This window comes from Ictidomys tridecemlineatus, chromosome 12 (assembly GCF_052094955.1).
Source record: "Ictidomys tridecemlineatus isolate mIctTri1 chromosome 12, mIctTri1.hap1, whole genome shotgun sequence".
Taxonomy (NCBI): domain Eukaryota; kingdom Metazoa; phylum Chordata; class Mammalia; order Rodentia; family Sciuridae; genus Ictidomys; species Ictidomys tridecemlineatus.
This window is the reverse complement of record NC_135488.1, coordinates 87,512,559-88,089,274: the sequence shown is the minus strand read 5'-3', so window position 1 is coordinate 88,089,274 and position 576,716 is coordinate 87,512,559. Positions and strand designations below refer to the sequence as shown.

At 40.4% G+C, this 576,716-nt stretch overlaps 5 protein-coding genes, 2 long non-coding RNA genes, 1 other non-coding gene and 1 pseudogene across 27 annotated transcripts; 4 read left to right on the top strand and 5 right to left on the bottom strand.

The window, feature by feature from the left end:
- Positions 1-15,032: 15,032 nt before the first annotated feature.
- On the top strand, positions 15,033-156,735 carry Eml4 (EMAP like 4). 10 transcript variants are annotated; one of them, XM_040271060.2, is made up of 26 exons: positions 15,035-15,336; positions 79,805-79,987; positions 91,702-91,831; positions 94,714-94,764; positions 95,027-95,200; positions 97,187-97,315; positions 97,776-97,801; positions 97,994-98,026; positions 106,327-106,450; positions 107,808-107,957; positions 110,924-110,993; positions 112,114-112,224; positions 115,098-115,193; positions 119,468-119,602; positions 119,715-119,850; positions 123,242-123,393; positions 124,617-124,742; positions 124,829-124,960; positions 125,627-125,694; positions 135,760-135,848; positions 137,331-137,428; positions 150,345-150,432; positions 151,034-151,132; positions 153,292-153,422; positions 153,975-154,382; positions 155,827-156,735. In XM_040271060.2, exons 1-26 carry the CDS (start codon positions 15,312-15,314, stop codon positions 155,872-155,874), a joined length of 3,012 nt encoding a protein of 1,003 aa, XP_040126994.1. In that variant the 5' UTR covers positions 15,035-15,311; the 3' UTR covers positions 155,875-156,735. The 10 variants fall into 10 exon arrangements, 9 of the variants coding, with proteins under 9 accessions (XP_040126994.1, XP_040126993.1, XP_005324588.1 ...); XR_005727283.2 differs by lacking the exons at positions 153,975-154,382; positions 155,827-156,735 and adding an exon at positions 152,934-153,125 and having other exon boundaries at positions 15,033-15,336; positions 153,292-153,423; XM_040271059.2 differs by having other exon boundaries at positions 153,975-156,735.
- Positions 156,736-173,096: 16,361 nt separating this feature from the next.
- Positions 173,097-180,414, bottom strand: Cox7a2l (cytochrome c oxidase subunit 7A2 like). The gene is made up of 3 exons (XM_005324530.5): positions 180,260-180,414; positions 175,317-175,448; positions 173,097-173,981 (listed from the first exon to the last, which is right to left on the bottom strand). The coding sequence occupies exons 1-3, from the start codon at positions 180,329-180,331 to the stop codon at positions 173,841-173,843; spliced, it is 345 nt and encodes a 114-aa protein (XP_005324587.2). The 5' UTR covers positions 180,332-180,414; the 3' UTR covers positions 173,097-173,840.
- Positions 180,415-188,950: 8,536 nt separating this feature from the next.
- LOC144369396 (uncharacterized) lies at positions 188,951-200,850 on the bottom strand. The gene is made up of 3 exons (XR_013429021.1): positions 193,719-200,850; positions 192,676-192,759; positions 188,951-190,863 (listed from the first exon to the last, which is right to left on the bottom strand). It is a non-coding gene; the product is annotated as an uncharacterized LOC144369396 (long non-coding RNA).
- Positions 200,851-228,624: 27,774 nt separating this feature from the next.
- On the bottom strand, positions 228,625-279,598 carry Kcng3 (potassium voltage-gated channel modifier subfamily G member 3). 2 transcript variants are annotated; one of them, XM_005324527.4, is made up of 2 exons: positions 277,608-279,598; positions 228,625-243,186 (listed from the first exon to the last, which is right to left on the bottom strand). In XM_005324527.4, the coding sequence occupies exons 1-2, from the start codon at positions 278,270-278,272 to the stop codon at positions 242,541-242,543; spliced, it is 1,311 nt and encodes a 436-aa protein (XP_005324584.1). In that variant the 5' UTR covers positions 278,273-279,598; the 3' UTR covers positions 228,625-242,540. The 2 variants fall into 2 exon arrangements, with proteins under 2 accessions (XP_005324584.1, XP_005324585.1); XM_005324528.5 differs by having other exon boundaries at positions 277,641-279,597.
- A 78-nt stretch (positions 279,599-279,676) lies between these two features.
- Positions 279,677-519,421, top strand: Mta3 (metastasis associated 1 family member 3). 10 transcript variants are annotated; one of them, XR_013429020.1, is made up of 19 exons: positions 325,769-325,823; positions 326,590-326,657; positions 330,927-331,020; positions 357,036-357,162; positions 381,333-381,396; positions 385,716-385,833; positions 398,923-399,025; positions 402,664-402,763; positions 417,655-417,843; positions 428,463-428,537; positions 430,900-430,958; positions 437,004-437,128; positions 441,162-441,313; positions 442,593-442,815; positions 450,576-450,662; positions 453,806-453,952; positions 488,301-491,605; positions 503,649-503,761; positions 519,176-519,421. XR_013429020.1 is itself a non-coding variant. In XM_078029293.1 (17 exons), exons 3-17 carry the CDS (start codon positions 330,999-331,001, stop codon positions 519,262-519,264), a joined length of 1,680 nt encoding a protein of 559 aa, XP_077885419.1. In that variant the 5' UTR covers positions 279,677-279,785; positions 326,590-326,657; positions 330,927-330,998; the 3' UTR covers positions 519,265-519,421. The 10 variants fall into 10 exon arrangements, 7 of the variants coding, with proteins under 7 accessions (XP_077885419.1, XP_077885417.1, XP_077885416.1 ...); XR_013429019.1 differs by lacking the exon at positions 519,176-519,421 and having other exon boundaries at positions 503,649-511,034; XR_005727282.2 differs by lacking the exons at positions 488,301-491,605; positions 503,649-503,761; positions 519,176-519,421 and adding exons at positions 464,017-464,090; positions 465,156-468,445.
- On the bottom strand, positions 471,802-486,843 carry Haao (3-hydroxyanthranilate 3,4-dioxygenase). The gene is made up of 10 exons (XM_078029296.1): positions 486,656-486,843; positions 483,103-483,181; positions 478,445-478,528; positions 478,002-478,108; positions 475,003-475,092; positions 474,680-474,723; positions 474,262-474,407; positions 472,578-472,650; positions 472,317-472,395; positions 471,802-472,216 (listed from the first exon to the last, which is right to left on the bottom strand). The coding sequence occupies exons 1-10, from the start codon at positions 486,733-486,735 to the stop codon at positions 472,138-472,140; spliced, it is 861 nt and encodes a 286-aa protein (XP_077885422.1). The 5' UTR covers positions 486,736-486,843; the 3' UTR covers positions 471,802-472,137.
- Trnai-uau (transfer RNA isoleucine (anticodon UAU)) lies at positions 507,153-507,245 on the top strand. Its single transcript is given in 2 exon segments — positions 507,153-507,190; positions 507,210-507,245. It is a non-coding gene; the product is annotated as a tRNA-Ile (tRNA).
- An 18,464-nt stretch (positions 519,422-537,885) lies between the features above and the next one.
- Positions 537,886-540,703, top strand: LOC120884974 (uncharacterized). Its single transcript, XR_005727438.2, has 2 exons — positions 537,886-538,864; positions 539,313-540,703. It is a non-coding gene; the product is annotated as an uncharacterized LOC120884974 (long non-coding RNA).
- Positions 540,704-548,599: 7,896 nt separating this feature from the next.
- On the bottom strand, positions 548,600-550,703 carry LOC101965724 (transcription factor Dp-2 pseudogene; annotated as a pseudogene).
- Positions 550,704-576,716: the final 26,013 nt, after the last annotated feature.

Below are 576,716 nucleotides of genomic sequence, written 5' to 3'. Positions count from 1 at the left end.
CCAAAATAGCCAAATCCTTAGAAACATTAGTGGTTGACAGAGACTGGGCAGATAGGACAATAGAAATGACCACTAATGGGTCCAGATTTAATTGGGATGGGTGAAAGGGAGATTGATATTGTTCCAGAGTTAGTAGAATGTACAACTCTGAGTGTGCTAAAAGCCATTGAACTGTTCACTTTAAAAGGTTCTACCCTGGGATTATCCAAGTATATATTTCTCCTTATCTTCATGGGATTACTTGTATTTTAAGGAAATGAGTTGTGCTCATTTAGAGGCTGGATGTGATAGATTGGGAATGGTGTCTATTTAAATTACCAAAGAGTTTCACCAAGAAGATATGCCTCACCTTGTGTGGTGGTATGAACCTGTAGCCCTAACTATTTGAGAGACTGAGGCAGGAGGATCACTGAGCCCAGGAGTTCAAGAGCATTCAGACAACGAGGTACAAGCCCAAGACTCCATTTCAAACAAAAAAAGAAAGAAGGAAGGAAGAAAAAAAGTCTATTTCTATGTGGGAAAAAAATGCTTTTATTTAGTGGCATAATAGTCTTTCTTTAGCAATTCTGGTTGTACAGAAATGCCAATATTCCTTATAAGGAGAACTCTCCTGCTACCCTCAGAGGGAGCTTAATCTTATCCTTTCTACATTGAAAGTAAGGGGAAAGAATCTATCCTTTAGCTGCCTGATTGAGGGGAAACTTTCTCTCCAACTCGCTCAAGTGAGTATAGTATCCTGCTGGGGCTTGCAAAACATTCACAGCAACCTTGACCTTATGTTAAATGGCAGTGAAACAGGAACCCAGAACCAATATTCTATAATCACTTGTTTTTACCTTATAAAGAATAGATGTCTTTATGGGGAGTATCAAAGGGGAAATATGAGGAGGGCAGCGTGACCATTTAGAGGACCAAACAGACTCTAATAATATGCACTAGAACATGAGGGTTTCTGGGCTATGCTCACTCTCACACCAGTGTCCTGGCTCTCCCTTAAGTGGGTCCCTCAGTTCAGATAACCAGGAACACCTCAGACTCCCTGGTGCCCTAAGCAGGCAGAAACATGTAGGGCACAATCCATGCTGAAACATTTACCCTATTGTTGACCCTGCTCCCAAATGGGGGAAGTGTGAGTCAATGAAACCATCTATGCAGGCTGTTCAATTAACATATTTTAGAGGAAGCAGGTTTTCTCTGACTTCATGAATTTATGGGAAGTGATTTTCATCAGACCTCTGCTTTGAAGCTTAAGCACATGGTATGACAAATCCTCCACTGAGCAGTTAAGAAAATTGGGCAAGAAGTTTAGTTGTGTCTCCTGTGTATAATTAAATCACAAAATAACCTAGACCAATGCTATATATATATATATATATATATATATATATATATATGTAAGGTATATACATATATATACACATACTGTATAAGATATATACACATATATACACATACTGCCTGTGTATACGGTATAAACACACACATATATATGTGTGTGTTTATACCTTATATATACATCTACTACCAGATTGTGTGTGTGTGTGTGTGTGTGTGTGTATATATATATATTTTTTCCTTCTTATTGTTTGTTTTTGCAGTACTGAGGATTGAACCCAGGAGTAGTCTACCACTGGGCTATATCCCCAGTCCTTTTTTGTTTGTTTTTGATTTTAGGACAGGGTCTCTCCAAGTTGCCCAAGCTGGCCTCAAACTTTCAATACTCCTGCCTTAGCCTCCCTAGTAGCTGGGATTATAAGCATGTGCCACCATACCTGGCCCCTTTTACTTGTTTTTTAACAACACTCTTCCTGAGTACCAAAGTAATAAGTGTGCATTATCAAAGTAGGAAAAAATAAAAGAGTAAAAATAATAATCATCCATCATCCTAGAACCCCAAAATAACCATTATAAACATTTTAGTAGATTTTTTTACTCTCTTGTAGTATATCTATAGATACATAATCATCTCTTTTGAAATCCTGAGATCATATAATAGAAGTATTTTTGAAATATTTTTAATGAAATCTCCTTTTTCACTCATTAAAAATCAACATTTTTTTACTTTATTAAACATTTACTTACAATATGCACAATATTAATAGATGCATAGTACTCTAACTTGTGGATATAACATAATTTGTTGTTTTATTCCATTAAAAATAATATTCTGAGACTTTCTGGCAGGCAAGTCTTTTTATACTCTGAATATTTCCTAGGGGCTAATTTTTCAATGTGAAATTGCTGAGTTAAAGGCAGTCATATTTTAGAGGTTTTGATAAATAGTACTAACTTGCCCTCTAAAATGTTGAGCATTTCACAAACCTATTCTTCGTTTAAGAGAGTCCTGTTTACCTGCCTCCTCATTTACACTAGTTTTTTTTTTTAAGTTTTTTTTTTTGTTGTTGTTGTTGTTGATCTCTTATTTTATTTGTTTTTACATGGTGCTGAGAATCTAACCCAGTGCCTCATACATGCCAGGCTGGGCTACTACTGAGCCACAGCCTCAGCCATATACTAGTTTTTTAAAAAATATTTTGTCTAATTTAATTTCCACCAAGAAATATCTATTCATTTTAATGTGCATTACTTTTTAAAAATTTCCCTTTAAAAATGTTTGAGAGGGGCTGGGGATGTGGCTCAAGCGGTAGCGCGCTCGCCTAGCATGCGTGCGGCCCAGGTTCAATCCTCAGCAGCACCACATACCAACAAAGATGTTGTGTCCACCTAGAATAAGAAAAAATAAATAAACGTTAAAATTCTCTCTCTCTGTCCCCCTCTCTCTCTCACTGTCTCTTTAAAAAAAAAAAAAAAAAAAAAAAAATGTTTGAGAGTATTTTTTAAATTTTTCTTTTTTTTTTAGATTCACAGAAAAAGTGAGAAGAGTAGCTAGCATGGTTGCCCACCCCTATAATTTTAGCAATTTGGGAGGCTGAAGCAGGAAGATTGGAAGTGCAAGTCCAGCCTTAATAACTTTGCAAGACCTTATGTCACAGTATAAAAATAAAAAGAACTAGGGATGTAGCTCAGTGATAGAGCAGTCCTGGGTTCAATCCCCATTACTGCTCCCCCGCCATTTTTTGTTGAGAAGAAACAGAGATATCTCATATGTCTCCTGCACCCCATTTGTATATCCTCCTCCATTATCAATAATCCAGCCCAGAGTGGTACATGTGTTACAATCAATGAACCTATATCAGTGTGCCAATATTACCCAAAGCCCAGAATTTACATTAGGGTAGTCTGCAATGGTGTTGTACATTCTATAGGTCTATATGTAATGCTATGTATTCACCATTATACTATCATATAGAATATTTTCACTGCCCTAAAAATCCTCTGTGCTCTGTCTACTCATCCCTCCATCCTCACTATCCTCATTAACCTCTGACAACCACTGATCTTTTACTGTCACCATAATTTTGCCTTTTTAGAGTACCTGTAGATGCAATTATAAAATATATACCTATTAAGATTAGCTTCTTTTGCTGGGCATGATGGCTCATACCTGTAATCCCAGCTACTCAGGAGGCTGATGCAGGAGGATTGCAAGTTCAAGCCCAGCTTGGGCAACTTTTCCAGACCCTGTCTCATAATTAAAAATTTAAAAAGAGCTGAGAAAGTAGCTTAGTGGTAGAGTGTACCTGAGTTTAACTCCAGTACCATAAAGAAAAAAAAAAAAAACTGACTTCTTTTACATTAATATGCATTTAAAGTTAGTCCATATATCTTCATGGTTTGATAGCTCATTTCCTTTTTAGCACTGAATAGTCAGTCATTCCTTTGTCTGGATGTACCACGCTTTATTTATCCATTCATCTGCTGAAGGACATCTCAATTGCTGCCAAGTTTAGGCAATCATGAACAAAGCTGCTATAAGCATCCATGTACAGGCTTTTGTGTAGATGTACTACTTTTTAAATATTCTTGTTCTTAGACACAATTATTGGCAGTTTGTATTTCTGCTTTTGGGAAATGTCTGTTCCTTTGCATGCCTACATTTCTTAACCTATGGTGTGGCCATGTTGAACAGCCTGGTTTTTTGTTTTGTTTTTTTAAATATTTATTTATTTAGTTGTAGTTGGACACGAAACCTTTTTATTTTATTTATTTATTTTTATGTAGTCCTGAGGATTGAACCCTTTGGCACTGAGCCATAACCCTAGCACCTCCCACCCCCCCCCCCCCACCTGCCAAGAGTCTGGTTTTATTCAGAATTCTGGATGAATGAAACCAGCAACTCTCCGACAGGAAGTTCCTTTTCCCACAACTTTGGCTCTGGGAGGATCCTGGGCTCTTCTATAGGAAAAGTGAATGTCTGTTGGTTGAGGACAGCCCGTCTTTACCTTGGACAATCTGTACCTAGGTCATTTCTTATCTCCTAGGCTGATTCAAAAATTCTGCCATTTTAGAATGAAGGTTTCAATTGTTGTTTCTTGTTATTGTTGTTGTTTGTTTATTTTGTAGTGCTGGGGATTAATCCCAGGGTCTCATGCAGGCTAGCCAAGTACTCTACCACAAAGCTACATCCCCAGCCAATGCAGGTTCCAATTCTAAGAAAATCTCCTATACATTTTATTTTATTGGATAACATTCAATTCATAGATCCTCCCAATACTTGAACCATAGTGGTTTAAATTGAAGGGACCCCTTATTTGAAAATGACCATTCAAGTCCCCCAGGTAACTAAGAATAAAAAAATCACTCTCCTGACTGGGAGGACTTTGATGATGACCATCATTGTGTTATGCAATTGGAAATTCTCTGCTATTATAGACTATTCACATGTTGATCAAACAGTTAGGATGGGCCAAACAAAGTTTAAACTAGGAAGAGGGTGATACAAAAAGTTTATTGATTATTTATTTGGAGACACATACACATACACACACACACACACACACACACACTTTCATTCTGTTTGTACATATATTATTTTTTGAAGAAATTAAAATGATGGGGCTGGGGTGGTAGTTCAGTGGTAGAACATTTGAACGCTTGTCTAGCATGTGTAAGGCACTGGGTTCGATTCTCAGCACCACATAAAAATAAATAAAGGCATTGTGTTCATTTACAACTAAAAATTTAAAAATTAAAACAAACAACCTGATCAAAAATAATCTTTTCATTTTATATTTCTCCCTTTTTTCCCTAAAAATTACAGATTGCTTAAAGGCAAATTAATTACGGTTATGCCCATAAGAACCCTGACGTTACAGCTGATTGCTCTGATGAACGTATGACAGGCACTAGAAGATTGCCTCACTAAAGTCTGCAGGCAAAAGGAAACTGCTCCTTAAATCCATTGAAAAGACTTTATATACTTTAATTACATCCATGAAAGACCATAAACTAAGGGTGGGAACCTCCAGTTCTTTAATCTTATTATCACAGTCCAAGTGTTCCATTGCTCTTGAAAACCACTTATGACTTCTTATGTTTCTAGTTATAATTGATTTTTAAAGGTGTGTTCTTTGCCCAAAGACTTCTGATACTCATAGAAAGATAAAAAAGAAATGTTTGGTTATAACTATTTAAACCAGAGGCATTTTTAACTTTATGTATTTATAAGACTTTTTTCAATGTTTTTTTGTTTGTTTGTTTGTTTCATTTTGTTTTCTGGTATGGGGGATTTGAATGAGGGGTACTCTAATACTGAGTTTTCATCTCCAGCCCTTTTTATTTACTTATGTATTTTTGAGACAGGATCTGGCTAAATTGGCCTCAAACATTCTCCCAAATAGCTAGAATTACAACATGTGCCACCACACCCAACTTTTACAGTATTTTGATACTATATTTGATTATTTGGTTATTGGATTTAAAATTTAGTGTTGCAAAAGATCAGACAGTTAATTTTCCAAAAACGTGCAATTGAGATATCATCTAATTATGTACCTTAAATTAGGCTTCTAGCTAATCAGACTTTGTTTTATCAAATCATCCACATTAGTTCACTGAAGTATGGGACAAAATAAATATGGATGAGGATTATTTTACTTATTTCAGTGTGGGACATAAATTAGTAGATGAAATAGAATTTTTAGAGGAGAGTAAGACATAATAAAAATAAGAAATTGTTATCTAGAGGATGGTGATCACATTAGCTTATAGTACCAATAAGCTGAATGGGGGAGTAATGAGATAGCATATGGGTGAAGAAGAAGCCATATAGAGACAACTAGTGAAGACTCAAGGAAATCCCACTTTCTTGCCTATGTAGAAGAGAGAACTTGGTATCCCTTGTTTGGAAGCATACTGAGGTACCCTAAACCCTAAAAACATGCCCCTTTACTATATTTCAACTTAAGTCAATTTTCTGCTTCTGCTCTTCCTTATCCATTTAAACAGCAAATATTTTTTGAGCACCTGCCATGTGACGGGTGCTTTTTTAGATCTGGGAATGCAGCAGAGAACAAAACAGACATTATCTTTCCAAATTCTCTAAATTATAATCCATATTTTCTCTTTCCACATTCACACCACTCTTTCAGTTTTTACCCCTGTAACCTGATTTCCACCCCCATGGTAAAGTAGCTCTAAAGACCAGTCATCTTACTAAGTCTAGTACCCCCCTTTTCTCAGTCTTCATTCTCCTTGGACTTGATAGTACTTAATTGCATTTAACTCCCATCATTTTTTTAAACCCTTGGCTCCTTTTGGTTATGCAATATGGCACTTGCACAATTTGTCTCCTATTCCTGTTATTGCTTCTTTTCTGATTAATTCTCTAGCCTCCTAAATATTGGTGGCCCCCCAGGTTCTACATTCTACTTGTTTCCACTTTCTCAAACATTTTCCCTACATGATTTCTTAGAACTTAATCATAGGCTCTTCTAAAAGTCTCCTAAATCTGTATTCCCAGATCCAACCCTCTCCTAAACTCTAATCCCACATTTCAAACTGTGTGCTGGAGGTTTCTGTTAGGGTATCTGGTTTATGACATCAAGCATGATCTGTTTGAAACAAGTGACATTTGCACTCCTGCATTCTCAACCGCAAAAAAACATAAACCCACCCTGGCTAACTGGAGCAGAAAAGGGATTCTGATGAACCCAGACTAATTCCATCTTTAGATTGGGAGCCATCTCTTCACAAAATTATGAGGAGTTCATTTCTGTTTTACTATAAATTACTATTTCTAAACTTGCTTGGAATGCCTGCCTGTGCCTTGAACTCACCCATGCCTGCCTTTCCCTGACCAGATAACAACCCTCTCTGAAACCTTAAGGGCGCCTCATAAATTCTGGTGTTGGATCTAAATTTACTCCCTAACTTGAAATGTTGGACCATTTAGATCATTAACCTGCTATCTGCCTTTGTATTATTCTTGTCAAAATTCTGTTATCTGTAAGTTCTCAAGACACCTCCCTTTTGCAACTTTCTGTGCTATAAAACCATGCTCCTAGAGAGTTGGGGGACTGTCCTCTAAGCCACAGATTTCAGGAGAGACAGTCCTGGCTGGTCGGAATTACCAGCTTGCTTTATTTTGATTTCAAATTGGAGTCAGTGGTCTTTTCTTTGCGTCTCGGTTTAACAATTCACCAGGAGGATATTGAATGGCCCACATAGTCAGCAGGAAGACCAGAGGACCAGGAATGAAAAACTGGCAAAACCCAAGCAGTCGAGAGCACTGAGAGCATGACCAAGTTCACCCGTAGGAGAAAGCTAGTGAGGACGCTGCCATGGAGCTTGCTGTTCCCATTCTTACTGTCCCCTACAGCCACACACACACACACACACACACACACACACACACACACACACACACACGATTGCTGCTGCTCTTGAGTTTCTTAACCCCTTTGTAGCTTGGCCACTGACTGCTAGTTTTGGTGTCATTCCCCAACCCCAGATTAAATGATCTAGTTTGGACTATCTAATGGCCCCAGGCACTAAAAATGACATCTGATTCCCTTCAGCTTCCTGCTGGCACTCTATGTATTTTTCTCCATTTACCTCATTTCTTTAGCTTCCCATTATCATTTAATGTTACCATCAATGTCTTCATCAGCAGGAGCTGAACCTGGACAACCTCTTGGACCCCTTCGTCTTTCTCAGTGATGGAGGTAATCAGTCACTCAGGTCTGCTAAGGTTCTGTTCATTGTTCATTTGTTGTTTCCCTTCACATTATTTTCTTCTTGGATCTCTCTGTAACTGCCAAACTGCCGTGACCATCTCTTAATTGAAATTCCCACATCTAGTACCTTGTCCACTTTATCCACCCAAGGATTAATCTACCTAAAGCAACACTTTGATCTTTTTTTTTATGTTTTTGTTGATTAAACTGCATCCTTGATAGAAACATGAGCCTGGCATTTAAGGATTTCCACAGTAGAACCTCACTGAGACCCAAAGACTAACTGGTGCCCTGAAAAGAGCTTGACCTTCAGATATAGTCTGCTGTGAATTCAAACCTTGATTTTTCCATTTTTTAGTTGTATATTCTTTAGGCTTATTCTCCAGGTCTGCAATGTGGGGATAATAAAATCTTCCTCTTTAGGATATTTGTAAGTAATCACTTTGAAAGTTGAAATGGTGTTATAAGTTGTGTTTAGGTTGCAACATCAACCCACAGATGCTTATAATGAACAATATTCAATTTCAGACCTGTCTGGTTTGAACCTTAAGAAAGCTTGTCATCACTGTGGTTTTAACACAGGCAGGTTAGGATCAGTATGCTACATGTTTTGGGGGGGGCTAAGTGGCAATCTAACTATCGTGTATAGCATTGTTCCCAATTTCAAATAGCTGACTTACAAATGACCTTTTGAAAATATTTTATTTGCAAGCAGAGAACTTCCTGTGTTATTAATTTTGAGAATTAAATTTCCCTGATTGGCTGCTTTCCACTCTAACATTGTTATTAAAAAGGACTTCCTTACAGAATTTCATTTTTGTAAGAGTCTGCTATGAATTCCTCATGGGGATAAAGTATATCTTTATGATGAACACATGAAAATTATTAGCTATTATCTCTAAGGCTTGCCCAACATCTAGTAAATGTGGTGAAACTTGAACACATAAAAAGACATTTTAAAGTTGGTTCTGTAATCTTGACAAGTCTAAACCCTACCTCATGGCATAAATTTTGGGTCAGGACAAGGAGAATTTAGCTCCATAGTCCAGCCAGTTCTCTTCTTTCTGCTAAGCATAGATGACAATGCTAGAGGTCCTCCTTGGTTGGTATCCACTCACTTGTGCATCCCTGCATCAGATTCCCTAAATGAGGCATGGCTGGTGATCTCACAGGGTAGATTTCAGGCTCATACACTCTCACCAAGAATTTACAGCAATACTAATTGATTCTTTTCTGAAGTAAGAAGTCTGGAAAGTCTTAGGTGAGAGATAACAATCGTGCCAAGATTGGTAAAACAGTTATTTAATAAGTATGATATTTTAAACCAGTCTCTGCAGATACAGTTTGTGGGTGAGAGTGTGAATTAAGACGCATTACGTGTATTGTTTTTTTTTTTTCTTTCCAGTTCTGGAGCACTTTACCACTGAGCTACATCCTCAGTACTTTTTTTTTTTTATATGTGTGTATGTATATATATATATATATATATACATACACACACGCACACATGTCCACTTTATCCACCCCCCCAAATATGTATATATATATATTAGTTGTAGTTGGATACAATACTTTTATTTTATTTATTTATTTCTATGTGGTGCTGAGAATCGAACCCAGAGCCTCGCACATGCTAAGCGAGTACTCTATTGCTGAGCCCCAGCCCCAGCCCCATCCCCTGTTCTTTTCACTTTTTTTATTTCTAGAGAGGGTCTTGCTGAGTTGCCAAGGCTGGCCTGGAACTTGCAATCTTCATGACTCAGCCTCCCAAGTCACTGGGATTATAGCCCTTTGTCACAATGTCTGGCCTGCTTTTGCATTTTTAATGGCTTAAAATTTTCACATTTATATGATTAAAATAATATAAAAGTGAAATCACCTGTATCTCTCTTCTTTTCATTTTTCCGCTTAATTTTTTTTTCCAGACATAACTACCTTTTAACCCTTGGGGTTTATCTTCCCAAACTTTTTTTTTTCTCTTTTGCATTAATTTTCAAGTTATTCTTAGGTATTCTTAATGCTTAGAAGCTAAAAAAAAAAAAAAAGGTCAGTTAGCTTTTTATAGATTTTGGAACTCTCATATACTGCTTATGTTAAACATTTTATATAAAAACAAAAATCCTGGGCTAGGGTTGTGGCTCAGTGGTACAGGGCTCACCTGGCACCCGTAGGCATGAGTTTGATCCTCAACACCACATACAAAAAAAGAAAAAAAGAAATAAAGATATTGTGTGTCCACCTACAACTAAAAAATAAATAGTTGGATAAAACAGCAACAAAGATCCTTCCCCTCCCCCACACTTCACGTATTACTATTATTAGATTCTAGGAATTGAACCCAGGGGCACTCTACCACTGAGCTACACCCTCAACCCCTTTTATTTTAAAATTTGAAACAGGTTCTTGCTAAATTGTTGAGGGTTTTGCTAAGTTATTGAGATTGTCCTCGAATTTGTGATCTTCCTGCTTCAGCCTCCTGAATTGCTGCGATTAATTGACTCCAAGTGTTCTCTATATACGAAGTCACGTCGAGGAAACTGTATCCTTCCACTACGATCTCCTCTTTGCCAAATTTCCCTTTATATTAGGTGGTATTGGAGTGACTGGACATTTTAAATATCTGCTAAAGGAAAGTTGGGTTGGGAATACATTTAATTTCAAGATTAGTGAGATATATTTACATGGACCGTATTGTTGCTGGCTGTCTTTGTTTAGCAGTAGATTGCAGGAACACTCCTATGATCCACACTGTACTGACTCACCTAGCATCTCATCACTGAGGTGTAGGTTTAGAGGTTATGATGTAATGTGAACACATGGCTGGCACTGGAAGTATGTGAGTAGTGTGGAAAAAAGAAGGATTGCAATGTACAGAGCCAGAAGCTAGTCTAGGGGAAAAGCCTTCCAAATCAACTGATATGTACATTGTAAGCAGAGAATTTGGTTCTTATTTATGTCAAGCCCAAACAGATATAATTCAGTGTATTAATTTTAAATGCACCATAACTTTTTTTTTTTTTGGTACTGGGAATTGAACTCAGGGGCATTTAACCACTGAGCCACATCCCAGCCCTATTTTGTATTTTATTTAGAAACAGGGTCTCACTGAGTTACTTAGTGCCTTGCCATTGCTGAGGCTGGCTTTGAACTTGGAATCCTTCTGCCTCAGCCTCCCTAGCCGCTGGGATTACAGGACTGTGCCACTGTGCCCAGCACACTATACATTTTTTAAAAATATTTTTAGTTGTAGACGGATACAATAACTTTATTTTTTTATATTTTTTATGTGGTGCTGAGGATCAAACCTAGTGCCTCACATGTGCTAGTAAGTACTCTACCACTAAGCTACAACCTCAGCCTGGCACCATACATTTTAATTCTTCTCTTATTAAACGGAACTCACATGAAATAGAATTAATCAGAATGCCTTTGACAATGTTAAAAATAGACTGCTCTACATGTGTGAAGTCGTGTTTTATGTATCTCAACATCAATAATAAAAACCAAATTTGATCTACCATGGTAAAGGAAAAACAGTCTTCCTACAGTTTCAATTAAAAACTTATTTTTTAAAAACAAATATCATTAATCCCAGCTTCCTAGAAGATTGATGCAGAAGAATCAAAAGTTTGAGGTCAACTGGGAAATTTAGCAAGACCCTTTCTCAAAATTAAAAATAAAGGCTGGGCGCAGTGGTGCACGCCTGTAATCCAAGTGGCTTGGTGAGGCTGAGACAGGAGAATCTTGAGTTCAAAGTCAACATCAGCAACTCAGTGAGGCCCTAAGCAACTCAGCGAGATCCTGTCTCTAAATAAAATACAAAAGAAGAGCTGAGGATGTGGCTCAGTGGTTAAGTGCCCCTGGGTTCAATCCTCCATACCAAAAAATAAAATAAAATAAAAATAAAAATAAAAGGGACATTTGCTCAGTGGTAGAGCACCCCTGAGTTTAATCCCCAATACTTCCAAAATATCCACCAGTGTCATATTTATAGCATTGATCTCATATATTTGCTGTGATGTTGAAAAGGAGTAAAGCATATGAAGTGTCTGAGATCCCAATAAGTTTAACCAATTTAAGAAAAACATTGTCATATGAAGAGACGAACAGTATACAGAAAAAAAAACTTAGGGAAAAAATATTGGAGGTGTGTTGGGAAGCTAATTAAATGATATATAATATAAATATATATTCATACATATGTACATATATGTACATGCTAGTCACATGTTCAATTACTGAGTTATGTGCTAGTCACAGGTTCAATTACTGAGTTACACTCTTAAATTTATTTTTTTCTTTTTAATTTTTTTTAGTCGTAGGTAGACACGATAGCTTTATTTATTTATTTTTATGTGGTGTTGAGGATCAAAGCCAGTGCCTCACATGTGCTAGGCATGTGCTCTACCACTGAGCTGCAACCTCAGGTCCCCTTATATTTCTTGATTTTGTAATATTTATTGCACTTAGAAGCTTCTTCTTCTTCTTTTTTTTTTTTAAAGAGAGAGTGAGAGAGAGAGGGGGACAGAGAGAGAAAATTTTAATATTTATTTATTTTTTCTTAGTTCTCGGCGGACACAACATCTTCGTTTGTATGTGGTGCTGAGGATCGAACCGGGGCCGCATGCATGCTAGGCGAGCGCGCTACCGCTTGAGCCATATCCCCAGCCCTAGAAGCTTCTTAAAATGTGTAATATGATGTGATTTATTTTCTCAGTTTAAATAAATACTTCATTTAACCTAATTTTGCATTTGTAATTTTTGCGTTTATTTTCTTCCCCCATCCCTACAAATAATAAAAGCTTCAAGCCCCACAAAATATGGATCTTTCTTTGAATTAAAAATAGACATATTTATCTATGTATAGCAATATACCAATGCAAAGTTCTTGCTCTTTTAATAGACTTAACATGGAAAGTGTCATATTCAGACAAAGAAGAACAGCTGTTAGAATTGAGACTTCAAAGATTAAGGGGTTAGGTTTAATAGAAACTTGCAGATATGAAAATGCCCATTGCAGGGAACCTTTTGGTAAATCATTTAATTTTGAAGGAGGAAACTTTAGAAACCCCTCAGTCTCTAGTTTGAATTAATCTTGGCTGCCTTACCACCAGTCTATACATAGTACGGTATTCAGAAGAAACCCAGGTCTGATAAGAAATGCAGTCATTTGATTTTTTCTTCCATATTTTTATAGCATTGATCTCATATATTTTCTGTGATGTTGAAAAGGGGTAAAGCATATGAAGTGCCTGAGGTCCCAATAAGTTTATAGTTGTACATGATGGTGGAATTTCTAGTTACATATTTGTGCATGTGTACAACATAACAGTACAATTTGAGTCATTTGGATCTTTAGGGAAGATTTTTTTTTTTTTAAACTACTGAGCTGTATCACCAGCCCTTTTTACTTTTTTGAGACAGCATCCTGCTAAATTGCTGAGGCTGGCATCCAATTTTTGGTTCTCCCGCTTCAGGCTCCTCAGTCCTGGATTACAGGTATGCGCCACTATGTGTGGTTTTGGGGGAATTTCTGAAGAGGAACAAAAGGGGAGAAGTATACTGCAAAAATGTTTAACAATTCTTTCATCTTTTTAATTCTTTTAAGTCCCTCTCATCTTGATATTTGCTGCCTGACATTTCTCATCTCCCCACTTCAGCCTGTCTTCTCCTGCAGCTTTCTCTAAAATGACTCTCTTAGTTGGGTGTGGTTGCACATGCCTATAATCCCAGCGGCTCAGGAGGCTAAGGCAGGAGATTGCAGGTTCAAGACCAGCCTCAGCAATTTAGCAAGGCCCTAACCAATTTAGCAAGACCCTAATCTCAAAAATTGGGGTGGTGGCTGGTGGTGTGGCTCAGTGGTAAAGTGTCCCTGGGTTCAACCCCTGTAGCATAAAAACAAATAAACAACATAAAATTACTTTCTTATTCTAACTCAGCTCTTTATTATTATATAACCTATTTAGTTCCTGAGCATCTTAAAGTTCTCCACTTTATTACTCTAATTTGCGCACCAAGTCACAAAAGGGAAGGTCTCTGGAAGGAAGGGCAATAGAGTGAAGGGCATAAGGAGGAAGATGATTGCATGGCATGCTTATGTGTTTGGGGTACAAGTTCACCCCCGAATTTGCAAATGAATAAAGTGAGGCCTAAATAAATTAGGTGATTTGACACTTGCCTAGTGAGTCAGATGGAATTGAGCTTAGAACTCAGGCTTACTTCATTTGAAATAAGCCTTATTGATCATAAACAATCAATCTTATGATCTACCATATAAGATTCGCTTTGCACCCTTGGTAGAAAGAACACCAGGGGGAGTAAGGAAGCCTGGGTTCTAAGCTTTACTTCTACCAGGCTCCACGACCTCGGACAGTCGCATTCTTTCTAAGGCTCGGTGTCCTTCCTCATAAGAAGAGGTTGGGCAAGATGAAACTTGGGTCTCATCCAGCACTGACATTCTTTGCTTCTGATCTGTGCAGGGACCTGCAGCTGTGGTAGTAGTGGCCTGGGGCTGGTCAGGACGCCTCGCCCCCATTTATCCCTCACTGGACTAGGAAAGAGGGGAACCAAGGAAGGAGGGATTCTTCCTCTCACTTTGCTACCTTTTTAGAGTCCTTGTAGGACACACCCCCCTGTCAGAAGGACACCAGACGTGAGCTCCCCGGGCTCCCCAACAACTGTGAGGGCGAGAGTCTCTCGATGCACCTGAGTTTCCTAGGCCGGAGGCTAACCTTTACCACCCCAATCTCTCAAGGATCCAGCTTCAAGACGTAGGTCCCAGTCCCTTAGCAGGCCCAACACGCAAGCGCAACCGCCGAGGGCGAGCCTGAGGGACTTGGAGGCCGGGCAAGGTGAGGGGCGGGGCTGGCAAGACCTCGCCTCCTTACCGTCACGTGGGAGGCGGAGTCGGAAGCGTGACGGCGTGCGCGGGGGCGGAGCTACCGCTGCGCGCGGGCGCGGGGGCGGGGCTCGGCGCTCTAGGCTGCTGCCTGGGAGGGAGGCCGGGCAGGCGGCGGAGCGGCGCGGCTCTCAACCTGACTGGAGAAGTGGCCCGGGTGGCCGTGACTGACTGGCCCAGGGCGGACGGACGGACGGACGACGGAAGCGGGGGCCGGGAGCCGCGCCGGTCGATTTGGAGAGCGAGTGGGTCAGGCTCAGCGGCGGCCAGTCTGTTGGTTCGCTGAATGAAGTGCCCGCCCCGCTGAGCCCGGAGCCCGGCGCTTTCCCCGCAAGATGGACGGTTTCGCCGGCAGCCTGGGTGAGTACGGCTGGGAAGTCTTGCCTCTTCTGCGAAGGGTGGGAGCCTTGTTCCTTCCACGCACAGCCCAGGCCCTGCTCTCCGCCCTGCCCCTCGGGGAGGCAGCAGTTCCACTGCACATGTTCCCCTCGAGGCTGCCGCCCCTCCTCGGACTCTGGCGGACGGAGAGCCCCTCCCCCATGCCCAGCCCTCCGGCGAGCCAGACCCTCCTTTCTTCCCAGAGCCCCCTTCAATGCAGGGCCCTTCTCCAAAAGTGGGAACCCTTTCCCTTCACAGAGGCCCCAATAGCTGGTACACCCATCATGCTTTCACGGCTCCCCCCAACAACCGTGGGACACCCCTTCTGAAAATCCAGACCCCTCTTCAGGGTGCAACATTCCACCTTTCCACATACCGCGCTCTCTTTCAGGATGGAGACTGCCCTTCCCCACACAGAGACTCCCTTTTATGGTAGAGACCCCCCCCCCCAATTCCGCTTCTGGAAGTGGGTACCCCCCCAGTCTTCATTTCAAATTTGGAGGCTTCTTTTAAGTGTCCCTTAGTAAGTGACAACTTCCTTTCACTGCCTCCACTTCTCTGCACATTTTGCAGTCAGTGGTAGAGAGACCTCGAGCACTGAAGCATCATTGCTTAATACAAGAAAGGAAGAGGTGCATTTGTGTTGGGGGACCCTCTTTAAGAGTGAAAGCAGAAGTGTTTCTTGGCTGTATATGCATGCTGGGGAGAAGTAATCCTGCCCAATGAATCCATAGGAAAGGGGGCCTCTGTCGGGAAAGAAAGGATTCTCCATTTTTGGAATATGTTGTCTTTGTGGAATGGAGAAAGGGAAGGAGTTATTAAGTAGGTTGCAGTATCTTTTCAGTGTTCCCTTTCACCCGATTAAAGGTAGTAATGTTGTAACTGGCTAGGGGAATCAGAATTCCAGGCTGATACTCAGTGCCCCATACCTGTGTCTGGAATTACTATTCTTTGAGGCCATTGGAATCTGGTTACTGTAAAGATTGAGTTCAACTGTTAATGGTGGTGAGAGAAACAGTTTCTACTTTGGCTGATATTGCAGTTATGTGATACCTGCTGCTGGATTTGTATTTTGAGTATTATACGTAGAGGTAGCATGTTCTCAGATGACTTTCTTTTGCATTTCTTGATAATAAATCCTTAGTTGGTTAATGTTCATAGATCAGTGAACAGTCTGGCAATAGGCCATACTTTAATCTGTCCACACAGGTTGGGATTAGATGGATTTTAAGAATCTAAAGTAAATAAGTAAAAGAGCAATGTAGTTATTACATAGTAAGACCCATAATTTTTGCCCTATCATAGGAAGGAAAAAAAAACATTGTTATAAGGTTGTTTTGAGAGTGGGAGTCCTAAAATAGGAGGCAACTGAGTGCTAGTTTTTTCTTCCTAAAAGCACCTGTCGTTCCTTCTAACCTTTGATGTCTTACCATTCCTTACCTATGAAGTTGTTCCATTCTTGGGCTCCTGTTAGAGAGATATCAACTTTTCACTGGTTCTTTTTCAGCCTGTGGCTGAGTTTATTAATTAGTTAATATTGAACTGAAAGACTTGTTTGTCCTATAGGTCCACTAAGGATGTGATCATAATACTAGGGCTAATATTGGTTATCTTTTGGAGGCTGTTTTGGGCCTGTGGTAATCTCTGTATGGTTTGGCTCCTCAGTTTGTACTCATTATGAGATCTCTACTTATTTGTACTTCACCTCTGTTAATTTTGAAGAATTCTGGAGAGTTTCTTCAGTGAGCGTTTTGAAAGTCTTTCTTACCAATTAGAGCACTTAGATATATTTTGAAATAGTGTATATGCCTTATTAAGTTAGTTTATCCCTTCTTAACTAATCCAGGAGGGACTGAGAGGTGAAAATAAATTGCAGTTGAGAAAATAAATCCCATTGTTATAGAGTATTATAGCCCATACTAATGTTGGATGATGATGATGATGATGATGTAGAATAATTCATTCGATGCTATCTTTCGGGTAGTATGTGATGAGACTTCCTTTCTTTAGATATGGTGTTGGTCAGGAACAGGGGAGATAATGCCTGTTTCTAAAGAGAGGAACCTATGTCAGCAGAGAGGGAAGGAAATGGTTCCTGGCAGTATTTCTAGAGCTGCTCCTGATGAAGATACTTCTCAGCAGGAGCTCTGCTTTCTTTTTGTCCCCCTTGTAAGAGTAAAACTAGGCCCCATCTTAATTGAAACCTTAAAGGGTTGGGAGTGGGGGAGGGGTGGTGCTGGTATATTTTACTGGTAGCCTTTAAACAGAGCTCTTTGCTCAACTCTTGCCAAATTGCTTGTTTCTGTTCCCTGCAGTTCATTAGCCTGGAGCTTAGAGTTACATTGATCTTTATTTTATCATCAAGAGAGCCATTAATATAAAGGCAAGCACTTGTGCTTTAAGAGATGTTTAAAACTTTTTTTTTTTTTTTAAACTAAACAAGAACTCAAAATGTGAAGTTCTTCTGGGGTAGCAAGTATGGAAAGCATTTATTATACTTTCAATTTATTAACGTGTGTGTCCCTTTTACATACTACTAGAGGGTTCTTGAAAAATTGTGAGAAAACTACATTTTTATAAGCAGAACAGTTGAGTGCTTTATAAACAGAATGATTCAGGAAAGCTGATTATTTAAGTGACTCCTATGCTGATCATCTTGTAAAGCAGAGAAACTTAAAATTCAAACGGTGTGCTTGTTTGATGAGTGAAAAAGGCAAACAGTGTATGATATGTGTATCTGATGGTGATTAAAACTATGTAGTGAGTTTTGAAAACAAAAATATTTGGTGATTGGCCATTTTATAAATGTTACATTGAAGTTAAATACTGTATAAAAAGAGTCTTCTTGTTAAGTTGCTTAGAACCTCCCTAAGTTACTAAGGCTGACTTTGAACTCTTCATCCTCTTACCTCAGCCTCCTAAACTGCTGGGAGTAAAGGTGTGCACCCTGCTGCAAAGGATGCTTTTAATCTGAGCAGCTGATGACTTTCAGGCAGTGTGGCTAACAGGTGTTTATACTCTGTAATTTTCCTTAGATACACTATCTTTTGGTACATGAGTTAGGGTAATTAAAAAAGGAAGTACTTTGGAAACAACAATTACTACTAGTACTGCAGCTACTACTAGTACTGTTTGCAGTACTGGGGATTGAACACCGGGCACTCTGCCACTGGGATGCTCCCTATGCCTTCTTATTTTTTTATTTTGAGACGGTGTCTAACTATTTTGAGACAGGCCTCAAACTTGCGATCCTCCTGCCTCAGCCTCCCAAGTCACTGGGATTACAAGTGTGCACTACCATACCCATCTTAGAAACAATTATTTTAAAATTTACCCAAAATTATTTTGATGCGTTGTTTACAAATGACAGCACACACACACACACACACACACACACACGTCTACATAGTATACATTTTAAATTCCAGGTCTATGTGCAAAGTGGGAAACTATCAATACAGCTTTTCTTATTGATTTTTCAAAAGGCAGAAGTTGGGTTTATTTCATACTTGGTCTTTTTAGCATCTCATTCATAATAAAGGTTTTAATTAAGACCTGGAATTAGCTTGGAAATTAGTCAGTGTTTGCACTTAGAGAAAGTATAAATTTAACTATGTCAGCTTTAATTTTTTTCTGCCTTCAAAAGTTAAAAACAAAACAAAATTAAAACCTTTTTTTTTTCCCGAAGAAAAATTGTAATAAACAAAACCATAGGATTCGTATCGATAAGAAACAACATTTTGGGTGCAGAGTATAAAAATGAACAAATAACAGCATTGTGTTTCAATTTAGGAACTGTTTTAAGAAAGTGGTTTTTAAAATATTGCAATATTAGAATTATAATTTGTCATTACTAATCTAGCCTTCTTAAAGGAACAATGTAGTATGTGATTTTTAATTTTTAAATTATTTTAAAAAATATTTTGAGGATTGAACCCAGGGGTGCTTTACCACTGAGCCACATGCCCGGCCCTTTTATTTTTTATTTTGAGACAGAGTCTTATTAAGTTGCTCAGGGCCTTGCTAAGTTGTTGAGCCTACTCTCAAACTTTCGATCCTCCTGCCTCAGCATCCTGAGTCACTGAGATTATAGGCTTGTGCCATATGCCAAGCATAATTTTAGAATTCTTAACTTTTATTTCCCCACCCTCTTTTTCCCCCTTTTTGGAAACGGGGTCTCATTGTTTTGCCCAGGCTGGTCATCCCGTGCTTCAGCCTCTCTAATAGCTGGGACTACTGACAGGTACTATTGGGATGGCTGATTTTTTAAAATATTAATCTAGTCTAAAGCATTCTTTAAGTATTCATATGAAACATTTCTCTTATAATAAGATTGTTTGGGCTGGGCACAGTGGCACATTCCTGTAATCCCAGTGGCTCCTGAGGCTGAGGCAGGAAGATCACGAATTCAAAGCCAGCTGCAGCAAGAGTGAGGCACTAAGCAACTCAGTGAGACCCTGTCTCTAAATAAAATACAAAATAGGGCTAGGGATGTGGCTCAGTGGTTGAGGGCCCTGAGTTCTGCCCCTAGTATCTCCCCTCCACCCCACCCGCTCGCAAAAATAAATAAATAAATAAATAAACAACTTTCGATAGGTTATTGGTTGCCTTAAAGAGCTCATTGTAGCATTAAGTTACATAACATGGCATGAATAGTAATTCTGAAGTGTTAGTACAACATCTGTAATATGAGTTAGCTAGAATGTTTTTCAACATGTATGTGGATTAACACTCTATCTGGAGCTGTGCAAGGCGGTGCATGCCTCTAATCCCAGGGGGCTGAAAGGTGAGGATTGAGAATTTGAGGCCAACCTGGGCAACATAGTTCGACCCCATCTCAAAACAACAACCAACAACCAAAAAATACTGTATATGGACCATCACTGAACTTGGTTGTCCCTCATGAAAGAATAAGTAAAATACATGCTTCCTGTCCTTAAGGAACTTACTGCCTGGTTTTGAGCAGGTATTAGGGTTTTTTAAGCATAAGTAAAGTACCAGAAATGAGGGTAAAGGGAAGAATTGGTTAGAATGCTATACTATGTATCAAGCAAGTAATTTCTGAGAGAGAACATTTGGAGATGACTAGTTTTATCTTTTCAGAGCCTGGCTTTTAAAAGCAGTGGAATACTGTATTTGGTAGTCCCAATTCCAGAGAATATTACTAGGTCTTTTTCTGTCTTATGTTTAGGATAACATAGAAAAAGCACTCTATTTATGGATTCATTTCTATAACATGTAAAACTTCAATATTTGTACATAAGAAAGTTGAGAAAAACATTTTGATTTAAATATAGATGAATCATAAGTCTTTTTAAAGGAAATAGTCTCCTTCAACAATTATTATCTCAGTGTAAGTTTCCCAAGTCTGTTGTATATTTCTTTTGGGGGTGGGGGCCATGTGCCAGGGATTGAACTTGGGACACTCAACCACTGAGCCACATCCCCAACCCTATTTTGTATTTTATTTAGATGCTTAGCACCTCCCTGTTGCTGAGGCTGGCTTTGAACTCAAGATTCTCTTCTCAGCCTCCCCAGCTGCTGGGATTACAGGTGTGCACCACCACGCCTGGCTTGTTGTATATTTCTATGTTTCTATATTATCTCTTCCTTTATAGTTTTAGCCGTCTAAGACTATTTTAATGCCTTAATTTTGCATATTGTGTCATAGTTTATGAAGAGTTTTTTTCCCCCCATTTATTCTACATTCTGACTTGGGAAGCAAATTATTCTTTTATAGGTAAAATAGATTCAGACTCTGTATGTGTGTGTGTTTGTATGTATGTATGTGTGAATCCAATTTTTTTTTTAATGCTACTGGGGGTTGAATCTTGGGGATCTCTACAACTGAGCCAAATCCTCAGTCCTTTTTTATTTTTGAGACAAGGTCTTGCTAAGTTACCCAGGGTGTCCTCAAACTTACGGTCCTCTTTTCTTAGCCTCCTGAGTCACTGGAATTGCAGGAGTGTGCCACCATGCCTGGCCTTTTTTTTTTTTTTTTTTTTTTTTTAAGGAGGACTAATTTGGGGGATTTGTATCCAGGTTCATTTTTTATTTTATTTTTGCATTACTGGAAATTGAACTCAGGGCATTGTGCATGCTAGGCAACCATTTAACCACTAAATCCCATGTTATTTTTAAATAACGAAAACAGTACCCCTCCAGAAAAAGATGAAGAATAGAAAGATAAATGATCGTTTTTCTGGCCTATTTGTATGTAACTTATGTTAATATATTAATGTACTTGCTGTTAGTCTTGTCCTATGCCTAGATTTTTAATATTAAAATCATATTATGTATCTAATTTTGCCTTCCGATTTTTCATCAGATCTTAACCATTTTTTAAAAAATTTGAACTCAGTATTTTCTGATGGATTACAACATTCTTTTCCCTATTCTTTTAGTAACTCTGCATAACCCAGTGTAGTACATGAAGCCTATCTAATACATCTGAATTTGAACTCCTCTTCTAAATCTGATTCTTTTCCTTAGAAAACGGTTCGCTCTTAAGTAATTAGGTTTTTTTGTTTTTTTTAAAAAATTTTTTAGTTGTAGCTAGACACAATCCTTTTATTTATTTTTATGTGGTGCTGAGGATCGAACCCAGGGCCCCGCATGTGCTAGGCGAGCACTCTACCGCTGAGCCATAATCCCAGCCCCAGGTTTTTTTTTTAAGAGTTATTCTGTTGATAAAGCTTTTCTGCTTTTAAAAATGTCAGTCATTTTGTAAAAGGAAAAACTTAAAATTCAAACTGGTTCCTTGGTTGTTGTTTAGATATCTGATAGCAGTGGATTTTGAAGTTATGGAGAACATGTTAGGTGCTTGCCCATTTTAACAAATGTCACATTGAAGTTATATATTGTTGTATTGCTTATATTTTACACAAAATACTATATCACCAAGTCTTGAAATCTCCGAACCATATTTGATTCCTTTCCATCTTTACCTACCACATTAAAATCTCTTCTAAGACTTGCCAATTCTTTTTTTGTATGTGTGTGGTACTGGGGATTGAACCTAGGGCCTTATGCATGTGAGGCAAGCACTCCACCAGCTGAGCTATATTCCCCGCACTTGTCAATTCTTACCACCTTTTCTCATCCATTATTTTCTTTTTCCACTATCATAGTCAAATACTTATTATTCTGTGCGTGCATTATTGGATAGCCTCAAGAATCTCCACCTGTCTTATTTATTTTTTACAGGGCCCTTAATTTTTCTAAAGCTGTGCTTAGATTGTGCCATTCATCCTCTCAGATCACACTTCTCAAACACCTAAGCCTCATTCTCCAGGTTCTCTCCTATTTTTTTTTTTAGTTGTAAACACAAAGCCTTTATTTTATTTATTTATATGTGATGCTGAGGATTGAACCCAGGACCTCACACATGCTAGGCAAGTGCTGTACCACTGAGCCACAACCCCAGTCTTCTGCTAATTTTTTTTTTCCTTAAAGCTTCTGGCCTAAATGACTTATATCTTGTTTTCCAAATTTGGTTGGCCCATCTCATGTTTATGCTTTCATCCCAGTGACTACTAACTACCCTTCAAGACCCAACTGAAATATTATTTCCTTTCTGAAAGAAGCTCTTATGTATTTTCCTTTATTTCTATCTCTAAGTATTCACCATTTGAACGTTTCATAGGAGAAGTCCTAGAGCACTATCACAGAATACTTTTTTTTTTAATGGCTATAATGTAGAAGCAATTGTTATAAATCTGAAATTTATTATAACTCTTATTTCCCTGATAATTTTCCAAGTTATTAACCTGTCTATGGTTGAAACCCATGTGTTTCTGACATCATGTGGTGGAGATTTCACGATCCAATAAAAAAAACTAGGGGACTAGTGAGTTTATAGCTGGTAACTGAACAGCCTTCTCTTTCACACATTATTTTATAATGGAAATGACATTTGAAGACCAGAAAATTATAATGCAATCTCAGAATAAAGATTTTAAAGTTACTTTAAATATTTAGTATTTAAACTTATTATTATTTTTTTTGTCGTCTTATTTCACCTAAAATGAGTGAAAATGTCCCCAACTTTTTTGGGAATCTGATTAAGAGTTCTGTGCTCAGGTTCTAGAGTAGTGTTTTCAAGTGCAAGTAATGTGCACAACTTAAGTTTATTAGTGGTCAAGACTAACATTAAAAAGAATGAGCTGGATGCAGGGGCCGTACCTGTAGTCCTAGCAGCTCAGGAGGCTGAGGCAGGAGGATCTTGAGTTCAAAGCTAGTCTCAGCAACTGAGCGAGACCCTAAGCAACTCAGTGGAACTCTTGTCTCTACAAAAAAATCTATAAAAAATATCTGGGGATGTAGCTCAGTGGTTAAGCGCCCCTGGGTTCAATCCCGGGTTGATTAAAAAGGAAAAAAGAATTGAGGATAAAGAAGAAGAGAGATGGAATATAAAACATCTGTTTCTCTTGATTAAGCTTTATGAAACTTTTAAATTTCAGTTATATATGTTCACCTTATAAAAGTCATTTCTTTATGTGGCTATCCAATGAAAGAAACATTTTTAGTCGCTGATCTCTGTCTTTGAGGGAGTGAGTAGAAAGGTTGACCCATATATTGAAGTGTGAATGAGCAAACTGAAGAAGATAAATAAGTTGTGTGCTCTGTCTGAAAAGTTTTAAGAATCTGAATATAGTTAATATCACTAGCAGTGAAATATGTGTATAGTTCTAAAATAAGTGTAATTCCAGAAAACTCAGTGTAATAAGAATTGGTGTAGATAGAAATTGTCAGCAGGTGCTAAGTCTAGGAAGGTATTTGGTGAGGAGCAGGATATCTGCATGGTTTTAAATTTCTCTCCACTTTTTGCTTATTACCTGCAAGGGGGGAAATAGTAAACACACAGTGATGAAATCAGACAGCACCTTGAATTCATGATCAAAATAAATATCACCAGTGACATTGCATGCCTCTGGATGTGATGGTGTGAAAAGGACATATCACTTGTTTTCCAGATATGGATGCATAGTCTAACATAATCATGCGGAAACTTTGAACTCCAAGTGATAGCATTTTATTTTTTTAAAAAGATTGGGGAGCAGTATTTTTTTTAATATTATAAAGACAAAAACTGGAAAAGTTTCAAATCAAAGTAGGCTAAAAAGACATGACAACTAAATGCAATATCTGATTGTAGACTGGATTGTGAATTAGAGGTAAGAATACAATAAAGGATATTATTGGATCATTTTGCAAAATTGGAATATGTAGATTAAAGTATTGTATCGTTTAATTTACTGAAATTGATATCAAATCTGGAATGATATAAGACTATTTCTACAAAAGCTGTTAGGGAGAAAGGGACACGATGTATGTAACTTAATTTCAAATGTTCAGAAAAAATATGTGTTTTGTACATATATGTATCTGTATATGTAGAGGGTGCATTCAAAGCAAATGAGACAATGTTAACAGTAGGTGAATTTGGCAAAAGCTATATATAGTATGTTTTTTGTGCTCTGCTTGATCTCCTGGCTATTTTGTAAGCTTGACATTATTTTCAAATACAAAGTTTTAAAAACTATATGACCTTTGCACTATACTCCATAGTATAACATTTTAAAATATGAAACTATCTCATCTCCCAGAAAATTCTAGCACAAAACCTTGGGATGAAACTGACTCCAAGAATATATTCCATGTATATATCATATGGCTTCCTTTTATCCCTAGGCCTCAGTTTGAGAAACATGTCTCTGGGCCAGAGGCAGCTGTGGTTCAAACTTAGCTGACAGACATGTTTTGTTTGGCCCTTTTGAGTTCTTTAAAAATTGGGAAATTTCACGAAACATCTGTGTTTTTGATAACTATTTAAAAATGAAATGATCTTGCCACTCTGGGCTTACATTCCAGATGGTCACTATACCCACTAAGTGGATGCTCTGAGGGCCTCAGTCCCTAACTTATAGTCATCTTGTTTCATTTACTTTATTGCATGACTTGGTTTCTGTAGACATAGGTTTGCTTATACTGGAGAGGTAGTTAGGAGGCCTGTCTTTGCATTCTTGACAGTCAGAATTAAAGTTGCTGAATTGATGCTGTGTCACTCCCTAACATTTTGGTGTTTATTTTCTATAAACAAAGCCATTCTCCTACATAACCATACTACAACCAACAAAAATGCAAAATAGTGATACATTGCTACTGTCTACCAAGTCCTCAGATCCATTCTAATTTCATTGTTTTAATATGGTATCTCTCCTCTTGTTAAAACGAAAGGTTCAATTCAAAATTACATGTACTATTTATTTTTTTTAATTAAATTAAAAATTTTTTTTAGTTGTAGTTGGACACAATATCTTTATTTTATTTATTTGTTTTTATGTGGTGCTGAAGATTGAACCCAGTGCCTTCCACGTGCTATAACCCCAGCCCCTAGTATTTAGTTTTCATGTCTCTTTAGTCTCCTTCAATCTGGAACAGTTTCTGAGTCTTTCTGTCTATTTCATGACCTTGACAATATTACAGACCTGTTGTTTTGTAGAGTGTCCTGTATTTGATATTTCTTCCTGATTAGATTCAAGTTACCCATCTTGGCAGAAACTCCACAGAATTGAAGCTGTATTTGTGACATTGCTTTCAGGTGACACACAATTTTTATTTCTCTAATTACTCATAAAGTCTATTTTGATCATTTGATTAAGATGGTCTCTGCCAGGCCTTTCCACTATAAAAATTACTTTTTTTTTTAAACTTTATAGTTAGTAAGTATTTTGTAGGAGGTTTTTGTTTTTAAACTATGTAAATATTCTGTTTCTCATCAGACCTTCAATTTATAGATTTATGTATGACTTGGCTTTTGTGTGGGGGTGATTGGGGATTGAGCCCAGGGATGCTTTACCACATCCCTAACTTTTTATTTTTTTATTTTGAGACAGGATCTTATTAAATTGCTGAGGTTTGTCTGGAACTTATGATCATCCTGCCTCAGCATCCCTAGTCTCTGGGATTATAGGCATGTGCCATTGTGCCCAGCTTGATTTATTTATGTCTGTATGGATTCTGGTATTTCATTTTTAATTTTTGTTTTGTTTTGATGTTCAAATTGGCCCCATTTTGACCAGCAGGTACCCCTTCAAGCTAGCTTCTGTTTAAAACTCTATTTTCTTGCTTTCTGATGCTAAGATGATTCAAGTTTATCTTAATATTCTCCCTGCTCCATCCTGAAATAAGCCATTTTCTGAAGGAACTCTCATTCTTTTAGTGGAGAATGACAGTTAAAATTCAGGCTTCTATGTACTAGTTCTGCTTATTGCTATCAGAGTTCTTTCACAGTAGTCAAAACTAGGGAATATAAATATGTGCATATGTGGGTACAGGTAAATGGATATATTCATTTCTTCATTTATTGTTACAGCAGCACAGGGTTCATTTTAGTTTTCTCTATTTATTTTTGAGGTTCTGGGGATTGAACCTAAGTCCTTGCTTGTGCTAGAAATGTGCTCTGCTGCTGAGCTATAGCCCCATTATTTGAAAATACCTCTGCAACCCTGGCTTTCATTATGTGTAATGCATTTATTTATTTATTTATTTATTTTTAATTTTTTATTTTTTTTATTGGTTGTTCACAACATTACAAAGCTCTTGACATATCATATTTCATACATTAGATTGAAGTGGGTTATGAACTCCCAATTTTACCCCAAATGCAGATTGCAGAATCACGTCGGTTATACATCCACAATTTTACATAATGCCCAATTAGTAATTGTTGTATTCTGCTAACTTTCCTATCCCCTACTATCCCCCCTCCCCTCCCCTCCCCTCCCCTCCCTTCTTCTCTCTCTACTGTAATGCATTTATTTATGTGATGATCTCCCCCGCACCCCCCCAAGCATGTAATCAATCTTCTTCCTCCTGTTTCTTTTCTTGCTCAGGTTTTGACTCCTTGTGCTGGGCTGCTCCCTTGTTTTGTGCAGAAGTCCTTGTGCCTCTTGGGCTATAGCATCATATGCCTTGTTCTTTTCTCATCAACTTGGGTGTTGACACCCTGTGCTGGGCTTTAGCACTCCATGCTAGGCTGCTCTTTTGCCAGAGTGACCTCTTTATACACCTGCCTTGCCCAGCCCCCACTTAATGGCTTTGGGACTGCACTGTGTGTGTGTGTGTGTGTGTGTGTGTGTGTGTGTGTGTGTGTGTAGGAACTAGGCAAATTTTTTAATTAAAAAAGTTGATAAAACAGTTCAAATAACACAAGCATTTCACTTTGTATTATTTTCTAAATCTTATTTACAAGTGTTTGCTAGAGCTATCATACTAAGTTATAATAGATGGGGTGACTCAAACAACAGAAATTAATTTTCTCACAGTTCTGGAAGATGGAGATCCAAAATCAGGGTGTAGAGAGATTTCTTTCTTTTGAAGTCTCTCTCCCTAGCTTGCAGATAGCCAGTCTCACATGGTCTTTTTTTTCTGTGCAAGCACATCCCTGATGTCTTTGTACATATTCAAATTACCTCCTCTTTGAAGGACACTAATCAGGTTGAATTAGGACCCACCCATATGACCTTGTTTTAACTAATTACCTTTTTAAAAGGTCTTATCTCCAAATACAGTCATATTCTGAAATACTATGGATTAGGACTTCAATATATGAATTTTGGTGGGATACAATTCAGCCCATATCAATATGCATATATATTTCATATAATTTTAAGTAAGGTGCTGGTGAATTGTTATTTTGAATTAGCAAAAATATTTTATCGTTCTCTATTTTAACAATTTTGTAACTGCATAGTATTTTATACCATGATGAAGGTATCTACTGTTGATGGGAAGGCATCAGGATCATATTTCTTACTATCTTGTTTCTATATTTATAAGCAGTCAACAATTATGGTTAGGTATGTGTGAGTTGGGGATTGGTTAAAGAAAATATATTTAAGCAACAAAAGTACCCATGGTTTTCCACTTAAAAGTATTGTGACTATCTTTCTTTAGCAAGTATGAATATAAACTTCAGTGCATTGTATTCCGTTATTTGGATGTCTGGTCATCTTAAGTTTTGTGTGTAGAATACAATTTAACTTATTTCTGATGACTGATAGTGATTATTATGAACATTAGACATTGTTCTTGCTGTAATACAATGCTGCCTTCAAGAAATGTTTATGTGGGGGCTATACACTCCATATACAAATGATTGTAAGACAGTTAAATTATAACTAGACAGTTTAATAATCTTCCTTGTCACTTAGGGTCAGTGTCTTTATTCTTTCTTCTTTTTGCTTACTTTGTTTTAAAATTTCAATTGAGTTTTTATTTTTTAAAACACGTAAGAACTCTTTTTTTTTTTTTTTTTTTACTATCAGGCCTAAAATTTGATAGTAATTTCCTGATGACAAATATTCAATTTCTGTGATTGTCTCTTAAGTCTCAGTTTACAGTGGTGTGTTTAAAACAGAATTTACATAAGATCCATATATTGCTTTTGGTTGCTGTGTTTCTCTCTCTTTTTTTTCCTCTGATATTAGGTCTTGAACCGAAAGATTCCTGCATGCTGGGAAAGTGCTGTACCACTGAGCTACATCCCTAGTCCTATTTTTTATTTTAAGACAGGGTCTCACTAAGTAATTTAGGGCTTGGTTAAGTTGCTGGAGTTGGCCTTGAATTTGTAATCCTTCTGCCTAAGCTTCCTGAGCTGCTGGGATTACAGGTATGTACCACTGTGCCCAGCCCTTTTAAAAATTTTATTTCTTTGAGACAGAGTTTCACTAAGGTCTCTAATTTGTAATCCTCTTGTCTCAACCTTTCAAGTATCTGGGATTACAAATGTGAACTTTCATGCTGGGTCAGTTAGTATGTGTGTGTGTGTGTGTGTGTCTGTCTGTCTGTCTCTTTTTTTTTTTTCGTGATAGGGGGATTGAACCCAGTGATATACCTACACCTGAGCTACATCCCCAGAGTTTTTTATTTTTTGTTTTGAGACAGGATCTCACTCAATTTCCCAAGCTGGCCTGAAATTTGCTTCCTGAATAACTGAGATTACAGGTGTGTGCCACCACACCTGGTTCTGCTATATCTTTTAAACCTCTTATTTGTGTATTCCCTGTTCCTTTTCTTTTTCCCTTTGCACAGTAAGGAAACTGTATCTTTTTGTTCTATACAGTTAACCTAGTGCTGATTATATATATCCTTTGGTGTTATTGTATAGATTTCTTTGCCTTCTGTAAATCCTTTAAATTGAAATTCAAGGATTTTTCTATATTTACTATATATTAGCCTGCCATACTTATTGTTATTTTTGATGCTCAGATTTTCCTAATATTGGCCTTTGGAGCATCTTCAAATTGGCTCCTGAATTCTTTTTTTTGGCAGAGTCAGACTCTGTTGTTTTTATTTTATTTTTATTTTTTTTATTGGTTGTTCAAAACATTACAAAGCTCTTGACATATTATATTTCATACATTTAGATTCAAGTGGGTTATGAACTCCCATTTTTACCCCAAATACAGATTGCAGAATCACATCGGTTACACATCCACATTTTTACATAATGCCCTATTAGTAACTGTTGTATTATGCTACCTTTTGGCTCCTGAATTCTGACCTTAGTGGTCTTTGTTTCTTTCTCTTTCTTTCTTTTTTTAAAATTAATTGTAGTTGTAGTTGGACACAATACCTTTATTTTACTTATTTATTTTTATGTGGTGATGAGAATTGAACCCAGGGTGCTAGGTGAGTGCTCTACTGCTGAGCCATAACCCCAGCCCCACTCTTCTTTGCTTTCTGATATGAAAAAAGTTCTAAAATTTATCTTTTAGCATTTCCTGCTCTAATCCTGCAATTGTTTATTTCTTCAAGAAGTTGTCCCTTTCAGCATAAAAGTGGTATTCAATGCTCTACGGTTATTCATTGCTTCTTTTCAGTTAGTGTTTCTAGTCCAACTCCCCCCACTCCTTTCTAATTTCCTATTTTAAACCTCCTATAGGCTGGGAAACCACTTAACAAAGCTTATTTGACTTACATAAAGGTCATTCTGAACCCAAAATCATGGCCTGTGACTATTTAAATTGCAGGTTCATACTTAATAAAAATTGCAGATATTATTTTTATTTATTTATTTATTTAAAAATATTTATTTAGTTGTAGGTGAAAACACAGTATCTTTATTTATTTTTATGTGGTGCTGAGGATTGAACCCAATGCTTCACATATGCCTGGCAAGCACTTTACCACTGAGCTACAGCCTCAGTCCACAGATATTTATAATATGAGTAACAGAATACCACATGTTCTTCGGAATAAAATAATTGACTTCTAATTTTTATTGGTACATTATGATTCTACATAATAGTGGGCTTTGTTGTATATTTGTATAATATAATTTGGTCAGTTTAATTCCCCAGTAAACCTTCCCCCCAATCCTCTTCCTGTGCTCTGTTGCTCTTCTATTTTCATGAGATTCCCTCTCCTGCCTTTTTTTCCTTTATTGTCTCTATTTTCCACCTATGAGAGAAAACATGTGATCCTTGACTTTCTGAACCTGGTTTATTTTGTTCAACATAATACTCTCAAATTGTATCCATTTTCTTACATATTAATTGACTTCTGAGTGAGGTCCTTAATAAAATGCATGAGCTTTTGTAGTTCACAAACTTGATGGTGTGTGTAAATATACACACATTTAAAAATTTTTTGGATCATTTTTGCTATCCATATTTTTAAGATTATCAGATAAATCACTTTATCAGCAAGGTGTTTATTAGAGAGTCAACCATCCTGAATTATATTTGCCATATTCCATAAGAAAGCATTTTTCCCCCTTTTAAACATTTTCTCAGGTTTGGGGATATAGCCTCAGTGATAGAGCATTACCCTGGGTTTGATTCCCAACACCACCACAAAAACAGAGAATGCACTTTTTCTGCTATTCCGAAATTGATGATGACTTTCTAAAAGTTGAGATTATTTTCTATTTTAAAACAACTATTCAGTAGTATTAATATCAGACATTTTTCTTTAATCATTTTTTACTTCTACATACTGATTTTGAAATGACTGTCTTTTTGCTAATCTTTAAGTCACAATCGTGTGCATATCTTTAAGTGAATGTCAGAGCAAATGACAAAATTTCTTTGCATTTTTCTTTGAGACATTTGTTCCAGGAGAGTGTCATAATTGATGAGTGAGTGGGAGTTTTTGTTTTATTTTGATAAGGATATCCTGTTTTGGTTTAGTTGGCATAGCTTTTGACTGCTTTTAGTACCTCTTGGCATTTCTTTAATCCTCTCTAGTTATGATTGGTGTAGATAATGTTTGTGGCACAAGCAATGATTTCCCAATTTTTAGGATCTAATGTGGATTTGCTTTATTGAGAAAACAAAGTTTTAGAATAAAGAGATATGACTGGAAAGACAATGAACGTTTTCCTTTTTATTTTTTGAGAATCAAGTTTGTGAATGGGATTTTATGATTATATGCACACTGAAACTTGTACATTGTCCAACTCCTTACCTTGCTTTATTAAGGCTTCTGTAATGGAGCTAAGATTATGAGTTTGAGTGATATATACCTTACTTTTTTGAGATTTCTGATCTTAAATATTTTCTTTCACAAGTTTTTATTAGCTTCTGTGGATCACACCTGTGCAAGTGCAGTGGAAAGTTAGTGAAGGGGACACTGAAAATCCCTGCTCTCATGAGGCTTGTAGTTCTGTGGGGAATTTAGGGAATATTTATTTAGGAAATATTTGTTGAATGCTTGGTATGTGCTCAGCACTTTTCCAGCTATAAACAAAGTCCTTATGGGTTTATAATGTAGACTTTAAAAATATAGAGTAGTAAGAATTGTGTTGGTAAGAATTTTTTTTAAAAAACTTTGGGAACATGGATGCTTACCTTAGACCTCTGACATTGAGCTTTTCTTTAAACTCATGTTCTTGTTTGGAGTTGAAGCAGAAAAATAGAGGTCAGGTCACAATGTTCCTCTTAGCTGTTGGAAGCAGTTTAGAGGAACATTTACTTCTCATCCTTGCATTCCTGAACACCTGAGGAAGTGACAAACTAGCTATAGAGTTCACTTTCATTGCAGTGGATTTTTTTGTTTGTTTGTTTGTTTTTTTAACTTCAAAAGTAGCTACTAGAGTCTTTATTTTTTAAGTTTGTTCCACCAGTTATAAACCAGATGAAATTTATGGCATGATTGAGAGACTAACCCCTGGCACTCGCAAGAAAGATTTGGATGACTACATAATGTGCATCCCAAGAAAACAAAGCTTAAAATCCATTGCAGTTTTTAACCTGCAGAAGGGGGCCATCATTAGCCTTGCCTTTCTGATATCATTCTAATTTAAGGTGATGAACTTGATGGCTTTGAATCCTCTGTTACCTGTTTATAAGAGGCTGTTTTTTATATTTGTTTTTTCTCAGTTGTTTTTTTTTTTTTTGAGAGAGAGAATTTTTTAATATTTATTTTTTAGTTTTCGGTGGACACAATATCTTTATTTTTATGTGGTGCTGAGGATCGAACCCAGCGCCCTACGCATGCCAGGTGAGCTCGCTACTGCTTGAGCCACATCCCAGCCCTCAGTTAAGTTTTGAGTCTTGTGATCTGTGGTATATTTGCTTTAAGAGATAATCATCAATAATCATAATTTGTAGACCACATTTTAAGAAATTTTATTTATATAGATATCTTATTGAAAAGGGGAAACAAAGCAAGGGCTATACTATTTATTAAGCTATGATTTTAGGAACTATGTCAGACATTTTACATAAATTAACTACAATAATTTCCTAAGGACCAATTTCTTTTCTTTTTTTGATGTGCTGGGAAAGCCCTCTCTACCACTGTGCTACATCCCCACCCTCCAAAACAACATAATTTCAGTTAAAAAAAGAGCACCCACCAGGATAACTGTTAAATAGATTGAGTAAAACTGAAACTATTGTTATAACCTTTTTTGTGGGGGGAGGGAGCAGGGTGAGATTATAGTACAGCATCTAAAAATCCAGTGTGTTCCATAATCCGAAACTTTTTAGGCATTACAGAGCTCAAAGTTTTGTATTTTGGAGTATTTCAGATTTTTGGATTAAGTATGTTCAGTTGGTAAAGTCTATATAAATATTCCTAAATGAGAAAAACTCCCAAATCAGAAATGCTTCTCTGGTCTCAAGCATTTTGGGTATTCAATCTGTAATATCTATTGATAACTTTTTAGTGGCTAAAATTAACTAGATAGTTCCCAGATAGAAAATCTAATAATTTAACAAATATTTATTCAGCAAATCCTACATGGCAGGCATTGTTTTCATATTTGGGATGTATCAGTGAACAAAACAAACATCCTTGCTTTCATGAAGCTTATAATGAAGGGAGATGAAACAATTTTCTTTAGATTATTTGCCTATAGGTCAGTGACTCTTGTAAGTATTGATGCTCGCACTATCAATAAATACATTTTTCTCTTTTCTTAGGATATTGGTGATATAGCCTGTGTAGGGTTTGGTTTTGTCAGACAAGCTTACAGTTAAGTAATCTTGGGAATGCAAAATAAGTAATTAAAATAGGACAGCTGCTGGGCCCAGTGGTCATACCTATAGTTCCTGCTATTTAGGATTGCTTGAGCCCAGTTCAAGACCAGCCTGGACAGCACAGTGTGACCATAACTCATCATCATCAAATATATTTTTAAAAACAGATGACAACTGTGTTGGGCTACTTTACTGTCATACATCTTAGGATCTAATTTTATGATAGGATTTTGGAATATTTAAATACTTTGTTAGGCTTCCATTCTCACTTTCTTAGTTTTTAATTCATATTTAAGGTATTGTTTATTATTCTACTTTTATATGCTTGGACATGTATTTACTTTTAGTTTGAATATTTTATTTTCTTCTGGAAGAATCTGGCCATATTTTAATAAAATCCTACTTATTTTCAGGTTAATTTCAATAGGTCATTGTTTATCAATCTGAATTCAGAACCCCTATCTAATTACTAAGGAGAATTCTTGGGATGCTGTGGAGATCTTTAAACAGCTGTTTGTGGGTGGTGGTGATGTTAGAGGCAAACAGTGGGTTGTATGACCAGGATGAGGTCACCTCTTTCACCTTTTGGCCCTTTTTCTTTCCGGACTTTAACACCTACTTTGGTATTTAAAAGTAGTTTGGGCTATTTGCTGAGCTGTAAAGAGTTGTTAATAGACGCACCTGTAAAATAATGTTAGATGTTTTTTGGATGAGACCTTTGGGGATATGATTATGTTACAGAAACCATGAAAGAGTGCCAGTGGTTTGAAAATCATTCATGTAATTTTCAGTGTTTTGACCCACTTTTGGGCAATATTTTAATGTCTAATTTCTGAGCATTTGATCTCAGCTATTTTCATTTAACTTGCATAAAGATTATTCTTTCTACCATTCATGTTTATTGTGACTCCTCAGTTTATAACGTTTCTTCATTTCAAGTTTTTATGAGGTCAGACTTTTAGCTTGGTCTCTTGAATTGTCCTGCCCCTGCTACTTTGATAGTGTAATTCCCTCAATATCACTTTTCTTGCTTCAGTCCTTGCTATCTCATTTCTTCTTAACAGCATTTTTTAAAAAAATTTAGTATCCTCCAATTCTTCTACTGATTGCTATTTACCAAGAATCAGTTTAAATACCCCCTCTTCATTTGACCACTCCAATTCACAGGGGGACACCCTTACCTTTCTGTAGCTCATTTGGTTTTACTCAGAGACCAAGCATATATTTGTCCTATATTGTTCAGTCATAAACAGTCTTATATTGTTACTTAGCTATCTTGTGTTTATATATTTTCTCCCTTCAATTAGTCAATAAATTTCTTAAGAAAAAGAATATCTCTTACATTTGGTTGAATTTTTATTGACCTACCATACTGCTTTTTAAATATTTATCAATTTTTTAGTTATAGTTGGACACAATACCTTTATTTTATTTATTTATTTTTATATGGTGCTGAGTATTGAACCCAGGGTCTCGCATGTGCTAGATGAGTACTCTACCACTGAGCCACAACCCCAGCTCCTAATATACTGCTTTTGAAGTGTCACTGCTCTTATAGTTAGTGCATACCCATTTTAACCAATGAGAAAAACCATAATATCAATGCATTGATATAATTCTGTTAACTTTTTAATTTTCATGTAATCGTGTTTTCCTTGTGCAGTAATACAGCTGTGATGTGGTGGAAAAACACTGTTCCCTTAGTTTCCTTAATTCATGTATTAACATTTATTTATTTTTTTTCTTTTATCAACAAAGACACTGAGTTGAAGAGATACGATGACCGACTTCAGATCAGGGGTCAGCCAGCTACTCAGCAGGCCAAACGTGGTCTGTTCTTGCAAGGTCTTGAGTTGTATTATACATTCTTGATATGGTTGAAAGAAATAAAAAGTGATGTTTTGTGACACATGAAACTTGATGAAATTCAGATTTTAGTATCCATAAATGACATTTTATTAGAACATGGTCACACTCATTTATTTAGAGATTGTTTATAGCTGCTTTCACGTGACAGTGAGTTAAATATTTGGGACAGATTGAATTGCCTGAAATCTTTATTAATCTGGTTCTTCGTAGGAAAAATTTTCCCACTCTTGTTTTAAATAAATTTTATGGTAGAGCTGGGATTTAATGTTAACTATACTTTGTTGATATAGCACTGAGTCTTTGGAGAACTGCTGAGGAAATCCTAATAATTCAGTATGGTGATGAGAGATGAAGGCCAGACAGATTACCAAGGGCTAATTAGGTCCAGAATGGATGACTAGTTGACTTTCTGGAACTCCTTTGCTTACATTTCAAAAAAAATTCTTTACATTTAAGGTAAACATTTTTAATGCTTTGATAGACTTACCATGTACCCTAGGGGAAATTAGGGAATTTGGGAAAAAAAAAAAAATGGACAAGAGGAAGATACATTCCTGAGACTCGTTTGAGAAAGCAGGTGGTGTTTTGTTTTGTTTTTTTTAAGAGCAAGAGTTTGAGAATAATTTTCTTCCCCTGCTTGTTAAGCTGTTCCTACCTCTCCTCACTGACATTTTGTGTAACTCTGGATAAGGTAATGAGCTATTTTTGTCAAACTTTGTTGGACTTATTTAAAACTGGGTGTATTCTGTTCCTTTGGGAATTTGTCTGGCATTTTTGTTATCAAATAAAATACATTCTTAATAGCAGATTCTCAGTCGTTTATTTTAAAATATCTTTATCATATTTTGGTTTTAGTGAACAAGGGTAGCACTGCAGTGTAGTTTTGACTTTGAAAATTTTAAAATCAGCTTTATTGAGCTGTGCAAATATGCCAATTTTAAGAATACATTACTTCTTCAAAAAATTCATATACACTACCTCATTCAAGATCTAGCATGTATCCATTGCCCTAACATTTTTCCTCATGCCTCTGTGTAGTTAGTCTCTTCCTTTCATCCCCAATTTCTGGCAACTACCATCTTTTTTCTATTACATATTTTATTTTCTCAAATTTATATGACTGGAATCTTATAACCTATGGTTTTGTTGTTGTTGTTTTTTACTTGCATAATTCTTTAGAGTTTATCCATATTGTGTGTTTCAGTCTTTTGTCCCTTTTTATTGCTGAGTGATAGTTCATTGTATGAATAGAGTACAGTTTATACACTTACGGGATGATGGACATTTAAGTTGTGACCTGATTTTGGCTTTTATGAATAAGGCTGCGTGACCCTTTTAATTATAAAATATGCCCCCCCAACAACGACTAATCTTTTTTTTGTCCCTTTGAATTTTACTATCTGGTGCTCATTTGAACAAATTTGTTGTCTTATTAAAAGTTTTGAGGGTTTTAAGAATATGCTTTGAATAAAGGTTATTTATCAAAAAATGTGTTTTGCAGGTATTTTCTCCCAGTCTGTGACTTGCTTTTCCATTAATTAACAGTGTCTCTAGAAGAATGAAAGTTTCCTGTTTTTATGAAATTGATTTTATCATTTTTTTTGAGGAAGTTCAACCTAATTTTTTCTTTTATAATTCATAGTTTTTAATGTTCTATTTAAGAAATTTTTGCCTAACCTATGTTCACAAGATTCTCTCCTATTATTTTGTTGTAGAGGATTACAGCTTTAGCTCTTAATTTTTAGGTCTATGATCTCTTTATAGTTAATTTTTGCATATGGTAAAGGTCAAGGTTCATTTTTTGCACATGGATACACTTTTGTTCTAGCACCTTTGGTTGAAAAGATTATTAGCCTTTATGAATTGCCTTGGCACCTTTGTTAAAAGCCAGTAGTAGACTACATATGTCATAGTTATGGACTCTGTATTCTGTTCCATTAACTTCTGTTTTTATTATTAAGCAAGTACTATACTGTCTTAATTTTTAGAGCTATAAAGATTTCAATTAAAAATTTTTAAATTTGAGAAATAATTTCGAGAAACATTTAACTTTAAAATTTTGTAGAAAGTTATATTTCAGTGATCATTATATATATTTAATATTTATATTTCTAGAGTTTGCTTTTAAAATTGCTTTCAAGAACATGATATCCCTTGATTCATTAACATTCTTAGGAGTTAGTTTAATATTCATATTTTATAAATAAGAAACTATAAGGTTTAAGAATTTTGTTGGCTATTATACAGTTAGCATGATAAAGCCCATGTGTTCAAAAATCCAATATTTTGCACCATGGCATACTCCTTCCTTCCTCCCTCCCTCCCTCCCTCCCTCCCTTCCTTCCTTCCTTCCTCTTTTCCTCCCTTTCTCCCTCCCTCCCTCCCTCCCTCCCTCCCTTCCTCCCTCCCTCCCTCCCTTCCTCCCTCCCTTCCTTCCTCTTTCTTCTATGGTTTTCTTTTGTTGAATATTGGAGAATGAATGCTTTCTTGATAATTTAATCACTAAGTTTTATTTAGTTAAAGTATAGAAGGACTGGGAATGTATTGGCTTAGTGGTAGAGTGGTTGCCTAGAATGTAGAAGTCTCTGGTTTTGTTCTACATAAAATGTAGAACTATCTGAGAACAATTAGTCTATTTTCCTGGTCTCAAACATCACATACCACATTAAGAATTCAAAATTGGGCTTTTTTTTTTCCTTTGGTCTGTGTGGAGTAGTGTTTTACAACCAAATAGGTATTCATAGTTTTATTTTAAATGGAAATGAAGGAAAAAAGCAAGATTTGTTATGTGAAAGCAGAAAGATTTCTTGAAAAAAATTGCTTTTAAGAATTACAGATGTTTTTATCAAAATTAAAAAAGGAATAATAGAACTTAAGTTTTAATTGTATGACCTATTTGTATTGTCTTCTATTACCAAACTTATTCCTTATGACATTAAGTTATTTATATATGTATAAATATAGCCTATATACTATTGAACTGTATCTATCTTTCATTACTCACCAAGTAGTATAGGGCCTCATAACTTGCTGAGGCTAGCTTTGAACTTGTAATCCTCCTGTCTTAGCCTACCAACCTGCAGGGATCATAGACCTGCATCACTGTGCCCAGTTGGAATATATTTTGACAGGCCTATGGATGTGCTTGATACATATATATATATAATGGATAAAGAAAAGGATTTGATTATGGGTGACTGGTAGTTTTTAAAATGTCTAATCAACTTTATGGTGCTGTTTATTGATGACGTAGGGAAGACTTAGATGAACACAATAGATGGAGAGAAATCAGAATCTGATAGAACATTTAAAAAATTTTTTTGTAAATTTAGCCCAACGCAGTGGCCCATACCTATAATCCCTTTGACTCAGGAGGCTAAGGCAGGAGAATTGCAAGTTTAACTTAGATCCTGTCTCAAAATTAAAAAAAAAAAAAAAAAAAAGCTGGGGACCAGTCGCAGTTGCCTGTAATCCTAGCAACTCAGGAGGCTGAGGTAGGAGGATTACAAATTCAAAGCCATTATAAACAATTTAGTTAGACCCTAAGGAACTTAGACCCTTGTTCAAAAAGGAATTAAAAAAAAAAAAAAAGCTGGGGATGTAGTTTAGGAGTAAGTGCCCCTGGGCTCAATACCCAATACTAAAATAAAGGGTGTGTGTGTGGGGGGCTCAGTATTAGAGAGTTCAATCCCCAGTTCTTGGGTAGGGGGTGTTTAATTTAAAGTTTTGTTTTCATATAAAGTAATGTCACATCTTAGATGTTGGGAAGGTTGACAGGATCAGATCAGATTACTTATGATTCTACCTTTCTTACAAAGTCATATTAAGTGTTTTCATGTGTGTCTTCCTAGTCTTTTGTAGGGGTTGACAAATTTTCTGTAAAGACTGCTACTTTGTTTTAACATGAAAGCAGTCAGAAAATATGTAAACAAATGAGTGTGCTTATGTTCCAATAAAATTTCATTTATGGACACTTGAACTTCATGTAATTTTCACATATTGCAAAATACCCTTTTACTGATTCTTTTCCCTCGAACATTTAAAAACATAAAAACATTCTTAGCTCATAGGCCTAATACAAAAAGAATTTTTGCTGATAAGCTTAGAGTTTACAAAGTAACTTTATATTCTTATTGCTTTTAATTTTCATCCATACTTAAAATATACATTATGTACATAATTGAAGATAGGCTATATATTATCATTGGAACTATATCTTACCTCCATTACTCTCCATATTGGCTTTATTTATTTTTATATATTGGATTTATTTTAGTTTTCATCCGATAGTATTAATCATTATAGTATTGAAAAGACAGGTTCTTGTAGGGAAATGTTCTCATTTAGAACCAATGTTTAGAACACTAAGGTGAGAGAATGAGTAGGTTCTCAAATTAAATTGGCAAGGGTAGCACAAATGTGTCCACCTGGGGGAATTTTGAGTTGTTCCCTAGTTTCAAATTGTATCTATTGATTGATTTAATTTTGTATGTTCTTCATTGACTTATTTGTGATTATAACACTCTTTTCCTCATTCTAGGACTCTTTGCCACTTGAATGTTTTATTACCATATCAAATTGAATTAAAAAAATTTTTTTTTAGGGGGCTGGGGATGTAGCTCAAGCGGTAGCGTACTCGCCTGGCATGTGTGCAGCCAGGGTTCGATCCTCAGCACCACATACAAACAAAGATGTTGTGTCCACCGAAAACTAAAGAATAAATATTAAAATTCTCTCTCTTTCTCTCTCCCTCTCTCTTTAAAAAAATAAAAAATAAAAATAAAAATTTTTTTAAATTGTAGATGGACACTATACCTTTATTTTCTTTTAAATGTGGTGCTGAGGATCAAACCCAGTTACTCACACATTGTAGGCAAGTGCTCTACCACTGAACTATAATCACAGCCTTCAAGTTGAATTTTTTAGATCCCTAGTTTTGAGTGCCATTTCCCCAAAAGTATGGGTCTGATGCTTTGATTGAAATTTTACTCTTTAAAAGTCCATATTCTGACAAGCCCAAACCCTTGAATACTAGAGTGTTTTTATAGCAAAGATCTTGATCTTCTGTCATTTTATAGCAACATAAGGTAGATGAAAAATAGGTGAGGATTATTTGAAAACCTCAGGCATTAAATATGATTGTATTTTGCCAGAATAACTGGTTTTCACTAGAGTTCAAAAACTCAGAAAGCCTATGAGAAATAAAGCAGTTGTTTGTTTTAGTTATAAGAATAATTGATTCTACTATCATCATTTCCAGTTTTCTGTTGTCCTTTTCTGGAAACCCAGAGATTCTTGGTGCATCTTAAAAAGTATTCAGGATTTTACTAATCTGAAGAGATAATAGGTAATACTCAACAATTATAACACTACTTTGCAGGTTCTGATGTGGGCAGGGTATGAACTTAGAGACAATTGACATGTTTGGCTAGTTGGCTACATTTAACCAAGCATTGGTGTATAGTTACAGCATGGTGTGCTTCATAGTCAATACTATATAATATGCATTCAATTTATTCTACTGAAGGAAAATTAATAAAAGATTTTGGAGCGAAGAATAATAAGAAGAAAGGCATTTATGATTATGTCTGCTATGTAATTGTTTAGACTGGAAAAATTTCTTAGGAAAGAAATTGCTGTTGTAGTTTTATTTCTTAGGGCCAAACCCAATCTAATGCTATATTGAGAACTAAAATAATTTTTTTTTAAGTTTTGGCTTTTTTTTTAATATTTATTTTTCAGTTGGACTCAATATCTTTATTTATTTTTATGTAATGCTGAGGATCGAACCTAGGGCCTCGCATCTACCAGGCGAGCGCTCTACCGCTGAGCCACAACCTCAGCCCAAGTTTTGGCTTCTTTTCATTCATTTCTGTTATTTTTCTTTTGTTTCCATTTCTGAGATTTCTTAAAGGAGCATTATTGATACATTTTGTTTTATTAAAGTTTTCATTTTTGTTATTTGTTGAGTCATTATATGTATTCTTATTTTTAAATGTATTAACATAATTGTCAGATGATTATAGAATTTCCATTTTTACCACTTTTACCATGATCCACATTTTTTTCATTTTAAATCATATTTGTAATTCATTATTATTACAACATATATAAATATATACAAAAAGGTAGTCATAAGCTTTAGTGTTACTGGTTTACTTAAAACTGGAATTTAACTTGCAATATGTAGTGAAGTAGGTCAAGTCCTTTTAAACAAGATTTGAAAAACACATTTTAAAACTGTTTTCTTTATTTTTAACTTCACATTTTCCCACTAGATTATTTATTTTTTTTGTTGATTTATTGAATTTAGGTACTGAGAATACAAATTCTGTGACAGCTATATATGCTGTTTTTTTCCTCCATGTTGCCGCTTGTCTAGTTGTTTTCTTTCTCTTGTTTTTTTTTTTTTTTTCTTGCGGTACTGGGGATCAAGCTCAGGGGTGCTTTATTCCCCCAGCCCTCTTTATTTTTGATGTAGGATCTCACAGAGTTGTTGGGGTTACAGAAATGTACCACTACTACTTTGGCTCTTATTTTCTTAGTGGTAATGATTTCTCCTCCTTTCCTTCTTCTTTCCTCTCCTTTTCCTTCTCTGTCCTCTCCCTCCCTTTTCTTGATATATCGCCAGCCCTTAATGATATCTTTTGGTGGAGTAGGGATTTTTTTCTTACTGATGAAGAAGTCTGATTTATTATTTGTTTCTTAGGGCTAGTAGAACTTTCATTTTCAGGTCAGTGTTCTGCTTTATATTAATTTCTGTATGTAGTGTATGATAAGGATCAAGGTTCATTTTTTTCCATAACGAACAATAACTAGTAATACTGTTTGTTAAAGACCTTGCTTTATTTCTAATTAATTTTGAATTGCATTTTAAAATTATTCTTTCCAAGTAGTTACATGGTTGGCTACTTCACTGGTTACAGAAACTGCTTTTGATGTCAGAGTATGGGATCATGATTCTTTAGGACCCAGGTAACTTGGCTTGGTTTTATGGTCATGAAATGTATTTATCTTAAAACCGCTTTATATCAGTTGAAAGAAATGGGTATAGGATAACTCCATTATGCTACTAGGTCAAGATTAGAATACATGTTCTATGTGATAATCAATAATATAATTTTGTGTGAAAGAGAGTAATTTAAAAATTTTTAGGATATAGTATTCATAATAATAGTGCCTAATCTAGTATGCTCAGTTGTTATTTCACTATGAAATAAACAAAAATATATTAATTCTAATTAACATATTAGGAAATAATTTTCCAGAATTTCATATGGAATAGGAAATGTAGAACTGACATAAAATCCACATGTTGTTAGATTTTGTGGAAATGTGAAAATAAATATAATAACATAAGACATAGGAAAATTTAAAATATAGTTCTGCATAAACACCTTACATAAACCCAATCTTTGGCTTAACATTTCTGAGATACCAGCATTAAACATGAGTTCTCTCTTATGAGGCTAAATTTTAATTATATTACTCTGTTAGGATTTGTGCCAGCTTTTGGTTAATCATTATCTTGTTGATTATGTTTGGTTCAAGATGACTCATTTTTCAGGGAGCTCTATTGCAACATAAACGTATTTACTACAGGAAGCCTGGACGGAAATGGAACATTAGGTTAGTGGAGATTTTTTCCCTCCAATCTTTATTCTACCAAGTGTTATTAAAGTTAATTATTTTCAATAACTGATTTCTCTGTAGAACCTAGTACTTCATTAACCAAATGTTATAAGATCATTTATTCCTTTTTCATGTCAGACAAATTTATCTTTGTTTAAATTTGGTCTTACTCCATACTTAGACTAAACCTAGGTGGGATATTTTCTTTTCATCAAGTCAAGTATTGTAAATTGAGAATTTTGGAATCTTAGAGATTTGAGATTGAACCTTGCTTGTAAAATTTACTAGTTTTAGAAACTTGGGCAAATATTCTTTGAATCTTAATAATCATTTAATCATTAATAAGTGAATTTACATGTTCTGTTTTTTTTCCTTTCTTTTTTTTTTTTTTTTTTGGGTTGATGCTAGGATTGAACCCATAGACTTGTGCGTGGTAGGCAAGCACTCAACCAACTGAGACATATCACCAGCTCCTGTTAATTAATTTTTGTAAAATTATTTACCTTCTAAGAATAGGATTACAAAGACTTACTAAAGAGTGTTTCACACTTAAAATGTGCTAATTCAGTGTAGTACTATAATCATCATGTGCTGACATAGTAAATATCATAGTTAGGTGTGCTAATCATTTAGTCCTCTCTCTAGGTTTTAACAAATAATGGACTCATCATAAGGCAAATACATCCATCCCTTTATAAAAACTGAATTTTGGGCAGGGGATGTGGCTCAAGCGGTAGCGCGCTCGCCTGGCATGCGTGCGGCCCGGGTTCGATCCTCAGCACCACATACCAACAAAGATGTTGTGTCCGCCGAGAACTAAAAAATAAATATGAAAAATTCTCTCTCTCTCTCTCTCCCTCCTCTCTCACTCTCTCTTTAAAAAAAAATAAAAATAAAAAAATAAAAACTGAGTTTTCTGATAATAGAATTTGAGAACACAACATGAATCTAAAGACAAACCAACAAATCCAGACTGTGGAACTTGACTATGTGGAGAATTCCATATGCCATGCCTACCTTAATCCACTTAATCAGGCAGCTTTGGGAATATTACAGGCCTGCCTTCTGCAGCTGGTTATCAGCCTAACAAAGAGCCTTGGCAAGAAAGGGAAAGATACCCCTGTTTTCTGAGTGGTCATTTCATTTCTTCTTCCTAAAAATGAGGTACAAGGAATAGTTTGAACCATAACATATCAAATTAACTCCTTTGCTAGGAGAAGGCATTAGTTTATGGAACAGAGAGAGAGTGAGAGAGGCTGAAAGAGTTTAATATCAGAGTAATCATCTCTCTTTCTTCCTTGCGTCTCCTGCTGTGGGAAAGAGAAGGGAAGTACCATTCTTTATCTTTATAATGTGAGATTAGTCTAGGAGTGCCTCCCTACTTTGAAAAAGTCAATTTAACTTATTTATGTACGTTGTTTTAGAATAATTACAGTATAAGAGCTATATGAAAGTGAAAAGCAGCCATGCTTTAGAAATCTAAGTAAACATTGTCTTAAGGAAATAGTTTTTTTTTTCCTTTTTCACTTATTAGTAGAAAGGTTGATACTGGTAAAGAAAAAGAACCCCAAAGGTATAAATAAATACAGGCAATAAAAGTCACAAGTCATTTATTGTCAGCAGATGATTAGAATTGTGTTTTGTAAAGGCATATTTTAAGAATTTACTAAATAATAGATTTTTAAATATGAAAATCTTTTATCAGTAAATCAAAACAGTAGTCTTCAGGGAATGTAAATTGTAAATCTATACAATAAATAATTTAAAATATCTAGGAAACATTTTAGAAGTGATTGTTTCATCTTAAAAAGCAAATTTGATTGAGTGCATAGGATAGTGGCTAAGAATCTGGGGTCTAAAATCACAGTACCTGGATATACATATTCTGGCTTCTGCAATTACTAGTTTCTGACTTAGGCAAATTATTTAATCTTTCTGTGCTTCATTTATAAAATGAGAACAAGACTAAACCTAGATGGGATATTTTTCTTTATTCATAGGGTTTTCTAGTTCATAGGGTTCTTGTGAGGATTAACTTAGGTTAACAGAGTACTGGTGACTTTAGAGGAATTGTAGAGAGCAGTTTCCTATATAGGGTTGGTAGTGAATGGAAAAATAAATATCAAAACAAATTATAGCTTACTCGTGCCAGAGTTTCTTTTGGGACATAGACTCTGACTTAAAATTTACATGAAAAAAATTTACAAAACTTTTCATAGTAGAGGTATAAATATATTTATTTCTGGAATGCAAAGGGCCAGTGGATAGGTCAAAAGTGAGTGAGGGCATGTAGGATAAGGTCTCTGTAGGTAGCAGCAGGGGATGCAGTACTGAGCACTGGATAAAGATTTAGTGTTTACTGCAGAGACACACCCTTTTTGATGAGTTGTTGACAAAAAAAGGAGGTAAGGATGCTAATTTGAGGAGGGGTATTTCTGCCTGAAGTTTGCTATTTTTCTCTTTGAAAGAGGAAGTGAGGACACATTCTGGAATGGTGACACAAATATGGGATGGTGGTAATGAAATTGAAAGCTGGAAAGAAGTGTATAAGTTTTTTTTTTTTTTTTTTTTTGGTACCAGGGATTGAACCCCGGGGTGCTTAACCACTAAGCCACATTCCCAGCCCTATTTTGTATTTTATTTAGAGACAGGGTCTTTGTTTGTATGGGTAAGTGTTAATTTATGTCTTTTGGGACTAGTTAATTGATTCAGCAAATGATTATTGAGTTCTTATTTACTGGTCATTGCAATCAAAAGCAATCTTTTCTTGAACTCCATTTTTGTAGTTGAAGAGAGTTTCAGAACTATCTGAAACTGGCACTAATCCAAATTCATATTTTTTTATAGAGACAATAAAGTTTGGCTCTAAACATTATAACAATTCTAAATTCATATCTTTTTTTAATACTTATTTTTTAGTGTAGTTGGACACAATACCTTTATTTTATTTATTTATTTTTATGTGGTGCTAAGGATTGAACCGGGCCCCTCACATGCTAGGTGAGTGCTCTTACGGCTGAGACACAACCCCAGCCCTCTAAATTCATATCTTAAAGGAATGTTTCATATGTTTTTGGTGTTAGAGTTTAGAGTTTCTGAAGACACATATGATAGTGTTAGCATTAAGTTTTTTATTGCATCTTTGGTGGGAGAAAATAACACATAAAACAAAGGACTGACATTTCCAGTATCTTGCCGAGAAGAGTATGAAAAATCTGTAGGAAATGAGGTCCACACACAGCATGGTTTTATTTCAGGTCTTTGTCACTTTCCTGCATTCTCCATGGATTGCCTACTGTATTCTTCTAGGAATGACCCAGATAAACAAAGCAGATTGCGTCCTCTAATTATTGATTGCAATAGCAACATGACAATGAAATAGGGCTTTTAAATCCTTTTATTTATTTATTTTTGGGGGAGACAAGTTCTTGCTTTGTTGCCCAGGCTGTTCCTGAAGCAATCCTCTGATCTCACCCTCCCAAGTAGCTGGGTTTATTGGTGTGTGCCATTATGCCCATCTTAAGTCCTTTTAAGTGAAGAATATTTGTATTCTAATTTCTATCAGTAGAGTTAGATTTCTAAAGATTTTGTTAACCTTGTGAATATTCAGAATGTTTTGGTTGGCTCCATGCTAATTGGGCATTATATCATCAAAATCTAGCAACAAATATGTAATTATAACTAACAAATAAATTGAGCACCACTGTGTTGGTTAGCTTTTTATCACTGTGCCCAAAATACCTAACAAGAATAACTTAGAGAAGGAAAAGTTTATTTTGGGCTCATGGTTCAGAGGTTTCAGTCTGTGGTCAGCCAACTCCTGAAAGCAGTTCAGGATATTGTGCCCAGGAAGCAGAGAGAAAGGAGAGGCTGGCTGGGGGACTAATGACATAATTCCCAAGGACATGCCCCCAGAAGCCTCCTTTCTCTAGCCATGCCCCACCTGCCTATAATTATTACCCATTTATTTTGTAGGATCAGTTTGGGTTTGTCTGATGTTTCATTGCGATTAGATTTTTATATGCATTTTTGTCAAGTATACTGTGTAAGCAATGATGTGTCTTTAGTTGATCACCTATATTAACTTGATAAATAATAAAATTTATATCTTCACTGGGAATCATAATAGTCATTAATAAGTTTGAATAGCATAATAACCAAGATGGAGCCAGGTTCAAATTCTGACCCTACTATTTATTGGTTATATTATTTGAGGCTTACTCTCTTAATTTCTACATCTGCAATTGCTGATAAGTTAAATATTTTTCTGTAGGTCAAAAACAGTTGCATTTTGGCAACTTAATATGGTTCTATTTAATATTTATAGATTTGTGAGATGGAATTAAAATGCATACTACAAGTGTTCACTACCCATTAATATATTTATTATTATTTTTAGTATAGTTCTTCAAAAATATGGGAAAATGTCAGTATGATTATTGATTACATTCTAAAATAAAATTATTATGTTTAATCTCTGTTATCATTTGTAATTTTTACATTAGTTTTTTTTTTGAGAGAGAATTTTTTTTTTAATATTTATTTTTTAGTTTTCGGCAGACACAACATCTTTGTTTGTAGTGGTGCTAAGGATTGAACCTGGGCCGCACGCATGCCAGGCAAGCGCGCTACTGCTTGAGCCACATCCCCAGCCCTACACTAGTAATTTTTAAACACAACCAAAAAGTTTATTTGTAATTAAATTTATTGGGGTAGAAATGATCAATATGTTAAAATGTATGTACAGATATGATACAGTGAAACCCACTATTCTGTATAATAAATGTAAGCTAATAAAATTTATACATGGGCAATCTCCAACATAAAATAATATAATAAAACCATATAAAACTAATTTCGCATAAGAAATCTAAAGACTGTAATACCCCAAGAGTGATTGAAATGCCTTAGGATTGTTTGCCTGTGCACTGAATGATATTGGATCTAAGCTCTTTCACTTCTTGTGTCTTCTAAAATACTATTTTCATACTGAGAAGTTGTCAGTTTCTTGCTTGCCTTAGCACCTTTACTTGACTACTTTTTAATTTGTCACTTTTTATTTGCTGTGAGTTGGAAAATCAAATTGCTTTGACTTGGACACAGTTCTAATAAATTTGGTTAAGAGGCAACTTGTGAAGGCCAGAAGAACATTCTTGAAAATAAATGCTTTTCATCCATTAATATTTTATGGTTTTCATTTTGGCTGTTTTAGGACCCTTTTGTTCTCACTGTCTGATCTAGCTCAGTTCTGGTAGGCTGAAGTTGAAAAATCTGTAACTTCTCTATGAGTCTGACATAAGATTAAATGCCAGTTCACCTTTACTTTCCTAATAGATAGTTAATTGACTAAAAGTTCCATATTTAGACTTACATTCAATTTATAGTTACATTATCTTATGTAAAGTTTTTCCCTAGTTGATGTTGCAATACAGAGTGGTGATAAAGAATCCTGAAAATGGTAGTATTTGTTTGTTTCCACAGTTTTTTATGGGTACATTTTAGTTGTGCATACTGATGGGATTTGTTATTACATATTCATACATGTACACAATACACAATATTACAATTCCAGTTTGGCCAATATCATTCCCCAGCTCTGCCTCCCTCCCACCCCTTGGTCCCTTTCCTCTACTGATCTCCCTTTGATTTTCATGAGATCCCTATCACTCTCCCGACCTTTCTTTTCCTTTTTCTTCTCTAGCTTCCACATTTGAGAGAACATCTGACCTGGACTTTCTGAGTTTGGCTTATTTCACTAAACATAATGGTTCTATCCATTTTGCTGTAAATGACGTAATTTCATTTTTCTTTATGACTGAATAAAACTTTATTGTGTACGTACACCACATTTTCTTTGTCCATTTATCTATTGATGGACACCTTGGCTGTTTTCACAGTTTGGTTATTGTGAATTGTGTGGCTATAAACATGGGTATGCATCTCTATAGTAAGATGACTTCAGTTCTTCAGGATAAATACTGAGGAGTGGTATAGTTGGGTCATATGGTTGTTCCATGCCTAATCTTTTGAGGGGCCTCCATACTGATTTCCATAGTGGTTGTATTAGTTTACAGTCCCATCAACAATGTAAAAGTGTGGCTTTTTCTCCACATTCTCTCCATCATTTATTAGTAATAGTGTTATAGATTACTGCCATTCTGACTGGTATGAGATGAAATCTCAGTGTAATTTTTGATTTGCATTTCTCTAATTGTTCATGATGTTGAACATTTTTTCATATACTTACTGGCCATTTGCATTTCTTCTTTTGAGAAGTATCTGTATAATTCATTTGTTAATTGGCTTATTTGATTTTTTTGGTGTAAATTTTTTGAGCTCTTTTTATATTCTAGGTATTAATTCTCTGTCAGAAGAGCAGCTAGCAAAGATTTTCTCTCATTCTGTTGATGTTTTTTTTCTTTTTTCTTTTTGAGAACTTATATGTTGGGAACTTTTCAACCTACCTTATTCATCCCATACCCAGCTCACTAAGATCTTTGGAGTGAAAAAAGAAATCCATTTGTTTCTTAATTGTAGTCATGCACAGTCCTAGCATAAGCACACCTATTCTCATTATCATGTTCTTTGTTCTTTTTCTATTTCATATCTTTTATACCTATGACTAGTGTGTGTATAAATTTTAAATCTTTCTAAAATATGTGAAGTTTTTAGATTACTGTAGCCTGATAATCAATTAGTGCTTAATATTTTGTTGAATGGCTAGGCCTCCATATTTAACTTTGCTACTATGGGACAATTAAATTGCTTTCTAATGTAGAAAGCATTGAATCAAATGAAATAACATTGTTAATATCTAAAGTTGGTTATATGCAGACTTCTTCTTATTCCTCTGATTCACAATCTCAAGTAGAATTGAAGCTGATGGAAGAGAAGCAAAGTAGTTGGAAGGAATAAAAATCAGATTCATTCTTGGTTGACTTTGAAACTGCATCAGAAGCAAATAAGTAACTTATTAAAAAATTGTATTTTCACTTGTGATGAAGCACTTTGGTTATATAAAATTTCACTTTACCAGTATTCTGACAGTTGTTACTCATAGTTGGGCTGAGTCAATTTCCTATTTAAAGTTTACCTGCAAATTTAAACATAATAGAAACTTTTGGTTATCAAGTACAAGAGCTAGAGTACTATTTGTTGTGAAATTTCTGTTTGAACCCCATAAAAGTGCATCCAATTTACTATCACTTGATAATGTACACTTACATAAGTGGTAGTTTGAAATTTTTTCCTAGCTTAAACATAATTGATTAAAGAGGGTTTTTCAAATAAATTGAATTCTGTAATCTTCGGGATACAGTCATATACAAGATGATTTGAGCCCTATATTGAGTCACACTTAATCCATCAAGACAATTCAGTCCCCGTGATTTGGGAGGCTGAGGCAGGAGGATCACAAGTGAAAGGCCAACGTTAGCAATTTAGCAAGGTCCGAAGCAACTTATTGAGACCCTGTCTCCAAAAAAAAAAGAAGAAGAAAGGGCTGGGGATGTGGCTCAGTGGTCAAATGCCTCTGGGTTCAATCCCTGGTACCAAAAAAAAAATAAGACAATTCAGTTTTTTTATTAAAATGATTTTTTCAGTGAAAGCAATCTTTTATTCGTTTGTGTATTTATCTGTCTATTTTTTTTGTGTGTGTGTGGCACTGGGAAATGAACCTAGGACCTGCAAGGCAAGCTGAAAAAGCAATTCTTAATTTTCAAGATTTATTCTTCCTCAAACTACCTTTACCTTTAAAAACAGTCTAATCTAATCTACATTTTTCGTGTTATAGAGTCAGTACATTTCTTACTGTTTGTCCTTCTGTAGAAACAGAGGGTTACTATTTTTCATTTAGTTATTTTAGATACTGAAACCGTCAATCTTTGTCTTCTAGCCTTTACTGTGCTTGCATTAAGTTATTTACATGATACAAACCTAAACAGAGCTTTCTGCTCATGAAAAAGGTACTCTCTGGGGTTCTTAAGATATGCTCCTGGACTGTTTGGTCATGTTTGTATGTATATAGTTTGATTATCTTAATAAGCACTTAGATAATTTGAAGTACATTGGTTGATTGCTGGGACTGTGTTTTGAACATATGTCCAAGTATCAGATCCAACAACAAAATTTTTCTGGGAGGGGTACCAGGGATAGAACTCAGGGGCACTCAACCACTGAGCTACATCCCCAGCCCTATTTTGTATTTTATTTAAGAGACAGGGTCTCACTGAGTTGCTTAGTGCCTGGCTTTTGCTGAGGCCCGCTTTGAATTCAGCCTCCCAATCTGCTGGGATGACAGGTATGCGCTGATGCACCAGGCTTCAAAAATTTTAAATCCAACCTTCTCACTGGAAAAATTATCTCAATTTGATATTACTTTTGAACATGTAGATTTATTTGAGGAAAGATGTGGAGAATTTGATCTGTACTGTGATCATCTCACTTTTGGAAAATCCCTAGAATGTTAGATTGGTCCTGAATTAATTTATGGATCTAAATCAGATCTGGGTGGTCCTTGAAGATTGCATTATCCTTTACAAAGTGGACTGTGAAACATCCAGGTTGAGAATTATTATTTGAATTTATCGTGTATATGGATCTTCTTGAGTCTATCTGAAGGAAATATAATTATAGAGGAGAAGAAAATAAATTTGCTTCATTGTATTTACTTCAGTTTTTTGTTTTTCATACTTTGTTCCTGTCCAAACAGCACAAAAAAATTTCATACTAGGAGTACGTGGGTACTCCTTTACATTGATATGTGTTTTCATTGACCATAAAAGAATTCGAATTTTGAGTTTCAGTGAGAAGTATAGTAGTAGCTTATCCTTTTATTTTTTCAAAGTCAGCAAAAACTTTTATTATACGTGTAATGAACATGGTTAACTGTTAGTATATTCACCCAGACTTAATTGAAACATATTTGACTGTTACATCATTTTCATACTTGCGTCTTAGCCATAAAGAACTCATAATGAACATAGATAGGAACAGGTCAATTTAAGTTTTGTTTTAGAACTTTAATTGATGAATTATATCACAACATCAAATAAGAAAGAGCCTCTTTGATAAGGAAATAGATTAAGAAATCAAAAGGTTTGTGTATGTGTTTGAGGTTTTTGTGTTTTGTTGTGGTGCAGGAACATTTAAAACCCCTTCTAGCCACAATTTCTAAATAGAAAGGATTTAAGAGTGGCAGTTTGGGTGAGGGTTGAGGATGTCTTGAAAAAATAGGTTTTGAAGTAGCTTTTGAAATAATAAGCATTTCTTTTCATGTTTAGTCTATGTTATAGATCATTCAAAATAACAAGTTCTCCAAAGCGGTTTTATTCATATATAATGCATACCTAAAACATAACTGATCCATGTCAGATATATACTTAGCCATTGGGGGAAGAAGTTTGTTACTTTTTGGATCCATACGGAAAGCTGGTAGAAATAATGGGGAGGTAGTGGTTAAAGCTGCCCATTTGATTTTTATCACTGGCTTCCAGTTTAAAAAGTAAACGTAAAAATTCAAATATTTTTTTTTCCTGTACTACCAACAAATTATGATACTTCACTCTCAAGACCACGTTCATTGCATTGGAGGAGAGGAGGAGGGTAAACAGATAAAATTTGCAGTTTGAGTAACACACGCACACACGCCCCTGTCTAGGTAAGTAATACATTTGCTCCTTTATGTTGCTGCTGCTGCATTAATGAAGCCACCTCCTGACCTGCACAGTTCTAATGGCCTCTTGCCTATAGTTCTAATTCTAGTCTCATCTCTCATACCCAGTCTTTACCTTATATTTTTATTCCACTTAGTCACCAGAGATGGCTTTTAAATTTACTTTTTTTTTAGTGAAACTGAAGCTGTTGCTATTAGCAAGACATTTAAGTCTCATTTGTTATTCCATGCTTTTCAAATTTCTGTTTCTATGTTTTATAAAAATTTTAACATTAACATACTAGTGCAAGAATAAAAATTCGCATATTGAGTGTGTAGGCTGAACATTGTAAAAACATTTTTAATTGCCATATAAAAATAACATGTAACCATGATCCAGGTTCAGAACATACTGAACACACTGTGCCTTTGTTATTCTCCCAGTTAGTATCCCTTCCCCCACATCTCCAAAAATAATTACTGTCTTCATTTGTGACAACTGTAGTATAGTTTTGCCTTTAAAAAAAAAAAAACAACAAAACTTTGCATAACTGGGATCACAAAATATAGTCTTTTATGTCTGAGTTCCTTGCTCAGCGTTATTTGTGAGATTCATCTATATTTTGTGCAATTTCAGTTAATTCAGTATCTTTGCTGAATGGTATCCAGTTACATGAATAGACCACAGTTTATTTTTCCACACTAATACTAGTGGGTATTTGGTTTGTTTTCAGTCTATTATAGATAATGCTGCTCTGGTTTCTTTATGTTTATATTGATACATATCTGTACACATTTCTAGTGGGTATAATCATAGGGCTAGAATTTCTTCATCATATCTATTTCCATTTTAATAGATATAATGAAAAATAGTTTTCTTATTGATTGGAATATAGTCTCACTAGCAGGTTTGAGAGTCCCTGTTCTGCATCTTCATCAACACTAGAAATTATTAGTCTTATTAATTTTTAGCAATCTGTTAAGCATGAAGTGGTATCATGTGGTTTTCGGTATATTTTCTTGAAAAGAAAGATATCCTCTTGTAAAGTTCTTATTAAAGTTTTGCGTATTTTTCTATTGTCTTTTGCTAATTAATTTTAGGGCTTTGTTGCTATTGGGAGGTGAGTACTGGGAATTGAACCTAGGACCTTGTACATGCTAGGGAAGCACTCTACTACTGAACTGTTTTTAGCTCTTTTTATTTTTATTTTATTCTGAGACAGGGTATCACTAAAATGCTGATGCTGACCTTGAATTTTCGATCTTCCTGCTTCAGTCTTCCGAGTAGCTGGGATTACAGGGTGCACCACCATGATCTGCTCAATTTGGGATATTCTTTGCATATTAGGAAATGAGACTTTGTCAGTTAAATGTCCCAATTATTTTACCCTACTCTGGCTTGCCTTTTTGCTCTCTGGCTTTGCTTTTTTACTCTCCTAATGGTACCTTTTTATGAATAGACATTCTCAGTATTAAGATTGCCCCAGGGGCTGGGGCTCAGGCTCAGGCTCAGTGGTAGAGCACTTGCCTTGCACTTGTGAGGCCCTGGGTTCCATCCTCACCAAATAAAAATAAATAAACAAAATAAAGGTATTGTGTTCATCGACAACTAAAAGAAATATTATAAAAGAAAAAGAAAAACAAAAGATTGGCCCAGCTGTCAGTCTTACCTTTATCAGTAATTATTTTCTTTCTTTTTAAAAAAATATTTATTTTTTAGTTATAGTTGGACACAACACCTTTATTTTATTTATTTATTTTTATGTGGTGCTGAGGATCACACCCAGAGCCTTGCACGTGCTAGGCAAGTGCTCTATTGCTGAGCCACAACCTCATCCTAGTTATTTTCACGTCTTGTTTAAGTAAGTTCTAAAAGTTTTATTGTTTTGTCATTCACATTTATAGCTACAGTCCACCAGCAATTGATTTTTGTACATGCAGTGAGAATCAAATTTAATTTTTCTCCCGTACGAAAATCCACTGTACCCAACATTATTTATTGACATGACTTTCTTTCCCCAAAGAAATCTAAAGTACCACTTTTGTTTTGGTTTTGGTGTTAAGGCTAGAACTCCTTGTACATGCTAAACATGCTAAAGTGTCACTTTTGATGTGTAGATGTCTGTTTATTTTTTAATTCTTTTGTATTCCATTGTATATCCTTATCTAAATAACTGGTTTCATAATAAGTCTTGATATTTGGTAAAGCAAGTACTTCTATCTTTTTCCATTTCTTTAAGAAGATTTTAGTTACTTTTCACTATTTGCTTTTCTGTGTAAATTTCTGAATCATACCAAATTTCATGCATGTGTGCATGCACATGTACATGTACACAAACACACTGATTTTTTGTCCCTCATATTAAATCTCCAGATGAGTTTGGATAAAAGGGGCATCTTTCATTAAGTTTTCAATTCATGAGCTTTGTGTATTTCTCTAATTATTTGTCTTTAATTTCTCCCAATAGTATTTTATAGTTTTACTTATAGAGGTTTTTAGCATCTTTATTATTTTTATTATTAGGTGTATTATTTTGTAAGTAGTACATGGAAATATTAATTGATTTTTGTAATTGATCTGTAGCCATCAAATTTACTTTAAACCCACTTGTTAATTCTAATAATTCTTTACATTTGGGGAATTTTTATATAAATATTTACGTTGTCTGTGAATGATGACAGGTTTTTTTTCCCCCCTAATTCTTAAGTTTTTCTAAACTTCTCAGGTGTTACTGAACTGAGTATGACTGCTAGTATAAAATAGAAGTGAGAGTAAACCTCTTTATTTCTGTATCTCATAAAGCTTTCAACATGATGTTTGTTGTAGTTTTTCATTAATGTTGGTGTGTACCTGTTCCAGTTACTATGGTTGCATAACAAATTACTCTAAAACTTAGTGGTATAAAGAAGCCATATATGGTGATTATGGATCGTGGATTCTGTGAATTAGGGATTAAGATAGTGTACACCATGGAGGGTTTGACTGTGTTTGTGTTGTCAGAGGTCTTGGCTGAAAGATGACAGGCAATAGGAAGGAATCATCTGAAGGCTCTTTTACTCCTCTGTCTACTTGTTGATGCTGGCTCCTGGTGGGGGTTCTTAACTTCTTCTCCACCAGAGTCCTTCCATATAATCTACCTGAGTTGGCTTCCTTACAGCATGGTGACTGGTTTCCCTTACAACAAGCAGTCTCAGAGAGAGAGCCTAACAGAAGCTGTATCCTTTTTATAACCTAGTCTCAGAAGTCACATATATAAGCATTACTTTTTTTCATATTCTTGTCTGCAACAGTCACAAGCCCCCTGCCCAGATAGAAATGGAGGAAATATAGACCCAACTTTTTGGTAAAAGGAGTATCTGCCATTTGCATTGTAAGAATAGCATACGAAATGGCACACATACATGTTTTATGTTTATGGATGTGTGTTTCTGGCTAGAGAAATACAGAAAATATGATCTACTATAATGCCTACCTCAAATAAAAGAATGTTCTTTCCTCTTATGCTATTTAAGGTTATTGTTATGAATAGATTTTAAATTATATTAGATGCTTGTCCTTTCTCTTGAAGTGAATATGATTTTATTTATTGTTAATATAATGATTTCATTGGTTGTAATAAATTAAACTTAATCAAGTTACTTGTTACCTTTTTTAGACATATTACTTCATTTGGTTGGCTAATGCTTTCTTTAAGATTTTTGCATTGTTGAAAGGTTCCTCAGAGTAAGAACCATCTTGTACATCACTTTGATTTCCTACCATAGATCTATTATGATTTCAAAAATATGATTTACTGGGCTGGGATTGTAGCTCAGCGGCAGAGCGCTTGCCTAGCATGTGTGAGCCACTGGGTTCAATCCTCAGTACAACATAAAAATAAACAAATAAAATCATCTTAATATGTAGAATCTATCTACAACTACAAAAAAATACAATTTACTGTGGAAACTTTACTAAAAGTTTTATAAAGATATAGAAGTCTATCCTTTTGTAGATCTCTGAGTAGTCTTATGTTTTTTCTTAGAAGCAGTGTTTATATTGTGTACAATGCTGCTGTGAACATTGGTATATACAAGTATGTTTGAGTCCATCCCTCCCTCCCTCCCTCCATCCCTCCCTCCCTCCCTCCCTCCCTCCCTCCCTCCCTCCCTCCCTCCCTTCCTTCCTTCTTTCCTTCCTTCCTTCCTTCTTTTCTTTCGATTATATATCTAGAAGTAGATTTGCTGCATCATATGATAAGCCTGTGTTCAATTTTTTGAGGAACTGCCAGCTGTTTTATACAACAGCTACATACACAGTTTCACATCCACATCAACAATATGCGAGGGTTCCAATTTCTCCATTTCTTTTCCTATGTTTATTAGCAATTTGTATATCTTCTTTGGAGGAAATGTCTATTCAAATCCCATGCCCATCTTTGAGAGAGGGATTGCTGTGTTGCAGCATAAGAGTACCTTCAAATTTAGTAATAAATCTTGCCTTCCTGGATACATGCCCAGTGACCTGCTTCCTTCAACTAAGCTTCCTGAAGTTTACACCGCAACCTACTAAGGTCATCAGTTTATTAACCCACCAATGGATTAGTTCACTGATGAATTTAGAACCCTCACGATCCAGATCTAAACTTGAACACTATCTAATATAAATGGTAAATGAGCTCAGTTGTGCAATTATATGTTAATTTTACCTTTATGATATAGACATGCTTTGGATCTGTGTTCCACCACACAGTTATTCTAAGGCACATTTGTAAGTGGATTAGAAAGACAGTTGTTTTTTCTTTTTTAATTTGGTCTTGCATTGGCTCTGCTCTAGAAAGGTAATTCTTGCCAATGTTTTGTTCAGGTCCACTTAAATTCTGAAGTAAAGATGCACATACTCACATAATTCTCAGTTATAACCCCTGACCTGCAGTAGGTCCAGTTCTATAAAAATACAATTTTTACAGTCATTACAGAAAGCAATCTAATAATCCCTGAGTTATATATCCAGAGAATATGAATTCAGTAAGTCAAAGAGAGATTGTTTAAGCATTATTCATAATAGCCAGAAATGGCATCAACCTAAGTGTGCATCAAAAGATGAATGGATAAAGAAAGTGTGATATCTGTAGATATATAGTTATATCTTTTTATCTACCTATGCATGTTTGTGGTAGAAGACTACTTGCCTTTAAAAAAAAATGCTGTCATTTGCAACAACATGTGTAACTTGGAGAATGTTATTAAGTGAACGAAACCAGATGCATGAAGATAAATATTACAGGATCTCATTTAATATGTGGAATCTTAAGTTATGTTGTACAGACAGTAAAATGGTTACCAGGGGCTTGGAGGTGGGGCTCTGGAGGTGATGATTGGGGAATGCAGCTCAAAGGATTCAAGATTTCAGTTAGGAGGAATAATTTCAGGATATATGTTGTACACGATGGTTTCTATAGTTAATAGCAGTATATTGTATACGTGAGACTTGCTAACATAGGTTTTAAATGTTCTTATCAGAAATGTGTAGCCTGATTTAGCTATTCCACAATGTGTACATGTATGAAAGTGTCATGCTGTATAGCATATATAAAATTTTTGTCAAAACTTTTTATTGGGGCTGGGGATGTGGCTCAAGTGGTAGCGCACTTACCTGGCATGTGTGCGGCCCGGGTTCATTCCTCAGCACCACATACAGACAAAGATGTTGTGTCTGCCAAATACTGAAAAATAAATATTAAAAAAAAATTCTCTCACTCTTTAAAAAAAAAAAAAAAAAAAAAAACTTTTTATTAACTTTAAATGAAAGAATAAAGGAAAATTAAAAAGCTATTTGCTTCTTTTAAAACTACAGATTTTGGTTCTGTTATCAGTATTCCATGAACTTATGAAATTCAGTAAAGCAACCCAGAGCAATTTAGACCCTGTCTGAAAATAAAAAGGACTGGAAATGTAACTCTGGTAAAGCACCCCAAGGTTCAGTTCCCAGTTCCAGAAACGGGGTTGGGGAAAGCCAGGCACAATGGTATATGCCTATGATCCTAGCATCTCAGGAGGTGAACAGAAGGATCACAGGTTTGGGGCCAGCAGCCTAGTAAAACCTCAGCAACTTAGTAAGACCCTGTCTCAAAATAAAAAATAAAAAGGACTGGGGATGGATCTCAGTGGTAAAACATCCCTGGCGGGGTTCAGTCCCCAGTACCAAAACACAAACAAACAAAACTGTCCTTTCCCATATTTATTTTTATTTAAAGAATTAGTATATTCTGCCTGCTTTCAAAATTAATTGGAGCTGGATGTGGTAGCACGTACCTGTAATTCCAGTTCCAGCAGCTCAGGAGACTGAAGCAGGAGGATCACAAGTTCAAAGCTAGCCTCCGTAATTTAGCAAAGTTATAAGCAAATTAGACCCTGTCTCAAAATTAAAAAGGGGTGGGGATGCGGCTTAGTGGTTAAGTACCCCTTGATTCAATCCCTGGTACTACCCCTCCACCTAAACCCCCCCCCCCCCAACAAAAAGGGCCTGTTCAGGCCATTCTTCTTACTACTTCACCCTGCAAAGATCCCAAAGGGCCTGTTCAGGCCATTCTTCTTACTACTTCACCCCTGCAAAGACCCTAAACTTGCTCATCATCCAAGAACTCAGCAGTGTGTTGCCTGTTGTAATATGTATGCTCTTATTTTATTGATTGAGTTTGTGGTTGGTTGCTTCCTTTCTTCTGGGTCTCTTCCTCACTTTGTCCCCCGCCCCCCCCCCTTTTTTTTAGTAGGCCAAAGATGTACTTAGATTTTTTTATTTAAAATACAATGTTAATATCGTCAGTCATATCATTTGGTATATAGTTTTCATATTATTTGTAATTTAGAAGCTATATTTTGTCTGGCGTTTTATGGGCTACATAATAAGCTTTCCAAATGGGATCACTTAAAAATTTTTTCTCATCAGTATTTCCTTTTAACAAAATAACTTGTTCCAAAATCCAGACTTACATATTTTCCTCTCCTGTTAAAATTTGTGTCCCCCTCCCTATATTGAGAATTAACCTAGAGCCACGGAGGTATATCCCCGGCCTTTTTATTTGTTTTGAGAGGTCTCAATACATTTCCCAAGATGACCTTGAATTTTTGATCCTTCTACCTCAGGCTCACCAGTAGCCAAGATTACAGGTGTGCACCACTCTGGCTTAAAATTGGTCCTTTTTTTTTTTTTTTTTTTTTTTAAAATAGATCCCAGTATTTTCTGTACATGTTCTAAAGAGCAACTCTTCTCTTGTACTTACTGCATTTATTTGTTTACATTTTCTCCACTGGTGTCTGCTTCTAGGGTTGGAAACTATTTAACCAAACCCTCACAATGCAATGACATATAATTATAAGTTTACCAAATGTTAAAAATGATTATCAAATAATATATCTTTGTGTTGTTTTGAATCTGCCCTGCTAATTCACAGTTTAGTGCATATTTAATTTTTTGGTTATAAAATGGAATTTAGTGAATAAATAATTAGTAAAATAATGTAGCATGTCTTTCTGCTGATGTTTTAGAAACTAAGTTTTGGTAAATATTAGAATAATTAGGTTGCCTGACCCTGCAGAACTTATTTATCTTGAATTAAGGTGATTTTAGGGGAGGTGGCTCAGTGATAGAGTGCTCGCCTAGCATGCATGAGGCACTGGGTTTGATCCTCGGCACCACATAAAAACAAACTAATGTATCCACCTAAAACTAAAGATACATAGATAAATAAATATTTTTAAAAAAGAATTAAGGTGATTTTAATGTGTAATATTTTTAAAAAAGAATTAAGGTGATTTTAATGTGTTTAATTGGTTTTTATTTGGAGGTCTTAATGATAAATTTTTAGTAGTTACTAACATTTACACGGTTTTACTCTGCATTTTTACATGCTCTTTAGTGGTTTATCTAATTTAATTTTCAATAACTTTATATGTTATAAATTAAGAAATTAAGAAACTTGCCCAGGGCCAGGCATGGTGGTGCATATGTGTGATCTCAATGATTCTAGAGGCTGAGACTGGAGCATCACATGTTTGTGGCCAGCCTCAGCAACTTATTGAGCCCGGTCTCAAAATAAAAATAAAAAGGACTGTGGGGTGTTGCTCAGTGGTAGAGTGTCTGTGGCTTCACTCCCCGGTACTAGAAAGGAAGGCATCAAGTAAGGAGGTAGGAAATTTCGGAAAGGAATAGAAAGAGAAGGAAAGAAAGAAGACTTTCTTAGGGTTTTGCTGAAGCTCAGTGCTTTTAATTACATATGCAAAAGGAACACTTTTGTTAATGAGAATTTACATAATACAGTATTTTTCTTAAAGCAAGACAGATACTTTGTTTTTGTTTTGTTCTGTCTTGTTTGTTTGTTTGTTTTTGTTGTTACCAAAGACCTCTCATTCCTTCATAGGTAGGACTGAATGAAAATGAAAATTTAGGGAGAAATACAGGTAAAGAGTAATAAGTTTGTCAGAGAAGGTAGGAAGGGGAATGAAGTTTATGCTTTTCTTCATTGAGTAATATGAGCATTTTAGCTCATTTACTTGTAAAAATAAGAAAAGGAAAAATAGTGAAACAAATTAGTCTGTAAAGTTCTAGGTTGAGGCCCAGTAGTACTAAAATACCCCCTCTTTTGATTGGGCTATATATCTAAAACTGACAGCAATAAACAAAAATATACTTCATTTTTATCATTCTGGCAGACCTGGAGAAAAGGGGGAAAGGATGGTCAGGAATCAGGCTGCCTACCTGCCTGCTTGCCTCAAAATGTAGGTACAAGTGAAGAAAGGGGAATATTCAGAGAAAGAAGAAGCTGAAAAAGGAAGAAATACTCATGGTAGTGAGGAGGGAAGTAGGAGGGAGTTACCTATTTTATTTCATATAATTATTGGCTAAAATTGCTTTATCAAGGACCTCCACCCCAGCTTTATTGAACTTCCAATGCAGGCAGTTCTGTTCTTGTAAAGCAGCTTCCAGTCCTGTGCATCGTCATCAAGGTAGTGTGGGTTTCTTTCTCATCTCTTATTTTAGTCTGCTTTTGCTGCTGATTCTAAAATACCGCCACAAAATTCAGACTTCTTCTCCGTGTGGTACTTTCCCAGGTGTATAGGAAAGTTTAAAAAAAAAAAAAAAGATTAGAGAGATTTATAAACTAGTTAAGAATTTTAAATAAAATTATAAAATATAATTTTAAATATAACTTTATTAGAAGCAAATTAAACTGTCTTGCAATATTATGAGTCTGATGGTATAGACAGCTTCATACTTATCACTCAGCTTAAGCTCTTTAACCAGCTCTTAGCAGGTGACCTTGTCTTCTGCTTCACAGATAAAAATTTAGGTAGAAAACAAATACATTCATCCTTCAGTAAATGTGGAGGACTGGTTATGGGAACCCCCAAGGATATCAAAATCTTCATATGCTCAAGTCCTTTTTGTAAAATGGTGTAGTATTTGCATATGATCTATTCACTTTCTCCTATATACTTTAAATCATCTCTAAATTAGTTAGAATATTTAATACAGTGTAAATGCAGTGTAATATGTGTTTTACTTTATCATTTAGGGAATAATTACTACAAAAAATTTGAATATGTTTAGTATAGATACAGATGTTTTGCCCTTGAGTATTTTCAGTCTGCTTTGAATCCAAAGACATAGAACCCACAGATATGGAAGACTGACTGCATCTGTGCCTGCTTTCATCATCTTTCCTTCGTTCTTAGATAAAAGTGTTTTTTCCCCCCCAAGACTCATTGTTGGTCTTCTATTTTAGCCCTTCACGTTTTTTCTTGCACTAAACCTCTGTTGTATGCCCTTTCATGTTAGTACAATCACTGTATCTTGGTTCCATCCCTAAACCTTGTAAATATACAATTTTTCCAAAAACCTCACCACCATCAACCCTGCTTACTTAGCACATTTCTTACCCTAATTCCATTTCCTTCCCTCCTTTCTATCTTCAGTCAAATTCCTTAAATTCTGCTTTACCTTCCAGCCATAATTCAGTGCATTCCTATCACTTCACTGAAACTTCTCTGGTAGAAGTTTCCTAATAGTGGCCAAATCAAATAGACCATTTTCACTTCTTGTCTTTTGGTATCTTTGTAATCTCTGTCATTTTTTTCCTCCTTTCCGAATTTGTGAATACCTTTCTGCCAAGTTTTCTATTTTTCTGTACTAGTTAACCTTGGCCTTATTCTCATCTCACTTAATGTCATCATTTCTCCTGATTCCATTTATTGGTTGTATGCTAATATAATTTCCAAATGTAATCTCTAATTTAGGCCTCTATCTTTTTATTTTATTTTAGTTGTAGTAGGATATGATATCTTTATTTTAATGTGGTGCTGAGGATCGAAACCAGTGCCTCAAGCATGCTAGGCAAGTGCTCTACCAATGAGCCACAACCCCAGCCCTCAGGCCTCTGTCTAGAGCCCAGGACCTAGTTACACTTTTGTTACAGCGACCTCAAACCCAGTAGGTTGTACTCCCTCATTCCCCACCCTGTTTCTTTTCCTTTGTTCCTAGTCTAAGTTAATGTTACCTGTTTTACTTAGTTATTCAAATAGAAACATGGGTCTCCTACTCTACTTTTTATTTTCTCAATCAATGACCATTTTTCCATCAGTTCCATTTTGAGTAGTATTGGGGCTTAAAATGATACCCCCAAGTATGATACTTTGGCATACTAAATACTTGAAACTAAAAGAAATTGTGGTTGGGGGAGTCTCATAAGCAGCTGCAGAACCAGGATCTCTCTCACCTTCTCCTACTCTCCTCTCACCCCTCATTCTCCCTTGAAATGAGTCACAGAAACCAGCATTCTATACCCCTAGTTGAATCTTGGAAACAAGAATCGTTTTTCCCCACAGCAAGCCATAATGCCTAAAAACTTTACTATAACCTTCCCTGTCTGTGTAAGAGCTGGCTGGCCATTAAGAAATTCTTTGACATACCTTGTCTGAGAATAGATTATAAGACTCTCATTCCAGAGGGATCCTGCTATATACCCAGAAGGAAAGAATGCCACACAAAGCCCAAGAAGAATCTGGACAGGCTTGGCTGAGTTTCCCTCCTTTAGTCTATTACAGTAGCTCATACCCCTTTTGTCCAATCACAGTATCTACATAGCTGTCTATTCTTAATTGAATTTCAGCATATATGGACAGTTTTTCCTGAGTCTGGGTCTTCAGTTGAAGGGCTGGAGTGTGGCTCAGTGTTAGAGCACTTGCCTAGCATGTGTGAGGCACTGGGCTCGATCCTCAGCACCACAAAATGAATGAATGAATGAATGTATTGTTTCCATCTACAACTACAAGAAAAGTAATTGAATAAATTTGTAATACTTTTCTCTCATTAACCCTTTATGATTGGAGCATCAGCTATAACACTTTTGGTGGGGAGAAAAGGGACCCTACCTTTCCACCCTTAGAGTAGCACATCTTAAGTCTGTCCTGTCATTTTAAATTTCTGTTGAGTAAATTTCTGGTTTTGATTCTACTCAGCATCTTTGAACTTCTATATTGAAAATACTCAAATATTTGAATGACTAAGTAGGTCTTTTGGACAAGATACTTGAGTTTTTTTTTTTTTTTCTTTTGGTACCAGGGATTGATCCCAGGGGCACTAACCACTGAACCACATCCACAGCCCTTTTTACTTATTTTTTAGTTTAAGGTGGACACAATATCTTTACATTTATGTGGTGCTGAGGATAAAACCCAGTGCCTCATGCATATTAGGCGAGCACTCTGCCACTAAACCACAAACCTAGCCCCTTATTTTTAATTTTGAGGCGTGGTCTTGCTAAATTGCTTAGGGCCTCACCAAGGTTCTGAGACTGGCTTTGAATCTGCTGTCTTTCTTCTTCAGTCTCCTAAACCACTGGGATTATGAGCATGTGCCACTGCACCCTACGAGATATTTGATTTTAATAGTAGAGAGGATGATTCTCAAGCATAGAAACTAAGCTGATCCTAGGAAAAACACACTTTCTGGTCTGAAACCAGATTTTGATTTGAGAAGAAAGAAATGCCCAAATTGTAATCTACAAATTAGTAGTATTCTATACACATGGGAGGTGGTAGAGAAAAACACCAATGTATCATGATTTGTAAGAAAAGTCTTTTTGTTATGTACCGAGTAGAAAGAACTATTACAAACCTGTTAACTGCTCTTATAACCTTAGGATGCTGTAAGTAATCATATAATTGGGCCAGTTCAGTTTATAGAAGAGTAGCAGACACCTAAATTACAAAACTGTAGTTTTAAATAGATGATTGAAGTGTTAACACGCATTCTTCTCAGGTTCTCACCAGTCAATAGCAAGAGTTTAAATTCTTCCTAGTCTGTAATATTTCAAGCATAGCCCACTTAACTTCTGTTAATCTTTTAAGTAACTCATACTTTGATGAATCTATGTCAGGTATTACTTAAAAGAAGAGTACTTTCTTAGTCTCACTTGTGAAAACACTCTTTTGATGACTTCCATTTTTCCATAAAACTTCTTGAAAATATTAATCTGAACTGTTTTGTTCCATTTCTCTTTCATCTGTTTACCTATTACTTTTTGGATTGAACACTGGGATTCTCTATCACTGAGCTACACCTCTAGGCAACGCCCCCTTCCTTTTTTTTAAATTTTGAGACAGGGTCTTGCAAAACCCTAGGCTTACCTCAAAGTTGTGATATTCCTTGCCCCAGCCTCCAGAGTTGTGGGGATTACAGGTGTGCAGCACCACTACCATTATGATCACAGTTCTTTATATTCAATTTGATTAAGTTGCATCCATTACACAGTTTTGAGGAGGGTACCAGTATATGTTTATAGCATTCAGTTGTTTCTGTTTACTTTTGGTAAGCTTAGATTTGTTTTTCTTAAGTATAAATATAAACCTTGAAAACAACAAATTGAAGTGTTAAATCTGTGATAGCTTTGTTTTGACACATTTCTATAAATTTGTTCTTTAACTTTCAAAGTGGTTACAAAAGAATAAATACATGTTGCATTCATTTATTGTCATCTAGCTTTACATGGTTTTGTAAAACAGACTGAAAATATTTATAATTTGAATTCCCCCATACATTGACATTGTTTGTAATCTTGGGTCAATGGTTTAAAACCAGAATATCTAACCATTTATGAATTGTTTATTATTATAGGCTACTTGATACTACTGCAGTTGTCATGTTTTAAAATAATTTGGAAAAGTAGTTTTAAGAAGTATGACTTTCATTATTAATTATATTCTTTAGTGAAATGATTATAATAAATCAATCATGGTCTTAATATTTAGGTTTTAAAGATGAATGTTATCATTTTTTAGTTTCTTTAAAGATCATGAGATTTTATTTTAATTTAAATAAAAGCAAAAGCTTTAAAAGTCAGAGCACAGTGGCACACAGCTGTAATCCCAGCAGCTTTAAGCTTAGGTGTGAGGATTGCAAGTTCAAAGCCAGCCTCAGTAATTTAGCAAGGCCCTAAGCAACTTAGTGAGAACTTGTCTCAAAATAAAAAACAAAAATGGCTGTGGCTGTGGCTGTCGCTCAGTGGTTAAGCACACCTGGGTTCAATCCCTGATACCTGAATAAATAAAATAAGTGCAAAAGAAAAAAAGGAACTATGACTTTCTAGTTCCACACACATTGTATTTCTTACTTAAAAAAACATACTCACTTTGGGGACTTTAAACTCTTATTATTTATAGAAATTGTTTTGTGTTGCAGTTTCAGAAGAAAAAAATTGAGTTTTGTATTTGAAGCAATGGTACTTTACTGTTAACCAGTTAAAAAGATCAGAAAAGTGTAGTACCCCAAGGACAATGAAATTATTGTGGTGAATATTCTTGTAGTTCATTAATTTATGTGTTTCTGCCACCTGGGATTTATCCATTCCCAAAGCAACCCAAGTTTTTTGTTTGTGTGTCCTATCTTCTGCCTGGGTACTCTGTTTGCTCCCTCTTCTATCATTTTTTTTTTTTTAAAGAAATAGAAAACTTTTCTTTTGAGACCAAAGGGACAGGAGAAGCACTGTTTTAAGAAGTTTTATTTGTGCCAACAAAGAAGTTCTTTGTGGTAGGCCATCTGGACTTAGAGGATTTCCTCAGAATGTAAAGTATGTTGTGAGATTTAGAGAGCTGGGATTTCCTTTGAAACTATCTGGGAAGGCAGCAGGAGGAAACATAGAACTGGTTTATATTGCTTATAACATAGGTGGCCAAAATGGAAGGCAGTTTGCCTTGTCTTGCTTCAGTGTGTGGTTCCTGCACATTTACGAACTTCTGCACTGGTAATGTTTCTCTTCTTTCCTGAGAATTCAGATCTCCTCACAAACTTTACCACTCATGACAAAACAAGTCTGATGAAGCTGTGGGCCACCATGGTACATGCCTATAATTCCAGTGACTGGGGAGGATCACAAGGTGAAAGGCCAGTCTTAGTACCTTAGCAAAGCCTTAAGCAACTTAGCAAGACCCTGCCTCAAAATAAAAAACAGAAATGGCTGGGGACTTAGCTCAGTGGTAAATTGCCCCTGGGTCAGTCCTCCCCGCCCCCCCCCCCAAAAAAAAAATCTAATGGCTGGTAATTAAATCTAGAGCACTTTCTTCCCTCTGCCCCTTTAAGTGCCAGTAATGGCATAAATATTTGCCTGTACTCTTTTATAGAGTACTTAAAACAATACTCACTTTATAAACAATTACATACCTGTTAAGAGGGCAGAGTGAACTTTGCTCAGCTTACTCTCTCCCCTCCAGAAAGATGGTTGTTACATACTATTCTTAAAAGGAAAAATTACTCTAGTAACTTTTAATGGAAAGTCATATAGAAGCACTTCTCTTAAAAAATAGTAAATCAGAATGGGCAATTTGTGCTTCTATGAAGTTTAACCCAAAGAACTTTATCAAAAACAGAATTACAGAATAACTCTTTTTAAGTTCTGTGATAAAATGAGGCTTTGAAAAAAGACCATTTTAATTATGAATGAATTCTGGTGACAAAATGAAGTAAATTCTTTTTTTTTTTTTTAAGACCTAGTTGTCATGGCTCAAAATAATAGTAGCAATATGATTTTTTGTTTGTTTTCTGTTATTTAACTATTTTTCTTCTAGTTTATGCTAGCTGAATTTTTAGTAAGAATACCTTACAAAGAAAAATAGTCTACAACAGTATTTGTGTTTTTGTTGAAGCCAGAAATTAGTCTTATTTTCATATAATCATATTACTAGCTGGAGATAATTCATACTGTTGTTTACTAAAGAAAAATGCTTCAACAGTTGAAATACCTTATTTAGTAAAAGCTCTTTTGAGAGAAATTTTTACTTTGAAAGTAGTTTATCAAGATGAATAGAAGTCATTAATTCCTGTATAAATTTATTTCCATATGTTCTATTGTTTAAAAATACATTTTCTTACAGTTTGTTTCCATAAATAAATGTTAGCAGTTGTAGTATACACAGTGCATTGACTTTTTAATATAGTTCTTTGATATTTCTATCTTTGCAGCAGTATTTGAAGATGAATGATTTCAGTCAAGAACAAAGCAATAACAAGTTTAAGTTGCTAAATGCCTTCTTGAATTCACTAATGTGACAAATCAGTTGTAGGCTTTTTTTCTTTTTTCTTTTGGGAGAAACAGTCTTTAAATTTTTGTGCCTTTCATTAGCCTGAGAATATTCTTTTTTATTATCCTGAAAATAATATTTTTACAGAAATGTTCTCATTCACTATGCATAAAAATCTCCAAGTTGACCAAACATGCATTAAAAACTTAGGTATATTAAATAGATTTATATTGTAGCCTAATTTTTGCTTTGTTGCTTTTTTACTTGAAAAAAATTTGTTTATAAAGACTTTTTTGATAGAAAATTCTCAAGAGGCGTACTCCCAATCTTTCAGTGTGTTTGTCTAGTTCTGCTCAGATAACACTGGAGTATAAATGTTGTCCTGCAACTTTTTTCTCCATAGTTTGTTGTCATTCCTGCTAAACTTACTTATTTATAATTATAAATATATGCCATCCTTTTTTTCTTACAAGAATTTAACCTTTATTTTATTTATTTGTTTGTTGTTTATTTGTTTTTATGTGGTGCTGAAGATCGAACCCAGGGCCTCACCTCTCCTAGGCAAGCACTCCACCACCGAGCTACAACCCCAGCCCATTTTTAAGAGCTAGTATTTTTAAAAATATTAGTATTCCATAGTGTAGCCATTTACTTGATCGGTTGCCTATTTATGGGAAGGTCAGTTCCAGTTCTGAAGGCCAGTACCAGTTTTAAAATTATGAAGAGTGCATATTATTGTTACTGGTTTCTCATGTTTTTTCATTTATACAACTTCTCTAATATTCTAATCTGATCACCTGTTACCATTCTATCCAATAACAACTGCCCAGTGTCTCAACTAGTACTTTAAGGAGAACAGATCAGACCATTTAAACAATTTTTAATATTTGTTCTTAGAATGATGTTTTATCTCATATATCTTTTTGAAATGAAGAACTATTGTTTGTTTTTCTTCATAGTAACAGCTAACCTTAGGTTCATATTACTAGACAAACGTATCCTAAAGACTATTTGGTTTAGTTGTTTCTGTGTCACAAAATCCTAGGATTCCTTGGAAGTACAACTTGATTTTTGTCTGTTTCGGAATGTAATTTGCAAAAATTATTCTGTTGTTCTTAAAAACCAGTGTTAATCACTCATGCCATCTAGTTACCATATTCCCCATCCATGTCTGCATAAGAGAAACATCACACAACTTCTTTTACTCTCCTCAAAAGTATAATGTGATCTTTGTTTGAATTATAGATATACTATTATTTGTGGACACCTTTCTATCTTTTCACTTGCCCTACACTATCAGAAATAACTATTGTTGCTGGGCAAGACCCTCTCTGAAAATTAAAAATTTAAAAAGAAAAGTAGTATGGTGCTTTAACCAATTTTATATGGTTGTAATGTTCCTTTCCAAAATTATTAATTAGGTGCTTTGAGCTTCGTTTCGTTTATCTATTGGCCATTTATGTTTCTTTTTCAATGAAGTGTTTATTCAAGGCTTTTACTAATTTTTTTTGTAGGATTGTTTGTCTTAATTAATTGATTTGTAGGAATTATTTATCTGTGATTCTAACCCTTATCAAATATATGTGGTACAACTATCTTTTCCCTGTTCATGGATTTCTTTCTTCCCTCCCTCCTTCTTTCTTTCATGTCTTTTAAGTGTGCATGCATTCTGACTTATAAAGTATTCAAATCAGTCTTTTAATGGCAAATCTGTTGTACCTTGATTAGGGACTTCTCTACTTGTAGGATATGAACATAACTTTTGTAAAAATTTTTTTAAAAATTTAAATTTGTATGTTTGTCTTTAGTTCATTAATCTACTGCACTTGGATTTTATATTTGTGGTAGAAATAGGGGTTTCAATGTATACTAAATTGAAATGAATTTGTAAATTTTAATTTAACAATTTGGGAAGTTGAGCCATTATTTATCGCATATGAATCTTTTTCTCTTCTCCATCTGGGTCTCAGTGACACAAATGTTAGGCCTGAGGTTGTGTCTTTTTTTTACCCTCTGTGTTGAAATTGAATAATTTCTGTCAGCCTATCTTTAAGGTCACTGTTCTTTTCTGTTTTTGTTTTGTTTTGTTTTTCTCTCATTGTTATTGAGCCCCTCTGTAGTTTTTAAAAATTTGCTATTTTTCAGTTCTAAAATTTCCATTTGACCATTTGATCACTTTTGTATGAATTCAGCGGTGGTTTTGTTTTTCCTGGCTTTTAAAGAATGGTTTTTAGTTGATATTCATGAAGAGAATAAGTACTTAGAACTGTGCTACAAACAAAAAGAAATATTCTCCACTTATGTATTCATGCTCATAGTTCACACATACAGCTGTGTCATACTAACCTTGGGCCCTCTGCTGGAAAAGTAGAATCAAGTTTCAAATAATGTCCTTTTGTTGTTGTTGTTATTGGTACTGGAGATTGAATCCAGGGATGCTTTACCACATAGCTACATCCCCAGCCTTTTAATTTTTTTTTTATTTTGACACAAGGTCTCACTAAGTTGTTTAGGGACTTGCCAAATTGCTGGGGCTGGCCTTGAACTTGAGATCCTCTTTTCTCAGCCTCTTGAGTTGCTAAGATTACAAGCATATGTCAGTGTGCCCTGCAAATAATTTCTTTTTAATTATATTCTGTAGCAGTATAGATGTAGGAAGGACAGTACTGTATCATAACTCTATGAATGTAAAATCTCTTGTACTTGCTTTATGATATGTAGTAGTGATAGTGCTTTTTCAGAGCTGTTTTTAAATTATAAGAGGCTGGCTAATTTTAAACAGTGGTGCCTGTTATCACAACAGAGCTTTGCAGGGTTTTTGTTTTTGTTTTTTTGGTGTGTGTGGGGGGGTGTCTTTTCTTTCTTTTTGTAATAGGAATTGAGCCCAGGGGCACTTTACCACTGAGCTACATTGACATCAGTCCTTTTTATTTTGAGACCAGATGTTGCTATTGTGGTCTTTCTTTCCCTGACACACACATTTTATTTATATATGTATGCATGTATGTGTGTGTATGAATTTATATATGTATTTATTTATATATATATACACATACATATAAATGTATGGCAAGCCAGCTACCGGCTGTGTGTGTGTGAATTATGAGCATGAGTACATGAGTGGACTGGACTGACATTGCCTCTCTGTTTGGGCTGGTGGTGTTATGTGTCCTTTTTGCTCGCTCTGCCTATGATCCCCTGTGGTAGGTGTGGCCTTCCAAGATGTCAGTCAATCTGCTGACCATAAGACATCATGGAGTTAGACTCAACCCCCTGAAACCTGACCCCCTTCATTGGGGTGGAACTTTCTCCAGTGTCTTCCCCTCAATAAAAAGGGGCTTCAAAACATCATCCTCCTCTCTCTTTTTTTCTGCCTCCCTTGTGGGAGCTGGAGCAGAGGAGCCAATGCTGAAGAACCCCAAGAAAAAGGTATTTTCTCTGTCTTTGTGTGCCAACCCAAATTTCACCTGGAGTGACCCTGAATGACTCAGTTGCATGTCATGGCATATATGTATTTGAATTTGAAGTTTTAGTTGTGGTTTCAACTTTGGAAAAAGTATCTCAGTTTATTATCTTGAGTTGGCATTATACAGAAATTAATAGCCATATTGGTTTAAAAATGTTAAACTTAATTTGTATAGGAGTTACACTGTATCAAATATATAAGGTCTTATTGTTTGATTACAGAAACTAATAAAGTATTCTATAAGCAATAAAAAATAAAACTTCCACTTGAGTTTTTTTAATAATTTTTATTCTTTTCTGTGACTTTTATTCCATTTATTTCAAGAATGTTCCCCCTTCCTTTGTGTAACATGGTTATGATAATTGTTTTAAAGACTCTGATAATGCCAATATCTGTCATTTCATTTTTTTTCCTTGAGTGTTTTTTTTTTTAAGATGTTCCTGGTTTTTTGAATGTCAGTTAATTTTGGATTATTTTTGGACATTTTGAATATTATACTATGAGACTTTGGGTCCTATTAAAATCTGCTGACAAATGTTAATGATTTTTGTTTCATTAGTCACTCAGCTCTGTTCAGACTGCAGTTCCTGACCTGTGTTCTGTGCACTCTAGATCCAATGTCATTTTGTTTTTAAAAACTTTTCCAGGTCTGTTCTTGTCAGCTTTTCATGTGCACTGTGCATATACCGGTCTGGGACCTGGCCACTGGTCCATAATTCTCAAAAATCTTCACTGTGTTGATACCAGTTGTTTCTGTATTTGTGTAGCTGGGAGGATGAGCCTAGGATCTCTTTCTCTAATTCCTTCCTCTCTATAATCTCCTCCATCCAGTCAAGCTCTCATGGACTCCCTTTCCTTGTGATCTTCCTATAAAATTGGGATTTTCCCCCTTCCTTGTGTTGCTGTCAACTCAAGGTAAAGCAGTGAGAGAGAGAGCACACATGGGAGTCCCTCATGCTTCCATGGCATGCCACTGCTGCCATGTGTTGCAGTTTCACAGCTGGGACTTGTGTGGTTGGGAAAGTTAAAGGTGATCAGAGAAAAAAAGAGTTTTATCTGGAGCTTTTTTTGTACACAATTCTCAAAGTTTATAAGCTATATGTATAAGCAAGGGAACTCATTGCCTCATGGATCATTCTTCAAAATTTGATTTCCCTTTTAAATGTCCATTAATATTTGTTCTTCAAGATCTCAAGTAATTGTTTTATGCATTCTTTTCAGAATATCTTGTTGCAGTTAGGGAAAGAAGTGGAATGAGGATTCTCAATCTTAACCATAACCAGAAACCCTATCCTGTATTTTTGAATGCCTCATTTAACTAAAGATAATGGAATAGCAGTATCAATCTGAAATCTATCCAAGAGCCAAAAAGCAAATGATAAATTATTTTATCAGTGAAGATAAAGAGATGAAATAACCATACTTGGTCAGGAGACCAGAGTCCTTGTTACACTATGGCAAAATGAGCCCCAAATAAGTTGAGTGTCTTTGTGTATTCAAAATATGTAATATGCAGTCTGGCATGAAAAAGAGCTGAATTTTAGATCTGACAGACTTGGGTTAGATCCCAGCTCTCCATCTTACTAGCTGCACAATCTTGGTTAATTCTCAAGATTTCAGTAAGCTCATTTGTAAGGGAAGGACATTTCTACTTAATTAATATGTGTGTGTGTGTGTGTGTGTGCGCGCGCTCTCACATATACATGCATGTATACATTCACATAAAATTAAGTGTATATATACATGTGCATGTATACATGCATATGTAATTTTTAAATAGAAAGGTTCTCCTTTCAGAGACTTTTTTCTCTTCATATAAAGGTTAGTTACCAAATATTCCATAATATAGGAAATTAAATTGGAAGGGAGTATTGTTATAGATGGGCAAGTTAATTCTAACTGCAAAGCGATAAGGAGAAAAGGTATAAAGACTAGAAACTATTCAGTTTTTCACTTATTTAATTAGACATATAATAGCCTCTAGGGCATCATTTTATCACAGTACTTGCAGCATAGTAATTAATAGTCTAAATGGAGACTGAATCATCAAGAAATGGTTATAATTATATGCCTCTATTAGGAAAAAAGCAAGTATAGAATTCCATTTTAGAAAGAGTTACTTAAAATTCGAAAGGTGTTACTTAAAATTAAGAGTTACTTAAAATTCAAAATTCTGATACAATATTGTATTGTCACCTTCTAGATACTTAGAATAAAATGTAGTATATTTATTTCTGTAAAGGTAACACATTTCTTGACCATTCAGAAAACAGGTTAACTATGATTCAGTTAATGAATGGCTGTCATTGGATTTTTAAAATGATAATATTGAATATTAAAGTTTACAAGTTACATATAAATTTGCTTATGCCTCTAATGAAAGAAATTTACTTAAGCCAGTAAATAGACTAATGGGTAAGAGATTCATAGTTCTCCTCTTTCTCCTCTTTTCTTTTCTCATTAGTTTTACCTTTCTTGAGAATTCATTTGTTGTTTGTATTTTAACCCTGAATCTAGAAACTATTTTGAGAAGGAGCAAAACAAAACAAGGGACTGCCATGAAGTAAGGAAAGGGAATGAATATATTTACATTAAGAAAAAGGAATATAAGTGAGTGCAGGCTGTATGCCTGTAATCTCAAGTGACTTCTGAGGTTGACACAGGAGGATCTCAAGCTTGAGACCAGCCTCAGCAACTCAGTGAAGCTCTAAGTAATTTAGTAAGCCTTGTCTCAAATTGAAAAACAAAAGACGGTGGATATAGCTCAGTGATAAAGAGCCCTAGGTTCAATTCCTAGTGCCACCCCCCCCAAAAAATATAAAAGGATATATTCTATTTACTGTACAGATGTATTCCTAAAACGTTTATCGTGAATGAGAGTGTGGTACGTTAAGATTGGAAGAGGAGTTTTCAAAATGAAAAGGGAGCAATGGAACAGAGTCATCAGCAGAAGTTCTAACCTCAATTTGCTTTTGACCATGGTAAATTTACCTAATTTCTAAAGAGCTTGGTGTACCTGCTTGTCTATAAAATGATGAAGAAAATTGTTGGACTTCAAAATAGTTTTTGTTCTAGCTTTAGTAATCTCTGAATGCAAGTTTAAGTTAATTGTGTTTTATTATATTGTTCTTTTTTCACTGTGCCTAGTGAAAAGTTGCCTTAAGAACTCAAGGCTTAGAGGCAGTGCTTTTTAACTTAAATGAAGTGTATAATTAACACATGATACCCTTGTATTGTGGAATTTGAATAATTTAGAGTTACTTAAGCCGAAAGGCAAAATTTTCATTTTATTCCTACCCTCCTAATCTGATCTTCCAAATCAGAGGTAACCCAATTACCAGTTTGAAATATGTGCTTTTTCTGTGTGTATTGCATATCTATATAAATATGAAGGTTTGGGTTGTTTTTTTTTTTAATTGTTGTTCACTTCCCCCCCGTTTTATGGTATAGGGTATTAAGTCTAGGGATGCCCCTACCACTGAGTTACATCTATAGCCCTTTTAATTTCTGAGACAAGATCTCGCTAAGTTTAAGTTGCCCAGGCTAGACAGGAACTTGTGATCCTCCTGCTTCAGTCTTTGTGGTAGGTGGGCTTAGAGGCATGCCTGCTTTATTTATTTATTTTTAGAGGTGTTTTCAGTGCATGTGTGTTCGTTTTAGTAAGTCATTCAGTATGTATTGCTTTGCAGTTTGCTTATTTTACTTAAATTGTCTTACAGATCTTTCAGAATTTTAGCTTATATACCTACTTTTTTATTGTTGCATAGTATTCTGTGGACTTTAGGCCATTTCTGATTTTGTGGCAGTAATCAACAGGGCAGTAAGAACATCACTATGGAATAGTAACTCAATGGAACCCTACCTATATAGCAGTAAGAATTAATTAGCATGAGGAGATTAAATGTGGGTAAACCAGTTATAGCCAGTAAAAAGCAAGCATATTTATTCATTGAAACACCAAAATGTACTATTTTATCAAAGCTTTTACAGATTCTCAGATTCATGCCCTTGAAAATGTTAAGAATTGAGATTTAGACAGGAAGGAATTACAGAGATTTAGAGCTATAGGAATTATAGAGATTTAGGGCTATCAGAAATTGCAGAGATGCACTTCTATGCTCCTTTTAACTTCTATTGCTTTTGCTTTAGTGAAAATAATCCTTTAATTGGTCATCTGAACTAGAGAACTTGTGAGTGAAAGAGGGAGGTATTCTAATAATACTTATACTGAGGTAGCAGAGTATTTGTCCATATTTATTCACCCTAACTGAGGAAACCATCACCTTTTGTATGGGTTATTGCAGCAGCCCCCTGTCTGGACTTCTTGCATTTATTCTTAGTCTGTACCAGTCCATTTTCACACAACACAGCCAAATGACCTTTTTAAAATAAAAATATGTTTATATCATTCAGTAGTTTAAACTCCTTCTATGACTTTATGAAAAAGATACATTTACTTAATCTTCTTGTGATTATTATTAGAACATGGCAAGAAATAAAATAAAGGGCATTTAAATTGGGAGTCAAGAGACTGGTGTTTGAGTCTTACATAAGACTGGTTTGGTGACCTTGGGCAAGTTACTTAATTTCTTGAGCTGTTTCCTCAAATATAAAATATAGACTGTGTAGGAAGGGGATGAGGTAATAAATATGAAAGATATGATACAAACACAGGACATTTTTAATAGTTAACTTTGTGCCTTATTATAGTCTTTGAAAAATTTCCTTGGGTCCTTCCACAGTGTCTATCAAGTTGGGGTAGGATTTTTACAAGTGGAATCACCTTTCATGTTTCACAAAATAAAAACCTTAGTCATTAAAAAGAAAATAAAATCAGAGTCCATAAAACTTAAGTGACTTGCCAAAGATAAACATTAAGTTGATACTAAAACCTAGTATTATAACCTTAACTTTATAGTCTGATAATCTTAACACTAGGCTCTTCTGGCTTCCCAAAAGATTTCAGGGTTGGGTACTGGGGATTGAACCCAAGGGTGCTCTACCATGGAGCTAGATCCCCAGCCTTTTTTATTTTTTATTTTGAGGCAGGGTCTTGCTAAGTTGCCTAGGCTGAACTCGAACTTTCAATTTTCCTACCTCAGCCGTCTGAGTTCCTGGCATTACAGGCTGTACCACCAAGCCCTGCTTCCCAAAAGAATTAAGCAGATTATGTATTTATTAAATTATACCTCATCTTTCATAAATGGAGAACAGTTTAGGCATATTCACATAGATTACTGACTTGATCCGGACCTTTGACTTTTACAAGAGTGATAGCTTGCAAAGAGTCAATTTGTTAGATTATATAATAGCTGGGAAGAGAACTAGACTGGTTCTTTCTGTGTCTGTGTGTGTGTCTCTGTGTACCAGGGATTGAACCCGGCGATGCTTAACCACCAAGCCACAGCTTCAGCCCTTTTTTTATTTTTTATTTTGAGATAGGGTCTCACTAAGTTGTTTAGGTTGTCACTAAGTTGCTGAGACTGACTTTGAACTTGCAATTCTCCTGCCTCAGCCTCCTGAGTTGCTTGCATTAGAGGCACGCGCCATAGTGCCAGACCACTAGACTGGTTGTGAAAATAGATCCAAGGTTTCAGAGGCTAGAATTGGAACTCGGGGTAGTCAAAAGTTTCTTTACTACCAGCAGTCCTAGGGCTATATCCTTACAATGAGCCTCTCAGTGAACCAAGAGGGAAAATGGGCTACACCTCTCTGGGAAATTTAGCAAGTCTCCATTTGTCTTAATATCTCATAACTACTCTTACAGTAATATTAGATTGAACCATTTGAAACTGATAGTAGTCAGTTGATACTAAAATAATATTAGTAATATTAGATTGAACCATTTGAAATTGATAGTAGTGAATTGATACCAAAACTTAGGCCATCTAATATTGTTCAACCTCATTTATGGGGTGGTAGAAGTGGGTATGAGGCATCATAAGTTGGCAGCCCAAATAGGACCTTAAAAATTGTGCTGCTATAGCACAATTCACAATGGCTAAACTGTGGAACCAACCTGGATGCCTTTCAGTAGATGAATGAATAAAAAAAATGTGGCATATATACACAATAGAATGTTACTCAGCAATAAAAGAGAATAAAACCATGGCATTTGCAGGTAAATGGATGGAGCTGAAGAAGATAATGCTAAGTGAAGTTAGCCAATCCCCAAAAAAACAAATGCCATATGTTTTCTCTGATAATAAGGAGACTGAATCATAGTGGGGTAGGGAGAGGGAGCATGGGAGAAATAGATGAACTCTAGATAGGACAGAGTGGTTGGAGGGGAAGAGAGGGGGCAGGGGGTTAGAAATGATGGTGGAATGTGATGAACTCCAAAGTACATGAATGAATACACAAATTGGTGTGAATGTACTTTATATACAACCAGAAAAAAAAAAAAAAAAAAAAAGGTTGCCTCATGCCAGGCGCAGTGCTGTAACTTAGGAGGCTGAGGCAAGAGGATCGAAAGTTCAAAGCCAGCCTCAGCACTTAGCAACTTAGCGAGACCCTGTCTCTAAATAAAATATTAAAAAGGGCTGGGATGTGGCTCGGTAGTTAAGCACCTGGATTCAATCCTTTGTACACCCCCATTCTCCCCAAATGTTGCTTCACAAAAGAGGAAGTCTGCTTTTTTTCCTATTAGACAGAAAATAGAAAAGCATTTTGGGAAGAAATAATAGTGATCATGGTCTAAAAGTATGGATCAACTAGAATTGAGCTTAACTACCATGGAAATGAAAGATATCACGTATAAAAATTCTAAGGTGAGAGACTGAATTGCTCTTACTAGTCCTTTTCTTAAGCATGCTATAGATTTTGTCTGCCTTGTATAGTGAATGTAGTCAAAGCTCTCAAATTATACCTTTTGTACTATGTAAATGTCTTCATTAGAGCAATCCCATTTAAAGATGAAGATATTGAGGCTCAGAGAGCCAAAGTCACTGTAATACAGAATCAGAACTTGGCATCTGAATTAAATTTAAAACCCATCTTTCCTTCAGTATCAGATTGTCATGGAAATATGTCTGGGAAGCCTGTTGATATATATGATCTTCAACATGAATATTGTTTACTGCTTCATAATGTTATGATAATAGAATTGGAGGTCACCCCCCCTCACTTCTAAACTCAAATTTTGACATATTTAGAGAACATTTTGGTGAGAAAACCAACTAAGGGGATAGTGTAAAAATAGGGGAAAATTGGGGTGAGGGTTATAGCTCAGTGGTAGAGTACCTGCCTTATATGCATGAGGCCCTGCTTTGATCCCCAGTACCACACAAAAAGAGGAGGAGGCTTGACCTTGGGGAAGATTTTCATCATTTTAATTATTTGACAAATTTAAAAACTTTTATTATTATTTTAAATTAGTTAAAATACTATGAAAATCTTTATAGATGTTAATCTATATAGTAATTCTGTGTAAACATGTTAGAGTTGTCCTTGTTTTAATTTTTATCGTCTTTTTAAAAAGATTTACCTTGGGCTGGGCCCAGTGGCATGCATCTGATCCCAGCAACCCAGGAAGCTGAGACAGGAGATTGCAAGTTCAAGGCCAGCTATAGCAATTTAGGCAGACTCTCAGTAACTTGGCAAGTCCTTGCTTCAAAATAAAAAGGACTAGGAATGTAGTTCACCATTAAAAGTGTCCCTGGATTCAATTCCTGCTATCAAACAAACAAAAAAAAGCCAAACTTACCTTGGCGTAGTTTTTCTTAGAAGAAAGAGATTCTTTTTCAAGCAGAATATCTTTTAAATGTTCAATATTTTATTTTTTAGATGATAGTATTTCTGCTGCAAGTACTTCGGATGTTCAAGATCGCCTCTCAGCTCTTGAATTACGAGTTCAACAACAAGAAGATGAAATCACTGTGCTAAAGGCAGCTCTTGCTGATGTTTTGAGGCGTCTTGCAATCTCTGAAGATCATGTGGCCTCAGTGAAAAAATCAGTCCCGAGTAAAGGTAAGTAAGGGGCTTGTGAAGTAGGGAGAGTCTTGCTTTATGTAACATTTTATTTGAAAATTTAATTGGGAATATAAAACTCTTTTCTCTGTTGCATTACCTGATTATGGTTTGTTTCTTTTTCCCAAGAAATTCGGCAACTTAAGTCTATTATTTTATTTACTTTTTTTTTCGGAGTGGGGGTTGGGGGGGCGATACCAGGGATTGAACCCAGGGGCACTTGACCACTGAGCCACATACCAAGCCCTTTTTATTTTTTATTTTGAAGCAGGGCCTTGCTAAGATGCTTCTTAATTTGGAAATGTTTGTATAATAGTACTGATGACACTTATATGCTTTTATGGCATACTGTTTCTGTGAAGTTAGTATCTTCCAACTAGATAACAATTTATTGAGGGCAAGAACTGAATCTTCTTTTTATGTCTCCATTCTATCTTAAACATAACAAGTAGATGTTCATATGTTCATATATATTAAAAAAATCATCCTGTTATTACAGAAACATAATTTTAAATGATTATAGTTTAAATAGCTTTATTCTAATCTTTCTTGGTCATCTGTCCAATGATAAATTAATAATAATAATTAATAATCCTGAAAAATTAATTTAAGCTATGATACTTATTACCAACCCTAATACAATGGAATTTTTAACTTCTAGATACGGTGAGTTCAAGGTTGAAAGAAATAGTTCCTAGGATCCTGTTGCTCTGAGGTTGACCACATGTAACTTTTTTCTTTTTTTAAGCATCAAGAAAGAATTTTGAATTCTTTCAGATTAATCAAGCATTTAAATATAATTCACATCTTTTACTGATTTCCAGGTAGACTAGATGGGGAGTGGCATGATTGCCCTTATTTTAACAATGGGAAAGGAAGGATTTGAATTGGCTTACCTACTGCAATAAGCCAGTATAAATTATAAACCTAGAGAAAAGTCTCATTTTAAATTCCAGCTAGATAAAAAAAGATACAGTTAACCAGATATGAGGAGGAAGAAAGATTATGAATTCAGTTTTTGAATATTGAGTTTGAGGTATATGAATATGGTGTATGAATATGTACATATTGATAACTAAATTCCAGTTCTGGTGTACATGTTAGTCTTGGCTAGCCAAAAGAATTTGGGCCTGTTCAGCTCATGGATGACAGTTGGTGTAATAGAAAGAGGATATAAAATGAAATGAAAGTCCAGCATAGTTCCATTTAGAAGCTCCAACATTTCAGCATAACAAGAGTGTTTCATGTTGCCAGCTGCTATAGAGGGGTCAAATAAAGTCTTAGAAGTGACTGTTTGATTTGGAATTCATAATAAGAGTATTAGAAACATCTTCAAGGTAAAATTTTATTGGAGTAATAGGTTGAAAATCAAATTCTGGTATTTTGGGAAGCTGCAATTGAGAATTGTGGAATTTAGAGCAGTAAATATAGCTACTCTTAAACTTGCTTGATCATAGTAACTAGAAGAGAATATTAAATTGGAGGCTACTTTTAATTTGTGAGTCTAGTAGCTATTTTGAAACATTCAATTAATTGTTGTTCACCAAAGTTATCCTCCTGTGCATTAAATCATTCTGCCAACCCAGTTGCACCATTAACACTATTCCTCCCACCCCAAATTCTTCCCAGGTTCTGTAACCAAATTGTACCCTGTTCTTCTTTGAGATCAATTATTTTAGTTTCCACATATATGTAAGAATGTGCAGTATCTTTCTGTGTCAAGCTTATCTCACTTTAAAATAATGTTCCCCAGTTCCATCCATGTTGCTATAAAGGAAAGTATTTCATTTGTTTTATGCCTGAATAATATTCCGTGTGTGTGTGTGTGTGTGTGTATACACACGTACATGTATGTATATACACAGACACATACTGCATTTTCTTTAACCATTCATCTATCAATATACCCCTAAGTTTATTCCATATCTTAGCTGTTATGAATGATACTACAGTAAACATGTGAGTGTAGATGTTTTTTCAACATGGATTTTATTTCCTTTGGACATATACTTGTAGGTGGGATTTCTGGATCATACGGCAGTTTTGTAAAGGAACCCCACCGTATTGTTTTCCTTAATGTCTGCATTTTCACCCGCAGTTTTTGAGAGTTTCCCTGTTTTTGCCTCCTGGCCAGCATTTATTAATATTATTATTTTTTAATATAATAGCCATGCTAAATGGGTGAGATGTTACCTCATTACTGTTTTGTTTATTTTGCTGATTTTGATTTGCATTTTCCTGATAATTTTTGATGTTGAGCATTTTTATACAACTTTTTTTAAAAAAGTGTTTTAAAATAGTTTTGTTAGTCTTTAAAAACACTTAAAATGTTTTGATTATTCTGAAATAACAGTACATTGTAATTGAGGAAAATTTAAAGAATTTTTAACTCATTTTTTTTGTTTACTAAAGTACTTCAGTAACAAAAATTCTGAAAAATTTAAGGGAAATGTAAAGACTGCTTTTTAAAAATTTAACAGATACATAACATTTTGTATGATACCTCAGTTACTTAGACCTAATTCTCAGTGTCATAAAAATGTGAATACAGTTAAATAGCTATAGTTCCTTTTTTTTCTAATATTGTTTTTAGTTGTAGATGGACACAATATTTTCATTTTTATTTTTACATGGTGCTGGGGGTTGAACCCAAGGTCTCACACATGTGAGACAAGCGCTCTACCACTGAGCTACAACCCCAGCCCTATAGTTCCTTTTCCCTAGGAACTTTTTTGCAAGTTGTTGTTTCTAGTCCTTTTCTAGTTGTCTTTAATCAAATCATAATTCCTTTGTAATGACTTATCAGTAGTGAATTATTCACTTCTGGAGGAGCCACAGAACCCCTGTAGCTGCAGCATTGGAACTTTTAATTTTCATGTAATATCAACCTAATTCTTACTAATTTAAGATATGTTGAATTTCTTTCATTTGATTCTAAAATTCTACTTCATGTTTACTTTGATTACTATTCTTATAAACATGCTAATGTGATATATTTTATTTCACATAAAATGGGGTCCACTAGTATCATTCATTCCCTTTAGTGGAAAATTTGCCTAATATGTTTTCTAATATTGATAGTAAAACATTGAGAGAAATACCCCATTTAAAATTTTATTATTTTATTATTGGCAGCTTTTTGTCTTGGAGTTTATATGTGGTATACTATAGAAGGTACTTGGAAAAAATATTAAGCGACTGTTCACTATTGCCATTTGTGTATAGTATAAAAATAGGTCAACTGTTTTAACATTAAACAGGATTAACATGTTAAGGGTACAATATTTGGTATAAACCTTTCAAGCAAAGTATTTTCAAATAAATGAAAAATTTTATAAAATACTTATTTAAAATGCTTTGTAAAGATTTATATTTTTCCCTTTCAAAAGTAAAGACATAACCATTTTATATTTCATGTGATTTTTTTTTTTAATCCCTTGTGAAGTTAGAAAAGACTGAAGATACTTAAAAATTCTCTCTGTGGGTTCTACATCCATAGATTCAGTTAAACACAGATCAAAATTTTTCACAGGTGAACAAAACCATGCCTGACTAAACACTAAACACATATAGACTTTTTTTGTTGTCATTATTCCATATAGTGTAACACCTATTATCTAGCATTTATGTTGTATTGGGTATTTTAAGTAATGTAGAGATGATTTAAAGTATGTGGAAGAACTGGGTGCGATGTTGCATGCGTGTAATCCTAGGCATCCTGGGGAGGCTGAGGCAGGAAGATTTCAAGTTCAAAGACATCCTGAGCAGGAGTGAGGTGCTAAGTAACTCAGTGAGACTCTGTCTCTAAATAAAATTCAAAATAGGACTGGGGATGTGGCTCAGTGGTCTAGTGCCTCTAAGTTCAATCCCTAGTATCCCCACCACAACCACCCCCAGATAAAGTATATGGAAGGATATGCATAGGTTATATGCATATATCACACCATTTTATATAAGAGGCTTGAGCATTTGTAGATTTGGGGATGGGCAAGCTTTTGGAACCAGTCTCCCATAGGTATGGAAGACTGACTGTATTCACTTTTTTTTTTTTCTGGGGGGGGGTAGGAGTAAGATGATACTGGGGATTAAACCCTGGGTGCTTTACCACTGAGCTACATTCCCAGTTTTTTTCATTTTCTTCTTTGAGACAGCATGAGGCTGGCCTCAAACTTGAAATCCTTCTGCCTCAGCCTCCTCTGAGGAGTTGCTAGGATTACAGGTGTGTGCCACTGCGTTTAGCTGACTATTCACTTTCACATAAATCATCGACAGAGCAGTGATCATCATTATCATAATCATAAAATATACATTTTCTATTTATATATATATATATATATATATATTTTGGCAGTCAGACTAAACAAACCCCTACAGGTAGATCAAGTGGAACCCTTTTATGATGCTGTGATTAGAAGGATAGGTCAGCTTTCCCACTGCTGATGACAACTGTTAAATAATTTTGTTAAAAGGTGATAATATGACTTGGCTTCAAGTATGGATCAAACTAAATGTTAATGATGTCTGTGTTTTAATGGCTTCATGATATTCTATATCACATCATAGTAATATTGCCATTCAGTAAATGCCCAAATCAGAAACACACCTAACTAGTCACTTCATTATATTTGGTTCTCTTTTAGTTTATCTTTTTCCATGTGCCAAAACTATTAAAAGCTAAGCCTCATATTTTTCTAAAGTATATTATGCCAGACACTTAACTGAGGTATAAATTTTTCCCAGTACCTTTTAAGGTGGTTTATCATTTAAATTTCTCATATACCTTCTATGTCAGAGAATTCTTTCCTTTTGACAGCATGTGTTCATAATATATGCACCAGTTGCAGTTGAATTTTTGCCAAAAGAAAAAAAATATGTACCTGTACTTTGGAACATAAAGGAAGGCCCAGGGAACATTTTAGCAGTTCTAACTGCCAGGAAGACAAATTATACAACAGCTGGTGCCTGGTAAACCCATTAGGACCTTTTGGGGGTGAACAAATGAATGTAATTTGAGACTACAACCTAGTGGCATTATGTGAAGATAAGCTGTTAGTACATAATTTGGCAGAGGTAAAAGAGTCATATTTACCTATCTAAAGGTAGTAACTAGTAATTTAAATCCGGAAACTGTTGGTAAATCAAAGATAAGAAGCATTGTAATTGCCACTGGAGAACTTAGTTTTAAAAGTGAAATATAGGGGTCAATTCTCCAAAAGCAATGTTCCCAATTATATAGTTTCTGGAGAGATAATGTGAAGACAGTTCTGTATTATTTGGCTCCTATCCCAAATAACATTTGGGAGAAGGTAGAGATTGTTAGGTTTTGCTGTGAAGGTTGTTAAGTAAATTAAAATTTTCAGATTGGGAAGGTATAAATCTCCTTGCTGGAACCATTAAGGTAAAATAACTGATAATTTTGATAGGGCATGAGGGAATGAGTCCTGATTACCTCAGAGACTTCTAGGTTGCCTTTTGTGTGTAGATTGCCTCAGACCAGGCAGTAATTACCATTTACAGGATTTCATTGCTCTGAGAGTCAAATGCCTCCATTGTCATTTTCAGTCAAAATATACTTAAAAAAAAAATCGTAGTAAGGACTTGAAAGGACTAACATCTTCAAGTGAGACAAGAGGAAATGAGAAGGGTATATAGTTCCAAATGGAGAAGATAAAATTTGATGGAGTATATGTTAGTCTTTAGTCTTCTCAAAGAATGAAATAAGATAAAGGTGGCAAAGAGGCTGAGAATGAAGAGTGTGAACGAGAAGAGGTATGTAGTAGAAGCCATTGATTGAGCATGTGATCAGGAATCTGATATAAAAGATTTTGAGCATTATAATTCTTTCTCCATGGATCATCTTTATCTTTCTTTTGATCAAAATTTCATCTAACTTTGAGACCTCTTTAATTATTTCCTATAAATTGTCTATTTTTTGTCTCAGAATTGTTTTAAAACTTTATTTGTATATCTCTTGGCATTTATTTATGTTGTTTCTACTAGATTGTAAACTTTTAAAGACAAGGACAGTTGCTTACTACCATAGCCAGCCTTTAAATGACTCAATAAATAGCTTGTTGAATGAAGGAAGAAGAAAATTAGAGAAGTAGGAAATTGTGACAAAAGAAAATTACTGCTTTAGAGGAAGAGGAAAATTTGCAAGAACAAAGATATTATGTATGGGGGAACAAGGATTTTAGATTTTGAGATTTATAATATGTAAATCTTTGCTTTGTGAGTCTACAGTACTGTGAAATTCATCAGTTAATATTTAGAAACTGTCAGGCTAAAGTGTCAGAAAGCCCATTTGCTTGAGTCTTGCATTCAAGGAAAAAAAATGGGGAGGGGAGGAAAAGGAAAGAGAGAGAGAGAGAGAGAGAAAGAATGAGAATGACTTCAAGATGTCCCCCATCTGAGAGAGAGAGAGAGAGAGAGAGAGAGAGAGAGAGAGAGAATAAGAATGACTTCAAGGACATGTCCCCCATCTGCCAAAGACCTGCTTCCTCCAACTAGGCTGTACCTTGTAGATTTCTCCTAGTAGTTCATTAAATTATGAATCCATCAATTGATTAGTCTATGGATGAGATTATAGCCTTCATGATCCAGTCATCTTCCAAAAGCTCCATCTCAAAAATACTACTGATTTGGGGACTAAGCCTTTAACTTAAAGGAACATTTAGATCCAAACCAGAACAAATTCCTATTTGTTTTTCTGCCACAACTCAGATGGCTGAATTCTCTCTTCTTCCTGGTTATTGTACCTAGACTTAAATTTTCATTTCTTTGGCTACTACAGTATAACTTTGAGTATGCTAAATTCTCTGAACTTCAGTTTCTTCATCAGTAAAACTGTGATAATAATAAATCCTTTTTAATCTTGTGATAAAGAAGATTAAAGGAGATTACATTATAAAATGCTTAGGACAATACCTAACAAATAATAAGTGCTTGGTAATTAATACTACTCTGTACCACTTAATTGATGGAAAGTTTTATCTTCCTTTCATCTTTTCAGAATACTAGTCACTGCTTTAGGTACTGGAGATCTAAGAAAAAAAATTTTTTTTATCCCCAAAGAAATTCGAGTAAAGTAAGAAGACAAGTCAATAATTATAAAATTGTATTATTTAATATTAATAAAGGCAAATTAAGAATGATATAGGAGCACATAGATAGATGCATAACTCAAACTGGTATTGAAGGTTCTTTGTTAAAGGTGACATTGCCACTCATTTGTCTTCATGATCTTAATAGCTATTTACTAGTACCATTTACTCAATACCTGTGATTTAGATAGCTGTGCTTAAGAATTATCTATTTACTAAATTGGTCCTCTTGTGTCCTTCAAAATTCATGTCCAAAAACTGAACTCATCTTTTGAGTTCTACATATTTCTTAAAATTGTTATTCCTTTCCATTCATGCTAACCAGCTTTTATTTCAGGTCCTTGTAACTTTATTTTTGGACCACTGCCCTGAAATCTCTTCACATACCCACTGGAACACAAATCCAACTAAGTCTTTTTTCAACTTAAAATCCTTTAGTGGATCTATATACAAAGTCTCTTTGATCTAATCCAGCATGCCTTCTCTATCCAGACACTACCCTCTCTTGTTGTATAGTTTAGCCATATCAAAGAGTTTTTTGTCTGTTTGTTTGTTTTGGTGTTCTCCACCCAACTCTGCCCACCCAATGCCCCACATATATACACACACACTGCTTTGCACTTTGCTCATACATTTTTTCTTTCTTTACATATACTAGAATAGGATCCTGCTATCTTATCAGCTACCTTTCAATTAGCTGTTTCTTACTTGTCCTTTAAGACTTCATTCTGTATTTCCCCTAGGAAATCTTGCTTGAGCTCTGTGTTCTTAATCATCCTTTCAAAATTATATGTGCTTTCTTTGTACTTCCACAATATCCCATTGATATATCACTTTGTTACTATATTTACCACATTTTCATGTGCTTCTCTTGGAAGATTTTGAACTGTGTGATGTCAGTGGCTGCTTTGTACAGACACTTTTATAAAGGCAAGGCTAGGATCACAGTAAGTCCTGAGTAAATATTTAATGAGTGGGTGGATAATGAATATGTGTTAGTTTAGGCAAGTAGGGGTGACTAAGCATATGCTTGAAAGAAGGCCCATCCAAGTACGAAAGTATAGAAGAATTAAAGTATTTCATTTAGGAGTTTAGAATAAACAGGCACAGGGTGTTAGATTAGGGGTGTCAAGTGAGCCTAGGTAGGTAGAGCCTATTGCAAAAGATTTCTGATGTCTTACTAAGAATTTTCTTTTTCCTTTTTTTGTACTGGGGATTGAACTTAGGGGCACTTTACAACTGACCATATCCCCATCCCTTTTTATTTTTTTGAGACAAGTCTTACTAAATTGATGAGGCTGGCCTCAAACTTGCTATCCTTCTCCCTTAGCTTCCCAAATTCCCTGGGATTACAAGAATGCACCACCATTCCTGGCACAATTTTATTCCTTTTTAAGATTAAAAATATTCCATTGTTATGTATATAGCACATTTTATTATGTACTCATCCATCATTGGACATTTATTTGTTCCTTTTAGTTGTTATGAATGATGCTGTTATGATAATCAAGGGGTTTTTTGGTGTGTTTGTTTGTTTTGGTCTTCTCCATCCACCTCTGCCCACCCAGTGCCTCACACACATACATACATATATACCGGTTTTGCTCTTACATTCTTTCTCTTCCTTTACACATGCTACAATAGGATCCTGGTATCAGCCACATTTTACCTGGCCATTTCTTACTTGTCCTATAAGATTTCCTCTACAAATCTGCTTGAGTCCCTGATTTCAAATCTCTTGGATATACACCCAAAATGGAATTGCCAGGCCATATGATTATTGTATATTTAATTGTTTGAAAAACCACCATCCTGTGTCCTACAGTGGCTGTATCATTTTATATTCTTACATAGTACATAGGTTTCCAGTTTCTCCAAATCCTTGCCAATACCTACTTTTTTCTGTGTTTTTGTTGTTTTGTTTATTATCCTATTCTAATGAGAGTATGAATCTCTTTCGAGATGAAACTTGAGGTATTGAAAGAGAAATGGAAGTGAATTACAAGCTATATGTAATATCTGTGAGTTTGCATATATGTATACATTTGTACATATGTCTACATTTCTATAGTGGTTAATGGGTTTTTGTGTAATAAAAAGAAAAATCATATTTCAAAAAGTGTTGATATAGCCAAAGTAGTGCTAGAAGGAAAATTTATCACAGTAAATGCCTACAAAAAAAAAAAAAAAAAAGCCGGGGAGTATAGTTCAGTAGGTATAAGACCTTGGGTTTAATCCCCAGCATTAAAAAAAAAAAAAAAGAGAGAGAGAAGAAGAAATCTCAAATCAATAAACCAACGTCACATCTTAAGGAACTAAGAAGAAAAAACTAAAACCCAAGATCACAGAAGTGTGTGGAAATAATAAAATTATAACAAAAATAAATGAAGTAGAGCATAGACAAACAATAGAATCCATAAAACCAAAAGTTATGAGATAACACTTGATACTCCCTCAAGTGGCTATTTTTTTTTTAAAACATTGAAAATAGCAAATGTCTGCAAGGCTTGGTGAAATTGGAACCCTCATACATTGCTGGTAGTATTTTAAAATGATACAGCAACTGTGTGACTAAGTTAAATATAAAGTAATTTGTTGATTGTGGTGGCATATGTCTGTAATCTCAGTGGCTTGAGTGAGGCAGGAGGATCACAGGTTCAAGGTTAGCCATTGCAACCTAGTGAGACACTGTCTCAAAAAATAAAAAGGACTTGTGTTGTTCATAGGTAAAACACCCCTGGGGTTCAGTCCCCAATACAAAAATAAAATAAAATAAACATAGAACAATCATATGACCCAATAATTTCACTCCTAGGCATATATTTGAAAGAATTGGGGGAAAAAAGTTCAGATGACATCTTGTTCACAGTGTTCATGGTGGCAATATTAACAAGAGTCAAAAGGTAAAAGATCCAGATTATTATCAGCAGAGGAATGGATAAATAAAATGTGCTATATCCATACAATGAGATGATGGTGATGATGATATGATTTTGGTGGTGCTGGGTATTGAACTCAGAGCCTGTAAGGCAAGCACTCTACCAACTGAGCCAAATCCCCAGCCCCCACAATGAGATATTATTGAGTTATAAAAAGAGTACAGTATTTGTATATGCTGATACATGTGTGAACACAAAATATTGTTTGATTCCATGTATGGAAATTATCCAGAATTAGACAGATCTGTGGAAACAGAAAGGGTTAATAGCTGACAAGGGCTTGAAGGAGAAAGAAAGGAATGATGGGTAAATGTTTAGTGGGTACAGGGTTTCTATTTGGAATGATGAAAATGTTCTGGAAGTTGATAGTAGTGATGGTTGAACAACATTGTGAATATACTAAATAAATTATACCTTATTAAATGGTAAAAGTGGAATTTTTATGTTATTAGTGTTTTACCATGGCAGAGGAGAGGAGCCATTGATACAAGAAGTCACTTATTTAGCATGCTAAAATTAAATCTAATGACCAGTGTTATTAGCATTTGGGGTTTGAGGGTTATTATGTGTGAGATTTCTCAAGAGAAGTTTCAAAAAGCAAATGCTGTAGGTCTTCCCCTTTCCCTGTACTGATTCCTTCAATTTGAGGTAGGATCTAGGAGCCTATATTAAGGATGTAATTATGATAATTATGGTAATTATGATACAAGTAAAACCCAGTGGCTTATTGTCAAAACAGCAGTGTTACACTGCCATGTATTGAGCATTGTAGAATGTTAAGTATTTTAGTTCCTATATATAAAAGTTTTATTTTGTGTGTGTGCTTTTGTGAAGAAAAGCAAATATGAGATTGGTCAAATCAAAAAGTTAGATTTTACGTGAATGCATGTGATAAAACTGACTTCAGAAATCAAAAGTATTCTCTATTTCTAAATTTTAATACTTTTGATTAAAATCTACATGACTTCATATCTTGTGATAAAACTGCTCCTGATCACACCAATCTACCCACCATACATTTGGTTCACTCATTCTTCTCTATAAGAAAATAAACTACTTTATATATTTAGACTTTTTATGTGAAATAGCATTCTAAGATTTGACATTATGATTTTTAGGATTTAAAATATATTTCAACAAAAACAGAACTATTTTTGAAGATTGATAATGTGAGATTTATTTGAGACCCAACCTTGAATCATGTGTTTTAAAACTGCTATGCCTAGAAAGCAAACCATTTTACTAAGAAAATGAGCAGCATTGCCTTACAAAAAGGAAAGAAGAATAGGCTGCATTTTTAGCAACTCAGCATCTCTCTATCGGTCTTTTGATAGGATTAAATCTTGTGGGCTGGGGATGTGGCTCAAGCGGTAGCGCGCTCGCCTGTCATGCGTGTGGCCCGGGTTCGATCCTCAGCACCACATACAAAGAAACATGTGTGTCCGCAGAAAACTAAAAAATAAATATTAAAAAAATTCTCATTCATTCTCTTTCTCTTTCTCTTCTCTCTCTCAAAAAAAAAAAAAATCTTGTGATAATAATGATGTCCTATATGCAAGTGAGGCAGTCTGCTCACTGGTTGTAAACACTAATGGACTTAAGTTTTAAAATTTTGATCTTTGTAATATTTTGAAGTTTGATATGAGTTTTTTGTTTTGTTTTGTTTTTCTAGGCCAACCAAGCCTTCGAGAAGCTATTTCCATGTCCTGTATAACCAATGGAAGTGGTACGAACAGAAAAACAAGTCACACCAGTTCTGTTTCAATTGCAAGAAAAGAAACTCTCTCATCTGCTGCTAAAAGGTACCTATTTATAAAGGAAAAAGGAAAAATATGCAAAATTATGTGTGATACAAGTCTTCTTTTGAAAAAAATATGAAATAGAGCTGTTTGTAACTCAAGTGAGCATGTCCTTTGAATTTTTCAGTTGTGAATGAGACATCTAATCTATGCACATTGAATGTATATTCATCATTATCTGTCAAATTTTAGTAAGGAATTTTTTTTTTAAGAGAGAGATTTTAATATTTATTTTTTAGTTTTCGGTGGACACAACATCTTTTGTTTTGTATGTGGTGCTGAGGATCAAACCCGGGCCGCACGCATGCCAGGCGAGCGTGCTACCGCTTGAGCCACATCCCCAGCCCAAGGAAATTTTTGTTTCTTCCTAAGGAAAGAGAACAATTTAATTTCCTGGTTTCTTTTTAATTTTTTTCAGGAAGAATTTATTGATAAATATTTCTGTATTTAATGAAATTCTGGAAGTGAAATTTTCTTAGCAAGTGATATATTTAATAAAACATTTTAAGGGGAAAATAGAATCCTTGATATATGTCTGCATTAGTGGGAAGTTAATAACTTTTTTCTTTAACCATGACTATAAAATTAAGGTTTAATTCAAAGTATTATAATAACATTTTGTGTGCCTGTTTTTGTCTGTGTCTGCAATGTTGTTGGATGCTGGTCAGGAACGCTATGGAATTGCTACAATATAACATTTTCAGTATATTATAGATTTGAATTCTGTATGTTCTTTTCATCAATCAGTTGAATCTTGTTGCAATAAAATTGCTTATAGGACTTTTCCTTTTTTAAAAATTTCTAGCAAATTATTCCACATAGAGTTTGGAGAGACCATAGAATGCATGAAGAAAAACCTTAAATAATAGAATAATATGTAACAATATTTTAATAGGAGATGTTTACCTCAATAAACTAATACCAGTGACTGAATTTTTCATAGTGTGGAATTGTAGATGTTTAACCAAACAGGTAGCTAAAGGAGTCATAAAGAAATAACAAGATCGTAAGTCCTTTAAAACTTCCTCCTAGAATTTATTTTTTTTATTTTTTTTGAGAATTTTTAATATTTATTTTTTAGTTCTCTGCAGAACAACATCTTTGTTGGTATGTGGTGCTGAGGATCGAACCTGGGCCGCACGCATGCCAGGCGAGCGCGCTACCGCTTTAGCCACATCCCCAGCCCCCCTAGTATTTAATTGTTGAAGTCATCATGACAGAATCTAGACTTTGCTCTTTAAAGGATGCTAAAATTTGTTACCTGTCCATTTTAGGAAAAAAATTCATAGTAGAATTTGTAGTAGAACTTTTTAAATAAATATTCATATTGTAGCTAATAACAGTTTGCTTTCAGCCCATTTCATAGGTACCTGTTGTACTATAGCTATATAGTGATCAGTATCATGCACAGGAACAATTTGATAACCTAAGACCAGCTGATTTTGTTACTTTATATTACAGGGACTTTATATTTTGCTTTTAAATAATCCCTAGTACCAAAACACCCAGAAAGAAAATCTCTTTTAGTTATACTGGGCCCACATAAGAGTAGTGGCCCACATATTTAGGTTAGTTAGAAAACCAAGAACAAAGTAACTTCTAAATTTGAAAGTAATCTGATGTTTTTGAGATAAATTTTTACTTTTTAGTATGTAGTTTTTAAAAATTTGAACATGAAATAGATACTGGCCATTGTGGAGCCAAAAGGTATCAAAACTGAATCAGATTAAGAAATGTCACTGTAAAAATAACATTTTAAACTACCATAATGTGATAGTTAAATTGTGTGTACTATGTATATTAAAATATTTTTGGAATGTACTTCCTTATAGATTATGTACTTTATAGTAAAATTACAGAATAGCCTTTGTTTTAGACCTATAAGTAGTTGGTAGTTTTCTGCCTTTTCAATAATGAAATATGAGTTTTGATTCCATCTGCTTTGTAATGTTGCCAAGAGTACTCCTATCTGGTATGGTTGGGAAGGGAAGGTGACTCATGAATAAAGAATCAAAGTGTGGAATTATAAGAATTTATATGTAAATACCTTAAATATTTTAACATTCATATGTATTCATTTCTTATTTTTTTATTTAAATAAAAGGTCAGGCCTCCCACCCCATCTAAGGATGCATCTCTGATTAAATTTCTTGTTGATTGTGAAATAAAATAATGACCAAAAATAACTTTTCATAATTTTTAGTTTCATTTATTTATTTATTTTTATTTATTTTTTAGTTTTAGTCAGACACAATACATCTATTTATTTATTTATTTGTTTGTTTGTTTGTTTATGGTGTTGAGGATCAAACTCAAGGCCTCACACGCACTAGGTGAGCGCTCTACTGCTGAACCACAACCCCAGCCACTTAGTTTCACTTATAAAGGCAGAATAATAAATTTTTAAAATCTGGCAAAACAATATGTTAGAATCCATCTCTATTTCTGTGATGTTTAAAATTCTCACTCCAACTTAGTATTTTTAGTAACTCACTTTTAGTCTTTCTAGAACATTCAAGTTAGTTTTCATAGAACTTGTCATTCTCTTTCTATGTGTATTTTGTTGATTTTCTTTGTATTTAATTAACTTGCATAATTAAAATAACAACTATTGACATCAGCAGGTTTAAGGAAAAAATGAACTCTTGCTAAGATTAAAACTGAATTTGAAGGGGTCTGAAAATGGATCTCTGCCGTAAAGCACTTGCATGTGCAAGGTCCTGGATTCAATCCCCAACACTAAAACTAAATAAAACAAAACTCCATAGACAGAAGCAGGAGTATTCAAAGAAATTAGGGAATAAACATTAGCTTTTAATGTGCCTGGGGCATCAGTTTGTTTTCACAGGTAATGGAAAATGTAACTAATCCTCTCATTTCGATAGGTTTTCATTGCCCTCCACCCCCAGCTTCCTAGATGGCAACGTGCATTTGAGGTAATTTCTGTCCTTTCTGACCAGAAGGGCAGTGTTTACAGGATATATTGCCTTAGAGTTTTAATAAAATTTCTACTGAAGCTTTTTAATAATTTCCAGAGTTTTCAAAGAAATAGTTTTCCATATTGAATGAAAGCAGTAAAAGTTGTATTAGTTGTGTATGATTTAGGGTTTTGAATTATATAATAATCACTTTTCTATCATTTGATTTTTTAAAATTTGTTTAAATATGTGTTGTTCCATGTTATACTTTATTTTACAGTGGTACAGAAAAAAAGAAAGAAAAACCACAAGGACAGAGAGAAAAAAAAGAGGAATCTCATTCTAATGATCAAAGTCCACAAATTCGAGCATCACCTTCTCCCCAGTCCTCTTCACAGCCTCTCCAAATACACAGACAAACTCCAGAAAGCAAGAATTCTACTCCCACCAAAAGGTTTCAACCGTCCCCAAGTACAGAGCTAGGGAATGGTTGTAAAGATACCTAAATTCTGTGACTTGGGAAAAACTTAGCTATCCATGGATTTCAGAAGAAAAGCCTACTGGCTTTTTTTCTTTATTTTTTGATATCATATGTATTTTAGAAAATTGGGGAATGAAAATTTAAGGTTAAAATTTCTTAGTTAAAACTGGAAAAGAAATAAATTTTTAATGAACAATTTGGCAAAAGAAGGCATGAATAACCTATTTTAAACCCAAAACAATGTTTTTATAACATAGAATACTTTTAAATTTAATATAGTCATGTATAAATTTATAGCCATGGATAGAATGGCCATATGTAATTATCCGCACCACATTTTGGCATCATTACAACCTTCAACTTGCAAGGGCCCTTCTCAATAAATGGCTCTTCATTGTGGCTACCTCTCAGGTTTAGTTTTGGGTCTTGGGAGGATAAGTTCTTGCTTGAATAGGGAAACAAATTCATTTCACCTGGTGTTTTCTATGCTAAAGGCTTGCTTGAGGGCTTCTCTGTGTCCATAAAATTAGTATTTTAAAATTATGAGAGGGGGACAAGGGACAACATTCTAACAATGTGTGAGCCTAAATTGGATATTTAAACCTGCATGCTGGGAGTTTACTGCTACATCTACCTTGTAATAAAAAAACTGAGACCAATTAAATTGGCCTGTTTTAGAAGTGCAGATTCAAGTTTTATCATTAGGTATATATTTTACCATCATACTTCTGCTTAGAAATCGTAGAAACTATTAAACCATTCCCGGAACTGGATAGGATTTTAATAAAAAAATAACTATTCCTAAAGGATTTATAATAATTTTTATTTGACCAGTTTAATATTTTGTCTCAAATCTGTAATGGAAATTTGGGAAACCAAAGTACCCTTCACTTGATTGATGCACGATTACCATTTGCTTTTTTTATGTGCCTCACGCAGATTCTTAGGCTGTCTAAATGGTTTGTTATTTTTCTGCCTGGTCTGTGGAGTTATCCTTGGATATAACTTATTAATGTTATGTAACTTTGGATTGTGTGTGGTTAAAGTGGCTTTATATAATCAATCTCTTTAAGGTTCTGATATGATTTGATATCTTCTTTGTCCCGGTCTTTTTTTCAGCTTCTTGAAGTCTCCTGGAAATGTGCTTGCCCTTCTAAATTGCTCTTTGGAAATACTACTGCAAGAAGTATTGAAGCCTGGATGAGTTTTAGGATAGTTAGCAATGCAGCCAAAAAGTCATTTACAAATAAAAAGTATTCAGTTAATATAGAAAATGAGCATTGAGGGCTGGGGATGTGGCTCAAGCGGTAGCGTGCTCGCCTGGCATGCGTGCAGCCAGGGTTCGATCCTCAGCACCACATACAAACAAAGATGTTGTGTCCGCCGATAACTAAAATAAATAAATAAATATTTTTTTAAAAAAAGAAAATGAGCATTGATAATACCACTTTTTGATTGAATCTTGTTTATTTCTGATCATAGGTGAAATTGTGTTTAAAGATATAAACAAGAATTTCACCTTTAGTCTCACAATTTATTTAGAAACTGTCTTTAGAACCATATGTAATTTAATTACTTGAGGACATAATTCCATAAAAATGAAAGTTATAGCCTTACAATTCAGTGACTGTGAAAATGTACAGAATTTTTGTAACTATATTATAACTCAGATTTAAGCAATTTTTTCTGTTATCAGCAAAAAATGTATAGATTTATTTCTATCAGTGAATTTCTTCTAGTGAATATTCTTAATAATACTGAAATTTACAAAACAGACTTGGTAATTGCCTTGTTTAACTCCTTTACTCATCCAGGCAGAGCCTTTCAACTAATCCTTCCTTCTCTTTTCTGGATTGCTTTAATGAAATGTTAATAACTGCTTTTGTGTTCTACTTAAACTGTCAGTTACATGTCATTGCTACTCAGAATTTTTGGCTAAGAAGTTAATATTTCTTCTAGCATCAAACGAACACCAACAGCTGAAAAGTCACATAATTCATGGGAAAATTCAGATGATAGTCGTAATAAATTATTGAGAACAGCTTCAACATCAAAACTGATATCAAAAGTTATTAAAAATACCGACAAGTAAGTATTCTTTCTTCTTTACATCTAAATATTAATAATTCTATGACTCTTGTTTGCTTATACATTTATATTTGTCCTTTGAAATTTTTAAAAATTTGTATTATAATTTATCAGTTTTTTCTTCAGTGTATTTTTTAAGTCTTCTCAGAAAAGCTATTTCCTTCTTAATGTCCCAAATTGTAAATCTCCTATATGATTTGAATATTTTTCTTAAATTCTTTTTATTCTATCAGTGTTTAGCTGTCTGTGAGACATTCGTTGTTTTACAAAACAATGTATATTAGTAGTTGAGATCAGTTATTAGTTGAAACCAGTGAGGCATATTGATGCTTAAATTTCACTTCTGGGTCTTTATCTGGGTTGTGGGCTAGGCCCAGAGTTGTACAATTTCTTCAGATGATTCTAATGGTCAGCTGTATAAACTTATAAAATAAATGTGTTCTTTGAATTCCTTTTTTAGGCATAAAGATGTCATCATCAATCAAGGTAAATTAAAAATCCTGTAAATTTATTTTTTTGCTTTTCTACATCAGCTTAATTTTTGCTAAATGATAAGAATGTTGTCTTACTTTCATTTGGTCTACTTTATTCATAGTAATCAGAGACATGTTACATTGTTGTAGTCATTTAAAAATGCTCAATTTTTATTGTAAGATATGTCATTTTTGTTTCAACCAGCAAAAATGTCAACCCGTGAAAAAAACAGCCAAGGTAAGAATAAGCTACGCAGTTGGTCGCCTTCTAAGTTAATTTCTTCCTGGATCTCTTATTTGGCTTTTCATATGATTTCCCTCTTAAAAAAGGAAATACCATGCTAATTTGAACTAGAGAATCTGGCTACTTTTTAAAAATCCCTCTTATTTTTATGAGACAAAGAAGTATAAAATGTTTTCTCCCTTAAAAAAAGTTATACTTAGAAAAGCCATTTAAAAGATTGATAAATTTTAACTCAATTTTCTGTCTTGCCAATTTTGTTGCAAATAATCACTCATTTCTTGATGCTAAGACTGAAAATATAATGAGTCTAGCAAACCATTTCCTCTTAAGTTTTTCTTTTATATTGATTGTAATTTCTGGCTACTTGCTGTTGTTGGCTTGTTCTAACCAAACAAGGTAAGCAGACATTCTGTAAATATGTATTTAATTGCAAAGTAGGTAAGTTTTATGTATAAGTTTTACATTCTCCTTAGATTGCCTGCAAATTTAATTGAAGCATGCTGTTCTAAATGAAAGCATGTCTTTTCTGTGCATGCTTTTCAGAGCTCATTTCTATGTATCATAGTTATCTTTATTTTCTCAGCTTAAGTGTAGACAAATTTTTGTTAGAGATTTTACTTATTTCTATGGATTTTTACTCTCTTTAGTTCTAATAAGAAAAAAAAAATTTGTTATCTTCTTTGGATCATTTATCTGAAATCGTAAATGAGGTTGAGTTTTTTTTTTTTTTTAAGTTGTAGGTGGACATAATACCTTTATTTCATTTTTATGTGGTGCTGAGGATCGAACCCAGTGCCTCACGTGTGCTAGGCGAGCACTCTACCACTGAGCCACAACCCCAGCCCCAAATGAGGTTGAATTTTCATGGCTTTATTCTCTTTAGTTAGGTCTTAACTTTCTCCCTCCATACCAGTACAGAATAGATTAGGCAAAGGGTTGAGATCCTTTAAGGAAAAATGAGATTTTATTTACAAAAACAATTCTTACTATGTTATATATTGAAACTTCTTTTTTCTTTTTTAAATAGAGGATGTGGTATATAGTTGAAATGACAGCAAATGGACAGTTGCTGTGTTTATTGTTTGGTCCTGGCTCTTCTGTATAATAGTTTTTTGACCTAGGCCAAATGACAGTATCTCTTAAGTAGTTTTCTACTCTTAGAATAATAACTATAAAACTTAATTTATATGACTGCTAAAGGATGAAATATATGTGAAAGTACTTCAAAAATAGAAAACACTATAACTATAAATAGGTGCAGTTATTATTAAATGGTTTGCTAAAACCTCATATTTTTAAAAATCATTGTGGAGTTAATAAGGACAGGCTACCTGACGTTTTAGTTTGTTCTTTTGAAAGAAAAAGAACTTATGATTAATACATAAGAGTGATTTGTGTTGATATCACAATTTTCAAAATCAGGTAAACAAGGTAATGTATTTGAAAGGTGGAGATTTTGCTTTAGAAGCATCCCTTAGCACAGTTTTAGCCAGTACCTGGGGAGAAGGATGGAATGAAAAGTTGGGAAAGGATATAGAAAAATAAGTTAAGTTTTGTTACAAGAACTTTACCTCAAAAAGATTGGCTCAGATCTCTGAAAAAGATAATATCCCAATGTTGCCTGCATTGAGACTTAATTTTGGAATTTGAGTCTACTCCTTTGCTATTCTAATCACTGTATATTATCTGGAGAATAGATTTTAATCATTCAACAGTATCTGCAAGGAGAACTTTGTTTCTTCCGTCTTTTATATAATTCAAAACTGAATGAGTTTGGGCAGATCCTATAGAAAGAAGTGGATGGATTCAAGATGGTTTATGGATAGGCAGAGAATGAGAGGTGAGGAACAGAGGAATCTATGAAGACTAGCGTGAACAACTAGTTAAGTGACATCTGCTGAAATAGGAAACATTTGAGGAGAAATAGTATGTACAAAAGAATAGGAACTTGGTTTTGAACAATTGCACTTTTTTTTTTAACTTAACTCTTCATGTAGGGATATATAGCAGGCAACATAATATAGGTATTTAAATGTGGATTTTGAAATCCAGAGACAGGTTTCATCATAGCTCTAGTAACCCTGAATGGGTTAGTTTACATCCCTATGTTTTTGTTTTCTCATCTATAATTGAGATAATAATAAACCTTCAAAGGGTTATTGTAAAAATTAAGAATGGTAATAAAGTGTTTTAACACAATACCTGGTACATAGTCCCAAATATATTTTATTTAGCGTCTGGCATTTTTAAAACCTTGCATTTAAATGGTAGAGTAAGATGATATCTTTTGAATAGATGCTCTTCACTTGCTTTAAGTTGTAGATCTGTTTTAAAAGATTGGCATTCATTTTGCATGGCATAGTCACAACACATTTTCTTAATATTTTAGCTATTAATACTATTATCTGTCACTTTTGGACAATTTTTTAAAACTATGATTTATTAATCTCTTTAGCTCTTTTTTGACAATGACAGCTGTGACTTGTTCCAAGCCATCTGCTTTGATTTGGGAAGAAGCCTATTTACATTTGGTACATTTAGGTGAGTGGTAGTAGAGAAAACTACCTAAAAGGTTTTGCCCTTCAGGCATAGCAGTATAAGAGAAAAGTGATGTGGCTTCATGTACTGATCAACATTAAGGAGTAAGGCAGGAAGTCAATGATTGAAAACAATAGGAAGTGGAATAGAATGTACACAGGACAATCTCTGAGGTTAGGTGTGGAGAATAGGACAAATTATATCACTAAGGAGGTTCTTACCTGGATTTTTATTTGTACTTTGAAGCGTGAACCCTTTTTCATTAATCTTCCTGGTTCTGGGTTCTCTTCTACTTGGAGCTAAGATAAAGTCCTTGCAGCACAAGATCTTAAAATTTGAATAAATTTTCCCTTAGGACTATTTGCTGTTAGATGTAGCAGTCAGTTTCTAGAATAATACTATTTAATTGATAAGTTACTGATACAAAAATGTTGAGGTTTTTTGTTTGGGTTTTTGTGAATCTGGGTGTCATATCCAGGGCCTTATACATGTTTGGCAAACAGTCTACTAAGTTACATCCCCAGATTAAAAAAAAAAAAAAAAAATCTGTGTTAATTTTGGAGACTGTAGGCACCTATTGGGAAAATAGGTAAGTCTGAAATATTTTGTAATCAAAATGAGCACAGCTGATGAGCTCATTCTTATAATAGATATCAAATATAATGTTTTACATTTTTATTATTTTTTATGTTCCAGGATCAAGCCCAGGGCCTTGCATTCTACTACTGAATTGCATCCACAGCCCACATTTTTTTCCATACAAAAACTTAGTGTCTGCCAGATGCAATGGCACAGGCCTATAAATCCTGTGACTCAACTGAAGAAGAGGATTGCAAGTTCAAAGCCAGCCTCAGCAAGGCCCTATTTCAAAATTAAAAAAAAAAAAAAGATATAAAAAGAGCTTGGCATGTGGCTCAGTGATTAAGCACACCTGGGTTCAATCCCTAGTACCAAAAATAATTATTATAAAGAAGAAGAAAAGAAAAAGTGTCACATGTCATTATTTTTAAAAGCAGAACCTGAAGGTTCTCAAATTGGTTGGGCTGGGGATATAACTCAGTTGATAGAGTGCTTGCCTCTTATGCACAAGGTCCTAGATTCAATCCCCAGCACTACCCGCCCCCCCCCAAAAAAAGTTGCCTGTTACTACTTTTTCAAACGTGAATAATCTTTAACCAATTTTTACCTTAGTATCATAAACTAAGTTCTATTTATTTTTTGGGCTATTTATTTTTTGACAAAATTGCTTGTATTTATTGTATATATTCTGAAGTATATATATTTTATAGAATGATTAAATATAGTTAGTTAATAAATGCATCACTTCACATATTTATCACTCTTATGGGGAGAACACTTAACGTCCACACTCTTGGCATTTTTCCAGAATACCGTGTACCATCACTAAGATCACCATGCTATACAAACTGGTGGCCTTTATGCAGCAGGCCAAATAGATGTATTTTCACACTTTCCTTTTTTTTTTTTTTTTTTTTTGGTCAAAGACATAAACATTTAAAATTGAGAGATTTCATAATAAATTACAGATTTTCAGTTTCTTTTGAAAATTGAAAAGATCTTGTAATGTGGGACCCATATCACTCATGGACCTGACTAGGCACTGCCTCCCTGAGATGGTCACAACCCCAGTCATCTTTTACTCTCCCACTTCTCTCATTTGCATTTCCTTTCTGGTTTTACAGATATTTGAATATGTAACCCTTGTTTTAAAGTGTGTCTGATAGAATCAGCAGAATTCTGGCCTATTTGTCCATTATTATCCACAATATCACCTTAAGACTTATGAAGAAATAATATTGTATATAAGTCACATAAGCAATTGCTAGACAGTTTTTAAAATGGTCACAAATCCTTCTCAAAGGGAGGGTAATAAATAATTATCAAGACCTCATTATGCCTTACAATGTGATCATAATTCTAAGCAATACTTAGTGTTACCATTTTATGTATTAGGAATATGAGGCCAAAGTTTCACAGCCAGAAAGGGAGTAAAGCTGGAATTCAAATCCCAGTCAGTCTTTTGCAAAGCTCATGTTCTTTCTACTATAATGTATTGCTTCCCTCTCAGTTCCAAGAATTGCTTAAAGTGCTTAAATTATATTATTGGTCTCTAACATGTATAGATCAGAAAAGCATTTTTATCCTAACATGATTTTCCCTTTTTTATATCATATTAGAAAAATTGGCATGCACTGGTATAGCTCCTTTGCTTTCCCATTTATCGGTGTTGCCACTTGACAGTTAATAAACCAATGAATACAGTATTCTAAGCTGTCTGTATTAGCAGAAAAGATCTATTTGTGTATATACTACTACTAACCTTTTCCCTTTGCTAAACATACATTGCCTTTAAATGGCAATAGAAGCATCTACTAAATGTTGATCATGTGCACCTCTAATCAAGAATCCTGGAAAAAAATTTTAGAGGGTAGGATGTCTGCCTTTAAAAAAATGTGTTAAAAAAAAAAACAACTGGAAGGAAAGTTATGTGACAAATCAATACCTAATACCTTAAGAGAATAAACTTAAAAAGGACAAGGAGATACAAATTAGAATGACTGTAGAAGGGAGAGATCTACAGCTGGTAATCATTTAGTTATCATTAAAGTCCAGCTGTGATAAAAAATCACCAGGAAGCAGAGCCCACTCTTAGATTCAAAGGTAATAAAGACATACATCATGTGGTGTTAAACCCCATAGTGTGGGAGTTCAGATCAAACTGTGAGACTGAGCACACTGAGTAATAATAATAAAAATAACTTGAACTTCTCACCCATACCAAACACAACTTTTTGACCCGACTCTGAAAAAAATACTTGCAGATATTTAGCAATTTATTTTATCTTCTTCTTTTTCATGGTTTGCATTATATAAGCAACTGAATTATGAATTACTGGATTATGTATAATTCTCCTTAGTTAGCTCAGGTCATTATTGGAGATCTTAAGATCGCATCTACCTCTGGTTGATGGTCATATTTTCAGTCTGCTTCATTGTTGTTTTCATTTCATGTCAGAAAATTGGCAAATGCTAGACATTTCCTATGCCTTTACACCAAATCCCTTTGTTTCTCTTTCCCTTTTAGATTGTTTTGTTGCCATTTTATAATCACCATCAGCATTTACTAAACCTATCTGTAATGTAGATCATCCCTGCTAGGGACAGGGATGAGTGGGGTTTTGTTGTTTGGTTTTTAAGGAATAAGAAACAATCCCATTTGTTTTGTGAAGTGTTGTTTCCTTTTGTAAAATACATATAATAAATACTGATTTGGTTCTAGATTTGGTTTTTTAAAGCATCGTTAGCTTTAAGACTATTGAAGGTCTTCTAAACATTGGAGATCTATTGGTTTATATAATTAAAAGATGTTTTAGAACCTATGCTGCTAATAGGAAAATGGTTTCTAGGCTTGGGGGTGCAGATTAGTGGTGGAGTTTCTGCCAAGCATATTTGAAAAAGGTCCTGAGCTCAATCTTGAGTACCACCAAAAATTTAAAAATGATGTTTTCTAGCACTGTCTTGACAATGTTAGTGTATTATAACTGAACTAGATGTTCTAGATGCAAGGCACAATTGTGAAGTGAGAGAAGTCTGCCTTCTCCTTTCTAGCTCTACTTACTGCTTAGCCTAACTCTTAATCCTTTTCCTAATCCTGATTTATGAAGGTGTTTGACTCCTTTCCGCATGGTATATTCTGAGATCATGGTTTTGTTTTTGATTATGTTAAGAACACTTAACATTAAGTCAGGCACTGTGGCATACCCCTGTGATTCTAGTGACTAGGGAGGCTGAGGCAGGAGGATTGCAAGTTCCAGGCCAGCCCCAGCAATTTAGCAAGACCCTGTCTCAAAATATATATATAAATAAATAAAATGGCTGGAGATGTATGTATCCCTGGGTTCAATCCCTAGTACCAAAACAAACAAACAAACAAACAAACAAAAACCCAACCACTTAACATGAGATCTATGTTCTTAACAATTTTTAAGAGTATATTATTATTGGGCTGGGGATGTGGCTCAAGCAGTAGCGCGCTCGCCTGGCATGCTTGCGGCCCGGGTTCGATTCTCAGCACCACATACAAACAAAGATGTTGTGTCTGCCGATAAATAATAAATTTTAAAATTCTCTCTCTCCCTCTCTCACTCTCTCTTTAAAAAAATATTCTTTAAAAAAAGAGTACATTATTATTGATTACAGGTACAGTGTTATATATAATGGCTCTTATTCATCTCACTTGGCTGAAACATTACCCTTTGATTAGTAGTTCCACATTTCCCTTTTCCTTTTCCTTTGGCTCCTGGTAACCACCATTCCTTTCTCATTCTAAGATTTCTACTATTTAGATGCATAATATGAGTAGAATCATGCTGTGTCTTTTTGTATCTGGCTTATTTTCTTAACAAAATGTCTTCAAGAGCCATCCATGTTGTTACACATTATAAAATTTCCTGCTTCTTAGAGACTAAATGAATTCCATTATGTTTATGTATTGAATTTTCTCTATCCATTCGTCTGTCAGTGGATGTTTTTTTCCACATCTTGGCTGTTATGAATTGCTCTACTGTGAACATGAAATGAAAATGTTACTATCTCTTTAAGATCCCGAGTTTTAATTCTTTTGGAAAATACCCAGTAGTGGGATAGCTAGATGGTATAGTAGTTCTATTTTAATTTTTTGAAGAACTTCTGTCTTATTTTCTGAATTGACAATACAATTTTGCATTCTTACAAGAAGTGTGTAAGGGTTCTAATTTCTCCACATCTTTATCAACATTTATTTTTTTTGCCTTTTTCTTTATATAATAGCTGTTCTGACAGATGTGAAGTGATGTCTCATTGTGGCTTTGATTTGTATTACCCTGTTAATTACTGTGTCAGATATTTTTCATAAATCTGTTGGTCCTTTTTTATGTCTTTGGAGAAATGTACATCCAAATATTTAACCTGTTTATTTTTATTAAAAAATAAAAATAAATTGTTGATGGACCTTTGTCTATCTATATCTTTATCATCTATATCTGTATGTGCTGCTGAGAATCAAACCCAGTGCCTCACCCTAGCCCATACTTAACCCATTTTTAAATCAGTTAGTAGGTTTTCTTTTTCTGTTAAATAATAGGCATCCCTTATATATTTTAGAGATTAACCCCTTACTAAATACATAGCTTGCAAATATTTTTCCTGTTTCATAAATTGCCTTTTTACTGATTATTTTCCTTTGCTGTGCAGAAGCTTTGTAGTTTGTGGGATATGGTTTTTATGTGTTATTAAGCTCAGTAAATAGATCAAGTAGTATGATGAAATGATTATTGCCTGTCCAAATAATTTTTTTCTTCTTTTCAACAGTTTGAGAAACTTCCATCATCAAATTGTTTTCTTTTGCATCTTTCTACATAAACCTTCCTGGGTGCCTTGTAGAAATGTGTACATTCAAGCAGATAAATTGTATTTTAATTATGAAAATAGTTATTCTCAATTAAAAGTTGCCAATGATTTTTCCTCCAATGGTTTGAACTAGATCTTTAGAGTATCACTTTGTTTTCTATATGCTATACAATATATAACAAAACAACTATATGTCATGAAAATAAAAACTTTGAAGTAACTGTTTTCATTTTGTTTTTATTATATCACCTTAATGATCCACTTTTCTATGATTATAAAGAAAATATGTATGGCTTAATTTTTTTCCTGAGGATCTCAATGATGACTTCATTCTTGTGTTTCAACAGAAGGAGAATATATTAAAATGTTTATGCGAGGTCGGCCGATTACGATGTTCATTCCTTCTGATGTTGACAACTACGATGACATCAGAACAGAACTTCCTCCTGAGAAGCTGAAACTGGAGTGGGTGTATCCTTCCCTAAGATGATAACAAATTTATTTGCTTTGTCTCCAATTAAAGGAAAATTGATTTATCTAATCTATCAAAATTTTCTTTATGCAAAAAAGTAAATATAATAAACATAACAATCACTTCAGAAATTAAAAAGAAAACACTCTAATCCTTTCATATATTGTATATTTTGCTCTTAACAATTTTAAGCCTTCAGAATTAATAGAGAAAAGGGCAGCAGTATTCTGTAAACATCACAGTAGGTACAGGACTAGAATTGAAAGACTAGCGTTTGAGTCTTGGCTATGCCACTTATCTCCTATGCATCTTCACTTTCTTCACTTATAAAAAGGATATAACCCCTGTCTCATAGGGCTATTGCCAGAATTTAATAAGAAAACATTGATTAAGCATTTTGTAAGCTGTGAAATGATTATGTGGTCATTAAATTAACAAAGTTGATTCTAATTCCAAAATTCTGTGCAAGACTTTTAAAAAATGATATTTAACACAAAACGTTTCTAATTTCACCCGGAAATTCTCACTTTTCTTAGAAGTTTTAAGAAACCTAGTGAAGCAGAAAGGAGTTAGTAGTGTAAACTCTAATCTCTGCCTTCATTCTCCCACACACTTTGAATTCCTTGCATTAGGCAGAAATCAGCTTGGGAAAATGCACCAATTCTGTAATTTGGTACAACTTTTTGTTTGGCACTGAGGATTGAACCCAGAGTCCTTAACTGCTGAGTCACATCTCCAGCCTTTTTTAATTTTTATTTTGAGTTAGGGTCTTGCTAAATTGCTGAGGCTGGTTTTGAACCTACAGTCTTGCCTCAGCCTCCCAAGTCACTGTAATTATAGGTATGCACCACCACACCAGGCTGGTACAACTTATTTTTAACAAATGTTCTATCTACGAAACTGGGCCTGAATATCCCTTATTTATCATTTTAGGTCCAGCATTAATGTTGTTTTTCTAGGTGAGCCTTCTTTTGTTCCTTCCTTTGTCTCCCTCCATCTAAAGTAGGTCCTTTGTTTATGTTTCTCCTGCATACTATTATTTTTCTTTCCATGTTTGTAATTATATATTTGCTGATTGTGTATATCTTCTAGAATAAGCTCCAGGGACATAGCCCATGTTTGTTCTGTTCAGAATTGTATGGTACATACTAGGAACTAAATATATATTTTTCTGGTGAATGAGGAAACTAAGACTAAACATAGTAAAAGGCCCAGGTTGTACAATGATAATGGCAAAATATGAGTTTTCTAAATCTATTCCAGTTCTCTTTTCATCAACCTTCCTAATTCCCTATGTATCCTTGAAGAAGATAACACTTTGAATATTATTAAAAACCTTGACTCTTATCTTTTAAGATATGGTTATCGAGGAAAGGACTGTCGAGCTAATGTTTACCTTCTTCCTACGGGGGAAATAGTTTACTTCATTGCATCAGTGGTAGTACTATTTAATTATGAAGAGAGAACTCAACGACACTACCTGGGTCATACAGATTGTGTGAAATGGTTAGTATCATTTAATGTTTGTTAATTTTGTTCTTTGTGTCCTCCTTTTTTGTTTTGTTTTTAAAGTTGGGTTGTATTAAAAATGATTTTTTTTTTGTGGAAAACTCAGAATGTGAGGATATTATAAATATCCTGTAGAATAAATTTTAAAAGAAAAAAGGACTTTGAGTCCTTCAAAATGGTTGGTATAGTATAGGCAGCAAATTTCAGGTAGAATCTACTCTGCTTTCTCACATCCCTTTAATCCTTTTCTTCAGTTCTGTAGTATGAAATACATGTGGGAAATACATGTGGGATAAATTTTGAGAGTTATTATTGGTTACTCAGTGTTTATTAAGAATTTATTCTGCATAGATAAATTTTACATTTGAGGCTTTTCTTTTTTAGGAAAAAAATCATGGCTGAGGAAGAATCATAAGTATCTCATAAGGTCTCACACTATAAAAATATAACTCCTTTTTTTAATTTGGCAAATTTAGCTTCTCTAATTAAATTCATTTATTGTTCAAGCCATTATTTTCTGACATTTGAAAGCTTTGCTTATACTATTCTGGCAATTATAGCTTAACTAAAATTAACACGACTGTTAACAATATTATATAGATAGTTGAATTTATAGAGAAAATTAAACTATTGCCTTTTACACTTGAAGAATAATATAGTACAAAATCACTACAACATTTTGATCATAAAGATTACAAACAAACAACCTTTCAGTTGGGGATTGTATGTTAATATGGAAAATCCCTAACATATACTCTCAAGTATACTTTTTAAAAAAAATTTTTTTTAGTTGTAGATATCTTTATTTATTTATTTTATGTGATGCTGAGGATCATCAAGCCCAGTGCCTCACACATGTGAAGCAAGCACTCTACTACTGAGCTACAGCCCCACCCCTACTCCCAAGAACACTTTTAAAGAGCAGGAGAATGTGCATGTGTTCTGCCATTTGTGTAAGAAAAGAGTGGAAAATAAATGTTTTCCGTGTATATAAAATTTTCTTAGAATTACTAATAAAAAGAAACATGTTATAGTGATTACATTTAGAAGCTTCAGAAGATAAGGATAGGGACCAGATAGATGAGATCTTAGCAGTTGGGGCAGGTGGGGAAGAGACTTTTCTCAATTGTATTTTTTATACTTTTGATATTTGAACCGTGCAAAAATGTATTTCCCAAACCAGAAATGTTAGTTTTAAAAATTCATATGAAAGGAGAGATTTAAGTTAGATATGGCAAAATGTCAACGTGTTAGATTTTAATGTAGTTGATCTCACTATAGGATGTAAACTATTTTAATAAGAGGAAATGGAATTAAACATTGAGTTGGGCATGGTGACACACACCTGTATTCCCAGCAACTTGGGAGGCTGAGTCAGGAAGATGACAAGTTTGAGGCCAGTCTTGGCAGCTTAGCGATACTCTGTCTTACAATAAAAAGGGCTGAGATAGCTTGGTTGTAAAATGTCCCTGGGTTCAGTCACCAGTACCACAGGGAAAAATAAAAGAAACATCAATAAACTCTAATCTACTTAGTAATTGAAGAAAATAAGATACCATTTATACCAAATTATTATCATTTTGAAGCACACCTTTCTTGGGGTGCTGGGGACTGAATCCAGGACCTTTCATATTTCTAGGCAAGTCCTTTACCATTGAGCTACCTTGCCAGCCCCTTAAAATACATAGTTCTTAATATAAGAAAGTTATAGAACTTTTAGAACATTTTTCTCTCTATGAAAATTTGAATTGAGGCTATTATTCCAGAAAATAATTAGCAGTACATTCCAAGTAACAAACAAAAATAGTGTTTTCAGTAGAACTTACCTGTTGTGGCAAGATACAAAAAAAAATATAGACTTGGACATGAAGACATTTAAAATTTTTTTTAATATTTATTTTTTAGTTATAGTTGGACACAATATCTTTATTTCACTTATTTATTTTTATATGGTGCTAAGGATCGAACCCAGGGTCTTATACATGCAAGGCGAGTACTCTACTGCTGAGCCACAACCCCAGCCCCCACAATATTTTTGATAATCAATTGTATGTGTACCGTGAATAATTTTAGCATTGTTTTCCATTTTTATTTAAAAATTCTTTGCCCCGAATTTGACGTGCTAAGTGTAGCATTAGAACTAATTAAAAAGTTGATGGCATTATTTTTAAATATTTTTTCAGTTAGAGATGAACATAATACCTTTATTTTATTTTTATGTGGTACTGAGGATCAAATCCAGCACCTCATGCGTGCAAGGCAAGTGCTCTACCACTGAGCCACAACCTCAGTCCCAGTTGATGGCATTATGATATTGACTGTTGTTTACTTTTTCCCCTGGTAGAAAAGTAGAAATCACCCAAAAGATGAAAGAATTGCTAAGTCAGTAATAATGCATAAGGATTATGTGGGAAAATGAAAAAAAAAAAGCTTCTGTTTTATTTGATTAGAATTATACCACACAGGGGGCTGGGGATGTGGCTCAATCGGTGGTGCGCTCACCTGGCATGCGTGCGGCCCAGGTTCGATCCTCAGCACCACGTACAAAAGAAGATGTTGTGTCCGCTGAGAACTAAGAAAAAATAAATAAATATTTTTTTTAAAAAAAGAATTATACCACACAATATTACATCTTTAAATAAAACCATATAGTATGTATACCTTTATACATGGACTAGAAAGGAACTTGCACAAATGAAAACAATTTAGTTTGTTAACCATGCCACAGTTGTGGATATTTTCTTTGAATTTAATTTCTATTAATTTGTTAAACTTAACAAAGAAACACTGAAAACTTAAAAATCTTCAGATAATTGATGTTTACTTAATTTCCTAAAGAAAATAAAATAGAACAAAGTGAGTTTTTTATGACAAAAAACTAAAAACACATTGATATAACAGTGTGTTTCTGCTGTTTCTCATGGTTTTTGTGTTTAAAATTATTGTTGATACTACTTTTCTAGCCTTGCTATTCATCCTGACAAAATTAGAATCGCAACTGGACAGATAGCTGGAGTGGATAAAGATGGAAGGGTAAGCAGCACAGATTTATGCATTTTGTATCTAGTGATAATTGCTGTTTGAATGGAATTGATTGTAATTTTTAAACTACAACTTGTTTTCAGAATGTAACTACTAAAGGATTTCTAGCAAAAGCAGGGAAAAAATTTTAAGACTAAGAATATTTGGAAAAAAAGAAAGAATCAAACTACTAATTTTGTTTTTCTAAATAATAAATGTTCTATAGGGAAATTATTATAAAATCCTTATTTGCCAAAGGTACTTCAGTTATCCTTAGTTGGTGGGACCTCTCGATTTTATGTATTAGGAGAATTAATATCGTTTAGAGTTTCAGTTACTGTGTAATGTTTTAAAATTGGCTTATATAATAAATCTCTTCTTTTTAAGATCAGTAGTGAATATTGATGGTGGTTGATAAACATGTTTGTATTCATGACATTCTGTTGGTTCAATTTCTTTAAAGGAGTGTGGGGTAGGGGGAGATTGTATGGAGTTATTTTGAAAGATCCCTTCCAATTCCATATTCTATTTGAGGACTAGTTGCTTAGCAATTTATTGGACAATGATTTTCTCAGATATAAAGGTAGTGCTAAAAGCTAAGCATCCAACTGGCACATACCTGTATCCCCAGCTACTCTGGAATCTGAGGTGGGAGGATCCCTTGATTTCACAAGTCTCTATACTAACTTGGGCAAATACAGTGAGATCCTGTCTCTCAAAAAAGGGGCGGGGGGGGGGGCAAAGTAATCCAGAAAAAATTTACCTGCATTAGAATTCTGATTTTACCTTTTAGTAGCTGTATAACTTGGGTCAAGTTATTTAAATCTCTGTATATTAGTTCCTCCATCTGTTAAATAATATTTGATAATCATATCTATAGTATTTAACTTTATGAATATGAAATGTTTTAATACATGTGACATATGGAGAACATGTGAAACATAGTAAATAGTCAAATAATTTGGTATGAGAGAAAAGTACCTACTCAAGATTCTTTGGGGAAATGTCTAAATCTGGTAGTTATTGTCTTACTAGACATCTGTTCATCCCTTTTACTTTTTGTAGGTGACACCAGTTCTTTGTGGTATGTATTGCATCACGAGTTAGTCTTGCTGTTTTGTGTTTTTTGTAGCCCCTGCAACCTCATGTCAGAGTGTGGGATTCAGTTAGTCTATCTACGCTGCAAATTATTGGACTTGGAACTTTCGAGCGTGGAGTAGGATGCCTGGATTTTTCAAAAGCAGTAAGTAACAATGTTTAAAGAAGTAAGCAAACTAAAAGAGATAGAATGGAAGATCAGTTTTTTGTTAATATACACTGAAAGATGAGATGTTAGCTATTGCTTTTTTAATGGCTAGCATTTTAACCTGAGAACTACATTTGTTTTGTAAAAAATCAAGATAGGAGGCAAGCGGGACACTATGGCACACACCTGTAATCCCAGAGGCTCAGGAGGCTGAGGCAGGAGGATCATGAGTTTAAAACTAGTCTTAGCAAAAGCGAGGTACTAAACAACTCAGTGAGACTCTGTCTCTAAATAAAATACAAAATAGGGCTGGGGATGTGGCTCAGTGGTCAAATGCCCCTGAGTTCAATCCTGGTACCCCAAAAACGATAGGAAGAAAGAGAGTTGGGGCACACCTGTAATTTTGAAGACTTAGTAGGCTCAGGTAGGAGGATCTCAAGTTGAGGCCAGCCTCAGCAACTAAGCAAGACTGTAAAGCAAAATAAAATAAAAAGGACTAGCATGTAGCTTAGTCGTAGAAGGTCTCTGGATTCAACCCACAGTACCACAAACAGAAAATAGGATCAATATACTATACTTAATTGAACTTAATTTTTTTCTATCCTGAGATAGGATTCTAGAATAGTTGTAGGAAATGGTTGGAGGAATATGTTCATAGTATAGTACATTTTGAAGTAAGCAGTAGGATATGCCTTAATTTCAGTTTGAATCATAGGAGAGATCTATCTTTTAAAAATTCAGACATGTTGGGGCTGGGGTTGTGGCTCAGGCGGTAGCGCGCTCGCCTGGCATGCGTGCGGCCCAGGTTCGATCCTCAGCACCACATACCAACAAAGATGTTGTGTCCGCCGAGAACTAAAAAATAAATATTAAAAAAATTCTCTCTCTCTCTCTTCTCTCACTCTCTCTTTAAATAAAAAAAATAAAGTAACACAAATCTTATAATTATACTTATTTTTAAAAAAAATTCAGACATGAAATTTGGCCCATCCTGCAAAATCATTGGCTTTTCTTGGTGTCATAACGGAGCAAAAATCATGAAATATCTGAATTAATGCAACACATATTTAACATTTTGTGTCTGTCAATCTCATGTGATAATCCTAGGGGGAAAATAAGACAGGATGTTAATAAATTTAAGCATTTTCTTTTTTCTTGATTAATATGTAATGATGATTATAGAGTATGCAGAAGACCATCTACATCTTAGGTTTTATATTTTTAAATTTCAAATATAAATACCCCTTAGAATTTATTGGTTCTCACTTACACTTCAGAATATATTTATGTGTTCATATGATCTCTTTAGTTCTCATTTGTCAGCAGCTATATTCTGTTATGGGAGTTTTGTGGGACATGGAAGAAGGGACACTTTTAGAGCAGAAAATAAATCTGAATGAATTTAGGAATTTTTCTAGCTTAAAGACATTGAATGTCAGAGGTCTAACGTATCAAAATTAGGAAGAAGTAATTTAGAAAAGAAATATTGGCATTACCCCCCACCCCCATGCCCCAATCTCTATAGCAGGAACTCTTGCTTTGTTTTTGGTAGCATTGTTATAGTGTTACAATGGTCTTGAATTGCTCCATAATCTTTTTCTGATTCTTATATAATTCCAATACAGGCTGAGATAAAGAGAAGACTGAACTGTGTCCTTCCTTAGTATCTCTCATTCTTCCTTTACAACATTGTTTCCCTAATCCAGAGATATTGCATTATTTCTCTATTCTATATACAAAAGGAAGCACATTCCATAAGTGCTACTAGAAAAAAAATTGTTTAATACCATCCATAGTTACTAACCTAGAGACTTAAATTATATGAAAGAAAATGGTTTCAGGAAAATAATATTTAGTTCTGTTTTTATTTATTCATGTGAATATAAGATCACAAAAATTTGAAATTAGCAAATTTTAAAATAGTACTAATCTTATCAATAGAAAATTTATAAAATTATGTACATTTCTTCCTACCTACTTCATGGGGAAACACCTTGAATATTTTCCAGCAGCACAGAGGAAGCATAAGCCAAAGGGATTAGAATATCTTCAGAAAAAACTATTTGCCCTAGTGGTTCGGGAGGCTGAAGCAGGAGGATAGTGAGTTCAGAGTGAGCCTCAGCAATTTAGCAAGGCCCTAAGCAATCAAGGCCGTGTCTCAAAATTTAAAAAAATTAAATTAAATTAAAAACAACAACAAAAGGGTGGGGATGTGGCTCAGTGTTTAAGTGCCCTGGGTTCAATCCATGCTATCTAAAAAACAAAAAGAATTATTTGTTGTCACTAATTAATAGAAGTGACTAAATGGCAAATGGGAATCAATCTAAGGGAACAATTTAAAAATAGGAAAAAAAATAAGAATTTATATCATTGAAGAAAATATAGTTTTATTAAATAGTACATTCATTATGTTTCAGAGAACATTATGTTTAAAAGATTTTGGATTATCATACTGTTGGTAGTTAGTTTTTTTGTTGTTTTGTGGTGCTGGAGATTGAACCTAGGTCCTCATGCATAGTAGGCATTTTCTTTCCCACTGGGCTACATCCTAGCCCCTCTGTAGGCAGTTTTAATAATGGAATTTCCTACTTGGAAAGTAAAACCTATCTCTGGGCACGGTGGTGTACACCTATAATCCCAGTGATTCAGGAGACTGAGGTAGTAGTAAGATCACAAGTTTGAGGCCAGCCTCAACAACTAATTGAGACACTCTCTCACAATTTTAAAATAATAATAAAAAGGGATAGGGATGAAGCCTAGTGATAGAGCAATCCTGGGTTCAATCCCCAGGGCCACCACACATACATCAAAAAAATAAAAATAAAACTTATTCAGGAATTTTTAAATGCTTTTAATTGATTTTTCTTTAGGATTCAGGTGTCCATTTATGTGTTATTGATGATTCCAATGAGCATATGCTTACTGTTTGGGACTGGCAGAAAAAATCTAAAGGAGCAGAAATAAAGGTAAGTCAAAATAATTTTTAATTGAGTATCATCTTTCAGAGTACATGATTTGTTTGGCAGGTATTTGGAGCCACTGTGATATGTGTACCTTTAAGTTGCAAGTATAAACACACTGGGCAAATTCATCAGATTTACTAATTTTTAAATATTCTATGGTATTAACACTACAGTTATACAAAATAAAAGTCTAGCGTCTTGAAGTAGTTTCAGTATTTCAGACATTGTGTAACTGAAATGTCAGTAGCACAGTGGGTAGAAGGATGTCTAACAATTAAAGACTCAACACTCTACTTGACTACTGCTGCTTTAACAGATTTGTAATTAATTTTATTCAATATTTAAAGCTTTAGAAATCTAGAGGAAAATTTCACCCTTAAGAATGTGGCTGTCGGGCCAGGGTTGTAGCTCAGTGGTAGAGCGCTTGCCTAGTATGCGTGAGGCCCTGGGTTCGATCCCTGGCACCACATGAATGTATGAATGAATGAATAAAGGCATTGTGTCCATTAAAAAAAAAAAAAAAAAAGAATGTGGCCTTCATAGGGCTAAGGGTATAGCTCAGTTGGTAGAGTGCTTACCAAGCTTGCACAAGGCCTTGGGTTCAATCCCCAGTACCACCACCAAAAAAAAAAGTGGCTGGCATAACTGAAATGCATATATAATAATTAGTTTTTTGGTTAAAATTATGTTTATAGGATTATTGTAGAAAATGCTATACCATTTATAATTGCTGTAGAATAGTGTTGATTTGTTGTGTGGATCAAGCTATATCTTGTAAGAGAAAATTGTCAGGTTAGCTTGTAGCTGTGTTTATGTAGGTCAGAAGTGGCCTTCTCCTGATGATGGGCTTTCAGAGAGAGAATGTAAGAATGTTTTTAAAAAGCCTATGACCTGTTTGATTCACCCCTAAAGAATAATGTATTTTTCTTTCATTCCTGTCTTAGAAGTTTTGTTTTGCATAAGCTTCAAGCTTTCAGCTTGTTGGTTAAAATAGATGTTATTATGTTTTCATGTGTAAGTTAGTCTTCTGAAGAAAGTACTTGTTCTGTTTGATAAAATTGAAACAACTATAAGCTGTCAGGAAACCTCGAACTTTAAAAAAAAAAACATCAATGGAAGACATTGATTGTCCTCCAGCCATCACCATTTAGAGTAATTTAAAACAAGTAAGTAAGGTGCACCAAAGTGAATAGTGAATTTTGGTCCTTGGTAGTAAGGTCTACCAAATAAAATACATGGTTTTCCTCCTGCCAGCCATTCGTCCATATCCTTCCCAGGACATTAAAGGTATCTGTTGCTCTAAGTTCTATTCCAGTCCTTTACTTGTAACTTTACTGTCTATCTCCTGAGTTGCACATCCATTATTTATTTCCAACTCAGATCTCTTACAAGTTGAATTCTTAGTTCTAGAAGCCTGCTAGATAGATATCTTTATGTGAAGATACCACAAGTTAAAATTTACATGAAAATCTGTTGATTATCTTCTCTAGCCCAAACTAGTTTTATCTCACAGTTATTGACAGTATGTTTCACTTAAGTGCCCAAGCTTTATCTCACTTCTCATATTCGTGTTCTCCAAAGTCTGTGTCCTAAATGTCTGCATTATACCTCTTTCTAGTACAGGTGATTGCAGAACAACTAAAGTTAACTTAAAAAAGAGAACATTGTTTCTTCTTTGGGGAGGAAAAGAAAAGTCTTTATTAAAGAGGGGCATTTTGCCTAAGGAATGACTTGGCAGAAGCTAGATCACTCAACTCTCTCTCCTCTTAGCTTCTCCTTGTGTGTCAAACTTACTCTATTCTACTTTAGATAGACTCTATCCTTTCTTAAGTCATTGGGATTTGAGAAACTGATAAATAACATTAATTTTTGTAAACTTGAGACTGAATAAGGCAACTTAGAAAGTATAATGATAAAAATTAAAGAAGACCTAATAATGGAGCAATAGTGTATATTATGGACAGAATATGGTATTGTAAAGATGTGACTTCTCTGCATGTTGATACATATTGTCAACATGGTAAAAAAAAATTCCTGCAAGAAACTGACAAACTGAATATATCTGAAAATATAAAGTGGTAAGAATAATCAGAACAATTGTGAGGAAGAAAGAATAAACTTGGACAAGCCAGGTGTGGTGGCACACACCTGTAATCCCAGCAACCCAGGAGGCTGAGGCAGAAGGATCACAAGTTAAGGCCAGCCTCAGCAACTTAGTGAGACTCTGTCTCAAAGAAAAAATTGGAAAAAGAACTGTGGGTTTAGCTCAATGGTAAAGTGGTCCTGTGTTCAGTCCCCAGTACAAAATAAATAAATAAATAAATAAAAGAAAGAATAAACTTAGAGGACTAGAAATATGTATGTCATTGTCTATTATTCATTAAGTCATTGTGGTACAAGGATAGAAGAACAGATGGGGGTAATGAATAGAGAAATAAACTACACAAATCAGCTTGATTTATGGCAAAGGTAGCAAAGCAGTGGGCAAACTTTAAGGCTTTAAATAAATAGTAACAGTACTGGAGTAACTGGATATCCATATGGGAAAAAATTAATCTCACAGCATTCACACAAGATCAGTTTTAGGTGGATTATGTTTGTGGGTATGAAAGGTCCACAGTTTTTAGAAGAAATATAGGAGGATACCTTCATAAGTAGATTTCTCAAATGTGACACGTAAAATTATTAATTACAAGCGGAGAAAAGTGATAAATTAAGAATATTTAAAAGATAACATTAAGAATATGAGAAAATATAATATATTATTTCTAGTAGAACATTCATGTTCATAATATATAAGGAACTTTTGTATTTCAGTAAGAAAGAAGATAGATTAACAAAAGATTTCAACAGGCACTTCATAAAGTAAGATGATTAATAAACATGAAAAGATGTTCAGCCTTATTAGTTATCAAGAAAATTCAAATTAAAACCATAGTGAGATATTACTGTGTACCTACAAACGTAGCTTACATGAGAAGGAGAAAAATACCTAAGTTGATAAGGGTGTAGAGTAACTGGAACTCTCATATACTGCTGCTAGGCATGTAAGTTAGTACAGCCAGTTTGGAAAACTGTTTGGCATTATCTACTAAAACAGAACATATGCATACTTGCTGACCCAACTCATTCTCTCCTGAGTATAAAACCAGCAGAAATATATTCATTTCTTTGCTGGAGGACAAATAGCAGTGTCTTATGATACTTATGATAGCCAAAAGAAATTCTAAACTACCTTAATGCCAGTCACCAGAAGAATGAATAAAACAACAATGTGATCTTTTTTATACAAAAGAATAGTATATAGCAATTAGAATAAACAAATTACAACTATACATATCTTCACAAATAGATCTCACAAGTGTAATGATCAGAAAATAAGGCAGACTTATGAAGGAATACATTATTATGATTCTATTTAAATGAAGCAGACAAAGTTCTCTCCTACTGGGCTGGGGATGTGGCTCAAGCGGTAGCGCGCTCGCCTGGCATGCATGCAGCCCAGGTTCGATCCTTAACACCACATACAAACAAAGATGTTGTGTCCGCCAAAAGCTAAAAAATAAATATTAAAATTCTCTCTCTCTCTCTCTCTCTCTCTCACTCACTCACTCTCTCTTTAAAAAAAGTTCTCTCCTACTGATAATCAAAATAATGGTTTCTTCTGTAAAGAGAGAATGGTACCTGGGGAGATGACATAGGGTTATATTTCTAGAATATTATTAATGTTCTGTTTTTAGCTTTGTTCTGTTTCTAACTTTAAGACAATGTACATTGCTCTTGTATTTGACAGTTTTAATGTGCTTTTCCTGAGTGTGTGACAAATTAAAATAATTAAAGCTATAACTCGTATAAATGTCTTCCAAGTGCAACATTTTTATGAATAAATTAGCAATGTAGAAGTATGAGGTCATGAAATTTAAATGTTTATTCTTAAAATTTATTATTAAGCCAAATGTAATGACACATATCTGTAATCCCAGTTCTTGGGATGTTGAGGCAAGAGGATCATACGTTTGAGGCCAGCCTCAGCAACTTAGCAAGACCCTGTCTCAAAATTAAAAATAAGTAAATAAAAAGGGCTAGGGATGTAGCTTAGTGATGAAGTGCCCCTGAGTTCAGTCCCAGGGGCGATTATTAAAATTTTTCAGTAGAATAGATCTTGGAAAAAAAGGCATTTCCTCAAAAATTTTCCCTGTCTTTGTCAGGAACTATAATTGGTACTTGATCGCAGTAAGAATATTTATTTTTCTGAAGCTTTATTTCTCTTTTCACAGACAACAAATGAGGTTGTTTTGGCTGTGGAGTTCCACCCAACAGATGCAAATACCATAATAACATGTGGTAAATCTCATATTTTTTTCTGGACATGGAGTGGCAATTCACTAACAAGAAAACAGGGAATTTTTGGGGTAAGGATCAGAATACTCTATAGAACTATAGAACTTAAATCTTTTAAATTGTTGAGTAAGTATAAAATCATCATACCAAAGGGAAAACTTAAAAATTCTCATTTATTTGTAGAAATATGAAAAACCAAAATTTGTACAGTGTTTAGCATTCTTGGGGAATGGAGATGTTCTTACCGGAGACTCAGGTGGAGTCATGCTTATATGGAATAAAACTACTGTAGAGCCCACTCCTGGGAAAGGACCTAAAGGTATGGTGTTCTTATATTAAACTCATTCTATATAACTCTTACATAGTGCTGTTGCAGTCCCAAATCCCAGAACAGGAGAGAAGGCGTTGCAATGGAACAACATGAGGGTCATCAATATACTTTTCGTTTTTAAGAGTCTTCATAATCTTGTAATGAGATTTTTTAGTTATTTATTAAGCATATATAACTTTCATTAGCCTCTGGCATATTAATACAAAATAATTAGATGTAGATGCATATACATTTTAAAAGTATAAAGGCTCACTCTCCCCTAGGGTGGTGTTGGGGTAGCTGTAAACAGAATGCATGACCATGCAATGAGATAGGAAAAGGAAGAAAAAAAGCATTTGTTCCCAGCCCTAGTTCTGGGCCTTGACAGTCTTTCTGCATTTCATGAAAACAGTTTTCTTCACAAATATAAATATGCTTGGTCCTTTTTCTTTTGTGGCAGAGGGAGCCACAATTGCACATGCTCGGCAAGTACTCTACCACTGAGGTATATCCCCAGCACACAGGCGTTTGCGCACACACCCCTTTTTTTGAGAGAGGGCTATCAGTTTTGAGATGGTCTCACTAAGTTGCCCAGGCTGGCCTGGAATTTCAGATCCTCTTGCCTCACCCTTCCAAGTAGCACAAGTAGCTGTGCCTCCACACTCGGCAGGATGTTTTGTTCTTAATGTCCATTTGAAACCAAATATATGGATTGATTTTGCCCTTTTTCTATAGTAGATGAACAATAAACTTGAAAAATGTTCAGCATACTATGTACTTCTTTCAGAGTAGAAGATGAAAAGAGAAAAAATGGAGACATGGTTCTAAAAGTATGGGATCACAAACACAAAGAGATTTTTTATCACCATCTCCAGGCAGTAACAGCAGACATAGAACTAGCTGGCCAGTCAGTCCTTGAGGATCTACCAAAAAAAGAGAAAGAAAGGATGTGATGGGGAATGAATCTGGGGATTGGCAGAGCAATTTAACTTGTTTATCCTTTTTACCCTAAACACACTCAAGCTACCTCCTTACCTGTTGTGTCCCTAGAGTCCCTTCATTAGACCACAGAAAGCATACTGAGTTTAGAGTAAGAGAAATCCCACCCACCATCCCGCCTATAAATTCCAGCACATCCAGAGGCTGAGGCCAGGGGATCACAACTTCAAGACTAGCCTGGGCTACTAAGTGAGGCCTTCTCTAAAAATTACAAAAGTTGGAGCTGTAGATGTGGCTCATTGGTATAAAGAAAGCACCCCTAGGTTTAGCCTATGATATTGGAGGAAAAATAAAAAAGGAAGACTGAAACCCTGTTCCCCTGCTCAGAAAGACCCAGTTTACATGTCTATCTTTTTCAGTAAACTTTTCCAAGAATACCACAATCTCTGTCATTTTGAACTAGGAGTTTGAAAATTGTCAAACATTTTGAAAGGAAATTACTTTAATCTTAAATTGCAGTGTCAGTATAGGAGTAAAAAGAGTACTATTGATTAAAGCACTATTTTCACTGAATTGTGGAATTTAAGCATCATAATTGTCTTGTTATTGTATGGATTTTTATACTTTATTTTTCAGGAGTTATATAATAGATTGTTTTAATTTATGTTTTTCATATCCATTCACCTTAATTTCTAAGCCTGGCAGTTGAATTGAATTAAATACATGCAATCATTAAAAAAATCATCCTTACGGGGGCTGGGGTTGTGGCTTAGCAGTAGATGCCCTTTTTCTGTTGGGTACCTCAGAGCCAGTTGATAGATACTGTGTGACTGTCCCACCAAACACATTGAGTGTTCAAAGCTTAGTATTTTTAGGTAATGAATATCGATGTGAGCCTGCTGAGTGTTATTGAAGTAAACTTCAATAACAAGTTTATTGAAGTTTCTTGCTAATCAGGCAAGCTTTCCTCTAAATCAGAAAAGACCCTTCCTTACTTCTGCCAGTTACACCTATCCATTAAGTATTTGCACTACTAGCACACTCATAATTGAGAATTTTTTAGAGTCATCTCTAGCTGAATTTTTTTCAAATATCAAAACCTTACAGATTTTAGATAATTAAAAAAATATATAATGACAGCGCAAACAGAAAATGAATTTAAAAAAAGACAAACTCAAATTTTAGTTTTTATTGGGATATAATAGTACATATACCATAAAACTTATTCCTTTGGAAGTGTACTATTCAGTAATTTTTGGTATATTCAGAGTTACACCACCATCACCACTGACTTCAAAACATTTCATCATCCCAAAAAAAGAAACCCTGTACCCACTAACAGTTATGGCCATTCCCCTCAGTCCCTTGCCTTCTAGCAGCCTATTATCTACTTCTGGTCTCAGTGGATTTCCCTGTTCTGAACATTTCATATAGAATTATGTAGAGTGTGGCCTTTTGTGACTGACTTAATTAGCATAATGTTTTCAAGGATCATCCATGTTATAGCATTTGTTAGTACCTCTCTTTTTTCTTTCTTAATATTGTATGTACATACCACATTTTATTTATCCATTCACCAGCTGATGAACAATTTTAGAAAATGAACAGTTTTTAGACTTTTAATTTTTTTCCCACCTTTCCTTTTGGTCATGTGTAACCAAGTATTTACCTTCCCATTTTGAACCTGGTAATTAATTCTTCAAGTCATCATCTTCCAAAACACTTTTCTCTTGCACTACTAGCAGTTTCGGTCTACGAACTGAGTAAGCATCATGAATACCAAAGAGAACGGCTTGAGTTTTGTAAGCTTATCTTGACCCTTAATAAAGGCAGTCTGATTAGAAAATAAAAAATGAAGGGCAAAATATAATCAGTTATCACACATGATTTTACTTAAAATATTGTTTATGTACTTATGTTGTCCCTCTCTGAGTACTTAGTATTGTGGGCATACAAGAAAGTCCAGCTGTCATTTAGCCTTCACATTTAGCCTGATCAGTTTCTTAAATACTGAAATTCTTTTCTGTTAGTTGATCAACAGCTACTGCTAGGAGCATCCATTATCCACCTTTGCCCCAAGAACTTCCTTCGTGCCCATCTCAACACATAAAGGGAGTAATCAAAAGAGTATTTCCATCCTAACTACTATACAAAACAATTATAAGAGATTACAGTCCAAGTTTGAGGTTAAGATATATTTTATAACCTCTTTGTGGAATTGTTATTACTACTTTAGCTTACAGTTTTGATATATTATTTTAAAATAATTTTAGAGTAAATAATGACATAAATGCAGAAGATAGTGTTAAGTCTTATGTTTTACTACTTGCTTTGCAGATTTCCTGAAACTAGGTTTTAAATTATTGAATCATGAACTTCTGCTAAAGCTTTTTCTAGAAAGACACAAAGTCTGATGAAAAGTGTTATCACTAGTGTTTTTATTTTTCCCCCACTATATTAGGTGTATATCAAATCAGCAAACAAATCAAAGCTCATGATGGCAGTGTGTTCACACTTTGTCAGATGAGAAATGGTATGTTATTAACTGGAGGAGGGAAAGACAGAAAAATAATTCTGTGGGATCATGATCTGAATGCTGAAAGAGAAATAGAGGTAAGGATGGAAATGGAACATAAACATATAGAAATATTTAAGCTTTTACACTCATGTATTTTGTACATGTTAAGATAACTTAAACATTCTTATCATTTTATTCCCTCCCTGTAGAAAAGTTTGTTATTGTACAAAATAGTTATTAAAAATAATTCAAAAGAATATTAAAAATAATTCAAAAGAATTTTTAAAATGATCAGGCAAACAGTGGGCTTAATAAGAATTGCTAATTATATGTGGATGTGTCTGCTTCAAGCCACGGAACAGGTATAGCCAAAAAACCTGACAGTTACCATGTGCTCATTGAAAGTTTGCTAATTGAATTGTGATCTTGGAAAGTAAAATGGTTAAGACTAGTATTATGGAGATCAAGGATTCTTTTTTCTTTTTTAAAAGCATATAAAGCAGGATTTATTTAAAAGTGGGTAACATAGACTCCTCCCCAGAGGGAGAAGGGGGCCATAGCTAGTATCCTGGTATCCCAGGAAGTGAAGGTGTAGGACCAATGATTCTTAAAGCAGAGCAAATTTCATAGAGATTAATATTGCTCCTATTTTGTTGTTGTTGTTGTTCATTTAAAATTTGAGTCTAAGCTCAGTGTTTTTTCTAAACATAACTGGCTTTCAAGTATTCTTAAAGAAGAGGATTCTGAACTGGGCATGGTGGCACAATTTTGTAATCCCAGTGACTCAAGAGGCTCAAGAGAACCACAAGTTTGAGGTTAGCCTCAGCACTTTAGTGAGGCTGTGTCTCAAAATAAAAAAAGCTGGGGATGTGGCTTAGTTCCAGCACCAAAAAAAAAAAAAAAAAAAAAAGCAGAAGAGGATCCTGATAGTACTCCTTGGGTTTCATTTACAAGAAGATAATACAGCTGCTTTATCACAACCTTATAAATTCATAGTGGAAATGCCACTTCCTTTACAAAAGGATTGTTTTTTCCCCAGGCCCGAGTTCAATCCCCAACACTACAAAAAAATAAAATGGATTTAAAAATAACTGAAGCAAATAATATTGATAGTAATGCATCATAATTTCTGTGTAAGATAAAATGCATTTATTTAAACAAATAAATTACTAATAGTATGAGATTACCATATTCAAACTTAGAATTCTGTCATTTATTATCCCATAATTGCTTACAGCTGTAACTTCAGCCATTGTTCAGGTAATAACTAATGCTTATTAGTATGTATAAGGTAAACTTGGAAATCTGCTTTTTCTAGGTTCCTGATCAGTATGGCACAATCAGAGCTGTAGCAGAAGGAAAGGCAGATCAATTTTTAGTAGGCACATCACGAAACTTTATTTTACGGGGAACATTTAATGATGGCTTCCAAATAGAAGTACAGGTAAGTTTATGATGTCAGTGATTAACTGAATATTTTTGATGGTACCCTTTGATGTTTATAATGGTGAATGTCTTTTTCATTTTCAGGGTCATACAGATGAACTCTGGGGTCTTGCCACACATCCCTTCAAAGATTTGCTCTTGACCTGTGCTCAAGACAGGCAGGTGTGCATGTGGAACTCAGTGGAACACAAGCTGGAATGGACCAGACTTGTAGACGTGAGTGGAGCAACATGGAATTAATAGTTTCCCCACAGAAACTCCTCACACTGGCATTTGGAAGCAGCAAAGGGCTTTGAAAAAGGACTGAGCATTATGGTTTAGTAAAGGGCCAAGGGTAAGAGGGAATTGTTTAGTGTCAAGGTAAAATATATGAATTCTTTTAAAGAAGCAAGTTAGCAGAGTGAAGCTCTTTTTTTTTTTTCTGTCAATTTCAGTAGTAAATATCAAAGATTTCACATATTTATAGCATAAATTATTATGGAATATTCTGGTGGTGTTACAGTTGAATTCAGTAAGTGCTGCTCACTAACAGACTCTACTATCTTCTTTTTGAGTAGTCTCTTGCTGTATTTTCTCCCTATTCCACCCAGATATCCACTAAAGTACTATCTAGATGTTGTTATTATTCCTTATGTTGTTTCACTGCCTAGTCACAAGCTGGTTGCCCTTTTCCCTTACCATTCTACCAGCATATCTTACCCTTCATGCTTTGAAATTCTTTTTCTTCTCATATCCATGTAGTGTTTCACATTGATTATAGTAAAGTTGATCAAAATTTCATGTTTATATGAAATGAGTTATTTTCAAAGATTTTGTTCCACTGTCATAGATCTAGGGAGACCTTCTTATGTACTCCCCAACAGCTGTCTGTCTCTCTTCTAGGAACCAGGACACTGTGCAGATTTTCATCCAAGTGGCACAGTGGTGGCCATAGGAACGCACTCAGGCAGGTAGGGTCTTTGAGTGAGCTGAGTAATCGGAAATGGTGGGATGTTTGAACGGTTATTCAGGAATGTTCTTGATCTGATCTGGAAGATTGATCTTCTAAGTGGCACACTAATATGCTCATTGATCTTATCTGATATGGATGATTGTTCAACCAATCTTATTAAGCACCTACCTACCATTTGCTATATGCTATTGTGGGCATTCAGGATAAGAGCAAAACAAAAACCTTTGTGGAGCCCATATTTTAATGTTTGTCAGGAGTGGAAGCAAAATAAAAATTATAACTAATTATTTTAGAGGGGAGGGAAAATAACAGTGGGAAGTGGGGTTGCAAAATGATGAACAGGTGGTCAGGGATAGGCTACATTGAGAAGATGATAGCAGACTCCTTTCTTCTTTGTAAAATTAGAAATATCAGAAAAAATTTCTCATTACCTTTTGTGCAGGGAAGGGATTTGAAGCTAATATAACCTAGTTGAGTTTTTATATATTGTTTATGCTATAGTGTTTGCCATCCTGCCTTTTTTTAATGATACACAGATACACATTGAAGGTGTATTTTCTGAAATCATTAATGGCCTGGTCTTGCAGACCTTGGATATACCCTCTAGGATTATTTAGTAATACATATTTATTACTGTATATTTTTAACTAACTTCTACTTAACTGTTGCTGTTTGCAGATAATCCTATAGTTAGGAATTACAAATAACTTAATTTCTTTCTTAAGGGAGCAGAGGAAAAAATAAATGTCATTTTCACAAAAGTTAAAACCCATTAAAAATGTAAAATGCTCATTTCTAATGGAATTGTAAACATTCAGATAAGTATTTTTTTTTATCTGACTTAAACATTTGAAATCCACTAGCTCATTTACTTCTAAATAAATTTAGTCATTTAAAAGCTTTTTAATAACAACTTTTCCCCTTTGACTTTGGAATACAAATTAATACCTGAAAAGTGGAAACAGTCAAATTTCTTCTCAAATATAGTGCTGCAGATTCTATTAGAATTATGGAAAAACAAGTCTTTAAAGCAAAAATAAGTAATTTGGGATGTTTTTGAAATATTATTTGAGTGTTTCTGAAATCTCTTAAGTTTTAGAATTATGCTGTTTGGTATGCTAATTGGTGATAACTTGCAAATATTTAAGGCTCTCCTGACTCAAATTTCCCCAAAACTCATGCCAGTAATAGACTTTTATCAAGTTTTAAAACATTTAGACTTGGACCAAATAGATGTATGATAGGTTATTTTGCAGAATTTAATTTTAAAAAATTATTTTGACCAAAAATTTGGTCTTAAGTACATTAGAAACCATCTAAACTATAGCAGTTATCTGGTTTTAGGAAAACAACAAAGGATTCACTTCAGATCTGTATTTTTAGTAGCTGAACAAATACCACAAATGCAAAAGTCATCAAAATTAGAGTAAAAAAGTCATTTGCTCAGCATCAGGTCATGTGCTGAATTTTTTTATATATTACTTTTAATCATTATCAAAGTGTGACAGAGTGTTTATTAACATTATCATTGAGGATAAACAGGAAACCAAGACTCAGAGTTTCAGTCATTTGCAGCTGAGCTGGGGTCAGCACTCAGGCATTTCATGGTTCCAGAGCTTATCTCTGCTCAATCAGTGCTCTTTGAGATGTTCTTATTCATGTTTATAGCACTATTCAGCAATAACGTAAGGAAAGTTTATATTTAATGGTTAAATTATTAACATATTTTGAAAGTATTTATTGTATATATAAGAGAGTTAAATAATAAACAGTATAATACTAGAGCATTAATTCATGAAGCCATTGCTTGATTGGATGAAGAGATATATGTGTGTTCAAGTATGCATACATACTTTTTTTGCTCTCAAAATTTGCTCTGATTAAAACCCAGTGAAAGAGCTGAGTTATAGCTCAGTTGTTAAGAGTGCTTGCCTCATATGCACAGGGCCCTGGGTTCAATCTCTAGCACCACCAAAAAAAAAAAAAGAAGAAGAAAAGAAAGAAAGAAATTACTTTCTAATATTTATGTAGCTGTGAAATCATCATTGAAAATCTTTAAATGAAGTCACTCAATTTAAGTGACTTATGCTAAAGTTAAGCTAGTTGTTTCCTCTTGGAGTTATAAGTAGAAAACACTTTATAAGTGAGAGAGATGTAATAACTGAATGAGTAATGCTGGCAGTCTATTCTGTCTCATGTGGAGTTGGGGACTGTTTTGAATCCGAGTTGTAGTTACCAGTGTTCATTCTGTACTTTATCTTTGGTTTCACATCTGGTTAAGTTCTTTTGATTTTGAGGGAGCTTTCTCATTTGTTTTTATTTTTTACTTTGTATGTGAATATCTATCCTGTCTAAAACTGAAAATACATTAATGTAGATTACTATCACTAACTTTTTTTGGGGGGGGGGTACCAGGGATTGAACTCGGGGGTACTTGGCCACTGAGCCACATCCCCAGCCCTATTTTGTATTTTATTTAGAGACAGGGTCTCACTGAGTTGCTTAGTCCCTCGCGGTTGCTGAGGCCAGCTTTCAACTCTTGATCCTCCTGCCTCAGCCTCCGAGCTATTGGGATTATAGGCATGCACCACCGTGCCCAGCACTATCTATCACCTTGTTTTCTTTTGTGGCTGTGGTGGGGACTGAACCCAGGGCCTTATGCATGCAAGGCAAGCACTCTGCCAACTGAACTATATCCCCCATTACTAACTTTTAAACCTGAAAAAAGTGAGACTTTTAAAAATAGAGTATAGTATATGTCCAAATTGCACATAATACAGAAAAAGTAACTAGTAAAATGTTTAAAAATGTCTTAAATGTTCATGTCTAGATATTTTCTAATTCATGTAACTTAAGAGTAGGCACAGTGTGGATAAATTGCCACAGCTATAAATATAATATCATTTCTAAGAGAAAATATTATGTCATTTTTAAGGGAAAAAAATTAAATACATGGCCCTCCCTAGGTGGCCATAATACTTTCTTAACATGATAATGCTCAAACAGGAAGGATTCTTTTTAACAGCTTTATAGAAATATAATTCCCATACCATAAAATTTACCAACTTATCAGAATATAATTAAGTAATTTTTAATTAAGCTCATAGGGTTGTGTAGTCTAATTTCAGAATATTTTCATTAAGAAATCTTGTACCCTTTATCAGTCATTCATCTTGACCCCACCTACCCCTACTCAAGGTGACTGATCTACATTGTTTCTATAAGTTTGCTTATTCTGCATATTTCATATTAATGGTATAGTACAACATGTGGACTATTGTGACTAACTTTTTGAAATCAGCATAGTGTTTTCAAGGTTCATCTATGTTGATTCTTTCATGTATAGCACGTATTTCATTCCTTCTTAAGACCAAATAATTCATTGTATGGATATACCACCTTCTTCAATTGATGAACATTTGGGTTTCCACTTTGTGGCTACCATGAATAATGCTGCTATAAACATTTTTTTTTTAATATTTAATTTTTAGTTCTCGGCGGACACAACATCTTTGTTGGTATGTGGTACTGAGGTTCGAACCCGGGCCGCACGCATGCCAGGCGAGCGCGCTACCGCTTGAGCCACATCCCCAGCCCTTCTATAAACATTAATACATAATTTTTGTGTAAATGATTCATGCAGTAACTCTTAATGTTTAACATTTTAAAGAACTACCAAATGTTTTCACAACAGCTATCTTAATTTGTAGTCCTACCAGGAATGTATGAGCATTCTAATTTCTCCACATCTACACCAGTGTCTTATTATCTGTATTTGATTATAGCCATTCAACTGAGTGTTAAGTAGTTTTTCATTATGGTTTTCATTTACATTTTTCTGATGGCTAAAGATGTTGTGCATCAGCCTCTTTTCATGTGCTTATTGGCCACTTATGTATCATTTTTTAGAGAAATGTAGGTTCTAGAATTGTTGAATTGTAAGAGCTATATATGTGTTCTAAATACAGCCCCTTATCAGAAGTATGAGTTGCAGATATTTATTTTTCATTCTTAGGATTGTCTTTTCGCTTTCTAAATGTTCTTAGCAGCCTAAAAACTTTAATTTTGATGTAGTCCAGTCGTTCTGTTCTTTCCTCTTCTCTCTTGGTTATAGAGGTTTATTCCTATATATTCTTCTAACAGATTTTTTAATTTCAGCTCTTACTTTAGGCCTCTGATTGCAGCTTGAGTTAATCTTTGTATATGGGATGAGGTAGTGTCCAACTTCATACTTTTGTATGTGGATATCCAGTTGTTACAGCACTCTGATATTGGCACCCAGTTGAAAATTAGTTGAACATAATATATATAAACATATAGGAATGGAAACACCAGGATGGAAAGAAGAGTGGACATACTGAGAGAAACAGGTAACTTCAAAGACCCTAAAGTTTCTGATCTGCAGTGATAGCTTTGACAAGAGGGCAAGCTAGAAAATGAGCCTGGTGAGTAGGTAGATAAAGAAGTAAAATTAATCTTTAACATGGAATCATAGAATCCTACATGTGGAGATAATTCAGTGACCCTGTTCAGCTGGTGGCAGCTTCAACCTTGCCAAACCAGTAACTGTTACCACGTTCCAGCTATGAAAGTTCTGAGCCTAAGAAATATCCCTTCTGTTCAAAATTGAGGTGTCAGATATGTTAGCAATAGCTAAGACTTTTTTTTTTTTTACAAAATTAAAAGAGATAACTAATTAGAAGAAAATAGAGATCCCCCTATATAATTTGACGTACTTTAACCTTTTCTGTGTACTCCAGAGTTCATTTCTTAGAGTGCACATTATCTTTGAACTCCATTAGTAATAATCTCTCTGGGTTCTGCCTTGTTTAAACTACAAATCTGAATCACTTTTCAAATGTTTATGGGGCGCCTGCACTTGCAAAGCACTGTAGATGATTCAGTGAGTGTCACAAAGAAATATGAGATATGATCCTTATTCAAAGTAGATCATAACCAAAGTGGATTATAACCTAATTAAATACCACATTAAAAGACAAGACACATTTCATATTAGTAGTTTCTAACTCTGAGAGCAACAGAAATCACTGTGAGCCTCAGTGGACAGAGAAAAGCTTCATAGAAGAAATAGGATGAATGCATTGAAAAAAATGTAGGAAACTCTAAACAAAACAGACTGTTGGGACTAGAACATCCTTACAGGCATCTTCAAGCTGAAACAGTGCATAGCCTGACCTTTAAAGCTCATTAAAGATCTTTTCCTCATCATTTATACACCATGGAGTATTACGCAGCACTAAAAAATGACAAAATCATGGAATTTGCAGGGAAATGGATGGCACTAGAGCAGATTATGCTTAGTGAAGCTAGCCAATCCCTAAAAAACAAATACCAAATGTCTTCTTTGATATAATGAGAGCAACTAAGAACAGAGCAGGGAGGAAGAGCAGGAAGAAAAGATTAACATTAAACAGAGACATGAGGTGAGAGGGAAAGGGAGAGAAAAGGGAAATTGCATGGAAATGGAGGGAGACCCTCATTGTTATACAAAATTACATATAAGAGGTTGTGAGGGGAATGGGAAAATAAACAAGGAGGGAAATGAATTACAGTAGATGGGGTAGAGAGAGAAGATGGGAGGGGAGGGGAGGGGGATAGTAGAGGATAGGAAAGGTAGCAGAATACAACAGTTACTAATATGGCATTATGTAAAAATGTGGATATGTAACCAATGTGATTCTGCAATCTGTATTTGGGGTAAAAATGGGAGTTCATAACCCACTTGAATGTAATGTATGAAATATATGTCAAGAGCTTTGTAATGTTTTGAACAACCAGTAAAAAAAAATATTTATTTTTTAGGTGGACACAATATCTTTATTTTTTTATTATTTTTTATGTGATGGCTGAGAATCGAACCCATGACTCACAAATGCTAGGTGAGCGTGCTACTACTTGAACCGCATCCCCAGCCCCAGGTCAAGTGTTTTGATATCACAGGATTTCAGTTTTTTGGTGGGTTTTGTTATTGTTTCTTTTATTTTGAGTACTGGGGATTAAATCCAGGGATGCTTTTCCACTGAGCTATAGCCCCAGTTTTTTTGTTGTTGTTATTGTTGTTTTGTTTTGTTTTTTTAAAGACAGGGTCTCACTGAGTTGCTGAGGCTGGGCTCAAGCTTACAATCCTCTTACCTCCCAAGTCATTGGGATTACAGGCATGTGCCATTGTGTCCAGCTCAGTATTGTTATTACAAATTAAAAGGTTTGAGTCAGGCCTTTTTTTCATGGTTTTGACTATATATTTTTCCAATTATAAAAGCCCCATTTCTACTTTTAAAAGTAGAATATCAGGGCTGTGGTTGTAGCTTAGTGGCAGAGTGCTTGCCTTGGACGTGTGAGGCACTGGGTTCAAGCCTCAGCACCACATAAAAATAAATAAAATAAAGGTATTGTGTCCAACTACAAACGAAAAAATAAATACTAAATAAGTAAAGAAAGAAAATAAAGATGTTGTGTTCATCTACAACTAAAAAATATATTTTTAAAAAAGATGGAAGATCATTAAGTAGGAAGGGAAAAGTTCCAAACCTACACCCAGAAGACACACTTAATGTATTTTGATGGATATATAGTTTTGTAATTTAACATTATGAAAAGATATATTCACTTAGGGACTTTAAGGTACTTTCCAACTTTTACCACTGAAGAAATCAATATTGTATTTTTAAAAAATCACCAAGATGGGGCTGGGTTTGTGGCTCAGTGGTAAAGCACTCACCAAGCACATGTGAGGCACTAGGTTCTGTCCTCAGCACCACATAAAAATAAATAAATAAAATAAAGGTATTATGTCCAACTACAACTAAAAAATAAATATTGAAAAGAAAAGTCACCAAGAGGGGCTGGGGTTAAAAGTCCCCAGTGGTAGAGCATTTGTCTACCTTGCGTGATGCCCTGGGTTCAGTCTCCAGTATGTATTTTAAAAAGGATAAATGATGGTACTACCTTTTGGCTTACAAATCAAATTAATATAAATATATGGTCAAAGACTTTGCACCTCTGATATTCAAGCAGTTATATTTAGAAAGGTAAACATATTAGTTCTTTAGGCCATAGAAAGCCTCAGGTGATTGCAAATTATCCCAAAGCAAAAGCTTCATTGTAGTTTATATACTATAGAATAAGTATACAGTTAAACATAGTAAAAACTCATTTATTTGTAGAAAATCATCTTAATACCAGCAACTCGAGAATCTGAGGCAGGAGGACTACAAGTTCAAAACTAGCCTCAGCAACTTCACAAGACCCTATCTTTAAAAATAAGAAGTGCTGGAAATATAGCTCAGTGGTAAAGTACCCCTGGGTTCCATTCCTAGTACAAAAGAAAAGAAAGGAAAGTCCCCTTTCTACAGTTTTTATTTATTTATTTATTTTTAAATTAGGAACAGTGGTCTTGAGCCCAGAAGTCTTTTCTGAAGGCAGAACAGAGTCCATGCAATGAAAAGGGTCAGAACTCCTAAAACTATTGCTGGAGCTCCATATGGAACTTGTAGACTTTAAACAATATTTGTTGAATTGATATCAAAAATTATTTGCCAGAAGTAGAACTAATTTATCACGTAACTAAGAAATAGAAAAGTAAGCATGGTAACTAAGTTTTAGGTTTCTACACATTATACCAATGGATATTGTGGGGTTTTATTACTTCCTTAGGGAGTTTCCAAAAAGAAAATTATATGCAGTTTCCATAGGAAGATTTAACTGACTTGAAACAGTCTTAAAAGTATTAGTCAGGGCTCTATCAAGCAAAACTTTAAAGCCTGATACTTATAGAGTGGATGTATATCTCATGGTTCTTTAAGTGTGTTTTGAATTCTTTGTTCCCTTTTAGAAAAGGCACTTCACTTGGCATCAGCTTTTGCATTGCTTGGCCCAGAGAATCTCTTAGTGGTAGCTATAAAAATCTATTAAAAGTCCCAGTTTCCAGCTGATTGGCCTAAACTATTCACATATAGAAGCTATTTCTATTATCTGAATAGAATACAGAATTTATGAATTGTTAACTACTTAGTCATTTTGGTCCATAGATCATGATTATCCATAGGATTGAGCCCGGGTCCTGGGGCATGCTAGGCTCTACCACTGAGCCACATCCCCAGCCCACAATTTTCGGTGGGGGCAGAGGTATTGGGATTGAATTTTACCACTGAGTAACATCCCCAGCCTTTTTTATTTTGAGACAGGGCCCTGCCGAATTGCTGAGGCAGGTGTGGAACTTGGAATCCTCCTTTCTTACCCTTCTGAGTTGTTGAAGTTACAGCTTGGATGTCACCACACCCAGCCTTAGATCACAAAATAAAGTTCATTCATGAATGTGTTTAATTGAAGAGGATTTTATTGATATGGGACGAGTTGGGGTCATTCTAGGCACAGTTGCACACAACACCTGTAATCCCAGTGTCTCAGAAGGCTGAGGCAGCAGGATCACAATTCTGAAGTCAGGAATTTAGCATGACCTTAAGCAACTTAACTAGACCTTGTCTCAAAAAAATTTAAAACAAAGAACTAGGGATGTTGCCCATTGGTAAAGTGCTCCTGAGTTCAGTGCTCATTGCCAAAAAATAAAGATTGAGATCATGTAGTTTTTCATCTTCTTCCTAGAATACACTAAATCATGGTTTTTTTTTTTTGTATTCTGAATTTTTATTTGTATTTTTAAGAAATTTTTTGGCACTGATCTTTGAATCCAGAGGCATTTTACCACTGAGCTATATATCCCCACCCCTTTACTTTGAGATAGGGTCTCACTAAGTTGCCAAGGCTGACCTCGAACTTGTGATCCTCCTGCCTCAACTTCCCAAGTCATTACTATTACAGGCACCATGCCCACTGCTCATTTTTAATTATTTCAAGCCCTTTCATCTCTTCTAAATAATTCCTTTAAGGGGATGAGGTTCAGTGGTAGAACATTTGCCTAGTATTTGCAAGATCCTAGGTTCTCTCTCTAGAACTGCAAAAAAAAAAAAAAAGAAAAAAATTTTTTTTTCTGATGTTATAATGTATCAGAATCTGTCATTGTGATTCCTTTTATTGATTTTAGTGGTGAAATTTTTCCTTCTGAATAATTAAAAATAGAACTTGATACTCTTGTTGTTCTCAGCTATTTTTCTAGTCTTGTCTCGTTCTCTCTTCCCCAGTCATTTCTCCCCCCACACTGCATTACTGTTAAATACCTCTTGCCAAAACTTAGCTTTTGTCACATTCAAGACTTATTTTAAATTTACTTGTTCATTTATTCATTCTGCAGGTATTTAGTGCCTACTATGATTTAAAATTTCAACCAGCTAGGACTGCTGTCTGTAACCTATCTGACCTTAGTTGTCTTTTGTTCTTTATACCTATGTTTTGATAAGCTCTTAGAAAAAGGTTTGACAGTAGTCATTTATAATGTGGTTGCATTTAAGTCATTGTTGCCTCTCAGGCATTTACATTTTGACTTTTCTTATAAATGTTAATGAAAAGCTATCAAAGAATTCAGTGCTTCTGTGTGCAGATGTTGGAGGTATTCAGAGGTGGAGTACTGGCTGTTGTTTCTTCCTACCTTCATGGTGTCCCTGGTCCCTCCCTTCTACCTAAATTGCTTGTATTTCCTGTTAAACTCAGCTAATATCCTACATGTTCTCTAAAGATTTTTTTGTGTCTGCTGTCAGTTCATTTTCCTTCTATGAGTTCCTCAGTGGCCATCACTGAGATTAGCATTTAATCATTCTTTATTTCAATTGGTTCATTTTCTTTTCCCCAACTCTAGTATAATCTTTGAGAACACTGACCGTATTTTCTTAGTTTCTGCTTAAATAATGCCTAGCAGAAACAGTTGGTATTCAGTAGTTATCTACCAAAAATGAGAATATAACTAGATCCATTTACGTTTATTTATACTGTATCTAGCATCATTTTGCAAAGTAAATTCATTCTTCAGTAAAAGAAACATGTTACACTTAAAAGATTTTTATTGAAATTCCTTCAAAGTAGAGAAAAGGCCAGAAACCATTTTTTCCTATAAATGCTAATATCTAAAGAAATTTTTGTGTATTTTTAACAGGTGGTTTGTTCTGGATGCAGAAACCAGAGATCTAGTTTCTATCCACACTGATGGAAATGAACAGCTCTCTGTGATGCGCTACTCAGTTGGTAGGTAAATGTATTCCATCCCCATCCTGGCATTCATAGAATTTCACTATAGTTGCATAATTTTACTTCTGATAAAGCTGACTCCTTTTTTTCTACTTTCTAGAGTTTTTAAGTATTGAATATGTTTCCCCCAACATCAGATTAAATTCCACTTCTGGAAACTGCAAAAGATCTGCTGAAGTTACACAGCATTCTAAATCAGCAAGCAAACACAAATTAGAATGAACTCTTACAACTGCATTTGCAATTGAAAACAGAATGAAGTGCAGTCAAGTTCCTTGTGTTTTTTTTTTTTCTTTCTTTTTTTGTTTTTGTTTTTGTTTTTGGTCCTTTTTTGTAACTACTCAGAATTTGAAGCAATATTAGGCTAAATTATTATTTCAAATCAGCATAAAAGAAATTATAGTAATATTCAAAATACACAGCATAAAAGTTCTTTAGAACCTAGTTATATTATTATTGGCTGCATGGACATGATAGGTTTAAGTAAAATACTTAGCAATTCATTATAATTGTTTGGTAACTTTATTTAGCTTTGAGTATTTTTTTATACTTTATTCAAATGTTAAATAAGTTTCCACAATAAAATTCCAGTTACCTTTTCCCATTATTGATGTGGTTTTGATTCACATCATTCTTTCCTAGTGTTAGTCTCACATGTTCTTATACTTGAAAATATATTCTATTAGTTGTTGGATCAAGATTTTTTTAATATATATTTTTTAGTTGTCAGTGGATCTTTATTTTTTTATTTATTATCTGCTGTGCTGAGAATCAAACCCAGTGCCTCACACATGCTAGGCAAGCGCTCTACCACTGAGCCCTCAAGATATTTTTATTTGGTTCTCAGTTATTTGTAAAAAAGCACAGAATACTGTTCTCTCAATTACACAAAGAGAAGTATGTGTTCCAAGCTATAAACCTGGAGTCCTCTTGAAGCAGCAAAGCTTTTCTTGTTTTTATTAGTTTGTTTTTAATGCTGTAGTAACAAATAACCACAGATCCAAAGATCAGTGGATTTTATTGACCATTTGTTGTTCTGTGACTAGCACCATGGTAGTTACAGTAGGGGAGACCATTAAAGAAAAGAACATGGTCCCTTCCCAAGAGATCCTACCCTATAATTAGATCATTTGTGCTTGCCAAACTAAGAATATACACCCAGCTTGCCATATGATCACTGTGTACTTCTACCGGTAAAGGCAGAGTAACCTCTCTGAGGCCAGTTTTTAACTAAGTGAAAGGAGATGGGAAGAGTCCATGGCCTGTGAGCATCTCTAAGGAGGGATTCTGTGTTGAACTAGGTTACCATTTGTTTTTCAAGTACGCTGAGTGATAAGATTGGCCCATCAAATGCCAGATAACAGTTAAATTAATGAAATTTAATAACATTTTTAAAGCATCAATTAGTATAGTCCAATAAAGTAAAAATCAATTTATCACCTTATTTCTCTAGTCAACACTTTTTCTATTTCATTCTAGATGGTACCTTCCTGGCTGTAGGATCTCACGACAACTTTATTTACCTCTATGTAGTCTCAGAAAATGGGAGAAAATATAGCAGATATGGAAAGTGCACTGTAAGTAGTAAAGTAAAATAAGTTGTAAAATTATTAGGAAATTTTTAATTCTGTTAAGAGAATGGAATATTTTCATTGATGTACCTTTTTCTGTTGTTAGCTGCTTTAAAACTTTAATCTCTGTTTTTGAAAACTTGATATTATCTGACAAAACATTATAGTTCCCCTATGTACTCTAGAAAGATGACTTCTTTTGGTGACTTCTCTCCAACTAGTTTTAAGGCAGTTTCTTAAAGCTGTTTCTAAGAGAAGCTCTTAGAGTAAAACTTTTAAAAATAGAGTTAGTGAGAAATAACAGGCCATCTCAGTGTCCTAAGTCCCTGTCTACCTGACACTCTGCAATGACCTGCATTACATTTCTGCCACTGAAAATAAAATAATTTACATGGGAATGTATGCATTTAAGAGTTAACATAAGCCAGGTGCAATGGCACATGCCTGTAATCCCAGTGATTTGGGAGATTGGAGCAAGAGGATTGAAAGTTTGAGGCCAGTCTTAGCAAGACCCTGTCTCAAAAAAAAAAAAAACTTTAAAAAACTAGGATGTTGCTTGGTGAATTCAACCCCTAGTGCAAAAAAAAAAAAAAAAAAAAAAAAAAGTTAGCAAAAGCAGGTTTCCTGTGATTTGTTGCCCATTTCTAATTTGATTAGGTTATTATTACAGGAGAAAAAATTTAGAGCAAATTCTGTAGACCAGGTTGAGTACTTACTATGTGGCTGGAGTTCTGCTAGAGAAATTCTCTAGATGCTAGGAATATGTGCAAGATTTTTGTCATCAAGAAGTATGGCTGAGGGCTGGGGTTGTGGCTCAGTGGTAGAGCACTTGCCTAGCATGTGTGAAGTACTGGGTTTGATTCTCAGCACCACAAATAAATAAAGTCGATTGACAACTAAAAAAAATATAAGGAAAAAAAAGAAGTATGGCTGAGACTAGGGGTGGAGCAGTAGAGCACTTGTCTACCTTGTGCAAGACCCTGGTTCAGTCCCTAGTTGAGAAAGGAAGGCAGGATAGTGGAGTAGTTAGGAACACAGACTGGATCAGATTACCTGGATTTGAATTCTTGCTTTATCACAAGCTATTATGACCTTGGGCAGGCTACTTAAACCTTCTACTTTAGTTTTCTCATCCATGAAATGAGGATAAGACTAGTTAATACATATGAAGTACATAGGACAATGTTTGGCATAAAAGTGCCCAGTAAATATTAACCATATTTTTGTAGAAAAAAGTAGTTTGGTATGTATGTTAATATTAGGATTAGCAAACCACTGTGTGGATTACTGACACAGATCCTTTAAACAGTCTTGATCACAAACAGTTGCTCTTGGGGGAATAAATAAAAATTATGGCCCTCAGAAAGAAGAGACTTTATAGTAAGCAAAATAAACTTTATTATGGGTCTGAAATTTAGTTTATCATGTATAGATTGAGTATTCCTTATCTAAAATACTTGGGATCAGAGTGTTTCAGATTTCATAGATTTCTAGATTTTGGAATATTTGCATATTTGTAGGAAGATTATCTTGGAAATGGGACTAACGTCAAAACACTAAATTCATTTCTGTTTTATATATAACATATACACACAGCCTAATCATAATTGTCTACAGTGTTTTTAGTGTGCTTAAATTTTGAACCACTTGTCACTTGGGTCAGATGTGGAATTTTACACTTTTGGTATCCTCTGGAACTTAAGTTTTAGATTTTGTAGAGTTTCATATTCAGGGTACTCAACCTGTATAAGCAAAAAAACAGGCCATTTACTTTACTCCCCCCACCCCACTTTCTGGTGCTACTGTGGATTGAACCCAGTGTTGCTGTACTGAGCTACATCTTCCCCCTGCCCCTTTTTAAAATTTATATATATTTAGGTGTAGATGGACACAACAAAATGCCTTTATTTTTATGTGGTACTGAGGGTCGAACCCGGGTCCCACCCATGCAAGACGAGCGCTCTACTGCTGAGCCATAGTCCCAGCCCCTCTTCACCCCCTGTTTATTGATTGATTGATTTTTGAGATAGTCTCTCTAATTTGCCCAGGTTGACCTTGAACTTGGAATTCACCTACCTCAGCCTCCGGAGTAGCTGTCATTACAGGCTGTGTCATCCCACCTGGCTTTACTATTTGAGGAAGACTTGTTTGTTTTGCATATGTTGTATTATGTGCTAAAACCAGCCAATTTATAAACCATTTATATTTCCAGTATATGATAGTCCTCAGGTTCACACACACACACACACATACACTCGAACATGCAGTTAAAGTACAACTGATCGAGAAAAGAAATGGAGCATTGTGTGACATGGGATAATCAGAATGACCTTGGAAATGTTAAAAAATGGCAAGTTGATCAATTGCATGCAATTTTTCCTACTCTAATTAGGCAGCTTTTATCTTTAATGAGTAATTGAAAGTATGTTGATAACTTTAGGAACTTAGTTTATAGTACTGTTTAAGGCTATAATGAAAGGCTCAACTCTTCTGCTTTTCTAGCTTTTTTTTTTTTTTTAAATAACATAATGAGCTCATTTTATTTTTTTGCAGAGCTAAGCATCAAACCCAGGGCCTTATGCATCCTAGGCTAGGGCTCTTCCACTGAGCCCCACCCCCAGCCCTCTAATTATTTTCTATTTTGTGCTTTGCTTCCAGCTGTCTCCTTCCACCAACTGGTCTTTTCTTCTGTTAATTGCTTTTACTTTCATCTCTTTTATTATCGCTGTTTTATAGGACAAACAAAACAGGATTAACACTGGCTCTGCCACTTACTGGTTTGCATCTTTAAGCAAGTTAATTAACTTCTCTGCATCTTAATTTTATTATCTTAAAATTAGAGATTATCATAGTTCCTACTTTATAACATTGTTGTGAAGATTAGGTTTTTCTTTTTTTTTAATATCTATTTTTTAGTTGTGTTGGACATAATACCTTTATTTATTTATTTTTATTTGGTGCTGAGGATCGAACCTAGGGCCTCACACACACTAGGCAAGAGCGCTCTACCACTGAGCCACAACCCCAGCCCCAAGATTAGGTCTTTCTTAAATTGCAACAATGAGAACTGCACTCAGAATTCCAAATACAAATGTTGTTTATTATTATTATTTATTTCCAATAATTTTCCTGTTGCTAGTCAAAAATGTTTAAGTGACTGTTGTAACTGAAAAAGCATACTGGACTTAGAATTTTAGGAAATGTACCTGTAATAAATTATTACCAGTTATGAGCATTTGGAATCTGTACTTCTTCATGGTATCATTTTTTGTAAAAATTGTCAGTTGAGATGACTGGTACACAAGAATGCAAAGCAGCACTTCTTGGTAAAAAGCAGAGGCTGGTGCATGATTCCCTGGTGAAAGACAACATCAGTACAGGCCAGGGGCTTGCTCTCAAACTCAAGTTCAAAAACAAGATTCATTTTAGAGAGATGGACTTAGATCAATCATGTTCTCCAAAGCTGATTGATAAAATTGATAAAATATCACCAAATTCTTGTTTTCCTCTAGCCAACTAAGTTCTCTCTCTGTAAGTAAGCCTCGGGAAACCAAATTATAATCAGAATGCTTATTTATTCATTTTAAAGTAAGATATATACAAGCCAAGGGGACAGAACAATGCATCCCCCAGCCAATACTTTTGCTTCTATGGGAATGTACCTGTGTAACTGGAATATAATGGGCTGAGCAAATCCAGTACATCCATGGTAGAGTAATTGCTACCACTGGAGCTGGTCTTGATTTGTGTTTCTGTACCCTGGACATAGGTGGCACTACCCGCATATGCTTCTGTGACCCCTTTCTTTGCTCACCACCCTCCTGCCAGTGCCACACTTTCTTTGGATAGAGTCATTCTATAGTTAGCTTATATTCAAGGCTTGCCAACCTTGGATACATTATTACCCATACTTCTTTACCTTCCTGCTTTGTCTTAATTCTGAAGTTTAACTCTCCAAGGCTCTTGGGGAACATCCACTATAGCTTCTATAAAATTAAACAGACAACAAAAAAAATTGCTCTTCTGTTCATTGAAACCAATTTCCTTCCCTCTGCCTTTCCCCCTCTAGCATTGAGAATTGAATTCAGGGCCTTGCACATGCTAGGCAACTGTTTTGCCTCTGAGCTATATCTCCAGCCCTGATTTCCATTATTTTACTAACCCCAAATATCTTTCATAATCTCTCTGAAGTTCATCCTTATCTTCTTAAAATTGCAGTGTTTAAAAAAAATGCATAAACTATAAATTCATGATGGCACACAAATCGCAGCAATTCGGGAGGCTGAAGCAGGAGGATTGCAAGTTTGTGACCTACCTAGGCAAGACCCTATCTCAAAAATTGAAAGGGGTCAGAGGTGTAGCTCAGTGGTAGAGCACTCCTGAGTTCAATCTCTGTCATCACAAAAGAATTAAAATAAAATGTTAAGTCAGATCTCAGAAGGACAATAATATGTACATTTAGAATCAAAAGTTTATCAAATAAGGTGCAGAGAGCATTATTTAGTCAACTTCCTCATTTGATGAATAAGAAAACTGAGGCAACTGAACCAAAAGTTCATATATCACAATCCTTTTTTTTCTACACCTTCTGATCAAGCCAATCTCAGTCCTCACAGTATAAGTACATTAATAAACTAGTCTCACAAAGAGATTAGGACTGGGTTAAAATTTTGGATGTTTCTCATCAAGCCTCAGGAGCCTGGAAAACCATTGGCAAATGCTAGAAGAACCTGGCAAGAACACTTTTATTAATCTTTTTTCACATACCCTGTCATTTCTCTTTTCTATCCTATCTCTAGCCCCTGTATTTAGTTTTTTGGTTTTTATGTTTTTTTAATGTATTCTCTAGTTGTTGATGGAGCTTTATTTTATTCATTTATTTATATGTGGTGCTGAGAATCAACCCAGTGCCTCACACATGCCAGGCAGGTGCGCTACCACTGAGCCACAACCCCAGCCCCATTTAGTTTTAATGATGCACAATCTTTATAATTTCAGAAATGAAGCAAAAATAGGTATATTACAAAAGAACAATATGCTAACTCTCAAAAGAATTTTTTAACTTTGAAGTAGTACAGAGGGAAGGTAAGATGCTTTTTTGCCTTTTATTTATTTAAATTGCCCAGCCTACCAACCAGAGGACTTACTTCTCTGTCCTGGACATTACCTAGCTTTGTATGTTGGCCTATGTTGTTCAGACTAACTAGTCACTGTGTCACTAGAACACAGCCTTAAGGCATTGCTTATAAAACAGGAGTAAATCTCATTAGTTATGAAAGCAGTAAAGCAAGATGATGAGCACCTCTCAACATTTACTTCTTGTATTAGTTCTCCAGCCTCAGTCATCTGTATTGAGAAGTGAATGAAATTTTAAGAATAGAAAATAACAAAAAATGAAGAATGAATGAATAAAAAAAAATATTGTTTTCCTCAGGCTCTTTACTACTTGCTGTTAGGTACCAAAAGATGTCACTTCAGAACTCAAATTTACTACAAATCACTGGTCCTGGCCCATCTCGGCCCCAGTGATCTCCCAGGAAACAACTGGCTCTTCTGAGCTAGACCACTCCAGGTCAGCTGAGAGGATTAGAGGATGAGGGGAAGAGAGGTAGGGAGGAGTCATCTGCCCTGCTGATATGTGGCCATCCCACCTTTCATTTACCCTTCTGGGGCCTGTCTGCCTGGTAGCATTTCTCTTTGTGATGCCCTTATGCTCTCTAGGTCCTCTCCAATATGCATGCCAGGCCTTCTTGACCTGGTCTGAAGCATTTCATGCTTCTCAGTTCAGTCATCTAATTGAGAACTCAACTTCAGCCTTTATTTTCTATTGATTTATTTTGCAGTACTTAAGATCAAATCCAGGACCTAATGCCTGCTAGGCAAGCACTCTGCCACTGAGCCACATCCCCAGTCCTTTTCATTTTGAGACAGGATCTAGCTTAGATGCCTGGGCTTGAACCTACAGTCCTCTTGTTTCAGCTTCCTGAGTCACTGAGATTACAGGTGTGTGCTACCAGGCCCAGCTCCACCCTTTTTTCTTTCTGCCATTTCCCACATTTTTGGTGTTTAGGAAATATTAGGAAAAGAGGTTTGATATATAGACTGTGGGATTCAGAGATTCATAAATTATATTAGATACTTTAGAAGCAGTATGATTTTATAATTGTTGCTATATAAAGCTTGGGATTCAGAAAGGTTTAGGTAAGGGTGGACTGAGCTAGAATGGTTCTGGTTTTATTTTGTTTTACATAATATTGGGCTTCTCTGGTAAGATTTAATATGACAGAAGAGTTTTGTAGCTAAAAAGAACTTAAAGACTAGTGATATATTATCTCAGAGCCCTCTCAGTCCCAGTGTTAGGAAGTCTTTTTGCTTTTATTTCAGCACACTGTACCTTTTTTTCCCCCTTTGGTTATGGGGATTGAACCCATGGGCACTCAACCACATCCCCAGCCATTTATTATATTTTATTTAGAGACAGGGTCTCACTATGTTGCTGAGGCTGGCTTGGAACTTGGGATCTTCTTGCCTCAACCTCCAGAGCCTCTGGCATTATAGGAGTGCACCAACCACTGTGCCTGGCTCACAATATATTTCTTTACCTTGACTTTTCCTGTACTATTTTGAAAATGTATGAAAAGGGGCCGGCTTACTTATGAACAAATGGCACTTTTACATTACTTTGTCTTCAGTGTTACAGAAATGAGTAAAAGGCTGAAATGCCATGCTCATCTTGCCTGCCCCGGAATCCTCTGACCTAGCTTTGAACCCTGGCCCTACCAATTCTTTGTTATGTGGCTTTAGAAAAAACATTATGTGCCTCCTAAACATTATCTACTGGGTGAGCATCCATATTAAGGTTGCTGGGAGATTTAGATATGATAATGTATGTACTCAGTAAGGGATACTCTACTACTGAGCTACATCTCCAACCTCCAGCCCCTTTTAGCTAAGACTGGCCTTGAACTTGTGATCCTCCTGTCTTAGCCTCCTGAGTGGTTGGGATTTCAGGCATGAGCTATGGCACTCAGCCTTTTAGCATTTTTTTTCAAGCAAATGAACCCTATGTTGTACTTAGAGGTGTTTTTCAGCATTTAGCATTATTGTAGGGGGTTGTAGCTCAGTGGTAGAGCGCTCGTCTGGCACATGTGAGGCCCTGGGTTTGATTCTCAGCACCACATAAAAATAACAAATAAAAATAAAGATATTGAGTCCATCTACCAAAAAAAAAAATTTAAAACAATACATTGAAGTTCAAAATTAGTTTCAAACTGTGTTAGTTGAATATTTTCCTTGAAAGATTTTGTGTCCTGATTGACCTAGTTTCTATTCTGTTTGCAGTAGAATTAAGATTTATTCTGGCTAGGCATGGTGGGTATGCCTGTAATCCCAGTGATTTATGAGACTGAAGCAGGAGGATCATAAGTCCAAAGCCAGCCTCAGCAACTTAGAGAGGCCTTAAGCAACTCAATAAGACCTTGTTCTAAATAAATAAATAAATAAATAAATAAATGAATGAATGAATGGATGGATGGATGGATGGATGGATGGATGGATGGATGGATGGATGGATGGATGGGACTGGAGAGGTAGTTCAGTGGTTAAACACCCCTTGGTTCAACCCTCCCAGTACTAAAAAAAAAAAAAAAAAAAAAAAGATTTATTCTGTACCTGAATACTAATAAAATGGTTTTTATTTGACTAATTCCTATGTACCTTTTTACAATGTTACTCAAAGACCTTAGCCCAGAAGATAAAAGTATATGAAGTTACAGTTATACACTAAGAAGCATTACAAGAACTGCTGTAGGGGCTGGGGATGTGGCTCAAGCGGTAGCGCGCTCGCCTGGCATGCGTGCGGCCCGGGTTCGATCCTCAGCACCACATACCAACAAAGATGTTGTGTCCGCCGAGAACTAAGAAAAAATAAATGTTAAAAATTCTCTCTCTCTCTCCCTCCCCTCTCTCACTCTCTCTTTAAAAAAAAAAAAAAAAAAAAGAACTGCTGTAAAAGTGAGGAGGTTTTTGATCAGGATTTTGATAACTGTCTCCAAGAAAATAAACCATAAAACTAATGCAGAATTTCAGTAAACTAGCAGAATTCAATATTACTGTAACAAGATTTTTACATAGTACTTAGTGGCTTAAATTAGGGATATGGTCTCATTTAAAAGAGGCCCTCAGGGCTAGGGCTGTAGCTCATTGGTAGAGCAGTTGCCTAGCATGTGCAAGGATGGATCCACAACACCACATAACAAAGAAAAGAGATCATCCTTTTGGGGGGGGGGCGGGGGGTGTTTGTTTGTTACTGGGGATTGAATTCAGGGGCACTGGACCACTGAGCCACATCCCCAGACCTATTTTGTATTTTATTTAGAGACAGGGTCTCAGCCTCCCAAGCCGCTGGGATTACAGGCATGCACCACCATGCTTGGCAAATTTAGAATCTTTCTTTCCTTCTATTTTATCTCTTTAGTGTGCTGCTTCCATCTTCGATATCATAAAGTGCTGTCAGAACTCCAGCCACAACAACTTAGTTCCATGTAGAAAGGTTAAAAGCAAGGACCAGAAGCTGAACACTGTTCAGCTACTTTTTTTTTTTTAATTATGCTTTTTAGTTATAATTGGACACAATACCTTTATTTCATTTATTTTTATGTGATGCTGAGGATTGAACCCAGGACCTTGCACGTGCTAGGCGAGCACTCTACTGATAAGCCACAACCTCAGCCCCTGTTCAGCTACTTTTTGTAGCTTACTTCTCTTAAAGGTTTTCTGGAAGCCATACTCAAATGACTTCTGCCGCCCATAACTGCAGAGGAGATTGTGTAATCATGTTTTAGCTGGGCACCCAAGGAAAGGAATGTTTTGGATAGGCAACTGTCAGTCTGTATTCATCACTATATGAAGGTCTCTTTTTCCTCAAACCAGCAAAAGTATATTTTAAAATGTGATGGAAAATTTTAACTCACAATAGCAGCAAAAACTGTAGAAGGTTTGAAAATAGACCTAGCCACACAAGCACAATGTAAAACATTGCTAAAAGACATAAACTAAGAACTGAAAGGATAGACACATAGCATGTTTCTAGATGAAAACATTTGATAAAGATTTCTTCTCTGCAAACTGTTCTCCAAGTGTGATGCAGTCTTATTTAAATTTTTAACATGATATTCATGGGTCTGATAAAATAGTTCTAAAGTTCATCTGAAATTTTCCACATGCTACAAAAAACTGACAGTTGATCAGGAATAGGACAAGACTAATGCAACAGAAATGTTCAAAAACAGACCTTTTTTTTCTAGAAATTTACTAAATAATAAAAGATCAGCAGAGAAAAAATGAACTGATTTTTTACTTGCATTATTCAATATAGCAATTACCAGCCACAGCTTTATGTTCATAACATTAAGTGCAGTTCAGTTTCCAGAAGCACTAATCACATTTCAGGTGCTTAGAAACCACAGGTGACTGGTTGCTACTGCACTGGAACACACAGAGAATGTTGTCATCATTGTAGAGATGCCATTGGACAAGTCAGCTGTAGATGGCAAGGAGACACTGAGAGGCTTACTCAGGAGAGGAGTTAGATCACTAAATCTAGGCCTTGTTGTTGTTTGTAGAGAGCGGTGTTCAGTGATGGCGGTTTTTATCACCCTGATAAGTTTAATCACTTGCAAACCACTGATTTAGATGTTAATCTTCCATACAGCTTGTAAAATTTATGTATTTCTGAATTTTTTACATCCAGGATACTGTTCTTTGGCTCCTTCACTTGTAATTATTTTGTGGTTATACTGTTCAGCTACTTAATGGCAGTAATGAAAGTGCCAGCTTATAATATTTTGCTGAAATATTTTAAGAAGATATACCAGATTATGCTGCCAGCTAGTGCCCTATGGGGGTGAAGTTTGAGGCTATTTTTTTCCCCAAGCTGTGCATATACATTTGATTATCTCTTGTCTGAAAAGAGTTGGAACCAGAAACAGTTCAAACTTTGGAGTTTTTTTTGGATTCAAGAATATTTTCATAGGCTTAACCCTGGTTAGCATCCCTAATCCAAAACCCAAAATGCTCCTGAATCCAAAACCTTTTATACAGTGCCAGAACTCAAAAAGTGTCAGGTTTTTCAGATTGAGGTCTTCAACATTTACTTTTATTGGCCTCTAAGTAGGGAGGAAAAAAAGATACTCTGAAGTATGTATGGGTAGATGATATTGTAGACCCAGCCAGTTGCATTTAATCTTTGCTTATTTGTTGGCATCAGTTTCAGAGAAAACATATTCACTATTTTTCAGTATGAATTGATAACTTCCCCAAAGGCTCTTTTTTTTTTTTTTTTTTTTAATTTGGGGATTTTGCTGCTCAAGAATTCTTTTTTTTTTTTTTAATATGAGGCAAAGTCTTTTTTTTATAATTTTTAATATTCATTTTTCAGTTCTTGGCGGACACAACATCTTTGTTGGTATGTGGTGCTGAGGATCGAACCCGGGTCGCACGCATACCAGGCGAGCGCGCTACCGCTTGAGCCACATCCCCAGCCCTCAAGAATTCTTTTTGAGAATACTTTATGTCGATTCACTTTCTGGACATATTGTGTCTAGCATTCATATGAATTATATGAATATTATGTGTACATAAAGTTTATTTTAATGTTCTAAGTAATGCTGTGTGTGAAAAGCTTTTCACATAGAAGCAGATAACACTTCTGCATTAGTAGAGTATTTCTTGGAGGTCTGTAGTTATAATTAATCTGGTTAAATCCTTCATGTAATAGCAGATTTTTGTTGTTGGTTTTGATTTATTGTGGTGGTGGTTTGTTTGCTTTGTTTTCTCGAAATACTAGGGTTTGAACCCAGAGGCCCTCTACCACTGAGCCACACCCCAACCCCTCACCTTCCCATCCCCCCCCCCTTTTTTTTTCTTTTTTAAACAGTCTCAAGTTATTGAGGCTGGCTTCAAACTTTGAATCTTCCTTCCTTAGCCTCCAAGCCACTGGGATTACAGGCTAGTTTTCTGTTTTAGAAGCATGGCTTCTGCAGACACTAGAGTACCAAGCATCAGTTTCGTGTGTACTGCATAAAAGATTGTGTGAACCCTGTCTTTCTGATTTTAAAAATTGATTTCTTTTTTTAAAAAATGATTTAATACATTAACCTCAAGATATAATTCTTAATATTTATTTATTATTATTATTTTTTTTTTTTTAGTTCTCGGCGGACACAACATCTTTGTTTGTATGTGGTGCTGAGAATCGAACCCGGGCCGCACCCATGCCAGGCGAGCGCGCTACCACTTGAGCCACATCCCCAGCCCTAAAAATTGATTTCTTATTGGGGCTGGGGACATAGCTCAGTGGCAAAAAGTATAGTTAGCATGCTCAAGGCCCTGATTTGGTCCCCAGCATCACATTAAGGGAAAAAAATTTATTTCTTCCTAAGTTAGTAGGTTCCTTGTGTGCATAGTGATTCCCAACCTAATATGTGCCCAAACACAAAAATAGGAACAAATACTATGCAGCACTGTAGTGGGTATAATAGGTCCACAGAGGTCTAGGGGACACATCCTTAGGCTTCCGAAGACTAGTGAAATAGAGAACATATGTAAAACATTAAAAACATACCTAAACCAGGCATAGTGAGGCATGCCTCTAATCCTAGCAACTCGGAGGCTGGGGTAGGGGAATGGCAAGCTTGAGTCCAGTGTCAAATAACCTTAAAAGACCTGTCTCTCAAAAAAAGAAAAAGAGAAAGAAAACTATGCCTAACGTATAATGAATTTAACTTTAATAAATCATCCCAAAGTGATAGCACATCTGTAATCCCAGGTTCTCAGGAGGCTGAGACGGTAGGTCATGAGTTTGAGGCCAGTTTCAGCAACACAGCAAGACCTTGTCTTCCTGTGAGCAGGAGTTTGTAATTTTAAAAGTACAAAATTAGGCTATCAACTTTGGTAAACGTTAAGATCTGTGTAACTTATCTGAAATAATTTATTGGAAATCACCAGATGCTTACATGTTTAACAACACTCAGCTTTTAGTAAATTTCTTTTGTTTTCTCTCCCACTGTATTAATAAAATCGAAGCAGCAAAAGATTATCGGTGTCCTGTTTAAGGATTAAACTTTCAGGAGTCGGGTATATATTGGGTCCAAGCTATTCTAAAGAAGTGCAATATTGGATGATTTCCTCCTACCCCCAAATATTCTTTGTTAACAGTTTTTCAGGACCTCCATTCTGACTGTTCTGGTGCCACAAACAGTCTGGAAAAACTGTACTTTGTTACTTATAAATAATTATAGTTCATTCTCAAAAATGGAGTCACGGGGGAGGGGGGCCAGAAGGGGGCTGGGGCTATGGCTCAGTGGTAGAGTGCTCGCCTAGCACATGCAAGGCCCTGGTTTCGATTCTCAGCACCCACATAAAAATAAATAAATAAAAATAAAGGTATTGTGTCCAACTACAACTATATATAAATGGAGTCACTGAGACACCAGTGGCTTGAAATAAGGCCTGAGGGAGTGTTATCTATTGCAGTGTCCTCTAAGATTTGGGCTTAAGAAACTGTCATTCTCAGAATGCTCTAGCAGAGGTTCTAGTTTTGTTTCTGGTATCTAGGTGAAAGGCCAGCAAGATTCTACCAGGTACGAAGTCCTTAAGTTTCCATGGTGGTGAGATCTCTTGAGTTCTAAAACTCTTCATGTATCATTGGCATTTTACATATCTGCATCTTTGGCTTCCAACAACAGAGTGAAAAAGAACTGAGGACCTGCTGTGGGCCCTGTTCAGCTTTAGAGGCTGTGATACTGCTCCCTGATCTTTAAGAATTCTGACAAATGGCTAGTCAGAAAACAGTATTGGCTAATAAACCGTTTATCATTCAGAACTCTAAATGCTTTCTAACGGTTTATCTGTTTTTCTCTAGGGACATTCCAGCTACATCACACACCTTGATTGGTCACCGGACAACAAGCATATAATGTCTAACTCGGGAGACTATGAGATATTGTACTGTAAGTGTGAATAATCATATATGGGCTCAGATATGACTGTCATGGGCACTAATGAACAGGCTGCCTAGAGTGTGAATTATCTGAAGTAATTTATTGGAAATCATGAGATGCTTGCATGTGAACAAAACTCGGCTTTTGCCAAGAGAATGTATGCTGGCTTCTAACTTGACAAAGCATATGTTACTCTGAACTAAGTAATGAGAATTGCAAATGTGGTTCACTTCTCCAGAAAAGTAATGAGTTTAATGGTGTAGAACTAAAGGCACATGTAGTAGTAGTAAGAAATTTCTCAGTAAGATTGATGCTGCTCTTAATGTTTTTTCATTTAACAACTTTTCCTGGAGGCAGGGAGAAGGATAACAGCCACTGGGCATTTATGCTTTTTAAGAGAAAACAAAAAAACAATTCCGTGTGAAACAATTTGTAGTTCTATAAAACCCTGTTAAGTAAACACTTTTTTTCCCTTTTTAAATGTGTCTTAATGTTTTTCAGTGTATGGATTATAAATACAAGTAAACGTGACTAGTTTGAATCAAGATGCACTTTCAAATACATTTGTACACAAGCACTGTGATTATACTTCCTGTTTCTAAATTTAAAGGGGACATTGAAAGTGGCTGCAAACTAATCAGGAATCGCTCGGATTGTAAGGACATAGATTGGACGACGTATACCTGTGTGCTAGGCTTTCAAGTCTTTGGTAAGAACATAACCCCTGATGTGAAGAGGCGATCTCTGAGGTTTTTATTTATGCTTACTTGCTTAAATTGATAAATGAAATATAGTCCATTTACATTCTTTAGTGTTATCACTATTAATGTCATTGTCAGAAAAAATTAAATGTGTATTAGTATTTAACCAATACAGGATTATTCTCTGCAGAACTCAGCACATTTGGTCCCCAGTAAATATGAGACAGTCAAAAGGAAAGGAATTTACGTACTAATGCAGATTTTCTTCCCTCCTCCTCCTTTTCCCCCTCCTTTCCAAATGAAGCTTTTAAATTGGTAAAGTCATTTTGTTTTTAATGGCAGCTGTATTGAGATCTCACATACTATTCAGTTCACCTGAGTTGGTTTTCATATATTTACAGAGTTGTGGAATTATTGTGGTCTAATTTTAGGACATTTTCATCACCCCAAGAAGAAATTTTGTGCCCATTAGCATCACACTCCATCTCTCTCCCTTCCTCATCCTCTCCCCCAACCCTGGAAACCACTAATCTACTTTCTCTATTCCTTTTCATGTAGGTGGAAGCATACAATATATGATGCACTGAGAGTGGCTTCTTTCATTTAGCATAACTTTTTCAAGGGTCATTCATGTTGTGGCACATTTCAGTACCTCATTCTTTTTATGAATGACAGCCCTTTGTATGGATATATACTTCATTTTGTTTATCCTTTCATTGGTTAATGGACACTTAGGTTTGTTTCCACTTATTAGCCATCATAAATAATGCTTCTATGAACAATCATGTGCACATTTTTTTGTAGTCATGTTTTCGTCTCTCTGATGAGTGGAATTGCTGGCTCAAATGCTAATTCTGTGTTTCACCTTTTGAGGAATTAATAGACTGTTTTCCAGAGTGCCTGTACCCTTTACAGGCCCACCAGCAGTGAATGAGGGTTTCAGTTTCTCTGTGTCCTTGCAAAATGCACTATTCAAAAATTACACTTTTGCATGTGGATGTTAAGCCATCCCTGTACTGTTTGTCCAAATACCAAGGCATTTTTAGTAGATGTTATTTAAAGATAAAATTTGGAGATTATTTCTAATATGATGTTTTGGACATTTCTAGAAATCTGTCCTTTGTAACAGTTTCCTAAGCCTTTACATATCCTCCCAAAAGGGTTAGAAGATAAATGGAAAAGTTAAAATTATAAAGCCTTGTTTGTAAAGAGGCGTTATGCTCAGTATTTAAAATAGTGGATATGAATGTGGCACCAATACCCAAAGCAGATATCCAAAATATTATATTTTTTCTTTAATAATACATCTCTGCCTTCTGGAATTTGGGTTTTTGTCTCCAGCCTGATCACAGATCTGAATATCTGTTTATGCTGTGTACATTAGAAAACAAATCCATTATGTTCTTAGGATAGAGAAGACTAAAAAAGCAAGGAAGAAATTTAAAACAAAACAATCCGGACTTCTCCATAACAGTTTAATTATTTTGGGTGAAACTCAAACATTAGCTAGTAGCTGATAATAATACAGTAATTATTTACTTGTCACAAGATAACAAAAGTGATTTTACTTGTTCAGCAAGTTTACCAAAGCCTTATTTATTCTCTAGAGCAACATTCAGCCAACAGGAGGCCAACCTTAAATGTTCCACGGTTTTAATGTAACCTAATGGAAGTTTGTGTTCAACAACATTACCAGTGCCTTGTAATGGTTCAGAATAATTGCATAATAATAATTGTAACATACCGTTACATTTGGTATGCCTGATCTCTGGACATAAATAATGTTTCTGTGAAAATTCTGTGGTGTAGCAGGCTAGAACAGTGGACGTCCCGCCAGTGCATCTCCATAAAACAGAAGGTCTCCGAGGTATCTTGGAGTCACCTGCTTTGAAGGAACTTAGAATCTACTTTGAAGACATAGTGCTATGGCTCTGTTCTTGAATTTGCCATACAAGTAACTGCTAAACTTTTCCTTTGAAAAAGGAAGAGCTTATTGTTCGGGTGAGTCAAGCTGAAATTAATATATCAGCCCCACCTGCTGGCTACCGTTAAGAACTACTGAGTCTAAGTTTTCCATCTTGAGGCTATTTAGATTTAACATGTACAGCATCACAGCTCAGTTTTTTAAGGTTGATTTTTCTATGTTTCTGTTGTTTACATGTCAAAGGTGTCTGGCCAGAAGGATCAGATGGGACAGACATAAATGCACTGGTGCGATCCCACAAGAGAAAGGTGATAGCTGTTGCAGATGACTTTTGTAAAGTCCATCTGTTTCAGTATCCCTGCTCCAAAGCAAAGGTAACCTCATCTTAACAGACCAGTATGGTTAGGACCTGTTTGGGGGGATAATTTTGTGTCACTGATAAGAAAATATCTTCAGGATTAATAATTACTCCTCATGATTCGGTGATGCACAGAGGGAGAACAGGGTCATCTGTGAGCATCCAGGCAGACACTGCTTATCTCCTGTTCCTTATTAAGGACAAAAAGACAGCTGTATCATTAGCAGCTGGTGGTATTTTGTCCCTTTTCATTTACTGTCAAGTTTATTTTGATCTTTTGGCACTTTTAAATTTATCTTATTTTTTGAATCATGTACAATCCTGCCAACCTAGTCACTTCCCCCCTACCCATCTCACAGAAGTAGTTACCAATTGTTTTGTTTCTCCTTTTATATAAAGGGGTATTTAAAAGCAATTATTGTTAGCCTTATTCCTCATATTTGATGACTTCATAGCTTTGATTTGAATTACCTGTTTAACAAGCTGAGTCACTTCCCTTAGCCAGTCAGCTCCATTTCATTGACTAGGAATAAGTTTTAATATTCCTGTCTTAATTTCTTTTATATAGGCTCCCAGTCACAAGTACAGTGCCCACAGCAGCCATGTCACCAATGTCAGTTTTACTCATAATGACAGTCATCTGATATCAACTGGTGGAAAAGACATGAGCATCATTCAGTGGAAACTTGTGGAAAAGTTATCTTTGCCTCAGAATGAGATTACAACAGATACTACTATAACCAAAGCCCCCATCTCTTCCATTGAAAATACCATCCAGTCTAATACTCCTACACCGCCTCCCTCCCAGCCCTTAAATGAGACTGCTGAAGAAGAAAGTAGAATAAGCAGTTCCCCCACACTTCTGGAGAATAGCCTGGAACAGATGATGGAGCCAGGCGAAGACCACAGTGAGGAACAGAGTGAGGAGGGCAGCGAGGACCTCGGTGAGCCTATTTACGAAGAACCAGCCATCGAGGTGAGCGGAAAGCAGAGTGGAGCTACTCTTCCTGAGGGCCAGCAAGACACTCCCTCCCTGTCCTGAGACCCAGTCCTCAGTGCAGTTGTTTTCTCCTTCAGCTGCATGTGATTTTGTGGTAAAGTTCAGATAATAGGATGGAGAATCACTGTTGATCAAGATTGTGTTTTCTGCATAATCTGTTTTCTTCAATAGTCTTATATTTCAGTCTCTCAAATGCAGTCAGCCTAAAGGTTCAGTTTGGTATGCATTTAAAATTAACCAAACCTAATAGTATAAAGACTGAAACATTTATCATGTCTCTGAAATCACTGTGTATGTGATAGGATGTAAATACTGGAAACAGGAAATAACAGTTGTATTGATTGAAAATAAACCCTCTTGTTATCTGAACGTGTTTTCTTCAGGAACAACCAGAGGCATCACAAACACTGTTACGCATCTACTGGCTTAGATTGCCACTTTTCTTCCTGACTTAGAAAAAGAAACTGGGGAAAACAATGTGCTCTTATTGAGATATCCTCCCACCCCAAATGTCAAATGGAAATTTTTTTAATTAAGAAAAACTTCAGTATTGCCAAGTGCAATGGTGTTGCCTTCTTGAATAATAATGCCTCTTCTTACACTACCAGTAGATGTCCAGATGTGCTTGTTAGTCTACTATATAGGTGCTGCCTTTTCTAAGTTATAACAAGGAATAGTCCTTCATTTCTTGTGTGCAAATCTATTTTATCCTAGAACTGAGAAAGCATTAGTTTGTTGAAGAGCTTTTAATGTATATTAAACCACTGATGCTCAGAAATGGTGGATTCTTCCAAGGAGTCCTTTGCTGGCCTAAACATTCTCTAACATTTGCCATTCGAGTGAATGGAAGAAGAAAAACCACATGCCTTTAAAACTAAACTGTAATAATTAGCTGGCTAATTTTAGTTTAGCCTTCATTGTCATTTGTTCCCTCAAAAGGAGAAATATAAACACAGTAAGTTTAAGTGATTCAATTGGTGCTTGAAATTCATTGGTTGTAATTTTTATATAAATTAATTATACTGATAGGATATTCATCAAATTGAAAATTCTTTTTTACAGAATTGTGAATAACAGTCACAGTAATTTTTTATAAATTACATACTTAAAAGATTTGCCGTATGTGGTGATTTTTTTTTTTCTGATGGAGTTGCTATAAGCTTTGCAAATCAAATGTGGCTGTTTTATGCAATGCATGTATTATTATGCGTTGAAAAGTTTTTTGTTTTTTGTTTTAAGTTTTGTCCGAAACTATGTTTTTCTTAAGTACGTGTCTCCTACTTTAAAATAATTACTGACAGATATGCATTTCCTATATGTTTGTTTATACTTTGATTACAAATTTTTTTTTCTTATTTTTTAACTTGCCACATTGTTTTGATATTTTCTTGTTTTGTTTTTTTGGTTGGATCGTGTTTAGAAACTTTGGATGAGTTCAAAAGTCTTAAGTATGCAAGCGTTTACGTGATTGTGCCATTCCAAAGTGCATCAGAACTGTCATTCCCTTCTTGTATCTTCTCAGGAGTAATACATATCAGGTATTTCATCATCATTTGGTAATATGAAAACTCCAGTGAACTCCCAAGGACACTTACGTTTATATTCACACGCTGTATGGAAGGGTGTGGGTGTGTGAAGGGGCGAGTAGAGACATTCTGTTAGCGTGTAGCTCTACGTAAGAAGATGTGCACCACATCACAATACTCAGTGTAGGTCTCTCTGTGTATAGATATATGTCTGTGTGTATCTCTTTCCTTTTGTTTACAACTGTTTTTTAAAAACCTCAAAGTAGTTCTCTACAAAACAAGAGATGTAGATTCTAAGTAACCTGACTTTTTTCGGTATGTTCTGTATGTAGTTACCAGAGAGCACCAGTAAGTATCACCACCTGTTGGCAATGAGAACTACACCGTCAGGTCAGCATGTGCTGTTCTCTGTAAGAACAGGAAATGAACAAAGTACCTGGGGGATATACTTCTCCATGAATAAGCAGGGAGTATATTTGGGGACATCAGTCACCTTTGGAGTTGCCATGTACAATGAAATTTATAATTGTGATACTCTTGGGTGGTAGTTTCCAAAGACACTACTAATGTGCAGAAAGCGTTCCGGCTATCTAATGCTGGCAACTACTGTTTAATGGTCAGTTAAATCTGTGATAATGGTTGGAAATGGGTGGGAATTATGAAATTGTAGATGTTTTTAGAAAAACTTGTGAATGAAAATGAATCCAAGTGTTTCATGTGAAGATGTTGAGCCATTTCTATCATGCATTCCTGTGTCATGGCAGAAAATTTTGAAGATTAAAAAATAAAATAATCAAAATGTTTCCTTTGTCTCTCTTAACTCTTCATTTATACTGCTAGCGTCCATAACTAACCAGTTATCAGAAGACATGGCAATCAGAAGGAAACATTTACCAGCCGGCTGCTGCTGCTATGGATGAGATAATTGGGGTAGTAACAAACTCCATAACATTACAGGAAATTACTTCTGACTTACGCTCCCATGTAATTGGAGAATGGCTTACCTTTAATTTAATTCTCATCTCCACTTTCTCTAATATTTAATATTGGATAATCCTGGTGATCCTGGTTACCTGCCTGACCTGGCTCCTTCCCAGTGTTGGTCTTTGTGAAGAACTTGAACTCAGTAGACCATGGCACTCCTTGCTTCACCCCATCTCTCCTGTGTACTCAGCCATGAACTGGCTACTACAGATTTTTGTGAAGAATTAATAGGTTCAGAGTATTCCAAACATTATACAACCACAGAAATGATGGGGCTTTCACAATCACCTTATTCCTCTGATGATTGTAAATTCAGAGCTATTTACACAGATTAACCCATGAGAGGCTGTCCTGGGGCAAGAACTACTGTCTCATCAGTTCTGAGAGTGGCTGATATAGAACCCAAACAAACCCATTAAGCAATGTGACTTTTGTTTATCTTAATGAGGAGGGAGGGGCAAAGGGTTACAAATGATGGTGGAATGAGTTCAACATCATTACCCTAAGTACATGTATGAAGACACGAATGGTGTGAGAATATTTTGTTACAATCAGTGTCTTGAAAAATTGTGCTCTATATGTGTAATATGAATTGTATTCTGCCATCATGTATAACAGATTAAATAAATAATTTTAAAAGGGGGGGCTGGGGTTATAGCTCAGTGGTAGAGTGCTTGCCTCAAACACGAGGCACTGGGTTCACGTTTCACCACCACAAAAAAAATAAATAAAGATATTGTGTCCATCTACAACTAAAATAAAATACTAAAAAAACGAAAAAGAAAAGAAATAAGGGGGCCAGGCAGTGGCTCATGCCTGAAATCCCAGCAACTTGGGAGGCTGAGGCAAGAGGAGGATCACAAGTTCACAGATAGCCTCAGCAACTTAGCAAGGCCCTGTCACCAAAAAAAAAAAAAACAAGGGCTGGGGATCAGCCTCGGTGGTTAAGTGCCCCTCAGTTCAATCCCTGGTACCCCCCCCAAAAAGGGGACCTGGGGATCTGGCTAGATGTGAAAAGGCTCTGGGTTTAATCCCCAGTGCCACAATAAATAAGTAAAATGAGAATACAAATAATAAATGTTGGACAGGATGTGTAGAGAAAGGAACAGGAAATTCAGGAAAGGAACTAGTCATTGGGGAAATATGAGTTAGGTTTTGGGTACATCAGGATGTTATAAGTGTAACTTCTAGAAGATTATGTTTCCAACATAAAGCTGGAAATGAAGTGAAGGGAGTAAGACATGTTTTGGAATCAAGAAGATAGATTGAAGAGTAGCCTCAGATCCATGTCGGACATGAATCAAGTAAGTGGCCTGGAAGAGCACCTGCAGCAGGCCAAGTGTGCCCAGGCTCCTGGCTACCAGCCCATGATGCTGCGGAGAGGTTGCCCGTGTCCTTGAGGAAAGGAAGTCCCTCTGGACTGAGTGAGCAGCCCGTGTTCAAGTAACTAGGTAACAGCCCTGACAGCACTTCACGGTCCACAACTTCAAAGCTTACCCTAACTCCACCAGACTAGGAAGAAGACATATTTAAAAATAGAAGAAAGAGAACCCCTAAACCCCAGGAAATTATGCCAGGAGTTAATAAATGGGATGACGTCAGAATAAAAATCTTTGCTAGCAAAGGAAACAATATGTGATGAGAGAACCTACAAAATGGGAGAAAAATCTTTGCTAGCTACTCTTCTGACAGAATTAATATCTAGAATACATAAAGAACTCAAAAAGCTTAACACCAAAAAACAATCCAGTTAATAAGTGGGCAAATACCTTAAATAGACACTTCTCAAAAGAAATGCAAATATCCAACAAATATATTAAAAAAAGTTCAACATCATTAGCAATTAGGGAAATGCAAATCTATACTGAGATTTCATTTCAATCCAGTCAGAATTTCAGTCATCAAGAACACAAACAATGTGCCAGGCATGGTGGCATATAAACATGATCCCAGTGATTCAGGAGGCTGAAGCAGGAGGACCACAAGTACAAGACCAACTCAAAGGAACTTTGTAAAACCCTCTCTCTAAAAATTAAAAGGACTAGGGATGTGTGGCTCAGTGTTTAAGTGCCCTTGGGTTCAATTTCTAGTATCAGAAAGGGGAGAAAAATAAGTAATAAATGCTGGAAAGGAAATGGAGAAAAAAAGAACACTTTTGCAGTGTTTTGAGATTGCAAATTAGTACAACCACTATTGAAATCAGCTTGGAGGCTCCTCAAAAGACTAGGCCTGGGACTACCTTATGACCCCTCTATACCACTCTTCGGTTATTTATCCTGAAGAGCTGAAGTCATCATACTACAGTGATATGTACATACCCATGTTTATAGCTACACAATTCACAATAGCCAAACTATGGATCCAGCCTTGGTGTCCATCAAAGAAAATGTGGTATATAGACACAAAGGAGTTTTATTAAGCCATGAAGAAAAATGAAATTATCATGTCATTTGCAGGAAAATGGATGGATCTAGGGACCATTATGTTGAGCAAAATAAGCCAAACTCAGAAAGTCAAGGGTCATGTGGAAGACAGAGAAGTAAAAGGAAAAGAAACATTGGGAAGAGCGGGTAGGGACCTCATGAAAATCAAAGGGAGGTCAGTAGAGAAAAGGAACCAGGGGATGGGAGGAGGAGGTGGGAAGTGGCCAAAATATATTGTTACATTGTATGCAGGCACAAAAAGAACAAATGCCATCACTGTATACAACTAATGCACCAAGAAAAACTATGGGAAAAAAGCAATTGGAAGAATTTTTTAAAAATAAGAAACAGAAGGAAAGGACAAGGATAGAGATCTTGGAAAAGAAGAGAAGGAGAGGACCAGTGTTGGTCTCAGCCTGTCCCAGATTGCGTGAGCCCACTGCCCAGAGCAATGCTGGACATGTGTGTCATTCACTGCTGGAGAAGTTTTGCCCACAACTGATGTCTTCAGGGACCACAGAAAAGTCTCTAGGTGTTTTTCAAAAAAAATAAGATGCAGCCCCTTGCAAAGAGGCAGCTCTTCCTCTTCACAGAATCTCAGATAGTAATAATATGACCCAGTTTGTGCTGATTGGTTCACCTTTTCCAAAAAGAACTTGAATTTCTACTCTACCTTCAGTAATAACATCCTGTAACCTTCAAAATGTTCATATGCAGAACAAACTGTATTCAAGAAACAGGGAGAAGAGCAAATAATCCTTAATAGACTAAATTTTCATGTCTCCTCCTAAATGTCCACGTGTTTCATTTGTGTATCCACTGTCCTTTGTGGGTTATGTCTTCAGCTTACTGGACAGGGCTGAGACTGTGGCTCAGCAGTAGAGTGCTCACCTAGCATGTGTGAGGCCCTGGGTTTGAGCCTCAGCACCACATAAAAATAAATAAATAAAGGTATTGTGTCCAACTACAATTAAAAAATAAATATTAAAAAAAAAAAAGAATTTAGCAATCCAGCCAGCTGTGGTGCATATGTAGCAACCCAGGAGGCCAAGGCTGGAGGATCACAAGTTTCAGGCCAGCCTTAGCAACTTAGGCCCTGTCTCAAATAAAAAAGAAAGGCTGAGGATGTAGCTCAGGGATAGAGCATCCCTCCATTTAATCCCCAGTATTTAAAAAAAAATCCAGAAATCCAGCAGAAAAACTTGATATCATGTCTGTGTCTCAAAGGATAAAAACATGAATGGGCTGAAATGAAAACTAGATGTGCAATGTTTAAAATATGATTGCCATGTGCCTAGATGTTATCCAGTGACAGTAACACCTAACAATAATGTGCTTAACATGTATTAATTCAGTCAATCCTTTAATTAATCCTAAATTCCATTATTGCCTTTTTACAGATAAGGAGACTTGAGGAACAGAAAAGCCAAATACTACCCAGATACTAGCAAGTGGCTACACCCGGATTTGAGGCCAGGAGCCTGCCTCCAGCGTCCATGTGGCTGGCCACTGTAGCTCCTGCTACAGGGGAGGTACACTGTAGAATGGGTGATTTTTCCTGAGAAGAATTCAGGGAATGGGCTAAAATTATGGCAGAAAGGCTTTAAGACTGGCAGAAAGTCAAAGAGAGAAGTGATCAGACTTTTAAAAAAAGGCAGGATGGGGCTGTGGCTCAGTGCCAGAGTGCTCGCCTAGCATTCATGAGGCACTGAGTTCGATACTCAGCACCACATAAAAATTTGTTATAAAGGCATTCTGTGCAACTATAACTACAAAAAAAATTAAAAAGGCAAACTGGACTCTGAACAGGGTCCCAACATTGGTGGGGTGCCTGTGGTTGTAGGGTAGGGAGTGGAGGTACTCCCAGGCTTTCACTACACTGTAGGAGCTGTCACCAACTTCCTGCTCTCCTGCCACTTTGGACTGAAGGTGCAGAAGTCCTTAGTCCTGAGCATTCATTTTAACCTATTTAAGTGAAAACACTGCGCCCTCATTCTCAAGGTTTTGGGCAATTTCCACTTCCCTGAGTTGAGCATGGTGCCTTCTGTCATTGGCCAAGTGCTGTTCACTCTTTCCTGTCTCACACTTCCCCACTACCAGCGTGGGTCTGGGCCTGCCCTGTGCTTGGCCACAGGACTTTGGTATTCTCTCTCCCTCCCCTTTTAGCAATGTTATCGTGTAACCCTGAAAAATAGATTTTCCTAGGGAGCCATCCACTGAGAGAGATGAAAATGGATAATTGCTGGTGCTAGTGACTAAATATCTCTATGGGATTAAGTAAAATCAGCTCCACAGGCTGTCTGGAACTCCTGTCGGTGTGTACTTTCACCAGACTGCACTAAAGGAGCGTGAGACAGTCTGGGTACGGTAAGAAATGGCCTCAAAGAGGAAAACCAACTTTTTAATGCTAAGTCCTAAGACCTTTGACTGAACACATAGCTACCAAGCCAGCACACTTCCTGGAAAAGGTCACAGGATTCTTTGGCGCCCACTCTCTGCAGAGATTCACTCTCACCACCATTCACTGAATTGTGGTGACTTCGTAACCTGGTTAGAAGCTGGCATTCTTGCCCCTTGTCAACAGTAGAGCTCTGTTTAATTAACATAAATATAAGCTGTTATGTCCTAATAAGACAGCTCCTTTTCTCTAAATTTAAATCTCAACAAGAAAATGTATTTTGCTGCCAGCACCTTCTGCGGCCAGTTTGACTCCTAAGGAATGTGCACAGATACACATCAGGAACCTGCCTGGGGGCGGGGGACGCAGCTCAGCTGTGGAGCACAAGCTCAGCTCCCACAAAACCTGGGTTCCATCTTTAGCACCCAAAGAACACAAACAAAAAACCTGCCTGGCACAAGGAACTGTGCTGGGCTCAGCAGGGGATCCAAAGATGAAAAAGATGTAGCTCCTGTCCTCATGGAGCATGTAATCTAGAAAAATTATCAAAATCAAGCCCTTGTGCCTTTTAGAATTGGTATGTTACAAAGTGAGATTCCCTCAAAATTAAAAAATTCTAGCTACATGCTATAATGTATGATTTGAAATAAGCAAAGTTGAGTTATTCCTACTAATGAACTTTGGATTAGTCATCTATTGAAACTACCTATCCATTGCTTAAATTCTAGAATTAACTTCCACAAGATCAAATTTTTATATTTAAAAAATAATGATGTAGCCAGACATGGTGGCACACACCTGTAATTCCACTTAGGAGGCTGAGGCGGGAGAGTCACAAGTTAGAGCCAAGCTGCAGCAATCTAGATACTATCTCAAAATAAACAAAAATTATGATGTAGAAGCTAAACTTATGGCAGAAAGGCTTTAAGACTGGCAGAAGGTCAAAGAGAGAAGTGATCAGGCTTCTTAGCAATAAGAAGGAACAAACTACTGATCCTACAAACTTGGATGACTCTTTTGGACAACTCTCAAGTGACTTAAAAAAACTAACCTAAAAAAAAGTTTACAAATGCAAATTCCCTTTAGAGACAGAGAATAATGACTGCCAAGGGGCAGGAATGGTGAAGAGGATGCAGTTCCAGGGGCTCCTGTGAGGTTCTGGGGTCTACATCCTGCAGATGTAGATGGTGGCTGCATGAATATGTACATGGGATTAAATGTCACAGAACTGCACATACAAGGACACCGTACATGCAGACCTGGTGGAAACTGGACAAGGACCATAGTCTAAATTACTGTATTTGTACCAATGTCAATTTCCTGGTGTTCATATCAATCAAGCCACTGTAGGAAGCTGCAGGAGGAGTTCACAGACTCGTACTATTTTTTGAAGTTTCCTGAGTCTCATTATTTCAAAATAAAAAACTTTTAAAATAATGGTATAGAAAGCTTCCCTTCTCTTTGTGCTTTTGAAAGGAACAGCGAGAGAAGGGGACTTACTATGTGAAGTGTTTTGATGCTATTTCTTTTTTTTTTTTTAGAGAGAGAATTTTTAATATTTATTTATTTTTTTTTTTAAAGAGAGAGTGAGAGAGGAGAGAGAGAGAATTTTTAATATTTATTTCTTAGTTCTTGGCGGACACAACATCTTTGTTTGTATGTGGTACTGAGGTTTGAACTCGGGCCGCACGCACGACAGGCAAGCGCGCTACCGCTTGAGCCACATCCCCAGCCCCCTTTCGATGCTATTTCTGCCCTTGTGTACTTGAGGTGCTCTACCTACAGGTCAAGAAAACATGAAACTGGGTGGTGTCTGCAGCTTTTCCAGCCCTGAGGTGCTGTCACAGGTGTCTGAGAGGTTTCCTAATTCTGGAATGGACATGAAGGACCAGGTAAGGGAGGTGTAGGTCTGAGGTCTAAAAGCTCAGCACCTGGGGCAATAGGAATGAGACTACCTGAGCACACCGACAATTCATCTTCTGGTTTATCCCTTCAATGACAGGTGGTTGGTACAAGTTGAGAATCTCTTATCCAAAATGTTTGGGACTAGCAGTATTTCAGATTTGAGTTTTCAGTTTTTTTTGGTTTTGTTTTTGTTTTTTTTTTTTAAATATTTGAAAGTGTGTGTGTGTGTGTGGGAGAGAGAGAGAGAGAGAGAGAGAGAGAGAGAGAGAGAGCGCGAACCGGGGCGGGGAGCAGACAGAGACAGAGAGAGATATCTTGGGTATGGGATCTATGTTTAAGCATGAAATTCATACATTTCGAATACACTTTATGCACATGAGCTGAAAGATGATTTTACACATCATTTTCAGTTTGCCTGCATTTTTACTGTGACCCATCACAAGGTCAAGTGTGGCATTTTCCACTTGTGGCATCAGCACTTAAAGAAATTGAGATTCTGGAGCACTTTGGGTTTTCAGATTCGGGGTGCTCAGCCTGCATTTAACAGTACAACATACCACACTCGCCTATGCCACAGATGGACAGAGCCAGCCTGGGCGTTTCTCCTCAGCTGCCACAGCATTCTGGTTCTGTTTGTCTTGCACCTGGCTGATCTGAGTGTCACTGCTGCTCTCTCCACCTTTTTTGGAAATCCTCTCCCATAGCCACCCAGCCCCTGCCTTCCCTCAGGTGCTTAGACCGAGTCACCTTCCCTTGTTAAGAATAAAATGAAAGGGAAAATTGGAATCTCACTCTCTTTATCGAGGACAGAGACTACTGAATGTTGAGATTAGGTCATTAGACTTGTCTCCCAAGAGCCACAGCCCCTGCTGCACCAGCAGAATCCATTTCCATGTGGCCTACTGTTTGCTGCCCCTGAACAGTTCCATCACCAGAATCATTAGCAAGAATGTTTGCCAGGCTTTGACATTTCCATTTAGAGGATGAATTAATTCTGAGCTGAGCCAAGAATCCCCTTGTTAGGACTTGAGCCCTCACAGGACTGTGGAGCCTTGGTGTGATCCAGCTCCATCCCACCTAATAGAGCAGCCTATTTTGGGATCAGGGAGAGAACTGACAGCAAAACCTTAATTAACTACAGTCATGTCATGCCTGTGGTCCCACAGGTTATATCACCTAGTGACATCCTAGCTGCCTCAATTTAAGTACGTTGTGATTTGCATAACAACCAACTCACCTAACAACACATTTCTCAGAATGAATCCCCATCACTAAGCGACACCTAACTGTGCTGGCTATAATAAAAAAGGCCGCAATGAACAGTTTAAACTGAGAGTAATCAGTTGTTCCCAGGAAAGTGTTTCCCAGGGTGGGTGGAGGGGTTTAGATACTATCCGTGCTGCCCCAAGGCATCGCTTCCCTGATCCCAAACTGGAAGAAAAAATAAAAATAGGGCCTTGCTCACCAAAAGCAGACAGATCCAAACCAAAGGATCCAATGGACAGAGCCACCCTGGCAAGCTCACAGGCTCTTCCCACCTGCTCTGTGAAGGCCCAGCCTTCTAGAGCAGGAGAGAAAGAGACCAGCTGCCCATGCATCTGTGTGCGGGGACAACTATCCCCCCATATCGCTGGGTGGGACTCCCTCACAATAAAGTGCTTGCACTGGAAGCCATGAGCACATGACAAACTGTGAGGGAGCAAGGAGAGCCTGAGGTGTCTCCATTACTAAAGCTACGAGGCACAGCCACCAAGGCTGAAGTGGTTTCTGTGGGAAACTCTCGTATTAAAATAGAAGGCAGGGGGCTGGGGCTGGGGCTGGGACTCAGCAGCAGAGCGCTCGCCTAGCATGCGTGAGGCACTGGGTTCCGTCCTCAGCACCCCATAAAAATAAAAAAAATATATTGTGTCCACCTAAAACTAAAAAATAAATATAAAAAAAATAGAAGGCAGGACTTTTAGTTAAATCATAGTAGTCAATTATATTTTTTTATTAAACGTTATCAAATTTAAACATGTCTGAAAAGACACTCGGGAAACCAGAGACGTGGCCATTTGCAGTGCTGGGAGCTAAGAAAGCATGAGATTTCTCAGGTATGTCCTTGCCCTCAGGATCTGAGCAATGTCTCTTCACTCCTCCATGTTCTCAAGGTTAGGGTCTGTCCTATGCCACTCATTCAACAGCACCAGGGACACACACCAGTGGTGAAGGAGAGGACTGACTGGCAGGGCGGCCTCCAAGGCTGGGGCCACATCCATGCCACTCTACAGAGCCAGCCCAACTGCTTTCACCTCAGCTCCTAAGTGACACTGGCCATCCTGCTCTTCCCTCAAGACCCTACCCTTTCCTGGCACCACTTGCTCCAGTGTCTTTCTTTCCCCCGCCTCTTTCCCTCCTAACCTCCTGTTCTCCTTTCCTTCTTTCTTAAAACAATTTTTCCAAAGCGTAACTTACAATAAGGGTTCACAAGTCTGGTGTGTTTGTATATATACGATGTGTACGTCCATGTACTGTCCCCCAGAGAACATTCCCAGCGCTCAGAAGTGGGCCTTGCCCCCATCCAATCCTCCTGTCAGTACTCCCACAGGACGACCTCTATTCTGACCCTCTCACTGTAGATTATGCCTGGCTTTGACTTCATGGGAATAAAGTTAGTTTGCTCTTCGCGCTTGGCAGCTTTCTGTCCTGACACTCCCATGAGTCGTGACAGGCTCTTCCCCTCGCTCTTCTCCTCACTCTTCTCCCACTCAGGTGGGTACTCCTGAAGTCTGGGGTATCTGAATCTCCTCATTTTACCTCCTGACCAACGTCACACCCACCTAACTTTCAAATGTGAACCCCCAGCCCAGTCCTTGGGTCTCGACTTCACAGCCACTTCCTAATGGATTCCCTGATGGAGGACTCCCAGCAACAGGGTTTTTCCAACAAAACATTCCCTGCCTTGTTGATCCCCAATCTCCACACCTCCACTCCCCTGAAGCCAGACTATCATCCAGGCTGTCATCCTGGAGCCTCCCTCCTCCCCCCTTGCTCTGTCACCAGCTTATGTTCCTTAGACCTTCATAATATCCCTGGGACTCACTCTTCTGCACTCACTGCCATTGCTCCCAGGCCCTTGTTATGTCTCATCATAAATCGTCCCTTCCTGCTAACCTGTCCTCCACACTGGCATAACAGGTTCAAAGAAAACACTGGATTCAGTGGCTGTCCCCAGTGGGTCCTGATGAGGCATGGCCTCTGGCGAGTCTTGGGTAGGTCAGGATGGTAGTGTAATGTAGGTCATTCTGATCCTTTGCACCTTGGGTGTGAGTGGCCTTGCTCCTGCCACGTGATGGATGTGAGTCCTCCTCCAGGTCTGTCTGCAATCTCAGTACTCCAAGAGCCAGCGTGCCCAGGCTCCTGCTAACCAGCCAGAGTCCAAGTTCTCTTTGGGAAGGGCCCCAGAAAGGATCTTCATGGGCAGACCGGAGCATCCCACCCTGAAATGATCCTACATTTCCTCTCTCCTTCTCACCCCACAGGCACAGCCAAGATGCACTCATGTGTCAGCATGTCCTCTTTCTACAGGCCAAATGGCCTTCCCCACCAACTCAGGCCACATGCAGTCTAAACAGTATCCCCTGGGGACATCCCTGCCACCTCTCCTCTTGCCTTCCTGGGTCCTGGGCCTGCCTCTGGTCTGTTCTGGTGCACTCTGGCTGTGCTCATCATTCCGTGCACCTTGAAGTCCAGGGGAAAAGTCACCCTTCTCTGCTCTCCCCTGCCCCACACAGAATCTCTGTACAGTCAATGAGAACAACTGGCTTGTGCTCCGAAGGTTACTGATGAGGAAGACGAGACAAGCCCCCAGTCTGACAGGGGGATAGGATGACTGGCCTTGGGTAACCTTGGACCTGCTCATGGAAAAGCCCTGCAGGAAAGGACAAATAGGGTACCTGATGATGACCCCATAAGAGAAGTACACACACACACCAAAAAAAATTTAAAAATACTGTGGGGAACCAGTGACATCAGGAACAACAAGAGCCCAGTAAGACTTCAAAGCACAACTCACAAGGGGCCAGGTCAGCTGGTGGCACTAGCAAAACACAGTCCCAAGCTGCCCAAGTGTGAGGCCAGAGGCACGACTATCTTTTCAAGTGGAGTCAGGCTGTCCCTTCGGTTTCTGTCACCATCCACCCAGATTCCAGACCACACTGAAGTTCCTCTAGGCCCAGAGTGCTGCAAAGCCAGCAAATGTCCCCACCACACATTTGTATTCTCAAAATACATCCATAACAGCATGGTCATACAGTATTTCTGAATTTGTCAAGAAAGCAGATCTCAGCTCTGGCCTCCTGGGTTCTGGGGCCTGAAATTCCACCTTGAGGAATGCTGCATTGGCTTAGAGGTTCTGTCTTGGTTGTAACTCATCACATGCATAACTGATCAGGAAAAGAAACACAAAAAACAATGCTTGATGCCCAGGAATAAGTAAATCTCCCAGCAGGGACACAGGAAGTCCTTACTATGTCATAGTCTTTCTCTTCCCACTTTTGCTGTGGCCACTGGACAGGAGCCCGGGCACACTGGCTCTTGGGACACTGAGATTGCAGACAGACCTGGAGGAGGACTCACATCCATCACTTGGCAGGAGCAAGGCCACTCACACCCAAGGTGCAAAGGATCGGAATGACCTACATCACACTACCATCCTGACCTACCCAAGACTCGCCAGAGGCCATGCCTCCTCAGGACCCAAAACCTCCTCAAGGCAGCCCAAACTCACCTGGGCTACCCCACCTATTCCTGAAGTTTATCATCCCTGCCACAGGACACACTGGTCCAAATGACACACCTCAGTCCACCCGCCAACAATGAGGACTTACTGCCACTCCTGCAGCACGTGTGGTTACTTCTCTGGCTCTGTTCTCTCCCAATGCTCAATGAATGGTCCCAACTCAGGGAGCCGTGGTAGGCAGGCACACATAAAGTTAGAGAATGATTTTCCAAATGACTGCTTCAAGAGGATGTCATTCCAGAGAAAAGGGAACAGCCACCAACGACAAACAAAGGCAACTCTGTATGATTGTACTTTAATTAGAATGACAACTAATTGAAAGCAATTTAATGTTGGTTCATGAAAGGTTAATGAAATTCATGTTTTAGAGATGTTGAATGCAACACAGACTTAGCCAGAAACTCAAATCTAACCTTTATTCTCTTTAATTATTCGGTCAGAATAATTTCCTGGGAGCAGGTTTAGTCTTGAGATGGTTCTAATTAAACATCAATGAACTTTGAAATCAACATCAACTCATTCAGCTGCAAGTCAATTTTCAAATTAATGTGCTGTATAGCATGGAGGTTTGGTAGCCTAAACACAGAGCGGGGGTGGGTATTAATACCATGAGGTATTAATGGATTCTGGAACATCATGCCTCCGGGGGCAAGGCACTGCCATAATCTGTGGGGGCTGAGACTGACTGAGCAACCAGGGCTCCACACGCACAATGACTTAAGCTGGCAGAGCCAGACCTTTGAGCAGACCCTGGGCCCTGCCCCTTCACCCTACCCTTGCCTAACTGCCCCATCCCCATTTCTCTCTCTCTCCTTTTAGGATTAGTGAATGTGTGAAGAGCCCTCTGCCTGATGAGATGCCCTCAGAAAGACCCCAATTTCTGCACAAACTTCCTGACACTTCACCCTGGCACCAGGTACATTCCTGCACAGCCTCAACCTCCACTTTTCTGCCTTAGAAAACCCAGGCCCCTAACTTACCTGTTTTTCCTTGTAGCTGTGCCGAGGCCCTACTGCACTGAGCACCTGTCACTTCCTAAAACTTTTCCCCACTAACTGGGAGGTAAGGCCATCCTTCTTACAACCCGAGGCTGCTTCATTTGGCTTCCATGAGAAAGTGATATTTACAGTCAGCAAAGATTCCAATCTGGCTAGAACACACTGGGCAGCGTGAAGGACCCGTGCTTTGGCCCTGAAGTAAAGCCATGTGATGAACAAATGTCAGTGACCAGAGACAAAGTCAGGGCAGGGGAATGCAAGAAGTCCCAGGTAGAATGAGTCAGAACACAAGGGGAAAAAAATGTTATCTAAAGAATACTGTTCCTGGGCTGGGGCTGGGACTCAGCGGTAGAGTGCTTGCCTAGCATGCGCGAGGTCCTGGGTTCAATCCTCAGCGCCACATAAAAACAAATAAGATAAAAGCATTGTGTCCAACTACAACTAAAACATATATATATATATATATATATATATACATACACACACACACACTATTCTTAGTCATTCTGCTCAGCCCATTCTCCATTAGCATTTTGCAAGCAGTTCCCTTGGAAATTAGCTCTCACAGACCCAAACCTGAGCAAGCAACATCTGGTCCCAATCCCAACACAGCCTGCAGCAGCAGCACCACACACCAGCAACTTGGGAGCCACACAAAGGCCAGGAGTTCAAGTTCAAGCTTATGCAAGTGACAGCTGTGAACAGCAGAGGAGACTGCAAATGATCTGTCCACTCCCCTCCTAACTTAGGAGGTGGCTAGTGTGACATAAGCTTTGTTCCACCCAGGGACAACCTGCTGTAAAGCAACCAAACACTACCAGTCACGGGCACTCTCACACAGGAACATGTGAGGGCTGGCTATAGAGCTCCTCCATACAACCCTGAGACTCACAGGCACCCTCCAAAGGACCCCGGATATGCTTTTTAAAGGAGTTTCCTGAAATACAATCTCCAGGCTTACTTATCAAAGGCAAGACTGTTATTCATTTTTGAGGCCCAGGCATCTGAAATGTCCAGGAGGAGAAACAAGAATGATAATCAATGAACATGACAGAAGACCAAGGGCAAGGCTCCACTTCTCAACCAAATCCTGACATGGGCAGTCTGTGGCACATGATCAGTGATGGATCAATCAAAATATCAAGTAAGTTTATCATTCACCAGGACCATACAATGTCAGAAATTCTCACAGTCAATCGTTAATGCCAAAGGTGTCATCTCTAGCTGTTGCTGATCAATGGGTCAGAAAGTGAGAGGTCTGAAAGCTTCCTACCATCTGAAAAATCAGAAAGATGCCTTGAGGGCTACAAACCTCAACATCATACACACCAGGAAAGCCTACCCAAGCCACACAAAGAAAAAAAAGTAGACAAATAAAAAGTTGGCTAATGTCCTAAAAGCCAAAGCCATGCATTGAAAGCTTCATACCAAAGTCACAAAGGATGAGGCAGGGAGAGGGAAGGCTAATCAGAAACTGAAAGAAGTCAGGCTGATAGAAAAAGGGAAGGGTAAGTGGTTACTTCTTAAAACAAGTGTAAAGTAGCCACTTTCTTTTTAAAAAGTATTTTTAGCTGTAGATAGGCCCAATATCTTTTAATTTATTTATATGGTGCTGAGGATCGAACCCATTGACTCACACATGCTAGATAAGTGCTCAACCACTCAGCCAATCCTCAGCCCTTTTTTAGTGTTTAGAGATAGGGTCTTGCTAAGTTGCTGAGGCTGGCTTTGAACTTGCAATCCTCTTGCCTCAGCCTCCCAAGCCTCTGGAATTACAGGTGTATGCCACTGTGCCTGGTTCCAGAAATTATACTTATTGCAATTATTTAAACAGGAAAATTTTTAGATGGGAAGCTTAAATAGGCAAAGGATAAAAGGCATGTGCAACCATGCTCAGCTTCTACCTGTATTTCTTATTGTGTACTTTAAAAAATTTTTTTTGAAAGTATATATTTATAGCTTTTTTTTTGCCCTTTTTTGGGGGTTGGGGGCAGTTCTGGGCATTAAACCAGGGTTTCAAGCATGTGGAAAGCACTCTACTATTTAAATACATCCCTAGCCCAGTTTTTTTTTTTTTTTAAATGAAGTCTTATGTTATAAGTTGCTGAGGCTGGCTTCAAACTTGCAATGCTCTTGCATCACCATCCCAAATAGCTGGGATTACAGATATCACTCTGTTTGCCTATTTAAGCTTACCATCCAAAAATTTTCCTAAATTTAAATTGCAATAAGTAATTTTTGGAGCTGGGCATGGTAGCACACATCTGTAAATTCAGCAGCTCAGGAGGCTGAGAACAGGAAGATCTCAGGTTCAAGGGCCAGCCTCAGCAACTTAGTGAGACCCTATCTATAAACAATTACTTACTGGGGATGTAGATCCGTGGTAAACTGCCCAAGTTCAATCCTCAATGATCCACCCTCCAGAAAAAAGAGAAGTATAATTTGTTGTATAATAAATATTGGCTAAACTATTAAATCATTTATAAATGTATTCAGTGGGATATAAATACCACTGCAAATGGATACCTACCTTAATTTAGTTAAAAATATAAATGTCTGGTGGGGATGCAGCTCAGTGGTAGAACTCTTGCCAAGTATATTTGAAGCTAGGGTTCAATTTCCAGTACCACAAAAAAAAAAAAAAAAAAAAAAAAAACGTAGAAAACAAATGTCTATTTGTCTTATTCCATTCTCTGTTGCTATAGCTGAAAACCACAGACTGGGTAATTTATAAAGTCTTTATCTACTCAGAGTTCTGAAAGCTGGGAAGAACAGGTAGCCAGATTATTGAGGCCCTTCTTGCTAGTGGGACGGCAGATATCCAAGAAGGGGGGCATCACATGGCCAGACAGCATCCTAGCTCAGGTCTTTCCTCCTTTTCTTAAAGCCACAGTCCCACTGGATTAGGGATCCATCCTTACAGTCTCATTTAACCTCACTTATCTCCTCACAGACCTCCTCCAAACACCGCAGTTTCACCTTCTTAATTACTTCACAATGAGGATTAAATGTCAACATGAGTTTGAATGAGGACATTCAAACCATAGCACTAGAAGGGTCAGAAATTTCTTCTTGAATTTGAATTTCTATTTCATTCTCCCACCTAGAATTTTTACTCCCAATATCGTACCCTAATATTTTAGACTTCAAACCCTTACTGATCCCAGCAACTTAGGAAGCTAAATCAGGAGGATCCCAAGTTCAAGATCAGCCTCAGCAACATAGCAAGACCCTGTCTCAAAATAAAAATAAACAGAGCTGGGATGTAGCTCAGTGGTAGAATGGCCCTATGTTCAATACCAGTATTGGGAAAAGAGGTCACCATCTTTGTTATGGCAAGATACAGATCACTACCTTATATATAACATTCTACCTCTTTCAGCATTAATACACAGTAAGTGAAGTCTATCAGTCATGACAGCATAGGAAATTAGTGTTTTAAAGTGAATTGTGCATTACAGGTACATTTCACTAAGGAACAAGCAGGAATCTTATAAGGAACTATACAGTAATCATTAATATGCTATTAGACTCCTATTGCTTGACTTTGAGGAACCATTTTATAAAGATTACCTGGTGCCTAATTAAACAAAAAAGAAATTAGACTCAGGTTTAAGATGCCTCTGGTGTCCTCCAATTATTCTGAAAGGTCATTTAATTTAAAAGAACTTCAAACTTGTAATTTTTCATTCACATATTTATTCCATAGTCAAAATAAACCATAATTTAAAGCCATAACAAGTCTTTAAAAGATAAAGTAGAATTTGTGGCACAGATGCATTAACAAGACAGACACCAATCTCAAGTGCAACACTAAACAGGTATTCTCTGTTCCCGTGATGGAGTACACAACAATTACACATAAAATTTCACTAAAGATCTGGGATGAGGCATATAACCCTTTGAAATAAACTGCCCAATGAATACAGGCAGGCTGCAAATAATTGCTATTAACATTTTGCTGTAAGATGGAAAAATTCCCAAGGTGACTACTGACTCAAACCCCTCATTTCATGCACCTGGCCTTAGATTCCATCTTCCATTCTCAGTCACATCCAAATCCAGAAAGGCTTCTGTGCTCCATGCTTAAAAATGCATTCCCAAGTCCCAGAGGACCTCAGCACAGACTTATGTTAATGAGCCTGTGTGCAACCTTCATCCAGAACCTCCAGGGAAATCAGGAGCTCCAAAACACAGTGCAGTGTGTGTCTTTAAACAATAGTTTTAACTGTCAAATGAGCCTGACATCTGACAGGCCATATGCATTTCATAAGCAAACCAAAATATTGTCTTCATATCTTTCTCTTTCTTATTTTTTGAAAAAATGTTAAGTAAATCATCCAAGTGGGGGGGGGCAATGAAATTTCAAAAGGTTTATGCAAAAAAAAAAAAAAAACAACACAGTCCTCTGTAGCCTAACTTATTTGTTTTTGGGCTGTGAAGCCATATAGAGGGCAATCAGGCAGTAGATGGTCCCTCCCACAGTCAGCGCCATCGTGGTCCGGTAAAGCATTTGGTCAGGAAGGCCTCGTTTCAGATGGACGGGCACGCCATCAGATTTCTTGAAAGCAAAAATTAACAAGGACATGGTTATAAGAAAAAGAGATTATAATTTTAGGCTAATAAAGAACAAATTTGTCTACTGTGAAACTATCCGTAAACAAAACAATGGAAAAACCCTAATCCATGAGAATGCTCATTGACTAAAACACTATTATTCTCTAAAATGTAGCTAAAGTTTATATATCTGAAGTTATTCTCCAAAACAAAGCCTGAAGCCACACAACATATTCCAAATTTCTAAGGCATTTTTCATATATTACTTAACCAGGAAAAGAGCACTGGGGAGCTTTTTAAAAAGCAAAAGCAATAACAGCTAAACAAAAAGTGCAAACACTAGAAACACTCCCCAGGAATCCTATGTTTATAGTTTGGCTTCTAATCATGAGGGAACCAAGTCAGAGCACACCAGTTCAATGTACAGTTTCAAGTCCACTTTGTATTTAACTGTATTCAAATAGTTAAGGCCCCATTTAATAATAAGACTCCACAAGATGTTTAATTCATTAATTTGCAGCCTCCATCATTTCTGCCCTCCCCAACTGATCTCAAGATTCCAAATGCCCCCTTAAATCTTATTTACCAGAAAAAGGGATTGAACTGATTAAAAAGTACTCTCTCTCTAAGATGGCCTTAATCTAGACATATTTTTCAGAAGGGGGAAGAAGGAGCAGTAGCAGGATCTGTCACTCCTATGGCATCTGTGATATAGTCATTTCTCAATTATCTATAAGTAGATTAAGAATATCTGAAATTTCAATTCTGGCTTCTCTCTGTTCATCAGCTAACTCAAGAGGACCTCCTCTATTTCCATTAATAGCTCACTGAATTTTATTATCAAGCAAGCAAAAAATAATTAAAACTTATTGCCAAATATCACTGTATGTGTTACAAACACAAATACACAGGCTATTGCTTTCTCTATGCAATGGATGACCAAGAGCCATTCTACTATCTATATAGCTGGAAAGCCTGAGTATGTTTAAAAGCTGATGAGAACAGTAACCACCTTTCCCTTTCTTATCTATATAAATTTCTATTAGTTTCTGACTCAAACTAAAAGCAAGGGAATGCTATTTAAAGAAAGAAAAGGTTGGGGGGCTGAAGCTGTAGATCAGTGATAAAGTGCTTGCTTCATATGTGTGAGGCACTGGGTTCAATCCTCTGTACCACATAAAAATAAATAAAGATATTATGTGTTCATCTACAACTAAATAAATATTTTTTAAAAAAGAAGAGATTGGGTAGTAAGCTAGACTAAGACTCAAGTTTCAAAAGGAATTTTTTAAGCCTGTTTATTTCATAGGCTTCTCTGTTCCTAAGTGTCATCCCTCACCTGGAAAAACTTCTGTAGCTCTGGAACCTTGTTCTTCCCAGCATAATCATAACCAGTGGGACTAGAGGTCAGTTTAGTCGGTGTGGCAAATATGATAGGTGGTGCTTCTGTGGAAACCACTGGCCTTAATCCCTGCAGAGAAAAAGAGAAAAACAGTAAGTTGCAAGTATGTCTGGGCATCTGAACAAAACTTTCAAGGAGCACGCTGTCTGGAGCAGCCATTCATCCACACTCGAAGGATAGGAAAGGGATCTCTCCAAACCTGTATTAATAGGTCTTTAGTTGGTCCTCAAACTTTAGACAAAATACCTTAAGCAGTTTTCCCAGAGCAAACTCTATCAAGAACTCCCTACCAGTAAGATAGAAAAGACAGGAAAGACAACAAAGACCCAATCTCAGCTTCCAGAAATAAATACAGTAAAACATAATCTTTATGAACTTTTGGTTAGACTTCATAAGGGACCTCACTGCCCCTTCTCTCCTCTGGGTGACTAATGGACTAACACAGTGTGTTAGTAATGGGCATTAATGTTATGGAATAATAGCAGCTAATTATCAATCTGGCTTTTGTTATGTACCATACTTTGCAAGCATTACCTCGCTTAGTCCTGTCAGCAACCCATTCCCATTTAACAGAGGAGAAAACTGGATCAGAGAAGGTAACTTGCCTGAAGTCACAAAATGAAAACAAAGAGCCAAGTTTTAAAATTCAAGCCTCTACAAAGTCCAGAGCCCTGGCTTTTTGCATTCACTACTCATACCCTACATTTCCATTTGCTTAAAAAACACAATCCATTTTGGTCTGTAAGGCGTGGCCCTACATTTAGCATGTAATACTCAAGTAGAGACAGGGACTCAGAAGTCAGAGATTAAAAAAAAAAAAAAAAAAAAAAAGAGGCCCTGCTACTGTGATAACAAGGCTTTATTTGAATTGGAGAATATTAGGTCCTCCTTTCAATCATTCTGTGAGCTCACTGTATTGTCTCCTAATGATTATTCCACCTTGAATGTAGAAATTTAAAAGTATTTTCTACCAAGCATCTCCAAAATGCAAATTCATGTTTGGACAAGACTCATGTGAAAACATTTTTAGAAAGGATTATACCTAACTTTGTGTTTGTTGACCCATCCAGTGACTCAAAACTACCACAAAGTTTTTGAGCAGTACCATCTGAAAACGGGAGTATCAACCATATTAACACTTTTAATTCAATATTTCCATTTATAATATTAGAAAAGTTCAGAATACAGAATTTTAAAGTTACCTATAATCTCATTTTATCCTATCAATAATTGTATATTCTCCCCAATCTTTTTACATATGCTTATTTGAATAACTTTATTGTCAGGCTGGAGCTGTGGTTAGTAGCAAAGCGCTTGCCTATCCCATGTGAGGCACTGGGTTCGATCCTTAGCTTCGCATAAAAATATAAATAAAATAAAGGTATGTTATCTATCTATAATTACTTTAAAAATTAAAAAAAACTTTATGCTCAAAATATAAAATCCTACATTCAGCTTTTTTCTTTTCTTTTGGTACCAGGGATTGAACTCAGGGGCACTCGACCACTGAGCCACATCCCCAGCCCTATTTTGTATTTTATTTAGAGACAGGGTCTCACTGAGTTGCTTAGAGCCTCACTTTTGCTGAGGCTGGCTTTGAACTCAAGATCCTCCTGCCTCAGCCCCTCAAACGATTGGGATTAGAGGCATGCACTACAGCACCTGGTCCTCTTATATTCTACTTTATTTACTGTGTCTCCCCCTATTTCAGTGACAGCCCCCAAGATTCTGGCATGTGTTGTTCATTGCTTCTATTTCCCAAGACTTAGAAAAGCAACTGGCACGAGAGCACATCCACTAAATATGTGTTTAATGTGTAAGTCAGCTAAGGAAGGCTATAGCTTTACCAGACTTAAATAAGCCAAAGTCATGTTCATCAGACTTGGCAGAGGCTCCACACCTCCCACAGCAAGGATAAAACAACTGAAAGCTGTTCTTAAAGTAAGTGGACCATAAATCAAGTAGAAATCGCAGACTTTACTTTTTAACACTGAATCTCCCAGCTATTTACATAATCCCTACATCTAAAATTGATTAAGGGCCATTCAACCCTAATCATGTACAGTAATTGAGTTCTTCCTAGTCTATTTTTTTTAGATGTTGATAGATCTATATTTTATTCATTTATTTATACATGGTGCTGAAAATCGAACCCAGTGCTTTGCACACACTAGGCAAGTGGCCTTACCACTTATCCACAACCCCAGCCCCATCTAGTCTATCTGCTCAAAAAAAAAAAAAAAAAAAAAAAATTGTAGAGGAGAAGTGCTAGGGATTGAACCCAGGACCTCAAAGATGCTAAGCAAGCATTCAACCTGTGAGCTCCCCTAGTCCCTAACTGCTCCAAATTTTTTTTTATTTTTTTTATTTTTAAGGAGAAAGGTAAACAGGATTTTTTCCCCAAAAAAGTTGACTGAACCAAAATTTTTGTTCTTCTAATTTTTAGGCTTGGAGAGGAGGGTGGAGAAATAAAAGAATTATCCTAAATTTTTAAATGTTTGAAACCAGTGAAACTTTCACTCTGATTTAGAATTGGAAACTAGTTTCAGTCTGCATTGCTTCATTTTGTTTTTCCTCTTCATGGTGCTGGGGATTGAACCCAGGGCCTTGTGTGACACCCCTAGCCCAATTCTACTAATTTCTAACTGCAAGTTGGACATCAATGCCTTCAGGTCCCTCTAACACCACACTGAGCATGTCCAAAATTCACCTACCAGCCCATCAGGAGCTCCCTGTCTGTTGAAAGCACCACCATCCTCCCATTTCGCAGTGGTCTTAGAGTCTTCCTTCTCCATCCCCAACATTCCTCTCACCAACAAGGACAAACTACTATAACTTTCTGCATTAAGTTGCTAAGTCCCTACTCATTTCTCACAAAATTAAGTCCTATCATCCTAGCCCCTTCATGATTACCACTATCCTCCATAGCCAACCTTATCTTCTCAATGATTCTCTTCCACCCCTTCCCTTTCACAGTTCTCTTTCCCTGGAATACTGTTCTGCCATCCTAGCTAGGAAAATAATTACTGGGTCATATAGTAAAATTATGTTGCCCTTTTTAGAAACTGCCAAACTGTGTTCCAAAGTGGCTACACCATTTTACATTCTCACCAGCAATGTCAGAGGTTTCTAGTTTCCCTATGACCTCACCAATACTTCTTGCTATTGTCTTCCTTTCTGATTATAGATCTTCTGGCAGATGTGAGGCAGAATTTCATTGTAGTTTTGATTTGCTTTTTCCTCATAACTAATGATGTTAAGATTCTTTTCATATGTTTATTAGCCTTGATTTATTTTTGGCACAGGACACAGAAAGGTAAGGAAAACCTTTTCAACCAACCATTGGAAAATACCCTCCCAACAACTACTTGCCATCAAGTTGACTTACAAGTCTCTATGCTGCTGTTACAGAACCAGCTTTTCCATATCAGGTTATTTAATGCATGTTAGGTTATTCACTTTACATAATAACAACATTACAAATATCTTCATTTTACAGTGTGCTAGTGTTCCAAGAAAGAAAAAGTTGAAGTACTCCTCCTAATTAGCAACATCAGATCACCTATTTGCCAGGATATATATACATTTTATAACACACACACACACACACACACACACACACAGATAGGACAGCACCTGTCACAGTCACTCTGAAATCTACATTCATAAAGTGTACATAATATTGCTCCTTTCTTTCAATGTAGCTTAAGAAATCTTTAAGTATTTTACTTAGAGACAGGGTCTCACTGAGTTGCTTGCTTAGCATCTCATTTTAGCTGAGGCTGGCTTTGAACTAGCTATCCTCCTGCCTCGGCCTCCTGAACTCCTGGGATTACAGGCATGTGCCACCACGCTCAGCTGCAATCATTCTTAAACATCCTTCCCTTGAGCAAGTTGCAGTACCCCACCAAGGAAAAAAAAAAAAAAAAGCAAGAGGCAACAATAAAAAATTGTTACACCACCTATCTGTGCCCCTTACTATTCCGGTCAAGTTCTCGAACTGCGTATCTTACCAACCCTTCTCACACTCCTCTATAAGAAACGAATGTGATGATATCTCAGATTCGGCTTCTGGAGAACCAACTATCTACCAAAACCACCAGTCACTTGACACACTTCACTCAATCTGCACTACAACGGTATAAAACTGAGCTCAAAATAAATGAAGCAACTCGGCCAAGGTCACACAACTAAAGCAATACAATTAAGTACTTGAGCCCAAATGTGTACGGGACTCTAAAATACTTCATCTCAAGCTGTAGCATCTGCAAGACATCGGTAGTTCAGAAATAGTGCACAGTCAACCACTTCACAGTGGACAAAGTGGAACTTCGTTGCGTGTAAATTCCCCTGCTACCCAAACATTTGAAGGAACCGGCTCAGTCTCCCAATCATCCGCATCCTATGAGCCCTGCCACCCCACGGCTTTCAAGGGTGCAGTCATCCCCATCCTCCAATCTCCTGCTGGCCTGAGGCCCCCTTTTGGGCTGTGGCAAGGGGTATCAAAATGAGGTCCGGAAGGCCAAAAGCCAGACTTGTTCAAAATAGGAAAAGGGCCGAACCTCGAATTCAGGAAGGTTACATTCTGACCCGAGTCATCCATCTTAAACAAGCAAGGACCCTAGGGGTCACCTTGACCCTTGCAGTGTGCTACACCGAACTTTTGCACAGGGTCAAGCCCGCCTGAAGGAAGGGCAGCCACACAAGAAGAGCCTCGAGGACCACTGCAAGTCGGCGTGGACAGGTGCTAGGAGGTGTGAATGAACTCGACTGAACTGAACCAAACCGACTCGTGGGCAGATAGATGCCTCTCCTGGCGACTGCCTGACCTGGGGATGTGAGCCGCCATTTCTCCTGAGTCGGTGCTATTCGACCCGTACCTGCGGGCTGTAGGCTTCCGAAGCCCATGCTCCAGTTAATTTCTGCGTGAATCCACTAAATTTATAATACATGATGCTGGTGTCCAGCTTCCCGCAGCCGCTGCCTGCGCGACCGCCCCAGAGAAGGACCCCGCCTCCCCTCTTGTGGTCCCAAGGCGCAAGAGGAAGGACCCCGCTCCTAAAGGCGGGCTGCCTAGAGAGTGCCTAACTTAAAACATGCTTTCTTAAGCGACATTAGGGGAACAGAAGCTGGGTTCATAAGTCCAAGAGATTCAAGTCCAGCTCTAAAAGAGCATACTGGCTTCTGTGTCGGAGTTCGTGGGAAGTACGAGGTTTCTCTTCCCCCTATTTAGATTAAGGCAATACTAAGACTCCTTAAAAAACGCGCAAGCGCCTCGAGGACCAAGTCCAGCAGCAGAGGCACCGCGGCGGTCAGGCGAGGCGGGATCTGGGCGGGGCATGGAGCTGAATGGGCGGGCCCGAGGGCGGGGCCGAGGGCGGGGCAGGGCCGGAGATAGCCGAGACTGCGGGCTTCCACCTACCTGGTCGTCTAGTTGAAGCTTTCCCTTCTGTGCCAAATTTTGCTTGCTCTTAGTCTTGTTTCTTTCCTCCCGACCTAAATCACCTAGTGAAGCGCCCCGCTGTTTTTCTGCCTAGGAGTAGGGACAGGTGGGCCAGGCTTAACCTGGCAACCTGAGAGGGGCAGCGCCTAAGAACATCTGGAGCACCTGCTGAGAGGCTTTTAGTATCTAGGGCTGTTAGGGGTTTCGTCTCAATATTTATTATTACAAATAGCCTACTGGGCTTCGTGCAGAGGACACACACATAGTGACCTAAAACTTAAGTCGACAAGATGTGAATTTTGCAGTTCCTCACTCTGATCTTGACTCTAATTTGAGTTTTCTGGGAATTGGTTGTTCATTCTTTTCCCAAGCTGTGCTCGCTGAGATAAACGCGCTGAATAGAAGGTGCCTAGAATCATTTGTGAAATCTGGACCTTAAACCACAAAGATCTGGACTACCGTTTTCGTATATTTCGATGTAGAGGTGTTTTTAAGTCTCCCCTATAGGCAAAATATTGCATAAAAGGAGTATACTCAGGATGAAACAAGAGTTTCTTTCCTAAAGCTCTGATTAGAAAGACACATTATAGGTGTATTTATAGTGCATTTATGAGCGCATGTAGCTAATTGATGAATGCTACTAACATTGATATAGAATTTTCCATTAACTCATCTAATCTTCATAACTACATTAGGAGGTGGATATTATGATTTCCATTTTACAGTTAGGAAAAGGAGGCCAAGAGAAATGCAGCACCTGTCCCAGGTCAACAATTGGTAGCAGAGTTAGTCATCGAGCTCAAGATTCTGTATACTTAGCTATAACATGTTATCTATAACATTATAGGTAAATAGATATAAATCTGTTCTAAAAAGGGGAGTATCAAGGCTGAGCACTCCAGAGCCATGGTGTACACCATCATCCCACTTTGGCAAGTCTAAGACCCAAATTCCCAAGTATTCAGCACTACCCTAGAGAGTAAGATTTCAGCAGATTCATAATATAATCCAATGCAAAATTGCTGTTTTTACAAAGTCATCATATAATGAAAACAATATGATATTTGAGTTTGAGTCTTATTTTCTCCATGGCTGAATGAGTTAAAACTAATCATTTCCATTTTTGGAGCAGTAATCATCATCATCATCATCATCATCATCATCATCATGGGTGTTTAGTAGTCTAACAATCAACAGTTCAGGAATTTACAAAGTTTAAAATAAGTTGCTGATGTTTACCTTTGGAACCTTTTGCTTTTCCATAGTTCTCAACTATATATAAGAATCTTAATTACCACAAACTTTTCTTGGTCAATCTAATTTAAATTGAGTAAATGCTACATGTAACAATAAACATTAGCAAGGATATAGGGGAAAAGTATACACTCATACATTGCTAGTGGGACTGCAAATCAGTGCAACCACTTTGGAAAGTCGTATGGAGATTCCTCAGAAAACTTGGAATGGAACCACCATTTGACCCAGTTATTCTGTTCCTTAGCAAATACCCAGAGGACTTAAAATCAGCATACTATAGTGACATGGCTACATCAATGTTCATAGCAGCTCAATTCATAGCAGCTAAGCTATGGAACTAACCTAGTACCCTTCAGCCGATGAATGGATAAAGAAAATATGGTACATACACAGTGGAATATTATTGAACCATAAAGAAGAATGAAATTATGGCATTTGCTGGTAAATCAATGGAACTGGAGACTGTCATGCTAAGTGAAATAAGCCAGTCCCAAAATCCCAAAGGTCAAATGTTCACTCTAATGTGGGGATGATGCTGACTCACAATGGCGGGGGCAGGGGGGGTTGTAGGGGGTCACCAGACTAGACAGGGTGGAGTAGGGGGAAGGGAGGGGGAATAGGAATGGGAAAGACAGTAGAATGAATCTGAAATAACTTTCCGATGTTCATATATGAGTGCATGACCAATGTAACTCCACATCATGTAAAAACACAAAAATGGGAAATTATATTCTATGTATATGATACGTCGAAATACATTCTATTGTTATGTATAACTAAAAAGAAGAAAAAATTTAAAAATTAAATAAATTAAATAAATGCTGGAATCCCACATGCTAAGAAGAAAGAATGAGCTTGCTAGCAAATACTGGGTAGAAAGAAAGGTATTTCGTAGAGTTCAGATGGGAAGGGGAAATTAAATTATTTAGGACAGCTCCTTTTCTCCATCCCACTGTCTTCTGGCCATATTTTGAAAAAAGAAGGAGAAACTATTTCCCCCAGTTCTTAACAGCATTAAGGTGTAGCAGCTTCTTGAAGTATAAAGGTGCCTGTCAACGCTGGTTATTTTCTTAAAGTCCCTGCCATCTGATTTTAGATCCTGCAAGACATAAATTAAGAATCCTGAAAATGTTACAACAGCCGGGCTGTTCAGTGGGAGATAAAATGTCAGTAGCAGAGTGTGGGTTGGGATGTCACATGGAGTGGATCATCAAGGGAAGATTTTGTCTCATTTCCCAAATAAAATGCAGCACACTCTTGACAGTACTAAGGCACCCTATTCTCATTCGTATTTGCACATCCCACCCAACATCAAAGACATGATGGTTCTTTCTTATCATGATCCCTCAGGTTGTTCCCTAGATCCTATTCTGAGAGAAAGTGACCACGACTCAGAGCGCAGAGGAGCTTGCCAATTGCCAAGTGAATTGAGTGAGTGCAAATGCCAGTCAGAATGACGGCTGGTGAATCAGACCTCCGCAGCTTCTCCATTTGCAAGGCTGCAGCGCTAATGGCCTCTGGCAGGCTGCTCTGTGAAAGCACTTGAGGAATGGATGGAAAACCGATAAAAATTTTAAGTGGGGTTACACTGAATATAAATAGGAACTGCCATGTGAAATAATTCTTAATTTTTTTTAATTCTCTGATTTCCCCAGAATAGAGTTTTTAAAAATCAACACTTGAAGCGCGTGCAGCCCTTGTAGTAGTAGAGCTGATTCCTTCCACCCTTTCCTGTGTTTTTAGGAAGGCTTGTATATCACCTGGCTTTGGTGTCACCTGTTGGGAGCAGAAATATGAGTTCTAAGCATTTATTTTAGGCGTTTTTCCCATGGGAGGGGACTTTCAGGGCAGAGGACCTCGAAAGCCCTGCTTTCTCTCATTTTGTTCCTTTGCTGTCAGATCTGCAAACAGAAGATTTTCCTAACCTGGGAAAAGATATGTGGAAAATGGGATACATCTAGTGCGCTGTTCCAACGAAGTGTTGCCTTTTTTTTTTTTTTTTTATGGTTTGTGTCTACCCTCTCTGATGGGAAAAAAAAAAAGAGGTAGAGAGAATACATTTTTCCAATACTTAAAACCACTAGTGATAACCCCCTAAGAAAAGCATCTCCAGTAAAAAGCAAAACGGAGAGCTAAACTCACTTTATGATACTTAGAAGATGACAACCTGCCGTGCAATTATTCATAATTTTCATGTGGCAGAAATCTCAGCTGTCATCTCCAGTCTTTTTGTCAAAGCCCTATCTGGTGTGGAAATTTTGTCTTTGAAATCTGAAATCCAGTATTATATCGATATTGAAAAACAAACCTTTGGGCTGGGGTTGTAGCTCAGTGGTAGAATGCTCACCTTGCATGTGGAAGGTACTGAGTTTGATCTTCAGACCCCATAAAAATAAAATAAAGGTATTGTGTCCATCTACAACTAAAAAAAAAATTTTAAAAAGAAAAGAAAAACAAACCTTTGTTAAAGCAAAGGAGTGGAGGGTCTGAATGGCACATATCTCACCCAAAGGAGGGGAGATGGCAGCTGGGACTGCAGTTGCAGGGACAGCTTTATTGCAGTTCTGGATGAACATATTGACATCAACTCCCTACTCTGACCTTCTCATTGTTGAATGTCAATACAGTGCGTGAAGCTGCCTCACTCTTGTCTGCCTGTTCTTCCTTATATGCAAGTCAAAAGCACATCCACAGAGATTATGGATTTAAGTCAATTTTGACACATTGCATTTCATTTCACTGGTAAAGAAAGGCTGAGGTATGACTCAGAATTTATTTTAAATCATCTTAAATACACTTAATTATGCATAGAAATCCAGAACAAGTTTCATGCTACTTTACATTAACATCTATAAAAATACAGTAGATGTAATTGTTGTTCTGTAGAGAGAATAAAAGGAAAGCAGTGACCCTCCCTCATTTGGGGGGAAGGGCTGGATCCTAGTCCCTGAAGAGTCTCACTCTCTGCATCATATATGTTAGGAATGTTTAAACATTTTGTAATAATGAGAATATATGACTTTTGTAAGCCTAAATATACTTGCACAAGTAACACAACATAAGGCATAAAAATTATATTTTAAAAAATGTTTTTATGTACTAATACTTCAAACCATGAGTTAATTTAGGATATTCTTTAATCACCCCTGAGTAAATGTGAAGAACTATTAAGTGACATGCCATGCGACAGGCCCTAAGGAAGGTGACTCAAAGGTCATTCTGCCCATTAGGGTTGACACTACAAGGGTTTTTCACAGGACTATTTGAGAAATGAATGGATGAATGAAAACAAGAGTGAGCAAATGAATGAACATTACCTCCAAACATTGCCATGGGAATGAACAACCAACCTGGGTAGTTATTTCCATGAGTACCCTGATGGCCATGGAAAGTGGTAATCAAGCAGAAAGGATATTAAAAACTATGCACCTGGGGGCTGAAGATATAGCTCAGTTTGTAGAGAGCTTGCTTTATATGTAAAAGGCCCTGGGTTCTATCCCCAACACCACATATACAAATTGTCTTCTGTAGTACTAGAACTTTCTATCTTGATTTTTTTAAAGCAATGACAAAGCTACATTTGTGTTTAACTCTTTTTAATACTTTTTTTCAGTTGTAGGTGGACACAATACCTTTTTTTTATTTGCTTTTTATTTTTATGTGGTGCTGGGAATCATGTTCACACATGCTAGGCAATCACTCTATCACCGAGCTCACACATGCTAGGCAATCACTCTACCACTCTACCTCTGAGCCACAACCCCGGAGCCTGAACTTTCTATCTTTAGAAAAAAACTACCTGGGGCTAGGGTTGTGGTTCAGTGGTAGAGCACTTGCCTAACACATGTGAGGCACTGGGTTCAATCATCAGCACCATATAAAAATAAATAAATTAAATAAAGGTATTGTGTCCATCTATAACTAAAAAAAATTTTAAGGAAATAAAAGAAAAATAATCTATCTGGACCTATCCAGTATGAAAACATGAGATGCTCTGTGGCTCTGTAACCACTTAAAGTCAGTATGCCCAGGATCCTATGGATTCTAAATCCATTAAATTTGTGACCTTAGCTAGTTCCTTAACCTCTCTCTTTCTTTATTTATTTATGGTACTGGGGATTGAACACAAGATCACTCTGCTACTGAGCTACATCCACAGCCTTTTTATTTTGAGATAGGTTCTCCATAAATTGCTTATGACCTAACCAAGTTGCTGAGGCTGGCCTCAGACTTGGAATCCTCATGCCTCAGCCTCCCTAGTGCACACTAACACCTTAGCCTCTCTGGAGCAGAGAATAAAAATTCCAATTTAACAGGTCCATTGGAAAGGACTAAATAAGATGAAATGTGCCAAAAACCTTAAAGAAGATATGTAAATATGTGGATGTGCAAATGAGAAATAATTTTGCATAAATAATAAAACTGGATCTAAAGACACTGATATAAACCAAAATTAATTTAGTATGATGTAAAGCATTAGAATTTTCATTCTATTAGTGTTTGTGTTTGTGTATAGTTAGCTGGTTATAATAAAATGTAACCTAATACAGGCATGGTGGTGCACATATCTAATTCCAGCAATTCAAGAGACTGAAGCAGAAGTTCAAGGGCAGCCTGCACAATTTAGTAAGACCTTCTCTCAAAATATAAATAAATAAATAGGGTTGGGGGTATAGCTCAGTGGTAAAGCTCCCCAAATTCCATCCCCAGTACAATAGCAACAGAGATACTGTAACCTAAAAATCTTCATTTCCTCAGCCCCTTTTGCTCTTCTCTCTTTCTTTCTCCTTTCCCAAAAAGTAATAAATTTTCATTAAGACCATGGACAGCTGGGCGTGGTTAACTGGGGATGCTGAGGCAGGAGATTGAGAGTTCAAAGCAAGCCTCAGCAACTTATGGAGGCCCTAAGCAACTCAGCAAGACCATGTCTCTAAGGAATTATTTTTAAAAAGGGCTGGGGGTGTGGCTCAGTGGTTAAGTGCCCCTGGGTTTAATCCCCCGTCTCCCCCCCCAAAAAAAAAGACCATGGGACAGCCAGACGAGAGCTGTCAGGTGGATCCCAATATAAAAACAGCCACCAAAAACTGGAATCTCTGTTTAGAGACTGAAAGCCAAAGAAAGGAGTGTGGTGTCCCACTGAAATCACAGCCAACCTTTTCATATTGACATTAAAATTAAAAATCAGATCATCTTCAAGTGCCAGATCTATAGTTCTACTAGCCTCCCCTTCCTCCTCAGATTTATTATTTATTTGGTTGGTTTTTTTGGTGCCTGGGATTGAACCCAGGGACACTTAACCACTGAGCTACATCCCCAGCCCTTTTTATATTTTATTTTGAGATAGATCTTGCTAAGTGGCTTAGGGCCTTGCTAAGTGACTGAGGCTGGCCTTGAGCCTGAGATCCTCCTGCCTCAGCCTCTAGAGCTGTTGGGATTACAGGTGTGCGCCATAGCATTCAGCTCCTCAGATTCTTAAACAGCATAGATGTGATATTTCTTTAGTCTCTGCTACAATGGAAACCGAAAGCCATGGTCCTAAGATTTTCACTGAAGAAGGTAACAGGTACCTAGGCTGTCTCTGACCAACCTAGTTTTGAGTCTCACCTCTTCCTACTGGCCAGGTCAGTTTTCCTGGACAAGTCCCTTCCCTGGTCTGAGTCTCAGAGTAAAGCGATAGTTCTAAATCACAGGGTCCTCATGTATCATCAGGTAGTAAACTCCTGTGTGTGTTCACCTGTGCCTGGCGCTGCCTACTGGGTGATTCCAAGATATTTGGCTACGGTAGGGTGGAGAGCTGGAAAAGTCAGCCTGGGTCTTCTTCATAGAAATGGACAGGGAAAACAAAGGCCGTGAAAACAGGCTAAGAGAAACATAGAAACCTGCAGAAATGTGTCTAATGGAAGGCAAATCTCCCCCTCAAAAGAAATGGAACTTGCTGGGGTAGTGGCTCAGTGGTGGAGCACTCACCTAGCATGTGTGAGGCACTGGGTTTGAAATTCAGAAAAAAATAAATAGTTATAAAAACAATTTCTGTCTTTAAAAAAAAAAAAGAAAAGAAAGGGAACTGGAGGAAGTATGATATTCTCCAAACCACAGTTGAGAGACTTGGAAAGCGCAAGTCAGGGACACTGACCCTGCACCTGGATCTCCCAGCCACACCTCTGCCCTAAGAACAGGAGTAGACTTCACTGACTACCCATCAGTACTAGCCCAGGAGAACAATTGCTAGGGCATAATTCCAAACAATGCAAAGCCCAAAGGCTCCCAGCCTTAGGTCAAAACTTGGCTTTCTGACAACAGGAAGACAGGGTGGCCTTTAATTGTGTGAACCTCCAACTCACTCCAACAGCCAACTTCAAAGCTACCCTGTCCTCTCGCCTGGAACCACTCCTGTCTCCTAACAGCAGCAGATGCATATTGCATCTATTTTAATTTAAATCATGGTAAAGTTAAAATCAACCCAAGGTGTTTGTGTGTCCCCCCACTCCCTGAGCAGAAGAACGCGCTCTGTGAACGCAGCCTTGTCTCGGCACAGGTGTCAGGAATGAGCCTGTAAATCTGCCCAGGCAGTTCTGTTCTTGAATCATTAAGAACAACCGAGTGGGTGGAACAAGAACATGAAATTGCTGTGTGCACTCATGTTTTGTTTATGGAGCAATCATTTCTAGACGTGTTTTCTTTTTTTATGAAGAATCCTTTCTATGTTTGCCTGTTAACACCCCACCTTCCTGCCTGTCCCCAGCTCTCTCACACCCACTAAAAAGAAACATTAAGAGCGTTACGAAAATCTCCGCAAATTTAAAGAATAGGTTACATTAAGTGTCTCTCTAAACCAATTCCATTTATTCAGTCAAAATAAATGATTTAGTAATATGAATAATACAGGTAACAACTAAACTTGAACATTGTGTATTGTTTAGAAAACTCATAACAAATGCTGGAAAAGTCATCAAAATCACTTTCCTTTTTCTACCCTTGTGTAAGGCGGGCCTTGTTTTACCCAGTGGATTGAAAGTTCCTGTGATGCTAATTATTGGCAGTGTTTAATTAATGGCTTCTGTCCCTGCCACAGATTTTTTTTTTTCTTCACTACACGGAGCCTCAGTTTCTGCATTTATAAAATGGAAAAGACTGGGGCTGAGGTTGTGGCTCAGTGGCAGAGCACTTGCCTTGCACACATGAGGCACTGGGTTCAATCCTCAGCACCACTTAAATCAATAAATTAGTAAAACAAAGGTAACATGTTCATGTTCAATTAAAAAAAAAAAAAGGAAAGGCTTGGGTGTATTCGTGTGTGTGCCCAGGATGTCGTAAGCACTCACTCGACTGTAATAACTAATAACCAGTGCCTAGGCAGACAGAATGGAATAGGGTTTTGCCAAATCCTGTTAATCCTCTTCTCCCCTACACCCTAACCTTGGCACAGAGCAGCTGCCAACAGGATTTAGCCTGGCTATGATGGCTGTAGTTAGTGCCCTAGGCTTCCAGGACACCCACAGCTTCCCTCCGTCTTGTGGCCTGCCTGGGAAGGGAGGGACCCCAAAGAGGTCTGTGTGGAGCTCTGAGGTCTACCTTCTGGGCAAGCCTCATGTCATCATTTTCTCTCCCACTGTTTTGGCTTTTCAGCATTGTCCTTCTTGGCACCGCCCCAGCCATGTTCTCGGTGACACATACCTGTAATGTCCTCCTGTTTGTGGCATCCAGCTTGCTGCTGGAGGCTGAGTGGGATGGTATCCAGTGCTTTAAAAGAAGGAGAGATTGCATTAAATTTTCTTTCAGTAAAATGAGCTAGGGTTTTTGAAAAATGTCTCATGGAACAGCTCTCATAACTTAGTTCTGTGATCATTTCTCCTCTGCCGTCTCTAATTGCAAAGGGTTCTTTGAGAATAATGATGTCCAGCATTTTAGTGCTTTTCAGTAGGTGAATAAGGATGCATCACCCACAGAGTGGCTTCTCAGATTTATCCACAATACCAGGGAAACCTTGCCAGCAAGGCTGGGGCTGGTCTGGGAAGACCACGATCGACAAGTTTGTAGATCTAGGAGTTTGTTGATCATGGTCTCCCCAGGATGGCCTTGCAAGCCTCCACAGAAATGCTTTTGATCCCAAAATCTGTTTGGCCAACATTCAGTGGCCAGGACAAAGTCAATGCGAGCAGAACAAAGCAGGCCACCAGGCCTACTTTCTTCAGGATCTGGGACTGCTGCCCAGGGCTACCGGTCCCCAGCCATGTGCACTCCGGGAGCCGAGGATCCAATTAGAGAACTGAGAGTAGTGGTCATATGCTTCCAAGAGAGCAGTAATGCTGTCAATCATCCGGCACTTAATTTCCGGTGGGTTGTAAAAGTGCCATTTATCCTGCACGCTTCAGGGTGAGCAGCTCGGTAGAATTCTAAGTTAAATGATGCAAGAAGAACAACTCTTGGTGAGAATTTTGTGCCTTGGAATTAAAAACAAAGCAAAAAAGACCAAACCTATTTTTATATTGATTGCAAATACCGCAACGAAAGAATTTCTTCCCATTAAATTCCCTTGATGAAGCCGTAGGTAACCCGAGTTGACAGACACTGGAGACTGCAACCGTTCTGCAGGCACCTCGAGGCACAAATGGAGCTTTGTGATTATGCCCGGAGGGGGGCAGGGCCTCTGCAGGCTGCTCAGGACAAATTTTAGCCACGATGACATTGTCCAGCCCATAAAGAGATGATCCCCGTGGAAAATGGGTAGAGTCAAGCTGAGAAGAATGTGGAGCCGATGGACCACGGGGGACAGCAGCAGTGGCCCTAGAACAGAGAGGCAGTTGGTAGAGGGAGGGCCAGATGCTGAGTCACCATGGAACAATTATGGTGAAAATTATGGTGAACTTTTCATTTTGAAAAAGGGTCAGGGAAAGAAGAAATAACTAGTGGCATGGTCTGTTATTTAAAATACTTATAGTATAGTATACAAATATGCTATTCAATAAATATGTCCCCCAAATGCACCGTTAGCTTCCATAATAAAGGTAGGATGGCAGACTATCCAATAGAATGCAATGTCATGTGTCTGGGTTGGCCAATATGGTGGCCACTGTCCCATGTGGTTAATTAAGCACTTTGAATGTGGCTACAGGAGAACCAGGGTCTATGGCCTGCGATGCACAGGTTTAAGGTGACACAAGTGGAAAGGAGAAAGCAGACCTTTCTCCTAAGAGCAACCTCCTTTTAAATCCTGAAAGAGGGCAATCCAACTCATTTGCTAATGAATTCAGGCTGCAGGGAAAAAATATAATTTCAATTTGTATTGAAAAGTGCTTTAATTTCTGTCTAAATGTTGAAGCCTAGTAACTTCTCTTTTTCACAATTTCAGTGAGAAAAATATCATTTTATCGTTCTGGAAAATGGAAGTGTCATTCTCACCATGTGCCCACCATTAATGTCTCCATCTTCCAGCCACACGGTGCTGTGCCTCTGTGGGCTTCTAGCCTCACGTTGTCATTTTTACAGCCAGAGGCATCAATGCATTCTTCCGTTGCTCATGACATGTTGGGCTTCCCACCCTGATGTGGACAATAGTTCACTGCATATCAACATTTCTGTTTGTGAAATGGCCACTTTTTTCTCTGGCTGTTCAGCAACCAGCAACCGTCAGCAAGTCTGAGTGCCACCCTGAACCTAGGCAACATCCCCAAGGACAAAGTGGCTTCTGCACAAAGATAGTGGGCACCAGGGAAGGGGCAGCACACAGGCCTCTCCTGCTGCCTACCCAGGGCCCAAGCCCCCAGAAACCCCTACAGAGTAGGCTCTGAGGCCTTGACCTCACCCCTTGCAAGGGGCAAAAATCAGGCCAAGGGGAATAGATGAGGGGAACCTAGAGGTCCTACACAGGGTATAGCAGGCCAAGTGCTAGGAAGCAGGGGAACAGGAGGGGACCCAGGCTCTTCAGGCCAAACAAGACATATTTACAAATCCATAAAGAGCAAGCACCAGGCAGCAGTCTTCTCCATATGAGGGTTTTGTCTGGTAAAAAGTGCCAAGGACTCACCCTGCAGGAGTGGCCCTTAAGGAGTGGGGAGGAGGCTGGGATAGCTGGGGTAGCCCAGGCAGCTCAAGGATGCTGAGAGGACACACCAGACCAGGCCACACGAGCTGAACAGGCCACTCAGCCAGGCCTGCCTAATTGATAAAGGCTCCTAATGAGCAGGATAAACACCATTTGGGGCCATTTGCTGTGAAATGGACTGAGGTGTATGAGAAATCGGCCTCATGTGGACAGAAAACACACACATCAGCAGAAAATAATGTGCTAGAAAAGTTTAAATTGAAGACGTGCCGTTCCGAGTGTGCAGAGGCGTTAATGCTTATGTAATTAATCATTTCAGATTTGAAAATTGGGATTTTTTTTCCATTTTAATTAATTAGCCAGTAGACTCGTTATAGTACATTTTTCATGTCAAAAAGGCAGTAGGTCCTGAGAGAAGGGAGAGCAGCTGCAGGGGAGAAGTGCAGAGTGTTAGAGTGTGCTGTGGAAAACACCGGGAACCACCATCATCCTGCCCAAAATATCCCTGTGGAGGGAACGGGAGCCCAGAACTGGGCAAAACACGTGGGACTTACCTGGGTCCCATGAATGCAAGACCGTGCGGTGCTCACGTTTTTCAGTATCTGCATTAGTCAGCTTTCTGTCACTGTGACAAATACCTAAGATAAACAAAAAGAGGAAGGGTTTATTTGGGCTTATGGTTTCAGAAGTTTCAGTCGATGGTCACTTAACCCTGCAGTTTAGGGCCTGTGGCAGCACTGTGCATTATGGTGGGAGTACACGGCAGAGGAGGCTGCTCATTTCATGGTCAGAAATGAAAGAGAAAAAGGAAGGAGCTGGGGTCCCAATATCCCCTTAAAGGCACACCCTCAGTAACTTCCTTCCACTAAGCACTACATCCCAAGAACTCCACAGACTGGCAACCTAGCTTTTAACACATAGGCCACTGGGAGTCCATTTCAGATCCAAGCTATAGCAACCCCTTACCCAAAGTTGTTGCCTGCTTGGCCTATGGATTTGTCTTTTTTTAGAAAAAGGATGCAGGAAGAGGATTACAGTTTAGATTTCGATGCCAATCACAGGGATTCTAGTCCTGATGTTGAGAAACTGATGTGACTCCATTTTTTGAAAAATAAATGAATAACAGCAGCTTCTACCTCAAGGCCTGTCCTTGGAAAAACCCACAGAGTACTCCTAAGCATATACCTACCCTGCTGAGTTGTTTGTAAATAACAGGACTATTTACAAACTCAGTTAGGCTAGGTGGGGACCCATAGCAACCTCCCTAGCAACCTCCAATCAGCATGAGACAGGGAAAATACCTGGGATGCCAGATAACCCCCAAGTAGTTTATGGTGGTTGATAACATGTTGGGAAACCATGTAGTTTAGCACGTACACTCCTCGTGGCCTAAACCAATCAGTTCAAAGGAATCCCCTTCTTGTACTAACCAATCACCCCTACCCAACTTGTTCCCGCCATTGAATGTGCTAATCAATGTTAAGAGTTGTTGTTTGATTTTCCGGCGGTATGGAATGATTTGCTGTGTGATGTAGTGATGCATAGAGTATCCCCCCAAAACCTATAAAATCTCACTGAACAAAGGACCGGGACTCACTCCCTGAACCGCTGCATCAGGAACGGTTGTGAGTCCAGGCTTGAGCTTGCAATAAAGACCCTTGTGTGATTGCATCGGATTCGGCTCCTGGAGGTCTATTGGGGTCCCACGAATCTGGCATAACAATGTCACCTGTTCGCTGGAAATTTTGGACAACTCACTTCACCTCTTTGTGCCTCTGTTTCCAGCTTTGTATGATGCAGACAAAAGATTCAGGGTTCCTGAGAGAAAAAAATAAATAAAATAAAGCATATATATTGCTTACTTAGATGCCCAGAAAATACCTAGACTTAGAAGTGGTAGGTTTTATCACTGTACTTCTTTGTGAGACAGAATATCACCCCTGACTTCTTCAGAAAACTTTATGTATATGTATTAAAATATACATAACAGCCAGGTGCAATGGTGCACGCCTATAATCCCAGTGACTTGGGAGGCTGAAGTGGGAAGATTGCAAGTTCAAGGACAGTCTCAGCAACTTAGTGAGAACCTGTCTCAAAATAAAAACATAAAGCACCTTTGGGTTCAATTCCTAATACTGTAAAACAAACAAACAAACATAACATGATTTACCATTTAACTATTTTAATTTTTCAGCTCAGTGACAATAAGCATATTCATGGCTTGCCATACAACCATCACCACCATCCACCTCCAGAACTTTTTTAACTTCCCTAACTGAAACCCTGTACCCAATAAACATGAACTCCTCTTTCACCCTTCACTCTACTTTCTATACCTATGAATCTTCCCTACGAACTTCATCTAAGAGGAATTATACAATATCTGTCCTTTGTGATTGGCATATTTGACTTCCCATAACATCTTCAAGCTTCATGCATGTTGCAGAACATGTTAAAATGTTCTTCCTTTTAAAGACTGAATAGTATTCCACTGTAGGTATGTACATATTTTGATTTTCCACTTATCTGTCCCTAGACACGTGGGTTGCTTCCACCTTTTAGTTATTGTGAACAATTGGCTATGAACATAGGTGTACAAATGTCTGAGTTTCCTGTGAGTAGAATTTCTGGGTCATGGTTAATTCTGTTTAATTTTTCGAGGAGTCTCCATATCATTTTGCATAGCTACTCTACGATTTTATATTCTTACAAGTGATGTACATAGATGCTTGCCAACACTTGTGGTTTTCTGGTTGTTTTACAGTAGCCATCCTGGGGGGGTGTGAAGTGGCATCTCTTTGTGGTTTTGACTTGCATTTCCCTGATGCGGAGCGAGGCTGATCATCCTTTCGAGTTCCCCATAGTTATCAGAGAGCGGATGCAAAGGTTAGAGAGCATAACAGAAATTTCTTGGGACTGGGTGTGAGAACTGCTGAAAGAAAGGAGCACAAGCTGGTAATGCAGGGTCTGTACAGGCCCATCCTGAGGGTGGCCGAAGGTGACTGTGAATTCAAAACTGCAGAGAGTCCAAGAAAGAGGAAACCGAACAGTGAAAAGGAGCTCTTTCGAGTAAGCTGGTAAACCCACTGCTGTGGATCTGCCCAGAGGATCCTGGATTTGTGTTTCTGGTGGGAGGGAGAGGCCTGGCCTCCCACTGCACCCCTGGAGCGGGCCCTTGGCGAGAGTGGACTATGCCTCCTTCCCACCATGTCTTCCCACCAGAGGCTCCAGGCCTGGTCCCAGGCACCTCAGGGAGCAGATAAGGACCAGGAAAGGCCACTAACCTATCCCTCTGCAGAGGCTCCCAGCCTTGCTCCTCTTCCCCCTACTGCTCCAACTCTATGTCCCCCCACCTCCTTGCTTTCCTGTTCCAGAATGATCTGAAACTGTTTATTGGCTTAGCTTTTAGTTGTTCTTCTCCTGCTCTGGACCATGAGCTCATGAAAGGAGGGACCTTGTCTCTCTTCCTGGCACAGAGCAGGAGCTCAGTAAATATTTGTTGAACAAATAGATGAAGTGCTTCTTGAAGGCCCCAGTCTCTCCTCCACAGACACGGGCTGGATCCCACATCTCCCTTCTCCACCTCTATCCTCTGTGCAAATATCTGAGTTTAATGTACAAATATCAGCGCGGGTTTCACTCAGTTTTTTCACGGAAATCTCTGCTGACCTCCTGTCTCCCCTCACTGCTGGCTCTCAGCTCTGGATGGCCCCAGCAGGTACAGTAGCCAAGACTTCAGTTTATCCCCAAACTCTCTTCTGGTCCTCTTTTACAATATCATCCCCAGTCAAGAACCTGTACCCCCAGGCCTGTCAATCTAAATTTTTCTGCCTAATTTCCTAAATTATCAAAAACCTGTGAGGCCCAGGGGTTTTTATGTTAATTCTAACCCACATAGGTAATCTGTGGTCACTCAAAGTTCTGTTGCTTCAGCCCCTCTGCAAATGAAAGCCTTAAAAAATGTGTTACTTCTTTGACTCAGAAATTCCACTTCTATGCATTTGTTCTAATAAGTAATCAAAATTATATGCAAATATGTATCTTCAAGGATATGCATTGTGGTGGAAAAGTGGAAATAAACTATCTAATAAAAATAAGAAATTGTAGGACTGAGGGCATATAAGTCAGTGGTACAGTTACTAATGTGGCACACCTAAGGCCATGGGTTAGATCCCAGGTAGTGCCAAAACAAAACAAAAAGCAATTGTTTAAATAAATTATGATGCATATGTAAAATTAAATACTTGAATCCTTTACTAAGTCATGCTGTAGAATTCTGGATGCTGGAATATATTATTAACATCGTGTTAATTTTGCCAAAGCAGGAATATTAATGAAGATATAATTTGAGGTGCTAAAACAAAGGTCAAAATAATAGTGACTTAAACAAGAGAGAAGTTAATGGAGTCTAGGGCCAATAAAGGGTTGTTTTAGTCGTCGTGACCAAAAGACCTGACAAAAACAATTTTAGAGGAGGAATAGTTTATTTGGTGCTCACAGTTTCAGAGGTCTCATCCACAGACGGCCAACTGCATTCCTCTGGGCCTGAGGTGAGGCAGAACATCAAGTCAAAAGAGTGAGGTGGAGGAAAACAGCTCAAGACATGGCCACCAGGAAGCAGAGAGAGAGTTCTGATCACCAGGAACAAATATATACCCCAAAGGCATGCCCTAGTAACCTGTGTCTCCAGTCATACCCTACAGCCTACAGTTACCACCTAGCTCATTCATTCAAATGGATCAACACATTGAATAGGTTAAGACCCTCAAAACCCAATCATTTCACCTCTAATGCTACTTGCATTGTCTCACACATAAGCTTTTAGGGGACACCTCGTCTAAACCATAACAGAGGTCTACAGGGGCAGGTTCCTTCTTTATTATCACTCTGTCGTCCTCTAATTTTTAAAAAATTAGAAACTCATCATTCTCACCCACCTGATGGCCAACAACAGCTGCCCCAGCTCCTGGCATCCAGCTGTGGTGGAAAGAGAGAAGTAGACACAAAGGGCAGACCCCATTTTTTTTAAGGATGTGAGCTAGAATTTGCAAACATCCTTTCTGCGCACAGCCATTAGCCTGAAATCAATCACACAGCTCTACCTTCCTGTACAGGAGACTAGAAAATGAGTCCTACGCCCAGGGAGATTGTGATGCTTCAGTAAGTACTAAAGGATTCAGGGAGAGTGGATATGGGAGATATTGGATAGCCTCTCCCATAGCAGACAGCGAGACAGCATGTCCAGTAGGGTACATACCAAAAAATGTAGCAGCTATCATCTCTAAATGGTGCTATTCAAATTTTGTTTGTGCTTTTCTGTACATGTTCTTTAATGAATATATATATTACTTTTGAAGTCAAGATTTTTTAAAAAGTCAATCTTATTTCTTAAGAACTATTTTGAGTCACCCTGAACTTCTGCCTCATTTCCTGCCAGCCCAGCCCTGATTCATTTCACCTCAGGCCTTTTAATCACGCTGTCCCAGAGGCTCAGTGCTGCCTGAACTTCTCTCCCAATATCCCCAGTCATTTCTGCTCATCCTTCAAGGTCAGTTCCTAATCTGGCTGCCTCATCCCTGTTCCTCCAGGAGAGATTCTGAACTTTCCCAGGCAACTTCTCCTAAGAGTGTTGCTGGCTTCCTAAGGACATGTCATTCAAATGGCCAACACAACAATCTTGTCACAGTGCTCTGAAGAGCCTCCTAGGACAGGCCTGAGACATCTATCATAGGCTAATCCAGAAAGGACTTGTACTTGCCACAGTGGTGCCTCCAGGGGGCCTCTGCTTCGCCCCCAGGACCATCCTGTGGCTGGGCTAAGAAGGCCAGGATACTTAAAACAGTGACAGGCTGAGTTTTCCCAAGGCCTGGGAGGATCTCAAATGGCCTGTGCACTCAGAGCTGCTCTTGGTAGGGCCACTTCTCAATTCAGCTACCGACAGGGTCACTAGACTTAGCAAATAGCAAATGTTAAACTGAAGTTCAGATAAATAGCAAATAATATTTTCAGCATAAGTATGCCCCAAATAGGGCCGGGGATATACTTATACAAACAATTTTTTATTTAAAATTATTTATTATCTGATATTCAAATTTAATTAAGAATCTTTTTCTTTCCCTCCCAGTCCTGGGGATGGAACCCAGGGGAGCTCTACCACTTACTACATCCCAAACCTTTTATTTGTATTTTGAGACAGGCCCTCATTAAGTTGCCAAGGCTGGTCTCAAATTGATCTTCCTTTGGCCGCAGCCTCTCAAGTTGCTAGGATTATCAGATTGGTTATTAACTTTACGTGTTTTATCAATTGCCTTTTTTACTCCTGTCACAAGGTACCACAGATTCAGTGGTTTAAAACACTGTAAGCCAAAAGTCCAGAATCTGATTCAGCGTCCTTAAGTCCTGGTGATTGCAGAGCTGGTTCCTTCCGGAGGCTCTGGGGAGAATCTCCTTTCTTGCCCTTTCCTGACTCTAGAGGATGTCTGCATTCCTTGGCTTGTGGCCTCTCTCCCCATCTTCCAAGCTTGCAGGTGTAGCATCTCCAAAGCTGTCTCTCTCACTCTCTGCCATTCTTGCCTGTGATTACATTGGGCCCACTTAGATAACCCAGGATAACGTCCCCATCTCAGGTCAGTAACTTAACTGTATCTACAAAGCCCTTTTTACCATGTGAAGTAACACATTTACAGATTCTGAAGATCAGGACAGGGGACCTCTCTGGGGAAACCATCCCTCAGCTTACTGTACCCTTCTGGTTCCAGTCATACATTACATTGTTTCTATTGCAAGAAACATTTTGCTTTCTAAACACCAACCCCAGCTTTCTCCCTCAGTCTGTGTAATGGCACTTGGCATATCATAGTGCAGCTATTTGACAACTGTCTGTCCCACTCCTTGACTTTGAAGACAGAGACAAGAGCAATGTGTTCAGCTTTCCTTGCGACTGACACATGGAATCAGTACTTGAAAAAAATGATGATTGGATAAATGTGAAATTGTAAATTAAGGTATTCCTCTCGCAATGTATTTATATTACAGACGTCAACAAGAAAATACGTGTTGGGTGGGGACATGGACTTGGTGGGAAGGGAACTGGGACCTGGACCAGAGAGCTGGGCAGCAAATGAAGCACCTTACACAGATGGGCTTGAACCAGAGGGCAGCAACAGCCAACCATGACCTCCCTGGGTATACATGAAGGGGGTGGTTATGAGTGTGGCGGGGTTCCCCAAGCACACCCACAGCAAGGATTTGGGTGAAAGCACTTTATTTGGCAGGTGTTTCTGAATATGACAGGACACCCAAATTAGCTGCTCAATGTGATTATTACTAAGAGGTGGGATTACAATGAGGCATACCTTCAGCTTTATTTACTTTTATAATATTTTCAAAGTTTACCAAATAGAAGAATATTTCGATCTTGTAGAAAATATAGATAACAGTAGGAAGTATTTATGTGGCTAACAGTAGGAAGTATTTATCCTATGCTGTGGCTGGGCCCCAGGAGAAGGACCACTTCTCAGCCCCACGGCCGCTGCCACCTTGATTTTCCCAGCCTGACCCATGCACCAAAACACCCCCAAGCACTGCTCACTCTGGTTAACTAGACCTCTCTTCTTCCCACCCTCTCACTTGTCACAAGCTTTACACAGTTATCAGTTTTTAGTCACAGTTCATCGGAGTCCATCTTTGATAATTAATGGTCTCTTCTTAAAAGAAAATAAATCTCAGTCATTATAAATTTATCAAGATCATTCTGTCAGAGTGGATTTTTTTTATTGGTTTATCTTCTTGTTATAATTAATTTTGTTTTATCTGATGGCATCCACACAATGCTTACCCACACCAGGACGTGCCTTTGTGAGCATCTTCCTTCGACTCCTTTGTTCTTGAACTGGGGCCATCAAACTAGCTGTCATAAGTGACAGGACTCTCCTGAGTACAAAGAAAGCAAGTGACCTGCCAGGCCCCAGGGCAGCAGGACTCCACCCCTTTGGGCCCAAGATGACAAACGGCCAGTCCCTGCCACTGTGGTCATGACTGCTCCCACCCCAGTTTTGATGGATAAAGGTTCATGAATCAAACCAGAAAGATGGCAACCCCAAAGCACTGAAGTCACCTCTTCTGTCTAGTTTTTTGAAGAAGTGAAAGAATAAGGAAAGATTTCTTTCACTCATTAATCCCATAAATTCTTGTGCAGAGGCACACACCTGGAATCCCAGTGACTCAGGAGGCTGAGGATCTTGAGTTCAAACCCAGCCTCAGCACTTGAGTGAGGCCTGAAGCAACTCAGCAGGATCCTGTCTCTAATAAAATATATAAAAGGGCTGGAGGTGGTGGCTCAGTGGTTAAGCACCTCCAGGTTCAACCTCTGGTGCCATAACAAATAAATAAATGAATAAGAGCTGGGGATATAGTTCAGGGGTGGAGGACTTCTTCCCCAATACTGTATCAATCGATCAGCCCATCCATCCATTCTTCTTGTCATCTGTTATGGACCAGGCATAGTGATAAGTGCCCAAGGAAAGATTAAATGTGAATTATTCTTCCCAAGAGGAGTAAAGTGAATAATGCCTGGTCAGCTCTAAAATGGAACAAGTCAGGGTAGGGAGGAAACATGGAAAAGAGAAAAGGAGGGCTGGGGTTGTGGCTCAGTGGTAGAGTGCTCGCCTAGCACACATGAGGCACTAGGTTCAAACCTCAGCACCACATAAAAATGAAATAAAGATATTGTGTTCACCTACAACTAAAAAATAAATATTAAGAGAGAGAGAGAGAGAGAGAGAGAGAAGAGGAAGTGAATGATCCCACCTAAGAGAAACTCAGGGTCACCAGCCTGCTGCTGGCTGGCAGCACAGCAGTGACTGACAGTTATAGAAATACATGGTCTCTTGTTCTATCTGAAACCTTAAGGAACACAGTGCTTCCATAAATAAGCATCACACACACTCCTACCCCAGAAGGCTCTGCTGGCCTGTCACGGAGTGGGGAAAGAGAGGCTGCATTTTTGTTTACTTTGGCAAATCTAAATTTGTAGCTAGAGTCTCATCACAAGGCCTTCCTCACAGAACCTGGTCCCTGTCACACAGCAGGCCCTGCCAGCTAGGGGAACTGGGTAACCCACTAAAGTGGACTGGAGCTCAAGCCTGGGGTCCCTGACAGCTGTTCCCTGACTACCCACCATCCTGTCCTTTAACTGCACAATCTGTCTTGCAAAGATAATTGGCATTCCGTTTTCAGTGGATGAGCACTGAGTGCAAAAGATTTACTAGCTTTGGTATAAAACTGGTTCCACCTCAGTGAATTAAATTCAGTTAGCTGCCTCCTCATCCTGGCTGTGCTTCTAATCAGGGGTGCCCGCTCTGCCTGGTGTCCAGGTGAGGGGGTTGGAAAGAGAGCGAGGTAGGCACTTGGCAGGCTACACCACTGGCAGAATATTGCTGCATGTAAGATGCTCATCTCCTTAGTGGCAAAGGAATAGTTGGCTCTTCCTCCACATTTATCTCCACTAAGGACTCAATGTCTCCATATCCACACTGTGAGCATTCTGAGGGCTGCAGGAGACCACTCTGCTCTGACAACTTTCTCTGCCACTGACATTATCTCCTAATTATCTTCTCAGCGGCTACAGCACAGTACCAGTCCTTAACTTGTGCAAAATGATCATAATACCCAATGTGATTGGGAGGAAAGCAAATTCTGCAGCTCTTGGAGCTACTTGGAGCTATTATCATTTTTCCAAAGGGCCTAAATAATACTCACAATCATCAGAAAGGAAAACACACACACATTACTTTAAGTGACCATTACTCAGAAGACAATAACACACGTTTTTCAGGCAGATGAATATGTTTATGTAATAGAGTAAGTCTTGTCCTCAGCAGAGCTTCCAAGAACTAGAGTCATTAAGTTAATGGCCTGAAACAGAACTGAACAGACTCGTGTCTGTTCCACGATACATACCCTGGGCGGTGGGGTGCACTGCAGTCTTTAAGAAATGACTTTTTTTTAAGAACAAATTACTTTTTCCAACAGACTTGAGCTCAAGGGGAAAAGGCCAGCTTAGCCTGGAAATCAAGTGGTGGCATTTAAAAGGCAACTTTGATAAGCCTCTCATTGCCATTGTGCTGATCCTTAAAGAAAGAAGACTGGAAGTCACCCCCTACCACCACCCTGCAATCTCCTCCCTGGCTTCAAGCCCTTTCCTTGTCTCTGGTCAGTTCTTGGTGACATAAGCAGTTTCTGATGGTGGAAGCCTGCTCTACCACCAGTGTGGCACCAAAGGGACAGATAAACAGCCTAAAACCACTCAGCCTTGGTTGGCTCTCCTGGGCTTCAGAAACACCCAATCCTGGCTGACCATGCTGGTGGCATAAGGAGGAAATCAATAAAGGGCTGTGAATGGACCCATGCTTCTACACAGCTAGAAAAGCCACCCAAAAGTATTTGCAGGCCTGACACCTGGATGTACAGGCCACACAGGGAGCTCCACCAAAGACCCAAATGCTACCTGCCTAGCCCCCTCCTTTTCAGGGACCCTGAGACAGTGTGAAGTCCTCAGTGGACTGAATGGCACAGCACAGTACTTCTTTGCTCTCATGGGACAACAGCTTTCAAAGCACCAACCTGTGGCAGCTTGCAGGTTTACTGTAGCTGAGAGTCAGTTGGATCTCCAGCCCCGGTTTAATTCTGAACCCTATTACACAGCTATCAAAAACCCATCTAATAACTTGGGGCCATTTTCTTTTGTTTGCAAAAAATAAAATTATTAGAGCAATCTCCCAAGCCATCAGTTTATTGGTCATTAAACCTCACAATTGCTCAGGTGAAAGGTACTGGCGAAATGTAAAAACACCATTAATGATGCTCACTAACTTTACAAGAGGAAATGTTGGCAGAACAGCATGTTCTATCATTTAAACTAAAAAGCTCTTTTTCCTTCCCAAAATATAGCAGCCAGGTACCTCTCCAAACTTCCCTTTCTACTTTACCCAACTGCCTCCCCCCAGCTCTGCAGGATGCCAGCCTGGCCAGTTTCTGGAGTGTGGTCTTTAGTAAAGTTCATGCTGCCAGTTACATATGGGCAATTAGCTGGACTGCCAGTTGTCATTTCTAACTTCAGGCCTCTGCTATTTCTTGTAAATAATTGGGGAATGAATGCCTGCCCAGTGCTAGTCTTACCTCATGCCTTCCTCAAATCAACTCAACAAAGGTTTGTTGACCAGCTAATAAGCATCAAACAGCAGGAGAGTGAAAATTTAATTCCAGTTAAAAAATATTCATTATCACCAAGAATGTGAAGTTGGCCCCGAGGATGCCAAAATGAATGCCATGAGCTCTGCCTCTGAGATGCTGACTGAAGACCAAGTCCTTACCCTCAAGAAACATACAGCCACTAAGACTAACAGAGAGGCCATGGCCCACCTGCTGTGATACAAGGCCCAGCCAAGCACTGGGAGGCAAAGGGGGGGCCCTTCCAGAGGCGGGGACCGTGGAAAGACAGAGGCTGAGGTGTCTGAGCTGGACAGAGAAAGAGGCACAGGATTGCAGCAGTGACAAGAAGGTGGCATGTGAACATGATGCACAGGTCCCAGAGCCAGCAAAGTGTAGAATTTCAATTTCAGGAAGAATAACTGCAGAGCAAGGCCATCCATGGAGGTCCTTGGTCAGGGGTACTTTGTGACCACACTGCAAAGATTTCAAATGAGTTATCCAGAATAGCAGGCAGGAGTTTAGTAGAAAGGGCAGAAAAGGGGAAAAAAGAAACACTCTCAAAGGAGAAAGAGAGTAGGAAGGATGGTACGCCCCTCTTAACCTTCTGTCTTACTGGGAGCCCCAGGGAAGTTTCCAGAAAGTCCTGCCAGGTCACCTCTTGACTTTCGACAGACTGCAGGATTGCATCAGACTTTCAAGTCCCCCCTGCACATGGTCTTACCTAATGGAGGGCAGATTTTACCAATATAATGATGTGCCAAAGAGCCAAGGCAACTCTGGGTCACCTAATTGGGACTTGTTATTACAGTTTTTATCATTGAGCTTTGCTTTTAATTATCCTGTCTCCCCAAGTCCTGCAATCTGGTCTGTGTAAAGGTCACAAAAGTCCCCCTTCAGGGTGACTTGTGTTCTTATGTGTAGGCAGGAGCTTTGGGTTTACATTTCTCCTACAGATGACAGGCTGTTTGCTGAGGAATGCAGCATATGCTGCTGGCTTAAGCCAGGCAGGGCTAGGGTGGTCTCAGGTAAATTGCTGGGTGTGTGTGGGGGTGGGGGGGTACTGGGAATTAAACTCAGGGTCACTTTACCACTGAGCCACACCTCCAGCCCTTTTTTTATTTTGAGGCAAGGTCTTGCTAAATTGCTGAGGCTGATCTCAAACTTTCAATCCTCTTGCCTCAACCTCCCAAGAGGCTGGGATTATAGGCCTGAGCCACCATGCCTGGCAGGTAATTTGCTTTTTACAAGAATGCACGTGGGGGTTAGCACAGTCAGCCCAGACTATAGAATTATTCCCTTAACCTCATGTTCCCACCATTCATGTTTGCCTGCTACCTATCAATTCCCACAGTTCTTAGTTGGAAGGAACCCCTGTAACAACAATTCTATAAGAGAAAAATAAACAGAAGTTTTTTTTGTTAACATGTATATCTGACATGTACAAAGGAGACCCCTGGGAATGAGCAGTCCCTAAAGAGGTAGCTTTGAATTCCAGCTTATACAGCAACTTCAACAAAGAATGGCACATTTTTAGAGAAGTCGCAAGATTTAGGAAAAAGACTTTGAGTGTCTACAGGTGCAGACTTGGGATAAGGCAAGCAAAGGCAAGTTAGTTCGGTTTGTTAATGTAGATTCTTTTTATTGTTGTTTTTAGATAAACATGACAGTAAAGTGTATTTTGACATAGTATTCACACATGAAGTACAACCCATTCCAACTTGGATCCCATTTTTGTGGCTGTACATGATGTGGAGTTACCGGGGTCATGTATTCATAGATGGGCAAAGTAAAGTTATGTCAGATTCATTCTACTGTCTTTTTGTGTGGGTGGGTGGGGGGGTACCGGGGATTGAACTCAGGGACAATCAACCACTGAGCTACATCTCCAGCCCTATTTTTGTATTTTATTAGAGATAGGGTCTCACTGAGTTGCTTAGTGCCTCACTAAATTGCTGAGACTGGCTTTGAACTCACAATCTTCCTGCCTCAGGCTCCTGAGCCACTGGGATTGCAGGTGTGCGCCACACCCCCTGGCCATTCTACTGTCTTTCTTATTGTTAATGTAGATTCTTCTGGTACCAGTTTCAGATACCACCTTCAGTGGTTAACTTTGTTCTACGTTGTAGAGATTAGACAGGATACCTTTGTCTTTTGCTTATGTCCTGCTTTTAGGCAAATGGAGGAAGTCAGAGATATCTCTTGCATCTGCTTCTTCTTAATTGTCTTCAACTCAAGAATCATTCATATTTTAGGGGCGCATATTCTGATCTTCTCAAAGGAAAGGGAGCAGGAAAGGCAGAGAGAAGCTTGGAGAGATGACTGCATCCTCAGGTTGGGCCCTTCTCATGGAGGGCCTTGGATGCTGTGCTGAAGAGTCCACACCTGACTGCCTTAATGGGCAGCAAGCAAGAGTTTGGGAGTGGGGGAGGCTGCTCACCCTTGCCTCCTCTCTCTGAAGTCTCCCTCTCTTTCTTCTGTATTGCATGCAGGTGTGAGAGCTGAAATAGAAGGAGCCTCCACCTCTCTCTACTTCTGAGGGAGAGTTCAGAGAAGCAGGGCTGAGAGTTTGCATCTTTGGGTTAGTCTGATCATGCTGTCCCATTGTGTGCGACCAGGCCAGTCTCTCCCTCTCTGGTCAAATGCCAGAGATGGCCTTCACTGATGAATATAATTAAAATAACCCACCTCATATTTCTACCACCTGATTGTCTGGGATGATGATATTGTAGACAACAGATTTTTCTGTATTTAGCATTGCCTGTCCTCAAGTTTGGCCTATTATCTTGCACATTTCAAGCACTGATATACATCTGTTGAATGCATATATAAAACAATATTCTTTTTATTGCCCTACTTTATAAGTAAAGGGATTACTTTCTAAGTTCAATAGTTAGAGCAACAGCAATTCCCATACCAATACAAAACTCTTCCTGGTTCTTCCATTTAGTCACCTTAATTTTTAACTTCCTGAACATTCATAAATCTAGAAAACAGTGCCAATGTCTGCAACTGTTCTCATTCACTAATGCAAAAACTGCGAAATCCCAAATAGAATTCAAAGATATTTATCCAAGCTCAGACTTGCCAATGCAGAACAAATACATAAATACCTAGGTCTGAAGCTGGATCCCAGCACTGTCAGATCCTGGCTTTTGAATTCCAGCAGAGCCATTTCCAGACTCACTGCCTCTTTCTGGGGCTCAAGGTCCAGGCTGCGCCTTGCAGCCTGCTGGCTCTGCACAGGAATAAATCAAGACTGGCTGCTCTGCCTAAGCCTGCACAGCCTTTGGGGTTCCAGAAAACACATGGCCCAGGAATAGCTCGTGGTTGGCATGGAAGTGGGAGAATGTAACATATTTCTATTTCCAATATGAAATTTATGAGGACCAGAATCTGCCTGGGGTGGGATTCTGGAGGACTGAGTCAGCTCTCTGAATCCTACTCACAAGATGGCCCAGGACTAACCAGGAAAAAAGAGCTAGACAGGCAGTAGTGACAGCAAAGTCAGGCACTGGTCTTAAAGTCAAGGGGCCTGGTTCCTGACCCTGACTGTGTCATCACTGGCCATATCACGTTGGAAAAGTCCCTAACCTTCCCAAACCTGCCCCCTAAGGAGCAATAGTACCTGCCTAGCTTACTACTATGGCAGTCAACTAAGTGAATGTCTACAGGTGCATGTTTTAAAGTAAAAATCACTGTGGAGACTGACTATAAATTACTGGTGACGCCAGGGATAATGGAGTCCAATCCCTTTGTTCTAGTCTAGTCGCTGCTGCGACTTAAAGACTCGACCAACACAACTGTAGAGGAGGAAGAGTTTATTTGAGGGCTCACAGTTTCAGAGGTCTCAATCCATAGAGAGCAGGCTCCATTCCTCAGGGCTCACGGTGAGGCTGAACGTCATGGCGGAGGAAAGCAGCTCATGTCATGATCAGAAAGCAGAAAGAGACTCCACTGGCCAGATACAAATATATTACCCAAAGCCACATTTCAATTCCCATTCCCTCCAGCCACACCCCACGACTTCAGTTACCACTCAGTTAATCCCTATCAAGGGATTAAATCACTGATTAGGTTAAGACTCTCACAACCCTATCATTTCTCCTCTGAACCTTCTTGCATTGTCTCACATGTGAGCTTTTGGGAGACACCTCACATCTGAACCATAACAGGACCCCTGAGTGTCGTGGGCCTGAGGCTGACAAAGAGTTGACCCCACGAGTGGGGCTCTTTGGGTGACTTTACCAATCCCACTCAGAAACTATACCTGAAGGAGAGCCAGAGAGCTGTGCTTTTTTTCTGTCAATACAGTAAAGCCCTAAGAATAAAATTTGCACATACTCACTGTAGAAAAACGAGACCAAAAATGAGAGTCCAAAAACAAGAACATTTAGAATACTGTCCTAGCTTGGGCTGTCATAACAAAATACCATGGACAGGATGGCTTAAACAACAGAAATTTATGTTCTCACAGTCCTGGAGACTGGTCCAAGCTCGAGGTACCAGTCAGCCCGGGTTCTGGTGAGGGCTTTCTCCCTGGCTCTAAGACAGCTGCCTTCTGCCAAATATAGTCACACTGGGAGTTAGGGACTCAGACACGAATTTGGGGGCATGTAATTTGGTCCATGAAATGAAACAATCTCACCCACCTAGAGAAAAGTACTATTTATACCGTTACATATTTTCTGCCATTCTTCTATGCATATAGATTTTTTTTAATGAAGTCATACTACACGGATTACTTCGTCTCCTGATTTTTTTTTAACTCAGCAACATGTTAAGAGTTTCTCCACATCATTGAATTTATGTCTCCAGCCAGGCGCAGTGGCCCATGCCTAGAATCCTAGCAGCTTGGGAGGGTGAGGCAGAAGCATCGAAAGTTTGAAGCCAGCCTCAGCAACTTAATAAGGCCCTCAGCAGCTCGGCGAGACCCTGTCTCTAAATAAAAAATAAAAAGGGCTGGGGATATGGTTCAGTGGTTAAGTGCCCCTGGGTTCAATACCTGGGACCAAAATAATAAATAAATTATTTTTCCAGGGCTAAGTGATGTAGCTCAGTAGTAGGGCACCTGCCTAGCATGTATGAGGCCAGAGATCAATCCCCAGCATTGAAAAAAAAAAAATTCACTTCTCCAACATCACATTAGTAACTTTGTAAATTCCTTGGCTTGGCTACACCACTGTTTCTATGGTACCCTATTCTGACCTTGTGGTTTTTTGCTATCTTTCCCCATATTTGAGAATGCTGAGATGAACACCTTATTTTGTTAAGACAAATTCCTAGATATGAAATCATGGGTCAAGGGGCATGCCCACTTCTAGTTTCTGATGAGTAGTGTCAGAACACTAAGCCCTTTTATTCTCCCACCGGCAACAAAAGGAAATGTGGCCTCATTTTTTTTTTTTCTTTTTGTAGTACTGGAGATTGAACCCAACTGTACTCTACCTAAATTAAATAAGGGCTGAGCTACATCCTTAGCCTTCATTTTATTTTGAGACAGGGTCTCACTAAGTTGCTGAGCTGTCCTTGAATTTGCAATTCTTCGGCCTCAGCCTCTCCTGAGTAGCTGCAATTACAAGTGCACACCACCCAGTCTGGCTTCTTGCTTTTCAAAATTTGATTGATTGATTGATTGCAGTGCTAGGGATTGAACTCAGGGGCACTCTATCACTGAGCTGCATCCCCAGTCCCTTTTACTTTTTAAAAATTTTATGTTAAGACAGGGTCTTGCCAGGTTACCCAGGCTAGTCTTGAACTTCTGATCTTCCTGTCTCAGCTTTCTGAGATTCTGAGATCACCCGTGTGCACCACCATACCCAGTCTCACATTTTTAAAAAAATGAATTTATTATTTTGGAAAAAATTTGTATCTATAGGAAAGTTGCAATGATAAAACAGAGTTTTCACACACACTTCACTTAGTTTATCTCAACAATGATATATAATCTGACTAGTATGCATTTGTCAAAACTAAGAAATTAACACTGGTACATTACCATTAACTAAACTGCTGAGTTTTTTTTTTTTAAAGAGAGAGTGAGAGAGGGGGACAGAGAGAGAGAGAATTTTAACATTTATTTATTTTTTCTTAGTTCTCGGCGGACACAACATCTTTGTTGGTATGTGGTGCTGCTGAGGATCGAACCCGGGCCGCACGCATGCTAGGCGAGCGCGCTACCGCTTGAGCCACATCCCCAACCCCCTGAGTTTTTTTTAAATTATTTTTTAGGTATAGTTGGACCCAATGCCTTTATTTTATTTATTTATATGTGGTGCTGAGAATTGAACCCAGGGCCTCTCACGTACTAGGTGAGTCACCCCTGAGTCACAACCCCAGCCCGTAAACTGCTAACTTTATTGGTATTTTACCTTTTTTTTTTTTTTTTCCATGAAGATCCTTTTATGGGTTTAGGATCCAATTCAGGACACTTCACAGTGTATGTAGCATCATTTTTACTTTTTTTTGTTGTTGGGTGGGGGAGGATACTGGAGATTGAACTCGGGGGCACTTGACCACGGAGCCTCATCCCCAGCCCTATTTAGTATTTTTTATTTAGAGGCAGAGTCTAGTTGAGTTGCTTAGCACCTTGTTTTTGCTGATCTTTGAACTCAAGATCCTCCTGCCTCAGCCTCCTGAGCTGCTGGGATTTATAAGGAGCCAGTGCGCCCAGCACTTTTTGATTTTTCTTTTTCAACTATTGGAAAGCCCCTGGTGTTTGGGAGGCTTCTGGTCTCTCATGCTAACCAGTTGTTGTGGTTCATTGTTTGGGGGGTTGACTTATTCTGGATTATACTTGTTCTATCAGCAGTTTACTGTTGTAATGGCAGGGAGAGTGACTTAGGAAAATTGACTTGTAGTATACCTCCTCCAACTTTCTAAAGAGCCAAGGTGAGAGCTCTTTATGTGTGAAAGGACACATGAGTTCCAACTGGGTCTCTCATGTGCATGTCATTCAGGGAACATTTATAAACAACGGCACCACAATTGGATTTTGCTCTATATTTAGAAAAAAAAAAAACTGACCCTTCATTACAAAGCAAGCTGATGTTATCTTATTTAGTTCATTCTTTTGCTCATCTCCTGTAATCATTAAATTATACAGCCATATTTCCAAAGCTCTAGGGGGAAAAAAAAGGATTAGGAATAAAATCTTTTAAGCTCCTTTAGAAAAGCTCTGGATTCATTTATGAATGGCGGATGCAGAGCCAGGGAGTGATCTATTCTGAGCTGCCCTCGGTGAATGATTTGCTTCATTTTCCGTGGATCTATAATGTTCTCTCTCTAATGTGGAACAAGGATGGCACCTTTAATATTCTGTTCCTGGATGTATCCCTGATTGCTCCATGACCCCATCCCCAGGGGCAAAAGTGAATGAAGGAATGAGAAATCATGAAATACGTGAATGATCAGAAGGAAGAAAATAAAAGCCAGGAAGAAAGGGCTGCCGGGTTGTTTATCATCCTCCTCTGGATAAGGCTGTTTTGATCTGGCAGAGAAGCTTCTCGCCTTCCTCAGAACTGTTGGATTAGAAGCCTTTGTTCTTTCCTTAGGAAGGCCCATTTCTCTTTGGGGACTCAAAAACTTACCAAATACTCGGTGAGCTATTACAGCCATCCTCAGACCCGCATCTGGAGGCTGAGTTATCTTCCAACCTCCAAATCTGTCCAAATCATGAGTGATTCACTTAGATTTTCATTTTTCTCTCATTTTCTCTGAGAGTCCAATTTGGACTCTTCAGCAAGGTTCCTTGGGGACACCTATTTGTTTCTCTGGGCAGTTCAGCTTTGGCTTAGGATTTCCCCGGGGCCGGCGCCAATGCCGTCATTTTGCGGGAAAGTGTTGCCGGCAAGCTCACAGGTTCTCCGGGGGAATCTTCCAGAAGGACTCTTCTGGTGATTGCTGCTAGGACTGTTTTCCTCCCAGGCAGCTCAGCCAGGATGTGGCTCTGCAGGTCAGATTTGCATTCCAAATACGTGGCCCATTTGCCTCATTACGTATTGTGTCTTTATTAAGAGAGAAATCAGAGCAGAGGCTCATCTCTGAGATGATGGCTTCCCCCAGGCAGGCCACGGCCTCCTCCTGGTGCCCCACACACTGTCATCACTTCTATGACCAGGAGCAAAGCCCCTAAGAGCTGCCTAAGGATACAGAGCAAACCGAATCACCTGGATAGCACCCATAACTCACAGCTAATTAGCGTGACCCCAAATTCGGCTTCCAGCACCTTCTGGCTTGCAACAATCTCTTTAAAATTGGCTTATTTGCAGTCAGCTTTGGGACTAAGGATTGAAACTTATGAGAAAAGGTGGCAATAGGAACAGCCCGAATCTCTCTCTAAGCCCCCTGAGAAATCTGTTCCTCCTTGCTTCCTCATTAATCAAGAGAAGGGATGTCTAGCACACACTGTCTCTCTTTTTAACATTTTGTATCTCTTGTCTTTGATTAATCCAATCAATAAAGATGGGTTTATGGTGCCAAGTGCTCTTCTTAGCATCTTAAAAGTTGGCCCCTAATTTTCCCTACTAAAGATAAAGCAGGATCTATGGGGATCTCTATAGTCATAACAATTATGGTCTCTGAAATTGGCTAAAGTATTCTTTCATCAGTTCAATTCAAATGAAGTCAAAATGGACCAAAGCCCACACCCGAGGAAATGACACTTTCTAAATGTTGCAAAGGCTCTGCAGATGAGAGACTCGGTACCACCTCCTCTACTGTATTTGAGGGAAAGGGTTTGTCACCCATCTACTTTTGGTCCATGCTCCCCCTGCCCTTCCAGGTCACCTGGTTCCTTCCTCTGGGAGCGGGCTATGCTTATGGCCTGGTCCTTCTGATAGGAGATTGTGTTGGAGCAGATTCTGGGGTGACTGCACAGGCATGTCAGGGAGGAGTGGATGGGGCCGAGGCAATGCAGCTTGGTGCTTTCAAGCCCCAATTGTCATTATTAAACTCAGATTGATTAACTTTAGGCGAGTTAATTCATCTCTTGGTGCCTCACTTCTCATCACTAAAGCAGAGATAATATTAGTCCCTACTCATAGTGTTAAATAATTAAGGATATATACCCAGTCCTTAAAGCAGTACTTGGCACAGGATAAGTACTAAAATAAAGTAGAAAAAAATTAATTTATCTCTTACATTAAAAAAAGAAGTCCAGAGATAAGCAACTGGGTCCCGGTAATGGGAACTTCATAGTCTTGAACCCAGAATCCTCTTCCTTCCTCATGTGCACCTTACAACATACAAAAAATTTTGGAGCTTTGTCATCGCATCCAAATTGCAGTCTGGAAGGAGCAAAGGCAGACGGGGGCGGGGGAGAAGCTATCTCAACTGACTAAACCACCTTTAATTGGCCTTCCTGGAATTCTGATATAACATTTCTGCTCACATTTATTGTCTAGCACTTGGTCACATCTGGTTATATCTCATTAAGCAGATATGAGGCATATGACCATGATTTGTTGCAAGGGGAGCTGGCAAACGGGCTGTTTATCCTGGGTGATAATGTGCCCAGCTGAAAACCACAAAGAAGGAAGGGGAAAGTAGACACAGGAGAGACAATGGTCTGCTGTGACACCACAGCACAGCAAACAGCCTACAGGTGGACATTAGGCGACTCTTTCCAAAGCCCTTCAGCCAGCCACAGGGAAGTGTCCATCTGCGACCTTTCTCGCCCCATGCCCTAGGCTTCCGTGTCACTTTAGCTCTGACCTCTCTAGGCCCATGTCACAACTATACCCTTCTCGCATCTTCCCTTCCTCCCCAGCATAGTGCTGGGCAAATTCCGCTTCCCCTTGGCACTGCCTCAGCTGTGTCTGGATGGCAGGGCCCTGCAATGGTTGCAGCAAATCTTTCTCAACTTGAACACTCACCAGCCCAACCAAAGCATTTTTCTAAATCAAAGAATGGATCAATTTGGTGGATTAGATACCTGTATTTAGTCCTGCTCCCTCTCCACACTCCTCTAAAGCACCATTAAAGAGATTCGTGAAGAATACATGCCCAGGAAGACAAAGAGAAGGGGAGAGGAGACAGCAATGAAACTGGAAACTGAAAGCAGATGGAGAAGTGACAAGTGATTTAGGCAGTTCCAAGAAAGTGGAACGGCAGAACAGCAGGTAGGAGAAAATAAACAGCACTCCTTCTACAGGCTTCCCAAGGGCTCAGGACTGTCTGCAACAGGTGCAGCAGGGTAAGAGCCGGGGAGGTGGAGCCAGGAGCAGGAGGATTGGTGGAAAGACTGTTTAAGAACCTGAGAGCCGGGTGCAGTGGTGCCTACCCGTAGTTCCAGCGACTCGGGAGGCTGAGGCAAGGAGGATCATGAGTTCAAAGCCAGCCTCAACAACTTAGCAAGGCCCCAAGCAACTCAGCAAGACCCTGTCTCTAATAAAATATAAAAAAGGGCTGGGGATGGTTACCCAAAAACAAAAACTATCTGACGAGGTGTGGAGGGTGCCCTCCTGCAATCCCAGCAACTCAGACTCACAAGTTGGAGTCCAGCCTGGGCAATTTAGTGAGAGCCTGTTTCAAAATAAAAAATTAAAAGGACTGAAAATGTAGCTCAATGGTAGAGCACCCCTGGGAATCATCAATACCTCCCCTCCACCAAAAAAAAAAAAAAGAAAATTTTTTTTTAAATAAAAAAGAACATACGTATCTATTGTTTAGAGAACTAGGTGAATAAACTAAAATACAGCCACACAATGGTGTACAGGGCATAAACAGCAGTGAAGTAATTAGTCACTGACACAGGAGAGTATACTAGTCAGCATTCTCCAGAGGAAAAGAACCAACAGAATGTATATATAATTAAAAGAGGGGATTTATCAGATCAAATTACACAATCAGAGTCTGGGTACTCCTGCAACAGCCACCTGCAGGCTGGAGAGCTGGGGAAGCCAATACCTGCTCAGTCCAAGAAACTAAAAGCCTCAGAACAAGAAGGACCAATAATGCAGCCCTCAACCACGGCTTAAGGCCTGGAAGCTCCTTCCAGGGAGAGTCACTGGTGCTAAGGCCCCATTCAAAGGCCAAGGAAGCTGAAGTCTGGTGTCTGCAGGCAGCGGTAGCAGCAAATAAATAAATAAATAACGGCGCTTGCTCAAATTAGTTGCAAGTGCACACAGAGCTGCTTCCTTCTGCTTTTGGTTCCATCCCATCCTCAGCCTGATGGACAGGTGCTACCCACATTTGGGGTGGGCCTTCCCCCTTTTGCGACCCTCATGCCAGTCATCTCTGGAACCACCCTCACAGACACATCCAGAAGTGTTTCGCCAGTTGTCCAGATGGCTCTGAAATTCAGTCAAGTTGACAACCGAGAGTGACCATCGCAGATAGTTTTGAGGAAGCACTGGGGGAGGAAAAGGTGAGGCAGAGTATGTGTTAACGTTCATGTGGGAAGAAGGGGAAATACTATTACAAGACTCGGAAAGACAAAGCACAGGCAAATACAGATGATTGTTTACGGGGATGGGAATAGGGTGGAAGAGGGAAGAGACTGAAGCTTACATGTACATACACATATAATATTGTTTCAACTCTGGAATTGGGGTTTTTATATTCAAAAAATTAAATTACATTTCCTAGTAACTAGGAACACTCGGCCTCTATCATCACATGAGCCAATTCCCATAATAACTCAATATGTATGCCCTATTTGTTCTATTTTTCCAGAGAACCCTACTATTTTCCTTTTAATCATTTTTAAATCTTGTTTTTCAGGCTCAGATCTTTAATTCATCAAGATTTACCTCTTGGATATGGCATAGGATAGGGATTTTTTTTTTAATCTTCCCACAGAAAAACAATTTTCCTACTCATATTTATTAAACACCCACCCTTTCCTGCTGGTTTATGAGGCCATGCCTATTCACATCCCAAGATCTTCTAATCTTTGAACTATTTATGGAGTCTTTGTTCGGTTCCACTGATCTATCTGTTTGTTCTGCATCAATATCCACAGTTTTAATTACTCTAGACTTAACAATGCCTTGACTTCTGGCACTTATTCTTTTACAGAATTGGGTTTGGATTATAACCATTCATCTTCCACATAAATTTAAAAAATGTTTGTCAAAGGGCTACAAAAATCTATTGCTAATTTTGTTAGGATCACATTGAATTTAGAGCTCTATTTGGGCAGAATTACCATTTCGAGATTATTGAGTCTTTTCTTCCATAAACATGGTTTATTCAGTTCTTATGTGTTCTTAGATAGACTTCTGTAGCTTTTTGGCGTTGTGTTTTGTTTTGTTTGTTTGTTTGTAGTGCTGGGGGCAGAACCCTGGGCCTGGCACATGATGGGCAAGCACTCTACTACAGAGCTCCCCCAGCCCATTTTTGTACTTTTAAAATATGACATTGCCTTTTCTTTCTTAGTACTGTCTTGCTAATGTGAATGCTCTCTCTCTTCTTTATTTTTCTCCTTTCATTCATATCCTAATCGGTTATTTCTCATATAAAGAAATGCTGGCCAGGTGTGCTGGCACAGGCCTTTAATCCCAACGGCTCGGCAGGCTGAGGCAGGAGGATCCTGAGTTTAAAGCCAACCTCAGTGACTCAATGAGACCCTGTCTCTAAATAAATTACAAAAAAGGGCTTAGGGATGTGGCTCTGTGGGCAAGTACCCCCTGGGTTCAATATCCAGTATGAAAAAAAAAAAAAAAAGAAAAAAAAGCTGATTTCTTTATGATGAGCTTGACTCCAGATACTTTCGCCAACATCCTTTTTAGTTCTACTACTTTGCTGGTCTCTTGGGCTTCTCATAACACAGTGACTATGTCCCCTGGCACAGTGTTGGACATGAGTCATGACCATGGGCATCCTTGTTACATTCCTGACTTTTAGTGAAAACGCTTCCCAAGTTTAATCATTGAGAATGATGCTCTATGTGGGCTTTTGGTAGATATCCTTTATTAAAATAATAAGGCTTTTGATTTCTAATTTGCCAAGAAATTTTTATCATGAATGGATGTTGAATCTTGCTAAATGCTATTTCTGGATCTATTTATATCATATGGTGTTTTTCCTTCAATCTGTTAATGTAGTGAATTAACTAAATTAATATATTTCCTAATGTTATCCCGAAATAAACCCTGCATGGTCATGATGATTTTTAAAAGTACAATGCTGGACTTAATGTGCTAATATTGTAATTTAATTAGAATTTCTGCATTTATGTCTAATTAAAGATTGATTTTAGTTTTCTTTTGTTGCCCTCTCCTTATCCAATCTCAGTACTAAGGTTATACCATCTTTACAAAATGAGTTGAGTAACTGTTTCTATTTTTCTTTTCTCTGGAACAACTTGCATAGCACAAGAGATTTTACTTGGAAAATTGGCCCATGAAATGGTCTAGGTCCTGTAGCTTTTATATGGGGAGTGGGAAGAGTTTTGACTATCTAGTCACTTAATTTTACTATTATTAGTCTTTTCTGGTTATCAGTGTTTGTTAGGTCCATTTGAGTAACTTGTATTCTAGGAAATTATTCATCCCCGTAAATATTCACATTTATTTCATTTTATTTCATGTGTTTATTTTTTGAGACAAGTTCTAAGTTGCTGAGTCTGGCTTTGAACTTGTGATCCTCTTGGCTTAGCCTCCTGAGATTACAGGCATGCGCCACTGCACCTGGCTTCAAAGTTCTTGCCACAGAATTATTGGTAGTATTATTCTCTCTTCCCCAACCTTTATTTTATTTATTTATTTATTTATTTTTGTGGTGATGAGGATCAAACTCAGGATCTCTTGAATTCTAGATAAGCACTCTACCACTGAGTTATATCCTCAGTATGCTCGATCTTCTTTTAATTGAAAACTTTCTTTTTTTGTTGGTGCTAGGGATTGCCCAGGGCCTTATGCATGTGAGGCAAGCACCCTACCAACTGACTTATTTCCCCAACCCTAAAAACTTTTTTCAAATATTTTCATACTTGATACAGTCATATGGTTTAAATTTAAAAAAAAAAAAATTCACAGTGAACCAGGACAGAAGCTGAGGCAGGAGGCATTCAAGCTTGAGGATAGCCTGGGCAACTAGTGGGGTCCTATCTCAAAATATAAACAAACAAACAAAGATACACAATAGACAGGCTTGCTCCCATCTGTTTCCCATCTACCAAGTGCAGTTCAACCCCAGGTAACCTCTATTCTTAAATTCTTATTTATCCACTGTCTTTATGCAAATGCAATAAAATCCAATATGTCCCCCAACAATACATTTTTGGGTATATCATAAATGGCAATTAGTTCTGAACCTCCAGGTCCCCAAACTGGCCAGATGTACACACTTACAGAAATCATTTCATTGAGCTTGTCATAATGTGATCACATAATTCATACCATTAAATTTTTGGAACTTAGGACTTTTGTTTGATTTTTCTATATGTACTTATTTTTTTCACCTCCTTCTCAGAAAGATGATATAGTCTATATACTTATGTGTACCTAACTTTCTCCAATCCATAATACTTCTTAGATCTTATCATATTGGGACGAGAGCTTTCTCATTCTTTTTTAATGCAATGAATGAAATACCTAGTATTCCCATTGTTGGGTGTTTCATAAGTTATCTTACCTGGTCACATTTTGGCGGCAATTGTATCATTCACAATCTTTTCTATTCTATATAATGCAGAACAAATAACCTTATACATACATCAGTTTGTATGTGAGAGTGTACCTTGAGCTAAATTCTCAGAAATTATGTTGCTTGGTCAAAGGATCCGTGAATTTTCAATTTTGAGAAAAATTGATAAATTGAATTCTACAGAAGTTGAGTCAATTTATATTCCCTCCCACTATTTCCCCCAAAGCTTCACCTACGGAGTATATTATTAAACTTTTCAATTTTTGACAATTTGATAGGTGAAAAATGGTATCTCAGTCTACATTTAATTTGCATTTCTCTTATTCTGAATGATGTTGAGCATATTTTCATGTATTTAAGGGAATTAATATTTTCTATGTGAACTGTCTGTTCAAATCCTTTGCTCATTTTTCTATTTGGCTGTTGATTCTTTTCTATTGGTTATTTTTAAAAATAATTTTGTAGTTGTTGAGGGGCCTTTATTTTGTTCATATGAATATGAACAAACATATATGAGAACATATGAGAATCTAACCGGGAGCCTCACGTATGTGAGGTAAGCCACTGAGCCACAACCCCAGCCCTCTATTGGTTATTGATTATGACCTCTTAACATTTTAGGGGGACTGGTTCCTTTGGGATGTAAGCAGAACTGGTTTTTCCTTAGGTCTTTTGATTTTGCTTATGGTGGTTTTTTTTTCTTCTTCTTTCTGCTATGCAGAACTTTATGGTCAAAGTTATAAAATATTCCACAGTTAGGAAGAAATTATCCTGTTTTCTGTGAGTACATTTATAGCTTTGTGTTTTACCTTTATCTGGAACCTTTAACCACTTGGAAGTTTTTCTGGTGTATGCTTTGGGGCAGAGAGCCAATTTTCTTCCATGGATTCCTGATTGTCTCAATACAATTTATGGAATGCTGTCTCTTTCTGACACTGATTTGAAATAGCTCTTCTAACATATACAAATATTTTCTTATGTAGTTTCCTCTTGATTGATTTGTATCTATTCATTCTCCAATACTTCACTGTTTTCATGTTTTGAGTTTGTGTGCTTTAAGGTTTGGTTAGTGCTAGTTCCACTTCACTATTTACTTGTCCAACTCTCCTCACCATTCTTGTTAATTTTTCCATATGAATATTAGAGTCAGCCTATCTAGTTATAAACCAATTAGCAATTTTATTGTTGTTTATTATTTGTCTTTAAATGAATTTAGAGAGATGACCTCTTTATGATGCTGAGTCCTTTATTCTTAGAGAAGGAAAAGTTTATTTTGGCTCACAGTTTCAGAGGTTCAGTCCATAATCAGCCAACTTCATTGCTCTGGGCCAGAGATGAGGCTGAACATCATGGGAGAAGAGTGTGATGGAAGAAAGCAGCTCAGGACATGGTAACCAGAGAAAGAGCTAATGCTGAGTCTGCTGATCCAAAACCATGGGATGTTTTCCCTTTTGTTCAGGTCTCCTCTGGTGCCCTTAAACAGCATTTTAGTTTTCTTCATAAGGGTCTTTGCACATTTCTTATTAAGCTGATTCTTAGCTACTTGTACTTGTTATTGACTGCCACTTGATATTCATTCTCACATGCTTCTCTGTTCCCTTCTGAATTACAGGGGCTGAAAAGCAAAAAAAAAAAAAAAAAAAAAAAAGAAAAAAGAAAGAAAGAAAGAAAAGAAAATCACATTCCCAGAATACATGACAGAGTTCTGGAGGATTCAGCTCTGACCAATCACATGCATACGTACAGGAGCAGGAGAATGGAAACAAGAAGGAAACTACATCCTGCTGCCATGGTGGCAGCCAAGAACCAAATCCGCCTGGTCTCAGTATTCCAGCAAACGATCACCACCTTTGTGGACCGGAGGAAACTGTATTGGTGGCAGCGGAGCTGGCTTCCTGACATCTGAATTATGGCTATGATGATAGATTGAAATCATTAATCCCACAACAGCTCTCAACTGATCTTTTAAAATTTTTATCTAATAAAGACTCATATAATGCATAGTATCTGCTAGAAACTGCTAGAAGCAATTTTTTAAAATTACATCTGGATAATTAGACTATTAGGCCTGGTAGTGATTTTGGAAGCAGCTAATTCCCTGTACTCCATTCTGCTAAAAGTACTTAGAATAGTTTTGGGTTTCTGAACTGAATCCTGACTGGTTCAGATTAGGTTTTTTTGTTGTTGTTGTTGTTGTTTCTGTGGCACTAAGGATATATCCCTGGACCTCATACATGCTAAACAAACACTGTACCACTGAACTACATCAGCCATTAAAATAGGGTCTTGCTAAACTGCCTTCCACGTTGCTGGGATTACAGGCATGCAGAACTGTGCTAGTCTTCATATCCACCTATTCTTTTTTCATTGCCTCCTGATCTCGGCTCACTGATACCCGTCCTCTGTTATATCTTTAAACACTTAAACATATTTTTTTTATCATAAAGCCTTTTGGATTAGTCTATTATTCCTATTTCTTGGTATAAAGTCTCTATTTGTTAGGTTTGTAAATTCTTTTTCATAGACCTACACTTTCCTGAGTGCTTTGTAATTTGTGCTTACAGGGATCTAAAGAAGGCCTCACACTAGGGCTTCGGACTCTGGCCCCATTCAGATAGTGTAAGGCCAGAACCTGCACTAGCTCATGGTGAGGTCTCATATGTAGAGATGCTTCCCTTCCTCCATGATCACAGACCAGCATCCTATGTCTGGTTGCAGCCCTATAGTAATTGAATTATCATTCCCATGGGAGGATTACATGTTCTTAACCTAATAATGTCAGGCTGGATCACATGACTAGCTTTGTCAATAAAATGTAAATAAAAATAAAGCTGATACTTAGCTACTTGTACTCACAGTTTCAGTTTCAGTGACACTATGAAGCAGAAGCTTTGAGTCTCATGTTTTCATTGTCTTCTCTTTTCCTCTGACACAAGAATGACAACACTACAGATAAAGACAGCTCCTTCACCCTGGATCACAAAATGAAGAGGATGTGACATGGAGTTGTAGTCAACTGTGAAAGATATGTAATGTCAGCAAGAAATAGACTTTTGTGGTTGTGAGCCCTTAAGATTAGAGGTTGTTAGTTATTGATGTATAACAGTCAGTATAACTGTATTTAAAATGTTTTGTATCATATATTATTTATCATTCCTTCCTCTCTCTCTTTTGTGGTTGTAGAACTGGGTGGGAAATGAACCCAGGGTCTCACACGTGCTAGGCAAGAGCTCTACCACTGAGCTAAACCCTTAGCCCATTAGCTACTATTTGTAAATGTTTAGAGTAGGCTAGAGAATTATAGATGAGTGTGATGGTGGACATCTGTAAGCCCGGTAACTCAGGAGGCTGAGGCAGGAGGATCACAAGTTCAAGGCCAGTCTTAGGAATTTAGCAAGACCCTGTCTCAAAATAAAAAGGGCTTGGGGATGCAGCTCAGTAGTATAGCACAGCTGAGTTCAATTCTCAGTTCCAAAAAGAAAAAAAATATATACATTATGTTGTTTTTTGTTTGTTTGTTTTGTACCAAGAATTGAACCCAGTGGTGCTTAACCACTGAGCCAAATCTCCAGCCCTTTTTATATTTTTTATTTTGAGATTGGGTCCTGCTAAATTGCTCAGGCCTCACTAGATTGCTGAGACTGGCTTTGAACTAGTGATCCTCCTGCTTCAGTTTCCCGAGTTGCTGGGATTATAGGTGTGTGCCACCATGCACAGCTTTTTCTTTACTTATTGTAACAAAATAGACTTAACATTTAATACGTTAAAATGGTAAAGCTTAATCATTAAATTTAACCATTTTAAACGAACAAATGAATGACATTGGGTACATTCACAATGTTGTATAAGCATCACCAGTACTCATTTCCAGAACTTTATCACATTCCAGATAAAAATTCTATACTTATATACAACAAATCCCCACCCCTCTCAACATAAATAGATTCATACAATATTTGCTTCTTGACACCTGGTTTATTTCACTTGGCATGAGGTTTTCAAGGTTCATCCATGTTGTAGCATGTATTAGAATTTGATTCCATTTTAAGACTGAAAAATATTCCATTTCATGTATATACCACATTTTGTTTGTCCAGTCATCTGCTGATGGACACTTGGGTTGTTTCCAATTTTGCTATTGTCACTGTGCTTTTCTGATCTATAAGTAGCCAAAATGCACTATCATTAAAAAAAAATTACACAAAAGTACTATCAGCAGATGCCTACTGAGTTCAATTTGGAGTAAAAAAAAAAATTTGCTCACTTTGTAGATTCCTGTATTATTTCAATTGTATCAATTACATGTGATTTTAAAAACTAAAAAAGAGTTTTAAAAATAAATACTTCCTTTTGATCAGAAGAGAGATAATGAATCACCACCAATGTGTGGGATTTTTAAAATTGTGGTTAAAAACACATATCATAAACTTCCCCATCTTAATCATTTTTAAATATGCATGCAAATGTATATTTTTAAATTATTAGGGAAAGCTCGGGTGGCTGCGGTGGTAGTCAGCCAGCCACAGAATCTCCATAAATGAAGAGCAGTTGTTTAAAAATTAAAATCACATCTCAGGAAGCTGTATGTGATTAAATGAGACTCTTGAACATGATACTCACTTTTCTCATCCTTTAATTCTCCTACTCTTCTGTATCAGATTTTATGGCTCACAATGATTAATGATTATTAGTAATAACAGTCCCTTTCAAATAAAGCTGAATCTTATCATAGTGCCCATTCCGAATCTAAATGTGATTAAGAATACACTCAATTTCAGCTTCAGTCCCTTGTAGTATAATGCTACTTTGTGTATCTGCTCTGGGTTTTTAACTGAAAATGCTACTCTGATTTTTAGCTATTCAAGCTGTGTCACATTGTTCCTGACAGGCCCCTGGAAGTTCTGTGCTGCTATTTCCCAGGTGATAAGAATAAAGTTCAAATGGTCCTTCTTAATATCTTTGCAAAAGGCCAGACCCAAGGAAATGGAAACTTTGAATCAAACGTTTGCTAAATTAGAGCTGGAAGGCCTGGCCTTGGCCCTCAGCTACTCAATACAACTTGAACTTTCAGACTCCTGATTAAAAAGTAAGATCACTCATTGATTTCATGTTCTGGGCTTACTCAGTGTAGCTTCAACAGAATAAGGTAACTACCCACAGCTGACAAATAGCAGCAGTCAGGAAAAAAATGGTTGGCTGTGTGCACTGGGGTTCAACCTCATCAAAGCCAGCTCTACCAGCAAGACAACCAGCAGTGTGTGGTCTACCTGTAACCAGGGACTCCAGTGCTCCCATGGGAGAGTCTACCTAAAATAAGGACCCAGGGTCAGGAGACCCAGGTTTGAATTTAGCTGAGCCACAAATAGCTAGAGTGTTTCGGGGTGCTATTTCACAACCCTGAGATAGCTGCAAGAGGGGTTAATGACACCTGCTTAACAGGATTGCTGTGAAGACTCAGCAGCATCATGTGTGTGAGGGCACGTGAGAGGCTGGCCACCAGCGTCCTTCCTCAACTCTCCAGTCTCTCCATCCACATCCGCTGGAGGCCACTGCCCACAGTGATAAATCATGCTCTCCAACATCAGATCAGTTTACACAGTTTGACCTTTTTGTTTGTTTGTTTTTATTCTTGCAGTGCTGGAGATTGAACCCCAGGCACTTTACCACTGAGCCACATCCCCAGTCCTTTTTTTTTTTTTTTTTTTTTGAGATAGGGTCTCACCAAATTGCCCATATTAGTCTCAAACTTGCCATTCTCTTTCCCCAGCTGGGGCAAGTAATTGGGTTACAGGGATGTGCCACTGTGTCCAGCTAGTTTGACCATTTTTAGAAACTAGAACTGATTCATTCTGTAAGTCTCCTGCATCCCAGGCTGTATTTCTAAACTAGACTAGCTGTTGCTCAAAGTGCTGTGAGTGAGAATAGATCACTACGATAGGCTACCACAGACAAATAATTCAATAGGAATGAAAAACAAATAATGAAACAGTAGCATACACTGACCTCATTCTTAGAAGGAAACAATATATTTTGGTGGGGGGAACTCAGAGATACTCTACCACTGAGCTACATCCCCAGATCCTTTTGGTTTTTATTTTGAGACAGGGTCTCCCCAAGTTCCTGAGGCTGGCCTGAAACTTGTGATCCTCCTGCCTCAGCCTCCCAAGTGGCTGAGATTCGAGGCATGTGCCATCATGTCCGGATGAATAAAAAAATCTCGGTATGTAAACATATCACAGAGAAAAAGCCAAAAGGAAATATGCGAAAATGTTAAAAAAATGATCCTGAGTTGATGTTCATTCAACACGTGTTAAGGAATGATGTGCTGGCTTCTAGGCTGGGTATGGGGGATACCATAAACAATTACACGTAGGAGGTCATTGTTCTGGTGAAACATCCTAGTTTGCAGATGATAATAAATAAATGAGGACCAATGGGATGAGAGATCATCTAATGAATTTAATCTATTAGACAACAAGTCCCCTGGGAAGAAACATTTGAACTAAAACCTAATAAGTAGGTGGTAGCTAAAAAGCAGGGTAGGAGAGTAGGATTTTCATTATAGTAAGATAAGCCTGACTTTTATTTTATTTTTTTGGTACTGGAGATTGAACCCAGGGGCACTCTACCACTGAATGACACCCCCAAGCTTTTTATTTTTTGAGACATGGTCTCACTAAGTTGCTTAGAGCCTTGCCAAGATGCTGAGGCTGGTCTTGAACCCTTGATCTTCCTGCCTCAGCTTCCAGATTTACTAGGATTACAGGCATGGGCCACCTCGCCCGGCCCGACTTTCTTCTTTTTATTCATTTTTCTTAATGAATACAATACTTAGAATCCTTATTGTTCTGTAGGTAATATCTTCCTACTCCAAGGCAAAATACATTTTCTGATCTGTCAATTTCCTAATGTTTACCTGGGGCTGGCTGTGGGCTGGGAGATGCTGAGAACAGAGCTGAACAGCTCAAAATCCTAACACTGGAAAGAACTTTAGAAAATACCAGCAAATTCTCTTCGTCAAGAAACAGACCCTAAGAGATTAATTAAGCATTTTATCCAGGACGACAGTGCAAGAGCAGCTGGTCCCACAGCAATGGTCAGATGGTTTGACAAGCTGATTTTCCATTTCAATTTTAAAACTTCTGGTCCAATATATGGCTCTTGATCTGGTTGCCCAGAAGCTAAAAATGACTTTAAGACATGCCCATTGGTCACCAACATATCACTGCAAGTCTATACTGTGAGAATGCATTGTTTATTTGTATTAGGAAAATGATTTAGTGAGGTAAAATTCTATGCTGGTGAGTCTGTGGCGAAACTGACAATATCAGGCATTACTGATGATGCTGCCAATCAGAATGCCCCAATCTGAATATCATGTGACAGTACAGTTTCAAATGCATAAAAATGGTAAGACGCTTTGGAACATCTCTAGAACACTTATCCTAAGGAATGGATACTTAAGAGCAATGGCTATGGAGACTCTACAGTTAGAGAAAAATGCCTACCATTGGTGCTGATGTGATTTATGCCCACTCTATTTATAACCATGTCTATGAAGAAGCCCTGACCTGCATCCTTATCCCCAGGCTACCAGAATGGCTTTCTTCAAAGCCCTTATTGGCTCCTTGTTGCTGAACTCAATGGACAATTCAGTTCTAAAGCTCACTTGATGGTGGGGAGACATTCACAGCCATACCTCCCGTAGGGCCCCTCAACACCCTTTCTTCTGCTGGTCTCATTTGGGGGGTCTCCAAGGACCAAGCCTAGGTTTCTTTCTCTATTACCCAAATACTCTCTTCTGAGGCATTTTTCATATCCTTTTCCAAACTAGCTTCTACTTCCACTTCCAGCTGAGGATTCCCAAATCCTGACCATTTGGATGGGACTTCTCCCCAGGGCTCCAGGCACAGAGCCACCAGCCTGCAGCATATTTCCATTTGGATTCTACCCAGGCTCCTCAAAACATTAAGTCTGAAATGGAACTCTTCCCCAACAAAATTTGCTCACTCACTCTCGATCTCTCTCGTCATTGCTACCAGATCCACTCTCGTCACCTCCTCCTACCTGGATGGTAACAATGGTCTCCCTGAATTGTCACCCATCTCGCTCCACCCTTGATGCAGCTGCCAGACACCCTCCTTAAGTACAAACCCTGTCACGTCATTCCCCTGACTTATGACCCTCAATGGCTCTCTGCCTCTTTGGCTGGCACATGAGTCCTTCCCTAAAGTGACCTCTGCTCACCAACAGCACCCCTCACAAGAGCTCTGTGCACTTACTCAACCAAGAGCAAGTGATGAAGAGGAGGTTCCTTCCTCTTGCACTGATACATGCTGAGCCCCACGAGTGTTACGAATCCTTCAGGGTCGGTCTCCCTGACTAAATTTAAGAATCATTCCTACTTTGACTCGTGAACCCTCCAGTTGTCCCTTGGGCCCTCACAGAGGCCATCTCATAACCTTTCTCCTACCCCTGGGCCTCTTTAATGTTTTTTTCCACTGGTCTGTTGCCCCACCAGGAGCTCCTTGGCCACAGGGAGTGGATATTCCACTGTGTGGGGACAGCCAAGCACATAGGGAAATGAGGGGAGAGGAAGAAAATAAGTGACAACAGTCACTTGTTAAAATGATCGGGAAGAATGTGCTTATTTTCTTTCTTTCTGTTTTCTCTATTGTCTAGTATGAATTCGTTTTTAAGATGCGTCCAATCTCTCCTAGCTCACTCCAATAAAAGAACTGGCTCCCTAAGTCCAGTCACCCTCAAGTTCCTCTCTCCCCTGACCCCTTGGGGTCCTCAAGATCCCCACCTCAAGCTCCACAAATTCCTCAGGACTTGGCAAGGCAGAAAGACTTTCATCTGTTTCCAGCAGACAGAAGGACCACCCACACACAGAAAAATTCCTTGGCCTTGAAAAGGTTACCCTGCTTTTATAGCTGAGTGCCAAAACCCATTTTTGTCCAAATAGTCATCTGTATTTATAGGCTGAACACAAGAGGAGAGGTACTTGGACAGACCCTGCCTAAGATGCAGAGAGGGTAGGGGTGATGAAACTTCTGTTATCTATCACCTTGTCCACTTGAGACATCAATGAAAGATGGGCGGCAGGGTGACCTCTGAAGATTCTTGCCACCTGTTTTTATCAAAACATTAATGATCTTCTCAGGCATCCAAAATTTCAACCATAAACACAGGCTTGTGCTTTTTATAAATTGATGAAAAATAATCCAATCATATAATGTTCAGTCTGACATTTGCTATTGTTTCCCTAGAAGAAAACAAAAACCTGATTAGTTCCAAAAATAAAATATAAAGAAAATACTCAGACAAGAAGCAAACCCCATGGCTTAGAAATCATCACTCTGATTAACAGCACGTTAAGTGTCACCTGACAAATGGGCTCCTATCTTAAATGCAATTATCACAAATTTCTTGTGATTCCCCACTGTTTGTAGAATTTGTGCCCAGCTCTTGAAGCAACAACTTTAACAGCAATAAATCAAAGAAAACCTCTGTACAGTATAAGGGGAGAACCATTTCACACCTTGGTCAGAGAGACCCTGGAGGGAATGCCGGGCCCTGGCTCAATAGCTATCCGGGAAGGAACCCACTTCTCTGACCTAAGAGGTCCTTGCATCCCCCATACGGGTGACTTTCACAATTAAGCCCACCCACAGGGCCTGCTGAGACAGGCAAGGTAAGCGAGGCCTCTGCCCTAGGAAAAGTGCTGTCTGGTGTTGCTGGCCTGCTTCCTGGGGACGTGTCTGCCATACTGATGGGGCACTGGGGAGGAAGGTCAAGGGTGGACAGGGATGGTGCAGACAGAGCAGGTAGGAAGGGGAGAGTCATTAGAACTGAAAGCGTCTGGCAAGCATTTTTGTCACCAAGAACAAACTGTAAACAAGCAGCAATTTCCAAGATTTCTCACTTCACTATATATTTTCTATGCTGCTGAGTACCCATTACCATCCCCTGGAAACTCACCTCACGTAGATTAATTATGTTCTTACCACAGAGAAGAGGAGTAGTTACAAAGGAGGAAAATAGGAATGTAGGCCAGAGGAGGATCAATTGATGGATTCACAGCCACACAATCCACAGAGGCACTGTCACAGCCAGGAGATGTCTTTTGTGCTTCATCCGCCAGTCATTTATTGCAAAGTGAAGTTTTGGTTCAGAACAGAAGGGAAATAAGTACATCAAGAATAAACTACATGAATCGAATGTTACTTTCTTTTTTTTTTTTTTTTTTTGAGAAAGTGAGAGAGGGGGACAGAGAGAGAGAGAGAGAGAGAGAGAGAGAGAGAGAGAGAGAGAGAGAGAGAGAGAGAGAATTTTAACATTTATTTATTTATTTTCTTAGTTCTCGGCGGACACAACATCTTTGTTGGTATGTGGTGCTGCTGAGGATCGAACCCGGGCCGCACGCATGCTAGGCGAGCGCGCTACCGCTTGAGCCACATCCCAGCCCCTCGAATGTTACTTTCTTATGTGCATATATGATTACACAACCCATGTCATTCCACATCATGTACAACCAGAAGAATGAGAAGTTATACTCCATATACGTATAATATATCAAAATACATTTGACTGTTATATAAGAACAAATTAAAGAAGAAGAAGAAGAAGAAGAAAAAGAACAAAATACACCAATTAATGGAGTCGACTCAACAGAACAGTATTTAGTACCAGTTCCAGGGTCGTTCTCAAAGGCAAGATTTATTAACTCTTCAAATGTTCAAGCTGTACACATTTCTTTTCAGGTTTGCATACAACGTATTTATATCATAACAAAGTTGATTTTTTATATATAAAATAGTACTTCCTCGAGGACTAAAGATGTCAAAAAGTTTCGACCATGAATTAAATATTTGATGTACATTTATAGGTACTATAGAAGATCCGACATAAATACGTAACACAGTGAGGTAAGAAAAGCAGCGACCCCAAATGACTGCGCACTTTACTAATCCTGTATCAAAGTAGGAAACAAAATTACATCACATAAATTGAGCTGATTTTAAGAATCTTTATTAGAAGATAAAAGCTATGTCCATAAACCATCGTTCCTACAAGAGCCATCAGACAATATAATTATGACTTTAAATCCCAAACTATAATACAGTCTTTATTTATCCACATTACCATCTCCATCGGTTGATGCAGCACGTCTGAACTCTCATGACAGGTGCAGTGGCCACCAGTGATGACGGGTAATGGTAGCAATAATGATGTGTGCACAGTGGAAGTAGTAAACCTGACCACATGCACGCTTTCAATAACTACTTCCTTTTAGAACAGAGTCAATAAAAATGATGGTTAAAACCAAAACATATTTTATCTGTTCAACCACTTGCCATCTTAACTAGTAAAGGCCAAACACACACATATATTACTTTTTCCATAAAATCTTTACATGCCCAAAATACTTTTAATCCAGGTTCAGATTATTAACAATGAAAAGATGTTTCATTCTTCTTTCTTACTCCCATGGACTTTATCAGGCCTGCATTGACCAGGCACACAAAGTTGAATCACTAGAAGACCATTTGGCCACATGAGTACTCTATTTTAAGGCAAGAATATTTTAACACATACACACAGAGCAATTTATCTGTTGATGAGCTTTATTGAGCCAAACAAGAAAGTGAGGTATGATTTTCCTCAACATAAATACAAATGTCAGAAAGCATAAAGACATCCGCAGTGTACAAAACATACCTTAGCCATAACTAAATAGAGAACTCTTCTCAAAGTTCTTATATGCCCCCAAAATACCCAAGATTCTGAGTTCTAGAAAAAATACTAGAAATTAAATGTTCTGATATCTTTGCAATAAGGCTCTCCATATAAGGCTACCTTTAATATAAGGCTATTTTGACTTAATTTCTGAAAGTAACAAAAAATGCGCACCAAAATTCAAGCTATTCAAGACTAAAGAGAGGCCTTGGTTTTGTGAGGATGGTAAGGTGATCAGCTTATTGATTAAAAGTAAACTTACGACAAAATCAAAATTAAAGCAAAAATAAAAATGTTTCCTATCATTTTTCAACATACAACTGAACTATCCTGATATAAAAGTGGTTGGATGTATAAGATACTTCTTAGTGCAAAAGACACATACCTTTCCATAAATAATTTAGATAGAATATATCCATGACATGGTATTCAGAAATTGTTTTTAAAATCTACAGTATGTGATTTTTTTTTTTTTACAAAAGTGGATCTATTCTTTGTTTTTGACTTAGAAATGGCCTAACAGCTTATCTTTGGAGATTTATAGTAGATGGCTTTCTAAAACAAAGGATGATACAAATCTAAATTGCAGGCCATTTGGTGTGTTCATATGTAAATCATTAGTTTGGGACTCCACAAATGAAAAATGATCATATTACATAGGTGGAAAAAAAATATGCTCCAGATTTCTGTTCTGGTCTAAAGGATTATAGAGCCTATGTACTTTTAATTATTGAATAGTTTGATGCAGTATATCCAGTGGAAAAAAATCTGAATACTAATTGTACTCCTGTTCAAACTGTTTTCCTTAAAATGAAAACAGACAGTATTCATTATGACCAAATACAAAGATAAACCAACAACATGGTTGATTATTATTTTTTTAAGCTTGACAATTACTGCACTCATTTCCTCTACCAAACTCTCGATGGCATTAAGAGGGGAAAAAAAAAGAACAGCTAATTATTTTTTTGCCTAATAATTTAATCAAGCACTGTAGAAAAAAAAATGTTGTTCTAAGGGGAAGTTTGGCAGGAATTGCTTATTAAATTTCCAAATTAGATCAAAATAAGAGAAACGAGCTGGGGATATACAATCATTGGTAGAGTGCTTGCCTTGCATTCACAAGGCCCTGGGTTCAATCCCCAGTACCACAACAACAAAAAGAGAGAGAGAGAGAGAGAGAGAGAGAGAGAGAGAGAGAGAGAGAAACAAAATGGGATTCAAAAAGTTAAATTACCAATCTGAAGAAATAACAACAAAAACCATAAACATTCAAACAGTCACACACTGAGTAACCAGAAAGATTGGCAACCCAAATCTCACTTCCACAGTGATGTCAGGTACCCTATGGCTGTGGAGGTCCCCTGCTGCGTCTTACAAGAATAGATAGATAGAAAGCACTGGTACCAATCTCACAGAGCTGCTCCAGTGCAGAAATGCTCTAATGTTTGGGGATGGGGAGTTGTGTAAGGAGCTCCAAGTGTAAATGCCAAGTTAAGTATTCTCTTAATTGAAGAGATCTAGAAATCTGCTTATCTAGTACTTTGTGAAACAGGCCACTGACTTCACTCACACTTCTGGAGAAAGCCACAAATCAGCCATAGCTTCTGCCTACAAAATGACTCACTCTTGGTTATAATTGTATAACAAGAACAATTAGAGTTTTGAGTAAAATCCATTGTCTACTCTTGAATAAACCAGGCAGGCCAATCACTGGGACGGCTAAGTTCTTGCTTCTGCGGGCTCATTGGGTCCCATCAGCACAATGTCACGTAGGGGGCCAGAGTGCTGCTCTGCTCAATGTCACTGGCACCATGATAGCTCTTCCAACACCTCCTTCTAAGGGAAACTGCCCTGCCAGTAGCAATCTCTCCATTCCCCTGGAAATCTCTCCACACCCAGGAGATGGTCAGGCTTAGTTAGCTTATGCCACTCTGGAATCTAAACAGGGAAAGTGGGAAGAGAGTGAACCAATGGACGTGGAGTGGACCAGACAGTGGAAGAGAAGCAGAATCCTACACAAGTCAGAATGATGCCAATCTGGATGCCAACCCTGGAGGCAGGAGAGGCGATATCAGAACCACCACACTCAAGCAGGCAGCTGCTGCTATATCCTTCCAATAAATACCCCATTACCTGTGGTGACCTCTGCGCCTCTCTGGAAGGAGAGACTATAATACAAGAAGGGTTTTTGCTTTGTTTTGTTTGAAGTGCTGGGGTTTTGACCCAGAGCTTCATGCATGCTAGGCAAGTGCTCTATCACTGAGCTACACCCCCAGGGAAAAGACACATTTTTTGGTGTATGTGTGTGTACCAGGGATTGAACTCAGGGGCACTTGATCACTGAGCCACATCCCCTGCCCTTTTTTTGTATTTTATTTAGAGACAGGGTCTCACTGAGTTGCTTAGCGCCTCACTAAATTGCTGAAGCTAGCTTTGAACTCGAGATCCTCCTGCTTCAGTCTCCTGAGCCACTGGAATTACAGGCCTGTAACACCGTGCCTGGCCAAAAGACACATTTTTGAGGGTCTATTAGCTACAATTGTTTTTGTCCTCTAAGCAAATTCTATTAGGACGATCAACTAAGACCAGATATTTATTTTCATAATATTTATAAGTATTAAGCAAAAATAAAATAATCATAAAATGGTAATTGGGGCTGGGGATGTGGCTCAAGCGGTAGCGCGCTCGCCTGGCATGCGTGCGGCCCGGGTTCGATCCTCAGCACCACATACAAACAAAGATGTTGTGTCTGCTGAGAACTAAGAAATAAATATTAAAAATTCTCTCTCTCTCTCCTCTCTCTCTCTCTCTTAAAAAATATTTAAAAAAAAAAATAAAATAAAATAAAATAAAAATAAAATGGTAATAACTACATTTATTTAAAAAAACTATCACTTTCATTGCTCTATAAAATTTAGGAACTGTAGCCATTATTCAAGCATTCAATGACCAGTAAGTGGGGATCCTGCTATTCCTAAGAACAATTTTTATGAAAAGTACTAAATAACATTTATTTTACAGTTATAACAAAAATACCACTCTTTAAAATCTTTTTTCCCTAAACATTTTTAACAAACATGTAACATTATAAATGTAGTGAGTTCCAAATCTTGGTTCATAACTTCTTTAGGTTTGCTACCAACATTTGCATTGAAGATCATTAACATTTGCCTAGCATTCATATGATTTATTTAAAATGTAGCCATTAGCAAAAGACCCTTGGGGTATATGTACAAAATTAGAACTGTAAGTATTCAGTCAAATATTACATTAGCAATATTACTCAAGAAATTACTCAAAAATGCCAGTGGGGCTATATCCATCAGAAGTTAGCCAAACTGGAAAAAGGGCAAGAGATCTTCTAGCCATGTGGGGATGTGTTACTTACGGATAACAGTGAACTTAATCTATTGTCATAATCTACCAAAGAAATTTCAAAATGATCATATTTATGATGATGAATTACATTTCAAAAATCTGGGCTCAGTTTTTGCATAAAGAAGCCTAGGTTAGGGTTAGGGTTGTGGCTCAGTGGTAGAGCAATTGACCCTGGGTTCGATGCTCAGCACCACATCAAAATAAATGAGTGAAATAAAGGTGTTGTGTCCAACTACAACTAAAAATTTTAAAAAGAAGAAAAAAAAAAGCCTAGGTTAAACCAAAGAACTGGTCTTGAACACAGAAAGGTTTTTTCCACACACAAGCATCTCTCAGAGGGTATTTGCCAGGTAAAGCCTGCTGATGGTCATCCCTACGTATCCCTTAGAGCCCAGCACAACAGTGACATTTGATAGACAAGGCTCCGGCTAAGTGCACCCAAAATATTTTTTTTTAATTGTTTTCTAGGGCAATGCTGCAGGTGAACTACTAAGTCCTGCTTTTGAGACCTTCCTCTCCAGGGTAGCAATTCAGTGACATGTGCCTTTCATATAGGTACCTTGGAAAGATGCAGACTCCAACACTACCAGGAAACCCAATCCAGGAAGCTCGGACAGGCTCCCTGCTTCTCAAGCCTTTCTATGTCGGGCACCCCAAGACAGGCAGAGGAGAACACAGAAACAGCTCTAACACTTACCTCCCAGAGAGGCACCCTAGCTCCACACCCTCTGGTACGCTCATAGTACTCCAGGAATGCGTGTTGGAGAAGCCCAAGTACAGGTGATAAAGAAGCATTAAAGTAAACCAACCAATAGAAACAAATCATCTTATGTCTCTTGTATCTCTGTGTCTCTGTACCTTTAGACAAGTGAACACAGACTCAAATTAACTTAGGTTAATGAAGACAATCAACTTAAAAGGCTTAGAAACCATTAAATGTACATGAATCGAACTGTCCAAAAACTCTCAAGAAGCGGTTTTATGGCTTCAGCTTGATGAGTATCTTCAAGCGATTTAGAAATTCAGCTGAACAAAATGTATTTTCTGACATAGATAGGAATAACAACTCAAAGCCACAACAAAAGCTTTCCACCTGTTCATTTAAACACATTGTTAGGGCTGGGGTTGTAGCTCAGTGATAAGAGTGGTTGCCTCGAACACTTGAGGCCCTGGGTTCAATCCCCAGCACCACATAAAAATAAATAAAAATAAAGATATTGTGTCCATCTGCAACTAAAAAAAAAAATGTTTAAAAAAAAATTGTTAGCCAGGCGTGATGGCTCACATCTGTAATCCCAGTGATTCCAGAGGCTGATGCAGGAGGATTGCAAGTTCAAGGCCAGCCTCAGCAACTTGTGAGACTCAAAAAGGTGGTGGGGGGGGTGCAGGGGAAGCTGGGATGTAGCTCACGGGTAAAGCACCCCTGAGTTCAATCCTCAGTACCAAAAACAAAAACCACACTGTCATGAATAAAAAACATCCCACAAAAGAGAAATAGAAGAAAACTTCCTCAACATGACAAAGGGTAGCTATGGGAAAACCCAGGCTAACATCACGCTTAATGATGAAGGACAGAAAGCTTTCCCCCTAAGAAAATGAAGAAAACTAGGATGTCCATTCTCACCACTTCTATTTGATACGGTATTGGGAGTACAAACTGGAGCTATTAAACAAGAGACACAAATAAGAGGTATCCAGAATGCAAAGAAAAAGAGTAAAACTATTTCATCGAAAATGACATGATCTTATATACATATACAACACCCTAAAGAATCCTTGTACAACTATTAGAGCTAATAAGCATGATCAGCAAGATTTCAACACAGACTTATATTAAAATATCAGGGTTTTTTTTTTTTGCCAGGTGTGGCAACACATGCCTGCAATCTCAGCAGCTCAGGAGACTGAGAATTCCAAGTTCTAGACCAGCCTGGGCAACTTAGTAAGACCCTGTCTCAAAAAAACAAAAAGGGCTGGGGATGTAGCTCAATGGTAGAGCTGGGTTCAATCCAGCAGTGGAATACATTGAACCAAAGAAATGTTTTTTGCTTTTTTTTTTTGTTGTTGACACTGAAAACTATAAAACAAAAATTAAGGAAGAGCAAAGTAAATGGAAAGGTATCCCATATTCATGGACTGATAGACTTAATGTTGTTAAGACAATAAAACTCCCCTAAATGGTCAACACATGTAATTATCAAAATTTCACCTACTTGAGAAAAAGATGGGCCAATACTAAAATTCACATGGAAATCAAAGACAACAAGAAAGGCCAAACAGTATTGAAGGTGAAGAGGGACTCACACTTGTTGATTTCCAAACTTACTAACAAACCTGTGTAGTGCTGGTGTAAGAAAAAATATATAGATCACTGGAAAAAGTTTGAGTCAAAAAAATACAAATCTATAGTCAACTGAAAAAAGCTGGCCTTCCTTAAATGTTTGTAAACCAAGTCTTATAAAGAAAGCAACTGTAATCTACCATTCTAATTTTAAAACTAGAATATTTATGTGATTTATTTTATGTATGTACATACTGGGGATTGAACCCAGGGTACTCTACCATTGAGTTACATCCTCAGCCCTTTTTTAAACTTTTTGAGACAGGTTGTTGCTAAATTGCCCAGGCTGGCCTCAAACTTGCAATCCTTCTGCCTCAGCCTCCCAAGTAGCTGTTATTGCAGACATGTGCCACCATACCTGGCTGTATTATTTATTTTTAAACAAGCCCTCAGAGCAACATAAATTACTGAATTGAAAAATATGGATAAGCAACTTATATCAAAGAAAAAAATTTAAACTTTCCATTTCTGTCATGGGAACAAAAATAAACAGTTTTCACATGGATATAAAAATTAAGTCTTACATTAGCTTTATGATTTTGAATTTGACTTCCAAGTATTTCGTTTGAAGGAATAGTTATGATTTTTAAAAAAATAAAATCATAAAAATGTATATTTTAATGACCACAGAATAAACATTTTACTTATATCAAAGCTCAGGATCTGTAACCACAAATACTACTTTCCACCAAGGAAGTGAAATTCTCCTGTCATCTGTAATTATAGAGTAGGAAACCATGAAATTTGTTTGTTTGTTTGTGTTTAGGTAATTGGGGATTGAAACCAGGGCTTTGAACATGACAGGCAAGTACTCTACCGCTGAGCAACATCCCTGTCTCCAAGCGTGAAATTTTATAAGAGGTACAATATTGAGTTCATAAGATACAGACCGAAAAACAATATATATGTTCAATAAGTCATTGTAGTACGTGAATACACCTGACATTATTTATACTTTTTAAAGCAAACAAACATTTTTAGCAATCCACCTTAAAAATGGTATCTACTCTGTCACTGGCAGAATTATAGAATCAATTTGAAAATAATACAAATAACTGAAATCTAGTGGGGGTGGGAGAGCTACCCCATACAAATTATAAGAAATTTTAGTTTTAATATTAGTTCAATGCTGCATAAATAAGTACACCAGAGCACTACTTCAGATATAAATGATATGATGTCACTTAATTCTGGGAGGTGAAAGCCAAATAATTTTCCCTCTGGCTTTTACTCACTGAATGTCACTTAAGCTTTTACTATACTTGGTTAAGTGTTCTAAATATTTTTAAATATAAATCATAGAATTTCCTCCAAAGCTACTTAAAATTAAATTTGTTGAAATTATTGCATAAATACAGATTATCAAATTCAATTCCCCAAACTGGCAATTAAGCTCACATTAATGGCCAAAATCTAAGTGCTCATTAGTAACGCCTGGGAGAGGTGGAAAATCTAAAAGTTTAGGCACGAGTTAATCACAGGATGGGGCACTATAATCATGCTGGCAGATGCCATTTCACAAGTTTAGGGAAGGTTCCACGACAAATGGAGCAGTAAATCAAGTTTTTTTTCAGAGGCAGAACTGATATGCCCCTTCCTATGAGTACAGATGGGTTCTGGAAAGGCAGGAAGCAAAACACCATATGAATGCATGCTGAACAAACAGAGAAGTGTATGCAACCTTCCTGGACCAAACTGGAACTTTTCCAGAACATTCCATTAGAGCTTCTACCCATGTTACTTCCTACTCAGCTAGGATATTTCTCAGCCTGGCTCTTCTAAATAATGCAGTAACTGTGAAATGCCTACACTTATTTTTACATATGTGAATGGGTATACAACTGACATTTTGCAATTTAAAATCCTAATGAAGGGATAAGGATGTGGCTCATTGGTAAAACATTTGCTTAACAGGCATGAGGCCCTGGGTCAACACCTGGCACTGCAAAAGGGTGGGGGGTGGTGGTAGTGGTGGTAAGCACAGATGCATTGAGAAAAGGGGGAAATTCTATTGAAAATCTGAGTTCCTTACACACTGCACTGGTCTCTGAGCTGTCGTTGCTGACAGCTAAGGTTTCTAAAAACGATATTTGAGGCCTGGGACCTAGCTCAATGGTAGAGTGCTTGCCTAGCATGCATGAAGCCCTGGATTCCATCTCCAGCACTGCAAAGATGAAGAAGGAGGAGAAGGAGGAGAAGGAGGAGAAGGAGGAGGAGGAGGAGGAGGAGGAGGAGGAGGAGGAGAAGGAGGAGGAGGAGGAGGAAGAGGAGGAGGAGGAAGAGGAGGAGGAGGAGGAGGAAGAGGAGGAGGAGGAGGAGGAAGAGGAGGAGGAGGAGGAAGAGGAGGAGGGGGAGGAAGAGGAGGAGGAGGAAGAGGCCATATTTTTTAATTAGAACTAAAGTGGGGGGTGGCTCTAAAGCCTCACAGAAAATATTTTTAAAAGAAATCCTTCATCCTTTCTGATGTTATTTTTAAAAGGAAGTATATATCCAAAGAAGACTGAAAAAAAAGTCTGGAAATCAGGTTTCTGAGGCCTAATCCAACACTCATGTGACCATGCCTCAATCACAACCCAATAGGAGCCACCTCCCTGGTTGCTATGATCTGCATGGGACACAGGGTACACTACTGGGGCAAGAGAGGCCAGCAGGTCTCCAATATCCCTTTAGTTCCAACTTCCTATGACCCTATAACATATTTAAACCAGGTTTGATAGATTGGATTGTTTATTGCATGCTAAAAAGAACACCCATTTATAGAGGGTCAGAGGGCTCTGGAAATATTCTGTGAAGCTCTGCTTTAAGTTTGACATTACGAAGCTTAAGAGTGAATCTGAACTAGGAGTTTTCAGAGTTTTATTTTCATTTCTATAGAAAAGAAGAAAAATAAGCTGCTTCTAGAAAATATCAAGCCAACAAGAAAAATTCTCCCAGCACCAACATTCAACTTAATCCATCTCTATTTCTGCCAGATAACAGGACAGGAAAAGCATCTCACAGAAGTTTAAAAGAGGAAATATTATTTTGACTTACTGGCAGCCACAGTGAAATAATACTTTAACATACTTAAGAATTTACAAATGTGTGGTTAGAAGTAACAACCAAACTCAAGAAAAAAAAAATGCCACTGTTTTAACCAGCAACTTACAATGAAAACACAGTAGCTAGGCACCTGTAATCCTAGCAGCTTGGGAGGCTGAGGCAGGAGGATCACAAGTTAAGAAAGCCAGCCTCAGCAATTTAGTAAGGCTCTAAGCAATTTTTCGAGACCCTGCCTCAAAATTAAAAAAGAAACAAAACAAAACAACAGCTGGGCATGTGATTCAGTAATTAAGCACCCTGGGTTCAAAACCTGGTACCAAAAAAGAAAGAAGGAAAGAAAGAAAACACAGTATATATGTCAAAGTGAAATATGATAACACTTCAAAACCTTATTCATCTAAGGTTTAATATTCATAATATTGCATTTCACATATATTTCCTTTGTTTTCCTAATCCCCCCAAAATCCCATTTTAGAGAATACAAACCAAGTTACTTATAAGATCAAGTCATCGCTGGGTGCAATGGTACATGCCTATAATCCCAGCAATTCAGGAGGCTGAAGCAGGAGGAGCACAAGTTTGAGGCCAATCTTAGAATGGAGCAAGACCCTGTCTCAAAATAAAAAATAAAAAGGGCTTAAAGTATCTCAGCAATAGAGCTCCCCTGTGTTTGATTCCAAGTACAACATACGCCTCCCCCACCCCCGTCAAAAAAAAGATCAAGTCTTGTATGCTCACTTGTGGTAAAATCAAAATAAAGATTTGGGCCTCCTCCTTTTTCTTTAGTTATTCTAATTTAGGATAATATCTGACTTACTAGTACTGATGTAAATCCTAATGAAAAAAAATCCTGACATGAAGATTGAATTATGAGAAATATCTAAAAGTACAAGTAAGAATCATTTTTTAAAAGTAGTAAAATTCAGGGCTGGGTGTAGCTTATTGGTATAGTGCTTGCCTAGATGAATGAGGTGCTGGGTTTGATTCTCCAGAGCTGCAAAAATAAACAAAAACAAAACCTAAAGCAGTAATATTCAGGAAAAGTTACAAGAAAAGGCCTCTGCTCCTGAAAATGTTATAACATCCATTAAAACAAATTCTGAGCCAGGTATGGTGGTGCATGTCTGTAACCCCTGCAATTTGGAAGGCTGAGGCATGAGGATCACCAGTTTGAGGCCAGCCTCAGCAATTTCTCAAGACCCTCAGGAACACAGCAAGACCCTGCCTCAAAATTTAAAAAACAAAATAAAAATAAAATGGACTGAGGATGTAGCTCAGTGGTAAAGCACCCCTGGGTTCAATCCCCAGTTTAAAAAAAAAAAAAAAGACCCTCCTTTATAAATGGGCAGTGGACTGCCATCAGTATTTAGCCCACTTGCTTCTTTCTGGAAAGCAGCCCTGTGTAAAGTCTGACATCATCAACAAGAGAGTTTTGACTTGTTACTTAAGGGCAACTTGAAGCCTGTGTGTGTACAGTGTTCATATGTGTGTGCCTATGTGTGGCTATACACGTATGTGTACTGGCATATACGTATCCTTCTCTTTTCAGGCCAGAAGTTTCTACCCCTACATCAGTTGAAAATTTGTGCCCCAATCTGGACACTGAGGGGAAATGCAGGTGGGTGTAAGAAAGAGGGTCCTAGCCCTCAAGAAAGTTATTTATTTGGGGGAGATAATGCATATTCACATGAAAAGTTCCCAGTACCAGTAAATGGAAGGCAATCATATTTTTATTAGTATTATGAAGGTGCTATGATTTGCATATTATTTGTTTGAATCACAACACCTTAGTCCAAACTGGTAAAAAATAAACTTAAAAATCCATGCCACATATTTCAATTATGTTAAAATATGAATAGGGCTGGGGTTATAGCTCAGTGGTTGAGCACTTGCCTAGTACATGTGAGGACCTGGGTTTGATCCTCAGCACCATATAAAATTAGATAAATAAAATAAAGGTATTGTGTCCATCTACAACTAAAAAATTTTAAAAATACAATGAATATGCAATAAATAACAGAATGTACTAAGTATGGAAAAAAGCAACATATAAATAAGGGGGGGGGGAAATAGAGAGAATGATGGAATGAGGTTTTTCCCCCCAGTACTGGGGGTTGAACCCAGGTCCTTGCACACGCTGGGCAAACTCTCTCTACCACTTAGCTACATCCCCAGCCCTGGAGTGAGATTTTGAATGGCCTAAAATATCAGCTAAACTCAGGAAAGAAAATTGGGCGGGGGGTGGGGTGGGGTGGGGGGACAGCTTTGCTATCATTACATTAGCAATGACAATGAAAAAGAAAGGGGTTCCTCAAGGCTTTGTCAGAACCTACCAGGTGTCAAACCCCAGCTAATTGCAGTGGCAGCACACCTGAAATTCCAGTGGAATTCCTGTGGCTGAGGCAGGACTGCAGGTTCAGGGCCTGCCCCAACAACTCAATGAAACACTGTCTCAAAATAATAAAAAAAAACCATAAAGGGACTGGGGCATAGCTCAGGGGTAGAGGGCTCCTAGGTTCAGTTCCAGTACACAAAAATAAACAAAACTGCAGGGCTAGGTTTTGGTTTTGGAGATCCAGGTTTTAGCTGCAGCTCCCTCTCTTGCCCTGGTTTTCTACCCATAATAGTCAAAAGTCTGAAGGAGCTGATGGCTAATGTTGCTTTAATGACCATTCCTGGTAAGTGCCCCCTCCCCCCCTTTTTTTTATAAATACACTTAGGTTCTCTGTTCTATCTACCACTTCCCAATCTTTCTCTCCTCCACTCCCAATAATTATACTGCGCACAATAAATTATTCATAAATCTATGACTTTTAATTTTTTGTTTCTAAATGACTTCTTTTTATCAACTGGTTGAAAAGGCAAAATTCTAGCTCATATTGTTAAAATTTAGCACTAAATAATCACCTTGCACATTATCTAGTACTAAAAATCTAGCCAGATTAATATGGTATATTACTCAATAGTCTTACAAAAAAGAGTTTTACCGTAACTGATTTACAATGGTGAAGATCAGGTCAAATAATTATGTATTCATTGCTTCTAGCTAGCTTAAAACTGACTTAGCTACTCAGCAACTAAGAGTACAGTAATGTTCCTTTTTTAATGATAATCTAGTGACAACACATAAGTATGACTTTGGTATCAAAAGGCTACGTAAACATACTTTCATCTGGTGAGTCTCATTAAACTCATGATGTCTGGGGGGAAGTTAAGAGCAGAAGATGACAAATATGGGTTATAATATTGATAATATCAACTATTTCTATTATCATTTTTATGATGGGAATATTCTTGTTTGGACATCTGAATGTTGAACCTAGTAACAGCAATGAATTCTAATGTTATCCAACAAAACGCTAAACAATACAAGCTCTCTTCATTCTTAAATACTTTCTTAAAGTCATTTCAGTAAGGAGATAAAGAAACCCAAAATAGAAAAGGGCAAACATACTCAAGCTTCCATGAAGCGATACGATAAGGTAAATAATAGGCATAAAAATAAAGCAGAGGATAGATAAATATGGAAAAGGTTCTCAAATAATATTCACACTTGTATCCAGCTCCATTATACAGCTTAAATTTTGGCCAAATTTTTAAAGTATTTGTTAAACAGTTCTTGCATGTGACATATGTTTCCAGGATACTTCTGACATTGATACAAGAAATTATAAAACATTTAGAAATGAAAATGTTAGTCTCAAAAAATAACACTACAAGTTCCAAGCTTCTTCACAATTCACTAAGATGGAAAAACATTTGAAAAATAGTACCTTTCTGTTTCAAAGTGTCCAAATAATGTACTTTAAACACACACACACACACACACAAAACAGAACTATGTAATTGTTCAAGGCAAGGAAGAGACAAATTGAAACCAAATAAAGTCCTAAAGTTTGCTCTAGGATCATTGCTCTTCCTTTGCAGCCTCAATCCTATTTACTCCGTAATAAGTAAACTGTTTCATCCCTTCAGCTGGGAAGGATAATTTTTATCCTACCAAGATGATGCCAATGCCCCTGCAGTGCTCACCCAGCAAGAAACACATAAATATGAAGCAGCGTCAACTCTTTCTATCAAACCAAGCGTATGCAAGAATTGATTTGCAATGCATTAATTCAGGAACTCGGCAGAGAGGCTCCTACTATATCTAGCTGATCTAAACTTGAGCTCATGATAACACTGCACAAAGCTATGATAGATGAAAGTGATAGGTAATGCCAACAGAACAATCCCACTGACAACACAAACTCCTCCAAGAATTCTTCCAGGCACTGTGATAGGATACATATCTCCATAGCCAACTGTAGTCATAGAGATAATCACCCACCAGCAGGCAGCGGGGATGCTGGCAAAGTCCTTGTTGGATGTTTCCAGGTCCAACCCATGTTCAAGAAGCTGAGAAAGTGCACTAAAGATTGCCATGGCAACACAAATGAAGACAAGTAACATAACCATCTCTCGGTAACATCGCTTGAGAGTCAAACCAAGTGTCTGAAGACCAATGAAGTGACGGGCAAGCTTAATCACCCAAAAAATCCTCATCATTCTGAGCACCCTCAAGGTGACTCCAGCCCTCTGTAGCTGAGAGTTCTCCCCTGTAAATACTGTCATTAGCACGGAGATGTAATATGGCGTGATTGCCAGTAAGTCAATGATGTTCAGGGGTCTCTTGACAAACTCACACTTGTTTCTGGAGACGATGAACCTCACGATGCACTCTGCAGTGAACCACCCTATGCAGATAGCTTCAATTATCCTGTCGAGAGAACAAAGGAGGAATTGATCATTTTATTTTTAAGCATTTTAATAGCTCTTGGATTTCTTCAGATAGTACTACACTGACATACTAATTCAGTTACTTTTCCAGAAAACATGAAGAACAGACAGCATTACCAACACCATCAGACCCACCAGGACGTAACAGAAGGACAAACAGCACGGTTCTCATGAAAACTGAACTTGATAAAGTTCTTATTTATATTAATGCTATAAGTAAATACAGCATTTAAATGATGGGTTTTTTTTTACTTGCCTTTAATACCTAAAAACCTCTCGTTTGGTGGCTTGAAATTAAACTGAGCTGGCCACAGCGTAAAATGTCACTTACTCTCCGGGGATAGCAGTTCTTAACTGCGGTATCAGTCATGAGGCAGGTCAGAATGGCGTTGTTCCTACCCACAGTGGACATGCTCGCTGTCTTTTGATTACTTCTCTCTTGATAGATTAGAGCAAGTTCAAGATCATGTCCTAAAACGCCCCTCTTCCTCTCCCTCCAATAGTCTTGTGCAGGAGGTGCCCAAGTACCCTCAGCAGGGGCGTGTCTGCCCACGGTGCTCAGCTCAGCTCAGTGGGAAAGGGCTGAGGACTCCCACACTGGGGCAAACCACCACCAGGAATTCCCCAAAGACCACAACTACTTTTTTTTTTCCTAAATTATTTTTATGTAGCATCTGTTTTAAAAATGTAAGTCCACATTTTGCCTAGAGCCATATTTACCAACCTTTCCGCATCACTGCACACATTGAAAATAATTAATATTTACACAGCCTACTGGAGCCAAAGGGTAGAATTCTTTAAGCAGAAACCACCATCCTGAGGGCTTTGGCCACCCTGGTCTTGACCCTGGATGCTCTAAGCCTGAGGAAATCAAATCTCAGCCTGCCAGTAAGGAAGCTCTGGCATGAAGAAAGAGGTAATTCAGGAGCAATTGTAAATTAATTAAAATTTTTTAATTGAAAATTAAATCATTACTAGCATATCATCATTCATTTTTTCCACATAATTCTTTCTTACCTAGACTTAAACATCAGAAGTCCAATGGAGAGAGAGAGAGAGCGGAAAAAAAAAATCAGAATAAGTAGAATAAGTCTAGGTATGGCAATACACTGAAAAGAATTACTCTAGTGCATTCTACAGAACCCAGACTGTACTGGATGTTACTCGTGGAAATGAACAAACACAACTAACCAGGTTTCCTTATCGCAGGGCTTTGCAGTGCCATAAAACTTAACTTCGTTTATTTATTAACTTTTCCTTGTTTTTTTGCACAGATATTCACATTCATATTCACATTATAAGTTTCTTAAGAATTCTTCCAGGGACTGGGGTTGTAGCTCAGTGGTAGAGCACTTGCCTAGCGTGTGTGAGATACTGGGTTTGATCCTCAGCACCATGTGAAAATCAATAAACAATCAAATAAATGAAATAAAGGTACTGTGTCCATCTACAATGTAAAAAAAATACTTCCAGCATTATAATAAAATTGAGTGTGGAGGGTACGGGGGATTGTTTCACTTAAGTATTGAATAAAGAGTTTCCTCATTTCTTAAATATGATAACAGTATTCTATTGAATGTTTGTGTTGTGATTTACTTAACAGGCTCACTGGATGAACAGTTAGGTAGTTTTTAATCTCTGGGTACCAAAAACAATGGTACAATGAATATTCTTGTTTTTACATCATTTCATATACATAAATTCCAGACTTTGAATAATGTACCTGGTCGAAGGAGATAATTTTGATAGATCTTGCCAAACTACCCTCACAGATGTTATATACTAAACTGCCTTCCTACCCACAATACAGGTCAGACTTTATTTCCCACAACCTCACCAATGTAAAGTATTATTGAATTTGGTGATCTCTGCCACTCTTACAGATGAAAAATGCTATTGTATGTACCAAAGTAAATTAGTTCACTGTTGCTGTTATTAAATAAAAATACCTACAATCTTGGCAGTTTAAAACAATAGAAATTTACTTTCTTACAGAAGGTAGAGTCCAGAAATACAAAATCAGTATCACTGGACTGAAATCAAGATGGCAGCTACGCCATATCTTCTTTGGAGGTTCTGGGAATTCACTCTTCACCTCTTCCAGCTTCTGGTGGCTGTAGGCATTCCTTGGCTTGGGACCACATCACTCCACTCTTTGTCACCATGGTCCCACTCTCCCCTCCTCTTCTTCTCTGTCACATCTCCCCCACCTCCTCCTTTTAAGGATACAAGCTATGATGGCACTAGTTACCTACCACGATAATCCAGGATAACCCCAACATCTGAAGATTAATCACATCTCTATATAATTCCTTTAGCCAAGGAGAAGTTGTGCTCCATTTGTGTCCCATGTGACAAAATGTATTCTACAGTCATGAATAACTAATTAGAACAAATTTTAAAATAAAATAAAATTTTTAAAAATTCCTTTTGCCATATAAAGTAACACTCACCAGTTTCAGGGAATTAGGTCCTTCTTATCTTTTGGGGGGTGAGGGACAGCTAACCACACATAGTAACCAGGAGGATGCATGCCACAGCCCAGATCATCTAACATCCTTTCTGGTAATGACGTCACAGCTGGCCCCACAATTCCTCTATCGTGGTCTATTGTGTGCTGCTCTGCTCATGGACCCTGTGGTTGGTGGTAGCTTCCCTGTCCTCACCAGGCTAACCAGAAAGGTCACTGCCCCAATGGCCTTCATGAATATGGACGCTTAAAAAACTGGGAGAGTCATAAAACTTGGTAGACCTAAAAAACGGGAAGCTACAATTTTCCAAATTACAGCTTTAACTAGCGTTAATACCTTGCCTCACTTCTCCTGGTAAAGCTCAAATATTCCACGCATTATCCATATTTCTAAATCCCTTGCAACTCAGTCTGGTCATGTGACAAGTTCTGACCAATGGGCAGTGCACAAAATGACTTAGCATTTCTGGGCAGATGCAGAGAAGAGTGGGTGTGAGTTCTTTGTCTTGCCATGGCAACCTGGAAGGCACTTATGCTAAATGGCTGGCTGTAAGACGATGGGGTTCCTATCAGCCAAAGTCCATGAGTTACTGTGCAGAACAGAGCAAAGACACTTTCCACCTAATCCAGATTGGACACAATATGTGAGCAAAAGGTAAATCTTTGTTGTGTTAAGCCACAGAGACTCCTAAATTGCTTGCTACTCTAGGTGATAAACTGGTAACTATAGGGAGTAGTAAATTGTGTGCTCAGAGGGAACCGCAGAAGCACACTATGTACTGCAAGAAGACCATTCCCAATCTGCAATCCAAAGTCTAAAATGTTGCAAAATCCAAAACTTTTTGAGCATTGACATGACACTATAAGTGGAAGATTCCACACCTGATATCATGAAGCAGTCAAGAAACAGGCTCACTACAAATACTGTATAAAATAACCTTCGGGTTATGTGCATAAGGTGTATATGAAACATAAATGAATTGGTTTTTATCAGGTCTTGGATCCCATTCCCAAGAGATCTTATTATGTGTGTGTACAAATATTCCAAAAACTAAAATCTGAAATACTTCTGGCCCAAAGCATTTCAGATAAATAGTCAATAATAATAATAATAGCTGTCTTAGGCTAGCTTGTAATAAAATGTACCAGCTCTCTGGCTAACATACTCTTCTCTAGCCAACATGAGCAAGGAAGGGCACTGGCCTTGATGTCAAGAGGTCCTGTGTTCTTTCCCCTCTAATGGATGAGCTTTACCCATCAAGTGGCATAGTTGTATGGGTCCTACCAGCTCTAAAATCCTAAGATTCTATTAATTACATAAGAGTAAAATTTTTTTAATTGTACCAAAAATACCAGAACGGTTTCTAAGTATTTCCACCAGCAGTCAAAGTTGTTCCGATTAAAAAGGAAGAAATTCAAATGATGTGGAATAATCTCTCAGAAAGGAAATTTCAAAGAAGCACATCTTTAATGAAGTCCTAGGTGTTCCTCCTGCCCATCCCTCAAGTCAGATGCAGTTTCTTCAGAATTCACACCAAAGGGATGAATCAGTGAGAAACCCCAGGCATCGCTTCCACCTAGGATGATGCCAAGGCAGTCTCCAAAAACAAACACCACTCAGCCTGCCAAACTCCCCATGTTTCCAAATGGCTCTCTTGCCAGTGCCACCAACGACTGCTGAAAGTGAGTACTGTTTACTGAGCACTGCAGAAACAATGGGGTACTCCTGAAGGTTACATCTACAGAACACCAACAGGAAAAAAGAACTGAAGAACACAACAAGGAACACCATATTCCTTGGAAGTGCAGTCTGCTTGCTTTTGCAGTCCACACATACAGAAGTTCCTGAATGCATGACTAATAAAAATGTTGACAACCGGGGCTGGAAGTATAGCTCAGTTGGTAGAGGGCTTATTTTGTAAGTCCAAGGCCCCGGGTTCAATCCCCAGCACCAAAAAAAAAGAAAGAAAAGAAAAATGGTGACAACTTACTGCAACCTCTCAGTTGCGCACTAGGCGAAGCACTGTACAGACATCATCACACCAAATCCTTTTCAAGAATTCTCTAAGCCAGGGACAATGGCACACACCTGTAATCCCAGCAACTTGGGAGACAAAGGCAGGAGGATCTTAAGTTTAAGGCCAGCCTCAGCAACTTAGCGACACCCCGCCCCCCCCCAAAAAAATAAGAGGGGACTGGGGATGCAGCTCAGCGGTAAAGCATCCTTGGGTTCAATCTCCAATGCCAAAAATAATTAATAATAATAATAATAATAATTTGTGAAGTGTGTATTCCCCTAATATCTCCATGCTACAGATAACAAAACTGAGACAGACAGGTTAACCATCTTTTTCTGGCACAACTAAGAAACTGCGATGACACAGGTAATGAAACCCAGATCTACAGGCCTTGAGAACTACGGGGAACATCTGAAAATATTAATAGTTTTCATAGTGGTGTCCATTTATACTGATTGTAATGGTAAATTGTATCTGTCAATCTCTGGGTCTCCAGGGTTGATGTTAGAACAGCATTTTTCAGAATACAGATTCTTAACTCATTAGTGGATCAAAAACTTCTTTTTCAAAAATAGAAAGGGAAAATACTAGAAAAGCTTACAGGTAGAGTAGTTGCCTAGCATGTGTGAGGCTCTGGGTTTGATCACCAGTACTGAAAAAAAAAAAAAAGAAAAAGAAAAAAGAAAATACCAGGGCACATGAAAGTACAGTTTTACGAAAGCTTCACTTCAGTTAAGTGTAACTGTGTTCTAGTTTATTGCCATGGTTTTGAGTGTCCCCTCCAGATATTCATGTTGAAATTTAATTGCCTTTCTAACAGAACTCAGAAGTGACAACTTTAAGAGGTGATCAGGAGATGAGGGCTCTGATCTCACGAATGGATCAATGTAGCTTAATCCACTGAGAAAGTGGGTTAATTATCTTGGGAGGGAGCTCCTTGATAAATTCACTGGGCACACCTGAAACCCCAGCAACTTGGGAGGCTGAGGCAGGAGGATTGCAAGTTCAAGGCTAGCCTCAGGACATTAGTGAGTCATCCCTGGTTCAATCCTCAGAAGCCAAAAAAAAAAAAAAAAAGTGGGGGGATAAATTCAACTTTATTTGGGTTGAGGTTGTAGCTCAGTAGCAGAGCACTTGCCTAGCATGTGCAAGACCCTAGGTTCAATTCCCAGCACTGGAGGGTGGCGGGGAATCATCCCAGTTTTCTGCCTCTCACATGTTCACTGGCCCTTCTGCCATGCCATGACACAGCATTAAGGTTGTGCCAGCTGCTGGGCTATTCCCCTGGACTTCCCACACTCAGAATCCATGAGCCAAGTAAATTGTTTATAAATTACCCATCTGGTATTCTAGTATTGCAGCAGAAAATGGACCAAGACAGATATGATGCAAAAAAGTGTCCCTTTCTGCCGGTCCTGGAGGACCTCAACATTGCTTGCAATCATTGGCCATTACTAATTGCTGGCTGATCCCTCAAGACATAAGACATTTCTGGGAATGACTCAGGTTTATAAACAGGCTACAGTAAGGAGCAAATGCTTTCAGATTAACCAGTATCAGTCTCCATGCTCTCCTACTACCTCCAAAAGACGAGGCTGGGACACAAAAGGCCATTAACTATGCAGCATAAGGTAAAGATCAGGGTCCTCTGGGTTCTCTTTTCATCTTCTGCCCCCAACATTTTATTATGAAAACTTTCAAAGAGAATAGATTCATTAATATTTTAAATATACTGCACTTGCTTATCACCAACTATTCTCTTTATCTGTCCATTAATCTCCTTTTTTATGCAGTTCAAAATAAATTGCAGCCATCAGTGCTCTTTCCTCTAAAACTTCAGAGCGTGTCATTAACTGGAGTTCAAAAGTTTAGGTTTTTTTCCTCTTGATGTAAATTTTATATACAATAAAATGTACAAATCTTAAGTGTACATTTACAGAGTTTCGACAATACATAACCTGTGCCCCAAACATTTATTAAAATATAGAACATTCACATCACCCAGAAAGTTCTCTGCCTGATTCATCTTTAGATGTCCTCTCCTTGCTTCCCAAATCCATCAAACACTTAGCTTAGCAAGTATGCAGCAGATGTTTGCCCAGTACCTCGTAAATGACTTCAACAGAATGCAAAGGCCTAGGATGTGGGCCACAGCACAGCCATGGTGGGACTGTAAAATGGTACGTCCATTATGCAAAATGGCACAGAAGCTTCCAAAAAAAATTAAAAATAGACATATCATATGATCTAGCAATCTCACTTCTGGGTATACAAACAATTGAAAAGCAGGGCCTTGAAGGAACATTTGTATTCCCATATACATAACAGAATATTTGCAATAGCCCAGACGTGGAAGCAACCCGAATGTCTATCGATGGATGAATGAATAAAGAAAATGTAATATAAACAAACAATGAAATATTATTTGGCCTTTCAAAGTTAGGGTACCTCTGGTGGCGTCAATCCCAGTGGCTCTGGAAGCCAAGGCAGGAGGATCACAATTTCAAGGCCAGTGTCAGAAACTTAGCAAGGCCCTCAGTGAGATCCTGTGTCAAAATTAAAAAATAAAAAGGGCTAGGGATGTGTCTCGGTGGCAGAGCACCCCTGGTTTCAATCTCTTTTTTTTTTTTATTGGTTGTTCAAAACATTACAAAGCTCATGATATATCATCTTTCATACATTTGACTCAATTGGGTTATGAACTCCCATTTTTACCCCAAATACAAATTGCAAAATCACATCGGTTACACACTCACATTTTTACATAATGGCATATTAGTGACTGTTGTATTCTGCTACCTTTCCTATCCCCTACTATCCCCCCTCCCCTCCCCTCCCAGTACCACCAGAGGGCAGGGAAAGGGCAGTGATGGGATTCAAATCCACATCCTCAAGGGGACTAGAGCCTCAATCTGCCACTTCAGACTGCTCAACCACATACCCACTAGATCAAGGACAAAAAATGGTGCTGACTTTGCCATTAATTAATTTATATTCTGTCTTTACCTCAAAAAAAAAAAGAGGTAAGGTGATTATTCTTGTCATTAACCCCAAGCAGAATCTGATAAAATTCAATATTATGAGGACAACTAAGAAAATTATTATGGGGGTTGGGAATGTGGCTCAGCAGAGCACTTGCCAAGCATGTATAAGTCCCTGGATATGATTCCCAGCATAGAAAAGAAGAAATTATAGAAATATATAAAAGGTAAATACTTTTACTGATTAGCTGACTTTAAAAAACTAAAAGTAGCTGTGTGTGGTGACGCATACCTGTAATCTCAGCTACTTGGGAGGCTGAGGCAGGAGGATCAAGTTTGAGGACAGCCCAGGCAATTTAGTAAGAATCGTTACCCTGTCTCTAAATAAAAATTTTTCTTATCCTTCCTTCCTTTTTTTTTGGTACTGGGGAGTGAACCCAGGAGAACTTAAACACTGAGCCACATCCCCAGCCCTTTCTTCTTTTTTGAGATAGAATTTCACTAAGTTGCAGAAGCTAGTCTTGAACTTGAGATCCTCCTGTGTCAGCCTCCTGTGTCACTGTTAGGAGCATGTGCCACCACTCCTGGCTTCTAAGTAAAATTTTAAAAGGTCTGGGCCATAGCTCAGTGGTAGAGTGTGTGTCTAGTGGGCACATGGCCCTGCGTTAAATCACCAACACTACCAAGAAAAGATACACAAACCTTAAATTACAATAGAATTCAACTTAATCATGATCACACTGTAAGGGGGGGGGTGCTTAGAACATTGCCTGGCACATAAATGCTCATTAAAGTGTTGCTGTCATTATTATTATTATTACAATTATTAACATAGCATTACTACAATTATTATCACTATCCTTGAGCTCCTAATAGCCATTCTTACACAAAGAAGAATAAGTTCAATGCTTTCCTGAGCACAAAGAGAACGTGCCATGGTTTAAATGTTTGTCCCCTCCAAACCTCATGTTGAAATTGTATTGCCATTATGATGGCACTGGGAAGAAAGAGCTCTAAGAGGTCTTTAGGCCCAGAGGACTCCACCCTCACAGATGGGCTAATGCCAAGTCGCAGGATGGGTTTATTATTAGAGGAGTGGGTTCACCCCCTCCTGAGCATCTCTTCCCTTCTCTTTCCTCTCTTTCCATGTGATGCTTGTACCATGGGATGTGGCAGCAAGAACGTGCCTACCAGATACTGGTCCCTCAATCTCTGACTTCCCAGCCTCCAGAACCATTAGCCAATAGATTTCTATTCATTATAAATTACCCAATCTTCTGGGTATGGTGTAACCCCAGCAGCTCCGGAGGCTGAGGCAGGAAGATCGCCAGTTCAAAGCCAGCCTCAGCAATGGCTGGGTAGCAACTCAGTGAGACCCTATCTCTAAATAAAGTACAAAAAAGTGCTGGGGATGTGGTTCAGTGGTTGAGTGCCCCGATTTATTCCCCAGTACCAAAAAAATAAATAGATAGATAAATAACCTCATCTGTGGTATTCTGCTATAGCCACAGGAAATGGACTAGACAGAAGGTGAGAGTGAATATTCCATTTTTTCATTCTTTCTTCTTTCAAGAATTCTACATATATTCTTACACATTTCCAGCTGCAGCACAAATTGTTGAAACCACTTACAAGAGCAACTGGCGGAATCTATCAAGCTTCATACTTTTCAGGAGCCCAACCATATACTCTAGAAATTTATCCTACATATGGACCCATATATTAACAAGAACATGTATGACAAGATCCATGATTTATAATACCCAATGATAAAAATATATAAATGTTTATCTATAGGAAATTGATTATACAAGATTGATTATATAAATGTATTTCTCAAAGGTATTTTGGGTTGAATCATACAAAATTGTCAGTTAAAGATTAACATTTTGGAGGGTGGTGTCCAAGTCTCTGGATGCCACCCCAGTAGCAATAATCATATTCTCTCTTCTATTTACCATTGCAACCAATAAAGGCTGTTCTCACAATTTTAAAAAAAATCAGCTATTTTATATGATTCAATCTTATACTATGAAAAGAAATGTTGGGGCTGGGGATGTGGCTCAAGCGGTAACGCGCTCGCCTGGCATGCGTGCGGCCCAGGTTCGATCCTCAGCACCACATACAAACAAAGATGTTGTGTCCGCCGAGAACTAAAAAATAAATATTAAAAAAAATTTTAAAAAAAGAAATGTGGTACATCACTGTGCTTTGGTGTGGAACATTCTTCAAGATACATGGTTAGCAAGGTGCAAAACAGTACATATAGTATCTATAATTGTGTGCATACAGTGTGCTAAAATTGTGTGTGTACACATGAGAGATATTCAAGAAACTGTCAACACCAGCTGCCTCCAGGGAGGGAACCTCAAGCCTGATGCTAGATGGAAACTCACTTTTTTAAATTTATTCCCTTTTGTGCTGTTAAATGCTTTACCATGCACACATATTACTGTTCCAATTTAAAAAACACTTTTAAAGAAAGAGTAAAAACCCTGCCCAACCAGAAGAGCAATCATCATGATCGAGTTACCAGCAGCTTGAAATCAACCTGTACAACCCCAGGATTACCACAAAAGGAAAAGCCAACCATAACCCTACCCCGAGCTTAAATGTGCACAGTGTTTCCAATCACATTTCTAATAGGCAAGTATACTGCAATAATACGTAGTGTAATAAAAATTCTCAACAAACTGCACATCAATGTCCACCTTATTTCCTGAAGTCTCTCTGATGTCTTTATAAGAGTTTTCTCCACAACAATCAATTACATAAGGAAAAGGTAGGATCTTTTTTAAACCTGATTTTTTTTTCTTACGTACCTTAAAGGAGGGGAAAAAAAGAACTCTATCATTTATCTATTTATCTTCCAGTCTCTACTGATGAGAATAAAGAAAAACATATATTGAGCACTGAGTCAAATGCTAGCTTTCTCTAAACTTGTGTGTATTAATTCATTTCATTCTCACAACACTGTATGTGACAGGTTTTGCTATTACCCCCTCCTATAAATGAGGCAAAGAGAAGTAATATGCTCATGTACCACAGCTAATGAAGGGGAGAGTAATACGCACTCGTTGATGACTATGTCATACATGAACTCCCATCTGGGATGTATTTTCTTTTTTTGTGGAGGAAGGTTCTGAGGGATTGAACGCAGGAGCACTCAACCACTGAGCCACATTCTAGCCATTATTTGTATTTTTTTTTTTTTTTTTAGAATCAGGATCTCACTGAGTTGCTTAGCACCTCGCCATTGCTGGCTTTGAACTGGTGATCTTCCTGCCTCAACCTCCAGAGCTGCTGGGATTACAGGCATGTGCCACCGCCCAGCTTGTAGGCATTTTCTTGTAGCCATAGCCAATGCGTGCTTACTCTTCTTGTTTCCTTGCTTTACGTTATTTTGTTTACTCATTCCTGCTGCGTTAGTCAACTTTCAGTCACTGTAACAAATACCTGGTAACTGATGGAGAAAAAGGTTTCTTTTGTCTCAAAGTTTCGAGGTTTCCACTTGTGGCTGGTGTGCCTCATTTTGGGGGCCTTCAGCAAAGCAGCACATCAGGGTGAGAAGCTCATGGCCAGGAGTTGAAAAAAACAGAGAGAGGAAGGGTTGCAGTCCCATTATTCCCTTCCAGGGCCCAGCCCCAATGACCTGAAGGTGTGCCACTAGGCCACACCTCTTAGGGATCCAAGATTTTAACCCATGGGCCTGTGGGAGACATTTCAGATCCAAACTAGCCCCCTGTGTTTGGGTGGCCATTTCTTTAGGGTGCTATGGCAGGGTGAGGCTAATGGTAAGGAGAAAAGCATCCAGCTGGCTGCGGCGAACTGGGCAGTTCTCCTGGAGCTTTCAAGGGGCGGCTGCGACTCTGCTGTTCCTTTTAACCACCTCCAATGGGCTGCCCTTGTTTTTTTCACTCTCCTTTTAGACAACAGGAATGTGCTGCTGTCTCCCTCCTCCAAGAAACCTGCCCAGTTTCCCCCATTGTTTTTTCCATCCTCTGTTTTAGCCACTCAAGCACCAAATCCACATTCTCTCGTTACTGGTAAACAGGGACCAGGGACCCTCTATAAAGAACAACCAATGGGCTGGAGTTGTGGCTTAGTGGTAGAGCACTTGCTTAGCATGTGTGAGGCACTGGGTTCGAGTCTCTGCACCACATAAAGACAAATATATAAAGGCATTATCCATCCACAACTAAAAAATGGAAAAATAAACATATATATAAAAAAAAGAACAACCAAGTTCTTGATTGCACATCTAAATACCACAGCACCTGATCTAAGGTATCCAAGGTCTGTGAAGACCAGGCCCATCTATCCTGCATAGATCTTCACCAAGATCAGAATGTGTCTGTGAAAAAATTACAGGCAATTAATTCAAATAACCCTTTTCTTCTCTGACTCCTTTTAGTATAACTAATTCCATTTTCTGCCCAAATATATGTCAAGTGCACTGTGATTCAGCCTGAGGTAGCATCTTGCTTGAAACTCTGTGTGGCTAGGATGTCTTAGCAGAGACCCTAAAACCTCAGAAAGCAGCATTTTTTGTTTGCTTGCTACTCCCCAGCCCTATTATTTTTTTTTTATTTTGAAACAGGGTCTTGCTAAGTTGCCGAGGCTAGCCTCAAACTTGTGATCCTCCATATGAAAAACTGTGCTCTATATGTGTAATAAGAATTGTAATGCATTCCACTGTCATATATAAAAAGAAAGAAAGGAAAAAAAAAACAACTTGTGATCCTCCTACTTTAGCCTCCCAAGTTGCTGAGATTCCAAGCATGAGCCACCAGGCTTGGCAAGAAGTTGTTATGTTACAGTCAACCATCAACATAATAGGCTTTTTTATTTTTCAATAAACTTCTGAGGTGGAGAATAAAGACTATTCAACATACAAAGGAGACAAGCAAGCACAATGGCGCATGACTGTAATTCCAGCTATTTGGGAGGCTGAAGCAGAAGAGTTGCAAGTTTGAGTGCAGCCTGGTTAATTTATTAGACCCTGTCTCAAACGACAAAGGGTTGGGGATACAGCTCTGTGGTAGAGCACCCCTGGGTTCAATCCCTAGTACCCAGGAAGAAAAAAACTTTTAGGTGTATATTATTACTACCCTTCAGGGCCCACAAGTTTGTCCTCACCATTGTATTATCCCTACTCTACAGATGAAGTCATAGGCTAGTGGCTCATCAGTGGCATAGTCGGGGGTACTGGGACTGCAGCAAAGACATTTCTGTTGGGGGAGAGACTGAGAGGAAGCGGTCTAGTTAGGGAACTTCAAAATACTCAAAAAACAAAATAAAAGCCAAAAGCCAAGCGATGCTAGTGGAAAACAAGAGGAGGGGCTGATATCAAGAAAAGCAGGGAGCACTGTGTCTCAAGATGCTCAGGAAACAGCCCCACTTGGATCACAGTGAGATGTACAGTGGGAAGAGGGGGAGACTGGGAAAGGCAGCTGGGTGTGGACCTGGAAGCTTGCCAGCAGAGGGTTTTGAAGGTCAAGTTGCAGCTCTAAAAGCAAAGGGAGCCCATTGATGATTTGGAAATGGTGATTCATTCACTCAGAATGCATTTCCACATGTGGCTATCCATACCAGACTTGCATGTGGGAGGAGGCCACATAAGCTGTGGGAATATACACGGGGCAGCAGTTTATGGGATGGCTGGAGGGTGCCGTGAGTCAGGGGTCATGACAGATGTTAGAGAAATGGAACCCAAACTGGAAGGAGATAATGGTAACGGAATGAAATGAAATAAAGTGATGAGAGAGAGAAGCCAGAGGACTTCAACAAGACCCTGCAACTGGCGGGCGGTGGGGGTGCACAGTCTTGGCTGGGAGTATGTTGAGAGCCACAGCCGAAGGGGCCCCAGCAAACTTCCAGCTGCCGGCTGATGATTGGCTCACAGCGGCTCCAGCAACACCTAGCTGATTGGCTCCTCTGCGGTGATGCTCATTGGGCTGTTTCCCTGCCCTTTCAGACCACGGAGCTGCTCATTGGGGGACTTCTTTGGCTCCGCCCACACGACCCAGCCAATCGGCCTCAAGAGCAGGAGGACTGGGGGAGGTGGAGAGGCTGGTGTGGGGGTGAGAGGCTTGTGGGAAGCCGGTGGTGGCAGTTGGGCTCTGAGGGTTTTTCCTGAGGAGCTGTTTTGTTTGGTGTGTGTGGTTCTAAAAATAAAGTTCGTTTCTTTTGACAAGTGGCTCCTGAATTGTGCCCAGCCATGGATTCCACAGGTTTCTTCTAAAGGTTGAAATCTTTCAAATAGAACTTTGTTATGAACTGGTCCAGAGATCAACAGCAGAAGTTTGCTGGGGCCCCTTCGGCTGTGGCTCTGAACAGGGGCATGTGAGCACAACCCAGCCTGATGGCACAGGCAGACATTCAGCCACTACCTGCACCTCCCACAGACAGGCCCCGAAGGTCAGAAGGAGCCAGGCAGAGCTTCTCTAAACGAAAAGACAAGTGAAGAGAACAAAAACCACCCAGGAAAGTCTAATTTCAAGAGAAAGCCTCTCTGTCCATTCTCTTGATGTTCTTAACGGATAAAAAGACAGAAATCACCTTTTAGGAGCTAAATTACCTAAAGAATTTCATCCACCTAGAATCAATTAGAACGAGATGGTGTTCATGCTCATTCCCTCTAACAGAAGCCTGGGGTTGTTTGCCTTAGCCCTGGAAGGCTCTGTGTGTCTCAGGCTGGGTCAGGAGTGTTGTCTCTCTCTGACTGACCCAGATATCGGGGATGTGTCTCTTCACAGAGTTAAGCACTGAGTTTGCAGAAGACTACCATGATCTAGGTGGGCAGATGGATAGGGAGACCCAAAATCTGTGGGGCTTTTTATGGTTTTTGTTTTGGTACCAAGGATTAAACTCAGAGGAACTTAAACACTGAGCCATATCCCCAGCCCTTTTTTATATTTTATTTTGAGACAGGGTCTCACTGAGTTGCTTAGGTCCTCACTGAGTTGCTTAGGTCCACGCTAAGTTGCTGAAGCCGGCTTTAAACTCGCAATCCTCCTGCCTCAGCCTCCAACACCTCTGGGATTACAGGCATACACCACTATGTCTGGCTGAAACCTATGGTTCTGATTCTCATTAAACAACTTCCCAGAGGTGAGAAAAAAGGAAACCCAGAGCCACCAGCACCTGGCCTCCCAGGCCCCCGTCCTCCATTCCAGGTGGGCCCCCTTCACCCAACATGTGCAGCAACCTTACTGATTCTTTACACCACCCCAATATGCACGCACTGACCTGAAAAATGTTACAAGAAACTTAATCCTATCCTGAAACTTCATCTGTTCCCACTCCATATGTCATTAACAGATGGTTCTACACCTTTTCCATTTAACTGGCAATTCATTAATAAGAGAATTATGAGACTAGAAGGGATATTGAGAGCCATCCCCCTCTTAAAACTAGATCATCTTATAAAAATTGGTATCAAGCCAGGGGTAGTGATGCACACCTGTAATCTTAGCTACTCCAGAGACTGAGGCAGGAGGATGACAACTTCAAAGCTAGCCTGGGCAACTGAGTGAGACCCTGTCTCAAAACAAAAAAGGGCTGGAGGCCAGGTACAGCGGCGCACTCCTGTAATCCCAGCGGCTTGAGAGGCTGAGGCAGGAGGATGGCAAGTTTGAGGCCTGCCTGAACAATTTAGGGAGACCCTCAGAACTTAGTGAGATCCTTTCTCAATATAAAAAAAAAAGGGGGTTGGAGACATAGTTCAGTAGTAAAGCACCCCTGAGTTCAATTCCCCTACCAAAAAGAAAAAAAAGAAAAAAACAGAAACTGAGAATTTTAAAAGGATATTATTATCAATAGCAACAAAAGTTATAAGGTTCCTAAATGTAAGTCTAACAAAAAAGATATAGACAAATTTTTAAAAGAAAATCATGCTGAGAGATATTAAAGAACACTGGAGTAAATGAAATTATATACTATGCTCATGGATAGTAAGACTAATGTAAACATGCCAACTGTCTCAAATTAATCTAGTCTTAATGCAAAAAAAATTAACATACTGCAATCAAAATTGCCAAGAAGGGTTTTCATGGAAATTGATAAGCTGATTGTATTATTATAGTAATTAAGACAGTGTGGTATTGATGCTCAAATTAACAGGAGCAGTTAGGAATGAAGAGTAAGGAGTCCAGTATGTTTACAGTATGATTTTCTTTTAAAAATCTGTCTATATCTTTTGTTAGGTTTACACTTAAGTACTTTATAACTTTTGTTACTATGTCAATAATATCCTTTAAACAGGATTTACATACTCACAGAAACTAGATATATGGCAGATGAAGCCCCCCCAGATTAGTGTGATTCATATTGGACTATTCTGTAGTGCTGAGGAAACTGTTAGCCATGGAGAGGGGGGAAAAAAATCTTTAAACCCCTCACTGAATAAATAATTAAAATCAAACTTGAAAAGTAAAGGGTAACTCAAATTTTTATAAATATATTCCCTTCCTTTCTTTCTTTTTTTCCCCATACTGGGAATTGAACTCAGGACTTTGAGCATGCCAGACAAGTGCTCTTCCACTGAGCTCCATCCCCAGCCTTTTAAAATTTTATTTTGAATCAGATTTTTACAATCTTGGAGACATGGGTTATTTCTTTAAATTAAAAATCACATCAGCCATAAAGGAAGATAAGGATAAGTGTGTCTGTTAAAATCCACAGAGGCTAGTGGTGTAATAATAGAGCACATGCTCAATAATGCACAGACACCAAAAAAATAAGTAAATAACTAAATAACTCCAATTTCTATACACTAAGCATCATAAACAAAGTGAAAAGTCCACCCACAATTGGGAAAAAAAAGATATTTCAATACAAATAACTTACAAATCAGTATAAAGGGTGGATAAACAACTATTAAGGAAAAAAAAAATGTTCCCAGGCAGAAGAATGGTGCCTCTGGCAGAAGAATCCTAAGGATGAGGCCAGTCTGAGCAACTTGGTGAGACCCTGTCTCAAAATAAAAAATAAAAAAGGATACAGAATCAGCTCAGTGGTAGAGCATCCCTGAGTTCAAACCCCAGTACTAAAGAAAGGAAGAGGATGGGATAGAAAAATAGAAAAATGGACAAAAACTATGAACACAGTTCACAAAAAGGAAATCCAGCCAGACACAGTAGCACATGCTTCTAATTTCAGCAACTCAGAAGGCTGAGACAAGAGGATCACAAGTTTGAGGCTAGCCTCAACAACTTAGTGAGACCCTGTCTAAAAACAAAAACAAAACAATACTCTGGGCACAGTGGGGCACACTTGTAATCCCAGCAACCTGGGAGGCTAAGGTAGAATGATGGCAAGTTCAAGATCAGCCTAGCAATTTAGCGAGGCCCTCAGCAATTTAGTGAAACCCTATCACAAAATAAAACAGAAACAGGGGCTGGGGTTTAGTTCAGTGGTAAAAGCACCCTAGAGTTCTACCCCTAGTACCAAAAAAAAAAAAAAAAAAAAAAAGGATATCTGTATGGCAAAAAAGATATATGAAAAGATGCTCAACTTCACTACTAAGCAGGAAAATGCAAATTATACTTACAATGAGGTATCACTCCCACCATATAAGCTAAAATTAAAGAGACTGATAATATCTAGTGCAGAGAGGACATGATGCAGTTGAAACTCTCATACATTGCTGGTGGGAATTTAAAATGGTACAATCACTTTGGAAGACCATATGAGTATAGTAGACCCTCAAATCTGTGAATTCCACATCCATGGATTCAATCAACTGTACATCAAAAATATTCAGAAAACAAAACATTGTATCTATCCTGACCCTACAGACTTTTTTCTTTGTCATTATTCCATAAGCAATAGAGTATAACATCTATTTACATAGCATTTACATTGAATTAGGTATTACATAATTAATCTAGAGATGATTTAAAAGATACAAAAGAATATGCATAGGTCAAATGCAAATACTACACCATTTTATATAAGGTGCTTGAGCATCCACAAATTTTGATATCACTGGGGTCTTGGAATCAATCCCCATAAATACCCAAGGCCGGTGATACTTTAAAAAGCAAGTGGGTATGTTGGTGCATGCCTATAATCCCTGTCTCAAAACAAAAAAATTTTTAAATGGCTGAGGATGTAGCTCAGAAGTAAAGGACCCCTGAGGTTAAATCTCCAGTACCCGCCCCCCCCCCCCCGCAAAAAAAATACACATCTGTGGCACACATCTAAGACCACTTTCTCGGGAGGCTGAGGCAGGAGCATACCAGCCTCATTCCAGGCCAAGCCAACCTATGCAACTTGTCTCAAAATAAAATTTAAAAGGGATGGGGATGTAGCTCAGTGATAGGATGTTTGCCTAGCAATTGCAAGGCTCTGGGCTCAATCCCCAGTACTGGAAAACAAACTGAACATATATCTACCTATGATCCAACAATTCTACTCCTAGGTGTTTATTTAAGGGTGGGTGAAGCAGTGGAATATGTCCACAAAAACACTTGTAAATAAATGCTCATAGCTCATAGCAGTTTATTCATAACTAAAAATAAGAAACTCTCCAAATGTCCATCGATTAACAAATGATAAACTGGTGGTACATTATACAATGGAATACCATTAGGAGGAATAAACTTACGTTAAAAAACATATGATTAAAAAAAAAAAAAAACATATGATTGCCATACAATCCAGCAATTCCATTACTAGTTGTCTAACCAAGACAAATGAAAACGTATTCACACAGAAATTTGGACATGAGCGGGGTACAGTGGCACACACCTGTAATGCCAGCCACAGGTGAGGCTGAAATAGAAGGATCCCAAATTCAAAGCCAGCTTCAGCAATTTAGTGAGGTCTAAGCAACTGAGAAAAGCCCTATCTCAAAAGGAAAAATAAAAAGGGTTGGGGATGTGACTCAGTGGCTAAGCACCCCTGGGTTCAAGCCCTAATATAAAAAAAAAAAAATTGAACATGAATGTTCCCAACAGTCAGAATAGTCAAAAAAAGAGAAATGGATAAACAAAATGTGGTGTAATCATACGATAATTATTCAATCATAAAAGGAACAAAATACAACAGAGATGAATTTTTAAAGTATCATGCTAAGTGAAAAAAGCCAGAGATAAAAGGCTCTACATTGTATAACTGAATTCATATGAAACCTCCAGACTAAGCAAATCCAGAGAGGCAGAAAATAGATAAACAGCTGTCAGGGGATGGAGGGAGGAGGGGGAAAGGAAAATGACTGCTAAGGGGGTTGTTTCTTTTGGGGATGATGAAAACGTTCTTGAACAGGAATGATGACTGCACCATACAGAGAATACACTCACATGCACAAGGTCCTGGTTCAATCCCCAGCATCACAAAAAATAAATAAGAGAGAGAGAGAGAATATAGCAAAAACCACCAACTGTATGCCTACAATGGTAAATTTTCACAATGATGTCATAATTTTGCAATCTTTGTAAAGGTTCATTCTCACTGCTTTTGTTGTAATCAGGATTTAAAATTGAATAAAAATCACAGCAATCTTTAAAAAAATGCATATAAGTAAAATAGAAAATTTCCCCAGTATTGGTGGTGCATGCCTGTAAGTCCCCAGCTATTTATGAACACAAGAGGATCTCATGAGTCCACGAGTCTGAGACCAGCCTGGATAATACAGCAAGAAGCCTTCTCAAAAAAGTTAAAAATAAGTAAAAATAAAATAAAATGGTAAAAATTATTATGTTAATTATATCACAATTAAAAAAAGAATAAACCAATGACACAAACAGCATATGGATGAATTTTTAAAAACATGATGCTAGCTGGTGGCACACGCCTATGATCACAGCAGCTCAGGAGGCTAAGGCAAGAGGACCCCAAGTTCAAAGCCAGTATCACTAAATTAACAAGGGCAAAAACAACCTAGACAAACCCTGTATCAAAATAAGAAGTAAACAAGGCTGGGGATGTGGTTCAGTGGTAAAGTGTCCCTTGGTTCAATCCCTGGTACCAAGAAAACAAAAAGACAAAACTAACCTACAGTGACAGAAATCAGTGGCTACCTAGGGCAATAAGGCAATTTCGTATCTGACTGGGATGGTAATCATATTGGTATATACATTGGTCAAATATCACCAAACTGTATATTTTGAAATGGGTGCAATGTATTTTATATAAATTATGTCTCAATAAAATGAATTTAAACCATTCGTGGTGGTGCACACCTGTAATCCCAGTGACTCAGGAGGATCACAAGTTCAAGACCAGCCTCAGTAACTTAGCAAGACCCTGTCTCAAAATGAAAATTAGAAACAGCTCAGGATGTAGCTCAGATATATGGCACCCCCAGGATCAATCCCAGTAGCATAATAATAAAAAAATAATAACACATTTTAAAGAAAAAAATGAGATATTATTTTACATCTATCGTATAAGCAAAGTTTTAAATTCTAGCAACACATAGACAGAGCAAGGAAACCAGCAACAAGATTTATTCCTTACCAAAAAGAGTATAAATCAGTACAACTAACCTGGAGAACCAGCTAGCAGCATCCAGGAGAAACACGCATACCTTCGGATATAGCAACTCTCATCTTGAGTAGATACATTAAAGAAATTCTCCTATGTGTGCACTGAAATATGAACTAAGCTATTCACTGCAGCACTACAGTAATAGCAAAATTTCTACAGACAGAAGAACAAATAAATCAATACCTTCTTATTACAGTTAAAATGAAAGGACTACAGCTACAGAAATCAACATCAGAATATAAAGCTGACCTAAAAGGACAAGCTGCAGATTCTATTGGTGATACCATGTATAAAAATGGTTGAAAGTACTGAAACGACATCATACTTTATGTGCAGATGCACTGCTGTAGCTTGGCTCTGGAATGTTCCCCAAAGGCTCATGGGGTAAAGGTTTGGTTCCCAGTTTGCACTGTTGGGAGGTGATAAGAACTTTCAATGTGATGCTAGTGGGGGATCTTTTGGGTCACTGGGGTATGACCTCAAAGGGGTAACAGGACCCGAATCCCTTTCTCTTCCTCTGTGCTTCTCTGCCATGGGATGAACAGATTTGCTCCAGTACAGATTTCAGTCATGACCTACTGCCTCATCACAGCCCCAAAAGCAACAGGGCCAATCCCCCCAAATTAAGAGCCAAAATAAACCATTTCATTTCTCCCCACCCCCTTTCTCTCTTTTTCTCTCTCCGCCTGCCCCTCTCTTTTTCTTTGGTACTGAGGGATTGAATTCAGAGATGATCCGCCACTGAGCTGCTACAGCAGCTACAGCACTTCACTATTTTTATTCTGAGACAGGGTCTCCCTAAGTAACTAAGGCTGGCCTTGAATTTGAAATCTTCCTGCCTCAGCCTCCCAAGTAGTTGGAATTACAGGTGTGCACCACCATACCCAGCTACCTTTTCTCTTTATTAAGTTGATTATGTCAGGTATTTATTATAGTAATGGAAAGCTGAGTAACACACATATAAATGTATAGACATGTATATATTAAAAAAATATTTTTTTTAATTTTTTTTTTTTTTTTTTTAGTTTTTTGGCAGACACAACATCTTTGTTGGTATGTGGTGCTGAGGATCGAACCCGGGCCGCACGCATGCCAGGCGAGCGTGCTACCCCTTAAAATATATTTTTAATACATGGAAATAATCACATCAGAGTTAGGAGGTGGCAATTTCTATGGAAAAGGAAAGTATTTTAATAAGAAAGAAGCACCTTGTGGAGTGTATTTTTTTTTTTTGGTTTTATTTCTTCTGTTGGGTGGTACACAAATGTTCACTGTACTATAATCTATATTTTTCACATACCTGAAAAACTTTATAATGGCTTTTATGCATAATTTCTTCTTCTACCTTTGTAAAGCATGAGTTTCTCTCATTTCACAGATTGATTTGTTCTTCTCAAGTTTTGGGTAGTTGTATTCAAGGAAAACATTCTGATTGGCATAAGGAATTCTTCATTTTTCTAAATGCTTAAATCTTGTTTTATTTCCAACAGTCTTTTGTATTAAAGAAAAAGTCCTCAGATCATTTACTATAATGGGCCCACCACCAACATTTAAATAAATTATGAGTTAATTGAGAAATAGGGGCAATTTGTTTCAAAAGCCCATTGTATACTGTACTGTGAACTGCTAAAATTTAGTTTTTATCTTTCTAGGGATAGGGGGAAAAAATCTTTTTCATTTACTTGGTTCTTAAATGACATATATGACAATAAGTACCAATTAAATTCAATTTGGTCCTTAATTTGGTTCTTGAAATGTTGAGTCAAAATTCCCCACGCATCATTTCCACGCCCAGAGACAGGGCTGCTGCTGCACAGAAAGCAATGAAGCTTCAGCCACGCACAGCAGCTCGGGGGACCAGAACCTGGCTGATCCCAACCCCCTGGCACTCGGTGGCCTGCAGGGAGTCCAACACTTGACTTCTCCATCGCCTGTGATCCTGAGATGCTCACGGTTAAACTCAGGAGGTTTTGTACACAAAAGTTACCACTGAGCACAGGGAGGGAGCGCCATCGTATTTATTCTGCTCACTCACATCTCACACATGCAGGAATTGTGCCCAAGGCAGAGGTGCCCACAGGTGTCACGCAGACAAAATTGACAATGTCTGTTTTTCCTCAAAATGTATCATATCCCACAATCAGATCCTTAGTGATCATCAAGGCAGACACAGGAGAAGAAAATGAATGAAGGGGTGGGTAAAACCCGGGCATGATCCTAGGAAGAAGAGCTGGAAATAGGCAAAAATGTGATGTCATCTTCTAGGCTTTTCAGTATCATCTAGGGTTTGGATGCTTCTGTGACACACGGTCCTCACCCACAAAGCTAGTCATTGAACCTGTCACTCGGGGAGCTGTTGTGTGATCTGACACCCTCTGGCTGACCACCCTCATCTCTTGACGCTTTGTGACATTATCACAACCTATAGCAATGTGGTTCCCCAGTCTTGCCTGGCTCCAGCAAGTTGAGTAGTCTCCAAACGTTGCTGATCCTTGGAAGAACTGAGAAAACTACGTCAATTTCAAATAGACTTTTTCACCTTGCAAGTGCTAAGCAGATAGATGTTCTACCACTGAGCTTTACCCCAACACTTCATTATGTATTCGAAAAAAATTACATTTATGAACACCAGCACAAATTTCATCAGATAAGTTGTTAAGTGTTAGGAAGGCACTTCTAACTTTTTCTTGAAAGCTTGAATTTTTTTCATCAGGAACAAACACTGTCCATTATTTTCGTCAGATTCAAAGACTCATCCTGTCTGTTTTTGAGAAGATGCCTACTCTACTCTCAAGTAGGAATAAACCCAGTGTGTTAGTCATTCTTGCAATAAAAGTGAGTAGTGTGTCATGAAGAGAGCCACTAGTTCAGTTCACGACTCAGCCAACTGCACAAGTACTTTACCCGGAGAAAGTCACGATATTCTAGTATGCACAGAAGTGCTTTCTGCAATTTCCTATTTCATCACACTGATTATTATAAAAATATACACTGGGGCTAGGGTCATGGTTAGAGCACAATGCCCCAAATTCAATTCCCAGAACCACCAAAACACTTTCAATTGAAAAATAAAACAAAACAAGCAGGGCACAGTGGTGCAACACCTGTAATCCCAGCCACTAGGGAGGCTGAGGCAGGACGATTGCAAATTCACAGCCAACCTAAGCAACTCAGTGAGGCCCCCTAAGCAACTTAGTGAGATCCTATCTCTAAATAAAAAATTTAAAAAGTGGGAGTTGAAGATGTGGCTCAGTGATTAAGCACCCCTGGGTTAAATCCCCAGTACCAAAAAAAAAGAAAGAAAAAGCTAGGTATATGTTGCACACCTATAATCCCAATTATTCAGGAGGCTGTGGTAGGAGAATCAAAGGTTCAAGGTCAGCCTCAGCAATTCAGTAAGATCTTCAGCAACTTAGCAAGATGCTTGTTCTAAAATACTAAAATAAAAAATAAAAAGAACTGAGGCTGAAGATGTAGCATAGTGATAAAGTGACCCTGGGTTCAATCCCCAGTACAAAAAAAAAAAAAAAATCCTGTAAAACAAAATAAAAATATAACTACCCTCAGTTTTGCATCTGTTCAAAGACACAGCCAGTGGGGTGACGTCACATGCAGGCTCCAGAATTCCACTGTTCTAGCAACTAAGAGAGTAGTAGACCAGTTGGGATCATGGTCACACCATGATGGCAGAGGCAACTTAGGTGATTACAATATCTCCTCCCACAAAATGAACCAGGAAACCCTGGAATTCAGCTGCCTGGACCCAGGACTCAGAGGCAGTCCTCTGAGTGCAAAGTAAAACTGGATTCTCAAAGCTTCTATGAGATGGCTAAGGAAACCACTCGGCTACCTGGCCTCCTGTTAGATCCTTCAAACTATCCTCACCCCTGGGCCAGAGTGAGCATTTTTCCCCCCTTGGTGCTAAGGACCCAGGTCCTCACACATGTCAGTCAAGCACTCTATCAGGGAGCTACAGCCCCAGCCCCTAGAGCGAGCTTTTAAAATTAAGCCAAACTGGGAGTGGTAGAAGGCAGATTACAAATTGAAGGCAAATGTGGACAACAGAGAACAACCTCCCCCTCTTTCATGCCCCCTACTTCAAAAAGAGGAGGAAGCAAATTAAGTCTTTTGCTCAAAACTCACATTCAGATATACACCCAGATCTTTACTATTTTCCCTTTTCAAAAAGAAGAGCTGGGACTAGATTCGGTGGTACACACCTATAATCCCAGTGGGTCGGGAGGCGGAGGCAGGAGGCAGGAGGCAGAGGCAGGAGGATTGAAAATTCAAGGCCAGCTTCAACAACTTAGTGAGACCCTAAGCAACTTAATAAGATCTTGTCTCAAAATAAAAAAAAATAAATAAAAAGAGCTTGGTGTGTAGCTCAGTGGCAAAGTATACCTGGGTTCCATCCCCAGTACCAATAAAAAGAAACAAAGAAAGAAAAAAAGAAAAAGGAAACACACACAGAGAAAAAAAATTAAACCACTGGGCTGGGAGATGTAGTTCAGTGGTAGCGAGCTTGCTTAGCATGTGTGAAGACCTGGGTTTGATCCTCAGTAGCTTAAAAAAAAAAAGAAAAAATCCTGCTTGTAGATTTTGTAGGTTGAAGACAACTTGTCTTCTTACAAAAATGAAAATGCCATTGTATCTGCGTGGTTCTTTCACATACCTCATTCAATTTAAAATATATATGGGGTGCCTGCCCCTGTGCTCCAAAGCACAGAATTTCTGTTCTCAAAGAACAGACTAAAAGGAATCTGAACCTTTCAAGCAACCTCAAGACAAGCAAGACAGTAAGAAGGGGCCTCAAACCTGGAAAGATAAAGCTAAGGAAGTTTGCCTTCTAGTTGAGGGTTTGCTCATTCACCCTTTCTGTGGGATATCCCAATTTACTAAATGAGTCAGCTAATTAACTGTACAGTGTGTGCCTCTGTGTCTGTCTGTCTCTCTGTCTCTCTCTCTCTCTCACACACACACACACACACCCCTCCTGACTCTGAGCCCTGGTTCTTTCCACCACAGATTTTCCCTTTTGACATGTGTTGTCTGGGAAAGTCAAATGACTGCTTCAATTACATACTTCCCTTTGCCAGTAGAGTTAAGAGCCAAGGAGTCCTCACTACTCACAAAGAGGGTCATTTAAATGTATATATTGTTCCAAACACTCCAGTAGAACCCACCAGTTGATCAATTAATTTATTCAAACACAAATGTTTTGTCTGTTACTTTCTCTGATTCATCTGCTCAGCCAAAATGCCTGGGTCCCCTCCTTAACACATTGTATCCTCCCCCAAACACACCACTAAGCCACAATGGTGAAAGCAGTCCAGATGGTGACGGTTGCACAACTCGGTGAATACACTGGAAACCACTCAATTATGCACTTGGAAGGTGAATCTGGGGACTAGGGATGTAGCTCAGCGGTAGAGCACTTGTCTCACATGTCCTGGGCCCTGGTTTCAATCCTAGCACCGCATTAAAAAAAAAAAGAAGAAGAAGAAGAGAGGTGAATTTGGGAACTGGGAATACAACTCAGAGCACTTGCTTAGCATGCAGGAGAGCCTAGATTCAATCCTCAGCTCTGCAAAATAAAAAATATAAATAAATAAACAAACAAACAAACAAACAGTCCTGACTTTTTATTCATACTTTAAGGGGCTGGTATCAAATCCAGGGCTTCGTGCATGCTAAGGATGTTCTACTACTGAGCTACATACCCAGTCCCTTCTATCAAAAAATGTGAATGTATAATACTTTTAATTCAGCAATTTTTCCACTTTGGAATTTAGCCTACAGATAGAATTATACCCATTTCCAAAGAGATATGAAAAACAATGTGCTCTGCACCACTCTAAGGAAATTGAGGCAAATTAATCAAAATGGGAATTAGAACTAGGGCAACTCTTACTCATGCGAGTCTGGACATATTAGTTAATCTATCTAAATCTTAGTCATAAAATGGTAATAAAAGCAGCATTATTTCATAGGACTGTAATGAGACTTAGATGACATAATTATGTAAAAACTTAAGTGACTAGCATATATTTAAGTATTCAATAAATATGCATTACGGCTAGGCACAGTGGTATATATCCTTATAGCCCCAGCTACTCAGGAGGCTGAGTGAGGCAGGATTTCTTGAGTCCAGGAATTCAAGGCTAGCCTGGGCAACACAGCAAAAACTGTCTCAAAAATAAATACACATGGGGCTGGGGTTGTGGCTCAGTGGTAGAGTGCTTGCCTACTATGCATGAGACACTGGGTTTGATCCCCGGCACCACATTAAAAAAATAAAATAAAGGTATTGTGTCCATCTACAACTAAAAAAAAAATTAAAAATAAATAAACACACACACATTTGTGTATATTTATACAAGCATAGATATGTATGCACATATGTGTGTGTGTGTGTGCACTAATGGCTTTTACAACCATTACTATTATCTCCGGGACAGACACTTATTAAATGAATGATGTCCCATCCATACATGGAATACTATACAGATATTAAAAAGAATGAGAACTATATTAACTGATATCAGAAAGAGTTCCAAGATGTATGGTTACATGAAAAAGGCAAATTGCTGAATGTAATTATACAATGATCTTGCTTAAATTATATATTTTAAAAGAAAATGTTTATATATATAAATATATACATATGTATGTATGTTTATATATATGTATGAAAATGTGTGCACATGTGTTTGTGTGTGCGTGTGATACCCAGAAACTGGGTGACAGGACGGAGGAGAGAGGGGCATATTAACTTTTTACATCAAAACACTTTTTTTCCCAATGAGCAAAGTTTTAACTAAAAGATAATATTATCAAAAACTGATTTGCTTACCAAAAGCACTTTGGTTAGAAGACATTAACAAAACAAAGTTTCCATTGGACTCTAAAATTGGCAGAGGATTGAAAACCCCATACATATTAAAAGAAACAAGTCTACTGTGAAAGAGCAGGATTTAACCGAGGTTCTGGGTTATGTTCAATCTTATCAGAGATCTATTAATTACTGACTTCTGAAAATAGCCATCTTATCTGCAGAATAAAAGCACTGAGACTTTCACATTCAGTTTCAAAGACTGCTTTTTATTTTTAACACACTTTAAAAACCTACTTGATTTTTATAATATCGAACGAAAAGGCAATGGAAATAATACAATTGATTTTTAAATTTCCATCATCCAGCTTTTCATGTTGATTATTTAAATTTCCTTAACTTGAGCTTAAAATAACAATGTAAGAAATTCAAACATTTAAAAATCTCCTCAAATTCTCATCACCCCAATACAAAGTAATACAAATTAAAGATCAACATTCCTACACAAAACAACTTTTAGAAAGAATTTCTGAAGATCTGATCAAAACCATCACAAGACTGCATGCTAGAGATTAAGAACTCAAATAAACTTCTACTGAGACTGTCTAAGGGGACAGAAGTCCTGAGGCAAAAGGGACCAGGCAGTGAAAGGGACAGCTTTATATCTGACCTGTCTTTCAGAGGTCATAACTTCTCAAAGGCAACAAGCAAAGAGCATCTTTTTATGAAAAAAGGTAGCAATGCTTAGTAATTTTAAAGGATGAGTTGGGTGTGGTGGGGCACACCTGTAATCCCTGAGGCTTGGGAGGCTGAGGCAGGAGGAGCCCAAGTTCAAAGAGGCCAGCCTCAGAAATTTAGTGAGGCCCTAAGCAATTTAGTAAGACCCTGTTTCAAAATAAAAAACAAACAAAAAAGAGCTGGAGATGTGGTTCAGTGGCTAAGTGCTCCTGGGTTTAATTCCCAGTACCAAAAAATAAAAAAGGATGATTTGTCTATATGTCTGTATGTTAAAGGGCCAAAAAGAACATTCATCTCATCAGTGTCAGAATAATCCTCAGATGTTACTGGAAGGCAAACTGCCTGGAGAATCTAGTTTACCTTCTCAATCGGATAAAACATTAAGCACATCACCATTCTAAGATTAATTAGTTAGGAGGACTATTTATCAAGGGAGGCTGTGCATGTGACCAGTAAATGAAGTGTAAAGATCTTTGACTCCGGCTCGGGATGTGGCTCAAGCGGTAGCGCAATCGCCTGGCATGCATGCGGCCTGGGTTCGATCCTCAGCACCATACAAACAAAGATGTTGTGTCTGCCGAAAACTAAAAAATAAATATTAAAAAGAAATTCTCTCTTTAAAAAAAAAAAAAATCTTTGACTCAAGAGAAGATCCTCGGGCTGGGGATGTGGCTCAAGCAGTAGCGTGCTCGCCTGACATGCGCGCGGCCCGGGTTCGATCCTCAGCACCACATACCAACAAAGATGTTGTGTCCGCCGAGAACTAAACAATAAAAAAAAACATTAAAAATTCTCTCTCTCTCCTCTCTCACTCTCTCTTTAAAAAAAAAAAAAAAAAAGAGAAGATCCTCTCAGTGAGCCGGTTTCAGGTGTACCATAAGGAAGAGGACCTACGATCTGTCTCCCACCAGCCCTCTTCCAGAGCCTCCTCCTCACAATACCCTAAAATGGGAAGCAGAACTTATACAAGACATCTACTTGTGGGCCAAAGTGGTCACACCAGAGGACCCCAACATCGGTGAGCCCTGGGGCTGCTTCACTCAATCCACAACATCTCTCACACTTTCCTAGTCCTGATGGCTGAGTCATCATAAAAATCCACCACTGACCTGGATCCAGTGGCTTCTCACCATCTCCACTGCTACATCCCCTACATCTCTTGCCTTTTCAGGTCTTGCAGCATCTGCTGTTCACCTCCTGTACATTTTCTATCCAGCAGTCAGTGGTGTTTTAAAAAGACATCAGCTTATTGGGCACCCTGGCTCACACCTATAATTCCAATTACTCAGGAGGCTGAGGCAGGAGGATTGCAATGTTAAGGCCAGCCTTAGCAACTCATATCATAAAGAAATTTCTTAACCTTTAAAAAAAAAAACAACAATTTTTAAACAGAAATTCATTGGGGGTTGGGGATGTAGCTCAATGGTAAACATGCTTAGTATTTTGAGGCCCTGGTTTCAATCCCCAACATCACATTAAAAAAGAAAAGAAGGGGGGCTGGGGATGTGGCTCAAGCAGTAGCGCGCTCGCCTGGCATGCGTGCGGCCTGGGTTGGATCCTCAGCACCACATACAAAGATGTTGTGTCCACCGAAAACTAAAAAATAAATACTAAAAATTCTCTCTCTCTCTCTCTCTCTCTCTCTCTCTCTCTCTCTCTCTCTTTAAAAAGAAAAGAAAAAACTTTTAAGATGAATGACTTCTCAATACATGTAAAGATGCATGATCTTATTCAAAATTAAACAAAACACACTTAAACTACTAGATATCATTCTTCACCTTCAGATTGTGAACATGATCTCTCATACATTGTGGGTGGGAGCATAAATTGATACCATCTTTTTGGAGTAGTTTGGAATTATCTACGACAATTATAAGTGTACATGTCCTTTAACTCAATGATTTAACGCTCAAGAATTTATTCTAATGTATACTTGCAAATGGAACACAATAATGTCAATCAGACACGGTAGTGCTCGTCTGTAACCCCGGGGACTCAGAAGGCTGAGGCAAGAGGATCCCAAGTTCAAGGCCAGACTCAGAAATTCAGTGAAACCCTGAAACCCTTAGTAACCCTGTCTTAAAATGAGAAACAAAAAGGGTGGAGGGTGTAGCTCGATGGTAGAACACCCCTGGGTTCAATCCCCAGTGCTGCAGGAGGGGGAAAAAAAAAAGCAAGCATATACAATATAATCACCAAAGCAACTCGTATGGACAAGAAATAACACAGATGCCCAGCAATTACAGGACATCCATAAAAGCAGTGTGTACCATGAATTGGAGAGGGGAGAGATTGGACCCAGGAAGCTGCACAAGAAAATCAGGATGTTCCTGATGTGGAGTACACTGGCACACACCTGTAACCGCAGTTACCAAGGAGGCTCAGACCAGAGGATCGCAAGTTCCAAGGTAGGCTGGACAACTTAGTGAGATGAAATCTTTTTAAAAAGGGCTGAGGATGTAGCTTCATGGTAGAAGGCTTGCCTAGCATGGGTAAGACCCTGAGTTTGATTCCTATCATGGAAAAAAAAATTTTTTTTTCCTGAAGAAACCATGTTCCTTATCCCTTTTGTACAATAAGTACTTGATAAATACTGTTTCTTGATAGACTTTTTCTTATTCTAGTACAGGATCCCATCTGCCAAGAGTTCTGGCACCTGAAGTCCACTGCCTTACCCCAAACAGCTCTCCAAACCATACAACAGAAAATATATTTCTGGGGCTGGGGATGCAGTTCAGTGGTAGATTGTTTGGCTTCACATGTGAGGCCCTGGGCACAATCTCCAGAACCACGTATAATTAATATAAGGGTTGACAGAGTAATAAAAATGGTATTAAGGACAGGCATGGTGGCACACGTGTAATCCCAAGACTCAGGAGGCTGAGGTAAGAGGATTCCAAGTTCAAAACCAGCCTCAGCAACTTGGTGAGGCCCTAAGCAATTTAGCAAGAACTTATCTCAAAACAGAAAAATAAAGAAAGGGCTGGGGATACAGCTCAGTGGTAAATTGCTCCTGGATTCAGTACCCAGTACCAAAAGAAAATAAAAATTTTTTTCTGAAAGGTTCTATTTTGAAATATAAACAATAGATATTTATTGTACCTGAAAAGTAATTTTTTTTCTAAAAAAAAATGCCATGATAAGAAATAGCATAAGCAAATTCACTTGCCTTCCTGGGCTGTCTAATCTAAGCTTAGCAGCTAGAACACATTAATATGAGAAAATAACTACCATGCTAGGAAGTATATATTATAGATGCTAATTAAGCAGTGCAAACAGGAATTTCTCAAGAAGTTCAGGAGGATACACAGTAAAGGCTTCAAGAGAAACAACCTGAGTTGGGCTTGATGAATGATTCAATTTCAAGAGGCCAGAGATTGCAGAGTAAAGAGACACTGAGAACCAGCAAGCAGGCCAGGGTGGACAAATGGAACCTCAAGGCCCAGGGAATACATACAGCCCCTGGAAATCCACTGAATCAGCCCCGATTCGTGTTATCTTCCCAATATCCTGGAGTAATTCTAATTCTTCCTAGAATGTTCCAGAGTTGTCATGTATTCTCCATTCTTACCACCACAAAGCAATCAGGTTCTCATTCCCTCCCTCTGCAAAAAATCTCCACATTCAACTTACCTGGTACAATCACCACCTCCCTCCAATTCATGGTATATACCACATTCATTATATTGATTGATTGATTTAGGTACCAGAAGCTGAACTTAGGGATGTTTACCACTGAGCCAAATGCAATCCTCAGTCCTTTTTATTTTTTATTTTAAGACAAGTTCTCACTGAGTTACTTAGGGCCTCACTAAGTTGCTGAGGCTGCTCTGAACTCCAATCCTCGGGCCTCAGCCTCCAGGGTTACTGGGATTACAGGCACAGCCATTGCATCTAGCTACATTCATTACTTTATATGCATAACCCACACACCACAAACCCTACAAACCAGCCAATGACTCACTGTTGCAGCCAATGCCTGCAAAATAAAATTATTCTCCCTCACATCTGCTCTCTAGCCACCTTTCACTCTATCATTGAATTCTCACTCTCTGAACACATTATATAAGTTTCACACTTTTGCTGTTCCTTTCACCTGGAAGCGTCCTTACTTTGTTCCCAGGTAGAGCACAACTGGCACATGGGTTATACAGGCTGCATAAGCTAGTTTTTATATAAATGACATCCCACCAGTGTTGGACAGTGCAAAATCTCTCTGCAGCCTTCCAATGAAGGCTTTTTCCCTGTCCTCCCTGACCTTGAATGCCTTCTCAGAACAATCTCAAGAAATCTATCTTCTACACATCCAACTTTTCTTTACAACACAAAGTTACAATATTTGAATCAGTGCTTTAATACAGCTTATACTGAAAAGATATTTGCAACTAATGATGGGATAAATCAAGGTTGTGATAAAATTGTCAAGAGCCTTGGGCTAGGGTTGTGTCAGTGGTAGAGCACTGCCTAGCATGTGTGAGGCACTGGGTTCAATCCTAAGCACCACGTAAAAATAAATAAAGGTATTGTGTCTATCTACAACTAAAAGGTGTTTTTTTTTTTAATTGTAGAGTCTTGAGGCCAAGAAAGGAGCTTTATTTGATAAATCTCAGCTATGATCGAATGACCAGAATGATGTTTTAGAAAGACTAATTTCAGCCCAACATGGTGGTACACACCATGTTGTACCCAGCAGCTCTGGAGACTGAGGCAGGAGGATCTTGAGTTCAAAGCCAGCCTCAGCAACAAGGTGCTAACCAACTCAGTGAGACCCAGTCTCTAAATAAAACACAAAATAGGGCTGGGGAATGTGGCTCAGTGGTCGAGTGGCCCTGAGTTCATTCCCAGGTACCCCCCCCCCAAAAAAAAGAGGTTTGAAAGACTACTTGAAGGAGGCATGTGAGGGGCTTTCTCTGAAATGTGTCACATTCTCAGTCAGTCATCCTTCGGTTCATCTGTTTGGGATTACAGATATTGGTTTGATATACCTACACTTCTAAAAGGAAGCTTAAAACTGGGCCATTAAGCCAAGAAAAACATGTATTTGCCTGAAATATCTGGTGTCTAGGAAACAGTTCTGACTTGAATAATTATATACATACATGAAATACATATATACAAATTAAGCATTACTCTTCTTCCTTCACTTTTTTTGCATCCTCCCTCTTTTCTATCTCTGCCTCTTCCCCTTTTTGGTTTCTTCTGATGCTCTCCCTGAAATTATCATTCATCCCTCTCACTTCTTTCCAAATGCTGTACATTAATAATCTGCAGCCTACCTTTCCCTAAACTCCCAAAACCCCTCAGCTCCCTCGAAAAAATTATTCATGTATTTCAACTGTGTTTGCTTATATATTGGTGTAGTCTACTCCCTGCGTATTCCTTTGCTAATATAATACAGCTCAAGTCTTCACTGATCTTAGAATTCTAGTTACTAGTGAATCATTTCAAGGCTGGCCATTTATGGTTCATTTTCCTGCAACCCTCTTTGGTGGGGGGGAGTCTAAATCAAGGGCTCTTATGTATTTAGATATATAAACTACTTTTATTGTTCTGTTGGAGTACCAAGTAATTCTTATCTGAAAATTGAAAACAGTTAGAACCTAATAAAATAAACAAAGTTTCCTAATTTATTTATTTTCAAAGCGTGTATCTTGGATTTCATGCCAAGATGACATATCAGTAATAGACTCCATAATACTAGACAATTTTATTTACTTAGATTTATGGGGAAATCTTTGCTTCCCCCAGGAAGAATATTATGTGAAATTAATCCACTACAAAATCAAGAAGCATAGCACCATTCCTAACATCCACGGGCCCATCAGGAAAAAAAGATCACAGGGTGCAAACTTGAATTTAAAAAGTGACTAGGGAAAAAAAAAATAAAATACAAAAGTGAATGGAGGGAGAATGTTAAAAGGGTTACCAAACAAAGGTAAAACAGAATATACAACTTGATTTTGGTGCCCAAAATGGCTGTCTCCCTTGAAAGTCCAACTTTAGTATGCTTATTCCTCCCACTAAATATGCAAAATAAACTCACTTGTACTAAAAACAGAAAAGTGTTATCACCATTAAGAGGTAAGCCTCATCTTAGGAATCAGCTTAAAATATTCTCCTTTCATCTAGTAAAGTGGAAAGAACAAAACAAACTACTCAGATTTTGGGTTTTTCTCTTCTCCAGAGGCAAGGGTTCTTTCCCTCCTCATTACTGAAGACCCTCTGAAAGTCACAGTTGTGTTTCTTTGGTACCGGATAGACAGGAGCTTCACTAACTTCATCCCTGGTAGGGAAAGAAGGCAGAAAAGGGCACAGACATCCATTATTTAGAGTCTGTCGTTAAATTAGCCTCCTTTATCATATGGCAATTCCATTACAGCACACATTACGCCGGGGGCAGGGTGTATAGCATGTGTGGGCAGAGCACAGCAGACCACATTTTGCCAGAACAAGATTTCATCTTTTCAAACACCACCAAAATTGGCAAATATTTGAAACTGCTATTAAATGCTCAGGGTTAAATGACTGCATAATAGCAACAAAAGTTTAGAGAAAATTAATTAGCAGGTCTTTATCTGCTCAGAAGTAAACTACAAAGATAAGAGGTTTGAGTATCTCCGTCTGCCCCTATCCAGGCCTGAGGATCTCGCCTTCAAGCTGAGTCTCTAGCAGAAGTATCAGATCTGGTCAATGCCCAGAAAACAGGGGTGACGACGGGGCCCAACCCTTCCCTTAGTTGGCGCGCGTGGGGCCTCCCTGGGCCCTGAACCCTGCCTGGTTCATCAGGCAGACAGGACGGAGACGCGAAGGACGGACGGGACGGACAGACGCTACAGGACGGACGTGCAGAGAAGCAGTGCGTCCTACCCGGAGGGCTCCCTCCCAGGGACGGCGGAGTACCTGCTCCGGTCATCCAGGCTGCGGTTGTCAGCGGCTGCTGCGCGCCAGTCGGGCAGCGTGCTGGCGCACAGCACCACCATGGACACAATCACGAACACCACGGACACGCTGGCCAGAATCTGAGCGGCCAGCGACGACGTGGGCTCCTCAAAAGTCCTCCGCATGCGTTCCAGCCAGCGCCTGGAGGGAGCCGCCTCGGCCCCGCCGGGTCGCACCTCGTCGCGGCCCAGCGCGCCCGGTTCTTCCGCAGAGTAGAAGGTGTAGGTGTCGGACATGCGGTCGTCGAGGCGGCGCTGGCAGCAGTACTCGAGGTGCGCGCCCTCCAGGCCCCAGTAGATCATCTCATTGTAGAAGGAGAGCTCGCACATCCGCGGCGCGAAGCGCAGCTTGCCGTGGCCGCGCACGTAGAGCAGGATGAAGCCGAAGGCCTCCGAGTGCCGGTCGAAAAAGTACTCGTTGCGCTCACGGTCGTAGTCGTCGCACACCTCGAGCACGTCGCGTTCCGAGCGACAGCCGTGCAGCCGGCTCACCCGGCGTAGCGGGAAGTCCTTGAGCAGCTCCCGAGACAGCGAGTACCGGGCGCCGCCCACGTTCAGCACCACCGAGGCCGCCCCGCTGCGCCCGAAGGTCATGGCTGGCTGCCCTAGGGACCCTCAGCTCAAGGGTCGCCCGGCCGCCGCGTGGGGCCTGCCTGCCTCCGGCAGACTGGGGAGAGCGCCGTCGGGGCCCGCTCTCCCTCGGGGCTCCTCTCTGCCCCGCACTGGCCCGGGGCCCCTCGGCTTTAGCCTCCTCGGCAGCCCAGCGTCGCTGCTAGCAGCGCGCCTTCCGCGCGGCAGTACCTGCGGGTGGCCGGGGAGTCCCCTCCGGCGCCAGCGCTGCGCCCCACTGGCTGGGAACGAGTCTGTGTTGGCGCCGCCGCCCCTCGCGCCGGGGGATGCCCCCTGCGATACCGGGGTGCCCTCTCCAAGGCGGCGGCGCCGTCCTCCCTGAGGGGCGCGGGCGCCGAGGGGAGGCGCCGTGCGGAAGACTCCAGGTCCCGGGAGGCGCTCCCGCCCGCCGCAGCTCGGGCAGCTGCCCCGCAGCCGTCCAGAGGCGAGAGGCAAAGTGAGCGGGTTCGGAGGCGGCGAGGAGCCGGCTCCGAGAGGAGGGGGCGGGGCCTCCCTCGCCGGCCTCCTCCTTGCCTGCCGGCTCCGCGCCGCTCACCTCCCTCTGCGCGCCGCCCTCCTCTGCCCGCCCGCGTCCGCCCGCACCTCCCGGGCGCGCTCGGGCTGGGATTCCCCGGTGCCCCGCCCTGGACCTCGGGCTCCCAGCCTCGTGACGCTGGCTCCCCGCTGCACTCCCGCCTGCCGCGGCCAGGAGGGGTCCGCAGGGCGGGGATGCCAGGAGCCGGGAGTCCCTGGTGTAGGGGGAGCCAAGCCCAGTGGCCAGGTTGCCTGCTGCCACATCCCACCCCTGGCCATCGGGATGACTTGGGCATCTCCCAAGGGCCTCATTTAACAACCTCTGAAAGGAGGAGACAGGAGGGTAAGGAGGGGTGCAGAGGTGAGGTCTGGGGTGCAGGGTCTGAAGAGAAGGGACAGATGACGTTTGGCCAGAGCTCTTTCCAGAAATTGTCCCAGCTTCTGAGACCGCCCCAAAAGGATTCCTCAGAGAAGGCACACCAGCCGATGCTTTTCCTGCAGACTTTGCGCTTCCTCTCCCCGCGCAGGGCGACCCACGTGCCGAGTGCTCGAAGGCGGCCGCACATCCCAGCCCCCGCGCGATGCCGCCCGCGGAGTGGCCCCGGCCTCCGCTCTCCCCGGCACCTGTCCTGGGAAGGCACCAACGTGTAGCGCGCCTGGACCCTCTCGTGAAGTCTCTCATAGAGTGGGGTGAAAGTCTGGGGAGGATTCCCTGGCAAAAACAGAATTTCTCGTTGCCTTCGTCGGCATCCTTTCCATAATGTCTCGATTTCCCCCGTGCACCCCGGATCCGGCTGCAGCACCGGAGCTTGAAGAGCCCCTTAAGGCTCCGCTGAGCGAACAACCCCAAGCTCTGCTGGATGCCCAGGGAATGGGTTTTACTTAGTAGGGATTATTTTGAACCGCTACCAGCAATTCACTCGACATCTGACACCGGCAGCCCAACCTGCGGAAGGCGAAACAGGTGAGTCGTAGGGCAAATAATGTTAGATGCAAAACATGCTGAAAGAAAAAAATAAGGGTGGGGAAGGATGCGATCAGCTGACCATAGAGTAACCCTGCTGGTTACAGAGAAGGGTTTTACTTTGCCCTCCACTTTTCACAATTTTGTAGGATTGTCCCTTGCCCACTAGAGGTCACCAGAAAGAATCATTTTGCTCTGGTTCTCGTGTAGATTCCTAGTGAAAAGGCAGCCGCCTAAAATTTGGAGTGCTTGTTTCTGACAAAGTAAAATCGCTCTGTGTGGTTCTTGAAGAATGGAAATCTCTGTAAGTTATTTATCCCTAGACCTGGATGATTTATCTTAAAAGCACTTAACGTGATTAAAAGCTCGAAAACAAGAGGGTTTTTTTTTTTCTCATCTGCTAAATAGCTTCTAAACAAGGAAAACATACTCAAAGAAGTGAATCTCAAGTCCGAATAGAAGGAGATGATGACCCTGAATTGGCAGAAAGAAACACCAAAGGATTCCAAGTAGCAGAATCTCAGTAGGTGGAGGAGTCAAGTCTAAAGAAAGCGAATGAATTTGCCTGGCTGAAACAATGGGGAGCTCAGCTGCAGTATTAAGACTTTATCCTGTAAGCAAGGGATCCCCTCAATTTTAATAACAGAAATAGCTTGATGAAAGCTTTATTTCGGGAAGAGGCCTTTGCCCTGTGGGTGAGTCTGGAGAGAAGGCCATTTCAGCAACCCAGGGATGGAAAAATGGAAAGGTCAGTCAAAAGAAATGCAGACCAAGGATTTAGCAGAGTTTGTTAATGGGTTTGTTTTAGGACATGGGGATGGAGAAAAATTTGCAGGTGTCATCCAGAGATGAGCTTCACACTAGCAATAGCCATTTCATCAGGAAGTTGTTAAAAATACTCTTTAGAAGCATCACAAGCAACAGAAGACAGAACTGTGCTGGTTATTTGCTCAAACATTACTGTATTAATTTCCTGTGTTTTCTATCTAAAAATCCCTTGACAGTCGGTGGATTGAAGTAGTTGAAGAAATATCTCATTTTAAATTAAATTTGAGCTTAGGAAACAAATTAATTTGACGACAGTGCAATTTATGCCTCCTAAGTATATTTTCATAAAATGTCTTGCAGAAATGGGTTTAAATCATTTCACTTGTTTCAAAAGTATTGTTCTTTTTAAAATTTTTTTTTAGTTGTAGATGAACACAATACTTTTATTTTATTTTTATGTGGTGCTGAGGATTGAACCCAGTGCCTCACACATGCTAGGAAGTGCTCTACCACAGAGCCACAACCCAGTCCCAAAAGTAATATTCTTGTTGGATTTTAACATCTACCCCTGCAGCGGCAGCAATACCCTAATCATTTTCTTAAACAAAGAATACAGAAAGATGCAGAAATGATTGATTTGTCTCAATATAATCTTGTTTAGAAAGCATTCTTGCCATGTGAGGTGGCAAATGCCTATAATCCCAGCGACTGAGGAGACTGAAAAGAAGGATTGAAAGTTTGAGGTCAGAGGCTAAGGCAGGAAGATTGCAAATTCAAGGTCAACCTCAGCAATTTAGCAAGGCCCTAAGCAATTTAGCAAGATCCTCTTTCAAAATATAAAATTTAAAAAGGGCTTAAGATGTGGCTCAGTGGTTAAGTGCCCCTTGGTTCAATCCCTGGTACCAAAAAAGAACAGGTCTTCTAGTTCCACATTAGTCACTCTGTCTCCAGTGCATTGTCTGCAATCAAAACCTACCAGCTGGGGTTGTGGCTCAGTGGTAAAGCACTTACCTCACATGTGAGGCACTGGGTTCGATTCTTAGCACTGCTTATAAATAAATGAATGAAGTAAAGGCCCAACAACAACTAAAAAATATATTTTGAAAAAAAACGGGGCTGGGGATGTGGCTCAAGCCGTAGCGCGCTCGCCTGGCATGCGTGTGGCCGGGGTTCCATCCTCAGCACCACATACAGACAAAGATGTTGTGTCCACCAATAACTAAAATAAATAAATAATCTCTCTCTCTCTCTCTCTCTCTCTCTCTCTCTCTCTCTCTCTCTCTCTCTCTCTCTCTCTCTCCCTCCCTCTCCCTCTCCCTCTCCCTCTCCCTCCCCCTCTCCTCTCTCTTTAAAAAAAAAAAGAAAGAAAGAAAAAAACCTTTCTACTACCTCTCTTTGCACACCAGCTTTTTCCTACCTCTGTGGTCCTATATAATGCCACCATACAGTTCTTCCTTCTGTTCATTTTCATCTAAGCATTCCCCAGTTCAAAACCTAAAAGGAGCCAGGTGTAATGGTGCATCTGTAATCCTAGTGACATGGTAGGCTAAGGCAAGAGAATCTCACATTTGAGACCAGACTCAGCAGCTTAGCAATACCCTGCCTTGAAGTTAAAAAATGAAAAGTTCTGGAGCGGTAGCTCAGTAGTAGAGCCCTCCGAGGTTCAATCCCCAGTACCTGGAGACAAGGGAGGGAATTAACAAGTAAAATAAAAAGACTATATTGATCTATGAAATTATGAAATATCCATACATTAAAGTCCAAATTTGCTATTAGGACTCTCCCTAGATTCAAACCTGATTGTACAACTTATTTGCTAAGTGACCTTTGAGTAAGCTCCTTAACCTCTTTGAGCCTCAATTCTCTCATTCATAAAGATAAGTGGCCAGGCATGGTGGCACACACCTGTAATCCCAGCAGTTCAGAAGGCTGAGACAGGAGAATCACGAGTTCAAAGCCAGCCTCAGCAACTGCAAGGCTCTAAGCAACTCAGTGAGACCCTGTCTCTAAAAAAATACAAAATAGGGCTGGGAATGTGGCTCAGTGGTTAAGTACCCCTGAGTTCAATCCCTAGTACCAAAAAAGAGAGAGAGAGAGAGAGATAAAGATATCTTTAGCAAGGGTATGAAGCATGAAATGATGATGTGAGGTCTGTAGCTATAATCCTACATAAGTACAGGTATATAGTTCAGGGCATAACACTGGGAGAATCTCACTTTATGTATGTTTTAGCCAAACAAGCCATGCTTTCTTATTTCCTGGGTTCTAAACAAGTACAAATTGGATGAGTGAATTGATTCATCTAAAAATGTAACCAACCACAAATAAGTAACTTGAAACATAAAAAACTCATTAAAGTTGTAGCTCTTACACTGCTATCTCTGGGTGGAACATGAATTCCCCCATCACTTTGCACAGCAGACTAAATACCCTGGCAGTCCCAAAGCTTTAGAAATTGAAATTCCTTGTAGACACTACAATTCCATGCATCTTACTTATCAGCTCTGTCTGCTTTAAAAAGCCCTTGCTCTATTGATAATTCATATTTCCAAGAACTTGTGTTTACATCAGTTTATTTCTTGGCCTCTACAGAATCAGTACGTACATTTTTTTAAAAAAGCAGTTCTTTGAATGGAAATATAACTCTAATACTTTTCCAATTATATATAAAAGAAAGACTCTAATGGCCTAGCCCACAATGCCTAGTTACCCTGTATAATAAAACTACCATTTTCAAGGACAAAGCTTAGATAGTACTTTCCTGAAAGAATTCTAATTTGGGCTGGGGTTGTAGCTCAGTGGTTAAGTGCTTGCCTCGCATGCTTGAGGCACTGGATTTGATCCTCAGCACCACGTATAAATAAATAAATAAATAAATAAAAGATATTATGCCCATCTACAACTAAAAAAATATTTAAAAAAAAAACAACAACAGAGAATTCTAATTTGAGTTGGGCATGGTTATACCATCCTGTAGTCTCAGCTATTCTGGAGGCTGAGGCTGGAATTCAAGACCAGCTACGGTAACATAGAAAGACTCCACTCAAAATAAAAAAATTCTAATTTGAAGAGGTATTAACACAAAGTTTTAGTTACGCGAGATGAAATAAGTCCTAGAGATCTACTATACAACATAGTGCCTACACTTTAATGTGTATTTAAAAAATTCGGTCGGGTGTGGTGGCACACACCTGTGATGGAGGATCAAGTGTTACAGGCCAGCCTGGGCAACACAGTGAGACCCCATCTCGAACAACACAAACAGGTAACAAAAGAACAAGAGTTTATTCACTACATCTCAGGAGAAAATCAAGGGATACTTAGGACTTTGGGCTTCTATAGCATATTAACAAAGAACAATAAATTTGTAAAGAAGTAACAAAGGAAGGGGGGCTAGACTTTTAGGGGTGACAGACTATAGAGAAGTAAATATATGGAGGAAACTAATAGAAGAAAAGAATTTTAGTAAGGATGTCCCAGAGATTCCTCTGGTGCCATCTCTGGGCTGATGAGAGTTTAGGGTATCTGGTATCTCAGTGACTGGATCTCCCTGCCCTTTCTGGTAGTGAGAGGAGTACACAGAGCGTGTGTGTGTGTGTGTGTGTGTGTGTGTGTGTGTGTGTGTGTGTGTGTGTCTGCCTGTCTGTCTGCCCTGCTTTGCATTTTGCAGCTCAAAATAATCTTAGGTTATATTTTGGGGTGGCGTATTTGATTCCCTACATAGGTCATAGTGGCAATTAAGCATTGCCAGCCAAGCTGTCCTAGTTCAGTGGCGTCATTCCATTAACTGCCTTCTGAACCATCCCAGCACCTGGACCACATTCTTAAAGGTGAAAATCCACCAGAAAGGTATCAGCTCCATCTCTCACCAGTGCCCTTGGCTTTCTCTCTGCTCCAAGACACTTTATGCTCTTATGCAAGCAAAGAAGAGACTCTCTGCCTTAATCATCCAGCTTGGAGAGCATCACTCTATAGTCATTAATGGCAAAAACATTCTCCCCCCCAAACCTCACTCTAGTCCTCCAGGGTAGGACTGAAATAGCTCTTCTCCCACCACTCTATATCCCTTGTTTCACCTTTTTAGGTGACACCAGGCACTCAGCTTCCCACAAAAATACTCTCTTTGTTACCCTCATTTTACAGATAAGAGGGTGAGGTTAGAGGACTTGCTGGAGGGGCTGGGGATGTAGCTCAGTTTAGAGAGCTTGCCTAGCATGTGCAGGGTCCAAGGGTCGATCCTCAGATGATGACTTGCCCAGGTCCCAAAGCTAGCTAGTAAGTGTTGCAGCCCAGTCTTGAAACCCCAAGATGGCAGGTTCTCTTGCCTCGAGTTCTGATTCACCACCTACTCTCCTATCTGCCAAGTATCAAACATCTCTGGGGCCCAGCACAATGATGCACACCTATAATCCCTGCTACTCAGGAGGCTAAGGCAGGAGGATTTCAAGTTAGAGCCCAGGCTCACCAACTTAGCCAGAACCTATCTCAAAATAAAAAGAGCTAGGGATATATCTCAGTGGTAAAGTGCCTCTAGTTTCAACTCCCAATATCTTTTTTTTTTTTTTTTTTGTACTGGCGATTGAACTCAGGGGCACTCAACCATTAAGCCAAATCCCCAGCCCTATTTTTGTATTTTATTTAAAGACAAAGTCTCACTGAATTTCTCTGAGCTGCTGGGATTACAGGTGTGCACCACCTCAACTGGCATTCAATTCTCAATATCTTAAAAACAAAACAAAGACAAAAAACATCTGGGGACGGAGGAACAAGTTAGGTGATAACAGAGGATGTGATCAGACAAATCTAGAATATTCTACAAGATAACTAATCTTAAGAAAAATCACTTTCAGCCAGGCATGGTGGTGTAGTCTATAACCTCAGCAGCTTGGGAGGCTGAGGCAGGACAATTACAAGTTCAAGGCCATCCTCAGCAATTTAGCAAGGCCCTCAGCAACTTAGCAATACCCTGTCTCAAAATAAAACATAAAAGTTAGGATTGTGGCTCAGTGGTAGAGTGCTGGTCTAGCATATGTGAGACATTGGGTTTGATCCTCAGCACCATGTAAAAATTTAAAAAAATAAAATAAAGGTATTGTGTCCATCTACAACTAAAAATATTTTTTAAAATAATAATAATGGGGCAAGTGGGTAGACATACAGATGAAACAAGACTGGCCACAGGTCAATTGTCGAAGTTGGGTGATGAGTGCTCAGTTGATGAGGGTTTCTTTATATTAATCACTCCAGTTTTGTGGGGGTTTTGTTTTGTTTTGTTTTTTGGGTTTTTTTGATACTGAAGATTGAGTTCAGTGTTGCTTTAGCACTGAGCTTTATCCCTAGCCCAGCCCTTTTTATTTTTTATTTTGAGACAAGCTCTTTTTTTTTTTCTTAAGAAAGAGGAGAGGGAGAGAGAGAGAATTTTTTTTAATATTTATTTTTCAGTTCTCGGCAGACACAACATCTTTGTTTGTATGTGGTGCTGAGGATCGAACCCGGGCCGCACGCATGCCAGGTGAGCGTGCTGCCGCTTGAGCCACATCCCCAGCCCCTGAGACAAGCTCTTGCTACATTGCCCAGGCTGGCCTCGAAATTTCCATCCTCTTGTCTCAGCCTCCTGAGTAGCTGAGATTACAGGAATGTGCCACCCAGCCTGGTCATATAGAACTGTTTCTAAACTAAACGGTTTGACAAAAAAGCCAAGATCCTAAGCTGTGGGCTAAATTATTCCCTCTTTATATGAAAAATAAATAAACAGACCAATAGATGAATGGTGAGATTTCCTTTTTGGTGCTGCTGGGGATTGAACCCAGGGCTTTGCATACATTAAGCGCATGCTCTATCATGAAGACACATCCCCAGCCCAAATGGTGAGATTTCTTAAGGGACTCATAAAATAAATTTATGGATAGTTGATTCTTGGTCAGGAGACTGAGAATGTTAGGATAGTTATAAGACCTACTTGGTATAAAACCTTTGTCCTTTTTTAAAAAAAAATGAAAGGATATGTTTTTGATTTTTTTTAAAAAGTAGTTTAAAAAAATCTCAGCACAGGTTCTCTTTGCACATTACCTTTGTCCTCAGGCCCATTCTTTTTTCCTCTGGTTTTTGCAGTGCTAGAGAGCGGGCCCAGGGCCCTGTGCATGCTAAGGAGTCGCTCTGCCTCTAAGCTACACCCCCAGCCTTCTCTGGCCCATTTTTGCTGTGTCTTGCATCTCCCTCTGCACAGATACACCTAGGGCCTTGGCGCCTGCTACTCCCTCTGCCTGGAACATTTTGTCCCAGAGCATATGTGACTGATTCCTTCTTATCAGTTAAGTTTCAGTTCAAATGTTACTTCAGAGAAGATTTCCATGGTCACCCATTCTAGCATATCATCCTTTTTTTTTTTAATTCCCTTAACCCCACAAGAAAACCTAACTTGCCCAAACCCATAGAATGTCCAATATCAACTGTGAACTCTAATATGAACTATGGATTTGGAGTGATTATGTTGTGTCCATTATCACTCTGGTGTAGATATTGGTTATGGGAGAGGCTATGCATGTATGGGGTAGAGAGTATATAGGATATTTCTGTACCTTCCTCTTAATTTTGCTGTGAATCTAAAATGGCTCTTAAAAATAAAGTTAATCTTTAAAAAATCATCTATTGTTGGGCATGGTGGCACACGCCTTTCATCCCAGCGGCTCAGGAGGCTGAGGCAGGAGGATTTCGAGTTCAAAGCCAGCCTCAGCAAAAGCGATGCACTAAACAACTCAGCAAGACTCTGTCTCTAAATAAAATACAAATTAGGATTGGAGATGTGGCTCAGTGGTCAAGCACCCCTGAGTTCAATCCCCAGTACCAAAAAATAATAATGATTTATTCACCTTTACTTGTTTGTAATCTGTCTCCCAACCAGACTGCTCATCTCCTTTGAAAGCTGGGACCCTGGAGCCAATTCACACCCACCCCAACTTCTAAAACAGTGTCTGGCTCCTTAACCCAGCTCAATAACTATTTGTTGAGTAAAGGAATAAATGGTGTTACCATTGATCTCAATACTGTTCTGAGTGCTGAACTGGCAGTATTTGTGTATGTATAAAATGAGGCTGGAATTGACCATCTGGAGAAATTCAGGCTTGTTTTGAAAAACCACCTCAATTTTGGCACATTGGTGGAGATCTTGGCACTGCCTTCTCCTGTATCTATGGTATCTGTCAGCTTCTGGTGTCTAAAAGCCCTGCAGAAGCCCTACACATTGAGTAGGGGTCTGTGTGTTCCCCTGTCACTCCTTCCCTAGAAGATGCTCTAGTCAGAAAGGTTTTTGGGACCAGCCCCAGTTGTTTCTGGGTCTCCCTCACCCATTCAGACTGTTCCTGGAGGAAGGAGTTGGTGCAGAAGCAGACCAGGGGTGCAAGGAACAGATGTCTAACATTGAATTGAACACTTGAAATGGGCAAATTGTGGGCTTTATCTCAATAAGGCTCTTACATTACAAAAGGAAAATTATTCTATCCAAAAAGAATCGTGTATGGATTCAAGAGGCTCTTTGTTATGAATTGTGGAAACTACAGAACTCAGAAACTATAGAAAATAAAAAGAGGAAAGGAAGAAAATTCAGAAGGAAATGTATGAAGCTGTTGCCTCCGTAGTGGATTGACATCTCCTAGACCCAACCGCCTGCCTGGATGCTCAAGGTCAAGGGAGACACCTTCCAGCAAGGCAGTCCTTGAGCCCAGACAAGAAGGAAGTGGGAGAGCCTGGCAGGGAGAGAAGGATTCCCCCACTCTGCCCCTTATCACATGGCAGGGCATATGCAAACAGGGAACATTCTACTCAGGAAAAAAAAAAAAAAATCAAAGACATTTTCAAAATGAAAGTTCCCCCGCTGTGTTCTATCCGTTCTGCAAAGAGGAGAGCTGCTTTTACCAACACAAATGAACCAAAATTAACTAGTTTAGAAGTCAGCTTCCAAAAACACCTGCTGTTCTTACCCTTCTGTCCCTCTCCCAGTCTGTTTCGAGCCCCACCATCCAGCCCGCCTCCCCCATGCCCAGTGCTATTATTTCTGTCTCAGGAAAGATTGGGGCCGGGGTTACTGAAGGGAAGCGTATGGCATTCCTGGAAATGATCTTCCCATTGTAAATGCAACCAAAATAGCCTTGGCTCCACACTTAATAATTGATATACTCTTCAAGAGCAATTGCATTTTTCTCCAAGGTGCAGGACTTACAATAGTGTTTTTATAGTATTGGATTGAAGAACCCAGTTCTTAACTGGAGATAAAATCATCCAATAGTAGTGTGTTTGATCGTATTACCCTTCTATGTCAAAAAACCTCAGGCATTTACCTCAGTTTCCTCGGAGACACCTTAGCAAAAATAACTCTGAGGGAAGAGGTGAGGGGTACAGCCGTCTGGATGACTTACAGATGTTTTTGTTTTGTTTTGAGATGGGGTTTCCATATGTTGTCCAAGTTGACCTTGAACTCTTGGGCTCAGGTGCTACCTCTGCCACAGCCTCCTCAGTGACTAGGACAGATACACTGGTGCACCCAACGGACTTCCCTTTTTTCATAGTGGTTTGGATGGCTCATGGTGGCTCATGTCTGTAACCTCAGTGGCTCTGGAGGCTGAGACAGGAGGATCGTGAGTTCATAGCCAGCCTCAGCAACTTAGAGAGGCCCTAAGCAACTTAGTGAGATCCTATCTCAAAATAATAATAATAATACTTTTTTTTTTTTAAGGGCTAGGGATGTGACTCAGTGATTGAACTTTGGCTTCAATCCCTGGTACCAAAAAAAAAAAAAATTACCTTACTCATAGTGGTTTGGAGAAGATACAGTTAGGTTTCTGTGAACTGTGAACCCTGTCTCAGGCCTGGGTCAGACAACAGAGCCTACGGCCCAGTTAAAAAAACAAACAACAAAAATAAGGTGAAATGAGAGCCTATTGTAGCTCTCCCTGCTTTCCAAGACTCTTCTTCCAGAGCTGTGACCCCCATGCAATTGTGTGGCCAAATCACATCAGCTCCTGTCCCCCCAAAAAGCACCTTCCTCTGGCTACAGGACCCTGCCCTCCACTTAATATTTGATAGTACGTAGCTGGGTGCAATGGCCCAGGACTATATGTAATTCCAGCTACTCAGGAGGCTGAGGCAGGTGGATCACAGGTTTGAGGTCATCTTGGCCAATTTAGTGTGACTCTTTGTCAAAAATAAAAATTAAGGATGGAAGCTCAGTAGTCGAGTGTTTCTGAGTTCCATTCCTAATACTTCAAGAAAAGAAAAAGCCATCCAAATAGGATTTTTCTTTCCAGAGGAAAGTAATCACAAAAATCTTTGTTAACAAAGGACACTGAGAAGCCTTTGCTACCCTTTCACTAGCTCCTATTGTGATGGATGAAACTGCAAGAACAATTAGAGCAGATGTCAGTGTAAATCTCCAAAAACAAAAAAAGAAAATAGGCTTCCCAAGTTTGAGGATGCCAAGGCATTCCTTCCTCTAGGTATGGAGCATATTTCATTTTGACAGCATCAGGGGATTAGGAAACACTCAACAACTGCACCACGGTCTATCTCAATAGCAACAGATATTTCTAGAAAGGGAGAGAAATGTATGTAACTTCCATCGAATCAGCATCAGTCTATTCTTTCAATTTATAGTTCACTGTGCTTTCACCCTAGTAACCAACTCAAGAGTGATATTTATATTCCTTGTAGTTTAGATTTTACTGAGACATCCCCTGATTTATAGGACCCTTAAGGAAACTCCAATTTTAATGATGCCAATAAAACCAAAAATTGTGAGAACTCCAGGTATATAAGTAATATTGCCATGTCATTTGAATCAGTCCCTATAGGGTCCCCTAGAAGAATGTTCCCTCTGCCCACCCTTCTACTAACTTGCTAAATCATCAGCTAGGCAAAGGAGACACTGCTCTTTCCAGCGACTCCTGCTGTGGCATATCATCTATGCTTTGACAGTGTCCTTTAAGGTACTTCTTGAAATAAAATGAGAACACTTGGGATACTCGAGAAAAGCTAAGACAGTCACTGAGCTTAGGTTGGTTGATCTCAGTTTAATAAATGTCCATAGGACTGAACATCTCAGGCACCAAAAGAGAACCTTCTCATTCAGTGATGACCCCCTACAATCAGGCTTTGCTTTCCATCTCCACACTTCTAAGTGGATTAAAAACACTACAAAAGGGAGAAAAAAAATAGCAGATATTCTAAAACAGAGGTCTGCAAACTATGATGCCCCCTCCTTTTATTTTCAGTGCTGGGATTCAAACCCAGCATATACTAAGCACATGCTCTACTGCTGAACTACAATCCCAATGAACTTAGCTTTTTTGGTTATTTATTTATTTAGCCATACTGGGGTCTGAACTCAGGGCATCCTGTGTGCTAAACAGGCATTCTGCCAATGAGCTAAGTCACAGACCAGTTAGTTCAATCCCCCCCCCCCCACATTGAATTCAAGGGTGCTTTATCACTGAGCTACCTCCCAGCCCTTTTGATTTTTTGTTTTCAGGCAGGGTCTTGCTAAGTTGCTGAGGCTGGAAGTGAACTTGTGACCCTCACCTGCTGAGTCCCTGGGATCACAGGGGTACAGCGCTGTACCTAACACCGTTTCTATGCTGTTTGTAAATCAGAACAAAATTATGCTTTTACACTTTTCTTTTTATATACACGCCTGTGTGTGGTTGTTTTCCTTGATTTGTTTTTTTTTGGGGGGTGGTAGACAAGTGCTCTCCCACAAGCTACACCAACAGCCTCCGTGTTTACTTTAAAAGTTCATTCTTGGGCTGGGGTTGTGGCTCAGAGGTAGAGCGCTCGCCCAGCACGCGTGAGGCACTGGATTCCATCCTTGGCACCACATAAAAATAAAATAAAGATGTTGTGTCCACCTATAACCAAAAAATAAATTACTAAAAATTTTTTTAAAAAAAGCTCATTCTGTAAAAACTCAGTGTGTGCTTATTAAACTGAAGGGGCAGGGAGTTTTGGCCACACTTACTTTTAGGATGGCAGGAGTACAGATAAACTATTAAAAAAGCACCAGAAATATTGCTGTCTTTTCCTTTGATCCAGGCTTTTCGTTAGGCACAGAAGATGGACATATCTTCATAGAACTCAAGCCTTTTCTGGTGTAGGATCCCACCTCAGCCTAGTTCCCTATGTGTCCAAAGAGACTCTCTGTCTCCTTCATCAACAATGGTTTTACAGAATTCTCATGTTTACAGGTATACAAACTCAAGGAAAATGTTAAGAGTTTTATTTTACAAAATGTCCATACCCATACATTAAGAAGGAAGGAAATGGCTGCAGGAACTTAAGTCTAGACTTGAAACGGTATATGTGGTTGAGGAAGCTGGGGTGACAACCCAAGCACATCGGTTCAGCCAAAGACTATTTAAGGAGCCTTAAATAGAGAGAGAGAGCTAGGCATGGTGGCACACACCTGTAATCCCAGCAGCTCAGGATGCTAAGGCAGGAGGATTGGAAGTTCAAAGCCAGCCTCAGCAACTAAGCAAGATTGTAAGCAATCTAGTGAGACCCTGTCTCAAAATAAAGAATAAAAGGGGCTATAGATGTGGTTCCGTGGTTTAGTGCCCCATAGGTTAAATCTCCCATACCAAAAATAATGGAAGAAAGAAAGAGAAAGCAGACAAGCAGAGAATGACTATCAAAGTATACAAAGAAATTAGGAAGCTAAAAGAAAAACCAAAGTAGACCTATGCAAAAGTATAGTACATTTTATCTTAGGTCAGAAAATAACAGAGAGGGGGAAATATTGTTGAATCCAGCATACCCAGCACCCAGATCTTGGTTTTAATACCATTTTTCAATAAAAACAACTAGGGCTTTTTGGAGAGATTGCTAACTATAGGTTTAGGGTAGGAAATACACAAGATGAACACAGAGTAATCACAAAATGCCAGAATGTAGGGAAGAGCTTAAAAAAAATTGATTGGAGCATATCAAAACCACAGAGGAACCAGATGAAAGTGCTTCCAATGGCCAAAGCTAGAACAATTTGATTAACAAAATGAAATTTTTTTAGATTTTAATCCAAAGTATAAAATAAGTGTCCATGAGTTTATACTTAACATAAATAAATTATTGAATAAATACATGAACAGGGAGACAAGATGAATCTCTGGTACAGAATAATTATCATCATTTATGTAAATTTTCTGCTCTCAAGGAGGTGGAGCTTAACTCCCCACTCTTTAATTGTAGGTTGTTCATAGTGACTCCTTCCAAAGACACAGTATGGAAAAGTGGGGGAAAAAGTAAAAAAAGTAAAATGTAGTTATGTGCCTGTATCCCAGCTACTTAGGAGGCTGAGACAGTACAACCCACTGAGCCCAGGAGTTCAAGGTCAGACTGGGCAACATAGTGAGACTCTGCGTTAAAAAAAAAATAAAAGGGAGCCAGGCTCAGTGGAGCCCACCTATAGTTCCAAGGGAGGCTGAGGCAGAAGGATCACAAGTTCAAAGCCAGCCTCAGCATCTTAGTGAGGCCCTAAGCAATTCAGCAAGACCCTGTCTCTAAATAAAATATAAAAAGGGATGTAGTTGTGGCTCAGTGGTAGAACACCCCTGGGTTCAATCCCCAATACCACAAATAAAATAAAATTGAAAATTAAATAATGAAAAGCCTGAGGTAGCAAAAAAAGGAGTCCTCAAGGCTAGGCAAAGCAAGAAAAAGAAGACAAGATGATGAAAAGGAGGAGGAGAATGAAGATAATGAGTAAATTGGTTCTAGCATTATTTTTTCCCACCTATAAAGCATTTAACACTCCCCCCCCCTCACACAACCTACTGCATTCATTAATTGATTGATCGATCGATTGTACTAGGAATTGAACCAAGTGATACTCTACCACTGAACTACCTTCCCAGCCCTTTTTTATTTTATCTTGAGACAGGATCTCCCTATGTTGCTCAAGCTGGCCTCAAAATTGCAGCACTCCTGCCTCAGCCTCCCGAGTCACTAGGATCACAGGCATATACCCACACCCTGCAGATTATCACAGGGTGTTACCTCTTCCTCTTTCTCCTCCTGCCCTTCCTCTTCTTTTCTCATTTTATAAAGAAAAGAGTTTTGTTTTTGCTCACAGCTCTGGAGATTCAAGTGCAAGATCAGGCAGAAGGTAGATACTGATTTGTTCTCCGAGGGTGATGGCCCTCTGGCCTGCAGAGTCCGAGACAGCCTGGGACACTGCATGGCAAGTGATGGGAGCATGTGTGCCCACCTATCCTGAGGGCTGCTCATGAGCCAAAAGACTCTTCCTTGGCACAGCAGGACAACCTTTGTCCCCTGTCATTTTCTCCTTGGCCCTCATAGTTTGTGTCACCACCACATCCCAGAAGCCCCGAGCAGCTGTTTCTTTCTGTGGCTAAGGATGCTATCTCTATAAGCTTCCATCATCTGGCTCTTCTTTGGGTCTAATATTTTGTGGGACTCCCCTGCGTATGCACATAATTAAAATGGTTTTGCGCCTCTTAATCTGTCCACTATTTATTTCATAAATGCAATTATCAAACCTTCAGAGAATAGAAAGGGAGTTTTTCTTTTTCCTACATAAGAAAGGGGACATAACAAGGCTGCACATCCTGGGCACTCTTTCAATGCACAAATAAAAAGGACTGCCCTGTCAATGCCTTCCTGAGGAACCAGAATATCCAGGAACTTGAAATGTCACTTAAACAAATGCATAGCCAGGGCTGAGGATATAGCTCAGTTGGTAGAGTGCTTGCCTCACATGCACAAGGTCCCGGGGTTCAATCCCCTGCAACACACACACACACACACACACACACACAGAAATGCATAGTCAGGCAACCCCACCTAGCCTTAGAAATCATCACCCAGAATCAATAGTAGCAACACTCTGATAGCCAGGAGCTGTTTCTATCACCCAGACATAGCCCCAGAGAAAGGTTGGTGCAGGGTTGCTGCCATTCTTAAGAGCTGGTTGTTTACCCTTCTGAGTGAGAGGAGACATGGCTCTGCTGTGTTCCGCACTTATACAGAGATCTACAGGGTGCCACCAAGAAGATTAAGACATTTGTCAGAACTTCTATTGACCCTGCCAACCGGCACTGTGCTCTGCTGTGGGAACTGAGACAAATGACAGGCACCCGGAAGGCAGCTGATTTCAGCCTCATCTATGGGTACCAGAAAAACAGTCAGTGATAGGACTTATGGCTAAGTCCCACCTGTATCTGGACCATGAGTTGTTTATTTTGCCCATTCTTCCACTCAGCAACATTAATTGAGAAATTGCTATGTGTGCTAGGCACTGTTGTATTCCAGGATATAGCAATGAATAAAACCAACAAAGCCATGAAGTCTCTGTAGCTTTGGAGCTTCTATTTATTTATTTAATTTTTGTACTGGGAATTGAACCCAATTACACTTTACCACTGAGCTATATTCCCAGTCCTTTTTTTTAGAGACAGAGTCTCATGAAGTTGCTGAGGCTGGCCTGGAACTTGCAATCCTCCTGCTTTAGCCTCTGGAGTCACTGGGATTACAGTTATTATTATTTTTGTCTGTGTGTGTTTATACTAGAGCCTAGGTCCTCAATAGATTTGCAGTGGTGGGAAAATAGAGAAACAGAGACATCTGTACAGAGAACATGAAGACTTGCCCCAAAATGAGGAAGTAAAGGTACAGCACCACCCCCTCAGCTTGTTTAGTGAAGACCCTGACATGTTTGGGAACAGATTTCCATTGGATTTTACCCTTCACTACTACCTACCTGGAATTGATCCCATCACTGAATTCTCCAATGTACTCTGGTGCCCACCCGAAGTTACTCGATGGACCATTAGCTTCAGTGACATATTTTAGATGAAGCCCAAAATAACCATAGCATAAACAGATGGAAATTTATTTTCTATTAAAGGTAAAAAAAAAAAAAAGATTTAGAGAATAAACTTTTGTCTTGTTTTTTTTTTTAATTTTAATATTTATTTTTTAGATTTTGGCAGACACAACATCTTTGTTTGTATGTGGTGCTGAGGATCAAACCTGGGCCCCAAGCATGCCAGGTGAGCGCGCTACCGCTTGAGCCACATCCCCAGCCCAATATTTATTTATTTATTTTTTTTAGTTTTCGGCGGACACAACATCTTTGTTTGTATGTGGTGCTGAAGATTGAACCCAGGCCGCACGCATGCCAGGCGAGTGCGCTATCGCTTGAGCCACATCCCCAGCCCTGTCTTGTTTATGCTACCATTATTCTAGGCCTTGTCTATAATATGCCAGTGAACATAACTAGAAGTATCATGAGGATTTCTAACAGCCATCCTGGAGCAGGAGACAGAGTAGCAAGAGGGAAGGAGCCCAGGACTTGGATGACAATGAAAATATTGGCTTATGATCTCATGGCCCCAGATGGCTATTAGAACCCCACATTCCAGGCAGAAGAAGGTGAACGAGAATACATTCTTTCATTCCTCCCCACCTCCCATCTTCCTTCTTAGAAGGAGTGTGAAAGAAATGCAAAAGTTGTCAGAATCAAAATGGAATTCTTTCAGGGCCTATAATCCCAGCGGCTAGGCTCAGAAGGCTGAAGCAGGAGGATTGAGAGTTCAAAGCCAGCCTCAGCAATTTAGCAAGGCCCTAAGTAACTCAGAGCGACCCTGTCTCTAAATAAAACAAAAAAGGTCTGGGGAAGTGGCACAGTGGTTACGTGCCCCTGGATTTAGTCCCCAGCACCAATTTAGGGAGACTCTCAAAATAAAATAAAAGGACCGGGGTTATAGCTCAGTGGTAGAGGGCCCCAGGGTTAAATCCCTAGCACCACTATATAAATAAATATAAATAAATAAAGCCCTTGATAAATTGGACTTTAAATTCCTTAAGGAAACTGGCCTGAAGCTTCCCAGCAGAACATATATCAATGTCTGCATAGTAAGGATATTCCTTCATCAGTGAACAAATGAGATGTGCCACCTCCTTTCCTCAAAAAGCAGTACCTTGGGCTGGGCATGTAGCTCAGCCACAGAGCACTTGCCTGGAATGAAGGAGGCCCTGGGTTCCATCCCCAGCACCCCGTGTGTCTACAAAAGCCACACCTTCCCACCCATTCTCTCTTTGTGCTGTTTTCCTCCAAGGTAGTCCGTGTGTCCATCAGCATGCTTGCCTGCTAGTGATCCAAATTGAACTCACTTAGGCAGAAAGGGGGACTTTATGGGCTGGGGATATAGCTCAGTTGATAGAGTGCTTGACTCCTATGCACAAGGCCCTGGGGGCTCAACCCCCAGCACCATAAAAACAAATAAACAAGCAGAAGGAGGACTTTATTGGCTCATCTAACCAAACTTCAGCATGGACAGCTGGACTCAGACACTCAAATGCCACCTTCTGTCTGTATATCTGCGCTTTCCCTCCTGCCACAGAATGGCCTCTGCACAGCTGGGACCTTCTCTGCCAGATCAGATGTTGGGCTTCTCATCTAGCTGCACCTTCCTCTCTCTCGGATAGAAATTTTAAAATGCCAGGGGAGGGCTAGGGATATAGCTCAGTTGGTAGAGTGCTTGCCTTTCATGCACAAGGCCCTGAGTTCAATCCCCAGCATCATAAAAATAAAACAAAATGCCAGGGGAGAGCCCTGATTGGTCCGGAGAGCATCACTGCCTGATCCAGTCACCAGGGCTGAGTAGGGTGAAGGAGGAGGAGGGGTCCTACTTTAATGCACAAAATAATGCCCATTACACCCAACTGTGGGCATTAGTTTTGTAGATAACCTTTGATATAGATAACCTTTGTAGATAACCTTTGTGTGTGTGATACTGGGCATTGTACTCAGGGGCACTCAACCACTGAGCCACATCCCCAGCCCTATTTTGTATTCTATTTGAGACAAGGTGTCACTGAGTTGCTTAGTGCCTTGCTTTTGGTGAGGCTGGTTTTGAACTCAGGAATCTCCCTGTCTCAGCCTCCCAAGCCGTTGGATGACAGATGTGCACCATCCTGCCCACCTGTATTGACCTTTTGTCACAAATATTTTTACGCAGTTTGATATTTGCCTTTAATTTTAACCTGTCAATAAACTCTCTAAGCTGGGTGTGGCGGTGCACACCTGTCATCCTGGCAACTAAGGAGGCTGAGACAGGAGGACTGTATATTTAAATCCAGCCCAGTAATTTAATCATACTCTGTCCCCCATTCCACCTCCACCTCCACCCCCCAAAAAAGATGCTGGAGATGGAGCTCACTGGTGGAGTACCTCTGGATTCAATCCCCAGTATTAGAGAGAGGAAGAGGGGCAAAAACCTCTTCAAACACCCATTTTGTACTAGACTCTTGTCTGTGCTCGTCATACCCTTGCTTCAGTACTAGTCACAGTTGATTAGGTGACAGCTTTCACTAAATCCCTTTCAGTCCTAAGGATATACTCTAGCCTCTTGATAGGATTTAGGTATCGCCTGAGTCTTCTCGGTAAAACCTATTCAAGCCTCTCCCGTGGAGGCCCTTACCCCATGGCTGCTGTCAATTAGTGAGGCAACTTCCTCCTAAATAACAGAAACAGCTCAGACCAGCTTAGGCCAAAAGGAATACAGAACCCATGGGTTTGGGGAAAAAAAAACAGCCCTGGGAGGGATTGAAATCTAGAAATCTAAAAGGCTATGTGGAGCCAAGGAGACAGGCAACTGTCTGGTGTGTGTGCTTTTTTCCTGGAGCAACGCAGATGCTCCCTGCTTTGCCCTGCTCCTGCTGAAGATGCAGTTGTTCTGTGCTCCTGGGAACAGCAGCAAGTGCACCCATCCAAAATATGTCTGTGCTCCCAGGTCAATGACAGACTCATCAGGACCTGTTCAGAACCCGGATTCTTTTATTTTGTATTTTTATTTTTTTGGTACTTGAGAGTGAACCCAGCACATTAAGCATGTGCTCTGCTACTGAGCTACACCTGCTTTCCCAGAATGGAATTTTTTTTTTTTTTAATTTGTACTGGGGTTGAACCCAGAGGCACTCAACCACTGACCTACATTCCCACCCTATCCTCTATTTTTTTTTTTTTTAAGACACTAAATTGCCCAGGCTGGCCTTGAACTTGCAGTCCTCTTGACTCGGCCTCTTAAATCGCTGGGACTGCACAGGCAAGCATCACCACATCCAGCTCCAAACCAAGATTTTTTAGTAACCTACATGACTCAGGTCTTCCCCTACTCTAGTCAGCTGTGGTCAGAGAAGCAGTGTTCTAAATAATAAATATGACCCAGGGCTCAACTCTGTGCAAGGGGTGAGAGTGTGGATGAGTTAGTTCTCCCACGGTGCAGGTCTTCAATTTATGTTGCATTAGAATCATCCAGAGGTCCAGAGATGGGGGCTGGGATTGTAGCTCTGTGGTAGTGCCTCACCTCGAATGTGTGAGACCCTGGGTTAGATCCTCAGCAAGAAAGAAAGAAAGGAAGGAAGGAAGGAAGGAAGGGAGGTAGGGAGGGAGGGAGAGGGGGAGGGAGGGAGGAAGGAAGGAATTGTGTCCATCTACAACTAAAAATAAAATGAAAAAATGAAAAAAAAATTATCCAGAGATGCAAAGAATAGAGTTATACTGAGTACCAAGGAGTACTCTGCTCCTTTACTGCCTGGAAAACTAGGCAACAGCTGTCAGTTAATATCTCCCCTTAAACAGTGCCTTCTTTGGTCAACATAATGGTTTGTTTAGGACTCCCAGAGAAGTAGGGCAGAAAACAGCTTGTTCATGAGACCATCAAGATTTTGAACCCCGAAGAATCTTATCCTCAAAGTGAAATCTCAAGGGGATGAACAAATGTCACTTGATGTATGGATTTGTGACATTATAACAAGAAAGACAAACATGAAAAAAAAAATGCAGGGTTAGGGTTGTGGCTTAGAGGTAGAGCACTTGCCTAGCATGCGTGAGGCACTGGGTTAGATCCCCAGCACCATATAAAAAGAAAATAAAAAAGATAGTGTCCACTAAAAAACAAATATTAAAAAAAAAAAACTAGGTTCTTACCCGGCTCTACATGTTGTCCCTCAGTGATCCTCACCATGCCTGTGATTTAAACTGTCATCTCCATGGACAAGACTCAAAAATCTACATCACAGGCCTCCCCTCTCCAGACAGCCTCAGATATGTATTTTCAACCACACTGGGTACAGCCATGAATGTGCCAAACGCAGTAGAACCAAAACAAAAGTTACTATCTTCCCCCACAAATTTGCTCTTTCCACCTCACTAAGCAGGCCCTCTGTGACCTTTCCCTGCAATGACTGACAAACCCGCCAAAGCCTCCCTGCATCCTGACTTCTTCCTTTCCATCTGTCCCCTTTCTCCAGTCTCAAAACTGCTCTTTGGTTAAACATTCATATCCTGTCTGGACAATTGCAATAGCCTCCTCACTAACTTTCCCACTTTTTATTTCCCTGTCCTCTGTTCATTTCCTGCACCAGGACCAAATTATTTCATTAAAAACAGAAGCCCAGGGCTGGAATTGTGGCTCGGTGATAGAGCGCTTGCCTAGCATGTGTGAGGCACTGGGTTCAATCCTCAGCACTGCATATAAATAAATTAATAAAATAAAAGTTCATCAAGCTCTAAAAAAAACCAGAAGACTGTAGGCATATGTTCTGGAACACACCTGTAATCCCAGCAACACAGAAGGTTAAGATGGGAAGTTAGAAAATTGGAGGCCAGCCTCAGCAATTTAGCAAGACCCCAAACAACTTAGTCAGGTGTTGAGAGCCACAGTTTAGTTGGAATGACACCTGGCATTTTGCTAGAGGGAATGGTTGAAAGGTGACCCTGCTCCTGGAATAGGGCGGCTCTGGGATTAGGGCAGATCCTGCTGCCTTGGTTGCCGGCTACTTTGGAGTTCCCCTTGAATTCTCCAGGGGGTTCCGGGAGAATTGGCGCTGGGAGCCTGGTGGAGGGAGTGTGTTCCCGGGAAGTGTGTGTAGAATGCTGGTGAGGGTTCGGGAATAAAGAGTTGCTGTTTGAACCAACAAGGCTTTGTGGCGGCTCGATTATTTGTGCCCAGACTGCAGCAGTGAGGCCCTGTCTCAAAACCAAACATAAAATTAAAATAAAAATGAAAGCAGAAGCCCAAAGTTGTACACAGTAGTGTGCATCTGTAATCCCAGCAAGTTGGGAGGCTGAGGCAGGAGGATGTCAAAGTTAGAGCCCAAGGTCAGCAATTTAGTGGGATGCTGTCTCAAAATTAAAAATAAGGGCTCGGGATATAGGTCAGTTGGTAGAGTACTTGCCTTGCATGCACAAGGCCCTGGGTTCGATCCCCAGCAATCAATCAATCAATCAATGGACTGGGGATTTTGCTCAGTGGTAAAGCACCCTGGATTCAAACCCCAGTACCAAAAAGGAAAACAAGAACAAACATAAAACAAAAGCCCAGGGTAGAGGGTGTAGCTCAGTGGTAGAACACTTGCCTAGCATGTTCCAGGCCATGGAATGGACCCCTAGCATCAGAAAAAAATAAATTAATTAAATAAAGACCAGAAGCTCAGTGTTGCCCAGTGTTGCTCCCTGTTTAAAAGACAGCTAATCACCTACAGAGTAAAATGCAAAGCTTCTGAGCCATTAAGGCTCTTAAGATTTTCCAGTGTTTGCTTGTCTGGCCTCATTTCCCATTATTTGCCAATCAATGTGCCTCCTCTCCTTCTTACACCCTATTAATGTCAATTTCTCAAAGCATTTTCCTACCCAGGTGCCAGAATTTATATTCCAAGGCAAGCAGCAAAAATGTAATGAGCTGTAATGTAGGAGTGCAGAAAGGCTATGGGTATCCAGCGGATGGGAACCCATAGGTACCTCTAAGCCTTAATAGGAATTGCCAGGAGAAGTAAAAGGGAGGGGACCTGCAGGCACAAGGGCTAAGGAGAGACCAAAGAAGCATCCTTCAGTGGTTTGGTATCACTGTGTGCTTTAGCTGAGCCAGGGAGGAGGGAGGCTAAGGCAAGCCAGGCTACACAGAGGTAGGAGAAGGCCTTGGAGCAATTTAGAGGAATTGCCTCATAAGATTTGCAGGACAAAGAGTTCCTCAAGTGCAAAAAAGAAGGAAGAAAGTTCAGGGTTGGGCCAGAAACTCAGAAGAGAACTGCTCTGGGCTAGAAGTGGGAAGGTGATGGCTATGCTTCAGGGGTGGAGGGCAGAGTGGGAGGTTCCCAGAGGGAATCCAAGAGTGACAACAAGGAAAAAGTCCGTGTGTGTCTGTGTGTGTGTGTGTGTGTGTGAGAGAGAGAGAGAGAGAAAAGAGAGAAAGGAGTGAGGATATATCACAGAGGATATCGGGTTTTTTACCTGTAAAATACAGGTATAATGCTTACCTCTTTAGATAAATGTGCAAGGCTTTCAGTTTAGCCTGGTGCATGGCACATTTAAAATTGACATGTATGTTCAATAGATGGCATGACATGATCCTCAGGAGGTTTCTTACAGATATCAACACCAAGACCCATGAGTTTCTGATTGAGAGTCCAGCTGAAAGTCAAAACAAGGCTTTCTTCTGCAGGTTATTTGTTGTTTGTTTTTCTTTTCCTCTCCCACCCCCCAGGCTTAGGAGGGAACCCAGGTCCTCAGGCATGCTAGGCAAATGCTCTATCACTGCTCTACCACTGAACAGCACCCTTTGCCCCAGACCAGGACTTCCCTCCTGAAACCTCCTTGCCTTCCACTGCACCATGCTGCACCTGGGAGAAGGTGTAACTGGAAATTCTTAGCTGGGTGCATTGGGTCGGGAGCTGTAATCCCAGCGGCTCAGGGGGCTGAGAAAGGAGTTCAAACCAGCCTCAGCAAAAGCCATGCATTAAGTAACTCAGTGAGACCCGGTCTCTAAATAAAATACAAAATCGGGCTGGGGATATGTCTCAATGACCTAGTACCCCTGAGTTCAATCCCCAGCACTCCCACCTCCAAAAAAAAAAAAAAAAAAAAAAAAGCTGGAAATTCTCATTATGGAATTAGGTGGGAGGGTGCTGGAGATTGAACCCAGGGCCTGGGGCATGCTAAACACCAGCTGAATTGAGATTTGGATTTAGGATAAAGAGAGAGAAATACTGAATCTTAAAGGAAACACCCAGAAGCCATTGAGATGCAGAAAGCATAGTTGTAAATCTTGAGCAACACGCCCTTGGCCTGTGCCCTTGTAAAATGAGTGAAATACACCAGTGCTGGAAATAGTGGCTCAAAATTGTGCAATTCCACCCTGGATCCACCTCCAACCGGGCCCCTGATATAGCCCTTCTATAAATATTGGACCCTGATCCCCCGCACCAGCCCAAGTCAGGGCTGCTTCTCACCCTCAAGATGGCCTGTATTCTCCCTTGAATGTGTATCTGCCTTCCTAAATAAACCTATGTCTTTGTCTCATGCTGAAATTCTTTTCCATCCCCTATGCCAAGAACCTCACTGGTCCTGAGTGGAGATCCCTCTCTCCTCTGGGAATTCCTCGGACCCTTCTCTGGAGACATCTCTTCTCTCATGATAGAACCACTGAATTATACCCCCAACTTTGCTTGTTGAGAGCCACAGCCGAGTCGGGATGGCACCTGGCATTTTGCTAGAAGGAGTGTTGAGAGGTGACACCAGTGATCCATTAAGATGATGATAATTAAGTTAAGCTATGTATAATTGCTGTGACTGGATGATGCTGGATTGTAACAGGCTGTGTATTCAGTTGTATATAGACCCCTGCTGTCCGGCAATAGGGAGGCTCCTGCTGCCTTGGGCGTCCACTACTTGTTCCCGTTGAGTTCCCATTGAGTTCTCACGGAGCCCGGTAGAGAGCTGGGAGAGTTCCCGGGGAGTGCATGTGGAGTGCTGGTGAAGTTTGGGCAATAAAGGAGTTCCTGTTTGAACCTACAAGTGGCTTGTGACCTCCCGATTTGGTGCCCAGCCAGACTGCGGCATTTGGTGGCCCGTTTGGGGAACGTCTGAAGCTTAGGGGGAGAACAGCAGTCTATTTGGATTCCAGAGAGACTAACTACGGACCAAAAAGAAGATGACTTGGCTCAAATCCATAACAGCTAATATCCAGAACTTCAGTTTAGCTATCCTTACATCTGCGACAGTAGTTCTCCCACACCTAGAGGCTAATGAATAATGAACACCATTAAGGCCTATTTCAAATGTAAAAAACCTTGGGGCTTGCTTGTGGGAATACCTTCAGACCCATATGCAAGTTACGGGAAGAAGGATGGGATATCAAAAGAAGAGTCAAACCCAGGTGGTAACCAGGATGCTTTTTTCAATATCTATTTTATTATTGCCCTTTCCCACATCATAAAGTTCTATTTTATTTTTTGAGCTCATACACACCTAGGTTAATGTTTTTCTGATTAGTTCTATTTTTTGACTGTGAAATTTTTAAACATTGCAATGGAGATTTCACCTGTGAAAAGCTACAAGGCCTTAACTATTATGTGTTATATGTATTGTATCATGTGTGCACCCTTGTGTTTTGTGTTGTATGTCTGTATGTGCGTATGTCCATATATCATATATGAGGAGCGCTCATGAAAAAATGGATCCAAATATTTTTTTATTATTCACGTGATTTTAATGGTTTAATTTAAATTGGATAAACAGCTGTTGAGGATTGTTTTAATATGTGAACAAAAAAGGAGGTTAACAGATCTGTTTGTTTACTTTCACCTTTCCTTTTCATTATATTTAATAATTCTGTTCAGGATAATGAAAATTGTTCAGAAAATTGTTTTATTAGTGCGCTGGTGAAGACAAAGATAAAACCAAACTACAGCTTCTGCGAAAGCTATCACAACAAACTGTATAAACTGATGCATCAGTGAATAATGTAACTCAACAAGTGATGCTCAATCAAGAAGTTGATTTGCTTTGGGAGGAAATGGACATATTGATGGATTCCTCTGCTTTGAACTGCTTGCAGAACTTGCCTGGACTATGTATCACTTGTATGCATTGTGAACTATCTGTTGGTGCAGCGACTTGTGGTAGTGCCGGGGTATTTTTGCTGATGGTGTCATTGGTGGTACAATTTTTCCAAAAGGAGCCATCAATTGGCTTGGTGTTGTGGCATTTTGTATCCTCCTCCCTTCTGCTTGTGATGGTCGTTCAGCTAAAATTTGGGGGCCAACAGAGGTGAGGCAAAGAACCTCACTCCCCCACACACTGGTGCAAAGACCTATCCACCAGTATGGCTGTAAGCTGGGCCAGTAGTCAATGACGGGTAAGATCCAATTGCAATGGTACCAACCTAAGACAGGAGGCTGATGCCTTGAGGTCAGCTCATCGGATGACGGGTAAGAACCATATGTAGTATTGGACAACCTAAGACAGGCACAGTCCCTAAGCCACATGCTTATTGTTTAATTAAACAGAAGGGGGGAGATGTTGAGAGCCACAGCCAAGTCGGGATGGCACCTGGCATTTTGCCAGAAGGAGTGGTTGAGAGGTGACACGAGCAAGCCATTAAGATGATGATAATTAAGTTAAGCTATGTATAATTGCTGTGACTGGGTGATGCTGGATTGTAATAGGCTGTGTATTCAGTTGTATATAGACCCCTGCTGTCTGGCAGTAGGGCAGCTCCTGCTGCCTCTGGCACCTGCTAATTTTGAATTCTCGAGGAGTTCCCATTGAGTTCTCATGGAGCCCGGTAGAGAGCTGGGAGAGTTCCCGAAGAGTGTGTGTGAAGTGCAGGTGGAGTTTGGGCAATAAAGGAGTTCCTATTTGAGCCTACAAGTGGCTTGTGACCTCCCGATTTGGTGCCCAGCCAGACTGTGGCACTTGCTTATTTATTTTTCTTCCCAGACCTGGTTATTAAATTATTATTTTTTTTTTGGTGCTGAGAATTGAACCTGGTTCTTACAAAGCCAGCCCTTTACAAATGAGCTCCTTGAATTCCTTTTAAGAGTATTTGAACTTGCCTTCCCAGAAAAATACCAACAAGTGAAAGGATTCAGAATAATGCTAATCACCATGATAATGGTACTATTTAAAAGAGGCATCCCTCAGCCACTTTTGAAAGGGCTGTTGGCTGATCCGGAAATTCACTTTTTAGATAACCTAGTGGGGGAGGTAAGGGCAGAAGGAAGCCCTCAGAGTTAATAAAAACCATTAACTTCAGCTAAAAGCAAAAAGAAAGGAGGCGCCTGGTGATTGCAGGCTCTTAAATTGTAAATGGAAAAACAGGAGGGTATCTTGGATTTCTCCATTGTCACATGCTAATGAAGTGGCTGCACATAAAGGAAAGCCATTGGGGAAATTAGCCAAAGGTGTGGCCAGGCCCCAGGGTAAGAAACAAGTCTATGTTGGGTGCTGGCAGTTTGGGGTCCAGAATTAGGATGTCCTCTTCTGTCCTATCTGGCTTCATGACCCTGCTAATCCTTGGACTTGTTTCTTTCAGTAAAATGTGTATTAAGCCTGGGCTGGGGATGTGGCTCAAGCGGTAGCGTGCTCGCCTGCCATGCGTGCGGCCCGGGTTCGATCCTCAGCACCACATACAAACAAAGATGTTGTGTCCACCGAGAACTAAAAAATAAATATTAAAATTCTCTCTCTCTCTCTCCTCTCTCACTCTGTCTTTAAAAAAAAAAAAAAATAAGGGGCTGGGGATGTGGCTCAAGCGGTAGCGTGCTCGTCTGGCATGCGCTCGTCTGGCATGCGTGCGGCTCGGGTTCGATCCTCAGCACCACATACCAACAAAGATGTTGTGTCCGCCGAGAACTAAAAAAATAAATAAATGTTTAAAAAAAAAATAATAATGTGTATTAAGCAAATCCTGGCATGGCTATTATCCCGGGCAATCCAACCTGGCAACCAGATAACTAGTCATCTTTTTTCTTTCTTTCTTTTTTTTTTTTTTTTTAGTTGTTGATGGACTTTTATTTTATTTATTTGTATGTAGTGCTGAGAATCAAACCCAGGGCCTCATGCATTCTAGGCAAGCATCCTACCACTGAGCTACAACCCCAGCCCTGGTCATCTTTTTTCTTAGTCATGCCAAAAAAGAATTGGGGGGGAAAATTGCGTGTCTTTTCCAAAATGCACTCTATTTAGAGGTTTTTGCTGGTTGTCTTCCTCAGGCACTTACTTGCAAGTCTTCTCAAGGGTCCATGTTCATGGGGTTCTGTGGTGGAACTGATAGGGTCTCTGCTCTTAACGCCTGGCATTGGGTCAGAGATAGGACACGTGGGCAGACAGGAGGCAGAGTGTGATTAGGGTGGGACAAATAACTTTACAGTGAAGCAAAATGAAATGCATGTCACAGGATCCCACAGCAAGTGTCCGTGCAGGGATGGAAACAAAGGGACACATCAGCACGGCCTCACAAAGATGTGGTCTTGGGCTGGGGATGTGGCTCAAGCGGTAGCATGCTCACCTGGCATGTGTGCGGCCCGGGTTCAAGCCTCAGCACCACATACAAACCAAGATGTTGTTGTTACCGCTGTTGACCGGTGACAAGTGAGTTCTTGCTCCCCGATGTTTAAGAATAACACCAAAGAAGCACGCCAAGGCAAGGTCAGAGTAGAAATTAGAAATTTATTAAAGGACAGCAGAAAAGACTTCTCCCAGAGGAAGAAGGGGACCCAGGAGGTGGAATCCGTGGAAGTGCGGTTGTTTCCCCTTTTTTTTTTTTTTTTTTTTTTTTTTTTTGAATTTTTAATATTTATTTTTTAGTTCTCGGCGGACACAACATCTTTGTTGGTATGTGGTGCTGAGGATCGAACCCAGACCGCACGCATGCAAGGCGAGTGCGCTACCGCTTGAGCCACATCCCCAGCCCTCCCCTTTTTATAGTTCTTTCAGTGATGGAATGTAGGTGGGAAGGCCCGAGGGGTGGGACACAGGTGGGCCAAAGAAGTAGGCTGAGCAGGAAGGACTTCATTATCACTTCTTTGTGATGGGCTATCTTCAAATCTGCTGGGGGCTATTCATTAATACTTCTTTGAGGTGGACTTTGGCCTAGGGCCTCTACAGGACTTCATTAACATTCATATAACAGTTGTCCTGTGTTTTCCCTGAGTCATTCCCAGCATGGCCTCCATTTTAGATTTCACTCGATATTAGACCCGATTTACCTAACTACACTGACTACCTAACTTTAAATCTGGCTTCATTGTGTCCACCGAAAACTAAAAAATAAATATTAAAAATTCTCTCTCAGAAAAGGGGAATTGCATGGAAATGGAAAGAGACCCTCATTGTTATAAAAAACTACATAAAAGAGGTTGTGAGGGGAATTGGAAGAAAAATAAGGAGAGAAATGAATTACAGTAGATGGGATAGAAAGAGAAGATGGGGGGGAGGGGGATAGTAGAGGATAGGAAAGGTAGCAGAATACATCAGTCACTAGTATGGCATTATGTAAAAATGTGAATGTGTAACCTATGTGATTCTGCAATCTGTATTTGGGGTAAAAATGGGAGTTCATAACTCACTTGAAACTATTGTTCGAAGTATGATATGTCAAGAGCTTTGTAATGTTGTGAACAACCAATAAAAAAAAAATTCTCTCTCTCTCTCTCTCTCTCTCTCTCTCTCTCTCTCTCTCTCTCTCTCAAAAACAAAACAAAACAAAACAAAGATGTGGTCTTGGAGCTGCTGAAGTTCCCCCACCCCAACCCTCACTACTACCATAGTAATGGAGGAATTTTAGAAAATACAGATTCCCTGGTTTCTCCCCCCAGAGACAGATTCTGTAGGTGGGCCTGGGATTCTAGAAAAACAGCCAACCATGCTGCAGTTCTGTTGATCAGCCAGGTTTGGAGCCCACCATTGGAACAAGCCCTGATAACCTGTAGTCATACAATAGAGTAGTGTGAAGGGGTGTCAGTGGTCTGGGAAGGACGTGTTGTGTAAGCTGAGGAGTTTGCAGACTGGAGCGGCAGGAGGCAGACCAGGTTTTAGAAATGTGGATGCCAAGGCCCAGAACCAGGAGAGCCCATACCTTGATCAAGGGTGGCTCAGATTTGGTGAAGGATATTGGAGAGAAGGGTTGGGACATGAGACTGGGAAAGGGAACTCAGGGACAGCTTGAGAAGTGCTATTTTTTTTTGTTTGTTTGTTTAATTTATTTTACAGTAGAATGCATTGGAATACAATGGAGTACAACTTCTCATTCCTCTGGCTGCACATGGTCTAGCTTTGAATATTGTGCTTAGAATTTGGATATGATGGTAGAAGTATTGGCTAACCAACAGAGAGTTTTATTTTGTTTTGTTTTGCAGTGCTAGGGATGGAACCCAAGACCTTTGGGGTGCTAAGCATGTGAGCTACTGTTAGACCAGGACGCAAGAAAAGACCACTGACTCCAATTAAAATCAAATTAAAGCAAGCTTATTATTTCCACCGGCTGGGCTGCCTCTCCCTCCCAAAACGGCGGGAACAAGACAGCACCCCACCTTTCCTACAGCCCAGCTTTATAGCCCAGAAAGTTACACAAAAGGGATGTTACAGATAACAGAACTCTGACAAGCATCACACTAATGGTAGTTTACACATTTTTTTTGCTGGCCCCAACATCAGAATTTATAAGGACCATTAGAGCCTCAGAGAGGATGGCCAGGGAAGGCCAAGATTTATGAGGCGTCACTAAAGTTTCAGAGAGGGCTGCTATCTGGTCAGAGAGCCAGGCATGGGTGAGTTCAAGACACAGGCAGGCATTCCAAGCAGGTTCAGAATTTGCAGTAATTTATAGTAAAGCCGAAATTATCTTTTCATGGCCTTGTGGCAAGATGGCTCCCAATTTTATTTTATTTATTTTTTTTTTAATTTTTTTTTTTGAGAGAGAGAGCGGGGGGGAATTTTAATATTTATTTCTTAGTTCTCGGCAGACACAACATCTTTGTTGGTATGTGGTGCTGAGGATCGAACCCGGGCCGCACGCATACCAGGCGAGCGCACTACCGCTTGAGCCACATCCCCAACCCAGCTCCCAATTTTAATAAAAGATCAGGTTGGGTCTATCACTACTACTGAGCTACCTACCCAACACTTTATTTTTTATTTGGAGACAGTGTCTTGCTAAGTTTCTTAGAACCTCTTCAAGTTACCAAGGCTGTCCTTGAACTTGTGATCCTCCAGGCTCAGCCTCCTGAGTTGCTTGGGTTATAGGCAAGCACTGCTATGCCTGGCTCAGCCCTGTGTATTTCTTAAGTATCCTCTATCTGCCAGATGTTATTTTGGGCTGTGAGAAGACAATAGAAAATAAAACAGATAGACATACCTATCCTCAAAAAAAAAAAAATTACATTTTAGTGGAAGGAAAAGATAGAAAGTAAGTGAAATTTTATGTGCTGTGTTAGATGGTGCTGTTATGGACAACAGTAAAACAGAAGAGGCTAATGCGGAATTGAGAAGAAGTTACAATTTTCAATCAATCGAAGGGGCAGGTCGTATCTGCCTGTAATCTCACCTACTCTGGAGGCAGAGGCAGGAGGATCTCAAGTTCAAAGGCAACCTGGGAAGCTTAGTGAGACCTGTCTCAAAATAAAAAATGAGCTGGGCACTGTGGTGCACATCTCTAATCCCAGTTGCTTGGAAGTCTGAGGCAGGAGGATTGTGAGTTCAAAGCCAGCCTCAGCAATTTAGCAAGGCTCTAAGCAACTTAGTGACACCCTATCTTTCATAAAAAATAAAAAGGGTTGGGGATGTGGCTCAGTGGCTAAGTATCCCTGAGGTCAATTCAATCCCCAGTACCAAAAAAAAAAAAAAAAAAAAAGAAAGAAAGAAAGAACGAAAGGAAAGAGGGACTAAGGAAAAAAAGAAAAAGAAAAAAAATGAATCAGGGATGTAGCTCAATGGTAAAACATTGCTGGATTCAATCCCCAATGACACAAAACAAACCAACAAATAAATAGATAGATAGAAGGGGCAGGGAGGGCCGCACTGAGGAGGGGATAATTGACTTGTTAAGCAGGTAAGAGAGGGAATTTGGAATCTGTACAGAATTGCAAAGGCCCCCTGGGTTTGGTAATCCCAGCTATCTGGGAGGCCAAAGAAGGTGGATCTAAGTTCTAGGCCAGCCTGGACAATTTAGCAAGACCCTGTCTCAAAATTTAAAAGAACAAAACAAACAAAAAGAGGGCTGGGGATGTGGCTCAAGCGGTAGGTAGCGCGCTCGAGCGCGCTCGCCTGGCATGCGTGCGGCCTGGGTTCGATCCTCAGCACCACATACCAACAAAGATGTTGTGTCCGCCGAGAACTAAAAAATAAATATTGAAAATTCTCTCTCTCTCCTCTCTCACTCTCTCTAAAAAAAAAAAAAGAAGAAGAAGAAGAAGAGGCAGGATTAAAGACTTTGCATCTCTGCCTACAAAAAAAAAAAAAAAAGAAAGGGCAGGTGATGTAGCACAATGGTAGTGTCTCTGGTTCATCCATAGTATAGCAAAAATAAATAAATAAAATTTAATTAAAAAATGTCCAAAGTCCCTGAAGCCAGTGTGTATCTCTGTAGGCCCAGGGAATCACCTGAGCTGTAGTTAACTGGAGGGACAGAGATAGAAGACGACAGCTGAGAAGTGGGAATCAGATATGTGGGGTCTATATCCACTGAAGGAATCACTCATTTCTTCCTTTCTCATATAAATTGATGAATAAATAAGAATACTAGTGAATCTGACCAAATTTAGAACCCAACACAGAGGTGTTTCCCCAAGGCTTCTCTCACCTGGGTATCTGGGCTCCTTGCACCAGCCTAGCCTTGTTCTTGCTGCTTCTGTGTGATGTATCTAAAATGCTGGTCACATACTTGCTTCAAACCCACCCTTCAGTGACTCCCTGTTTCACTTTAGCCCCGCATGCCCAGGGTTCCTGATGTGGCATCTTAGCTACATTAGTTAGGAGCCTTGTTTGTGTATGTAAACAAAGTGAAGTTAATTTGAGGAAAAACAAAAGGGACACTTGTTATTAAGGAGAGAGGAGGGTTTCTTAAACCCAGGGGCGGAATCAAGGCCACAGTGGAAAGCTGGAGAAGCTCTCTGCCTTCCCCTCTGCCTCAGAGTCCTCCTCCCTTTCTTCTTTCTGCTCAGGAGCAGACTTGTTGGCTCCTGGCAGACAGGGTTATGCAATAGGAAAGGAGGTGCAGGCGCCCAAGCGACGTGGCAATCTCTGGACTGACTAACTTAGCCTCAGAAAGTCCCACAAATTTCACATCTACATCTTTGGATTTTAAATTTTTCCTTAATTTAGAAAATGGAGGCGGGGTGGGGGGTGGGGTGCAGGCCGGGAGCAGCTGGGGATGGAGCTCAGTGGTAGAGCGCTTGCCTATCTGCAAGGCCCTGGGTTCTAGGGGTTGGGGGGGCAGTGGTATACACGTATAGTATTGCCCAGGGACTTGGCAGAATGAGGCAGGAGGATTCCAAGTTTGAGGCCAGCCTCAGCAACTTGGCAAGACCCTGTCTCAAAATAAAAATTTTAAAAAAGATTAGATTACACACCTGTAATCTCAGCAACTAGGGAGGCTGAGACAGGAAGACAACGAGTTAGAAGCCACCCAGGAATTCAGTGAGTCCCTAAGAACTCAGTGAGAGGCTGTCTCAAAATTAAAAATAAAGGGATTGGAGTTGTGGTTCAGGGATAGAGCACTTGCCTCGCATGTGGGAGACACTGGGTTAGATCCTCAGCACCACATAAAAATTTTAAAAAAATAAAGGCATTGTGTCCATCTACAACTAAAAAATAAAATAAGTAAGTAAGTAAGTAAATAGAAAAGTTCTGAGGATGTGGCTCAGTGATTATGCACCCTGGTTTCAATGGGCAGTATGGAGGTAGGGGTGGAAGGGGAGGGGATTGAGGGTGTAACTAAATGCTAAATGGGTAAATGCCCCTGGTTTCATTCACCAGTACCAGAAAAAAAAAAAAAAGTGGGGGCCGGGTAGGGGGTAGTGTTTTGCTGGGAGAGGTAGAGCACCTGTAATCTCAGCCACTTAGGAGTCTGAGGCAAGAGGATCACAAATTCCAGGCCAGGCTCAGCCATTTAGTGAGACTCTGTCTTAAAAATTTTTTAAAAAGTTTTTTTTTTCCCATACCAGGGATTGACTCAGGGCCACTCTACCCCTGAGCTACATTCCTATCCCTTTTTATTTTTTGATACAAAGTCTTCCTAAATTACCCAGGCTAGCCTTATATTTGCAACTTGGCAACTTAGTGAGACCCTGTGTCTTGATAAATAAACAAATAAATAAATGTCTGGAGAAGTAGGTCAGTGGTAGGGTGTCTCTGGGTTTTTATCCTCAGTACCACATAAAGAAAATATACAATCCAGTACTTTTGTTTTTTTTTTCTTTTGGTGGGCTTGGGCAGATAGTGCAATGGTGCTTTGAAAGGGTAAAGTTTCTAAGCTGCAAAGCTTGAATTAAAATGTAAAAGACTAGGTATTGATAAGTTCCTCCGCTACACCCAGAACCTGAAATTCCTGAGATAGTTAGGACAACGCCCTACTGGCCATTTAGCCTAGGGCCCTGTGCAGTTTGTCACAGGGCCCGAACCAATCAGTTTGAATGTGTACCCCTCTTAGGAGTGACCAATCACCCCCGCCTGACCTGTTCCTGCCAATGAATGTGCTAATCATGTCTCAGAGTTGTTGTTCAATTTTCCCGCTCCTCATGATAATTTGTTCTGATGTATGCAAAGCCCCCCCCCCCCCCCCCCCCCGCCTCCCCAAAAAGTGTACTTAAGCTCTGCTTGACCTCTGCTCTGGGCTCTGGGCCACTCTCCCTTCCTGAGTGAGCCTTGGGCCTCAGCGTGCTGAATTAGGATTCTCTTCAATAAACTCCCTCCTGCTCATTGCGTGAAGCTGGTCTCTTGTGGTCTCTTCCTCCGACGTTTCGCCGGACCCTTACAGCTTGAATAGAATGCTTGAGGTCCTGGGTTCAATCTTTATCATTGGGGGGAAATTTATTAATATTACTATTATTTTGATCAGTGCTTACCCAGCATTTCTTTAGTTACTTAAATATTTTGTGCGACTGGGATTGTAGCTCAGGGGTAGAGCACTATCCTAGCACGTGCCAGGCGCTGGGTTCGATCCTTGGCACCACATAAAAATAAATAAATAAAGGTAATGTGTCTTAATATTGTGCATTTGATTGATTAGTTCATCTCTCCTCTGACACTTCAGTGGCCAGAATGAGTACACAAATATGGAGTATGAAAAAGCCAAGGACTGGGAGTGTAGCTCAGTGGTAGAGTGCTTTCCTAGCATGCAGGAGGTCCTGGGTTCGATCTCTGGTACTGCAAAAAACAGTAACAACAAAATCTCCTAAGCCTGGCTCTAGAAAAAGCCCCGTTTTCTCCTACCATCCTCTTAGGACACCGACCATCACCTTCTCTCACAGCATTTTCTGACTAGTGCTGCTGTTCCTACTGTAGATCGTATTAATTGCTCCCAATTCTGGGCTACAATATCCCTTATTTTATTAGATTATAATCAGTCATGCCTTTGTATCTGCTTCCTCATTGGACAGTGAGCATTACAAGTTCCAAAACTCTATTCCATCTATCAAGGTATCCCCAGAGGACGGCACTGAACTCAAGAATCTCCATTAATGTTGAACTGAAATGAACTTATGCACTTGTATTTTCTGCAATTATTTCCTTTTCTTTCCTAAGTTCTTATAAAAGTTAATTTAGAAAATGTCAGCCTGTCTCGGCTGTCCTTAGAGGAAAGGAGGAAAAGGGCATTTACTCCTGCAGGGACTGAGAAAAACCACATCCCTGGGGGCCAGGAGAGTGACTGCTGTGGAAATGTAAGTGAGAGACCACACAGGGAGGGAAAAACCCAGACCCAATGAAAATGATTTCTTTCCACCTGGAAATTTCCTCTTCCGATCTGGTATTTCCTTGAATCTGGGGAATCTTTAAATTTTCTCAGTAGAAGATCTGTTCCCTTGCATCCATCCTGGGTGAAGGGTCTACTCTTTTTTCTCTCTCTCTCTCTCTTTTCCATTGGTGCATTATAGTTGTACACATCAATGGGATTTGTTGTTACGTATTCGCACACGCACAGAGTAGGACATAATTTGGCCAAAAGCACTCCCCAGCTTCCCCTCCCTCCCTTCCCACCTCTCAGCTCTTGATCCCTTTCCTCTACTGATCTCTCTTCGATTTTTTAGGAGATTCACCTCCACCTTTGCTTTCCTTTTTCCTTCTCTAGCTTCAGCACATGAGAGAAAACATATGATGACCCTTGACATTCTAAGTGTGACTTATTTGGCTTAACATGATGGTCTCTAGTTCCATCCATTTTCCTGAAAGTGCCATAATTTCATTTTTCTTTATGGCTAAATAAAACTCCACTGGATATATATATATATATATATATATATATATATATACATATATATATATATATATATATATATATATATATATATACCTTTTTCTTTTGGTACCAGGGGTGCCTGACTACTGAGCCCCATTCCTAGCCCTTTTTATTTTTTTATTTTGAGACAGGGTCTTGCTGAGTTGCTTAGTCCCTCACTAAGTTGCTGAGACTGGCTTTGAACTTGTGATCCTTCCGCCTTAGCCTCCTGAATTGCCGGGATGATAGGTTTGTTCCATCTTACCCGATCCAAATTCGAAGTTCTACTCTTTTTTTGTGTGCAGCGGGTAGAAGTCAGCTTCCTGATTGGGACCAAGCATCTTAGGTGGGATAGGAAGAATTAAGAGAAGAGGCTTTGTGGGCTGGGGATATAGCTCAGTTGGTAGAGTGCTTCCCTTGCATGCACAAGGCCCTGGGTTCAATCTCCAGTACCAAAAATAAACAAATAAATAAAAGAGAAGAGGGTTTGTGAGTGGTGCCCAACATAAAATAAAATGCTTTGTGTTTTGTTTATTCACTGGTACTGGGGATTGAACCCAGGAGTGCTATCACACTGAACTACATCCCCAGTCCTTTTTATTTTTATTTTGAGATAGGGTCTCACAAAGTTGCTTAGGGTCTTGCTTAGTTGCTGAGGCTCGCCTCAAACTTGAGATCTCCTGCCTCAGCCTCCTGAGTTGCTGTGATTACAGGTGTGCTGTGCGCCACCATGCCTGACTTTGAGACAGGATCTCACTAAGTTGCTCAGGCTGGCCTGGAACTTGCAATCTTCCCTGCTTCAGCCTCCTGAGTTTCAGGGATAACAGAACATATTTTGAGACGTGAAGATGACTGACAGTCCTTGGAGAAAGAAAAAGTAGCCAGAGACACCAATTCAGCCTGACTTTATTTTGGTATCTCCCAGTCTCAAACTCTCTAATTCTGAGGCTCTCAAACCTCTCCTCTGTTTGTGTTTTCCTCTTCCTTTCTCGTCCTCCCCAGTCCCCTGAAAACCCCCTACTTCTCTTCTGCACAGGAGTCTGGGAACTGACAATTGGAGGACAGCCATGGACCAGGGGCCCCCAGCCTTCCCTTCCGATCTATCTGGATGGTGTTTACCAAGTCTCCAGCCCCGGAGCCATGGTGGTGCTCTTTGCCTTACTGAAGAAAAATGGATTTTTCCTCAATTCCTGATTCCTGTTTAAATATTTAGTTTAATCAGCTCAGACCCGAGTGCCTTTTCCATTTCCCCTGGTGCCTGGGAGCCACGCTGACACCAGTGTCATAAATAATGCATCCGGTACCAGCAACATGCCACTGGCTGGGAGTTACTCAAGTCCCTGGGCCTGCCTCTGCTGCAGATGCTTCAGGGAAGCTGGGCCATGCTGCAGAAGTCAGCCATGAGCCTGAAGATCTGGGCCTCAGAGCTACTCCTGGAAGGAGTTATTGTGCCGAGCAAGCAAGCAGTCCCCACCCCAGCCCAGACCTGAGTGGCCTTTGAGGGAGGAGGAGGGGAGGGAGGAGTTCTTGGTGGGGGAAGTGGGAGTAGGGAGGAACTTGTCCAAGGACTTAGTGTCCAGACCTGATGGGGAGATTCAGGGTCCCTTAGAAAAGGCCTGATTTAGTCCCCTCGGGTGGGTGTGGGGTGGAGGAAGAGGACACCAGATTCAAGGAGGTCACTGAGTTCAAAGGCAGAGGAAGCCAGGACTCTGTGAAATTTCTGGAATTTTCTCTCCATACCACCAGAATTGTAGACTGTAATATGGGCTCTACCCTTCATACTAAGAACACAGTCCAGATTTCACCCTGTTATCCTAAAAGCTGTAGTGGGGAGAAAGTCAGGGCTTCCAGAGGAGGACGTGTTGTCTCTTACACAAAGGAACAATGCTGGCATTTGGCTGGACAGGTCCTGGGCATCCTTTGCCAAAACCTCAGAAAGGTTAGGCTGCCTCCAGGCTCTTTGTCTTTGGAGCTGGCTCCTGGTTGCTCTGAGCTGGGCAATTAAATGTGAAATATCATTAGTTACCACTAATGATATGGTCCTCCCCTGGCTTTGTAAAAACAGCCTCTTGGGGCAGCTCTGTAATCCCCCCCCCAAAAAAAAAACTTTGCAGAGATAAAAGGAAACAAACAATGATTTCTTTATCTAGGAGTTCAAAGTTTAGCTTTGAGCTCTTCAACATTTTCGGTTCTTTTTGAAATCAAGAGTGCGAGTAAACTTTCCTCTTTCTCTTGTAGAAAGGGCAGCTGCTACAAACCTATGTAGATAAAGATAAAAAGAGCTGATGAAAGGAACACATTTAGTCTCCATCCCTCAGTCTCCTGGAGGGCAGTAGGGTTACAGGGGATACATGAATCCCCTTTCTTGTCCTTGAAGTCAGGGGACTCTACCAATTCATGTTGAACTGCCCAGGATCTGGAGAATTAAGTACCACAGAAATCCTTCTGTGGGTGGCATTGCATCCCTATAATCCCCGCTGCTCAGGAGGCTGAGGCAGAAAGATCATAAGTTTGAGGCCAACCTGGGCAAATTAGGGAGGCTCTGTCTCAAAAAGCAAAAAAGGGCTGGGGGTCACAGGGCAGACAGCTGGGGACACCAAAGGAAAGATAACAGGGGAACTGGTCTCCGGTAATACCACCTTGACAAACCCAGGGGTCCATTTTTCTTGTTTGTCACAGTAGGACCCCCTTCCCCTTTTTTCACTTGGCTCCTGGGACCTGGCCCTCTCTGGCTTCTTTCTCTACCCCTCCTTTTGGGCTCTCGTCTTCCTGATCACGACACGTAGAGTTCTCCGTCTTAGCTGCACATTAGAATCACCTGAGGATTTTTGTTTTTCACCTAAAAACTGAGGGCCACTCCACTCTCATGAAATCAGGACGCTGGGGGGCAGAGCTTGGCATTGTCATATGGGTTCCCCTGCTGCAGCCAGAATACAGAATCAGCCTCTGCTCTCAGCGCTGGCTCACCGTAGAGCCCAGGCCTCTGCACTCCTTCCCGCCTACACCCTCTCCAAGGAGCTCTCCCCAGGCCCTGGCTTCATGCACCCTGTATGTAGCAATGGCTCCCAGATTATTGTCTCTACCTTAGGCCTCTCCGATGAGCTTCAGAGCCCAGATCCAGTGCCTATTGGCCGTGTCTATTCAATACCCCCAAACAGATGTCTATGGCACCTGGAAGTGCTAATATGCGTTTGTTTTGCCCTCTCATCCATTATATCCAGTCCTTTAGGAAAGGCCATTGGCTCTGCTTTAAAAATATATCTTGGAGCCGGGCACAGTGGCATACACCTGTAATCTCAGCGGCTCAGGAGGCTGAGGCAGGAGGATCCCCGAGTTCAGAGCCAGCCTCAGTAAAGGCGAGGCACTAAGCAACTCAGTGAGACCCTGTCTCTAAATAAAATACACAATAGCGCTGGGGATGTGGAGTAGTGGTTGAGTGCCCCTGAGTTCAATCCCCATATATATATATCACGGTGAGGCACAGTGGCACACACCTCAGGAGGCTGAGCCAGTCTGGGTAACTTAGCAAGACTCTGTCTTACAATAAAAGAAGAAAAAGGGTTAGGGATAGAGTGCCCCTGGATTCAACCTGCAAAAACAAAAGGAGAAAAAAAAAATACACAAATCCTGAGCAACATCCCCAGCCTTTCATTTGGTTTTGATGTCCCTTAGTCTCTGTGGATAATGCTCTCACTGTTTTCTGGATAAATCTCTGCTTACTCACAATTGAGTGGTAGATACCATCTGTATTAGTTCCCCATAGCTGCTGTAACAAATTACCACAAAGTGGGTAGCTTTAAACAACAGAAATGTATCTCCTCACAGTTCCACAGGCCAGAAGCCCGAAATCAAGGCGTGAGCAAGGTTGGGTCCCTCGGATCCCGTGGTTGCTGGCAATCCTTGTCATTCCCTGGTTCAGGTCGCCTAACCCCTGTGTCTACCCCTTCCTTCACCAGGCCTTCTCTTACTGGTGTCTACTTTTCTTCTGTGTTCTTGGGAACATTTGCATTGGATTTAGGACCCACCCTAACCCAAGACGAACCTATCTTGAGATCTTTAACTTAATTACATCAGCAAACACCCTTTTTCCAAATAAGGTCAAACTTAGTTTCCTGGCAGTGTAGCATTTTGGGGGAAGGGCGTGACACCATTGGTCCCACTCTACCATCTCAGAGGGGAGAGCGTGAGACAGAAATGAGTCACATTTGCATTTTAGGCCTTGTCTCTTCCTTTCCCCCTCCCTCCCTTCCCCTCCACAGGTACTTTTCAGGGCTGGGGGGGAAGGATTCAGGGTGGAGGCAGAACTTAGTCAACACTAGTTTCTAGAGTTTTCTTTGCTGGCCCCTGTGAGGTGGGTGGTCAGCCCTAGTGAGGGGGCATTCCTCTTTGGCCTCACCCTCTCTCTGCCTTGGGCAGTGCTGTGTGGATCTGCCCTTGCCCTGCCTGATTGCACATTTGGACCCGGACTGAGATCCCCAACCTGTTAAACCTGTTTCTGTTCAAACCTAAGGACTCCGGAAACCTGCTTCTTGCCCTAGAGCAAGGGTTTGGCTGGATCTTCTGACCAGACGGGCTGGGCTGTGGGCTGATGGTGACACAGAAGACAGTGTTTCCGGCTCAGACCTCTCTCTTGAGTTTCCAGGCTTGTTCATCCAACTTTTTAAGAGAGCAAACATCTTACGTGGATGTTACCAAAGGCGCCTCAAACACCGTCTGTCCGACTATGAGCCTTATCTCTATCCACCTCCCGCAACTCACCACTCTCCAGTCTCTTGCTGGGTCTGTCCATCCAGTCGCACACCAGCCTAATCACCATGCTTCAGCTCCATGCTCTCCAAAGTCACCAATCCCAGCCCATGGCCGCCACTCTTCTCCTCTCTCTGATTCATTCTCTGTTCTACACCCTGACTCATCTTGGGGATCATTCCCTGTAATTGACCCTTAGGATTCGTTTTCTTGAACCCCCACCTCCTCTACTGCACAGCCATCTTTCATTCAAAGCCACAATAGGCAAAAATAATTTTAAAAAATCTTTTAAAGGGGCTGGGGATGTGGCTCAAGCTGTAGCGCGCTCGCCTGGCATGCAGTGCGGCCCGGGTTCGATCCTCAGCACCACATACCAACAAAGATGTTGTGTCCGCCGAGAACTAAAAAATAAATATTAAAAATTCTCTCTTTCTCTCTCTCTCTCTCCCCCCCTCACTCTCTCTTTAAAAAAAAAAAAAATCTTTTAAAAAACCCCAACAAGTAGAGTGCTTGCTTTGCATGCACAAGGCCCTGGGTTCAATCCCCAGCACCACAAAACAAACAAACATAAAACTCAACAAAATAAAATAATAAAAAGGAAACCCTCGCTGGGGGCAATGGCGGCACATGCCTATAATGCCAGCAACTTGGAAGGCTGAGGCAGGAGGATCCCAAGTTCAAGGCCAGCCCTAACAACATAGTGAGAACCTGTCTCAAAATAAAAAGGGCTGGGGATGTGGCTCAGTGGTAAAGGACCCCAATACAAAAAGAAAACAAAACAAACAAAAAATGGGGGTGGGGTGAACACTAGGGTCAATTAGGCTGGCCATCAGGGGCTCATCCTTGTCTCCATTGTAACTTCCAGTCCTTTTCCTGCTACGCGGAAGGGGAAATAGCATTGTCACTGGAGAAGGAATCTCCTTATGGATGTAATCAAATGGCTGAGTGAGTTCCTCTTTGAGGGCATGAGAACTAAGGTGTCCTAAAATATATACTTCCCCAAACCAGGACTTCCTGGGGTTAGTCCTGGATTTCATGTCTTTAGCCTAGGAGATCCAAGGAAGTAGAAGCTCCTCAACTAGAAAAGCTAGACAACACCCTACTGTGGGTTTTCTTTCCCTCGGGGCTCTTTTGTTTTGCTTCTTGCTGTCACATGCCTTCCTTTCTGCTAGGACTCATTTGTCCACCTTTAAAACCCAGGGCCTCCCTAGAATGTCTGAGCAGACCGGCGTTTTCCAAAAAAAGTTTGCTAAGCAATAAGTTAATGAGAGGGAGAAGAGAAACAAACTGCCCAGAAAACACCAACAACAAGATACAGTCCCAAATCCAAATCTGGCCTCTGGCTTCAGATTAATTGCTTTCTAGTCTCCCAGGCTCCATTCTTGGGTTCAGGGTTACAAAACTCCCAGACTGTGGCCAGCACCCTCTTATTTATTTTGCATGTCTAGAAATCTTCATTGCTCAACGGAGAAGAAAACCAACTCTGTCTCCCCTATGACTTTCCTCAGCACCCACTGTTTACAGTTAAATGGTAGGATACTACAGACTGACAGAGGGGATGTTTGGGGCCTTCAAATAATCTCTTCCACATGTTTCTCCCCACCCCTTGGAACTGGAGATCAGAACCAGGGATGCTCACTACTGAGCTACATCCAAGCCCTCCCTGCCATTATTTTGTGGTGCTAGGGAATGAACCATGGGATTTGAGCATGCTAGGCAAGTACTCTGCCACTGACATCTCTAGCCCTAACCTTTTTATTTTTAATTTTTTAAGTTCTATATGACAGCGGAATGTATTTTGACATGTTATACGTAGATGGAGTATACTTTCCCATTTTTGTGATTGTACGTGATGTGAAGTTACACTGGCCATTTATTCATACATGAACCTAGGAAAGTAATCTCTGATTCATCTACTGTCTTTCCCATTCCCTCCCTTCCCTTCATTCCCCTTTGTCTAATCCAAAGTACTTGAATCCACCACCCACCCCCTGCCATTTTATGCTAGCATTCACAAATCAGAGAGAACATTTGACTTTTGGATTTGGGGGACTATCTTAGTTCACTTAGCACAATAGTCTCCAGTTCCATTCATTTGCTGGCACATAACATAATTTCATTCTTCTTTATGGCTGTGTAATATTCCATTGTGTATATATACCACATTTTCTTTATCCATTCATCCTTTGAAGGACACCTAGGCTGGTTTAGCTATTGTGAACTGAGCTGCTTTAAACATTTATGAGGATGCCTCATTTATGCTGATTTTAAGTCCTTTGGGTATATATGGAAGAGTGGGAAAACTGGGTCAAATGCTAGTCTTTTTGAGACAGGGTCTCACTGAATTACTCAGGCTGGCTTCAAACTTGTGATACTCTTACCCTAGTCTCTTGAATCTAGTCCCTGGGATTATAGGTGTGGGGCACTGCTCCTGGCTCTCATGCTTATTTAATCCTAAGAGCACTTCAGGGAAATTTTACCCATGGGAGGAGGGTTAGATTTGCCCTGAGACTTCTGGCATGGTCGGAGAGACAGCTCTTCCTTGGTGGTGAATGGGGATGGCTGGAATAGAGAGGAGGGACCTAACAAATATCAAGTTGTCAATATGTGCCAAACTCTTTAAGATTCACAAGCCTTTGAGGCAGCTATTCTTTACTAGTCATGATGTGCAGAGTTTGAGGCTCAGAGGGATTTAGTCATTTACATTTATTCTTTAAGATATTGAGCTTTACTGGCATGGTGGCACACACCTGTAATCCCAGGCAGAGGCAGGAGGACAGCAAATTCAAGGCCAGTTTGGCAATTTAGTGAAACCTTGTCTCAAGGTATTAAAAAAGGGCTGGGAACACAGCTCAGTGGCAGAGTGTCCTTGGGGTTCAATCCCTAATATTGTAATAAACAAAACCCTACAGAATCTAAAGGAAGAAGCAAAAGTAGGTCCAGTCATGCCACCCACCATCATTCCCTTCTGTTCTCCCTGCAAGTTTCTGAAGCCTTTAAAGGGGTATTTCTGGTATTTAACAGAGTATTAGGCTGTTCCTAAGGGAAAGAGTTGAATGTGGATTTGAGAAGTTTTCTTGGCACCTTTGACACATTTATTGTGGTTAGTATAGTGACCACAAACACCTGGTAAGGATTGCAAAGATGGGAAATTAGACAGGCAGGCGAAGAGCTAAGAAAAACAAAATATTTTGAGGGAGGACAAACTGCTTATTTATTTAAAAAATAATGGGAAAGTTCCTATAGCTTTCGGGGTTTTTGTTTGTTTGTTTTTGTATTTTATAGTTTCCAGGTAGCTTTTTCACTAGGGGAAAGACTCTGTGGTTGAGAGTATTCTAGGTCAGAGGGAAGGGCTGGACTATAAACTTAGGACTGCTTCGAGTTTAGTGTATAACTTCAGGTGAATCATTCAGCCTATGTGTGTGGCAACTCAGAAATGGAGTGATGTCAGATATGTCACAATATGTTTTTGCTGGGATCTCCAGTCAAAGAAGTATGGTGGCTGGGTGTGGCGGCATAGGCCTGCAATCCCAGTGACTCAGGAGGCCAGCCAGCCTCAGCAATTTAGAGAGACCCTGTCTTACCCTAGTCTCTTGAATCTAGTCCCTGTCTCAAAATAAAAAAAAATCAAACAGGTTGGGGGGTAAAGCTCAGTGGTAGAGTTTCCCTCGGTTCAATCTTAAAAAAAAAAAAAAAAAAATATATATATATATATAATGATGAACAGCAGCTATACAGTGTGCATAAGAGAATAAGAGAATATTTCTTCTCTGGGTCAGAAGAGCTGACACAGGCTCTTGGACACATTGCATAAAACCCTTAGGAATCTGAGGCTTTCTGGGGTTAAAAAAAAAAGCTACAAACACCTGCTATTTGCGTAGTACTTTATGCTTTTTGACTTACAAAACATTTTCAGATATCATCACAACGGATTCCTAGCACACCTGTGAAGTGGAGTGAGTGTCCCAATTTACAGATGAGGAAACAGGTCACAGTCCATGTAATTCAAGCAAAGGTGCTGCACTTTTTCTTATTTTTTTCACCTCAATAGTTGTGGTAAGGGACCATCAAGAGAGGCAACCAAAACACAATCTTCTCTTTTGGGCAAGTCTCTTACCCTGCTGTTTCAAACCCAGAGTCAAAAGCACAAGGCTATGTCACCAGACAATCCAAACAAATCACAACAGCCAGCCATCATATTCATGTTTACTATGCATCCAAGTCTGGGAATAGCCCCCCCCCCCACTGGGGATTGAACCCAGGGGTGCTTTACCACTAATCTACATGTCAGTCAGCCCTTCTTTATTTTAAGAGAGGGTCTTGGCTAAATTGCTGAGGCTGGAGTCTACTTTGCATCTTCCTGCCTCAGCCTTCCTGGTTGCTGGGATTACAGGCATGTGCCACCACACCCAGTGGGGAATAACCAGGCAGAAAATAACTAGTTAAAAGCTTCAGGCACTGAACCAGCTAATTGTCCATCTAATAGCAAAATGATTGACAATATCTTCTCCTTTGGGGTGTGTGTTGAAGGTGCACTGTAGGGCCAAGTTTCCCAGTAGACAAAGGAACCCCCTCTCCCTGCTTGCTGCAGGAGGTCTAATTTCCCCTCCAAGCACGTGCTGGCCTTGTTTGGAGGCAGGGCCTCAGGGTGTGGGGGAGTTGATTCAGTGCAGCCCAGCATGGGGGGGAACCATGCAGTGCTCTGTTCAGCCCAGTGCACTCAGGGGGGTCCTTAGAAGGGAGTCGTTTTTCTAGCCCTGTCCCCGTGTGGGTTTGACAGCGGAAAGCTGCAAGCACAGGGGTCTTCCTGGCCCAAAGCCTGCGGGCTGTAAGTCATCACAGAAACCTCACCACGAGGTAGGCGCCCTGCTGCTGCACTTATTTGCATCCAAGTGTTTGCACCTAGACTGGCGCTCGGGCGCTTGAGGTCTCACACAGTGGGGTTCCCCAGGGTCAGAGAAGGAGAACCTGTCTCGGGGTGGGCAGGTGGCCGAGTACTCAAAGTGGGCCAGAAGGCGCCCGGAGAGGCCGAGTTCAGGTCCCGTCGCCGTTCTCCAACAGCCCCCGGCCCGCGTCTGCGAGCGAGGCTTCTGCTTTGGCCAGCACCCCGGCCCGGGGGTCCTCTGCTTCCAGCCAGACCCCCAGCCTCCGCTGCCTCTCCCCACCCCAATTCCCGCGGGCCCCGCGGCGCTCGGGCCTCTCCGGCCTCCCCCCGCGCGGCCCACTAGGCTTCTGCGGCCCGGCGCTGGGGGCGGGCACCAGCCCCCACCCCTCGGCGTCCCCTCCCCTCACTTCCCCTCCCTCCCCTCCCCCCGCGGCGAGGCGGCGAGGAGGCGGCGGCGGCGGTCGAGGCTGAGGCGGCGGCGGCGGCGGCGGGCGGGGCTCTGCTCGGGCTCCGCGGGCGGGCGGGCGGACATGGCGGCCAACATGTACCGGGTCGGAGGTAGGAAGGCTCGGCCCGACCCGGCCCGTCTGGGAGCGGGCTGAGGGAGTGGGGGGTCCGGGCGAGCGCAGCTAACCTCCGGGAGCCTCGGGCGCCGGAGCGCGGGGCGCAGGGGCGGGGGGCGCCGGGGCCCTCAGGGGTCGGGGCTCCCCGCCCCCACCTCCCCTCCCCCCGGGGGCCGCACGGGCCGGGGCCCACCGGCCGCCCCAGCGCTGCCCGGGCCCCAAGGGCCGGGCCTCCGCTTGGAGGCATGAATCGGACATCCCCCACCTCGGTGAAACCCCATGGGAGCAGGGCCCGTCGAGCCCCCTACCCGGGTGGCCCTTTCCCCGCCTGGCTTCTAGGCACTGGGGGCTGGGGAGCACGGGGACATCCCCTCCCCCACTACCCCCTTCAGTGGGAGTGGGGCAGGGCGCGAGGGGGGCCCTGCCAGGGCTTAGCTGGACAGGCCTGTCTGCAGGGCCAGGGCCCTGTACATCCCCCCCCACCTCGTTTCTTGACCAGACCCCCAAGAGTGGGGTGTAGGGGGGCCAGGTAGCCTCAGGCAGAGACGGGAGTTGAGCGCAGCCTGGACTTTTCCTCTGCTGCCTGCCTTCCCAGCCTTCTGCAGAAGAGAGAAATAAGGTCAAACAAACTTTCTCCCTGCTCACGACGCCCTCCTCCCTCTTTCCTGGTAAAATAATAATTCAGATAAGTGGCGTGCTTGTGTGTGAGACTTGCTCTTCTGTGCTCATTAGTCGAGCTCCTGATGGATGGTGGTGGGAATGGCCTGGCTAAATGAGGCCACTTTGCAGAGGAGAGACGGTAAGAGCCACTAAGGTAGACAGTAATAGTTCATTCTAGCCTCGAATAAACACACAGTGGGAAGTTTTCTGTGAGCCTACTAGATGAGAGGAGAAGCCACACTAGAAAATTTTTGTCCTCCTTGTTGAAAACCTGCAACGACTTCTTTGTAACCCACAGTCTAAATGGGTCTGAATTAAATATGGTAAAAGGATGAAAAGATTCCAATAGCATCCCCAAAATGCTCTGCCTCTGCAAATGACCCTCTCCTCTCCTTGGTAATCTTCCCAAGTAGAGCTTTAGAAAAGTTTGTCAGTGTGTCTCTTACCTGCTAAAACTCACGTGATTTTTTTTTTTTCCTTTCAAAGTTAGTGATTGAAATGTAGGTTGGGCTGTTAAGCTTTTTTTCCTTGTTCTGAATTTGTCTGAGGTCAACAATTTTATATGAGGAGCATACTCCAGAGCAAATTGGATTGGAGGGAAAAGATGTGGAAGCTGTGTACACAGGACATATTTGGCAAGCCCTCACTACTCAGTGATGAGAAGAGGTGTCTTAGTTTATTGGAGAAATGACACTGTAGGACAAAAGTCAGGGAGAACTTGCTGAAACATGAATTCAAATGAAAATGCCAGGAAAAATAAGATATGTAGAGTGCACACAAGAGAGACTATTAAGGTTGCATTACCAGTGAATGGATTAAGTTCTTACTAACTTAATAAGTGGTACATTGCCAAATGTGAGCTTTATATTGAAAAGATTAAATTCTGTAACTTCTTTTAATTACAGATTATGTCTACTTTGAGAATTCTTCCAGCAACCCATACCTAATCAGAAGAATAGAAGAACTTAACAAGGTATAGACCGAATGTTCTTGATTCTAATATTAAAAACTATGTGTTTTCCACTGAAGGGTAATTGGGTAAAGGGCATAAGAGGTCCTAGACTCTCTTGAAGTAGAGATTTCAGATTAGAGAGTTATGCAGGATTCTTCTGTGATGCATGCCTGTAATCCCAGGTACTCTGCAGGCTGAGGCAGGAGGATCAAAAGTTCTGAGCCAGCCTGGGTAATTCTAGCCAGACCCTTGTCTCAAAATTAAAAAAAAAAAAAAAAAAGGATTAGGGATGTAGGTCAGTGGATCCAATCCCTAATACCACACGGACACAAAGTTGGCAGATTTCTTCCAATTGCTTAGAGCCTTGAAAAGCAGGTTGCTTCCATAACTCAGTCTCTTTTTATATTTAGAGTCATTTGTTTCTCCCTTTTTAGTTAATTCATATTTCTCTCTTCCAACTTTAGAATGAGCAAGTTGGAAAATAGTGAAGGGAATGTGTAAAATCCTAGACTAGACTAGCAAGAATACAGTTTTGAAAATATGAAGTAGCTTTTATACTAGGGCCCATGTAAAATAAAATTTTAATAAGATTTGTCCCTGATTCCAGATGTTAAGAAGCATTGTGATTGTTTCAGTAGATGAGCTTTTGCAGTGGAGGCACTGGAAAGCAGTTCTAACTATGCAGAGAACAGATTTTCTATTAATTTTCTGGTTTTATCCAGACCATTTTGAGGCCCATTTGTGTGACTTATGAGAATTCATAGTGTTAGAATCTTTTGGATTATTTGGCTAATACCTTTCTTCAAAAATGCCATCTGGAGGCTGGGAATGTAGCTCAGTGGTAAAGCACTTGCCCAGCCTGCACAAGGCCCTTGGTTAGTCCTTAGTACTGAAAGACCAGGAGGGAAAAAAAAAAAAAAAAAAACATCTGGAGACTGGTTTGGTTCTGAGTCCCAGGAAGACAGGTTTGGCCTAGTAGGTTATTACTTGTTTAAAGAACTTTAAGACCCCAGTTTGCTTCTGGGATATCCAAAGACTTTGTATTAAAAAAAAAAATTGTGTGATTTGGGACCACTATCAAATAAAGAGGATGACCTCAAGTTTAGACCAGTCTTTGAGTGAGAATTATTGGATGTGGTTGTGATGCGCTTCCTTTTTATGGTATTGGTGTAAGAACTGAGGCAATTCTAAACTATTCACCAGCTGGGTATGGTGGTGCACACCTGTAATCTAGTGACTGAGGAAGTTGAGGATCTCAAGTTCAAGGCCAGCCTCAGCAATTCAGTAAGGCCTTGTCTCAAACTAGAAAGTACTGGGGATGTAGCTCAGTGGAAAAGCACCCCCTGGGTTCAAACCCTAGCACACACACACAGAAAAAAGATTCAGAGTTCAAGTAGGTGTCATTTACCATCTTCAAATATACTTAATTCAGGGCTAGGGATGTTCAGTGGAAGAGTGCTTATTTAGCTTGCCTGAGGCACTGGTTCAGTTTCTGGTAAACTTCCTCCCCCCTAAATGTGTACACATACACGTCAATACACACTTGTCTTTATTTCCATTGCTTATCTTCCCAAACTAGAGTGTGTAGTGAATTTTAAGTGCCTTAGAATAATGGTTGGCACATAGCTGAAGTCATTCACTAAATATTTGTTGAATTAGTGAATTTCTCAAATGTGTCATGTTAATGCTTGTACATAGCTTTACTATTTGCAGAATACTTTGATTTCTTTATATTTGTATGTGTGTACACGCGCATTAGGAATTGAACCCAGGGGACGTTACCACTGAGCCACATCCCCAGCCCTTTTTATAGTTTTTATTTTTATTTATCCTTTTTTGTTGTTGTTGTTTTTAATGGTCCTGGGGATTGAACCCAGGGCCTTGTGCATGCAATGCAAGCGCTCTTAACAACTGAGCTATATACCCATCCCTATATTTTTTATTTTTGAGACAGTATCTCACTACATTGCTGAGGGCCTTGCTAGGTTTCTGAGGCTGGCCTTGAACTCATAATCCTCCTGCCTCAGCCTCCTGAGTTGCATGCTCCACCGCTTCCCACCCCCTGTAATAGTTTTATTATACCCCAGTAACAGTTGTGGACTGACACTGGGCTGTGGTTCAGTATTCTAAATATTGAAGCTTCAGACGAGAGCTCTAGGGTGTGTGTGTGTGTGTATATGTGTGTGTATGTGTTTTGTAGAGGGGTAGAGGAGTATTATATTGTGTGCATGGTTCAGAAAAGAATTATTTATTTACCTTTTTTGGTGATTGAGCCTGGGGTCTCACACATGCTAAGCATGTATTCTGTCTACATCTTTAGTCCTGAGAATATTTATTGAACTACATCCCATCTTTCAAGCATGTTTAGATAAAATTGTCATTTTAGAGTATCCCTGTTGGATGAAGTCACTAATGAGGAAAAAACTGATAAAAAGCTTATAGCCGAAGTCACAGATAGATTTTATTTACATGGCAATATTTGCCCGCTCATTTAGCAGATTGCTGGATCATTATTTCTGGAGGATGCATTTGATCACAATACTGTGAAATATAGAAACATTTTGGTTAGGAATTTAATACAATTTCAGTTTTAAGAGGCAATATTTTTGCAGTACTATTTCTCTAAAATACTGCTGCTGAACTTCATAAAATTGGGACATTTACTGCGGCGCATAGATATTCTTATTTCCTTATATTTGAGTATATATCTGTAAGCCCAGAGAAATTCAGAAAGCATGTTCTCAAATTTGTTAGAAATTGGAAATTACAATGGCAGTTTATTGTAATCTATGTATTTTTCCATGGAACTTTGTAATGAAGGATTAACCTTCTTTAAAGCTCTCAGAATTCATAGAGAATAAGAGTATAGGAGTCTGGGCCTCAGCTGCAGTAAATTACAGCCTAACCAAATATCGATTGTATCTTAGACTGTAGTCAAAAAGAAATAAGAGCTTCAGTGCTCATAATTCAAGGTTTTTATACTTTCATGTGTGAAGGTAAACTAAGTAGTGCTGAGAATATTGACTGTGATGTACTTGTAGACTCCCTCGGGCTGGAAGGATGCATTTCCAGGTCATGTAGTCCACTGTGCCTGATGTTTACTCCCCCTTACAGAGCTTCACCACCAGTTCAGCATGAGCTTTTAGGGGAGGGCTTTTTGATTTTAGACTTGGCCTATACTTTCTGGGAATTGGTTTGGAGAAGATAGGTTTACATGTTACAAATAAATTATGTGGTTTTAAAGTTTGGCGGGGATTAACTTCTTAAGGCTATTCAGAGTTAACAATGTCTTGCTTTAATCATTGAAGTAATTTAATCATATTAGTGGAATTGTTGCTGGTGAGGTATTATATATTTGACATCACGGTTACATGGAGAACCTGAATGAGTATTATATTCCTCATCCTCATTTGATCACCCTCCCACACACACAGGGAGTTGAACCCTGGGCCTTGCATGTGTGAGACAAGCGCTCTACCACTGAGGCATCCCCTCTTGCCTTTTTATATTTTTATTTTGAGACAGGGTCTAGTTAATTTCCCTAGACTGGCCTTGAACTTGTGATCCTCCTGCCAGGCCTCCTGAGTAGCTGGGATTATAGGCATGTACTACCACATCAGACCTTTCTTTAAACTTTTTCGCTCCTTGGTTATCCTGTAGTTGTGTTTGGCATAGTGTTGATGAGAATGACCTTACAATTGTGCTGAATCTAGTTTAGTTTTATAAACTATATGACAGTTTGGTAACTTTTTTGTTTTTTCAATCCTGGGAAACAAATCCAGGACCTTATGAATTCTAAGCACATGGTTTTTTAAATTCTTTTTTTCCTGCTACTGGGGATTGAACCTGAGGCACTTACTACTAAGCTACATCCCCAACCCATTTTTCTAAAAACAATTTTTGGTACCCAGGATTGAACACAGAGGCACTTAGCCACTGAGCTAATAATCCTCAGCGCTTAGAGTCTCACTGAGTTGCTTAGGGCCTCAGTAAATTGCTGAAGCTGGCTTTGAACTTGTGATCATCTTGCCTCAGCTTCCCAAGCTGCTGGGATTATAGGCATGTGCCACTGTGCCCTGTTTATTCTGTAATTTGAGATACAGTCTTGCTAAATTGCTTAGAGCCTTGCTAAATTGCTGAGGCTGGCCTTGAAATTGTGATCATCCTGCCTGAGTCTCCTTAGTTGCTGGTATTGCATATGTACACCACCACATCTGGCTGAGCACATGCCATATCACTGAAGTGTACCATCAACCCCCAGGTAACTTTTTAATTTTTCTTATTTCTTAGACTGCAAGTGGCAACGTGGAAGCAAAGGTAGTGTGCTTTTATAGACGACGAGATATATCCAACACTCTCATAATGCTTGCGGACAAGCATGCTAGTAAGTTAATTATCTTCTCTTAGACTAAAAAACTGTTTAAGTCTTATGTTTTTTCGTGATATGCTTTCTGTTATCTGAAGCTTTTTACTTCATTTGTTTTCCTTGCAGTTTTAATGGAAGTAATTTTTTGGGTGGCAGTGGTTTTAGTTTTTCTCCCCCCCCCCCTTTTTTTTTTTTATTTTCAGTACTGGGGATGGAACTTGGGGCTTCTTAAATGCTGGGCAAGTTCTCTATCACTGAACTGTACTCCCAGTCTTTTTTCTTTTATTTTGTGACTGGATCTCGCTAAGTTGCTCAGGCAGGTCTTGAACTTGAAATCCTCCTCCCCAGTAGCTGAGATTACAGGTAGGGTCTTGTTAAATTGCCCAGGCTGCCTTAAACTTGGCGTATTCCTGTATTATCCTCCCGAGATGCTGGGATTAATCATGAGCACGCTACACCTAGCCAATTTATTTTTGATTTGTATACAAAATGTTTTGATATGAATTGTTCTTTCTTTTCTCTCTCTCTTGCTATCTTGCCCAGGCTGATCTTGAATTCCTGGGTTCAAGTGATCCTCCCACCTCAGCCTTCTGAGTAACTGGTAGTACATGCTCACCTTACAATATTTGAAAACACAAACAATAAACATATACACACATACACACATATAAAACATATATGTGTTGATATCTATATGCTACTGGGGTTGGAACCCAGTAATTTGCTCATGCTAAGCAAGTACACTACCCCTGAACTACATCACAGTCTTCAAATTATTTATTGAACAATTTAGGTCATTCATATATAAGACCCAGATACTTTCTTTTCTTTTTTTCAATACAGATTGAAGTGAAGGGTGCTCTACTCTCTACTACTGAGCTCTATTCATAGCCCTTTTTTTTTAAAGAAAATTTTTTTGTTGTTGTTGATAGATTTTTTTTTTTAAATTTATTTATATCGGTGCTGAGAATTGAACCCAGTGGCTCACACATGCCAGGCAAGTGCACTACCACTGAGCCACAGCTCTAGCCCCTATTCCTAGCCCTTTTTATTTTTTAATTTTTGAGATAGAGTCTTGCTAAATTGCTCATGCTGGCCTCCTTCCTCAGTCTTCCAGATGCTGGTATTATAGGTGTGTTACCATGTCCTACTGGGAATTTATTTTGAGGTTCATGTCTGTGATTGAGAATTACTAGCTGGGCCAGGTGTGATGGTGTATATCTGTAATGCCAGCTGCTCAGGAGGCTGAGGTAGGGTGACCACAAATTTGAAGCCAGCCTGGGCAACTGCAAAAAGTAAAATGCTGCATGGAGAGGCTGTGTGTCTGTGCCAGGGTTGATAGTCTTTACTGAGTTCAGGGCCAGAGGTGACTGAAGGAGTCACCAAGTAATTTGGCCCCAGCCTTATGAGTCTTCCTCTTTAGGCCCCAGTCATTGTGGAACAAAGATAAGACTTGGGTGCTGTTCGCTGCCTGAATTCCTCATCCTGAACCTGTGAACCAAAAAAATTAGCTATTGTTTTGTGCCACTATGTTTTGGGGTAATTTGTAACTCAGCCATAATTAGCTGAAATAAGATCATAATAGTTTTCTTGTTTCTATTATTTTGGTGCTAGGGATAGAATCTAGGGGCACTTTAACATTGAGCTACATCCCCAGCCCTTTTTTTTATTCTTTATTTGAGACAGGGTCTTGGTAAGTTGCTGAGGCTGATTTCAAACTTGTGATCCTCCTACCTTGGTCTCCCAGGTCACTGGAATTATAGGTGGGCACCCCTGTGCCTAACTGTGTTTACATTTTTTCAATATCAGTTTTTTAAAAAATACAAGCTTTTGACTGCCTATTAAAGTATTTAATAAGATATTACTAATTTTTTAAACCTCATCTTTATTTTGACAGTAATTAAACTGATGAAATCTTGTGCTGTTGCTTCACTGAATATTTTCCTTATAAATGATTTTTGGCCACAGTGAGCCCATGTCAGGAAAATACTCTCTTTAATAATGTGGAGTAAATTTCATTGGTAGTGTTCCACCTCCTTCCCCAGCACCACCAAAAAAACAAAAACAAAATTAAAAATTATTGATAGTAAAACTTTTATATGTAATATTAAAAAGTCCCCAGAACTCAGTGTTATTCTCTAATAGAAATGCAAAAAGCAAACAAAAATAGTAAAAGAATAGAATTCTGTGTCCTGCATTTCAATGTGTAAATTCAGGGGCATGACTAGTGGTGCATGTAATGAACTTATGCTTACATGTTTCATAAAATCACTAGCAGTACTGCAGTTCCGCAGTAGTGACCTCCCTTATCTGCCCGGAATGTGTTCTACAACTGTCACTGAATGCCTGAAACTATAGGTCCTATTGAATCCTATATATTGCTGTTTTTTATGTGCATCCATACCCATGATAAAGTTTAATATATAAATTAGGCACAATAGGAGATTAATAACAATAATTAAAAATAACTTTAACAATATAATAAAAGTTATGTGGATGTGGTCTCAAGATATTTTATTATTTATTTTCTGAGACAAGAATCATTTTTTTTAAAGATATTTATTTTTAGCTGTAGTTGGACATAATACCTTTGTTTTATTTATTTATTTTTATGTGGTGCTGAGGATTGAACCCAGGGCCTCACACGTGCTAGGCAAGCACTTTACTGCACAGCCACAACCCCAGCCCCTATTTTCTGAGAAAAGAGTCTTACTGTGTTGCCTAAGCTGGCATTGAACTCTTGAGCTCAAGTGATCCTCCTGCCTTGACCTCCAAATGGCTGTGACTATAGGAACATGCCAGGACACCTAGCTATTAAAAATATTTTATTGTATCATAGATCTTAGCAAATTTAGCATACGATTTTTTCCCCCTCCTCTTATGTCAAGAACTTGGACCTTTTCACTTGAAGGAAGCACTATTGGTTTCTGGGGAAAACAAAACCTAAAATAAAATGGCCAGAAAGAATTCCAATATATCACCAATAAAAAATGTGATTGAATAAATTATTATCAGTAACACTATTAATAGTTACTGGTAACATTTGATCATAAATGAAGCCCAAAGAAAACCTTAATAAACATCAAAAAGTAAGTACTGAACCAGGCATAGTGACACACTCCTGTAATCCTAGTGACTTGGGAGGCTGAGGCAGGAGGATCATAAGTTCAAAGCCAAGCCTCAGCAACTTAGTAAGGCCCCAAGCAACTTAGTGAGACCCCGTCTCAAAATAAAAATAAAAAGGTCTGGCTCATTAGTTAAGCACCCCTAAGTTCAAGTTGTGGTTAAAAAAAAAAAATAATAATTATATTGGGTATGGGGATATACCTCAGTAGTAGAGAGCTTACCTAGCACACCCAAGGCCTTGGGTAAAATCCTAGTCTTGCAAAACAAACAAAGTCAGAAACCGGTTCTTGAAAAGATTGCTCAATATTATAAATTTCTGTGGCCAATAATGTCCATATTTGAGTTATCACCAAATCTATAAATTTTAATAAAGTCTTAATAGAAATTTATATGGGACTTGACAACTAGATTCTCTTATTCATAGGGAGATAACTTCCCCCACAAAAAAGTCAGATTCATTTGTATCGTGTTTTCTAGTAAATACTTTTAAGGTTGCACATATTTGAGAGCCTTTGATCATCTACTTTAGGTTTTGCAATGTAATGCTTTGTCATTCATCAAAAAAATGAAAAAAAATCACAATATTGTACATTATTTATCTTATACAAATGGTTTTATTTATTTATTTTTGATACTGAGGATTCAACCTGGGGGCAATTTATCACTGAGGTAAATCCTAAGCTGTTTTTATTTTTATTTATTTATTTTGATCCCAGGGATTGAACCTAGGGTTGCTTAACCACCAAGCTACGTTTCTAGTCCTTTTTATATTTTATTTAGAGACAGGGTCTCTCCAAGTTGCTTTAGAGCCTCACTAAGTTGCTGAGGCTGGCTTTGCCTTTTATTTTTTATCTTAAGACGGGTCTCATTAAGTTACTGAGAGCCTTGCTAAGTTGCTAAGGCTGGTCTCAAACTTGCAATCCTCCTGCTTCATCCTCCTGAGTTGCTAGGAATACAGGTGTGAGCCACTGCATCTTGTCAACATGTTTTGAAGTAACATGTTGTGTGGTATGGCTAAATGTAGCTTATTAAAAGTCAAACAGGGGCTGGGGTTGTGACTCAGTGGTAGAGCACTTGCCTAGCATGTGTGAGGCACTGGGTTCGATATTGTGTCCAATTTCAAGTACAAAAAAAAAAACAAAGAGCCAAACAAGGTGGCGCAGGCCTGTAATCTTAGCTACTGGAGAATTACAAATGGAGGCCAGCCTCTGTCACTTGGTGAGATTCTCTTTGATAAGTGAATGCTGATGCACAATGGGGAGGGGAGTAGGCGGGGGACATGGGAAAAATGGAGGAGCCTTTGCTCACCTTTTAACTCTGAAACTGACATCCCTTCTTGGTCCTATCTGGGCTGCTACTACCATGCGGTTGGTGTTGGCATAAAATCTATTTTCTATCACATTATTAACATAAAAAACTTTCTTTTGCTGGGCTAGGATTGTGGCTCAGTGGTAGAGTGCTTGCCTATCATGCATGAGGCACTGGGTTCGACCCCTGGCACCACATAAAAATAACAAATAAAATAAAGGTATTGTGTCCATCTATAACACCTACAACTTATATACCTTTCTTTTGTAAGTCCTTTTTTCTTTTTTGGCACTGGGGATTGAACCCAGGGGCGCTTAACTACTGAGCCACATCCTCAGCCCTATTTTGTATTTTATTTAGAGATAGAGTTTCACTGAGTTGCTTAACACCTCACTTTTGCTGAGTGTGGCTTTGAACTCGTGATCCTCCTGCCTCAGCCTCTTAAGATGCTGGGATTAGGGTTGGAGATATGGCTCAAGCGGTAGCATGCTCACCTGGCATGCGTGCGGCCCGGGTTTGATCCTCAGCACCACATACCAACAAAGATGTTGTGTCTGCCGAGAACTAAAAAATAAATATTAAAAATTCTTTCTCTCTCTCACTCTCTAAAAAAAAAAAAATTAAAAAAAAATAAAATGTATCCTTCTATTAAAAATTAAAAAAAAAAAAGATGCTGGGATTACAGTACCACCATGTTAAATAGTTAGTTTCTTTCTTGGTACTTGGGGCTGGGGTTTCAAGCCTAGGCTATGCTAAGCTCATGTTCTGTCACTCAGTCCCAGCTGAGTCCTTGGCCCAGAGTTACCTAGTGGGACTAGTGTCCTATCTTTTGATTTTTGCTTTGTATTTTTTTTTTTAATATTTTAGTTGTTGATAGGTCTTTTTAAATTTAGATTATATGTGGTGCTGAGAATTGAACCCAGTGTCTCACACATGACAGACAAGTGTGCTACCACTGAGCCCCAGCCCCAGCTTTGTATGTTTTAATTTATCTCTTTAAAATTTATTTTGGAAGCTGATTAGCATACCTGTAATTGCAGCAATTTGGGAGGTCAAGGTAGGAGAATTGTCCATTTGAGGTCAGACTCAGCAATTTAATGAGACCCTGTCTCAAAAAATAAAAAGGGGCTGAGGATGCAGCTCAGTGGTAGAGTGCCTCTGGGTTCAGTCCCTGATAACTCCTCAATAAATACATAAATGAATGAATGAACAATAAAAATTTATTTTGGAGAAGAGAAATGTACCTTCTTTGTGTTTGTACAGTTTGGCACTGTGGGACAGATTTTTGGGTCTTAGTTTCTTTATGCTGACAAGGCACCCGCTAGTACTTTTTGCCTTATTACCCTCTCATCTTAAGAGTTGTCGTAGGGATTAAATGATTAAAGGGCCTGTGGCAAATCCTAAGACATAGATAATGGTACCTAATTTTAAATCAGAGACAGTGAATGACATGGAAACCAATCGATTTAATTTATTACTAGAAATTAAGTGCTTATCAGATGATAGAAAGGTTGAAGGAATGGATCTAAATAGACTCCTAGAGGATTAGGAGAACCAACCCATACCCAAAGCCTTTTGCTCTGAAGCCCTACTCTGGACCTTCATTAAGGTCATGCTTTTTCAATAGTTTCTCACACCCAGGAAGTTGGAAAATGGTCACTTGGAATCTTGGTTCTTCGAGGCTTTAGAAGTTAATCAGAATGATGCCATCCCTTGCTCATTCTTGACTCCTAGGAGCTTGGAGAATGAATGTCTCTGCACATTAGCCCATACTTTTCCACTTTGCTCGGTTAGTGAAAAGAGTGAAGAGCCTCTGGAAGGTGGGCTCAGCCTCAGCCTCTCTCAGTACCCCTCATGCCAGGTGCTCTCCACAGCTCAGGGAGCATGGGAGGCTGGGGGCTGTCCCTCCAAATGGAAGGAAAATCCATACATCCAGTGTGGTGGGAATATGCTTGGTGATGGTATGGTACCACCCAAGGATTATTATTGCTGTGTTTAATACGCCTTTTTTTTTTTTTTTTTAAAGAGAGAGTGAGAGAGGCAGAGAGAGAAAGAGAGAGAAATTTTTAATATTTATTTTTTAGTTATCAGTGGACACAACATCTTTGTATGTGGTGCTGAGAATCGAACCGGGCCGCATGCATGCCAGGCGAGCGCGCTACCGCTTGAGCCACATCCCCAGCCCTAATACGCCTTATTTATAATAGTATTTCAGGTGGTTGACGTTCTAGAACTGGAGCCTGGAAATCTCAAATCCAATTTTTTTTTTTATGGATTGTATTCATTTTAACATCTTATTCCTTATTCTATTCAGTTTGCAATTTACTGAGCATCTCACTGTGTATGGCATGTGCCTGTACTAGATGCTGGGGATGTTAGCAGTGACCAAAATGTTGTCCCTGCTCTCAGAAAAACCGTGGGCATGGTACAGGCTGTGTTACTACAGCATATGGTAAGTGCTGTGGTGGAGGTGAGTAGTTGAAGTATACAGGAAGAGATGGGCTTGGTGTTGCCCACCTGTAACTCTAGCAGCTCAGAAGGCTGAGGCAGGAGGATAGCAAGTTCAAGGCCAGCCTATGCAACTTGGTAAGCCCCTGTTTCAAAATAAAAAATACAAAAGACAAGGCATGTAGCTCATTGGTAGAGCAAGCTTCCTTGGGTTAAATTCCTAATACTAGGAAAAATCAAAACAAAAACCCCACACAGGAAGCATACCTGACTCTTGTCAGGGACTTGAAAATTGATAATAGGAAATGGTTATTCACAAGTATGATTGCCCCAGTTGCTTGTGCATTTTATAAAAGAGTGAAAAGAATTGTTTCACGACAAATTTTGGTAAGAATAGGAATATGATAGCATAGATGGAAGATTTTTTTTTGCTTTGTGGCTGTTTTGGGGATTGAATCCAGGGCTTCATACATGGTAAGTATGAGCTCTACCTCCAACCCCTATGGGAGACTCTTCTTGCAGATAGAAATAGAGAAAGTACTTTAAAAGGCGGAAAGGCCAGTCCTGTTGCTGAGGTGAGGTGAGACCTCAGGCATCTGTGGCATAAGCACAAATTCTGGGCCTTAGGGTTCAGGTGTCCTTTCCTTTTTCCTGGTTACTGTCCTTTTGTATGTCCAAGATGTAAAAGGGACATTCTTTCATTTTTTTCATGTGCAATGAACAAAATTTTGCTTTGCCCAAGAGGGCCTTGCTTGTTTTTTCATTTTTCCTGGCAGCCATTTAGGTGTCTTCAGTTGTATAGAATCATAGCTGTTCTGTTCTGGAGAACAGTTACAAATCTTTATTTTATAAAAGTTACTTACAGGGCTGGGGATGTGGCTCAAGCGGTAGCGCGCTCGCCTGGCATGCGTGCGGCCCGGGTTTGATCCTCAGCACCACATACAAACAAAGATGTTGTGTCCACCGAAAACTAAAAAATAAATAATAAAATTCTCTCTCTCTCTCACTCTCTCTTTAAAAAAAAAAAAAGAAGTTACTTACAAGTAGTATTCTGGAATCATTAATAAATGTGCATTTTGTAACAATACACCAACATTTCCTTTGGTTTTAGTTATGTGCTATTAATTGAAATTCAATGTTTGCTGTGTATACTCTGTTCTTTCATTCATAGATTTTGCATTATGGTTCCTTGGGAAAAGCTCATGTTATATCAAGATAGATTTTTTTCTCTTTTTTTTTTAAAGAGAGAATTTTAATATTTATTTTTTAGTTATCGGCAGACACAACATCTTTGTATGTGGTGCTGAGGATTGAACCTGGGCCACGCGCATGCCAGGCGAGCGCGCTACTGCTTGAGCCACATCCCCAGCCCTAGATTTTACTCTTGTTAGTCACCAATAGAATACTTTTTTTTTTACACAATTTTTAAAAAACTTTATTTATTTATTTATTATTTGTATGTGGTGCTGAGGATCGAACCCAGGGCCTTGCACGTGTGAGGCAAGTGCTCTAAACTCTTAGTGTTTTCCATGCACTCCATCAGCCACTCACACATTCTTCATTTTGTACTTTTAAATAATCATTTTTTTTTTTTTTTGTACTGGGGATTGAACCCAGAAGTGCTTAACCACTGAGCCACATCCCCAGCCTTTTAAAATACTTAATAAAAGTGAGACAAGGTCTCACTAAGGTGTCTTGCTAAGTTGCTGAGGCTGGCTTTGAACTCACAGTCCTCTTGCCTTAGTCTCCTGAGCCACTGGGATCACAATCATGCACCATTACACCCGGCTGTATTGGAAATCTTTAAACCTAGTACCCAGAACTGATGCTCAGAATGATCTTTCAAGAGCTCTGTGCTACACTCTTGAGGCTCTTTGTTGTTCTTGTGCATAACCTTATTTTTAGTATTTTGTTGTTTTCTTTCTCATTTTTGTGGTACTGGGGATTGAATCCAGGGCTATTTCTCACCTTCTCACCTGTTTTTTAGTGAAAGACTTTATTTTTCCCCTTTTGCTTTTGCCTTTTTTTGGGGGGTTACTGGGATTGAACCACAGATGTTATGACTGAGCTATATCCCCAGCCCTTTTTCTACTTTATTTTGAGACTGGGTCTCTCTAAGTTTCTTAGGGCTGGCTTTTATGTGGTGCTAAAGATCGAACCCAGTGCCTCACATGTGCTACCAAGTGCTCTACCACTGAGCTACAGCCCCAGTCCCAACACCAGTCCATGTTTTATTTTGAGAAAAGATCTTGCTAAGTTACTTGGGCTGCCCTTGACCTTGTGGTTCTCCTGCCTCAGCTTCCTTAGTCACTGGAATTCAGGCATGCGCCACCATGCCCAGATTTCATGATTATATTTTGGAAATTTGTGAGTCTTTGTAGTAAAATTATAAAAATAGCTGACCAGCCAAAGTTGCTTTACATTTGAGAGTAGTGGTGATTTGCTGGGTGTGATGGCATGCACCAGTAATCTCAGCTACTTGGCAGGCTGAGGCCGTAAGATCCCAGGGCTAGGCCAGCCTGGCTGGGCAGCTTATTTAAACCTCATCTCAAAACCAAACCAAACCAAACAAACAACAACAAAAAACAATGGTGATAATTCATGTGGTTATAACTCTGTCTGATTACTGACAGAAATTAATTTCATCCTGGTAGAAAAATTATTATTGGAAAGACAAACTTAGAGATAACAGAAAGTAAAAGATTTTATTTCCTGTTTTTGTATATTTTTTTGTCACTAAGGTTTAGTATGGTGACTGTTGGGTTTTCGTAGTTTCAGCAGCAAATTCATATCTTCTTTTGTTTACATGGTTTTCAGGTTACTTACTGCTCTGCACAGTTGGGGATTTTTTTTTCTTCATGTTTTTCCTTATTTGAAAAGTTCTTTTTTTTTTTTTTGGTAGAGGGGATGGGCAGGGGCTTGTTCTGGGGATCTAACCCAGGGCCTCATATCTGCTAATAAGCAAATGCTCTACCCATGAACTATACCTCCAGCCCTGAAAAGTTTCTTTAAAAAAACTTGATAATTATTAAATTTCTTGTCATGTAAGTAACTAATCAGGACAGGAAAAGATGACAGGATTATGAGAATTTTTTTTTTTTTTTTTGTGGGGATTAAACCTAGGGCCTTGTGCATGCAAGGCCACACTACACCAACTGAGCTATGTCCTCAGCCTGTGGGAAGTTTTTAGAATGATGAAGCTTGTTAGTAAGAGATTCCCAGAAGGAAAGGTACTGTAGCAAATGGCCATAGGAAATGTAATGGTAATTCTGTACCCCACAGCTGACTCTTATTTCCAGTGTTGTCCATGATAGACTTTAAATTTTTTGACCTTTGGTTTTCCAACTGGATAAAACTTGGAAAAAAGTTATATCCTATAATATGATGTTCTGTGTTTCTTATATTGATAATTTATTAAAACATTATTTACAAGTTTAAATGGAGTTTATCATTATAGAATTATTTTTGATTACCTAGTATTTGGACATAGGAAAAATATAAAATATTTATATTAAAATATATGTACTGCCATGTACCACCACACCTGGCTGGCAAGTAGAGTTTTTAAAGATTTTTAAATACGTGTTCCCAAAGAGCTTTCCAGGAACTATGTCAGTTTTACTTTCACATTCAGTTATACTGGGGATTGAACCTAGGGTGCTTAACCACTAAACCACATCCCAGAACTTTTATTAATTTTGAAACAGGGTCTTGCTAAGTTGCTTAGGACCTTGTTGGCTTTGATCCTTCTGTAATAGGCTTCTTAGTTGCTGGGATTATAGGTATATGCTACAGCAACTGGCAGCATTTAGTCTTTTCCTATAGTTTCTTCTAGAAGTTTTATAACTTAGATATAAGTTATTCATTTTTTAGTCAATTTTTATATGTGGTGTGTGCTACAAATCCATGTTCTGTTTTTGATTGCTTTTGTCTTTGTTAAATCAGCCGATCATATATGTGTTGGTTTATTCTGAATTTACTATTCTGTTCTAATAATCAAGTTGTCTTCCTTTTTGCCAACAACATGCCTTTGATTATTCTACCATTTTTTTTTTTTTTGGTACTGGGATTGAACCTAGGGCCTTGGTATGTGGTAGTCGTGCACTCTACCAGAGTTACACCCCCAGCCTAGATTACTGCAGTTTTAAAATTCTTCTTGAAATTAAATAACGTTAGCTCTCCAACTTCTTCTTCTTCTTTTTTTTCTTTTGAGGTTAGGTCTTGCTATGTTGTCTGTGATGGCCTCAAACCCCTGGGCTTAAGCGATTCTCTTGCACCAGCCTCTCCAGTATCTGGGACTACCAGGGTATGCCACTGTTCCTGGCTGTGGATATTTTTGTATTCCTGTAAATTATCTTGAACTTTGTTCTGAGATGCAGTTAAATTACTTGGAAACAGCTTGATCTTTGGTTGTTGCCTTTATGATTTGGTAAGTAGGTATCGAGCAGTGCTCTGTCAAGGGCTTAATTATTATTCCCCATTACTAAGGCAAGGTCTTTCTTTCTGTGCACTGTACCCAGTATACCATGAATGCACTGGGGTGTGACTGGGAACAAACAAACTCTGTCACTCTGTGTGAACAATGAGTACAATTCCCTGGAACTCTTTCTAGTGATTCTTCCTGGCCTCTGATAGTTCACATGAGTGCACCCATGGGCACTGTGCTCCAGGAACCCTTTGCAGCTCTCCAGGTTTCTGCTCTGTTCAGCCTCTTCTCTGATACTTTGTCCTCTGAGCTCTAGTTGCTTTCATCTTCCAGGTCTCTCTCAACTCTGAAAGTACTTTCTCTTCCCTGTGCTGTTGCTTGGAAACTCAAGAGTCAGCAGGGCCAGTTTTAGGGCATTTCTCATTTGTTTCCTGTCTTTCAAGGATTATTGTCCTTCATTGTTTAATACCTAGTGGTCCATTGTTGAGAAAACTTATGTTTTATTTATTTTATGTGCTCAGTAATTAATAGTTTTGTTACCAATAGTAGGATAGATCTGGTCTCTGTTTAAAAGTTTTAAATACAGGCATAAAATAAATACAGGCATAAAATGGTTAAAGTGAGTAAATCAATAAATTTTCATGTATGTATATACTTATATTATTAGCACTCAGATCAAGATAAAGAAACTTAGGTGTGGTGGTGCATGCCATAATCGCAGCAACTTGGGAGGTTGAAGCAGGAGGATTGCAAGTTCAAGGCCAGTCTTAAGAATTCAGTGAGGTCCTAAGCAACTTAGTGAGACCCTGTCTCAAAATAAAAAGGGCTAAAGTTGTGGCTCAGTGGTTAAGTGCCCCTGGGTTCAATCCCTGGTCGCCCCGCCCCCCCTCCTGGTCATTATCATACTCACCTTCTGCAGGGTGGCTATGCTTTGTTTTGCCTGGTTTTTAATGTCATTTACCTATTGATGAATAATTGGGTTATTTCCAGTTTATGAATAAAGCTGCAAGGTTTTTGGTGTGCTTAGCTCTCATTTCTCTTGGGTAATACTTAGAGGTAAAATTGTTGGGTCAAGTTATGGGTTAAAACTTTCTTTTATAGGTATTACCAAATTTTCCAAAGTACTTGAACTAATTTTTATTTCCTCTGTTCATGTATGAGAATTTCTAGGTTAATTATGTTTTTTAAGGAGACTTAGTGTTTTCAGTCTTTGAGTTTTAGCCATAATGGTACCACATAGTAGGCCAAACTTGAGTAATATGAAGGCTGAGATGCCCAGCTGAACAGTTGCTTGAAACCACGGAGTTCTCTGGATAGGGACTTTCAGTTTTAAAACAAAAGATAGTCACCCTAAGGAAACTTTCAGCTGATGTGGTAGGCAGGATGTGGTGGTGGAAATAGGACATTCACACATGAGCCCAAGTTTGAGCTCTCACTTGGAGATTTTCTTCTCCAGTTACAAAAAATAGGGACCCACACACTACCCCTTTCCCTGATAGATGTTGGCATAAATATGTGTCTTCAGAGAAGCTTCTGCTGGCTCCTCAAGCTCTGTCAGCCCTAGTTCTGGAGCACCCTTCCTCTCTTTATGGTATTTACTTTGTTCAGAAGTGTATACCATCTTCTTACCTGGAACCCAGAGTGAACGGTAATCTTAAACAGGGAGGACTATTTATTTATTTAGGTACTAGAGATTGAACCCAGTTGTGTTTAGCCACTGAGCCACATCCCAAGCTGCCGCAGTCTGGCTGGGCACAAAATAACTGAGCCGCCACAAAGCCTTGTAGGTTCAAACAGCAACTCTCACCGGCACTCTACACACTTCCCGGGAATACACTCCCTCCACCAGGGCTCCATGTGCCGATTCTCCTGGAACTCAAAGGGAACTCCAAAGTAGCAGGTGCCCTAATCCCTAATCCTAACCCTATTCCCAGCAGGATCCGCCCTAATCCCCAGAGCCGCCCTATTCCCAGAGCAGGGTCACCTTTCAACCATTCCCCCTAGCAAAATGCCAGGCATCATTCCCCTAAACTGTGGCTCTCAACACCAAGCCCTTTTTATTTATTTACTTATTATTTAGAGACAGGGTCTCCCTAAGTTGCTTAAGGCCTCAGTAAGTTGCTGAGGCTGATTTTGAACTTGCAATCCTCTTGCCTCAGCCTCTTGAATTGCTGGGATTTCAGGTGGGCACCACTGTACCTGGCTCAGGGCAGGACTTTTATATTTTTCTGAAAAATGTCCTCAAACACATGGGGAGGCATATCAGTAAATTTTGTTTCTTTTTTAAAAAAAAGTTGTTGTTTTTTTTTAGTTGTTAGGGACCTTTATTTATTAATTTATATGTGGTGGTGAGAATCAAACCCAGTGGCTCACCCATGCTAGGCAAGCACTATACCACTGAGCCACAACCTCAGCCCCAATTTTTCTTTTTATTGTTTCCTGGGCATTGGGTAGGGAGACCATAGGAGTTCAGATAAAATGTATATGGCAGGGCAGATCCATAGGAGATTTATAACCAGGAAAATTTTTGTGATGGTTGGAAGTTAGAGAAGTGGGGAAGAAACTTGCAAGTTGTATGTTGGGAAGATGCTGGAGGCTGTGTTGGTGATGAATTAGAGAGGATGATTTTCTGGTGGTGGTGGATAATTTGGTTACTCCTAATTCTTTTATTTTGTTTCTTTGGTTTTACAACTTAGCAAATGGAAAATTGCATGGTGGCATGTTAAGGCTGTATAACGTTCCAGATGGACTTTGAATTTATTATAAGATTTGACAGCCTTTGCCAGATGAGTTGTCTTATAATAAATGTAAAGCAGAAATAGCCTAAATTTCTTGTGGGATCCTGACTTGCTGTAGAACAATTTATGAGTCATTATAACTCACAATGTGAAGATAAAGTTTCTGTGACAGGTTTCTTAAAGGCAGTACAGTAAAAAAACCCCTGGTTTAGCTAGCTTTTTCTTTTCTGCTTAGTCTGTCAGTGCTCCTGACCTCCTCCTCAAGGAGCCTGTGAGGTTAAAATTAAGATGACACTAAGCTGGCATTTAACTGTTTTGCCACTTCTATGGGAGTACATTCCAGAGACTGTGATGCTGATGACATCATCCCTCTCCCTGCTAATGGAATGTGCGCTTGGGATTTCCTGTGTGTTAAAATTTCTACATTGATTTCTGAAACAGTAAATATTCTAGATGTAACCCACACAAATGAAAGCTCTCTGAGGTCCGCAATAGGACTTAAGAGTATAAGTGGTTCCTTACACTAAAAAGCTTGAGAACTGCTCCTGGTGTAGGTGTTCTGCCAGAAAAAAAAAAGTGTTAAAAATTGTGTTATAAAACATTTAATAAGGACTCTTTATATTTATTTTTGTTTATTATTATTATTATTATTTTGTGGATGGACATCAAACCCAGCAGTGCTCTACCCCTGAGCTACATCCGCATACCTCTTGTTCATTTTTAGCTGTTGAATACACTCTATTATATGACTATTCTGAAATTCATCTTTTGTTGACCTTTTCCCCTTCATTTGCCTCTTTTGGATGGGTTTAACTTTTTTTTAAAAATTGAGATATAATTCATCCCTTAAAAAATATGTACAATTCAGCTGGATGCAGTGGTGCATGCCTGTAATCCCAGTGGATTGGGAGACTGAGGCAGGAGAATCACAAGTTCAAAGCCAGCCTGAGCAACTGGGTGAGGCTTTAAGCAACTTAGCAAAACTCTGTCTCAAAATAAAAAATAAAAAGGGGTTGGGGATGTGGCTCAGTGGTTAAATGCCTGTGGGCTCAATCCCTGATACCAAAAGAAGAAAAGAAAAAAGGTATAATTCAGTGCTTTTTAGAATATTCACAAGTTTATGTAGTCGTTACTGTTATTTAATTTCAGGACATTTTAATTAGCTCTAAAAGAAACTCTATCCATTAATAGTCCCCATTTCACTTCCACTGGCAACTACTAATCTACTTTTTCTCTCTGGATTTGTATATTCTGAATATTTCATATAACGGGATCATTTTTGGTTTTAGTTGTATAGTATTATTTTGATTATAGCCCTTCTGTTTTGTGTGAAATACAGTCAATTGTAGCATCGTGATGTTTCAGTCACAATGGACCAGACATAATAAATGTGATCCCATCAGACCGTAAGGGAGCTGAAAACTCCCTATTACTTAGTATTTTTTAATCTCCTCTATGTTTAGATATGTCTATACATACATACATATTGTTACAATTGCCTGTAGTATTTACTACTGTTCAGGATGTGCCATACAGTTTTATAGCCTGGGAGCAACAAATAGGCTTACCATATAGCCTCAGTGTGTAGTAGGTTACATACACCACGTGATTTATGTGAGTACCCTCTCAAGTGACTCATGATTTTAAACTCATTGTGGCTTTGATTTGTCTTTCTCTAGCGCTGTGACGAATAGAATTGAATAATTTCATTGTTTTTGAGGGGGAATATTGGGGATTGAACCCAGGGGTGCTCTATCATTGAGCTATATCCCCAGCCATTTTTTTTTAGTTGTAGATGGATACAATACCTTTATTTTATTTTATTTATTTTTATGTGGTGCTGAAGATTGAATCCAGTGCCTCCCACATGCTAGGCAGCAGTCTACCACTGAGCCACAACACCAGCCCCACCCCAGCCATTTTTTATTTTGAGATGACATCTTGCAAAATTATTTAGGACATCATGAAGCTTCCCAGGTTGGCCTTAAAGTTGCTAACCTTCTGCTTCAGCCATCCAAATCATTGGGATTACAGGCATATGCCACCATGCCCAGTTGGAATGTATTTTCATATGCTTTGCCCACTACTTAATTGGGTTGTCTTTTTTTTTTTTTTTTTGAGATGGGGTCTCACTTTGTTGTCCAGGCTAGACTCAAACTTGAGATTAGCATCAGTTACCTCATTACATGTAAGCGTTGTTTATGTATTCTGGATACCAGACCTTTGATTTGCAGATGGCTTTTCCTCTGGTTTTCTCTTTGCACTTTTTTTTTTTTAATTGAACAAACCCTTGTATGAAGGACTGGCTTTCAGCCTATCACTGAAAGGATGAGGGAGCTGCTTTGCTGTATACAAAACCTTGACTATCTAGAAGCAGGTCTTCTGTGACTGATTTAGGGCCTGGTTCCCTATGAATATGTAATGATAGAGGATAGATCCTTTTCTGGCCACACCCTGTTTTCCAGTAAGGAAGAACTCTGTTCCAGTTGTTGGTCTACTTGTCCTTATCCATGTGCATATGGAGGATGGGGTATGGGATTATGATGGTGGAACTGACTGAGGAGGCTTCTTTGGTACTGCTGTATCCTTTCAGTCTCCTTGCTGTTTTCTTTCTTTTTATCTCCTCCTCCTCTTTTTTTTTTCCCTTCCTGAACCAAGGATTGAATGTGCGTGCCATCCAAGTGCACTACCATTGAACCACATCCCCAGGTTCCTATTTTTTTTTTTGTGTGTGGTGCTGGAGATTGAACTCAGGATGTTAGGCATGTTAAGCATGCACTGCCACTGACCTATCTCACAGTACTGACTTCTTAGAAATTTTTATTTTGAGAAAGGATCTCACTAAGTTGCTCAGGCTGGCCCCAAATTTGTGATCCTCCTACCTCAGCCTCCTGAGTAATTTTTATTACAGGTGTGTTTCATCACACTTGGTTTCCTTGCTTTCCTGATGGTGTCTTTTTATGCACAAATATTTCAGTATTAAGTCCAACATACCTATTTTTTCTTAAGTTGTTTATGCATTTTGATATTATAGCGAAGAAGCCTTTGCTTAGTGTGAGGTCTTGAAGATTTGTAACTACATTTTATTCTAAGAGTTTTAGCTCTTACATTTAGTTCTTTGATCAATTTGGAATTAATTTTTGTATATGGTGTGAAGTGTGGGAGTCTAGCTTTGTTCTTTTCCTTGTGGATATCCAATTGACTCAGCACCATTTGCTGAAAAGACTATTCACTATTCTTTCCCCCAGTGACGTGTCTTGGCATTTTAGTTTAAAATCAACTGACCATGAATGTGTGGGCTGATTTCTGTATTCAGTTATACTACATTGATCTGCATGTCTGTCCTCAAAGCCAGTACCATATAGATTCATTGTTATAATTTTGAAGTAAGTGTGGGTTGTCTTAGTTTGTTCTTATTTAAGATTATTTTGTGCCCTTAAATGTCCATTTGAATTTTCACATGAGTGTCAATTTTTGTGAAAAGGGCAGTTGGAATTTTGTTAGAGGTGGCATTGAATCTGTTCATCAATTTGAGAAGTATTGTCATTTTTAACCATATAGCTATTCCAAACTCTGAACATGGGTTGTCTTTCCATTTATTTGGGTCTTTAATAAATTTTGGGCAGTGTTTTGCAACTTTTAGCATGCAAGTTTTATCTTTTGATAAGTATATTTGTTGGTGCCACTTAAAGTGGAGTTTTTCCTTAATTTCAGTTTTAAATTGTTCACTGCTAGTAATAGAAGAGTAATTGCCTTTTATATATTATTTGCTTTTAAGCTGTGAAATTGTTTTATTTATTCATAGAGTTCAAAACCTCATTTGTCAAAATCCTGTACTTAAGGGCTGGGGATGTTGCTCAAGCGGTAGCGTGCCCGTCTAACATGCGCGCAGCCCGGATTCGATCCTCAGCACCACATACAAAGATGTTGTGTCTGCCGAAAAACTAAGAAATAAAATATTAAAATTCTCTCTCTCTCTCTCTCTCCTCTCTCTCTCTCTCTCACTCTCTCTTTAAAAAAAAATCCTGTAGGTTAAATTTAATTTAAGAATATATAAAAAAGCCTTTTTGGATACTAGGCATCAAGCCCATGGGACACTTTACTACTGAGCTACATCCCCAGTCCTTTTTAATTTTTTTTAATTTTTATTTTGAGATAGGGTCTCACTTAGTTGCTCAGCCTGGCCTTGAGCAGTTCTCTTGCCGCAGCCTCCCAATTTGGGATTTCAGGCATGTGCCACCATGCCTGGTTTACCAGACACTTTCTTTCTTTCTTTTTTTTTTTTCAAATTTATCTTTTAGTTGTAGTTGGACACAATACCTTTATTATGTTCATTTATTTTTATGTGGTGTGAGGATCAAACCCAGGGTCTTGCACGTGCGAGGTGAGTGCTCTACCGCTGAGCCACAACCCCAGCCCAACCAGCCACTTTTCTATATGGTTTATAATAGCTGTTATTTGACCGCTATGGGTACTCTCTTATTAAAATAGACATAAGGGTGCTTGAGAATAACTGTGGAAGACTGCTTTTCCCTGCTACCTATATCCCCGACTCCTCATCTTCTAAACTAATGTGTAGAAATTATAATTCTGACCTAACTAAAAGTCACAGTTTCAGTTAAGTACCTAGAAATGGTAATGGCTTTCCTTCCCTGGGTTCTGTTCCCTTTTCTTCAGTTCCTCTGTGTCATAAAGCCAATCTCTAAAAGTTTGTCTGAGGCTCTGATTGTAATCTGCTGCAGAGACTGATCTCTGAATCCCACAGCTGGATCCTCCGGTCCTCCAGAGCAGTTGGCTAGTGACATTTCTTTGAACCTTGCTTTCTGGACTTTGTGCTGCCCTCATCCCATCCCCTCTCAGTTTAGGGATGTAACTAGGCTTGCAGAGCTTTTGTGATGGTGGCTTCTTTCTCATCTTGCAGCCTAAAATTTTAAAATGTATAGGAACCTTGTTGAGTCATGCATTATATGGCCCATACAGCTAAAATAGAAGCTCTAAGTGTAGCAATGGGTACTGCTCTTTAAAAATCCAAGAAGCAGGGCCTGTACTCTGGTATGAAGGTGGTACACGCCTATACTCCCAGCAGCTTAGGATCTGAAGCTGGAGGATCAAAAGTTCAAGGCCAGCCTGAGCAATGTAAGGAGGCCTCGTCCCAAAATACAATAGGCCTAGGGATTTGGCTATTGGTAGAGTGCCCATGTATGGCAAAACAAAACAAAACAAAAACCCTAAGAAATACTTTTGTACAGTTTCCTTCTGTCTTTCTCTTTTCCCTTTCCCCAGTGCCATATTACTAATAAGCCATGTGCTGATACTTTTTCACCAAAAAGAAAGTATAGTAAATAATAAGGTATTCAGTGCCTTCTGTTGCTTTGTAGTGGTTGTCTTCTACTTTAATAACTTTAATAAGATAACAAATATGGAATTCCATGAAACCTGGTAAAATGGTTTTAAAAATTATACAGGATCTAATGCATGCCAGGCAAGCGCTCTACCACTGAGTTAAGCCCCCCCAGCCCACTGTACATAATTTTAGTTAGGGTAGTTATATTTACTCTTTGAAAATTTTGTTGTCTAAATGCTAAATTTTGTCAGTGTTTTTCAGTGTTTTTAGGATGTTGGTGGCATGAGAGTCATTCGTTGATTCCTACTTAAAAGTGGTGCAAATTTATAGAAATATATATAATATAAATGGAATTTCACTAGTAATTTTTTTTTTTTCGAGAGGGGGAGAGAGAATTTTTTAATATTTAGTTTTTAGTTTTCGGTGGACACAACATCTTTATTTTTTATATGGTACTGAGGATTGAACCCAGCATCCTGCGCATGCCAGGCGATTGCGCTACCGCTTGAGTCAAACATCCCCAGCCCCTCACTCGTAAATTTTTAAAAAGGGTTTCTTTAGTGAACTTCACAATGGAAAGATATTTTTGTGGTGATTTCTATTTTCAGTTAGATTGGACTTGAGAGCTTTTAGTTCTTTTTTTTCTTTCTAAAAATATTTTTAGTTATAAGTGGACACAATACCTTGATTTTATTTATTTTTTATGTGGTGCTGAGGATTAAACCCAGTGCCTCACATATGTAGGCAGGCACAGTGGTACCACTGAGCCCCATCCCCAGCCCCGCTTTTAGTTCTTGTTGTCTGTACTTCTGGGATTGTATAAGAAAGTAAGATTTGATGCTGGAGGTGTAGCTCAGTGGTTGAGCACTTGCTTAGCATGCTGAGGTCCTGGATTCAATTCTTAGCACCATAGAAAAGAAGAAGGAGGAAAAACAAAACACAACAAAACTGCTGTTATTATATGAGGTGCTTGTTGATGTTTTAGCTCTATTGGACATACGTTTGTCACATCCTAATTAGATAAAGTATAATTTTGTATGTGGTATTTGCTGGTGCTAATAGTGCCAATGTAGCAATGATGTTATTGATCTCCACTGGTGAAATGTTATTAGACCCGCAAGTAAATGGCTCCTTTAGTTCTATATTTCTCTTTTAGTAGTTCATTAAAAAGAACATTTAAAGACTCTTCAATTGTCATGTTCTTTCTTTGCACCTGGTGAGTTAATCCCTGCTGTCTCCCTTCCTCTCTCTCACCTTTCTTTCCTTTTTCTTTTTGGTGGTGCTAGGGATTGAACCCAGGGCTTTGTACCTGCTAGGCAAGAGCTCTACCATTGAGCAACTTCCCCATTCCCAGCCCTATGTGAATTTTGTTTGTTTGTTTGTTTTTTGGTACTGGAGATAGGACCCGGGGGTACTTTGCCACTGAGCTACATCCCCAACTCTTTTTATTTTTTATCTTGAGACAGGATCTCACTAAGTTACTTTGGCCTCCCTAATTTGTTGAGGCTGGCTTTGAACTTGTGATCCTCATGCCTCAGCCTCCCGAGTTGCTGGGATTACAGGTGTGCACCACTGTGCCCAGCTAGGTGAGTCTTTTAAATCAAATTTTCAGATTCATTTTCAATTAATAGTTTTAAAAGTTTGAAAGTAGGACCAAGTGCCTCAGTGCACACATGTAATCCTAGCTACTTGGGATACTGAGGCAGGAGGATCAGAAGTTCAAGGTCAGCCTCAGTAAATTTGTAAGGCCCTAAGCAACTTAGTGAGATCATGTCTCAAAAAATAGAAGCCAGGCACAGTGGTGCATGCCTGTAATCTCAGCGATTTGGGAGGCTGAGGTAGGAGGATCACAAGTTCAAAGCCAGCCTCAGGAACTTAGCAAGGCCCTAAGCAACTCAGTGAGACCCTGTCTCTAAATAAAATACAACAAAATGGGGGGGTGGGGTGGGAGATGGGGATGTGGCTCAGCAGTTAAGTGTCCTTGGGTTCAATCTCTGGTACCAAAAACATAAAAACAGACAGACAAATAAATAAAAAAGGCAGGGATGTAGCTTAGAGGTAGATTGCCTCTGGGTTCTATGCAGAGTACCTAGGGTGGTGGTAGGTGGGGTGGGAATAAAATTTTGGAAGCAGGAAAGATCTGACAGCCCACTACTTGCCTTTATGTAATTAAAAAAGAACTGCTACAATTTGGGGATTCTATTTGACAAAAATCCCTTTTGTGGACTTGGTTCCTGAAATAATTGTAAGAAACAGAAATATCTTGCTGTGTGCATAGAATCCATTCTTGTCTGAACATCAAGGCTTCCAAGGATATCCAGATGTTCTAGGTTGACTCTTGGGCTCTTCTTGCTGGTGAGGATCCAGCCCACCTACTTCCACTCTTGAGTTCTCAGTGCTTTTACTGTTTCTCCATACACACAGTCTGCTCCAGGAGGGGCTGCAAAGACCTGTGAGGTATTCTGTTTTTAAAAGGTATGTAACTCGGGGCTGGGGTTTTGGCTTAGCTGTAGAGCGCTCGCCTAGCACGTGCGAGGCGCTGGGTTTGATCCTCAGCACCACATAAAAATAAAGAAATAAAATTTATTTATTTATTTGTGCTGAGGATCAAACCCAAGGCCTCACACCTGCCAGGCAAGTGCTCTACCACTGAAATACAGCCTCGGCCCCCTTTTTCTTTTCTTTTTAAACATCTACTTTCCATGTTCTTCCTTCCTTTTTTCATACCAGTGATTGAACCTAGGGTTACTTACCCTTAAGCTACATCCCCAGACCTTTTTTATTTTTTATTTTGAGTCAGCGGCACACTAAATTACTGAGGTTGGCCTCAAACTTTTGATCCTTTTGCCTCAGCCTCCTGAGTTCCTGGAATTACAGGCATGTGCTACCACACCTGGCTCTCCATTTTTCTTTTTCTTTTTCTTTTAGCCTAGGGATTGAACCTCTGAGCACTTTACCATTGCTATATTCCTATTGCTTAACTTTTATTTTGAAACAGGATCATACTAAATGACTGAGCTGGCCTCAAACTTGCACTCCTCTTGCCTCAGCCTCCCAAGGGTCCATCTTCTTCTTGTTTGGTCAGAATTCCTTTTTTTCCCCCCCTTGTATTGGAAATTGGACCCAAGGGCCATTTTTTTTACAACATTTTTTTTTATGCCTTTATATTACTTATTTTAATGTAGTGCCGAGGATTGAACCCAGTGCCTTGCACATGCTAGTGGTAGCACTTGCTCTACCACTGAGCCACAACCCCAGCCCACTAAGGGCGATTTTATCATTAAGCTACATCCCCAGTTATTTTTGTTTTTTCCACATTTTTAATTTGTATATTATAGTTGTACATATTGGTGGGATTTATTAGTACATAATTGTACATGCACACAATATAACAACATAATTTGGCCAATATTAGTCTCTAGATTTGCCTCCTCGCTCTCTACCTTCCATCCCCTGTTCCCTTTCCTTTACTTATCACCCTTTGATTCCCCCCATTTCCTTTTTCTCTCTTTCATATATGACCCTTGATCTTCATGTTTGACTTATTTTGCTTAATATAATGTTCTCAGGTTCCATCTATTTTCCTACAAATGACATAATTTCATTTTTTTTAAAGCTGAATAAAACTCCATTGTGTGTATATATACCATGTTTTCTTTATCTATTCATTCATTGATGGATGCCTAGGCTGGTTCCATAGTTTGGCTGTTGTAAACTGTGCTACTATAAACATGGGTATACATGTATCACTGTAGTATGATGACTTTAATTCTTTAGAATAAATACTGAGGAGTGTTATAGCTGGGTCATATGGTGGTTCCCTGTCTACTCTTTTGAGGAACCTCCATGCTGATTTCCACAGTGGTTGTACTAATTTATAATCGCACCAACAGTGTAAAAATGTTCATTTTCCTCCACATACTTGCCAACATTTATTATTTTTTCCACTTTTTTTATTGATGCATTGTAGTTGTACATAATGATGACATTTGTTGTTACCTGTTCATACACGCACACAGTATAACAGTATAATTTGATCAGTATCACACTCCTCAGCATTTCCCTCCTCCCTCTCTGCCTCCCACCCCCGGTCACTTCCAGCATTTATTATTGATTGTATTCTTGAGAACTACCATTCTGACTGGAATGCAATAAAATCTCAGTGTAGTTTTGATTTGCATTTCCCTAATTGCTAATGATGTTGAACCTTTTTAAAATATATTTGTTGGCCATTTGTATTTATTCTTTTGAAAAGTGTCTGTTTAATTCATTCACCCATTTATTAAAATTGGGTTTTTTTTGTCATTAAGTTTTTTGAGTTTCTTTTTTAATATATTCTAGATGTTACTCCTCAGTCAAAAGAGTAGCTAGCAAAATTTTTCTCTCATTCTGTGGGTTCTTTACATTCTTAATTGTTTCCTTTGCTATGTGGAAGCTTTTTTTTTTTTTTTAATTTATTTATTTATTTTTAAGTTTTCAGGGGACACAACATCTTTGTATGTGGTGCTGAGGATCGAACCCGGGCCGCACACATGCCAGGCAAGCGCGATACCGCTTGAGCCACATCCCCAGCCCATATGTGGAAGCTTTTTAATTTGATGCTGTCACATTTATTAGTCTTGGTATTATTTCCTGAGCTTTAGGGGTCCTATCGGGAAAGTCATTGCCTAAAACCAATTTGTTGGAGTGTTGGTCCTACATTTTCATCTAGGAGTTGCATAGTTTCTGGTCTAATTCTGAGGTCTTAGATCCATTTTGAGTTGATTTTTGTGCAGGGTGAGAGATAAGGGTCTAGTCTCATTCTTCTACATATGGATAACCATTTTTCCCAGCACTATTTGTTTAAAAGGCTGTCATTTCTCCAATATATATATATTTTTTTGACAACTGTTAATGATCAGATGACCATATATCTGTGGGTTTGTCTCTATGTCTTCTGTTTTATACCATCAGTGTATATGTCTGTTTTTCTGCCAATACCATGACATTTTTGTTACTACAGCTCTGTAGTATAATTTGAAGTTAGGCATTGGGATGCCTCCAGTGTTGCTCTTTTGGTTAGAATTGCTTGGTCTATTCTGGGTCTTCTATTCTTCCAAATGAATTTTAGGACTTTTTTTAAAATATTTTTAGTTGTAGATGGACACAATACCTTTATTTTATTTATTTATTTTTATTGGTGCTGAGGATCGAATCCAGTGCCTCCCATGTGCTAGGCAAGTGCTCTACAACTGAGCTATAACCCCAGCCCAGAACTGTTTTTTCCTAGTTCTGTGAAGAATGTCATTGGTATTTTGACAACGACTGCATTAGATTTGTATACTACTTTTGTTAGTATGGCCACTTTAACAATATTAATTCTGCCTATCCATGAACATGGGAGGTCTTTCCATCTTAGGTTTTTAAAAATATTCTATAATTTTCATTGTAGAGGTCTTTCACCTCCTTGGTCAAATTTATTCCTCGGCATTTTATTTTTTTGAAGCTATTGTGAATGCAGTTGTCTCCCTGATTTCTTTCTCAGCACATTTACTACTGCTATATAGGAAAGCTATTGATTTTTGTATGTTGATTTTGATTTTGTAATCTGTTACTTTGCTGAATTTGTTTATTAGCTCTAAAAGTCTTTTGGTGTAGTTTTTGGATCTTCTAAGTATAGGATCATGTCATCATATTATCAGGCAAGAGAAAGAAATTGCATTAGGGATATTGGTCTGTATTTTTCTTTTTTCTTTTTTTTTTTTTAAAGAGAGAGTGAGAGAGGAGAGAGAGAGAGAGTTTTCAATATTTATTTTTTAGTTTTTGGCAGACACAACATCTTTGTTGGTATGTGGTGCTGAGGATCGAACCCGGGCCCCACGCATGCCAGGCGAGCGTGCTACCGCTTGAGCCACATCCTCAGCCCTGTATTTTTCTTTTTTTTTTTTTTAAATAATACTTTATTTTCATTTTAATTTTTTATATATTTATTTTTATGTGGTGCAAAGCAGGCGCTCTACCACTGAGCTGTAGCCCCAGCCCCCTCCTTATCTGGTTTTAATATGAGTGTGATACTGACTTCATAGGATGGATTTGGAAGTGTTCCATCCCTTTGTGTTTCATAGTTTTTAAAACATTTTTATTTGAGGCAAAATTTTTATTTTGTCTGAAGGCCTTGCTAAATCTGTGGTTGCTGGGATTACAGGTGTGGGCCATTGTTCCTGGCTTGGTCAAAATTCTTTTTTATTCTCAGTGTTTATTTTCATAGAAATATTAATACATTTTGTCACCTTGGTGTAGTTTTATTGGATGAAGAGAATATGAATGCTTGTGTTCCTTCTGCTATTTTACACTTTTATTTATTTAATTATTTTTTATTGTGCTAAAAATTGAACCCCAGGGCTCATATATGCTAGACACCCACTCTACCACTGAGCTACAACCCAGTCTGGCTGTTGTTTTTAAATTGGATTTTCTCTTCTTCCTTTGAGGCCCAAAGAACTTAATTTTATTGTTATAATTGAAGTGACAAATTTAATATATAAATTTAAAATTGATTAATTTGAAGAGAATATTGAATAAATGTTGATTCAACTTATCTTTTTAATTCTATGTTAATACTCAAAAAGATGGTGATAATCAATTCTTCAAATTTTATTTGTAGAAGAAATTGAAGAAGAATCTGAAACAACAGTTGAGGCAGACTTGACTGATAAACAGAAACATCAGTTGAAACATAGGGAACTCTTTTTGTCACGCCAATATGAATCTCTGCCTGCAACACATATCAGGTAAGAACTTTTTAGAAGTTAATCTAATGTACCCAGTAACATTGTGACCAAAATTAAAGACTTCTTTGAAGCATTTTCCAGACTCTCCTCAGGATCTTGCTTAACTTAGTTTACTAAAGGCTTCATGATGGAATTTTATCTTGAAATTAAAAGTGTATATTAGCATATTAAAGTTCTGCAGTAATGTAACCATTTTAACTTTATTTCATTTCTGACTTTGACAGTTTACTTAAGCATCTGTGACTCTCAGGCATAGTAGTGTCCAACACACACCATTTTGGGAAATGCAGATCTTTTCCAGAGTCCTAACAATGTATATGTGTAGAAATTAGAACCCAAAGGCTGGAACCCAAGATTGAGTTGTAGCAGGTGACTCTTGGCCTTTAGGATATATGGCTTTTTACTTTCTTTTGAGGACCTCTGGAATGAAAATGTTATTATTATTTTTTATTAACTCTTATTGGCATTTGCTCTGTGCATTGATAGGCTACAAAAGTGATGAAAATCTCAGTCTGTAGTTTATAGTTTAAAGATTGTGCTGGAATAGTGATGGACTTTCATGATCTACTTCTAGTGACAAAATTTAAGCATAGAGAGTTATTTTTCAATGCAATCTGGAATAAGTGCATCTTGGAGATACAACAAAATGTTTGAACTCAAAAGGCAGGAAGATTTGACCCTCAGGGTCAGGAAAGCTTCAGGTAGAGTGTTTACTCACCTTTCATGAGAATGTGGGACGCACATCAGGTAGAGGGAAGAGGTGAGTGTGGGATGATGTGTGTGTAGGGAACTGCCAGGTTCAGGGTGAAACATGGGAGGGAATGTCATGTTTCAAGTAGGTTAAAAAAATTCCTTCAGGGGCTGGAGTTGTGGCTCAGTGGTAGAGTGCTCACCTAGCACATGTGAGGCACTGAGTTCTGTCCTCAATGCCACATAAAAGTGAAATAAAGATATTGTGTGTCCACCTACAACTAAGAAAATAAATATTAAAAAAGATAAAACTGTTCCCGCAAAAACATATATTTAAAAATAAATTCCTTCAGGCAGTCATGGTGGCACATGCTGTAATCTCAGTAATTCTGGAGGCTGAGGCAGGAGGATCACAACTTCGATGCCAGCCTCAGCAACTTAGTGAAGTCCTAGCATCTTAGACCCTGTGACAAAAGAAAAAAGAAAAAAGGGCTAGGAATGTACCTAGGTTGTAAAATTCTCCTGGGTTTAATCCTCAGTACTAGGGGGAAAAAAATCCTTCCAATTAAGTTTATAGTTTCTTATCCTTTTTTTAAGCTAAAGCTTGTCATGATGATCATAAAAAGTGAAAAGAAAATGTACCAGTTATTTTAATAATTGTTCTTCCTTCTTTACTCTATTGTTGGAATTTAACCTAAGTCTGCATTTTGGTTTCAGACAGGTTTGCAGTCTTTTTCTTTCTTTCTTTTTTTTTTTTTAAATATCTTTTTAGTTGTAGATGGATACAATATCTTTATTTATTTTTATGTGGTGCTGAGGATGGAACCCAGTGCCTCACACACGCTTGAGGCAGGTGTTCTACCACTGAGCTATGGCCCCACACCGGGTTTGCAGTCTTCTAAAGCCATAATTTGGTTTTGTACCTACACACACACACACACACACACACACACACACACCCAACCAAACTCCAGACACCTTTGCGTATAACTTTCTTTAGAAGTGGACACGTATCTTTCATAATAGGAAGGGTAGGACAAATATATTGTTCTTCCTTTTTCTTAAATTTTTAAAAAATATTTTTTGTAATTGTTGATAGATCTTTATTTTATTTATTTACATGCAGTGCTGAGAATCGAACCCAGTACCTCACACGTGCCACACAAGTGCCCTACTGCTGAGCCCCAGCCCCCTTTTTTCTGAAATCTTTTGGAAATAAATTGATTGCCCTCTTATCATGAACATCATGTCGTGGCTTTATTTAGATTTTTTAAAAGGGGCCATTGTGGTTGGATTGGCTAGAGTTAGTATAGTATTTTCTGTGTCATTTATATCCTTTCCTGGAAAATATAATCATACCAGGTAATATGAGGAGTCTTTTTGCTTTTCACTAGTAAGGCTATTTTTTATTTTTTTATTTTTTGGTATGAGGGATTGAACTCTGGGGCACTCTACCATTGAGTCACACCCCCAGCTCTATTTTGTATTTTATTTAGAAACAGGGTCTTACTGAGTTGCTTAGCCCCTAGCTGTTGCTGAGGTTGGCTTTGAACTTGTGGTTGTGGTCCTCCTACCTCATTCTCCCCAGCTACTAGGATTAATTGTAGACATGCACCACTGTGACCGGCTTGAGATTTTTCTTAAAAATGTGTATAAGCAATATGCTAAAGATCCACATATATTTGTTACTTAATTGGTATGAGCTATTTGAACATAAAGATTCATTTTAATCTTGAAATTATGTGGCTAATTGTAAGAATCTTGCTAGAACAACAATCTGACAAATGGTTTAAAGAATGTATCCCAAACACACAAGTGTATTTTTAATTTACCCTTCTGATAGCTTGGAATCTGTTTACAAGTAATGTTGGTTTCCTTTAACAGATTGCCTGGAATGGAAAAACTAGTGATGTGTTTTTTATCTTCCATAAGGGCTGGGAGAATATATTGAAATATAATTATCCAGACATTCCGGTGCAGAATATAGAATTTACCTGATATACATGATCCTTCGATCAGTTCTTTTTGTTTCTTCATCTTTTGTGGTGCTGGGGATCAACCCAGGACCTCACTCATGCTAGGCAAGTGCTATACCACTGAGCTATATCCCTAGTCCTCTTGAGTCACTATTGAACACATTTCCTGAGAATCTTTTAGGTTGAGGAGCTTCTAAATGCTTAAAAGGTAAGGACCCAGGGCTGTAGATTCATGGAGTTTTCCAAGTGATAATTCTTTTGATTATAGAGAGACATAGACATTTACAGCGTTTTTCCTACAGCTGAGTGGAGAGGGAGTGGTGCAGAGCTGCACCTTTTCATCTGTCGCTCTCATTTTCTTTCTTTTTTTTTCAGTCAAGCACTCATTTATTTTATGAAAGAATATTGTTTTCTGCATAATTCTTTTTTTTTTTGGTGCTGGGGATTGAACGCAGGGCCTTGTGCATGTGAGGCAAGCACTCTACCATCTGCATAATTTAAAAAAAACTTTTAAAGGTGAAAGTATGTTTTTAAGTTTGTTTTGTTATAAATTTGTTATACATGACAGTAGAATGCACTTTGATACCTCATACATAGATGAAGTATAATTTCTCATTCTTCTGGTTGTACCTGATGTGGAATCCCACTGATCCCATAGTTATATATGTACATAGGAACTCTATTCTTCCTTAGCCACACCCACAGCCTTGTGAATTAGCATATGCATATCCAGAGACAACTGTGGCTCTCATTTTCAAACAACAGAATGGAGTAGGGGCAGGTTCTGGCCAAGGCATTGGGCTGTACTAGCCAGCCCACATGCAGATGCAGAACAAGTGTACATTGGAGTGGTCTTGATAATTTGCTAATGTTGAAGTCATGCCCTATTTCGGTTTTAAAAGGAGAAAATTACTGAAGTCCCATTGTTTTTTGGCAGCAAAGAGGGGTAATTTGGTGAATACTGATTTTTTTTGTTCTCAGGGACATTATCAAGTGCCTAGAATTTTCTTGGTGCCACATGGAACGTAGGAGAGAGAAAACCTGACAGGCATGCTTGAGGTCTTTTGTACTCCATGAACTATAATATTCAGTGGATGCTGCACTCTTCCTAACATGGCAGGAAGCAAGCTTTGTTCCTTCTGATTCCACTGGAAATTCGAGAGAATGTGTAAGACCTAGATCTCTTCTGGGTAGAGTTAGTGATTCATTTCATTCCTGTCTGAGATTGTGCTTTAGCAGTGAGAATTCCTTTAAGGGCATTTTTTGGGGTTGGGAAGTACACTTCATTCATGCAAGTGCTTTAGGTCACGTAGTAATAGATTATATGCTGTACATTTTGTAAAGCTCTATAAAATGTATTGTTATACCTGTTATCAGTCTCTTTTTCTGTGTTTAGTCTTTGTATTTGGGGGTGTACGACTAATACTTTACTATTAGACTTTCTTACACAGAGCAACAATTCAGTGTTCTTTCAGTTACCATCTGATTTACAAATATACCTGTATTTTTTATTCTTTCATAAGTAGGTGAATATTTGTAAATTTGAGGAAGGCTGCTTACAGTCGGAGAAAGTTGATGTGCTGATTATTTAGCAGCTGCCTCCTTTCCTGTTTCTCAACATTGTCTGATTTGTGATTTTGAGGCTCCTATATTTAGTCTTGTATATAGCCCAAGCTTTATATAGCTCATATGTATTGAATTTGGCCTTAAATAATTGTAGCATTTATTGAACATTTATTTTTCTTTTTTGTGGTACCAGAGATTGAACCCAGGGCCTTGCATGTGCTAGGCGAGCCTGAGCTACATCTTCAGTCCTTTTTGTTTTTTTATTTTGGACAGGGCCTTGCTAAATTCCTAGGTAATTTACCTTGCCTCCTGCCTCAGCCTCTGGATTAGCCAAAAATACAGCTGTGTGCCACCATGCCTGGCTCAAGCTCATCTATGGAATTTTTTATGATAAAATGGTGCCAGTTGCTTTGAGCCCCCCCCCCCCCCCCAGTTTTTTTTTTGTTTTTTTTTTTTGGTGTTATTGTAGGTTGAACACAGGACATTCTAACTACTGACTTATATTCCTATCCCTTTTAAAAAGTTTTTTATTTTGAGACTGGATCTCACTAAGTTATCCATGTTGGCCTCGAATTTAGAATTCTTTTGCCTTCAGCATTCCAATTTGCTGGGATTATAGGTGTGTGCCACTGTTCCCAGCAGCATTTTTTTTTTTTTTTTAAATATTGGGGTTTGAATCGGGGGCACTTAACCACTGAGAAACATCCCTAGCCCTTTTTATTTTTTATTTTGTGACAAGGTCTTGCTAAGTTGTTGAGGCTGGCCTTGAACCTGCAATCCTTCTGCCTCAGCTTCCTGAATCACTGGGCTCACTGGGTATGTACTACCACATCTGGCTTTTTTTTTTTTTTTGAATGGGATTACTATTTATTTAGAGAGAAGTCTGGTCATGACCAAGTCCAAGGAGAATGTCAGGACTTTCAGATTGGGTCTTATTTTTTATCTATTTACCAAGGCATTCAAGTAAGAATATCTTCTAGACAGTTAAATATGATTCTTTGTGGAGGTAAAATGAAGTAGATCCCATTGTTAAAAATGAAGGTCACAGTAGGGCTGGGGATGTGGCTCAAGCGGTAGCACACTCTCCTGACATGCTCCAGGCACTGGGTTCGATCCTCAGCACCACATAAAAAAAATAAAAAATAAAGATGTTGTGTCCATTGAAAACTGAAAAATAAATATTAAAAAATTCTCTCTCTCTCTTAAAAAAAAAAAAAAAAAGAATGAAGTCACAGTTTAACCGGTCACAGTGGTACACACCTGTAATCCCAGCCTCCTAGGAGGAAGAGGCAGGAGGATCACTAGTTTGAGGTCAGCCTCAGCAAGTTAGCAAGGCCCTCAGCAACTTAGTGAGATCTTGTCTCAAAGTAAAAAATAAATTAAAACGACTGAGGATGTGGCTCAGGGGTAAAGTGCCGCTGGATTCAATCCCTAGTACCTCCCTCGACTAAAAAATTAAGGTCTTACAAGTGAATCAAAACATGTAGAGTTTACAGAAAGAAAAGAGGAGGGGAGGGAGAGCCCCAGCAATTTTTTGAATTTCTGTTTCATGTAATTAATTCTTCTATATAGATCCTCAGTTCACATAGAACTAAATTTAAAACCTATGTAAGCATGAAAACTTTACTGTTATACTCCAAGATAATGTTATAATGATAATTGTATAGTTGAAACTGGGAAATACCTTTTTAAAAAAATTTTTGAAACAGGATCTCAGTAAGCTGTTTAGGGACTCACTAATTTACTGAGGCTGGCTTTGAACTTTCGATCCTCCTGCCTCTCAGCCTTCCAAACTGCTGGGATTACAGGCATGTGCCCAGCCTTTTTACTTTATTTTCATTAGAGCATTATAGTTATCCATAGTAGTTTGGTTTATTATTACAAAATTGTACATGCATGGAGTTTGACCTCAGTCCCCATTACCCCTGCCTTTCCATTTCCTTCTTCCTTTCCCTATTTTTCTTTCTCTACTGGTCTTTTTTTTCACTTGTTTATTTCATTATTATTACTGTTATTATTATTGGTCAGTGGTGAAGCACCCTTGGATTAAATCCCCAGTGCCAATAATAATAATAATAATAATAATAATAATAATAATAATAATAGTTTTAAAAAATTTGTTCTTTTTAGTATAATTATTATTTTTAAAAACATAAACATTGGACCATACAAAGCGTACATTCATGAGCTCTGAAAGCAATCACCTAATCAAGAAGATTTTACGGGGCTGGGGATGTGGCTCAAGCGGTAGCGAGCTCGCCTGCCATGCGTGCGACCCGGGTTCGATCCTCAGCACCACATACCAACAAAGAAGTTGTGTCCGCCGAGAACTAAAAAATAAATATTAAAAAATTCTCTCTCTCTCTCTCTCTCTCTCTCTCTCTCTCTCTCTCTCTCTCTCTCTCTCTCTCTCTCTCCCTCTCCCTCTCCCTCTCCCCCCCCTCCTCTCTTCTCTCACTCTCTCTTTTAAAAAAAAAAAAAAAAAAAAAAGAAGATTTTTACCAGGTTGGGGCTGTAACTCAGTGGGAAAGCACTGGTATTATTTTGGTACTGTAGATTGATCCAGGGGGTTACCACTGAGCTACATTATCGGTTCTTTAAAAAACTTTTTTTTTTTTTTGAGTCAGATAGGGTCTAAGTTACTGAGACTGGCCTTGACCTTTCAGTCCTCCTGCCTTGTGGCTGGCTGGTTTATTTATTTAAAATTTTTAGTTTATTTTTTATTTATGGCTTTATTATATTTTATGTGGTACTGAGAATCGATCCCAGTGCCTCATGCATTCTAGGTAAGCACTGTAACCTCTGAACCACAACTCCAGCCCTATTTATTTATTTTTGATTGGCGCTTTCTACAGATACATAAAGGTGAAATTTCCTGTGGTATATTCATATATGCATATAATGTGCTTTTGTTAAGTTTATTCCATATTTCCTCCCCTTTCTTGTCCCTCTTCCCTCCCTCTTGATCTCCTTCTACTCCAATAATCTTCCCTGTATTTTTGTGATATCTAGGTTATTTTATTTAGCATGATGTACTCCACTTCCATTCATTTATCAGCAAATGCCATAATTTCATTGTCTTTTATGGCTGAGTAAAACCCCATTGTGTATATATACCACATTTTTTGGATCCATTTATTTATTGATGGGCATCTGGACCGATTCCATAATTTAGCTTTTGTGAATTGTGCTGCTGTAAACATTGAAATGACTGTATTGCTATAGTATGCTGGTTTTAGTTTTTTTGAAAAATACCAAGGAGTGGGAAAGCCAGATCATATGGTGGCTCCACTCCTGGTCTTTTGAGGAATCTCTATACTGCTTTCCAATGTGATTGTATTAATTTGCAGTCCCATCAACAGTGTATGAATGGACCTTTTCCCCCACATCCTCTCCAGCATTCATTATTATTTGTGTTCTTGATAATTACCATTCTGACTGGAGTGAGATGGAATCTTACCTTTGTTTTGAAATGCATTTCCCTGATTGCTAGAAATGTTGAACATTTTTCATATATGTATTTTCATATATGTATTGTTTCTTCTTTTGAGAAATGGCTGATCAGCTTTTTGCTCATTTATTGATTAGGTTATTTGTTTTTTTGGTGTTATGTTTTTTGAGTTCTATATATATTTTAGATATTCATCCCCTGTCAGAGCACCTGACAAAGATTTTCTCCTATTCTGTAGGCTTTCTCTTCATGCTTTTAATTATTTTCTTTGCTGCACAGCAGTTTTTAATTTGATGGCATCCCACTTATTGATTCTTGGTTTTATTTCTTGGGTTTTAGGGGTCTTGTTGAAGGTTGGTACGTGTACCTATTTGATGGAGTGTTGTCACTGTGTTTTCTTGTAGCAGTTGCAAGATTTTCTAGTCTAATTTCTAAGTCTTTGATCATTTTGACTTTTGTGCAAGGTGAGACAGATCTAATTTCATTTTTCCATATGTGGATATCCTGTTGGTAAATATCTTATTAAAAATTTTTTTTTGGCAGTTGTAGAAGGACAGAATACCTTTATTTTATTTGTTTATTTTTATGTGGTGCTAAGGATTGAACCCAGTGCCTCACACATGTGAGGCAAACATTTTGCCACTGAGCTACAGTCCCAGCTTGGTAAATATCTTCTTGATTAGGTGGTTACTTCCTGAGTTTATGGATGTAATCTTTGTATGGTCCAATGTTTATGTTTTTAAAAATAGCAATTATACTTAAAAGAACAAATTAAAAACAAAACACAATAATTATTATTATTGGCACTGAGGATTTAGCCCAGGGTACTTTACCATTAAGCTACATACCAAGTATTTTTTATTTTATTTTTTCCTTTGAGATAGGGTCTTGCTAAATTGCTGAGGTTCGATTCAAACTTCTCTTACCTCACACTCAAAAGTTGCAGGGATTACAGGAGTGCGTCACTACTCCCAGCCTAATGTTATTTTTTATGTATCTTGAATGCACAAAACTTGACTTTTTAATAGCTGCTAATTACAGCATAGGTACCTGCAATGATCAATTCCTCTTCCCAACCTCTGGTACAACAGTTAGTCATATTTAAAATGAGCCAATTCTTTCCTACTTGCCAACCTTGGAGATCTGGCCCACAACCTATGAAGTTAGTCTTTAGTGTGTTTTAAAAACATTTCCTTAGGTACCTGCTGGTTATTGATCTCAGTTTGTCCAGCAGTAAGGGGTTTTGGACCTGATTATTTGTTCTTCAAGTTTATCTTGTTTCAAGGAGTGAGTGGTGGAGAAACCCATTATATCCAGGTTGGTGGACCTGGCCTTTGTTCAGAACATCACTGTGGGGACCCTGTCTATATCATTATTTAACCTTCAAAATACTGTTAAAATTTTATTTTTTTAACTAGTTTTTTGTTGTTGTTGTTGTTGTTTTGGGCATTGGGGATTGAACCTCTGGGCTACATTCCTAGCCCTTAATTTTCAGAGTCTTGGTAAGTTACTTAGGGTCTTGCTAAGTTGCTGAGACTGTCCTTGAATTTACAGTTCTTCTGCCTCAGCCTCCTGAGACACTGGGATTACTAGCCACTGGGCCCAGCTTGGCAGTACTTTTTTTGTTAAGTGCTAAGGATAGAATCCAGGGCCTTGGCATATGCTAGGCCAGAGTATCCAGCCTGAGTATTGTTTTTGAAAAAAGGTCTGAGAAGCTCTTCCAGAACCAGCATTTGGTGACAGTGGTAGGGTAGATCTTAAAGACATAGGTATGTGTTGGGGTTGTGGCTCAGAGGTAGAGCGCTCTCCTAGCATGCGTGAGGCACTGGGGTTCAATCCTGAGCACCACATAAAAATAAAATGAAGATATAATGTCCACATATAACTAAAAAATAAATATTATAAAAAAAGACATAGGTACATAGTCTCTTAATGACAGGGTTGTGCATAGAAATCCTTACATTCCTTTCCTTTTAAACAATTGTTTTATTAGGATTCTAGAATACAGACCTAACCAGTATCATCTTTACTATCACTACTGCTGTGTGGAAAAACAGCTATAGCCACAACTTGTAGTGAATTTTTTCTTAATTTAAAGGTTGCCCTGTTGCTTGTACATAGTGTTCTTGCCTTTAAAATGAGAAGATCCCTTAATTTAGGCTTTTTAAAAAAATATGTATTGGAAATTGAACATGGGACCTCACACATACTAGGCAAACACTGGGCTACACCCTCAGCTTCTTTTGTTTTATTTTGAGACAGGAATTTTTAAAGTTGCCAAGACTTACCTCAAATTTGTGATCCTCCTATTTCCACCTCCTGAGTAGCTAGAATTACAGGTATGCACCAGCAAACCCTGTTTTAATTTAGTTTTGAAAGTCTCTTAAGCATCTGGTGAGAATGTGAAATTTACATAAATTGTTCCATTCAGACTTCATCTTAGATTGTAAAATTCTTGAGAGTCACTAATTAGTTCATCTTTTTCCTATCTTCTATGGAATACTATACACAATAGTCATTCAGAATTTGAAAATTACAGAGTTTTCACTTAATTTAATTTTTGTTCTTTAAGGAAGTTAAAATTTTTACAAGAACAGTTTCTTCTTAAATGAAATTTTATATTGTAATTTAAAATTGTAATTAAATTTCATTTAATTCTCATTAGAATTAGAATGAAAGTTTAGCTATATGGAATACAAGTTGCTGTGTAGGAAATCTGGTTTGTATACATACTATTTGTCACCAAACAAAAATCAATTGATGGGGCTGGATCATGACTCAGTGATAGAGTGCTTGCCTGGCATGCATGAGGCACTGGATTCAATCCTTAACACCACATAAAATAAATAAATACAGGTATTGTGTCTACCTACAACTAAAAAAATATTTAAAAATCAGTTGATGAAAGTTTTATAATATCTATGAGAAAAGAAAAGGAGAAATGGAAATGTTTTCAACCAACATGAGTTATTTAGGAGAGAAAATATTATCCATCAGAGTAGGGACATACCTGTTCTTCTGTATTTTTAGAGTGTTAATATAATCAGAAAAATCAGTCAAATTGTAAAGTATATGTCCTTGATTCTGCAGTTCTCCTTTTAGGATTTTATTGTTCAGAAGTTCTCATACAAGTTTGTAGAAGTGTGTGTGTGTGTGTGTGTGTGTGTGTGTGTGTGTGTGTGTGTGTGTGTATCTGAGAGTTCAAAGTCTTGACTGTTGCAATATTGCTTAAAAGTCCAAGTCCGAAGTTTTCTCTGAGTTTCAAGGCAAACCCCTTGTGAGCCCCTGTTGAAGTCAGTAAGAAATTATATACATCCAATATGAAATGACCCAGGGTAAATATACCTATTTCCAAAGAAAGGGAAAGGAAAACAGCAAGGAAGGGCCAGACCAAAGCAAGACTGAAATCTGTAGGGTAAACATCAAGCTTTGCTTTGGTGGAATGTGGGCTCCCAAGGGTTTGGGCAGCCTTACTCTAATCTTTGCTGGTGGCAGCCCACATGGCCACTTACTTCCTTGGGCTGGCTTACATGTTGCCTACAGCTTCCCCTGGTAGATGTTTCACATTCCTGGTATCTCTTTCCTCTTCTAGTCTTCACTGCAATTGTTTTTGGTTTGTTTGTTTGGGTACTACGGTTTGAACTTAATAAGGTTCTTAAATTTTCACTATGTTGCTTAGGCCCTCACTAAATTGCTGAGACTGGCTTTGATCTTGTGATCTTCTGCCTCACTGGGATTATAGGCGTGTGCAGGCTCCTTTGCAGTTTTGACTTTACTCTCACATAACTCTGTCAGGGATTCCTTGCAGGGACTCTGATACTGCCACACACTGCCTGGTCTCTCAAGGTTTCCCTTGAAATCTCATGGTCACTTATGGCCCTATTAAATCTTATATTTTGCATGCCTGCAAACCAGCATCATGTGGAAGTCACCAGGGTGTGCCACAGGTTTGGGCTATACTTGGTCCATTTGAATCACTGCTGCAGTGGCTTCTGAGTGCCTTTCTGGCCTAAGGCAGTCTTGGGCAAGCTGAGAGTCTGGGGGCTTTCTCTGCTCTGCACATTTTTAAAACTAATTTACATTTCTACTACCCTGATCCTGTGATCAGTGAGGTCTTGCTACTTTCTAAGTTGCCTTTGAGGTTTATTTTTTATCCTAGTGCAAAACCTTTGGCTTCTTTTTAACATTTCTGAGGGAGGGGGAATGAATACTGTACCCAGGACTTCATGCATGCTGACCAAACTAGTATACCATTGAGGTATACTCCTATCCCCCTTGGCTTCTTTTTAACATTTCTGAACTCTTTGGCAATTACACTTTTCTTAGCTATGCCTTTAGACACACCCCTTTTCTGGCCAAATAGAATTTTCCAGATCTTTCAGTACTACACCTTTTTGCTCCTGTTCTCACAGTAAATTTGGCTAAAAGCAGCCAATAATAAACTTTGCTGCTTTAAAATTTTCTCAGCTAAACTGGTGTATCACTTTTAAACTCAGGCTCCCACAACATATCATGGCAGGGGCAAATCATAGCCATATTATTTGCCACAGTATAATACCAGTCGCTTCTAGTCCAGCTCCTTGGTAGAGATTTTCTGAAACTTCACAGTCTGGCCTTCACTGTCTAGATTCCTATCAACCTCTGGTCTTCTGAGCCCCCACCAGACTCATCCATTAAGCTCCGTGTTCGGTATTCTAGGGTTTCTCTATTCCAAAGTCCTCCTGTGAACCAATTTCAAAGGCTTCTGAACCACACTGTTTTAGTCATGTTTTCACTGCTGTGCTCTAAAGAACTGACAAGAACAATTTTGGGGGAGGAAAAGTTTATTTATCGCTCACAGTTTCAGGGGCCTCAGTCCATAGCCAGCTGACTCCATTGCTCTGGCACAAGATGAGGCAGGACATCAAGGCAGAAGAATGTGGCAGAAAAAAGCAGCTCAGTACATGATAATCAGAGAGTAGAAAAACACTAAGCTCAGCTCACCAGGTACAAAATGTAAACCCCAAAGGCACACTCCCAACGACATCCCTCCTCTAGCCATAAACTACTTCCCCTCAGCCACCACTCAGTTAATCCCATCAGGGGATCAATCCACCGATTGGGTTAAGGTTCTCATAATCTAGTCATTTCACCTCTAAACCTTCTTGAATTGTCTCACATAGGAGTTTTTGGGGGACACCTAATATCTTAACCAAAACACATACTGTCAAGAATGCTCACAGGAGTAGCCCTATTTCTTTTCTTTCTTTTTCTAAAAAATATTTATTCTTAAGTTTTAGATGGACACAATATCTTTATTTTACATTTATGTGGTGCTAAGGATCGAACCCAGTGCCTCGTGCATACTAGGTGAGCGCTCTACCACTGAGCCGACACCCCAGCCCCCCATTTCTTGATACTAGTTTTTTTTGTTAGCTTTCCATTACTGAGATAAATACCTGAGATGAGCTTTGTAAGAGACAAGGTTTATTTTGGCTTGGGGTTTAAGAGTGTCACTGTCTGATCAGTTGGCCCTACTGCTTTGGGGCTTATATCAAAGCAGCATGTCTTGGCAGGGAGCATGGGGTAGGGCAAAGCCTATTCACCTCATGGCTGGGACATGAAGAGTGTGTGAGACAGGGTACCATAGTCCCCTTTGTGGGCATGCCTCTAACCATCTAAAACCTCCCTCTGGGCCTCCCCTTAACAGTTCCGCCACTTTCCAGTGGCGCCAAGCTGGGGATTAAGCATTCAACACAGGAGCCTTTGGTGGGTGGGGTGTTCAAGATCCACACTGTAGGAGTATCCCAGGATGTTCACTGTAGGATTGTGTTAATATCAGAAAGTACAAGAAACTTTCATCTTACACTTTTTAGAGTTCCAATTTTCCTGAAACAAAAGCACAGATATATAATTAGAAAAGTATTATTTTAAAATCTGTGCACTTGGAAAAATGTCATTTTACATTCGTTTCTGTCCCCTTCTTTGCCTGACAACATGGCTGATTCTGAGGAAGAGAGAATTTACTGAAAAGAAATTTACTGGTAAGTCTTCCCCACAACCCCCCAAGTGGGAATTCAATCCAGGATTGATCTATCACTGAGCTATATCCCCAGCCCTTTTTTTGTTTGTTTATTTTATTTTGAGACAGGGTTAAGTTGCCCAGGCTGGCCTCAAACTTGCAATTATCCTGCCTCAGCCTCCTGAGTGGCTAGCGTGGTAGTGGCAAGGTCTGTGCCACCTCACTCAGCTAAAAAGACCACTTAATGCTTTCTTCTTCAGTATTAGTAGTGACGTTAACTAACGGTTTGATAGCAGACACTTTTCTAACTAACTCAAGGGTATATATTCCGAACATTTTTGGTACAAAATGCTAAATTTCTTTGAAGAATTATTTTGTCACTTTATATTCCCACTATAGTATGTTATGAATATGTCCATTTTACTATTCCCTTAGCATTATAGAATATTAAAATTTAAATAATAAACTTAATATTTTTCTTATAAAAGCAATATAATTGTTGAAATGTGGAAAATACAGAAAAAAATATTCCCATACGTATCCATATGTTCCCTATCAAGAAGTAACTGGGTGCAGTGGTGAGTGCCTGTAATCCCAGCTACTCTGGACGCTAAGGCAGGAGGGGATCAGAAGTTTGAGGCTAGCCTCACCAATTTAGTGAGATCTTCAGCAACTTAGCAAGACCCTGTCTCAAAATGAAAAATAGAAAGGGCTAGGGATATAGTTTAGTTGTAATAGGCCCCTGGGTTTGATCCCAAGTACCAAAAATAAAAATAAAAGGAAGTACTACTAAAATTTTTGTCATTAATGCATTTATTCTTTTTGAATCCTAAGTATGCTTACTGCTGGGTATTGGCCATGGTGTTGCTGCAATTTAATTGAAGTGGCTGAGGGGCCACACCACAGTGTGTACCCATCTCTTGTTAAGTAGTGCTTGACTTCAATGTGCTGTTTTTATCTTTGCTTGTTCCAAGATTGGTTAATCTCTTTCTTTTTAACTTGGATTTTGTGCTGCTAGGGATTAAACCAGGGCCTTATGCACACTAGGCAAACTCTCTACCAATGAGCTGTATCCTCAGCCCTGGTTAGTAGGGGAGATAGATGCTTGCAGAATGAATGAAGTGACAGCAGGAAGAGTGAATAGTTAAATGAAATCTGGGAAAATTCCATTCCTTAGAAGTTAACAAACCTGTCTCTGATAAGTTTGATATAGTTGAAGGACCAAGTGAAACTTGAATAAGAATAGTTTGTTACTCAGAGCACTTAGTCAAAAACTAATCCAAGTGGCACTGTCTTGGAGTAGACAGATTGAAGATTGTAAATATACTCGCGTTTTCTTCTAGAATTCTTACTGTTCCATCTTCTGTATCTGTTTATACACATGTGAAGAGGGGTCTATTCGGAAACTAAATTAAAAATAAATTACAGCAACATCAAAAAACATCAAATGCCTGTGGATGAGTTTAAAGAAAATGTATAAAACTTCTACATAGAAGTTCCGCAGTGTTGCTGAAAGAATTAAATAATAACTTCAATAAATGCAGGCTATATCATGACAGTATGTGTTTTCCCCAGATTGATATGAAGATTTAATGTAAATAAAACCTTAGCAGGGTTTAGAGTGTGTGAATGTGTAAATGAGACTTTTTAGAATTTTTACATCAAATTAAAGTTTTATGGAAATGGAAAGGACCAAGAACAATGAAGACAAGGAGTTTTCAGAGTATGGTTTGTTTAGCCCTGCTGTCCTCAGAGACCTGTAAAGAAGTTTGAGAAATCAAGAGAGTTTTCAACACAACAGGAAGATGTTCCTCAGCTCTTCCCTTGTGTGGATTTTGCACTTATAGTACAAAATAATGGTGGGTAAAACTGCTGGTACCATGGCACAGGTCAGGCCTATGCACCAATCTCTGCTAGTGGTCATGCATTCTGTAATTCCACACGTTGAGGGCCCCCCCCCAAAGCAAGTTCCATTTAAGAATGGTCTTAGCAAGTTCCATTTAGAATGGTCTTAACAATTTATTACTTTTAATACATTTTGAATCTTTTAAAAAATTTAGGCAAAATTTACATAATATCAGGTTAACCCTTAACCACTGTATGGTGTCCAGCATGCAGCAGCATTCAGTGCATTGACAGTGTTGTTTGACTATCACTTCCACCTTTTTTTGCGAAATCACTTATGTTTTGCATAATGAAATGGGAAATTACCATAAATTCACTTCTACTGCTTCTGGAGCTGTGATGGTTGTCTTGAAGTAAAGTCATAGGCTTGTTTGAATTATGAGCTAAAGTAACTGCCTTCTTCATGAAACACCATTTTTGAAACAACTACTGAAAGATAAACCAGGGTTGTTTAGTAGACTTTTTGAAAGTGAAGAACTTTTTATATAAAACTATAATTGTTAGTCATTTTACAATGTATATGTATTTAGTCTGCGCCCAGCGCAGACCATATCAAGGTTTGGCTATGTGGGAAATCCTAAGGGAATTTAAATTAAAGACACAGACTCTAGTTACCTTTAAAACCAGCTCCAGGACAGCTCCTCGAACCCCCAGCCGCAAGCTACCCAAGAAGTAGCGAGGTTTACTGAAGAGGTGTGTGTGTGTGTGTGTGTGTGTGTGTGTGTGTGTGTGTGTGTGTGTGTGTGTGTGTGTGTGTGAGAGAGAGAGAGAGAGAGAGAGAGAGAGCGCGAGCGAGAGAGCGCTAGCTAGCTAGATAGATCGATCGATCTATGTGTGTGTGGGGGGGGGGCGCGGAAGAACACGCCAGGGAAAGGACTTTTATTGGGGAACAAAAATTCTGGGGAAAATCTAATCAATGAATGTTAAGGGGGGCAGTGTTCCAAGGTCAGATGAGACGATTGGATCTTCGAGGGCTGTGGTCAGTCAGGCACGCCTTCACATGGACAAGCCCTAGGACCCAATAAAGGTGGGGAAAGCTCTAACACAAAGAAAAGTGAGCGCCTCTCACCCAGCCAGGGAGGTAACTCAATCACGTGCAGGGATGGCTTCCCACATGTGTATATCAAAAGACTATATTATACACCATTAATATTACAATTTTTGCCTTATATGCCTCAATAAAAGTGAGGGGAACTCTAGTTGTCCATTAAGATAGAAGTTGGAAACTGGGTGTGGTGGAGCACACTTATAATTCTAGCAGCTCAAGAAGCTGAGGCAGGAGGATCACAAGTTCAAAGCCAGCCTCAGCAACTCAGTGAGACTCTGTCTCTAAATAAAATATAAAAAGGGCTTGGGATGTGGCTCAGTAGTGAAGCACCCTGGATTCAATCTCTGGTACCAAGAAAAAAAAAAAAGAGAAATTGATTGAAGAGATTTGCAAAAACATGAAATACTACCTCTCACTGTTCATTAAATTTTTTTTTTTTCAAAAATATATTAAGGGACTGGGGCTGTGCCTCACTAAGTTGCTGAGGCTGGCTTTGAACTCACAATCCTGCCTCTGGGATTACAGGTATATGCCACTGAGCCTCTCGGATTACAGGTATATGCCACTGTGTTTGGCTAGAGCAATTAATTTTTGAAGGTAGACTTTTTCTATAGGTGTTCATGCATATCATAAACTAATAGATGATCAAAATGTTTATCTGTAAACAGAATTTTTTTCTGTGTAAACAAAGAATGTTCCAAATACTCTGCAAAGCTATTGTAGTAGATGGGAGTAGATTGTCAGAAGTTTATTTATTGATTGGTACTGGGGATTGAGCCCCAGAGGTTCTCTACAATTGAGCTACTTTCCAAGTCCTACCTCAACTCTTTTTTTTTTTTGGTGGTTTGAGACAGGGTCATTCTATGTTGCTGAGGGCCTCACTAAATTACTGAGGCTGGTCTCAAATTTGCCATCCTCCTGCCTTAGCCTCTTGTGTTGCTGGGATTACAGGCATGTTGCCACTGTCCCAGCTGCCAGAATTTATATGTTGCCATGGTTAGGGTAGTTTCTACCTAGTTTGGATGAAAGCTTAGTGTTCCCTGGAACCAAAAGCAATGGATGGTAGTTGGGGACATTGCTCAGTGGGAGAGCTCTTGTCTGATATGCACAAGGCTCTGGGTTTGGGCACAGGCAACCCTCCCCAACCAAAAGCAGTGAATGATGGAGCAGTCCTTTCATTTTCAGGATCACGGAAAACTGTTCAGAACCCCATCCTTTTAGAAATTGAAACTTTTATTTTTAAAAAGCATTCTATGTATATAGAGCAATGAGGCCTGTGTCTATAAGTAAATTATGATGCTGCTATGTTGCGTTTTTTTTTTTTTTTTTTGGGGGGGGGTGTACTAGGGGTTGAACTCTCACTGAGCCACATCCCTAGCCCTGTTTTTATTTTATTTAGAGACAGGGTCTCACTGAGTTGCTTAGAGCCTCACTTTTGCTGAGGCTGACTTTGAACTTGGCAATTCTCCTGCTTCAGCCTCCTGAGCTGCTGGGATTATAGGTGTGCACCACTGCACCCCACTATGTTGTGGGTTTTAAGTAAAGTTTGGGGATAGCTCCTTATTGGATCTTGGATCATGAAGATCTTGCCTCATTCTTTTTTTTTTTGGCTCAATGCTGGGGATCAAAACAGCGTTTCATACCTCAAGCATGCTAAACAGGTATTCTACCACTGAGCTCTGTCCTCAGTCTTGCCTTATTCTTACTTATGATTGTTGTATATTGCTCATTAATTTAATCCCAACTAATGGATATGGTTCAGTTTAGTCTTTTGCTGCTAAAAATGATATTGCAAAGAATAAATTTTTGTATGGGTGATTTGACATTTTTGATTCTGAGTATACCTGTCAAAGTAGAATTGCTAACAGTGTCCTAATACAGTGTTCTGTATTTGGTATATGTATTTTCATATAAGTAATAACATAGTACTCCCCTGTGGATTAGCATCTCTCTTTGGTTAATGTTTTAGAAGCTTATTTGAAATCTTTTAAAAAATATTTTTAGTTGTTGATGGACTTTTATTTTATTCATTTATTTATATGTGGTACTGAGAATTGAACCCAGTGCCTCACACATGCTAGGCAAACACTCTATGTTGAGCCACAATCCCAGGTCCTGGAATCTTTTTTTTAAAAGGCGCTAATGAAGGTAGTTTTCTTTTTTCACATTTTATTATGCCAATATTTTTATTTTAAGAAGTTGGATTTTGCCAGCCATGGTGGCACATGCCTGTAATCCCAGAAACTCAGGAGGCTGAGGCAGGAAGATTGCAAGTTCAAGGATAGCCTCAGCAACTTAGCGAGACCCTATCTTAAAATAAAAAGGGTGGGGATATAGATCAGTGGTAGAGTTAAAGTCCCAGTAACAACAACAAAAAAGTTGAAAAGTTAAATTTTATAATTTATTTTTTGTAATCTGTAAACAAAATTTGAATTAGCCAATCTGGTACCAAATGGTGAATATACATAGTGCTACTCAAGAAATGAATTCAGCATGAGGAAGTTATTTAGTATGCCTAATAGGATCTTAGGATTGTTAGTAGAAGGAAGACTGAAGGGAAAATATAGTAAGTAAAGAAAACTCATGTCACAGTTCAAAAAAAAAAGAAAAGAAAAGAAAATTAAAGTCTACTAGTTTACTAGTTAAGCACACACACTTTTTTTTTTTTTTTTAAAGCAGCAGTACCAAAGATCCAACCTAGGGCCTTGTGCATGCTAGGTAAGATCTCTACTGGCTGAGCTTTGTCCTCAGCTCTTAGTATGCTTTTTTTTGAAGATTGTGTTTTTCTACATAATCTTTCGTTTGACATCTTAGTGGCTTGTGGATTGAAGTGTTTCTTATTCGTATCACAGTGCAGAGGAGGACTGGGTTACATACAAAGCGTATCCAACACATTGTCATCAGTATTGGTGTTCCACGTGTTGTGGGACTAAGATTTTTCCGCTGTCAGAACAATGTCTTGGGCTGGGGATATAGCTCAGTAGAGTGCTTGTTTCTCATGCACAAGGACCTGGGGATCAATCCCCAGCACCAAAAAAACAAAAAACAAACAAAACAAAGAACAATGTCTTTGTTACTCTGTTCTGGAGATGAGAATCTATCTTCCTACTTCTATTGGTATCTCTGGAACATTCCACTTCTTCTTATAAGATGGTTCTTCTTCTTTTTTAATTTTTTTTGGTAGTTATAGATGGACAGAATGCCTTTATTTTATTTGTTGATTTTTTTTTTTTTTTAAATGTGGTGCTAAGGTTGGAACCCAGTGCCTCACATGAGCTAGGCAAGCGCTCTGCCACTTAGCTCCAGCTCCAGCCCCAGGATAGTCTTATTGAAAGGGAAGGGTAGGGGCTGGGGATGTGGCTCAAGCCGTAGCATGCTCGCCTGGCATGCGTGCGGCCTGGGTTCGATCCTCAGCACCACATACCAACAAAGATGTTGTGTCTGCTGAAAACTAAAAAAATAAATACTTAAAAGAAAAAGGGGAAGGGTAGCATCAAGAGAAAGTCTTTATCCTCTTGTTTCCTCTTTGACAGTTTCTTTCATGTTTGTTATCAAGTCAGTATTTTCCGTGTTACGGACAGAATGAGCTTCCTAAAACACTGCTTTTTTTTTTTTTTTTTTAAGAAAGAGAATTTTTTTTTAATATTTATTTTTTAGTTCTCGGCGGACACAACATCTTTGTTGGTATGTGGTGCTGAGGATCGAACCTAGTGCCGCATACATGCCAGGCGAGCACGCTACCGCTTGAGCCACATCCCCAGCCCTAAAACACTGCTTGTTATTCCTTTTTCTTCAGAAAACCACAGACCTGTTATATTGAGACTTCTCTTTTTTGGCTTTTCATTCCTTCACTTTACCTATTTACGAGAGCCAGTTTCCTCATTTTCATTTCTATTCATTAACAAGTATGAAAACGGCGTGAGAAGGTGTGACTGTCATCTAGTAGGGAAAGGCCAGGGATGCACAACCCTGGCTGTAGTGCTAGGATCCAAGAAGGCCTGATGTAGAGTCATCATTGTCAGCTGTCCTTGGTCCCTCGGTGTAGTATTCATACAGTTCTTTGTACTTTATCTAGTTAAGATTCCCCTTTCATTTTAAAATTAATTTTATTATCTAAAAAAAATTAAATATATAATTATCTAATAATATACAAGATGGTTCCCACTCTGTAATCATTTCCCACTCTTCTGTATTTATCAATCTAATTGCTACTATTAATTTTTCAGTCTTAGAAATTTCACTTCTTTTTCCTATTTCCTTTCCCTGTGTTTCCAGAATTTCCATGACTTTTTTTTAACTTAACCAATTTTTATGTTATGAACATGTAAATATTCTTACATATTCTTTCTTGTATAACCTTTTCTTTTCTTTGGAGTTATCATTGTTTTGGCTTTTCCTTTTGATTTTCCAACATGTAAAACTTTTTACTGCTTGCATATCTGAATGTGTATGTATTTCACCCTTGGCTCAGGATTTGTTTAGATACACAGTTCTGGTTTGGAAATCATTTTCCTCTGATGTTTGACTTTTCCCCTTTAGTCCATTTTAAAGTGTTTCTGTTGTGATGTCTAATTTTCTGAAAGCATTTTTGATCTTTGAACTTTGTCATTTTTTTGTTTGGTTGTTCATTGTATTAAGGGGACTAAATGCTGGATGAAACTTGTCTATTCTTTAAATGTCCAATCACAGTATGTAGTATTTTGAGATTTTTCTTTATATGAAAAATGTTCACAATCCAGAGTTTCTGGCAAATTTAAAACTCAGAGAGCCAATGTAAAAATGGCTTTTTTAAAAAAAATGAAGATATAATGGCTTTTGTTGAACATGGAGAATTTAAAGTCTGTTTCTACATCTACAGGAGTTATTTTTTATTGTTTTTGTGGTACTGGGCCTTGCATATGCCAAGCATGTAAATTTCACTCTCAGCCAGAAGTTGGTTTTTAAGTTAGGCCACGTAGGGATCACTGTGGTCATACTTATTAATTGTGTAGGTTCCTGGACCTATCTCCAAGAGAATGGGATTCAGTAAGTCTGGTATGGCACAAAGAAAAAGTAAAAAAATTGTTTTTTTGATACTGGAGCTAGAACCCACTGAATGACATCCCTAGTCCTTTTTATTTTTTTAATTTTTGAGACAGGATCCCACTAAATTGCTGAGGGGGTTGCTTGCTATGTTGCTGAGGCTGGCCTTGGACTTGGCAATCCTCCGCAGCCTTCCAAGCCACTGGAATTAAGGAGTACACCACCATATCCAAACATGATTCAGTATTAAACATTACTTAATGAAATTAATGTTAAAAATATTGCTTTGTCAGTATAGCAAAAAAAAAAAAAAGTATTTCAGACTCTTCAGAAATTCTGCATATTGCCTCAGCATGCTGCATGTGTAAGCACATGGAAGTTCTCTGTTGATGTGCTGATGCACCAGAGTAATGTCTCTGTATGTGGTTCTGTCCCTTGTAAAGGAATGTCAGGTGTGTGTTGACTTGGAGTGTTATATGTGTTGAAGGAATAATGCTGATTTTTATGCATTCACTAATAATGTGTGAATAAAATGTATTAGGTAAATAGAAATCCTTGTAACTCTTCCAGGAACGAAAAAAGAGATTCACTAGTATAACGTGTAATATCATATTATAGAGTTGGAGAATTCTTAGAAAATGTACCTTTTTAATCAGTATGTTAGTTTAATTTTGGTATTTTGCTTTGCTCTCAGTAGTTTTACTTTTTTATATACTTATTGTTTAGTTGTAGTTGGACACAATATCTTTATTTTATTTATTTATTTTTATGTGGTGCTGAGGATCAAACCTAGGGCCTCACACATGGTAGGTGAGCGCTTTACCGCTGAGCCATAATCCCAGCCCATTAGTTGTTTTACTTTGAATTGTACTTTTGTAAGCCCAAAGCATCTGTTCTTCTTTCCTGCTTAATGTATATGTGGTGTATTGTGTGTGTGTGTGTGTGTTTGTGTTGCTGGGGATTGAAGCCAGAGCCTTGTGCATGTAAGGCAAGTACTCTACCAGCTGAGCTGTATCTCCAGCCCCGGTGTATTTATTTTTGCATGTTGGTTTTTGAGGCTGTTGTAACTTCTTCTTCTTCTTCTTTTTTTTTTTTTTTTTTTTTTTAGAAAAAATCAAATGATATTATGACATTTTTTTAGTGTTTTTTTTTTTTTTTGTGTGTGTGTGTGTTTTTAATTTTGTGGTACTTAGGATCAAACTCAGGTTATTGCTTGTAAGGCAAGCTCTCTACCCTGAACTATATCAACAGTCTGATGTTATGACATTTGAAGGTATTTTTTGCCAGCTCCCACCCAAAGATTCTTTGTAAACCCTAATCATTGCTTCTAACATGAATAATTCGTCAGAATTTCCCAGCAGATCTGGAGATAGAGTAAAATTTTGAAGCTAGTGAGAATAATTTTTATAAATGGTTGTAATAATACTTCTACCTAGATAATCTTAGTTTTTCTTGAAGTGTAGGCAAGCCTTTTTAAAATAGATTTTCATATCTGAAGTCAGGTCCAGGCCTCTGATCAAAGGTAAGTGCCAGAGCTGGGGTGTATCAGGCATAAGGCCTGAGCTCAGTTCTCAGCGCGTGTACACATACACCCACACACCCCAAAAAGAAAGAAAAATAAATGCTTCCAGACCTCAGGTTTTGTGAATTTATTGATCTTTATGTTGTCTCTTATTCTATTGGAAGTTTCTTCTGTTTAAATTTTAACTAGTCTATAGAGCAGTTTCAATAAAGGTAAATTAGTATATATCCTTATATGAAGGTATATTATTTTTTGACTCTTATATGGAGTGACTACTTAAGAAATCTGAATATTATTTTATTGTATTTTATTTATTTATTTAAAAGCATAGGAAAGGAACATTTTTTTTTTTAAGAGAGAGAAAGAGAGAGAGAGAGAGGGAGAGAGAGAGAATTTTATTTATTAGTTTTCGGCAGACACAACATCTTTGTTTGTATGTGGTGCTGAGGAACGAACCCCGGCCGCACGCATGCCAGGCGAGCGCGCTACCGCTTGAGCCACATCCCCAGCCCTGAATATTATTTTAGTCACTGGTTTGTATAGTGCTGTTTTTGTCTGAAGATCTCTTGTATAAACTTACCTTGTAATATCTATTTATAGATTAAGAAACTCAGTCTGAGGTCTTTGTATCCACTTCCCTCCATTATTAATTAGGAAATAAAATGTTCCATGTTGTTAGTATTTATCACTCATACAGTTTCTGTCATGGCCTGATCTCTCTAAATACCTACAAAGTCAGCCCCTTTTTTATAGGTTACTCAGCACTAGCGTTGAAAAGTGGTATAAGTGGTCTAAATATACTCCTAACTGCCATCTAGTTTCTTTCTTTCTTTCTTTTTTTTTTAATTCAATTTTTCAAGGAGAACTTCAAAACTGCCATCTAATTTTAATCTTACTCCTGTCTTTTAGTCTTCCTGGCTTTGCATGTGCCATCACTGTGACGGTAACTGGACAGACTGACACTTATTCATGTTTTTATCTTTCAACAGGGGAAAATGCAGTGTTGCTCTTCTGAATGAGACAGAATCAGTATTGTCGTATCTTGAGAAAGAGGTAATCATAGTCATTCCTGTTCTATGTGTTTTCCCTCTTTATTTCATATGAAGCCCATATCTTTGTTTTTATTTCCTTTTGTACCAAATCATTATTACACCATTACAGTGTTACAGTAAAGGTGTAATGACTAGAATGTGTTTGTGTAATTTCATTTTCCTGGTTAATTGAGGTAAGAGCAAAAACTCTGCCTTGTTTTTTTAGTCACCAGTGAAAAGGCTTTCACAAGTTAGATAAATACTTTTGGCTTAAATAAATAGATACTTTAGTGTACTTGTTTGGTATACTTATTTCCTATATTTTGGCTTTAACAAATGAATACTTCAGTATACTCTGTTACTTTTGTTTTTTTAAATAAATGGCTTTTCTTTTAGATTCTTTCCAGACAAGATTTTGCCATTGTTGGTTTGTTTCCTTTTCTGGAATCCTATTAAAGTTTGTCAATTAATAATATTTCTTTCTCTGAACCTCAACAAGAAACATTTAACAGGTTGAATTAGATAGAACATGTACTTCATTGGAAGGAGGAAGCTCTTATAAACAGAATGTTCTATTGTATACATAAGATTAGATAACATTTAAAATAATATCATTAGTATTATGGGAATATATTTTACTATTATTAATGTTTTAGTGTTTAATCTCTCTTTTTTAATACTCCCCACCCCATTCTCTGTTTCCTTCCTTCCTTCCTTCCTTCCTTCCTTCCTTCCTTCCTTCCTTCCTTCCTTCCTTCCTTCCTTCCTTCCTTCTTTCCTTCCATTGAACCCAGGGTACTGTACCACTTAGCTATACCCCAACCCTTTTTATTTGAGACAAAGTCTAACTAGATTGCCCAAATTGGCTTCAAATTTATGATCTTCCTGCCTCAGTCTCCTAAAGAAGCACCACTGTTTCGCCCTTCCCCATTCTTTTTTTAAAAATATATTTTTTATTGTCAATGGATCTTTATTTTTTAATATGTAGTGCTAAGAATCGAACCCAGTGCCTCACAGGTAAGCATTCTACCACTGAGCTACAACCTCATCCCCCCTATTCTTTATTACATAACTGTATTTTTAAAAAGAATTAGAGACATATTTCCTTTTAAAAAGTATTTCTTCTATACTCAAAAGCATTGTTCCTATCCCAGAAAAAGAAAATATAACATAAAAACTTTAATACAAAAAAGGAGAGCTATTGTTCACTAGAAAATCTATTTTAAAAAACTAGAAAAGAAAAAAAACACATACACACAAGAAAACACACAAAAAAACTTTCAAAGTGGATAAAATGTAACAGCCTTTATAACTTATGCTTGTGAAATTTAAAAAAGATGGTAGATTTTTGTCATTAGTCTGTACAAAATGATGGATAATAATAATGCTCAGGGATTGTGGCTTAGTGGTAGAGCGCTCGCCTAACACGTGTGAGGCTCTGGGTTTGGTCCTTAGCACCACATAAAAATAAATAAAATAAAGATATGTGTCCAACTATAACTAAACAATGAATATTTTAAAAATAATGCTCAGAAATTAACATTAGTTCACAGAAGAAGAAATAAAATAAAACATTCAGTATGTTTCAGTGTATTTTATTGGTATTTTTGGATAAGAGGAATTTTTTAATTGATTTTTTCCCCCCTTCTCATTTATTGTATTTGCTTAAGGACTTTAGTTGATGAAACTTAGAAAAGATCTTTATCATCTTACCTGATACCTGATTTGATTTTTGACTACCTGCTCCATTTCAATCTTTGGGCTAGGAAGAATTAATCTCTCTCTTTGCAGGAGGAAAAAAATTAGGAAAATAATACTGCTTGTATCATATACTTTTTGATTTGAAAAACAGTTTTTTTGTGTGTGTGTGTGATTTAGATTTGTTCTCTTGTCTATTACAAGATCATCCTTGAAAGATCTGTTTTGGTTTTTTTAGTCATTTAAAAACATTGAGGGGCTGGGATTGTAGCTCAGTGGTAGAGCGCTTGCCTCGCAAGCATGAGGTACTGGGTTCAATCCTTAGCACCACATAAAAAAGTAAACAAAAATAAAGATATTGTGTGCATTTACAACTAAAAAAATAAAATACTGAGCCTGGACAGCGTCTTATGTCTGTAATCCTAGTTACTCAGGAGGATGTAGCTCAGTGGTAGAGTGCTCTGGGTTCAATTCCCCAGTGCCAATAAATAAATAAATAAATAGTGCTTAAAATATTAAGATTGGCATATTTGAAGCTGTTAACTCAAAGAACAGCTTTGTAATCATTATCCTTTACTTTTAACTGTTCATGAAATTGGCTGGTCTAAACGTTCTTAAAACTTTTTTTTATAATATAGTCTAAACATTTCAAATATTTTCCTATATCAGTACATACAGATCTAAGGATTTTAAACAACTGTTAGTTGTATACTCATTTCTTTTTGAGTGTGTGTGTGTTGTCGAGGATTGAACACATGCTAGGCAAGTACTCTACCTCTGGGCTTAATCCTTGTGCCTAAAATCCTTTTTAAAAAAAATATTTATTTTTAGTTGGACACAATACCTTTTATTTATTTATTTTCATGTGGTGCTGAGGCTGGAACCCAGGGCCTCATACATGCTAACAAGCGCTCTACTGCTGAGCCACAACCCCAGTCCCCTAAAATTCTTTTTTATTGGATCACCATGTTAATGAGTTTTACAGATTAAAAGGGACCTTAGGTATCTCTGGTTTTAAATCTCATGGTAAGCCATTGGCAGTGTTTTCAGATACTGAGTAATATGCTTTATTGTTTTTGTCTAGAAAGCAAAACAAAGAACCGAGTACATAGTGATCACCCCCTCTTACTCTGTTAAGGAGGATGGTTTTTTTATATATTTGTATAGATTTTTACTTCTTAGATAACATTTAAAATATGCACAAATATCACATATCAGTGTCACTTTTTAGCACTTATTTGATCTTTTCTCCTGACAGTTATCCATGGTTAAAATATCATGTGGAATTTCTCAGTGAATGGAATAACTTTATTTTTTCCCCTTTGTCCTTACTATAGTATGAAAGAGCCCTAAAAGGAGTCACTTCACGGTCTGGCAGTTATCTCTTATTTGCAGCTTGCTTGGCTGATCTTGGTAACATGCTGATGGTAGGGATAAGCCCTTCTAGCATAGAATGCAGAGAATTATACAATACATGATCTCTCTTTTTTTTTTCTTTTTTTTAAAAGAGAGAGTGAGAGGGGGGGAAGAGAGAGAGAGAGAGAGAGAGAGAGAGAGAGAGAGAGAGAGAGAGAATTTTAACATTTATTTATTTTTTCTTAGTTCTCGTCGGACACAACATCTTAGTTTGTATGTGGTGCTGAGGATCGAACCTGGGCCGCAGGAATGCCAGGCGAGCGCACTACCGCTTGAGCCACATCCCCAGCCCCAATACATGATCTCTTGGTCCTAATGGGAAGCAGAGGATAGGACTTTGCTGGTTTAGACTCCAGTGGCTCTACAGAATTTAGTACAGTACTGGTGGCCAGGTCATTTTCTCCATTAAGCCCCGTAACTCTAGGGCATTTGATCTTCTTAAGGGACCATTGGAGTGTTTTATGTGTTCTATTGGTAGGTGGTGTGTTTAGTTATGTTTGTATGCCTGTCTGTACACATACCTGTATTTCAGAATTTAAAAGAGAACTGCAGAATTATAATTAGTAAGTATTCAATTAAATTTCTAATGTAATATTCATAAACTACATGTAAATTCAACTCTTACACAGTGTAGTCAATGTGAGATGTGTGTGTCTTTTAATATTTTGAATAAAATGTAGTTTGGACACTTAAACAATTAGAGTGCCTGTGTCCATGAAGACAGCCTACTACTTGGTGCAGACATTGGAGGTTAGAAGATACTTGATTTTAGGTGTCTGACCTTTGAGTTTTGGTTTAACTTTGCTAGCTTTCCAAAACTCTTCTTTAGAGCAGTTAATGTTTTTCTCTTTCAAACTATAACAAATAGGGCTGGGCTTGTGGCTCAGTGGTAGCACACTTGTCTGGCATGTGTGAGGCACTGGGTTCGATCCTCAGCGCCACATTAAAAAAAATAGATAAAATAAAGGTATTAAAAAAACTAAAATAATAAAACCTTATAATCTACTTTAGTTAAAGCTATTTCTTTTGCTTTTTAAAATTCTGCACTATTATACATGATGACAATAACACTGACTCTCCTTAAAGACTTATGAATTTGTTCACGTGAAGGAAATTTTATATATTCTCTGAAGTTTTATGCTTTTATTATTGCGACATTGATTTTATTGCTCTACAAACAGTAAAAGGAATTAAGTTTACCTAGGTATTTTCTGTCATTTTTTTCAGGATACCTTTTTCTACTCCTTGGTCTATGACCCCTCAGTGAAAACACTATTAGCTGACAAAGGTGAAATCAGAGTGGGTCCTAGATACCAAGCAGACATTCCAGAAATGCTCTTAGAAGGTACGTTTTCTTTTGGGTTTCAAGTCCTATGAAAACCTGTGTTTTGAAATTCAAGTATTCTCATCCTCATGTGCAAGAAGCAACTTTAAGAGTAGAGTTATGAGCCCTTCCAGCCCTAGAAGCATAACAAATAGCAGTGGGAAATGATTTCTCTCATCAGTTATTCATTTGTGACTTCAGAGATTTTGAGTTTTACGGCTGTATCTATCTATAAGTATAGCTTTAAGATCGTTAGTGGTTTTGAACTTGTGTTTTAATGTGGTATGCTTATTCCTTGAGATTGTTGAATCCCTTTGAAGTCATTTAGCCCAGGCTAGATAGAGTCTAGCAAACAGCTACATTTTGGTGTTTTTTTTTTTTTTTTTAAGCTGATCTGGGTACTTTATGTACCAGAAGAATTCAAAGCTTTGCATTTTTGAAAACAGATCGTTCCTAGCAAGACTTAGTTTTCTTTCTCCTGTCACAACTGTACACTAAGATCTATTTTCTAAAATAAAGTAAAATATTTTTACTTTTAAAAAACGAAATGCCATAGGCATAGTGGCACATGCCTGCAATCCCAGCTACTTGGGAGCTGAGGCAGGAGGTTTTTAAGTTTGAGGCCAGCCTGGGCAATTTACCTAGACCCCGCCTTAAAATAAAAATTAAAGCAGTGAGTGGTGGCACATGCCTGTAATTGCAGTGACCCACAAGGCTTCAAAGTTCAAAGCTAGCCTCAGCAACTTATGCCTAAGCTATGCCCTAAGCAATTTAGTGAGAATCTTCTCTCAAAATAAAAACTGAAATGGGCTGGGGATGTGACTCAATGATAGAGAACCTTAGATTCTACCCGCAATATCACCACCCAAATACCTCCTGGCCAAAAAAAAAATCAAGACTGTGTAATGTAGACAATGAATGATGCCTCTTCTCTTTCATTCTACATGCATACTGTAACTGTTCAGGGCATTTCTTTTGTTCATACCTGGGCTTGCAAGGTTCAGGAACACTTCTCATTCAGTGGCACACTGCATGTGTTATTTTGTAACCACTTCTTTCTCAACAGTATATGACTGGCATTTTTACATAAATAGAGTTAATTCATTCTGTTTTGTGACATTATCATTCTTTTCTTTCCATGGATGTATAATTTCTCTTTTTTTAAACTTTATTCTAATTTGTTATATATGACAGCAGAATGCATTTCAATTTATATTACATATATAGCCGTATATACGTATTTTTCATATCTCTGGTTGTACAATGTAGAGTCACACCATTCGTGTCTTCATACATGTACATGTACTCTTCATACATGTACTTAAAGTAATGATGTCCATCTCATTCCTGCCCCCACTCCCTCTCTCTTCCCCTCCCTCCACTTTGCCCTATCTGGAATTTATCCATTCCTCCCATGGTCCCCATTCCTCCCATCATCCCCATTATGAATCAGCATCCTTTTATCAGAGAAAACTTTCGGCCTTTGTTTTTTGATATTGGCTAACTTCACTTAGCTTTATATTCTCCAGCTTCATACATTTACCTGCAAATGCCATGATATTATTGTCTTTCAATGCTGAGTAATATTCCATTGTGTATATATGCCATATTTTCTTTATCCATTCATCTACTGAAGGACATCTCAGTTGGCTCCACAGTTTAGCTATTGTGAATTGTGTTACTATAAACATTGATGTGGCAATGTCCCTGTAGTATGCTGTTTTTAAGTCCTTTGGTTGTAGACTTAGGAGAGGGATAGCTGGATCAAATGGTGGTTTCATTCCCTTTCCAAGAAATCTCCATACTGCTTTCCATATTGGCTGCACCAGTTTGCAGCCCCACCAGCAATATATGAGTGTCTTTTCCCCAGATGGATATATAATTTCCTTTTCCAGTCTCCTAATGATAGATTTTTAGGTATTGCCATTTTTTTGGCATTACAAAAGATGCTGACAGAAAATCTGCACATATATTATGTTTTTAAAGTCACAACTCCCTTGAAATGAAATGGTATATAAAATTTTTTGTTGTAATGCTGAGGTTTGAACCTAGGACCTTGCAAATGCCAGGCAAGTGCTCTTCTGCTGAGCTAATCCACTCACCCCTTTATTTACTTTTTAGATACTGAAAATCCTTTGCCCTGCATTTTTATGTATGAGGGACAGATTCTCCCACCAATACTGGTCATTAGGACTCTTGCCTGCCTTTGTTTTTACTTTTTCTTCTAGATAAATTCATATATCATTTTTTTAATTTGAGCATTTATTTTTAAAAATTATAATTATGGGCTAGGGTTGTGGCTCAGAGGTAGAGTGCTTGCTTATTAGCATGTGTGAGGCACTGGGTTTGATCCTCAGCACCACATTAAAAAGAAAAAAAAGGTATTGCGTCAACGTGCAACTAAAAAATAAATGTTTAAAAAAATTATAATTATGCTTGCCAGGGTTACTTTTAGCTCTTCTGTGAATTTCTTATGCATTTTTTTTTTTTTTTTGGTTTCATGTACTGGGGATTGAACTCAGGAACTTGACCACTGAGCCACATCCCCAGACTTATTTTGTATTATATTTAGAGACAGGGTCTCACTGAGTTGGTTAGCACCTCCCTTTTTTGCTGAGGCAGCTTCCTGAGCTGCTGGGATTACTAGCATGTGCTATTATGCCTGGCTCCTTATGCATTTTAAAATCTTGTTTCTTATTTTTTATTATTTGTTGATAAGAACTTTTTTAAAAAATATTTTTTAAGTTGTAGATGGACACAATACCTTTTATTTGTTTATTTTTATGTGGTGCCAGGGATAGAACCCAGTGCCTCACGCATGATGGGCAAGCGCTCTATCACTGAGCCACGACCCCAGCCCTTGATAAGAACTTCTTGAATATTAAAGGTATTTATTCTTTGTCCATAAGTATTTCCACTTTTGTCATTTGATTTAAAAGAGTTTTTTAAGGATATTTTGGGTTCTTTTTTCGTTGTAGTTGGACACAATACCTTTATTTATTTATTTTTATGTGGGCCGAGGATCGAACCCAGCACCTCACACATGCTAGGTGAGTGCTGTACCACTGAGCCACAACCCCAGCCCCTAAAGAATCTTTTAAAAATATATTTTTTTTTAGTGTAGGTCGACACAATACCTTTATTTTATTTTATGTGGTATTGAGGATTGAATGAACCCAGAGTTTCACACATGGGAGACGAGCGCTGTACCGCTGAGCCACAACCCCTGATTTAAAAGAATTTTAATAGTGACTTTAAATTTGTTTAATAGAGAAGTTAGAATTTACTGGGGCTGGGAGTTTGACTCAGCGGTAGAGCGTTTGCTTAGTACATGCGAGGCCCTGGTTTCTATCATCAGCACCACATAAAAATAAATAAATAAAATAAAGATATTGTGTTCAACTACCACTAAAAAATAAATATTAAAATTAAAGAAGTGTAGAATTTATCAGTCTTTCCTTGAAGGTCTTTGCGATTTGCACAAAAATCCCTCTACTTTTGTTTGGCTTCCATCTGGTTATTAAAATGAATATGCTCTTCCATGGGTTCTTCTCTCTCTTTGCATGTTTTTACTTCTAGAAACCAAACTCAAAAATTAAGTCAACAGATAACACACAAGAGTTAGATCATAGGATACATGTGGTGGGTAAATGGGGTGGTTATGAAACATGTCAAGCCTCAGACTTCAAAATTCTTACAAATTCAAATACCTGGAGGGTAAGTCAGTAAAGCTGGGAGAGCAAAATGCCAAGTCTCTATTGACTGTTTTGGCAGTTTTTTTGAGTGGATTGTTTGTAGTGAGTGAGTTTATTACAGGTTGAGACATTGTTTATAACCTTTTTTGTATCAGTGCTAGGGTTTGAACCTCTGGCCTAGTTCATATCAGGCAAGGGCTTTACTACTGAATTTATAGCCCCATCCCTTTTTAAGTTTTATTATAACACAAGGTCCTTTTTAAGTTGCACAAGCTGGCCTTGAACTGGGTAATCTTCCTATCTTAGCCTCCCAGGCAGCTGGAATTACAGGTGAGCCACACATTCAGTTGCTTGTGACCTTCATGTCTGTGCAAATCACCTTGTCTTACAGAAATCAGTTTTGGATGTTTAGAGTCCTTAGTGTTTGGTATTAGACTTACAACACTGTACTTAAGTAATAAGTAAACATTATTTCACTAAAAATTTTGGCTTTTAATTTTATAACTAGTGCTATAGTGAGTATCCTCTTTTATAATGTATACTGCATGCTCTATAGATGTAACTGGAAAATGTGTTTCAAGATGTGAAATTGCTAAATCATTGGGCACGTGTGTTTTAAATTTTGTAGAAGAAGCCAAACTGTCTTCCAAGTTGTCATTTGTATGAGGGTATATTCTTATTTTAATTAACTTAGAATTTATATGCAGTAAACCGCACCCTTTTTAGTGTACAATTCTGTGAGTTTTTGACAAATGTATGTTCTTCTAGTAAAACATTTCTGTAAGTCCATCTGTGTACTCACTGCACAGGTCCCCCTGCTTGGTTCTGCATTTCCAAGCAGCCTTCCATTATTCTTCCCTAAATGTGATCTCTCACTTCTCTCGGCTCTGTAGATCAGGTCATTCACATAATCTTTTATACTGTTTTTATTATTCGACTTTTATAAATGTGGTCTTTTAGAGATGTTTATTCTGTGGTTCTCCTTTGAGCATCGTGTAAGCCTAGACATATAGTAAAGTTACATATTTTTGCTTATTAGTGATATGAATAAGTGCTGAACCAAATACTGGTTGGAATGATTCAAATAACAACGGGGGAAAAAAACCCCAGACCAAAAACAATAACAACAAAACAAAAACCAGATCATACAGTCTCGTAAGCTCTTATTTATTTGAAAAACCATTTGAATATAGTATTGGCCCCCGAAAAGCATAAAGGGTGGGATGTAATTTGGAAAATATAAATACCTAGCTGGGAATTTTTTAAAAAAAATTATTTTAGGAAACAATGAAAGTACAATATTTATTCTTTCAGTTCTCAGAAAAAACATGTGGTTCTTAGGTTTGTATTTTCCAGGTAAGAGCAATGATTCTTAATAGGTTTTAAGTTATGCCTGCTATCTAACAAAGGATCCTTCCTATTAGCAAAATGGGAATGAATATTTATTGATGGTATATCTTATAGTTCATGAACAAGTGTTAATTGATTTATGTGTGTCTATGTGTTAGTTGACTTTTAACACAATGTTTCTCCTAGTTTTTCTGTGGGTGAGTGGTTTTTTCAGAAATACTACACAATGCAACCTTAAATAAGAAAAGTCTGATTGTTACGGACAGAGTGGGAAGCATACCCTCATTGAGCTTCTTGAGGTACCCTGGTGAGCCATGGGGCTCAGGGGTTTACCATTTGAGTACTGCACACCTGGTAGAAAATCTCCAGGAAACTGTTCAGTAAAAGTACTTATGTTGGGCTGGGGCTGTGGCTCAACAGTAGTGCACTTGCCTGGCATGTGTGAGGCTCTGGGTTCAGTTCTCAGTACCACGTATAAATAAATAAATAAATAAATAAAATAAAGATCTATCAACAACTAAGAAAAAATTAAAAAAAAAAATAAAGTACTTATGTTGAGTCTACTTCCATTTGTAACCTAGCAAAACCAAGGGACTCCACTGTATTCTCTGTCTTTTTCCATTTTTCTATCTTAAATTTTATTTTATTGCAAATAACACAAAATGTCGGAAATGCAGTTATACTGAAAATAAAAGTATCCCCGAGGGTATCTCTTCTTAATTGCTGTCACTGAGTTTTATTCATTTAACATGTTCCTCCAGGCTGCTTGTTATATACATATGAAATTATATACTGTGTTCCATAGTACAGTCGATATGGGGCTTATTTATTTATCACTTACATGTTTTATGATATGGAAAGTTTTCTTTTTCTCTTTTTAAATTTTTTTAAATGTGATTCTAGGGGTTGAACCCAGGACTTGGTACGCAAGCATTCCACCACAGAATGGTTCCAACCCTCTTCCCTTATTTCCTGGGAGTGGGATGTGGGTCTTTATGGATTTTTTTTTTCCTTACTGCTGAAGTTTGTCTTTAATTTGTTGATTTTTTTTCCGTTCGGATTTTGTTAGAATTCTAATTTGGTTGGGATATATTGATTGTTTTTATAATATCGAGCATTATATGGGTCTGTTTCTGAGTTTGTGTTCTGATCCATTTGTCTCTCTGTGCTCTTGTGCCTCTCTGCTTAATTACAGAGAATTGGTAATATGTGGTAGGGCCTGAGAATAGTCCCAGTCCTAGCTCTTATCTTTCAGTGTTTTCTTACCTTTTGCTGCATTCTTATTTTTCCTAATGAACTTTTTTTTTTTAATTGTTGGTCGTTCAAAACATTACACAGTTCTTAATACATCATATTTCACAGTTTGATTCAAGCGGGTTATGAACTCCCAACTTTACCCCGTATACAGATTGCTGTATCACATCAGTTACCCTTCCATTGATTGACATATTGCCTTTCTAGTGTCTGATGTATTCTGCTGTCAGTCCTATTCTCTACTATCCCCCCTCCCCTCCCCTCCCCTCCCCTCCCCTCCCCTCCCCTCCCCTCCCCTCCCCTCCCCTCCCTTTTGTCTCTCTACCCCTTCTACTGTAAATCATTTCTTCCATTTGTATTATCTTGTCTTACCCCTCCTTTCCTCTTATATATCATTTTGTATAACCCTGATCCTAATGAACTTTTATCATCAGCTTGGCAAATACCTGAAAAGACCCCTCCTCCTATTAAGTTCTCTAGAGAAAATAGACATTTTGATGATGTTTAAGTGTCTTAACCAGAGATGACTTTTCCTTTTTTCAAGGCTACTTTTAAATATTATGGGAGTGAGGGTCCCCCCACCCCCATACAGTTTTAGTCATATACGTTTTATTACATTTTTAACTTTATAACTTGTTAGTTATTTATACATTCATCTTTAATAAAGAACATCACATTTGTAGATTTTATAGAAAAATACATCCCATGCCTCCCACCTTTGTAGTTCCTGGGAATTGAATGCAGGGCCACCACTTCTTTTTATTTTGAAACAGTGTCTTGCTAGGTTGCTTAGGTTACCCTTTTGTGATCCTCCTGCCTCACCCTCCTCAACTGCTGGGATTAGAGGAATGCTCCACTGTACCTGACCCAATTTTTTATAAAATCATAAATGAAGAAGTTATTTTGGATTCTTATTGCAACCTCAAGCATTAAGCTTATCCAGAATTTTTCTGTTCACTTGTAATCAGGTGACCAACTAGATACAATGTTTTGTAAGAACCCCTCCTCCCTTTTCTTCCTAATGAATATATTTTAGAGGGGCAGGGAGTAGGGACACCAATAGATATTAGAACAATTAAACCACACTTGAAAAGCACAGACATTGCCATCACTGAAACAACTATGTATAGCCAGGATCTGATTGCAGAGAAATTAAATAATAGAAAATATAATACTCGTAAGTAGATAGTTAGGATTTAGCTTTAATACATGCATACTAACCTTTTGATACTCTTGTGGGCACATTTTTGTTGGTTTAGTTTTTTTTTTTTTTTTTTAAACTGTGCTAAGGATTGAACCCAGGGCCTCACCTACGCTAGGCAAGAGCTCTTCCACTGAGCTACACCCCCAACCTCCCGAGTGGGTACATTTTGACCAGTGGCCAGATTCTCATTTGCATTGGCATGAAATGTAGAACTAGAATTAATATCCTGGGTAGGTGGCAGGAGCAGTACCATGCCAGAATATGTTTCAGGCTTGCTTTCTTGGAGAACATATCTTGATGGATTCTAAAAGATTGTTGGGTCATTTTCTTGCTAGTGAATAAAAGTGTTTTTGTGGCTTTGGAATTTTAAAATTCATTTATGGCTACCTACCACCTAACAAACTCTGGAGGTCTAGAATGATGAGAATGTAATTTGCAAATGAAGGAAAAGTTTTTTTCTTTCAGATTTTAAATCTTACATTAAGTTTAAATAAGCTACTTACACATTTTCCATAGAAAAAATATCATGTGGGAAATTTGGAATTTTTATTTAAAAGTGTTGGAATATTAGGATTTTAAGAAAAAATTTATTTTACATGTTAATTAAAAATTTTTAAAATATTATAATAACATTAAATGATTAAACTAGAATTTATTCTGGGTTAACAAATTTGGGTAAAACTTGGCTGATGTGTTTTAATTGGATAAACTTAGGAAATGATTCAACCCCTGTAACTTCCTCTTTATGGAGTGTAATTATTTCCTTTACTCACCAGCACTGTGGCTGGTGAGTAAAGGAAATAATTCTCATGGAGTGTTTAGCACAGGGCTCAAACACTCTGTAGCTGTTACTGGTACTTCTTTCCTGTCCAACTCTGTCTATTGCTGTTACTTAAACACTTGTCAATGATTGGGAATTTCAGGCGCTCTCTCTCTTTGAGAGTTATAGAATTAATTAGTGCATCTTTTACTATAATAATGCATGTTTCTAAAACTAGAATGAGCTCATCTGTAGTCAGAAAACAGGAAAATGGCAGTAGATAAAGTAGAAATTATATTAGTACATGGGAGACTTTCTCTAGTCAGGGAAAAATATTCATTCTCACAGTTGAGAATTTATGGAGGAAAAAAAAGAAGAAAAGGTATTTGGTTATGGTACCTTACACCTTTAATCCCAGCTACTTGGGAGATGGGGCAGGAGAATTACAAGGGTTTTTTGTTGTTGTTATTGTTGTTGGACACAATACCTTTATTTATTTATTTTATGGATACAAGATCTTTATTTTAATTTATTCATTTTTATGTTGTTCTGATTGAATCCAGTGCCTCACATGTGCTAGGCAAGCACTGTACCACTGAGCCAAAATTCCAGCCTGAGGAGAATCACACAAGTTTAAGGCAAGCCTCAGCAATTTTGTGAGATCCTGCCTCAAAAATAAAGTTAAAAAAAAGTGTTGGGGATGTACCTCAGTGGTAGAGCTCTTGCCAACCATGTGTAAGGTTCTGGATTCCATCCCCAGTACCACAGAAGATAAAAAGGAAGAGATTCTATAGAAGTGCCTTCCTCTAGTGCAAGCACCAGCCAATTTAGTGGCCTCAAAATCTGTGGCAGTTTTTACTATGTTAAAACCATATTGGGATGCTTTGAGTTATAGATGAAGAAGCTATGAAAACATTTCTCTAGTGTTTGAAAAGGACGGGTTGACCCTGCATCTTGGATTCTGTTTTTAATTTCACTGACCCTGTACATATGGGCCTACATATACTCAGTGGAGAAAGCATGAATTCGTGGTTTTTATTTCAAGACACGTTATTGCCAAGTTGCTGATGCTGGCCTTGAACTTGTGATCTTCCTGCCTCAGCATCCTGAGTTGCTGGGATTGCAGGTGTGTGCCACCATGCCCAACATATTTCTGCACTTTAATCAACACTTTTTTTTGGAAGGGGCCAGTGGGACTTGAACCCAGGGCCTGGGCAAGCTTTCAACCACAGAGCTTCACCACTAGCCCAACTCGTTTTGATTACTGTTGCTGTATTTTATAACACCATTCAGTTTATTTAATCCTTTCCCTTCTTATTTTAATAAAAAAAGTATTTGATTTGTAGAAATCATTAAAATGATTTTATATACTCCTGAAACTAAATTTTTATACATTTAATCTAGTGAGATACTTTTGTAAAATGATAGTGTATATTTTTATTTTCATAGCAAATGTCATTTTTGAAACATTTTCTTTGTTTGAAATGTCACCAAGTTTTTTAAGTTTGTTTTTTTGATGTCTTTCTAGTAACTCACTATTTATTATTTCATATCTTTATACTTTGACTTGAACTTTCAGAACAATATTTAACAAAAGTGGTAATAAACGGCATCCTTATGTATTTCTGAATTAAATATAACATAAGAGCATAGTGCTGAGTTAACTGGTACAAAGAAAATGAGTTTTAGTTTGAACAAAGAACGTTTCCTGTTGTTGAGGAAAGGGCCTCTTGAATGAAAATGTGATGCAGCCTTAGTTCTTCTGAGTATGTGAACACCATTAGGTGCTCTTAAGGGAAGCACTCTGTCTCTTCTAGAAATTTTAAAATATAGTTGGAGGTATAACACAAACATTTAAAATCATCTCTCTATCTGCATTTCTTCAAAATTATATGAAGCAAAAATAGGAAGTTACATACAGTGATGTAGTTAATTGTCAGGTACATTTGTAGGAATTCAGTGTTTGGCCTGAATTATCATAAATGCAGGAGGGAAGTGGGACTATTACAGTGGCTAAGAATGCACATGACCAAAACATGAAATTCATCACTGTTATAGACCATTCGGATATTGCTGCTAGGTTAAATGAAATTTAGTAATACAAATTATAGGTTCATTCAAGAGCTTTTCCCAGTGAAAAGATAGTCAAACTGTTATATGAATATAGTTATTTGGTGAATCAAGAATTAGGCTTTCATTTTATCCACATTGTTTGATATAGAGCATTTCTTTATTTAGATTTTTGCTGTTTTTTTTTTTTTTGTTGTTGTTGTTGTAGATGGTCACAACATCTTTATTTTATTTTTATGTAGTGCTGAGGATTGAACTCAGTGCTTCTCACATAAGAGGGGAGCACTCTATCACTGAGCCACAACACCAGCCCTTGTTGCTGTTTTTTATTCTCTGGCATTGTGTATATGTTTGGTGTTAATCTGAGTGCATCCAGGAGTGTTTATTTATTGCTTGCAATTCATTTTAGAATTCTTATAATAAATTCTGATATAAACTGTATAGATTCATGGATGTAGTTGAAATTTATCAATTTAACTAACTCAAATTTCAGTAGTAAATATCAGTCTTAACCTTACATTTTGCAGAATTTAACAGAAGGGGCTGAATACTGAATAGTACCACTTCAGCTCATTCCTGTATTTCAGTTTTGCCATAATAATTCTTACTTTTTTTTTTCTTTAAGATACAGGGAAGTTTATTGGTCTCCATTCTCAAGTTTCATATTTTGCAGTCTTTTTGTTTTTAACTGGTCTTTAAAAGTGAACTTGTATTGTAGATTAAAAGAAGGGTGGGAAGAGAAATAGGCAAAAGAAAAAAAGGGAAAATGTTGGTTTTTGTAAACAAAAGCTGTGAAAAATGAAAACTTCAATTTTTTTTTTTTAGATCTCTGTGGCTAAGCACTTGTTCTGCTCTGCTCTGCTCTGCTTTGCTCCTAGTTTGTGCTGGGAGTGGCACATCCTGACAGCAGTGGGCTGATTCGAGACTGCAGGTTGAGTGGCACCTTGTCTGTCCTCTCCTGTTCCATTGATACCCACTTGCTCCTGTGCTAGGAGTTGGTCATCAGGGACTCTTTGGTTTCATGGTATGATGTCACTGAGTATAAGGCATGCTGTCTGATTACACATGGCAGTGATCAAAATTAAAACAAAGCCAAACTCAGTCTCTGTCAGCAAAGAGCTCTTACTTAATCCAGTAGAATTCATAGTCATAAAGAAAAATTCCAGTTGACTCTTGTAGTTTTACTTCTCTTCTCTTCTTTCTCTTCCCCCCTCCTCTTCCTCCTCCTCCTCCTCCTCCTCTTCTTCTTCTTCCTCCCCCTCCCTCTCTCTCTCGGACTGAATATTGAACTCAGGGACACTTTATCCCTGAGCTACATTTGCAGTACTTTTTATTTTGAGACAGGGTCTTGCTAAGTTGCTGAGGCTGGCCTTGAACTTGCTCCCCTCCCTGCCTCAGCCTCAGCCTCCCAAGTCACTAGGATTACAGGCGTGCACCATCACCTTTGGCCTATTTCCTTTTACCATCTTTTGTTCTGCATCAAGTCCTTCCCAATTGTTGTATCTCCCTGTAAGATGTTAAAGCATCTTGTACCATAGTGAGTCCTTGGCCTTCACCTCCTATTTGTGTTCCTTCTTTCTGCCAATGCCAGCACTATCCATACAGCCCATAAGACTTGAAATCTAACCTCTACCTCCATGTGTCACTGGCATCCTGAATCTTCTCTTTGCTCTCTCTTGCTATTCTAGCACCATGTTTCAGCTCCTCATTAACTACAGGTGGAACTCAAAGGAATTGGATAACATCTTTTTTACCTCGTCAGTTACCTGTGCAGAGTAAATCATGTACCATTGCCAACTAGGACAGTTTGGTTCTGGTTTTGTCCTTCCCTTACTCAAAAAACAAAGGCTTAGTCAGGTGCAGTGGTACATGCCTGTAATTCCAGTGACTAGGAAGGCTGAGACAGGAGCATCTTAAATTTGAGACCAGCTTGGGAAATAAGAGACCCTCTCTGGAAATAAAGTAAAATGTGTTAGGGATATAGCTCAGTGGTAGAGCACTTGCCTAGCATGTGTGAGCCTCTGGGTTCAATCATCAGTCTCCCTTCACCCCCAGCCCCTGCCATGTACCTGCATAGACAATAGCTTCCCATTACCTCCAAAGAAAATCTGTTCAGAAAATCTGTGTAGAATCTCCAGTAATGTGTTCATAACCCCCCTTCTCTTGACTATCTTTTCTCATTCTCCTTAATGTTCTCCAGGCAATAAAAGCTATTTTTCTATCACATTTTAATACCCCATGACTTTGTTCCCGTTCTCATAGTTTTTTAAAGTCCTCTTCCTCTGCCAGGGTTTCATAACCTTTCGGTTCTTAGCAGAAATGCCACTCCCTTCATGACATTGTTTCCTAGCTAGTCTGACATGATTTCTCTAGTCTTTGGATTCTTTCAGCCATATTAATATGTCTCTTATGACATCTGTTTCTTTTATTTGTATCAAAGGCATTTATGCACATGTTTTATCATAGTTGAAGTATCTTATGGCAGGGATGATTTCTCTTTCATCTTTATATTCCTTAGCATGGGACTCAGTGCCTCACACCTACAGGTGCTCAGGAAATGCATGCTACTGCTGATACCAGATGGTTGGTTTGGTTTTATTATCCTCATTGTTCACTTTATCAGGTTTTGTTCATCTGCTGTCTGAAAGAATGTATTAAAACTGTGAACATTTACCTTACATTGGAGCATTTCTAGTGCTGTTGAGAGCGTAGTTACCAGCCTCGTGTGTCAGTGTGCTTTGTGAGTAACCCAGACTCTTTCCTTTGTTCTTGGGCAGGAGAATCAGATGAGAGAGAACAGTCAAAATTGGAAATGAAAGTTTGGGATCCAAATAGCCCACTTACAGACCGACAGATTGACCAGTTCTTAGTTGTAGCTCGGTAAGTATGACACCTTTGAGTAAAGAAACTTATTTTAATTTTAATTTAATTTTATTTTTTTAAAGAGAGAGGAGAGAGAGAGAATTTTTTTAATATTTAATTTTTCACTTTTCAGTGGACACAACATCTTTATTTTATTTTATGTGGTGCTGAGGATTGAACCCAGCGCCCCGCGCATGCCAGGCGAGCGCGTTACCACTTTAGCCACATCCCCAGCCCCAAGAAATTTCATTTTATAAAAGTAGTTATAGATATGTGTATTCTTTTCTATGTGCTTACTTTTCCCCATTAGTTGTATTAATCTTTTTCTAGTTATGTAAGAAAGCTTTATGTGTGTCACACTGCCTCCTGAGTAATATGATTTACTATCATTTATTTCAGTTTAAAAATAGATTTATTAATTTTCATTGCTTAAGAGAACAGAAACGTATAAAGAAGAAATTCATCACCTGAAATCCCATACCTTTAATGAAAGCAATGATTTCTTTTGCTCTGAACATGCTCTAGAATGGATTGTTCTGGTTCCGTTAAAATGTGCAACATGTACTCTGCATCCATGCATGAGTAAGGTGTGCTGCTAATAAGCACAGGGCTTTGCTTTGAGAGCTTTTAGTCTTGCCAACTTTCTTCTTACTCTTTTACTTTTCTTGAAAAAATGAACGGAACAAAATTTTATTTTTTTAGTTATAGAAGTAAATGATGCTCATGGGGAAAATTGCCACAAAGCAAAAAGTAAATGAGATTTCAAAGCATCATAATGGTGGCTAAATTGGAGAAAAAAAAACCCAAAAAACTAATAAAAGTACATCAGCAAGCAATAGATGAATGAATTGAGGTATACTCATAGAATGGAATACTATTTTACAACAATTAAAATGAGTGAATTAGAGCTCTACATAGTAGCTAAGAGATAAATCTCAAAAGTAATGTCTAATGAAGGTACATGCAGTATGATCATTTATTAATACATGCATACAGTGTGGTCATTTATTAAAAGTTGTAGAATGTGCAAAACAGTGCTTTAGTTTATTAATAGGATGTATATTATACATAGATGGGCATAAATATACATATTTGGTTTGGGAGTATATTGAGAGTGCTCTAATCAAGCTTATAATATTTATTTCCTTAAAACATGAATCAGACATTGCAAAATATTAGAATTAGTTAGATCTAGACAGTGGGGTTAACGGTCTTCATTATTCTGTTCTCTTGATTTTTTTTGTGTGTGTTTTCATAATACAAAGGAGAAAATGGGCACATCCTTAGCCAGAGTTGTTCTTAGAGATATTGGTTGTAGAAGGGCACACTGTACTGGCATTCAGAGTCCACTGCCCACAAGCCTGGCCACTGAATGATTGGATTAAAAACTTGTATATTGTTGGGGAGGAGCCAGTGTGTGGAGTAGAGAAAACTGAAGTTCAAAGAATAGAAATGATATCAATAGTGGAACCCCTGATCTAGAGGCTCCAGAAAGTTATCTAAATTGTTTAGGAGACATTGCAGGTGACAAATTTGACTTGCATTATTGTCCCCCCACCCCTTTTTCTGATCGCCAAAGGCTACATGTTTTTTTTCCCTTGAATCAGAATGAGGGTTGCTAAGGAGTTTACAAAATTTCTTTAATATTTGTTTTATAATACCTAATGTTGGTGATTGATAAAGTAGAGGTGGGGTAAGGAAATCAAAAGAATGCTCCATAGCAAGGAAAATAAATTCAAATAGCTCCACCTGTCAATGTGGACAATTGTACAAACAGCATTTTAAGCAAAAGAAGCCAGACATTTACATAAAGTAACAAGTATCTGTACTGGGTGATCCTGTGTGAGCAAAGCTACATACCCAGACTTTTTTATTTGACAGGTTGCTTAGGCTGGTCTTGAACTTGTGGTCCTCCTACTTCAGGCTCCCATCACCTTCTATTTCTTGACCTGGATACTGGTGAACTGCGTACTGGTGAACTGCATATGTTCGCTTTGTGATAACTAAATAATTGTATATTGTGGTAGTTTTTCACATATGTTCTAGTTTAATTGTTTTTTTAAGGCCTCCTCAGTTACCATGTTTAAACTACAAGCAATAAGTAATGAATATCCTCTTCTTTAAAAAAAAACATTTTTGGTTATATATGGACACGATATTTTATTTATTTTTTATGTGGTGCTGAGGATCAAACCCAGTGCCTCACACGTGCAAGGCAAGCACTCTACTGCTGTGCTACAACCCCAGCCCCGAATATCCTGCTCTTTTCGTGCTGCAACTTTTGAGATTAAGGTTCCTCACCTATAGGAAGGCCTTCTCATCAGTGAATACCAGTGTGGTGGAAATTCGTTGTTCTTAATGGGATTCAGTAGAAATCTTTTATATATACAAGGAATACTTTAGTTAATTATAGCTAAAGGAAAAAAATGTTACTGGGATTTCACAATTTGGGCAAAAAAAGTGGTCAGAACTCTGCAGGTAATTACTTTACATTTCTTGAACAAATATGAACACAAAATGGTTTACTCCATAGCATTTTCTAATAGTTCTTCTCTTTCCTTCTTCATGCCCATGTTGGCTCTGCTCAGCTTGAATCGGCTCTGCTCTGCTCTTCTCATTTCTTTTCTTTTCCCTCTCCCTTACTTTGTTTTTTCCAGGGACATTTTACCACTGAGCTACACCCCCAGTCCTTTTTAATTTTTTATTTTGACACAAGATCTTGCTTAGTTGCTGAGGCTGGCCTTGAGCTTGCAGTTCTTCTGCCTCAGATTACTGAGTTGCTGGGATTATAGGCAGGTGCCACTAAGCCTAGCAATTTTTTTCTTGATTTTATAATTTTTTAAATGTTGGAATATTTGCAATTATATAATGAAGAGTCTTGTGTCTGGGTTCCAAGTCCAAGCACAAAATTTATTCATATTTCAGATATGCCTTATATATGTTGGTGAAGGTAATTTTATGCAATATTTTAAATAATTTTGTGCATGGAACAAAGGACATAGGATTTTCCACTTGGATTATCTTAGCTCTCAAAGTTTTGGGTTTTGGAACATTTGGAACATTTTTGGAACATTGAACCTGTATTAAATCATTTTTTTTCTTCTTTTTATCGTCCTGGGGATTTAACCCAGTGCCTTATTGCATGCAAGGCAAGCACTCTAGCAACTGAACTATATCCCCAGTCCCCTGTATTAAATTTTACAGAAGAAAATACTCAGTGGCATACTCTAGTATTCCCAATTACTTGGGAGGCTGAGGTAGGAGGATCACTTGAGCCCAGGAGTTCAAGACCAGAAAAACAAACAACAATAACAACAAAAGAGAAACAAACAAAACCATTTCCTGGGATAATTGATTCTTAAACATCCAACAATGTGTTTTGCCTTTCTTTTAGAATTTTTCATTCATCATGCAGTGTGGTTTTATCTATCTGTCTATCCATCTATCAATCTATCTATCTATCTATTATTTGCCCAATTTACTTCACCTAGGAGAGGCTCCCTTTCTCCTGACTTAAGAGGAGAATTGCTAATAGGTACTAAATAGTTGTAAGTACAAAATTCTATATTTATAGTGAACCATGACACAATGTGTTTTTTAAAATATAAAAAATAATAAAGGCTTTACTCTTTCCTGTTTGTGGTTGGTTTATTCAGGGCTGTTGGGACATTTGCTAGAGCCCTGGACTGTAGCAGTTCTGTGAGGCAGCCTAGCTTGCACATGAGCGCTGCTGCAGCTTCCCGAGACATCACGTTGGTAAGATGCACTTTGAAATTTTGGGGTTATCCTTTTGTTACCTTTTTTTTTTTTTTCTTTTTTAATATGGTGCTGAGGATTGAACCCAGGGCCTTGTGCATGTGAGGCAAGTACTCTATCAACTGAGCTGTATCTCCAGCCTTTGTTATATGTTTGATTATGAAAACGTTACAGACTTGAGTGCTTTCTGGTTCTTAGCAGTTCCTACTACTTGGTTGACTTGGGCTGGGCTGGGCTGGGCTGGGCTGGGCTGGGTTATGTTACTACCTGGGTTCTCTCTCTTTTTTTTTGGTGAACTGAAACAAATAAGGAAGACTAATCTACAGAGTTGGTAGGAAATGATAAAAAAGATATTTTGGTGAACATAATTCACCATTCTGACATAACTATTTTACTGTTATGCTTGTTTTCTGTGTTCCATCTGTATACTTATGTAGTTGTAGATCACACATGATTTTTAAAAAATATTTATTTTTTAGTTGTAGCTGGACGAAATACCTTTATTTTATTTATTTATTTTTATATGGTGCTGAGGATGGAACCAGAGCCTCCCATGTGCTAGGCGAGCACAACCCCTGTCTGATCACATATAATTTTTTTTTTACAGTATGATTTTTTAAAAATATATTTTTTTTTGGTGTGGATGGACACAACACAATGCTTTTATTTTTATGTGGTGCTAAGGATCGAACCCGGTTCCCACCCATGCTAGGCGAGTGCTCTACCGCTGAGCCACAATCTCAGCCCCCACACATAATTTTTTAATAATTTTTTATATACAAGTGATTACCTCTTGAATCTGTTATTATAGGACTTATTCTCTTGTCATGCACTATCAATGTTTAAAGTATCAATATTTAAAATTTTTGTTTCTGTTTTATTTTATTCCACTATGGTTTTGTCTTCTGAGTGTGTTTACTGTTTCCACTTGGGGGTCAATTGAAACTTCCCTTATTCAGCTGAATTGTACAACTAATGCTATCGATGGATGAGCATTGGGCCTGGCACTTGTTTCTTTTTCTTCACCCTCTAAGCCCTAGAGGTTTTCCATCAGTTGAAGTTATCTTATAACATTTTATGAGAGTCCTAGCGGTTTCTCCCTGTATAGTTAAGATTACGGTCTGGTGAGATTAAGCTAGTTGAATAGAGTTCATTGTGTATGACAAAAGTTTCAATTTTGTGATGGAATGGAATACAATGATAGATGATGATGATGATATCATCATCATCATCATCATCATCATCATCTTGGTACTGGGGATTGAACCCAGGAACACTTTACCACTGAGCTACATCCCCAACCCTTCTAAGTTTTTAAATACAAAATAGGTCTGGGCATGTGGCCCAGTGTTTGAGTGCCCCTGAGTTCAATCCCCATACCAAAAAAAAAAAGAAAAGGAAACAAGACCTCGCTAAATTACTGAAGCTGGTCTTGAATCTGTGATCCTCCTGCCTCAGCTTTCTGAGTTGCTGGCATTACAGGCGTGCATCATTGCACCTGATGGTTTTATTACTACCTGATCCTATACCAGTTTGAGATTCTTTCCACACAATATTATTGTGATAATGAAAAACTCAATCTGGAGACATTGTTTTTAAATTTACTGTTTAACATTCTGTACTTTGCCTTTTTCTGAGATCTATCTATGTTAATACACATTTATTCCTTATACTTTCTGTGTATTTTTGTACAATTAGAGATTATAATGTAAGCATTAGTAGTCAATAATGATCATGGAACCATTTTTAAAAAATCCTTTTGCAAGGACTAAAATTTTGCTTATAGGTGAAAGTTTTCTCCATTTGTATATTAATATTTTATGTACAATTTATGTACAAGTTTCAAAGTGGGTTTATGTTTTGATTTTTCTAGGATTTAGAGATTATTTTGTTATAGACTTAAGTGGGCAAGTGTCATGTCTATGTGAACCTTCAAGGAGCAGGTACTTTTATGAACCAGGACTGTACTACATTGAATCTACTCACCACCTATATGTTTTTTCCCTATTCAGAATTATTTTCCTTAGTTTTAAAATTAATGTATGCTTATTATGAAAAAATGAGAAATAGTACAGCAGCAGCTACAAAAATCTTTGTTCTCATTACCAGGGTGGAAACACTCTTACCATTTTATTATGCTTCCTCTCAGCCTCTTTTTCTGCATTATAAATAATAATAATAGCAAATTACAGTATAGAGGATACTGTAATAAAACTCCACATAATGCCACTTCAAGGAAATGTTAATATTTTAGTTCTTATAAATTTTTTCAACAATGTAGGTAATGTTGAATCCCTCAGTCTCTTTTTGAATCCTAATTGTCTTTCTCCATCTGTACTTCCTACCTCTGTCACCCCTGCCTCCTGTCATTAAGTAGCTTCTGTAACAAATCTATGTATATAGCCCGTGTTTTTTGTAGTTCTGTGTATTTCTATCTCCAAAGACATTGTTTTTAAATTTACTGTTTAACATTCTGTACTTTGCCTTTTTCTGAGATCTATCTATGTTAATACACATATACCTAGCTCATTCATTTTAGCTGCTTTGTAAATTTGTATTTTTAATATAATACCGTACCACGTTATTATTTTTATTTAACTAGATTTTGCAACACATGGGATTGAACCTAAGGGTGCTCTACCACTGAGCTGTGTCCTCAGCCATCTTATTTTTTAGTTTGGGACAGGGTCTAACTAAGTTACTGAGCCTGACCTCAAACTTGCCTCTTGACTCAGCCTCCTGAGTTGCTGGGATTATACACATGTACCACCATGCCTGGCATATTTTTATTTTGACAGGCTTAGGCTGGCCCTGAACTTTTCTGGGTTTAAATGATCTTCCTGCCTCAGTCTCCAGAGTAGCTGGGAGTATAGTTATGCACTGTCATACCTAGACCACATTAGTTATATATTCTGTTATTACTGAGCATCAGGAGTGCTTTATAAACATTTTTATTTTGCTCTTATTAATTTTTTTTTGGGGGGGGGGAGTTGAACACAGGGGTGCTTAACCACCAAGCTGCATCCCCAGCCCTATTTTGTATTTTATTTAGAGACAGGGTGTCACTGAGTTGCTTAGCACCTCACGGTTGCTGAGGCTAGCATTGAACTTAGCTTCCTCCTGCCTCAGCCACCTGAGTTGCTGGGATTACAGGCATGTGCTACCGTGACCGGCTGCTGTTATTCATAACGCTGTGTTGAAAATTCCAACATATCCCTCTGTGAGCATGTGTTTAAATATTCTAGGCTATAACTGAATGGAATGCTGATTCTATTCATTGAACTACAACCCCACATCTTTTTAAATTTTATTTTTGAGACAGTGTGTCATGAAGTTGCTAAGGCTGGCCTTAAATTTATGATTCTCCTGCCTCATTTTCCCAAGTAGCTGGGATTAAAGGCATGAACCACCACACCCAAATACCTCCAACCCCCTCCAAATTCTCAACTGTGAAAATATTTTTTCTCTGAATGCTAGAGAAAGCCTCCCATGTACTAACAATTTCTTTGTCAACTGCCATTTTCCTATTTTCTGTTTACAGACGAGCTAATTCTAGTTTTAAAAAGATTCATTTATTGTAGTAAAAAATGCACTAATTAGTTCTGTAATTCTCGAAAGGAGGTACCTCCTGAAATTCCCAATTACTGATAAGTGTTACTTAATTAACAGCAATAGACAGGAGAGAAGTAACAGTAACCACCACAGGGTAATGTTCATATAAAATTTGACGACATGTAGCCACATTATATCATGGTAGAGTTTTATCATTCAGCAGATCATCTTGAGTTACTTGTGGGAATTACTAAGTGATCTGCAGTCTCTCTTTTTTTCTTTTTCTGTGCTGGGAGTCAAACCTAGTGCCTTATATATGCTAAATGTGAGCTCTGTCAGTGAGGTGTACCCCAGCCCTATGCTCTGCATTCTTTATCCATTTCCTTATATGATTGTCAGCACTTGATGTTCTCAGATTTTTAATGTTTACTAACCTGATGCTTCCTCGTTTTATTTTAGTCTCTTGATTATTTAATGGGATTAAGCATATTGGCTCTTTTAGGTTTTTCTTCTTTGTGTTTTAGATTCATAGCCTTTGTCCATTGTTTACTTAAAATTTTCTTTTTAAAATTATTCTTTCCGGGCTGGGGATGTGGCTGAAGCAGTAGCACACTCGCCTGGCATGCGTGCGGCCCAGGTTCGATCCTCAGCACCACATACCAACAAAGATGTTGTGTCCGCCGAAAACTAAAATAAATATTAAAAAAAATTAAAAAAAAATAAAATACAATTATTCTTTCTGTTGTCATTTTTTTTTTTTTTTAAACTTTAGACAGCAGAAATCTATGGACTTAGGATTCTGGAGCTTAAAAGTCTAAATTCAGGGCATCATTAGAGCCATGCTCACTCTGAAGCCTATAGGGAATAACCTTTCTTGCCTCCCCCGGCTTCTAATAGGTCACTGGCAGCCTTCATCTACCTCGGCCTGTAACTACATAATCCTGTCCCTGCTTCAGTGGTTACATGGTGTTGGTCCTGTGTCCTGTTAAGGTTCTGAATACACTTATTTCTGCATCCGGTCTTCTTCTTCTTCTTTTTTTTTTTTAGTTGTAGATCAACACAATATCTTTATTTATTATTTATTTTATGTGGTGCAGAGGATCGAACCCAGTGCCTCACACATTCGAGGCGAGCGCTCTACCACTGAACCACAACCCCAGCCCCTGGACTTCTTGTCTTTTGTTTTATTGATGTGTTTGCCTGTGACCATACTATATTTATGTTTCGATAACTGATAAAACAAGAATAAGTGTGGAATTTGTTTTTACACATAGTTGAATTAATCTAAAACCATAGAATTTTGTGTTCCCCCTATCCCTAGCCTCCCATGTTTCTGCTAACCACATAATGTAAACTTTTTTTTTTTTTAAGTGGGGGGCATGAGATGAGGTTGGGGATTGAATTGAGGGTCTTATATATTCTAAGCATGCACTCTGCCATTGAGCTATGGCCTCAGCTATCAGACAGTTTTTGTTATTTTAACAACTGAGAATTTTTAATCTAATGTTGCCTTGTATAGATTCCCTGTTATATATGTAACCAGTCTCTTGTAGTTTGACACTATTGTTATAATGCTTCTCAGATTAAAACTGGGCAAGCGGCCCCTGCTACAGTCTGGCACATTTCTTCTACCCACTTTGAGGAGCAAGAATGAACAAACCTGTTCTTGAGATTCTCCAGGGTTCTTGTGGCAGCTGACCTTTGGGAGGATTTGCCCTGAGGGGGCCTGTGTGAGGGCTCTTTGGTGTACAGCTGCAGTGACTCTCTGCTTCCCACTGCTGGCGAATGTGTAGGATGGCAAATGGATTTCTTTGGTAATTGGCTGAATTTTCAAGACCCAGTATTTGTTTCTGCCAATGAATGCTGTACACACACACACACATACACACACACACACTCAATTTCTTTGAGCTGTGGTCTTGCTATGTTGTCCAAGTTGGTATTGAACTCCTAGAGTCAAGCAGTCATCCTCCTTCAGCCTCTCAAGTAGCTGGGACTACAGGTATGTGGCACTGCGTCTGGTTGAAGGCTGTTCTTCAGTGATTTGAAGAGGATACTGTGGATTTGCCTTAGTTATAGTTTGAGTGTCATTTTGTGTGTTGATTTGGTAGGGTACAAATCACATCCTGGAACATCTCTAATTCTTATATTGTATTTGATCTTTTAAAAATATAATTGATTTTGCTGTTACCTACCTTATATCTTTTTAATGACTTCTCATTGTTTTTATGATAAAAATTCAGATCATTATTATAGTCAAGTAAGTCTAGAGGGTTTTGCCTGGTGTCTCCAGCCTCTCTGCTCCCACACTGTGTCCTCTGAATTTGGCTGAGCAGTCTTACTCCTTCATGGTCTGTATCCTGCCATAGGACCTTTGCATGTTCAGTTTCTTTGCCTGTTGTTCCTGTTGTTCTCATAGCCCCATCTAGTCAACTCTTATTATTACTTTTTTTTTTTTTTTTTTTGTAAATTGTGACTGTCCATCAATCTAGGGCAGGTCACTTTGTGTTCACATAGAGAACTAATAAGAGCTCTGAACTCATGAAATTCAAAATACTTTGAAAGTTCAAATCATTTTAGATACTTGGTCTGAATCACCAGAGCTTTATATACATAGACTGAAGACTATGGATTGTAAAAAAATTTAAGCAAAGGATGCACTTTCAAAAAAAATTGTGGTAAACTATCTTTTTAGCCATTTTTAGTATAGTTTCTTGGCATTAAGTAGATTCACATTGTTGTGTAGTCACCACCAACATGCATCTCTAAACTTCATCTTCCTGAGCTGGAACGTGTACCCATTGAACTTCAACTTTGTGCTCCCCTTCCCCAGTCCCACATTGGCACCCAGCCCTGGCAATTGTCATTCTACTTCCCAATGAATTCAACTACTCTTGTACCTCATGTAAATGGAACCATGTAATATTTGTCCTTTAGTCACTGGATTCTTTTACTTACTGTTACTTCAGGTCTCTTCTGTGTTGTACATATGTTAGAATTTCTTTCTTGCCTTTTTAATGCTAACAATCCATTGTATGTATTTGCCATATTCTGTTCATCCATCAGGGGACACTTGAGTTGCCTCTTTGGCTGTTGTTTATAAAGCTACTATGGACAACAATATGCAAATAGGTACAATTTTTATTCCATGGTTTTCTCCCCTTGGATCTATAGCTCAGCATTCATGTAGCTATATGCAAGTTATGCAACCTACCTATGTCTGAGTTTCCTCATCTATAATGGTAATAATAATAAAACTCACTTATTTTGCTATAGGAGGGTTATGGATGGGCAAGAAGAGGGTACACAGATACGCTGTATACATTGGTGATATACATGTATCAGGATTTAATGGAACTGCAGTGATTTCCAAGAGTAGGGGCAGTGTGTACATGGCTTGGGGCTGTTTTCCCTGGGCTTCTGTGTTTTCTCACAGGCAGAGAGCTCTCTACCATTGGCTTCCCTGGCTTACTGGAAACAGGTTGATTTATTCAGCAGTTTTTACATATAATGTTCACAAGCATTGATTTCTCTTGGCTCTTGAGGCCCCACTCTGGGAGAGAAAGCAGGCAGTGCCCCAGAGTCCCCAGCAAGACCTCTAGCACCAGCTTACCAGCCTCTGCACAAGTCTGCCTCTGAGCTCCCATGTGGTATCAGCTTGGGGATCAAATTGCTTAATACTCATGAAGCATTTAGAGTAACATCTGGTGCAGTGTCAGTAAATATTAGTTGCTATTGTTGAGAAGACACTGACGACAATGAAATACTTGTCCTTTTTCCACTTCATGTGTGTTGAGTCTCTCTCACTTTGATTTTACAGCTTTATTGATTGTCTAAAAGCAATTTTTTCTTGGGGGGGCGGGCAGTACCAGAGATTGAAGTCCAGGGTACTCGACTACTGAGCCACATCCCCAGCCCTATTTTGTATTTTGTTTAGAGACAGGGTCTCACTGAGTTGCTTTGTGCCTCATTTTTGCTGAATCTGGCTTTGAAATCGCAATCCTCTTGTTGCCTCAGCCTCCTGAACCATCGGGATTACAGGCATGCGCCACCATGCCAGGCCCTGAAAGTAGTTTTATCATGCCATACTTACTCTTATTATCAGAGATTCTCAAGTTTGAACATGGTCATTAGGTTATAATTAACCATGCTTTTTAATGTAATTGTTACAAAGAAGTCATGGTAAGATTTAAAGTGATTGAACAAAGGATGTTTTCATTACAAAGGTAATATTTCTCTAAAGCAAGTCATACTTTTTATAATACATTTTTTTTCATACGGAATAACTTATAAAAAAGTATTTTCGTAAGGGAGCACTGACTTAACAAGAATTTTATTCTTTAGATATCAGTCCTTTGTAGAGATGCTATTAATTATGTACTTCATTCCCTTTATTTGTAATCCTGTTCAAAGCACACATTTCATTTAGGGCCTTGGCGTACTGGGAATTTGAGGATAGTTGAAAAGCCACAGCAGAATATATAAATCTCTTGATTAACATTTTAAATATCAACTTAAATTAGAAATCTAGCCTTAAATGAACATAAAATAGGCAAAACAAGAATTCCTATAACTTTAAAAAACTTATTCTGTTAATTTATAATGACTATTATTCATGTTTCCAATCTACAAAATTAGAATTAGTATTCATGGATGACCACTTCAGTAAGAAATGTGAAACATGAAATTATTCTTGCTGATAGACACATCTTAAAGGCAATAATGTTCTGAATTAGGTGCGTTTCTTTTTATCTGGTTACCCCTCACGGGTGAGCATGGAAGCCCTGCATTTGTCCATCTTTTCCCTAAATTTAAGTGTAAACAAATATCTTTTGGAGTGTTAATGCTGGCTTTTACTTTGCTTTTTTTCCCATCAGTGAAACCTCAGAAAGTCACTGTAGATTTGAGTTGGGGAAAATATAATAAAAATTGCTCTACCAACTGTGTCTAAGGTTATTGGTAAAAAAACAAAAAAAATTGGATTTATAAATGTGAGTTAATGACAGCTTATGATTTTAATTTCTTAAAATATACCTTTGTATTCTGAAATAATACATAAATAACACAAAGATTTGCTGGTTCCCTTTAGGTAGATTCCCCAGTTGTTAGTTTTTACCACATTTGCCTTGTTATCCTTTCCTTCTATTGTCCAGAGACAAAAAAGTCAAAATTATAATGAATATAAAGCTCTTGCTGGCTTTTATTTACACTACTAGAATCAGACAGCACCTTCTATAAAATAGAATGAGTGTTTTAGTAAGCTGAGCAGAGAAGGGTTGCTTTACAGAAAAGGGATGAAGAAAGAAAGCCAGAACAGGCTCTAAGAAGCAGATTGGTAGCCAGGTGCTCGCCTGTAATTCCAGTGGCTCGGGAGGCTGAGGCAGGAGGATCTCAAGTTCAAAGCCAGCCTCAGCTAAAGCGAGGTGCTAAGCAGCTCAGTGAGACGCTGTCTCTAAATAAAATACACAATAGGACTGGGGATGTGGCTCAGTGGTTGAATGTCCCTGAGTTCAATCCCGAGTACCAAAGAAAAGAAAAAAAGAAGAAGCAGCAGCAGCAGATTGGTCATTTTATTTCAAAGTCATGCTCTTTATAGGGGTGAAAAAGAGGGTACTGCCTTAATGTACTGGCTCAGGTAAATGGGTTTCTTCTGATTGGTTGCTGTGAACTTTTCATTTATTTTGATTAAGAGGCACTTAGCAGAAGTGACTCCATTCTGGTTTGGTCTGATTTTGGCAGGAGTCTAAATCTCTCATAAACTTTAACACTGTATTATTATTATTTTTTTTTCCTGAGTAGTTTTACAGCAAATTTCAGAATGAATGCTCCTTTACTACTAAATATTTGAGGGAATATTTCCTATAATTGAGAATATTTTTATTAACATAGTTGTCACAGAAGAAATTATCATTGTTATAATAGTATTATCTAATTTTGAGGCTTTATTCAGGTTAGGTAGTTATCCCAATAATATCCTTTAGAGCAAATGAAAAAGAAATTTTTTTCTAGCCCAAGGTCTCCTTGCAGATAACTTAGGATGTTTACTTGTCATCTTTGTAGTCTCCAGTCTTTTTTTTAATAGTTTATAAAAAATTGTTCTAATGATAGCAGAATGCATTTTGATTCATTGTACACAAAAGGTGCACAACTTTTCATTTCTCTAGTAGTACACAATGTAGAGTTGCACCAAGTGTGCAGTCATACATGTACCTAAGGTAAAGACATTCATCTCATTCCTCCATCTTTCCTTCTCCCTTAGTCTCCAGTTTCAAAGAGTTCCTCTGTCTTTTGTGACCATGGCATGTCATTTCCCATTTCTCTCTCTCTCTCTCTCTCTCTCTCTCTCTCTCTCTCTCTCTCTCTCTCTCTCTCTCTTCAATAGTTTTGCCAGAGGTTTCTTTTTTCATTAGTTGTTTAAAAGAATGAGATTTTAGTTTTCTTTATTGTATGTTTCCTATTTAACTTATTTTTGCTCTTTATTGTTTCTTTTCATCTACTTTTAGGTATAATGCAGAGCTCTTTTCCAATTTTTTTTTGGTAGTTGAAGATGGACAGAATGCCTTTATTTTATTTGTTTATTTTTATGTGGTGCTAAGGATTGAACCCAGTGCCTCACATATGCCTCGCAAGTGCTCTGCCACTGAGCTACAGCCACAGCACTTCAATTTCTTATGACCATTTTTAAGCCAGTTAATTTTCATTTGTCTTCTTTTCCATGATAAACATTTAAGATTGTAAATATTCCTTTAACTCATGTATTTTGAACTGTGAGTTAATTTTCAAGGAAATGAGGTCATAAAGTTTTGTGGGGGTTGAGCTGGGGATCGAGCCCAGGGCCTCACACTTGATACTCAGTCACTGATCTGTACCCCAACTTGGGATCAAAAGATTATGCTGTTTCCCTTGGGAGTGGTTTGTGGTCCCAATCCTTCTAATGTATTGCAGTTTCTTTTAGGATGTGCAATATGATTCTCCCAATATTTTGCTCCTTTTGAAGCAAAAATTGAAAGGGAATGCATGCTTTTTATATATAATTTTTTGCCTTGATCATAATGTGAGATTTACTCATAAGAGTTTCTATTCACCTTCTGCTTGAAAAATCTTTATGTTCAGTAATTTTTAGATAGACATGATATGGGAATTTTTTGGTTTTTTTGCTGTGCAGACTGACACCTGGGCCTCATCATGCTAGGCAAGTGCTTCACCACTGAGCTGTATTCCCCCCCCCCCCCCCCCCCCGGTTCCCTTGGTACAATGTTTTGATTGTTGTAATTTGTATTAGAATTATAGCTTTATTTTTATTTTATTTTATTTTTTTTTGTTTTTGAGATAGAGTCTCACTTTGTTGCCTAGACTGGCCTCAAACTCCAGAGCTCAGTCTCCTGTCTCAGCCTCCTGAGTGGCTGCAGCTAGGTGGTGGTACTATACCCAGCTTGTGCTGAAGTTATCAATTTAAAGTTTCACTAAAATTGTTTCTGAACAAATCAGTAATTAGTATTAAATTCACACATACACACACACACACACACACACACACACACACACGTATCAGCTATTAGTTTAATAATGCTACATATAACTGGTTGGCTTCCCTGGGGAACAGAGTCTAATGATGATCTTCATTCAAAAAAATTATTAGCAAGTTCCTTTGGGATCAACACCTGTGGAAGAGAAAGGATGGAGCAGGATTGTATAGCGGGGGAAGATGCTTCGATGTTGTCTGAATGACAGACTCAGCTGGACTGAGACTCATGGGGTATGCTGGGAATTGTCTCTCCTCAGAGCCCTTCAACCTCTGCATCATTTAAGTCCAGACTCTTCCATGAAGTAACCTTGGGCAGTGATGAATCAACCTGAAATTGAGACAGTTCCATAGGAGACCAAGCATTAATTTCATCCACACACATCAGCAGATTGTCTAGGATTCTGTTGAACAGAATGGGCTGATGTAGGTGCCAAGCTCCAAGTTGGGTCCATATCTGTCCCATGTATTTCTCATCCTGTGCGGACAAAAGCCAATAGCACAAGAAGGCAAGGCCAAGTGCACAAATCCATGTCAAGGCTCTGTTATATCATGTATCTTAACATCCTACTGGCTGAGCAAGTCACATGGCCAAGCCCATGGAGGGTGGAGTGGAAGAATAGTCTCTTATGGCGGTCCAGGGAGGGGGTGACTATTTTCTGAACAACAATCCAATTTACCATAGTGTGATTCTGCTTAATGAACAAAAGATGAGAATTGTGCTGCCAAATTTCCTTGTCAGTCTCTCTCCTAAAATACTTCTATTTGTCATCTCCATCTGTTATGAATGAGATGAAATGTGACAACACCTTCACTGCTTTTTGGCAGAGAGAACAGCTTGTGCTGGGTTATGATTTTTAAAATTTAGATTTGAATGGATCTTGCAATGTGTATATGTATCTCGATTGAAAAAAATGGTATCATTGCAGAATATCTGGAGGGAAGACTTTTAGGATTTTTCAAATGCTTAGTTTAAAAATTTTTTTATTATTTAAATTGAGGCAATTCTATAGGAGATCCATATACAATAATATGTTTAGATGGTCCCACGCTTTGTTGCACAGCTTATAAATTTTTATATATGTGATACATTAATGTATCCAGCACCAAAATAAATCTACCAGTATGCCAAAGTTTTCCTTCATGCCCCTCCCCAATCAGTATCCTAACTTTGCTCACCATCTATTTCTCCTTATGTCACATTTATCTGATTCTTCAAACTTATATTATCTTTGTGATGAACCTTAAGTCATTGGTTATATGTTAGACTACATGTCCTTTTATCATCTCTTTCCTTCATTTAGCTTTGTTTCCTGTACTGGATGTCATCTCTTCTGTTGTAGATACTATATTCATGTTTTATGTAAAGCTTTTAAGAGTAGAGTTAGGCTGTATAAAAGTCCATTCAAAAGAAAATTCTGCGTGTATTGAAAAGATGGGGTTGATAGGGACTTCTAGTGATAAATGTAATCATTAGTTTCAACAGAATTGTCCCCTAGGAGTTCCACTATGCACAAGCCTGGTGGAATATTTACTTTCTACCCATACTGACAGGTATTGTACTCTCGTCTGGGCTGCAGTTTAAATATGGGCTTTGTAGGTTTCAGTGGTTGGTATAATATCAGCTGAGACAAACATTTAATTCTGTGACTTTTGGTTTCTGAGCACCTGTTATGTATAAAAATTACTTTTTATCTCTTGAAGAATTTTAGCATCACAGTTAATTTGTATAATTATTGACTTTAATACTATTTAATCTTTTCATTTTGTTTTCAGTTGTAAATTTTGGAAATTATAAGTAAACATTTATGGGAATATATTGCTAAATGAAGGGATCTCTAAATGCTGTTGATCTTTTCCTTTTTATAGGTCAGCTACTCAGAAACAATAATTAGCTTCAGAAATGATATAAAAGTGTACAAATAGGGTCTGGGGTTGTGGCTCACTGGTAGAGTGCTTGCATAGCAAGTGTGAGGCACTTGGTTCAATCCTCAGCACCACATAAAAATAAACAAACAAAATAAAGATGTTGTGTTCATCTACAACCAAAAACATAAAAATAAAAAAGTGTACAAATATATATACTTTAGCTAAGCAGTCTATTTAGTGAGGTTAGCTAGAAAATCAGAATTTAATTTATTCTGAAATTTGCAGAGCACAGACGAAGGAATCAAGGTCATTTCTAACATTTTTCCATTCCTGTGCTGCTGAAGAGTGAGAAAGGTCCACTTGGAACTTTTTATTTTATGGTTGTGACATCTACAACAACAACAAAAATTACACATGATTGGTGTCTTTAGCTGTGATTACAACTGGGACATTGATAATGAAATCTCTTCATGGCTTTCGTTTTGTGGGATTCAGATATTTGAGTTTACTTTATGCTCTTGTACCAGTAGGGGACTTAACACAATCCCCTACAATATATTTAGAAATCACTTAAAATAGGGGCTGGGGTTATTTAAAAAGTAAAATTTGAGAGGCTTATTATTATGTAAGTGAAACCATCCCTATTTGAAACTATCCCCAGTCAGACTTTGATAAATAGCAGAGCATTTGTACATGTTACATGAAAGAATCTCTTTTTCTGTAGTAGAAAGCCCACGGAAGGTTTTTCAAAATCTGAAGTTATGGAACTGAGTTTATTCATTGCATTAATTGGAGAGAAATGTTTTTTAAAGTAAACTAGACAAGGTACTTTTGCAGAAAGTTGCTTGTATGTCCTAATCTAGTGTTTCTCCTTTCAAATCACTCTTTCTTGAAATATATACACCAGCCTAGCTATTCTAAGCAGGCCTGGTCATCTGTTCATGGTCTTTCAAAATCTTAAGCAGTTCACCGGTCTGTATTAGTTAGCTTTTCATCCCTGCCCCCAGCATATCCGAGGAAGTTAACTGAAAGGAGGAATGATTAATTTTGTTTGGCTCCTGGTTTTAAGAGGATTGAGCCCATGGTCAGCTGACTCCAGTGTTCTTAGGCCTGTGGTGAGGCAGAACCTCATCGGGGAAGGCTGTGGAGGAGCAAAGCTGCTCACTTCGTGGCAGGTCGAAGCCAAAAGAGGGAGGGAACACAGAATCAGGGACAGAATATAAAATTAAACTGCATGCCCCCAGTGACTTACTTCCTCCAAGTAGACTCGCCTCCTGAGGGCCACATCACCTCCCAGTAGTGCCACAAACTAGCATCCAGAACTCGTAGCGCTTGGGTTTTGAGAGGGCATTTCAGACCCAAACCATAGCACTGTACTATCATGGGTTTGTAGTTTTGTTCTGTCTGTTTAACATGAATATGTAATTTTGATTTGTCTTAACCATTATGCTTATTCCACTGTTTTCTTTCCATCTCTTGTTCTTAGTACATTACTCTCTTAATCCAACCTGAGAATGTTTTTTTTACTCTCTGATGTATAGTCCTTTTTACCCTGGTCAAGAAATGCTATACCAACCTTACACAATATGACTGAAATGATTTTAGCATTTTGAACCAAAAGGGTGAGGAAAATTTCTGGGTTCCCAAATTAATACCTTGAACATCCTGGATCTTCATGGTTAGGTTGCCATAACAAATGGACGTGTTTTTGAAAATACACATCTTAAAAAGGTGAGTCAACATTTATTTCATGCAACAAATGATATTTTGAATAATTATTCAGTAATATGCTATTTTTATTGTTTAATATTGTTATTAAAAATAGTTATTGCCTTGGTATATTATTAATTAAGCATTATCATGCATTTTAGTGTTTCTATTCCTAGATAATCTAGGAAATGTGCATATCTTGTTGACATTTCCTGTTTGTTTTCTTTCTTTCCTCAAGTTTCATGCTATGGATACGTTGTATAGACACAGCTATGACTTGAGCAGTGCAATTAGTGTCTTAGTACCACTTGGAGGACCTGTTTTATGCAGAGATGAAATGGAAGAATGGTCAGCCTCTGAAGCTAGCTTATTTGAAGAGGCACTAGAAAAATATGGCAAGGACTTCAATGACATACGTCAAGACTTTGTAAGTAGAAAATTGTAAATAAAAAAATGTCAGAATGGAAATATTTTGTGTTTTAGAAATTTGGTATTAATTTAGCAGCCTTTGACATGATCAAGTTTTTGTTGGTGTTGGGGATTGAACCCTGGGCTTTAAGCATGCTAAGCATGTGATCTACCACTGAGCTATACGCTCAATCTCTACATAGTGATTTTTATTTGCTCAAAATAGAACTAAAGCTAGTTTAGTGAGATATTTGCAGAGCAAATTGTTCTGGGCAGTAATTGTGAGTAAGATCCAGTGGCAGGAGTTCCTGAGTTCTTGGTGTAAACCTTGGTGGCATGAATTTACCGACAGTAACTCTTGGAGTTCCAGGTTAAAATATGGACAGTTTGCTATTTGTAGTAAACATTTCTGATCTCTGTGTTTAGACTTACTGCTCTTCTTTAATTCTTCTGTATTTTTCTAGTTGTCTTGATAATTGTTGATCCTGAGTTTTATATAGACTTTTAACATAGAAGTGACCTCCACCAAGCAGAGTAGCAGAATTTGCCTTATGGTTTTCAATCTTTGACTCTTCTTAATGATATACAGGATTCTATTTGAATTTTTTATTGTTTTTAAAAAACTTGTTCCTGTGTGTGTGTGTGTGTGTGTGTGTGTGTGTGTGTGTGTGTGTGGTGGGGGGAGTGCTGGGTATTGAACCCAGGGCCTTGTGCATATTAGGTGAGCACTGTACCAACTGAACTATATCCCAAGCCCAAAAAACTTGTTCTTTTAATAAGCCCCCTCCCCCTTTTTTTTTTGGCACTTCGGGTTTAACCCCGGGGGGTACTCTACTACTGTGCTATATCCCCAGCCCTTTTTATTTCTAATTTTTAGACAGGGGATCCCTGAGTTACCGAGGCTGGCCTTGAGTTGTCTTCCTCTTGCCTTAGTCTCCTGAGTTGCTGGGATTACAGGCATGCACCACCATGGCTGACCTTTTCCTTTTTTGGCTTTATTGAGATGCAGTTGAAAAAATTGTGTACATTCCAGGCATATAATGTGATTATTTTATGTACATTCATTGTAAAGTGATTACTACAATTAAATTAACATATCCAAGGGCTGGAGATGTAGCTCAGTAATATAGTGCCTGCCTAGCATATTGCAAAGCCTTGGGTTTGATTCCTAGTACAGTCCCCACCTACCTTGTACCCCCTACCCCCCAAACTAGCTCATCTACTTTCATACTTAGTGACCATTTGTGTGTATGTTGAGGACACCTGAGATCTGTTCTCTTTACTTTACACTTTAAATGCTTTATAATCTTATCTGTTCTATTATGTATTTCCTTTTTCCTTTGTATTTATGGGCTTACTATCTGTAATTAAATCTCTTTGAAATGAGAGATTCTTATTTCAGAAGTTTATAAATAGCTTTCTATGGAAGCCTTTTGTATTTTAAATGATGAAAATAGAATCTTTATAGACTATTCACATATTTGATGTGAGCCAATATTCTGCCTTTTGTTGTTGCATCTCTCCTGAATTGTACTGAAGCAAAATTATTACTTATGAATATGGGTTCATATTTTAAATTCCAAACACAATTATTGGATCTGTTAGTGTCACTGACATTTGTTCTGAAAATTCAGCCTTACTCATACCCTACCCAAATTGTTATAATACTGTCATTTAAATTTGTAGCACGTGCAGCTGAGAACTTAAAATGCATTGGTGGTATTTAGCTTCAGATGGTTAGAATAACAACAGTGCAGTGTTATTAATATAGAAGTTATTGATATAATAGAGCTATATCACTACGTAGAAATTTTAAAAACAAGATCTCCTAAAGAAGAACAAAACCTGTAGGTCTGATAAGGGAGAAGATGAGAACTGCTATAAAGGAAAGTTACTTTTCCCTGCTCTGGGTGTAACACTCTCATTTTACAGTATAGCGTTCACTCTGTTCACTCTAACTCACTTCGGTTCAAAGTTTGCTCTACACCTGTATAATGCCAGGCTCTTGGGTAGGCACTAAACTTGTAACAGGAATTTAATGTGTTTTTGAGAGTGCAGTAATCCCAGCAGCCCAGGAAGCTGAGGCAGGAGTGCAAGTTCAAAGCCAGCCTCAGCAACTTAGTGAGGCCCTGAGCAACTTAGCAAGAACCTGTCTCAAAATGAAAAATAAAAAATGGGCTGGGATGTAGCTCAGTGGTTAAGCACTCCTGGGTTCAATCCCCAATACCCACCCCTGCCCCCCCCAAAAAAAAAATTAGTGTGGGGGAATTAGTTTGTAACATCAAGAGATTGAAAAATATATACCCAACTTCAATGTAAAATTCCTATCAGTGGATGAGCAAGTATTCTGGGAGTAGAGGGCAGGATTAGTTTAACTAGTCAAGTTATGAAAGGGTTAAAGGAGTTATCTGGCCTTTTAGCTGGATGTCTCAAGACAAAGGGAGAAATAAGCAGATGCAAAGTCAAAACTATGAGATTTGCAGCTGGCATTCTCAGGCATTTATAACACAGGACTAGGAGAGAACTCTGGGACAACATGTTCTTCCAATATTCTTGAATATAGCAAGACTGAAATTGGTATGAGATAAAAATTACTGTATGAAAATAAGTATAACTGTTAAATTTTTTTGTTAACTTTCATGATCTAAGAAAATTCCTTTAAATTTGTAGCATGTTATATATTAGTTTTGCTTTTGTTCTATTCTAATTTGTTTGAATGGAAAGCTTATTGAAACATTAAGTACTTTCAGCTATTCAGGAAGCAGAGGCAGGAGGATCTGAGTTTGAGGCCAGCTTGGGAAGCATAGTAAGACCTTGTCTCAAGAAAAAAAAAAAAAGAAAGAAAGAAAGAAATATTAAGTACTAGAAAAAGTGAAAAGACAGACTTGAGATTGGCTTTCTGGGAATGACTCTGAAACTCTTTACTTCAGAATGGACCAACTGGAGATGCTGCTGTCAGTGTTATGGTCAGAAACCCAATCACCCAGTTGCAAAACTACTTCTCTACCTGCCTCTGTTGTGATCCCTTATCAGCAGGGTACTTTTAGTAACAAACTTCCTGTCTGTCTTGCCCATGCATCTATGGTGCAACCCAGATTATATCCAGACTCTTAGATGCAAGAGGGTCTGGGAAATGTAGATTTTAACTCTGCAGGTGGTTTCCCTAGAGTGTGGTTAACTCGAGTGTTGATGTCTGATCCACTTTAGATCTGTTATATTTTGGAGACTGGAATTGGCCACCAGGGTCAAAAACCTCAGTGTGAACAAAATAGAATGTCAGAAATTGAACTACTCAAAGAGTTTTGTGTTTTCTGTAGTACTGTTTTTAGGCTTATTATAAAAATAGTATATAAACCTAGTAGAAATCATAATACATACACTCACTCTCATTACCTATATTACCATTACATGTACCTGATGTTGTTGGGGCACTGTATTGATCAGAAATACTATGACATGAATTTTTTAATAAGTATTCTTTTAGAAATTAACAGGTAGCGTATGTAAAATAAATTCTCTTAGGTTTTCTCCCCTCAGTACTTGAGCTTTATCAGTGCACTGGGCAACACCATCATAATGGTCATTTTTAAACTTTTGTTTCATACTACTTCTCAGAAATAATCATTTTTATTTTCTACTTCGAATTCCATGTGAATTTATGGTGTGTTATATATTTAAAAGCGAGTTGGGTATAGATTAGTAGTAGAGTGCTCACCTAGCATGCATGAGGCCCTGGGTTCCATCTCCTGTACATAACAAATTCAAGTAGGATACTGAATTTCAGATATTCAGATGCAGGGCTTTTTAGGAGGAATGAGGTGGTGAGTGTTGAACCCAGGGCCGTGTACATGCTAAACACACATTTTACCACTGAACTACATCCTAGCCCAATATTTTCATACTTAGTGATTAGTTTCATGTAATTTATTTTTAAATTTACACACAGTAAAATATATTCTTTCTAGTAAGGTTATGCATACTTTTGTAGCCTTAGTCAAGACAGTACGGTTCATTAAACCTACCGTTGATCTCCCCTTTTATAGGCAGTTCTCTTCAAACCCTAACCCCTGATTTCATCTCCATCCCTAAAGTTAACTTTTGCCCCCCACCTTTGTTTTTTTTTTTTGGGGGGGGAGCACTTTACCACTGAGATATATCCCCACCCTACTCCACTCTTTTGAGACAAGGTCTCACTAAGTTGCTGAGGCTGGCCTTGAACTTGCAATCCTAGCCTCCCAAATTGCTGGGATTATAGGTGTGCACCACCATGCCCTGCAGTTTGCCTTTTTCTAAATACTCCATGAGAGGAATCATATAGTAGATAGCCTTACAATTTTGGCTTCTTTTACTTGGTATTCATCAGTCTTGTTGTATGTATCAATAGTTCATTTGATTAGTATTATTCCATTGTATGAATTTACTGCAATTTGTTTATTTGTTTAGCTGTTGAAGGACATTTGAATTATTTCTGGCAATTATGGATAAAGTTGCCATAAACATCGTATTCTGATTTTAGTGTGAATCTAATTTTCTTCTTTTTTTTTTTTTTAAAGAGAGAGTGAGAGAGAGAGAGAATTTTTAACATTTATTTTTCAGTTCTCGGCGGACACAACATCTTTGTTGGTATGTGGTGCTGAGGATCGAACCCGGGCCGCACCATGCCAGGCGAGCGCGCTACCGCTTGAGCCACATCCCCAGCCCTCTAATTTTCATTTCTCATGTAAACACTAGCCTGTGGTGACTTTGATGTCTATCAGTATAGCTAGGCGCAGTGGCGCACTCCTGTAATCAGGAGATCCTGTCATTCATAAACAAACAAACAAACAAATAAATAAATGGCTGGGGTAGTTGCTCAGTGGTTAAGCACCCTTGGGTCCATTCACCAGTGCCCCCCTTCCCCGGGAAAAAAAAAAAAAAAAGAAAAGAAAGAAGAAGAAATATATTAGTGTAGCTAAGCTGAACTACATTTTCCAGAATTCCCTTCCCAGTATGTTTCCCATTATGGTGGTCATAGGGAGATTCTCTTACAGGGTTGGAGAGCAGATTTGAGGCAGCAGCAGTTTTTATAGCTCGTATGTGCTGCCATGGGATCTGGCTCACCTTGTTGGCATGAAGCAGTGATAGGACTGCAATCACTTCGTCTTCCCTAGGGTCCTCCAAGCTTTTCTTACTTCCAGGACAAGAGGTGTGTGTGTTTGTGAGCTCCGTGAAGAATAGCCTTGGCTTCTGCAGAACACCATGCAATCAGGTTCAAAGGCAGTGATTACTGACAAGGTTCCTTCTGGTTGTCAAGGCTCCAGCTCATGCTTGTGGGTTTCCGCTTATTCTTCTCCGCAGCTTTGCATCATCTTCTCCCAACTGCTTGTCCTGTATACCCCAAGGCTGAGCTTCAAATGCAAACATAACCACCTTACAGAGGCAGTTAAATTAGCTTCTGTAATTGCATGAGGCTAAATCATTATAACAAATACTTAAGGGGCTGGAGTTGTGACTCAAAAGTAGAGCACTTGCCTTGCATGCACGAGGAACTGGGATCGATTCTCAGCACCACATAAAAATAAATAAATAAAGATATTGTGTCCATCTACAACTAAAAAATTATTAAAAATAAATAAATAAAGATTAAGGGTCTGGGGTTGTGAGTCAGTCAGTAGTAGAGTGCTTGCCTAACGTGTGAGGCACTGGGTTCGATTCTCAACAATGTATATAAATAAATGAATAAAATCCATCAACATCTAAAAAATATTAAAAAATAAAATAAAGATTAAAATATAGTAAATAAGGTAAATCTGTTTTTTTGGCCCTGCTTCTTTAATTGAATCCTGACAAACAAGTATTTTCAGTAGGACTGTAACATTTTGCATTACAGCTAGCAAAAGTTTCATTTGCTTTTCATCCTCACTGGTACTTGTTAGCATCATTTTAAAAGCCATAGCTCTGTAGTAGCATCTCTTTGTGGTGTGTGTTTTGTTTTGTTGTGGTACTGGGGATTGAGCCCAGGTGCCTCACATGCTAGGCAAGTGCTCTGCCACCGAGCTGCATCTTCAGCCCATATTTTGTTTTGCTTTTTATGGTGCTGAGGTCATTGTGGATTTAATTTGCATTTTTACAAACACTAATGATGTTTAGCATCTTTACATGGTTTTGTTGGTATAGTAAGTGTTTGATGAGAAAAGTTTGTTCATGCTTAATTTTTCCCACTTTGGTTATCTTAGTATTGATTTTGAGAATTCTTTATATATTGGCTTGGTGTTTTTTATCACATTTTCTCTAGCCTTATTAATCTCAGTCAGTACTTAAGTAGGTTTTTTGATGAATCCTTTGAGACTTTCTACATAGACAGATTTCTGCAGATTGAGTCTTGTTTTTTATTTCTGATATATGTGACTGTTACTTCTTTATCCTGCCTTTAGTACTTGCTGGAATTTCTAGTACACCTTTTTTTTGTTTTTGTTTGAGATAGTCTCACTAAATTGCGCAGGCTGGCTTCAAACATGCTATTCTCCTGCCTTTACCTCCTAAGTAGCTGGAATTCCAGGTATACACCATCTCATCCTGCTTTTCTGAGTTTTTACCATGAAGGGATTCTGAATTTTGTAAGATGTGATTTATGAATAAGTTGTGATTATAGGTAGGGTTATCCTCTTTTGTTTCTTGATACAGTGGATTACTTTTTATTTTCTTGGAAATTGAACCCAGGGCTTCACACATACTAATAAGCAAGTATTCTGTCACTGAGCAACATCCTTAGGCCCTCTCAAATTATTTTTTTAAGGTCTGTGAGCTAGATCTCTAGTTATGTCTACTCACTTATTTCTGATACTCAAAACTTGTATCTCTCCTCCCTATCCCATCTCACCCCCTTTTTATTCCTGATCAGTCTGGCTAGGAGTTTTATCAATTTTATTGAACTTTGCAAAGACCGGCTTTTAGGTTGTTTAATTTTTTTAAAATTTTCTATTTTATTGATTTCTGCTTCTATCTTCCTGTTTTCACATTGCTTAGGACTTTACTGCATTTCCTTCTAGTATCTTCTTAAAGTTGAAGTTCAGATAATTTATTTGAAAGTTTTCTTCCAGTATAAACAGTTATTGTTAGTATAGGTTTGGTCAACAATGCACCTTTGTTTGAATCTTTTACTGTCCCCTTTAGAAAGATATTTAATTCTTTATAGGATTTACTTTTTCCCCCCTCTTTTAATACTCTGAAGATGTCCCTTTGTCTGGTGGATATAGTTTCTGATGAAAAGTTCGTATTGCACAATGTTTCTTTTTCTTTATCAGTATTTTTTTAGTACTTTTGATTTTAGCATTTACTTCTACAATATGTCTCCAAGTTTTTTTTTGTAATAACTGTAATCCTTTGAGCTTCTAGAACTGTCATTTGAATGTTCTATATTTTAGATAATTCTTAGTCATTTTCTTTTTGAAGATTTTTCATTTACTTGTAGAACTCCAGTTATACATTACTAGATTACTAGATCATTTAATATTGTCCACCAGTTCATGGTGCTTTTTTTTTTCCATTGATTTTTCTGCTTTTGTTTTAGTTTATATAATCTTTTAGTACAGATAATTCTTGCTGTGTCCAGTATACTGATAAACTTCTTACAGAATTCTTCAAGTGTGATAGCATGTTTTTCTTCCTGACTTTATAGTTTCTGTCTTATGCTTTTGATCTCTGTTGAAGTTCCTAATCAATTGACATGTTATCCATCCTTTTAATTAGCTCCTTCAGTACATTAATTATAGGGGCTGTGGTTGTAGCTTAGTATGCATAAGGCCCCCTGGTTGATCCCTAACATCCCTCCCCCCACCAAAATACAGTATTTTAATTATAGTTAAAATTTCTAATTTGACAGTTTTCAACATTTGGGGCCATCTCAAGGTCCAGATTTGTCTGTTGATTACTTTATTCAATGAGATATTCAATTATTCCATGTGTATTCATTCAGTGTATTCAATTATTCAATATATAGTCAATTATTCAATAATCAAATTTTTGAATTTATACAATGATACATGTATTCTCTAGTGTTTTTGCATGTCTGATTTTTTAATTAAATATAGAATATCTTATATTAACAATAACAGCAGCTGGGTGTGTTAGCACATGCCTGTAATCCCAGCAGCTTGGGAAGCTGAGGCAGGAGTTTTGCAGGTTCAAAGTTAACCTCGGCAATGGCAAGGTGCTAAGCAACTCAGTGAGACCCTGTCTCTAAATAAAATACAGAATGTGGCTCAGTGGTTGAGTGCCCCTGAGTTCAAGCTCCAGTACCACCACCCAAAATAAATAAATGAATGAATGAATGAATGAATGAACTCAGAGGGACTGAGTTCAATGGTGTTTATTTTCTGAAATAATCATGAGCGTGTCTTGTTTCTATTCAAGCCATCAGTGTCAGGGGTTGAGTCTGTCTAGTCACTGAGTGGTTCCAGGTTTGGGCTTCATTGCTCTGGTCATCTTCATTGCACTAGTACATGGAAAGCATAAAATTCCATGTGTTGCCTTAACATCTTTGAGCCTCCAAAGCTTAACTTGAATTCTCCTGCCTTTGCCAGATGTTCCCCATGTCTGTGCTACAGGAATGTCTCCCTACCTGGCTATTTCCCCTACTAGCCACTTGCTCCCACCCCCCCCTCACCCCCCCAGTCTTTAGCCTGATGGGTTTCATTACCCTGCTAGCTTGAAGAATTGTTCACACGAGTCTGTCACATCCTCTTACAGAAACCTTCTGCAATAACCAGGAACATCTTAACCTCTTGCTAGTACTGAGCCTCACTTCCACAGCTCCTACTGCTTCACCTTATTCTCACTTGCAATTCCTGTGTAACCCCACATGGTGTGCAGTGTTCTTTCCCCTGGGCTGTGAGTACATGTGACTAATAAGCTGCTGTCAGTCTCATCCATTTGGTCTTGGTTGCCATGTTCTATGTTGTATATTCAGTCATTTGTACTGTTTTGGGCAGTGGAGAATAGGCGATGATCTGAACAACCATAGTCTTACCTTTGCTTAATAAAAGGCCTGGAATGCTGAAGGATGTTCCCCCCTCAATTCCCAATGTTCCTGTGCCACAGAGAACCTGCCTCAGAGCTGTTGGCTCCAAGAACTACTGGGCTCCCAGCTCTGTTCTAGCAAAATAGATGCCTGTTATACACCCTTGCTACCCCTGGGAAAGATAATGCACAAGCCATAAGTGGAGACAGCAGAATCCATTTAACTGAACTAGTTTAGCAGAATGAAATATATTACTTGGTGTCTGAAGGCTCACAGAACCTCCTAGAGGGCCAGTAGTCCAAGTTTAGATGCTTCCCAGCTAGAAGCAGTGCACAAAGAGTGCAGCCTAACATTGTAATGCTGAGTGCTGCTGGGCACAGCCAGTCAGGACTCAGAGGACTGGATAAAATAAAGCTGATGCAGCTGTGTTTACATGGTCACTTGGCTTCTTTTCCTGGTTACTTGGTTTCCAGGTAAATTAAAATTAAGGCCTTTTTCTCAGAAGAATAATAAATGATAAAGAGTTCTGACGCTACTTGAAAAGCCGAGGGGACTATACCATGACTATCCTATGAGGTCTTGCTTGAGGCTCCTTCACCATCTTCCACACACTTTCAACTCTATTAGATGAACACATTGAATTAAAATAAAACTATTTGCTTTAGCTATGGTTCATAGCTTAGTGGCTGGGCTGATTGATCCTGTAAAGAGATCACATTTGTAACTGCTATTGGTGTTGCCACCCAAATAAGCTTAAAATAATTTCTCTAAAATCCATCTGTTTTGAGGTCTAAAAGGTGAGTTAAATGGAGAGGTGATAGGAATGACATGGATGTTGTCCAGGTTTCATAAGCAGATCCCAGGTATAAAGTCCAGGAAGTAGTTTTAACTTTCCAATTCTTATAATATGGTAGGGAAGTCAGAGGGCTGGGTCACCCTTATAAAATCTGCTGCCATAATTCAAGATTGTTTTATCAGCCATTCATATCATGAAAGTATGATCTGTCCTCATTTGCATCTTGGATAACTAACAGATTCCCTTCTCCAGAAAGACATGTTAAATATATTCTTTGGTTGTAGGTTTCATGATTAAGATTTTATTTGGCCATTTTTGAATATTTATCAAAAACAGCTCAGGCTAGCTTGCTCTACTAATAAGAAGCACACTCAGCTGTGTGTTTTTTTTTTTCTTCAGAGAATTAGCTTTTTTTTTTTTTTTAAATATGAGTGGTTTTGAAAAGAATGGAAATATTATGTTCAGAGACCAAAAGATACTTAGTTGTAGCTGGCATCTTTGAAAAAGTAACTCAGGCTAAAGTTATTTAAATGTTATTTCTAAACTTGTTCTATACTTCCACATGTAGCCTGAGATCTTTCCTGAGTAAGTCGTGAAATATTAATAGTCATAATGTTTATAATTTTTAATGAATGAGGCAATAAATGAAATGTGTTGTATTGGGAATTTCTTTGTTGAATATAACATGTGGGGCAATTTTTGCTAAAATTAACTTCAGGGCTTTTTTTTTCTAGAATGAATCTTCCAAATGAATATTTGCTCCATTATTTTTTAAAGAGGTGGTTTTAAAGAAAAGCACTTTATACAGTAGGTGGTTTTCATTATCATGTTAAATGTTTTTCAGCTCCCTTGGAAGTCATTGACTAGCATCATTGAGTATTATTACATGTGGAAAACTACTGACAGATATGTGCAGCAGGTAACTTATTAATATTGCTACCACCATGAGTGCATTAAAATGAACTGCTTATTTTAATATTAGCAATTTGCTAATTTCACAATTGTTTGCTTTATCTTTCCCATACTAATTTTAACTCCATGATTTCATGTCTTTAAGTTATTATATTTAACATTTTCATCTTAGATTTCCTTGACCTCATCATTCATGATGATACATATTTTAGAAAGATGACAGCAGGATATCACTAGAAAGGCATTATTTTCCTTGCATGTGACTGGTGCTTCATCTGTTTGCGAGTATAGTTGATGGGAAATATCAGAGATGTGGCATTGCCACAGACCTCTTGAACAAGTTATTTTTATGAAGATTTGAAAGTTGAGACCAATGCCATCAACCGTATAATTAGAGATATTTTAAAATATCTCCTGAATTGTCCTTATGTGACACTTATGTGTGTATCTTGCCTTTTTTTTACTTTAATTTTAGTAGTCTTACTAGTTTGATGTTTTAGTGCTATACATGATATTTACATTTGATCTTAGCCAAAAGGCCAAGAATTGATCCAAAATTATTTAAAAGTAGGGAGTTTTTAATTTGTGAGGCTTTCTCAAATATCCTCAATTCATATAACATCTTCAGTTATTTATTTTGAATCATGTTACCTTTGGGGAAAGTATATTTTCCTGAAACAAGCTCAGTCAATATTTGTTTTATATTCTTGAAGTCACATGTCAGAACTTGTAAATAAAGACACAAATATTTAATGTAGATTTTTCCCCCTAAGATGGAGGTTACACAGTGGCAAGGTTGGGATGCAGTACAAATACATTTAAGAATCACTTTAAAAAGTATCACAAAGGGTTATTGAGGTCATGAACAGTGAGTAGATATCCAAGGCCTGTTGAACAATTTCCTCTGTCAACATCATATATAATTCAAAAGGTGCTTATTTGAACATGAGTAGAAATGAAGGCAGTGGGTCTGAAAGGCTGTGCATTCCAATCAGAAAGGGTCCCTAAAGATGATAGAGACTGTGGCATCAAGGACAGTCGAAAATGTTCGAATAAAGTTATCCTAAAAATTTAAACTCTGTTCTAAAAGTTTCAGGTTGCCCCCTCACCATTTTTTTTCCTCTTACTGGGAAAGTGGAGGATCACCTTGTGTTCTGGCTGGTCTCATTTTTGAACATTGACCATATATTATTTTCCTTCCCTGTTTGCAGTCATTATTGTGTTGATCAGTGTCTGGATTTTATTATCTAATTTACTTCCCATTCCTGTCCCTGAACTTGGCTACTACTTGATGTCAGTACAGTCTTATGGTGAGCTTGGCCAAGCTTTAAAGTTTTACTGCATGTTGCCAGGCACAGTGGTGCACGCCTATAATACCAGCAACTCGGGAGGCTGAAGCAGGAGGATCCAAGTTCAAAACTAATCTCAGCAACTTAGTGAGGCCCTGTCTCAAAATGAAAATAAAAAGGACAAGGGATGTGGCTAAGTGGTCAGGTGCCACTGGGTTCAATCACCAGTACCAAGGAAAAAAAAAGTTACTTCATATCTCCCAACATTTGAGGGTAAAGGTTTATTTAATTTTACTTAGAATAGTGACAGTCTCTTTCTCTTTGATGGATTTTGGAAACTAATCATCTCTGAATATTTTTCTAAAAGCAAGTATTGTGTGTGTGTGTTGTTCCTTCCAGATAAACAAGTAAGAAAGTAGAAACAGTTTGTAAAAGTAAAAAATGTTTATATTTATTCATTTTATTTATTTATTTATTTATTTGGCACTAGGGTTTGAATCCAGGGGTGCTATACCATTGAGCCACATCCCCCATTCTTTTTACTTGCTCTGTTGTCCAGTCTGGCCTCAAAGTTGCAATCCTCCTGCCCCAGCCTTCCTAGTGACTGGAATTATGGGCATGTGCCTCTTCACCATGCTAATATAGGTCCTTTTGGGGACTAGAGGTGTGTTTTAATGGTAGAGTGAGTATTTAGCATGCACAAGACCCTGGGTTCAATCCCTAGCACCTAAAAAAAAAAAAAAAAAAATTGGAATGGAGCTGTTCGTTGCTTTACTTTAAAAATTTATATCTAGGGCTGGGGATGTGGCTCAAGGGTAGAGTGCTTGCCTGGTGTGTGTGAGGCTTTGGGTTCTATCTCTCGCACTGAAGAAAAAAAAAAGTGCTATAGTTCTGTAACTCAGAATCTAGTGACTTCTTATAAGCTACTACAATTGAAGAATATGCATATGAAAGAAAAGCTTGTCTTAAAAAGAGTAAATTTTAATTTATAGCCTGATACTTTATTGTTCTTTAAGACAGTGAAGTGGTAATAACTAATAGGCATTATGTGTAAAATATTTTATCCATCTTTTGAATTAGAAACGTCTAAAAGCAGCAGAAGCTGAGAGTAAACTGAAACAAGTTTATATCCCAACTTAGTAAGTAATGAAATTTTTAAAAATATTTGTCCTGATCTTAATTGTATCATTACAAACCATATTATTTTGTTCACTTTCAGAGAAGTTTGAATTTCTTTGTCTATCTTACTTTCTTCCTCTATAAAGCATGACACTTGCCTTCTATTGTTATTTTTAGACCCAAAAAAAAAAAAAAAAAAAGGAGGAGGTAAGAGAAACCACATATAGACTAACCTAAGGACTAGGAGAAGAGAGCGTGTTCTGTGTTTCCAACAAAACTGTAGACAAAGTGTCCAAAACTAACCCATGGAACTAACTCTGTATTAGTGCAAGCAAATGTGTTTCACAAAACTGGAAACTTGGAACTTGTTTGGGTGATGTTCATTGCCTCTTTGAGGTATGTCCTTCGAATTATTTGGTTGAGGATTTTGCACAGTTTTCTTTGTTCAAATGGTAATTAGAACTGTTCAGTAAGTAATGGCAGGTTTCATTTGTTTTAGGTGTCTGGCATTCTTTTTAGTCCTTTGGGTTTACAGGTCATTGCCATGTCAAAATGAATGCCAGTTTTCTTTTAATTTGTTGTATTTTAGATGAATTACACAATTTTATTGAGTTCTTCAAAGTTTGATTATTCATTTGTTAAGGAAAAATTAGTTTTTTGAGCACAATATATATAGTACTATCCTAGATTCCTTGGGAATTAAAGTGAAATTTATTATAAATTTCTGTGTGCTGTTCCAAGATTTTTCTCATTCTTAGAGCTTAAATACAGTCATTTTATACTTTACCTTTAGTTATAGAATTTTACTATATTGCATGATAGATGTTTTTTACATATAGAATGCCTCAAGGGCAGTGAATTATGATCTTTTGTATTCATCTTTTATCTCTAAGCACATAACTGTTATAATTTTAAAAACATGGAATTTATAGGTCCCTTATGATTATATCTCTTCTACAGAGTGATTTTTTTTGGTTCCTTTTCATTTACATATTGTATTTGACTGATTTATAAAAATACCACTTCTCAAAGAGGATAATGTTGCAACTCACAGGTATTTGATTTTCATAAAGTAAGCATATCAACTTCCTTGTACTTCAGTGTTGCCAACATCACAGGGCTGGTATCTTTAACCATTTCTGACCAACTAACACAGAGAGTTGGTTTTTTGGTTTGCTTTTGCAGTACTAAGGATTGAACCCAGGGGTGTTCTACCAGTGAGTCATACCCCGAGCCCTTTTTGTTTTTTGTTTTTGAGACAGAGTCTCCTTAAATTGCCCAGGTTGGCCTTGGATTTGGGATCTTTCTGCCTCAACCTCCTGAATAGCTGGGATAATAGGTATTTGTCCCTGCACACAGATGGATAATTGTTGTTGTTGTTTCCTGCTTTACATTGACTTTGGTGTCTTGATCTAAGCCATGGATCAGCAAGCTATAGTACGTGGGCCAAATCTAATCTATCTTTTTTTGGTAAATAGTTTAATTGAGGGGCTGGGGATGTGGCTCAAGCGGTAGCATGCTCGCCTGGCATGCGTGCGGCCCAGGTTCGATCCTCAGCACTACATTCAAACAAAGATGTTGTGTCCGCCAAATACTAAAAAATAAATATTAAAAAAAAAATAGTTTAATTGAAGCACACACATACTCATTCATTTATGTATTGCCTGCTTTCAGACTACAGTGGCAGAATTCAGTGGGTGCAACTGAAATTGCTTAAAATGTATATAACTATCTGGCCCTTTACAAAAAAGGATTTTATATTGTTTTCTTCGTTCTAGTGGTAATTAGAATCCTACTTTGTAAATGTTTAATTAGTAATGGATAGGTTTCAGTTGTTTTAGTTGTCTAGCATCCTGTTATTATCCTTTGGGTTTAAAATCATTGTCATGTCAAGACAATGCCTATTTCCCAAACCCTGCTCTAAGTGAATGATTTTTAGAAATCAAGACAGTTTCTAATCATACTTAAAAAACATATATTTAAGACATATCCAGTGTTCAAAAATATGCAACTGAATTACTGAGTTTGATAAGATTGTGAGTCTTTCCATAAATTTCCAAATTAACTCTGCAATGGGTTGTTTTAAAACGTATTAGATTGGGCTGGGGTTGTGGCTCAGTGATAGAGCGCTCACCTTGAACATGGGAGGCTCTAGGTTCAATCCTCAATACCACATACACATAAATAAGTAAAATAAAGATGTTGTGTTCAACTACAGCTAAAAATAAATAAATAAAAAAAATTTTTTAAAGGTAACAGATTAAGAACTGGGTTGTGGCTCAGTGGTAGGGTGCTTGCCTCACATACGTGAAGTACTGGGTTTGATCCCCAGCACCACATAAAAATAAAAACAAATAAAGGTATTGTGTCCACCTACAACTAAAATAAATAAGTCTGTCATGTTTTGAGCATGGCAGTCTTCCATATTCAAAACATCCTGCTCAGTGCTAGAGGTAACAAGGTTGAGAAGACAGACTGGCCTCTAGAGGGGGCAGGTAAGGGGAACAAGTCGGTAAAGATGCAGCATGGGGAGCGCTGTATGGCATAGAAGGCGAGTTTATCCTTGGGGCCCCAGTTTAGTTGATGCTCCCAAGAAAGCCTTCAAGGAAGTGAGTTTGCGTGTACTTTGAGGAGAGACTGAGCAATAATGGAGGAATTCCAGGCCAGTGGGATCCTTAGATGGGAAGGGGCAGAGCACAGTTGAAGAGCAGAAAGGTAGTGTGGCTGGTGTGGAAAAGGTGTGGTGAGCCATGGAAGGCTGGTGTGATAGACAGTGGAAAGGAATTTTTTTTTTTAAGAGAGAGAGAATTTTTAATATTTATTTTTTAGTTTTTGATGGACACAACATCTTTTGTTTGTATGTGGTGCTGAGGATCGAACCCGGGTCACAAGCACACCAGGCAAGCATGCTACCACTTGAGCCACATCCCCAGCCCAGTGGAAATGAATTTTGAATAGAGAAGTATCATGGTCAGATTTGCACTTGAAGATCACTGTTTAGAAAATGGTTGGGGAAGGAAAGTAAGAGTTAGATGTTCAGAGAGCACTTCGGAGAGGAGAGGCAACACTGGCTTGACTGGAGCCCTGGAAATGGTGTGATATTTGGAAGTGATTGGCTTTTGCTTGTCAAAATTAAGTTCCAAATTTCTGATCAGCACAGTTAGGTGGTCTGTCCTGCTATTCACCAAGCTCAGAAACCATGGCACAAAATCAGGTGAGGTCATTTTGAGTTGGCTCTATCCAAAAGAAGTGTTGGATATGCTGTCAACATGTTATATTGCTCTAAACTCGGAGAGGTCTTGAGCTAGAGATAGAAACACAGCTAAATCAGCACACAGTAATTATGTTTGAACCATAGACGAGATTTCTGAGGGAGAGCTGCAAGAAAAGGGCTTTGGATCAAGTCTTGAATAAATTCAACATTTACAGATCAAATAGTGTATGGTAGCTAAAAATGGATAGCCAGGTCATATGGTTTTACAGAAGGCAAGAGAGGAGTGTGTTTTAAGGAGGGAAAGAGATTTGTCAGCTGTGAAAAAGAGCAGTTTAGCACTAAAGAGGTTATGGTGATCTTCATGGGAGTGGTGAAGACTGCATATGAGCCACAGAAATGTGGCAGTAGAGAGAGAGGGAGCTGGAGAGTGTCTTAAATGGGAGAAATGTGTGTAACCGGTAGTAAGAGGAAAGGAAAAGGTCAGGGAAGAGAACCAACTGTACAGAGTTCTCATGAGGGCTGACACCGTGGAACCCAGAGCACAGAGGAGGAGGGTATGGTTTGGGAGCTAGATAAAAGGAAGGGAAATTTCTTTCTTTTTTTTTTAATATTTATTTTTTAGTTGTAGTTCAACACAATACCTTTATTTTATTTATTTATTTTTATGTAGTTCTGAGGATCAAACTCAGGGCCTTGCATATGCTAGATGAGCACTCTAACGCATATGCTGAGCCACAACCCCAGCCCCCAAATTATTTCTACTTATTTCTTTTTGTTGTGCTGGGAATTGAACCCAAGGCCTTGTGCATGATAGGCAAGGGCTCTACCACTGAGCTACATCCCCAGCCTGGGCAATTTCATATAATGTGTCTTTTTAAAAAATTTTTATGTGTGTCTTAACAGTCACAAATTGTCACAATGATATCACTTGTCTCCTGAGATTTGACTTTAAGTACCTGGTTTTATAGAAGATATTTTAAGTGATTCACATATGTGTTGTCTTGGCACACTTATTTTCCTTGTGTTTATGATAATTAAGAACAATCATTTATTCAATCAAATAACATTCTCACTTGAGCAACTAAGTAAATTTGTGCTTCCTGTTATTCTTTTTTCAGGCAGCTCAACTGTAAATTTGTATCATCTCTTTTTCATCACATATTTTACATGTCAGAAATTTTCATTTCTGGGAATCTTCTGGCCAGTCATTTGACTGAAAGGAGCAATCATTTCTGTACATATATATATTTTTTAAATTGGTATTATATGACCTTGGAACTCTTATTTTTAATTTTTTTAATATTTATTTTTTAGTTTTCAGTGGACACAACATCTTTGTTTTTACATGCTGCTGGGGATCGAACCCGGGCCGCATACATGCCAGGCAAGCCCGCTACCGCTTGAGCCACATCCCCAGCCCCTCTTTTATTCATTTTAAACTACTACTTTTCATTCCATACTGAAAACTATTTCAACTGAAAACTATAAGAGAAGCACCCTCTGTCTGATTTAACATGTTTTTAAAACCAGTTTGTTAGGGGCTGGGGATGTAGTTCAGTGATAGAACTTAACATACATAAAGTCCAGGGTTCAGTATCCAGTACTGCAGAAAAATAAAACCAATTTGTCTTAAATACTTTGGTGACACAGGTTAGAGGTATAAATAATAGCCCTGTTTTTACAAACTGGGACCTTAGTGCACATAGAGGTTAAATGATTTCTTCTGGTGGTAGTTGCAAGGATGTCAGTGAGAGTTACATTAATAATGTAGAAAGAAATCTTAAGTAGGGTCTTTGCTCTCAGGCAGACCAAGTCTTATACAGTAGACTTTGACTGTTAAATGGAATTATGGGAAAGAGGAAATCCCTGAGCCAACTCTGTTGAGATTCCAAGTGTATTGATAGTTGTGACATCTCATTTCTTCAGTAGCCATGGGGAAGCAGTGTGGTCTCCGTAACAGAATAGTCTCCATTCATTCATCAGCATTGATTTCTAAACTTGCTTATTTTCTGTCTACCAAATAGGAAAGTTCATCTAGAATGAAAGCTACTCAGTGTGGGAGATTTACTAGGCTCTGAATTATATGCAAAATGAGTCATGCCTGTTGTGTGCACCTGTGAAGTACTCTTGGGCATGGCTTCTAAACACAGGACTTAGCCTGTTGTAGATGGGGACAAGTTAGCCAGCCATGTTTGCACAGGAAGTAGTAAGAGATGTCTGGACTGCCCATTTCTAGTGAAATGTGTAGTGGCTCTGTTGACTTAGACTCTAGGAAATGTGCATGTCTCCTTTTTCCTCCTAAAAATTGAAGCTCAAAGTTATTGATTTTTCTAATTTTAAATGCTATTTAGGAATAGGGCAGGTACTTAGAGGCTCCTGAAAAGCTCGCTCACTGTCAGCGCTTGTGGCATCCCCTCTAAAGCTGGGGTGCAGTCAGGTACTTTCTCAGCAGCAGCAGAGGACAGTGCTTTCCCTACTCACACAGTGCTGCCTTAAACCTGATTTATTTTACCCCAAAATGATTCTGTTTGCTTAGAAGAATTTATGATAAGTGATGAAAGCCTGATAGCTTGTATCTTTCAAAAGTATCTGATGATATTCCAATGAAATTGCATTTGGACCGACAGAGATACTGTATTTACTTTGTTGAATATAAGGCACAAGAGATTTGTTGTTACATATCCTTGTTTTATAAATGTGGGTGGTTAATACCTTGCTTTTACCAGTTTCTTTCTTTTTCACTGAATCTTTTAAGGTTTATTTAGTTGAAGTAAATTAGTAAGGAGATGTGATGCTTCTTGCCTTGTTATACAAATCATTTTTATCACCTCACTTTACATCTCACTGAAAGCAGCAAACCAAATCCCAACCAAATATCCACCAGCAATGGCAAGCCTGGCGCTGTGAATGGAGCTGTGGGGACCACGTTCCAGCCCCAGAACCCCCTATTAGGGCGAGCCTGTGAGAGCTGCTACGGTAAGTTTGCTCCAGCTGGGCTTTGTTTTCCTATTGGAGAGACCTGCCTTCTGTTTGTGCAGGGAACAGCCCTGCACTGTGGGGTGGGATTGATGAGCATCATGGGGTCAGCACATTGTAGAGGCAGGGCATTGTCTCCTCATAGTGAATAGGGACCTGTCCTTGCCTTCTGCAGGGAATGAAGGGGCCAATCACGGGGTACTTATTCTGTGCCATACATCAAAGGTAGATATTGGGTTTCCTTTGCTTTGGAAGAGCTCTATTGTGTGTTTAATGGCAGTGTTTGCTCAACTGTGCAAGGTTGGATTAGTTTTGGCCAAGCCATGGTCTCATGATACATACCAAATTTCCTTTTGGAGTTTTTTAGTATTATTTGACAAATTAAAGGTGCCTGGTAATTCTGTAGGAAAGGCTTATCTGGGGATAAACTGTTATTTCAGGGCACCAATTTTGGAGCTGTTGTTCTGTGACATTTGCTTTTGGCCTTAGATCCCTGCTGTTATTTATCTATGCTGGCAGTATTTTCTGTGTCCTGGGTGTTAAATGGGGATGGTGAGATGAACTGATAGGTTGTTGTTTACTTAAATTTCAAGCAACAATAGAATGACCCACACACACACCTCTTTTGGTACTAGGGATTGAACCCAGTCGCACACTACCACTGAGCTACATCCCTGTCTCTTTTTAAAAAATCTTTTTGAGCCATGCATAGTGGCACACCCCTATAATCCCAGCGGCTCGGAAGGTGAGTTCAAAGCCTCAGCAATTTAGCAACTCATTGAGACCATGTCTCTAACTAAAATACAGAAAGGGCTGGGGATATGGCTCAGGGATTAAGTGCCCCTGGGTTCAATCCCCAGTATCAAAAAAAAAAAGAAGAAAAAAGAAAGAAAGAAAAGAAAAAAAAATTTTTGAGACAGGATAATGCTTAGTTGCCTTCAGACTCCTCCTGCCTCAGCCTCCTGAGTAGCTGACTTGTAGTCTGAGCAACTGGCTAGTATAATCTCTTAATGGGGCATTGGTGACATCATCTGTTTTCTTTCAATGAAGGTAGCCTGGGGTGGGAGAGGAAAGGAAGCACATGTTTATTGAAAGTCTACCTGTACCCAGTGTTTGGCTCTCGGCAGCTCTTTGTGGGGGTAGATGAACCTACTCACTGCCTAGGGACATGGGAGAGGGACTTTAAGACTCAGTCTGCTCTATATCCCACATTAAGTGTCAGCATTAGAAAAGACTTTTAAAAATCAAATCATATAATTATTTCTCTTGACTCTAAGGAAGACTTGAGCCACACCAAGTATTGACTTTCTAGAAATGAGACATGAACATGTGTCTAACCATTCTCTGTATCATCAGAGCACAAAGAAAATCAGTTTGCAAAAAAAAATAGATTCTTTTGGTCAAGATTTCATATGGATAGCATTGATAGTGCCTCTGAATTGGAAGTTCTTGGATTTTGAAATTCATTATATTTATGTGAAAATAAAAAGAACCATGCACACAAGTGGTAGTGGCTTAGTTGTTTTTTAAGATGGGATCTCACTATGGTCCCAGTCTGTCCTCAAACTCCTGGGATCAAATTATCCTCCTGCCTCAGCCTCTTGATTAGCTGGTGCTATAGGTGCTCCCTACTGCACCTGGCAATCTGTCTTCTTTTTTTACTTTCAAACCTTTTCTTTCTTTTTTGGCACTGGGGATTGAACCCAGGTGTGTGCTTTACTACTGAGAATATCCCTAGCCCTTTTTGATTTTTTTATTATGAGACAAGATCTCATGAAGTTGCTGAGGGTCCGAGTTACTAAGGCTGGCCTCAAATTTATGATCCTTCTGCCTCAGCCTCTCAAATTCCTGAGATTGCAGGCACATGCCACTGTGCCCAACTTTCAAATCTCTTTCACATTCATGTGTGAAATACTGGTTTAAATACTTAATTGTCATTTTTATGTGTGTCTGACATACAAGTGATTTTAATTTTATATTTTTGGTCAACATGTTGTTAATATCTATCATAAAATGTATCTTAATATACATAACAGATTTATACTAGAGCCAGATGCAGTTGTATACGCCCATAATACCAGCAGATTGGGAGGCTGAGACAGGAGGATCATGAGTTCAAAGCCAGCCCAAGCAACTTAGCAAGGTCCTAAGCAACTCAGGCAGACCCTGTCTGTAAATAAAATACAAAAAAGGGCTGGGGATGTGGCTTAGTGGTTAAGCACCTGTGAGTTCAATCCCTGGTGCCCAAATAAATAAATAAATAAGATTTATACTTACAGAATGATAGAATTTGGTGTTTTCTATTTGTCAAGTGATATTTACTTCTTTTCTTCTTTTTCTTTTGGTACCAAGGATTGAGCCTAGGTGTGCTGTATCCTCAGCCCTTTTCTTATTTTGAAACAAGGTTTTGCTAAATTGTCCAGGTTGACCTCAAACTTGGAATCCACCTGTCTCAGGCTCCTGGAATATAACTGTGTGTCACTGTGCCCAGCTGATATTTGCTCTTTAATTGAATTCAAGTTAATTATACATCAAATTTTATATTCAGAATCCAACACAGAGCCATGACTTGATGCTATGGATTCTTAAAATTTGTGTTTAAAAAATAAACCTGGTAGACACAATGGCACACACATGTAACCCTAGCTGCTTGGGAAGCTGAGGCAGAAGGATCACAGGTTCAAAACCAGCCTGGACAATTTAGCAAGCCCTAACTTAAAAGGGTTGGGATTAGGGGGCAGTGGTGCCCACCTGTAACTCCAGCACCTCGAAAGGCAGAGGCCAGAGGGAGAATCTTAAGTTTGAGCCTCAGCAATGTAGTGAGACTCTGTCTCAAAATAAGAAAAAGGGCTGGGGGTGTGGGTTGGTGGTGAAGAGCCTCTGGGTTCAATAATAATAGTGAAACATAAATAAATATAAAAACTTATTATTTGTTTCAAATTATAAAAGGGAAGGTTTTTTAAAAAGCTTATATTTGTAAGGAATCCTCTAGAAATAAGAAGTACATATGTTACCAATAATCTACAAGGCAGTAAATGTAATGGTCACTATATTTTCTCATTCTCTTTCTTTTGGAGGGAGGGGCTAGTGCTTTGGATTGAACCCAGGCACATGGTAAGCCTGAGCTCTGCCACTGAATCTCACCCTTAGGGCATATTTGGTTGTGGTTGACATTGGTTTGTAAAGTGTTGACACCTTTAATGTACTATCAGAACATTTTGATCTGATGGAGGTAACTTACAGATCAGAATAAGATTTTTCCAAAGAAAAGTTAGAGTTTTTAGGTACTTAGTTCACTTAATGTTTCAACATAAGTGTTTTCTGTCCTAGACTTGGATCCAGAAAAATCATGGGTGTGCTTTTAATGTTACATCGCACCAATTTAAGCTGCAAAGATTGCTTCATACCACCTCACAGTGTTCAGTCAAGGAATGAATCCGCTGCAGTTTAGGTCTTTGGTTTATTGTGATGGTAATGGCATGTGCTCACTTGATAGGGATTGATAGTCTAAAAAGTAATTCTGGTTTTAAAGGAAGAAATCCTAAAGTAAGTATTTGTTGACTAAAATAAAGGAATGGCAAAGAGATTCCTGTTTCCATTAGATTCCTGGCTTTATCAATGGGACATCTCTGAGTGCCTAACCCTGGAGTGGTTTCTGAATCTGGGTTTAGATTTTAAATACTGCAATAATTCCTCTTCTTCCTTCTCCTCATCATCTTTCTGAAAACTTTTTTCCAGAAATGTGCATAATAAGAGTATTTTTAATTAACACAAACTCCCTAGCAGCATAATGCCTACTATAAGAGACTCCACCTAATAGCCTCTTAATAGGTGCCACAGACACTGGATATATATAGTAGAAATAAATATTTTGTTTATTGAATCCTGAGTATTGAAAAATATGTGCATTTATTATGTTTGGCTTTTAAGCTAGGGAAAGAAAAATAACATTGTAAACTAAAGGTGACTTTGGGATATTTGAATTGATGTTATAAATTTCCTTGCATTCTTTTTCTTCTTCCTCCATCTGCAGCTACACAGTCTCACCAGTGGTATTCTTGGGGCCCACCCAATATGCAGTGTAGATTATGTGCAACTTGTTGGCTGTATTGGAAAAAATATGGAGGCCTGAAAATGCCCACCCAGTCAGAAGAAGAAAAGTTATCTCCCAGTCCAACTTCAGAGGTATGTGAGCTGTAGGCTTTTAGTACTGAAGTGTGTCATTCATAATTTTCAATAATGAGCTCATTCCTTGGGAATTTAAATTATCCTATACTGTACTAGCAATATAATGGAAACACAGTATAGGATAATTTAAAGATGAGTAAAGCTGTTTTTATAGCTAAACATAGCACCAAGGTATTCAGAGTGGGTGTGGAGAGAGGAGCAGGGAAAAATCAAATGTTTTCAGGTATTCAAAATATTAGACTTGGGAGATACTCAGAAAAAAGAATAATGTGTGTGGGAGGTGTTGACATAAATAGAGAGCTTACAAATTGTTTGTTTTAATTGCTTTTTAAAAATAGTTTGTAACCTTTGACTACTTTTGAAAATGTCTTATTAGACTAAATAATAAACACAAATTAAACATTTTCTATGCCCCTAGCTGTTGTGGAGGGACAAGAAGTTCTTGGACGCAATCTTGAAGGGAATAGTAATTGAATATGATTTTGATAAAATCCTCAGAGATTAATGATGTCAGGCACCTATGTCTGCCAGAGGGAAACTGTTCTTTTTCATTGCTGATGGGATATCAAGACTCCATATTAAAAAATCCAGTGATCTCATTGACAATCTCCTTACTATTATGTATGCAATTTGGGATTGTTTGTGTTATACTCTCCACCCAGTTCCCTTCTATATCATAAGATTTATGTTTTCTATCAAAATTAAACCTGTAACACAAAACAGACGTGTTTACTGTAACTTAAATGTCACATGTATAGTGGAGCCATCTTAAGTTAGGAAACCATGTGGTCAGAATAGAGCCATTTTTAAATTCCCCTAAAAGGTATCCAGTCACAACTGTAGCGCTTTTTTATGTCCTTGCCAATTTTAAATTGGCTAATCTTGTAGATTGTACCCTTGAACTCTTCCTATCAGAGCGAAAGAGAGAGAGCTTCGTTAGGAATAAAACTGGCCAACTGCCCTTCCAGGTATGGTCTGCTGGCCAGGTTCCCTCTGGGGGTGCACCCTTCTGCACAAGTACAGTTCTCGCCTTGCTGACCCACTTCTAAGCATTCGTTTGATTTCTTGCAGTACTTCAGTATTTCTAATCTGTACTCCCTGCCTTCTTCTCCAGAATGCTCGATTTTTAAAGTCTTTCTTTTAGGGGCAGGGTCCTAAGTTATAGATGCATCAGAGGATGATTTGAATTTCAGGCTTTTCTTTGAGCATGATGCAGGTGGTAATGTGTTTTGACAAGTTCTATCCTTTAAATGTTCATTGGTTTCTGATTTTGCAGGACCCCCGAGTTAGAAGTCACCTGTCCCGGCAGGCTATGCAGGGGATGCCTGTCCGAAACACTGGGAGTCCAAAGTCTGCAGTGAAGACCCGCCAAGCTTTCTTCCTTCATACTACATATTTCACAAAGTTTGCGCGTCAGGTCTGCAAAAATACCCTACGGTTGCGGCAGGCAGCAAGACGGCCGTTTGTTGCTATTAATTATGCTGCCATTAGGGCAGAATGTAAGACGTTTTTAAATTCTTAACCTTATATGTTGTGCTTTTCTGACCATTTTCTCTTCCTTTCTCTCTCCCTCTACCTCTCCCTCTCCCCCTCCCTCCCCTTTCCCTTTCTTTTGTTTGCAATAAACATAAGTTCTGTGTACAGCCTTTTATTTGTTTTTTTGTTTTGTTTTGTTTTGTTTTTTAAAACATTGTTTTTGTCTGCTGCCATTTGTATCATGCCAACCTAGGAGGAAAATCTCTGTAAATCTTTATCAGAGTAGCGCTCAGCAGAAGATTGGGAGATGACCCTATCCAGTGGGGTTTTGTGATGGAATTGCTGAAAGAGCCCTTACTGAAGCACTTTTACTTCTTAGGTAGTACTGCAAATAACCCCTGAGGATGGTGTTATAATGAAGCTCCCTATTTGAGACAGCACAGTCCTGTCTTATGTGGATTCATTAGGCTTAAATAAAATTAATTTATAATCATTAGAAATTGTATGTCTTTGTAAACCTCTCATTTTCCCAAGAAGCTTTTGCAAATCATACAATGTTATGGAAATTTATAGTGCTTCATAACAAATGCTGTATTTACTAGAAGGTTTAGCAAATTATAAATAAATTATAAAATCATTTTTGGGTGAATTTTCTGAAAGTGCACATTTAGTTTTTACAACGTACGTAGCCTCTAAATTTTTGGTTGAACAGTCTTATTTGTCTGATTTGGTTTCCATTTCATAATCATATCATATTACCACATAACATTTACATGATTCATTGCTCATTTTCAACATATTCAGTCTTGCTTATGTTTCATTTTTTTTGTTAGAACCAAAGTCCTATGTATCAGTGAATTGTGGATTGTTCTGCTACTATCATGTATCTGAAAACATGTACATAATTTGTGTGTTAGCTCTGTGGCCACACTCCTCCTGGAGCAGTTTTCTTTCCCTAAAGGATGAGAAAACCCTTGTCTGGATTAACAGAAAGTCTTAAGACGTTCAAATGCTTTTATATGTGAAATAAGAAATCTCATTATAAGATGTTCCACTTTAAGGAGGATGTTCGTGACAGGAATGATGACCGAAAAAATATTTTTTGTTTCTAACAATAATGTTCAGTAGAAACTTGGAAGTTGAAAGGCTTTAAACTTAAAGATAAAAGCTCTGTAAGATGAAGAAAAGTGCTTTGTAAAGAAGGGAAGTTGGCTGCAGTGTCAGTGTTGCCCTAACATGTCGGAGTTCATGGACTCATGTTATCACTTTCTTCCCCATTTTAAGGAACTGGAGAATAAATATATTTGTCCAAACTGTTCAGTTAATTTAAAGCAGATATATTTATATATAATTTCTTAAATAAAGAGAATAGTTCAAACCTTTGGAAAAAAATGAATGAAATTCTTCCATTAAAATTGGCTGGGATTCTATATCATCTTTGTTCCTATGAATGGAAAAGAAACCATCACCAACTAAATTGGCTGCTCAGAAAGCTGCTTTTCCCCCTGGCTCTTTGTTAATTTTCAGTTAATTTACACATTGTCTTTATTCTGATTATTCTGGAATCAAGTCTGCTTTTCTGTCACCCCATTCTATTTTTTTTTCTCTTTGATTAAAGGGCCATGCTGCTAAAAAAGGATCACAATTAAGTTACCTGCATTTCATTTCTACAGAAAATAATAGTAAAAGAAAAATCATTTGTTTTGGTGAGATTTAAAGAAAAAGAAACTTGCAAATCAAATTTCTTTTTAAAGAACATATACTATTTTGTATTTAGCTTAGTCACTCTTAACATAATCAGTTTTACTTTAAGATTTAAAATTAGTGTTTCAGCAGCCATCAGTTATTTTCTTTTCAGACAAGCAACTAATGAATTATTTTCCTTGCATCTAATTGATTCTTAAATTATCTTTTACCTTCCTATAGTACATGATTATAAGCTCTTCACCAGATCCCTTGATCTTAGTTTGTTAGAAGATTAGATGTTAATAACCTGATGTCTACCAGCAACCAAGTCTGTGGTCCCCTGAAATGAATAGTCTTCCCCCCCAGTAAACTTTTCCCCAAAAAGGTTAAGGATCACTGAGATGCAGTATAAATGTACTTTGAGTTTGAGTGGGAGTTGGTAATTCTGAAAATATTGATCAGGAGTTCTAATTAATACATTTTAGAATAATTGATCATCATGTTGAAAAAAGAAAATAGTTTGTGAACTTGAGACTCCTTATTTATAAGCACAGTAGAAATTGATCCCTTTGATCTTTTCTTTCCTTGGGAGCAACATTATAACCAGTGTCATAGCCAGAGTCTGTAGAGTGACAACCTGTAAGAGTGAAGCAGCAAGCTAAGGAGAGAAACTCAAGTAGATCAGGGAGATCGGGGTCTCAGTTATGACTTCTAAGGTCATCCCTATTTGGGATCAAATTAGTACTAGGGATCAAACCCAGGGGTGCTCTGCCTCTGCCTTCCAAGTTGTAGGGATTACAGGCATTCACCAACATGCCTGGCCTTAGAGGAAATTTTTTCAGTTGATTACGGGAACACTTTTTGGCTTCATTTTCATTAAGAAGCTTGTACTAAGGCATATAGTATGGAAAAAAGGGAATCAGCAAGAAGTAGCAATGTGTAAACTGGGTGTGGTGGCACACACCTTTTATCCCAGTGACTCAGGAGGCTGAGGCAGGAGGATCCAAGTTTCAGGCCAGCCTCAGCAACTTAGGCCATAAGCAACTTAACAAGACCCTTACTCAAAATAAAAAGGGTTGGGGTTGTAGCTCAGTAGTAAAGCACTCCTCTGTTCAATCCCCAGAATACAAAGGTAGTGATGTCTATGGGAAGGGAAACGAACACTAAGAGAAAGGGGTGGGAAACAGATTTACAGTGTTCTTCCTTTTAAATGCTTCCAATTGGTACTATAGAAATGTTTCCTACCAAAGAAATTTTTTCTTAGGAACTGAAGTATATGGTAAGATCAACAAATGTTTAAGATTAAACATGTGAGCTGGGCATGATGGTGCATGCCTGTGATCCCAATGACTTAGGAGGCCAAGACAGGAGGATTGTGAGTCGAGGCCAGCCTAAGCAACTTAGTGAAACCCTGTCTCAAAAAGAAAAATAAACAAACATGAAAAAATTATTTTTAAAACTGATTTTTCCAAATATATAAACACTTGTTTTAATAATATAATACACTTTCGTGTAGGAATATGTAAGTTCATACCAAAGATTCTAGTATTAGTAAAATGCCTAAGTCAAGTCTACCATGCAGATAGTGCTTATTAAGGATGGATTAGAAGACCTAAAATAAAGTACCATGTCCTTGACAGGGTTTGCACCCAACTAGCACAGGTAGTAACACAATATCAAGTTTAGACATCCTGTCTCTTCCCCTTGTGATGCTCTTTCCCTCCATTTAAAAAAAAGAATGGTGTTTCTCCTTTGTTATTACTACTAAACCTTCCTTCAGAGTTACCAGGTGACTGTCCGTGATGCACAGTCTCTCAAACACCAGATGAGCACAGGATTATCACTCTTTGAGATTCAGGATCCTCACACTGACCTTGAGTAGTAGGTGTGTTAGAATTCTGTCAATGAAACTAACATTGCTAGAAAAATAGGTCCTGATGATTTGCCAGTCACCTTGGCAGTTTGCATAGGTAATAAAGTGCTTCTGAATCAACACCAGCCTTTCATGGCAGCAATACTCCCCAGTGTCAAGTGATTTTTGGAGTCACTGAGAGCCATTTTTCTGTTTGAAGACAGGAATACAACTTTGGAAAGTATCCCAAGACCCCATTTCATGAAAAATTAATTAGATACAAGTTTTCCTAGAGATTTCTCAGCAGAAGTTACTATTAGCAGTTATATAGAGAGACTTTTAAATGTTAAGCTCTGGAACATCAGTAGAGTTTTGGTTTACTTATTTTAGTACTTTACATTTTTTTAAAGGTACAAAAGTGGTTATAAATCTAATCACCTCTGTCATTCCTGATTGACTCTCTTCAGAGGTAACGTTTATCATCTTGAGTATCCAGAGATATTCCATACATCTGTAAGAATCCACATAGGTCTATTCTTTGTTTCTCTATAGTTTTACTGTTCTGTGCCTTGCTTTCTTAATATATGAAGAGCTACTTCCTTTTTTTTTTTTTTTTGCCTGCTGCTTAGTTATTTTGTCATACTTCAATTTAACTAGTTCCCTGTTAAAAAAAAATCATATTCCCAATATTTTCTGGTATGATGTTGGAATCAGTGTCCTTATACAGATATGATTTCACATTGATGATTAAAATGGGCATGTGTTGAGACAGGTTGTAGGATTGTAGCTTAGTGATAGAGCCCAATATTTAGCATGCTCTTGAGGCCTTGGGTTCAATTCCTGGCACCAAACAAACAAACAAAACATGTTTATAGTGTTTTATGAGGTAGAATCCTAAATGAAAACCTGGATCATGGAACATGCACTTTTTAATTTTGATAGTTGTGACCCAAGTGCCCTCAGAAAACCTTCAGTTTACATCCCATCTGGACAATGCCTGTTTCTCTAGAATCTTGCCAGCAATGTTGTCCATCTTCAAAGCCTTAACTAATTGGTAGGTAAAGCATAACTGACATTAGATTACATTTTTCATTTTAAATGAGATAGAAATCATCATATTTATTTGAAATCTTGTGTTTTCTGTCAGCTGTTTTTATTCTGGTCTGTTTTCTGTTAGAAGCCTTCCAGACTTTTGGAAATTTTGTATCTAACAGCTCTTGGTCTGTGATATGTGATATAAATACTTCCCTCATTTTTGTCTTTGACCTTGTTCATGTTGTATTTGCCAGCCAGGCATGATGGTGCCCACCTGTAATCCCAGCAAGGCCAACCTCAGCAACTCAAGGAGGCCCTGTCTTAAAAAAAAAGAGGGGGTGGGGGCCTGGGGTATATATCTCAGTGTTAGAATGCCCTGGTTCAAATCCCCAGAACCACATTCACACACACACACACACACACACACACTCAAAAATGTATTTGCTAAATATTTTTTAAATATAGTTTATAAAAAACATTTATAGTACCTGTGTTGTGTCTTGTTAGAAATGCCTTTATACTTCTATAAGCAAATCCTACTAGATGTGGAAAGCTCATGCAGATGTTTTTGTGCATTTTAACTTAGTGCAGATTTTCTGTCTCATTGTCCCCCCCCCATATTTTCAAATCATTGCATGAACACAGCTGTAAGTTACAATAAAAGTGACTGTTCTTCCACATTTATCTCAAGGAAATATAGATCATCTTGTAGGAGGTTAAAGAGATACATCCAGTCAAGTAACTTGAGTGAGATGGATGCTCTCCCTGTCTGGGCAGATTTTGATTCCCTCAGGATTTTTTATTTGCTTGTTTTGGTACCTGGAATTGAATTCAAGGCACTGTACTACTGAACTATATCCCCACCCTTTTTATGGAAATTTTGAGACAGGATCTTTTGAAGTTGCTTAGGGCATCACTAAATTGCTGAGACTGGCCTTGAACTTGCATCCTCTTGCGTCAGCCTCTGGAGTTGTTGGGATTGCAGGCATGCACCACCATGCCTGGCTCCTCAGGGTTCTTTGGGCATTTCTCTGGTTGCTTGCTTTGTGCACTTTTAATGCTTCTCTCTGATTAAATAGAGATAAGTGAGGAACTTGGGAGCAAGGACTGACTACCAAGTGGCACCAAATTTGGCCTCATCTTTGCAGACCAGGATTCTACCAGTGTGGATTAGATACCTTTAGATTTCTTTCCTGAGGGAGGTTCCTCACTATTAAATAGACTAGGTCATGTTAGCACCTTCTAGTTTCTGGGTAACTGAGACTGATAATTCTCTCCACCAACTACTTTCTTTAAAATATAGTGAAGATTAATGAAACATGGATCCTTCTAAAGAGCTTTGGTCTCTATAAGAGTGATGCCCTGTAATATACATTTTCACTTGGAACATTACATAATTGGTCCTATCTACAAATTAGTATAGTACAAAATGAAATATTTTTGGTATTGTGTTGATGACCCCTTCAGTGGCTTTGTTGATTCTTGCCAAGGTAATATCCATCAGTGACCATCAACTGCAGCCATGTGACAGTTTTCCTTTGGGTCTTACAGACTGGAATAAAGAGCAAAGTTAATACTAGTTAATACAGTGATTGCCTTTGTCCAAGATATTGAACAAATAACTAAGATGATTCACTCAAGCTTTATTTTATTAATAGAGAAGAAAGAATATTTTCACCTTTTCCCTTTCCCAAATATAATTTTATGTGAGCCAATTGATATTAAGAATTGTGTAGTATTGTGGCTCTGTGATTTGACAGTGTTTGATCCTTATAGAGTTTGAATCGTTTCCTGATGTTTAACTAGATTACACCTCTAAAATATGCTTATATTTCTGCCGATGTCTCCGTTATTATTCAACAACAGGTTCTTAGCGTATTGATTTGTTTTCCCAAAGGGAATCAACTGTGTAGGAGGAAAGGAAATTGGATCATTTATAGTTGTCTGTGGGTGCCTAATAATTAGCCAGTGCTTGGGGGCACAAGTTAGTTTCCTGGTGCTTAAGGCCCTCTGCAGTATGTGCTTTGTCTATTTTAATGTTTGTTTTTTTTCCAAATGTTATTTTCCCACCTTCTGTTTAACAGTTTTCAGAAGATTTTTCTTGGTGAAGAGGGGTTAGAGCTCGTGACAAAGTTCATTTTCATTTTAAATTATTTGAGATTTCAGATTCAATTGTACATTTGTGTACCCTGTGGGTGTCAAAGAAAACTTCTGTATGTATGCCCAGAAAAGTGGACTCATTTTGTAAAAGGAAAAATTTTCCAGTAGAATCAGAAAGTCTGTAGGACAATTCTGTTAAATATGTGAAGATGGGGAAAAGGCATGAACATAAAACAACACTGGCCAAAGCTACTCCTGCTTTATGATGACATCTGTGAGTTTAAAAAAGTCTCAGTACACATTTTATTTTGTCCCTCAAAAATCATCCCTTTGACATGGTGCAGCTGTGTTCCACATCTACTCTTCCATCTAATGACAGCTAATTAAAACTGCAGTGTTTGTGTTGTAAGCTTTATTTTTCTGGGTCTGAAATATCTTATGACATAGTTCAAGAATAGTAGATGGAATCTTTTATGAGCTAATATCCACCCTCACAGTAGCTTACTGTTCTGACTATTGGATAAAAACTCTGCATACAGGTAACACAAATGACATCATATTAGGACACGAGGGATAGAGAACCAGTGATAGGGCCAAATGGCTTGTCGTTTCCATCGCCAGGCTTTCGTCCGATGGCATTGAGTTTTGTCACATTAGGTTAAGACTCCTTTGTTGGGACCCACTCCATCTATGTCCAAGAGTGAGGAGTGCCTTTGTCAGTTGTCCTTGGCCCAATCCAGGTTGATTCTATATAGGCCTGGTTCCGTCTTGTCCGATGGGGATTTTGTTACTGTAATTCAGAAATGTCATGGCTACAATGAAAGCATATTTCCATTGTTTTTTAGGTGTGTGTGTGTGCACATGTGTAAGGTGTATATTAACTGCACTTACATGAGGCTTTAAAGTGAGTGTTCTCCACATAAATCCTTGATTTAGTATTGGGATACAGAACTAGGAATGGTTTTTTCTCAAACCCAGAAGGAAATTTTACAGGAATCGGATGGGTATTTTGCTCTGTTTTCCACTTGCACTTTTTATTTCTGCACTGTGTGTGGTGTAGGTAGAGAAATCTGCCTCATTGGTTGTCTCCATGTTTCTTTCTTTCCTCAGATGCAGACAGACATGCCGAACTATCTGGAAGTCCACTGAAAAGCAAAAGCACTAGGAAACCTTTGGCATGTATCATCGGGTATTTAGGTGAGTATTTTCTGGCAGGAAAAACTCAAAAAACAATTTCTATATGTTAAAGATATTCAGCCATTCTCAATGTGTACCTAAACTCAACCCAAGCCTTTCAAATAGGTGAAATTGGATATCTTCATATGTATAGGTAAGTTTGGTTTAGAATCTTCAATTTGTATTACTAACCCACACATACCTGGATATGTTTATTTTTCAAAAAGAATCATTAAATATATAAGTGCATGGAGAGAAAAATAAAAAAATTATTCAGTTATTACTTAGAGGATGAAGACTATCTCTAAATCTTAGACTATCTCTAATCCTTTAAATAGAATTGTGTACTTTCCTTTTATTAAAAAAATCAAATTGATTTTTAACCTATATTAGAAAAAAATATATTTAAGGGTTGAATGTATAGCTGACTGATAGTCTTACCCAGCATGTGTGAAGCCCTGCCTCTAGCACCACCTCCCAAAAAATTAGTTTTTCAGTTTATTTATGGGGACCTGGGATATAGCTCAGTGGTAGAGTACTTGCCTAGCAGGTGAGAGGGCCTGGCTTTGATCCCCAGCATGCATAAATAAAATAAGTTTTGAAGTGTCAATTAAGATTAATTTGAAAGGGAAACGTTTTTATTGCTTTCTGATTTTTATCGTGCCATTTAACTCAGAAATCTCCAAAGATTATGATTCATTTACATGTTGAAATACACAAGAATGCTTTTTTCCCTTTCATTTTTAAATTTTTAAAATGTTATTCTAATTTGTTTTACGTGACAGTACAAGAATACTTTTTAAAAATAACTATGCAAAGCCTTTTTTTTTGCAAAGCTTTAAGAGAAATAACTTCTAAAATAATAATTTCACATATAGCAAGAATGGCATGTTTTGTGTTTCTAATATTTCTTTTTCATTTTCTCAGTAAAAGCGAAATGTATATACTCAGAGTTGCATTGAACTTTATTGCTCTGTCCAGTCTTACAGTTAAGAAATGTTCAGATTTCAGATATCCAGTCTTTTAAAAATCAAAGTATAACCTTGAACTTGGTATATTACCCGGTTCTCATCAGAATGTCCTTAAACTCAGAAGTTCACAGTTCTACTTTTGATGTTATTCCACCACCTTATTTCTTGTTTTATATCTCAAGGGCTGGGAAATTGCTTTGATATTTCCCCAGAATATCATAATGGTTATTACAGGCATGGCCTGCGTAATGGTGACAGTACCTTGAAGGTTGCCATCTGTGTCTCTTTGCAGGACTGACTCCTGGATGCCCCTTCCCACCTTGTAAGGAGAAAGTTTCTGATTGTTCAAACAGCGACCACCAGAATGTAACATTGCATAGTAGTCAGTTTTTCCAAGGGAAATTGTGTGTTTCTCCTGAGGGCATACTGGCTTCTGTTCCTATCAGATGAGCCCAAAACCCTTCTGTCCTTACTTACTGAATCACAACCCTACATGACATCTTACTGCATATTTTCTATGTTCCAGACTCCGTATTTTATAATTTGGGAAACAGCAAGAAATAAGACCTTTCCCTTAAAAATTTTAGTCTAGAGGGGAAAGGACACAATAAAAACAACAGAACAAAGAATTAGATGCTCTTAGGAAATTATAGGTTTTCACATGCATTACATTCTTGAAAGAAGGGTCGTCTTTTCTTTTTCTTTCTTTCTTTGTCTGTGTTTGGGGGGTGGGGAGTACTGGGAATCCAGCCTAGGGTTGAGCCAGGCAAGTATTTTACCACTGAGCTATATCTCCAGCCCTTCTTACTTTTTATTTTGAGATAAGGTCTTGCTAAGTTGCCCAGACTGGCTTTGAACTTGCAATCCTCCTGTCTCAGCCTCTGGAGTAGCTGGGGTTATAGATGTGTGCCACTGTGCCCGGCTAGGAGTAGTTATTTCTGATGAGCATTAGGGCAGTGTACTTGAGGAAGTAGTCAGTCATAGCCTTGAAAGATGTAGTATTTGAATAGTTGGAAAGAAAAATAGGAAAAGGTATTATATTTCCTCATGAGGCCAAGAGAACCAGATAGATAAAGGCTTCAGTGGGTCCAAGGACCTGGAAAGTTGAGGGAAGCAGATCGTCTGGTCTGGATGGAGCATGGTGTAGAGAGGTTATAGTGAAGAATAAGGGTGGCAAACTTTCAATGCCATGTTGGGGGAAAAAATCATTGTTTTTTTCATAGTACTTAAATCATTTCTAAATTTGACAAGCGTAGGATTTTGACTAGACCAAGATCTAACAATCCAAATGGCTCTTGCTAAATTTCATTAAATGAGGCTGTCTTGGCCCTCCCCTTGTGTGGGAGGTGAGAAGATGAGTGCTTCTCACATAGTTGGCTTGCTGGGTGATAAACCTGAGGATCAGTAAACAGGTTCGGCTTTGGAGGAAGGTACTGGTATTAGTAATAGACTGAGGTCCTTAAATCTAATTCCTACAGTATTGCAATTTTCTGTCCATTTACAAAAAGTAAAAGTGATTTCGGGCTGCGTGGCTCCCAGTGGATTTCACTTAAACATGCATGCGCTGCATGCTTGTTAGAGGTTTGTGATCTAACAAACCTTCTTGGTCAAAGGGTTTCATCTTATTTTTGACTATTGTATTTGGACTTTGGTTTTAGATTTCATCCATTATCAAAATGTTCTCGGCTGGGAGTGATTGACCCTGGTCCTGTACTCCAGTTGCACAGTCAGAGGAATAATCCTGTTTTTCAGAAAGCTTACACACCACAGGGCCTGCTTATTCCTGGTTTGACAGAGCACAGGTGTTTTTTGGTTTTTTGTGTTTTTTTTTTCCCCCATGAGGCTACTTCTGCAGATAATTTTTGATTTTGAATACTTTGAAGAGTCAAGTGCTTTATTCCCACAGTAAATCTCATGTTGCAAGTGACCTTCTGAAGTGGCTTTTTTGTTTGTTTGTATTCACAACCTGAGGCTCAGAGCTCCAGCCAGCAGAGGAAGAAGCGGCTTACTTGATAAGCAAAGCCATGGCAACATCACTTGAAGCTGATTCCTTATGCAGGTCCACAGCTGGCTCATGAGGAGCCAACTCTCAGCTCATTAAGAAATGACATGTGTGCCCATTAGCCAGCCTAAGTGTACACAGAGATTTTTAATACCATGTTCTGAGTTGAGAAACCTTTTCTCTCCTGTCAGAGATCCATCCTGCAAAGAAACCTAATGTTATTCGTTCCACACCAAGCCTGCAAACCCCAACTACCAAGCGGATGCTAACTACCCCGAATCACACGTCTCTAAGCATTCTGGGGAAAAGAAACTACAGTCATCACAATGGCCTGGACGGTATGTAAGCCCTGGAACTCCAGGGGCTGTTCTGATGGACTGGGGCCCCTCTCCCATGGCCCACCTGGGTATGTCTTCTATCAAGTCCCAGAATGTATCACAAATAGATTCTACTCCATGGTCGATCCAAATGTATGTGGTAGGAGATTAAGGGCGAAGACTGCCATGTGCTACTGTGCAGACAGCATGCCAGGTGAATTTCTCCATTTCCTCAGCAGGTACCTTTTGCTCACATCTGTTAGGAGCCTTGTTTGGAGAAGAAGTCTGTATTTAGCAGGTTACTTCTGCTGGGTAATAATGTTCTTGCTGTGATGCACACTCACTGTTCACTTTAAGTTTTTGTGAGCAGAAGGGATTATTTTGCCTTATGTTTGAGACAGCAGTGCTCTCTGGGGGTTCTTCAATATTCTGTGGATCATTTTGAATTTGGCATTCGTTTTCTACTTCTTTCACCTTATAATTTTTTTAATTGCTCAAGAGTGCTACAAGTCATGAAAGAAATTGCCTGGATAATGTCCTAAATACAGAAATAATAATTTGTTTGAAATGGAAAAACCAAGAAATACCATCTCTTATTCAAAGTACTTCTCTTAGGTTTGGCCATATAATGACTCTTCAAGCGGAATTGAATTATCTTAACACTTGGACTATAAACATAACCAATAAATCATCCAGGCAGTATATGTTGTTCATCTCAATAGTCCTGGAGTTTGAAGCTGTCTTTTTTATTTAAGCGTTGACATTTATTTGTGAATAAAACTCTCCATAGGCTTTTCATGCCTTATGGAACTCTAAATTCCTTCTATGACAGTAAATTACTTATAACAAGGCCCTAGAGCAAGAAGATGAAATGGAACTAATAATTTCTCATAGTTACTTTTCTTTAGTATGACTTCTGATGGTCATAATCATGTCAAAATGAGTAAAAAATTGAGGGTGAAGAGTTTAATTTGCACTTAAAAGATATCAATATGTTGTAGATATGTAGCATTAGGCCACACAACAGTCTTGCAGGAGCATTTCATACTAATGAGAACATTGGCCATCTTTGCCTGATATGCCTAATGTCTAGACAGAGGAAAAAAAAATATGTCAAAATGTGGAGATTGGATTTCTTTCCAGCTTTTCCTTGCCCATGGCTTAGGGCCTTTGGATTCAGGCTTAAATAGAATCTGGAATCTTCCTTTTCCATCTATTAGCCACCCTGGTCTCTCTAGGTATATTGTCCTGCTGCAGAAAGTATAAAGTGTGATGAAGAAAAAATATATAAAAACCATTTGTACATATTTTCCCTTCTATAGTAAAAAGACTTGTTATGTCTGCTGTTGGCGTGATAGCTTTCTAGTGTCTTCCTCTGCTCACCCCATGGCCATTCTGGACCCTAGTCCCAGGCTTGTGTTGCATTTCTGTTTCCCTTCAGCATTGGAGCTCAGTATCTGGTGCCCAGTATCACAGGTACCTATCTCCTTGGAATTTTTTTAAAATGCCATCTTGTGGGTTCCCTCTCTAGGGCCATCTGTCCCATTTCCCTCTGAATGAATGCTGCTGCATGGTCGTTGCTTCTTTGCTCTGAACAGGGAGGATAGACAGAGCACCCATGAATCTCTGGTATTATATTGACTGAGACTTCCCCCTAATTGGGGCAAGATACGTTTCTCATTAGCTGAAGACCCATTTTCTTCAAGACCCATTTGTCTTTGCTCTGCTGTCACAGTATGGAGAGGAAGGCTGATAACAACGTGCCCTGTACTGTGCTAGCTTTTTTACATGCGTTATCTCATTTGACTCACACAACAAGAAGTTCTGGAAGGTCAAGGAATTTGTTTTGCATACCATTATTCTGTGCCTAGTGCAGTGTCTGGCACTTAGTAGGTGCTCAACATATATTAATTGTACAAAGGAAAGTGATTAAGGAAAATGAGAACTAGAGAGGTGAATTAAAATTTCTAGAGTTAATGGGTACAACTCAGATGGTCTGGAGTTCTCACGTAAACATGACTGATTTCAGAATCAACTCTATTTCTGCTATAGAAGAAGTCGTGATTCTCAAGGATGCCATTTTATGTTCTGACAATCAGCGAAGAAGAAACTGCACAAGTTATTTTAATAACCAATTTAATACAAGAAATCAATATGGAAGTTATTGGAGGACAAAACAGAGAACATGACAGGGCATAGGAAACAGCACCATTCTTAGGCTTGACAACAGCAATGGAAGTGGAGGTTTTTACAGCCTAGAAGCTCATGGAGAGCCCTGGGCACCCATGAATCTCTGGTACCCAAGCCCTGAGAAGAAGGCACTGGGCCACCACCAGTGCGGGTGTCTCTCAGAAGTGTGATGAGGCTGGTTCAAGCACACGTTCCACACACTGCCTTTGCTACTTTGGGGTGTGGTTGGGAGGAACAAGGAGGAGCAGGCCCCTCCCTCTTCCTCCAGACTTGCAGGCTCTCTCTAGCACAACCAGGAACCATGTGAATAGGAAGAAAAGATTTCTCAGAATTCTGGTCCCAACCTCAGGAAGCTGGTCAGAAGACGGGGTACAGAGCTGGGGAAATGCACATTTTAGAACATACCTGCATTTGTGTATTCCTCAAGAACCATTTCCTTGGGAAATTAGTCTGCCTCTTATTTCCTCAGGATGTAGGATTCTATCTAACCTGAGTTTCCAGTATGAACCCAAAAGTACTGGAGGGGCTGGGGTTGTGGCTCAGTGGTAGAGTACTTGCCTAGCATTTGTGAGGCACTGGATTCGATCCTCAGCATCACATAAAAATAAATAAAATAAAAATAAAGGTCCATCAACAACTAATAAAAATAAATAAATAAAATAAAATAAAGTTATTGTATCCATCTACAACCTGAAAAAATAAAATTTGAAAAAAAAAGTACTAGAAAAATATTTGGCTGGTAATGAGTTTTCATAGAATAGTTAATACCAGTGTCTACTGAAATAGATGCAAACTCATGCAAAAGCCTTGCCCTTTGTGATGGAATAATGAATCAGTTAGCACCACTACTTAATTATCAGCATGTCAGACAGATGATCATTCCAAACATGGTTCTGATGGAACTAATTTACCTGGAAATGAAACCTGCTTCTATTGAATTATTTGATCGCTCAATTATGGGACTTCCTATTTCCTTCTCAGTGGCTTGTGCCTTCTCCTCTTCCTGCCTCAGCTTCCCAAGTCGCTAGTATTACAGGTGAGCATCACTGCACCAGGCTCAGATTCTTGATAATGGGAGCCTCTTGGTTTCTGCTAACAGAAAGTTTTTTTTGTTTTTTTTTGGTACTGGGGATTGAACCCAGGGGTGCTTTACCACTGAACTAGCTACATTCCCAGCTTTTTTTTTTTTTTTTTTTTTTTTGAGACAAGGTCTCATTAAGTTGCTTAGGGACTTGCTAATTTGCTGAGGCTGGCCTCAAACTTGTGATCCTCCTGCCTCAGCCTCTCATCACTGGGATTACAGGCATGGGCCACTGCACCCAGCTGAAAGACAACTTCCTATTGCCTTTCTGGAAGTCACTTTTACCTGAATCTGGTAAAGGCCCTTCAAAGGCCCTGATGTAGCCTGAATATGACCAGACTGATGTCATTCTCACGTACCTTCTCAAGCCTATCCCTCACCAAGTTTCCTTTAAAAAAGCAATCCAAAAACCCCCAAAACATTTCTCATTCTTGATTGAGATGGCCTAGATTCTCCCTTGAAGTGTGTCTGCTTTCCTAAGAAAGGAAGATGCCTCTACCAATATGTGCTGAAATTCTTTTCCATCATGTATGCCAAGGGCCCAACTTGTCCTGAGTCAAGTTCCCCTGTTCTCCAGGAACTACTCAAGATCCTCTTCCTGTGGCAAAAGTGACTGTGAGTAGAGAAGGCCCTCTAGTCTTCAGGGATAGAAGAGCCATTAAGGGGAAATCTTTCCATGTCTGAGAGCCCAAAAGAGAGGGCAGCAGGGGAAAAGGAATTCATCTGTGCCACAGGGGTAGGGCAGGCATCTGAGTATTTGGAGTCAGATGAGATTCATTGCCGACTTCTCTGATTACTTCCTGTGTGACCGTAGGTGAACCACTTGGTTTCTTTGTACCTGTTTTCTCTGTAAAGTGCAGGTCCTATTTGCCTTACAGAGTTGTTCTAATGATGAAAAAAAAATTGTGTGGACTTTATATCACTTCAATATCTAAATACTTTATGAAACAGGTGTTAAAATCTGCTTTTCTAACAAAAGCATCAAAGTTCAGCAAGGTTAAGGGATTTGCCTACCATCAAAATGTTAACAAGTAGCAGCAGTTTGGAATTTAAGCTCCAAATCTAGTGTTTTTTCCTCCAGGTAAATAAGGATCCAAATCTGTGTGTTGAGTGCGGGCATATGTACATGGAAGATGTTTATGTTTTCCCTGTGTAAGAGATGGCTGTATATTTGCAAAGGTATTAAAAAATATAGAGGGTATTTTTCTTTGCTCAGACCATGAAGTGTAAGCTGCCATTGTTGAACAAAAGCCCTTTTCTCCCTTTCCTGCCTCTATAAAGCTCCTCTGCCTGTATCGTATCTCTTGTATTGTTCTTGGGGCCTAAGAGCTATATTAATGTTGGGAAGAAGGGAAAAAAGAAATAAGAAAAAATTCACAGAATCATCTAAAGGTGAAATGTGTTCAAGTCAGATTCTATGCTATTCTCAGCATAGTCTCTGACTCATAGTAGATGTTCATTGAGAGTTCAGATTCTGTCTCTACTTAAAAGATTAGCTGCTACTAAAGTTTTATTTGGGAATTTCTAAGGTATCAGAATTTTGTTGTCATATGGATTACATATAAATAAAATGTCAGTACCTTCCTCAGAAATCATAATTATTTGTTCCTTGCCTGAAAGTATGATTCTCAAAAAATGGCTCCTGTGGCTGGGTTTAGGGGTATGCACCTGTAATGTCAGCTACTAGGGAGGCTGAGACAGGAGAATGAGTTGAGCCCAGGAGTTCAAGGCCAGCTTGGGTAACCTAGTGATACAATCAAAAAACAAAAACAAAACAAAAGCTCATGGGTTTACTTGAAGGTAAATTGGGGAGGGGGTTGTTCCAGTGTGTATTTGCACATTTTAGGGGTCCAGTACCTATAAAGAGAAATTGCTCTTGATTAAATAATTCTGAGGAGCATTAAAGATAGGAAATTAGGTTTATAAGAGGAGTTGCTCTGCTGCCTCTAGGCTCCTACAGCAGAGGGATGGAGCATCATGATCTTGAGGCAGCAGAATATTTCTCAGAGTGAAAGCTGAATCAGAAAAAAATCCAGAGAACAGACAGTGAGATGGGCTGACCATCTTGTCCTCTCCTGACCCCCTAAGGGGCTGCCCTTGTCAGCTGCTAGGGATTTTGCTAGGTCTGTGGCACTTCCATCCCCCTGTATAGGGACCAGGTAATTGCCCGCTGTCTCAGTCTTTAGAAATTGGGGACCTAGAGGAAGACTGACTTCTGTTTAAGGAGTGGTAGAGACCACATGAGCATCAGCCGGAGCTGTCTCAACCTTTGTGCAGGATGACTTGGCTCTTGTCCCAGGGGTAGTGAATCAAGACTCAGCCTGTCAGGGAAACCAAAGCAACAGGCTCCAAAGAGGTGAATTTTCAGTGGGACAGAGTCAGAAAAAGGTGATGAATTGTATAATAAAGCCCTTCATAATCTACCCTCCTCTGCTTATTTCCCCTGGGACTGTGAGTACACTGTAGATTTTTCTTATTTATCTTTTGTACTAAGTAAGATCATTTCTCTAACTCTCCCATGAAGAGGGTGTCTTCTGCGGGTGCCTCTGTAAGGACAATATTATGATCTAGAGTGTGAAGATTGTCCTTTTGATGACTTGTTTCTGAAATCAGTGATTCAACAATCCAACTGTTGGCATCCCAACCCTGGGAAATGGTGATGGCGAGGGCCATTGTACAGTGAGCGAGCTGCGGGAATGCATCTGCTGTCTTCACAATCCCAATAAAAATAGACTGCCAAGGACAGCTGATGGCACTCCCAAGCATGCCTGGGCCCAGGCTGCCTTCTGTCAACAATTTCATGCCATTTCAAAAGACTGCAGTATTTTCAAATGTTCTCAAACATTGTTTACGAAGAATATCAAGTGTCCCTAGATTCGCCTCCAGTCTCCTTGTCTCAAGTAGTCTCATAGCCTGGTTAAATATATTCTTAAAGTCGTTGAGGTTTTAAAAAAATTATTTTGTAAAGGGCCATTATGGCTTTAGGATTTATTGAGTTGAAGCACTACAGCAGAGAACTTCAGGTATCCAGAGGGTTACAGGACATTCTAAGCAGTGTCTGGGCGCTGTGGATGCTCTCTCAGCCTGTGAGCCACAGGTACAGTCGTAAAGGAAGGCAGACCCCAAGTGCATGATTAGTCAGCAACTTGGTGTTCTGGAAGGATGCCAGATTGTTTACCTGCAGGACCATTCCTAGGTTTCTGATATTACAGTTTTTCCCAGACAGCACTTCTGTCTTATCCCTGAGTGAGATACTATTGTGCAAGTCCCCAAGAGGTCTGAACTTGGGACCTTCTCAGCAATATGGAGGTCCTAGAAAAGTAATAAAAGTCCATGGTAGTTCCTCAAGTGCAGCTGTGAGGGCCAGCACTGGCCTCCTCAATAAGACTTGCTGATTACTTCAAGGGGCCATTTTGGAGAGCCCTTTTAAACTGGCCTGCCGGTGTGTTCACCCATCTCACTGAAACAGAGGATGTCTCTGAAGGAGAGTGAACCTCTGCCTGGAGAGCGGGGTCTCGAGCTTTAGGGGAAACTCTAGATGTTCAGAAAAGAGACAGGAGAGGGAGAGGATTGGGTCCCTGAGAAAAAGGTTTGACTCAGCCGTCAAAGGCAGGTCCCCGTGTCTGAGAAAGCCATTGAGATAGCAGCGTGGGATCCTCTCTCTCTTTTTCTTTCTTTCTTTTTCTTTTGCGGTGCTGGAGATTGAACCCAGGGCCTCCCACGTGCTCCCACATGACTCCCCATGCCCAGTGAAGTAAAGACCAAGCCCAGGAGCCGTTCCTTATAGGCAGCCTCCAGACAGTCTCCTGGGTTCCAGCAAAGAAATGAGGGGAAGCCTCCAGAATCTGCAGAGCCTCCAGGGCAATGGAGACACGGGGTGTGTTTATCACAATCTAGTTGATTTGAAAACCCCCACTGGGCCCATTTTAAGCTTCTCAGCCCTCCTCATTATTATTTTCTTTCCCTGTTTCCTGTTTTCCCTTCCAAATGACTGAGCATTCTTTAAGCTCAGAAAACATCTGAGTTATAATTTATGCATTTTATTAGCAACTATTTACATATAAATGAGTATAAAAAGTGATTAATGTAAACAGGAGGTGCAAACCAAAAGATTAACTTGGTTCGATGAAGGTTGCAAAGGAGATAACTTGAGAAGACCCTTCCTATGCTCTAATGCAGCTTTCCTGCGAGTCCCTTCTGGGCAGTGGGTGAGCAGGAGACAGTGGGGGAAAATAGGGTCCCACACTGAGGGCATTTGGGGGGACACTCCACAGAAAAAAATGTGCAGAATATTGGGATATTGGACTTCCTGGACTGGCCCTCTACTGCCTTCTTTTTTCTTTGCAGTTTTCATATTGGTGTCTTTTTACTCTGCTCTCTGGGAGACTTTTTCAGCTTCATTCTTCCAACCAGAATTTTGTTTCTCCCTGTTGGGTCTGTTGGGTTTTGCTTGGGGAGCGGGTGTGTGTCCACTCTAACGTGGTAGAACTTCAACTCCAAACTCCACCCTCCTAGGGCTCCACACGCTGGGGTCACTGCTGGGCTCTTGGAGCCTTGGGCTGATGATTCCCAGGGCTCCGCCGTCTCTCTCTATCCCTAGGTAGTTCAGAAATCAGCCAGTAATTTGAGGGGAACTGGCCTGGGCTCCCCTTGTCTGGTTTCTTTCCTTTCCAAGATCTCCTCCCTCAATTTCCAGCCACCAGCACTGGTGACCTTGACCTCTCCCCTCACTCCTCAGCCTGAGCTGTGGAAGTGCTCCAGTGGAAGCCGGTTCAGAGTGGTTCTCACCTACCTCATTTTGTTCTGGGGTCACAGCCTTTCCGATTTATGTCTTGTTTTGGCTGCTCTCCCGTACTTCCAAATAGTTGGTTTCATGATTTGTCCAGAGTTTGTTGGCTGCAGGGTTAGCCATGTATAAATCAGCCTACCATTATAGAAAGCAGAACTCCTCGGTTCTTCCATGAGCTTTGTTTGTTTTAGTTGTAGATGGACACAATACCCTTATTTTATTTATTTATATGGTGCTGAGGACCAAACCCAGTGCCTCATTCGTGCCAGGCAAGCGCTCTGCCACTCTTTTCTGAATATCTAGAGTTTCCCCCTAAAGCAGTTTATATAACCTACAGTAAGTTCAGTAAAGCACTCCTTCTGTGAGCCCCTTGGTTCTCTCATTTGAATAAAATAAAATAAGCTACTGCTTATGTTTCGTGGGTACTTCTTTGAGGATATTGGTAGTGGTTTTTGTTCTTCTTAGGTTTTCCTCTCCATGTATAGTCCAGTTTGCCTTCTTCCTGGCTCTTTTCTCAGAGGGTGGAGTTGGTCTGTATTCTGGGAGCTCTGTAGGAAGAGCGCTGCAGGCGCATCATTTAGTGGGCCTGCGTTCACTTCATCTCTCTGCCTCAAGTGGGCTTCATGCCTTGCCTTGTGCCTGAGACCCTTAGTTTTGACTTCTTCAGAGCATAAACTTTCACATTGAAGGAGGTCGACAGTGGCCCAGGGGTTAGAAGTCAGTAGAGCTCTGGGGCTGTTACAGCCTCCCTCCCCCACTTCCAGAGCCCTTTGACGACTCTGGGGACGAACTCTGCTCTTGCCTTTCCATGCTCCAAGCCTCAAGTCTGGCTTTCTGGGCGTGCAGTCTGTGTCTTCTGCTTCCAGCCTCCGCAGTCCCAATGGCCGTTTCCTCCACTTCTTAAAGGGAAGGAAGCCACCTCAGAAGCTCGTGGCTAGAAGCCTTATGAGAGGTTGCTCTCTGTGCACGGACTGATTAGAATGCAGAAGCTCCAAGCCCCTGGACTTCAAGTCCTTTAAGTAGCCAAAGCAACAGAGAACATTTTCCAAAAAACAAAATAACTGCTTATTATGAGTCAGGATTAATACATACAAAAGTGGCAAATGTAAATGAATGCATTTGAGAATAAGCAAAAAAGGGAAATGATTTGGGCTACATCTGAGTCTAGGAAGGAAACCTGAGACTCATTAGACCTTTTCCTGAGGCCCTCTGCCAATGGTGCCATGCATGGACCTCTGTATCTGGGGACTGCAGGTGGCTTTTGTTTCTTGCTTCAAGGAAATGAAGTGGGCTGGGGGAACTCTGAGCAGGGCATGGTGAGGTGGTCGCAGTACAAGGGCAAGTGGGAAGCACTCCAGCTGGGATGCAGAGAGATGGCACATCTCGACTTAAAACCGTGGCCAGTGCGGAGAAGGCGGGTGTTGATCTTGGCTGCCAGACTCTGAGCTACTTAGGGGGAGAGGGTTGCTTTTGAAACTGAAGCAAGTAAGCCTAGCACAAATTTACCATGGTGGATCAGAAACTTGGGAATTCATTACAAATTGCTCTTCTGGCACGTGGTTTACATTCTTTAGGGCTTTAGACAAATGGGTGACAGAGTCCTCCCCCCCCCACCTCTTTTCTGCAGAAAAGGGCTGGGGGTGGGGGGCAAACTTCTGAGAGATACTGACGTGCATAGCCTTCAACTTAGACACTGAAAGGGGCAGCGAGTTCTTACTGGGCTGTTATCAGAATACTGGGCTGGAGGGATGATGTACTGTTTGGTATAGCAGGAAAAACTTGACTGAATTAAGATCTGTATTCAGATTCTGATCCCTGGCCTTACTCACCCTGTGTGACCTTGAACAATTTCCTAACCTCCCAAGGTTCTGGTGAAGTTTAAATAAAGCAGCTATATAACCTACAGTAAGTTCAGTAAAACAAATGTTTATTGATCCCTAAACTGAATTTATCTGATTCTTTAATATATTTTTACTGAGCCCATATTAAATACCAGGCTGTGTACATGTGCCTTCCCTATTCTAGAAAGGCTCATGAAGTGAAGGCACAGCTCCACTCCATCCTGCAACCCTTCCTCAGCGTGGTACAAGGCTGTGAAGGTGAGCGTCCCTGGGTCCTTTCCTGGCTGCAGAGTGCATGATGGGAGAGATGTTGTCTGAGCAAAAACCCCCTCCCTCCCAGCCACTTTCCTAGTGACCAAGGAAAAGGTGTCACTGCTGCTGGGTCACATGAGCTGGTGATGACCCAGCTCCCAGGCCAGGTCTGCTCATATATGCATCTCTTTGCAAAGCCCTAGATGCTGAGCTTGGAGAAAGGAGAGTCGAAAGTTTGGGGAGAAGAAGAGGGGCATAGGAACAGGTTCTGACCCTGTGACACTGCCCGGACCGAACTTCACTCCCCTCTACAAAGAATGTGTCCACAGGGGATGTGGCTCAGTGGTAGAGTGTTTCCCTGGTGTGTGCAGAGCCCTGGGCTACATACACACACACACACACACACACACACACACACACACACACACACACACACACACGGTAGTCATCACCAGGGAGTGTCCACGTCATGATGATTGATTATGATTACTGAAGATGAGATTGTGCCTCCTCCCTGCCAGCTGTGCTCCCTGTTCCTTTGTCTCAGTCAGGGAAGTTCCCCAAGGTCTGGTGATGGGCGTGGAAGGGCCTGCTGTGCTGGGCCACCTGGCTGCATTCCTTCTGCCTATCCAAAACCCACTTTCCAGATGCTTTAGCACATCGGATATCTTCTTAACTTACTAAACTTCCCCTCTGGTTCAGTCTTTTTGGGGGGAGGTACTGGGGATTGAACTCAGGAGCACTCAATCACTGAGCCACATCCCCAGCCCTGTTTTGCATTTTATTTAGAGACAGGTTCTCACTGAGTTGCTTAGTGCCTCGCCATTGCTGAGGCTGGCTTTGAACTTGCAATCTTCCTGTCTCAGCCTCCCAAGCCACTGGGACTATAGGTGTGTGCCGCCATGGATGGCCTGTCCAGTCTTAAACTACATTGTGAGCATTTATTTGAGTTGGTGCTGGGCTCCCTTCCCTGAAGGATGTCATGGTGGGAGGGCTGATCCCATGATCCCTCTTGTCTTGCTTCTCCCATGGGCACTTGTTCAACCTTGACCTATTTCTTCCCTTTTCTAGAACTCACTTGTTGTGTGTCAGACTGAGCGATCCCTGTTCCATCCTACAATCCAAGACTCGCTACTGTCCTGCTGATGTTCACAGCTGTGCCTGGGAAGGAGGCAGCTGGAGACCCCCGCGTGTACCCCACGGAGACCCGATGGGGAGGGAAGAAACTGTAGGAGTGCAGGTTCCAAATCTGCACCTCCACCTGTGAACCAGCAGCGCCTGGCTTCCTTCTCTGAGACCTCTCTGTCCCCAGCAGACCTTCTTGAGGGGGCAGGAGCCACTCCTCCTCACTTATTGGCGCCACACTCCCCAGGAATGGTGGCCTCGGGCGATGGAGGCTGCTGAGAGCTTGGAGCCCTGCTGCCCTGCATGTGTCTGTCCTGCTCTGTTTTATGCTGTATAGTTATGCACAGGAGGGATGTGGCAGCTTTCTGAGTGCATTTTTCTTAAGAAATGTGCTGGTGTTTACGCAGCTCATGGTATTTCCCCACCCTCGCTGTTCCTGTCACTTGGCATTTTCTCAATAGGCTGCTTTTTTTTTTTTTTAAACTGGGGAAGTGTTAGTCTTGACCCCAACATCCCGGACTCGTTGCTGCGGGGAGGCTGGTGTTCTCTCTGGTTCTGTGTTCCCCTGGAGTCTCCAGCAAGAGCAGGTGTTGAACATGCCAAGTGTGTGCATCACTGTGACAAGCCATTTGCTTATTGCCCTGTTCCCTTACCCCTGAATCAGCTGACAAGCTGTAGCCAGGTGGGTCCACAGCGGGTCCTCAATCACCCAGGTTTATTTGAGGCAGACAAAGGAAAGTGGGGTGAAGGACTGTTTGCAGGTATGAGTCTGTAGGTGGCTGCATGGCCCCCACCCCTCTGGCCAGTGTTTCTGTAGGCATATGTGCCTCAGCCCCAGGAGACCTGCCTGATATACTGACTTGGGCTCTACCTGCTTTCCCTGGGCACAGCCCTTGGTGGCATTCCAGCTGGCCACTCTGCCACCTGTGCACACTGCTGCAGGCATTGGAACCATTCAGTGCCATTAGCTTCTTGAGCAGCCCGAGCCCAGGGCTCCCCTACCCTCCATTGGGCGGGTCGGGCCTCAGGGCTCTGTGGAAAACAACTGGAGTCTGACCTCCCAGTTTCTTGGGGGCTGTAGTTGGGGGGGGGGCAGGTGAATGGCTGTGAGGTGCCCCAAACAGATTGTTGCAAGGCAGAGTGGCAACAATTGACCTGACCTCCAGGAAGAGTAAGGTGTCAGAGAAATGAGGATGACTTTGGAAGTCTGTCCTCTGAGGCTGGCTTGGCTCTGAGGAGAACAAGGTGTGCGATGGCTGAGGAGATGCTCAATCTCCATCTGCCCATCCCTGCCCAACTGGGCATCCATCTTGGCTTCTCTGAGGAGTTGCTTCTCAGTGTAGGTATCTGAGCCGGTGACCAGCCATGTTCCCACCACCGATGACCCTTGGGGCAGCCTGGACTTAGGGGCTTCTGTGGGAGAGGGGCCTGTGTCACAGGGCTCCATGAGGCAGGTGGTACAGATAGCAGGCATTTCCCCAGGTTCCCACACAGAGGTCCCTTCAGCAGAGACTCTGGGGGAAGAGGCAGCGGGCCTCTGAGGTTTCTTCTCTAAAGAAAAAGAAAACACACAAAACTATCTGTGCCCCTGGCCTGGTTTGACTGCAACATGTGGATACAGGGGACAGGGGTGCTCACCCCTCACTTCCCGCACCTAACCCACATCACGTGGACCACTGGTCGCAAATAATTGGCTGTGATTGGCTGAATCCATTGCTTTGGGTCTCAGGTAAGGCAGAACATCATGGTCAAAGGATACAGAGGAAGACTGCTCGATTCATGACAGCCAGGAAGCAGAGAGAGTTCTGCTCACCAGGGACAAAATATAGACCCCAAAGGCACACCCCCCAGGGACCAACTTCCTCCAGCCACTCTTTGCTTGCCTATAGTCACCACCCAGTACAGAAGACCTTTCAAATTATCAATCCACCTAGTGGATTAATCCAATGATGACCTTATAGATCACATAATCGCATTGCCTCTGAACATTCCTTCATTCCTTCACACATGAGCTTTCACACTTCACAGCCAAACCATAACAAGCCCTTCTTAGCACCACGGCGTTGCCATCCTGTGTGGTCACGCCTGCCACCGTTGTTCAGGAGTGCGTGAGTGGACGTGCTGAGACTATCTGCACCGCCCAGACGTCTATGGTGCTGCTTCCTGGGCAAAGGCACGAACTCAGCAGGCAGCCCCCCCTTAGTCGCTGCACCACCTCTGATGTCCTAACTGTGGGGAAGAGAGGATTGCAGGCTGTTGCTGGGACCTCTCACTCTTCTGCCTAGTCCACAGCCCAGTTTCTGTCACTCAGGGCCCAACTGGGAAAGCAGAAACCACACCCCGTATTTCAAACATAGGGGCTTATTTCAGATTTGTCACAGGAAAAAAAAAAAAAACCCATAGAAAAAAGACCAGACGTGAATCGGGGAACAAGGAACCACCTGGAAATAACAGCAAGAAGCGCCCACACCCTGAGCCCTTCAGGACAGCCAGGAAGCAGAGAGAGTTCTGCTCACCAGGGACAAAATATAGATCCCAAAGGCACATCTGGGGTCTATATTTTGACAGTCCCTGTCAGAAAGGCTCCCTGTGGAGAGAAGGGGAGAAGGAGCTTAACCGCTCCCTTCTTGCCCTCCATATTTCTGTGGTGCTTCATGTTAGTTAACCCCAGCCAGAAGCCAGCTTCCCTAGGAGCCAGAACGGCAACCCGCAGGGTCAGCCCCCAGCGTGTGGAAGGGCAGAGCAGCTGGAGGGCAGGCCAGGCGCAGGCCTGAGGGCCAGCGGCCTGGGTTTATGCCCTGCCTGCTCGTGTTGTGTCCCATCCCGGTGTTCATGCTGCTGTCCTGGACCCTGGTGAAGGAGACAGAGCTGCCCCCTTGGGTCTTTGTGGATTCTTTATCCTCCACCTGGAGGAACAGTGCTTTGGGGAGGGAGGGAGCCTTCATTCTTCGCAGTTGTTCCTGGTTTCCTTGGGGGAGATCTACTCATTTAGCAGCCCACCTCCCCACTCCCCTCAGGAAAGCCATGTCCCAGTTTTCTTTGCGTCCTCCTGTTCCTCTCCCCTGCGTCTCTGGTTCTCCAGGCCAGAGACCCCTAACCCAGGGCATGCTTCCGTGCTCGTAAGTGCTTCCCCAGGGTAATTCATTCCAGCGTAATGCCAGCGTGGACCATCTGTCTAAGGAGATGCCATCTACTAATCAGTTTGTATCGTGTTTCCAATAAATTTCTGGAAATAATGCCTGGCTTTGTGCTCTCCTTGACTGGAACGGTGGCTCAGCTCTGAGGCTCTGGGCGCACACACCCCAGGACTCCATGTCAGAGTCTTGTCTCAGGTAATGAGGCCAGGCTAGTTTGATTGTGTCCCCAGCCACACCAGATTCCCAGGAGCCTTTCTCTACTGAGGGACTGTGTTTTCTCATGCACATCCTGACCCTGCACCCCCTAGGTCTTGGGGTAGAAAGAACAGCAGGCAAACCTTTCCCTAGTAACCACCCCAAGGAGTCACAGTTGTATCAGTTCTGGGTACCCGTGCCAGGGAGCTTGGAATGGCACATTGAGGGGGCTTCTGTGGCTCAGCACAGGGCTTCCCTGTCCCACTGCCCTCTTTTAGTTTCTCTGTCAAGGTTACCACAGAGAAAGATGAGGTGAACCCTGTGTGTGACCCTTATTTGCTGGGTTTTATGAGAGATGAAAGACAAAAAGTAGGCACTGAGTTTCTTCCAAGGGTTTCCATGGAGAAGTAGGACGTGTCCAGGTTCTTGGAGAGAGGAAAAGTTGAGATTAAGGCCGTGTTGGTAGTGTGCAGGAGTCTGGGATGGAGGTCAGTACCGCTGGATGATGGTCAGGGGAGATTTTGTGGAAGCAGAGAGAACCCTCAGGGAAGAACACAGAGGCCCCTTCCTAGTGGAATCCCTCAGGTGCTGCACGGTTCTGGTGCATCTACCCCAACTTGTACTGCCTCCCGCCTGGGAGGTCATCTGTCACTAGTGTTGCGTGCCCTGCCTCTCCAGGAAGGCCACCCCTAATTCCAGGCCAGGGCCGCATTTTAATGCTCAGGCTTCCTGGGGAGCTGCTTCTCCTCTCCTGGATGAGTTGCCCTTGCTCTGAAGTGGTCCTGAGCTGCGGAGGTTCACGCAGAAACCCTGACAACTCCCCTAGAGCTGTGGCTGCTCAACTCTCCAGGCCTCTTCTGGCTTCTTGGTTTTCCAGTGCTGGGGATGGGACCCAGGGTCTAGCACATGCTAGGCAAGTGCTCTACTACTAGGTTACACCCCGGTCCATTTGCATTTTGTTCTGTTTGGTATTGGGGTTTGAACCCAGGGATGCTCTACCCCTGAGCTATACCCAGCACTTTTTATTTTTTGAGACTGGTCCTTGGTAAGTTGCCCAGGCTGACCTGCAACTTGGGATCCTCCTGCCTCAGCCTCCCAAGTTGCTGGGATTGCAGGTGTGCACCACTGTGCCCTGCTGGCTCCTTGCTTAGTGACCCTTTTACAGATTCTTGGGGATATTGTTTTCTTATTCCCAGAATGAGCCACTTTAGTCCCGTGTCATCTCTAAGCCCTCTTCCCACAGAGCCAAGCCTCCTAATAATCCTGTCAGCTTTCTTCCTCAAGACTCTGAAATAGTTCCATTCTCCTCACCAGAGGAGGTGTCCTGCTACCTCTCATAATCAGACCCTCCTGCTATCCATAGGTTGAATCCACCCACCCACTCCCTAGGGCCTTGCAATAGAGTATCCTGACCCAGACCAGACTGGTACTTACTAGCAGTGTAGCATTGGGCAAGTCCCTCAACCTCTCTGGGTCTCAATGTTTTCATCTGTAATATGGGTAATAATTGTGTCTACCTTATAGGACTAAAGAAATTGGGATGTGTAAGGTGCTTAGAAGAAGGCCTGGCACTCACAGTATGAATTGCTTTATCATCTCATTCTCATCGTTCCTTTCTTCTCCTGCCACTATATTAAATCTCTCCATTCAGTCCAGGAAACAACAGAAATGTCAACCACCAAAACCTCTGTCCTCTACTTAGCTTCACCTCAGCTCCCTTATTGGCAAATTTGTCGAAAGAGGAAGGAGTTGTCTCCATGACTTCAAATCTCATGAATTCCTCAATTCCTTAGAGTGCTCTGTGGCTCCCCTTCTGCCCCTCCTGCAGCCACTCCATCAAGTCACTAATGACCATCTGATTGTCAAGTCCAGTGCTCTTCTTACAGGGCGACATCTTAGCCATCCTCTCTGAGCCTCTTGAGCACTGGAAGCTAGGGTCGCACATTACTTTCCAGTCTTTGTGCACTGACACCTCTATTCTCAGAGCTACACCAACATTCCGAGATGACACAGATTTTTTTCAGGAAAACAATTTTGGACATAGTAGCAGTCACCTCTGTATCCCTTTCATTGTCTCCCTTCACTTTTTTATCACCCCAATACTTTCAGTGCATGCATACGACTCCATGACCAACATACAACAGTAGGGAACCCTGGGTGTGCTACAGGGTCTTGCTAATTTGCCCAGGCTGGCCTTGAACTTGCAATTCTCCTGCCTCATGCTCCTGAGTAGCTGGGATTGCAGGAGTGTACCATCTAACCCTGCTGCATTTTTTTTTCTTTTTTCTTTTTTTTTTTTTTTTTTTGGTATGGGGGTCTGGGGACTTGTCCCCTAAACAGAACAACCTCAGTCCTTGAATCCCCTTGTCAACCCTCCCCCACCCAGCATTCACTACAGAAAGGGATTGGCTTTGACCATAGTACAGTTCCTGTCTCCCGTGTCCAGTCCTGTGTGCAGGTGAGACTCCAGGCTCCTGAAAACCCAAGACAACAGGAGGCTATGATTCCAGTTTCCAGGGCCTGACAGCTTCTGCCCTGTGCCTTGTGCTGCCACGTTGGACTAGGCCTGCGGTTCCCAGGTATGGTGGCAACCACTCTCCCTCAGATCCTCCAGTTCTCACCGCTGCCCTGTGCTCCAGTCTGGGCAAGGCTGAGGGTAGACGGGCTGCAACCACAAAAGGGGCATGGTGGAGAGATCAGCCTGAGGTCCGAGTGCCAACAGGCCTGTTCGGGAAGCACTGTCTGATTCCCAAACTTCCCCAGGCCTTATCTGTACCATTTGGGCACTGCCACCTTGTTGGAGAGCCTTGAGGAGAAAATGAAATAATAATTTATGTAAAAACTGCCAGGGGATTCCCTGGCACAGAGCTAATGTTAAAAAACAAAAAAAGCAGAAGGGCTAATTTTCATCATTTCCTATCTGGGATCCCCGCCTCATGTACCTGGACTAAGACCCTCTTTCAGCTGCTGTGCCCTCACTCATGTCCTGGGATATTCCCTATTCTCTTCTTGGCTCCTGCAGGAGCAGGAGTAGTATATGTAAAATATATGGGACAGAGGAAGAGGGAGAGAGATGACCTCAACTGCAGTAGGGGTCTCACACAGTGAGGAATGCCCATCCACCAGCTGGAATACCCAGTGACAGAGTCTACCATGTCCCTCGTCACCTGGTGCCCTGACACTACAGATGTAACAAGTCACTGGGGAGCACGTAGGGTGGGCCACTCATGATGCCTGTGTGTGTGGAGACCCCCAGGTGCTTGTTCTCCAGGAAGCCTTTATTAAGGTCCTTCTCAGTGGTGGGCAGTGGATCCGTGGGGACAGAGGGATGGGACGGCACACCACATGTTCAACCACAGGGGCTGATGGCTTTAGAGGGGAAGGGAGGTTACAGGGACCCTAGGAGCCTGGCATTCTGGGCTGGGAATGGCAGGAGGGTGAATGATGGCAATGTCCAGGGCCCAGCAGGGGGCACACTGAGGTGCTCAGCTGATGTGCATGGAGAATCTGTGGAGGTTGGGAGAGTTGTTTGGCAGGGATGGCTCTCGGGATAGCACTCAGGCACATGGTGACTGCTTTGGGCCCACAGCAAGATGTCACCCCAGGCACTTCTTGCGGGAAGGGTCCTGAGTCACAGACAGGGCCACAGAGCTTTGCGATCGCTCCCACACGTACCTGGGAGGGACAGATGGGCCGGGGTCAGGCAAAGCCAGACCCTGAGGATTCCAGGGAAAGGAAGGCAGACCCACAGTTTGGGATCCCCCCATTTACTCACGAGGTCCCAGCTGGCACCAGCAGGCTGTCATCTGGGGCCAGGCCCAAGTGCTCTTCCCCCAGTGTCACCACTGAGGAGCCTTCCTGTGAAAGAAGAGCAGGAGAATCCAATAGAGGACATGGGACCTCAACATCTCTCTGAATGTCCCCAAGTCTGCCTTGAAAGGAGACCTGAGAGCAGGGCCCTCCATGGGAGCACGAGCCCAGTAACAGCCTGATCCCCACGGACACGAGGTTGTGCCACCCTCTCCCTGGGCCCCACTTGCCAGCTGCCACAGCCACAGGTCCACGTCCTGTTCCAGGCCTCTACTCCTGCCTTGCCCATGGACGATTACCTGGCGGGAGGTGAAACAGATTTTTCTGCTGCTTCCTACCCCACTTGAGAGATGGCCTTGAACCTGACTCCAAGACACCAGACCTAAGTGGTGCAGGGGTGGGGCCTATACTAGCTGCATCCTGTGTGTGGGGCAGAGACCAGGACGTGGAGAAGGCCTCCCTGCAGCCCACGTACTCCTGGGCATCATGCAGGCCTGCCCCCGACAATCACACCCGAGGTTCCTCTCAAGTTGCTCACCTGAGCATGCCCCAGGGCACACTAGGGACACACACCTCAGCTTCCTACAGGGTGCCCACCTCCCTTCCTCTGTGGGGTGTTATGCGTCTGGCCGCAGTTTGAAGAGGGATGAGGAGAGCCAGGCTGAGGGCTTTCCACCTGCGTTGGCCTGAAAGCCTGCAGCCTCTGTGCTCAGGCTGTGCTCCCGCAGGACGCAGTGACTATTTGTTGGTGTAAACAAGTGAGATCAGGGTGTGAAAGTGGCAGATGCAGGCCAGCAGGCGGGTGCAGGGCCAGACACCACTGCTGCATGAGGGGGTGGGACGGGATTCGTGGTCCACCTTCTACTCTCATAACTCTCCGGGCAGCTGTAGTATCAAGAAGAAGCAGGCCAGACCTCTAAGGGCAGGCCTGTGCCCAGTGAGCATCCCTTCCTGGGGGCACTAATCCTTCCCAGATGGGATGTGCCAGGGCAAACTGCAACACGAGGGAACCACCAGCCTGCAGGCAGCTCGCCCTGATGCCCTCCTGATCAGTCCCCGCAAAGTACAGGGTGATCTTTTTGAAACACTACTCTGGTCTCCTGGTTCCTCTGCTTCAACGCTTGAAGCCCCGTTGCCTCTAGGACAAGTTCTTCCACCTTGCCAGCCCAGCAGACCCGCTGGGACTTGGGCCCTGTGTACTGCTTCATGGTCTACCGCCTGCCCCCCGCCTCCCCTTCCCCACCCCAGCTCTCAACAACCTCAGCAGAGGTGCATGGTCAGCAACCAGGGCCAAAAAGGGCTTGTGCTCAGTGCTCCAGCCAAATCTGGAACTTGCTGTCCAGCTTGCAGTCCAGGCTGGTTCAAGCCTTCATGCCTTTGCTTCTGTTTCTCTCTCACCTAGAACATCCTCTCCACCTCCCTTCCAACCTTTGCAAATGCCTTTAAACCAGCTTTAAACTCAACTTGCCTATAACCTCCTCCAGGAAGCCTTTATTGACTTCTCTCCCTATTGGAATTCTTCCTTTACCTCCTCTGGCTCCCTGTAGCTTCTCTATCAAATAATGTATCTCACTATCATGGCAGTTGTGGATTAACTTGTCTGAGAACTTGGCTAAACCACACACTTTGTGAGGCAATGACTCCATCCTGCTCTTCTGCCAAAGCCTGAGACAGAATAGGCACTCAATACATGGTGAATGAAAAGCTGTGTTTGGCTCTTTCTCTGTGCATGTCTACACAACCCTTATCCCAAACAGATCTCCAGCTTCCAGGCTGTGACTGGAATTCCTAGCAGGAGGTAAGCTGCAGATGCTCAGGAAGCTGAAAGCAAAGAGAGATTGCTTGGGAGCATGAAGCCTCCAGCCATAGCAAAGCCCTTGCTCTCTGAGTGAGGGAGGAGGCAGCATTACCTGTGTCTCATAGGTGTCCCCAAACAGGTTGATGGATGTGCCTGCCTGCAGCTCCCTGCGGTGGCCATCCAGCCAAGCCTTCAGGGACACGGGTTCCATGACAGATCGTGTACTCAGAGGGAATGGCGGCTCCTTGAGCAGCTGGTCTGCATCCAAGGTGTGATTATGGTCAGTGTCCTCTGGGCTCAGCCTCCCCAGGCCCAGAGGCACAGATCCAGAGACCCCAGCTCTCAATTGACCAGGCCCTGGATCCAACTCAATTACCAGTAGCCATGCGAGGGTACCATTCAGTGCCATCTCCCTCAGTACCTTGAGTACTGGGCAGAGTACCCAAAAAGAGACACCTGAGATCTAAGGCCAAGACCCATCCTATTGTGGAAAGGGAGGGAGGGGGGAAGATTGTTGCCAGTGGCCTCACCAGGGATGGGCTTTCCTGTTCTGCACTGCTCGGAGCGGAAGAACCTGCAAGGACAACAGAAAGGAGAGAGGAATGGCGGGCATTCCTGCTTGAGTAGCTGGGGAGACACACACTCCATACACTGCTGGGTGCAGGAGCCCCCACACACTTGTGGGGCCCTCACACACTTTCCCTCCCAGCTCTGTGGAGCAGTCTCTCCAGGTGGCTCCCTCCAGCCCCAACCACCCGCAGGAGGGGAGACTTTCTCCCTAATTCCCAGGCATGACAGCACCACAGGAGATGCTGATGTGCAGCCCCAGGACAGCGAGGGGCTGAGGGCTCACTCTTGGATGATAGGGGCCAACTGGGTGCCGAGATCCTTGCAGTAGAACCACTTCTCAAACAGGACATCCACGGTGTCCCCCACGTAGTACCTGCCAAAACAGAGGACAGGCAACCTGGCTCCCCATTTGGGCAGCCCCAGGACATCCATGCTCAGGCCTGCCTCTGCCTGTGGGCTCTGGGCCTGGCCCTACAGAGCTGAGGGCTGCCTGTTTTCCTGGGTCAGCACAGCCTGTGGGCAGTGCTTATATACCTACCCCTGACCCTTCAGAAGCATCAGTGTGCCCAACCTAGAAAGCAAATAGAACCCCGAGACGCAGGAAAGCTGAGCGACTTACAGTCAGACATTTGACCTTAAATAAAAGCCAGGGACTTGACATTAAAATGCTACAAAAAAAAAAAAAAAAAAAAAAAAGCCACTCCAAAGGCCTGAAAGGGCACTGAAGTTCCATTATGAAGCTTTTGGTGGCCAGCCCCATCCCAGGAGCTGGGTGGATGCTGTGTGTATCTGTGAACCATCTCCATGAGCAGGACCACCTAAATCAGGCAGTCTTAAAAGCCTGGAGAGTATATAATCCAGGTGTGTTTTTCCCAAAAAGGAACCTGAGGCTGAGCCTGAATCTAGGGCTGGCTAGCTGTAGTGCTCAAGGTCAAGGTCCAAAGAAACTACAGTGTCTAGCATATAGAGATGTCCCCCAAATGAGGATTTCTTGTCTTCTCAGGGTCATGGCTATCTTTGAGAACCAGAGCAAAGCTCTGAACCTCTTCTCCAGGGAAGGCGACATGCATGCATATACAGCCTTCAGTGGGTCCCTGCAGCACCTCCCCCCACTCCCCTGCCCAGCTCATCTGTGCTAGGGGCTTCTGTCAATTGAATGCCCTAATTCCCAGGCCCAGTTCCCAGGCCAAGCCAGCTCTGCCTGCCCTTCAACTCCCACTGAAAAAAGAGAATCAGTCCTGCTGATGGAGGTGGTCTACAGACACGTGGCATCCACTCACCCGGCACCCTAAAACCCCTCTTGGGATGGAGCTGGGCACTAGAAAGCTTCATAATGGGACTGCAGTGCTCTCCAGGAATTGCCTTCAGAGTGACATTTTAATGTCGAGTCCCTGGCTTTTATTAAAGGTCAAAAGTAGCCAGATGAAATCCGATATTGAATTTGCTGTAAAATGTTATTGAGGACTCTGTCCTCTCCATCACTGAAGACTTCTTCTAAAAAGTCCCTTGGAGAATCTCCTTCTAGAATCTAAGGCCAGGTATCTGTCTGTCCAACTTATTATACAGTAGATTATTATGAAGCTATTAATATTGTATTTTTTTAAATTTTTTTTTAAAGAGAGAGTGAGAGGGGAGAGAGAGAATTTTTTAATATTTATTTTTTAGTTCTCGGCGGACACAACATCTTTGTTGGTATGTGGTGCTGAGGATCGAACCCGGGCCGCACGCATGCCAGGCGAGCACGCTACCGCTTGAGCCACATCCCCAGCCCTTAATATTGTATTTTTTGAAAAGATTTAATAGTCCGATAAATACTCATGAGTTTTTTTAAGTACAAAAACCAAAATTCAAACCCACTCAGGCAAGAAGACTGAAATGTTGTCAGGTACAGATATGCACAGAAAAAAGGTGGAAATCTAAGTGCTTCTAGGTTTAATTGGGGATGACAAACACTCCCCACTTCCTTTTGCTTTTGTCTGTTTTGTTTTCTTGAGAAATAATTCATATACCATAACATTAATCCTTTTTCTGAGACGTAATTTTATTTTTCATTTTTCATTCCTGCACTTTTCCAGATTTTGAGTGAATGTGTATGACTTAGGTAATTTGAAGGAAAAAGAAAAAAGGAAGTATTAAAAAAAAAGTACCCATTAAAAGAGTCAGGCTTGGTGGCACACTCCTGCAATCTCAGCTACTCAGTCTGAGGTCAGCCAGGGCAACTTAGTGAAGCCCTGTCTCAAAATGAAAAAATAAAAAGGCTGGGAGTGTATTTCAGTGGTGGAGTGCTCCTGGGTTCAATACCCAGTACCAAAAAAAAAAAAAAAGGCCCATTTTAGCAATTATAGCAGAAGACGTGGGCCAAAATATCCCGACCCCAATAACTTGATGAGAAAATTAGATTTTCTTAGTGAAAGGGCTGGGGTGTAGCTCAGTGGTAGAGCATGTACTTAGCACGTGTGAGACCTTAGGTTCCATCTCCAGCACAAGGGGACAAACATTAATTTTAAAAAGTTTAACTTTCAGAAAAATCTTTGGTCCTCTTTGCTTCAGAGGCTTCCTCTTTTCAGAGAGTAACAATTGGGCAACTGATTAGACCAAATGTGAATCACAGCTGTATAATCAGAGTACACAGCTGGGCCTGTGTTCTTTCCTTGGTGTTGATCTTGGCCCTGCTTTCCTAGGGTCTAGAAGGTTAAGCTCTAGCAAGTTTCCCTTCCCTGTGCCCAGTATGAAAGATAACAGTCCCTACTCCCTAGAGTCATCTGGGGGACATTCAATGAATAAATACATACAAAGCTCCATCCGGGTGCCTGGCACACAGCCAGGTGCTACCCAGCTATCTGTGCCTATTGTGGATTGGGCTGGCCCTGGAAGCTGAGGTTGTGAGACGCAGCAGTGCTTGGGCTGCCCTGGGTAGAGGGTCCTCTTGGCTGTCCCCCACCTCCCTTTCTGCAGCGGCCCTCCCCCGCCCCAGCTGACTCATGTAGGAAAACAGGTTCTGACTCCAGCCAGAGGATCATCAGTCTGAATGGGCTCCTGGGTATGGGATAGGGGGTGAGGGACAGAGACATCATCTCCCACACCCATCATTAAACATCCTCACCCTCCCAGTTAGCCAGCAAATAAAGAACTCCATTGCATCTGGCAGCCAACCCCTCCATCCTCTTGGTGACCAGGAAGTGCTTTCTTGAGTCAACCTGGGATTCCTTCTGCTGCAGTATTGAGCTGCACCCCTCTGCTACTAGCCTGCTGTTTGCCCCAGGCCCCAACAGGGGCATTTACCTGAGCCCATCTAGCTCGGTTTCCAGCCGTCTCCGCTCAATCACGAGCCCCATGGTGTTGGCAAACCTCTGCGGGGAGTGGGGGACCCCAGCAGGCAGGAGGAATATCTGTAGTGGTGGAGACCAGGTGCCCAGCAAGGCTGCCATCCCTCACGGAGACATCAGCTCCTGCAGCTTCCCAGGCATCCCAGCTCACCCGCAGGGCACAGGGGACATTGCCATCCATGTTAGGCCCTGCTCTCTGCCAGGCCTGCCCAGGGAACCAAGCGGGGAATGTCCAGCTGTGCTAGCACTTGGTGGCCAAGAGGAGGGAGTGCCCAGGGACCAGGCAGGGGCAGGAAAGTGTGAGGAGGACAGAGCCTCAGCCAAGGCTAGGGCGAGTGGCCAGGGTGGGCTCCTGTTCTGGTGCCCTTTACCACCCCATCTGCTGGGGTCCAGCCTCACCTCTCCCTGCCGAATGACCACATCCCGGTGCTTCCCTCGCTCCAGGACTCGGAGAACCATGTCTCCTTCCAGCTGATAAAACACCTGTGGAACAGCAAAGAGTCTGGGACTCCCTGCTCCCTCCTCCAGATCCTTGGTCACTGCCCAGGCCCTGAGTTCTGACTAGGAAACCTGAGAAACTTCCCAAAGGACTGAGGTTTATCAGCAACTCCATCACTTCTGTCGTGAGACTCCCATCTTCCCTGACTCAGGCCATTGGCAGGAGCAGGGGACACACATCTTACTTCTCAAACGCACAAGTGATGACCAAAATAACTCAGGATGCAACAGCAGGTGTCTGGCTGGGGGCAGGAGGCTGGGCAAGAGCCTCCTTGGAGATAGCCAGGTAAGAAGAACCACCCTTTCACAGGGGCCAGGGGTTGTGCCAAGCTCTTTCATGTACATTATCAGAAATCTTTACAACTTCCAAGGGCATTGTTAGCCTGTTCTGCAAAGGGGGAAAAAAGAAAGGAAGGAAAAAGAAAACTGAGGCCCAGAGCACAAAGCAACTTGCCCAAGGGCACACAGCTAGATCGTCCCAAAGCTGCCCTTGGGACTGGAGCCTGTGCACGGTGCTAGGCCTAGGCTGGTCTTTCCGGCCAGTGTGATGCTCAGGCACTAGGGGCTGTGGAGGTCAGCAGCCTAGGGTGGGGACTGTGCTCTTTCTGGGGGGCTCCTACCACATTTCCTTATTCTATCCTAAGACCCAATTAACATGCTTACTGAGATGGAAGTGTGGAGGAGGAGGAGGAGGAAGAAGAGGAGGAGGAGGAGGATTGGATCCCTCTCTACAGTTTATACATTGCTTGCACAGGTGTTAAAAGCCCCAGCCAAATAGTTGAAGGACTTTTAATAATAATAATAATAATTAATAATAATAGTAGTAATTATCATGTAAGGAATTAATGGAGATAAAGGCTGTAGTCACAACATCTACTAAGAGAAACCCAGCTGAACACATAAGAAATGAAGAAGCTAGAGAAATGTGGCCCCTAAGCCTGCTGCAGGGTACATGTAGACACAAGGCCACCATGAAGAGCACCATGGCATAGGGCATGAAGAATCTTCACAGTCCACACTGGTATAGAACCTTCCATGCTAATACTGGACATGTCCTAGGTCACACAGGCCACCTGTATTTTTGCCCTGGAAATAGCATCTTAGAAATGTGACCTCAGTCATTGACGGCCCTTAGTTTGCTAGGCCTCTGTGTGCCCTCAGTCAGTTCAGTTAACCTCTCTGTGCCTCGGTTTCCTCTTCTACAGCTTGGGTAGTGTCTGCACAGAAGGCCGCTGTGAAGCCTGCCTGGAAGCAGTATACTCGGCACAGGGCGAGCACTCGATAAACCTTTAACTGTTAACATCAGCAGTTGTAGGAATTGCAATAACAATGCCAATAATAATAGGAGAAACATAAACATTTGCTGATATATTCAAAATATGGAACACTATGCAACCATTAAAAATAGGCTTTTGAATAACAATAAAAATGGCAAAATGGGCTGGGCATGATGGTGCATGCCTGTAATCCCAGCAACTCTAGAAGATGAGGCAGGAGGATTATAAGTGAAAGGCCAGCCTCAGTGACTTAGAAAGACCCTGTCTCAAAAAAAAAAAAAAAAGTACTGGGTGTGTAGCTCCGTGGTAAAACATCTTAGGTTCAATCCATAGTACAATTTTTAAAAGGGGGGAAATGTTAAACTTAAATATTTTTTACACTGTTGAGGATTGAACCCCCCAGAAAATATATTTATTACATCTTCTACAATAAACAATATTATGTTCATTATTTAAAATAACCCATACACATGTAATATCAGAAATTCAGGAGACTGAGGCAGGAAGATCATAAGTTCAAGGCCAGTCTGGGCAATTTAGAGAGGCCCTCAGTAATTTAATAAGGGCCTGTCTCCAAATAAAAAAAAATAAAGGGCTCACCCACAGGGAACAGGGGACATTGCCATCCGTGCTAGGCCTCAGTGATTAAGTGCCCTTGGGTTCAATTCCTGATACAAACAAACAAACAATAAATAAATAAACATTTAAAAAGGGGTGCTAGAGATGTAGCTTTGTGGCAGAGCTCCCTTGGGTTTAATCCCCAGTTCTGCAAAATAAATAAATAAATAAGAACAAATAAATAAAACCACCTATAAACATTACTGAATACAAATGAGACAAAAACTACTTCTCGGGAGCAATTCGGCATGTTCCATCCCCTCCCCAAGCTGAGAGAAAACCCGTGTGTGCATGTGTCTCAGGAAGGGAGGAGGGACCCTGGAGTTCTGAGGAGAGGGCCTAGTCTTCAGGTCCCCAAAACATCTGGAAAGGTGGGAGGGGAGTCTGGGGTGATGTCTGGGTCAGATCCAAACCATTTCCTGGCAGGCTGCAGGGCATTAGCCACCACTGAACAAAACAAGAAGGCAGTGGGGTTCTCCTCAGTCCTGTCCCCTACCCAGGGGCCTGTCCTGTGATGGGGGCAGGTCTGGCCGGGAGCAGCAAGCCAATCACTGACAGCAAGAAAATCTCAAATGGCTGTAGGCAGTCCCAAAGGAATTCTGCTGATTTGGAAGAAAATGATGTTAGGGAGGAGGGGACATGAAGTTATCGGGAAGAGTGAGCCCAGGAGACTTAGACAGGGCCTGGCTTCATGGCCTGGAAAGGCCTTACAAGGTGGCAGCATGGTGAGCAGGCCAAGTGAGGACCCAGCCTGTTAAGCTGGTGAATCCTTTCACCTTTGTCCCACATGCTGCACGGGAAGCCTCAGAGGGCGTGCGATGCTCTTGTTCAAGATCACACAGTTGTAAGAGGTTCTTCTTCCTCCTCGCACTTGCCTGCCCTAAGGAAAGGAGTGGGGAAGTGGAGCAGGGGTGCGGGGAGGTACTGGGGAGTTTGGGCTGCTGAAGGCAGCCCTGGCCACCTGGAGCACTGTGGAGGTCAAAACTCAGCTGGGAGGGAAATCTGGCTCAGTCAGTGAGAGACGTGATTTGAACCCAGGCCTGAATGATTCTTCCAGCTCTAGCTGAGTAAGGACAGGCAGGGATAGAGAGAACGCGGATGTATTGTATGCATGTGTCCCGAGGCCACCAGCAGCCTGTGGCAGATCAAAGTGCCCTCCTATCAAAGTGTGTGTGTGTGGGGGGGGGGGCATGTCATCACAAACCCATCTCCAGTCAGACTCCTCCCTGACACCTGAATGTCCCTCCAGAGTAAGGACACACGTGCACAGGCCGGCACTGCTCATCTCTCAGCACCAGCTGGGTCAGGGCATGGCTGACCCAGGTCCTCAGTGGACACCCATGTGCTGCTTGGAGAAACCATGAGATGGGTCTGGGGCATAGGTGGCAGAGGATAAAAAGGGAAGGAGGGAGACAGACCAGCAGACACAAGGGGTGGGCGCTGGGATCAGAGCTAACAGGTGAGTGGAAGCTGCTGTCCTTACCCAGGAGGCTGCTTCAGGCAGGCAGGACACCAGCCTTGCCTCCCCCACCGTGGCCACTCCTGATCTCTCCCCTCCCCCTCTCTGTAGGTTTGAATTTTCCTGTTGATTTTTTCCAAAGAGAAAAATAGTCTCGGGGAGGTGTGTCTGTGAGAAGGGTGGGCCCAGAGAGGGCAAGGCCCTTGGAAATGTGAGGGATGGGCTGATTCTGCTCCACCCCCGTGTACACACTAGGTGCTCACTGAACGTTTGCTGACTGAGCAATGCTCCAGGGCTCACTGGAGTCCTGGACTGTAGGAAGACATGGGCAGTGGGGGTGGAGGGCTGTGACCAAGCTAGACTTTGCATCTCAGACCCTAGAATCAGGCTTGCCTCCAGGTTGCTGGAGGGATCCTTTCCTACTGGAGTCTCTGATGGTTAGGATCCTGTCCGTGTCTCTCTCTCCTTATGAGGGCTTTCCCCCTCTGTTAATTTTCCTTTTGTTTATGGACTTTGGGATAGGCAGCAGAGAAACAGTTCAAAAATCAAGGTACAAAGGGTATTCAGCGCAACCCCTGCCCCGGTCACATAGCTCCTAACAACTGATGTGTCTTGCACTTTCTAAGGAAGGAGGGGCCACCCAGTCCCACCCATTCCTCAGCCCCAGCTCCCCAGCCTTGCCCTTCTTCCTTCAGACCCCTCCCCATCTCCCCACCACCATCCACCACCCACCCCCAGCCCACTCCCACTTCGTATAGCTGGATTTTGCCCCCTTGCTCTAGGAGAGGGAGAACCTGGCTCCAGGGATGGGAAGGGAGAACTAGGCTCCCTCCTGTGCCTGGGTCTCATTTTGGAGGCCAAATGTATATACTCAGGTTTGGGGCAGGGGACCAGGCATCCCACCTGGAGCATGGACAGCTAGTGTGTCAGGGACCGGATGCCCACAGTGAGAGCCTATCCTACCCACAGGGCTGGGCTATTTCCTAGGGCTCTTCCTGCTGAGTCCCCCCTGGCTCCACCTCAAGGAGGGGGCTGCCCAAGGTGGCAACTTTGAGGTGGCAGGTTTCCCCTGTGATTTCAGAGTGTCCCTTAACAGTCATGCCTTTCCTCCTCAGTCCACAGCTCTGGCCCTGATGCAGGAAGTACCTGCTTCCCCAGGGGCTGATGTTCCTTGGCTGGACCAGGAAGGGGCAGTCATAACCTACCTCCTCGCCCTCCTCAATGTGATAGTCCTTCCTGATGTTGGGGCCCCCGACGAACATGATTTTGAGCTGCTCCTGGTGCCTGCAAAGGAGTGGTAGGGGGAGGTTGTGGACCAGGTCCTGGGAGGGAGGGGGCTGTGGTAGGGGGAAGGGGGCCTGGAACACTTAGGGAAAGAACAGATCCTTGTTCCCACTCTCATCCTCAGCCTGTGTCCATGTGCATCTAAGTGCCTGTGTGTCTGTGATTGAGTATGTCCCTCTGTGACACACACAGAGGGGCAGCCTAGCAGTGGCTCTGTCGCTTCATCACCTAGCCTCCCGGGGCAGTGCTCAGGATCTCTGATCACAAGAGAGCACACTAGAGCCCATGTCTGACTGTGGGACCCTCCGGTTCCCAATGGCTAGAGGCCTGACTCAGGAGACTGCGACATTTAGGAGCTCAGACAGCACTGAGTCAGAGTGACATGCGTTTAAAAACAGGAGCTGGAGCCAGCCTCTGGGCATCCAATGTGGCTCTACATGCACCCTTGGGCAATGCTACCTAACCTGTCTGGGCCTCAGAGCTGTCATCTGTAAAATGGAGAGCTAGCTCTTGCATCAAGTTTCAATGGATTACACAAATTCATTTTTAGAAGCTCTCAGAACACAGTGCCTGTCATATAATAAGCACTATTTAAGTGTTTGATAAAATAAGCTTAGTGTGACCCTCTCATTTGACGGCTGACTGTTCAAACTTGCTAAAGCTCAGAGAGGGTCATGCAGCCAGGGAATGACAGAACCTGAGCTCGGACCTGGGCTCCCTGACTCCCAGGCTGGTGCCCTGACCCTGGTGTACACTGTCAGCGGTTTGAAACTTGAAAGGATGCCCACGCTCCTCAGCCTGTCTGCTATTGGTATGGTGTCACCTTTTATGGGACCTCTGTACCTCCTGACAGCAACACACCCATCTTCCATTCTAGGGTCTACTCTGCAGAGATTAAAATAAGCAGTGGTCTGTGCATGGGCAGGGGCCTGGGGTCTTAAGTAGCCAAGCGACAGAGGGCAGGGGCAAGGGCTTTCCTTGGGAATGAGGAGGTGCGGAATCCAGGCACAGGGACCATTTTTGCTACTTCAGATCTCTGCAGTAGAGGCTGACTGTAGCCACGATGAGGTTTGATGGCAGTGGAGGGGTTGGGGGTGTGTGAACCCCCAATCCTAGACTGGAAGTCCTTGACTAGTGTCTTCTCCTGCGGATTGTTTTCCAGCTCACGGGGGGAGGGGGACCTCCTTTATGGGAGGCAGGTATTAATAACCAAGAACATATATCCATCATGCCCCAAATGAAAAGAGGGATGAGGTTACTGGGCAGGAGGAGGCTGGCACGGGGTAGTTCTGAGCTTAAAGAACTTAAAGCTGCTTGGAGGAGAGGAGAGAAGCACTGAGGTGCCTAGAGAAGGGAGCAGTCAGCTGAGTACAGAGGCCCAAGAAAGGGAGCGCTGGGGGTCTTGGTGGGTGTAGGTGGTCTTGGGGAGTGATTTGAGAAAGCTGGATCAGGAGGGGGTCTAGTTAAGGTGTTTGGTGTTGGCTTGAGGATGCCAGGGAGCCTCAGAAAGTATTTTTTTTTAAATCAACTTTATTGAGATATAATTTAGGTACACACTGAAAGTTCTTGAACAAATCCATTCCGGAACTGTTTCAACCCATTGATCAGAATGCAGATTACATCCCTCCAGCAGCTTCTTGCCTTGGTGAGGGTGTTATAGGTTGAACTTGTCCCCCCTAAATTCATATGTTGAAGTCCTAACCTCCCAGGACCTAAGAATATGACCCTATTTAGAAATAAGGGCATTGCAGATGTTATAAGTTAAGATGAGGTTATACTGGAGTAGGGTGGGTTAGAGTTGTTTTGCAAACAGGAAATATGGACGTGGACACATGGGGAGAGTGCCTGTGAAGATGAAGGCAGAGATTGGGGTGATGCAGCACGAGCCAAGGGAGACCAGCAATGCCAGGAAAGCCGCAGAAGCTAGTGGGGAGGTGTGGCATAGACTCAATGCCAGCCCTAGCAAACTAAAACAGGGGGAAGGCACAGTCCTCACTCTGACCCTTCGCTGCCAGTCTGCCTGCCTTTGCCTCCCCTTCTGCCATCTGAATGTCAGCTCTACAAGGAAGGCACTTTTGTCAATGTGTTTCCTTCTGTATCCCCAGGGTCTAGGCCAGCCTGGCAGGTAGTAAGTGCTCAGTGAACATCTGCTGAGTGAATAAAGAGAGGGAATGTGTTTGTGATGATGGTTAACACCAGGGCAGCACTGGAGGATTGGGGGAGACCTTAGAGGCACAGAAGCCAGTACTGCCCAGGCTGGAGGTGGCCAGGGAGAAACCAGAATAGTGTCTGGGCTGTAGTGGAGCAGATGGGTTTTTGGGAGAAAAACTGGGGGACTGAGAATGAGAGACTGTGAATAGGGAGGAGTGGAGGAAAGGGACAGAGACGATAAAGATGTAGGTTGAGAGGATAATAGTGGCAGAAAAGAAGAGTCTTTGGGGAAATGCTAACTGTTAGCCATGGTGGTATTGCACACTGACCAAGAGAATATGTGCACTTTGGAGTCTGGGCTTGAGTCTGGACTCTGTCCAGCACTAGCTCTATGACATTGGGAAAGTTCTGTGAAATTCCACCTCATGGGCTGTGAGAACTAAATGAGATGATGCCAGAATGCTTGGCATGGTCTCTGGCCTGTCACAACATCAGTGATTGTTGCCCTGTGGGTTGAAGTACCATGCCAGAGGAGTTGTCTTGCAGGAACAGCAAATATAGGGAATGTGAGCCTGGTCTGGGGGTCCCAGGAGGCCCAGCAATGGAACTGAAGGAAGGGGAGGGAGGTGATCACAGGGAGGGCCTGAGAGATCTGTGAAAGAAAGATGGCAGTGACCAGTTCAGCCCTGTTGGGTGCTGCAGGCAGAGGTGGCCTTGGGAGGGCCGTGTGTGTGTGTGTGTGTGTGTGTGTGTGTGTGTGTGTGTGTGTGTGTGTACACCTGCAAAGAGGGGCTCTGGAAAGAACAATAAATCAAGATCTCTCCAAAGGGGCTGATCCTCTGACCTTCCCCTTTGCCTGTAGGTGAGCCTGTGTGAGTCACGTGTCCTCAGACCTAGGTTCTATTCTCATTCTGGGGCACTGAAAACCATTCTCCCCAAATTTCAAAGTTTCCCAAAGTCCACTGGAGTCCTTGGGGGAACTTGAGAGAATCCCTGGGGGCTGGAGAGCTCTTTGCCAGCCCTGGAAGGAGGAGCACCTTGTCATCTCATCTCCTACTGCCTCAGAAGCACCCTGGCCCTAGGCAGAAGTCAAAGTCACAGCCCTTACTATGCAGTTACCAGAAAGAGGAACAGACAGGGGTGGTGGAACCCGGAATAGCAGGTCCTCACCCTCCCAGAAGGAGCCAAGAGAATGACAGCCCCTTTCTGCAGGCTTCTGGGTCAAGCAACTGGACCTGGAAGATGGTGCGGGTCGCGGGGTGGGCCGGTTAGATGGAGGAGATGGCGAGGACAGAGGGGGCGGATACAGGAGCTCAGACTCACATGAGCTTGTTGCAGACTGGGGGCTGGAAGGAGGCCCTGTTGTCCTCCACCCAAGTCTTCACTCTTACGCGGCGCTCCATGGCCACCGGGTCTGATCGCCTCCTCCCCGAGTGTCCTCTGGCCGGTGGGGCCGTCGGAGGGATGCGGCTCTCCCGGGCTCATGGGTTGGCCGCCTAGTTAGTCAACATCCCCGAGGTCAAAGGGCGGAGCAACCCCTTAACCCCCCCCCTCCCCCCGGCTGCGGCGGGCGGACTTGGGTGTGAGCCCGCCTACCCTGCGCACCTCCCCGTGCGCTTGCCGTTAGGTCTCGGTGCACGGGGTGGGGGAAGAAAGAGGGCGACCCTGCTTCTAGGCAGAACAGGGATCAATCCCCGGACCCGAACCTCCCGACCAACCCAGCGTCCTGGGGGCGCCTGGCAAACCCGCGCCAGAAATGGGAGCCTGCTGCCCGCCTAAGACGCAGGATCCAGACTCTTCCTGGCATTTGTCCCTAGATTTCCGTCTGGTTCCTAGGAAGGCTCCAAAGATACTGTAGGGAGGCGAGTTCGAAAATCCGAGAGTCAGCACGTGGTGTTGATGCTGGATTTAAGACTCAGTTTTCTTATCTGGAAAATGGCAATGACTGCACAGCCTCTGGAGCTGAGGTGCGCATAGAACGAAAAGATGCCCCGATTAACGCCAGTACCCTGTGTCCTCACGAGGACAGAGCTTGGCTGCGGCCCCCAGATGTTCTATTACACAGGAAAAGGCTGGCTCGACTGTGCCCTAGGCTCTGCGAGGCAAACGGGGGCAGACGCAAAGCGTCAGGAGCCCGGGTGGAGAGCAAGCGCCGCGAGGCCGTGGTCCTCTCCCTGCATCGCGGGAGACACATCCCGAGAGGGGACACTGTCCTCAGCGCCAGCATCGTAGTGGGCACGGGCCAGGTGCCCTCCATCGTTTTGAGCTCTTTGCATATCTTAAGTCACACACAGTTAAATGAGGAATTGTGTAGATGAGCAGGGGTCCTGGGTGTCCTAGCCTTTCAATATCTCCGGGTACAGAGGTGGGGTGGGCAGCCAAGTCTGTGCGAACCACGACAGCGCCTGCCAGAGCCTCTGCCACGGTGGTCCTGGGACGGGAGACCTAGGCCTGGGTGTGGGGGTATGAAATAGAGGACGGTGGCGAGGGGGTACGGAGGAGGGGGAAGGCAAATGCTACTACCTGCCTTCCTCTGTTTTCAGGACTCAGAATGCTCAGGAAAACCGGAGGAGGGTGGAGCGGGGGAAATGATAGGTGGGGAACATGGAAAATGGCTCAGGCCTCTGACACCAAGAATGCAGATTGCAGAGTTGAAGTAATTTTAACTCCTCCAGCTCCAGCTCTCACACCCACCTTGGCCACTCCCTCGGCCTTCCCCTTCCCCGGGTGCCTGGCGTGGCCAGTTTTTCTCAGCATTTCAGATGTAAAGACAAATCCCAGATCATTGTGAAGCAGGATTCCCACTCACCTGGCTGTGACTCTCCAATTCCCTCTCCACTCCCTCTCCTCCTTTCCCCCTCCTTCTCCTTTTTATTTATTTAGCACATTTTAGCTGAGCATTTCTTTCTAGACTATAGTGTGGTACTCAAATAACTCAAACCACCTTCTTTATTTTTCTCATCTACAGGTAATCAGAGACAATGCAAACAATGACAAAAGAAACGCCAAGGATCTATGATGTGTTGGGTTTGCTCTGGGTGTGTGTTTGTTAAATGGAAGGATGAGTGGGTGGGTAGATGAAGGCCTGAATGAATTTACATTAGGAGAAAAAAAAAACTGCTTTCAGTCCAATGATGTACTGTTACATAGTACAAAGGAAAGAAAAAAGAATGATAGTTACCCTGTATTTTAGTTGATATAGTCAAATAATGTGAATAATTGAGGCCCTGAGTAGTATTATGTAGCTAATACATTTTTAGGATATGTATTAGCTACATAAATCTTATACATAGGCTAACCTCCTGCTGCATTATCACTGTCAGTTGTGCCCTCTGGTTTGTGGTGTATAGATAAACACCATGTTTAGTGTACTGAATTGACAAACCTCTGAGCTTGGGTGTTGGTCTCCTTATGACTTCAATGTCAGAAAATGGACAGCTCTTCTTTAATCCAGATGTTCTAGCATTGTTCAGTTTGGAGTTCTTCTGGATATCTACCCTTGTGGACCTTACCTGCTCCCAGGAGCCAGCTTTCTCCTCTGCACAAAGAAGCTCACTTGTACCTGAGATCAGAAACAAAGAGCATCTACCCCAGAGCTCATCAGAGCTATTCTGCTTACTCTGCTGTTACTCTGTGTCCCCTCGATGGAGTGCCTGAGAGGTGGTTGAGACCATGTTCAGCAAAGATGTTTCTAGGCTTTACTGAACATGGCTGGTGATAACTGTCTGATCCTTCAATCCTTTCATAGGCTGAACTACTTGCTCCAGCTGATCCATTTCCCAGACTACCTTGGTCTGTCTCTGTCTCCACTTTCCCTCCCTTTCATATGAGTTAGCAATGTTAAAGTACAAACAACTTTATATGAATAAAAGGACAAGATCATGAACCATATGGGTGAACAAACCAAACTCAGTTTCTTCTACTCTACTCTCACAACGCAGATCACTTTTGTGATCCCAAAATGTGTAGGGATTTTTTCCCACCAGCATGTAAGCAATCTGTCGTGCAGGGAACACCTGATTCAGTCTGATCCCATCTACTGGGAGATGATGTCTGATTTCACAGGATGAGGGTTCAGTACCACAAGACTACCTCCACTTCAGACACAAGTCTGTCTCTTTTGTGATACTGGGGACTGAACCCAGGACCTCACACATGTTAGGTAAGTGGTCTGCACTCAGCAACACCCCCTACCCTCTTTATTTTTTAATTTTAATTGATTAATTAATGAATTTGGTACTGGGGATTGAACCCAATCCAGGGTGCTTTTCCACTGAGCTACATCTCCATCCCTTTTTAATTTCTAATTTTGAGACAGGGTGTTGTTAAGTTGCTGAGGCTGGCCTCGAACATGTGAACCTTCTGCCTAAGCCACCCGTGTAGCTGGGATTACAGCCATGCACCACTGGGCCTGGCCATAAAGGCTAATTTAAAGGATACAATAAGTAGTCAGATGAAGAGATACACAGGGCAAGGTCTGGAAGGGTCCTGAGTGCAGAAACTTCTGTCTCCACGGAATGGAGAGCACCACTCTCCTGGCTCATCAGTGAGTTCTTGCTCATTTTCCTGAAAGTTCCCAAGTGTTCTGCTTTTCAGAAGTTCTCTGAACCCTGTCCTTTGGGTTTTGTGGAGAGCTCAAGGCATAGGCATAATTGAAGCATGCAAAGACATATAAAAATAATATCAGACAAAAACAGTTTGATCTAGTGTCTTAGAAAGAACATGCCAGAAAGTCTGTTTGTTCAGATTCTTCTTGGCCTTTCTGTGCAGCATTCCTTCCTAGTATCTGGAGCAGGAGTCCTTCTGGATATTTTATATATATTCAGAAGTGATATATGTGTATATATATACACACACACATATACAATATCATGTCATATCAGAACTGGTTATTTGAAAATCTAGGTTCTGGTTTTGCTGTCTCTTTACCTTGAGTTAGTAACAAGTCTGTCTGAAAACTTCTTGACATAATTTTTTTTTTTTGGTTTGGCTATCATTGTGAAGACATTCTCTGCCTAGAATATAATACTTAATATTTCCATTAGATCAAGCTACTGTGTTAAAAAAAAAAAACAAGGATCAAGACTATTTGAGTAACTGCTTAATATTTTTATTTCGGAAAGTTATAAATATATTGTTATAAATATAAGTGTTAAAGTGCCCCACTATAATCCCTAGTCAATTTCTCCTTATACATTAGCAAGCTTTGCTTGATATGTTTTGAATCTATGTTGTTAGATGAAAAAGGGCTCATGACTAGTTTATCTTCTGGTTATAGCCTTCCTTCCTTTCTTCCTTCCTTTCTTCCTTTGTAGAACTGGGCACTAGGAAATTAAATTCTCTTTCTGTGACAGCCTTGTCTTTGAGTCCTAGGTCAATAGAAAATTACAGCAAGATAAAGCAGCACCTGCAAAAATGAAAGTAGGACACCGAGACCCCAGAAAGTAGAGAGCTCAAAAACCACATCCTGGCTGAGCTGTGGCAAGCGTTCTGTCGAAAGCATCCCTAGAGTCTGCAGAACATCCTACTCCCCCAGCACCCACTGATCCCTCCCGATCCTTATAAACCCATAAAAACCCTTTCCCCTGAGAACTCCGGACTCACACGTCTCTTGGAGTCTGGCCTCTCTCCTCTCTTGGAGAGTGAATAAAATATTTTACTGCTAATTGCTCTCTGCCTGCAAATCTCTGAACCGTGCAAGCACCATCTCTACTCCAGGCACCATAACACTGGGGATTGTAGGGCTTCACATGTTAGGCAAGGACCGAGCCACATCCCCAGCCCTTTTTATTTTATTTTGAACACAGTCTCACTGAGTTGCCTAGGCCTAGAACTTTCAGTCTCTAGCCTCCAGAGTAGCTGGGATTATAGATGTACACCACCACCCCAGCTTTGTAATGTTTCTTTTATTACTAAGAAATATTTCCTCTTAGTTTCTTTTCACCTTGACCTCAACTTTGGAAGATATTTATATTGCTACCCCTGTTTTCTATGTTAGTATTTTCCATTTCCCCTTCTGCTAAATCGTGGCTGCCTTGGTGACATGCGGTAGAGCTGATACTGTGTCACAGCTGGGGCTGGTCCTCAGAGGTCTTACAACTCAGAGCTCATCACCTGGTGTGCTGCTGCCCCCATGTGCAGAAGCCAGGGCTAGCCTCTGGGAGGAAATGGAGAGAAGGCAGCTGAGAGCAAGTGCCAGCTGTATAAGGCCATCTTAGATGACTGCAGCCATGATCGAACTCAGCCCTGGCGGGCCTGCCCAGCGGAATGCAGGTAAATTACTGACCTGTGGATCATGAGCAGATGAAATTGTTGTTATTAAGTCTTTAAATTGGGGGTTGGTGGTTTGTCACTGTAATAGTTAACTGAAACAACAGGTATCTGTTTCCCTGTAACCTTTTTGTTTTTAGGTATACTTCTCATGAATGGCACTTTGCTGGAGTGTTTAAAAAAATCCAGTCTGGTAGGATGTGTTATTTAGGAGCTGGATTCAATCTTTTCATATTTAATTATCAAAATGCTTGTACCATTAAAAGAGAAAATTCCTGAGTTAGTAAGAGTGGTGCACACCTGTAATCCCAGCTACTTGGGAGGTTAAGACAGGAGGATCTGAAGTTTGTTGCTAGCTTGTGCAATTTAGCAAGACCCTGTCTCAAAATAAATTAAAAATGGCTTGGGATGTAGCTCAGTGATAAAGTGCCCCTGGGTTCAATCCCCCATAAAGTGGGTGGGATGATTCCTTAGGCCATTTATGTCAAATAGAGTTTATCTGAGCAAAAACAAAAGTAAAAACAAAATTAAATGACTCATGAATTAAGCAACTCCAAGAACCAGAGTGAATTCTCAGAAGTCCAACAATGGCATCTGAGGGTCATTACAGAACAATAGAAGCGGTGCATAGAAAATAGTTGGCTATAGCTTAGTCAATCAGTAAGTCAACTGGTTAGCATTTAACCAACCAAAGCTCAGGTTCCACCATTAAACTCAACATTGACTTGGTCTGTTGGGCCCAGTGCAGGTATCCAGCCCAAATCCACAGCTCCCACAAATTTTAGTTAATGGTGTTCAGTCTGATATCTTGTGTTTTCTAGTTACCATGCTGTGTTCATTTTGGATCATTACTATAGTAAATTACCACAAATTTAATGGTTTAAAATAATACCAACTATTGTCTTACTGCTCTGGAAATCAGTAGTCTGAGTGGGTCTTGCAGGCTAAAATTTAGGTATGTCAGAGTGCATTCTTCCTGAAGGCTCTGGAAAAAAAAAAGTCTGTTCCCTTGTCTTTTCCACCTTCTGGAAGTCACCTGCATTCCTTGGCTTGGCCCTTCCTCTGCTTGCCTGCCCTTCTGCCTCCCTCTTTTCCTCATAGAATCCTGGAGGTTTCACTGAACCCACCCAGATAACTCGGACAATTTCTCCAGCTCTTTATTTTAATCACACCTGCAAAATTCCTCTTTGACACATGAGGGGACCTATTCACGGATTCTAGAGATTAGGAGATGGAGTTTTGGGTGGTTTTCCACCCACCCCTTCTTGTTTCTTCTTCTTTTCTCTCTTTCTTAATCTATCAAGATGCTCATAGCTGCAAGTAGCAGAGACACCAGTAAAACAGCGACTTAACTGACAGCACACTGGAAGTCTCACATCCCTGGGCACCCAGAAGAAGAACAGGCTGTGGCTTAGCAGCAGCATCACACACCCTGGTACTTTCCAATCCTGCTGGCTGCTCTCTGCAGTATCAGCTTCATCCCAAGGTGGATACCGCCAGTGATGGCCGTCCAAGTTGGAAACTTCCTATTCACACCCTCTGCAGGAGAGCAAGTCGGTTACCCATAGCTTATCCACATTTTGGGCTGGGTAATTCTTTGTTGTAGGGGTTGAATTGTGCATTGTCCAGTGTTTAGCAGCCTCTCTGACCTCCTCCTACTAGATGCCAGCAGCTGCCTCAGGGTTGAGACAACCCAAAATGCCTCCAAGCTTTGCCAAATGTCCCTGGGGGTCAAAACTGCCACCAGATGAAAATCAGACATGTTTACTGGCCTTAATAAGCTCAAAGCCCATACTTGAAATAATTTTGGGGGAAAGGGAATGGGATACTGCTTGGCTTAATCAAATTTGGATTTAGAGTTGAAGCTGAAGGTGGAATCAGCCTCCTGCAAAATCCCTGGCTGTGACTGGCTTGGGGGTCAGCTACAGGTCCACCATACCTGGCTTTTTTCCCCTTTTAACTCCACATTCTATCTTATGTGTCTATTAGTTATTCTTTAAATAAATGCATGTATTTAAGTTTGTGAATTTCTTTTTTTTTTTAAAGAGAGAGTGAGAGAGGAGAGAGAGAGAGAGAGAGAGAGAGGAGAGAGAGAGAGAGAGAGAGAGAGAATTTTTAATATTTATTTTTTAGTTCTCGGCGGACACAACATCTTTGTTGGTATGTGGTGCTGAGGATCGAACCCGGGCCACATGCATGCCAGGCGAGCGCGATACTGCTTGAGCCACATCCCCAGCCCCTGTGAATTTCTAATAATATATGTTGTTAATCAGAATCCATCTGAACAAGGCAAGAACAAGGAGTCTGAGACAGCTTTAACTTCCATCTAGAATTTCCTACTGGCAACTTCTATGCCATACTATTTGGATTAATATTGACTTTTTTGGAGTGGGAATGGGGGTGTTGTATCAGGGATTGAACTCAAGGGTACTTGGCCACTGAGCCACATCTCCATCCTTTCTTTTGTATTTTATTTAGAGGGTCTCACTGAGTTGTGTAGTGCCTTACTTTTGTTGAGGCTGGCTTTGAACTCTCAATCCTCCTGTCTCAGCCTCCCAAGGTGCTTGGATTACAGGCATGTGCCTCCATGCCCTGCTAATGCTGACAATTTTTTGAATGTGTGATGCTGGGGATTGAACCCAGGGCTTTGTGCATGCTAGGCCAGCACTCTACCAACTGAGCTATATCCCCAGCCCTTAATGTTATTGCTTAATGTAATGAGCAATAATTAGATGTTTATTATGTTTTACTGTCGCTTCTCACTGCTAACTTATTATCACTTCTCATATCCCATTATCTTTTCCTGGATTCAGTGTGTGTGCGTGTGTGTGTGTATCTTTGGAGCATAGAAATTCTTTACTATTTTTCAAAGAAACATCATTTCTAGTAGCAACTTCTGTGATTCTTTTAATGAAAGTTGGGAATTCACTCTTCTTTCCTCCCCTTTCCCTTATCCTACATTCTGGGAATATCCTTTGGCCTAATCTCCTGGTTTACTGTTTTCCATTTACTTGATGTATTCTCCTATTCATCTCATCTACTGAGTTTTGAATTTCCATGGGTTCTTATAGTTGGTTCCATTCCATACTAACTTTATATTTCATGGATGTGATATATTCCCTATATCTCTAAGGAAATGATTTATTTAAAGATGTGAACTTTCTATTCATGAAGTAACATTAGCTACTAAAAACCAACAAACTGCTCCAAAGGCAGTGGACCAACATGATAAAAAGGCTTCTCATGAAAAGACCAAGGAAAGGTAGTGTGCTCTGCACGGCCATGTAGGGACCTGATTGATAGAAAGTGACAGATGATCCTCTCTCTTTAACCATGTCACTTCTAGTATTGTCTGGATATTGGCATCCAGCAGATGGAAGCGGGGGTGGGGGGTGGGGGGTGGGAGGCCCTTTACAGACCTACCTGGCTGGAGGGGTATGTCCCATGTTTTGTACATTCTACTTGCTGGAACCCACTCAGGTGGTCTTACCTAACTCAAGATCCTACGGGGAAAGTCCTGGCTGGCTGTTTCTGAGGAGAAAGCAAAGCAGGCTTCCTAAACAGCTTGCTAGCTTTTATCATAAAGTCTGTGATTTCTCCCAAGTATAATCTTCCATCTCTGGTTCCTTTTGATGGCCTTTTAAAAAAATATTTATTTTTTAGTTTTAGGTGGGCACAATATCTTTATTTTATATTTATGTGGTGCTGAGGATGGAACCCAGTGCCTCATGCATGCTAGGTGAGCACCACTGAGCAACAACCCCAGCCTGATGATGGGCTTGTTTTTTTCCCGTGGTTTAGTGATCCTTGTGCAAAGTCATCTTTATGGTTGACCTTCCTTGTTTGCAGAGCATGCTTGAGGGAAGAGGAAAGAATTATGTTCCCTGCTATTTTCAGAGGCAATGGGGGATAGGCAAGACCTGCTACCAGGTAGGCATCTTAGCAGGTGGGCTTTTGGGCTTAGGTTCTCTAGTTTCTCCTGGGTGGTCTCAGTCACCTCAGGTACTGCCCTGTGTCTCCCACATTCTTTGCTACAAGAACTGACAACCCCATCACTCTTGCTCAGGGTCATAATGGGGTGTCCATAGGGGGACCATGTACTGCCTGCTGCTGCGTCAGCGCTGCAAGTAATTTCCCTAGCAGTCACCCCTGGATCCCTCCTACATCTCCACACACCCATTGGGTAGGAAGCACCCTTTGGCTGCTCCCACTGCCCTCGGAAGGACCCTGTTCTTGGTTCTCCTGTGCATCCCAGTCTGCAATCTTTTTTTTCAATCTAATCGTGCATTCTTTTCGGCATCCCTTGCGGGTTCTGTTCCTCAGATGCCTTGTAGTTCTAGGTCCAGTGAAATTCCCTCTTCTTGTGTTCTTGTACATTTATGAATTTACTTAGTTCATATTTCCATATTTCATTTATTGGGTTTAGTATTCAATATTTTGAAAAACTGCCAGTCTGAGCCAGGCATAGTGGTGCATGCCTATAATTCCAGCGGCTTGAGAGGCTGAGACAGGAGGACTGTGGGTTCAAAGCCAACCTCAGCAATGGCGAGGTGCTAAGCAACTCAGAGAGACCCTGCCTCTAAATAAAATACATAATAGGGCTGGGGATGTGGCTCAGTGGTCGAGTGCCTCTGAGTTCAATCCCTAGTACCAAAACCAAGAAAACCCAAAATTGCCAATCTGCTTCCCAAAGTAGTGGCACCATTTTCCACTCCTTCCAGCCATGAGAGGCTTCTGATAGCCCCACATCCTGGCAGCATTTGCTCTTGACTGTCCTTTAGACCCCAGGATCTCACCCTCTCAATTCCATACTCACTTCTCAGAACTCCATGGAAACTGTTGATATTTGGACCTTCTGCTCACCCTACAGTCCTCAGATAGCCCCCTCTTCAAGGAACCACAGAGGAACAATTTTGCCTGGGATCAGTGTGTGATGTGAAGTCCAAGGGTTCACCAGTACAACAGCGATAACATCCTCTCTGGCTTCCACATTCAATCCCCATGAACTGAAACTGTAGTTCAGAATATTAACTAGTGCCCCCAAGGTTACATGGCTGGTAAATAGAGGCACCAGGATGTAAATGAATCTGTACCCAACTGCACGTGTGTTTTTTCCATTGCTTGACTTTGGTGAATATTGTGGTGTTGAGGGTCTAAAGTTAGTGTGTCAAAGTGGCGTAAAGTTAAAATCAAATTAGAGAGGGGCATGGTGGCACATGCCTGAAACCCCAACTACTCAGGAGGTTGAGACAGGCAGATTGTAAGTTGGAGACCAACTTTAGCAACCTAGTGAGACCCTGTCTCAAAATAAAATTTAAAAAGGGCTGAGGATGTAACTTAGTGATAGAATGCCCCTGGGCTCAATCCCTAGTATCACCGAAAACAAAAAAAACAAACAATAAAAAAAAATCGAATTAGAAAACTCTTAACCAACTATTATGCAGAATATGCAGTAATCCTCAGACACTAAGTTTGGGAGCCACTGTGCCAGACTCAGCAAAGGAAATATCAATAGAAAAGTCCATGTGATGAATGCTTGGCCATTTGGCCCATTGGCTTTTAAGATACTGCTCTCATTTCTGGGTGAGTGGAGGATGGGCGGTGTATTCCAGGGAGGTTCCTGTTTGCCTGGGGGGTCACTGTGTTGTGTATGTTAAGCCCTTGTGCCAGTTACTGTTTTTTCAGCTCTCAGCTCACTTGCTACGCTCTGTATTGTGAGTCTGGAAATGGGGATCTGCACACTATTTGTGCTTTGCCAGTTGCCTCTGTGTTAGGCTCTGCCCAAAGGAGGGGAGAAAGGGATACTGCTACTCAGGAGGCTGGGGCAGGAAGAGCACAAATTCAAGGCCTGTCTCAAAATGAAATTAAAAGGGCTGGGGATATAGCTCAGTGGCAGTGTTTGCTTAGCTTGTGCAAGGCCCTGGGTTCAACCCCCAGCATTGCACAACAAAAGTAGAAAAAATACAAAACAACAACAAAACCACAAGGAGAGAGAGAGAGAGAGAGAGAGAGAGAGAGAGAGAGAGAGAGAGAGAGAGAGAGAAATATGAATATAAAGGTGGAACAAGGGAGTGGTCCTTCCCCATATTCTTCCTGTCTGTCTTCTCTGCTGACTCCATAAAAAGATTTGCTCATGACTGGAATTTGTGGTTCAGAGAGGGTCAGGTTCTAAGGTGGAGGCATCAGATAATAAAACTGCCTGGCCCTCCAAAACACTGCCTCATTAGTGTGATCAAAGTTGGCTGCTGGCTGGAGGTGCAGCCTGCTACCCAGCTAAGACCCTGCTGGGCAGGGCAGGACAGGACAGCCAAGAAGAGGCCCTTCTTGGGACAGGTCAGTGTTAGCTCTTAAAGACTTTCTGCAAATAGAACAGCAGGTTTATATCTCCCTCTTGCTTCACAGGCAGAAGTCCCTTTGGGAGACATTCACAGGCCAGCTCTGCCCTGAGCTTCAGCTTAGTTTATGTATCTGCTACATTTCCATTATTCTCCTGCTCCAGGGCCAACGGGCTGACCCTCCCTCTTTCCTCCCACGGAGACATTCTACATCTGGTTGGTCCTCTTCCTCTCTTTGCCAGAGGTTATTGACTGCTACAAATTTGTCTGTGTTAGCCACTGCCCTCCCCAGTGTCCTCTGGCCTTTCCCTCATTCTTCTTGGCATGGATCCACATTGTGAGTATTGTGAGTCTGGAAATGGAAGTAGGTGAGAGTGGACATGTGCTGGTTCTTACCAGTCCAGAAAGTGATCCAGGGGCACATTTTTTTGTAGCCCAAGTATTATGGAAAAATTCATATCTGTTACTACAAATAAGAAAACAGAGAAAATCATTACTTCATTCTATCACTTCTGCAACTTAATAAAAAAGACCAAAGCTCAAAAGCCAGAAACAAACCAAACCCTAAACAAACTCTAAGTAAACAACCGTTTCATAAAGCTATGCAAATGACCAATAAGCTCATCATAAAATGCTCAATATAATTAATTGACAATGAGATACTATTACATACCCATAGAATGGCTTAAAAAGAAGAAGAAAAAATGGCACTGAGTGTTGACAAGGATGTAGAGATACCAGAACTCTCCACAAGAGGGTAAAGGTAATTCAAAAATAGGAGAAAATATTTGCAAATTATATATCTGATAAGGGGTTGATATTCAGAATATGAAAGAACTTTTAAAACTAGGCTACAAATGTCCAATAGAAAATAATGGTGCTCATCCAACTAGTTGTTGGCTGAAGAGTCATGAACGTAAGTTTTTAGTGCAGTTGCTTGTCTTTCTTTGGCCCCACAAATTGGTCTGTCCTACTAACCTCCAAATCTTGACCAAAGGATCATTCTGAGTGTGACTGAGTTCTATGGCTGCTTCTGTTAAGACTCTTTCCACCTCCTTCCAAAGGGAAGTCCCCATGATTATCAGTGCTGTAGACTCCAAGATCTGCCTTCTGTATCTGGCCCATTAGGTTTAGGTCCAAACATTGTTAGGCAGGAGGATCCCACTCTACCACTGAGCCCCAGCCCCAGCCCTTTTATTTTACTTTGAGACAGGGTCCCACTAAGTTACACAGGTTGAACTCAAACTTGGGATCCTTCTGCTGGGATTACAGGTGTGGGCTTGCTGCACTCAACTATTGAAATATTTTGCTCATAAAAAAAATTGGATTGTTGGGGCTGGAGATGTGGCTCAAGCGGTAGCATGCTCGCCTGGCATGCGCGGGGTGCTGGGTTAGATCCTCAGCACCACATAAAAAAAAAAATAAAGATGTTGTGTCCACCGAAAACTAAAAAATAAATATTAAAAAATTCTCTCTCTTTCTCTCTATCTTTAAAAAAAATTGGATTGTTGGTAGTTTTTTGTTTTGTTTTTGTTATTGTTAGGACTCCTCACATTAGAGAATCTAGTCATTGGGAAGCCCCTGCATGCCTGGGCCCTAGTCTTCATCTCTAGCTGGTCCTTCCTATATTTCAAGGTAGGACCTTTAGGCCACCATCCCAAAGGGCTTCTCTGAGCCCTGGCCAGTGTCTCTTGAAGGTAACCCCTAAGGGGCACTTTCCTAATGGCAGGTATTCCAGGGTCTCCTCAGGTGGCAAAATGATCAGTCTGTTTTATGTAGTGTTAAGGCAGGACTCCTCCATCACACAGCTTTACAATGTACTCTTATAACTCATATAATGTCCCTACGCCTCAATTTCCTGATCGGTGAAAGGACTGATCATGCTACTTACTTCATAGTGGTTGTGGTGAGGGCTGTCGTGTAGATTAAATGATCTAATAAGGTGTGAAGTTCCTGGAGATGTCCCTGAGACATGGCAAGCACAGTATCCCCCTCCCACTCCTATGTTCTCCATATTCTTCGAAGTATTTTGTTCTCGAATGACAAATGAAAAGAGTTTGTGCAGATATATCAGCCAGGATCCAATCCTGAGACAGGACACTGGGCCAGTTATGTGAATAGGAAAAATCTCATGTAAAGATTAATAACTTGTTAAGAATGGGGGTTAAGAATATAGGATTAGAACTGGGTATGGTGAAGCACACCTGTAATTTTAGTGACTTGGGAGGTTGAGGACAGGAGGATGGCAAACTGAAGCCAGCCTGGGCAATTTGGTGAGACCATCTCAAAGTTAAAAAAAAAAAAAGAAAGAAAGAAAAGAAAAGAAAAAGAAAAAGAAAGAAAAGAAAAAGGTTCAGTGGTAGAGTGCCCTTGGGTTCAATACCCAAACCCAAACCCAAACAAAGAAAAGCAAAAAAAAAAAAAAAAAAAAAAAAGTCCCAGGAATAACAGATAAAGGAGCAGCCACTAGCTCTAGGGCTGACACTTCCCACCGCTCCCCACCTAGGCTGAGAGCCAGAATTCTGGGGTGAGGGTGTGGCAGTGGCTCAGTGGGTGGCAGAGAAGTTGGCTGAGGCGCTGTAGGCAGGGCTGGCAAGCAGGAAACTGTCTGCTGGGTTCTGGGAAGCCGCCCACAGGCAGCTGTGCTATAAGAGCCAGAAGAAAAGTACTGGACCCAGGAAGAGAAGCCCCTTCAGTGTTCCTCTAGCACTTTTACTGGCAAAGCCTAATGATGGCACAGCTGCCAGAGGACCTTTGATTTTAGGGCCCAGTTATGGGATGACAGAGCACGTGAAAGAAGGGCACATTTGGAGCAAAGAAACACTAAGTTGATTGAGTCCCCTTCCATCTGTGTTCTCATAATTTAAAACATTTAAAAGGGAATTTTCCCAAATCCTGTCTTATGTATTTATAGTACTGCAAAAGGGAGCTATGGGAGGGTGACCATATGCTCCAGATTGTGTGGGACAGTCACAATTCATACTTGTTGGTCAAATATTATTAATAGTGCCCCTTTTCATTCTCAGCAATGTCCCCTTTTGGAGGAGGTAACGTGATTACATTAGCTACGGATGTAGCAGCTTTTATCAAATCCTCCCACTGAAAGTAGTTAGAAAATCTGTAACTACTAATAATGACAACAGAACCCCACCCGGCCCCCACGACCTGTCCCCCAAACAAACAACAACAAAAACCAAAAAATGTTTAGAGGCAATAGTGAGCTTCTAAGCTCATCCAGGAGTTAAGGGACCGGGATTCCAAGGAGAAAAGAAGGTCCTTGTGGTGAGCTTGGTACCCTGAGTCACTTTCCTCTTGGAAGTGTTTGCTGGGTTGTAAGTGGGAGAAACCAAGAGACTGAAAAGCTCAGCAGAAAGCAGTAGCCCACAAGAGTAATATATGATAAAAAATGTACATCTGAGTCCATCTAAAAGAGCTATTTTTATTAAGTATAAAAATAAAAATTCTATGTGACACGAAAGTACTGTGTTAGTTAAAATGGTAGCATTTCCTCCCTTAATGATACATACAATAATGGTTTATTTTACAATGCAGGGCATCTTAGATTAGAGAAATATTTGTTCACAAGTGTGGATGTTTCTATGAAGGAGAAGAATCCTATGGAATCTGCTGGATCAAAGGATATGTGCATTTCAAACTTTGAAAGATTCTGCTAAACTGTCTTAAAAACCAAACCAAAGAGTCTCCATTTCCCCCACACTCTCGTCAACACTGTATGTTACCAATCTTCTAAATTTTTCCCCATCTGATCTGCTCTCACCCTTTCTTCCTTTTGGCTTGGATCCAGAGTGAAGGATCTAAGCTTCCTCAATTTACCACCATGCTACACTCTGTGTACTCTGCTTGAACTTTGGAGAACTTGGGCCTTGGGACTCACTCATCTGTCTCCTCCTATAAATAAATAAAGGGTGATTTCCCCACACAGTGCTCGTGAGACTCAAGGACTATCTGGACAGGAAGGACTTCAGGCACGGCCAAGTGCAGGGGTTCTGAAGAGCATTCAAGAGGGTCCACCCCATGAAAGATGGCAGTGGCATCTTTTAGATTTCTATTTAGGAAAGTAATTTAAACTAATTGGGCTGGGGATATATGCTTTGCATGCACAAAGCCCTGGGTTCAATCCCAAGCACCACCAAACAACAACAACAACAAATAATTATTAAGACTCCCCGCAACACTTAAAATTGAATCAATCACTTTGGGAGCCTCTGGATGCATGTTGATCAGTACACACAGCACTCCCTAAACGCCGGATGTCTGTCCATGTGGCAACTGCCCAGGTGGTTCCTCATGTGGGTTTCAACTTCTCTAAAGCCATGTTTTTGTAGTCATGACTAAAACAAATTTTAAAAAATATATTTACTGAAATAAAGCCAATGATGACCATAAAGTATTCTGTAAATTTGAATCAAGATGATTTTCATTCATTAAATCCACAAATTTGATTCCACTAATCAGACTGTTTATATGCCTCATCAGGATATCTCTTGCATATCAGAAATTAGAGCCTTAAAGAAAAAATACAATGACTGTTATATCCAGTTTGGTCTTCCATTATTAAGAAGAAAGATCAGCCATACTCACTTTGTTACTTGCAGAATGGTACTTGCATACAGCAATCCTTCTGTTTCATCATGTAGACATGAAAACATGAAAGTAATAAAAATATACCACTTTTTTTTTTAAAGTGCAAAAGGCATAAATTTCAAACACTCACTTAGGAAAGCAGTTTTTGTCTATTTCTGATGTTATAATGAGTCATTAAGTTTCATACATTTTAATATATAGTACATTTGTTCCAATACCAAATATGACAAGTATTTTAAAAGTTTTTTTGTTAACAAACATGCCTTCTTCTTACATAATTAAATTAAAACATTTTGCATTACTTGGTAAATGGGAAAGTGTTGATACTAGTCTTTTTATTCTATAGGCATTACTGTTTTAAAATTACGCATGGATCTAAACTAAGCTTGATTGTATTAAAAAACCACTCCTTTAATATGTATCTTACACAATTTTATTAAATGATTAAAATAATTTAATGGTGATGGTAAGAGTTACATGGTAAAAAGAGTTTTCCAGTCAAAATGGACTTATTTAGTCTAGGTTCTTCCATTTATTTATGATATCTATTTAGGCCTCTACAAAGACCCATATACTTATCAACTCAGTTACATATGAAATTCTTTACAAGTTTTACTTTCTTTTAAAACACTTTTATAAACCTAAATACCTTTTATAATTTACTCAAGCCTGTACTTAAGTTTTGTATTAAATCCCCTATTTGAGATCAAGTAATCTTTACAACAACAACAACAAAAAATCTATCTTTTGAATACAACTTTAAATAAGCTTAATTCCAGCCTACTTTGGAGCCATCCTAACTTGAAGGACAAGAGGCGGAGCCTTAGCTCAGGTGGGGCTGGCCTCTTGACAAATCTTAAAGTGTTTTATTTCTGAAGTTGATTTTTGCCTCTTTTTAAAAGAATCCTTCTACAAAGTTCTTATATATTGTTTGCTGATCTATCTGTATATCAGTTAACACAAATTACCCCTGAAACATAAATCAAACAGAAAGGCCAAGAGACCTCTTAACTTTCTTTTGGTGGAAAAAGTGGCAAAATGTTTTCATATCGCACATTGTCAACCTTGAAACCAATCAGGCTTTCCTTATATATTCCTCAATTTAGAGATGAGGAAATGAGTCCCGGAGGGAATGAGAATTATTTAAGATCTCTATGACCAAAGAAGATCACAACTAAGACTCCTAGCTCATTGTTCTTCAGAGGCAGTCTGGGTGCAGGTAAGTGATTTGGAGGTCTCAAGAGGCTTCTCCTTTTGTCTCAGACTCTGTCCCTTTCTCAACATTACCCTTTCTAGGTTCCTTCCTTAGGACCCTCAATTTCCTTGGGGCTAAGCTATTTATTTCCTTTTATGAGGTGCTCACTTCCCATCGCACACAGTCAGGATCCATCACTATCTTCTAAACTAGTAAAGGATTGGATCCATGAAAGGTGGGGCAGAAGAGAGGGAACTGGATTGCCAGTGGCCAACTCTGCCGCTCTTGGTTTACCAGGTGGGCTCTGCCTCAGAGACTCAGAAGGGAGGAAGGACAGATTCTGCAAATGCTATTGGGATTTCAGAAGATGCAGAGAATGAGTCCACACCTTATTTTCTTGTTTACCAGGAAAATTAAGCCCTTTCAATTTAGGGGGGGTGGAAATTATCCCTACCCTGTAGCAAGTCATGCATTTGCCTTTTCAGCCTGTTCCAACTTTGGGGGGAGGGATTTATTTCAAGGGATCACTCTCAGCTGCCCTTGATTTATCCTGGATTTGTCCACACATTCTCAAAGAAGCCCTAACCCTGGCATGCTGTAAACAACTCTGCAGCCCACCACCTGCCTGGAGCCTTGCAGGGTATCAGCCACTCCCTTTCTGAGCTGCTCTTTTAGGGGGAGTACCAGGGATTGAATTCAGGGGCACTTGACTACTGAGCCACATCCCCAGCCCTATTTTGTATTTTACTTAGAAATAAGGTCTTGCTGAGTTGCTTAGGGCCTAGCTAAATTGCTGAGGCGGCCTTGAACTTGCAATCTTCCAGTTTTAGCCTCAGTCATTGGGATTACAGCTGTGTGCCATTACCATGCCCAGCTTCTTGGGGTCTCACTGAGTTGCTAAGCCTCATTGCTGCTGAGGCTGCCTTGAACTCTTGATCCTTCTTGTTTTAGCCTCCCAAACCGCTGGGATTACAGGTGTAGGCTCCCTCACCAGGGAAAAGGCTCCTTTCTCTAGGTGAATAATCCAGTCTGCACATGGCTCTGAGCTTTCTACGAAAAGATTCAGAAGGCCCCTGCTCTATACAGAATCTATTGCTGCTTCCTTGTCAACCTGACCATTTGTTATCTCTTCTGCTTGAATTTCAAGACCTTCTATACTCTAGTATCAAACTACTGCCTGCTATTTTTCACCCTAAAATAACCTGTTATTGTGGGCAAGTCACCATCAAGGTCACTATACCTATGACCTCAATTCTGCTCCTATGGCTTGTTGCATGCTGGTTATTTTCACCAAGTGCCAAGATCATCCTGTTGTTTGCTTTTCTGGGAGGGCAGAGGTCACCAAAAAAGGTAACCAATATCCAGGCACAAACAAAATGAGTGGGTCAAGCCTGAAGGAATAAACAGAGGGGCCAGTGGGCAGATTGTGGAGGTGCTGCTACTATACCCCCAGGAGGATGCAGATTCCCAGCGGAGTTATCAATTAGGTAGTGTGCAGAGTGCCTAGGGGCAACAAAAATGCTCAAATTTTAGTTTTTGAAAATGATTAGAAATAATGAACATATGTGAATAAAATAATATAAATCCAGCCTGGGTTTGTTAGGTGCAGGGCAGGCTGAATAGCTGCAGGATAACCCACGCACTCAAACCCCAATCTGTCTGTCCTTTATCACCTGTTTGCATCAAGTCTGAACATTCAACCCCCACTGTCTAGTGCAACAGGAACCCACATCTAGCCCCTGCCCCCTCTGCCTGAAGGCAGAAGATGACACTACTGTATGAGCCAATCACTGTATGCCAACAAGGCAGTTTGCAGACCCAGAGACCCCATTAGATTTGGGCTATAAAAAACTCCCTCCTGCCATTCCCCTCTCTCTTGCTCTTGCTCTCTCTGTCTTCTCTTGCTTTCACTCTCCCTTTCACTCCTCTCCTCTTCTCTCTCTCTCTTTGCTCTCCCCACCTCTTTCTTTCTCTCTCTTTTCTCCTCTTTTGCACTGCGTGCAATAAAGATCTCTTGGTCGCTCCAAGTGTTGTGGTCACTGTCCTTTCAGGATTAATCTTTATGCCATCGCATTTGTAAAGTATACTTTTAAAAGAAGTTCTCTTTCCCTTTCTCTCTCTCCCCATTTTTTTTTTTTTTTTGGTATTGGGGATTGAATGCAGGTACGCTTTGCCACTGAATTACATCCCCAGACTTTTTAAATTAAAAAAAAAATATATATATATATATATTTTCTAAGAGAGTCACTAAATTGCAGAGGCTGACCAGAAATTTGCGATCCTCCTGTTTCAGCCTCCCAATAATAGGGATTACAGTCGGGGGAGGGGGGGCATCGTGCCTGGCCGAAACATTATTGTTTAAAATGAAGGAAAGGGGTCCACAAGGACAAAAAGTATGGCCCAGAATAGTCATATTCAGACCTGGGTACAGTGTTTAAACTTTTTTTTAATGGATCTTTGGATATTTAAATTAGAGCTCCAGGTTTCAGATAATTTTAAAAGTTGGTTTTAAAGTTAGGAGAACAAAAATTAACATTCTGTGGCTCAATAAAACACGTAGGGTTGAGGGAAACCTCTCCAAGATCAAGGGCGATCTTCGTGTCCTCGGATTTCAAGTGGCGCGACTCCTCTTCGGGGACAAGCCTTCTGCCCGGGGTGCCCAAGCCCTCGCTAGGGTTGCAGGAGGAGCCCCAGAACTCCTGGCGGGTGTGGCAAGGCCCCACGCTGGGGCCCTGCGGCGCCAGGTCTGGAAGGTCGGTCGCCGCCCCCAGCAGCCCAACCTTCCGGCCCGCGCGCGCGCCGCCGGCAGAGGCCACCCTCGAGCAACTCGGACACAAACGTCCAAAGATTTCCGGGCTCCAGCATGCCACCTGGCCGCCCGCACCCCGCGGGAAGTCGTTCGCGCCTTCCAGCGCACTTCTCGGCTGGGGTCGCCGGGCAGCGAGCGGCGGCCGCGGGATGTCTAGAGTCTCCGAGCCTAGGCCCCGCGTCCCGGCCCCGCCCCTCGTCTCGCGTCATCACAGCCGCGAGGCCAGCCTGCCGGCTCCCTGTGCTGGGTCCTGCCCCTCGCAGCCCTCTCCTAGGAGGTGAAAGCCCCGCCGAGAACGCGGTGTTGGCTTATGGCCGCAGGGACCAGGCCGCCTCTCTCACGGCGCTGCCCGGGACGCGGCCTGCGCCCTTCGCAAGGCCCCAGTTCGGCCATGTTAACCCGCCCTCCAGCCCCGAGGGGAACACTCGTAGGATTTTCCAGCTTGCTGGCCTCGGAGTAGCCAGGCAGTATGTGTATGCCCAGCCGGAAGTTGCAAAGGACCGGGTCCGAGCTAGAAGCCGCGAGTGGCAGACGCGCATGCTCCGCGGAAGCTCGCACCCGGCCGAGTGAACCCTGATAGAGCTATCGCGAGGGCGGCTAAGCGGAGCTCCAGTGGCGCAATCGGTTAGCGCGCGGTACTTATACAGCAGTACATGCAGAGCGATGCCGAGGTTGTGAGTTCGAGCCTCACCTGGAGCACGGCCCTTTTTTAGATATCCGGGAGATTCATTTAATCTTCTTGCCGAAAGACTTTAGTCTTCTCAGTTCCAGTCTCGTAACTACTCTGCCTCAAGTCGCGCTCGGCCGCTAGCAGGAAGCATAGCGCAGTGGAATCTTATACCTGTTTCACGATCGGTTTGCAACATGCAACTCTCGAACCCAGCCGTCTATCTATCTGCCCCCATCTAGTTATTTTTCGGCGGGTCTTTAAGGTCATTCTGTCCGGGGGGGATGCGGCCCGGAGGTGCTTGGGCGCTACCCGGTGGCGATCACGCTTTCGAGGCGTAGGGATCGGATGCCCCGGTGCTCCTCTCTGCAGGGTGAGCCCTACCTCCCGGCGCCGGGAATGAAGCCTGGGGTCTCAGCCGCGACGCTCGTCCTGGGGCGGGTGCAGCCAGGCCACACTCCTGGCGTGGCGGCCCGAGGCGCACCAGCGGAGCCGGGACGATCTGCTCCCCTGACTTTTAACTAGCAGTAACCACCTTCTTACTGCCCCGTCCTTGGGCTCGCGCAGACCCCCGGCCCCCGGGTCCTCTTCCCCGTCGCGGGCGCCCCGCCCTCTCGCGGTAGCTTTGCAGTTTGAGAAAAGTGCCCGGGGCGTTTCCTCTCCCCCCTCCCCGCGCTGTCACTCTGAAATGGTGGCGCTAGCTAGTGGTCTAGAGAGGAGACGTTTTCTAGGGCTATTCGAGTGGCAGGCCCCAAATCCGGTTCAGGAGTTTTCTCCGGGGACAGACTCCCCGCGCCCGTGGCCAGCTGGGGTTGGGGCCAGCTGGACACTCCTCAGGCTGCTGTGAGGCGCGGGGGCACTGTGTCGAGGGGTGGGCAGAGCCAGAACGTGTTCAGCTCGAGCGGGGCGGGAGCCTCGTGGACGGGAGCCTCGTGGACGTGTCCTCTGGAAAGGGCGGTTGTTCAGCTGCTCTTACGAAGCGCGAGTCGTTAATTTCCGGGATGGATGTATAACCCAGAGTGGAGACATGCAGGGCCCAGAAAGCTCTAAGAAGGGGATGGAGGGTGGCGCTCTCGTCGGCTTCCTCGGCGCCCATCCCAGCCGTCGGTGGCCCTCGCCCCCCCAGCCCCGGTTCCGGAGGCGGCCGCGGTGCTGCGAGCAAGTCCGCCCACCTCACCTCATCCTGGGGCGCAGAGCCTCCGCCTTCAGCCGGGGACTCGTCCTCTGCAGGGTAGCGCGAGCCCCCCAGTAGAGATCCAGCTCAGGCTTGGAAATAAATAGAACCTGTATCCATTAAAAAAGGTGCTCATTTTCTTCTTGAAAACTTTATTATAATATAAATCGCATGCCATATAATTTACCCACTTAAAGCGTAAGACTCAATTACTTTTAGTATATTTATAGGTTTTTGCAACCAGCTCCGCAGTCAGTTGTTGAGTAATTCCATCACTTGGGGAAGAAACCCTTTATTCCTTTAGCTGTACCCCTGCGGGTCACATAATCTCCCCACCTCACATCACGAATCTACTTCCTGACTCTATGGAGTTCCTACTTCTGCGCTTCTATAGGAATGGAATCATCCAGCATGTGGCCTTTGTGTGTTTTTTTTTTTCCCCTTCCATTTGCCATAAGGTTTTCGAGATTCATCCATGTTGTACTATACATCACTACTTATTTTCTTTTCTTTCTTTCTTTCTTTTTTTTTTTTTTTTTTTTTTGAGATGGGTCTCCTGTTGCCTAGGCTAGTCTGGAATTACTAAGATCAAGTGATCCTCCTGCCTCAGACTTCCAAGCAGCCGGGAATACTGAATGCTACTGGTATCACCCAACGGGCTCATTTCTTTTTATGACAGAATAATATTCCATGTATAGATTATTTTCATACAGAGGAGAAAAGGCTGGCATTTTCGCTGAAAACTTCTTTTCCAGAGGGAATTAATTTTAAAAAGTACAAAGCATAAGAGTGACCTACTGCACGTGTCTGAATTTCAGAGGTTACTCACTGACCAGGAGGAGCTGGTGGGTTCTGAGAGCTGAGCCCAGAGCAGATTCCCTAGAAGGGCAACCATAAATGAGTGAAAGATCATTGTATCCAGCTTCCTGACTATACAGGAACCCCTTGTTCAAAACCCCAACTGTTATTTGAAAATTTCTAGCTTTAAAATTTCCTCTCAAGACAATCCTTTCCATTTTCTGACAACTCTTCTAGTTAGAACCTTCTTCATACATATTGTTTCTGTCCCTACTGATTACTGCCCAGATGGTGACTTTAGGGACTCTTTTTTTCTGGTGGGGTGGAAAGGAAGGAAACTAGTTGTTTAATCTAGAAATCCACACTAGGACATCATTGGTGGGCAACAAACAGACTTGGCAGATTTGTAGTACAAAGTCAATTTCTTTTTTTCTTTTAGATACAGAAGTACTGAACTTGGGTGCTCTACCATCGAGCTACTTCCTCAGCACTTTTTATTTTTATTTTTTATTTTGAGGCAGGGTCTGGCTAAGTTGCTGAGACTGGCCTGGAACTTGTGATCCTTCCGCCTCTGCCTCCTGAGTTGCTGTGATTATAGGGGTGTGCTACTGCCCCTGGCTGTAGCTCAAAGCCTTAGAATAATGTTGACAGGACTTTTAGAAGGTTTCAGTGGGTAACAAAAATCAAATCAGAAAAATATGGGATAATAGTTTCTAAACTACAAAATACTATGTCATTACTATTGACAATAGACTACTGGGTATAATGTATGATGGCTTCAAGGAGGAAGATAGCTAACGATGAGGTACACAAACTGGAAAGGAAGGTTGACATGAATTTGGATAGCCTCAGAAGATTCAGTAGAATTTGGAGGAAGAGTGGAACCAATCCAGTGATAAATGTTTTTTGACAAATGACAAGATGCAATTTAATACAGATCACTCTAAGTCTATGTTCCATTCAAAGTGCGGTGTGTGGAGATGCCTGGCTTGACAGCTGTTTGTATATAAAAAATTAATTGGAGGATTTCAGACGTGTACAGCCTTAGTTGTGCCAGCATTGTGACCCAACTGCTGGAGAAGTCAACCAATTATTAATGCATTATTGTGTAATGTGTTACAAGGCGTGGTGTCAGGGATCACAAAACAACAGTCTGTGACACAAATCTAGCCTACAGACAGGTTTTGGTGGGTTTGCTAGCAAAACTGAACTGCAAAATGTTTCCATTAAAAAGAATCATTTGCATATTTAGCAATAATTCATGAAAATGGATTGAAGTGGCACCCCCCTTTCTCCACAGAAAAGCCCTCTTCACCATGGCTGATTTTAGGACTGTCAGCAAAAGAGTCTCTGCCAAAGAATCCAATGTAAATAAACTTCCTATTTTCGTGTTGCCCTGTTTTACTTGGCCACTGGCCGGGAAGATACCAGCACTCCAGGTGCTGGATATCCCCTTACTAGTTTTTCACAAACATATCCAGTATAGTATAGAAGAAATGTGCAAACAAGGCCTCTGGCCTTGAGCTGGGCTTCACAGAAATGTCTAAATTTTTAAGATAAGTTACAAATGGGCTCCTTGGTAATAGCTGGCAGGGGGAGGAAAGAAAGGGAAGAAGCAGCTCTCCCCTTCTCAGGTGTTGTCCTTGAAGAGTTAGCTTGCCCAGAACAGTGAAAGAAAAAGCTGCTTTTATGTGAACTTCTGCAGACTGAATTTCTGAGCCCCTCCCCTTACATGCTGGGTAGAAAACTCTGAAACTCCCTGAACTTGGGGTTCAGGGGATTAATTGATTACAGCAAAAGCTGTGCCCTCTGAACCTGGCTGCAGCCAAATAAAACTGTTTCCTGCTGTCTTTCGTGCCTTGCCTCGTTTGTCCCTACAACAAGATAATTTCAGAGGACTGTCCATATTTCTACTTTCTAATGAAAAAGAATATCAGAAGATGACTGCTTATCTGGGGCTTTATTCCTCCCTGGCAACATGGGCTGCCCCCTCTTGGAGGTTTATGTCTTCTCTGGTTTGCCACTGTCCCTGTCTCCTTCCATTAATCTCTAGCAGAGAGGTGCGGGGGACAGCTGCCATGATTCACCCCGGACTCATCTCACTCATTTGCACCCTTCAGTTATTGAGTGTGGGGCTTATGCATTGATAAAGGGAGGGAATACTCCTGTGGAATTTTCAGTCGGTCAAAACACAGCCAAAGGGCTGTGATCTGTATGCACAGGCCCATTTAAAATTCAACAACAACAACAACAACAAAAATAAAACAAAACCAAAGTTCAATTCTCTATTGTAGAATATTTCAAACATATACAAAAGTAGAGAAATAGCACACATCCATCTCTTCATAAAGAATTGTTTCCTCAATTCCCTCATGATATTCGCCTCTACCCCTGAAAATCCCAGAGAGAGTTTAATTTATTTTACTAAAACTGCATTAGGTTTGCCTGACAGGTAACCACAGTATGATTACTGCACCTAACAAGAACAACAGTAATTGCTTAGCCTCATCTAATACCTAGTCTACGTTCAAGTTTCTACAACTGTCTCTGAAAGGTATGTTTAAATTAAGATCCAAACAAGATACATACTTTGAATTTGACCAATGTATTTTTAAAATTTCTTTTAATCTCTATTAATTCTCTTTCATCCCACAGTCTATTAAAACATTTATATGACAAATCTGCCTAATTGCATATTGCCTGGGGCGGGGAGGGAGGGTACTGGGGATTGAACTCAGGGGCATTAAACCTCTGAGCCACATCCTCAGCCCTATTTTGTATTTTATTTTGAGACAGGTTTTCACTGAGTTGCTTAGTGACTCGATTTTTGCTGGGGCTGTCTTTGAACTCAAGATCTTCCTGTCTCAGCCTCCTGAGCTGCTAGGATTATAGGCATGCACCACAGCACCTAGTTCCTAAATTTTTTAGTTGTAGTTGGACACAGCACATTTATTTATTTATTTATTTATTTTTATAGTGCTGAGGATCAGACCCAGCACCTTGCATGTGGTAGGCGAGTACTGTACTGCTGAGTCCAACCCTAGTGCCACTAATTGCAGTCTTAAGATGTCCTTTAACATGTTCTTAAATCTCCTATGGCAGTTAGATCTATATAATATTCACATTTATTTATTTGAAAAATACCTATTCCAGAGGGTACTGTATACTATTGCACCACAACAGAAAGTACATAATGTATAGTTGTGTTTCATTTTGTGATGTTAGTTTTGATTGTTAATATTGGATTGTGATCAGCCTAATTTCCATTAGAGAATTCCTCATTAGCTCTAACCTAATTATTTCAACAACCAATGTGTAGATCTACTATTTTTATTGAGGATTATACAATGATAATTTTTGTTCTATTATTCCTTCTATTCTTATGACTGTTTGAAAAAAAAATCCTTTCTCTGTTTAGTTTTAAGTACTTAGTTCTTCTAAAACACAATTCACAGAGAAAAGACTGAATAAATAACTGCTTGATTCTCTTTTTCTATGTATCTTTATAATAATGAATTGATGCCCTAATAATCTCCAAAGGAAACCAGTTAGTTTTAAATTTTATAGCTGTTTTTGGAATTATGATTCATGTAAAATGAACTGCAGTAGTAATGTTGAATAGTTTTTCATGTGCTTATTAGACATTTATGTCTTTTTGGTGAAGTGTTTATTCAAACATTTTGCCCATTTTCTAATGGAGCTGTTGAACTTTTTTTATTATTGAGTTGCGAATTTTTTGGAATGTTTTAGACATAGTTCCTATGTTGGATATATAATTTGTAAATAATTCCTCCCAGTGTATTAGTCAGGGTTCTCTAGAGACACAAAACCAAGAGACCATTAGCAACCAGGTTACCATACACATGAGGAATGTATTGCACTTGATATTATAACTGCTATAACATAATTAAATGATAAGACATTTTCAACTCCATTATAATCAGTTTTTTTTTTTTGTATGTGTGTGTGTGTATGTGTGTGTTACTGGGGCTTGAACCCAGGTCTTCATGGTAGCCAAGCACTGAGCTACATTCCTAGTCCTTTCTATTTTGAGACAGGGTTTCATTAAGTTACTCAGACTGGACTTGAACTTGTGATCCTCCCGCCTCAATCTCCATAGTAGCTGGGATTACAGAAATATCCACTGTGCCTGACTTTCATTTAGTCTTATGGGATCACCGTTATATACATGGTCTGTCATTGACTAAAACATTGGTATGTGGCAGATGGCTATAATTTTCCTCTTTTTTATATTTGGTTTTAATATATTTCTCTTTTTTATAATTGGTTTCTTTCTTTCTCTCTTTTTCCCCCTCTCTCCTTCCCTCCCTCCCTTCCTTTCTTGGTACCAGGGATTGAACCCAGGGGTGCTTAATCACTGAGCCACATCCCCAGCCCTTTTTATTTTTTATTTTGAGACAGGGTTTTACTTAGTTGCTTAGGGCCTTGCTAAGTTGCTGAGGCTGGCTCTGAACTCACGATCCTCCTGCCTCAGCCTCCCTAGTTGCTGAGATTACAGGTGTGCACCATTATGCCCTGTTCTTTAAAGTTTTAAAGCAGAAGAAATTGATTTGACATTTCTCTTCTAGTACAGGCATTTTTAGTGCTATAAAAATTTTTAGCTGCCTCCCACAAATGTACCATGTTTTAATTTTTGTTTGATTCAAAATATGTTCTTTTGATTTCCTTTCTAATCCATGGATTATTTAGAAATATGAACTTAGTTTTCAAACATTTGAGGATCTTCCAGTTATCTTTCTGTTATTGATTTCCAGTTTAATTCCATTGTGATCCGAACTCCTTTGAATTCTTTAAAATTTCTGGGGCTTTTTTATGTATCTTTATAATAATGAATTGGATGTAAATGATAATGTGTTGTTGTCGGGCAGAGTATTCTATCAATGTCAGTGTTATCAAATTGGTTAATAGGGTTGTACAAGTCTTCTATACCATTGATTTTCTACCTATTTGTTTTATCATTGAGAGAAGATTAATTATAATAGCTTTTTCTCTTTTTCTTTTTAGTTTGATTTCTTTCTGCTTTATATAGTTTGAAGCTCTGTTATGGGGTGTGAAATGTTAGGATTGATTAATTGGCCCCATTATCATGATTGATTGATTACTTCATTTGTTCCATTTGGCTAGCAAAAGTCATATCAGTTTGGATCCTGGATATTTTTGACACAATTTCAAGTTTTTCATAGTCTCCTTCTTTATGGCATTATAAGATATTCCAAAATAATTTGTACATGTCCTTCTGCAAACCTGGAGTAAATTTCTCCCAGAAGCGTGGCTCCTTTTGTTGGAAAATGTTACTTAGAGACTATAATCTGTGTGCTAGGGTTTCTTACAGGTATTCCATGGTAGCCATATTATCTAGGCTTTTTCAGTGGGCAGAGCAAGGAAATTCAGATTTTTTAAAATGAGAAAAAGAAATTCTAGTTTACAGTGACATTTCCAATTAATTTTTTTTTTGTTACTTTGAGAGAGGGTCTTGTTAAGTTTCTTAGGGCCTTGCTAAATTGTTGAGGCTAGCTTTGAACTTGTATCCTCCTGCCTCAGTCTCCTGAGAGGCTGGGGTTACAGGCATGCACCATCATGCCTGACTTATTTTTGATCATTTAAAAATGACTTTTTGTCTTATTTTTTCATTGTTTATTTTTTTTAAGTAAAAGGAAATACACATTTGTATTCTACATCCTCCTGTTTTCATTCAAAATCCATTTTATTCCTTGTTGACTTCACTACTATGTTCTGAAGATCCTTTCAAATTTGCAGCTAGATCTCTTCCTCACTCCTTATCACAGTTTCACAGTACTTACTAACGTGGGTGTACCACCAAGCGTCAACCAGTCCTCGGCTAGGGAACATTTGGATGGTTTCAGGTGTGGGGTCACAGACAGCGCTGCAGGGAGAAGCTCTAGTCACACATTGTTTTGGATACTTTGCTTGTGTGTCTCTGGGATGGATTCTAGAAGAATCCATCCCAGATAGGGCTGGACTTATCAATTAATCTATCTACCTACCTCTTATTTATCTATATCTATATTTATATCTGTATCTGTATCTGTATCTATATCTATATCTATATCTATATCTGCATCTGTATCTGTATCTATATGTAATCTATATCTATATGTCTATTCATCCATCCATCCACCTATTACATGTTTCCAGATGTGCAACATCACTTTTAAGGATGTTACTGATACAATAATTGATGAACATGAGGCATCTAGAAACCACATTGTAAGAGCAGTGGTTTGAGGACCTGGATGGATAGATGCTAGAAAGTTCATGTAAATAATATGCTCTAATTCCAGGGCGGCTTCACTGAATGTGTTTCCTGATTGCTATCAAAGGAAGCAGGGCCTACTGAGGCTTGGACAAAGGCCTGACAGTGGAGTTGCTCAGCCTGCAGGGGTGTCCTGCTCTAGAGAGGCCCAGGAACTCCTCGTTCACCTGTTGCTTCTGGCTCCTGGATTCTGTTCTTTTGCCTTTAGCTTAGTTTATTTCTGTTTTATTTTAATCTTATAACCTTTCAAATATTTTGAAAATCATCTTATTTAACTGATTATTTTATTTTCTTGTCTGAATGTTTCTTTCTTCTTAAACCTAAAAATTTTTTTTTCTGCCTTGACTATTTCATTCTTTTAAAATATTTTGGTAATGAATACATTCTTTCCCTCTAAAATTTTGTTACATTTTCCCCTCTGATCTTAGTCTTTTCATTTATTTTCCTCTTAACTTTTCCTTATGTCTATTTTTTATCTTACATATTTTCTCTTTTTTTTTCTTTATGGTGCTGGGGATCAATCCCAGGGCCTCAGTGCATGCAAGGCAAGCACTCTACCAACTGAACTATATTCCAGCCCTGCTTTCTCCTTCTTTTTAACTTAAAAGTGTAAACTGGAACTCTCTTTAATTGTTTTTATTCTCTCTGTTGGTTGAATGGCCCCCAAGTAGCATAGCCAGGCATTTAGGACCAACAAATGGACAGGGAAAGACACATTGGTTTATCCCCAGGCCATCCCCAAGGGATGTGGATCTGGGAGGACAGAGGACTGGGAGAAAGAAGGCGACATTACAGAGAGACAGGGCAAGAGAGAGATCTGACCACGTCTCCCTCTTTGATTCTTAAGTCTGGTCTCACCCATGCATTTTCTGAGGTTTGAGTGAGCCCAAAATATTGCCTTTTGGTATTAGCCAATTAGATTCAGGCGTTTGTCACTTGTAGGCAAAAGAAGTCTTGACCCATGCGGTGGTTGTGCAACATGGTATTTTACTTTGATGTTCCATCTTTCAAGTTTCTTAATGAGAATTTCTTTCATAAGACCAAGCAACATTCTTTCTGACCAAGAAAAATTACAAAAATTACCGTAATCTTTCCATCTGTTAAACTGGGCTGAGTATACCAATGTGTCCTTCTCTGTTCCTTACTACAAAGCCAGCACTCTCCAGCGACACACTTGACACCTCCACTCAGAGGACTCATAAACAGCTTAAACTGGACTCGTTCAAAATACCACTGTTTTTTCCTTTCCCAGCTCTGCCCTAGTCTTTTTCATTCTACAAAATGTGTTCTCATTCTACGTTGTTTCTTGAACACCTGCGTTGAGCCGGCCTGCTGCCCTTGCCCTATTACCTAATGCGTTCCTCAACCCTTTATATTTCCCCCATTTTGGAGACTGCACACTGAGGCTCAATAGGTTAGGTAATTGCCCAAGCTCCAATATCTGCGAAACAAAGGGAATGGGAGTGACCAAGTCGCCCTGACCCCAAAGCACAGGCCTTCCTAGGTGTTTTGCTGCGGGGCTGCACAGCCAGCCTTATGCCGCACGGTGGCGCTGCGGCCATGTCCCGGAAGGTTCCTTTGCGCGCTGGAGGTGGGTAGGGGAGTCCCCAGCCTGCAGGGTCTCCTGGAAAAAGGAGTTGCTCCCCCCAGGTGGGCGCCGGTGGGAGGGGCCAAGCCGAGCAGAGACCCTTTCTGTCCTAGAGACTGGCTGAGCCTGGGCTAGAAGAACCTGGAACCAGAGTTTGGAGTCCTGGGTGCCCCAGCAAGAGAAAAGAGGGTGACCACAGGACATCTTCGCTGAGGCCACAGGAAAAAAACGGTCCCTATGGGCACCAGACTGCATTTACTGTTTGGAAAAATGGCTCCTTTGGAAGCTGGCTCTTTCACCACTGCTTTGTCTGTAAGGACTGATCCCTGAGCCCCGCCCAGGGTGCAGCCTTTGGAGATTCTCCTCAGAAGCAGCCTGGCCATCCACAAACCGTTTAATCTTTTTACCAGCTCCACACTGTGATGAGCTAGGCATCAGCTGCCTGACCATGGACTTGGCCTGCATTAGCAATATCAGAATATAAAACTGTGACTGAACTCTAGGACCACGGCTTTGCTCTGCTCTTCAATGCTTCCTACAGTCAAGCCATTCGCAGCCCCTTATCATGGAGGAGTTCACTGAAGCCCCACAGAGAGCAGTTGGTGATGGGGAAGAGGTAGATGAAGGAGACCACAGGGGGCTTTGAGAACAGAGGTGCTTGTCAGTGGGCCAGTGAAGCAAGAAGCAGAGGATGTGGGCTGCTGAGGACACAGTCAACTTGCAGTTCTGCCTTTTCCCTGTTGTGAGCTGAGGGTTGTGGCAGAACTTTTTTTTTTCTTTTTTCTGGTATTAAATTTTCATTCATTAACTGTCCACACTAAATCAATTAAACTATTTGGATTTATTTTTAAAATGTCATTTTAATTTTTTTATTCAATAGGCAACACAATTCAAAGGGTTCAAAATAAGTAGCCTTTTAACACACAAACAAATCAGCAACTTAATTTTTCTAACAGAAAAGCAGCAAGACATTAAAAGACAATTCATGGAAAAAAAAAGTGTGGTAAGAGTGTCACACTTGGTATTGCAAAATCTTTTCCCTTGAGCCCTGCTTGTCTTTAATGTTGGGATATTTTTGATGTACAGAAATTGCAACGTTTGGTTAAGCCATGCATTTCCCGGTATGATCTCAATGCAGCCTGGAGAATCACTGCTCATCCTGAGATCTGTAAAATTGTCTTCTTCTGCAATTGGTTGTTCATGGCTTCATGGTTTGCTCTCTCATCGACCTCAGAGATGTTTTTATTAGTGATGTGATTGAGAGGCAGAGCAGAGGTGGTGTGGCTACTGAGAATGGCGCTTTTGGAGTACAGCTGGCCTCAAGACAAGCAGGCTGAGAGGAGCCGGCCTCAGGAAGTGGGTCCCTCCTGCTGGGGAAGAGGGCCTGGGGGACTGACTTGGCCATTGGGACCCAGGGGTGGGGCAGACTTTGCCTACAGTCTGGTTGCCCTTGTCTTTTGGCTCAATGTGCAGGAGTCCCAGGGCTTGAGGTGAGTGTGGAGAATGTGAGAGATTCTAGAGCTGGGGTTGCAAAAATCCAGACGCTGGACACTGGGAATCTAGGGAGACTGTAAGAGTGAAAACTCTGAATGGGAACCAAGGTGGGCCCAGTCCACCAGACCACCAAGGTGAGTCCTCCAGTACCAGCCACCTCTTCAGGCGGTGGAGGACTCCATTGATCAGGGTGGCTTTTCTCAGGATACACTTGGCAGCCAGCTGCCTGTGCTGTATCCCAGAAAGTGGCACCAAAGCAGCTGAAATGTCCTGTTTGTATCACATGTAAATCCTTAGGAAATGGAGTCAATGAACACATATGTCAGACCCTGAGGCAACTCCAGGGTCATCACCACTGCTTCCAGACTTGGTCCCAGCAGGAGGAGGGGGGCGTGCTTCTCACCCCCTTGCACTGCCTCCTTGGATGTTGAAGAGAGCCATGTGAACCTTATCCATAGGGGACACCTGTTCTGTGCAGCCATGGACACAGCTCTTGGCTGGGAGGCGGGAGATGAAGCATTACCTTCAAGCCATCCCCAGTTATGTGACCTCAGGCTGCATGCTGCTCTTTCTCGGGTACCTCGCCATAAATAGGATGGTTTCTTTCCAACAGGGGCCAGGCAGAGGATAGCAGAGATGGCTTCCACAAAGGATAACGAGAAGCAGCAGGACCGTTCTGCCATCAACCAGGCAGTGGTCTGAGAATGCACCATCAGCATTCACAAGTGCATCCTTGGAATAAGCTTCAAGAAGAATGTCCCTCAAAGAGATCTGGAAATTTGCAGTGAAGGAGAAGGGGACTCCAGATGTATGTGGGGAAAGCTAGGCTCAATAAAGGTGTCAACAAAGAAATAAGAAATGTCTCATAGGGTCACTCTGTGTGCTTGTCCAGGAGACACTATGAGGATGAAGACAAGCTCTACACCTTGGTAATCCTTGTCCTTGTTACCACTTTCATGCATGTTGTGAACGAGAACCAACCACTGATTGTCCATTATAAAACCACCAAAAAACTGTGGGATAGTGGTCTTGCTCCAACCTGCATACAGTTAACCAAATATGGAAATAGTGGAGAAGCTACTTTGGAAAAGGAAAATGAATCATTCAGGTGCAATCTACCCTTGGCACTCCTCCTCCCAAGGCTGATGGAACCTGGTTGCTGACCTGGGTTGCTTTTCCTGGCAGTGCCAGCAGGTGGCAGCATCCGCCTCTGCATGTGTTTGTCTCCACCAGGAGCTCCTCAGAGACACTAGTGTAGGACCCAGATTACTTCTTTGTTGAATTCACAGCCCACATTCTCACATCCCTGGATAGGAATGGGCCGGGGAAGAAGGGATCCAAAATCCCCAGGACAAGGAAGGTTTGGAACCAGAACAAAAACTTTGTTTCTCTCCTCAAAAAAAGCACAGATCAGCCAGGAGAGAGGGAGTGGGGGGACTGATGTGAGCTCTTTCTTCTTTTTTTTGGTAGCAGCGATTGAACCCAGGGGCACTTAACCACCGAGCCACATTTCCCGCCCTTTGGTATATTTTATTTAGAGACAGAATCTCACTGTCTCTAGTTGCTTAGGGCCTCACTGAGTTGCTGAGACTGGCTTTGAACTTGAGATCCTCCTGCCTCAGCCTCCCCAGCCACTGGGATTACAGGCATGAGCCACTAGGCCCCGCTAAAGGGTCACCTTGTACTTTTTGGAAATCACAGTGTCCCACCCTTCCTGGAAGAGGCAATTTGGGATCTAGAGGGTTAGGACTTCTCCTCTCTTGGGGTCATTGTCTTCAGTTAGAAAGGCCAGCTGACATTTCAGTGGGGCGGTGGCGAGTCCTTTATTTTTGATGTGTACAAGTTTGAAAATTTAATTGACGCTACAGTTCATTTGTTCAGGAAAAAGGAAAAAAAAAAAGAAATTCTCTGATTTCTTTGTTGGTTTATAATGAATCTGGCCTCCTCCCCCCACACGATGATTAGTGAGAAAAACAATGAAATGTTCAACTTGATTTCAACGTCATGGGACCAGAGTTAAGCCTGTCTTGTTAAGCAATCATCATTTCTCTTGCATAAAAGTGCTTATGTCTCAGATTACCTTCCCCAGCTTCTCCCACTAAAATGGTGTTAGGGTGTGTGGACAGACAAGGGCAGCTGTGTAACATCTGGCGGGAGGAAGGAGTTGGGATCCTGGGGTGTGGTGACCGCTGATTTCCCGGCAAGGGGTGCAAGGGCCACTGTCTCTCCCTGGCCACTGACTGCACTTGAAGCTGAGTTTATGTAACTCATGGTCTACTCCCTCCTGAGATGGCCCAAGCCCCACTGAACCGGGCTGCCTCCCCTCCTGTGAGTTCCCTTGCTGTGCCACTGTGTCCCCTGCAGGCCTGCTAGCTCACAGCTCAGCAGCTAGGCCCCGGGGGATCTGAAGCTGGCTTGAGACTAGTGGATTTCTGAAGCTCTTCTGCCTCCCTGTTGTCATAGGCAGAGGCTGGGTGGGTTTGGAGTAGTGTTGGATGCCACTTCTTCCCAGAGTTCCAAGAGGAGGCCGGGACAAAGGCCACTCTCTCCTGGGAGGGATGTGTGAGCCAGAAGCAATCACATGGTTCCCCTGGCTGGCTTTCCTCTTAGATCCAATCCCACCATCCCCAAGCAGGAGGAAGAGGACCAAAAGTCTTGCTTCTCGGGCCTGGTCATCCGTTACATAAAATTTCATGACCACACAGGTCACACCTGAGGAGAAAAGATGCAGGAATCCAAAGTAAGGGATCCATTCTCTGGAGAGAAGAGCCAGCTTAGCCGCTTTTGCCTTGCAGCATAATCTTATTTTGCAAGTCAGATGCCAAATATGACCACATTTTTCCTACCTCTATCAAAGCTGTGTCTCTCTTTAAGTAGAGGATGCTTCAGGCCAATGAAGATGGAGTTATGGGACCCTCCTCAAGGCAAAAGAGCAAAGCACATCCATAAACTTTCACCTATCACCCTCTGTGCTCCAGATGTTTCCAACACACTGAATAACGGAACCACAGGAAACCAACCTACCAGGAACTTCGCGAAGGCTTTGTTCACAAGGGGAATCCATCCTCTAGCTGGTTTGGACCCTGTCCTTCCCAGGGAGGATGTAGTGAATCAGATGCCACTCAGAAGAAAACAAAACAAAACAAAACAAAACAGACGAGGACATCAGAACAACAAAGACATACTGTGAAAAGATGGCCTGGCCCAGCAGGATGCTCTCTGAGCCCATAGAATCTGCAGAGGAGGCGCTTAGCTCCAATGTGAGACCAAGCCTTTGACGGGGGATGTGAGGGAGGTGACTGCTGGGCTCCGGTCCAGGCTCCTCATGTGCCCTCTCCTATGGGAGGAAAGATGTTGCAGGTAGTTCAAGACAGCAGAGGACGCAGAAGGGCTGGGTGGTGGGTGTAATTCACTGCTTTCTCAGTGCTGTGGGACACGCAGTCCATGGTGTGAGTCCTCATCTCTCACATAGTATACCCAGGAGGGAGTCACTTGGGGCAGAGGTGAGACAGATGATCACACTCATGGGGACTCACTGTCACTTGAGTCTGGACGTCAGTCATTCAGATCCCTGTGTGTGTGCTTGCAAATGCATGTACAACTCTAAGAGTGTTGCCTGATGCAATACGCATATCATAAATCCCAGCAGTTCATATTATCCTGGAGACACACACATAGGAACAGAGACACCCAACGTGTTCATCCTCATAATCAAAGACTTAAAGATACTTGTGTATCTTTTCATCCATGCACTTGAATCTATACTTGCAGATGTGGATATACCCAGTCGTACATAATAATTATAATTAACATTTATTGAAAATTTATTATACCGTAAGCTTTGTATAACACTAAGAAGATTAACTCATTTAATTCGGACAGTAATCTCATGAGGTAGGTATTATTACTTACCCCCCTTAGTAGCTGGGTGAATGGAGTCACATAGAGGTTAACCCAAAGTCACAAAGCTAGTAATTGGTAAACTTGGGATTCAAGTCCAGGTCGCCTGGCCTCAGGACATTGTAACCAGCGGCTCTTCTGCCATCTTGCTCATGGACACCTACCGTCTCGGACACAGGCTCCATTACAGACTTCCACACGGGTGTCTGCTCTTTGGGGGTTTTGGGGAGGGGACTAGGCATGTCTTCAGGTATCTTCAGGTAAATGGAGTTTTGACCTTGTCTGAGGACCTCCAGACCCAGCCCTCTTCCCCACCTTGTCCTGTGAGTACTCGATGCTGCCCACGGGAGAGTGGATGGATTTCTTGGTGCTTTCCTATTCCAGCTGTCGTTCCTCACTTTCATTTCAGGACCAGGTGTCCTCCTGGAGGCTTTGAGGTGGGTCCAATTGAGAAGTCCCTTGGGCTTCCTGGGGGCTGGAGGGAAGGTCTCTGCATGAAGGGGAGGGCCAGGAGGCCCAGCAAGCCTGGTAGCTCCAGGCGCCACCGTGACATCTTACCCTGGCTCCTGGCTGAGTGGACATGGGGCTGGATGTGGGCTCTGATCTGGAGCCAGTCGTGTGCAGAGGTGGGGGAGAAAGTCATGGTTCAGGAAAGTTCACATGAGCTGGAGGCTTTGAGATCCTCTCATTCAGCCTCCCCATCTTATAACTGAGAAACTGAGTCTTCGAGGTGGGAAAGGGTGTGCCCAGGTCACCCTGCAGTCCTCAGCCTGGCGTCTCGACTCTGAGCCCAGATTCCAGCGTGTCGTGAGGGAGGATGGTGGGGGATGGGGGCAGACAAAAGCTTCCTAAGATATTCAGGACAACTAAAGACAGGGACATCCAAAGTCACCCTGCTTTCTTTGTTTGCTGAGAAAACTTTAACGCAGACCAGAGACCTATTAGAAAGAACCGTGACGGTGCTCCGTGCTCGGTGAATGAAGAACTCGCCCTCGCCCACAGCCCCAGAAGCCTCTGGCTCAGGAGGGCTGAGGATTCCTGAACGCCTTTGCATTTCAGTGACCAACTACCCTGGGCATGGCTGCATGTGACCCCACCTGCAGTCCTCTCTGTGGGCAAGCGTTAACATCGGCCCTTCCCGGGGTCAGCCTCTGTCCTTCACCCCTTACCTGGTGTTTCTCTGTAATCTCCCAGCAGCCAGCCCTGCAGCACTATCATCACCTTCACCTTCACCTTCCTCCTCCTCCTCCTCATTTTATCCATTAGGAAATTGAGGTTCAAAGGGATTAAGGAGCTCACCTGAGGCCCCCGGTTAGCTGTGAGCCTGGTCCTTGACCCAAGGCTCAGCCCTTGCCCAGCTGCTGGCCTCGGATTCAGAGAGTCTCATCCTCAGTGGCTCTAAAGACTGCAAGGAGGGAACCTGTCGTAGGGTCCAGATCATCTACCAGCACACACCTGCAGGGCTGGGGCACACATGTCCCCTGTCATGCGTCCTGGCTTTCCTGGCTTTCAAGAAGCTGTGGCTGCTGTCACCTCCTCAGCTCAACCTCCCCACCTTCCTTTCTGTCCTCTCTTTTGATTAAAGCACAGATGGATTCTTTTTATCTTAATATTCCCAAGAAAAGATTAGGGTGTTTTGTTGTTGTTGTTGTTGTTTTGGTGGTACTGGGGATTGAGCCCAGGGGTACTCTATCATCTCCAGCCCTTTTCATTTTATTTTGAGATAAAGTCTCACTAAATTGCCCAGGCTGGCCTCTAATTTGTGGTCCTCCTGTCTCAGCTTCCTGAGTAGCTGTGATTATATGTGGATGCCACCATGCCTGGCAAAAAATAATTCTTAGAAGGAGGCTACAGGAGAAAGGAAATGCATTTCAGACTGTGAGAAAAGATGCACGTGGGAGCATAATCTTGGATGCTTATAAACAACAAATCTCAGCTGGGGCAGCTGTGCATAGCTCCCAACCTAGCACCAGGCCTTAGCTCCACACCTGGGGGCTTTGGAAAGATCTGGTGTTCTCTAGCACAAGTCAGGCTCTAGGTGACATTGGAGTTGGGTCTCACTCACTTGTTTTGGGTTCACTCTGTTGTGTTGGGTTTCATTTCTGGTCCTCTGCATGCCCAGGCCACTCAGAACTGGCCAGTAGTGCAGTGGCTGGCTCCACAGAGGGGCAGGTGGCTTCTCATCACCCTGCTCCAGCTCCATGCCCCTCTCTGGTCTGTACTGGTTGCCTGGGGTCTCCTGCTGGACTTGAGGAGGGCCTGACTTCTCTTCTGGCTGCCGTGCGTGGTTCTTCAGATGCCCATTTCATTGCTTCCAGTGATATCCAACCCTGGAGAAGAGTATGAAGGGAGACACCCCAGATGGTATATTCCAATACTTAAAAGTTATGAATCAAGTGAATAAACTTGAATATAATATTCTCTATTCTTCATCCTTGAAAAGTTTACCTCCAAAATGATAAAATTGAAAACATGCAATGTTACAATTTTTAGGTGCACCATGTGCAAATTACTGAAGGCAACTGAATCTCATTATTGTCAAGTATACCAGGATTTCTGTTGATGGGCTGGTGATGTTTGGATGACTATTAAAACAAAGGCATTTATAATTCATATATATGTACACATTCTTTAAATTAAATTTTCTTGCCTTGATTTCAGCAAAATTAACAATCATGAGTTTATAATAAAAAACTCCTAATTTGTGTTCTAGCGATGGTAGTGCTGTAAAGAATTTAAAAACAACTGTATTCAAGGTTGTTTAGTCATTTATTGCTCCATAGCAATAGGTGCCCCCAAACTAGGTGATTTGAAACAACCTCCATTTTGTCATCTCCCAGGGTTCTGTGGGTTGACTGGGCTTGGCGACCACCTCTTCAGGGCGCTTGCCTGGGAATCCTCTTGAGACTATGGCTGGGTGGAGGGTGGGGCTGGAATCATGAGGAGGCTCCACTGGGATGAGAGGAGAGCTGGCCCTTGCCTTGGGTCGTCTCTGGTCCTTTCTCTGTAGTGGAGCAGCTGGGCTTTTCAGTGGGGTTTCTTACAAGGTGCTCAGGTCTCTCAGAAGTGAGTTTTTCAGAAGGGGTGAAGAGGAAGCTGCCAGTTATCTTGAAGAGCACATTCAAAACTTCCAAGGCACTGCATTTGATAGCAGGAGTCACAGGCCAGCCCAGATGCCCTGTGGAAGGGACCACACAGGCTTAAATACCGGGAGATCCTGTTCCCTGGGGCCTTGTTGCAAGGCCAGTTCCACGGTGTGAGGAGGGTGTGTTATCGTAAGAAACCCCTCAGGCCTGTGGTGTTTGCTCTGGGAAAGATGCTGAGGAGCTTTGAGGACAATGTGGCTAATGTCCTGAAAGACAGGGAAGAACATAATTGGATTCTGGAGAAAAGAAGAAGTGAGACAATCACTGGCAATGGAATGAAGTGAGACCTTCATCTGCCATGATGTGGGACACCAAGGGCCCCAGACCTTTGTGGTTCTGACTCAGGCAATTTCCAAGCAGAATATTGAAAGTGCCCATCAGCTTGTTCCGGCTGACCCTGATAAGATAGGAAAATACAAATGAACCAAAGAAGGAATTGTTCATTGTTGGAGAAGAATTTAGGGAACTGAAGGAACCCAGTACTGTTTTTCCAGCAAAAGACTCCTCAGTGTAAGAAATGGCTTCAGGGCAAAGGTAAAATCCAGGTGTTGCCAGTAAATTTCAGTCTCAGGTAAAGATGAAGCCAAGGGTGTGTCTGTAAAACCATTTGTTAATACCTCAGAAAAAAATTAAGATCATGTTTTGTAGATACTTTGGGTAAACAATAGGGCTTCTGAGAGCCTAAGGGGTGTACCTCTTAGATCCTCTCTGCTAGACAACAGGGCCAGCTTAAAGTAGAGAAGGGCCTTATTAGGAATAAATGGAGCTGTGACTTTTTCTAATGGAGTAAGTTATAATTTGATACATAAGAAACCCACAGCAGTTTTGAGATAATTGTACCAAGTTGGATTGAGAGAGACATAGAGGGTCAAAATAAAAATTTCCTTTCTATGAATAGGAAGCCATTGAGAGAAGGCCGGTATTTGACTGCAAACACTGTGATTTTTTTTTTTTTAAACGGGAAAAGGAGAGATAATTAAGAGCAGTGAACTAGGCACACCCCCTTCTAGAGAGCAGGACCAGGTCCCAATGAAGGACCTGGTGACATGTGCTTGGCTTGATTTTGCTCTGTGCAAGTGTCTCCTTATTTTAGAATGGGGGCACTGATGGCCGTTATCCTGTGCTGGCTTTGTTGTTGTGTGTTGGGTACAGGAGAAGATAACTTGTCTCTAGGGTCACAGATCAAGAGGAACTAGCTTCAAGGAACCTCACCTAAGGGGCCTCATCTGTACTTGGACTTGATTTAACAAGCCAGTTTGACTTTGGAGTCTGAACCTGGTGACATAATAATAGCTGAGACCTGGGGGTCTTGGAAGATGAATTTATAGCACGTGTTAGAGATATGTGATTCATTGGGAGCCAGGAGTAAACTGTGGCAGATGGTTTCCAAAGATAGCCTTCAGGGAATCATACTCCCTGGTGTTCGCCACCTTAAATCTGGGTTGTCTCTGTGGCTTGCTTTTGACCCATGGAAGCAGTGACAGTGATGCTTCATGACTTCTGAGGACAGGTCATAGGAGACGTTTTGGCTTTACATGGGTCTCTTAGGATGCTCTCTCTGGGGTAAGCCAGACATCACGTTAAAAGTTTAACTTCTCTGAGACTGTTATACTGTGAGGAAGTCAAGCTAAACATAAGAAAGGCCACATACAGAAAACAATATACTCAGCCTGAGTCCACTTGTTCCGCCATCCCATATATGGATGAAGATGCCGCCATCTTGGATAGAACAGTATAATGGAGCCTGCATTAGGCTCTAGAACCTGTGCCATTTACTTGCAACTGCATGAGAGCTCTGCCCCCCGCCAAGCAAACCCGGTCAACCCCCAGAACTGTGAGAGATAAAAATGATTTAGTTACTGAGTTTTGGGATTTGTTATGTAGCAGTGGATAACCAAAACATCCCCAAACAGCCTCCAAATGGCACTCATTTTAATAAGAAAATGAAAATGAAACTGTAAACAACCAAAGTTTAAAAATTAATTCTCATATAAGTTTTAAAGATGTTATTTTTCTTTAAGATAAATTTCATCTTATATATAGATAGAATATTTTCTATAAATATATTTTATTTTTTTTAAGAGAGAGAGAATTTTTTAATATCTGTTTTTTAGTTTTTGGTGAACACATCATCTTTATTTTATTTTTATGTGGTGCTGAGGATCAAACCCAGCGCCCTGCGCGTGCCAAGTGGGGGCACTACCCAGCTTGAGCCACATCCCCAGCTCCTATAAATATATTTTCTAAACAAAATTTTTAAGTAATCTGGGCATGGTGGCATACTCCTATAATCCCAGTGACTCAGGAGGCTGAGGCAAGGGGATTGCAAGTTAAAGGTCAGCCTTAGCAACTTTGAGAAATCCTGTCTAAATGAAATAAAATAAAATAAAATAAAAAATAAAATAAAATAAAAGGATTGGGATGCAGCTCACAGGTAAAGCACCCATGGGTTCAACACCTGATACTGGTGGGAGAAGATGTTTAAGTAAAGCTGAATTTTAATTCAAATCTTGAACATTTAATAAAATCTTAGTTAATTTTTTTAAAAAATAAAATCATTTACAGTTGTAGCATTGTTCCACATCCGTTTAGTTGTCAGTGTAAAGAATCAGTATCATGCTTTATGCATGCTACGTCTTGACATACATCTGTGAAAATGTAGGAGAATTATGAATTATTTATGTTGGAAAATGTCCTCAGCTTCCATGTGTAAGTGTAGCAAACTCTGTGTGAATTTGTGAGTACCTCTGGAACCATGAAGAGAAGCATGAATGTGTGCCCTTGTCACCACTGGGAAATTCTATTACTATTGCATTCTTCCTCTTGAGAGAAAGAATGCCTTAATGAACCTATCTTTTCTCTTACCTTCGAGCTTCCATCATTAAATCCTCCTTACACTCCAGAGAAGTGTCCATCTCTGATGAAACACATAACCCACAGGTTTGCACAGTCTCCTTTTTTAAAAGTATTTTTTTTCGTTGTTGATGGATCTTTATTTTATTTATTTATATGTGGTGCTGAGAATTGAACCCAGTGCTTCACACATGCTAGGCAAGTGGTCTACCACTGAGCTACAACCTTAGCCCCACTGTCTTCTTTTATTTATTTTTAAAATTTTTAAAGTATATTTATTTATTTATTTATTGTTATGTGGTGCTGAGGATCGAACCCAGTTCCTCACCCGTGCAAGGCAGGCGCTGTACCACTGAGCTACAGCCCCAGCCCCCACAGTCTTCTTTTAATTCAAGAACATAACATGGAAGATGTGAGGCATTTCCCTGTGTTGCTCATGGGAGCTGGTGTTTAGGGATGTAGATCATCCCAGTTTGTGCTGAATGCTGGGTATCAAAGGACAGCAGTATCCCTGTGTTCTTTGAATTTTTTTGTGTGTACATGTACATGTGTGTGTGCATGCCTATGTCTATGTGGGATTGTGTGTTTGAAATGTGGACCGTGGGCTGAGCAGGGACTTCTTTTGCCTACATCTAAGGATACTATTACATCCAGCCATTCTGTACAGGTCTCTTTGCTTCTCTGCTAGAGGTGTGTGAGTCTCTATCCTTGGAAGATTAATTCTTAGTTGTTAGCCTGGTGTACTAGTTAAAACATTTTTAGCTGTAAGTAACAGACGACCAATTTAAACGGGGCTTAAGCAAAAAGGAAATGTATTGGTTTCCATAACTGGCAAGTCTGAAAGCTGAAATCCAGGACTTAAATTGATTTTCAGGGCTGGGGGTTAGGGAGATCTGTGACTGACTGTGGACTGACCAGGAGTCTTAGAGCGGGGGATGCTGTTCCCTTAAGGAAGGCAGGCCGTCAGACGACAATAGGCCCTCCATATCTGATGATAACATTTCCTGAAATACAGCTCCTCAGGCTAGTTATGAGGCACCTGGGTCAGATTTCTCAAGCAGCTCAGGTGGTGGGCACTATCATGCCACCTGCAGCAGATTCCTCACCCACTCCTGTTTCAAAGCTTTCCATCCCTCACTGAGCCACCAGTGTGACATCTCTCTGCCGGGGCAGAAGTGGTTGGCATGTCTGAGCCTGATTGGAGTGGGAGACTTGCCGGGCACAGATTACCCTTTCCTGGGGTAATCAGAACACTCAAGCATCTCCTAAGCATGGCTCCCCAGAATCTCACCTCTGCAATGACACAATATAGAAATGTCTGTACAATAAAAAACAAAGGCACCACTTCTGCAGAGCAACCAGGAGGGTCACCCTTCCCGCAGAGGTCTCCCTGCAAGCCCTGTGGATGAAGGCTCCTGGGGACAGCCTGTCCCAGACATTTCACTCACATAGCAGCTCCTCCACATGGAATCCCTGGAAGTGGGTTCTGCTTCCCAGTTGTCCCTCCCTCCATTCACTTTCCACTGACCCTCCTGGCGTCTCCTTCCTCCCCCCTCCCCATCAGCCAGAAGTCCCCAGTGTGTCTCGACACACACTCCCACAGCTTTTTTGAGTCTGCTGAAAACTAATCCCTAGAGGAAAGAAAGGAGGGCTGCTAAGGCATGTCTTCAAGGCCGCCTGCCCAGGCTCCATTAGGCCCGCTGCCTACGGGCACTGAGGCCGGCCTCCGCCCTGCGCTGTTGGAATCCGTGGACTTGTGTGTGGGCCACACCTTGTGGGCCAAGACACATCTGATGGGCTGGGGCCTCTCTTCTGGAGCTCAACCCCCAGCTCTGTCCTGCGCAATGCTTCCTCCACCCTTCCCTTTTCCCTTTTGTGTCCCTCCATATTTCTTTCCCCATCTCTGTCCTTGAGAAATCTCTTTCTCCTGGACCCAAGTGAGGTTGGTTAAACCAGACCCTGCACACCATAGGTCCAATCAAGCCTGTAAGGATGTTTGCTGACATGAAGCTCATCGTGACCCAGTACGGAGGGGAGACAGCAGCTCTGGGGACAGGAGAGGCTGGAGAAGCTCCATTTTCTAACTACTCCGGTTCCTGCTCCCAGCAACAGTCAACGCAGCTCCCACAGTACAGAGTCATATAGCTAACCCCAGAGGGTCCCCTTCCTTTCAACTGTGCCCTCTGGGGTCTAGGCCTAAGTCTCTGGATCAAGACCCTTTGAAGACCCAAAGAATGACAGATCCAGCCAGAGCCAGGAATGCATTTCAAAGGCTGGCTTGTCCCTCCTTCCCCTGGCCCACCATGGTGTTTGTCACTTCTTACCCCTGGGAGTATCCGGAGGGCCTGACCGTGGGGAAAGATGAAGGCAGAATTGTTGGATCAAAGTCCATACATACAATAAAGGCTTCTCCCAGCCCCACCTAAGGACATGATAATGTGCCTTTCCTCACAGACAGAGCAGCAGGCGGGCCCACCATAAACCATCTCTTATTACAAAGCCAGAATCTTTTCCATCTGTGTTTAAGCTGCAGCCTATGAAATGATGTCTATAAAAATCAGGCTGGAAGTGAAAATATTGAATGCAATAAGTGATGGCGGCATTGTGTTCTCTCCTGGGGGATGCCCTGGCCAGAGAGCCTTCAATATTCCTCCCTGGGACTCGGCTTTGTTTCTCCTCATAAAGTGTTGTTCCATTTGTTAATGGGGAAAGCGGGCCGGACGGGGGAGGTTTATTCAGTAGAGCTGTGGTGCTGGGTGTCTGTACCTGCCTGGCATCTTAATTTCTCTTCCAAAGCGGAGTTGTTCAGCTGCAAAATGAAAGCCAAAAGCAAAGTTGCCCAGGGGAGGATTCATGGGCCAATTTCCAGCACACACACGGCCATCTTTCTTCTCACAAGACCAACACCACATCCCACCACTGTTTTTTTAAAAAATATTTTTAGTTGTAATTGGATGTAACGATTTTATTTTACTCATTTATTTTTCTAGGTGATGCTGAGAATTGAAGCCAGCGCCTCACACACGCTAGGCAAGCTCTCTACCACTGAGCCACGACCCCAGCCCACATCCTACAAGGATGGTGACTGTGAATCAGACACCATCCCTGTTGTCCTTCTCGGATTCAACAGAGGTGTGGGTGTGGAGGGTGGCGGGGAGGGGTAAGGGGATCCTCAAAGAGTAATTTGAGGCAGATCTGAGAGTGTAAACTCTGGAGGGGGATATAGGCAGAACCACAAATAATAGAACCAGAAGGAATGTTGAGAGCAAGGAACTGAACGGTTCTCCCTGAGTTTAGAGGGAGAGACGAGGCTTGGGAGTGGATGGCTTTTGAGTGGAGTCTGGAAGGATGGGTTGGATGGGGAACCTGGCCTCCAGGAAGAAAAAGTTCTCAGAAGAGGGAAGGACAAAGGGATAGCCTAAAACCGTAACTCATGGATGAGGACTGAATTCAGCTTGGCTGGACCCCATGGTGCGTGAGGGGCCAGCAGGAGACATCGGGTTGAAGGAAGGATGGGACTAGGTCAAGGAGTATAATGAACCAAAGAAAGAGACCTTTGGATTAAGGATTTTGGCTTTTTATAAGGTAGAACATGGAGGAATATTGAAAGTTATGGAGCCGCGGGAGGGTGAGTTGGTATTGGAGCCAGTCATTGTGGTGGGAGGTCTTGGGGCCTGTGAACACTCTTTCTCCCCATACTATCTGCCCCCCCCAAAAGCCCAAATCTCCATGAGTTAGGCCCAGGTTCCACCTCCAGCATTAGAAAAAAAAAAAAAAAGGAGAGAGAAAGAGAGAGAGAGAGAGAGAGAGAGAGAGAGAGAGAGAGAGAGAGAGAGAGAGGAAAGCCAATGGGAGAAAGCACAGGCACCCCCGTGACTTGAGATCAGACGAGGCTGATGCCACCTTCTCTGGCCTTCAGCCTTGGAGCCCGGGGTGGGGGGGTGGGGGGGATACTGGCCTCGTCCGACTTTCCCAGTGATTCTGATGGGAACCAGTGGAGCTGTGCTGAGGAGGCGTTTCCATGCTCCTGGCCAGTTCCTCACTTGGCTTTCGTTAGGAGGCCAGCCGCCCCAGTACAATGACATGCCCTATTCTCCCCTTTCTGGGCCAGTAAATGTGAGCTCTGTAGAGGGGGGAAAATGGATCAGTTGTTCCACTGAGGTTGGGCACTGACCCTCTTTCTCTGCCAGACTTAGGATTTAGAACTTGGATCTCAGGAGGAGGGGAGAGAAAGGGGGAAACACTGGGGAACAGTATTAACCAAAAGATACGTTATATCGTGTGCAAATATGGATGTGTGACAACGAACCCCACTGTTACGTTAATTAGAACACACAATAAAAAAAATATGGGAAGGGAAATGAAAAAGAATTTGGATTTCTTTTTCTTTGCTGCGGAGAGCAGAGTGCGGTGAGTCCAAGGAATTGGGAACTCTGGGAGGAAAGGGGCTTGTGGCCCTTCCCCGCCTCTTGGCCTCATGTTATTCTCTGAGGACCAGCAGAAAGGGCTCTTCCAAGCCCCCCTGGCAGCCGGGCCGCCTTGTGGTAGGCGGTGTTTATGTGAACGCACAAATGTTTATGTGAGATTGCCAACCGGTTATTTATGAGTCTCTCAGCCCTCCCCCAATAAAAGCTGTTCCCTCGATGTTCTGACAGGCCCTGCATCTGTAACTAATGTGTCACTCGCTCAGCTAATGCAGTCCACTTGTGTTTATTTTTGCACAAAAGCAATTTATCCAGCCGCTCCGGGGGGGAAAAAATGGCCCTGTCAGAACCTTCTTGGGAGCAGAGTGTTTTTCCTCAAAAGAAGCTCCAAATAGCTTGCAGTGCAGGGTGGGCTGCTGGGGCGACTCCTGAGCGCCCCGAGTGTGAGAGCAGGGGACATGGCGGCGTGTGTGAGGCTGGGCCCTCTGGTCGCCTCTGAGCTTGGGGATGGGTGCCTTTGTGAGTCCGTGGGTCTGTCTGGGACTGCATGGGTTTGAGTGTTTGCCTCGGAATCTGAGAGTTCGGCCGGGTGTGCTGGATGATTTTTAAAAAGGTGTTGGGGATGGGGCTGGCTCTCACTTCGCATTCCCTCTGGCTGGGATAAATCAAAGTTGGGAAAGTGGGTTGCTGGCAGTTAGAGTGCCTGGAGGAGGAAGCCGGAGGGAGGAAGAGGCCGAGGGTAAAGTTAAAAGGGAGGATCCTTGGTGTCAGGGTAAGGGAGCACTAGCTCTGGCGGGCCAAGGACCTTAGCTATCACACTCTGGAAGCAGATGGCCTCCACGCCACTCCCTTCCGCGATGGTTAATTTGATCATCTCCACTTTGTTTTCCCTCCGTGTTGGCAGTCAACCTTTGTAGGGAAAAGCATGCTCTGTGGGCTAGTTTGGGGCAATAAGAAAGGAGAAGTCATTTCCTGTGGCAGGACCAGACTTCAGGGAAGAGGAACCAAGAAGTGGGGGAGAGGAAGGGTGTGCAGTGACAGGGGTCAGGAGTCTGGCTGAGTTCTTGGGGTCAGCCAGAAGGATAGAGATGCACCCCGTGGGCCCGGGAAGGGCCTGGTGGCCTCTGGGGTCCTCACCCCCTCCTGTGGACTGTTCCTCTGACCCCGGCCAGTCAGGGAACCCAGCTGGGCTGGGCAGGAGAGGCAGCAGTCTCCATGCAGAGGCCTCCCGCTTAAAAAACTCCCGGGTACCTGTGGCCAACCGGCTCTGAGGGACCAGCCCTAATGACAGATTCTTTCTTATCACCCCTAAAAGGCCTGGTGATAGTAATGGGATATTAGGACAGTGGTTCCGAAGGCTGTGCCAGAGGGAACTTGGTGCTCATTTACTGAGACAAGATGTCTTCTCTCAGCTCACACCAAATTGTGGCAGCCTCATCCCAATTGCAGGACCATATCACGTTCACAGAACTGTCTCCATCTTATGTTTTTCTCCAGTGAGATTTCGTTAAGTCTTTGGTGGCTGCCAAATGATGAGCAAGTAGAAATTGTGTAAACACAGAGAAGTTACGCTTTGCCAGAGTGGGCGTGCGGCAAGGCTCTCAGCCCCATCTGTCTTACAAGTCTTTGGGGCCAGCCCAGGCCCTGGTGAGGGCGGGAAGTCCCAGCCATTCCTTCCCTCTCCCGTGACCACTGTGTACAGGGAGAAGGGGGAAGAAGAACGAGGGTTTTCACTTCCGGGCTTGACTACTGCAGGCCGGAGAAAACCTGATCTCTGCACAGAAAGTACGTAGCACGGAGTCACATTTTCCACTAGCACCATCATTCCCAGATCCTAAAATGAGGATTCACAAATGAGGATTCTCCCCTGAGGGCTGGGGAGATAGTTCACTAAGAAGAGAGGCCGCACCAATGAAAGACAATAATTGGCCCTTGGTCTCTGGGTTGGGGAGCATTGGGGAGTGCTGGGGACTGAGGCACCTCCCTTTTTAGTAGAAGAGTTATGATGGGAAAATGTGGCCCAGGGAACCAGTCTTCTATTTTCAAATCTGGATCATCATCATTATTATTATCATCATCATTGATGGGACCAGGGATTGAACCCAGGGGTGCCCCACAATTGAATTACTTCCTCAGCCCTTCATAATTTTTATTTTGAGATAGGGTCTCAAAATAAAAGGCTGGCCTTGAGATTGTGATCCTCCAGGCTTCACCTCCTGAGTAGCTTGGGTTACAGGCGTGCACCACCCTGCCTGGCTTTAAATCTGGAATTTTCTGTGTACTCTCCTCGTGTTACATGTTGGCAACAGATTCCAATGTCAACCATGCTGTGAGCCAAGCAAAACACGTCCCTGGCTGGTCGTGGCTGGTTTGTCCCTCTGCTGCTATGAAATGTGGCAGAGCTGTCCCTCTTGACATTTGGAGATGTGCCTGGTGACTTGGGGCCTCAGCCCTGCACTAATTTAGGAATTCCTGGCTAGGTGCTCTGAAGGCTTGCACCTAGGCTAAGAGGTTGAAAAAGGTAGTCTGTTTCCTGAGACAGGTGGCAGGCCTCTACTGTGCTGCCTTTTTTCTAGACCTCTGTTCTTTCACTGAGCAGGTTCTATGGAGCCCTGCTCTGAGCCTGGCCTCTGGGAGCCAGGGCCGGGAGGGCAGATGTGGTTGTCCTAGTTTGGGATCCCAATCTCAGGCATTTGATGGGACTGAATATGGGATGAGGAAGAGGGAATGTCAAGGTCAGCCTCCAGGGCTCTGGTGTTTGCAAGCGGAGGGCATGTTGCCTCTGCCAGGTGGGGGACTAGGAAGTCACGCAGTCTTGTGGCGATACTGAATTCTCTGGATTTTACCTCATTTTCTCAGGTTGGAGGAAAGGAAGTACAATGTTTGGTCTGAGATGTGGCTTTGTGACTGCAACCTCAGCTCCCCTTGTCAATGTGCAGCCTCCAGGTGGAGGGGACATGGGATCCAGAGCCCCAGCTTCGACACCAGAAGGTGTTCTGAGGCTCTGCTAGCTCTCCAAGGCCAGCCTCGCAGTGACCACCAAGCCCTCACCATGATCCCAGATCCCTGAGGTCATCTAGCGGCATGGAAAGAGCTCAGAAGCTTGGCTCTGCACTTTGTTAGCATGTGACCTTGAGCATGATGTCACCCCTGGGCATTGTTTCCCGCATGTGTAGAAGGTCTAGCTGGCTGATCTCTATCCTGAATTCAGCCTCCCAGTTCTGCCAGTAACTATGGCCTGCTGCCACCATAACTCAGTAACTTGATTTGATGCATCTTTCAGAGCAAAGACTGGACTGTTTCTTCACTGCTGTATCCTCTGTGCCCAGCAAGCATAAGGCATATTGTAGGCACTTAATATATGTTTGTTGAGTGAATGGAAAGGACTAGATCCCAGCACTGGGGAGCTAGTCATATGTCCAGAGAATAGGTGGGCAGTAAACTTGGGCAGGTCCCTGGGCTTGGAGCACTCTAGCTCTGCCTTCATCCTAGTTTTTGGAGGAGCTGGAGTGGAAGCAGGGGTTGGCTGCATTTGGTGACTATGGGGTATGTGGCTACAGCTATGGCCCAGGCCTGGCTGCTGGGCCCCATGTTCCTGCAGGGCTCCCTGGTTTTTCTGTGAGTTGGTGGGGGAGAGGAGTTGAGGGCATGTGAGTGCTGGGTGGTCAGGGAGAATAGGGTTGTGGGGATATATAGTAGGTTCCTGGAGGTAGGATCCTAGAGTCTGGTTTCCCCACCCAACTTGGGCACAGGGAACACTTCCCAGTTGCTTGCTATCATCTCTACTGAGAGTGGGGTCCCTCTGGGGCAGCCAGAGTACTCTTCTGATTGCCTTGCTGCCTTTCTGCACTCATCCCTGATGCAACAGGAGTGAAGCGGGGGGTCCCAGGCCAGGCAGGGGTACTTTCTCTCCCATGGGTGTTGCTCCTAGAGCCACGGAGCCAGGAAGTTCCTTGGGGAATTTGGATCTGGGGAGCACAGGAGACAATATGAAGCTGGGACACTTTCTTCATCCTGTACCCTTCAGGTCTTATTCTCCAGTAATCCTGCCCTACCAGCAGTCAGATATACCAAGGCCAAAAAATTTAAGGAAAACAAAGACAAAAATTAAAAAATAAATAAGAACAAAATATAAAAGTCAATAAAGAAAAGCACAGATGTACCAAAACAAATAGTCATGTCATGAACACCCTTGGAGCCACAAACCAGTTTCAGAAATAACATGACAAGTTCAGTTGGAGCCCTCCTTGTGCACTCCTGGACATACTTCCCCTCTGCTGCACCCCACCCCAAAGAAATAACCACCATTTTCTATTTGGGATTTTTCATTTTCACTAATTACTCCTTTAACAAAAATATATGCAAGTTTCCTTAAAGTATTTGCAGGGTTGTGTTGCCTGCTTTGAAGTTCTGTATAAATTGTGTCATTTTAAAATGTGTGTGTTCTGCAAAGAGCTGTTTTTCTCTCAACATGTGGGTGAGATTCGTGCCTGTTGACATGCGACTCTGGTTCATTTATTTTCAATGCTGCATAGAATTCCATTGCATGAATATATTATTTCTCCAGGGAGTGTTGCTCCTGGCCCCCCAGAGGGGTGTCTGGGGAAGCAGCCCACCAGAGAGAAGCTTGGTCACCGGGCATATTGCCCTCTGTGGAGACAGCTCCAGCTGTGTGGATGTGCCCACTGAGACAGGGACCACCATTGGACATAGGGCACATGCACTTTTGGGCCTTGGCTCATGGCTTCACAGGCAGACACCAGAAGGCTTGGTGTGTGCCACCCTCAACCAGTGTCAGCTTTGCTTTGCTGAGGTCAGGGTGCCCTTAATATGTTCATTTGAACAGCTGCAGTAACTTATCTTTGGCACAGACAGGACAAAGCTTGAGCTGAGTGCCAGCTGACATTGCCACCCCTGCAAGTAACCCGTATAAACGAGCTCCCTTCTCTAGTCAGAGAGCAGGCCTGACGTCTTTTTTTTTTTTTTTTTTGCCAGAGCTGTGTTTCCCTTCCTAAATGGAAGCCCCAAGTGAAAGCCTTGGCTGATGTTTGCTCTCCTGATGTGATTTCATTTCCATCATTATCCGGTGAAAAGATCCCAGCATCCGGCACCAGCACCTTCCTTTCCCCCACCCCTTTGGGATGCCAGCGCCTGTCTCTCCCTCCCAGAACCATTGCTTCACTGAGGAGGAATTCAAGCAGATTTCAGGCAACCTTGTGTTTCCCATAAATCAATGTTGAAAGTGAAACCCTAGCACGAGGGGCCGCAATTGCAACCAGCTGAGCGCAGACAGGCAGGCTAATTGGAACCTGGCCTGCATGGCACGATTTGTATGCCCTGAACGGATGCGGGTTTCTGCAAGGAGGTGCTGCCAAGCCCTTCTCTAGCACAAAGGGGAGACACTGGGCTCAGCGCCAGCCTCTGACCCAGCCCCTGTGCTGACCTTGGCTGAAGGACCACCCTCCTTTTGGCTCTGACCCCTCTTGCTTTACCCAGTGGTCTCCAGGCTGAGTTTTGCCACATGCATGGAAGGTAGCCACCAGCTTTAGGGGACCTGCTGGGAGACTTATATCTTAGCCCTCTGAGAAGGAGAGCCTCAGCCCCAGCATCAGAGTCCTAGGGGTCCCCCGTGGCTCTCCTGGGCCTAGTGATGATGCTTGCCTTCACAGAATGAACCAACCTCCTTTAAAAACTACAAAATTATGCTTTATGACCATGTTGGCATAATGGTGAGTATAATACAGGCTAGACTCCTTATTAGGTATTCATTGTACTATTTGTTTTTGTTTTCTCTTGTGTTTTTAAAATTAGAACATTTTCACCTAAAAGAATCATGGGCCCTAGATACTGTGCTTGCTGGGACTAATGGAGAAGGCAGCCCTGACTGCTCCCACAGAACCTCAGATACTCTCCCTTTAGGAAAACTGCAAGATCTCTCTGCTCCCAGACCTCTTCCCTACTGGAATGGATAAGAGAAAGGTCGTGGCTTCCCCAGAAATCCTGTTCTATTGTGGGGTGGTGGGCTGGAGTTGGGATGTCATGTGAGCAGAGGGCTTAGGTCCAAGTTGATTATTATAGACCCTTCTGAGAGTCAGGAGTAGCAACTGTGTGTGGGGTCTTGTGCACTGTTGGGTGGGGGGGATAAACTGTCCCTAGGAGGGCCTGTTTTGGAGTTAGAGGGCTGTATTCTGCAGGTGGTAACTCTACCCTAGTATTTGTCCAAGTTGAAGATCTGATACTTCTGTATACAGGGCAACGACCTTGTTGGTCTGCATTTTCAGGGCCAGATGATGGTTCTCTGTCCCCAGCATTTTAATTTGAGGGAAGCCTTTGGTCTGAGTTGGGGATGGGGAGAATGGGACTATTGCAGTCACTAGGGGAGAAGTGGTATTGGTGGCTTAAATTACAAAAATGTGTTTTCTCACAGTTCAGGAGACTGAAAGTCCAGGATCAAGGGGCTGGCCGGGCTGGGTTCCTCTGAGTAAGGCCTCTCTCCTTGGCTTCTGCTGCTCACCATCGGCCCTTTCTGCTGCTGCTGCTCACCATCAGCCCTCTCTGCACATGGACTTGTTCTCTCTCCTTGTGTCCTAATTGTGCCTCCTCATAAGGACACCATTTAAATTGGATTAGGGGGTCACCCTAACAATCCTATTTTAATTTTACCTACCTTTTTCATGGTTCTATCTTTAAATAGGATCACACTGTGAAGTGCTGGGAGTTAGAACTTTGTTTGGGGGGATGTGGGGATCTTGGAGGCCACATGCAAGTTGGTTATGGGATTGTGCAAGGGCATCACAGCTAAGGGGACACTGTTCATATTGTAGAAACTTTAATCATTTGGAAATCTTCCATTTTAATGTAATTTCATTGACTTCAAAGGTGGGCAATTTGTTGATTCCTTATGGCAGATTTCCTGCAGAGGGCAGTAAAGTGCTTACTCTACCATTATTAGTGTATTATGATAATTTTCTCATCCATGGAAATAAAATATCTGAAAAAGCGGTATCTTTTCTTATGCAGGTGCTGTGTTTTTGGACTGGCAGTGGCTGGAGCATATGGCTGGCCAGGGCCCTGGACATGCTTGGAGTAGGATTTGTGATCGAAGTTAGCAAAACTGACTGAATCTATGCAGGATCATGCAAATGTTAGTTTCATGGACCATGTCAAAGGAGAAGGTTGACTCCAACAGCTGCTAGACTGGGCTGGTCATGGAACCATAGATTCTCTGGTCCTTGTACTGAGCACATTCCTTTGACCACTGACGGAATTTATTTTTAAAACCTGTTCAGTCAACAGAGAAAATACGGAGGGTGGTCTCGAATCATCCCAGTCCAAAGATCCAGGAATAATCTGGAAGCCCCATGGCCAAAGCTGACATGGCAACTGCCCCAGATGCTTTCAGGGACCTACCAACCTCTGCCAAAAATCACCATCGACTGCCCATCTCATTGCCTCGTGGGCAGGATCATCTGGGTCCCTGAGATCCCCACATTTAGGGTCTGCCTAGTGCCAGGGAGGTTGGGAGAAGAGAAAAAGGACAGGGAAGAGTCAGTAAAGAAAGCAGGGACACAGGGGTGCCATTCCAAGTGACATATTGGGCACATTTTGGGGGGTGCCTGTTCAGAAGCCCAGAGGTATGTGGTGGCCCAGCCTTGGTCTCATGTCCTCTCTCCCTCCCTGTGATGCTCAGTTGTTTCTCTCACTGCGTGTGGCCACAGGTTGGGGACAATGTGATTGGAACGCTTTCATTTTTGTCTTTGCTAAAAAGTCTTCTGTCTCTTGGGCTGAGGTTGTTTGAAAGTGAGCTGTGAAAAGTGATCTGGCCATGCATCCCATCAATTTTGCCCCCTCCCCAACAAGTCTGGAAAGAGGGGTGAGAATTTTGCCAGAAATTCAGCTCCATCAGGGTGGTTAGGCCTCAAGCCCACCTCTGGGTCAGTCAGGAGCAGCAGTGGGGCATGCATTTGCCTGTGTTTGCAAGTGTGTGCTTGTGTATGTATGTATGTATTCCTTTGTATGTGTGTTGGCGCATGCATTTTAATGTGTTTGTGTTTTTCTTTGTGTATTCACATGTGTATCTTGTGTGCGCGCATGCATACACACCTCTGTGTGGTTATGTGGTTATGTCCGTGTGTGTGTGTTTGCATGGGAATCTGTGTGCATGTGTATGCTCATTTTTGTGTATTTTCTCGGATGTGTGTTTGTGCCCGTGCAAGTATGTTCAAGTAGGTCAGATGTATGGACAGATGAACACGAGGCAGGAGGTGGCCCAAGGCAGTCTTAGGCCTTGACCCAGGTTTCCAATGACCACAGATGTGACCTCTCACCCTACCCTGTGGCTGTTGAGGTCATTGCCCCCAGAGACCAAAGAACTTTCCTCTGGAACTAAGTGGGCCTCACTGCCTGGGGAGGATGAAAAGCTGCTTCCAAAAGCAAACCGGATGATCCTCATCCTGGGGAGCCTGGAGCCAGCGGGACCTTGTTTAATTCTGAAAGAATGTGTGCGGTTCCGCCCAGCAGAGCAGGCCCCAGCCTGACTGAAGGCCTCAGAGCCACCCGGCCAGCAGCCGCTGCCTCAGAACAGGAAGTGGGGGGGGGGTCTTGGGTTGGCTGCAGACACCATTCCAGGGAGAGACAACCACACAGACTCGTGTGGTTGGAGTGGGCTGGGGTGAGAGAGGCCTGCAGAGCCTTCCTCAGTGGGTCCTACCAGTGTGCCCTGGTAGGGAGGAGCCAGGGAGGAGGAGATGGCCCAGTCCCAATCCTGGGGGAAACTGGCCTGGAGAGCAAATTCCCCAGCAGGGGTTGGTGTACCCTGAAGGAAAGCAGATAGTGCAGAGGGGAGGCAGAGAGGAGCCCTGCTGGAGGGCTGGGAGCCTCAGGGAAGGCTTCCTAGGGGGGGCCTGTTGGCTGGGGAAGATTTGGAGGGAGAGGACCTTTCAGGAGGAAGAGGTGAGGCAGCGGGGAGAGGAGGAGAAAGGGGAGGAGAAGGGAGAAGCAGGAGGGGAGGGAGGGGGAGAGGAGATTTTTGAGGAAGATGAAAGCTGCAGAGATGGCAAAAGACAAGGCTTTGTGGAGTGAGTGTGCACAGGGGTTCCAAAGCAGGGAGTCTGGGAAGGGAAATCTGGAGGTGAGGCAGAAATGCCAGCCTCTCTGGAGGGCTTTGAATGCCAGCCAGAGTTCATCCTTAGGCAATGGGGACCTATTGCAGATTCTCAAGAGGAGGGGGTGACCCCATGAAAGTGGGGTTTTAGGAAGGCAGACTGGCTGCATGGCCTGGCCATTTGGTGGGTGAACAGGGGTTGTTTGAGGCAAAGAAGCTTGGGCTATGAGTGGGCTCATGGCTGAAGCCTGGGCACGAAGGTGGCAGGACTGAACCCAAGCTGCCTTTGGGCCTTCCTTGGGGCTTGTTTCTGTGTTTGGAGTCCCCTGACCTCTGAGTACTGTGTCAGCCTGAGACAGCGCCTCACCCACAGGCCAGTTGCACCAGATGGGCCTGGACATGGAGGCCATGCCCTAAGCCATTCCAGCTACCAGACCCTCCTTTATTACCTGCCCCTGCTGTGGGCCTCTGGGCAGTTCATCTACTGTCACCAAAAAATGACATCTGTCACTGGGGGTGGGTGTCACCCTAGTGGGCAGAGGCAGAAACCAAAGTAGCCCTTGAACATGAACATAGCCTTGTATAAGTAAGTGTGTCAATGTCAATGTGGCCCAGCCAGCCGCAGCCGTGAGTGTGAGTCCCATCTACTTGTCACGTCAGGGTGGGGGACACTGCCTAACTTGGATGTGTGTACAAGGTGGGTGTACCCAGACCTGGCACAGAGTTGGGGGAGGGTGTCTATGTTTGTTGAGTGAATAAAGGCATCAGTCCTATGGAGTAGACAGAACTCCTGATGGCAGCACAGCCCACGGAAACTGTCCTTACCAAAGACTCGCACTGACTGGGGTAGGGCTGCCTGGGCCTCCTCGATGGGTAGATACTGATTCAACCTTCCCACAACCACAGGCATGTGCTCGCACACGCAGAGAGCAGACTGGAGGGTGATCCCTGGGCCTGAGGTTGTGATTCCATCCCCCCCCGACCCCCGCCACTGTCCCCTGGCCCTCGAGGGCTGGAGACACACCTCCTCACCCTCATCCTGAGCTCAGCGCTTCCTAGGTTGTGAGGAAAGGCGGTGAGAACCTCTGGGAAATGGCCTTGGCTTGGGGCTGGGGGAGAGGAAGGTCCTGGAGAAAGGAGGCAGCTAGTCTCTTCTGCGGCCTGACTGAGCAGCCACAGGCTTCCCTTCGGGAGAAGAAGCTGATTCCAGAGTCTTTGGGGGCAGAGTCATGTTGGTGTGACTCTGTCTGGCAGGGAAGGGGGACCCTCCTGGTGGGTACGTTGCTAGAGTCCTGGGCCGTTGAGCAAGTGTGAGCTCGTACCATGCAGGCCAGGAACCCAGCAGCTCCTGCACACTGGGTCCCTGGACCAGGGTCCCCTGTACTGATGGCTGCTCCACCTCTAATGCTCCCCTCCACTGTGAAGGGTTTCCAGAGCCAGGTGTCCTTTGCTGACACATCCCAGTGGCCTGGGGGTAGATGGGGGGTGGAGGTTCCACTGGCATCTGACATGAGCACTCGTCGGGCTAACCAGCGTGCCCAAGCAGGCCCGGCAGCTGAGGCAGCTGCAGGGAAGAAAGGCCACTGCTGCCCCTGCCCCCGCCTGCCTCCTGACTCTCTGGGCCCCCAGCCCCTCTGTCCTCCTTCTGCATTCCACGCGACCCCTCTACACCTCTCACCCCCAGGTGCCATGAAAGCTGGAGTATCCAGCCCTTGACTGGCCACGTGGCTGGAGTTCTTCCTGGTCCTAGCTGCTTTGGGCGCTGTGTTATGGTTGGGCTAATGAAGGACCCTCAGCTGTCCCCGAGGTGCCTCTGCACGGACGGCCTGGTGCACACTCTCAAGCCAGCCCTGACGGAAGTCAGCATCCTGCTGGTCACGGAGGACTCTTCAACTCTTGTCAGCTGCCATTGGTGTGCTCCTGAACCCTCTGCTGCGGCTCAGGGGCACCTTGCCTTGTTCCAGCCTGAGACGAAGGGGAGGATCTGTCATACAGATCTTGCCTTTATGTAAAATTTTGATATTTCATTCAATGAGGAGATTTTGCTTTAATTTTGATTTTTAAAAATATGGCTTCAACTGTTGGTCTTGCCTGCTGAGGACTTTTGGCATTCCCTCACAGCTTGCACCTGAGGCAAGTGTCTCGCAGGTCTCTTAGTGCGGCCCTCGGTCCATGACAAGGGTCAGGGACACAAAGAAAGAACTTCCTTGATCTGGCCCAAGAACAGAGACGTTCAGGAGTGGAAGCAGACTGTGAATCCTCCCTTTCAAAGGAGCCTTGCAGAGTCTGGTGTGGGAGGCTTGCGGGGTCAGGAGGAAGAGAAACTTCCAGGATTTTGTAGCTTCTGATACTATTTCGTTGGCACTGAGGGGCAGGGCCTGGGGGTGGGGGCGCAGGGCCTAGGTTAGCCGAGTGCATTACAGAGGGTTTTTTTTCCCAATTAATTTTTTATTGGTGCACTATCATTATACGTAATAGTGGGATTCATTGTGACGGATTTGTGAATGAACATAACATAATTTGGCCGATTGCATCCCCTGGTGCCTCCCCTTCCCCTCCCTTCCTCCCTCCCTGGGCCCCTCTCCTTTACTCTATGGGTCTCCCTTCTAATTTCATGAGCTCCCCTCTCCGTTTTTCCTTTTCTCTCTTTAGCTTCCACAAATGAGAGAAAACACATGACCCTTGACTTGGTGAGTCTGGTTTATTTCACTTAACAATGCTCTCAAGTTCCACTCACATTCCTGAAAATGACATACTTTTATTCTTTTAAAAAGTCTTTGGAAGTGGAAATAGAAGCAGGAAGCAGAAATGGGGTGGAGGGGGAAAGAGTCTGTGAGGGAAATGGAGAAGAATTCGTTCCTACGGAGGGGGGGACTGAGGGAGGCCATGGGAGGAAAGTTGGGAACAACAGCAGAGGCCATAGAGCCTCGTCACCCCCTTCGGCGAGGCCAGCTCTACATGCTCACCTCATGTGGGCGTGAGTGGCACCTTTGGTGGGGGTGAGGGAAGAGGTGGGTGGCTTCCAGACTGTGAACATGGGCCAGAGGTGCCATCAGTCCACTGGGACAATTCAGTAGAATCCAGGGTGTAAGCATTGGGATTGGGCCAGGTCTTCCAGAATCTCAAGAGGACAGGGGCCCCTGCCTCTGAATTTCTGCTCACTTTCTGAGGTCTTTGGACATTTTTTCCCTCATCACTTCCTTCTCCAGGGTGAGTGCGGTAAGTGGTTGAGTGGTCAGGAGACAGGGTGCTGTGCCCAGTCTTGGATGGGCCTGTGCTACTCAGAAGCAGTCACTGCTGCCTTCCTGGAACTGGGTCTGCTGGGCCCAGTCTGTGTCCTCAGCTCACAGCTCTGCTGGGTCTGTACCAGGAGCGTGTGCATGAAGAAGCATCGAGAATTCCTGTGCTCCGTCCTCATCTCCCTCTTGGCTTGCCATTCCTTGTTCTATCTTCCATCCTTGGAAGAACGTAAGATCTCTCTTTAGGAAAGAGTCCACCTGGGCACAGTAGCACATGTCTGTAATCCTAGCTACTTGAGAGGCTGAGGCAGGAGGATGGCAAGATCAAGACCAACATGGGCAGCTTAGTGAGACCCTCTTCAGAATATAAAGGTAAAAAGGGCTGGGGAATGCAGCTCAGTGGTACAGTGCCCCTGGGTTCCATCTCTACTACCACCAAAACCAAAACCCCAAACAAACAAACAAATAAAAAAAAACCCTCACAAAATGAAACAAAACAACCCTCAAAGTATTTGGAGAGGGTCCAGTTTTGACGTCCTCTGCATGAAGCATGCCATTCTGCTGTGCCCTTTGATGACTGAAGGTCAGGACAGCATCACCTTGTGTCGGTGGTGGAGAATGTTGAGGCCTGACTCCTGTTCCTCTGGCTGGGGTCTGCGGCTACATTCACCCAAGTCATGAACCCCACCCTTTACTCTCAGGCTCCACCCATCTCCTGTATTGGGGGAATCCTTCCAGGCTTGCATGTGGTGGGGGAGAACCTTCTTTCTCCCTGTACTCCACAACTGCCCTGCCTCTTCAGATGTGGTCAGGGGGCCTTATCTCCTATAGGATGCAAGTTTAGACGTGTGGTTGATATCTGGATTGCAAACTTCCCATCTTTTCTTTATTCTGTTTCCCCACCCACCCCTCAATTGCTAAATCTTACTGCCAGGTTGGCTTGAGCTTTACCCACCTCCCTTGGGGCCAAAGCAGTGTGGGTTGGGGGTGGGTGGGGAAGGGACAGAGCTGACTTCAACGGTGTGCCTCCTGGAAACCACATCAAATGGTGCAGCTAGGAATTAATAAATAAATTTGGGAGACAAGTCAGTTACCCTTCCCCTGTGCCCCTGTCCCCAGGGGCAAACAGCAGCATGTGGTTCCCAGCCTCAGCACGCCTTCCTGGGGGCAGGCCCAGCGCTGCAGCTGGCTTCTGTCAGATTAAGCAGGCAAGATGCGACAGGCCTCTGTCCTCTGGGGAAATGGCTCCCTTCCTGGGAGGTGGCGAGGACATTCCAAGGTTGCTCTGTTCCTGCCTTCTCCCTGTACCCCTCCCAGTCTTACTAGATTCAGGGTATCCCAGTCACTGCCACTCCCCACTCCTGATGGCCTGACATTGTGCATCTGAGCAGGGAAGGTGCTAAGCCTTCGGAACATGCCTGTTAAATGCACGTACCACAGTGACCTCCCTTAGGATGGGTACAGATGATGATTATTTAAAAACATCAGACTACGTTTTGGAAAACACTTCTTCATTCAGCAAATACTTAACAATGTCCAATTTGGGACAGAGGTTTTTTTTTTTTTTTAGAGTTACGGAGACAAGACACAGCCCTGTGCTAGAAGCGATCACAGTTCTGTGGGGGAAGTCAGGCACTATGATTACAATATGAGGCACTTCAGGGGAAAAGGGGGGCACTGAGCTCAGCCTCGAGGGCTCCGCAGAGGGCTTCCCAAGCAGTTGATGCCTGGTCTGCATTCTGAGGGACAAGTTATTATGGGGCGGGGTAGGGTAGAAGGGAGAGGCAGGAAGTGCTGTTTCAAAAGGAGGGGACAGTTGCAAAGCTGCAGCGGCAGGGAGTGAGGTGAAGAGGGAGGGCAGTGAAGATTTGCACTAGCTGGGTCGAGGCTGTGAAGGGAGCAGAGGCCTGCTGAGTATGGGAGCTCTCAGCATCAGCTAACAGGGTTGCATGCAAGAGGGGTGTGGGTGGCCTGGGGTGGTGGCTGCAGACTTATTTCTTCCCTTAAGTGTTTTAAAAGGGATTGTGGATTCTTTTCAGTTTTCTATGTATTGGGGGTGGATATTTTTAATTTTTTCCTGTCTAGAAACAACAACACCATTCCATAGAATCCAGAAGACTAGGGCAGCAGTCTTCCAAATCTCAAAGCAGCATTAGGGGAAAATGAGTCCTCAGACATTTGCTGCCACTGAATTTTCTGTGCTTGCCTTATGTCGGCATATCCTTTAATCAAAGATTCTCAAGTTTTAGTGTGCATAAAGATCACTTAAGATGTTTATTAAAAATGTGCATGTTTGAGGTCTGCCCTAGAGATTATGATTCTGTAGGGTCCAGTAAAGCTCATTTTCTAAACAAACCTCCTAGATCCGATGTGGTCAGAGAACACATTCCTGCAGTCTGATTATTTTCTCTAGGGGAATTTGCTTGCAATTCAGAGGTCAGTCACAAGATGGCAGTAGTGCTTTGTGATGATTTAATTAAAGCGTCCTCTGGGGTTAGTTGCTCCAGAGACCGTTCTTTTACTGCAAGAATGTGTAGAGATGACTATCTTAGGTAATGTCTAAAATAGTATGGTTATGAAATCTTAAATTTCAAAGCTCAACTTTAAATTTAACTTTCAAATATTAGATGCTGACCTTTTCAATGTGATGACCACTTTAGCCACGTGGAGCTTTCAACACCCAAAATGTGGGTGATCTGAATTGCGATGTACTGAAGGTGCATTGGATTTTAATGATGATGAATATGATATGACGATGATGATGATGTTTCCTCCTGCCTTTATTCTGGGGTGGAGAATCCTCCTCGTCATCATGAACAAGGAGTTGGGGAGGGGGAGGTCTCACTTCTGACTCAGAGCAGGGAGAGGCCATACTGTCAGATTGTGGCTGGGACAAGGAACTGCCCAGCCACTAAGGCCACTTCAGCATCCAAGCTTAACCCTTGGTCTCTACTTTTCTTGGGGTAAGATGGCACTGATGGTCCCGTATAAATTTGAAACTGGGGAGAGTTCCAAAGTAGTTCCTGATTTAACCAAGAAGATGCTGTGGAGAGGTCTGTGGGATAAATTTCAAAAGCGCTTAGTCTCGGTTGTTTAGCAAGTTTCAGACCCCACAGAGAGCATTTGCCTCACACTAGTCCAAAGGAGATTCCCATCCACTTTAGCACTTCTGTGTCACCATGGATTTCAAGGGTGTTGTCAAAACTAAAAAGAGCTGGGGGTGATGGCGCAGGCCTGTAATCCTAGCGGCTTGGGAGGCTGAGGCAGGAGGATCGTGAGTTCAAAGTCAGCCTCAGCAATTTAGCAAGGCACTAAGCAACTCAGTGAGACCCTGTCACTAAATAAAATACAAAATAGGGCTGGGGATGTGGCTCAGCGGTCGAGTGCCCCTGAGTTCAATCCCTGGTACCCGTTCCCTCCGCCCCCCAAATTAAAAAGATATTCAGACTTGTCACCAGAGATGCCACAATCTATGACTACTTTTCTGCTTGTATGGATGATTATAAATGGCAGCAGTGGGGTTCAGAGCTGGAGGGGCCTTGTTCTGCCGGTTTGTGTGGCTGATTTCTCTGAACCCATGTGCTGTAGGAGACCTTCTTGCAGCTGTGTCTGTTTCTACTTTATTTTTTCTACCCACCTCTGCTTCTCTGGCACCAGGTTTTGACATTTCTAAGTAGAATTGGTAGGCAGGCCAACTCATTTGGTTTCTTTCTTTCTTTTCTTTTTTTTTTTTTTATGTTCCTTATCATTAGTACATTTAAGGCATCAGAAACTCTTTGCCTAATGTTCTTCAATCATTAAGCTGAGTCAGTGACCAAATAGTTGTTTGAGTTGGTGACCTGTGACACCAGCTCATTAGCTACTGTTAGGTGTTGTGCTTGCCCACTGAACTTTCTCACACACTTTTGTTGAAAAACAGCTCAAGCTTTTTCTATTTTTATCTCCCCCCCCCCTTTTTTTTTTGCTTCACTTACTTCCTGACAAATCAAGTCCATAAATTCTTTGGCCCATTTTCTACCCCCATGATCCTGGCCAGTAACTTCTGCTGTGAGTCCACATAACTATGGCTGGGGTGGGGGTCTCTGGACTCCCAAAGTGCGCTTCCTGAGCGGTTGAATCTCCACATTGTACTTAGAGTCATTTGAGGTCCAATGTTCATGTTTATTGGTCCTAGGGGTTTTTTGGTAAAATCTTTCTAAGTGAGTTGGTGCTGGAAATTGGAAATACAATGAATAAAATTTTACCTGGTTTAAGGAAGCATGCCTCTCACTAAGAACTTAGGCTAAAAAAAAAAAAAAGTATTCTCCCCTCTTTATTTTTGGGAGGTGGGGTGGTTAGGGTCTCACTCTGGACCTTGTACATGCTTGGCAGGTATTCTATTACTGAGCTACATCTCTAGTCCTAAAATCTCTTAATATTTTTTTATCATGAATCAGAAGGCATAGCTTAATGATAGAGCATTTTCCTAGCAAGTGTAAGGCTGTGGGTTTGAAAACCAGAACAACAAAAACAACAACAACAACAACAACAAACAAACAAAACCAAAAATGAACAAACTTGATTTACATTTTGAAACTATAGTTTTGAGTTAAGTAAAATTCTATTACTAAAATTAACTCCACCTGTTTATTTTTACGTTTTCAATATGACTGCTAGAAATTTCAAATGATAAATGTGCCTCACATTCTATTTCTCACAGTGCTGCGTTTGAAATCATGGAAATTAATTTCTTCATTTTGAAAGCGAGGGAATCAAGGCCCCATGTGATGGCAAGTGTGCTAGCCCTGCATTGAAGTTCAAGTCCAAACTCACATCACATGCCTTTGGGCAAGTGTTGTGCCTTCTCTTAGCCTTCATCTATCTCATCATCTGTTAAAAAGGGATAATTACAGCCCCCCTCTTTAAAAGGCTTACTTAAAACAAGAGAGATAATGGGTATGAAGGGACCCGTGCAAACTAGGAAGCTTTGAAAAGATCTGAAGTGACTATTGTTGTGGCTACTGATAGTAACTAGATCGCAGACCAAACAAACAGTCACTGGGGAAGGCCCCTGGGTTTGGCCCTTCTAGACTCGTGGAATTTCACCATTGTGTTCTGGAGTTACTAGACCTGCTCATGACATGTAAAATGATCACATGATGAAAATATTCAAGGAAGAAATGGGAAACATCCCAAGACATACATGGCTCATAGTTACTGCTTTTTCTTTTTACAATAAGCCTTTACCGATCTGCAACCATAGAATTGGAAGGTTGGGGCAGAGGAACAAGGAATAACAAAAATGATTGACATGTTTCTGTTTGCCAAGGGGTTTGTCACCTGAGCAGGGAACAAAGGCAGAGATGCAAATGATGAAGGAAGCTGCCAGCCAGAGACTTCCAGTGGGAGCACTGGAGCTAGGGACGCGGGCAGGCTGCCAGTTCCCCACCGGCTCTCCATTCTCTTCTTCTTCCTGGCCATGTAGAATCTTGACCATGTTAGGGTTTGGCAATTGGCTCACCTTCAGCACTTCATTTTCTGGCCTGGTTTTGGAAGCTAGGAGTAGCCAAACTATGCAGTTCTGGATACCGAGAGGTAAGCAGAAGTTGTGGGGTTGGGCCTCCAGGAAAGCTCCTTAAAAGGGGAGGTGGACATTTGGCTGGTGTCATACCACAGTCTTCACTTTCCCTCTTGCCTGGATCATGGCCATGATACCAATGACTCCAGCAAACACCTGGAGAGCATGAGTTTGAAAGTCAACCCTGCCGTGACAGAGGAGAAAGCTAGACTAAGCTTGGGAACTGCAGAACATGAGATGCTGGGTTGCCCGAAATTTTCAACCTTTGATTTTCTCATTGCATAAGAGAGAAACGAATCCCTATTTTGTTTAAGCCACTGTTATTTGAGTCTCCTGTTCTCTGCAGTCATTCCAACTCCTGAATGCCATTAGGCATGCTAATGCATGTGTCCAAGTCCCATGTGTCTGTGGCAGGGAGAGAGTTAGAGGATTTTATTAGGGTCTGGGGATGGATGGACACATGAAAAGGGGAGGGCCACTCTTGAGCCCTTTCCCAGCAGGCGGGGTGGGAAGCACCCTCTCCTCCTTTGGAAGATGTATCCAGTACTTGCTTTAAGAATCTCAAAGGAGATAAGAGAAAGGAAGAACATAAGACAAGTGAACAATTAAGTATGGACCTGCACCAGGGCACCCTACCACACAACTCCCTGCAAATGCTGATGTAAGGGGGGAATTACTTGGCAATAATATATTTATTTTGAACTGATTTCTTTTGTAAACATTTTGGTTAACAATTTAAAAAAATTTTAAAAATTGAAAATTAGGAAACATAACCAAGTTTACCATCTTAACTCTGAACAGAGTTGTTTTTTCTTATTCGCCATGCTGGGGATTGAACCCAGGGTATTCTCCCTCTGAGCGAATCCCTTAGCTCTTTAAAATTTTTTTATTTTGAATCAGGTGTCTCGCTGAGTTCCCAGGCTGGCCTTGAACTTATTTATGCTCCTCCTGCCTCAGCTTCCTGAGAGACTGGGATTCAGGTATGTACCACTCTGCCTGGCTGAACAGATTTCTTTTTAGTATCATCCTTTAAAACAAGTTTTCTTTTAGCTTCCAGGCAGACGATGAGCCTTAAGACTTTCTTCTAGGGAAAAGAGAGGAAGGCAGTGCCTTTGGGCTCCAAGTTGACATTGCCACCTCATTATTGAGATTGTGGCGTAGAAACCTGACTTTGTGAAGAGTGGCACTGGGCCAGGCCTGGAGGATTAGAGACTAGAATTCACGACTCGGTAGCTGGGGAGGAAGTGTGGGGCTCCCCTTCCAAGCCCAGGGCTGCAGGGAAGCCTGGTCAGAGCACAGGTCAATGTCTCCTCCCCAGGCCTAACCCTGGTAAAGGAGCTGTGCTGCTCTGGTTCAGGGAATTGCTTCAACTTGTGATAGCTGGAGGAAGTCCCCTTGAGGTCCTCCCTGCCCCCGCTTGTAGGACCCCTCAGGGTGAAGGTAGGGGGGCCTTGGGTTAGGCCAAGGGAGTGCCTGCACTTAGTTTTCCCCATCTCCCTGGGTGTCAGCCTGTGTCTGGTGGGTGGCGTCTACAATGTCTGTGTAAGCCCAGGGGAGGCTGGAAGTTTGCAGAGACTAGCTGAGACATTTCCCAGGGAGGTAGCAGCAGGGGGGTCACAGGGCAGAGAGCCCGTCCTGGGCATCAGATGTGGTTGCACAACTGGCTCTGAGGGTGTGTGTGTGGGGAAGGTGAGGCTGTCACACAAAACAAAGAAGAGAGCAGAAATCTCTGATCACGGACTACACGCAAGTGGACAAGAGACACGGTTCTAGAGACTGGAGGAGTGCGAGAAGGACGAGGCCCTGCCTCAGTCAGTGTGTGCTGGGTAAGGCTGCAGTAACAAATGTGTCTCTGCCTTAAAACAGAGATTTAGCTCTCAGTCATGTGCAGGCTGGGCTTTGTCCCCCTGTTTTCTCAGTCTGGGACCCATATCACAGGAGCTTCCCTGTCTGGGCCATGCCCTTCTCAGGGCAGGAGAAACGAGTAAGAAGCGTGGTGGAAAACAAACACTCCACTGGCTCTTTCGTATGCCATTGGCCACAGACAATCACAGTGGCTATATCAACAAGTCAGAGAAGGTGATATCCCCCCTAGGAGCCATTGCAGCCCCCAGGGCTGTGAGCAGGGATGGGTAACCCTCTTGTAGAAAGGAGAGGGATTCTGGGAATGAGAATAGCAGCTGCCTTAGGGCTGGCCACTTCTCCTCTAATTCACAGCAGTGACCCCTGCCTCCCTCAAATCCCCAGTCATCTGGAAAAGCGAGGAGGTAAAGACAGGCAGGATGTGTGGGCTCTGCCTGAAGAAAGCGTGCTGGTTCAGACCAGATGGTGAAGAGAGGCAGCTGGTCTCCTCTTCACCAGGGAGGTGGCCTGAACACTCCTGGCCACAGTGGGAAGGTACAGGACTAATGGCATCCCACAGCTTCCCTCCTGCCCAGGGCCTCTGTCTGCCCTGTGATACTCTCTGCCTCCTGGGGACATCCTGGGCTTGATGAGGAGTTCATCCCAAGCTGATAGAATCAGCCTGTTCAGCTCCAAGTCACTTTCAAAGGATTTGCAGCTTCTTTTTTCTCTAATTGCACAACACTTTGATAACATGCTTTGGAGAGAGGAAACATAACTGAGCAAAAGCAGTTATCAAAAAGCTTGCCCTCTTCTATTTCTTCCTGGTTCAAATGTGCCATGCTGGGCTGGAGCCGTGGTGGGTGAACTGTCTGTAGCCAGACTCAGGAGGGAGTCACTTAGCGAGTTAGTGTGGGGCCACCGGATCATGTGTCCAGTGTGGGCATCTTCTCTCTCATCCAGGGGGGCTGGGACTCACCCCCCATCCCTGTGGGTGAATTCTCCGGCAACCACATCTTGTTAATTTAGAGGCTGCAGAGCTCCCGGGGTTCTCGGGCCCTGTGGCTGTCTGTAGCAAGTGCAAGTGGCCAGCAAACTCAGAAGGACACGGGGAGAGTGGGAAGGCCTCTCTTCTTGTCACTTCAGCCCACACCCTCCCCACCCTCTCTGGGAGTCTAACATCCTCCATTGGAAAGTTGTGTCTTGGTCCTGGCATTGGAGCCTGTGCCCTGGCTTCTCCTGGAAAGCCCCCATGAAAACCTTGGTGGAGTGAGTCTCTTGTAACCCCCAGAGTCAGGGAGAGCATCTCAGATGTGGGAAGGGGGAAAGAAAGGGGCGAGGGCAATGGCCCAGAGGGGATTACATCGCCTGTGGCTACTTTGTTTGCAGCTGGCTTGGCCACCCTCCTGCTCCAGCTGCAGCCAGAGAGGGTGAGGCCCAGAGTGGGCACACAGGTCGATCAGTTTGGTCTGTGTTTGCCACGAGGTGGGAGGGCAGACCTGGGACAGGCAGGGGAGGAGTGGTGTCTTCTTCCCATCCAGGCCCCTGCGAAGGTGGGGTCCAAGGGGTCACATGCTGCCTGGCCATAAGGTGAGCTTGCTGTGGTGGGGAGGCCAGGGAGAAAGGCTGTGGTCCCAAGGACACTTCCTGCTCTGTGCTGTCGCTCTCCCCGCTCTGATGCCTTCCTGAGCCCCGGGTGGCCGATAATCTCATCTACTCTGCAGAGTTCATGAATGATGTTGTTCATCATCACTTCTGTACCCCAGCGCAGGAGGCCCTTCCCTTTCATAAAGAAAAGTGACTCACCAGGAGTGGAGTTGGCCATGGCTGAGAGGAAAGGGAGATGATTCGAAGAGGTGACCCTTTCTACCCACTCTGATCGTGAAGGTACAATAGGGTGGCTCCACATTGTAAAGCATGTTAGAATTTGCAAAGGCAAATTGGCCCCTCATTTGACTCTTCCATTCATTGACAGAGGGAGCCAGGTGAGGACTGTTAACACGACTAGTACCTGAAGAAACTTCCAGAGAGAATGTGGGATGTGTCTGAACCCACACAGCCAGCCAGGTATTGGCAGAGCTGACACAGGGTCTGGAGTCTTGTCACTCTAAGTCTTTTTTGTGAACTGAAGAGACCCAGCTGGGACACAAGCATGCAGAAAGGGCAGAGCCCAGAGAAGCCCTTGGAGACAGTGGGTAGAGCTGGAGATTTGGAATCAGAGGCCTACCGTAGGGTCGTTTCCTTACTGTTCTCTCATAATGAATGAATACCTCAAAGCCTCAGTTTCCATACTAGTCAAGTGGGAGTAATAAACCCTACTATGGTTTGCATTCCCACAAAATCCAAAGGTTGAGATGCTAACTCTCACTGGGATGGTGTTAGAAGGTGGACCTTTGGGAGATAATTAAGTCAAAAGGGTGGAGCCCTCATGAACGGGATTAGTGCCCTTGTGAAAAGACACAGCGAGTGTCAGCCGTGTGGGCATGCAATGAGAAGTCGGCAGTCTGCCCGCTGGAGGAGGGCGGGCACCACAGCCTGACCATGCCAGCACCCCAATCTCAGACTCCAAGCTCCAGAAGTGCAGAAACCAACGTCTGCGGTCTATGGTCTTTGTGTTTTAGCAGTCCAAACTAAGACAAATCCCTTTCCGCCTCACCTCACAGTGTTATTGTGAAGATCAAAAATGAGATAATGTGATTGAAAAATAGTTGGGAACTGCAGAGGCCGTCGGCGAGCTCCATTCCAGGAAGCGAGGGCAGGGCTCTCTGTGCTCCACTCACTCCCTTCCTTGGGGGAGGCAGCAGGCTCAGAAATAGCCTTCAGCTCTCTCCTCCCTGCCTCCCCTGGGATCAGGGCTGAGTATTTTCTTCTGCAGAAACAAAAAATCAAAGCAGTTGCAGAAAAACCCACAGCCCATTCCTGCTTCCCCTCAGCTGCCCCTCTGCTCCGCCAGGCCAAGAGGGGATGGGACTGGAGGCGGGGTTCAATGGGGGCTGGCCAGAATCCTCATGGCTTGCATGGCCACCAGGAGAGGCCTGGATGAGGGCCTCTGTCATCTGTTCAGTTGGCTGCAGAGAGCAGAGGTCATGGCTGGCCATCCTCTGAGGGCTGGGAACCCTGATTTTTCTTGGTGGGTGGGGTAGAAAGGAGGGGAGCTCTGCTATATTAGGCCAGGCCACTGTCACCTGGGAGCTCCGAGGAACCACCCCAGACATACTCGGAGGATGTATCCTGTCCTTTGCCAGAAATAGCTGTTTATTCCTGTTGACATCTTTCTGGCTGTTGGCAAAACAGAGTTCAGAATCCTCCAAGTCTCTTTCTCCTCTAATGATCAGAAGATGAGTTTTCATGGTGTGTTTATCTTTGTCTAGAAACAGGGAGAGAGAGTTTGGGAGAGAAAACAACCCACAGTGAGAGTCTCATGTGGCACGCCAAGGCCACTTCCCAGGGGCCCATTCTGTCCCTGGCCAGCAGGATTTGGGACCATGGACCCTGGGTCTTCACTGGAGATACGTTGGCCCTCAGCTCGTCTGTGTCTCCTCAGCTATGCTTGAGGGGGTCTTTGTACTATGAACTTGATAACGGCAGAAAAAGGGATCCATTGCCTAGAAAGTGACCTCTCTGTAGTTCTCTAGACAGGTAGGCACAGATATATCCGTACAAATCTCAGCCAAAATGAGATGTGGGTCTGGGGTTAATTTTCAGTCCCTCCTTATCAGGGGATTGAGGAAGGAATGTTCTTATCCATGTTCTGCTCCAGCTTTCTGGCCGTGTCCAGGCTCTGCCCATTCTTCTGACCCGGTTGAGTCCCACGTGCTCCCACAGGCCAGCTGTGCCTTTTCTTCTTGGGGCACTGGGCCTAGGAACTCTTGGTTTCTCTGTTGGCCATTTCCCGAGATGAGACTTTCAACACAGAGTGCAGCGGGCAGGTCTTCACAGCTCTGTTTCTTTGCTGCCTGCTACACCCCAGGCTTGGCTGAGCCTGGAAAACACAGTGGGTGGGGCGCCCAGCCAGTGTACATCCTGCTCAATAAGCCTACTGTGCCAAGAGCCTTCCTCCTGCCATGAGCGGTAAGTGCAATTATACTGGCAGCTTCAGACTTTGATAGGGAAAAGCACAACTTCCAGGGTAAATATTTCATCCAAGAGTTTTCCTCAATTCTACAACGAAAACATTTTCTGAGGCAATTACTGTATGGTTATTTGGTCTTGGTGTACGTGCCTACCTGTTATTGCAGCATTCTCAAATGAAGCCTAGGTGTGAGGTAAAACCAGGGGCCCCAGACTTTTCTGTTAGTATTGTTGAAAGGGCTGCGGGGAGGGTCCCCAGGAGGATGAGGAAGGCTGACCATGTAGTTGAAGATCTTATCCCAGGGGCTTGGGTATTTATCTGGGGTCAAGAAATCACTTGCCTGATAAGATAGGGAAGGAATCCATTGAGGCAGAACCCAGGATTCATTCTATTCCATTCATTCGATAAATATTTATTGAGCATTTGCTACATGCCTGACACTCTTCTAGGGGCAAGGGACTCAGGAGTGAACGTAACAGACAAAGAACACTGCCCTCGTGGCCCGGACGTTTTAGTGCTATATTGTGACTCCACTGATTTGGCTGTGAGATTTAGGTTTCCAGATCTAGACTCTACCACTGTGCCTGGATGTAAGTGGCACAGGTGGGATCTCCTCCACTCTCTTCTTTCCATCTCACTCCATCCAACCCTGGAGTTATTACACTGCTTTTCAGTAGTTAGGCCCAAGATCTTCCTTGGGAAAGATCTCAAGTTCTGGTGGCCACCACCCTAGGGCTCCCAGGCATATGGTGGCCATCTTTCAGGGATTTCTCTGATCTTCATGAAGAAGAGAACTTTGGGTGTGATATCTCAGAAGTATACCTGCCCCCTTACATCCCTATTCCTTACCTCCTGTATTTCTTCTCACCTCTTCCAGGGAGATTGATTACACATTGCAAAGGAAACACAAAGATAACCTCATTTTTTTGATACCAGGGATTGAACCCATGGGTGCTTAACCTCTGAGCCACATCCCCAGCCCTTTTTTTGTATTTTCTTTAGAAACAGGGTCTCACTGAGTTGCCAAGTATCTCACTAAGTTGCTGAGGCTGGCTTTGAACTCTCAATGCTCCTGACTCAGCTTCCGGAGTTGCTGGGATTAGAGGCGAGCATCACTGTGCCAAGCCAAAGATAACCTCTTAAAAGTAGGAAGAAAGAAAAGAGGCAATAGATGGACATCTAATTTCTCAAGTAAGACAATGGAAGCCAGAGGATAATAAAATGATGTGTCTCAAAGTCCTGAGAATGAGTACCAACTAGAATTCTGTAGAAGCAAAGATATCCTTAAAAATAAAAGAAGAAGAAGAAATAAAGACACTTTTAGAAAAACAAAGTCAAATCTCATCACCAGGTGACCTGTAGCAAAAGAAATACTAATGAGTGTTCTTTAGGCAGAGGGAACACGAATTCAGTGTGATCCTGGAGATGCTGGGAGGAATGAGAAAAGGTAAATACCTGGGGCTGGGGTTGTGGCTCAGTGGTAGAGTGCTCACCTAGCACGTGTGAGACCCTGGGTTCGATCATCAGCATCACACAAAAATAAATAAAAACAAAGGTATTGCGTCCAAGTACAACTAAAAAAAAAAAAACAAAAAAACAACAACAACAACAACAAAAATACATTAAAAAAAAAGAAAAGATAAATGCATGTAAACCCAAAAGAATATTGAGTGCATACACAAGAAAATTAATCTTGTGGGATTTAAAATGTATAGAGGATTCATATGTCTGAAAAGAGCGGCATACATTGGAGGATGGTGGTAAGTCAGTCCAAGGTCCTTGCAGTACCCAGGGAATGATAAGAAGGACTTATTTCTATCAGGTTTTGATAAGTCAAAGATAAGTATTGTGACCACTAAAACCAGCAAAAACACCAAAGTGTATTACTTTAAAAAGATGGGTCAAATAGCACTATAAAAATATTAAATCAGCCCAAACGGAGGTAAGAAAGGGTCATAGAATGGACAGAACATATGTAAAGGAAAAAGTAGATTAAAATCCAACATGATGGTAATTACAATATATACAGAAGCATTATTGCTCTATTTAAAATACATTATTGTCTCCCAGTGTGGTGGTGTACACCTATAATCCCAGTGGCTCAGGGGGCTGAGATAGGAGGATTGTGAGCTCAAAGCCAGCCTCAGCAATTTAGTGAGGCCCTAAGCAGCTCAGTGAGACCCTGTCTCTAAATAAAATACGAAAAGTGCTGGGGGTGTGGATCAGTGGTTAGGCTGGGTTCAATCCCTGGTACCAAAAAAAAAAAAAAAAAAAAAAAAAAAAAGATTGTCAGAGCAAATAACAAAATCAAAACTAGCTATATTCTGCTTCAGTGAGGAATTTAAACCAATTTGAAAGCTGTATGAACCAAATAATATTGTCTCGAAATAAAGCAAAAATGACAGGATTGAAAGGGGAAATTAAAGAGGGGAAATGGAAAATCCACAATTATATGTGTGTACGTTTATACACCTCTCTCAATTACTGATAGATAAGCAGAAAACAAAAACAAAAACAGGATCCAGAAGAGATTTAGAACAGCATGGTTAAACCTTATATATATGCTTTATTTTATATATATAGTTCTTACCATATATCTGTATGTTATATATATATATGCTTTATTTTGTGTATACATAGTTCATATCATATATATGTACATGCCATATAAACACACACCTTATATATACAGAACATAGTTTTTGACAACCTCAAATATATATTTTTTGCAAGTACAGATGGAACATTTACAAGAATTGACCCTAGAAGAGGTCATAAATCTAGTCTAAACAGACTTGAAGGGACTGAAATCCAATATGATGTGTTCATTGGCTTTGTTGGAACTAAGTGTGAAATCAGTTGCAAACAGACAATTGGAAAATCCTCAAATGTTTGGAAGTTAAGCAATATTTTTCTAAATAATTCATGGTAAAAAAATAAGTCACAATTGAAATTAGAAACTATTTTGAATTGAATGATGATAAAAATACTATATTGCATAGCATTTAGGACACTGTTGAAACATTATTTTGAAGAACATTATTGACTTAAATGTTTTTGCTAGAAAAAGAGTCTACAAATCAATGATTTAAATATCTAACTCAAGAAGCTAGAAAAATAATAGCAAACTAAATCCAAGAAAGTAGGGAGATGGAGTTGGGTGCAGTGGTACTCGCCTGCAATCCCTGTGACTTGGGTGGCAAGTTCAAGGTCAGCATGAGCAACTTAGCAAAACTCTGTCTCAAAAGAAAGAAAGAAAAAAGGAAGGGTGGCCGGGGGTGTGGTTCAGTGGTAGAGCATCCCTGGGTTCGATTCTTAGTACTGCAACAACAAAAATCCCAAACCCCAAAACAACCCAGGAGGAGGAAGAAGAAGAAGAGGAATAAGAGGAAGATGAGGGCTGGGGATGTGGCTCAAGCGGTAGCGTGCTCGCCTGGCATGCGTGCGGCCTGGGTTTGATCCTCAGCATCACATACAAAGATATTGTATTCGCCAAAAACTGAAAAATAAATATTAAAAAAATTCTCTCTATATCTCTCTCGCTCTCTCTTAAAAAAAAAAGAGGAAGATGAGGAAGAGGAGGAAGAGGAGGAAGAGGAGGAGGAGAAATAATAAGAAGTGAGCATACATTAATGAAACAGAGGATTAACATAAAATATGAAAAGGCCAGAAAAATTAACAAGTCCTGGTGAATTTAATTAGGAAAAAATAAGAGAGAGAGAGAGAGAAAGAGAGAGAGAGAGGGGGGGGGAGCTTATAAGAATGTTACAGGAACAAAAATGACAGGTCAATTTCTCTCATGAGGAATGTCCTACTTGTCCAAAATTCTCTAATTAAATGTCAGCATATCAAATCCAAAGATATACAAAAGTGATATTAAATTATTACCAAATTGGGTTTATTACAGAAAGGCAAGTTTGTTTCAGCATTTGGAAACCAATTAATTTAGTTCATTGCATATGTGGAATCAAAGAAAAAAAATCATGAGATCATCCTAACTGGTGCAGGAACATTCTATGATGAAATTTAGCATATGTTAATTGAAAGAACAAACTGAGAAAAAAATTGTTTTGATCTGATAAACAGAATTATTTGTTGGTTGTTTGCTTGGGTACCAGGCATTGAACCCAGGAGCTCTTAACCACTGAGCCACATCCCTGGCCCTTTTTTAATTTTTATTTTGAGACAGGGTCTTGCTAAGTTGCTTAGGGTCTCACTAAATTTCTGAAGCTAGCTTTTAACTTGAGATCCTCTTGCCTCAGCCTCCCAAATCTGATAAAGATTATTGGAGTTCTCCAGAGACATGAAAACAATAGAATGGATATTTGGCATACACACACACACACACATATATGTATGAATTATATTTATATATGTCTGTATGTATGTAGGTTCATGCAGCTATGGAGAAGTCAAGTCCAAAATCTATGCAGGGTGGGCTGCCAGACTGGAGACCCTGATTGGTGCATGTGACTGGCGATGCCATTTTTGACAAGGATGTGATGCCACTAGAACCCTCAAACATTGCTGGTGGGACTGTAAGTTGAAGACTATTTGAACACATGCATGCATGAACCATATAGGACCCCAAACCAGAACTAGCCCTAATGTCCATCATGAATAGAATGGCTAAACAATTGTTTATAACCTACAAGGGCATACTATTCAGCAATGAGAATTAGTAAATTTCGATACACTACATCACACACACACACACACACACACACACACACATAGGATATATATAGGAATCATATATATGTTTGTATGCTGGTGAGAATAGTCCATTAAGAGGGGAGAATTGGCAGGAGGGAGTGGCGAGGACCGCTGGCACAATGTCCTGAGTAGTGAAGGAGTAGGACACGGTCAGGAATGGAGGGCAGGCCCTAGAGGGCAGCCCCATGCCCTGGGGCCTGGCAGAGCAGACGGGAAGGGAGGTGTGAGGGGTTCCCCCAGGTGCTGTGTGGCTCAGGCCTCGTCCAGTGAGCACGGGTCACCCTATGCATATGCTTCCATTCCCAGTCTAGGCCAGAGGTCCAGTGGGTTCTCTGCTTCCTGAAAGGTAGACAGGGTCAGGAAGGTGGGGTGGCCAGGCCTGTGGCCTTTGGGCAAGGCTGGAGGAGCATATGTCCAGGCAGAAGACGCAGGACCCTGCCTCAGGTGGGTTTGGGGGAGCAGGGGGATGGTGTTTTGGTGGATCAGGAGCTCCTGTCCTGGTAAGTCAGAGGACAGCCAGCAGCACCAGTTCCTGACCCCTCCCTGTCCAACTTTGGGGGTCCACTCGACACTCCTGTGAGACCCCCGGCCTCTCCCTGGGAGCAGAGGGAGGGACTCTCAACCTCAGGAAGGGCTGGAAGCCAGCTTTAAAAAGCACATTCCTTGGCAGGTTAAAAATATGTCTTTTTAAGTGTAAAGACTTAACCTTTGGTAGGAAATGGTTGTGGTATTTTTCTTTAAATGAAAAGAGACCATTGTGATCTGACTTTGGAAAATACACAACATCCTGGTCGCTCTCCAGGGCCTGCCTCTTCTGAGGGCCTCGCTGGGCCGCTCCGGCCTTTCCTCCAGATGGTCTCTCCTCGCGTTGCTGAAGGGGGCAAAGGGCTGCTCTGGTCCCTGCAGAGCCAGCCTTAGAATGCTCAGCCCTTCCCCAGGAGGGAACTGAGCAGGAAGGGCTTATTGTTGCCTGCCATGTCTCCACTTAGGACTGGTTCCAGAGTTTGTGGGGCCCCATTTAAAATAAAAATGCCAGCCTGTGGTTCCAAAAGTGCTGAGAATTTCGAGGGGGCAACACAGAACACTAAACCAAGTATAGAACCCTCCTGAACACGCACCCTCCTAGGTGAGGGACCCTGTATGATGCCTCAGGTGGCACACCCAGGACGGTGACCTGGCCTTCAATGGCTCACTCTCATTCTTCTGGCCAACCTTGAATGTTGGAAGTGTCTCTCCTAGGTGATGCTCCAGGCCTAGACACAGAACCCAGATGACCCAGGGCAGGACTCAGGGCTTCCTTCTGAAGTCCCACCCCATCCCCGGCTCCCATGTACCACAGCTGGCAACGATTTCCAAGCCTGGCTCTTTGCTCAGACTTTCCCCCTTGCATTTCGTACACAGTGCTCCCCGGTGGTGCAAACATTCTGGGTTTAATCTGTGCTTGCTTGTAACCTGAGGGTCTGGGGTAATCGGGGAACACGACACAGCTGTGTGGGGTGCTGGGCCACTTGGCATTCCTTGAGCTGTTTACAGGCCTCCTCCTAGGGCCTACTGTAAATAGGAAAGTACAAACACATGCCAGGTTTGTGCAGATGAAAACCAGCCGCTGCTTTCCCTCAACCTTGCACACAGTGGCTTGCGTTTATGTGGCATTTATTTCCTTGTGTGCTACTTATGGACTTGCGTAGTGTCTGCTCAGTGAGGCCTAAGCATTTGGACTTTCCAGGACTGGGAGATAGATGGTGCTGAGAGTCCTAAAGTCTTGTTCTCTGGGTCAGCCTGACTTCACGTGCCCAGACCAGAGCTGGCCTGTACTATGTATCACTTGTATGCATTGTGAACTCACCTGTATGCATTGTGAACTATCTGTTGGTGCAGTGACTTGTGGTAGTGTTGGGCTATTTTTGCTGCTGATGTCATCAGTGGTACAATTTTTCCAAAAGGAGCCGTCAATTGGCTTGGTGTACCTTCCTCCCTTCTGCTTGTCATGGTCGTTCAGCTAAAATTTTGGGACCAACAGAGGTGAGGCAAAGGCACCCCCCCCCCCCATACAAAGACCTATCCACAGGTGTGGCTGTATACTGGACCGGTAGTCAGTGACGGGTAAGATCCAATTGCAATGGTACCAACCTAAGACAGGAGGCTGACACCTTGAGGTCAGCTCATCCGATAATGGGTAAGGACCATATGTACTATTGGACAACCTAAGGCAGGCATGGTCCCTAAGCCACATGCTTGTTGTTTAAACAGAGAGGGGGAGATGTTGAGAGCCACAGCCGAAGGGGCCCCAGCAAACTTTCAGACTGCCAGCTGATGATTGGCTCACAGCGGCCCCAGCAACTTCTAGCTGATTGGCTCCTCTGTGGTGATGCTCATTGGGCTGTTTCCCTGCCCTTTCAGGCTATGGAGCTGCTCATTGGGGGACTTTTTTTGGCTCCACCCACATGACCCAGCCAATCGGCCTCAAGAGCAGGAGGAGTGGGGGAGGTTGAGAGGCTTGTGGGAAGCCCGTGGTGGCAGTTGGGCTCTGAAGGTTTTCCTGAGGAGCTGTTTTGTTTGGCTTGTGTGGTTCTAAAAATAAAGTTCGTTTCTTTTGACAAGTGGCTCCTGAATTGTGCCCAGCCAGACTGCGGCAGGCTGTGTAATATGGTGGCCACCAGCCACTTGTGGCTCTTGAGCACATGAAATTGGCTAGTCTGAGCTGAGCTGTGTTGTTCACATACAATATACATCAGACTTTTATAGACTTCATACAAGAAGGATGTCAGATAGTTTATTAATTATTTATATTGATTATATATTAAAATAACACTTCTTATATAGTAAAGCAAATAAATGATATGATTAAAGTTAATTTCATTTTTTAATGTAGCTACTAGGAGCTGGGTGTAGTGGCACATGCCTTAATCCCAACCATTTGGTGAGACTGAAGCAGGACAATCACAATTTTCAGGTCAGCCTGAGCAACTTAGCAAGAACTCATCTTAACATAAAATAAAACAGTCTGGGATTGTAGCTCAGTGGTAGAGCACTTCCTTGGCATGAGGGAGGCCCTGGGCTTAAACTCTAATACCATAAATGTAGCCACCAGGAAATTTAAAATTATATATATATATAAATTATATTTGTGTGTATATATTCTCATATATATATATATATATATATATATATATATATATATATATATATATAGCTTGCATTTTGGCTTACATCTTATTTCTACAGGGTAACTCTGCTTTAAAGCCTTTCCTTTTCTTGGGCTGGGGATGCAGCTCAGTGGGAGTGCACTTGCCTGAAATGTACAGGCCTGGGTTTGATCCCCAGCAGCACTAAATAAATAAAGCATTTCTTTTTTCTTTCTTTCTTTTTTTAAGAGAGGAGAGAGAGAGAGAGAGAGAGAGAGAGAGAGAGAGAGAGAGAGAGGAGAGAGAATTTTTCAATATTTACTTTTTAGTTCTCGGCGGACAAAACATCTTTATTTTTTTTTATTTTTATGTGGTGCTGAGGATCCAACCCAGTGCCCCGCGCATGTCAGGCGAGCGCATTACCGCTTGAGCCATATCCCCAGCCCTAAAGCATTTCTTTATTGTATTTTCATGTCCAGGCCTGTGGAATTCACACACACACACACACACACACACACACACACACACACACGCACACACGCTCCTGAGCAACCAATAGAACCTTGTAAAAGAAACCATGCTTAGTGAGATCATGTGACTTGACCCCAATGCCACCCCTTCAAGAGAGCTTCCTTAGAATATCCCCAGGCCACCTAGCACTGCCAATCTAGGGGCCTTTGTTTGGCCACTGGTAATCTGTCTGCTTTGCTTTTTCATCCGTCACATGTTTATTGAGCATGCATGGTTCTGAGGCTATGTGGCAGAGTGACTTCAGAGCTCAGGTTCTTGGGTCTATATGACCTGGATTCTGGGCCTGGTCCTACCCCTTATGAGTTTGGACCCCCTGAGCAAGTGACATGTCCTCTCCATGCCTTGGTCCTCTCATTTGTACAGTGGGATTCATCACACCCCGCTGCAAATCAGGTGGTCACATGTCTGCCTCATGGGCTCGCTGTGAGGATGGACAGGGATGTGGCACAGAAGACCCTCAGCATGAAGGCACTGGTCCACCATGAGCAGCCCTGGGCCTGTTCGTGCCTCTGGCCTTTCACAGGGCCCAGCAGTCTCTCAGGAAGGAAAGGAAAGAGTAGGAGCTGTGATCCTGGGAGCTCCAAGGCAGAGCAGACAGGCCCCTACTATCCAGGACATGATGCCAACAGTTGGAATTCAGAAAGGTGTCCCGTTAGGTTGTCACACCAGAAGGACCAGTGTAGGCAGAGACGAAGGAAGGTTGGAATTAATCATGGCTAAGAATGAGATGCGTGACCATGGACAGTTCTGCTCTTAGTGGTTTGAACTAGAACCATCCTCTGCCTGGGGCCAACCCAATAAGCAAAGCTAAGGAAGGGGGACCAACCACATTCCAAGCCTAGAGCCAGGTCAGTGGGTCTGAAGCGTGGGCCCATTTTCTCCTTGCCCCTATAAAGCAACTGTGTCACGGCAGTACATGTTGGTAAAACAATAAATCCCAATGTTTCAGTGGCTGAGCCCTAGAGGCTAACCCTGGCTCATGTAACTGTCCATGTGGGTGTTGCTGCCAGCAGGAGGTCACTCATGGGGTGATTCAGACTAGACAATTTTAAGTGCTCTGTGCCTAATGGCTCTGCCCTCTTTCATGGCCAGAGTTCTCTGGCTCCAGTGGGCAGACAGGAGAGAGTGAATGGAGAAGACATTTGTCACTTTGGTTTATGTTTCATCTGTGGGACTAGCTTCCTGGCTCAACCTAGATGCAAAAGTGGCTGGGAACCTGCAGCTCCATACAGCAGAAGGGGGAGAGCTGCCCTCTGCTAGCTTCCACTCGGAGGGAGAGCTGAGTCACAGCCCAGCCTCCTTTCTGCCCCCGCAGGTCTCAACTCTTCTTCAAGCCGCTTGCTGGTCACCATACCCCCGCGAGGCACCGAGAGGGCTCTCCCAGAGGAACTAAGGATAGAAATGTGGACACTTGTAGGAAACACGGGTGACACAGGCAGACACTCAGGGAGATGGTGCGTATGCCATAGTCTCAGTGCTTCAGGTGTCCCTGATGTCTGATGTCCGGTGCTTCCCAGGGCCTCCTCAATCTCAGAGCCTCTCCAACCACATCGGAGGCCTGGCCTTCAGGTGCACAGAGCTCAGTGAGCAAGGCCAGACCTGCATTTTGGATCCAAGGGGGATGTGGACAGATGAAGGCAAGACCAGCAAATATTCCTGGAGTTCCCCTTGTCCAGGCCAAAGGCAGGTAAGAAGGATCTCAAAGGGTCCTCCTCAGGTCCTCTGGACTGCTCCCCCATGTGCCCCAGCTACTATGTTGGCCAAAACCCAAGTCCCCATCAGTCAGGACTGGATCCAAGGGGAGAGGAGGGCATGGGATTGAGGGCACCTCATGATACCGTGAAGCCAGGGTTTTTCACATAGATGCTTGCAGCTGGGGAGAATACAAAGAATAAACAAGGTCACCAGACCTCAAGGTGCTCATGATTCTGCGGACAAGATGATCAGACTTCAGTGACCTCTGTCTGGTGCACTGCATGCATCAAGCCCCTTGCAGAGGAGTAAACTGTGAATGGCAGAGGGGCTCTGCTGAGCACGAGCCAAGCTCTCCTTCCCTTTGGGATAATCAGAGAAGGCTTCCTGGAGGCAGAGGCTTAAAAGAATGGGGAGGGAAGTGTCTCTTTGGAATTCCCAATAGTATTTCTAGGTGTGTGACATTTTATGGACCCCAAGCCAGAGAGGCAGGCAAGGGCCTTTCGAAGGGAGGCTGAGCTCCTTGTCCAAGGTTGCACAGGAGTTTGCAAGAATGCATCCAGCCTACCGATGCTCGGGGTCTTTGTATAAGCTTGGAAGGCACGTCTCTCCCTCCAGGCCGGTCAGGGCAGGTCCCCAGGTGGGGTGGGAAACTCCCATACAGGGAGCAGGTCCTCCCTGGGGGCTTCTTGGGGCTGGGTGCTCAGCCTCCCCCGAAGAACATGTGTTTCCTGTTTTCCTTCTTCTTCTGGCTCAGGACAGAGAACAGGGTTTTCCTGAGCGGAAGAGCCTCAAAGACCTGGCCCAGTCCCAGCTAGCTCTGGTGGGTCTGCCTGCTCATGGCTGTGGTTACTCAGGAAGATGAGCCCTTCTCCCACCCAGAGAAGCCGGTGCCCATCTTCTCCCCCAACTCTTTTAAATCCAGGGCCTGTGTTTCCATTCAATTCTCCATCTTTGAACACCCTCTGCCAATCGGTCAAACCTGAGGCTTGTGCTGCTCTAGAGACACCAGGTCTGAGGGGCAGGTCTCACTAGAGTCTGAGAGGCAGGCCAGGACTTTGGCCAACCCTGCAGACACTGGAGGTTCACAGCCCTTACTCCTCTCCCTGCATCCCCACTGTTTCCCGAACACCTTGGGTTGGAGGCTGGGGTCACTGATGACACTACCTCAGCCTTTCAGTCGGTATCATGTGGGGCCAGCACCATCCAGGCTCAGTCTGTAACTGCTCTGAACCAGAGCCCTTGGATACTAACTTCCTACTATCTGCTTTGGGGTTTTTCTTTTTCCCTTCTTTTTTCCTCCTCCTCTTCCTCCTTCTTCTTCTTTTTAAATGACTGGGGATGGAACCCAGGGATGCCTTACCACTGAACCATATCTCCAGCCCTTTTATTTTTATTTTGGGACAAGGTCTCACTAAGTTGCCCAGGCTGGCATTGAACTTGTGATCCTCTTTCCTCAATCTCCTAAGTAGCTTGGATCAGAAGTGTGCACCACTGTGTCCTGATGGTTCAGGGTTTTCTACTTGGATTGAATGTCTTAGTCAATTTTATGTTGCCATCACTAAATAGCTGAGGGGGAGTGAGTTATAAAGAAAAGAGGTTTATTTAGCTTGCAGTTTTGGAGGCTGAAAGTCCAAGATCAGGCAGCTCCATCTGTTTGGCTTCAGGTGAGGGCCTTCTGCTGAATCACAACATGGTAGATGGCATCTCATGGTGGGAAACATGAGCAGAGGGGGTGAGTGGGGCACATGGAAGAGGCCAGACATAATTCATCTGGTCCCATAGGACTTAACCTGCTTCCTTGGTGGGTATTCATCTCTTCTGAGGGTGGTGCCCCCATGACCTAATTATCTCCCACTAGGACCCACATCTTAAATGTACCTTTCAAGCCTCTAGCGCACTAACCTTCGGGAGACAGCCTACATCAAACTCTATCCTAACCATAGAAGAAGTGCTACATGGACTGAAGGCAGAGGGATATGGGATAGGCTTCCCAAGTCTGCAGCACTGAGTAAGTGTGAAGAAGAAAGGCAGTGGCTGGCTGCCCGGCCATGGCCTCCAACCTGTGCCCGGGGAATAGGAGGCAATGATCTTCTCCATTTCTTCACCTGTCTCCGTCCTCCCCACAAAGGGGGATCTTTCCCCGCTCAGACCTGTTGAAGGCCCTGGTTCTGCTTCTTGGAATTGCTATTCTGGGTGTGCACGTGCACGTGTGTTCGTATCCAGCCGGGGTGCTGGACATGAAGGGCTTGGGGTGGGAAAAGTTGTCTGTATGTGAATCAGTGTTGTGTTCCTGCGTGAGCCAGGTCCTGGGGCTTTGTGAGAGGTAAGATTTAGGCCCTGCCTTGGCCTGCAGCCCATGCACAGGCCTGGCCCAGAGGGGAGATCAGCACCTCTGATGACCCGGCCTCGGGCTTTGAAGTCCTCCTTCCTAGCGAGGAGGGCTCCAGGCGGGAGCAGCCCAGGTTTATTAGGTACACGTTAATCTGGGGCTCATTTAACTTGTTAAGGTAATTGTGCCAGAGGCTGCAGCTCTGAGGTCCCCGCCTTAGTAATTACCCTTCTCCTGGTCTCTTTAATCTCTGAGGACTGTGCCCCTTTGCAGAGCTTTGCTGGGCCCCGCACCTGCTCCTCCCAAGACCTCAGGAGGAGCCTGGCAATGCTTTCGCATGGTCTCATGTTTTTGTAAAATTTGCAAAAGCACGTTTTTCCAACCACAGTCACTGATGGCTGCTGTTTCTTTTCACCCTGACTTCCCCTGTGTCACTCTTTCCCTCCCATCAGATGGTGCTGGAATAACTGTAGGCATTTTTTTTGGATTCCGCTTACTGAAAGTTAAGTCAAGGATGGATTTAGTGTGGGCAAATAGGATCTATTTATGTGGGATGCGATATATGTCTATCATATTTCGTGAATGTGGCTCTTGGTCACCTCTGTGTAGGTTACAGTTACTGGGGGAGGAATGGTTTCCAGGAAAACTCCTACCTCCTATGGTGTTGACTCACCTGGGGCGAGGCAGTGTGTGTTCTGTGGCTCTCAGAACAGGAAGCATGTGGGAAGTGGCAGAGCAACAAGATTTGAAATGTACAGTGCCAGAAGCTCATCTGTGGAAAATTCTTTTAGTCTTATAGCTCACATATGAAACCTGTTAGACGTTTAGCCCTAATGGACGACTGTGAGGGTGACTTTTACGTGTCGGCTTGCTTGGGCTAAATGATGCCCAGTTGGTGAACCATTATTTTAGGGGTATCATGAGGGCGTTTATAGGAGCCATTAACATTTGAACTGTTAGATTAAGGAGATTGCCCTCACTGTCTCTATGGGAGGAGAGACGTTCCTCTTCTCAGCTCAAGACGTTGGACCTGGGTTGAAATTCGCCACCCGCTTTCCTGCTTCTCCAGTTTGCAGATGGCAGAGCAGGGATTTCTGAGCCTTCATAATTTCATGAGCCAATTCCTGTAATACGTATCTGTCATCTATCTATCATCTCCTATGGGTTTTATTTTCTCTGGAAAACTCTGACTAATCCAGATTTGGGTACTGAAAGTGGTTCTAGAGGAGCGCAGTTTCAAAGATGAGTTTTCTGAATTGGTTCCGGGGTTTTCTGGAATTGGCTCTCTGATCTCGTTAGATTTAGAGACCCTGGTTGTGTTTCTTGGAATTGCTGTTTGGGGCATGTTTATGTGCACATGTGTGCGTGTTCTGTTAGCCGAGGCATGAAGGGCTTTGGGATGGGCCAAGGTTGTCTGCGTGTATAAATCAGTGTGGGTGTTCCTGTGTGCGCTAACACTCTAATCTGATTAGATTGGATTTAAAGATGCTAATGACTTTGTTGTCAGTAGTAAAGAGTGTGCAAGGGTGAGCTGTTTATAGAGAAAAGCAAAATATCTGCTTTGGCTACTCCTAATCAACCACTTAAAAGAAGTTTAAGTAACTCTGTAGACAGTTTCAAACATTTTTGGAAAATTAAGACTGTAATAACATTGATTGTTCACTCCTAACATCCTGGAAAAATGTGGCATAAGAAAATAATGAGCCCAGGGGTTCAAACTCCCAGCTTAAAGTCTGCATAAATCACTTTTCAGTTGTGCCCCGAAGAAGAGCCTTACCTGCTAGGTCCATGGGGGATGAAATCGGAAGCAAATCCTCAACCTATGATTGGCTCATTAACAACTCAATTTGATCTCCCAGCTTCACACAGTATCTACTCTTGAAGGGAGGGCTTTGACTGGGAAAGAATGCTGTCCCTTATTTTGGGGTGGAGATCTGTAGGAAGACCCTGATGAAGTTGGGGACTTTGAGCTCCTAACTTTTTTTTTTTGAGTCCCTAAATTCTTTGCCAGTAGAAGAGGCCTCCCTATGCCTAGTATCCTCCCTACCCTCAGCAGAAGTGACTTCCTTACCCCCATAATGGTGGGGATAGATCCTCACGGCCTGGAGAAATGGTAATGGCCTTTCCTGAAGCAGTTGCCATATAAGATTATGCTGATTCTTCTCTGGGTCCACCCCTCTTTGCCCACCTCTTTAGACCTGTAACTAGACTCCAGTCCCAACAGCTAAAGGTAAGGTGCACAGAGCGACCATGGGAGTTGCAGCATCCTCCAGAAGAACTATTTCAGTTTTCTCATCTATATGAAGAGAAATCTGAGGAACATGACCATGAGTGGACATTAAGGGTATGAGTGAATGCTGGAAGGCATGGAGAGTTGGAGGAGAATTCACTGATATGGTCTCACCAAGCAGAGATTCTGCATTTAACATTGCAGCCTGGGGAGTTAATAGAGTCCAGTTTGGTTAGTTCACTGAAACACGGGTCAAAAGATGGGCCACCATGAGAGATTTGGAAATGCCCCACTTCCTTCAGCTTAATGTAGAGAAGGGGATCTAGAGGCTTAAGGAGATTGGAATGTTAGAGGGAATTTGTCATTAAAGACCAATTCACCTACACTGGAAGGGTCCGGAAGCCAAATATTTCATCAATATTTTGAGAAGTAGATTTGTGAGGGAAGCCCCAGCTTCTTGGAAGAGCTCCAGGACCACTCTTCTCTGTAGGCCTAACCTATAGTGGGAGCCTCAGCCACTTAATTGGAAACCTAAACCCAATGGGATCCATTGAATCCTGGAGGCAGGGGCCAAGTGTCGACGCTCAGCTGCTGGAAGCAAGGTAGGCATGGTCACCAGAATGGAACCCATATACGTACCCAGAAATCATGGTTACCAGCTCTCTGGATATCCCTAAGCCAGCGGACTTGACACAAAATTAACCATAGCAAGGCCACTCCTTGTCAACTTGGCATGGATATGCAACTTCTTAAACCAGACTTAATTTCCAAATGAAGGCAATAACGAGGTCCCAATTCCATGTAATATGATACAACTACCCCTGTACAACCAGAAAGGCAATGGTCCCTTCTCCAAAAGAGGTGGTAAAACCCCTGGGTGATGTCTACTCTTCTGATTTTCCACAACTTAAATACTGTGATATGAAGTAACGGTACTTAAATACGGCTGTCAGGTCAGTACATCTTGTGTTATACGTATGTGTCTGTGAGGGTGTTTGTGGCAAAGATGAGCATTGGAATCAGCAGCCTAAGATGTGCCCTTACCAATGTGGTTAGACTTCAGCTAATAGGCTGAGAGCCAAAAAGAACAAAAAAGCAAAGGAAGGGTGTGTGTGCTTTCTCTGAATTGGGACATCCATTTTCTGCCCTTGGACATTGACTTTCCAACCTCAATTTCAGACCTTCAGACTGAATCTCTCTCTCTCTCTCTCTCTCTCTCTCTCTCTCTCTCTCTCTCTCTCACACACACACACACACACACATACACACGGTATATTGCTTTGATTTCTCTGGAGAATATTAAGACAACCACCATCCAAAAATTTCACACAGCATTCATTCCAAAGCTGAAATAAACTTTTCTAAACTCCCAACAACTGAGTACACCATGAGTACAACTTTGCTCAACCACGTTGGAGGGAGGACCACACTACTCTCCATACCGGAGAGGATATTAAAAAATACCGGTACACGTTGGGCAATCAAAGAGAGCATGAAGCTGCATATGTAGAGAGAGAGAGAGCATTGCAACAGGGTGTCATTAAATAAACCAGTTCATTTATTAAAATATGACTTTTGTAGTTTTGGTGTCTATGTCATCTTTTAAAAATGTATAAGTTGATGTGATTTCTAGAGAACGAGAGGTATTTGAAAGAGTTGCTTTTCTAACCTGGTTTTGTCCTTTTTGTAATTTTGTATTCCGTTCCTAAAACACATTCATTTCAGGTCCTGCAAAACTTGGATGTACCTTGGTGTGGTTGGCGTTTGTGTGTGGGGATGGTGGGGAGAGGAGATCCCCTTGGGGTTCACCCAAGGCTGCCCAGAGTCATCCAGGCAGGGCTGGGGAAGACCTGGTAGACTTGGCAGTGGTCTGTCTGGGTGCTTCCTGGGCCTCTGAGTGGTCCCAGGATTCCTGCTGGGATGGCTGGGCTCCTTGGCAATCCCCCACCCCATCCCTGAGCCAGAGTTTCCTGAGGGTAGGGGCTAGGTGAGCCAGGATCCTAGAGGCCCTCGGATCTCCTTGACTGTGTCTGTCCGTGGTGAAGGGAGGAGGGTTGCAAGAAAGGAGAAGAATCCACAGTCTGTCCAATGTTTCTATCGGTGATTATTTCTTCAGTGTCTTCTCCCCTACTAGACTATGTGCACCATGAAGAGGATCCTGTTTGTCTCACTTACCCTAGAATCCCATGGCTTGGCAGGGCCTGGCAAAGTGCTGAACTTAGTAAAGCTTCATCAGAATGAGTGGAATAAATACAGGTGGCACTGCCCTCCCGCCTTTATGTGTGCTCATGGGGAGGTGAGAGAGAGAGAGAGGGGACAAGCTCCGGGCTCCTTCCCACACTGGCTCCAAGTACCCCTGCTTGCTTTGGCTGGTTTTCTACGATCTAGTTCCCCTCAGTAGAGTCCTGACAGCGGAGATGATTGGGAAACCACTGATTTAGAATAAGACAGTACAGAGCCAGTTTTTACCAGTCAATGTGTAACTTAATTTTTAAAAAGTTTATTTTGAGATGGGGATCTTGCCGCCTTGCCCAGGCTGGCCCCAAACTATTGGACCACCTTAGCTTTCCAACTAGCTGGGACTATATACATGCCACTGTGTGTGTGGGGGGGTGGGTGTGGGTGTGTATGGGTGTGTGTGTGTGTTTTCCAGCACTGTGGATTGAACCCACCGTGCTCTGTCACTGAGACACATTCCCAGTTCCTTTTAAATTTTGAGACAGGGTCTCACGAAGTTGCTGAGGCTGGCCTTGAGTCTTTCTTGCAATCCTCCTGCCTCCTCAGCCTCCCTCCTGAGTTCCTGGGATTATAGGCGTACGCCACCCTGCTGGGTTCTGTGTGCGTGTTTTAAAATGATCACACGTCAATTGTTTTTTATTGTAATACTATTAGTTCATATTTTAAAAATTATGAATTCAGTGTAATTTATGTCTTGAAACCACCAAGAGGCTTATATGCTACATTAAAATTCCAAATAGAACAAAGAGACGCTCATTACTCATTTCGAAAGCTTTTCTTTTTAAAAAAAACATTTCCATAATTCTCAAGAAGAGAAAGAAAATGCTAATCACTGCAGCCAAGTTTCCTGACACTCTAGTTCTGGTTCAAAGAACATGGGAGCATCTCAGTATATACGATCAGTGGTGTGGGCGTCCCCATCCAAACCTGAGGTTGAAGAAGGCCTATATCAAGACAAAATGATGCTCACTTCCAGTGACAAGTCCATCTCTACCCCCTCCAGCTAGGGAACATCTTAAGAAACTTCAAGTTGTTAGACAAGAGGGTGATGATGGTGTCCAAAGAAGACATTCATATGCCAGGTGCAGTGGCACAGGCCTGCAATGCCTGCAGTTTGGGAGGCTGAGGCAGGAGGATTACAAGTTCAAGGCCAGCTACAGAAACTTAGTGAGGCCTTAAGCAACTTACTAAAAAAGTAAAAGGACTGGGATGTGGCTCAGTGGTTAAGTGCCCCTGTGTTCAGTCCCTAGTACCAAATAAGTAAAAATAAAAAAAGACATTCATATATTGAAGATAAGGCAGAAGATTGCAAGTTTAAGTCGAGCCTGAGCAATTTAGCAAGAGCCTATCTAAAAAAAAAAAAAAATACATTCAGTGTTGGTTTATAACCCTCCCGTTGCTATTCCCTGAATGGTGTGGAATCAGAAAGAGCTTTGATTGCAGTGGGGACCATTTGTGCCCAAGATGTACTTGACCTAACAATTCTACCTTTAAGTTTTATAGTGGGAGAGGAGTTATTCTTAAAAAGACCAGACGGGGGCTGGGGATGTGGCTCAAGCGGTAGTGCGCTCACCTGGCATGCGTGCGGCCCGGGTTCGATCCTCAGCACCACATACAAACAAAAAGATGTTGTGTCTGCCAAAAACTAAAAAATAAATATATATATAAAAAAACTCTCCCTCTCTCTCTTTAAAAAAAAAAAAAAAGACCAGAAGGTTATATATTTTTTTAAATTTTACAGTTAGTTGTATTTTCTAATCTTTAGAATTATTTCTTTTTAAGAATTCTTGTCCCTTATAATGATTTGTTCTTATATATAATGTCTGATGTTTATGTGCTTCTCTAAATGTTTGTTTTACTTATGCTTTATTTGTTCATTAATTTTTTGCAGGGGTGGGGGTACTAGGGAGTGAACCCAGTACACTCTACCACTGACCTACATCCCCAGCCCTTTTTATTTTATCTTATTTTGAGACAGGTTCTCAATAAATTGCCAACTGGTCTCAAACTTGTGATCCTCCTGCCTTAGGCTCCTGAATCCCTGGGATTACAGGCGTGTTCCACCTTGTCTTTAAGATTACGGTTTTTCAGAAATAATTCTTAGGAAGAGGCTATGGCGGCAGGAAACACATTCTAGTCTGTGTAAACAGGTGTGTATGGGAAGCATCCATCTCGGGTGGTTACCAACAGCAAATCCAGGTTGTGTTGACTGAGTGGCCTGGTCAACTAGCACTGAGCTCTGGCTCCTGACCTGGGGGCTTGGCGGGATCCAGTGTTCTCCAGCACTGTGCCTAATTTTTGAAGTTGAAATAAGTTGTTTAGTTTCACTGATTTTAAAAAGTGTTGATAATTTTAGCTCTGAATTTTGGCGTTCGGTACTGCCTGTGGGGTGACGGCAATCGGGAAGACAAACCCTCGTCACATGGAGGACAAAGTCACTGCTCAGGGGAGGGGAGGGCCTTATTCCAAGGTCACATGGCTGTTTGGTGAGTGGCAGAGGATGGCACGTGGATGCAGCTCTTGAGTCTATAGCATGTGTCCGCACACCACACTGTGCCTGGCCCTTCTGACTCAGGACCTCAACAAGGCTGTCACACCCCTGTTGAAACTCCAGTCCTAGCGCTTGACCTCAAGGTCGGGTTCCGCTGCTCTTAGGGATGGTGAGAGTGCAGAGCTCAGTGCTCACTCTCTTTCTTACCCATCTGCTCCCAGGGACCCAAAGGCCACATAGAGGGATGCAGGGACCTGAGAAGAAGGGGATTTGAGAGCTGCAGAGTCCTGCTTCTGGGGTAGGGCCAGATACACAGCTGGGTGGCTTCAGCTACTTGCCTGCCCACCGTGGTGCTGCTGTGTTTCATGGTGTCACATGTTGCTAGGCATTGACTAGGTGCTGTGTTTTTGCTGCTGGGTCATATGTTGCAGGGAATAGAGCCACCACTGAGTGTTCAGTCTCTGGGTGGCATCAAGAATCACATGTGTCATGTGAAGGCCCAGTTTAGAATACTTTCCCAGAGTGACTCCAGGGCTGGTCCTGGTGACCCTGGTATATTCCGTAGCTTTGCTCTGGGTCTGGCTCACAAACATCTCCACCCTCAAGCCCCAGTTCACAAGCAGAGGGCCCCATTCCTGGGCAGGCCCAGCTGCTGGCTGTTCA

Bases quoted from the DNA above. Each gene is read 5' to 3' on its own strand.
- Mta3 (XM_078029289.1), top strand. From the start codon at position 324,992: ATGGCGGCCAACATGTACCGGGTCGGAG. The intron at 402,764-417,654 runs GTAAGATGCACT...TCTTTCCTCAAG, and splicing joins CTTCCCGAGACATCACGTTG to TTTCATGCTATGGATACGTT. The intron at 428,538-430,899 runs GTAACTTATTAA...CTTTTGAATTAG, and splicing joins CTGACAGATATGTGCAGCAG to AAACGTCTAAAAGCAGCAGA.
- Cox7a2l (XM_005324530.5), bottom strand. From the start codon at position 180,331: ATGTATTATAAATTTAGTGGATTCACGCAGAAATTAACTGGAGCATGG. The intron at 175,449-180,259 runs GTACGGGTCGAA...TTTTCTCTGCAG, and splicing joins CGGAAGCCTACAGCCCGCAG to GGATTAAGGCCAGTGGTTTC. The intron at 173,982-175,316 runs GTGAGGGATGAC...TTTGCTTTCAAG, and splicing joins AGCTACAGAAGTTTTTCCAG to AAATCTGATGGCGTGCCCGT.
- Eml4 (XM_040271059.2), top strand. From the start codon at position 15,312: ATGGACGGTTTCGCCGGCAGCCTGG. The intron at 115,194-119,467 runs GTAAGTCAAAAT...CTCTTTTCACAG, and splicing joins CTAAAGGAGCAGAAATAAAG to ACAACAAATGAGGTTGTTTT. The intron at 153,423-153,974 runs GTAACCTCATCT...TCTTTTATATAG, and splicing joins ATCCCTGCTCCAAAGCAAAG to GCTCCCAGTCACAAGTACAG.
- Kcng3 (XM_005324527.4), bottom strand. From the start codon at position 278,272: ATGACCTTCGGGCGCAGCGGGGCGGCCTCGGTGGTGCTGAACGTGGGC. The intron at 243,187-277,607 runs GTAGGACGCACT...TTCTCTCGACAG, and splicing joins CCTGGGAGGGAGCCCTCCGG to GATAATTGAAGCTATCTGCA.
- Haao (XM_078029296.1), bottom strand. From the start codon at position 486,735: ATGGAGCGCCGCGTAAGAGTGAAGACTTGGGTGGAGGACAACAGGGCC. The intron at 483,182-486,655 runs GTGAGTCTGAGC...ACTCCTTTGCAG, and splicing joins CCAGTCTGCAACAAGCTCAT to GCACCAGGAGCAGCTCAAAA. The intron at 472,651-474,261 runs GTAATGCTGCCT...ACCTCCCGCCAG, and splicing joins GGGACACCTATGAGACACAG to GTAATCGTCCATGGGCAAGG.